Source organism: Schistocerca nitens, chromosome 1 (assembly GCF_023898315.1).
Source record: "Schistocerca nitens isolate TAMUIC-IGC-003100 chromosome 1, iqSchNite1.1, whole genome shotgun sequence".
Taxonomy (NCBI): Eukaryota; Metazoa; Arthropoda; class Insecta; order Orthoptera; family Acrididae; genus Schistocerca; species Schistocerca nitens.
In genome coordinates this window covers 91,432,763-92,009,478 of record NC_064614.1, presented here as the reverse complement: position 1 = coordinate 92,009,478, position 576,716 = coordinate 91,432,763, and the positions used below count along the sequence as shown (strand labels likewise).

The window sequence follows — 576,716 nt, the reverse complement described above, 5'->3', positions numbered from 1 at the left end:
TCAATTTGTCTTCTGATACAATTGTCCATCGGATCAATTTAACTATAAAGGTGATCGTCACATAAATAGGGCAAAAGCAGAAGAACAAATAGACGTGGAGGCCAGACACCTCAGTCTTACCATCACCGTCGAATAGCTTGGAAACGCATTGGTAAGACAACGAATTTAGGTGAAATTATTTTGATAAAATAACTTAAATATTTCCAGATGAAACCTAAATAATTTTTTCCGTAAGTATTCCTGTTCTCAGATCCTTTCCGTACAGCTTGAGAAAACCAAATAGTCACAATGAAGATCTCTTCGAGTAGTTTTTAAAGACTTTGGTAACTCGAGGTCACAGTGGGGAGGGTCTGCCAGTATCGTCATCCAGGCCAGGTGCGATGCGAGCCCAAGTAGCATCCTGTAATTTCATCTAAAAGATCAAGAAAGATATACAGGGTGCCCAAAATAATGTATACGCTCTTTGAAACAGAAATCTCTTTAATTAAAAGAGACAGAAATACCATTTTTATGGGTAATAATTAAGAAGGCGGTGAAAAACATAACAGCGCTTTCTTTTGTTTCAGGATTGTCAGCAAACATGGCGTTATCGTTTGAACAACGGAAATGGCTGCTAAAGTGTTCCTGGAAGACAGAGAATGTGAGTGCGGTACGCCGACGTTGGAGAGTTAAATTTGGAACACCACGAGTAACACTTACAGGAATCAGAGATAAGTTTGAAGTCGAAGCAACGGTGCACGATATGAAGAAGGGACATAGCGGACGAAAGAGAAGTTCAACAGACAGTGAGTGTGTTGATGCAGTAATCCAGGCATATACACGATCCCCGAAGAAATCTCTGAGGCAATGCTCTCGTGAAACTGGGATCTGCAGAAGCAGTGTTCATAGAGTTTTGCTGTCTCAGAACTTTAAGCCTTATATTCCAAGACTTCTCCATGCTCTTTACGAGGATGATCCTGATAGGCGAAGCGAATTTTGTGAGTGGTTCATTAACAGATGTGAAGTAGAGCAACGTTTCCAAGATTTTTGGGCAGATGAAGCGACGTTTAAACTCGATGGAACAATTAACCGCAATAATTGCGTGTACTGGGCCAGGGAGAATCCATACATAATCGAGCAAAGGCATGTTAATCTATCAGGAGTAACAGTCGGGCGTGGTCTGTCTTCTAGAGGGTTAATCGGGCCATACTTCTTTGACAACACTGTCACGGGCGACTCGAACTTGGAAAAGTTGCAAATGATAACTGCTGGTCTTAACGTTGTGTTTGGGAATGAAGATTATTACTTTCAACAGGATGGAGCGCCACCTCACTTTCACCTGGATGTGAGGGCATTTCCCAATCGTACATTCCCTGCCAGATGGATAGGACGAAGAGCAAGTGTGGAGTATCCCACTCGATCTCCAGATTTAACTCCTCTAGACTTCTTTCTGTGGGGTACTCTCAAGAACACTGTTTAAGCTGCGAGGCCATACACACTGGATGAACTTAGAGAGCAAATTGAGTAAGCCTGTGATGTTTATCCGTTGCAAACAATGAAGTTGGCATGTCGCTCAGTCGTAAGTCGTTGTCGACGGTTTATTGCGATGGACGGACGCCAGTTTGAACATTTACCACCTTAGGTAGGACCATGAGGCACCTAACAACACTAAAATTATATTTTAACCCCTTTCATTAAAGAGATGTTCAGTTTCAAAGTGTGTACACATTCGACATGAAAGTTATCTGTGTGTGGCACCGCGTCATAATGTATAGAACTACTGCTTCTGGAGAAAAACCAACGTTTCGGCCACGGTTGCAGCGGTCTTCTTCTGGGTCCAGTAGACCCAGAAGAATGCCGCTGCAACCGAGGCCGAAACGTTGGTTTTTCTCCAGGAACAGTAGTTTTATACATTATGACGCGGTACCGCACCCAGAAAACTTTTCTGTCGACTCACTCTGGCCGCGGAAGCCCACGCAATTATGTAGTGTACACATTATTTCTGACACCCTGTAGTTGAGGCTAGAATAACAGATATTGGCAACATTATGCAGTACTTTTGGCAACTATTTGATAGTCGCCGCGTGGGATTAGCCGAGCGGTCTGGGGCGTTGCAGTCATGTACTGTGCGGCTGGTCCGGGCGGAGGTTCGAGTCCTCCCTCGGGCATGGGTGTGTGTGTTTGTCCTTAGGATAATTTAGGTTAAGTAGTGTGTAAGCTTAGGGACTGGTGACCTTACCAGTTAAGTCCCACAAGATGTCACACACATTTATTTGATCGTCGATTTACTTTCCGGACTACTTCAGAAATATCCAGGTACATTCACTCGATATTTCCTTGTCATTTAGACTAAATAGTCTGAATGATTCTCACTCAAGGGAGAAGAGATAGTAAATTTATGTATTCGACAACAGGAAGCTCGTTCCAGCAGAAACTCCGTCTCAGCCATCATTGGGACAACATGGGACAGCTGTCTGCGACAGTTTTGTGGAAGGTCAACAGTAAAGTGTTCATGTTGCGAGGGGAAGATTGCATTGTTTTCGGTTCTAATCTCTTTGAAGACCAGTTTTGTACCTCTTATTTGAAAGAACAACTAGCAGGCAGAGCGACAATGGGTAAAGTACTCTTAAGGCAGCTTTTCCCCATCGCCTCCTTGGTTCTGTACCCTACGGATCTAAAGGAGAAAAACTTGCAGAATTACACACTTGTCAATACCTGATTTTTCTACTTCTCCCACCTTCCATATCCTAAAGAGCTAAATGTGAAATACTTGGTGAATCGCACACCTGTCAATGAATGATTTTGCTGCTTCTGTCAACTGTATTAACTTAACTGTGGCTGTAAATTATTACTTGAGTGAATTTTTAATGTATCTGTCCCTATTGGTGCACCTAAATACTTTCGTGATCGTCCTTGCAATTCATTTGTGTTAATACATAGCACATTAAATAGCATCTTTTCACGAGTTTATTGAACACAACAAATCAACACAAGAGATAAAGTAATCAGCAGTAATGTAGTCTCTCACGTTATCTAAAACAATCTGACATTGTTGGGATAGTTTTCCTACTTCGGGCCTGTAGATAATATGTTGGTAGCATTTCGTATCCTTGTAAGTTATGCTGCGTAAGAGACAGCAGTGCTGTGCAGTTTGGCATTGCGAAGAGGCAAGGGCTCTCACGAAATCTGTCACTGACAAGGGGAACTCCCTCCTCAGATTCAGTAGTAAGATAGCCCAGTGGATAGTCCTAAACACAGAACAAGCATGAAAACAGGAAGAAGGGTACGGAACTGTGAACAAAAAAGCAAAATAGAAACAGTGAATGGTTCAAGAACGAGAAGTGTAATATTGAGCAGCACTGAACAGCCGCCGTGTCGTGATTAATTCGTCACGGTGTTAGAATGTGATACGAACTCAAAACTCCCTCGTGCCATTTGTTTATCTATTTATATTTTCACAACATTATGAACTGTGCGTCCGGTCACTGAAATGTTTGTTCTCTTTCTGCAGTCTTCGCAGTTGTCATACTGTACTTTGGTTATTGAATGCGAGTCATGAGGTAAGAATACGTTACCGTCGCAATCAAACGTGATGAATAGTGAGAGCAGGCGAGATGCCACACAGCCGTCAGACAGAAATGAAAACAGCAAATAAACGGGTGTGAACTATGATACAACAAAGGAATTCAAGAGTCAAAACTTTCAAAATGGAACAGAACTTCAAAAACGTTAAAAAATATGGTTTGACAGAGCACAGAGAAACGCTGTGACTGTGAAACTGTTGCGTTCATTTGTTACAGCTTATGTGACGAACTATTATGTTTTCATCATTTCTTTGGGAGTGATCACATTCGCATTTATACGAACACCTAAATCGGGCAAGGAGGCATATCTCACTCACTTACCAGGATAAGAAATTAGGTGCGTCCATAAGCGATTCCTATCGTATGACACACGTACTGTCACTAATGCCGTGTATGACACACCAGACGTGTTTCCCGGTGGAGGATTCGGTTGACTTGTCGCCTTATCATCGAAAGCCACACTCTTTCGGCTTCTGATAGAGTAGCTGTGCAGAACCAACTTACATTTTAGGTCCCTTTCTTACACATTGCTGTTGCAAATAGACGTTATACCACAACACAGACACAAATATGAATACAGCGAACAGCTGAAAAGGAAAAACAACAACTGGGCACGAGGAAGGTGTGAACACGAATCGCCCGCTCTACAGTCAAACACCACAACCACTTCACTACAAGGCCATTACTCCGACGACTGCTCTATGTTTCATTTCTTATCCTTGGACCGTTCACTTTTTCTGTTTTGCTTTTTTCATAGTTTAGTACATCTTATTTTTATTTTCATGCTTGACGCTTAATCTGTGTTCAGTTTTTGACAGGCTGTGCACTGGACCCTCTTATCACTAAATCTGGAGAGGGGGGGGGGGGTTTACGATGAAGAGTTTCCCTTATGAGAGTATCTGAGCATCTGCCTTCCTGGACTGCTGGAATGAAAGATATCGTGGTTACACGGGCTAGACGAAGTTTGTGTGTTGTCTTCAAAATGAAGTTTCAAAACAGCAAATACTTTGCTGCAAGGTGAAATATTCATTCTGGAAACCACCACTGCGCTGTAACTTACCGTTATTGTCTCTTCCAGGAGTGATATTTCAGAAACGGTTTCGAGTAATATGTGTATGTATTGTGTGTGTGAGTTCGTACACGGTGTGTGTGTGAGTTCGTACGCTTATGCGTGTGCGCGTATTCTACTTGCATAGGCCTATACATCTCTTCCTGTGGATGATATGTATCAACTCGACGCAAAAATTACATTTAGTGCTGTGTCCCTCGAACCTTCGTTGACGCACAACATTTCGCGCACATATTTAATTTACAATATAACTTTGATTTCTGTTGCCCACTATGCTGAGGTAACATATTTCTGCTTTTCACCGTTCCCCTTCTTGTACAAAACACTTTCAATTTCGTTTAAACCTAACACAGGCATTCTGCTAGTACGGAAAGACACGCAGTTATTAATCTTTAAAACAACTGAATACACTTGCAGTACCTTGAATGTGATAGAAGACTCATCAGGTTCAAATGGCTCTGAGCACTATGGGACTTAACTTCTGAGGTCATCAGTCCCCTAGAACTTAGAACTACTTAAACAAAAAAAATGGTTCAAATGGCTGTGAACACTATGGGACTCAACTTCTGAGGTCATCATTCCTCTAGTACTTAGAACTACTTAAACTTAACTAATCTAAGGACAACACACACATCCATGCCCGAGGCAGGATTCGAACCTGCGACCGTAGCGGTCTCACGGTTCCAGACTGTAGCGCCTAGAACCGCACGGCCACTCCGGCCGGCTAACTACTTAAACCTAACTAACCTAAGGACATCACACACACCCATGCCCGAGGCAGGATTCGAACCTGCGACCGTAGCGGTCTCGCGGTTCCAGACTGTAGCGCCTAGAACCGCACGGCCACTCCGACCGGCTAACTACTTAAACCTAACTAACCTAAGGACATCACACACACCCATGCCCGAGGCAGGATTCGAACCTGCGTCCGTAGCGGTCGCGCGGTTCCAGACTGTAGCGCCTAGAACCGCTCGGAAGTCTCATCAGTTTAAAGAAGGAGAGAATATATCCGTCAAGGTGAAGGCAATGCAAACTTTTCGTGTTCCTCTGACGGATGTCGTAATGAAACTTCAGCAGTACCAACTTTGAATGAGAAAAGTTTATCTGAAAGTTTATATCAGGCTTTCCGCCTTAGATGAGAAAAGTCAGCACGCCAAATCTGCTGAACTATGCTACGAAGAATTTAAAAATAAACTCTGCTTCTTAAAACGATAAATCTGGTCGTTTTGATGCATCACTGTTCTTTAAACGATTGTTTTATTATTTTTGTTTCGTATGCATTACAGAGATCGACAAAATTCGCAGTGAGGCTGAGAGAAACGCATTTCAATGTACATAGGAACGAACAAAGCACAAATGAAGGTAATGAAACAAAACGTGATATTAAAATGATATATGACAAGTAAACATTAAGGTTTCCAGAGACTGGCTGCGCTTTACTATTATATTATTAACACATTAATTCTTTTAAATAATTTGTTGTACTGAGTTTTGTTGTCCACTTCATGTTGTTGGTAATATGATGAGTTGGCGGACGTACTGTAATTTAAAACTTCTTGCCTCTAATGATCACTAGTAACAATCGAAACTGCCAGCAGAAATAAAGATTTACATACAAGCTGCCGGTAGTACAGCACACTTTTCAAGAAATGTAAAACTATCCACAATATTATGTTTTGAAATACGGTACTGCATACTTTCCTGATTCGATTCTTTCTTACTATATGGCTCAAATCCATAAATTTTGCAGAACGCTTCATCCATTCCAGTAATATTTTACGACCCTTTCATAATATTACTGTTTTATACTTTTTTTACATTTAATACAGTTAATAAGGAGGAGACTAACGGCGAATTTGTATAAATGATTACCTTGACCTTGAACTTCCACTCACTTCTCCCAACTTCAGTCTTCTTCTCCCTATCCACTACCACCTCCTCCCATCTCTGCCTCCCCTCTTACATGACATTGCGACATGGCTAAAATCACTTTCCAGTTTATTTTCGTTAGTTTCGATTTTAGGTATAGTCGTTATGGTGGAAAAAATCTAACTTTCATTTCCCGCTACCATTTTAGGGTAGAAGATAATAATGCATGACGATCTACAAAAGAAAACTGTAATTGTATATCAACTACGATATAATGTTCTCAATCAGCTACCGATTATTTAGCAGAGGCAAACATGAACGCTAGCAGCAAACTCTTGCTCTGTAACCTATATTGATAACACATAATTTCAATAATTTTGTATATCAGGCATGTTTATAAAAACAGCACTACATTGTTAATCACTTACTACTCCATCTATACCATACAATCCTTTTAAAACTGTATTTTAGGCTTCATGTAAGATTTTCATATGTCTAATGTTGAAATCAGTTAAATTAAGCATCCCAAATTTTGTTACCAAGAATAGAGGATCTATGACGAGGAAGGATAATAGGTTTCATGGGGCACCTAGTTTTTTAGCTAATTTCAAAATTGTGTCATATGCCAGAGACAGAAGCTATGATGCGGTATCAAAATTCAGTTAAATGACCATTTTGAAAAGTAATGCCCATACAACAATCTTAGACAGCAAAAGAACATAGTTTACGTTAACTACTATAACCTAAAGGCATCAGGTGAATTTATTAATAATAAATACTGATCGCAATATTATATTTTCCATAACTTCGGAAATATTGCAAACTCACAAAATCTAAGATAAGTTTTGGAATCAGTACAAAACTTCCTTTAAGAAGAGACATTTTGCCCATCATTTTACAGTCATTTTAAATTTCGCAATTATTACATTTATTTCATTTATTTAATTCCTCTAAGATGGCAGAACGATTTGTGGAAGGAGTAGGTGACTCAAACCTAGTTGCTCCAACATTAAAATACAAATGGGAATGCGGAAAGTAAGTTCCGATCGGCCACGAAATGGAAAAAAACTGTGAAAATTAAAAATGTTTTGTTTGTAACATTAGCTACAACTTTCAGTTACTTATCTACATAATCGCCACTTCATCTTAGACATCTGTCGTAGCGTTGTACCAACTTTCCAATACCCTCGTCATAGAAGGCAACCACCAGTGCTTTCCACCAATTATCTGTTTCGGTCTACAGCTCTTCGTCTGTGCCAAAATTTTGTCATGGCCATCAGTTCGTGTGAGCAGAGATGAAACTCAGAGGGTGCGAATTACGAGCTGTATTGTGGGTGACCAAAGACCTCCCATCCAAAACAAGGCAGGTGCACCATCACTGCCCCTACAGAATCCGACATAGAATGGTCTTTAAGAAGCAAACTCATGACAGTTATGTGGGATACATAGCTTCAGGCGAAATTTATCAGCAGACTCTCGTATTTGGCTGGAGACACTATTCTCCAGCTACACCATGTGATCAAAAGTATCTGGACGCCTGGTTGAAAATGACTTACAAGTTGTGGCGCTCTCCATCTGTAATGCTGGATTCAATATGGTGTTGGCCCACACTTAGCCTTGCTGACAGCTTCCGCTCTCACAGGCATACGTTCAATCAGGTGCTGGAAGATTTCTTGGGGAATGGCAGCCCATTCTCCACGGAGTGCTGCACTGATGAGAGGTACCGATGTTGGTCAGTCAGGCCTGGCACTAAGTCGGCGTTCCAAAACATCCCAAAGGTGTTCTATAGGATTCAGGTCAGAAGTCTGTGCAGTCCAGTCTATTACAGGGATGTTATTGTCGTGTAACCACTCCGCCACTGGCCGTGCAATATGAACAGGTACTCGATCGGGTTGAACGATGCAATAGCCATCCCCGCATTGCCCTACAACAGTGGGAAGCAAAAGGTGCTTAAAACATCAATGTAGACCTATGCTGTGATAGTGCCGCGCAAAACAACGAGGGGTTCAACAAACGTCCATGAAAACACGACTACGCCATAACACCACCGCCTCCGATTTTTACTGTTGGCGCTACACACGCTGCCAGATGACGTTCTCCGAGCATTCGCCATACCCACACGCTGCCATCGGATCGCCACATTGTATCCCGTGATTCGTCACTCCACACAACGTTATCAATCGTCCAATGTTTACGCTCCTTACACCAAGCGATGCGCCGTTTGGCATTTATCGGCGTGATGTGTGGCTTACGAGCAACCGCTCGACCATCAAATCCAAGTTTTCTCACCTCCTGGCTGTCATAGTACTTGCAGCGGATCCTGCTGCAGTTTGGAATTCTGTGTAATGGTCTGGATAGACGTCTGTCTATTACACATTACTACCCTCTTCAACTGTCGTCGGTCTCTGTCTGTCAACAGACAAGGTCGACCTGTACGCTTTCGTCCCTTCACGTTTCCACTTCACTGTCACATCGGAAACAGTGGACCTAGGGATGTTTAGGAGTGTGAAAATCTTGCGTACATACGTATGACACAAGTGCCACCCAACCACCTGACCACGTTCGAAGTCCGTGAGTTCCGCGGAGGGCCCCATTCTGTTCTCTCACATGTCTAATGACTACTGAGGTAGCTGACATGGACTACCTGCCAGTAGGTGGCAGCACAATGCGCCTAATATTATGAAAAAACGTATGTTTTTGTGAGTGTCCGGATACTTTGGATTACATAGTGTACCTTCACATGCTCACTGTGCAATCAGAACGGAAAAAAGCGGCGTGACGCGGTCGACGGGCATACTAGAGACACTGCCCTACACTTCTGTGCAAAGCTTCATCAGATTTTTGCAGTGCGTTCCATTTGTCGACCGATCGGAACTTACTTTCCGAATAGCCTTCGTACATAACGGTTACTGTAAACAACACAGGGATAAATCTTTTATGTAAAAACAAATATGCTGAAATAATGCTTCCATCATGCAGCACACTTCTACTACAGATTTCACTTTTTACATTGTTTCTGTGACCTCACATCCGCTAACACGATGGGGAGAGACGTGTCTGTAAATATATTTTTGAGAGATGCTATGAGGCAGTTAAGAGTGAGTTAATGTTGGGGCTGATCGAGCGACCGACATTACGTGTGAATTTTGTGATTGTGTACGAAAGTTAGGTTGGCACCACATGAAAAACACGGCCTAGGCTTTCGATGGGCGTGGCAGTACATTTGAACTGTATTTACATCGTAAATGTTGTATCACTTATACATGGCACACGGTAAACCCTGGGACCAAACCCTTGCAATGAACCACAACCAATCATTGATTGTAAATGATATTCACAAAATGAATTTGTGACCTAATTTAGTTTAATTTGTGGGGTCCAGAGTTTATTTGGGTTTTGGTATCTGGTGATAGGAAAAACGATAACTCTATATCCTACAACACCTAATAAATTTAAAAAAATAACTTGATTGATTGCAAAATATCGGAAGACTCTCTCGATGCAAGCACTTGCCCTGAAGTTTCACTGCGACACCAATTTACTTGGCTAGCTGCAAATTTCATTCAAAAATCAGTTGGAGGTAGTTTACTGTCTTTCTGTTTGAATTATAGTGACAGTGTAACGTTGCTCGTTTGAGAGCAAAGTTTTGAGAGAATGTATGTAAATATTTCAATAAAGATCGTAGGAGTGAAAATTTGTTTTCACAATAATCCAAAACTATATGAATCTGATTATATATTACTCATAAAATGAATAAAAAATATCCTGTTTCACTTCCAAGTGCCTTTAAGTGACTGTAGGTTTCCAAAACGTAAGAAAAACATCCCTACATTCGTCTTAAGGCCCATGAGATCATTTAATGAATGTAAAAGCAATGATATAATCGTCTCGCAAACCCGGACAGCTGAAGAGAACTTGGATATTGATTTCCAAGTGTTCTAACGAAACTGCAAAATCGAACAAATGCTGCGCATGTTTACTACTACTACTACGTGATCAGGCGCAGTCGACCGCACGCTACTACATGTTTCCTCCTCCACTGTATTCTGTTCATTGCTGCTATCCCCCATCTGTCCACATCAATTGATGGTTTCGGGTGACGATGGTTCAATCCCGCGTCCGGCCATCCTGATTTAGGTTTTCCGTGATTTCCCTAAATCGCTCCAGGCAAATGCCGGGATGGTTCCTTTCAAAGGGCACGGCCGACTTCCTCCCACGTCCATCCCTAATCAGATGAGACCGATGACCTCGCTGTCTGGTCTCCTTCTCCAAACAACCCAACCCAACCCAATTGATGGTTTAAAATCTTCAGGGAGGCCATCCCTCCAATGCTTCTTGTGTCTCCCTAGGGGTCTCTTTCCTGTAGGCGTGAAAGCCAGGAGCTTCCGAGGCCATCTGTGATGTTCCATCTGGGCCACATGGTCAGCTTACTGCATTCGTTTGGCTTTGACAGTTCCTGCTATGTTGGGCTGCTGGTGTAGTTCCTCAAGCTCTTGGTTGAGTCTGATGCTCCATTCCCCTTGAAACGTCCCCTCAGAAAAATTATACAAGACTGTGCTTAAACTGACACAATATTTTTTAGCGCAACGCAATCTGACTTTCAAAAATCCCTACAAAAGAATGGCCCTGACTATAACATTAACCTATACCTTTCACAAATCGCTTACCTCACAAAAATCTTGGTTACTCGAACTACTGCAATACAGCAAGCGCCACTACTGCAAGCTAAATAAAAGATTCAAACTATGGAAGGCACTAACTACTGATAGGGATAGTTAGCAAATGAAAGATTTTAATAGAGAACAAACAATGTATTTACCTTAATAGTCATAATTGACATCCAGTCTTACAAATTTCAAAACTCCGCCATCTCTCTCCCCACACCCACCACTACTGGCGGCTCACCTCCAACTACGCAACGCTACGCGCTGTTCACATCCAGCTGCCGCTGCCCAACACTACAATGGCAGACAACAATGCAAACTAGCCACAGACTGCACACATCACAGCCAGTGATTTTCATACAGAGCGCTATGTAACGTTGCTAATAAGAAAACATAAACAGCCTACTTACATAGCCCCCATGCTCCCCACAAAAAAATTTACAAATTGTTTTGGGCACTGGGCAATACAGATTTGAAAATTTTTTTCATAATTATAATTACAATAAAGAAATCAAATGCACACACTTATTGATACAATGTTGGTCAAAAGCTAAAATTTTCTCACAGTCCATAAAGACAGTCCTGATCGTTCATCACAGTAAAATAGCAGTGTTTTTCTCAAAGTCTGAGCAGTAGAAGAAAATGCAGACGGAAGTAGTGGATTTCCATGCAGTCTTGAAGAAGTAGTGTTGTCCTTCCAACGGAAAGACAGTGCTGACTCTTGACATGCAGACAGGTAATGGGCCACACCAGAGCAAACCCACAGCAGAGTCAGTCGAAATTTTGAAGAGTATTGGTAGGTAGGTCATCACAGAGCAGACCCACTGTAGTCCTGGTAGAGATTACGGTATTGGTGGGCCACCAGAGGTGCAGACCCACTGCAGTCCTTGTAGAAATAATGGTACTGGTGAGTCAGCAAAGGTGTAGACCCATTGTAGTCCTAGTAGAAATAATGGTATCGGTGGGTCATCAAAGATGCAGACCCACTGTAGTCCTTGTAGAGATGGCCAGCTGCCATCTGTTGTGACTGTGCAGGTGCACAATCACCATTGAAGTGTCTTGCGGATAATATAGCAAGTCCATAACCACCACTTGTGCACTCACAAAGTTTTGGAATTGTCCTTAGAACCAGCAATGCTGTTATCCAGTCCCTTGCTGAATTATTAACACACGTGCAAACACTAACAGTCCCTACTTCTCACATATCGTCCATATACTACGACCAACAGAAACGTGTGCAGTGAAATGTAACTTACAAGTTAATAATATGATGAACTGGTGACAATTACAATTTTATAACATGAGAATACAATTACAAAGATACAGAAAACATCATTAAAAACATAATAATACAGATAACATTTGTAGTTATACAGGCTTTACAAAAGAATCGAAATAACATATACATCAGTGTTACAGGAATTATAAGTATCTACATAAAAGATCAGAATAACTTTTGAAACATCAACTTCACGCATGAGCAACAAAACAGAACAGATAAATAATGTCTAAACATCTTTACAAAGTAAATAACATATTATTAATGCATATTTGAGGATAACAGTATTCCTCATCATAGTGAATGTAGCTTAGTATAGAAGAGAAAAAATTCTATGAAACAGTACACAGAGACAGGAAGAAAACAAATACACAAGGGTACACAAACACATAGGGGGATAACACAAAAGGAAAGGACAGGGTTTGTTTTCAGTGTAACATTTGGTACTGCAGTCCAACCCAGAACTTAATTCCATAGATCGTCCCTCTTATTTCAACATTTGCTCCAGCAAAAAAAAAAAAATCCTATCCAAGCATGCTTTCTGTATTCTGTTCACATCCTCTTTCAAAAATAGTTTTTCTCCACTGTACACTACTTTTTTGGCCAAACCATTTTATTATAGCTTCTCAATGCATTTCTTCCAATCCATCATAGCTAGTTTCTTATATAGTCTACCCCCTCTTAAGCTAACTTAAATCTACTGAGCTCAGATGCTAAACTAAGGGACGAGGCAATGCAGCAGCACAAAACAATTAACACAAACAGCAATTACAAAATATTCAAATGGCAAAGCAAGCTACAGTAAAACTAAATTACCAAGCAATGCAACATTACCACTAATATGAGCCAATGTGCAGCAACAAGAAAAATAAATCAGTAGTAAAACTAGCTTAACAGAGTAATACAAAGTGACATTCAGTAGCACTATGCATGGCAAACAGCAGCAGAAAATGAAATAACTTATACCTATACATGACAAAGCTCAAGCAGAAAAAATAGTACACTAAAGACAACAATGCAGATAAGGAAAATGTATATTCACATCTTAATATCTATGTCATTAAAGTGGTGCACCACAAAAACTTATTCTATGAAATAAATTACCACATACTTGAAAAGAAAATTATGTATGCAGTTCCTGTGAAGGGAAATGTCTTTTTGTGCTCCCTCATTTTTTTTTGGAAGTATCACAAAATTATTATTTACTGGATCTGTAGACAGAAAATATTTATATTAGTACATCTATAAAATTTTATTTTAACCATTGCTGCAGTGTAGCTAGAAACTAGATATTAAACAAAATAGGTGAAGCAAGGCGTGAAACGTCATTCACTAGCCATATGGCATTTCATAATGCAGTAAACAATCTTTCAACCAGCAAGACAATAGACATAAAATGTTTCTCATCATTTCATTTCAGTAAATATCATTAATTAAGAACTCTACAGTGTAATCATGTTTTCAAGTTTGAGCGTGTCGTATTTACGATGCTTTCTACAAAGGAATGTCAATAGCAAGGATAATGGCCTCCCTTTTTTTTTTCTTCTCCACCTGTTCCTCTGAAACGCACACACTAATGGCCCTTTTTTTTGTTTTTTCAGGCGTCTGTCGCGCAGCTGCATGCTTAAAGAAACCTACCTTTCTTCCCGAAATATTTACGACAGCAGTTTCCGCTACAGTGACAGTCTCATATAAAAATATTTCACAGGGCAAGAATTGGCGTTACAAATCCGTAGAAACAAAATCCTATTGATATAACAAAGTCCAAAAAATTTTCGTCGGCATTGTAATACATTCACGCATTTACATACATTTCATAACTCTTAAAGTACGATTCTTGGTTTGCAACAACCTTTTTCACAAACCAGACTCCCTAACCACTACTCATTATTCCTTACCTTATTCGTCGACACTTCTTCAATATTTCATCATAACAGCATAATCAAATAACTCATATAGCATCAGCTTACTGATCATAAACATACCGCAACAGCATAATACACATAGTCATCGTAATAATAACATCATAACACCTCAGTCAACTCTCAAAATCGTCGTAGCTTCCTCCAATAATTTCAAAACCTAAAAAAAATTCTCTGCTCATGTCAAAAGTGCCATCTGCCTCAAACGTACTTTAAAAATCATGATCCCATACCAAATACATCATTCAAAGCTCTCATAGTATCACAATGGTTCCGAAGAAAATATGAACAGTTCACAAAGTACTGACAAAATACAATTCCATAAGTGTGAAGTTATCCAACTGTGTAATTACGTAAACATCTGTCACTGATGTAGTAAAGAAATGTTTGTTTCTCTGTTAAATAATCAGATAGCTGTGTAATTCTGTGTTAGAGAAATATGGTACCGATGTGTAAAGTTGTGTAAGCAAATACCATATTAGCTAGGGCTCCTTGTGCTTGCCAAACACATGATACACAAAGTAAGCGTGTACCCCCCTGAGGATTAATGTAATTATACCATCAAGTGTTACAGAGTACAGCAATGGAATGAAATGTATCACGGAAAACTTTCTTTGTAATTCAAATATCTTGAAAAATAAATGGTTTAAGTACAAAATTAATCTCTCAAATGCGTGTCCTGTAGCGCTAAATGTGCGTCTTGCTGTAAGATAATTCTGTGGAAGTGTCGTAGTTATCGTCCTCTGTAAGCAAAGTTCTGCTGAAGTCAATGTACTTACCTCATCATAAACGAAAGTGAAATGCTTTGCGTATAGATATCGTAGTTATTACGTACCGTATCGTGATCAAGAAAGTACTATAATGTAAGGTATTGTTTTGCTATGGAAAAGGCTGTCTCATTGTAGCTATACCACAAAAGTTACTACTAAAACATGTTTTACTTTCCAGAATGATACAGAAAAACTGTGCAGATATAAAACAGAAACACCGCAAAAGCAACATTGTAAATTGTCACTCATTAGTAGCGTCGTGATAAAATCGTGTAGCTGTCACATAAAATAACCACTGTGTCATCTGGTATCTCACAGAAAGTACTTTAAATCCAGAATGTATTTTCAAGTAAACCAAAATATTGCATTAAAATCTCATTAGCAGTACCAGTATATGTTCTAAGTATGTCAGCCTTATAGTCGTTACGTAATCGTGCAACTAACAAGCAAGAATGTACACACACAATAACACTGTGACGTCTGTTCACTATAACAATGCATTCGTAATTTCTGTTTAAATAAGTTCTCTTGGTTCTTGACTGGATATTTAACTTCAAACATTGTTGCATGGTAACAGTTTCTAAGTCTGACAAAGCATACTAGAAATGTGAAGTGAAAAGTTTATGGCAAAGACAAAGTTAAAAAAACAGATTATCTCTCAATAAACGGTTTTACATGTGAAATGTAGTGTAATCCATTACGCTCTAGTGAGCAGAGTTTCAACTTCAAAGCAATTATCATGTTGTATACGTCGGTAAGGAATGCTAAAATTTTGCTCAAGGCTAGCGTCTTATGTTATTTTTCTCGGAGCCAGCGGGCGCACGTGGCTACCTGCGGTGCGAGTCATTGTCTGTCTCTTTCTAGGCACGCTTCATTATTGGGATTAGGAGACCTAACTTCTACAAATTCACCTTGTCGAGAGTGCCCTGCTCTGTTTGAATCTCGCCAGTTCTGATGCAATTCAAGTCTGTCGTTACGATTATATCGTCTGTCGTCATGTCGGTAGTTTCTGTAGTTTCTTTCTTGTCGGTTAAGTGGTGGAGAATTTCTCCCTGAATTATCACTGCACGGTGGACTGTTGCGTCTGACGTTATTCTGTCTCCCGTGATAATAATAGTTCTGGTTGCCATATTGTCTGTTTCTATGATTGTCTCTGTTATATTCATTACTACAGTAATTCGATCTTTCTCTGTAACTATTACTCTGCCAGTGGTTGTCATATGGGTGGCGTCTGCTTTGTTCACGATTTGCGTTGTAAGAATAGCCTTGTCGTGTCCAGTTATTATTTCTGTCATCGCGGAATTGCGACAGATGTGACCTGTAATTGTTGTGATCCTGTTTTCGCGTTCCGCGATTGTCAGTGTCAATTTCCAATTCTTGTAAGAGTCCCTGAAAAGCTTCAATGTCGTCTTTGCAACGTCCTGCCAAAATAATATGTCGTAAATGTTCAGGTAATTTGATTAAGCAAATGCGGATGAGTTCTGAGGGGCTGTACGGGTTTGACAGGTACTGATTCTTGTGCAACATGTCTTCGAAATATTTCACAAGACTGGAAAATTCAGATTGTTCGAAATGTTTCATCATTATGATGCTATGTTTTACTCGGTCTTGTGTAGCTTGAGACCAATATGCTGAGAGGAAGGCATGATAAAATTCTCCTTCACTGTGACAATCGTGAATGACCGATCGCATTCTTACAGCTGGTTCATTCTCTAAATAGCCACACATAAATTCTAATCTGTGCTCAAATGACCAGTTGGGAGGAAAACAATGAGAGAATTGATGGAGCCACGCTTGTGGATGAATGTCGTTGCCAGAATTCTTAAACGTTTTGAATTTACATGTAGTAATGAACAGCTTATAGTCAAAATCATCATGTCGGCGAGTCGCATGTCGGTCATTGTTACGTCGTGTCGGCGGTTCAATCTCAAAATTCGGTGCACATTGCCAATTTCTTTCATAACTTCCGAAATGCCCTGTGTTATTATTTTGTGGCTGTTCCGTATTTCTATGTCCCTCTTCCCGTATTGGGGCGCGAGTGTCCTCTGAAATACGTAATTCTTGTATTACCTGTGTCAGCTGATCTTGTACTTCCCGGATTTCTCTTTTGTACTGTGTATTGATTTGATTTTGATTTTGTTTGAATTTTCTAATTTGTTCGCACTCTTCTGTGTCATTAAAGACTACCGGTTTTGTGTCATTCAGATTATCATCTACCTTCGTAGATAAATTATTTAGCTGATCCGAAAGTTCAACTACTTTCTCTGATAATGAACTAATTTCCTCCATGTCTCTTTCTGAACCAATTTTCAGAGTATCTACTGTGTCCTTTAAGTTTTCCTGAGTTTTTGCAAGTTGCGTAACCAAATCGGTAGATGCAATTGAGTCAATTTTAGCTTGCAAGGTCTCATGATTTTCATGAACAATAGTTTGCAGTTCTTTTATGGCTGCTTCGTGATTCTGTAATGCATTTTCATGCCACGAAAAAAAGGTCGAAAATGCTCACAAATTTGTGTTTTGACGTCATTACAGACTTTTTGACATTTCGATTCAATGTTATGTAACTCAGTAGTTAAATCTTCACGTGTTTGTTCAAGCGTGGTGTCTAACTTTTGAAGATTTTGTTCCATTGTGTCTAACTTTTGAAGATTTTGTTCCATTGTGTCTAACTGTTGCTGTGTTTGTCTCTGGTGTTGTTCCATTGTGTCTAACTTTTCAAGCTTTTGTCCCATTTGCTGCATTAATTGTAATAACAATGCACTGGTGTCTGAAACATGTTCCTCAGTGCTTTTCGGCAGTGAATTTGCACCGGCAACATTCACATTTTGACAAGCAGAAAATTTGTCTTGACTTATTTGAGAAAACGGTAAGGACCCAAAACCTGAATCTACAGTATTTGCAAAATTGTGTCTTGTCATTTCGGATTCCTGAGGCGAGCTGTTGCCGACCGATCGATAATGCTTCCCTGTTCACTAATTGTTTCACTGTCTACGCCATTATTTGCCGCCCGCTCCATTTCCCTATGCACAATTACCAAATTACCACTTTGAATGTCTGTTAATTCATTACACAGTGGTGCTGATAAGCTACGCTCGTCGTCACTATTATTTCTCAGTTTACTTTGTAGCCTAGTGTTACGTTTTTCACACGCCATTATTGTCACAATATTTCACACGATAACACAGAAAAGCACAATTTGAAGAGCAAAAATAAGAGAACACATTAACATAGCACTGAAAATAATATCTAGTTAATTGCAGCTGCGAAATACTTGGTGCGTGCCACACCTGTTTTACTGTACAACAATGAAAGACTGCAACTACAAAGGAAATTCTCTCTATAATTACGTGCTAGCAATAAACAATAGCTACACTAATTACAGAAACTACAAGAAAAAAATCAGAAGATTCCAGTTAGGTATCCTAGGCTAAGGGTCGACATATGAAACGTCCGCTCAGAAAAATTATACAAGACTGTGCTTAAACTGTCACAATATTTTTTAGCGCAACGCAATCTGACTTTCAAAAATCCCTACAAAAGAATGGCCCTGACTATAACATTAAGTTATACCTTTCACAAATCGCTTACCTCACAAAAATCTTGGTTACTCGAACTACTGCAATACAGCAAGCGCCACTACTGCCAGCTAAATAAAAGATTCAAACTATGGAAGGCACTAACTACTGATAGGGATAGTTAGCAAATGAAAGATTTTAATAGAGAACAAACAATGTATTTACCTTAATAGTCATAATTGACATCCAGTCTTACAAATTTCAAAACTCCGCCATCTCTCTCCCCACATCCACCACTACTGGCGGCTCACCTCCAACTGCGCAACGCTACGCGCTGTTCACATCCAGCTGCCGCTGCCCAACACTACAATGGCAGACAACAATGCAAACTAGCCACAGACTGCACACAGCACAGCCAGTGATTTTCATACAGAGCGCTATGTAACGTTGCCAATAAGAAAACATAAACAGCCTACTTACACCCTGTGTCTTCATCCAGAGCCGGACCGAAGATCTTCCGAAGCACTTTTCTCTCAAAAACGAGGAGCTTAAGGAAGTGCTGTTTCCGGATACTCCATGTCTCACAGCCATATAAAACAACCGGTTGGATCAGGGTTTTGTGTAGTCGAATCTAGAACTGTTTGGAGAGATATATGGATCGAAGCAGTTGTTCTAGACCGTGGTAAGATCGGTTTCCTGCTTGTATTCTGGCATCGATCTCTGCTTCACCTGACGAGTTATCAGTGAAAAGTACACCTAGGTATTTAAATTCATGTGCATGTTCAATACAACCGCAACTTTGCAGTTGCGCATATTTAATACAACTGCAAAGTGTCTCGTGCAAATAAATTAGATATTACTTAAAACAGAATTACGCAAAGACAGCGGAAGCAAGCATCCATCTAGCCAGAATCAAGAAGGATGTAGCTTCTGCGTGCCCATTTCTTTGTCACACAACATCTGTACCGAACAGATCAGTCCAACCTCACTGCACAATGCGGAAGAACATAGTGTGTTTACAGGAGCAAATGGAAGAGATGAGCCTTTCTTTGTTCACAGGCAATATGGTCTCGCTAACTGATTCTGTCCACCAAGCAGTTGTGCTGACCGGCCCACATGAGCGTTGAAGCGACTTGATTACGATACGTCTTGTAGTTCCGAAGCAGAGAGAAGCTACCCTAGCAGAGGAATAAATGACTATACTCGTAGTTGTGGTCGTCTACATATATTAGTTTGTTAGGAGCCCCCAATAGAATAGTTATATTAACGGCGCGATAAGTTGACCGTTGGCACCCAAGTACTGATTGTTAGAAGCTGGCACCATTTGGAACACTTCGTGTCTACTGGTCTGTTTGGCTTGCTGCTGCCGTCAACGACTCCAAAGTTGTGTCACTTTACTTGCCTGACGAAGTTGTTGTGGTGTCTGTATGAGTGAATGATTAATTCATTAAGAACAGCAATCGTTGTTGTTGTTGTGGTCTTCAGTCCTGAGACTGGTTTGATGCAGCTCTCCATGCTACTCTATCCTGTGCAAGCTTCTTCATCTCCCAGTACCTACTGCAACCTACATCCTTCTGAATCTGCTTAGTGTATTCATCTCTTGGTCTCCCCCTACGATTTTTACGCTCCACGCTGCCCTCCAATACTAAATTGGTGATCCCTTGATGCCTCAGAACATGTCCTACCAACCGATCCCTTCTTCTGGTCAAGTTGTGCCACAAACTTCTCTTCTCCCCAATCCTATTCAATACTTCCTCATTAGTTATGTGATCTACCCATCTAGTCTTCAGCATTCTTCTGTAGCACCACATTTCGAAAGCTTCTATTCTCTTCTTGTCCAAACTATTTACCGTCCATGTTTCACTTCCATACATGGCTACACTCCATACAAATACTTTCAGAAATGACTTCCTGACACTTAAATCTATACTCGATGTTAACAAATTTCTCTTCTTCAGAAACGCTTTCCTTGCCATTGACAGTCTACATTTTATATCCTCTCTACTTCGACCATCATCAGTTATTTTGCTGCCCAAATAGCAAAACTCCTTTACTACTTTAAGTGTCTCATTTCCTAATCTAATACCCTCAACATCACCCGACTTAATTCGACTACATTCCATTATCCTCGTTTTGCTTTTGTTGATGTTCATCTTATATCCTCCCTTCAAGACACCATCCACTCCATTCAACTCCTCTTCCAAGTCCTTTGCTTTCTCTGACAGCAATCGTACCCACATTTAAATGCATTAGGCAATACGAGATATAATCATAAATGTTTCGTAAATGTTTTAGAAGTCATATTTCTTCTGCTCATTGAATCGTATTACAACAGCTTTAATTTCATTCTAAATTCTTTGCTACAAATTCGAGGTCTGTTCAAAACATTCCGGAACATCCGAAATTTCGCGCCAGTGGTGTGCTCGAATGAAATGCAGTTGGCATCCCTGCACACGCCTGTGTTTAATGTGTAACTGGCAGAAGTTTCATTGTTGAATGTATGTTAGTTATTTTTCAATGCCGTACTGAGTAGCACGTTGTGTTGCACGGTTTGCAGATTTCTAGATGGCAGAGTGAGAGGAGCAACACGTCTGCATTAAATTTTGCGTGAAATTCAAGAAAAACCTTTACAGAAACACACAAACGGTATGAGCGTTCAAGCCGTAATCGGTGTTAGGAATGTTTCACATGGTTTAAAAATATCCGGACGGAAGTTAAAGATGACCCTCGTCCAGCACGCCCTTCCACGTCTATCGATGATGCTCATGTCAGGAACGTCAACGCAATTGTGAGTGTCAATAGAAGACTGACTGTCCGAGAGACTGCACAAGAATGTAACATTTCAATTGGACCATGTAATGAAATCCTGACACAGTATGTTTGAACGCATTCTGTTGCCACAAAGTTTGTCTCACAGCTCACGAGTCACAAGAACAGAAAGTGTGGTGTCACCGCTAGACACCACACTTGCTAGGTAGTAACTTAAATCGGCCGCGGTCCTGTAGTACATGTCGGACCCGCGTGTCGCCACTGTGTACTCGCAATCCTAGCGCCACCACATGGCAGGTCACAAGACACGGACTTGACCTCGCCCCAGTTGTACGGACGACATAGCTTGCGACTAGACCTACCAAGTATTCCTCTCATTTGCCGAGAGACAGATTAAATAGCCTTCAGCTAGTCCATCGCTACTATCTAGCAAGGCGCCATGTGTATCATTGCTAATTGCTTACTACTATGCAAGAGATGTATTTCAACAAGAACAAGACTACATTAAAGTTAAGTATATTAAAATCTCTCTTCTTTTCTTTATAGTTTTCATCCAGTCTCCTGTTTCAGAATTTACGCCCGTCTGCGTTAGTTTCGCGTGCACCTAGCCACTCATTGTGTCGAGACCTTAGGGAATCGACACAACAGAAAGACCTTCCCCTCGCAATCCGTAAAGAGCTTTTGGATCGCGCAAGTGAGAACGAGATGTTCCTAAGAGAATCATAACTAGTGATCAGATGTGGGTCTACGGTTAAGAAGTTGAGACCAAAGTTCAATCTTCACAGTGGGTCGGGAATGGACCTCCAAGACCAAAAGATGCTCGTCAGGTCAGGTCAAATGTGATAGCCATGCTGACAGATTTTTTTTTTTTTTACTTTGAAAGACTAGTTCATTATCGATTCGTGCCACAGAGACAAGCTGTTAATCGATGGTACCATTGCGACGGTTGCAACGCCTGCGAGAAAATGTCAGAAGGAAACGGCCTGAAATGTGGCGAGACAGTTCATGGCTCTTGCACCAAGATAACGCACCCGTATGTTCATCCGTGTTGGTGCGTGACTACTGCACAAAAAACAAAATCACTGTGCTGTCTCATTCTTTGAGCTCTCCAGACCTGGACCCTGCGGACTTTTTTTTATTTCCAAAGTTGAAAAATCCCCTGTAAAGGACGAAGATTTGCAACGATAGACGAGATAAAAGAAAATTCTCAAAGAGCGCTTCGTGCGAACCAGCAAGCGCTGTAATAATACTGCTTCCGGAAGTGGAAACGGCGTTGGGAGCGATGTATCAATTGCGGAGGAGAGTATTTCGAAGGAGACCAGGTACAATTAGTAAACGGTAAGCGCAGAAAAATTTTGTGGACCTTGTATGTACCACATTTGGAGACGATCGTCTCTGCGACACCGCACGCAAGAATCCGGTCACTTCCGTTAGAAATTTGTATCATAGCAGCTCATCGGCTCGAGTCATGCAAGTCTGTGAGTTGTCGGTAATGGAAAATAAACAATAAAACGGTGCCGCCCTCACACCACCAACGCAGTGGTTAGCACACTGGACTCGCATTCGGGAGGACGACGGTTCAATCCCGTCTCCGGCCATCCTGATTTAGGTTTTCCGTGATTTTCCTAAATCGTGTCAGGCAAATGCCGGGATGGTTCCTTTGAAAGGGCACGGCCGATTTCCTTCCCAATCCTTCCTTAACCCGAGCTTACGCTCTGTCTCTAATGACCTCGTTGTCGACGGGACGTTAAACACTAACCACCACCACCACCACCACCACCACACCACCAAAGTCGGAAGTGACTGCACTATTCATCCCTCTGCCCCTGAGGTAAGGGGCCAACTTTACTTAGCTAGCAGCAGAATTCCCCAACTTCAATTAAGCTGAAGTACGTCTTAAAATATTACAGTCTCTGCAAGAATTTTTGTTTGTCAAAGAGAAGGAAAACTACGCTCTTAAGAAGCTCTTACAGTTAGTTCACGGTTTTGGATTTGGCTGTTAGTTGGCAGATGCATGGTACAAAACGTAAGGACGAGATAGGTAAAGTAACATAACACACAAACAATTTGGTTGAAATGAATGAATGTGTGCTAGCATGTAGCCAGAGGACTCCCAGTTGTGCACAGAACGCTGTATGCCACATGGCGTGAGGTCAGAGTGATTATTGAACCAAATGGGGCTGGTCCCGTAACGCGAGGCAGTCGAAGGGACGGGAAAAGACACTGTGTGTCTACCAGAGAGCAGTTACAATACACTGTGGTAGTTTTTCTGCCATTTAAGATGACCCGGGGACATTTGGCCGACTTCAGGCGTGGGAGATTTATCGAGAAACTGGAAGGACGAAATGATACGAGTGTAGACCCGGAGTTTGGCATTGCTCAAAATGGTGATTCTGGAAGCACCCTCATATGGCGAGAGATGTGATCACATGGTGCGACCAGGAATAGAGGCCGGCTGGTGTGCCGAGTGGTTCTAGGTGCTACAGTCTGGAACCACGCGACAGCTACGGTCGCAGGTTCGAATCCTGCCTCGAGCATGGATGTGTGTAAGATGTCCTTAGGTTAGTTAGGTTTAAGTAGTTCTAAGTTCTAGGGGACTGATGACCACAGATGTTAAGTCCCATAGTGCTCAGAGTCATTTGAACCAGGAATGTTGTCAAACATGATCGTTTTGGTGGTCCCAGCTCCTTACGGTCTGTGGAGGCATGTTGCCGTTGTGTACCGACCTACAGATCTTCAAAACGATACACTCACCGATCAACGCTATTGTGACACTGTATCCCCTCCCCATGTGCGTCTTTTCAGTAACGCATCCGGCCCTGAGTCCATTCTCATGGATGACAGTGCGCGACACCTTCGAAGAGCGCAGCTTGATGAAGTCTTGAAACGAGGGGAAATTCAGTGAATGGACTGGCCTGCCCGTTCCCATGACTCAGATGCAATCTGGCACGTGATGGATTCGTTCGGGAGACGTATGTCACGTCCACAGGCACCAACAAACATGCAGCTGGGGGAGTAATGTAAGGCCTTACCAAAGTGTGGCCAGCATGGGAGTATGATTCAGAGCATGCATTACCACTTTCTTGAGAGCTGTCGTGTCTATCGTAATGCTCAGGGGACAATGATGAATTGCTGTGACTTCAGTGTAATTATTGTCTTTTTGACTAAAAGTGTCACTTATGTTCATTTCATTGCGTATTTCTTTCAATTACCTTCTGTGTTGTGCCTTAGCAGTTATTTCTATGCATGGTCGAAGTTTCATCGAGCTATGTTACTTGGCAGTGACCATCATGCGAAGGTCACTTTCATTCTTAAATTTTGCGCACCAGTGTTCAACTCACTGTCGAGTCACATTAACGTGACCATGCCTATGTTCGACATCGAAGTGCAACAACCACTCACTGAAGACAGGTGGCAGAACTAGCAATGGAGGGTAAATAAATCGTGGCCAGGGGACGCAGGAACCAGTGCAGCCGTCGTAATGCGGGGATGGAGCGATTTATCTGACCCCATTCATGACATGATGATTAGCTTTCGGGCCAAGTGTGGAAGCATTTTCGAAATAGCTACCTTTGTAAATTGTTTGTGTGCCACTGTGGTTAAAGTATATCGTGCATGGCAAGTTGGCACGTAGAGAGGTCACAGTTCATAGAGGTGGACGGTAAATCATCGAGTAGAACAGAAGTGATATCTAGCGTTCCGCGAGGTGGTGCCATAGGCCCTCTGCTGTTCCTGATTTACAAAAATGGTCTAGGTGATAATGTGAGCAACCCCCTTAGATTATTTGCAGATGATGCTGTAATTTACCGTCTAATAAAATCATCAGACGATTAATTCCAATTACAAAATGATCTAGAGAGATTTTCTGTATAGTGCGAAAAGTGGCAATTGGCACTAAACAAGCAGAGTACGTGATGAAAGCGGGCACGGCAATATTGAGGATTGGCCTCGCAGCGGCAGGCCTCGTACTACACACACTCCAGACAATATCCAGAGACTTAACGAATTGGTGACTGCTGACAGACGCATCACAGTGAACGAATTGTCACGCTACGTTGGGATAGGGGAAGGAAGTGTTTGCAGAATACTGAAAGTGTTGGCGTTAAAAAAGGTTTGTGCCAGGTGGGTTCCCATGTTATTGACAGTGGCTCACAAAGAAACAAGAAAAACGGAATGCAGCGCACTTTTGGAACAGTGCAAGAATGGTGGAGATCAGTTTCTTGGAAGAACTGTTACAGGAGATGAAACATGGCTCCATCATTTTTCACCAGAGACGAAGAGGCAATCAATGGAGTGGCATCATGCAAATGCACCCAGGGAAAAAAAAAATTCAAAACCACACCTTCTGCTGGAAAAGTTATGGCTATGGTGTTTTTCGATTCCGAAGGACTCTTGCTTGTGGACATCATGCCAAGTGGAACCACCATAAATTCTGATGCATATGTGACGATACTGAATAAACTTCAATCGGCAAAAGCAGGACGTTTTGCTGTTGTCCGACAATGCACGGCCACATGTCAGTCAAAAAACCATGGAAGCGATGGAAAACACAGAAACACCCGCCTTACAGTCCTGACCTGGCTCCATGTGACTATCATCTCTTTGGGAAACTGAAAGACTCTCTTCGTGGAACAAGGTTTGAAGATGATGACTCCCTTGTGCTCGCTGCCAAACAGTGGCTCCAACAGGTTGGTCCAGAATTTTACCGTGCTGGTATGTAGGCGATGGTTCCACGATGCCGTAAAACAGTTGAAAGGGATGGAAATTATGTGGATCAATGAAAATATTGTTCCTACAGCATGTATGTACACACTGTAAAACTTTCAAACATGTAGAATAAAAGATGGATTTTAAAAAAAAGTGTGCATTTCTACTGGAGTGATCCTCTTAGATAGGGAGAAAAGACCATGATAATAAAATAAGAGAAATCAGAGCTCGAACAGAAAGATTTAAGTGTTCCTTTTTCCCACGCGCCATTCGAGACTGGAATGGTAGAGAAGTAGTATGAAAATGGTTCGCTGAAATCTCTGCCAGGCACTTAAGTGTGAATTGCAGAGTAACCATGTAGATGTAGATGTAGACAAAACTGATGCTAAGGCAACTGTGTTGCATCAGGGCCATATATTACAGGGGTGAACGACGCATGTAGAGATGTGAACGAGCGAACAGTGGTGTAGCTGTTGAACTACTGACAGCTCAGATGAACCAAAGGGCTACCAACAGTGTCTCCTCAACGACCGTTCAGCGAAAGGTACCGGTTGTGTTCCACCACAGCACGAACCTGGATCAAGGACCTGCGGTGACTGTTGTTCATCGACGGCAACGAACGCAACCGGACGTTCACTGAGTGTCGACAGGTGGCCTTTTCAGATGAATCTCGTTTTATGCTCCACTGGCGTGAAACGTCTGAAAGTGAACACCTGCAATCATTGTCGGAATGATTCAGGTTAGAGGAGGGAGCGTTATGGTCTGAGAACGTTTTCGTGACGTTCACTAAGTGATCTCCTCAATCTGAAAGTCACAAGGGATCAATACAAGTGTACATATATCGCTGGGGACCATTTGGCTAAAATGGCTCTGAGCACTATGGAACTTAACTTCTGAGGCCATCAGTCCCCTAGAACTTAGAACCTACTTAAACCTAACTAACCTAAGGACAGCACACACATCCATGCCCGGGGCAGGATTCGAACCAGCGACCGTAGCGGTCACGCGGTTCCAGACTGAAGCGCCTAGAACCGCACGCCCACACCGGCCGGCTGGGGACCATTTCCGCCCTTACATGCAGCTTGGTTTTGCTCTGAACGATGACATCTACCAGTAGGACAATGCAATGTGCCAAACAGCTCGCAGTGTACATGCATAGTTGGAAGAGCACTAGGATAAATTTACCGTACGTAATCCATTGGCCACGAAACTCCCAGAATTTAAACTCAAGCGAGAATCTGTGGCCGGCCTGAGTGGCCGAGCGGTTCTAGGCGCTACGGTCTGGAGCCGCACGACCGCTACGGTCGCTGGTTCGAATCCTGCCTCGGGCATGGATGTGTGTGATGTCCTTAGGTTAGTTAGGTTTAAGTAGTTCTAAGTTCTAGGGGACTGATGGCCTCAGAAGTTAAGTTCCATATTGCTCAGAGCCATTTGAGAATCTGTGGGACCATCTCGATTGAGCTGTTCTCGCCGTGGATCCCACAAACCTACCCACAGTGCTGGAGTCGGCATGGATCCACACCCCCGTCGTACCCTCCATAGCCCGATTGCCTCTCTTCCTGCACGTCTCGCAGTAGTCCATGCTACAAAATGTGATTATTCTAGCTTTTGACAGGTCGTCACATTAACGTGACTGAACAGTCCAAAATACGTATGAGAACCGCAGGCCGCACGAATCCTTGGTTCACGCTGCAAATTGATTGTGCTTTGAGACAGGCAGATGTTTATCGTTGCGAGTATCACTCCGTTCCATGAAAGGAGTCTAGAGTGTAGGCGACTTTCACTGTTACAAATTGTGATCCCCCCCTCCCCCTGTCCCCCTCTGTCGCAGGCCTGAACCCTCTCACACCTGGCCACTGTGCTAATGGTTGTGCCTCCACTGCAGTGCCCGCGCCAGCTTCCTGGCAGCTGGCCACGTGCCCGTTTGCAGTAGCAAGGTGAGGTCCAGACGGGCCACGCCCTGGAATCATCGCGATCAGGAAACGCGTCCCGCGCAGGTATGTGGGTCGCGGCGGCTACTGGAGGCTCCAGATATGGCCTGGGCGCGGCGAGGCGGCCCAGAAGAAAGCGACACCACGCCAGCCGGGCACCCCAGAGCCCACTTTCTCCCGCCGGCTGCTGCGGCCGCGCTCCGCGGGAAGAAAGCTGAAAGCCCGTCTGTCCCTCACCGCCCCCCACCACAGACCCGGCACACATACGGCCTGCCGCCAGCGAGTAACGAGCTCCAAAATACGAGGCGAGCAGACGCCGCACCGTTTCGCTGGCGCCGACGGCGAAAGCTGGCGGCAGGCGGGGGCGGAGTAGGTGGCGTTTTCTCCGGGCCCCCGTCCGCCTCACCTCAGCGATTAATCTGCCGGCGCCGCGGGCTGCGGCGCCCGTAACGACACCTTTTACGAGCTCGCAGCTGCGGGTTATTACAAAGTCTGCTCTAAACCTGTACGATCTGACTTTAACTGTCTTCTCCGCTTAGCTTCTGTACTTTCGTTCGCTTTTACTCAATATTTTTGTGAGAAATGTGACGTACATTTCCCTAGCTGGCCGCGAAAACCTACTGTAAAGTCATAATAACTTCCTGTAACACGAGCACGAAAAATTCATTCAAAGCTACGTTACTGGCCATTAAAATTGCTACACCGTGAAGAAATGCAGATGATAAACGGGTATTCATTGGACAAATATATTATACTGGAACTAACATGTGATTACATTTTCACGCAATTTAGGTGCATAGATCCTGAGAAATCAGTACCCAGAACAACCATCTCTATCCGTAATAACGGCCTTGATACGCCTGGGCATTCAGTCAAACAGAGCTTGGATGGCGTGTACCGGTACAGCTGCCCATGCAGCTTCAACACGATACCAGAGTTCATCAAGAGTAGTGACTGGCGTATTGTGACGAGCCAGTTGCTCGGCCACCATTGACCAGACATTTTCCATTGATGAGAGATCTGGACAATGTGCTGGCCAGGGCAGCAGTCGAGCATTTTCTGTATCCATAAAGGCCCGTACAGCAGCTGTACATGCGGTCGTGCATTATCCTGCCGAAATGTAGGGTTTCGCAGGGAACGAATGAAGGGTAGAGCCACGGGTCTTAACACATCTGAAATGTAACGTCCACTGTTCAAAGTGCCACCAATGCGAACAAGAGGTGACCGAGACGTGTAACCAATGGCACCCCGTACCATCACGCCGGGTGATACGCCAGTATAGCGATGACGAATACCCGCTTCCAATGTGCGTTCACCGCGATGTCGCCAAACACGGATGCGACCATCATGATGCTGTAAACAGAACCTCTATTCATCCGAAAAAATGACGATTTGCCATTCGTGCATCCAGGTTCGTCGGTGAGTACACCATAGCAGGCGCTCCTGTCTGTGATACAGCGTCAAGGGTAACCGCAGCCATGGTCTCCGAGCTGATAGCCCATACTGCTACAAACGTCGTCGAACTGTTCGTGCAGATGGTTGTTGTCTTGCAAACGTCCCCATCTGTTGACTCAGGGATCGAGACGTGGCTGCACGATCCGTTACAGCCATGCGGATAAGATGCCTGTCATCTCGACTGCTAGTGATACGAAGCCGTTGGGATCCAGCACGGCGTTCCGTATTACCTTCCTGAACCCACCGATTCCATATTCTGCTAACAGTCATTGGATCTCGAGCAACGCGAGCAGCAATGTCGCGATACGATAAACCGCAATAGCGATAGGCTACAATCCGATCTTTATCAAAGTCGGAAACGTGGTGGTACGCATTTTTCCTCCTTACACGAGGCATCACAACAACGTTTCACCGGGCAACGCCGGTCAACTACTGTTCGTGTATGAGAAATCGGTTGGAAACTTTCCTCATGTCAGCACGTTGTAGGTGTCACCACCGACGCCAACCTTGTGTGAATGCTCTGAAAAGCTAATCATTTGCATATCACAGGATCTTCTTCCTGTCGGTTAAATTTTGAGTCTGTAGCACGTCATCTTCGTGGTGTAGCAATTTTAATGGCCAGTAGTGTAGGTAACTTCACGTATTGACTTGATGAAAACGACAGGGGGTTTGTTTGTTACCTCAGCCGCCTTGAATTCTTGTCAAAATTCGGCAGCTAGTATAGTAGCTCTCCGACTATGTCATCTGTCTATCTCTGTCGTAGCCGATCAACTTTAATCAGAACTTTTACTCCGCTAAAAACAAGTTAATACATTAAAAGTTAACGCGTTGGTTTACGAGAGTCTTATCTGAAGTTAATCGATAATCCCTAACTCTTTCACAATGCGTTGGTCACATAGCATCAGACACACCACTGCCAGTTGCTGCAGTGCCAGAAGACTCTCCAGTGATTCTCTGTCATATTCTTTTAACCGGGTTACTGCCTCAGACTCCGTTCTTGATATCTGAGTGCCCAAGATTGATTTTCCTTTTTGGCTGTCCTCGACCAGACCCTGCCTCCACCGTTTCTTCGAACTGTACATACCGCGATTCATGTGCTCTCCCTATGTGTTGCTTCAAAGTATTAAGGCTCTAGATGTGATCCCTTATGATTGAATACTACGCAAGCACCGTTTATAGTCAAAAATCATTTTTCTCTCTCGAGCTTGATACAAAATTGAAGTAATCACTTAAATTTGGGCCGCGCGGGAGTAGCCGAGCGGTCTAGGGCGCTGCATTCCTGGACTGTGCGGCCGGTCCCGGCGGAGGTACGAGTCCTCCCTCGGGCATGGATGTGTGTGTTTGTCCTTAGGATAATTTAGGTTAAGTATTGTGTAATCTTAGGGACTGATGACCTTAGCAGTCAAGTCCCATAAGATTTCACACACTTTTGAACATTTGAACTTAAATTTGGGCACGGATTTCCATCAGCTGTAAAGCTAGAATACGGCTTACATGATTTAGTTTCCACTATCAATCCAATAAAAAAACGGTAAGTCCTTAATGACATTTAACAGGTAACACGTAGCTATTCTCCCACACTCCAGCGTATCCACACACTTGCATGACTCGAACGTGTCAGAACACGATATCCGCGGATGCCTTGACCTCATTCTTTTTATGAATAGTAGATACCTAATAAGCAGTTGACGGTCTCAAGGAAAGTTAACAGAATTTAAAGAACCAGTTACCGTTTTATAAGCTGACTTAAACGTTAATCCGTTACCCGAAAACTTGTCGTTGTTGTGGTCTTCAGTCCAGAGACTGGTTTGATGCAGCTCTCCATGCTACTCTATCTTGTGCAAGCCTCATCATCTCCAAATAACTACTGCAGCCTACATCCCTTTCAATCTACTTAGTGTATTCATCTCTTGGTCTCCCTCAAGATTTTACCCTCCGTGCTTCCCTCCAATACTAAATTGCTGATCCCTTGATGCCTCAGAACGTGTCCCACCAACAGACCCCTTCTTCTAGTCAGGTTGTGCCACAAATTCCTCTTCTCCTCAGTTCTATTCAGTACCTCCTCATTAGTTACGTGATCTACCCATATAATCGTCAGCATTCTTGTGTAGCACCACATTTCAGAAACTTGTATTATCCACTTGTCGACACTGTTTATCGTCCGTGTTTCACTTCCATTCATGGCTACACTACTTACAAATACTTTCAGAAACGACTTCCTGACACTTAAATCTATACTCGATGTTAACAAATTTCTCTTCTTCAGAAACACTTTCCTTGCCATTGCAAGTCTATATTTTATATCCTCTCTGCTTCGACAATCGTGAGTTATTTTGCTGCACAAAGAGAAAAACCCATTTACTACTTTAAATGTCTCGTTTCCTAATCTAATTCCCTCATCATCACCCGACTTAATTAGACTACATTCCATTATCCTCGTTTCTCTTTTGTTCATCTTATATCCTTCATTCAAAACACTGACCATTCCATTCAGCTGATCTTCCAGATACTTTTCTGTCTCTGACAGAATTAGAATGTCATCGGAAAACCTCAGTTTTTATTTCTTTTCCATGGATTTAAATTCCTACTCCACATTTTTCTTTTGTTTACTTCACTGCTTGCTCAATATACAGATTGAATAACGTCGGTGATAGGCTACAGCCCTGTCTCACCCCCTTTTCAATCACTGCTTCCCTTTCATGCCCATCAACTCTTATAACTGCCAACTGATTTCTGTACAAATTGTAAATAGCCTTTCGCTCCCTGTATTTTACTCCTGTCACCTTCAGAATTTGAAAGAGAGTATTCCAGTCAATATTGCCAAAAGCTTTCTCTAAGTCTACAAGGGCTAGAAACGTACGGTGGCCTTTCCTTAACCTATCTTCTACGATAAGTCATAGGGTCAGTATTGCCTCACGCGTTCCAACATTTCTACGGAACCAAAACTGATCGTCTCCGAGGTCAGCTTCTACCAGTTATTCCATTCGTTTGTAAAGAATTCGTGTTAGTATTTTGCAGTTGTGACTTATTAAACTGATAGTTCGATCATTTTCACACCTGTCAACGCCTGCTTTCTTTGAGATTGTAATTATTATATTTTTCTTGAAGTCTGAAGGTATTTCGCCTGTCTCATACACCTTTCTCACCAGGTGGAAGAGTTTTGTCACGGCTGGCTCTCCTAGGGCTATCAGTGGTTTTAACGGAATGTTGTCTACTCCCGGAGCTTTGTTTCGGCTTAGGTCTTTCAGTGCTCTGTCAGATTCTTCACACAGTATATCTCCCGTTTCACATCTTCATCTACGTCCTCTTCAGTTTTCGTATTATTGCCCTCAAGTACATCGCCTCTGTATGAGCCCTCTATACACTCCTTCAAAAAAAAATGGTTCAAATGGCTCTAATCACTATGGAACTTAACATCTGAGGTCACCAGTCCCCTAGACTTAGAACTATTTAAACCTAACTACTCTAAGGACATCACACACATCCATGCCCGAGGCAGGATTCGAACATGCGACCGTAGCATCAGTGCGGTTTCGGACCGAAGCGCCTAGAACTGCTCTGCCACACTGGCCGGTTTACACTGGTTACACCTTTCTCCTTTCCCTTCTTTGCCTGGGACTGGTTTTCCATCTGATCCCTTGATATTCATACAGGTGGTTCTCTGTTCTCCAAAGGTCTCTTAATATCCCTGTTGGTAGTATCTTATCTTACCCCTACTGGTACATGCTTCTACATCCTTACATTTGTCCTCTGGCCATCCCTCCTTAGCCATTTTCCACTTCCTGTCGATCTCATTTTTGAGACGTTTGTATTCCTTTTCGCCTGCTTCATTTACTGCATTTTTATATTTTCTTCTTACATCAATTTAATTCAATATCTCTTCTGTTCCGAAGGATATCTACTAACCCTCGTCTTTTTACCTGCTTGATCCTCTGCTGCTTTCACTATGTCATCTCTCAAATCTATCCATTCTTCTTCTACTGTATTTCTTTCCCCTGTTCTTGTTAACCGTTCCCTAATGCTCTGTCTGAAACTCTCTACAACCTCTGGTTCTTTCAGTTTATCCGGGTCCCATCTCCTTAAATTTATACGTTCTTGCAGTTTCTTCAGTTTTGTGTTTCCAAATGTGTGTGAATTCCTAAGGTTCCAAATTGCTGAGGCCATCAGTTCCTAGTCTTACGGACTACTTAAAGTATCTTATGCTAAGAACAAGACACAGACCCATGCCCGAGGGAGGACTCGAATCTCCGTCGGGAGGGGCCGCACAGTCCATGGCATGGCGCCACTCCGCACAGCTGTTCAGTTTTAATCTACAGTTCTTAACCAATAGATTGTGGTCAGAGTCCACATCTCCCGGGAAATGACTTACGATTTAAAACCTGGTTCCTAAATATCTATCATACCGTTATGTAATCTACCTGAAAACTTCCAGTGTCTCCTGGCCTCTTCCACGTGTACAACCTTCTTTCATGATTCTTAAACCAAGTGTTAGCCATGATATGTTCTGTGCAGAATTCTACCAGGCGGCTTCTTCTTTCGTTCCTTACCCCCAGTCCATATTCACCTACTAGTTTTCCTTCTCTTCTTTATTTTGCAGTCAAGTTAAGTCCCCCATCACTATTAAATTTTCGTCTCCCTCTACTATCTGAATAATTTCTTATACCGTATCACACATTTCTTCAATCTCTTCATCATCTACGGAGCTAGTTGGCATATAAACTTGTATTACTATGGTAGGTGCTGGCTTCGTGTCTGTCTAGGGTTCAATAATGCTTTCACTATCCTGTGTACACTATGCTGTTCGTAGTAGCTTATCCGCGTTCCTATTTCTTTATTCATTATTAATCCTACTCCTGCATTACCCCTATTTGACTTTGTATTTATAACCCTGTATTCACCTGACCAGAAGTCTTGTTCCTCCTCCCACCAAACTTCACTAATTCCCACTATATCTAACTTTAACCTACCCGATTCCTTTTTTAAATTTTCTGACCTACCGGTACTATTAAGGGATTCGACATTACACGCTCTGATCAGTAAAACGCCCGCTTTGATTCTCCTGATAGCGACGTCCCCGAAGGAAATCCGAATGAGGGACTATTTTACCTCCGGAATATGTTACCCAAGAGGACGCCATCGTCATTTAACCATACAGTAAAGCTGCATGCCCTCGGGAAAAATTACGGCTGTAGTTTCCCCTTGCTTTCAGCCGTTCGCAGTACCAGTACAACAGGGTCGTTTTGGTTTAGGTTACAAGGCCAGATCAGTCAATTGTCCAGACTGTTGCCCCTGCAACTACTGAAAAGGCTGCTGCCTCTCTTCAGGAACCACACGTCTGTCTGGCCTCTCAACAGTTACCCGTCAGTTGTGGCTGCACCTACGGTACGGCTATCTGTATCGCTGAGGCACGCAAACGTCCCCACCAAAGGCAAGGTCCATGGTTCGGGGGGGGGGGGGGGAGTTAACTTCGATAATTATCGATTAACGGATTAAGGGCCTTGTGCCCAGCTATGATCTCTATATACGAGGAACTGGTATGAATTTTTATCAGCTAGAATATAAAGATGCGTAACGATTTTTTAGTTTATTTTCAGGTACGTGTATGCAGTCCTAGTAGACAATGAAATCTCCACGCCGCAGTATTATACCACACCGCGGGAGGGGCCGAAACAAAATTCCGTAATTAGAGAAATAAAGTCATGTTGACGACCATTACGTAAACTCTGAGCACCTCTTACATCAACGCTCACTAGGTCGCTAAAATCAACAGATCACTTGTTAAAAATTATATTTTCTGAGATGTTTTGTGTGTAGCCCTCCATCAGAACATCATGTAAAACGCGTTACTATATAGTATTGTGTGATGTGATTGGATTCTTACATTGGTGCTCAACGTCAAAATGTGTTACAGCGTTGTATATGATGTGCTGATGATGGGATATGGCCGAAACTCATCAGAACGTATAATTCGTAACAAAATAAACAATTATCTCCACTTTAACGCGTATTTGGAGTAGCAACCGGTGGTAATATTTCGAAAGAAAGCAATCTTGACTGCAGAGAATTAATGCCTTTATTGATGCGTTCCGCCCCTCAGCATCAGAAAATTTTAATATAATGCAAAATTTTTATTCGTCATATCTGTTGGGATCGTTGTGTGTATACGTGCTTTTGCAACTAAGTCCAGGACTCTTAACGTACACAAAACAGTCTGCACAAATGTAACGAATGCAAATTATGCAGTACATAAAAATTTCCTGACGATGTCCCAGAAGCCGGCCGGTGTGGCCGTGCGGTTCTAGGTGCTTCAGTCTGGAACCGCGTGACCGCTACGGTCGTAGGTTTGAATCCTGCCTCGGGCATGGATGTGTGTGATGTCCTTAGGTTAGTTAGGTTTAAGTAGTTCTAAGTTCTAGGGGACTGATGACCACATATGTTAAAATTTAAGTAGTTCTAAGTTCTAGGGGACTGATGACCACATATGTTAAGTCCCATAGTGCTCAGAGCCATTTGAACCATGTCCCAGAATGGCGAAACACGTCAATAAAAGTATTGTTTCCCCTGCAGCCGATAGTATTCTGAAATATTACCCACGGTTGCCTTACCAGATACGCTATGGAGTGGGAAGAATTGTACTCTGACTTTCTTTTCTCCAAACAGGACTACGCTTCATATGTCTGGTTTTATAAATGTCTTTCTTTATTTGAGACGAAAAGACTACTTGTATGTATTTTTCGGTAAGGATATCTTGTGTAAAGTTGTTGTCCAGGAAGATATAAGATGACTAATTTTTGTAATTGTACTTTTTCAGTTTTAATAGTTTTCAAGTTTTTACTGTTGTTGGTAATCGACACTTCTCTTTTCTACTTTTTCTCTAGCTGAATTCTGGACTAACCCTTTTTTGCATAAGCATTTTGGAGCAAAAAAGCAATCCTGTATCCGACAAGAAGAGGGCAAGGTGAGGGAAAGAGACAATGAGCACGTTTTGTACGCACCTGCACTTCGTAGTCTATAGAATACGATTGTGCCAAGCTATTGTGTATCACGTTGCGATAATTTGATAATGGCCAATGTTGGAAACTAGTCACCTGCATAGTGTAAAAACACCGTCCAAACTGAACGGTTTAATAAATTTCTGTCATTCCCTTACCTCTTTACTTGTGTTCTTGACGGATGGGTACTTCGTTTTCTGCTTCTGCTGAGGAATAGTTTAGAACACACAAAGCTAAAGTAGGAGGGCGACGTGATCAAGAAAATCAAAGTGAGAGAAAGGTTGTGAGGGAGATAAATTATTATATACTATAGGAAAATAAGAGAGGAATACAGCTCTTATCAATGATTGGTAAGCTGAACCAGTGGTGATAGAAAATGCTTTAGTCTCCTCCTGAACGCATCTCTGTGTTAGATAATACGTAAGGTGAATAGTAGCTTGTTCCAAATGGTAAATGGTTGCTTGTTGAAGAGAGCACAGACAAGCAGGCCGTTTGGAGTCAGACCGAAGAAAGAGGTTTCATAAGGACAGTTCTTTCTAAAATCGCTTCGCGTCCTGACATTGATCCAGGTGTTCTCTCCTGCTCGCAGTCGCGAAATAACCTTGGCCTCTACCTCGATCACGCTGGTTATGAGAAAGCTATTAATAGAAATTAAGCACTGCTGGAAACATTAGAACCTTACGTAAATAAGAATCGTAGACACACTTAAAGAAACATTTATTGAATAAAATCCTCAGGTAGAGGTACAAGAAGCTCACTTAATCAGTTAATGTGAAAAAACTGGATTGGGAGGCAAAGCGTGCTTAAACCAGTTTACACAGGTTACTGAACCGGCAGTCACTGGACGATCAACAGAAGAAAATCACAAAAAATAGTTACTATGGTAACACTAGAAAATTAAGGCGAAAGAGACACAAATTTTGTCAAATGATGATGCGATGACGCCATAACTGTTGCCGTTAATCAAGCAGCAGCACAGATGTCTCTGTGCTCCAGTTGTTCATTCGAGCTATCACTGCAATATATACTGCTGGAAAAATCTTCTACACCCTCAAGGACAGGGGAATATTATTGACAAATGACGTGACAGGTAGTTCATCATTTCAGAAGTATCTGACAAAAAATTCAGATTAAAGGCAATACACATTTCACAGTAAATCGTGCCCAACATGTCACATTATTATACAGGAGACCACCCAACTGTAACACCAAAGGCGTGTATTCTCACAACCAAACGTTCATAAAGCTGCCAAATGACATCCTGTGAGAGATTGTCCCGAACACCTTGCGCCTTTTGTTGCAGGTCAGCAATGGATCTTGCAGGCCCTGAAGAACGAGAAAGTTGCCGCTTCGTCACAGCACATATCTGTTCAATTGGAGAGAGAGATCTCGTAGTCTTGCAGTCCAGGGTGTTTTTTACACCTTAAAGACCACGTCGCATTGCAACAGCCGTATGCAGAAGAGCATTGTCCTGCTGAGAAAGTACATTACCTTCCTGTCAAAGAAATGGCAGAAGCACGGGGATAACAGCCTGTGCAGTGTAGCGGGTACTCGTCACTTTACCACGCAGAAATATCAAATGTGATCGAGAGTTGTAACTTATGAGATCCCACGCCATGAAGCCTGGGATGGGACCTCTGTGTCGTGGGAGAGTGCACTCTGGAGTCGACAGCTAACTAGGTCTACGACACACGTGTCTACACCGACCACTCGCATACAGATAGAACCTACTCTCATCACTGAAGACAACAAGTGCCATTACAGCCTCCGGTAGACCCTTTCATGATACCAGAGTAGCCGCGTTTGGCGGTATCGTGACCTGTCCGGAGTAACACGTGATCTCAATTCTGCTACAAGCAGAAGCTTCCCGTCGGTCCCTAATGACACAGCACGTGCAACACATGCCAGTATTTCGTCCCTGGATGATGTTCGATCGGCGCCGCTGCTTGCGCAATGAACCCATCTTGTCGAGTGTCTGTACTGTTCAGACGTCAGAACTTGGTCTATGGGTGTGGGAATCTTCCGCAGACAACTGCTGATCAGCGACACACCACCGGTAGATTGTGATCAGCATGTGTAACAATCCGTTGATATACTGTAGGCCCACAATGCGACGATATTCAGATGGATGAAGCATTCATCAGCAGTACGTACTCGTCGGTGGGGAACTGTTATATCCTACAATGAATGTTGCAAACACTGTTCACCTTAAAACAGTTACTGCCAGCAGAGTCAAAACAGAGGGTGCACAGCAGGCCCTAGGGCGCCACCTAACCGCCAATAACCGTGACACACTGCCACCCCTCAGTATCCACATATTATCCCCTGGAGCTATTTCTTTCCTGCAGTGTGTATTAGTAGAGCTGTCGCGACGAAATGCTCAAAGTGGGTCATCGAAAACAGGCAGGTTTCAACACTTTGGAGTACTGCTACAATGTGGTCCCTAAGCCGTTAGCCCACATGGCCTCGAGTCCGACTGTACCTACCGCGGAAACACGAGACGACCAAAAATAATTACGCCCACAGTTTACTTTGAGTGCTACTTAAGGGGCTCCGGAACGCCCTATACTTGCAATGTTAAAATAACGCTTATAAATTACATCTTTCCTCACAAAGTATTTGAGGTAGGAAGTTGAACTTTTTACAGATTATTTATTGGAATATGGGCTACAACTTAACACAGGGATTTTACAAAATTTTAGTTCAGTTATTAAAGATGATTTTTTTTCAATTGCAATGAAAATCACAACATTTTTTGCAATTTTTTATTTATATATTCAAAAATATACAGTTTTTTGGAAAAAGGCTGTGTTAAATTATGCAGAAGATACTGTGTAACATTTACTGAAAGTTTGAAACAAATATGTTTGGAAGATCCTTAGAAAACATGTAATTAGTATGAGAAAATAAAAGTTTTGGGAATCGAGCGACAAAGATTGGATTAACTTTTTAGTGCATTCCAGGTCCATAGGATGGATTATCTTCATCCTCTGCAAACTCCTCCCCCAGCTTCCTCTTGTTCCTCCTCCTGTTTACTCTTGCTTGTATTTCTAGACTCTTTACAGCCCTGTCTGCAGCCCGAAGGCGTTCCTTGTCTAAAGCAAGCATCGCTCGTACCATGTTAGAACCTATCTTCATTCCCATATTTCTAAATACCTTTGGCTTTCCAACATTTCTCCTTTTCTTAAAAGCCTTCAGAGGATTTCTAATAACTTTACTTTTACTCATTATTATACTTCAACAAAACAGAGACTCAAGAAACAGAATTAATTACGAATATTTTCGAGATGACGACAGAGTAAATAAACATGAAACAATCGACAATCACACCAGCGATATATATTGAACCATCACAGGTTAGCCACAACACATACTTTATCTCACATCACTAAAATGTACCTGATGAACACGGACGTTAATAATAACACCATTTGACAGCAGTTTAACAGCGCCACAGTGGGTCACGCCCATGTAGAACACATTTCAAAAAAAAAAATTTAAAAATAGTTGTAGTCTTCGGAATTGAATAAATTATATATCTATTAAAAGGTAATAGTCTGCAGATTCAGAAAACGCAAAAAAGTAAAAATTGAACTTTTCATGATTTTGAGCCTTTCCGGAGCCCCTTAAAAATTGTGGTTAAGTTCCTATGGGACCAAACTGCTGAGGTCATCGGTCCCTAGGCTTACAAAATACTTAATCCAACTTAAACGAACTTACACTAAGGACAACACAGACACCCATGCCCAAGGGAGGACTCGAATCTCCGAGGGGGGTGGGGGGTGGGGGGTGGGGAGGGGACCGCGCGAACCTTACATGGCTTCTTAGATCGCGCGGCTGCCCCGTACAGCACCACTTAAAACCTCGGCTCCCAAACAAAACAGATGACACAGTAAAGTGGCCCTCATCTTCATGCCAACCTAACAGTCTTTTACAGCTGCACCAAGGAACGTTTACTTGCATGACGCTGGCGTCTACTAACGAGCAACTTCACCTTGCAAGGACCGTCAAGACAAACCTGTTTCCGCTCTGAGATGTACTGCTCTACTAGCGAGATAGGTGACTGCAGATCTTTCAGACAGACAAATGAATATCACTGCACACGAATACACGGCATGACGGGTGCTTCATGTCAAAAAAGACGCCTTCATTCTCTCGCCCATCATCACATAGCACATAAAACTGATATCCTAATTTCCCCAGTCCTTAAGTACTGAAGTTGCTGAATCAGTTTTTAGCTTCAAGTGTTATATTTTTTCTAAAGTTCTATCGCTAGTCGTTGAGGATGTGGCATCACAGCATGATCTGCACTTTCGCCTTTAATTATCTGAGGGAAGTATAGGTATGAAGGGATCACGACAAACACACGTGTAGTTGGGCAGGTAGGTACTTAATTTTTGCTTCTCCAAAAAGCATGTTCATCGGTCCAAGTCGTGTCCCCGCTCCCTCCCCCCCCCCCCCCCCCCCTCCCGCCCGGTTGGAGTCGTGTTGAAAAATGAAATTAGTGAAAACCGTTCCACATAAAACTGTGAACGACAACCCGGGAAATCTAACAGACCTGACACCAAACAGCTAAATCATAGGTAGAGAGCCTCTGTGCGGTGTCACGTCGCACTATCAGTCGACATATTTCATATGATCATTCTACAGTTGCTCTTTCAGGTGAGTATTCTGAATTTGTTTTGGAAGCGTGCGAGTTGGTGTTTGCTTTTGTTAGCTACAAAATTGTCGTATTTATTTTTGTAATTGCGTCTTCCATGTGCCCAGGGTACAAATGCAGGTTGTTGATGTATTTGTGTACGTGCGTAATACTAAAGCTCTTTTTATCCAAGTTGTCCTTGCCATAAACCATAACCCGTATGACACACTCAGAATTTTATGACTATGGAGAATCTTGACAAATGTAAAAAAGATAACATTACTGGAAAGTCAGGAGCAAAGGATCGTAAGATTTCGCTGTGATTGAAAATGTAGTTGTTGGACGGAATGTATGGCGAATTACGCCTTTTTGGTATGAGAGTTATGAAGCAATTGACATCTGCTATGGGCATTACTCCAATAATTGTTTTTTTCTGCTTTGTGTCAAACTTTAAACGAAGTTTCCTGTAGCATTAGAAACTACGGGTTACAAACAGAAAGGCCCCTAATTTCCTGTGAGCATGTAGTTACAAGTTTTACATAATTATAGCTTCAGATTATAATACGACCCATGGTACGCAGAGAAAAATAGTGAAAAATGTAAATTACTCTACTAAACAATCTTGGTGTTGTTTCGTACATTTTGCAAAATTTAAATCTGTATGATGAACAGATGATAAACTGTTTCAGGAGACGAACAGTTTACCTAGACAGTATTTTACGTACTAGGATCGTTCAATAAATAATACCCCAGATTTTTTCTCAGAAAGTATTTATTGTTAAGAGTCAGACTTTGGTAACAATATGCATCAACATGTTTTGTCCATGTCCTATTTTTCTATGTAGTCTCCAAAACGTTCTACGGCAGTACGCCAACGTTGTGGAAGAGTATGTATTCTCTGGTGGTAAAAGTTTTTGTCCTGTAGGCGTAGCCATGTTTTCACTGCATGACTGCATAAATTGACACCCTCGTCATCTTCAAAGTGTGTTCCCCATAGAAAATGAAATGGCCTTTCTTTGAATCTTGTGGTCCGCTGTGAGCATTCATGGAACCCATCGTGAGCACCTCTTTGAATATCCGAGAGTCTCGGTCATTGCAGACGCACTTCCGATGCTGACCGACAACTGTAGAGCCAATTGTCGAGTTGTGTATGCAACGGTCGGCACGAATTATGGCATCTGCACGATTGAGCATGTCTGGAGCAGTGGCTGTGACAGGACGTCCCGAGCGTGGCTGATCATGGAGCTCTGTTTCTGCAATTCCTGAGGCTGTAACTTTCTTTATCCATCGTCCAACTGTACTCCTATCAACTGCAGCATCGCAATACATGGACACAAACGTTTATCGGTGTTCACCACGGTTTCTTTTTCTGCACACAAGAATTCAATAAAAGCACGCTGCTTGTAGCGTGAGTCGTATGTAGACGCCATTCTGACGCTTTACTATGACTCTGCCATCTGCCAGAACGGTTCGAGACTTCACCACGTATAGAACAAACATCAAATGTGAACCACCAACAAGGACGTTTGTCTATGTTTTCTTTTTTTTTTTTTTTTAAATGTGGGGCATTACTTATTGAACGACCCTCGTATTAATTACATACACTTACGATCAGCCAACAACTTCTTTGCATATTTATTGGCTGGGTGAATTAGGCCATACTGTACATAATCCGTGAGTTAGGTTTTTCGTATTGACCCATGTAACATACAGTTGGTATCACGTACGAGGTGCATTCAAGTTCTAAGGCCTCCGATTTTTTTTCTAGTTAACTACTCACCCGAAATCGATGAAACTGGCGTTACCTCTCGACGTAATCGCCCTGCAGACGTACACATTTTTCACAACGCTGACGCCATGATTTCATGGCAGCGGCGAAGGCTTCTTTAGGAGTCTGTTTTGACCACTGGAAAATCGCTGAGGCAATAGCAGCACGGCTGGTGAATGTGCGGCCACGGAGAGCGTCTTTCATTGTTGGAAAAAGCCAAAAGTCACTAGGAGCCAGGTCAGGTGAGTAGGGAGCATGAGGAATCACTTCAAAGTTGTTATCACGAAGAAACTGCTGCGTAACGTTAGCTCGATGTGCGGGTGCGTTGTCTTGGTGAAACAGCACACGCGCAGTCCTTCCCGGACGTTTTTGTTGCAGTGCAGGAAGGAATTTGTTCTTCAAAACATTTTCGTAGGATGCACCTGTTACTGTAGTGCCATTTGGAACGCAATGGGTATGGATTACGCCCTCGCTGTCCCAGAACATGGACACCATCATTTTTTCAGCACTGGCGGTTACCCGAAATTTTTTTGGTGGCGGTGAATCTGTGTGCTTCCATTGAGCTGCCTGGCGCTTTGTTTCTGGATTGAAAAATGGCATCCACGTCTCATCCATTGTCACAACCGACGAAAAGAAAGTCCCATTCATGCTGTCGTTGCGCGTCCACATTGCTTGGCAACATGCCACACGGGCAGCCGTGTGGTCGTCCGTCAGCATTCGTGGCACCCACCTGGATGACACTTCTCGCATTTTCAGCTCATCATGCAGGATTGTGTGCACAGAATCCACAGAAATGCCAACTCTGGAGGCGATCTGTTCAACAGTCATTCGGCGATCCCCCAAAACAATTCTCTCCACTTTCTCGATCATGTCGTCAGACCGGCTTGTGCGAGCCCGAGGTTGTTTCGGTTTGTTGTCACACGATGTTCTGCCTTCATTAAACTGTCGCACCCACAAACACACTTTCGACACATCCATAACTCCATCACCACATGTCTCCTTCAACTGTCGATGAATTTCAATTGGTTTCACACCACGCAAATTCAGAAAACGAATGATTGCACGCTGTTCAAGTAAGGAAAACGTCGCCATTTTAAGTATTTAAAACAGTTCTCATTCTCGCCGCTGGCGGTAAAATTACATCTGCCGTACGGTGCTGCCATCTCTGGGACGTATTGACAATGAACGCGGCCTCATTTTAAAACAATGCGCATGTTTGTATCTCTTTCCAGTCCGGAGAAAAAAAATCGGAGGCCTTAGAACTTGAATGCACCTCGTACATCAAATTCAAATACAAATTTAACAACTTGCTACATAAAATTTACGTAAAAGTGTACTTTCTCTAGAACGTTTCTCTGTGAACAGTTTGTTCTCTGCAACTTGTGTACTATGCATATTTCCTACTGATTACGGAATTTTTTAAAATTGGGTATATCTTACGAATAGTAATGGGTGTATTATTAAACCACACAAAGGCTGAACCTAAATTGAATTAACCAGACCATGCCTTCTCAATCTAAATGTCACACAAACGAGCATCTAGGACTAACGTAGTGTAAGCATAAAAATTACATTCACTGCTAGAAGACGATGTACGTCTATCAAGTGTTCGTCCACTATAATCGGAGGTAATTTCGATTCTCGCTTCAAATTCTGAACAGTAACGGTTGGGTGTTATTTCGTAATTATACTGAAGTGCGAATGAACTGGTATGGGCAAGCGTATTCAACTACAGAGATATGTAAACAGGCAGAATACGGCGCTGCGATCGGCAACGCCTACATAAGAGAACAAGTGTCTGGCGCAGTTGTTAGATCGGTTACTGTTGCTACAATGGCAGGTTATCGAGATTTAGGAGAGTTTGTACGTGGTGTTACAGTCAGCGCACGAGCGTTGGGATCCAACATCTCCGAGGTAGCGATGAAATGGGGATTGTCCCGTGCGACCATTTCACGAGTGGACCGTGAATGTCAGAAATCCGATAGAACATCAAATCTCCGACATCGCTGCGGCCGGAAAAAGATCCTGCAGGAACGGGACCATCGACGACTGAAGAGATCGTTCGACATGACAGAAGTGCAACTCTTCCGCAAATTGCTGCAGATTTCAATACTGGGCCATCAACAAGTGTCAGCGTGCGAACCATTCAACGAAACATCATCGGCATGAGCTTTCGGAGCCGAACGCCCACTCGTGTACCCTTGATGACGGCAAGCTTTACGCCTCGCCTTGGCCCATCAACACTGATATTGGGCTGTTGATGATTGGAAACACGTTGCCTGGTCGTACGAGTCTCGTTTCAAATTGTATCGAGTGAATGGACGTGTGAAGGATGGAGACCTCATGACTCCATGGTCCCTGCGTGTCAGCAGGGAACTGTTCTAGCTGGGTGTGGGGCGTGTGCAGTTGGTGTGATATGGGACTCCTGACACGTCTATATACGACTCTGATAGGAGACAAATATATAAGCATCATGTCTGATCGCCTGCATCCATTCATGTCCATTGTGCATTTCGACAGGCCGGCCGAAGTGGCCGTGCGGTTAAAGGCGCTGCAGCCTGGAACCGCGGGACCGCTCCGGTCGCAGGTTCGAATCCTGCCTCGGGCATGGATGTTTGTGATGTCATTAGGTTAGTTAGGTTTAACTAGTTCTAAGTTCTAGGGGACTAATGACCTCAGCAGTTGAGTCCCATAGTGCTCAGAGCCATTTGAACCATTTTTGAACCATTTCGACAGACTTGGGCAAATCCACCAGGACAATGCGACAGTCCGCACGTTCAGAATTGCTACAGAGTGGCTTCAGGAAAACTCTTTTGAGTTTAAACACTTCCGCTGGCCCCAAACTCCCCAGACATGAACATTATTGAGCTTATCTGGGGTGCCTTGCAACATGCTGTTCACCAGAGATCTCCACCCTCTCGTACTCTTAGGGATTTATGGACAGCGCTGCAGGATTCATTGTGTCGGTTTGCTCCAGCAGTACTTCAGACATTAGTTCATGCTACGTGCTGCTGAGGTACTTCTGCGTGCTCAAATGGTTCAAATGGTTCTAAGCACTGTGGGACAACAAAAATGGTTCAAATGGCTCTGAGCACTATGGGACTCAACTGCTGAGGTCATTAGTCCCCTAGAACTCAGAACTAGTTAAACCTAACTAACCTAAGGACATCACAAACATCCATGCCCGAGGCAGGATTCGAACCTGCGACCGTAGCAGTGTCGCGGTTCCGGACTGAAGCGCCTGGAACAGCTCGGCCACCGCGGCCGGCCACTGCGTGCCCGCAGAAGCCCTACATGATATTTGACAGGTGTACCAGTTTCTTTGGCTCTTCAGTATATTTGGCCCATTATCTGTCACCGTCCTATACCACGACCATTTATGTTGGCACACAAAATATGGTGGAGAGGTGCGCAGATTGCCCTATGTGGAGTGAGAAGAAGGTCCAGACAATTACACAACGTCCTACCTCTCAGTTGGCAGGTGAGTCAATATTATACCGATACGATTACCTATGTTGATTAGCATTAGTGTTAAATATTGTTGATGTAACAAAATGTTTGAATTGTATACTCAATGTTCTGTTTGTTTTCTGTTTCACGTCGTGGAAGGGTGACATAACTTGCAGTCGGCAGCATCTTCGACTCCGCCGTCAATGTTGATGACCTGGACGCCGTTGCCCTGCGCGCGAAGGCTCTTGGGCGGGAGAAGAATCTGTCGGCGCGTGTTATCATCTTTGACTTAAATCAAATTAATGAATGAAAATAATTGTTTAAATGTTTTATAATAATACAGGGTCATGTGGTAAGCGTAAAAGTGCCCTGTTTAAGATCAGATCTTCTTTAAAATTGACACTGAGAACATCTGTATTAGTGTATGACTTCTGATGTGAAAATATACGTTGATGACTTTGAAAGTTGACGTATTCCTCAATCAAGAATATCGATATGTTGGAACATGATAAAGATGTGTATAAATTTTGTTTTATTCTGTATTCGTCATGTAGTGATTGATCCCAGGACCGAATTTCATTAATGAATTTTGGAATGTCACTGAATATTAAAGTGAGACACTGATCGATATACTGAGAGTTGCCGGCATAGATATTGAGCAATTGGTGCCATTTGGGAAAAGCCAAGGGATTTTACGAATGCCAGAATGAGATTTTCACTTTTCGGCGGAGTGTGCGCTGACATGAAACTTCCTGGCAAATTAAAACTGTGTACCGGACCGAGATTCGAACTCGGGACATTTGCTTTTCGCTGGCAAGTGCTCTACCATCTGAGCTACCCAAGCACGACTCACGCCCCGTCTTCACAGCTTTACTTCTGTCAGGTCCCGAGTTCGAGTCTCGGTCCGGCACACGGTTTTAATCTGCCAGGAAGTTTCGATTTTACTAACGGCTGAGATGCACAAAACTGAATCTTCGTCAGCTTTTGAATGTCCATATTACTGCATGGACGAGGGACTTCAGCTGATGATACAGTATGTGAGAAAACGTACCACTGCAGTTGTATCTTGAGATTGTCTCACACGACTAGTAATGTGACGCCGGATCTAGTCGTGTGAAATAATAAAGACGTCTTCAAGGTTCAGCTGTGGTGGCACTTTTTCTCAAATGAATCTTCGTCTCTCTCAACTTCCGAGCTTGCAGAATGTTAATAAAAACTATCTTTTGAGTTAATTCGAATTTTCGTTGTGGCGCCGCACCAGCTGTCTTCGCCAGTGTAGCCTCTCTGCGGCATTCTACGTATTTAATCTTCGTTGACCCATTATGGACCGTGGGACAACGGCTGGCATGTATTTCTTGATGCAATGACTTACCAACAGCCGTATGTATTGAAGAAATTTATTTTATGAAGTTCTTATGTGCCACCAGTTTCATCATTACATTGATGCCATCTTCAGGCCCCACACGTCATAGTCGTAAAATCGCTATACACGGAAGGAGCCATATAACTGGATCCGTGAATCAAATCGTTATGCAACAGCTCTTGGTGGCCAGGCGACACATGTGTCGTTGGCATCAATGTAATGACGAAATTGGCAGTACATAAGAAATTTATAAATTAAATTTCTTCAGTACATACGGCTGTTGGTAAATCATTGCATCAAGAAGTTCTACGTATTTGACTGAGACGGCACAGCGGTGCCGGCGTGCGAGGCTGCAGCAGGTTCCACCGCCGGTAACGCACGCACGCTCCGCTACGCAGTCGCCTGAGTCGATGATGGAGCCAGGCAGCCCACCTCGCGAGACTAATTACCACTCCCCGGGCACGCCGACGTCGTTCAGCAGCTAACCTCAGGAGGCGGGAGCCGCAGAGTGCTCGGGGAGGCAAGGGAGGGGGTCTGTAATTACGACGACAGCCTCTCGGATTAAGCTGCGTGCGATCAGGCGTTGCACACTTCCTCACACGCGTTAGTAGCAAAGGTGCGGTAGCCTAACTCGTTTTGATCGAAGTATTGTACAGTGTAGAAATGATTACGTGAGAACAACCTGGTATGAAAATTTTCGTCGTACTGAAAACTTTCTTTCCGTTCAGTCTTAATGGCGCCGTCTGCTATGCAACTGAAACTTGCAACATTCGATATTTATTTTTAAAAAAAAATATCAGGGACAATAAAATTGATTGGCGACTCCATAGAGTGCTGTGTGGACAACGACCATTGGATACATAAAATTAGAAGGAAGGTCAGCGTTGGTCGTAATTTTGATGATTTATTAACAGCAAAAGTGTGTAACCAGAGTGCGATGTATTTTTCTGGGACAAAGGTTTTATACTTTAAGGAGAACACTGTTGCCTTACACCAAAGTTCTGTTTGTATCATATGAAGAATTTTTTCTATAAATAATAGGTGTGGTAGTGGAGGTTTCTACTAGGATAGCGTATTTCGTACACTTGTGTCCCTAGCTAACATACCACTAATTCTTTGCAATTTGTAACAGTAGTTCTTACTCGTGAGTGCTCTAAACGATCTCTGCATCCACAATTTGCTTTTATATCATTCTGATTTTCATAATTACGATGATTTTTTGTAATTAAGCGTCAGAAATAGTTATAATGTGTTAACGTGTCTCAAAAGGACAAATGAGATGTGTATTTCATCATGTCGTTAAATACGATAAAAAATTGTTATTCTGCACCCTAAAATTTTTTTTTATAAAGCATAATGTGTTTCATGACATTCTGACCTGTTAAATATTGTACAATCACCACTATTTATGTATCTGACTTCTTGGTTTCAACGTAATATTTTACGTAAATTAAGAACTTTGCACCTCTGACTTCCCACGCCAGATGGCGTTTACTGCGCTATAACAAATTCTGTTACATTTGATGTCATATTATTTGTATATTTTTCTTTTTTTACTAGTCCTGTAATCCGACAGCTTATAATTTTACCCGTTGATTTTTATTCTTGCATGTTTTTTAAGTTGTTTTGAAAATAACAGGCCAGTGTATGTTGGCAAGATGTACATTTCCCCCTTCCTTCTTGCTATGCGTTTTTAATGTACAATTTTAAATATGAAATATTCAATTAATGATTTGCAAGTGCACATTTGGTATTTTGTGGTAATCTCCTGCCAAATAAAGTAATGTTAAGTCTTCACGTGACACATGTCACATACAGGGCGTTCCAAGCCCCTGTCACACCGAGGTCTGCTGTATAGGTGAATGTAAACAGCGGCTTCAGTTATTGTGATCGTTTCATAGCTTCTATTACTGCTAATAACTAGACACCAGTGCCTACGAGCTTTAATTTGTACACTAAAGGTATGTTTTTACCAACAGTTGTTTTATACTCAGGTGTATTTGTGGTCTTTTGTTTCTTATTCACTGATCGCTATGTAAAAATTTTTAACTCCCAGCACTGAAGATGATAATGTGATCGAAAATCGATTTTGCTGTTAGTAAATCATCAAAATTACGGCCAACGCTGGCCTTCCTTCTAATTGACAATAAAAGTGGCCAGGTGTGGCTAGGACTCGCCCACTGAGGCTTCCGTAATAACTTAATTTTGTATATAGCCAGTCCATCATTCTTGGGAATCGAGAACCTTTTATATACACTAATACTAGCAAGACATCGCCCCTGGGAAATCCAAGAGTTTCGAGAATGCTTCGATTTTAAGTCAGAAGTCAGATAAAAGAAAGACAAAAATAACTTTTTATTTGATGTTATTACAAATAAAAATTTCCGGATTTTTTCCTTTACTTGTAGTGTACAACCTTGCTTTGTGCCAAATTTCATGATTCTAGGTCAACGGGAAGTACCATAAAGGTGTTAATGAGTGATTTTGCATCAACATATGTGACCTAAACAGCCGTTTCTTTTGATTGCATTGACTTAGAAGCTTATCTTTCCCTCATACACATCTAGAGTTATAAAATATTACTTCTCCTGTTATTTTCTTGGTGGCCTCGTTGTCTTCTGTGTGATACATTTTAGCGCCATTTACAATAGCTCTTCCACCAAGACTGGCCATTCCACATCACATCCCCAACTCCCCCCCTCCCAAGACCATCCAGTTACAATTACTTTCAAATGGTTCAAATGGCTCTAAGCACTATGGGACTTAACATCTAAGGTCAACAGTCCCCTAGACTTAGAACTACTTAAACCTAACTAACCTAAGGACATCACAAACATCCATGTCCGAGGCAGGATTCGAAACTGCGACCGCAGCAGCTGCGTGGTTCCGGACTGAAGCGCCTAGAAACGCTCGGCCACAGCGGCCGGCTACAATTACTCTCCCGCAAGTAATTAACGAGTTTACAAGTTTGTCGATAACAATCGCTCTTACATCTTTGAAACAATTAATAAAAATTAATTTACTGAAGTGCAAATAAAATGCTTCAACATTAATTCACCTATGTATACGAGTAAAACGAGCATTTGAACACGAAGCAACTATTTTTATGCATATGTGTATATACGAAATTACACTGCATGAATAATGAGTTAGTGCACCTGGAAAGACGACGTTGATTTTGATCTGATGACAGCATATGCCACCTACTGGTAGTAGATTTACTGATAATGGTATCAACGACGTCCGCAGATACCGTAGTGATATAGCTGTCAGAACTCCAGCTGTGTCTACCCATTAATAGAGAATTCTACGAGGCGTGTTTTTTAAGTAAGTACCTTTTTGAAATTAAAAAAAGACGTGCTACGATATCTCAATAATTTTATTTTTACATGAAATCCTGCACCTTAATCTATGCACGGACGCCATTACAGTCTGATTTTCCTTGTTTACGTTGTGTACTGAGTGTTTAAGATGCCTCCGATAATTGCGAGTCCCGCCGACTGTGAAGTACGGGCTGTTACAAGATTTCTTAGTGCTAAAGGCCTAAAAGCGATCGATATTCATCGTGAGATCTGTGCAGTTTACGGAGAAAACATTATGAGTGGTGTAATAGTAAGAAAGTTGGTGATATCATTTACAGATGGCCACACAAATGTGCATGACGAACAACGTAGTGGGCGTCCTTCGGTCGTTAATGAAAGTTTGGCGCAGGAAGTGGACAATAAGGTGAGAGAAAACAGACTCTGTACGATTTCCTCCTTGCGGGATGATTTTCCTAATGTTTCTCGTAGTGTTTTGTATGGCATTGTGACCGAGCGCTTGAATTACCGAAAATTGTGCGCACGTTGGGTACCGAAAATGTTGACGGATGTGCACAAAACCAAACGTTTAGATAGTGCATTGACTTTCCTTGAGCAGTACCACAACGACGGTGATGATTTCTTAAGCGGCCGGCAGCGGTGGTCTCGCGGTTCTAGGCGCGCAGTCCGGAACCGTGCGACTGCTACGGTCGCAGGTTCGAATCCTGCCTCGGGCATGGATGTGTGTGATGTCCTTAGGTTAGTTAGGTTTAAGTAGTTCTAAGTTCTAGGGGACTTACGACCACAGCAGTTGAGTCCCATAGTGCTCAGAGCCATTTGAACCATTTCTTAAGCCAAATTGTTACGGGCGATGAAACTTGGATGGCCTACGTCACACCAGAATCAAAGCAACAGCCCATAGAAGTTGAGCAAGTGCTGCAAGACAATGCCCGTCCGCATGTGGCGAATCAGACAAAAGATCTCATCACATCTTTTCGATGGGAAACTCTAGATCATCCGCCGTATAGCCCCGGTCTTGCGCCCAGTGACTACCATCTGTTCCTGCATTTGAAGAAACACCGGGGCGGTCAGCGTCTTCAAGACGAGGACGAAGTCAAAAAAGTGGTTATGCAGTGGTTAACAAGGTAGGCGACAGAGTTCTATGAGGAGGGTATTCAAAAACTGGTACAAGGTTGTCTTTTTTTAATTTCAAAACGGTACTTACTTAAAAAACACGCCTTCTAACAGCCAGAAGACTCGCAGAGAAGCACTCATGCTTCCTACGGTCAACTGAGAAAGTTTGAAAGGCGTCAAATTGTGGTATTCCGAGTGGCGGATTGGTCATTTCGGAGAATCGCCGCACAATTTGAACGTGCTGCCTCATTTGTGCAACATTGCTGGTATCAGCAGTCACGTGAACATTCTCACATCTGTGGGAGAGGTTCTGGACGTTAACAGGGCACAGAAACCCGCTATAATCGTCGTATTGTAAGGGTAGCAACGGCAGATGATTGTGCAGCTACCACAGCACAGATAAGTGGGCTTGTGAGCCCACACGTGTCAACATGAACTGTTGCGAGCCGGTTATTACCGGTGAGACTACGGGCACGCACACCTCCAGCATGTTTTTCACTCGCGGCAGTGTCGACGTGCACGGGTCGGCTGGTGCCGTCATAAGATCAACTGGAAGATGAAATGGCACTCCGTGGTCTGCAGCAGTGAAAGCAGATTCTGCCTACAGGCAAGAGATGGTCGTTTGCGTGACATAGCCACGGCGAGCACTGCCTCATAGCTTGAACGCGGTAGGGCAGCTAGAAAATGTGAAACGCGAAATGCAAAGGATCTGTCTAGATACAGCAGTAGTGGTTAGTGAAGTGACATGGAAAGAAGACAAGGATTTCTGGTCAGATGATTGTAGGCCAATATCAACAACAGCAGAAAACGTTATGACGAGAGTAGCATTCGTTATGAATAGGAATGTAGGGCAGAGAGTGTGTTACTGTGAACAGTTCAATGGTAGAGTTGTTCTCACCAGAATCGACAGTGAACCAACTCCGACAACAATAGTTCAGGTATACATGCCTAATCTGATTGTTGCCAGCATCATATTTAAAGTACCAGGGAAGCAGGTTGCTAGCCTTACATGCCCCTGGTCCCATTGAGTTTTACCCCTAACGGTTGAGGGACTTACCGGTGGATTTGGTAGTCTTTGCCGTCTGAGCACAAAGGTGACCACGACTTATGCATGGCTGCCTTCATTTACACGCATCAGCTACGTTAGGCGGGTGACCTTGAACGAGCTTCGCCTGGCTGCAGCCAGAGCTGGAGGATCGCGTTTAGTTCTAACTAAGCGCGATCCGCTGCTAAAGGGTACTTCCGGTGACGCCATTGCAGTTTTCAGGACGCGTGTTTCCTGCCGCGCCCATCTTATCAGTAACTACGTCACTGCTACTGAGGCAGCTGCACGTCATTCGACTCGAGGCAGCCGCACAGTACAGACAGCCATGCCTTTCCGAAGGAGGAGATTTACAAGAAGAACGAGATTACCAGTATATAAGAATGTTGATACATTCAATCTTACACCGAAGAATACTGCACAACAACAGTTATTAGGAGGGCCTATTGTTTTTGTAGGCTGCAAGATTAATTTTTTTCTTTTACTACTACAGAAGTAGTTTCTGGTAACTCCTGGTTTACTGTTGCTATAATTCGAGGAGGTGATGCAGCCCTTGGAAGACTGGAGAGCTATAATGAGAGAGATATTATAGCTTTTCGTACTTTTTCGATTGGCGTGATTCCAAACAAGAATTATGGGACTGCAGTTGTTACAACTGATAAACCGTTTTCATTGTATACGAAGAACAGGAGGAAGATTAATGCTAATGCCTCGAGTCGAATGAGATGCCCAGCCATATTCCACAGTAACTGGTATCCCGACTGTCAGGACCACTTACTTGGCCACTCATACGTTGCCCGTGGTTCATGAACTAGGACATGTCAACAGGAACTAACACTTTTGTGTTGCCAGAAGAGCCAACACCGTGTTACTAGTGGAGGTCGAAATGCACGCGTTTTAGCTTACGCAGGCTGGCGTGAGGAGTGAAGAACTATACTGACGTGAGGTCTGGAACATGACAAGGAATTAGAATTTAGAAAGCGGACGTAGCTAGTTTGATACTTAACTTTAATCCCTTAATGATGAACGTCGCTCTTGACCGTACATGATTCACAATATTGTCTGTTCAGAATTCATTCTAATTACTGAATATGGCGCCTTGCTAGGTCGTAGCAAATGACGTAGCTGAAGGCTATGCTAAGCTATCGTCTCTGCAAATGAGAGCGTATGTAGGCAGTGAACCATCGCTAGCAAAGTCGGTTGTACAACTGGGGCGAGTGCTAGGGAGGCTCTCTAGACTAGACCTGCCGTGTACTGGCGCTCGGTCTGCAATTTTCTGATAGTGGCGACACACGGGTCCGACGTATACTAACGGACCGCGGCCGATTTAAAGGCTACCACCTAGCAAGTGTGGTGTCTGGCGGTGACACCACACACTCAATGATCAAAGAAAAACTGGGAATGAACTCTATAGATGTAGCAGTCAGGGCGAACAGGCTTAGATGGTGGGGTCATGTTACACGCATGGGAGAAGCAAGGTTACCCAAGAGACTCATGGGTTCAGCAGTAGAGGGTAGGAGGAGTCGGAGTAGACCAAGGAGAAGGTACCTGGATTCGGTTAAGAATGATTTTGAAGTAATAGGCTTAACATCAGAAGAGGCACCAATGTTAGCACTGAATAGGGGACCATGGACGAATTTTATAAGGGGGACTATGCTCCAGACTGAACGCTGAAAGGCATAATCACTGATTTCTGTAACAAATTTTCAGCTAGTAATAGCGAATACTCTGTTCAATAAACACAAGAGGAGGAGGTATACTTGGAAGAGGCCGTGTGGTACAGGAAGGTTTCAGTCAGATTACATCATGGTCAGACAGAGATTCTAAAATCAGATACTGAATTGCAAGGTGCACTCAGGAGCAGATATAGACTCAGATCACAATGTAGAAGTCATGAAGAGTAGGCTGAAGTTTAAGAGATTGATCAGGAACAATCAATGCTCGAAAAAGTGGGATATGGAGTACTAAGAAATGACGAGATACGCTTGAAGTTCTCTAAGGCTATAGATACAGCAATAAAGAGTAGCTCAGTTGATAGTATTGTTGAAGAGGAATGGGAATCTGTAAAAAGTGCAATCACAGAAGGTGGAAAAGAAAACATAGGTACAAATAAGTTATCTGCGAAGAAGACAAGGGTAACAGAAGAAATATTTCAGTTAATCGATGAAAAGAGGAGGTACAAAAATGTTCAGGGAAATTTAGGAATACAGAACTATACGTCGATGTTGAATGAAATAAATAGGAAGTGGAGGGAACACTAATTCACTGCATGACAAATGTGAATAAACCCAAAAGAAATGATTGTCGGAAGGACTGATTCAGCATATAGTTAAGTCAAAACAACCTTTGGCGAAATTAAAAGCAAAGGTGGTAATATTAAGAGTGCGACAGGAAGTCCACTGTTACGTGCAGAGGAGAGAGCGGATAGATGGAAGGAGTACACTGAAGGCTTCTATGAGCAGGAAGATTTGTCTGATGTGACAGAAGAAGAAACAGGAGTCATTTCAGAAGAGATAGGGGAGCCTAAGGTAAAAACTGATGTTAGAAACAACATGCATAGACGTCACTATCCCTAATAACGATCGAACAGATGCAAACAATTCATTAAGATTGAGTTGTTCATGTTTTCATTGTGAGAATCAACCTGTATTTTTTACACAGCTAAGGTTTCAAAATGTCATTAACCGTTTAGTAGAAATTACCCAGTTATTTACAGCACATCATATTAATATATCATTGATTCTCTGTCTCATTTCAACCCGCAGCCGCTGATACTTACTTTGTAAGTAGGCTGTTTCTGTTTTCTTATTGGCAGCGTTACATAGCGCTCTGTATGAAAAAAAAAAAAAAAGGTTCAAATGGCTCTGAGCACTATGGGACTCAACTGCTGACGTCATTAGTCCCCTAGAACTTAGAACTAGTTAAACCTAACTAACCTAAGGACATCACAAACATCCATGCTCGAGGCAGGATTCGAACCTGCGACCGTAGCGGTCATGCGGTTCCAGACTGCAGCGCCTTTAACCGCACGGCCACTTCGGCCGGCGCTCTGTATGAAAATCACTGGCTGTGCTGTGTGTAGTCTGTGGCCAGTTTGCATTGTTGTCTGCCATTGTAGTGTTGGGCAGCGCCAGCAGTGGTGGATGTGGGGAGAGAGATGGCGGAGTTTGGAAATTTATAAGACTGGATGTCATGATCTGTTATGTATATTATGATTTTGCAACACTATTAAGGTAAATACATTGTTTGTTCTCTACTAAAATCTTTCATTTCCTAACTATGCCTATCAGTAGTTAGTGCCTTTCGTAGTTTGAATTTTTAATTTAGCTGGCAGTAGTGGCGCTCGCTGTTTTACAGTAGTTGGAGTAACGAAGATTTTTGGTGAGGTAAGTGATTTGTGAAAGGTATAGGTTAATGTTACTCAGGGCCATTCTTTTGTAGGAATTTTTGAAAGTCAGATTGCGTTGCGCTAAAAATATTGTGTGTCAGTTTAAGGACAGTCCTGTATAATTGTTTAAAGGGGACGTTTCAACTTCTCTGCAAACATAGGAGATATCTACGAGGGCGTTCAATAAGTAATGTAACAGATTTTATTCTCGGCAAGTTTCGGTTGAAAAATGAAGAATTTGTTGTGGGACACCACAGAATGTCCCCGCTTCAGCCCCTATAGTTTCATGAAGTTTCGGTAGGTGGCGACGCTCTAAGCAGCCTTCAAAATGCCGTCTGTAACGTAAGTGCGTTCCAAACAGAGAGCTATCATTGTGCTTCTTTTGGCAGAAAATCAGAGCATCTTAGATATTCGTAAGCGGTTACGACATGTCTACGGGACCTGGCAGTAAACAAAAGCACGGTGGGACGTTGGAAGAGGCGTCTGTTACCATTGCAAGTAGGTCACGCAAACCAGTCCTATCTCCTCCGTGCCGGCCGGCCGCACACAGCTGTGACTCTTGCATTGTTGGAACGTACGGACACTCTCATTGGAGGTGATCGACATCACAATCGCTCCTATACTGGTCGTGTCTGTTGGTAGTGCTGACACACTCGTCCACCAGCTGAGGTACTCAGAGGTGTTTGCCCACTGGATTCCTCGTCGCCGAACAAGGACCATGAAGAGCAGCGACGGACCATCCATGCGGAATTGCTTGCAAGTTTTCAGGTGGACAGTAACCACTTTTGACGAACACCAACACAGGCGAACCGGAAACAAAAACGCAATCCATAGAGTGGCGCCACACAACTTCTCCTTCGACGAAGAAGTTCGAAGCCGCATCCTCGGTCTCCTGGGATTCTGAAGGATTATTCTGTTTGATTTTCTCCCTCATGATGCAACGATCAACTCGGAACCGTATTGCACTACCCTCAGTTCAAAAACGACTTCGCCGGCCGGAGTGGCCGAGCGGTTCACGCGCTACAGTCTGGAACCGCGCGACGCTACGGTCGCAGGTTCGAATTCTGCCTCGGGCGTGGATGTGTGTGATGTCCTTAGGTTAGTTAGGTTTAAGTAGTTCTAGGTTCTAGGGGACTGATCACCTCAGAAGTTAAGATCCATAGTGCTCAGAGCCATTTGCACCATTTGAACTTCGACCAGCACATTGGGACCATGTAGACATGGAGGTCCTCCCAAACAAGGTGGCGTAAGGGCGTCGCATTAAACGTAGATTGCGTTGAAAGCTAGGGTTTGTGACCGGAAGAGTGGAAAAGAATATGGTCTATTGGACTCCTAAGTAAAACCGAACTTCTTTCAGAAAAAAGTGTTACATTGCTCACTGAACGCTCTTCGGAACTAAAATTCTTTTTGGGTGTTGAGACGGGTATAGTCCTCATTACAGAACGAACATTCGTTAACGGCACATGATGCCATTTTCAGATGAGCTTTTGCCAAAGCATCACACGAGTGGGCTAACCGATTTTCCTCAGTTTTCACGTGAAGATGCGGTTTCACAGTGCTTCGTGCAGTATCGACTACACCCGTCTGAAGACCCGAGAACAATTTAAATAAACTCACAACATAAAAAGTTAGTTTCTCCCCTCCCCCCCACCCCCACCCCCATAAAACAGCACACCAGTCATTCTGAAGCGCTATGGATTGCGTGGGACTGGTACTACCCGGTCATGTGATTCTCCACTGATGACGTAAGTCACGGCACTGACGTGGGGTGTAGTAGTAGTAGCTTTATTTATCCGTAGATCTCTTTTTACAAGGATGTAGGACATGTCAAAGTATTTACAAATTTAGGTCAATTTAAAATAAGATAATTCGTATATACATATATTTACAGACTTCTAGTTAGAGGCCGGCCGGAGTGGCCGTGTGGTTCTAGGCGCTACAGTCTGGAACCGAGAGACCGCTACGGTCGCAGGTTCGAATCCTGCCTTGGGCATGGATGTGTGTGATGTCCATAGGTTATTTAGGTTTAATTAGTTCTAAGTTCCAGGCGACTGATGACCTCAGAAGTTAAGTCGCATAGTGCTCAGAGCCATTTGAACCATCCCAGTACTTACTGCAACCTACATCCTTCTGAATCTGCTTAGTGTATTCATCTCTTGGTCTCCCTCTACGATTTTTACCCTCCACGCTGCCCTCCAATGCTAAATTTGTGATCCCTTGATGCCTCAGAACATGTCCTACCAACCGATCCCTTCTTCTTGTCAAGTTGTGCCACAAACTCCCCTCCTTCCCAGTTCTATTCAATACCTCCTCATTAGTTACGTGATCTACCCATCTAATCTTCAGCATTCTTCTGTAGCACCACATTTCGAAAGGTTCTATTCTCTTCTTGTCCAAACTATTTATCGTCCATGTTTCACTTCCATACATGGCTACACTCCATACAAATACTTTCAGAAACGATTTCCTGACACTTAAATCTATACTCGATGTTAACAAATTTCTCTTCTTCAGAAACGCTTTCCTTGCCATTGCCAGTCTACATTTTATATCCTCTCTACTTCGACTATCATACTTTTTTTACAAAGAACTCATTAAATAATGTAATGCCACATTGTTCACTCATATCTCACTATCAGTCACTGCACACACTATACACACATTGTTTCATAACACTTCACTCGGTACACACACACACACACACACACACACACACATACACACACACACACACACACACACACACTGGTGGTCTCTGGGCTACTTTCTGTACTACAACTTCCCATTTGCTATCCTGAAAAACTGAGTCAGCATCCCTCCATAATGAGTGAGATGTTGAGCTCAGAAAGAGGAAGAGGTGTTACTATTGTGCTATGCATAACTTGGGCGTAAGTATTTCTAGAAAGGAAAAAAAAAACATTAAGTGAACGTGTTGTATGGAATGTTGGATATTTTATAATCGTTATTGTTATTATTTATTTGTATTACATTATTTATCAAGCCCCTACTCTGTTTTAGCTAAGTAATCCTTCAATACATAAACTGTATTGCATAACAAGTAGTTTTTAGCTGCCTTTTTAAATAAGTGTATTTTTGCAATTTCTTTAATTTCTTTTGGTAATTTATTGTACAGTTTTATTCCTTGGTAGAAAATGCTGTTTTGAGTTTTATGTTTATTTTTTCTTGCTAAATGTAAGTTGAGTCTATCTCTTGTTGCATGGTCATGGGCAGAACTGTTTGTGCAGTAATTACCAATGTTATTTTTGATGAGACATGGTGCAGTTAAAATACCCAATGTTCTGAACAGATGTTTACAATGAGCTCGACTAGTATTTTTCGTTATTATTCTTAAGGCTCTTTTCTGGAGTTTGAAAATTGTGTTCATACTTTGTGCATTTGTTCCCCAAGAAAGAATGCCATAGCTCAGAACTGAGTGGACATATGAATAATATCTTACACACTGATAATAGGATTCTAAGGGCATAACATGCTGATGACATTCTGTATATGTACCAATGAGCAGTATGGAATCAGCATAACGAGATAGCCCATTTGGAGATGCGACAGAAAGGCAGAAAGGGGCTATCGTGTTTTGTCGCGCACTGGAACACACCATCTACGAAGTAGCCCTATTTGTTGGTACATCAACGGGCGCTCTCCAAAGTGTCTACATGGAGTGGGGAAGTTCCACTCGAAGCAATATAATAACTACGTATGGTCGTAAAACAAATGGCAAAGGAGACGAAAGGAACGCTTTGTCAACATCAACCGGTTTCAGATTTGACATGGATTGGCGAAGTAGTTTCGGAAAACCGAGTTTAGTAAGTTTGCTTTAGTGGCACTCTCATTAGTGACATTTCCATTGCTATCGCGCAGTGAAGGCATTGATTGCGTCTTGCCGCTGGTGTGCTTTACATATGACCAGATTTTCTGCCATATTTGAAGACAGTTTTGTTGCGGAAACTATGGAAAACATGTCGCTTTGATGTTCGCTCTAAATTTCGAGCTTCTGTTACTACACGTTTAGAATTCTTAAATATATAGAAAAAAAATACGGCTAAAGCTGACTGTCGCAACTATCAAAACAACTACCATTTATTCGTGTAGTAGCTGGACTCCGCATTGTCCATGACTCGTGACCTGTCAGTTGGTCACGAGACTATCTATCACGCGATACTGCAGCAGATATTTCTCCCTAGGCGTTCCACAGCATACACACCACTGCAGCAAGACCGCTGTAAGAACCATTGTGTGCTTAAGCTACATGTTTCTGTACCGTAGCGACAGCCTGAAAGTGTGATTAATATCTCGAAACGTATTTTAGAATTAAAATTTAAGCATGACGCAAATAATCTGTGGGTGATAGCGGTTAAATTAGAATGCATCCATTTATCTCGTAACGGAGAACATAAAGCATTTAAGACCTTTTGTTACCACTTCACCTCCAAACATCTGTACGAACGTTGGTCGTAAAGTTTTAATACACCAGTGTGCTATGCTGCTGTACTCTTGCAGTACACTTGTACTAATCTACATCTACATCTACATCTACATGACTACTCTGTAATTCACATTTAAGTGCTTGGCAGAGGGTTCGTCGAACCAAAATCATACTATCTCTCTACCATTCCACTCCTGAACAGCGCGCGGGAAAAACGAACACCTAAACATTTCCGTCCGAGCTCTGATTTCCCTTATTTTATTTTGATGATCATTCCTACCTATGTAGGTTGGGCTCAACAAAATATTTTCGCATTCGGAAGAGAAAGTTGGTGACAAATTTCGTAAATAGATCTCGCCGCGACGAAAAACGTCTTTGCTGTAATGACTTCCATCCCAATTCGCGTATCATATCTGCCACACTCTCTCCCCTACTACGTGATAATACAAAACGAGCTGCCCTTTTTTGCACCCTTTCGATGTCCTCCGTCAATCCCACCTGGTGAAGATCCCACACCGCGCAGCAATATTCTAACAGAGGACGAACGAGTGTAGTGTAAGCTGTCTCTTTAGTGGACTTGTTGCATCTTCTAAGTGTCCTGGCAATGAAACGCAACCTTTGGCTCCCCTTCCCCACAATATTATCTATGTGGTCTTTCCAACTGAAGTTGTTCGTAATTTTAACACCCAGGTACTTAGTTGAATTGACAGCCTTGTGAATTGTACTATTTATCGAGTAATCGAATTCCAACGGATTTCTTTTGGAACTCATGTGGATCACCTCACACTTTTCGTTACTTAGCGTCAACTGCCACCTGCCACACCATACAGCAATCTTTTCTAAATCGCTTTGCAACTGATACTGGTCTTCGGATGACCTTACTAGACGGTAAATTACAGCATCATCTGCGAACAACCTAAGAGAACTGCTCAGATTGTCACCCAGGTCATTTACACTCCTGGAAATTGAAATAAGAACACCGTGAATTCATTGTCCCAGGAAGGGGAAACTTTATTGACACATTCCTGGGGTCAGATACATCACATGATCACACTGACAGAACCACAGGCACATAGACACAGGCAACAGAGCATGCACAATGTCGGCACTAGTACAGTGTATATCCACCTTTCGCAGCAATGCAGGCTGCTATTCTCCCATGGAGACGATCGTAGAGATGCTGGATGTAGTCCTGTGGAACGGCTTGCCATGCCATTTCCACCTGGCGCCTCAGTTGGACCAGCGTTCGTGCTGGACGTGCAGACCGCGTGAGACGACGCTTCATCCAGTCCCAAACATGCTCAATGGGCCACAGATCCGGAGATCTTGCTGGCCAGGGTAGTTGACTTACACCTTCTAGAGCACGTTGGGTGGCACGGGATACATGCGGACGTGCATTGTCCTGTTGGAACAGCAAGTTCCCTTGCCGGTCTAGGAATGGTAGAACGATGGGTTCGATGACGGTTTGGATGTACCGTGCACTATTCAGTGTCCCCTCGACGATCACCAGTGGTGTACGGCCAGTGTAGGAGATCGCTCCCCACACCATGATGCCGGGTGTTGGCCCTGTGTGCCTCGGTCGTATGCAGTCCTGATTGTGGCGCTCACCTGCACGGCGCCAAACACGCATACGACCATCATTCGCACCAAGGCAGAAGCGACTCTCATCGCTGAAGACGACACGTCTCCATTCGTCCCTCCATTCACGCCTGTCGCGACACCACTGGAGGCGGGCTGCACGATGTTGGGGCGTGAGCGGAAGACGGCCTAACGGTGTGCGGGACCGTAGCCCAGCTTCATGGAGACGGTTGCGAATGGTCCTCGCCGATACCCCAGGAGCAACAGTGTCCCTAATTTGCTGGGAAGTGGCGGTGCGGTCCCCTACGGCACTGCGTAGGATCCTACGGTCTTGGCGTGCATCCGTGCGTCGCTGCGGTCCGGTCCCAGGTCGACGGGCACGTGCACCTTCCGCCGACCACTGGCGACAACATCGGTGTACTGTGGAGACCTCACGCCCCACGTGTTGAGCAATTCGGCGGTACGTCCACCCGGCCTCCCGCATGCCCACTATACGCCCTCGCTCAAAGTCCGTCAACTGCACATACGGTTCACGTCCACGCTGTCGCGGCATGCTACCAGTGTTAAAGACTGCGATGGAGCTCCGTATGCCACGGCAAACTGGCTGACACTGACGGCGGCGGTGCACAAATGCTGCGCAGCTAGCGCCATTCGACGGCCAACACCGCGGTTCCTGGTGTGTCCGCTGTGCCGTGCGTGTGATCATTGCTTGTACAGCCCTCTCGCAGTGTCCGGAGCAAGTATGGTGGGTCTGACACACCGGTGTCAATGTGTTCTTTTTTCCATTTCCAGGAGTGTATATAGATCAAGAACATCAGAGATCCCAGGACGCTTCCCTGGGGAACACCTGATATCACTTCAGTTTTACTCGATGATTTGCCGTCTATTACTACGAACTGCGACCTTCCTGACAGGAAATCACGAATCCAGTCGCACAACTGAGACGATACCCCATAGGCCTGCAGCTTGATTAGAAGTCGCTTGTGAGGAACGGTGTCAAAAGCTTTCCGGAAAACTAGAAATACAGAATCAACTTGAGATCCCCTCTCGATAGCGGCCATTACTTCGTGCAAATAAAGAGCTAGCTGCGTTGCACAAAAACGATGTTTTCTGAAACCATGCTTATTACGTATCAATAGATCGTTCCCTTCGAGATGATTCATAATGTTTGAATACAGTATATGCTCCAAAACCCTACAGCAAACCGACGTCAATGATATAGGTCTGTAGCTAGGTGGATTACTCCTACTTCGCTTCTTAAACACTGGTGCGACCTGCGCAATTTTTCAATCTGTAGGTACAGATCTATCGGTGAGCGAGCGGTTGTATATGATTGCTAAGTAGGGAGATATTGTATCAGCGTAATCAGCGTAATCAGTGTGGTTTGTTGCGGCGTTAATCCCCTTCAAAGGCAGAAAACAAATGCTCACCATTTTCTTATGGCTCCTCTTGCAACGCACTGGATTGCTGTGCGTCTGCGATTTCAGTATGTTCCATGACTGCGAACAAGTAACTGAAAAAAAAATTAATTACGTAACTTTTAATTGACTGTGTTGCTTGTATCTACGGCAATAAACATTAACCACGTTAACTTTCGACATGCGTTTTGTACTTCGTCAGCCTTCATCAGGTGAAATGTCTGATGAAACTCGGTATTCCTGAAGCAGCTAACATCGCTGCTTCAGGATCACAAGACGTGCGCCTTTCTTTCTTTTCTTAAGGCTGCTCAGAAACGCGCGCGTAACACTTTGTGTGAGTAGCCACTTTTGTGGTGAACTCAAGACAGAGATGAGCGATCCCTGACGAATCTTGTTGCGAGCTGTGGGTAGCGAAACCTCCATCATTCTTATGCGTGTTTTGTGAAAGATTTTTATTTCTATTATTGATATCATCAATGAAAAGTAAAGGCGCAATTTCGGCGTATTATGGTCGCAGAAAATCGATTACTTGCTTTTCGCGAATCTTATCACGCCTAAAGATCAATCGGCAATCCAACAAGCGTTCTGATTCCCATGCACATCCTCGTTTCCCGTATTCTTTCTTCATATTCTCTTATGCCCTTTCCGAATGCTTTCCTAGTTACTGTAAGAATTCACGAGGATTCTGTGGTGTCACTGCCAGACACCACACTTGCTAGGTGGTAGCTTAAATCGGCCGCGGTCCATTAGTACATGTCGGACCCGCGTGTCGCCACTGTGTGATCGCAGACCGAGCGCCACCACACGGCAGGTCTCGTGAGACGTACGAGAACTCGCCCCGGTTGTACGACGACGTTGCTAGCGACTATACGTACGCATCCTTTGCTCTCATTTGCCGAGAGACAGTAGAATAGCCTTCAGCTAAGTTCAAGTCTACGACCTAGCAAGGCGCCATTAGCCTTAGATAGCTTGTATTTAAAGAGCCTCACTTGTATCGCCACAATCTCCAGATGTCTCATCAAGAACGATGTATACAAAGGATGGATTAAAAGATAAGTACCAAAGGAGCTGCATACTTTTCTTATTAGAATTCACTACTTATCCTGTTCCAGAATTCACGCCCGTCTACGGTAGATAGCGTGCATTTTCGGCCTCCTCTATCTACAAGGTGTTGGCACATTTCACCAACACATCAGTTTCTACTTTCAGTAACATGTGGTCAATCAAAGATTGCCTTTAATATCTCGGCATTGTGATTGGTAACCCCATTGTTTATGCTATTGTTATTAATGATTTTACACACGCTCTGCGTGATCTAACACAGTCCTCGGCCTATCTTTGCTATAGTTACAATCTCGCCTTTCTCACTGAACTATGCGCACCACACACTCAGGCACATAAAAATTTTCTTCCAGCGTATGTCGTACTTGTATAGGAGGTGCGCAACAGGTACACAGAGATTTCGTCGCACGAATTTTTCATTAATTCATTTCATGGCTACGATCAATAAGAATGACTATAAATGTACGTTAATTTCGAGCCTCATCGACTAATAGATGCAGTGTCTATTACCACTAGATGCTCTGCAAAATATCAGTCAGAATCCAACTATAAGCATAAGTAAGGAAGCTTCGATGGTTAAAATTTTACGAAATCACTGCAACGTTACGAGCTATGAGTCCACTATGTAGGGGTGAGTGTTGTACCATGGTACATTTTTCAGATTTCCGCCTCTAGCCCTCCCTGTAATACAATTTTAATATAATTTTGTTCTTCCATTTTTAAATGATGGCATTCACTTTTTGTCATCTGCATTTCCAAAATTATAAAAATTACACGTTTTCCAAATGTGAAAAAATGTTTCAAGGCACAACATTATGGTGTACCTAGTAACAAATATGCAACTGAAATGTAACCCTTTCGACGTTGATGGGACACACGTGACCGACTAAAGCAATATGCAGTTTCGGGCGTTAATATGTCTGTATCCCATATCTGTCTAGTGCTAACATGTAGTGAGATGCTTTCGAAACTTGGAGAAAAATTCTGCGGACCATGGGTTGGATATATAGAAGGCTGTGAGCCATTAAAGGAGGCGGTGTGTGTTTGTAGTGTGTCTGTTTCACGAAAATCAGATCAAATTACCACCTTCTCCATTTCAAGAACGTCCGCCTTAATTAACTGTCTTTTCTTACACACCATGCATATTGTTTCGACACATTACTACACTCCTCAGTAATTCAGCTGGTTTCTACATAATCTGTGTTTAGTGGGACTTCTATGCCTCAGAAAACTTCACAGAATTTAGAAGACATTGGTATGTGGTCAGTCAAATCCCTCCTGATCTTTTATGTTAAAAAGGTATGTACGATGTGTCGTGGTTTTCATTCTCACTAGAAGAAATGTGCTTTGATACTGATTTGTTATGACATAATTTTTCATATTTTCCTTCCTGATAAAATAAAATTTAGCTCTGAAAATCCTAGGTTCGTTTGAAATCATGGATCTAGTTACGTTGGTGGGACGCATGTGTCCCATTCCAACGATTTTCAAACTCGGTCAGCTTAAAATTTCTTTGGTAGTGAAAACTTATTATTTATCCCAAAGGAAGACCATTTATTTCTCAAATACACGCAAATCAAATTTTAACGACGTAAGGGTTAGTAGTGTCGCAATCGAGAAAATGTTGTCAAGAATCAGTAACGCATTTAATAGTCTACCTGTTACATTATACTCTACTACACATCAATAACCGATAAGCGAAAATAAATTATCAAAAATGAGTTACAAATTAAAAACATTTTAAAACAGAAGCTATTGGAAACCAGCAAAAATTTTCATTTTCAAGGCAGGTAAAAATTTTAAGACTTTAAAAAAACTCACTTCACTTTAAGTAAAAGATTTTCTTCTGTTTCAAAGTACAAGACGCTGCACGATCGACGAAACATGGATTAACTGCCCACATGTTACATAAATAGTTCTAAAAGTATATAGCATTTTATTCACCAAAGAATTCTGTACCTGGAGAATTAACAATATATTCCAAACAGTTTTGGTTTAGTTATTATACACCACTTAAATGTGAAGAAAGCGAAATATTTCCAAATACTACGCAAAACACAGTCTCACGTCTAACACCAACAGATGCTGTAGAAAATGGCGGAAACTGCTTATGGCTGTCTCTAGTGGGCATTGCTTCATGTCTCTCCAATATCAATCACTACGTGGGAGTACCGGAAAAACACATCGTGTGTACATAGGTAAGCCATCTCTAAGAAGGAGGCCGCGTGGTAATTTGATTTTTGTAGCTTTTTATGTTTGCGACACGTGAAATTCAAAGCTCAAATATGAAATACACAAATTAGTTAGGTGCTACACTAAACAGTTGTCGAGTAAATCGAATTTGAAGTTTTACGAGTGTGTTTCTTACCTTAAAGTTAGATCGAATTCTCAGTCGTTAGTGTGGATCTGTGATGGGATGATTATCTCACAAGTGGCTTCCGATTCACGAATGACGGAATTTTAAAACAAAGAAGCATTGCTCTGAAGCGTAAAATGCATAATGATGGGAAAAAAGATCGGTAGGGCTCGAGACGAGTAATCGTTGGATGACTGATTCGAGTCTCTTTTTTATCAGAACTTTTTTCTTTGAATAAATGATGTATGCAGCCAAACAGTTGTATTAAGTGTATTATACGTAATATGTCCTCACCTGGTTTCAATATCGCTAGAGGTATCTTCTTTAGAAGGAATAAAGTCATCTGTGTTAAGGATTTTCTTCTGACATCTTTGTATTTTGTAACAGCCTTGAATACTTGGGCAGGTGGAGATCTCACAATTTTATACATGGCCGACAGTAGTAACCGTAAATAAATTTTCTATAAATGGTGTATACAACCAGTCGGTTGCAAAAATTTATTGTAATATGCTTTGAACAGGTCTGAGTACCGCTAAAATTATGTTAGAAGGAATAAAGTCACCTGTGTTAGGTATTTTTCTTCTGACAGCTTTGTGTATTGTAACAACCTCAGATACTTGGGCAGGTAGAAATCTCAGAATAATGGAAATGGCTGACAGCAGCAGCCGTAAGAAAACTTTCATTTAATCGTGATGAGGCAGTTCCAAAATACAAAGATGTTACGAGAAAAATACTTAACCGAGGTGACTTCATTCCTTCAGATGAATATAGCCTTAGTGGTACTGAAACCTATTCAAGGCTTATTACAATAAACTTTATGCAATTGATTGGCTGTATACATCATTTATTGAAAGTTTATTTGTGTTTTCTGCTGTCAGCTAAGTGTAAAAATATTATTTTTAATATTTTTTCGATTCAATTTGAAATATTCGTGATTTAAATATAAAATTCATCAAGTATATGCTAATTAAACATTTCTAACTGTTTTTTTTATGAAAAATGCACTTCATCTTATTTCTAATTGCATTTGCACACAAAAAACCAGTTTTCATTGCAAATATGTAATTGAGGTACTGGAAACCATAATAACCCGAAACCCAAAGTTTTGAGAAAAATAGATGTTTGTGAAAATCAAATTCACAGATAAACTACCAGAGTCATAGGTCCGAACTGTTTTTTAACCAAGTCTCATCATCCTGTACTTACTACAAAAATAATGTACCTATTTTCTGTTATGAAATACTAATTAATATTTAAGATTATATTTATTATTAGTGCAAATTCCACAAAATTTATATGTACAGGGTAGTGAAGATAGTGTCCTTCTACAGCTGTAAGATTTGTAATTAATGTGAAACTAAATCAGAACATGAAGAACAGATAGCACCCCCTCCTTCCCCCCTCCTCACTCTCTCTCTCTCTCTCTCTCTCTCTCTCTCTCTCTCTCTCACAGACACACACACACACACACACACACACACACACACACACACACACACACACCTATGATCTATTCCAACATCTCATGATCCTCGTTATCATCATTTTCCTTTAGCTCATTCTGTGGCTCGAGGGTCAGACAAAACTGCCGATACACCTCCGATTATAAAGTATTACAACTACATACATTATACAAACGCTGAATTATGTTGTGTACCCTACATAACAACTGAGAAGAGCAGAGCAACTTTATACTTTGTGCTTTGCGTCCATACGGAAAGGAGTGTCCGAGAAATCGGTGAGACATCTCTTCGTGAATGTTCATTAATACAATGTGAGGTTACAGGTACAGGCAAAGTTGGTTTGCCACAAAAACAATACATGTCAGGAGCATCCATAAATGGAAAAATCTCAAAAATGATTACAGTGTGCTTTAGGCCCTTGTGGTTCTCAGTGCTTCAGATCTTAATTACTGATCTTTTATAAAAGATTGTAACTAAGATCGTTTAAATTTTATAAAATACAGATTATTATTTTTTAATGTTGATGTAGTCTGCACGACAATGCTAGAAGGACAAGAACCTTTGTTTAAATATTTACCACGGCCGAAAATCGAACGCGGATTGCCCGCATGGCAGACATGCACTCTAATACAGAGCCTCTATACTAAAGGATATCAAAAACGTTTCTGGAACTCCAAAGTCGGTTTTCTCGACAATTTTTGAGAGCTGCATTGAAATGCTTTGTGCATCTGATATTTGTGTTCTGACTTCACTGCATCGTGTACGTATAAAGATTCCAAAAATCTGATTGGCCTGTGGTCTCCTGCCGCGCGGGATTCGCCGAGCGGTCTAGGGCGCTGCAGTAATGGACTGAGTGGCTGGTCCCGGCGGAGGTTCGAGTCCTCCCTCGGGCATGGGTGGGTGTGTTTGTCCTTAGGATAATTTAGATTAAGTAGTGTGTAGGCTTAGGGACTGATGACCTTAGCAGTTAAGCCCCATAAGATTTCACACACATTTGAACATTTTTTGTGGTCTCTTGGTAAGTATGAAACTCACCCCTACAAATAAACCAAAGAGCAGAAGGTTTGGGTGCACACTACATAGCTGGCAGGTTGCCGAGAGGTGGCTGGGACACGCAGATACGTAAGCACTGTGGAGATCTCCAGGCCGCTGGACGGAAGCTGCCAGGAAATCCCGCGCCAGCAGGCGCTAACTGTGTCACCGTGTGGTCACGGACGCTAATCAGCATGGCGAGGTTCTGACCGTGTTAAAAGTGAAGTTTCCAATATTCACGACAAACACTAGAACCACTTCCAGACATGCTACAGAAAATTTGATGGCAGCCTTGAAATCGCAATAAGCAGCCGAATTCAATAAAATTATCACCATAGTCAGTCAACAAATATCAACAAATTTATTAACATTTAGGTGTAAAAAAATTTATAACAACAATAACAAAAGTTACAAACACGCTACGTATGTTTATCACACTCCGTCTGATAGGTCTTGAAGCCAGCTAGGAAATGAACATATTCAGATTAATGCTTAACAGACAAACTAATTGTTATAAATAATCATTTATAGTTATTAACTGAGTGATGAAACAAAGATTTGAGAGAGGTAGTGAGGAAGTGACAAGCTGAGTAAAGTTGTGTATTTGACTAGCACATGTTCGGTTTTGTGTGAAACGTAAAATATAATTTAAGGTTTATAATCCTATATTTTTAATGTATTATGAAGCAGTAGCATTATATATACAGAATAAATGTAAAACTTGTATTTAGTAGAATGGCGGTTTAACTCCCAGATACTTATTTGGACATATATCTACATACATACTACAAAAGTCACTGTACAGTGCTTGGCGGAATGTACGACATACCACTACTAGTCAATTCCTTTCCCGTTACACTCTTAAGCACAGCGAAGGACAAACGACTGTCAGTAAGCATTCGTATGAGTCCTAATTTCTCTCATCTTACCTTTGCAGTCCTTACGCGAAATGCACTGTACATCGGCGGCAGTACAATCGAAACAGCGACTCGCGAAACGAACGTCGTCTTCCCTCATCTTCCTAATGATTATAATTTTTTAAATCTCTGCCAAAAAATCATGTTGTAATCGAGAATCGGACCACCACTTCGACGTAACGAATAGACAGTGTTAAGCGATGACATCCGAGGTTCGAGACATGTATTTTTCGTTTTAACTTGTCCATTTCCGAGGGGTAACCAGTAGATAAAGTCATATTACGTAGACACAGGGAGTGGATGAGCTATTTTCTACTTTTACTGTAAACTATGAATGAAATCCGAAGTTTTTAATTTGTTACTGTTGACGTAATTTACTTTTATTATTTCATAGAAATGACAGACTAATAATAAACGTTGCGTAAAATTTGTTGCATTTTTTTCATTAAACATTTCGAGTGAAAAACCTGTTTTTAGTCAAATATATATCTTCACCTTTTAATGGGAATTTGAGTACAATTAACTTTTTATTGCAAAATCAAAAAATTTTCTTTCAAAATATGTCCGCCACGGTAGCTGAGTGTTCAGCGCTACAGAACGTCAATCCCAAGGGCCCGGGTTCGATTCCCAGCTAGGTCGGAGATTTTCTCCGCGCAGCGACTGGGTGTTGTGTTGTCCTAATCATCATCATCATTTCATCCCCATCGACGCGCAAGTCGCCGAAGAGGCGTTAAATAGAAAGACTTGCACCCGGCGAATGGTCTACCCGACGGGAGGCCCCAGTCACACGACATTTACATTTAACAATTTAGATCAAGATGTCCAATCTTTTAGCTTACCTGGGCCACATTGAAGAAAGACGAGTATTTTTGTTCCTCACATAGTATATTTAACACTAAGAATTAAAAAATCGGGATGGATCCCGGAGAGATTAACGTTCCATTCAATGACGATAACAATCTTTCAGGAACTACAGAACTTCCTACCAAACTCATTAAAATTCATTTGAAAACCAACCCACTGCAGTGACAAACTGATATACCGGTTATATTCCCAATTATCAGTAAAAAGTAATACCGAAAAATACCGGTTATTCAAGACTAAAATATCAGTATCGGCTGTAACCGGTCGATTTTTCCCATCCCTAAAACAAATATCGACAAATACCGGTTATTCATAGCTAAAAAAACTGGTATCGGTTTTAACTGGTCGGTTTTTCCCATCCCTGTGCTTATCACGTTCCGCACCGCTATACGTCTCCACTATTACTTGCGAACGCGCACTATTTCCTCCTAACGAGAGAACGGAGAGACATCGGGAGGCATTGGACTGAAAGCTGAGAATATGGCGCGAGATTTGAAGAGCTCCCGGAGAATAATCAGTCAGTGGTTTCCAAATTATTTACTGTTGCTTTTAGGTATTTAATTTAGAATATTCCTGCACCTAACTGATACCTTAAGCTTCCAGTTGCAGTTATTTGGTCTGGTCCGGGATTAAAGCATTTTGAGCCGTGGTAAAAACTGCTGTTTTGAAGAGAGCGCCGCAGCGCGTAGTGGGAACGGCCAGTTCAAAAATGGTTCAAATGGCTCTGAGCGCTATGGGACTTAACTTCTTAGATCATCAGTCCCCTTGAACTTAGAACTACTTAAACCTAACTAACCTAAGGACATCACATACATCCATGCCCGAGGCAGGATTCCAACCTGCGACCGTAGCAGTCCCGCGGTTCCGGACTGCAGCGCCTACAACCGCACGGCCACCGCGGCCGGCGAACGGTCAATCTTGGTCAGTCTCTCGTCCCCAGGTTGCTAGTCTGTCACTCGTCCGCATTTATTAGGCAGTTAGTGTCTGTCTGTCGTTCGGTGTGCTAGTATGTCTGTCGTTCCGATCAACCTTTACAGCCGGCAAAATGAGTCTTTCTACTCCGCCAGTAAGAGAACTCAGCACCGGTCGGGGCTTAGTTCCTGCATCTGAGTCTGCACGTTAGGCCGCCAGCCTGCTCGAGTTTGCTCAGGCAACGGTCATTGGCGGTTGGATCGATCGGTTGGTCGGTCGCGCACTGAGACACAAGATGACTTGTCCGCCTTGAGCGTCGGCGCATGTGAGGTCGCCACGTGAGTCCAGCGGGCCGGGGCATATAGCGAGGGGTAGTGACTTCGGGGTCGACACGAGAGCAACAGGAGTCAACCCACGACATCAGTCTGGCCGGTGCGAACTGCGACGCCGTGAGATGGGAGATCGGCGCACCTTCCTGCGTCCGTTGAAGCGGCTGGCAGCGGACATTTCGGGGGAGCGATTTGGGTGTACTGTGCCAGGTCTTCTCGAGAAATCGCGGTTTATTAGAATTTAAGTGATTGGTAACATGTTATTTGATTTACCCTTGTTAAATTCTACTTGTTTTCTTGGTGAGGTCACCAGCCGTTTTGCTTTGGGGTCGTCCCACTATTCTTCTCCGTTTGTCCACCTGCGGTAAGGTGGTTGTTTATAAATTGGGTATTACGTTTTTCCCTTGTGGAGTAGGGGCGGGTTAGAGCAACCTGCGGTTCGGGTTGTTAGGTAATCTCCCTATCAATCTACCGTACGTTAATAGCTGCGTCTGTCATGTTTGTCGGATTTGGTGTGTTAACGAATTTATTGCTTGGAGTGTAACGGCCTAATACCTGAAATATGTTTTGATCTTTGGAAACTTTGATATTATTGCCTATGATCTTGAGAGGGGGTATCTGTGTACTGTAGAGCATCTTAACTATTGTTTAGCCAACCTTGTAGAATTTTATATAAGATTGCGTTTCATGGGTTTTTATTTAAATCATCATTTTAGTATATAAAGTTGCCACCCTTTCGCCATAAGACTCTTCTTAGAAGTTAAAATTAAGTTGCATCTTCGGTGGTAAGGTTAATATTTTAATTGTTAATGTTTTGTACCATTTCCATCCATCCTACGGGGGGTGCATAGTTTGTGTGCTTGTGTAAATTGTTAAATCTCTTAGTTTAAAGTAATCTGGTGTGCTGCAGATTTGCACCAGTGTAGTCTTTCAGAGACTGTTGTGAGCGGTCGTAACTACGGCCGTGTCAAAAGGGAGCGGCAAGGTTCTCTGCGCGAAAGCTCAGTCAAAACTTGTTTCTTTCTGCCTCTGAATAAATTGTAACCTTGATATTTAGGGGGTACTTTCTGATTATAATTTTAAATCTGTTCCTTTTAAAGAATGCTTTTAGGCACTATTAAAGTGAATAAAAATTCAAATTTATTAAAAGGAATTTATAATGTTACTTAAAATCCGTCTTGATTGCAAATTTTTTTATTCATATGACCGGTTTCGGTTCATTCAGAACCATCTTCAGATCTGATATTTCAGTTACAGGAGTAACCCATCCAAATCCAGCAACTTTCACATGCTACGTCACATGAACCGAAACCGGTCATATGAATAAAAAAATTTGCAATCAAGACGGATTTTAAGTAACATTATAAAATCACTGATTGCTGTTATCCCATAAGACATTATGTCTGTTTTTGCAAAGATAAAAGGAATTTCGTAATGATTTCATCAGTTACTCCCTGGCTACTACTTCCATGCCTGCATAGTGTGATTAAATGTGTTAATGTTCTTGATGAATCGCTAGTAAATAAAATAAGTTCTTAAGAATATTCTTTGAAAATAAATCTAGCATTTGTAGACTTAGAGAAAGCTTTTGATAATGTTGACTGGAATACGCTCTTTCAAATTCTGAAGGTGGCAGGGGTAAAATACAGGGAGCGAAAGGCTATTTACAATTTGTACAGAAACCAGATGGCAGTTATAAGAGTCGAGGGACATGAAAGGGAAGCAGTGGTTGGGAAGGGAGTGAGACAGGGTTGTAGTCTCTCCCCGGTGTTATTCAATCTGTATATTGAGCAAGCAGTGAAGGAAACAAAAGAAAAATTCGGAGTAGGTATTAAAATTCATGGAGAAGAAATAAAAACTTTGAGGTTCGCCGATGACATTGTAATTCTGTCAGAGACAGCAAAGGACTTGGAAGAGCAGTTGAATGGAATGGATTGTCTCTTGAAAGGAGGGTATAAGATGAACATCAACAAAAGCAAAACGAGGATAATGGAATGTAGTCGAATTAAATCGGGTGATTCTGAGGGAATTAGATTAGGAAATGAGATACTTAAAGTAGTAAAGGAATTTTGCTATCTGGGAAGCAAAATAACTGATGACGGTCGAAGTAGAGAGGATATAAAATGTAGACTGGCAATGGCAAGGAAAGGAGTTCTGAAGAAGAGAAATTTGTTAACATCGAGTATAGATTTAAGTGTCAGGAAGTCATTTCTGAAAGTATTTGTGTGGAGTGTAGCCATGTATGGAAGTGAAACATGGACGATAAATAGTTTGGACAAGAAGAGAATAGAAGCTTTCGAAATGTGGTGCTACAGAAGAATGCTGAAGATTAGATGGGTAGATCACATAACTAATGAAGTAGTATTGAATGGGATTGGGGAGAAATTTGTGGCACAACTTGAGTAGAAGAAGGGATCGGTTGGTAGGACATGTGTTGAGGCATCAAGGGATCACCAATTTAGGTTCAAATGACTCTGAGCACTATGGGACTTAACATCTGAGGTCATCAGTCCCCTAGAACTTAGAACTACTTAAACCTAACTAACCTAAGGACATCACACACATCCATGCCCGAGGCAGGATTCGAACCTGCGACCGTAGCGGTCGCGCGGTTCCAGACTGTAGCGCCTATAACCGCTCGGCCACTCCGGCCGGCTCACCAATTTAGTATTGGAGGGCAGCGTGTAGGGTAAAAATCGTAGAGGGAGACCAAGAGATGAATATACGAAGCAGATTCAGAAGGATGTAGGTTGCAGTAGGTACTGGGAGAGGAAGAAGCTTGCACAGGATAGAGTAGCATGGAGAGCTGCATCAAATCAGTCTCAGGACTGAAGACCACAACAACGGTTCACATTTGTTGTTGGCTCCATTGCGGCTCCTCGAATATGTTTTCCAAAGGGTGACACTTGGTTTTCAGTGCTGCAGGCGCGAAGCTGGGGAACAGATGCAGTTCAATGTCAGACGCGCCGCGGCTTCTCGGCCGCGCCTCGCTTTCTCGCCTCGAGGGCCCTGCTGGGCTGCCGACTCGCCCGTCGGCGGAGAAAGCTGGCGGCTGCCCCCTTGCAGATTCTGGCGAAAGCGGCTGCAACCGAGACCCCCGCCGTGGCTGCACTCAGGAAAGCGAAAACGGCGCGCTCTGCGCTCCTCCGGTGTACTGTGTCACCCCGAGGCTGGGGCACGCGAGCGCCGGTAAAAGCTGGTTCGCGCCTCGCCTGCCCACATGTTCGCTCCCTACTGCCCGGCGTGTTTTCACTTTCAGCGAACGCCTCTCGGAAACATTTAACAAGTGCGTGCTGCTGATAGTTTCCCTGTTGCACAGACAGCCTTGCACTGACCTCGATAGCATAAAAACTGAACATCAGCATCTACATCTACAAATATACTCCGTTAGCCACCAAGTGGTGTGTGGCGGAGGGCACAATTCGCGCCAAAGTCATATTTCCCCCCCTCTGTTCCACTCGCGGATCGCGCGAGGGAAAAACGACTGTCTGAACGCCTCAGTACGAGTTCTTATTTCCCTTATCTTTGAACGATGATCATTACACGATTTGAAAGTTGGTGATAATAATATATGCTCTGCATCCTCGGTCCCCCCCCCAAGAACCATGGACCTTGCCGTTGGTGGGGAGGCTTGCGTGCCTCAACGATACAGATGGCCTTACCGTAGGTGCAACCACAACGGAGGGGTATCTGTTGAGAGGCCAGACAAACGTATGGTTCCTGAAGAGGGGCAGCAGCCTTTCCAGTAGTTGCACGGGCAACAGTCTGGATGATTGACTGATCTGGCTTTGTAACAATAACCAAAGCGGCCTTGCTGTGCTGGTACTGCGAACGGCTGAAAGAAAGGGGAAACTACAGTCGTAATTTTTCCCGAGGGCATGCAGCTTTACTGTATGGTTAAATGATGATGGCGTCCTCTCGGGTAAAATATTCCGGAGGTAAAATAGTCCCCCATTAGGATCTCCGGGCGGGGACTACTCAAGAGGACGTTGTTATCAGAAGAAAGAAAACTGGAGTTGTAGGGATCGGAGCGTGGAATGTGAGATCCCTTAATCGAGCAGGAAGGTTAGAAAATTTAAAAAGGGAAATGGATAGGTTAAAGTTAGATATAGTGGGAATTAGTGAAGTTCGGTGGCAGGAGGAACAAGACTTTTGGTCAGGTGAATACAGGGTTATAAATACAAAATCAAATAGGGGTAATGCAGGAGTAGGTATAATAATGAATAAAAAAATAGGCGTGCGGGTAAGCTACTACAAACAACATAGTGAACGGATTTTTGTGGCCAAGATAGACACGAAGCCCACGCGTAGTACAGTATTCCTGTTATTCCTTGTCACAATGTCGACAGCCGATTATGCGGTCGTCGATATTGCACGTGACATCAAAATGACAGCCCGCATCTCGTGGTCGTGCGGTAGCGTTCTCGCTTCCCACGCCAGGGTTCCCGGGTTCGATTCCCGGCGGGGTCAGGGATTTTCTCTGCCTCGTCATGGCTGGGTGTTGTGTGATGTCCTTAGGTTAGTTAGGTTTAAGTAGTTCTAAGTTCTAGGGGACTGATGACCATAGATATTAAGTCCCATAGTGCTCAGAGCCATCAAAATGACGTCAAGTTTGCGGCAGTTGTTGTGAAACGAGCATTACCAAACTCAAGACATGGGTGATGTGTAAACTCTTTGGTTTCAGAGGTTAAATTAGAAGCAGATGACGTCACTGTCAATCTGTCGCGAGTAGTAGTCTGTTGTCGGCGAGAGAGTGGCCCGGTTAACGGACATGGGATAGAGGACGATATTTTGAGACGCTTTTTGGTATTGCCGTCCATTTGAAATCAGGTAATGTGGGTGAAGTTGTTATTTGTTACGATTCTAATTTTAAAACTAATGCCAGCTGTTTTGGGTCACATTTAACCTTACGCGAATTGTAGTTCAAAAGCTGAAATTCCAGTCAACATTCAATAATTCGGTATCCAAGATCATCAACTACGTGTTCAGAATACTGATCACTCCGCTACGGTAGCAGGTTCGAATCCTGCCACGGGCATGGATGTGTGTGATGTCCTTAGGTTAGTTAGGTTTAAGTAATTCTAAGTTATAGGGGACTGATGACCTCAGGTGTTAAGTGCCATAGTGTTCAGAGCCATTTGAACTCCTTTTTGCCTCTTACCGTTAACAGTATATCGAAAGGAAAATAAAGAGAAAATTTTGCTTACCGATCGTCCTTTAGTTTTTATGTGAATCAGTTTCATTGTTTGTTGCAGGTAGACTATAGTTTTCATGTAAATGCAATTCAAATTCCGTGTGTTTCGAAGTAGCACTACAGTTTCAGTTTTGAAACAACATTGTCGTTTATTTGCCATTTTTTTCGTTAAGCTTTCCTCTCTCTGTTTGAAAATAAAGTTTAACATTCGTCTGCTGACATGCTTTGAGTTATTGCATGATTAGGTAGCTGCATTATAGGCGACGTATCAGTTTTTATTGGCAAGCAGATAAATTAAATTTTAAGGCGATCAGGCAGTCAGTGATTTATTTCAGGAACAGACATTTCAGACATTAAAGTGGAACAGAGCACAGAAGCGTTTTCACCGTACAGATAAACCATATTATTACTAGGAACAAGGCAAACTTTATGAGGAAGAATTAGGAAACTGTGTCCACTTGTAAATTATTACTCAGGAGTTGCATTTATACACTGTAGAGCACAGTTAAATAATGACGTTTTCGCATCGCCGTAATTGTCTCCCGTTTTGACGCGTAAGTTTGACATTTGGCTCAAAGTTGCCTACAAATGATCAAGTTTAACATGTATGTGAAAAAACCGTCAAAGGATCGCTTTAGGATGCCCCAGGTCCGTACAACACTCGGTTCCACCCACGTACCTTTGTTGACCAGTGGACGTCCTGTAGTGGTACTGGCATGCAAATTCCAGCCTTCGTCGTCGATGAACAATAGTGCGTGAAGCAGGCGCCTGCTGTGGAGACCCACACGCAGCAAAGTTCACTGAACGGTCGTTGTGGAGACACTGTTGGTAGCCGTAGACTCAACAGCTCGCTGGAAGTTCTCTGCAGAAATATTGAACCAATTGAGCCATGCTGCTCCTAAGCCGTCCATAGCTGCGAAACTGTTGCCGGTGCAGGCTTTTGGGCACGAACTGACCTCCCGATTATGTCTCGCGAATGTTCCAATGGGATTCATTTCGGGCAGTCTTGACAGCCAAATCGTTTGCTCGAATTGTCCAGAATCTTCTCAAAACCAGTCGCGAACAGTTGTGGCCCGGTGACATGGCGCATATTTGTTTCGAAACATGAAGTACATGAATGGTTACAAATGATCTCCAAGAAACCATTTCCAGTAATGATCGGTTCTGTTGGACCAGAGGACCCAATCCATACCATGCAAAAACAGCCCGCACCAATACGGAGCCAGCCAGCCGCGGTGGCAGAGCGGTTCTAGGCGCTTCAGTCCGGAACCGCGCGACTGCTACGGTCGCAGGATCGAATCGTGCCTCGGGCATGGATGTGTGTGATGTCCTTAGATTAATTAGGTTTAAGCATTTCTAAGTTCTAGGGGGCTGATGACCTCAGGTGTTAAGTCCCATAGTGCTCAGAGCCATTTGAACCATTTTGAACCAATACGGAGCTACCACCAGCTTGCACAGTGCCTTGTTGGCGAGTTGGGCTAGTGGCTTCGTGGAGCCTGTGCCACACTCGAACACTACCATCAGCTCCTACCAACTGAAATCGGGACTAAACTGAAAAGGCCATGGTTTTCCAGTCATCTAAGTTACAACCGATATGGTCACGAGCCCTGGAGAGGCGCTGCACTCTCTTAATTCCCGTCGTGTGGTCATAAAAACGACAGATAAATTTTTACGTAAACAACCTGAGTAGCCGGCCGCTGTGGCCGAGCGGTTCTAGGCGCTTCAGTCCAGAGCCGCGCTGATGCTATGGTCGCAGGTTCGAATCCTGCCTCGGGCATGCATGTGTGTGATGTCCTTAGGTTAGTCTAGGGGACTGATGACCTAAGATGTTAAATCCCATAGTGCTCAGAGCCAAACATTGTTTGGACAACCTGAGTACAAGTGACAGCTACGCGAATGCACTGTCCTTTTAGTACCTCCTGTACGCCATAGTACCGCCATCTCTATATATCCAGTGACTGTGACTTCAGTGTAAATTATTAATAGGTGACTTCTTATAGAAGATTATTAATAAGGATCGTTTAAACTATAAAAATCATTAAAAGTTAATTTTTTTCATATTTATGTATTTAGCCGTTCAGAGAACTGATCTTTTTAAAATCTACCACCCTCAGGAATCGAACCCACGCCGCCCTGTTGGCAAGGATGCATTGTACCGCAAAGCCACACAGCCTGTCGAAAATTTGGCCTTACTTTACAGTGTTAAAGACGCTCGGAAGATTTCAAAGTCGATTTTCTCCAGAATTTTTGAGTACTACATCAAACTTCTTTGCGAGATGGATGTTTGAGTTCTGAACTTCACGGTCCATAAATACAAAAAATTATGATAATTCAACTTCCTTGTGATCTCCTTGTCGGTTACGATTACATGCGATATCCCACAGATTCCTTTAAGGCGACTAAGACGCCATTATCAACATCCCGTTAATTAAAATGAAATCATTACGCTTAGCTGCATACAGGCGTTGATATACGTCAAGGGGACAGTCGAAAATGTGTGCCCCGAGGTGACTCGAACCCGGGATCTCCTGCTTACATGGCAGACGCTCTATCCATATTTTTTTTATCTCATTTTGTTCTATATTATTCGTTGAATTTGTTCGTGGCGGACGTCCGATGACACTCGCTCGGGTTGTTCGTTGATCCGTTCACTCAGTTTTTTTATTACAGAGAGTAACTAAACTCTCTAACCGAACACACACTGAGCTACCGTGCCGGAATCCATCTGAGCCACCGGGGACACAGAGGATAGTGCGACTGCAGGGACTTATCTCCGACACGCCTCCCGTGAGACCCACATTCCCAACTTATTGTCCCGCACTATATTCATAGTGGAGAAAGACTAATTGAGTTCTGTAACAAGTTTCAGCTAGTAATAGCTAATACCCTGTTCAAGAATCACAATAGGAGGAGGTATACTTGGAAAAGGCCGGGAGATACGGGAAGATTTCAATTTGATTACATCATGGTCAGACAGAGATTCCGAAATCAGATACTGGATTGTAAGGCGTACCCAGGAGCAGATATAGACTCAGATCACAATATAGTAGTGATGAAGAGTAGGCTGAAGTTCAAGACATTAGTCAGGAAGAATCAATACGCAAAGAAATGGGATACGGAACTACTAAGGAATGACGAGATACGTTTGAAGTTCTCTAACGCTATAGATACAGCAATAAGGAATAGCGCAGTAGGCAGTATAGTTGAAGAGGAATGGACATCTCTAAAAAGGGCCATCACAGAAGTTGGGAAGGAAAACATAGGTACAAAGAAGGTAGCTGCGAAGAAACCATGGGTAACAGAAGAAATACTTTGGTTGATTGATGAAAGGAGGAAGCACAAACATGTTCCGGGAAAATCAGGAATACAGAAATACAAGTCGCTGAGGAATGAAATAAATAGGAAGTGCAGGGAAGCTAAGACGAAATGGGTACAGGAAAAATGTGAAGATATCGAAAAAGATATGATTGTCGGAAGGACAGACTCAGCATACAGGAAAGTCAAAACAACCTTTGGTGGCATTAAAAGCAACGGTGGTAACATTAAGAGTGCAACGGGAATTCCACTGTTAAATGCAGAGAAGAGAGCAGATAGGTGGAAAGAACACATTGAAAGCCTCTATGAGGGTGAAGATTTGTCTGATGTGATATAAGAAGAAACAGGAGTCGATTTAGAAGAGATAGGGGATCCAGTATTAGAATCGGAATTTAAAAGAGCTTTGGAGGACTTACGGTCAAATAAGGCAGAAGGGATAGATAACATTCCATCAGAATTTCTAAAATCATTGGGGGAAGTGGCAACAAAACGACTATTCACGTTGGTGTGTAGAATATATGAGTCTGGCGACATACCATCTGACTTTCGGAAAAGCTTCATCCACACAATTCCGAAGACGGCAAGAGCTGACAAGTGCGAGAATTATCGCACAATCAGCTTAACAGCTCATGCATCGAAGCTGCTTACAAGAATAATATACAGAAGAATGGAAAAGAAAATTGAGAATGCGCTAGGTGACGATCAGTTTGGCTTTAGGAAAAGTAAAGGGACGACAGAGGCAATTCTGACGTTACGGCTAATAATGGAAGCAAGGCTAAAGAAAAATCAATACACTTTCATAGGATTTGTCGACCTGGGAAAATCGATCGACAATATAAAATGGTGCAAGCTGTTCGAGATTCTGAAAAAAGTAGGGGTAAGCTATAGGGTGAGACGGGTCATATACAATCTGTACAACAACCAAGAGGGAACAATAAGAGTGGACGATCAAGAACGAAGTGCTCGTATTAAGAAGGCTGTAAGACAAGGCTGTAGCCTTTCGCCCCTACTCTTCAATCTGTACATCGAGGAAGCAATAATGGAAATAAAAGAAAGGTTCAGGAGTGGAATTAAAATACAAGGTGAAAGGATATCAATGATACGATTCGCTAATGACATTGCTATCCTGAGTGAAAGTGAAGAAGAATTAAATGATCTGCTGAACGGAATGAACAGTCTAATGAGTACACAGTATGGTTTGAGAGTAAATCGGAGAAAGACGAAGGTAATGAGAAGTAGTAGAAATGAGAACAGCGAGAAACTTAACATCAGGATTGATGGTCACGAAGTCAATGAAGTTAAGGAATTCTGCTACCTAGGCAGTAAAATAACCAATGACGGACGGAGCAAGGAAGACATCAGAAGCAGACTCGCTATGGCAAAAAAGGCATTTCTGGCTAAGAGAAGTCTACTAATATCAAATACCGGCCTTAATTTGAGGAAGAAATTTCTGAGGATGTACGTCTGGAGTACAGCATTGTATGGTAGTGAAACATGGACTGTGGGAAAACCGGAACAGAAGAGAATCGAAGCATTTGAGATGTGGTTTTATAGACGAATCTTGAAAATTAGGTGGACTGATAAGGTAAGGAAAGAGGAGGTTCTACGCAGAATCGGAGAGGAAAGGAATATGTGGAAAACACTGATAAGGAGAAGGGACAGGATGGTAGGACATCTGCTATGACATGAGGGAATGACTTCCATGGTACTAAAGGGAGCTGTAGAGGGCAAAAACTGTAGAGGTAGACAGAGATTGGAATACGTCAAGCAAATAATTGAGGACGTAGGTTGCAAGTGCTACTCTGAGATGAAGAGGTTAGCACAGGAAAGGAATTCGTGGCGGGCCGCAACAAACCAGTCAGTAGACTGATGACCAAAAAAAAAAAAAAAAATATTCATAGTGCCCTGCCCATTATACTCATTACTCGTGGCTTTTTGCCGATTCCCGGAAGAGTTCGGGCACTGTTTGTGCATCCGCACAGAAGAAGATGGTCAAATGGCCGGTGAGCCTTATATATACACTCCTGGAAATTGAAATAAGAACACCGTGAATTCATTGTCCCAGGAAGGGGAAACTTTATTGACACATTCCTGGGGTCAGATACATCACATGATCACACTGACAGAACCACAGGCACATAGACACAGGCAACAGAGCATGCACAATGTCGGCACTAGTACAGTGTATATCCACCTTTCGCAGCAATGCAGGCTGCTATTCTCCCATGGAGACGATCGTAGAGATGCTGGATGTAGTCCTGTGGAACGGCTTGCCATGCCATTTCCACCTGGCGCCTCAGTTGGACCAGCGTTCGTGCTGGACGTGCAGACCGCGTGAGACGACGCTGCATCCAGTCCCAAACATGCTCAATGGGGGACAGATCCGGAGATCTTGCTGGCCAGGGTAGTTGACTTACACCTTCTAGAGCACGTTGGGTGGCACAGGATACATGCGGACGTGCATTGTCCTGTTGGAACAGCAAGTTCCCTTGCCGGTCTAGGAATGGTAGAACGATGGGTTCGATGACGGTTTGGATGTACCGTGCACTATTCAGTGTCCCCTCGACGATCACCAGTGGTGTACGGCCAGTGTAGGAGATCGCTCCCCACACCATGATGCCGGGTGTTGGCCCTGTGTGCCTCGGTCGTATGCAGTCCTGATTGTGGCGCTCACCTGCACGGCGCCAAACACGCATACGACCATCATTGGCACCAAGGCAGAAGCGACTCTCATCGCTGAAGACGACACGTCTCCATTCGTCCCTCCATTCACGCCTGTCGCGACACCACTGGAGGCGGGCTGCACGATGTTGGGGCGTGAGCGGAAGACGGCCTAACGGTGTGCGGGACCGTAGCCCAGCTTCATGGAGACGGTTGCGAATGGTCCTCGCCGATACCCCAGGAGCAACAGTGTCCCTAATTTGCTGGGAAGTGGCGGTGCGGTCCCCTACGGCACTGCGTAGGATCCTACGGTCTTGGCGTGCATCCGTGCGTCGCTGCGGTCCGGTCCCAGGTCGACGGGCACGTGCACCTTCCGCCGACCACTGGCGACAACATCGATGTACTGTGGAGACCTCACGCCCCACGTGTTGAGCAATTCGGCGGTACGTCCACCCGGCCTCCCGCATGCCCACTATACGCCCTCGCTCAAAGTCCGTCAACTGCACATACGGTTCACGTCCACGCTGTCGCGGCATGCTACCAGTATTAAAGACTGCGATGGAGCTCCGTATGCCACGGCAAACTGGCTGACGCTGACGGCGGCGGTGCACAAATGCTGCGCAGCTAGCGCCATTCGACGGCCAACACCGCGGTTCCTGGTGTGTCCGCTGTGCCGTGCGTGTGATCATTGCTTGTACAGCCCTCTCGCAGTGTCCGGAGCAAGTATGGTGGGTCTGACACACCGGTGTCAATGTGTTCTTTTTTCCATTTCCAGGAGTGTATGTCCGAAAGAACAGATACCATCTTCATATATACACCCTATTAAGTTTGAACGAGTCCGTGTAATAGGGCTAGGAGAACGTGGACGTTACTTTTACAGTTCTGCAGGAAGACTTGACAGGAATGTTGCCACTGTAGCAGCGGTGGTCACACGGAAAATTTGGAAACTTGTGGTAAGGTCTTATGGGACCAAACTGCTGAGGTCAGCGGTCCCTAATCATACACACAACCTAACTTAAACCAACTTCCACTAAGAACGACACAAGCACACCCATGCCCGGGGATGACTCGAACCTCCAACGGGACGAGCCGCGCGGACCATGACAAGACGCCATAGACCGCGCAGCTACCCCGCTCGGAGGTGGTCACACGAAAGTCCAGTCGCAGAAAGACCGGGTTCGGTGTATGGCTTTGGTGCGTCGTACTGTATTTCAGCAGCAGTTGGAGGAGCAGTTGGCACCACAATGACATAACGAACTTTTACAAACAGGTTACTTCAAGGACAGCTCCGAGTCAGACGCCCTGAAGCGCGCATTGCGCTGACCCCAAACTACCGCCTCTTGCGACTTCATTGGTGCCAAGCTAGAACTTACTGGAGGGAAGCGTGGAGATCTGTTGTGTTTTCTGGTGAACGCTGGTTCTTCCTCGGTGCTAGTTACGGCCGTGTGTTGGTTAGAAGGAGGCCAGTTGAGGGCGTGCAACCAAACATCCTGCGTGCTAGAGACACTATACCTACACTTGTAGTTATGATCTGAGGTGCCATTTCGTATGACAGCTGGAGCACTCTCTTGGTTATCCCACGTACCCAGACTGTAAATTTGTACGTCAATCTGATGTATCGACCTGTTGCGCTACTGTTCATGAACAGCATTCCAGGGGGTGTTTTCCAACAGGATAACGCTCGCCCACATGTTGTAACCCAACATTATCTGCAGAGCGTCGACATGTTGCCTTGGCCCGCACTACCACCAGATCTGACTCCAATCGAGAACATAAGGGATATCATCGGACGACGACTCCAGCGTCATCCACAAACAGCTTTAATCGTCCTTGTATTGACCGTCCAAGTACAACAGGCATCGAACTCCATCCCGCAAACTGACGTCCGGCACCTTTACAACACAATACATGCACATCTGCGTGCTTGCACCGAACTTCTGGCAGTTACATTGGTTATTAATGTATCAGCGTATCATATTGGCAATGGCTCATCTCGCTCACATTAACCTCTGATGTCCGCCACCGGCAGACGAGTGTTTGCCGGCACGGTAGCTCAGCGTGTTTGGTCAGAGAGCTGGTTGGCCTCTGTAATAAAAAAAGTGAGTGAAAGGATCAACAAACGAACTTTAACGGATGTCATGTGACATCCGCAACGACCAAACACAACGATCAACAACGAAGAAAATGAAAAAAAAAAAAAAAAGAAAGTGGTCAGGGCGATAGAATGTCAATGGTTCTGAGCACTATGGGACTTAACATCTGTGGTCATCAGTCCCCTAGAACTTAGAACTACTTAAACCTAACTAACCTGAGGACATCACACACAACCATGCCCGAGGCAGGATTCGAACCTGCGACCGTAGCAGTCGCGCGGTTCCGGACTGAGCGCCTAGAACCGCATGGCCACCGCGGCCTGCAGAATATCAGTCCTAAGGGCCCGGGTTCGATTTCCAGCTGGGTCGGATATTTTCCCCGCTCAGGGACTGGGTGTTGTGTTGTCCTCATCATCATCATTTCATCCTCATCGATGCTCAAGTCGCCAAAGTCCCGTCAAATCGAAAGACTTTCACCCGACGAACGGTCCACCCGACGGGAGGCCCTAGTCACACGACATTATTTAACTTGTGATCTAGCAATGTCAATCACTTTAATACATGTATGTCACCTAGACAAACGTATTCCCGAAATTTCATTACTCTACGTTAATTATTGATTGGTGTTGCATTTTTTTCTAACAGTGTTTGATCCACGGAACACGCAAATAACTAAAGTCAGGTGAGGGACAGGGACTTGCGTTGCAAATGTCTTTGGCGTTGAAAGCAACCTTGGAGGCAATAGCTGAGAGCGTGAGTAAGACTTCCTAAGGCACTGAGATTGGCCGTTTACGACGCTACCCGCAGCGACAGTGGGACGCCAGGGCACCTCGGCTCCTGTATCTGCCTCTCACCAGCTGAGATCTGTGCCAGCGATACGCCACCGCACTCCGCTCCGAGGGGCCATTCGGATCGCTGCTGTGTTTTGTTCTCTGACGCACCTGCGGCAAGTGTCCTCTCTGTCAGCATGCGAGGTGCACAAAGGCGCTGCGAGCTGCGAATTACGCAGACCAGCGCGGACGTCTTTAAATAGAGCCGTGTCTGGAAACCAGCTTTGTTGTGGGAGATAAGTCCGCACAATGGATGTATTTCTGTCTGGATGGCTATACGCACGCTCTTGCCTCCTCTACACATGATGCAACATTCCTCATCTGACGTCAAGCGAAGACGACTGTACCTCTCATTGACCTTCAAAGCAGCGACATTGTAGAGGTACAACATACGTATTGAAAAGCAGAGGACAAATAGATCGATATTGTGCGACTTCCTTGCGACGATTTTAGACGAGCGATTAATCAATGTCCTTGTCCTTGCACTTGAAACTGTTACGTAACTTATTCCAGAATCATAGTTACAGTGTTACCCAAAAAGCGGAGGTAACACAGTCTGCTTCTAACAACTGCGACACAATAGACGACCATTTTTTGCTTGGTGAGTTTATGTTGTTGGTACAAATAGGAGTAGCAAGGGGGAGGTCTCAGACAAGGCTAACCGATTCGGCAGGTCACTTGCGCGCAACCTAAAATGAAAGACTTTAACACACTTTAGCTTAACATCTCCTCTCTCCACCTTTTATCAGGAAACTACCCTTAAAATTCGTGACGCACATTCGGCTCTAAATTGTCGAGATGGATAGGTAACTGAAAACTGAGCGTTATCCCTCGTCATATATGGAATCTTCAAACGCATATTTTTCTAGAAATTGAGGAAAGAAACGTTCTTGACTGGTGCTTACGTTCCCATTTGTTTTGCGACCAAAGCATTTGGGTGTGGAACAGAACTGTATTCGATTCCCAGATGAATTTCTTTGTTCGTATTTTTTCCGTTTAGAAATTCGTGGGACTAGGTACGTTATCGGGGCAATAACAACATTTGTAGAGCACATATATGACGATGACAAATTCTTAGTTTTCAATTACCTAGTGATTTCGTTAATTTTGAGTCGATTGCGCGTCATGGACTCTAGTGATAGTTTTCTCAGAAACGGGGAGGCTGTTGGGCCAAAATACCTTAGAATCTTTCATTTTAAGCTGTACACAAAAGATCTGCCAAATACGAACCGAATCGGTTGGCCGTCTCTGTGGCCTTGTCCCTTAAGTAATAGAGTACTAAACTGCATGGAGTTGATTGCTACGCGTCACCCTTCATCCCAAATAACCCCAGACATTTTCTGTCGGATCACAATACACACTTCCAGTCTACTACCTTCCAGGTTCTGTATTGTTTGGCTCATTGAAGACGTGCAGTTTTATGAGTCGCTGTGGGCAAAGACCTTTCGCTAGGTACCCGACTAGAACGTCCACGGCATGCAGTTCCCTTCGCAACGTTGGCTCGGAAACTGGTCGAGAAGGACGCGCATTCACTGACAGCAACAATGCCTGTCTAGTTTGAAACCGATTGTCATCATGCTGGGTGTCAGCTATGGTTAGGGCATACCCCTATGATGTACAGTATCAAACTCTGGTGACCGACAGAGTGAGGAACTACCATAAATGATCACACAAATCAATTTAAAACAAGGATACTATCATGTCCATTATAATTATCCGGGCTGTTATACCGTGGTCGGTTGATGAATTCTGTGTCAATTCCCAACGTTTCGTCCCCGTCTGCGCAGGACATCTTCAAGGGGGTCTGTAGCTCGATGGAAGGTCCAACACACCCACTGGCTCGCTACTGACTGCCGCTAAATTCCGTGTCCGAGCGCTCGCGCGCCGCGGCGTGACGTCACGTGTTTTTAAAACGTCAGTGCAATTGGCCGCTGTCCGCTGCCGTCGATCGCCGTTGCCATCACCCAGTAGTGGACGGGTGGTACACATCTTCTTCAACACCGGCATCCATATACCGTTTAATTTCACGCCCTCCTCCTTTCGATTGAAACTATTAGGGTGTTTAGCGATTTCAATTGCCTCCCTGTAGAACCTTCCATAATAACCGCTTGTGGCCGCTAGTACTTGCGTCTCCTCGAAACGAATATGGTGGTTAACTGGCTGGAAAGCATGCTCCGCAACAGCTGATCGTTCCGTTTCTCCTCTTCTACAATTGCCCTTGTGCTCTTCCAAACGTTTTGAAACGTTCTTTTAGTGGTACCCACATAAACATCTCCACAGCTGCATGGGATCCTATACACTCCAGCTTTTTCCAATGATTTGCGAGCGTTCTTGGCAGGCTTAAGGTATTCCTGTATCTTCCTGGTGCGCTTATAAATTACGGTCATATTCCGCTTCGTCAAGATCCTCCCCATTCTTTCCGTTACATTTTTAACAAACGGCAGGAAGACCTTAGATTTTGCAGTAGCCTGTACGTCGCTATGGTTTCAGCGTGTCTGTCTCAACGCACGTTTTATTTCGACGGACGAATATCCGTTCTTCATTAGTGTATTGTGGAGATGTTCCACCTCAGCGTCGAGCAACTCAGGTTCACAAACATTTCTAGCTCTGTCCGCTAACGTCTTGATAACACCCCGCTTCTGTTGTGGGTGGTGGTTCGAATCCCGGTGCAAATAAATGTCCGTGTGCGTGGGTTTGCGGTATACTGAGTGGCCCAAACTACCATTTTCGTTTCGCCTCGCAGGAGCGAGCGGACACGGAATTTAGCGCCAGTCAGTAGCGAGCCAGTGGATGTGTTGGACCTTCCATCGAGATACAGACCCCCTTGAAGATGTCCTCCGCAGATGGGGACGAAACGTTGGGAATTGGCACAGAATTCATCAAGCGGCCATGGCATAACAGCCCGGATAATTATAATGGACATGACATTTCCGGCCGTGAAAGTCTACATTTTAGTATAAGGATACTAACGTGAAACGGGAAACGTCTTATTTAAACGAACTCGTATCAATAGGGGTGGTCCAACTAAGCATAAAACAAACGCGTACTACACCACTCACACATACATACATTGATGATCCAGAATACTAAGACCACTGCCCGCCGTGATGTTGGATGCAGCCTTGTGGAGTTGAGGGAACGTGGCGCGGTAACGAAACTATGTAAGCGGAGCAGACACGGACCTGGAATCACCATAGCGAAGATATGGGCTGCAAATAGGGAAATCGATTGAGGCAAGCGACTTTGCTAAGTGACTGATTATTATTACGCAGAGCTTGTGAACGAGTATCTCGAAAACGGCGAAGCTGGTCGAATGTTCACGTGCTACTGTCATGAGCATTTACGGAAAGAGATATAACGACAGTGAAACTACCGCTAGGCGCTGAATGGTTGGACGTTCATGACCCTTCACCGAACGTGGGATTCGGAAGCTTGACTGTTCTGTGTAGTAGTACAGATGGGATCTCTGCCGAAAGAGCACAATGCTGGTGCACGCACAAGTGCTTCAGAGCACACTGTTCGTTGTACATTGTTGAACAGCGAGCTCCGCTGCAGATCATCCCTGCGTGTTCACATGTTGACTCAAAGACGTCGTCAGTTATGATTGCAGTCGGCACGTGACCGTCGGGATTCGACCGTCGATCATTGGAAACTTGTCGGCTCTTCGTGTGAATCACGTTTTTGTTACTGCAGGTCGACGGTCGCCCCTACAAACGCCGTCATCGAGGTGAAAGCCGGATCGGAACATGCAGCGCCCCACTGACTCAGGCTGGTGGGAGCAATACCATGCTATGGGAGACATTCTCCTGCGCTTGTATGGGATCTGTGGTAGTATCGAAGACACGCTGACAGCTGCAAAGCACCTGCATCCCTCAATGCTTCATGTCGTCCCCGACAACGATGCCATCTTTCAGCAGTATAATTGTCCGTGTCTCGGAACAAGAACCGCACTACAATGGTTTAAGGGGCTCCGGAAAGGCTCAAAATCATGAAAAGTTCAATTTTTACTTTTTTGCGTTTTCTGAATCTGCAGACTATTACCTTTTAATAGATATATAATTTACTCAATTCCGAAGACTACAACTATTTTTAAATTTTTTTTGAAATGTGTTCTACATGGGCGTGACCCACTGTGGCGCTGTTCAACTGCTGTCAAATGGTGTTATTATTAACGTCCGTGTTCATCAGGTACATTTTAGTGATGTGAGATAAAGTATGTGTTGTGGCTAACCTGTGATGGTTCAATATATATCGCTGGTGTGATTGTCGATTGTTTCATGTTTATTTACTCTGTCGTTATCTCGAAAATATTCGTAATTAATTCTGTTTCTTGAGTCTCTGTTTTGTTGAAGTATAATAATGAGTAAAAGTAAAGTTGTTAGAAATCCTCAATGATGGCAACATTGTAAGGTGCAAGGTATTTAGAAATGTGGGAATGAAGATAGGTTCTAATATGGTACGAGCGATGCTTGCTTTAGACAAGGAACGCCTTCGGGCTGCAGACAGGGCTGTAAAGAGTCTAGAAATACAAGCAAGAGTAAAAAGGAGGAGGAACAAGAGGAAGCTGGAGGAGGAGTTTGCAGAGGATGAAGATAATCCATCCTATGGACCTGGAATGCACTAAAAAGTTAATCCAATCTTTGTCGCTCGATTCCCAAAACTTTTATTTTCTCATACTAATTACATGTTTTCTAAGGATCTTCCAAACATATTTGTTTCAAACTTTCAGTAAATGTTACACAGTACCTTCTGCATAATTTAACACAGCCTTTTTCCAAAAAACTGTATATTTTTGAATATATAAATAAAAAATTGCAAAAAAATGTTGTGAATTTTCATTACAATTGAAAAAAAATCATCTTTAATAACTGAACTAAAATTTTGTAAAATCCCTGTGTTAAGTTGTAGCCCATATTCCAATAAATAATCTGTAAAAAGTTCAACTTCCTACCTCAAATACTTTGTGAGGAAAGATGTAATTATATACACAAAGACAGTAACTTGTTCTCGAAAGAACAGTTATTGTTGATGACCGCGCAGCTTTTCCCTGAAATAAATGATGACTAACTGACAACCTCAGCTGCTGATAGGTGTTGTTGTTATACCTCGATGTGGACAGCTGAAAATGTGTGCCCCGACCGGGACTCGAACCCGGGATCTCCTGCTTACATGGCAGACGCTCTATCCATCTGAGCCACCGAGGACACAGATGAATAGCGCGACTGCAGGGGAGCGTGCAAGGGATAAGTCCCTGCAGTCGCGCTATTCATCTGTGTCCTCGGTGGCTCAGATGGATAGAGCGTCTGCCATGTAAGCAGGAGATCCCGGGTTCGAGTCCCGGTCGGGGCACACATTTTCAGCTGTCCACATCGAGGTATAACAACAACACCTATCAGCAGCTGAGGTTGTCAGTTAGTCATCATTTATTAAAGATGTAATTTATAAGCGTTATTTTAACATTGCAAGTATAGGGCGTTCCGGAGCCCCTTAAGGAGCATTATAGTGAACTCATGTTGATGCCTCTGCGACCAAATTTGCCTGATTTAAATCCTATAGAACCCATCTGGGTCGCTATGGGGTGCCGTCACCATGTATGCAAATGATACGCAGGATCAAGAATGTATTTCGTTCCACACATGGACAAAGAAGCTAAAAGCAGGTGGTCATAATGTTTTGATTCGTCGGTGCATTAATGTTTATTAATGGGAGGAGATGTCTTTTAGCTACGAATGAGAATAAATGATCACTATAATAACTACTTGTATTGTCTTTAAACGTGACAGGTTAAAAAAAAGCGTTGACATACGGACGAGGGATCATAACGCTGCCGTCCGCTGTGGCCGAGCGCTTCTAGGCGCTTCAGTCCGGAACCGCGCTGCCTCTGGCATGGATGTGTGTGATTTCCTTGGGTTAGTTAGGTTTAAGTAGTTCTAAGTGCAGGGGACTGATGACCTCAGATTTTAAGTCCCATAGTGCTTAGAGCCATTTGAACCATTTTTAATTATAACGCTAAAGCATAACTTTTGCACAGTTGGGTGGTGGTGACGAAACACAGTCACATTAACAATTCGTAGACATGTCCAGTGACTGCGCGAGCTGTTGTTAAATAGGGAAAGTACTCAGAAAGACAGGAGCGATCACCATAAGATTGTCAAAATGGACATTGAGAGAAACAAGCCTAAAGTGTAACTTTGAAACTGCGAACTCGGCTCCTGAAGAGAGCGAATTAACTTCGCGTCCGAACGGCATCGGCAGTTGCGACCATGGCGCATATTGCCAAACATGCGCAGTGTGAATAAGGAAGACGGCAGCTGTCATGGTTGCAGAATAAGATTTCAGTCGTCTCTTTGTACTTAATGCTCAAGTTCACACATCCTTCTAGTGGCAGCAAGGCTCAATCGTCATCTCTTAAGTAGTCTCTCTCCTCTCCTGACCTGAAATCATCACTCTGCCGAATGCAAAACCCAGATGTATCTATATGAACACTCTATTGGTTGGCTATCTCTCCGTCAGAGTGTGGGACTCGTCACCCAGTGACACACTACACATATTTCAGTACTTGTATGAGGTTTCCAACCAGTACATGCCTAAAATACGACGACAAAGAGGAAATTGACAGTATTAAATTCTAGAGATTACATCTCGATAAGAAATTCAACTGGGAGGAGCACATCACAGAACTCCTGAAGTGGCTGAACAAATTTCTATTTGCAATGCGAAAGTTCTCAGGCATAGGTGATTAGAAAACTGACATACTTTGCTTACTTTCATTTAATAACATCATATGGCACTACTTTTTGGGTAACCCATCAAGCAAAGCTAAAGTTAATGGTTCCAAAAACATGTAATAAGAATTATTTGTGGTGTGAACTTAAGAGCGTCCTGCAGATGCCTGTTTAGAGAACTGGGGATACTAACTACAGCTACAAAGTTATATCTGTTTTTCAATCCAACAGCTCACTTCATGGAATCAATACTAGAAACAAGAATAATCTTCACAAAGATTTAAAGTCATTTACCTTCATCGAAAGAGATATCCATTAGTCAAGAACACAAATTTTCATTATGTTACCTGCAGCCATGAAAAGTTTAACTGCTAAATACAGTTCAGCTTAAGAGGAGAATAAAGGATTTTTTGGTGGCCAACTCCTATTTCACTGATTAATTTCTTGCTAGAACTAACTGGTGTGTGTTTGTCACAAATAATATCAAATAATGCAAGTCAATGTTTTAAAATGATTCTTCTATGTGATGATGCTTGGTTACAATAGCCTAACAATTATCACAGTTATGTGAGCATATTGAGATTTACATGTTTTCTGACAAGTTATCCATTATTTTTAAATGAAAATATGTTTGAGACTTTCTTGTACTTATTACACTTCCAAGACCATCTGTGGGAGGTTTTTAGTTGTTAATATTTCTTGCGTATTTTTGTTTTCCTGACAAGTTCTACAGCCTAGAAGATCTCCTCGTTATGGATCTATTGGAACAAAAGGCGCACATGATCTAATGTTATCTAAGGGTAAATGTACAGAAAAGTGCAACTGCAGTCACAGGACGAGAGAATCAGTAATGGTGACCGGCCGATAAGCCCAGTGGAAATACTGTTGACAGTCAAAAAGCCTTTATTTAATACCCACACATGAGGTGCCGTTGCACAGCGAGGCAAAGGCCTCACTCTGTTGTCCCTGGCTGGTGAGGATGCATGGGCAGCATTTTCCGCCCTGGGTGCAGCGTGGACACCCTGCAATGCTGACAGAAGCCCCATGGCAGGTCTGCGGCTTCTGGAGGCCTCGGCTGTGATGTCAAGGGTGTCCTGGGTGCAGCGTGGACACCCTGCAATGCTGACAGAAGCCCCGTGGCAGGTCTTCGGCTTCTGGAGGCCTCGGCTGTGATGTCATGGGTGTCCTGGGTGCAGCGTGGACACCCTGCAATGCTGACAGAAGCCCTGTGGCAGGTCCGCGGCTTCTGGAGGCCACGGCTGTGATGTCAGGGGTCTCCTGGATGCAGCGTGGACACCCTGCAATGGTGACCGAAGCCCCGTGGCAGGTCCGCGGCTTCTGGAGGCCACGGCTGTGATGTCAGGGATGCCCTGGGTGCAGCTTGGACACCCTGCAATGCTGACAGAAGCCCCGTGGCAGGTCTGCGGCTTCTGGAGGCCACGGCTGTCATGTCAGGGGTGTCCTACATCCCTCAATGGCCTAGAGCCCTGATGGTTCCTTGACTTTGCACTTCCCAATAGAAACTCAGCGTACATACATACATTACTCCTTGTTCCGTAGAGCATAAATACGACATTTCGTAATGATGTGGAACGTGTCACTTTAAAATAAGTTTCCTTTACATAAAATAATTTTTTTGTTGTTTTTTACAACTACATAATTAACAATTCATCTGTTGAGTAGAAGGAGTTGTCACTCAGAATGTCTTTTAATTTGCTTTTAAATGTTGGTTGGCTAGCTGCCAGGCTTTTAATACTATTTGGCAAATGACCAAAGATTTTTGTGGCAGCATAATTCATCCCTTTCTGTGCCAAAGTGAGATTTAAGCCAGGATAGTGAAGATCATCCTTTCTTCTAGGGTTGTAGCTTTGCACTTCACTGTTATCTTTGAATTGGGATGGGTTATTAATGACAAATTTCATAAGTGAATGTATGTATTGCGAAGGTTCTGTGAATATCCCGAGTTCCTTAAATAAATGTCTACAAGGTGATCTTGGGTGAGCTCTAGCTATTACTCTGGTAACACGCTTTTGTGCAATGAATACTTCCTGTCTTAGTGACGAATTGCCTCAAAATATGATGACATATGAAAGCAGTGAATGACAATAGGCATAGTTGGCTAATTTACTGATATGGTTTTCATCAGAATTTTCAATAACCCTAACAGCATAAGTAGCTGAACCTAACCATTTCAGAAGATCATCGATGTGTTTCTTTCAATTCAATTTGTCGTCAATGCACACTCCCAGATAATTTTGAGTATTCTGCCTTAGCAGCAGACTTCTGTTCATAGTCTATATTTATCAATGGTGTTATGACATTTATTGTACAGAATTGTATAAACTGTGCTTTCTCAAAATTTAGTGAGAGTCCATTTGCAGAGAACCACTTAATAATTTTATTGAACGACATTATTTTCGTCATCAGTAGAAAGAAAACTAGCATTCTACGGATCGGTGCGTGGAATGTCAGATCCCTTAATCGGGCAGGTAGGTTAGAAAATTTAAAAAGGAAAATGGATAGGTTAAAGTTAGATATAGTGGGAATTAGTGAAGTTCGGTGGCAGGAGGAACAAGACTTCTGGTCAGGTGAATACAGGGTTATAAATACGAAATCAAATAGGGGTAATGCAGGAGTGGGTTTAATAATGAATAAAAAAAATAGGAGTGCGGGTAACCTACTACAAACAGCATAGTGAACGTATTATAGTGGCCAAGATAGACACGAAGCCCATGCCTACTACTGTAGTACAAGTTTATATGCCATCTAGCTCTGCAGATGACGAAGAAATTGAAGAAATGTATGATGAGATAAAAGAAATTATTCAGAATAGTCATGGGTGACTGGAATTCGACAGTAGGAAAAGGGAGAGATGGAAACGTAGTAGGTGAATATGGATTGGGGCTAAGAAATGAAAGAGGAAGCCGTCTGTTAGAATTTTGCACAGAGCATAACTTAATCTTAGCTAACTCTTGGTTCAAGAATCATAAAAGAAGGTTGAATACATGGAAGAATCCTGGAGATACTAAAAGGTATCAGATAGATTATACACTCCTGGAAATGGGAAAAAGAACACATTGACACCGGTGTGTCAGACGCACCATACTTGCTCCGGACACTGCGAGAGGGCTGTACAAGCAATGATCACACGCACGGCACAGCGGACACACCAGGACCCGCGGTGTTGGCCGTCGAATGGCGCTAGCTGCGCAGCATTTGTGCACCGCCGCCGTCAGTGTCAGCCAGTTTGCCGTGGCATACGGAGCTTCATCGCAGTCTTTAACACTGGTAGCATGCCGCGACAGCGTGGACGTGAACCGTATGTGCAGTTGACGGACTTTGAGCGAGGGCGTATAGTGGGCATGCGGGAGGCCGGGTGGACGTACCGCCGAATTGCTCAACACGTGGGGCGTGAGGTCTCCACAGTACATCGATGTTGACGCCATTGGTCGGCGGAAGGTGCACGTGCCCGTCGACCTGGGACTGGACCGCAGCGACGCACGGATGCACGCCAAGACCGTAGGATCCTACGCAGTGCCGTAGGGGACCGCACCGCCACTTCCCAGCAAATTAGGGACACTGTTGCTCCTGGGGTATCGGCGAGGACCATTCGCAACCGTCTCCATGAAGCTGGGCTACGGTCCCGCACACCGTTAGGCCGTCTTCCGCTCACGCCCCAGCATCGTGCAGCCCGCCTCCAGTGGTGTCGCGACAGGCGTGAATGGAGGGACGAATGGAGACGTGTCGTCTTCAGCGATGAGAGTCGCTTCTGCCAATGATGGTCGTATGCGTGTTTGGCGCCGTGCAGGTGAGCGCCACAATCAGGACTGCATACGACCGAGGCACACAGGGCCAACACCCGGCATCATGGTGTGGGGAGCGATCTCCTACACTGGCCGTACACCACTGGTGATCGTCGAGGGGACACTGAATACTGCACGGTACATCCAAACCGTCATCGAACCCATCGTTCTACCATTCCTAGACCGGCAAGGGAACTTGCTGTTCCAACAGGACAATGCACGTCCGCATGTATCCCGTGCCACCCAACGTGCTCTAGAAGGTGTAAGTCAACTACCCTGGCCAGCAAGATCTCCGGATCTGTCCCCCATTGAGCATGTTTGGGACTGGATGAAGCGTCGTCTCACGCGGTCTGCACGTCCAGCACGAACGCTGGTCCAACTGAGGCGCCAGGTGTAAATGGCATGGCAAGCCGTTCCACAGGACTACATCCAGCATCTCTACGATCGTCTCCATGGGAGAATAGCAGCCTGCATTGCTGCGAAAGGTGGATATACACTGTACTAGTGCCGACATTGTGCATGCTCTGTTGCCTGTGTCTATGTGCCTGTGGTTCTGTCAGTGTGATCATGTGATGTATCTGACCCCAGGAATGTGTCAATAAAGTTTCCCCTTCCTGGGACAATGAATTCACGGTGTTCTTATTTCAATTTCCAGGAGTGTATAATGGTAAGACAGAGATTTAGGAACCAGGTTTCAAATTGTAAGACATTTCCAGGGCAGATGTGGACTCTGACCACAATCTATTGGTTCTGAACTGTAGATTACAACTGAAGAAATTGCAAAAAGGTGGGAATTTAAGGAGATAGGACCTGGATAAATTGACTAAACCAGAGGTTGTACAGAGTTTCAGGGACAGCATAAGGGATCAATTGACAGGAATGGGGGAAAGAAATACAGTAGAAGACGAATGGGTAGCTCTGAGGGATGAAGTAGTGAAGGCAGCAGAGGATCAAGTAGGTAAAAAGACGAGGGCTAGTAGAAATCCTTGGGTAAAAGAAGAAATATTGAATTTAATTGATAAAAGCGAAAATATAAAATTGCAGTAAATGAAGCAGGCAAAAAGGAATACAAACGTCTCAAAAATGAGATCGACAGGAAGTGCAAAATGGCTAAGCAGGGAGGGCTAGAGGACAAATGTAAGGATGTAGAGGCTTATCTCACTAGGGGTAAGATAGATATAGCCTACAGGAAAATTAAAGAGACCTTTGGAGAAAAGAGAGCCACTTGTATGAATATGAAGAGCTCAGATGGAAACCCAGTTCTAAGCAAAGAGGGGAAAGCAGAAAGGTGGAAGGAGTGTATAGAGGGTCTATACAAGGGCGATGTACTTCAGGACAATATTATGGAAATGGAAGAGGATGTAGATGAAGATGAAATTGTAAATTCGCCGATGACATTGTAATTCTGTCAGAGACAGCAAAGGACTTGGAAGAGCAGTTGAACGGAATGGATAGTGACTTGAAGGGAGGATATAAGATGAACATCAACAAAAGCAAAACGAGGATAATGGAATGTAGTCGAATTAAGTCAGGTGATGCTGAGGGAATTAGATTAGGAAATGAGACACTTAAAGTAGTAAAGGAGTTTTGCTATTTGGGGAGCAAAATAACTGATGATGGTCGAAGTAGAGATGATATAAAATGTAGACTGGCAATGGCAAGGAAAGCGTTTGTGAAGAAGAGAAATTTGTTAGCATCGAGCATAGATTTAAGTGTCAGGAAGTCGTTTCTGAAAGCATTTGTATGGAGTGTAGCCATGTATGGAAGTGAAACGCGGACAATAAATAGTTTGGACAAGAAGTGAATAGAAGCTTTCTAAATGTGGTGCTACAGAAGAATGTTGAAGATTAGGTGGGTAGATCACGTAACTAATGAGGAGGTATTGAATAGGATTGGGGAGAAGAGAAGTTTGTGGCACAACTTGACTAGAAGAAGGGGTCTGTTGGTGGGACACGTTCTGAGGCATCAACGGATCAGCAATTTAGTATTGGAGGGAAGCATGGAGGGTAAAATCCTCTAGAGGGAGACCAAGAGATAAATACACTGAGCAGATTCAGAAGGATGTAGGTTGCAGTAGGTACTGGGAGATGAAGGAGCTTGCACAGGATAGATTAGCATGGAGAGCTGCATCAAACCAGTCTCAGGACTGAAGACCACAACAACAACAACAACAGTATTTTCAATTTCCTCAGGTGATTCTTGCTTGCTGGGTGTGATTACTATGTTCGTATCATCATCAAGAAGAACTAATTTGCATCTTTGTGAATATAAAGTGGTAAGTCGCTAATATGTATGAAGAATAGTAAGGGACCCAAGACTGAACTCTGTGGGACACCATTCTTGATTCCACCCCTGTTAGAGGACTGTTCTGGTTTTTGCAGGCTATCTGTACTGTTAATTTCAGCCTTCTGCATTCTTCAAGTTAAGTATGAATTAAACCATTCGTGCACTGTCCATCTCATACCACAATACTTAAGCTTATCTAGAAGAATTTATGATTCACACAATCAAAAGCCTTTGAGAGATCACAAAATATCCCAATGGGTGATGTTCAGTTATTCAGTGCGTTTAATATTTGATCAGTGAAAGCACATACAGCATTTTCTGTTGACATACCTTTCTGAAAACCAAATTGACATTTTATTAGTACTTCATTTTTACAAATATGTGATGCTGCTCTTGAATACATTACTTTTTCAAGAATTATGGATTAAGCTGCCAGAAGTGTCAGAAGTGATATTGGGCGGTAGTTGTTAGCAGCAGATCTATCCCCTTTGCTTCAGTACCATAGATATGCAATTGCAGAATGAGTCCGAAAATGTCCTCAACGCAAATGCAAATTTCGGCACCCAGCTGATTGCAATTTAGCTCCTGACGGCAGCATTAGTATCTTGGAGAAACGTCGGTGGAGACCCTGTAGTATGCCTTGGCGAAGCAGTTTCTGTGTCCCATCGTCAGTGTGAAGGTACCAGGGGTAGAATAAACCAGCAAAAGTGCATCGGTTACAAGTGTATTTCAGTCTATCTGGAAAAACGCCCTGTTTCATATGTGGCTCAGAGTCCTACTTATTTGTTGGGAACAAGCTTTTAGTACTCTGTTGGAAGTGCCGTCAATTCCATGTGAGCTTTTACTTTTGAGTGAATTTATTATTTTCCTAATTTCAGTAGGCGACGTGGGTTGAATTTCAGTTTTATAAAATCGCATAGGTACTGCCTCTTCCATTTACTGCCTTGCATTTTCTAATGAATAGCTGGATCCTAATTTCTCTACAACGCTTAAAAAATGATTATTAAACTGTCGATGGCAGCAGGCACAGGCAGCGGGTTGTTGGATTGTGGCGACAAGTCCCGCACGGAACTTAATCCTGGCAGCTGCGGGCACAGCCCGGTGCCGAACCCATGGCTGCCACTGGCGACGCCTTGTCCTCAAGCTGCCCGGGGTGCCCTTAACTGCGAAGTGGTGTTGTTGCACTCCAGTAACGAGCGAATGCTTTTGCTTCAATATTCAGCCATAGTTATAACGCTGTCAGGCGCATTTGTTTCGCTAAAGCCTGGCTCCTAATCACACCGCGCGTACCAAGAGACTTGCTTTTTACGTGTATCACAGTCCCATTACGTGTATGCTTTTCTGACCCAAATGTCGCCATACTTGCGGCTACCAGTCCGCGCTGTTAATCAAATGCTTCTCTCGCGCGGCGTTCTCATTTTTTTTTTTTTTTTTTTTTTTTTTTTGTCAGCAGTCTACTGACTGGTTTGATTCGGCCCGCCACGAATTCCTTTCCTGTGCTAACCTCTTCATCTCAGAGTAGCACTTGCAACCTACGTCCTCAATTATTTGTTTGACGTATTCCAATCTCTGTCTTCCTCTACAGTTTTTGCCCTCTACAGCTCCCTCTAGTACCATGGAAGTCATACCCTCATGTCTTAGCAGATGTCCTATCATCCTGTCCCTTCTCCTTATCAGTGTTTTCCACATGTTCCTTTCCTCTCCGATTCTGCGTAGAACCTCCTCATTCCTTACCTTATCAGTCCACCTAATTTTCAACATTCGTCTATAGCACCACATCTCAAATGCTTCGATTCTCTTCTGTTCCTGTTTTCCCACAGTCCATGTTTCACTACCATACAATGCTGTACTCCAGACGTACATCCTCAGAAATTTCTTCCTCAAATTAAGACCGGTATTTGGTATTAGTAGACTTCTCTTGGCCAGAAATGCCTTTTTTGCAATAGCGAGTCTGCTTTTGATGTCCTCCTTGCTCCGTCCGTCATTGGTTATTTTACTGCCTAGGTAGCAGAATTCCGTAACTTCATTGACTTCGTGACCATCAATCCTGATGTTAAGTTGCTCGCTGTTCTCATTTCTACTACTTCTCATTACCTTCGTCTTTCTCCGATTTACTCTCAAACCATACTGTGTACTCATTAGACTGTTCATTCCGTTCAGCAGATCATTTAATTCTTCTTCACTTTCACTCAGGATAGCAATGTCACCAGTGAATCGTATCATTGATATCCTTTCACCTTGTATTTTAATTCCACTCCTGAACCTTTCTTTTATTTCCATCATTGCTTCCTCGATGTACAGATTGAAGAGTAGGGGCGAAAGCCTACAGCCTTGTCTTACACCCTTCTTAATACGAGCACTTCGTTCTTGATCGTCCACTCTTATTATTCCCTCTTGGTTGTTGTACATATTGTATATGACCCGTCTCTCCCTATAGCTTACCCCTACTTTTTTCAGAACCTCGAACAGCTTGCACCATTTTATATTGTCGAACGCTTTTTCCAGGTCGACAAATCCTATGAAAGTGTCTTGATTTTTCTTTAGCCTTGCTTCCATTATTAGCCGTAACGTCAGAATTGCCTGTCTCGTCCCTTTACTTTTCCTAAAGCCAAACTGATCGTCACCTAGCGCGTTCTCATTACTTCTCACTATTTTAGCTGAAAACTGGGTAGCAGCGTTGTTTTTAATGAGCAGTTCTCGCCCTAGAAAGAGACACGTCACAGAAACATGTTACATGGCTGTATAAAACTGTCTCCCCAACAATGTGTGCTAGCTACAGTGATTATAGCGTGTCAACTTTCTCCAGTGCCTTATGTAAGCTCACCAACAACCCATTAGTCACCCCTTTCAAAGAGCACACTGGTGGTTTTGGAGGACTGTGCTGGTACCAGGGTGCCATGTGAGCCTCCACGGCTGACGTAAGGCATGGCAATGGACCATCTGGTGTGTGCCGATCGGTTGTATGGAATCAGCGCATTCAGATGGATCAATGCGTATACGTCGCAGAATAGAGCTATCGGCTTAGATGTGCCGGTGATCACAATGTCAATATAGTTCACTATGGGATGGTGCATCTATGTCGACATGTCTCCCGGGAATGGAGTACCATAGGCAGTCACGTAACAAGGCGTAAGAGTATTGTTCGTGAAGAAGACATAATTCGTAGTGACAAAGGTGAGTGTCACACCTTGGCAATCGTTATATTACAGTTTTTCTCTGAATCATTAAAAGGATGGTGCGTAAATTCCCTTGTTGCGGCGAGAGTGGATTTCAGGAGGCAACCAGAACAGCATTCACCGGGCTCTCCTATCGCCTGCACGACGGGCGAAACCCGACTCATTTCCTCTGAAAGACAAAGAATGCCGAAAAGAGGCACCTTACGGTCACACAAAAAGCTTCTAAAGAGGTTTCGCTTCGTCTGTCCTGGCTTGGGAAGCATCGTTGAGTCGGCGACCATGACAGCTAACAGCTTGTTCAAAATTTTCAGAATACAAAATTCCTATTGGCTTTTCCTCTCTCTCTCTCAAGATTTCGTGCGCTTTTGACTCGGGGCCTATGTGCCGAGTTTGCCATACGTCAGTTTAAGACTCCTGCGTCTGATCGATAGGCTTATGAATAATGAAACAGAATAGAAGATTGCAGAGTATGCCAGTTTTTTAATCACCTATGCCTGACAACTTTCGCATTGCAAATATAAATTTGTTAAGCCACTTCAGGAGTTCTGTGATGTGCTCCTTCTAGTTGAACCTCTTTGTCGTCATATTTTAGGCATGTACTGGTTGGAAACCTCGTACAATAACTGCAATGTACGTAGTGTATTTTCTTCAAAGTTTCGTGTCAAAGAATTGTCTAGGAATCATTTATTAACGTCCATGAAAGTTTCATTAACCGATCTTTCTAAGACTATAGTTCATTTTCTTTTTATTGAAACGTTTGTATCGTCTGAAAGCAAGACCAAATTTGGCATCTGGCAATGTTACCAGTGAAAGGACACTGATATACCCAAAGTAAGTAAAGTCCATAAGATGGAAGCTAGTCGGTCATCACATGTAATTAGTTCTCAGTTGGATAATGTCCGATTGCGTAATACTTGTCTCTTCCCTACTGACACCCTTTGTTTTCTGACAGAGATGTCGGATTCGAACCATTTTGTGGCTTTTACAGTTAGACCACAATACTCTAATATACTTAAAGTAGCCACTAAATTATTGTCAAATGAATTAAGTACCTTCTCACTGCATGTGTAGATTGCCTTCTCAATATCAGAACCGTTTATAAGTTCGAAATGTGAAATTATCAAATTTTTCAGTGGACAGACATACTGTGAACACAGATGTATGGCATGCAAACGAAAGTATTTCCGCATGAAAAGAACCGTGTCAGGTGTCAGGAAGTTAGGAGGAGGACATTACGTACGTCACGACTGAAAGAGATGTTGGGAGAACGTGACTAAAGGTCGCGTGAAACAGAAACTCGAGAGGCGAAAGGTGATGCCCGGTGTGGACGGCTCTTAAGACGATGACGGTGCTGCTATGACAGTTAGGAAAATTTGCGGGAGGAAGAGTGGAAAGCTGTCTGGAAAACGGAATCTGCCGCAGACCGGCGCAAACAGGCGCCCGCTTGTTTACGTCCATCTGTCATCATCTGTCTCGGCGTAACGACCATTCATGTTTGCTGCCACATACGGCCCACGCCTTCCAAGTTCAGGAAGGTTTACGTAACGGGCTACACTTTCTGAGGAGCGGATGTACCACCTGGTGAATTCAGCGCGCCGAAGAATAAACTCCGTCGAGAGAAAGCAGTGTAAACCAGATATGAGTAAACCCCACTATTGTTTACGTAGATCAGTCGCAGAGAAATATTTACTTCTAAGCCATTTCCACCCCTTTTGATGCAAACAGGTATCGCCTGCTTGTTTACTGACGTGCTTTTTATTTTCTTTTTCTTTTTTTGTCATCAGATTCAGTTATTGAATGTTTTGCTGCACCTCATTCTATTGAAGCTTTTTCTTCATCACATTTTCGTTTGGTTCAATGTTTTGCTGCACCTCACTCTATTTTCCACTGATCTTCTCACCTGTACGTAACTGCTAGGGTAAGGTTGCTGTCGATGGGCCGGATCCATCGATGGGACAGCTCGATATTGACAATAGGTGTATTGTAGCAGTCATAAAGCGTACCCAGTGTTGCCTAAGGTTAGCTGTACCGTGACGAAGACACAAAGCAACAGTGAAAAAAGTTACGATTTGCACTATGTTCTTGTAGTTGACTGGAATTAATAATTGAAGCTGCGTAGTGATAGGGCAGAAGTGCTTAAATTTCTGCAGCGATAATTGGAAAGTACGAGTGGTTCTTCACAACCTTTTTTCTTGTTCGCAGTGTGAAGTTACGAGCTGTGGACGGATACTGGCTGTTGTTAAGTGATGGAGTGTGAGTTGTATTTAATGAACCACCTCGAATTTTGTCTAATATTAAGCCTAAGTAGTTCACTGTGAAAGAAACGTAACCAATGGTTTTTGTTATACTCTACTGGCCATTAAAACTGCTACACCACGAAGATGACGTGAATATGGAATCGGTGGGTTCAGGAGGGTAAAACGGAACGCCGTGCTGGATACCAACGGCCTCGTATCACTAGCAGTCGAGATGACAGGCATCTTATCCGCATGGCTGTAACGGATCGTGCAGCCACGTCTCGATCCCTGAGTCAACATATGGGGACGTTTGCAAGACAACAACCATCTGCACGATCAGTTCGACGACGTTTGCAGCAGCATGGACTATCAGCTCGGAGACCATGGCTGCGGTTACCCTTCACGCTGCATCACAGACAGGAGCGCCTGCGATGGTGTACTCAACGACGAACCTGGGTGTACGAATGACAAAACGTCATTTTTTCGGATGAGTCCAGGTTCTGTTTACAGCATCATGATGGTCGCATCCGTGTTTGGCGACATCGCGGTGAATGCACATTAGAAGCGAGTATTCGTCATCGCCATACTGGCGTATCACCCGGCGTGATGGTGTGGGGTGCCATTGGTTACAGGTCTCGGTCACCTCTTGTTCGCATTGACGGCACTTTGAACAGTGGTCGTTACATTTCAGATGTGTTACGACCTGTGGCTCTACCCTTCATTCGATCCCTGCGAAACCCTACATTTCAGCAGGATAATGCACGACCGCATGTTGCAGGCCCTGAACGGGCCTTTCTGGATACAGAAAATGTTTGACTGCTGCCCTGGCCACCGCATTCTCCAGGTCTCTCACCAATTGAAAACGTCTGGTCAATGGTGGCCGAGCAACTGGCTCGTCACAATACGCCAGTCACTACTTTTGATGAACTGTGGTATCGTGTTGGAGCTGCATTGGCAGCTGTACCTTTACACGCCATCCAAGCTGTGTTTGACTCAATGCCCAGGCGTATCAAGGCCGTTATTACGGCCAGAGGTGCTTGTTCTGAGTACTGATTTCTCAGGATCTATGCACCCAAATTGCGTGAAAATCTAATCACATGTCAGTTCCAGTGTCTTGCTAGTAACTCAAATGCTTTTCTTTTTCACCTTCAAAAGAGATATTTCCATTGTAGCCTCCTTGGTTTAATATCTGTATTCAGTTTCATTTGGCAACAAGCAGCTCCTAAAAAGAAGATGTACGAAATGCATTGACACTTAGATGTGTGTGGTATTTAACAGCTTTTGGACAGTAAAACATTCTCGGAAACTACCTGGCCCAATGAAGGAAACCAATCCCCTTCACTGGACCGATGACACAGGATTTTATTTTCTAAATATTTCATTAACAGTGAATATTTATGACTTTTGTCGAATGCAAAAGATAATGTTCACGTCACACTAAAAATAAAATATTTATTACAATATCCGAAGATTTTATTACACATTTTTTTAGGTAGCACATATATAGCAACCTTCTCCTACACTAAGTATCAGTCATAATCTGCGCTGGTTTTGTATCTGGCGACATTCTGAGGCCTCTTCCCCGCTACACGCCTTCTATAGCATTTGTCTTTCACGGAACGGTATCGTGTGTTAATTTCCATCGTGCCATGATCTACGCTTATCACAGCAGCATACCTACTGCCATTATGCAGGCTTATCCAAAAGAATGTTACCACTTATATGGTACTAGATAAAGTTTTTCTTGTTGCGGCCTAGAGATAGCCACCCGACTTGCTTTGGAAGAGATAAGAAAGGTAGGAGCTTAGATTGAATTGTTTGGGTCACCCTCAATAATAAGAAAAACATTTCAGCAATGGTTTCATAAGGATCCTTCAAGCTTTTTAAGTATCCATCGACTGCATGAGAAATTTGTACGTGCCGGTTCTGTCAACAGTGACTGTAACATCATAAATGTTCAAGGTACAATGATTTGGGGCCCAGGAAAGTCAAGTACGAGGTTAGAATTGGAAACCGGAATCGAGCGGATAAGTATGTTAAGGAATCTCCACCTCGACCTCAGAATGAAGCCGTACCACATTTAAATGATACAGGTGTATATTAAGCTGATAAAATTGCTCGTGTACGAGCTGCAGATGTGTAATTAGAAATAACGTACGTACACCATAACGTTGTCTACTTTATCGTCAGCGGCAATGTGAATAAGCCCAGTTGCGTTGTTTGGAGTACAGAAAATTCCCATAAACTAAGAGAGCACACTCGATTCTCTCCGAAAGTTAATGTAATGCACATTATTTCAAAGCCTGGAGTACTTGGTTCAATTTTTTTTCTAATGATCAGGCGGTAACGACAGATTCTTACGCAGATATGTTGCAGGATTTTGTTGTTGACAGACTTCCCCTATGTATCGTGACACGCCAGGTTACTTCCAGCTAGATGGTGCACCACCATATTATTGTTTATAGGTTCGACATTTGGCAAACGCTGGACTGGATGTGATTTTGCCTATGGGGAAAGATGAAAGAACGCATATATCCTACAAGACTTACTGACAGTAATGACCTCAAAGAACGTATAATACACGCCGGTTCTAGGCGCTACAGTCTGGAGCCGCAAGACCGCTACGGTCGCAGGTTCGAATCCTGTCTCGGACATGGGTGTGTGTGATGTCCATAGGTTAGTTGGGTTTAAGTAGTTCTAAGTTCTAGGGCTCTGATGACATCAGAAGTTAAGTCCCATAGTGCTTAGAGCCATTTGAACTATTTTTTTCAACGTATAATACAATCTGTCCGCTTTACAGCTGAGGAAATATATGAACAAACTAAGGCCTGTATGGTGAAAAGATATTGTCATTGCTTTGAGAACCAAGGAGTACAGGTTTGAACTCGTGTGCATATTTTGCACTTTTCTATTAAAATAAATAAAATAAAATTATAATAAATATTAAAATCAAATAAAAGTCATTCCCACTCAAGTGATAACATCTTTATTGGACAACAGTGTAATACACGATAATATATTTTGTGTTGCACTTGTTCGGAAACTGTTACCGCTACTGTTTTATTCACTATCTTCATTCAACTTGTACTGCCTTCGACAGTATCGAAATTGTATGTACCAGTTTTCAGAGGTTACAACAACGAAGGCTGTAACGTGAACAGAAGAGTTTTTTTGTACGTGAGAAGGAGAAATCTTCGTTTGCAAAATAGAAGATTGTAGAAAGCGAAGAAGAAACTTATACTTAGCAGAGAATACATACACTCCTGGAAATTGAAATAAGAACACCGTGAATTCATTGTCCCAGGAAGGGGAAACTTTATTGACACATTCCTGGGGTCAGATACATCACATGATCACACTGACAGAACCACAGGCACATAGACACAGGCAACAGAGCATGCACAATGTCGGCACTAGTACAGTGTATATCCACCTTTCGCAGCAATGCAGGCTGCTATTCTCCCATGGAGACGATCATAGAGATGCTGGATGTAGTCCTGTGGAACGGCTTGCCATGCCATTTCCACCTGGCGCCTCAGTTGGACCAGCGTTCGTGCTGGACGTGCAGACCGCGTGAGACGACGCTTCATCCAGTCCCAAACATGCTCAATGGGGGACAGATCCGGAGATCTTGCTGGCCAGGGTAGTTGACTTACACCTTCTAGAGCACGTTGGGTGGCACGGGATACATGCGGACGTGCATTGTCCTGTTGGAACAGCAAGTTCCCTTGCCGGTCTAGGAATGGTAGAACGATGGGTTCGATGACGGTTTGGATGTACCGTGCACTATTCAGTGTCCCCTCGACGATCACCAGTGGTGTACGGCCAGTGTAGGAGATCGCGCCCCACACCGTGATGCCGGGTGTTGGCCCTGTGTGCCTCGGTCGTATGCAGTCCTGATTGTGGCGCTCACCTGCACGGCGCCAAACACGCATACGACCATCATTGGCACCAAGGCAGAAGCGACTCTCATCGCTGAAGACAACACGTCTCCATTCGTCCCTCCATTCACGCCTGTCGCGACACCACTGGAGGCGGGCTGCACGATGTTGGGGCGTGAGCGGAAGACGGCCTAACGGTGTGCGGGACCGTAGCCCAGCTTCATGGAGACGGTTGCGAATGGTCCTCGCCGATACCCCAGGAGCAACAGTGACCCTAATTTGCTGGGAAGTGGCGGTGCGGTCCCCTACGGCACTGCGTAGGATCCTACGGTCTTGGCGTGCATCCGTGCGTCGCTGCGGTCCGGTCCCAGGTCGACGGGCACGTGCACCTTCCGCCGACCACTGGCGACAACATCGATGTACTGTGGAGACCTCACGCCCCACGTGTTGAGCAATTCGGCGGTACGTCCACCCGGCCTCCCGCATGCCCACTATACGCCCTCGCTCAAAGTCCGTCAACTGCACATACGGTTCACGTCCACGCTGTCGCGGCATGCTACCAGTGTTAAAGACTGCGATGGAGCTCCGTATGCCACGGCAAACTGGCTGACACTGACGGCGGCGGTGCACAAATGCTGCGCAGCTAGCGCCATTCGACGGCCAACACCGCGGTTCCTGGTGTGTGCGCTGTGCCGTGCGTGTGATCATTGCTTGTACAGCCCTCTCGCAGTGTCCGGAGCAAGTATGGTGGGTCTGACACACCGGTGTCAATGTGTTCTTTTTTCCATTTCCAGGAGTGTATGTCACGTGGAAGAAGATATTTGTTTGGAAGCGTGGGGTGACTCTAATGGAGAAGCACTTCTGTGTTGGACAGACCGACTTTCACTGCGGTGAGCCATTAACGCCCGATCTCGGACAGGTCAGAGGTCACTCGTGTCTGACCACGTGCGCTGCTAGCTAGCCAGTGCAGTAATCTGGCGATCTCTCTGCCTCACGCCTACCCTGTAACTTTCTCAAGATTTCCAGATAACTGCGTTAACGCTACGTATCTATAGGCGCAACTAGGTACGTAATTTTAAAAGTAACGTGTTTTAATGGAGACTTTCGCCCATCATCTGGCGCCCTGTTATGATTACATTTCAAACAAAATACACAACAGAAGAATGCTGAAGATAAGGTGGGTAGATCACGTAACTAATGAGGAGGTATTGAATAGAATTGGGGAGAAGAGAAGTTTGTGGCACAACTGGACTAGAAGAAGGGATCGATTGGTAGGACATGTTTTGAGGCATCAAGGGATCACAAATTTAGCATTGGAGGGCAGCGTGGAGGGTAAAAATCGTAGAGGGAGACCAAGATATCAATACACTAAGCAGATTCAGAAGGATGTAGGTTGCAATAGGTACTGGGAGATGAAGGAGCTTGCACAGAATAGAGTAGCATGGAGAGCTGCATCAAACCAGTCTCAGGACTGAAGACCACAACAACAACAACACGTACAGTGTAAAACCAAATTTGTAGCTCAATATATTCGCTGTTGTTTGCCTTGTGTTTGGTTGCGGCTGGGTAGTTTCAATTGATGCTGAAATCTAGATACTAGCGTTGTCAGAAAAGGTGCACCTCATCACATCTTCTGAGAAAACGATGCCTAGCGTTGTATGGACGAACTGTTTATCGTCTTTGAGCGTGATGCGGTACCTCAACACGGAATTCTTTGTATCCACTCCACTGTTTCACGAGCGTGAACTGTAATCTTCTTTTATTTTACTTGTACACAACACTCTTAGATTATGTTGTGTACGAGTCAAACTTTAAACGTAAATGTTGCTGTAAGTATCAAAGATACGAACTTCTTCTCTGGGTCCCTGGGAGAACGTATTTAAGTATCGTTAAGTTGTTACTCTATTAAAAAGCGATTATTCCTTCTGTGAGCGTGTGGTTGCTGTTCTGTCATTCTGCGCAACGGGTTAATCTGATATGTACCCTTTACCCAGTGGCTCCTGCAAGATGCAATTTCCACCCCCATACTACTACAGAAGTCAGACAGACGCTCCTAACGTTCTGAAGAGAAATGCCTGATAAACTTTCAGCAATAAATATTTTCTCGAGTCGTCCGCTGTAAGGAAGTGACACAAAAATTCACAAAATTTCTTACGTAACTAGTGGGATACTTGGGTACTGGAGTAGTGCTAGTTTGTGTAAGAAAAACATGAAACTAACGAAAATTATTATTTATTTTGCAAAAATTCTGAGAAATCACAATAGCACTTTTAGTTATGGACTGAACAACTTATTTCCGGGTTCTTTTCGGAATGTGAAGTTACCTCTTAAGGATACGATTCGCTAATGAAATTTCTACACAAAGTTTGAGAGTGTTATTGACTTGGCAGAATGGCTGAGAGCCGCACCTCCTCAACTTGAATAATTATCCGTTAGAATGTTGCTAGGTACGGTCGAGGCTGTCGCGTGTGAAATGCAGTGAAGTTTACTGTTGTAGAGGAAATATGGGGCTCGCAAGAGCTGTAGGGCACAATACCGTAAGCTGCGATAACTGCTGTCTGCTCCGCTCACTGCTGACAAAGAAGATAACTCTCGTTCTGTCTGGATTGACCTTCGCCAATCAAACTCTCCCTACGCCTTGATGAAGTCAAGGACTCCTATTCGCCCCTAGTCTAACTATTGGCGTGGTACACCGGTCAGATAACCAGTCCACCGTCATGCCACTCAAAAATTCGCTCACAGGCGTTTAACTATAACTCTTTCCATTCACACCGCACAATAAGTGAGGCGGCCAACACCGTGAACAACGCTTAATCGCAAGGACTCAATATAGAGTCGCACTCCGATTCGTTCTCGACAGAGGTGCTCTCCCAGTGAAGTACTGAGGAGAGACTTGTTCCTCGCTCCAAGAGCGACAACGGAACTGCCCCTCTCCACGCCACACATGAGGGGGTATAGCTTTCGGTCTCTTCCATTACTCCTTCAGCTCAAGGTGTCAGGAATATCGTCTGCCAATCAGCATTGCTCTTCTAAAATGGGAGAATGAAGTTTCGTTTAAGGCGACCAATCCAGAAATCTGTAGCATCGGCGTTTAGCGTTTGCTGTCTCCCTGTGAAAACATCTGAAACTGCGTGCTATGTTTGTAATGAATGCATAGGCAGGGTGCTCCCACACAATGTAGCGGAATTTGCTTTTAAGCTGAACACGGGGTCATTCTTCCTTTCACTCGGGCAAATGCTGTCTGCTCTACGGGCGGTCACCAGTCGACGTAGATGACTTGTCCTCTGAAGGGACTGGCCTCCCGGCATGCGGTCAACCTCTCCCGAACTAAAAGCTCCTGTGACCGTCGTGTCTGGAATGTGTGTGTGTACGCCAGCCTCTAGTATTTCAATCTCAGTGCGCATTTGTTATTTACTAGTTATTTGCCTATCGTTTACATGAATTCATACAACATTGACTTTATCTTATCGAGTTTGAGTTTGAATGTCGATGTGCGGAATATGATTGTGAGGGCAGAATATGTAAGCAATGAAGGTCAGGAGACCACAACGTCTTACACTTCCTGTATGCTGGCCGGAGTGGCCGAGTAGATCTAGGCGCTACAGTCTGGAGCCGCGCGACCGCTACGGTCACAGGTTCGAATCCTGCCTCGGGCATGGATGTGTGTGATGTCCTTAGGTTAATTAAGTTTAAATAGTTCTAAGTTCTAGGGAACTGATGACCTCAGAAGTTAAGTCCCATAGTGCTCAGAGCCATTTGAACCATTTGAGCCTTCCTGTACGAAAACACGTTTACCTATTGTTGGAATTGAGCGTACGGCATTGTGGGCCGGGAGTCCCTCATTCGGGGAAGTTCGGCCGCCGAGGGCAAGTACTTATTGCATTCGACGCCACATTGGGCGACTTGCGTGTTGGGGATGAAATGATGATGAGGACAACACAACACCCAGGCCCTGGGCGGAGAAAATCTCCTGCCCCAGCCGGGAAACGAATCCGGGCCCCTATGTTTACCGATAAAATGGTAAGACTCATTTCGGCCACATGTATGTTGCTAGCTCACAATCAAAAGTCAAGATAGGACTGACGGAGTACATCGAAAAAGTTCAAAGAAAGGCAGCACGTTTTGTGTTATCGCGAAATATGGGAGAGAGTATCACAGAAATTATACACGATTTGGCCTGGAAATCTTTAAAAGAAAGGCGTTTTTCGTTGCGACGGAATCTTCTCACGAAATTCCAATCACCAACTGTCTCCCCGAATCTGAAAATACTTTGTTCATACCGACATACATAGAGAGGAACGATCACCACGATAAAATAAAGGAAATCAGAGCTCGTACAAAAAGATATAGGTGTTCATTCTTTCCGGGCGCTATACGACATTGGAATAATAGAGAATTGTGAAGATGGTTCGATGAACCCTATGCCAGGCACTTGAATGTGATTCGCAGAGTATCCATGTAGATGTAGATGGCACATGGTGAATCACTACCATATCTCTTGCTTATAAGGTCTCAATTATACCTTCCCGTATAGTTTGACGTTCATTGACTGCGAAGCAATCCAACTGTTGTGACTGATTTCAGTCATTTCGCTGTAGTTTCACACTATCATCATCATCTACAGCTGAATAATATACAATAGAGGTGGCGCAGTGCTTTTCCTAGAAAGAATATCGTATTCTCTGCAGCTGCATCGCCTCTTTTGTTCTCCAAACGGTTGACACTGAAATCCACCGATAGTTTAAATGGAATTAATTCGAGCCACTACTGCTAATGTAGAGTCCCAGATCCACATATCCGTGAATATACGAGGGCTTCAAAGGATCACCATTTTAGTATTGGAGGGCAGCATGGAGGGTTAAAATCGTAGAGGGAGACCAAGAGATGAATACACTAAGCAGATTCAGAAGGATGTAGGTTGCAGTAGGTACTGTGAGATGAAGAAGCTAGCACAGGATAGAGTAGCATGGAGAGCTGCATCAAACCAGTCTCTGGACTGAAGACCACAACAACAACATTCGCAAAGTAGCTTCCGTTTAGATTTTAACGACATGGGAATTATCTTACAGAATTTGTTTTAATGAAAGTACACGCTCAAATTTTTTTCTACTTATTTCCTGCCACACTGAGACATTAATTTAGGCGATTGGCGAGCTCTGAAATTTCGCAATCGTAAAATTCTGCGGTCTATGACTGAAGCTAATTTACAACGCTAGTTATCATTCTTCGTCATCGCCGAAGTGCTTCGTACCTACCACTTCTTTATGTGCACGAAGAGACGATAATCGCTGAGCGCCAAATCATATGTGAAGGGAGGGTGACCCATTACTTACCGTTTGAACTCTCGCATGTTGCTCGCAGCACATCGCACTGTATGAGGGCGGGCGTAGTCATGCAGGAAAATCGCACCAGAGCTCAATATGCCACGACGTTTGTCTAGAATAGCCGTTTAAAGTTTGTTAGCGTGTTACTGTGAGTCTGAGCTTTAATTGTGACATGTCTCTCCAAAGAACTCCAGTAGAAAAATTCCTTTTCTGTCCCAGAAGGCGGTTGCCATGAGTTTTCTGTTGGAAAGTGTTTGACGAAACCTCATGTGCTTTTTTCTGCGTTCACATGCCGCACTCACATCTCATCTTCTGTCACAATTTGGTCGAGAAAGGCTTCACCTTCAGTTTCGTAACGCACAGGAAAGGCCAGTGCTTTTTCTTCCATACGCTGAGTCTTTTATTCTTCAGAAAGGAATTTAGACACCAGTCTGGCATTAACTTTACTCTAGGCCAAATCTTCGGTAAGCACATAGTGCAGAAGAGTACGACTAATCTGTGGAAAATGAATACAAACTTACGAGAAGGAGACTCTCCCGTTTTCTCTGTTGCATGGGGAGGTTGTAACGAGATATAATTGTTAAGAAAACATTATGCTGTTACCGAGTTATTTGACACTGAAGTTAGCCAATCAGGTCATTGCGCCAGCTATTTCAAGAACTTACATGCGCTGAGATACGCTAATGCACAGACATCTGCGGATGCATGAATTATCACTCGCTGAAATGCTCAACACCAGTTACCAAATGCCTTTTTCGGAAGTGATAAATTTAAGCTAAGTGAGCAAAGGCACGTTTCTTTGAGGAAACCAAAGGAAGATCACGTTTGGCGACACCGCCTTTAGCAAGCACTTTGAATTCGTCCGCACGACGACGATCTTATTAGTTAATTTCAAAGCTAAATAATTCAGAACCGTAGCAAACGTACCGAATTCTTTTCGTAACAGTCATTTCTCAGCAAAATATCCTCTGAAACGCCCTTACAAGCTTTGCAGGCTGTTTCTGATCAACCCCATATAAGCCCACGGGCTATAGTAGGCCACAGAGTGATTTTATCCTGTGTTTAATTGCACCACCACTCACAAATATGTGGTAAATTTTCTGCAGCACGAGTATTATTTAGAATTGTATGATTTTTCAGCATTTTTGGTAGGTATTTGCACAGCAGATCTACGAAAAATATCGTAGCGCCGCCAGCACAGGTGCACATTCAACTTTCGCCAAATGTGCAGGCAAAAACCTTGTTTCGTGTGGTCGTGGGTCGCGGTTTCTGCTCTTCAGTAAGATTCAGAATTGTTTCAGACAACACAGACTGCATAAATATGTGTATTTTTCAGAAGATTGTCTAATTCCATTACATTCAGACTTTCATAATATTTGCACACCTCCCAATTCCTTAATTTCATTTATTCCCCTTGCAGTATTGAACAGTTATTCCTTTCTGAGACAAATGAACTTGCGAAGGTTCACTAATGTGGACACATAATTTATAGTTATAAGTGGTATTCACTGCGGCTTGCTGAGTAAATGACTCTACCAATTACACATAATTCACATTCTGTTGGCTGAGTAGTTAAACGAAGAAAGACAACAATTGGCTTTCAGTTTGAATCGTGACTTTGTAAAGAACACAGTTGGTTTCCTCCCCATCATTTCTCCATTACAGCTAGTAATCCGTTTGTAAATAGGGGAAGAGCAGTTCGTTTGGGCCCCTTTAGTCAAAACTGTCATAAGACCTTTGTTATTATTTTGAAATGAGGTATAGCTGTTTAAAACCTTTATTTGAACAAATATTCTTGTTTAAATGGTGTAAAAAAGATTTGTAACCAAGACAACACTCGGCAAGAAAATATTTTCTAGGACTTAAAATTCGAAATGGCAATACAATTGTCTTGGGTAGTGTGAGACATACAACAAAATAGAGGTTTTTAAATAAAGTAACGTGTTTTTGTGATTCACAAGCAAAATGGAATCTATTTATATATTAAAGGTACAAAATAATAAAGAAGCAAAAATAAAAAATATAATGCAGACGTAAATTTTTCTATGGAAAATAATAATCTGTTTCTTTCAAACGATGCAAATTAGCTCAAAGATACTTGTCTAATCTTCAAAGTTGAAAAAAAAAATTGTGTTTAGAGTAATAATACGAGGGCAGTTCAATAAGTAATGCAACACATTTTTTTTCTGAAACAGGGGTTGTTTTATTCAGCATTGAAATACACCAGGTTATTCCCCAATCTTTTAGCTACACAAGACTATTTTTCAACGTAATCTCCATTCAATGCTACGGCCTTACGCCACCCTGAAATGAGGGCCTGTATGCCTGCACGGTACCATTCCACTGGTCGATGTCGGAGCCAACGTCGTACTGCATCAATAACTTCTTCATCACCCGCGTAGTGCGTCCCACGGATTGCGTCCTTCATTGGGCCAAACATATGGAAATCCGACGGTGCGAGATCGGGGCTGTAGGGTGCATGAGGAAGAACAGTCCACTGAAGTTTTGTGAGCTCCTCTCGGGTGCGAAGACTTGTGTGAGGTCTTGCGTTGTCATGAAGAAGGAGAAGTTCGTTCTGATTTTTGTGCCTACGAACACGCTGAAGTCGTTTCTTCAATTTCTGAAGAGTAGCACAATACACTTCAGAGTTGATCGTTTGACCATGGGGAAGGACATCGAACAGAATAGCCCCTTCAGCGTCCCAGAAGACTGTAACCATGACTTTACCGGCTGAGGGTATGGCTTTAAACTTTTTCTTGGTAGGGGAGTGGGTGTGGCGCCACTTCATTGATTGCCGTTTTGTTTCAGGTTCGAAGTGATGAACCCATGTTTCATCACCTGTAACAATCTTTGACAAGAAATTGTCACCCTCAGCCACATGACGAGCAAGCAATTCCGCACAGATGGTTCTCCTTTGCTCTTTATGGTGTTCGGTTAGACAACGAGGGACCCAGCGGGAACAAACCTTTGAATATCCCAACTGGTGAACAATTGTGACAGCACTACCAACAGAGATGTCCAGTTGAGCACTGAGTTGTTTGATGGTGATCCGTCGATCATCTCGAACGAGTGTGTTCGCACGCTCCGCCATTGCAGGAGTCACAGCTGTGCACGGCCGGCCCGCACGCGGGAGATCAGACAGTCTTGCTTGACCTTGCGGCGATGATGACACACGCTTTGCCCAACGACTCACCGTGCTTTTGTCCACTGCCAGATCACCGTAGACATTCTGCAAGCGCTTATGAATATCTGAGATGCCCTGGTTTTCCGCCAAAAGAAACTCGATCACTGCCCGTTGTTTGCAATGCACATCCGTTACAGACGCCATTTTAACAGCTCCGTACAGCGCTGCCACCTGTCGGAAGTCAATGAAACTATACGAGACGAAGCGGGAATGTTTGAAAATATTCCACAAGAAATTTCCGGTTTTTTCAACGAAAATTGGCCGAGAAAAAAAATGTGTTGCATTACTTATTGAACTGCCCTCGTATATCAAATCCTCAGTGGCTGCTTAAAGTTTACGGATTTCTCATACATTTCATAACGAATACAGTTTACTTAAAAAAAAATGCTCCCCACAAACAACGTCGGTTTGAAGAACCCCATCTGAGGAGCCATAGATATCTCCTGATTCTCTACAACCCAGTTTAATCTCTTCGCAGAGCACATATAGGAACATCAAAACGATCGGTAGTAAACCTTTCGGTCATTTTGCCTTTCAAAACACTTGAAACTGTTTGCTTCACTAGAGACTACTGCCCTCGATCTTCACTGCCAAACTTTTTCTCGAAACTTCGTTTCATACCCGGAAAGGAAAAAAAAAAGTTTAACTTATGTGGCCTATAACATCCGACTTCGCTATGGCCCGTACAACCCGACTGACATTTCATATTAAAACGTGGTAGCAACAGAAAACGACTTGAGTGAGCACCATTTTACTATTACAATACAACCTACATTAGTCTCTATAATACACTCTAAGAAAAAAAAAACTGCTTACCACGAAGGAATTTCCCGAACGCAAAGGAAATCGGTAGATGTGACGTACCCGTACAGAGAATCAGATGATTGAAGTTTCGAAAAAATTGGATGATTTGCTCAGGAGAAAGAGGTTTACAAACGGCGCTAGTGAGTGACGCGTTGGTCCACCTCTGGCCTTTACGCAAGCAGGTATTCTGCTTGGCATTGACTGGTAGAGCTGTTGGACGACCTTCTAAGGGCTATCGTGACAAATTCTGTCCAAATGACGCGCTAGAGAGTCGAAAGCCCGACCTGGCGGGAGGGGCCTACCGATACTGCTTCAAACTGCCTCAATTGGGGAGAGATATGGTGATTTTGCTGGCCGAGCAGGGTTTGTGGAACATGAAGACAGGCAGTAGTTACTCTTGCCGTGTGCGGGCGGGCATTAGCTTGCTGAAATGCAAGCCGATCAGCCCAACGTTGCTTAGGTCCCAGCTTATGAGCGGCTGCATCAGGCGTCTGTTCTCCATGTCAAGAGCGGCCTTTCCTGCTGCTGGCGTAGCTCTGAAATGCCTGGTGACAGGCTGTGTGACGAGCCGACCGTAAAAATTCTGTCACATGTTTATGGAAACATTGTCTAACCAATTCGGCTTCCCTGTCATGACACGAAAGTCTTTGAGCGTATTCTGGACCAAAGGATCCGTGGGACTACACAGATTTCCCGAAACGAAGCTGGATTTGTGAGGAACTGCGGCACAACTGATGCGATTTCATGCTGCAAGACTCTTACTCGAGAAACCAGCTTCAACACTGTTTTCAAATAAAATTCATTTGCGACGCGAACTCAACATGTAAAACACTGAAGATGTGGCAAATGGCGACGTGATGTCCGTGATTCATTCAAATTACTGCACACATCTTCTTGATCCCAGAATTAATCAAAATGGGCTCGGAGCACTATGAGACTTAACATCTATGGTCATCAGTCCCCTAGAACTTAGAACTACTTAAACCTAACTAACCTAAGGACATCACACAACACCCAGTCATCACGAGGCAGAGAAAATCCCTGACCCCGCCGGGAATCGAACCCGGGAACCCGGGCGTGGGAAGCGAGAACGCTACCGCACGACCACGAGCTGCGGACCAGAATTAATCCTTCACCTTGAAGCGGAGGGCGTTGTTTTGAAACTCACTAGCAGAGCAAAATTACGAAATACGAGTACTGGCAGAAGTTAGGCCAGGACCACTAACGAGTAGTGCCTGGATAGCTCAGTGATTAAAAACATTGCCCACGAAAAGCAAGGATTAAGGTTCGAGCAGTGAATGAATTAAAGTTTTTTAAAACATATGTGTGCTTTCAGACGAAAAGTGTGGTGACGTATTTCAATGTGCCTTGTCTGCTGGTACAGTGACGAAAGCCACACATTGGTCGCATTTTCTTCTTTTTTTTTCTTTTCTTCGTTTTACTTACGAATTTCACATGTGTGATAGTTGTGCTTTCACATGCTGCTGTTGCGCTGGACTCTTCTTAAGGGTTCCAGTACGTGTTGTTTCTTTCCCACAGTGCTATGTGGATCAAAATATTCTCCAGTTACTATCGTCGGGAGGACAGCCCATCATGTGCCTCGGCCTTCCGTAGGATATTATTTCATTCTTTCGTGTTTACTGCCGAACTCCTTCAATTTTCCGTATGCTCGCTCTAACACCTTCCTCCCAGCACTACTTGTTTCCTCAGGCACTGCATCGAATATCTTCTTAATCGTTCTGTCGTTAGTGCTCAGTAGATGTCCTGCCCGTTCCAATCTTTTTAATTTTAATACAGTGGACAATGTTCCACTCATTATACTCATTATGTAATTCATAGCTGTATCCCATCCTCAGGAAAGCATTTGTTTTCAATGGCCTAACAAGGGAACCTCCCCATCGCACCACCCTCAGATTTAGTTATAAGTTGGCACAGTGGATAGGCCTTGAGAAACTGAACACAAATCAATCGAGAAAACAGGAAGAAGTTGTGTGGAACTATGAAAAAAACAAGCAAAATATACAAACTGAGTAGTCCATGCGGAACATAGGCATCATCAAGGACCTTCCGACTCAGTAGCGCAGTGGTCCCGTGGTTAGCGTGAGCAACTGCGGAACGAAAGGTCCTTGGTTAAAAGCTTCCCTCGAATAAAAGTTTTTACTTTCTTTATTTTCGCAAAGTTATGATCTGGCCGTTCGTTCATTGACGTCTCTGTTCACTGTAATAAGTTTAGTGTCCGTGTTTTGCGACCGCACCGCAAAACCGTGCGATTAGTAGACGAAAGGACGTGTCTCTCCAATGGGAACCGAAAATATTTGATCGCAAGGTCATAGGTCAACCGATTCCTCCACAGGAAAACACGTCTGGTATATTCCATACGACACTGGTGACGGCATGTGCGTCACATGACAGGAATATGTTGTCGACCTACCTAACTTGTACACTTGGCGAATGGGTGAAAAGATTCTTCTACCTAGCCCAATTTAGGTTTTCTTGAGGATCTCATAATCACTCCAAAAAAAGTGATGAAAACTTAAGAGTTTGTCACATAAACTGCAACAAATGAATGCAACAGTTTCACAGTAGCACAGTTTTCCCCGTGCTCTGTCAAAACATATGTTTTTAACGTTTTCAAATTGTTCCGTGTGTAGACTGTCAAATCCTGCATATGTCCAAGCAAATCTGAACATGTCCTGGAATTTTGTAGAGCGAAGTTGATTATGTGTGAGTACCTGAATTTTGATGATTGTCTGCAAATAAAAAATTAAAATTTTCGCTCGAGGGAAGACTTGAACCAAGGACCTTTCGTTCGGCAGCTGTCCACGCTAACCACGGGCCCACGGCGCTACTGACTCCATATTATCCTTGATATTGCATATCTTACGCATGGACTACTCAGTTTGTATATTTTGCTTATTTTTTTCACAGTTCCACAGAACTTCTTCCTGTTTTCCCGATTGATCTGTGTTCAGTTTTTCAAAGCCTATCCACTGTGCCAACTTATAACTCTGAGGGGTGTGCGATGGGGAGGTTCCCTTGTAAGAATTTTTCCCAAGAACTGTCCTTCACATGCCCCAAGTTGTTTTGCACCCATTATTTTTAGTGTCTAGGTTTCAGCACCACATGTTAGGCCTCATTACAACTTCATTTATAGCTTTACTTTTCCTCAACAATAGCTTAGATTTCAAATGTTTTCTAACGCGATATTAACACTTACTGGTGAACAATGCTCGGTTTTTAGATTTCAGCGTTCACATTGTATTTACAGTTTATTTCCGACCCACGGTAAGTGAAACTACGCACAACTTCAGACTTTCATCAATAATCTTGTATGATTTGAGATGATTTAACGAAGGCGTTTGATTGTGTTGATCACAAAATATTACTCCAGAAGTTGTACCATAATGGAATACGGGGAGTAGCTCACAATTGGTTCAGCTCTTACTTTAATAACAGAGAGCTAAAGTTCATTCTCCACAGTACTGAGAATGGCTATGATGCGGGGCCTGAGTGGGGCACAGTTAAATGGTGGGTCCCCAGGGATCAGTGCTGGGGCCACTCCTCTTCCTTACTATATGAATGCTATTCCTTCTAGTATTACAGGTGATTCTAAAATATTTCTGCTCGCTGATGACACTAGCTTGGTAGCAAAGAATGTCGTGTGCAACTTTGGCACTGTTTCAAATAGTGCAGTTCAGTACATAAGTTCATGGGTTGTAGAAAATAAACTAATGTTAAATCATAGTAAGACCCTGTTTTTACTGCTTCCAACACACAACTCAACTAAACCCGACGTTTTAATTTCAAAGAATGGGCGCATGTTTAGTGAAACTGAACAGCTGAAATTCGTAGGTATTTTTAGTATTCAAACGGTATCTGAACATTCGCTTATGGTACATGGTATTATATTTTGGTGTAACTCTTCCCATTCCAAAAGGATATTTTTGGCTCAGAAACAGCCAGTTCGGTCAATAAGTGGTGTAAGTTCATGAACCTCGTGTCTGTCTCTGTTCTTTAGTAGGAGTATTCTGACACTGGCCTCTCAATATATACATTCTTTACTGTCGTTTCTTGTTATTAGTATCAGCTTATTCCCAAGAATTAGCAGCTTTTACTCAGTACTATGAGGCTTTATATTGCTCCTGCCTAGAGCCTGTGTAACGGGAGAATGACTCGTGCGTGCACAGTGCCAGATGGTCTGAAATGGGTTCAGTCGAATACATAGTTCTAATTGTCATCCACGAGTGTACAGTAGTGCGCACAGACACTGAAGAAACAGGCCAAGAGAATGTTTTTGTGAATTGTACTGTTTATTTCTTGTAGGCATTTTTGTTTATTTATGTTTGTACAGTTTTGTATATGCTTTTAGTAGTGCGAATGATGTATGAATATGGTCTAAAGTAAATATGTAAATCATTGCTCTACTGATGAATGTGGTACAACGGGGAATTTTGTATCACAATATGTTAAGTAAGTTTATGGTTAAAGGAAAGCTAATTCTAGTACAAATGAAAATAGTTAATAATGTACAGTATAAACAAAATAACAAACGTTAAATATTTATCTCGGGAAAAAGTACAGTTCAAAAGTGTGTTATTTGGTGATTGGTTAGTCATGAAAAGCGCGGTCTAACGCGGGACAATAATGTTTTTCTATTCACCTTAAAGAAAGCTGACCAATCAGAATGGAGTATTCTTCGCACGTCTTTCCTCTTGGAGCTAGGGAATGCTTACAGCATGTAAGGTGGCAGCTTGAATGATTATCAGTTTCACGCGGTACATGAGATTTTATACGACATAACAAGTAGATGAGTATGTCACCCGACGTACTTTGGCGATAATGAGCAGATCGGCCTATCAAATTGTACACTATGTAATATAAAGGGATGACACTTGATTCGATGACATTAACACACTGAACCCAAATCCTGCATGTCAATGAGCAAAAGGTGAAAAAAGCTGCTGGAAGAAACGTTTTAGTTTGGGGGCTGATGCGTTTTGCGCCATCATGGCCTGAGTACAACGGAACACTTCTAAAAGGGGTTGGTGACCTGCAGCGAGAGGGACAGAGACATTGAGGGGAGATGCGGTGGCGCAGGGCTGCTTGCTATAGAGAAATTCTTTAGAAAACAGCGTTGGGGAATCTCCAGATGGATACAAACAGACCAGCGACTCAGTTGATCACGTGAAATGATTGTGGTAAGCTTGTGATGTACACGTGTAACTTTTAGGCGTCAGGAGCGGGCACAAAATGTCCGATTGGCTTAAATAAACTCGGAAGGAGTAAAAAGGGGCGATATTTGGATGCAGTTTAAAGGTAGGCCCTTTGCAGAATGAGATTTTCACTCTGCAGCGGAGTGTGCGCTGATATGAAACTTCCTGGCTGATTAAAACTGTGTGCCCGACCGAGTTTGGAAGGTAGGAGACGAGGTACTGGCAGAAGTAAAGCTGTGAGGACCGGGCGTGAGTCGTGCTTCGGTAGCTCAGATGGTAGAGCACTTGCCCGCAAAAGGCAAAGGTCCCGAGTTCGAGTCTCGGTCGGGCACACAGTTTTAATCTGCCAGGAAGTTTCGTAGGCCCTTTGGAATTGGCAGAGGTGGTTTCGACAAGACGAAAGGAACGTTACCACTGGTGTGAAAAGGCTGTGACATGAAGTACTAAAGGTCAGATGTGGTGACAGTTTGCTACGAAATACACAAGACCGAAAACCAGCGTCAAGTGTAGAACAGGGGGCATCACAATCTGTATGACGCCAAAAGAAGAATTTTGTGTGAACACTGCATTCACTTTGGCTGACATTCAGCTAGAAATTAGCTGAAGAGTCGTTGAGCTCCGAAAGCAGAGAAACGAAACAGCCACCACGTAGTTAATTGTTCTTCTGTAACTGTGAGGGCGTTGAAGCATACACACTGCTCCATCTATGCACGTGTATATCACCATATTTTCCAGACTAGGGACGAGCGCATGTTTTCTCACCTAACGAGAAACATTAAACAATTTCAGGCGATAGAATCAGTAAAGATTTTGATTAGCTTTTTACAGGATTTTCAAAGGGCGAGAGCAGCCATGCAGCCGACAGCACATTGCAGCTAAAGGTAAATGCCACTGGCAGAGATGTAAACTTATTGGTTCACCAGCTTGTGTTCACTGTGAACTCGAGCAACCTTTAGTAATCTTTTGCTCATCTTGTCACAAAAACTAACCATCCTCCATAGACATGATAGTCATCCTAAATAGTACTGAACTTAGAACCGGAATCGGATGATTTGTCGTAATATTGGGCAACTTCACTGTGTAGATGTAAGAAAAATCTTGTAGAGAATCTTCTATTTAAATTTGATATTGTTGTGTTCAGTGTTATTCCTGCTAAATAGTACCTAATGCATTATATTGACAACTGTCTTGAAATTGTCATATCACAATCTACGTAAACTCATGTACTTTCTTAACAACAAAATAGGAATAAACCAATTTTACAGCTAAACACCAATGCTCTCCGTCCTAGAATAAGGGTCCACTCGTAACCCCAGTCACTGATTGTAGCGACGCTAATGCACTCACAGGGTGTTGTTGCTGATGTCTGACAGGTGAAAAGGAGTGGAGTGTCAGTAGCAGTCTACGTAGTTGGAGCCCAGACTTTCAGTGGTACGGTCGTGTGTAGTATGAGCTCCTAAGGAAGTTACAATTTGCCGATTTTAGCTGTGCCACATGCCTCAAAAGTGCTTTAAAATGAAGGCATATTTATTCTGGTGTGGTTTTTAGAAAGTATGGATTTTTTAAGTAATTTTGTGTATGACAGTAATTCCGCATGGCATATTGAGCAGATCGGTGAGTAAAAACTTGAGTGCATTAGACACCGATAAACTTAACAGTGCGGCAAGAATTTTCACTTAAGAACAATCCGTGCTTAGCAGTTGTTCAGATTTCGTGAAATACGTTAGCATAAACTTGCTAACGTAAATGAAAAGGTTTGTGCATGACTGTGTTAGGATTTGCACAGGATTGGCAGTAAAAGTCTAATTCTTGACTTTAGAATATACCGACGTTTTTCCAGTATTTTCACCTTTCATTCAAAATAAATACATTTTTCTTCTTTTTAGAATAGTTACGTTGTATGCAGCCTGGTGCGAGTTGCAGTACGGTGGGTTTCTGCTCGGCGTTCCTACGGGCGATCTGCTGCATCAAGTCCACAGGTAGGTGCAGGTAAATGGACAAAAGGAACCGCGCCGCCGCAACTAGGCAGAAATCCAGTCTATATCTGGATCGTATTTCCTTGCCTATTTTCCAGAAAGACGTGCAGTATACTGCTGCATCCATTTTCAGTAATCTACCAAAAGAATAGAAGAAACCTTAGCGGTAATCCACTCGCATTCAAATCGAAACTGAAGGGTTTCCTTATGGGTCACTCCTTCTATTCTGTCGAGCAGTTCCTTGAAAAATTAAGCTGATTCCTGTGTTATATTGTTCATTGCGGTTACATAAACTTAAGGAATGTATTTTTTGCGGGGTTCATAAGCATTTTATTTTATCTGTTATTACTTTCATGTTGTAATTTCATCTACTTACACGGTCCATGGCCATAGATATTTGCTCCTTCGTTTAGTCCTTCGGAATTGGATGTCTAAAATAAAAATAAATAAATAATCCTTCTGAATTACTGTCATATACTGACATAGCCTTTCCTTCATTTATCTGCAGATTCATCTTTCTAGCAATTCTTTTAGCCTTTTTGGTTGGTTGGCCGATTTCGGGGAAGAGACGAAACAGCAAGGTCTTCTGTCACTTCGGGCTTGTAAAGGCATCTTCCATTGCTCTTGGTGTTTGTGCAATTCTGTCTGCAGCATTTGCATATGCCAGCACCTGAACTGATTTATACAAGATCGCGTAAACACAATTTTTGTTGTAATATAGTGCTCAACGGGTCGAATGAAATTAGTTACCCGATACTAATGAATTAGGGTGCTTGTTTCGAAGTAAAAGACATCCTAAGCAAAAAAAAATTACTCGTCTGAAGAAATTCAAAGCGGTTGTAGACCAGAACAGAGGTAAACACGAATAACATTTACCAGATTTAGTTAATATAATGTGGTAGTGTTCCTGAGTAGTGTACCTGACCATGTATCTACACTCCTGGAAATGGAAAAAAGAACACATTGACACCGGTGTGTCAGACCCATCATACTTGCTCCGGACACTGCGAGAGGGCTGTACAAGCAATGATCACACGCACGGCACAGCGGACACACCAGGAACCGCGGTGTTGGCCGTCGAATGGCGCTAGCTGCGCAGCATTTGTGCACCGCCGCCGTCAGTGTCAGCCAGTTTGCCGTGGCATACGGAGCTCCATCGCAGTCTTTAACACCGGTAGCATGCCGCGACAGCGTGGACGTGAACCGTATGTGCAGTTGACGGACTTTGAGCGAGGGCGTATAGTGGGCATGCGGGAGGCCGGGTGGACGTACCGCCGAATTGCTCAACACGTGGGGCGTGAGGTCTCCACAGTACATCGATGTTGTCGCCAGTGGTCGGCGGAAGGTGCACGTGCCCGTCGACCTGGGACCGGACCGCAGCGACGCACGGATGCACGCCAAGACCGTAGGATCCTACGCAGTGCCGTACGGGACCGCACCGCCACCTCCCAGCAAATTAGGGACACTGTTGCTCCTGGGGTATCGGCGAGGACCATTCGCAACCGTCTCCATGAAGCTGGGCTACGGTCCCGCACACCGTTAGGCCGTCTTCCGCTCACGCCCCAACATCGTGCAGCCCGCCTCCAGTGGTGTCGCGACAGTCGCGACAGGCGTGAATGGAGGGACGAATGGAGACGTGTCGTCTTCAGCTATGAGAGTCGCTTCTGCCTTGGTGCCAATGATGGTCGTATGCGTGTTTGGCGCCGTGCAGGTGAGCGCCACAATCAGGACTGCATACGACCGAGGCACACAGGGCCAACACCAGGCATCATGGTGTGGGGAGCGATGTCCTACACTGGCCGTACACCACTGGTGATCGTCGAGGGGACACTGAATAGTGCACGGTACATCCAAACCGTCATCGAACCCATCGTTCTACCATTCCTAGACCGGCAAGGGAACCTGCTGTTCCAACAGGACAATGCACGTCCGCATGTATCCCGTGCCACCCAACGTGCTCTAGAAGGTGTAAGTCAACTACCCTGGCCAGCAAGATCTCCGGATCTGCCCCCCATTGAGCATGTTTGGGACTGGATGAAGCGTCGTCTCACGCGGTCTGCACGTCCAGCACGAACGCTGGTCCAACTGAGGCGCCAGGTGGAAATGGCATGGCAAGCCGTTCCACAGGACTACATCCAGCATCTCTACGATCGTCTCCATGGGAGAATAGCAGCCTGCATTGCTGCGAAAGGTGGATATACACTGTACTAGTGCCGACATTGTGCATGCTCTGTTGCCTGTGTCTACGTGCCTGTGGTTCTGTCAGTGTGATCATGTGATGTATCTGACCCCAGGAATGTGTCAATAAAGTTTCCACTTCCTGGGACAATGAATTCACGGTGTTCTTATTTCAATTTCCAGGAGTGTAATAACCATTTATAGATATTGGATGAAAGTGCATGTTGGATTGTCAGTGCAGTGTGCAGTGGCTGAAATGTTTACAGAACAATGCCAAGAAGTTATCTAGTGTACCAAACTCTTCATCTGGCTCTAGCGCTTGCACCGCATGTCCTCAATTATTTGTTGGATCTATTCCAATATCTGTCCTCCTCTGCAGTTTTTGCCACCTAAGGTACCCGCTGGTACCCCTGATATCTTAAAATATGTCCCACCATCATGATGATAAGAGAGTCGTTCAGTAAGTAATGCCCCCACATTTTTTTTCTCGGAACATATTTATTGTTAAGAGTCAGAATTTTGTGACAATATACTTCAACATGTCTTGTCCATGTCTTATTTTTCTACGTAGTCCTCATCACGTTCGATGACAGTACGCCAACGATGCGGAAGAGCATCAATTCCCTGCTGGTAAAAGCTTTTGTCCTGTAGGTGTAGCCATGTTTTCACTGCACGACTGACACTCTCATCATCTTAGTACGCCAACGATGCGGAAGAGCATCTATTCCCTGCTGGTAAAAGCTCTTGTCCTGTAGGTGTAGCCATGTTTTCACTGCACGACTGACACTCTCATCATCTTCAAATTGTGTTCCCCGTAGAGAATCTTTAAGTGGCCTAGAGAGATGGAAGCCCGATGGTGCCAGGTCTGGTCTGTAGGGTGGATGAGGCAATGATGTCCAACCCAATTTGGCGATGTGTTCCCGGGTTCTCAGACTTGTGTGTGGGCGTGCATTATCGTGTTGGAGCAATATTTCTGCTGGATTCTTGTCCGATCGAACACGTCGGAAACGGTTCTTGAGTTTGTTCAGAGTCTTCACGTATGCCTCTGAATTGATGGTTCACCCTCTTGGCGTCACATCCACGAGAATGACGCCATCACAATTCCAGAAGTCTGTCACCATGACTTCTTCTTTTGTGTGAATGAGAATGATGCCACTCCATGGATTGTCTTTTTGTTTCCGGCGCAAAGTGGTGCACCCGGCTTTCGTCCCCTGTATTGACACTTGACAGGAACGCCCCTCCGTCGGCCTCAAAACGCTCCAACAAGTCAGATAAAATGGCCTTTCTTTGAATCTTGTGGTCCGCTGTGAGCATTCGTGGAACCCATCATCGCCGCGCGGGATTAGCCGAGCGGTCTCAGGCGCTGCAGTCATGGGCTGTGCGGCTGGTTCCGGCGGAGGTTCGAGTCCTCCCTCGGGCGTGGGTGTGTGTCTTTGTCCTTAGGATAATTCAGGTTAAGTAGTGTGTAAGCTTAGGGACTGATGACCTTAGCAGCTAAGTCCCATAAGATTTCACACACATTTGACATTTTGGAACCCATCATCAGCACCCCTTTGAATATCCCAGAGTCTAAATAATTGCAGACGCACTTCCAATGCTGACCGACAACTGTAGAACCAATTGTCGAGTTGTGATGCGACTGTCGGCACGAATAATGGCATCCGCACGATTCAGCATGTCTGGGGCAGTGGCTGTGACAGGACGTCCCGAGCCTAGCTGATCGTGGAGTTCTCTTTCTGCATTTCCTTAGGCTGTAATCTCGTGTACCAAACTCTTCATCTGGCTCTAGCACCTGCACCGGATGTCCTCAATTATTTGTTGGATCTATTCAAATACCTGTCTTCCCCTGCAGTTTTTGACACCTACGGTACCCGCTGGTACCAATGATGTCTTAAAATTTGTCCCACCATCCTGATGCCCACATTTTTTTCTCAGAACATATTTATTGTTAAGCATCGCCACACACTTGGCACAAATGTTTATGCATGTTCACCACGGTTTCTTTTTCTGCACACAAGAATTTAATAACAGCACGCTGCTTGTAACGTCAGTCGTATGTAGACGTCATTTGCCGCTGTACTACGGTACTGACATATGCCAGAACGGTTCGATAATTCACCGGCGCACAGAACCAACAAGGACGTTTGTCTTTGTATATTAATGACTTAAGAAAAAAGGGTGGGGCATTACTTACTGAACGACCCTTGTAGGTATGTGAAAATCACTTACGCAGTCTGAACTTTCGCTCTCCGTCTCAGTAGAAAGCTGCGGCCAATCAGTACACTACTGACTGGATCCCGTCGTTCGACCAGTGTGGCAGAGCGGTTGTTTACAGTCGCTGCGTGACAGTCGATCTTTCCGGTCGATGCACCTCAGTTAACGTGTGCACAGACGCAACTTACCTGCATCGCAGCTCCTTGTGCAACAGGGTTCGTTGAACTGTAAGATAGACTCTAGTCTTCTTTAACGCATCGTTTTATTTCGATATAAGGGCCCATTCTCCTCAGTCAGCCTATAAAATAAGCGATTTCACGACTTTTTTTGAAAAAACTAGTCTTTTTGCAAATTATTTATTCAATCTGGGACAATGTTTCCTGATATTTTTAAAATTCAGTCGTCTCTAAGCCACCCATCCGAGGTGTTGCTCTGACTAAAATAAGGTGAGTCCACGACGGACGTCCTGCAGTCTCCATATCTAATCTGAAATCAAAAAAGCAAACAATTTTCTTAATTAATAGGATATTACGCACGGAATAGTAGCACAACTCTTTGAAATTTGAAAAAAAAGTGACAAAATGGCGGACTGTTAGAACAACGATGTAGTAGTATTATCGTGTGTCCTTGGTCCTGGTTTTGGCAACAACTAACGAATAAAGTAAAGTACAAAAATGACGTTTTAGTCCTTGTTGACGTGGCCGACGAGTAAATCAGCCAAATTTCAGAAAAAAATGTCTGTATTGTCGTGGCCGCAATCCACTCCGTCAGTTTTAGATACAGAATATTTTAAGCCGGGAAACGAATGCAGGCACACTAATAAAGATATGTTCCTCATTCCTTACCTCGTCAGTCCACATAATTTTCAACATTCGTGTGTAGCACCACATCTTCGATTCTCTGCTTTTCTGGTTTTCCCACAGTCCACGTTTCAATACAAACGGACATCCTCAGATATTTCTCACTCAAATCAAGGCCTATGTTTGATTCTAGTAAACAGTTGCTGACCAGCAATGCCCCGTTTCGCCGGGGCCTGTCTGCTTTTTATATCCTCCTTGCTCCGTTAGTCATGGGTTATTTCGTTGCATATTTAGCAGGATTCCTTGATTTTATCTACTTCGTGATACCCAATTCTGATGTTAAATTTCTCGCTGTTGTCATTTCTGCTTATTCTCATTACTTTCGTCTTTCTTCGATTTACGCTCAATCCATATTCTGTGCTCAGTAGGCTGTTTATTCCATTCATTACATCCTGTAGTTCTCCTTTATTTTCACTCAGAATAGCAATGTCATCACCGCACCTTATCGTTGATACCCTTTCACCTTGAATTTTAACCTCCATTTTAATCTCAGCTTTCTTTCATTCTCGTCATTGCCTTTTCGATGTACAGATTGAACAGTCTACAGACAACATCCCTGCCTTACACCCTTTTCAATCTGAACACTGCGTTCTTGGTTTTCCAGCCGTAACTTTCCCTTTTGGTTCTCGTACATATTGTTTATTACCCGTTTTCCGCTATAGCTTACCCCTATTTCCCTCAGAATCTTGTACTATTTTACATTGTCGAACACTTTTACCAGGCCGACAGTTTCTATACACTTGTCTTGATTTTTCTTCAGTCTTGCTTCATTATCAATCACTACTTCAGGAATACTTCTCTGGTGCCTTTACCTTTCCGAAAGCCAAACGTCGTCGTACAACAGATACTCAGTTTTCTTTTCCATTCCTCTGGGTATTATTCTCGTTAGAAACTTGGATGCACGAGCTGTTAAGCAGATTGTACGATAATTCTCTCCCCATCCCTGGGGAAAAAACGCACTGAAATGGCAAAAGTCATGGGATACCTCGTAATATAGTGTCAGACCTTCTTTTGCTGGGCGCAGTGCAGTAATTCGACGCGGCATGTACTCAACAAGTCGTTGGAAGTCCGCTACAGAAATATTGACCCAAGCTGCCTCGTTAGCCGTCCACAATTGCAAAAGTGTTGCCGGTGCAGGATTTTCTGCACGAACTGACCTCTCAATTATGCCCCCTAAATGTCCGATGGTATTCGTGCCGAGCGATCTGAATGGAGCCGGCCGGTGTGGCCGAGCGGTTCTTGGCGCTTCAGTCTGGAACCGCGCGACAGCTACGGTCGGAGGTTCGAATCTTGCCTCGGGCATGGATATGTGTGATGTCCTTAGGTTAGTTAGGTTTAAGTAGTTCTAAGTTATAGGCGACTGATGACTTCAGAAGTTAAGTCCCATAGTGATCAGAGCCATTTGAACCATTTGATCTGAGTGGCCAAATCGTATCCTTGAACTGTCCAGAATGTTCCTTAAAACGATCGAGAACAAATGTGGCCTGGTGACATAATACAATGACATCCATAAAAATTCTATCTTTTATGGGAACGTGGACTCCACGAATGGCCGCAAATGCCCTCTGAGTAGACGAACATAATCATTTCCAGCCAATTGCCGGTTCAGTTGGGCAGGAGGACCTTGTAAACACAGCCCACACCATCATGGAGCCACCACCAGCTTGTACAGTGCCTTGTTGACAACTTGGATTCATGGATTCGTGGAATCTGCGCCACACTCGAACCCTACCGTCAGCTCTTACCAACTGAAATCTGGACTCGTCTGATCAGGCCACAGTTTTTCAGTCGTCTAGGGCCCAACTGATATGGTCACGGCCCCACGAGAGGTGCTGCGGGCGATGTCGTGCTGTTAGCAAATGCACTGGCAGCGGTCGTCTGCTGCCATAGCCCATTAACGCCACAGTTCGCCGCACTGTCCTCTTTGCTACGCTCGTCGCACGCCCCACATTGATTTCTGCGGCTATTTCACGCAGTGTTGCTTGTTTGTTGGCGCTGACTAACAAGGGAACCTCCCCATCGCACCCCCCTCAGATTTAGTTATATGTTGGCACAGTGGATAGGCCTTGAAAAACTGAACACAGATCAATCGAGAAAACAGGAAAAAGTTGTGTGGAACTACGAAAAAAATAAGCAAAATATACAAACTGAGTAGTCCGTGCGAAATGTAGGCAACATCAAGGAGAGTGTGAGGTTACAAGCGCCGTGGTCCCGTGGTTAGCGTGAGCAGCTGCAGAACGAAAGGTCCTTGGGTCAACTCTTCTCTCGAGTGAAGAGTTTAATTTTTTGTTTTCAGACAATTATCAAAGTTCAGACGCTCACACATAATCAACTTCGCTCTCCAAAATTCCAGGACATGTTCAGATTTGCTTGGAGATATGCAGGATTTGACGGTCTACACACGGAAACATTTGAAAACGTTAAAAACATATGTTTTGACAGAGCACTGTGAAACTGTTGCATTCATTTATTGCAGTTTATGTGACAAACTCTTATGTTTTCATCACTTTTTTGGGAGTGATTATCACTTCCACAAGAAAACCTAAATCGGGCAAGGTAGAAGAATCTTTTTACCCATTCGCCAAGTGTGCAAGTTAGGTGGGTCGACAACACATTCCTGTCATGTGACGCACATGCCGTCACCAGTGTCGTATAGAATATATCAGACGTGTTTTCCTGTGGAGGAATCGGTTGATCTATGTCCTTGCGATGAAATGTTTTCGGTTCCTATTGGAGAGGCACGTTCTTTCGTCTACTAATCGCACGGTTTTGCGGTGCGGTCGCAAAACACAGACACTAAACTTATTACAGTGCACAGAGACGTCAATGAATGAACGGACAGGTCGAACTTTGCGAAAATAAAGAAAGTAAAATTTTCACTCGAGGGAAGACTCGAACCAAGGACCTCTCATTCCGCAGCTGCTCACGCTAACCACGGGACCACGGTGCTCCTCAGCTTACATTGTCCTTGATGTTGCCTATGTTTCTCATGGACTACTTACTTTGTATATTTTGCTTATTTTTTCATATTTCCACACAACTTCTTCCTGTTTTCGCGATTGATCTGTGTTCAGTTTTTCAAGGCCTATGCACTGTGTCCATTTATAACTAAATCTGAGAGGGGTGCGATGGGGAGGTTCCCTTGTAAGCAAACACCGCATTTGTCGGTCGTTAAGCAAAGGCCGTTAGCCACTTTGTTGTCTGTGGTGAGAAGTAACGCCTGAAATTGGGTATTTTCGGCACACTCTTCACATTGTGGATCTCGGCATACTTAATTCCCTCACTATGTCCGAAACGGAATATTCCATGTGTCTAGTTTCAACTACAATTCTGTGTTCAAAGTCTGTTAATTCCTGTCCGTAACCACGCAGGAAAGTTTCCACATGAATCACCTGATCACAAACGGCAGCCCCACCAATACGATGGCATTTTATTTTATATCTTGTGTACGCGGTACTACCGCCAATGTGCATATCGCTATCCCATGACTATTGCCACCTGAGTGTTCTCTTACATTCTGAACGCTATCTTTTACCAAGACGTAGGGTAGTTACTAGTCATTTCGGTTCGTCGGTCCTTGCAGTGCCCAGAGAGTTAGTCACTGCCGAGAGCAGTCCAGGAAACTGTCGCCCTCCTCGCCATACCGTTGCAGATGATTCAGTGAAGTAATCATTCGTTTGCTTTTCATCCTATTATCAAAATCATTAGGTAATTAGCTACATGAAACTTTTCGGTACCGTAAGGATCAGTGAACGACGTTGTAGACACCCACATACGAAATGCCAGACTCAAGGGAAATGTCTTTCAGGTGGACTCGCCGATCCAGTTTCAAAGCGGGAAACGTTGCAGTCCTTCAAGGACGAGTGAACCCCCTCCCCCCAGGACGCTCATTCTCATGCAAGGGCAGATTTCCCTGTATATTTGGAAGAGCGTTCGTTCCTAGCTCCATACAACCACACAAAACGAATCGCACTTCGTTGCTCGTACGCCGTGGACGTGTGAAGCACAACCGTCATCTTCCACAAATGATTCATCTACACTCCTGGAAATTGAAATAAGAACACCGTGAATTCATTGTCCCAGGAAGGGGAAACTTTATTGACACATTCCTGGGGTCAGATACATCACATGATCACACTGACAGAACCACAGGCACATAGACACAGGCAACAGAGCATGCACAATGTCGGCACTAGTACAGTGTATATCCACCTTTCGCAGCAATGCAGGCTGCTATTCTCCCATGGAGACGATCGTAGAGATGCTGGATGTAGTCCTGTGGAACGGCTTGCCATGCCATTTCCACCTGGCGCCTCAGTTGGACCAGCGTTCGTGCTGGACGTGCAGACCGCGTGAGACGACGCTTCATCCAGTCCCAAACATGCTCAATGGGGGACAGATCGGGAGATCTTGCTGGCCAGGGTAGTTGACTTACACCTTCCAGAGCACGTTGGGTGGCACGGGATACATGCGGACGTGCATTGTCCTGTTGGAACAACAAGTTCCCTTGCCGGTCTAGGAATGGTAGAACGATGGGTTCGATGACGGTTTGGATGTACCGTGCACTATTCAGTGTCCCCTCGACGATCACCAGTGGTGTACGGCCAGTGTAGGAGATCGCTCCCCGCACCATGATGCCGGGTGTTGGCCCTGTGTGCCTCGGTCGTATGCAGTCCTGATTGTGGCGCTCACCTGCACGGCGCCAAACACGCATACGACCATCATTGGCACCAAGGCAGAAGCGACTCTCATCGCTGAAGACGACACGTCTCCATTCGTCCCTCCATTCCCGCCTGTCGCGACACCACTGGAGGCGGGCTGCACGATGTTGGGGCGTGAGCGGAAGACGGCCTAACGGTGTGCGGGACCGTAGCCCAGCTTTATGGAGACGGTTGCGAATGGTCCTCGCCGATACCCCAGGAGCAACAGTGTCCCTAATTTGCTGGGAAGTGGCGGTGCGGTCCCCTACGGCACTGCGTAGGATCCTACGGTCTTGGCGTGCATCCGTGCGTCGCTGCGGTCCGGTCCCAGGTCGACGGGCACGTGCACCTTCCGCCGACCACTGGCGACAACATCGATGTACTGTGGAGACCTCACGCCCCACGTGTTGAGCAATTCGGCGGTACGTCCACCCGGCCTCCCGCATGCCCACTATACGCCCTCGCTCAAAGTCCGTCAACTGCACATACCGTTCACGTCCACGCTGTCGCGGCATGGTACCAGTGTTAAAGACTGCGATGGAGCTCCGTATGCCACGGCAAACTGGCTGACACTGACGGTGGCGGTGCACAAATGCTGCGCGGCTAGCGCCATTCGACGGCCAACATCGCGGTTCCTGGTGTGTCCGCTGTGCCGTGCGTGTGATCATTGCTTGTACAGCCCTCTCGCAGTGTCCGGAGCAAGTATGGTGGTTCTGACACACCGGTGTCAATGTGTTCTTTTTTCCATTTCCAGGAGTGTATATCTACAGTTAATTTTATGTCTGCCTTCCCATTTTACATTCATATGGATACTCCGCAAATCACATTTAAGTGCCTGGCAAAGGGTTCATCGAAACACCTTCACAATTCTCTATTATTCCAAACTTGTATAGGGCGCGGAAAGAATGAACACCTATATCTTTCCGAACGAGCACTGATTTCCCTTATTTTATAGTGGTGATCGTTCCTCCCTATATAGGTCGGTGTCAACAAAATATAGTCGCATTCGGAGGAGAAAGTTGGTGACTGGAATTTCGTGAGAAGATTGGATCGCAACAAAAAACGCCTTTCTTTTAATGATGTCCAGCCCAAATCCTGTATCATTTCTATGACATTCACTCCCATATTTCGCGATAATACGAAACGTGCTGCCTTTCTTTCAACTTTTCCGATGTACTCTGTCAGTCCTATCTGGTAAGGATCCCACACCACGCAGCAGTATTCCAAAAGAGGACAGACAAGCGTAGTGTAGGCAGTCTCGTTAGTAGACCTGTTACATTTTCCAAGTGTCCTGCCAATAAAACGCAGTCTTTGGTTAGCCTTCCCCACAACATTTTCTATGTGTTCCTTCCAATTTAAGTTGTTCGTAATTGTAATACCTAGGTATTTAGTTGGATTTGCGGCTTTTAGATTAGACTGATGTATCGTGTAACCGAAGTTTAACGAGTTCCTTTTAGCACTCATCTGGATGACCTCACACTTTACGTTATTTAAGGTCAACTGCCACTTTTCGCACCATTCCGATATTTCTTCTAAATCGTTTTGCAGTTTGTTTTGATCTTCTGATGACTTTATTACTCTAAAAACGACAGCTCATCTGCAAACAACGGAAGATGGCTGCTTACATTGTCTCCAAAATCGTTTATATAGATAACGAACAGCAAAGGGCCTATAACACTACCTTGAGGAACGCCAGAAATCATTTCTGTTTTACTCGATGACTTTCCGTCAGTTATTACGAACTGTGACCTCTCTGACAGGAAATCACAAATCCAGTCACATAACTGAGACCATATTCCATAAGCACGCTATTTCACTAGAAGTCGCTTGTGTGGTACAGTGTCAAAAGCCTTCCGGAAACCCAGAAATACGGAATCGATCTGAAATCCCTTGTCAATAGCACTCAACACTTCATGTGAATAAAGAGCTAGTTGTGTTTCACATGAAAGATGTTTTCTAAACCCATGTTGACTGTGTGTCAATAGACCTTTCTTTTTTCGAGGCAATTCATAATGTTCGAACACAACATATGTTCCAAAATCCTGCTGCATATTGGTGGGTTGGTTGATTTTTGGGAGCGGACCAAACAGCGAGGTTATCGGTCCCATTGGACTAGGGAAGGATGAGGAAGGGAGTCGGCCGTGCCCTTTCGAAAGAACCATTTGCCTGAAGCGATTTAGGAAAACCACGGAAAATCTAAGTCGGGTGCGGTCGTCCTCCGGAATGCGAGTCCAGTGTGTTATCCACTGCACCACCTCGCTCGCTCGGTTTCAACAACTGACAACAGCACCGCGTCGCGGACCTACCGGCAGATACCGTAACGGCGGTCCGGTACGAGAGAGGCCCACTGCTGGAAACTGATATGTTGGCTTCGCATTTACAGCCGTAGTTTGGCCAAAATAGAATAGGGGCAAGGACTTTGTGACTCGGCCTCGCATCAGGCCAAGAAAAGTGTAATCCCACTGAAACTTGTGGTTGGTTCAAGAAGGAGTGGCAGCGTTCAGAGCTAGCGTTGACATCCTGTACTAACGGTGCACGTGAGCCGCAGGTTGTTTCCGCGTCAGCTGCAGCACCTGCAGGATGCGCCTCAGTGGCGCCGTGTTGATCGCCAGAGGTTCTCGGCCGGCGCCTCCGCCCACGCGAGAGAAAGCTGTTGGCAGCGACTCTCACACCTCTTGTGTGCGGAGGAGGCTCGGCGCCGGCGGGGGCGGACACCTGCACACTTACGGTTGCTTTCCACTGCCACGCTCGCTGCGCAAAGTGGACGCGTGTATCGGTGCATGAGACTCTAAACAAGTAAAAACTCCAGTACTGCTGTATTTGTAGGAGGTGTAATTCAACTCCCTTAGAGACTTCAAGGACGGTCAAGTTTAACACGGGAGATCATGTCCGGAAACGTACCGTTCTCCCGCTACACGTAGAATACGAAGAGTCTCGCTATAAAATATCGGCACTAATGCTATCACAGAGTAAGTATGCATGCGCCGAAGATCAACAACCAACAGCCGTAGAGCGTAAGAATTTCTCAGTCAGATGCGGAATCTCTGGAGCCTGTAGACGAATCAGTGTGATCGTGGCATTCGCTTATGAACATCTACATCTAAATCTACGTCTACGTTATTACTCTGATACTCATAATTAAGTGCCTGGCAGAGCGTTCCATGAACCACCTTGAAGCTGTGTCTCTACCGTTCCACTCTCGAACGGCGCGCGGGAAAAACGAGTACCTACATTTTTCTGTGAGAGCCCTGATTTCTCTTATTTTATCGTGATGATCATTCTCCCTATGTAGGTGGGTGCCGACAGAATGTTTCCGCAATCGGAGGTGAAAACTGGTGATTGAAATTGTTGTGTCTAGACAAGACAGCCTAGACACAATGAGAGGAAGCCGAAAGGCACGCGCTTAAACTCACGCAGTCTGGCGTGAGGTCTGAAACATGATACGTAATGAATGCTATAAAGAAAAGTACGTAGCTTCTGGAATACTTAACTTTAATCCACATTTGTAGAACATCGCTCTTGATGATACATTAATAGAATCTCAATATCAATTGAATACGGCGCCTTGCTAGGTCGTAGCAAATGTAGCTGAAGGCTATGCTAACTATCGTCTCGGCAAATGAGAGCGTATTTGTCAGTAATCCATCTCAGGCAAAGTCGGCTGTACAACTGGGGCGAGTGCCAGGACGTCTCTCTAGACCTGCCGTGTGGTGGCGCTCGGTCTGCTATCACTGACAGTGGCGACACGCGGGTCCGACGTATACTACTGGACCGCGGTCGATTTAAAGGCTACCACCTAGCAAGTGTGGTGTCTGGCGGTGACACCACAGAAATTTCATGAGAAGATCCCGTCGCAACGAAAAACGCCTTTGTTTTAATGATTGCCACTGAAACTCACGTATCATGTCTGTGGCATTATCTCCCCTATTTCGCGATAGTAGAAAACGGGCCGCCCTTCTCTGAACTTTTTCGATGTCATCCGTGAGTCCCACCTGATGCGGTTGCCAAACTGCACATCAATACTCCAGAATAGGGCGGACAAGTGTAGTGTAAGCAGTCTCTTTAGTAGATCTGTTACACCTTCCAAGTGTTCTGCCAGTGAATCACAGTCTTTGATTTGCTGTACCCACAACATTATTTATGTGATCGTTCCAATTTAGGCTATTTTGCTTTGCCGGAAAACTGATGTTATAATAGAGCAACTAAATGTCGTGAAGTTGCACATGGAACTTGTGAAAACTGCTACTGAAACCTTTCTTTTATTGAAAGAAATGTATGGCAAAGACTATTTATCACGTGGTTCAAGCGTTTTCATTATGAGTGAGAAAACACTGGATACGACTCGCTCCCGGGATTTCCGTCAATATAAAAAACGGATGAAAATGTCGAAAACGTGCCCGCCGGTGTGGCCGAGCGGTTCTAGGCGCTTCAGTCTGGAACCGCGCAACCACTACGGGCACAGGTTCGAATCCTGCCTCGGGCTTGGATGTGTGTGATGTCCTTAGGTTAGTTAGGTTTAAGTAGTTCTAACAAGGGAACCTCCCCATCGCACCCCCCTCAGATTTAGTTATAAGTTGGCACAGTGAATAGGCCTTGAAAAACTGAACACAGGTCAATCGAGAAAACAGTGGGAAGTTATGTGGAACCGTGAAAAAAATTAGTAAAATATACAAACTGAGTAGTCCATACGCATGATAGGCAACATCAAGGAGAGTGCGAGCTCAGCAGCGCCGTAGTCCCGTGGTTAGCGTGAGTAGCTGCAGACCGAGAGGTCCTTGGGTCAAGTCTTCCCTCGACTGAAAATCTTACTTGCTTTATTTTCGCAAAGTTATGATCTGTCCGTTCGTTCATTGACGTTTCTGTTCACTGCAATAAGTTTAGTGTCTGTGTTTTGCGACCGCACCGCAAAACCGTGCGATTAGTAGACGAAAGGACATGCCTCTCCAATGGGAACCGAATCGCAAGGTCATAGGTCAACCGATTCCTACACGGGAAAACACGTCTGATACATGCTACACGACACTGGTGACGGCACGTGCGTCACATGACAGGAATATGTTGTCGACCCACCTAACTTGTACACTTAGCGAATGGGTAAAAGGATTCTTCTACCTTGCCCGATTTAGGTTTTCTTGTAGATGTGATAATCACTCCCAAAATTGTGATAACGTAAGAGTTTGTCACATAAACTGAAAATAAAAAATTAAAATTTTCACTCAAAGGAAGACTTGAACCTAGGACCTCTCGTTCCGTAGCTGCTCTCGCTAACCACGGGACCACGGAGCAGCTTGCGTTTCAGTGTCTCTGATGTTGCCTATCTTCGCATGGACTACTGAGTTTGTATATTTTACTGATTTTTTTCATAGTTCCACACAACTTCTTCCTGTTTTCTCGATTGATCTGTGTTCAGTTTTTCAAGGCCTATCCACTGTGCCAACTTATAACTAAATCTGAGGGGGGTGCGATGGGGAGGTTCCCTTGTAAGTTCTAGGGGACTGACGACCTCAGATGTTAAGTCCCATAGTGCTCAGAGCCATTTGAACCATTTTATTTTATTTTATTTTGTCGAAAACGTGGGTACTCTGATCCCGTCTGACCGTCGGTTGAGTACTGGATTGCAAAGAATGCGTAAGGCGAATTTTACATCAGAAAGGGTGTGCGAAACTGATGCAGAAAATTCTCATGAGCAAAAGAAAAGAAGCTCGAGAAAATGTTTTCACTGACACTCTGAATACCATTCAAAATGATCCTAATTTCTTGTGAAGAGTGGTAACATGCGATGATGAATCTTGGTTTTTCACTTATTATCCAGAAACTAAGCGCCAATACATAAACTGAAAGGGCCTAACCTCAAGGAGAGCGGGATGATTTCTTTTCAGTATTCGTGGAACTGATTATGTTCACTGGGCGCCTGAAGGTCAGACTATTAATAACCATACTACCTTCAGGTTCTTGCTCAATTACGGGAGAAAATAACAAAAAAGTCCCTAATTTTGAAAGAATAAGTCGTCGGTTCTGCCCGCATGAAGATAGTAAACCGACCCTTTCGCGCATTATCTAGCGATGTACAGCGTGGGAGTGTTCGACAATTCATTTGCCTGACCAAGCACCTTACCTAAGTGCCAAGGTCAAATCTGCATTAAAGGTAGCAAGATTTGAGTCGATTGAAGCAACGAAAGAACCTACAGAGGAAGACTTCCAGTACCGTTTTGATCAATGGTAAATTCGCATGGAGTGTTGTAGGGATAGGGGAGGGGAGTATTTTGAGAATGACCATTGAGCCGTGGAGGTTTTTATTTAGGTGAGCATGCCACTCCACTGGCGTCACTAACTACTTGCACAGCCGATGTCGATCCCGATCATATGATAGGGCTAGGGTCTTTTGTCGAGGAATGTGTTGTTGGGTTTGGCGGCCCACTGTACTGGAGTTAGCGGCCGGCGACGCAGTTGGCGAATTTGTTTTTGTGGCGTTCCTGGTGCCCAGGTGTGGAGCTCGCGAAACCGCGAGTTGTTAAATTGGTCACATCAAAAGTTTTCCAGCTGGATTAAGTACTGATATCGGCGAGTTGCGGGAAGGGCAGCTGACGACCGCACAACCTGGTCAGCAAGCGCTGGGCTAATTCCATTCGTTGCAAACTTGCGTGGTTGCTGTCAGTTTGCTGCGATAATTGGTTGCTGTAATTTGTCACCTTTCTTGTATTTTGAAGGACTGAATATTTACTTAAGGGTCATTATTAATGTTTCTACTGGTGTCTACCAACTGGGAGTCACATTTAAATTGTTAGATTTCCCAGATTTTCTTGTATCTGGGATGGTTGTGTATTTGTTTAAGGGCACCATATTTACATGTATTTGGGAATATTGTCTTCTTGCTTAAGGGCCATTATAAATGTTTCTGCTGGTGCGTACCAGCTGGGAGTCACGTGTAAATTGTATGACTACCTAGCTTTTCTTGTATTTTGGGGGATTGTGTATTTTCTTGCTTAAGACGGTTTATTAAGATTTATTAATTGTTAAGGGCTTTCCAACAGCCGCAATCAGTGGAGTGACTTGTTAACCCTTCTGTATTTTGGGTGGACTTTGTCTGTGTGTATAAAATTTTAACCATGCTTGAGAATTGTTATTACCTTTATTGGGAATCGTTTGTAATTGATTTTACTGGCAAAACTCAGTTTGCTGAAACAGCCTGCAGTCACACCTAGTTGGTTTGACTGTTTACTTGTATTTGAGGAGTTATGTATGTTCGCGGGTTTAAGTGCTGTTCTTAATGGTACACATTGTTTAAGTTTTTTGTTAATGAATTGGTCCTGTTGAAGTTCTTTAAATGATTGTGAGCATTGTTATTCATTTTTGACAAGGTTTTTAATTTGTAATCATAACAGTTGTTGTTAACCAATAAAGTATATTCCATGAAAAGATAAATGACGAAATATTTTGGTCTACCTTCCATGTGTTTTTCCTTGAAATTATCCCAACCCTTATTGTAACGTATCAGTTGACAGCAGGGTGTAGTTGCGTTCTGTTTGGTGGGAGAGAGGGGGTTAGTCTTGTCTACACTTTGACGTCATTTATTGTTTCTGGTGATTATTGTATTCATACAATTTTCCTTTTCAATGTGTTGTACTCACGGTGCCGTTGCCTAGCATGGGTTCTAGAGTGCGTCCCGGAAATTCGTATCTCAAAAAGGAGTCCTTGCCGTGTGAACTGAATGTCCATCAACTTCCAACCGAAGGTAGCGTCCCGGGGTTGGCGACCAGGTTGTGTACGGCGTTGGACAGCCCATTTTGTCTTTCGGCAGACATCATCGGGGAGGTAGGTGTCCCTCTTCATAACATTTCAGCTGCGTTAGATCAGTATAGCCAACCCCCAACTAGGCAGGTCGGTTGGATTCAAGCGCGTCTGACACATTTAGGGAACCGCTTAGTGGACTGTAGCTGTGTTGAGCTTAATGATTCCAACAGACTGAGAGTTACGCAGTTGACTGATCGGGCAAGATACTTGCAGCTTGGGGCAGCATCCCTAAGTTTAGAAAGTGAGGATGTAGGTTCGGGGCAGGAAATTTTCAGCCGTAATCAAGTCAATGACGATAAGCACTCTAAGGACCGATATCTAGGTAGTTTGCCCTCCAATCACTTTGCTAAATTGCCCAGTCCGATTATGTGCTTCCTTACCGGTATTTTAGAATTGTCTGACGATAGCCTGAATCAAGTGCAGCAGATCTTGTGGCTGCTTGTGCGGTTTGAGATTCATGCTGATGCCTTACACATACCGCAGCGCGTAATTCTATCCTGGCTATATCCTTTAGCTTAAGGGACTGGGTACTTTGGCCTGGGAAAACTTGAGACTGCAGGACTCTGCAGGGTAGCCAAGGCCTCTTATAGGCAGAAGATTGTCGGTGCATATGCGCAGGGAGCTCGAGCGGAAGTATTATTGGCATGTATACGCATCGTCGGAGATGTTGAGCCAATACGTAGAGCGAATGCGCACGGTCGTGTTAGTCCTTGGTATGCCCATTATCGAATCTGATAGCATTTCTAACATCTTAGAGGGCATGCGCTCCAAAGATCTATCATGTTTGGTATCTATCATGCTCGCCATCCCACCAACTTCGGTGAATTGTAAGAATAAGTAGATTCTATTGAGGCCCCCACCTTTGGTGATGAGCAGCAGAGGGTAGATGGACGTTTAACAATGATGCCGTCAGTATCCAGAGGTGACAAACCCTCTCTCAAATTTGATTCACTGGCGCACAGGCGTTTTCGTTGTGGCGCGCACGACCATCTTGTACGAGTGCGTGGGTGTCCTGTTCTGCGGGTGCCAGACCTAACAGCTGACACCGTGTGGGGGTGGGCGTAGGGTTTGTACGTGTCAGAGAAGGTCAGCTCCATGGTGTGCAACAATCTATGCTGCGACAAGATCGTCCCTCCTTTATGTTTATGCCCGTCTCGAACAGGAACCTCTATGCGCATTATTTGACTATGGTAGTTCCGTCTCGTTACCCAAGTATAAGTGTATCTGCACTTTATCCATTTGTGTAAATTTTCCCACGCGCCCCTGGGCCAGAGTTGCCTCTGGTTGGGGAGGTGCGCATTATCTTATCCCTATGTAACCTCTTCTGGCCGGTTACTCTTCTGGTTGTGAAGGACCTAGCAGTTAATTTGTTTCTCGGCTACAATTTTATCCAAAGAACCGGGTTGGTCCATGATTTTGCATGTCGTGCCTTCTTTAAACTCTCGCCAGGTGAGGTTCTTGTCGCATTCCGAAAGCGATTGATTCTATAAGTTGAGATACCGGGGAATTTGGCGTGGCTCATCTTAAATCGGAGCAGGCCACGAATTTATTGACTCTTACAATATTATGGCTCAAAACAAGAAATTAATGATTTTAAGCTGGTAATATTAAACTCGTTATTACTGAACTAGTGTGTGTAGTGTCCCTGTTTGTATGTATGTATGTTTGTATGTATCTCCAGAGCGGCGTCGACTTCTCCCACAGTGTACGGAATTTCGTACACATTGACAAGTTACTCTCGTGGTGTAGAAGCAGCTGCCGACTCCGACGGTCGCCTGTAAAATTCTTGATATGTAAGAGAAAGAAAACTTCTCTAGGATCTTCTCTGAATGGGATAATGCCATTCACAATTGGTCATTCCATGATTGTCTGGGAGTGAAATGAGTTCGTCTGAGCAGAGAAAACTTTCTCTATGCTTTTGACCGTGTTATTGAAGCAAGTTATTCAGTATGCATCGACCACCAAATGTTCGAAGTCCTATACAAGCTTGTCGTATACTACAGTTCACCACAGAATCTTTTGATCAAAAATAAATCTCGAAATTACCTTTTAAATGCACCGTACTGTACTATGGCTGCTACTGAACTCCACATTAACGTTACGTATCGCTTATGAATCTCAAAAAACACAAATTATACAATATGGCCCCTAACAATGACTGTTTCATTGCACACACTTCATACACGTCCTCTCGTTATCCTCTCTTCCAACTAAGTCCGGTCACATACCGGGTTTCTTACATTTCTTCGCTCACCATCGAGCAACGCTAAGTAAATGAATAAATATTTCGCTAGCGCAGGCGGAACATGCCGTCTTGCAATTTATATTAACTTTGAACCAAAACAGGAGTAACTAGCGTGATATACAATTCCCAGCCAATGAGCCTAGGGACGCTATAGTGTTTGCGGGAGTGTCCTGATGTTTCTTCTATTAAGGCAGGAGCAACTAGAGTGATCCTATGGTACGCTTGACTGATAGTGCTGCTTTTCAACAGTCCCTCTATCGAACTTTGTCCCCCAAAATGTAAGTATTGGGGTGGAAGCTGGCTAATTTGCTGCAGGATCGTGTGATCAGGTCCTCCACCCCTCCCTATGTCTCGTCGAGTCTCCTTGTCCCAAGGTTCAGGGTCGGGACTATAGGTCGGTAGTGAACTACAGGCTGTAACCTCCCCCTCACTTATCGACCTTAATGACAGTGAAAAATTAAACCGCGTGTACCTAATGGAAATTTGGGAAAGGCAATCGTCACCGAAGTCAATTTGTCGGTAAAGAGGGAGGAAAGGGTTACATCTAAATGAAAGGAAAAATGCAAATGAAACTGGTGGAAATCAATTTTGAAAAGGGGTAAAGTTAATAAAGAAAGTAAATGTGCGGCCGTTACGTTAACAATTAACTAGCGGTAATTAGATATTTGAGATTTGGGGGAAATTACGGTCGCCAGTCCTAAGGACAATTACTATAGTAACTGAAAAAGAAAGGTTATTACACATATAATTAGCACTAGAAGCGTGGCAACTGAAGGTTGACACGTGTAGTGTGAAAACTGAAAGTTTGTCAGAAGTAATAAATTTCGCTACACTCTGACTTAGTTTAGCAAAAGAATTAATAAAATCGGAAAATCGAAAGTTAATTTAGTGACTGAAGTTAATAGTGAGCTTTCTTTCTGAAGCACATCGAAATTCAGTAAAATACTGTTAGTCTTGGACTACCTCAACAATCATTTCAAAAGCTACTGAATCTACGCAATTTAGAAATAAGAGATTTAACTTTGAACTTGAATTAAATGATTCTGAACAATTAACAATAGTAAAATTTAGTACGTACCAAGCTGAGCTGCAGTCACAGGTAACTAAAATACGGTAACAAAACTCGCACTCTTAATTTGTGCTTGTGCAATCTAAATATTGTAGCCAGCTATGAATACCTTAATTGAACTTTGAAATTAAAGCAGTGAAATCGAATGATACTGGCGTTTGAATTTCAACGACACTCGGGTTCATTTCGGAAAAGGAAGGGACCCTGCTTGGCAATGCAATTGGGACAATGAGCAACAAAGGTTCATGCTAAGTTGCTGTAATTTTGTGATGCAACAATTTTAAAAGTTTGAAAAGCTGATGTCTGCCATACAGTTCTAAAACTTTACGTGCTTCCAGTCTTCCTTGTTGGCTGATTGAAGGTTTGAAGCCGTCGATCGAGAAGGTGGCGACAGTCACTCATTGTCGGCCGTCGCTGTTGCAGAAGCTGGATGTTGGCGCGCCTTCTTCTCGACACGGTCACCAGACGAAACGGGCTGTTGATGTGCGCCAGCTAATGCTTCCTGTCCGCGACACCATGTCAGAAACTATCATCGCAAGTCGAGCGCAATTACATGCTGCCAAACCCCGAAAGCGCGGCAACTCGCGGGAGCTTCACACAACACACCTGCTCCACTGCACCACCCCAGCCAGACTCCGTCTGCTCTGCCCGCGCTCCACGCGGCAGAGTTAACACTACCAAAGATCCTAAACACCTTGCTTCTCCACACGAATTATCGATATATTCGTTCGATAGCGTAGTTTTCCCTAGGCCAGACCCAGCGTATAAATACAAATAATATTCACAAAACAAACCAATTATAAATCGACATAAATGCATATATATATACAAATAGTAAAACAATTACAATATACAAAGACACAGAAATGTCATATCTTGAGGTAACAAAACAAGGAAAAAAAATTATAGTACAATATTGGAAATACGAGGATATGCAGTTCCGGCGTTACAAGGCTACTAAATAAACAGACTGTTTTAGGGTCAGCGCCCTTGCCCAATCTTCACAACTGTTTCACGTGGTTCTCTAGGACTAAGTGGTTCATTGTGCTTGACTTGAATCAAGCCTATCATCAAATCTCTGTCACTGAGAAATCCAAGCACATCACGACCTTTTGCACCGACTGGAATCTCTGTGAGTTCAATAGGGTGCCGTTTTGGTTGGTCACCAAAGCCGCTTTTCTGTCTCTAACAAAGATCATATTTTGGGGGATTTGAATAGAATTAAATTGTATTGAATTACCTGGGTGAGGTTGTCATTTATAGTAGTTCGAGTGAGACACACCTTTCCCATCGTGGACAGGTGCCGTCGAAGTCTAACTGTCAAGCCGTCTCAGATTAATTGTTTCCACTTCAGCTCAACTTGCTGCTCCTCTTCATAATTTAGGCGTAAAGGGAGAAAACTTTGTATGGGGCGAAAGCCTTTGAAGCTATTAATACCGCCATCAGGAATCCTCCTCTCGGCTGTGCCCGACTTCGACAAGAGATGTATTGCGCAGACTCACACGTCCAACGCAGGGATTGCTGCGGTTTTCCACCAGGAAGATCAAGGTCAAAGACGCCCATTAGCTTTTGCATCAAGGAGGCTGTCTGGCGAGTTAAATTATTCCATGTACGAATGTGATGCATTGGCCACTCTGTTTGCCCTAGAGAAATTACAATCCTATCTGTAACATAGGAAGTTTGATTTAGAAACCCATAATCAGGCGTTAAGTTGGGTCCTGGCCAGACCCAGGAAAAGCGGTAGAACAGCAAGATGGGGGGTCCGGATTTCGGCCTTTCATTTCAAGTCTCCAACAACCAGGTAGCCGATGTGCTCAGTCGCATGTTTGAGCAGGAAGATACCACTGAGGGAGATAGAGGCTGTGGCTGATACGATGTTGCTTGTACCGTTTTGAGCAAAGTGCCCCAACTATTTGCCGACCTTAAAATGAAGCAAGATCACCAATGTGGGGACTGAATAGGAGGCAATTGTTGTCTGGGAAGGAGGTGCCTAGGTATTTACTAAAGAATAATATATTGTGTAAACAAGTGAACGAACACAGGGAATTCAAGATTTGTTTGCCTGTTGAGTTAGTTCCCTCAATCTTTCGTTAATTCCACAGTCTGTTGGTGGGTGCGCATTTAGGCCTGTACAAGACCATGGCGAAAATACGAGCTCACCTCACCTGACCGTCATTGTACGGGGATATCCAGCGATTGGTTAGTGAATACGAGTCTTGTAAAAGGGGAAAACCCGGTAACAACTCGCCGAGACGTTATTGCAGTCCAAGCACGAACAGTGTAAGTAGGCTGTTTAGGTATTTTTATTGGTAACGCCACCTCTGTATGAAAATCACTGGCTGTGCTGTGTGCAGTCTGTGGCTGCTTTTCATTGTTGTAATACTCGCCATTGTAGTGTTAGGCAGCTGGCTGTGAACAGCGCGTAGCGTTGGGCAGTTGGAGGTGAGCCGCCAGCAGTGGTGGATGTGGGGAGAGAGATGGCGGAGTTTTGTAATTTGTCATGAACTGCTATATATATGATGATATCAAGGTAAATACATTCTTTGTTCTCTATTAATATCTTTCATTTGCTAACTATGCCTATCAGTAGTTAGTGCCTTCAGTACTTTGAATCTTTTATTTAGCTGGCAGTAGTGGCGCTCGCTGTATTGCAGTAGCTTGAGCAGCGAAGATTTTTGTGAGGTAAGTGATTTGTGAAAGGTATAGTTTAATGTTAGTCAGGGCCATTCTTTTGTAGGGAATTTTGAAAGTCAGATTGCGTTGCGCTAAAAAATATTGTGTGTCAGGTTAAGCACAGTCGTATGTAAAAAAAATGTTCAAAAGGGGATGTATCATATGGCGACCCTGCCAGGATTCGAACCTGGAATCTTCTGATTTTTTCTTGTTTTTTGTGTAATTAGTGTAGATTTTGTTTATTGCTAGCACGTAATTGTAGAGAGTATCTCCATTGTAGTTGTAGTTTTTCATTGTTGTACAGTAAAACAGTTGTGGAATGCATGTAGATTTGCACCAAGTATTTCGCAGCTGCAATTAACTAGATATTATTTTCAGTGTTATGTTAATGTGTTCTCTTATTTTTGCTCTTCAAATTGTGTTTTTCTGTGTTGTCGTGTGAAATACTGTGACAATAATGGCGTGTGAAAAACGTAATACTAGGCTCCAAAGTAAACTGAGAAATGACAGTGAAAACGAAAGCAGTGTGTTAGCGCCACCGAGTAATGAATTAACTGAAGTTCAAAGTAATAATTTGGTAATTGTGCATAGGGAAATGGAGCGGGCGGCAAACAATGGCGTAGGCAGTGAAACAATTGGTGAGCAGGGAAGCATTATCGATCGATCGGTCGGCAATAGCTCGGCTCAGGAATCCGAAATGACACGACACGATCTCGCAAATACTGTAGATTCAGGTTTTGGATCCTCACCGTTTTCTCAAATGAGTCAAGACACATTTTCTGCTTGTCAAAATGTGAATGTTGCCGGTGAAAATGCACTGCCAAAAAGCATAGAGAAACAGATTCCGGACACTAATACATTATTATTGCAATTAATGCAACAAATGGAACAAAATCAGAGACAAATGGGAGAAAAGCTTGAAAAATTAGACACAATGGAACAAAATCTTCAAAAGTTAGATACAACGCTCGAACAAAATCAGAAACAAATGGGACAAAATCTTCAAAAGTTAGACACAATGGAACAACACCAGAGACAAACACAGCAACAGTTAGACACAATGGAACAAAATCAGAGACAAACACAGCAACAGCTACAAAAGTTAGACTCATTGGAACAAACTCTTGAACAAACACGTGAAGATTTAACTACTGAGTTACATAACATTGAATCGAAATGTCAAAAAGCCTGTAATGACGTACAAACACAAATTTGTGAGCATTTTCAACCTATTCTTTCGCGGCATGAAAATGCATTACAGAATCACGAAGCAGCCATAAAAGAACTGCAAACTACTGTTCATGAAAATCATGAGACCTTGCAAGCTAAATTTGACTCAGTTGCATCTACCGATTCGGTTACGCAACTTGCAAAAACTTAGGAAAACTTGAAGGACACAGTAGATTCGATTTCAACACAAATGGACACTCTGAAACTTGGTTCAGAAAAACACACTGAGGAAATGTGTTCACTATCGGAGAAAGTAGCCGAACTTTCGGATCAGTTCACTAACTTATCTGCAAAGGTAGATGATGATCTGAATGACACAAGACCTGTAGCCTTCACTGACACTGAAGAGTATGAAGAAATTAGAAAATTCAAACAAAATCAAAATCAATTCAATACACAGTACAAAAGAGAAATCCGCGAAGTGCAAGATCAGCTGACACAGGTAGTACAAGAATTACGTATTTCAGAGGACACTCGCGCCCCAATACGGGAAGAGGGACATAGAAATACGGAACAACCACAAAATAATAACACAGGACACTTCGGAAATTATGAAAGAAATTGGCAAGGTGCACCGAATTTTGAAGTGGAACCGCCGAAACGACGTAACAATGACCGATATGCGACTCGCCGACATGATGACTTTGACTATAAGCTGTTCATTACTACACGTAAATTCAAAACGTTTAAAAAATTCTGACAACGACATTCATCCACAAGCGTGGCTCCATCAATTCTCTCATTGTTTTCCTCCCAACTGGTCGTTAGAACACAGATTAGAATTTATGTGTGGCTACTTAGAGAATGAACCAGCTGTAAGAATGCGATCGGTCATTCACGATTGCCACAGTGAAGGAGAATTTTACCATGCCTTCCTCTCAGCATATTAGTCTCAAGCTACACAAGACCGAGTAAAACATAGCATCATAATGATGAAACATTTCGAACAATCTGAATTTTCCAGTCTTGTGAAATATTTTGAAGACATGTTGCACAAGAATCAGTACCTGTCAAACCCATACAGCCCCTCAGAACTCATCCGCATTTGCTTAATCAAATTACCTGAACATTTACGACATATTATTTTGGCAGGACGTTGCAAAGACGACATTGAAGCTTTTCAGGGACTGTTACAAGAACTGGAAATTGACACTGACAATCGCGGAACGCAGGAGCACAACAATTACAGATCACATCCGTCGCAATTCCGCGATGAAAGAAATAATAACTGGACGCGAAAAGGGTATTCTCACAACACAAATCGTGACCGAAACAGACACCACCCGTATAACAACCGTTGGCAGAGTAGTAATAATTACAGGGAAAGATCACCTCTCCGCGGTAATGACTACCACAGAGACAATCAGAGAAACAGACAATATGGGAACCAAAACAATTATTATTACGAGAGACAGAATAACTTTAGACGCAACGGTCCAGCGCGCAGTTACGATTCAGGGAGAAATTCTCCACCACTTAACCGACAAGAAAGAAACCACAGAAACTACCGACATGACGATAGACGATATGATCGTAACGACAGACCTGAATTGCATCAGAACTGGCGGGATTTAAACAGGGCAGGGCCCTCTCGTCACGGTGAATTTGTAGAAGTTAGGTCTCCAAATCCCAATAAAGATGCGCGCCAACAAAGAGACAATAGGCAATGACTCATACCGCAGGCAGCCACAAAACGTTCGTATGAGACTAACGACGCAGCTGCTGTAGCTAGTAACTACGTAAAAATGGAAGACATTAGGGACATCTTACTCCAAGAACACGACGTAAAACATAACAACATTGCATATCCTGTGATTCACATTACAGTAAATGACGTAAAATTTACGGCAGTACTTTACTCTGGCAGTCCCATTTCAGTAATTAGTGAAACAGCCTTTAGCAAATGCAACAAATCGAACGATTGCCCCACACTTCCGTTACATAAGATTAAATTACAAGGTGCAATCTTTGGAAAAAGTGTAGATGTACGCCAACAAACCAACTTAGAATTCTTTTGTCAAAGCCACAGCTTCTCTATGAACTTTCTTATTGTTCCATTATTGTCTACGGAAATTATATTGGGAGTAGACTTTTTGAATGAATACAAAGCAATCTTAAGCTTCCACGATGCTGAAATAAGCTTAGAAAAAGAAGGTAAGTCAGTAGCTTTGAAATTTGAAGATTGGCTCTCAAACCATGACGAGGAAATTAATCGGGTTTACCTTCTGTTAGACAACAGTTCGGAATTTTCTACGGAACTAGACACTAACAATCACTCTGCAAGTACTGACAGGAATGATATCGACGGCATATTTGAAATTAATGAGTTAATTCAGAATAAAATTCAAACAATTGAGAATTGTAATGACACTGATAGGCAGGACCTTTTTGAGATTTTACAAGCACATTCCACAAGTTTTACTCACAAAACAGGAACAATCAAGGGATTTCAATACCAATTTCGTGTTCGTGAGCATACTAAATTTTGTGTTAGACCATACGTAATTCCGGCGCATTATAGGGACCGTGTTAGAACAGAAATACAATCTATGCTTGACGAGGGCATTATTGAGCCTGCAGTAAGCTCATACAACAATCCATTACATGTTGTTGAGAAGAAAAATGGATCGATCAGGCTTGTCTTAGATTCGAGACAAATCAATACTATCATTATTCCTGAAACAGACAGGCCGCAAACGTTGGAAGAACTTCTTCAAAATTTTAATGGTGTAAAAGTGTTGTCTTCCATTGATCTCAGATCCAGCTTTTATCAGATCGAACTTCATCCACAATGTAGAAAATACACAGCTTTCCTTTGTTTCGGCGTTTGTTATCAGTTTCGGAAACTTCCTTTTGGTTTGAACATTTCTTCAGCAGCATTCATTCGCGGGCTAAATTCCATATTTCCTGAGTTCTTAAAACGTCACATCACCTTATATGTGGACGATATTCTAATAGCAGAAGCTTCATGGGAACAACATAATCGCATCCTCAACAGTTTGTTACGTATTTTTGCAGAATCTGGAATTACAGTTAACTTGGAAAAGTCTGAATTCGGTAGGTCAAAGGTGAGGTTTTCAGGACATATTATTTCTTCTGAAGGCATTCAGCAGGATCCTGAAAAGTTAGAAGCAATCAGAGCCATTCCAGTTCCATCCACAAAAAGACAAGTCCGCAGTTTTCTAGGTCTCGTAAATTTTTACCGTCGTTTTCTGAATATGCAAATCCTTGTTACACCAAAACTTTGTTCTCTCACTGGAAAAAATACTATTTGGAACTGGGACGAACAAGCACTGTTGGAATTCAATTCTTTGAAAGAATCGCTACTTAATGGGCCAATACTAGCTCATCCAGATCTGTCACAAGATTTCTGCCTTAGCACGGATTCTTCTAAAGTCGGTCTTGGTGCCCATTTATTTCAAGAAGCCACAGAAAATGACACTACTGTTCAGAAAACCATTGATTTTGCTAGCCGAGTGCTAACAAAATCTGAAAAAAATTATTCCGTTACTGAATTAGAAGCTTTAGCTATCGTTTGGGCATTTAACAAATTCCGTTTCTTTCTTTCTGGTAAGCACGTAAAAGTATACAGTGATCATCGTGCATTACAATTTCTTATGTCTTCAAAATTAAATCATGACAGGTTAAAACGTTGGGCATTGTTTCTGCAAGAATTCCACTTCACAATAGTCTACATTCCCGGCAAGGAGAACATTGTTGCGGACGCACTGTCACGCGCACCGGCTGGGCTTGAGAAAAGTAACACAGAAAGCAACCTCGAGAAAAATTTCAGTATTCTTTACATTCAGAAAGTCGCCTTTGAAAACTTCATCACCACATCTTTAAAGGACATTGCTCATGAACAAGATAAAGATCCGATTTGGAAAGACATCAAGAGCAAATGGCATGAAAAGACACACACACAGATTCGGCATTATTACCTGGTTAGAAACAACATACTCTTCAAACGCTGCACTGTTGATGACAAGCTATGGGTACTTTGCATTCCAGACGATTTTGTTAATAAACTCATTTGGTACATTCATTTCAGCTACGCACATTTTGGTCCACGAAAATGTTATCATATTCTTCGAACGACTTGTTATTTTAACAATATGGAAAAGAGAATTCGAAGAGTCTTGTCTATTTGTAAACTTTGTCAAAAGGCGAAACCATCTACTGTCTCACATCGTGCTCCGTTGTTTCCTATTATTCCTTCTAAATTAAAAGAATTTGCTGCAGTTGATCTATTGGGACCCCTTGTCAGAACATCGAATGGATTTTCGTACGTTCTAGTCGCTGTTGAACTTACTTCCAAATTTTTTTCTTTCACTCCGTTACGTAAAGCCACTGGACGATCTGTATCCAACGCCTTTGTTAAAAATTTCTTACGTGAAGTTGGCCACGTTGCTAAAGTCATTTCAGATAACGGACCGCAATTCAGATCTGCTGTTTGGTCTCGCATGCTTCGCACCCATAAAATCAAACCTGTTTTTATTTCATTGTACTCACCACATTGTAACCCCTCCGAACGGATTATGAAAGAAATCAATAAGCTTTGCAGACTTTATTGTCACAGAAAGCATCAGCATTGGGACAGATATTTACACTTATTTCAAAACGTGCTGAATGAAATGCCTCATGACTCCACTGCTTTACCACCTACTCTTGTACTGAAGAATGAAAAACCACCGAACAGAATCAGAGAGCTTGTACCTTTCCCGAATACACGTAAACTTCGACACAAAGACATAATTGATTTGGCTCTTAAAAATATAAAATCTGCAGCAGACAAAAGGAGAAAACTACACGGTAAAGCAAATGCAAAGAAATTGTATATTGGTCAGAAAGTTCTCATTAAAGCTCATTCATTGTCACATAAGAAGAAACACTTGAGTCACAAATTCTTTCTAGTTTACAATGGACCTTACAGAATCCGACGTATACCACATGATAATTGCGTTGAAGTTGAAACTCTGCGTACTAGGAAGAGTAAAGGTTTACACCACATTTCACATGTAAAACCGTTTATTGAAAGATAATCTGCTTTTTTTTTAATACAACATTTTGGTTTACTTGCAAATACATTATGGATTCAAGGTGCTTTCTGAGAGATACCAGGTGACACAGTGGTTAGTTTATTTGACAGCTACACGACTATATCACGACGCTACTAATGTGTGACACAATTCACCTTGTTGCTTTTGCGGTGTATCTGTTTTATATCTGCACAGTTTTTCTGAATTCTTCTGGAAAGTAAAACATGTTTTAGTATTTAACTTTTGTGGTATAGCTACAATGAGGCAGCCTTTTCTGTAGCACAACAATACGTTACAGTACAGTAATTTCTTCATCACAACAATAAGCGTAATAACTACGATATATATACACAAAGCATTTCACTTTTATCATGAGGTAAGTACATTGACTTCTGCAGAACTTAGCTTTCGAAGGACGATAATTACGACACTTCCACAGAATTATCTTACAGCAAGACGCACAGTTTAGCGCTACAGTATACGAATTTGAGTGATTAATTTTGTACTTAAAACATTTATTTTTAAAGATTTTTGAATTGCAAAGAAAGTTTTCCGTGATACATTTCATTCCATTGGTGTAATCTGTAACACCTGAGGGTATAATTACATTAATCCTCAAGGGGGTACACGCTTACTTTGTGTACCATGTGTTTGGCACGCACAAGGAGCCCTAGCTAATATGGTATTTGCTTACACAACTTTACACATCGGTACCATATTTCTCTAACACATAATTACACAGCTATCTGATCATTTAACTGAGAGATAAGCTTTTTTTTGAATACGTCAGTGACAGATGTTTACGTAATTACACAGTTGAATAACTTCATACGTATGAAATTGCATTTTGTCAGTACTTTGTGAACTGTTCATATTTTTTCAGAACCATTGTGATACTATGAGAGCTTTGAATGATATATTTGGTATGGGATCACGATTTTTAAAGTACATTTGAGGTAGATAACACTTTTGAAATGAGCAGAGAATTTTTTTTTAGGTTTTAAAATATTCAGGAAGCTACGACGATTTTGAGATTTGGCTGAGGTTTTATGATGTTATGATGACTATGTGTATTACGCTGTTGCGGTATGTTTATGATAAATAAGCTGATGCTATATGAGGAATTTGATTATGCTACCTATCTGTTATGATGAAATATTGTAGAAGTGTCGATGATATGTATATGTATAATAAGGTAAGGATTAATGAATAGTGATTAGGGCACTCTGATTTGTGGAAAAGGTTGTTGGAAACCAAGATCGTACTTTAAGAGTTATGAAATGTATGTAAATGCGTGCGTGTATTACAATGCCGACAAAAATTTTTTGGACACTGTTATATTCATAAGATATTGTTTCTACACATTTGTAACCAAATTCTCAACCTGTGAATTTTTTTATATGAGACTGTCGCTGTAGCGAAAACTGCTGTCGTAAATATTTCGTTAAGAAAGGTAAGTGACCGTGAAGTAATTCGTTGTGAGCGGCCAGGTGTGCCAGCCGCCTTGAGAAAAAGCCATTAGTGTGTGGCGCAGGTGGAGAAGAAGAAGAAAAAAAAGGGGGAGGCCATTATCCTCGCTATTGATGTTCCTTTGTAGTAAGCATCGCAAATGCGACACGCTCATTACTTGGAAACATATCGTACTTTCTGATATTTACTGAAATGCCTAATGAAATGACGAGAAATATTTTTACATCTGCACACCTGATTACGACAAGCGTCTTTCTACAAGAGTTGTGAGAATTTCTACTAACTTATGAAATGTCACATGACCATTGAATGATATTTTTATGCTTTGGTTTCCGTAATCGCTTATTTCATTTGATATCTAGTTTCCAGCTGTGTTGCAGCATGGGTTTAAAAAAAATTTCATTTGCTAATGTGAACACTTTCTGTCAACAGATCTATTAAATAATTATTTTATGACCCACATTCTTCGAAAAAGGAGCTCTTGGAATGGAAAGAACAATAAGAAGGGACTAATAACAGGAACTGCATACATAATTTTCTTTTCAACTACTTGGTAATTTTTTTTTCGTAGAGTAAGTTTTTGTGATGCATCACTCTAGTGTTAAGATGTGACGTAAGTTTTAAACATGGCCATTTTTACTGTAATATTTTTTCTGCTTGAGCTATGTCATGTTTAGGTATAAGTTGCTGCTGTTTGCCAGGCATAGTGTTATTGAATTTGACTTTGTATTATTCTGTTAAGCCAGTTTTACTAATGATTTATTTTTATTGTTTGCTGCACATTGCCTTAGATTAGTTGTAATATTACAATTGCTTTGCTAATTTCTTAATGCTGCTTGCTTCGCAAATCTGCGTTTTTTTTCATTGCTGTTTATATTAATTGTTTTATGTGATGCTGCATTGCCTCGTCCCTTAGTTTAGCATCTGAGCTCAGTAGATTTAAGTTAGCTTAAGAGGGGGTAGACTATATAAGAAACTAACTATGATGGATTGGAAGAAATGCATTGAGAAGCTTAAAGAAAATGCTTTGGCCAAAAAAAGGGTATTTTGAAAGAGGATATGAACCAAAAAAGTAGGGTTTAGGGACAACAGATATAGGTAGGATTTTCTTGGAAATAAATAATGAGTTAAGAAATATGTGAAATAAATACAGAAAGCATGCTTGGATAGGATTTTTTTGGTGGAAGCAAAGGTTGAAATAAGACGAAAGATCTACAGAATGAAGTTTTGGGTTGGACTGCAGTACCAAAAGTTACACTGAAAACGAACCCTGTCCTTTCCATTGTGTTATCCCACTATGTGTTTGTGTACCCTTGTGTATTTGTTTTCTTCCTGTCTCTGTGTAGTTTCATAGAATTTTTTTCTAATACTATTCACTATGATGAGGAATACTGTTATCCTCAAATATAATTGGTATTAATAATATGTTATTTAACTTGTAAATATGCTTAGATATTATTTATTCTGTTTTGTTTTAACGCTCATGTGTAAAGTTGATGTTTCAAAAGCTATTCTGATCTTTTATGTATGTACTCATGTCATAATTCCTGTAACACTGTTGTATATATTTTTATTCTTTTGTAAAGCCTGTTTTACTACAAATGTTATCTGTATTGTTATGTTCTTTAATGATGTTTTCTGTATCTTTGTTATTGTATTCTCATGTTATAAAATTGTAATTGACAGCAGTTCATCAAATTAAGTAACTTGTAAGTTCCATTTCACTGCACACGTTTCTGTTGGTCATACTATATGGACAATATGTGAGAAGTAGGGACTGATAGTGTTTGCACGTGTGTTCATAATTCAGCAAGGGACTGGATAACAGCATTTCTGGTTCTGAGGACAATTCCAAAAACTTTGTGAGTGCACAAGTGGTGGTTATGGACTTGCTAAATTATCCGCAAGACTCTTCAATGGTGATTGTGCACCTGCACAGTCACAACAGATGGCTGCTGGCCATCTCTACAAGGACTACAGTGGGTCTGCACCTCTGGTGGCCCACCAGTACCGTCATTTCTACAAGGACTACATTGGGTCTGCATTTTTGATGACCCACCAGTACCATTATCTCTACAAGGACTACAGTGGGTCTACATCTTTGATTATCCATCAATACCATTATTTCTACAAGGACTGCAGTGGGTCTGCATCTCTGGTGGCCCACCAATACCGTAATTTCTACAAGGACTACAGTGGGTCTGCACCTCTGGTGGCCCACCAATACCATAATCTCTACCAGCACTAGTGTGGGTCTGCTCTGTGATGACCTACCAAATGATATTCTTCAAAACTTCGATTGACTCCGCTGTGGGTGTGCTCTGTTGTGGCCCATTACCTGTCTGCATGTCCAGAGTCAGCACTGTCTTTCCGTTGGAAGGACAATACTACTTCTTCAAGACTGCATGGAAATCCACTACGTCTGTGTGCATTGTCTTTTACTGCTCAGACTTTGAGAAAAGAAACACCAGTTTTACGATGAACGATTAGGACTGTCTTTATGGACTGTGAGAAAATTTTTGCTTTTGACCAACATTGTATCAATAAGTGTGTGCATTTGATTTCTTTGTTATTGTAATTATGAAAAAATTTTCAAATCTGTATTGGGCACTGCCCAAACCAATTTGTAAAATTTTTTGTGGGGAGCATGGGGGCTATGTAAGTAGGCTGTTTAGGTATTTTTATTGGTAACGCCACCTCTGTATGAAAATCACTGGCTGTGCTGTGTGCAGTCTGTGGCTGCTTTTCATTGTTGTAATACTCGCCATTGTAGTGTTAGGCAGCTGGCTGTGAACAGCGCGTAGTGTTGGGCAGTTGGAGGTGAGCCGCCAGCAGTGGTGGATGTGGGGAGAGAGATGGCGGAGTTTTGTAATTTGTCATGAACTGCTATATATATGATGATATCAAGGTAAATATATTCTTTGTTCTCTATTAATATCTTTCATTTGCTAACTATCCCTATCAGTAGTTAGTGCCTTCCATAGTTTGAATCTTTTATTTAGCTGGCAGTAGTGGCGCTCGCTGTATTGCAGTAGCTTGAGCAGCGAAGATTTTTGTGAGGTAAGTGATTTGTGAAAGGTATAGTTTAATGTTAGTCAGGGCCATTCTTTTGTAGGGAATTTTGAAAGTCAGATTGCGTTGCGCTAAAAAATATTGTGTGTCAGGTTAAGCACAGTCGTATGTAAAAAAATGTTCAAAAGGGGATGTATCATAACAGTAACCTATGGATAAACTCTTTATTGATCTTGTGGGACCCCTTTCCCATACTAAGAAAGGAAACCGTTACATCCTTGTGGTCGTTGACACATTTTAGCGATTTGTTAGGTTGTTCCTAGCCGAGAACTTACTGCTACTATTACTGCTGGACACCTGACCAACATCTCCTCCGGGTTGGCCCTCCAAAGGCTTTGGTGAGCGAAAACGCTCCAGCTTTTGTTTCTAAGCAATATAGACTGCTGTGTTTTCATAATACCATTAGGCGTGTCACTACCATGCCATATTATCCTCAGGCGTGTTTTATCATACGAGTGAACCGTAATTTTAAGTCGGCCTTGATTATATACCACGATAAGTCCCCGCGTAAAAGGGGTACTACTTTCCTTGGCTTAACTTTGCTTTTAACACCGATCAACACGACGTGTTGAAGGCTGTACCAACCGCCTTTACGTTGTCGTATCCCCTCAATTCTCCACTACCTAACTTGTGGAATATTAATGATCTTTTGCTACAGCTACTATTCTTGATACGCTTAAGGCAAATTGGCAATTGGCTCGGAACAGTACGGAATCAGTCCATCCTCGGCAGGCAAAGCGCTATAGTCTTAGGAGACGCCTCTTTCAGGACAAGGTAGGGGATAAGACTTTTGTTAGAAGCTACGCCGAGTGAGCCGAGGATGGTTAATTCACCCCCCCCCCCCCTGCCACTTTACTGGTCCATGTTCTGGGGCCACTTAATTTGCTGGTGAAGGACTTAGCAACTGGTCAAGGTAAACCGGTTAGTTGACGGCACTGCCTTTTCCCATGGGAGGGGATATTGGCTTAAGAGTGGGGGGGGGGGGGGAGCTTAACTGTGGCAACTTTAATTTTTGTGGTTATGCCACTCCACTGGTGCCACTAACTACTTGTATAGCTTATGTCGATCCCAGTCATACGTAGGGCTAGGGTTTTTGGTCGAGGAAAGTGTTGTTGGGTTTGGCAGGCCGTGGTACAGAGTCAGCGTGTGGCCACGTGGTTGGCGAGTTGGTTTTTGTGGCATTCCTTGTGCCCGTACGTGTAGCTCATGAAGCTGCGAGTTCTTAAGTTGGTTGCAGTCAAAGTTTTCCAGCTGAATTAAGTATTGATAGCGGCCGGTTGCAGAAAGGGTAACTGTCGCCTCGTGTAACCTGGTCAGCAGGCACTGGGCCACCTCTGGAGGCTTAAACATTACGACACCTGTAGATCACCTGCACGGACTGGAGGCAGTAATACTCCTGCTTGGAATCATGGAAGTCATGGCTCCTTCCCACCTGAGTGGAATTAAGTGTTGATCTTTTGTTGGTACTTATTATCCCAAGCCCATGTCTGTGTTAATGTTATATTAGATTCGTCATGTTCATTACGCCTCCAAGTAATTGTGTGGATGGTCACTGGTCATTGAAACTGATTTTAACCTGTTTGTTCCAGATCATATCCATTGCAAGTGTATAAATACTCTCTGTTGTAAATTGAGTTGATGTGGTTGTGACTGCAACATAGTCCGTGTCGAAGGCAATGCACTGTTGAAAGTGGGTATGCCCTGGTATTTGGATTTTTGGGTGGTTGTAGTTCACATCTTCAGTTTTCATGTAATATTAAGGAACGCAAGCTCGTGACGTGTATGTGTAGCCACTTCTGCAATAAGTTAATATTTCCTGCATCTTAGTTATTGTCGTTTGTAGCGTTATTTGGGCAGATTGTTGTTTCCTTTCTGATGCATGTTGGCGGTATGGTTCTGGCAGCCTCGCTCCTGTTTCCTGGGCCCGAAGCAAAGAGGCGTTTTCTACCTGCTGAGGCGACACTTCCTCGTCGCCCGACGTCTAGGTTTTCCCACAGCCAGGGACCTCTATTAGCTGTCTCGTGTTAGCTCAAGTTAAGTAAATCTGATCATTTTGGTACGTGCCTCGACGAAGTATCGCCCAATTAATTCCGGAACCTATTCAGATACCGAGAGCTAAGCAAGCATGCAAGCCTTAAGGTGTGTTCTTCAAGCCGGAAGTTCATTGTAGCAATATTCGCTCTTTAACAACTTGTTTAAATATTGCAGGCCTTACTTTGCTAGTTCTGGAGTGGGTTAAATTTTAAAGGCTTTTACTTATGAGTATGAACTGTGAGTTTTTTTATCTGCAGTCATTAGCTAACTCCATTCGTTGTCAAACATATACGTGGTTGCTGTCAGCTTGCTGTGGTAACTGATTGCCCTAACTGGTCACCTTTCTTGTATTTTGAGGGACTGATATTTACTTAAGGGTAATTATTAATGTTTCTGCTGGTGTCTAACAATTGGGAGGCATGCTTAAATTGTATGTCTTCCCAGATTTTTTTGTATTTTGAGGGACTGTGTATTTTATTGCTTAAGAGAGTTTGCTAAGGTTTATAAAGCGTTAAGGGCTTTCTGACAGCCATACTCAGTAGTGTGAGTGGGCGTTCTCTGTTTGATTTATCCGGGAGTCATTTGTAATTCATTTTACTGGTAGAATTCAGTTTCTTAAATCAGCTTGCACTCACACCTAGTTGGTGTGACTTCTTGTCTTTGGGGACTCACGTATATTCCCAGATTTAAGCCCTGCTCTTAAGTCATCTTATTAATTAATTGATTCTCTTCAAATTCTTTAAATGGCTGTGAGCATTGTTTTTCATTTTTTACAAGCTTTTTAATTTTTAATTATAATAATTGTTGCTCGAACAGTCCACGGGTGTACTGCCGGTCCATAGTGTCCAATGGGCACAATATTTCGGTGATAAGACATGTGGCCATCGTCAGGAGCGCTGACGAACTGAGCTCCTGAGGGCGGGCGGCCGTCTTAAATCCCCTCCCCCTGCGAGGCGTTCTCTCCCTGGTCCGCGCCCGCGGTCTCTGAGAGGCTGGCATCGGCGTCTGTGGTGGCGCCGGTGTAATTGCCTCGTCAGCCCTGGTCACCCGTTCGTTTTCTTTGCTGAGCGTCTTTTTAATTAAGCTCATTGCTGTTTCCCATGCTTTGCTGAGTTTATAGCCGCAACCCGGTTGATGAGACCACAGAAGCCGACGCCAGCGTCTCAGCGACCGCCGACGCACAGCCGCAGCCGCGGACCACGGAGAGAACGCCTCGCAGGGGGAGGAGATTTAAGACGACCGCCCGCCCTCAGGAGCTCAGTTCGGGGAAAGATCTGCGCCAGGCCGCGAACTACAGGCCTATTAGTTTACTGCTGGCCGTCTGCAAGGTCTTCGAAAGGATGTACATCAGACGACTGCAGCGCCACGTTGACGAAGAAGGCCTCCTGCCCGAACAGCAGTTCAGATTTCGCAGGGGCCACTCGGCAGTTCACCAACTCCTTCGGCTCGTCGCCCTCGAGCAGCACGAGTTCTTCGGCGCGGTGTTCCTGGACGTGTCGCGTGCTTTGGACAGTGTGTGGCACCGTGGCCTCTTATTCAAACTTTTTGAACTTGGGGTACCGGCGTCGCACGTCCGTCTCATCCGTTCCTATCTTGAAGATCGGACCTTCCATGTGCGAGCCACGCACCGATTGTCCACCGTCCGACGCATCAACGCCGGAGTGCCGCAAGGCTCGGTATTGGGGCCACTCCTGTACTCGCTGTACACTTCTGATGGGCCGAAGATCGACCGTGTGCGGCTCGCCCTGTACGCGGATGACACGGCTCTATATACGAGGAGCCTCAATGCCGCCGTCATGCGCCGCCGTCTGCAGCTCGCCGTTGACGCCCTGGCGGCCTGGGCCGTCAAGTGGCGTCTACAATTCAACGGAGCAAAGATGCAGTTCCTGATCGTCACCAGAAGACTCGTTCCTCCGGGGCTGCAACCACCGTCGGTGGAAGCCCTGTCCCGTGGCGTCCAACGGCGCATTACCTCGGCGTCACCATCGACCGCCGACTCACGTGGCGCGCGCACATCCACGAAGTGAAGAACAAAGTGCGGAACAGGCTCCGCATACTCTACCCGGTGCTGAACCCCGGTTCCCAACTACCACCACGGCTGGGCATCACTCTGTACAAGGCGCTGCTCCGCCCTGTACTGAAATACGCCGCTGTCGTCTGGGGGAACACCGCCGACACCAACCTGAAGAAGCTGGAGACACTGCAGAATCGCATACTTCGGCTGGCCTTACACCTGCCTTACGACTTCCTGAGCGCACATCTTCACGACATCGCGGAAGTACCACTGCTACGCGACCTCTTCAAGACGACCGCCCACACCTTTTGCGAGCGTGCTGGCCGGTTAGACAACAACCAAATCCGGACGCTGGGCCGCATACTGCCGCGCAGCGTCACCACCAGATGACCACACCTGCTAGCTGCCTAGCTAGCAATGCAGAACTTTGCTGAGGAACAAACCATGAAGACAATCAACAAGTGAGGGCGCATTACATCAGCATGCATGGGAGGCAAAGCAATAACTGCTGCGAACTCCATCACACATCGGAGAACAAGTTATCTCCGTGAAGATCCACGCGAGGAGCTCAGTTCGTCAGCGCAACTGACGATGGCGACATGTCTGATCGCCGAAATATTGTGCCCGTTGGACGCTATGCACCGGCAGTACACCCATGGACTGTTCGAGCAAGAAATACGCCGGGAGAAACTGAAAAATCAAATAATAATTGTTGTTAAGTAATAAGATACAAATTACAACTGACGAAATATGTGGGTCCACCTTCCATGTGGTTTTCCTTAAAATGATCACAACCATTGTTGTGAGGTATCACAAAACTACATATGTATATTATTGAAATATAATGTATTACAGCAATAGTCTGATTATTTATAGTCACAGTTCGTACCACAACAGACGTTCGTCCCTACCTCCTACTACTCGTCGTCTGGGTGTGATTACAAGAAGTGCTAATGAAATTTCAAACAAAATTCTGAATTTTTTTTCAAACTCGGTAAACAATATCTTTAGTGATTTAAGTAATGCAAAACTTGGTGCTGGACAACTGACTTGGGATAAATCACAGAGGGAGTCCCACAAGGTGCAACTTTCGTGCCGGCCGCGGTGGTCTCACGGTTCTAGGCGCTTAGTTCGGAACCGCGCGACTGCTACGGTCGCAGGTTCGAATCCTGCCTCGGGCATGGATGTGTGTGATGTCTTTAGGTTACATAGGTTTAAGTAGTTCTAAGTTCTAGGGGACTGATGACCACAGATGTTAAGTCCCATAGTTCTCAGAGCCATTTGAACCATTTTTTGCAACTTTCGTCCCACTCCTTTTCCTTGTGTATAGGAACGATCTTCCACTCAATATTCAACAAGCAGAATTGGTACTTTTTGCAGACGATACCACTGCTAGAGAGAAAGCAACAGAGGAGATTGTAAATGATGTTTTCAAAAGAACTGTTAAGTGGTTCTCAGATAATGGAGTGTATTCAGTTCTGTACAACTGCTATAGCACATGAGGTTAGATAGTTCCAAATTTTTGGGTGCACATATTTACGAAAACTTGAACTGGGAGAAGCATATTACTGAGCTTCTCAGGCAGTTAAGTTAAGCTAATTTTGCTCTTCGTATGATTGCTAATCTTGGGAACAAATGCATCAACCTTCTGACATATTTTGCATATTTCCACTCAATGTCTTATGGAAGAATTTTCTGGGGTAACTCATCAGTTATAAAGAAGTAATGAGTGCACAAAAGTAATCAGTAAGAAAAACTTGTGGTGTTCACCCACGGACGTCATGTAGGTACTTCAAGGAACTACGCAATATAACTGTGTCGTCACAATACATGCATTCGCTAATGAAATTCGTCATAAATAATCCATCACAATTTGAGAAGAACAGTGATGTACACACCGACAACACTACAGAGAGAAATGACCTTTATTACAGACTACCGAGCGAGGTGGCGCAGTGGTTAGCACACTGGACTCGCATTCGGGAGGACGACGGTTCAATCCCGCGTCCGGCCATCCTGATTTAGGTTTTCCGTGATTTTCCTAAATCGCTCCAGGCAAATGCCGGGATGGTTCCTTTGAAGGGGCACGGCCGACTTCCTTCACCAATCCGATGAGACCGATGACCTCGCTGTTTGGTTTCTTCCCCTCACACAATCCAATCCAATTACCGACAATTAAAGCATACAAATACAATGATGTATGTCCAGAGAACATTGCAGTGTACTTCCGAACAACACAGGTACTATAATATCACATTCATCCGCCGATACCGGGCAAGTGACTTACAATTAAAATGTCTCCCCTGTGCCGGAATATACATGCTGGATGTACGAGTGCAGGTTGAAGACACGTTGATGACGAAATATGGAAGTCTGGGTCTGACCGTGCATCGTGCTCGGATAGCGTGCGTATCGGTGGTCAGCGCGTTCGGTCAGAGGGATGGCCGCCCTCTGAAATAAAAAAGAACTGAATGAAGTATTCAACGATCAACTACAACAGGTGTCCCATGACGTCCACCCCGACAAACTGCAGAGAGGGAAAAAAAAACCGGCAGGGCGACTGCTCGCGTTGAGCAGGAAAGCCGGGTTCGACTCCTGGCCCGACATAAATTTTTACTTTCATCATTCCAGTATATAGGTGATGGTTGTCCACATTCGCAACTGCGAATATTTTTCATAACGGTAGTAGTCGCCGCCTTGCCTTTTTCATCAGACATGCATTCATGTCCAAAGGAACATTGTATCGCACTGCTAAATAGCATGATTAAATCTTTCGGTGGCTCAGAAAGCAGTTTATTACGCAGCAACAAAAATGTTTGATCACTTGCCCAATATCATAAAATTTGTGACAGGTTGCGAAACAAGTTTTAAATCTAACTTAGAATCATTTCTCCTTGACAACTGCTTCTATTTCATTGATGAATTTCTACTTAAAATCGGCAGCCAGTAAAAAAAAAAGTGCTTTTAAGTGAGGTTTCCTGACGTACTCATTAATGTTAACACTAATCATGTATATGTATCACATAAACAGACTCGTTCCACAACATTTTCATAAAACAATCATTTTAATGATCTACGGAACATTATCTAACCAACCAAGTGAGTAAGGTTCGATATGACGACCAGGGACGTCAACACGGATACGGCATCTTGATAACATGTTGCAGTATACGTGATCGCCAATCACTGATGCTACAGCATCCACTGCAGCCATAGTTCTCACCAGAAGGTCTCCCTCGGATGTCTCAGGAGTCCCGTAAATCTAGGATTTCATGTGGCCACAAAGGTGATAGTCTAGCGCTTTCAGGCCGAAAGAACAAGCAGGCCAAGAAATCGGGCCGTCACAAATTATCCGCTGTTGCCCAAACCATCGGTCCAGATGACCTCGAAGTGCACGCGGAAAATGAGATGGTGTGCCACTGTGATGGAAGCACATCTAGAGGCAGATTTTGGAAAAATCCATGCATTACGCCATCAAGGAATTGAAAGCACTGGGCACCCATCAGATGAGGTGCAAGGAGGTGTATCCCCGTCAGACGCCGGTAAGGGAATCCTGCCCAAATGTTCAGACCGTATCGTTCCGGAAACCCACGGATGCGGGCAGCATTCAGCTGTTTTTCAACCCACACATAACTGCTAAGGGAACTCGGAACACCTCCCTTGGTGATTCTGGCTTCATATGTGAAGAGGATCCGCCATGAGAAGTCAGGATCGTGTACGCAGCAGTGCGAGAACCACCTGCAGAAGTGGACTCGTGGCGCAAAATAGTGTGGCTGCATTTCCTGTGCCTTCTGGGAGTGTGACGTGTGTAGCTGTAGGTCATGCAGAGAACACCAGCCGGTTTGGTGATCCACATTCATTCTACGTGCTCTGGTACTCGTTGTGTCCTCTTCCACCGAATGGAATACGGCGTCTTCAGACTCGGGTGTGCGCACCACAGTCGGTCCTGCTGGTGGTCAGTGTACTCGTCTCCGAGGCCCTCTGGTACACCGTAGGGCAATGAAGAAGTGCGAAGGTGCCTGGCGCTGCGGAAAATTCTTCGCATGAAACCAACGACTAGCCTTCCCACTGCACCGAGCTTCGCCGTGCAAATGTACGAAGAGTTTGCATTCTGTACTGTAGTGAATGATTACTGTTGCACAGTAGCGCAGTAGGAACAAAGACCACAAGCACAACAGCAGGTACTAACCTCTCTGGGCAGATCACAAAGTCAACTGAATGGCACGTACACAAATCTGTAGTGGGCATGGGGCATCAGGAGATCGGTCAAAGACGTGTGTAATGCGTTAGTTAGTGACTCCGAAAATGCAGGAGCATTGTAAGCGTATTGTGGTATTTTGTGTGTAGCACGAAAACGGTACTTTCCAGACACGAATTCTTACGTTTAACTTAACCGTCTTGTCGGCGCTACAAGTGCTCAACGTCTGTAAAGCGAATTTAGTTACACCCTGTATACTCGCAGTGTACATTCCAGACAGAATACGTGACCTTATTCCTACAATCTACGTTTACCCAATTAGTGAATGAAAATTATTGCTCGTGGTACAGGCTAATGATTATTTCGTTAGCAGAGTGTTCGGTTGCAATCGTTCAGTTCATACCAAACACCTGGTTAGGGATACGAAATGGAAAGATCGCTAAGGGCTGAGTCGTAAGTAAAGCAGGTGGCAGACTTCGGTTTATTGGTACAATACTAGGGACATGCAGGCAATTTACAAAGCAGATTGCTTATAAATCACTCGCGCGGTCCATCCTAGAATACTGCTCAATTGCCTGCGACCCATGCCAGATAGGACTGACAGGTGAAATTGATCGTATACAGAGGAGGAGAGTATGAATGGTCACAGGTTTCTTTCAACCATGGAAGAGTGTGACAAAGATGCTGTATGAACTAAGCTGGCATACTCCTGAAAATATACATGAACTATTCTAAAAAAGCTTTAAGTGCCGCTGTTAAATGACGACTCTAGGGACATACTGCAAAGCTTAAAGCATCGCTCCCGTAGGGATCGTGAGGACAAGATTAGATTAAGTACGGCGCCCACAGTGGCTTTTAAACAGCTGGTCTTCCCGCGCTCTATGCTTGAATGGGCCAGAAGATAGCCCTAATAACTGATACAGCGGGACGCACCCTCTGTCACGCACTTCACAGTAGTTTGCAGACTATAGACGTAGATGTAGATGCAGAATTTTGTAGAGTGACACCTACAAGCCCCGAGTTGATCGTTCAATTTTTTCATATTTCGGTTTCCGTGTTATGATCCTTCATCTTTTACCGTCCAATCTATTTTAAATTATGTTTACCCCTATTACTTTTAGTGAATACTGTGTTACAGAGGAGAATTTTGCAAGAGGTAATCATTCACATTTATATGCTTACCTGAAGACAAATGAAACGTGTTTACTGGAAGATATTAGGAATAAGATTACTTGGCTTTGTGCGTTCATAAGCAATATGATGATACACTATGTTCATCGTAAGAAAAAGCGAAATGTAAACATAACACCAAGTATTTTTGCACGTTTGCTGGAGTCTCATTGAATTTCACGTGGAGTGGAAGCCAAGTTGTCTCGAGTTCAGTCAAGTACGATAAAAGGGATACGTTTCATACTGTGCGTTACGAACACATCAACCTGATATGAAACTTCCTGGCAGATTAAAACTGTGTGACCGCCCGAGACTCGAACTCGGGACCTTTGCCTTTCGCGGGCAAGTGCTCTACCATCTGAGCTACCGAAGCACGACTCCCGCCCGGTACTCACAACTTTACTTCCACCAGGAAGTTTCATATCAGCGCACACTCCGCTGCAGAGTGAAAATCTCATTCTGGAAACAACCCCAGGCTGTGGCTAAGCCATGTCTCCGCAATATCCTTTCTTTCAGGAGTGCTAGTTCTGCAAGGTTCGCAGGAGAGCTTCTGTTAAGTTTGGAAGGTAGGAGACGAGGTACTGGAGGAAGTAAAGCTGTGAGTACCGGGCGTGAGTCAGAAGAACAATTCCAGATAGCACATATTAAGATAAATACTTTGTTTTAAAACAAACTGTATCACGGCTGAAGGCCTCATTATAAATTAAGTGAAATTATTACATGGCTGAAGGCCACAAACAATTTCAAATAACGAACGGCTGAAGGCCTGAATTAGAAGTCAGGAAAACAATTCCAAACAGCTCCTTTAAAATAAATGCCTTGCTTTTAAAACTAGTTTGCTTTAAAAAAACTTACTGTTACACGGCTGAAGACCTTATCGCGAAAGAAGTGAAATTCTTGCTCTGCTAAAGGCCACACAAAAATAATTAGAAAATTAAAAATATCCTTGAAACAAACATCACAATCTAAGGAATCAGGACAAGAGGTTCTCAGCAAGTGTTCCAAGGGTCGGCCTAGGAAGGTAACTCAAACATAAGGTATGGTGAGACAGGCAGCCAAAAGTTGTACTCACGTAACAGGATGGCAACTCAAACTAGGGGCAGCTTAAGCGCCGACCGACCGACTAATCAATCCGCCTAACGTCCGATCACCGGTACAACGAAGGAATATTTTTAGGCAAGGGCGAAGAGACAGACAGCTCTACGTCTTCAGAAAACACCCAAGGCCGAAGGAAGCACTAGAACCAAGGTATACCTCCAAAAAAATATGCACAGTACAATACAAGAGATGTCGAACTACACGCCGTGTCGGACAGCATCAACAAGACGAGGAAAGGTACACTGCCGGAAAAGTACGCTAACCTCCAGGGCAGATAATTTGGGCGTTAGCGGCCACAAGGCAGAAAACACAGCTGGTTGCACTTCACTAATACGAATAATACTAAATTCAATGATGAATAACAAACAGAGAGAGACGGCTGCAATATTTCACCGCTTCGAAACAGATCACTCATTGCCATCCAGGGTTCGGTGTACAACGAAGTCGTCGCTCTTGCAGCAACCTCGCTTCGATACGGCAGTGGCAGCACACTGCCAGCAGCCCTGGCTTGCCCCCGCGCTGCACGGACCGGCTCGCTGCTGCGCCCCAACCGAACTGATGTCCTTTCGCAACTCCCCACTCCACACAACGTGACCCGGAAATACTAGCAGTCGCTCGAAAGATAGTACCACAGTACACGTATCGATAAGCGCTGCTGCTGCCACTCACGGGCAGGCAAGCCAGTAAACCGAATAAGAAATGAGATGCTATGACCGCAATGACAAGATGCCAAGCGATAAACGTCATGAACACGAGCCGCGCACGCCTCATGTAGTTTCAAATGTCATTTAATTTTTGAACAGAATGAAGTAATAAACGGCAAAATTGTAGCAATACCGCACGTTTCTTAGGGGACAAGACGGAAAGCACAACATGCTCTCATCCTTAACTGACATAGTGCTGAAATTAAAAACAAGAGTAATGAAAAGGTCTAGCAGAAGCACACGGTAATTTTTTTGTGTGGGCTATGTCCGGTAACTCTGAACTCATTCCATACCCGAATCAGAGAAATACATTTCACTACCAGAACTGTCGTCTACCACACTGATAACGAGTCGATCATCTGTTGTTGTTGTGGTCTTCAGTCCTGAGACTGGTTTGATGCAGCTCTCCATGCTGCTCTATCCTCTGCAAGCTTCTTCATCTCCCAGTACCTACTGCAGCCTACATCCTTCTGAATCTACTTAGTGTATTCATCTCTTGGTCTCCCTCTACGATTTTTACCCTCCACGCTGCCCTCCAATACTAAATTGGTGATCCCTTGATGCCTCAGAATATTCCCTACCAACCGATCCCTTCTTCTAGTCAAGTTGTGCCACAAACTCCTCTTCTCCTCAATTATATTAAATACCTCCTCATTTAGTTACGTGATCTACCCATCTAATCTCCAGCATTCTTCTGTAGCACCACATTTCGAAAGCTTGTATTCTCTTCTTGTCTAAACTATTTATCGTCCATGTTTCACTTCCATACATGGCTACACTCCATACAAATACTTTAAGAAACGTCTTCCTGACATTTAAATCTATACTCAATGTTAACAAATTTTTCTTCTTCAGAAACGTTTTCCTTGCCATTGCCAGTCTACATTTTATACCCTCTTTACTTCGACCATCATCACTTATTTTGCTCCCCAAATAGCAAAATCCCTTTACTACTTACTATTTACTACTTACTACTACTCATCTGTAGAATCTACATACTATCCAAACGCAACATATTCTCCTTTTATGGCGTGGTGTTCTGGATCCCACCAGCTGTGACGTGTTACTAAGCTTAGTGCGCAGGTTCTTGTATGCCTAGCAGCTTTAATGTCTTGTTATTTCTAGTGACAAACCTGTCTTCAGATCAGTTCTGTCGTCTTCATATTGCAGTGGCACGGTGACAATTGTGAAAGTCCGGCATCTGTATGGTGTGCTCGACGCCGTGAAAATTGTTTTCCTTCTTGCTACGATCTTTATCAAGCTGGCTCTCAAACAACATCTGTGGTATAAAACAATTGATATGGTCTAAATGAAGAGGATTTTATTTCTCATTTTTGTCCCAAAACTTAATTCGTTTTTTCTTAATGTAAATATTATTGGAGAATGAAGAATTTATTTTTGCGATAAATACTGGAACTTTGCGTGCAATACGTAATTAAAAACAAGAAAACGTGTCTTTTTCATAAAAAGTGATGATTAGATGTATGTGTTAAGTAGCACATACTTGATGAATTTTATACTTCAGGGATGTAGAATTCTAAATTGAACGAAAAAGAAAAAATCACAGCGAAATTTGAAGCTGCTATCTATGGGCTACTCCGGTGTATTATTCTACAACACTACTTATTCTGCCATACAGCCCGTCCACAAAAATGTCTTGATTTAGTAAATATCGGAAAACTCCAAAGCCGATTTTTTTCTGTCACCTTGTGAAAAACTTCAAGGAAAATCAGTTTTTCGCCAGTTTTTAACTGTGGTCTACGAGCGTGTTTCACTACGGAGTATGACGCAGCGTCAGCCATTTACACACTACGTATCAACAGCGCAAGAATCAGTGCACATCAGTACAGAGATTGAAATATAAAGTACATAGTTAAAGTATGATTAAATGTTAACACATTAGAACATCTTAAAGTGTATGTATCATAACATAGTAACAAGATATCTAATACGTAAATAGGATCTCCTTCAAACAGCGTAACAACAGCAGTATACGTCTGCTACTGATGCTGGCCAGTCGTCACATTTGTGTTTGTTTTTATCAATTTTATTCTTACGATGAAAAAAATATAACAGCCACTTCATGTACGACGGCGAGATCGCTTTTCTCTCGCAGTCTTTACTCAGGGTCCTTCAGTACAAATAACTAAGCGTTTGAGACCAGTACTATGTTTTTAAGATGTAAATTTTAATGAATTGATCGTTTTCTGTTCAGCTTCAAAATAATTGAACAGAAGGTATGGATAGTAATGACATTGTTGAAGGGAGGCAAGGAAGTGTGGAACGTACAGTGTGTAAACTTTTAGATGGCAGTCCTCTCCCTAGTCCTGAATCGGTAGAAGTCGTCTTCTAAAGATCACAAAAACAATTTTCCAAATATTGATCCGGCCATCATCATTACGCTCACTGTGTCACCTAGAACCGCCATCCTAGATGTTACTAATGAATGTTCGAATCCTTGTTCTCAAATCAAGGGCACCCAGTTCTACGACTGGAATTCTCATGATCGGTAATTAAATGCTAACTACGCGAAAGCTGATGGAACCAAGTTTCTGATGATTTTAATGAATTGATCGTTTTCTGTTCAGCTTCAAAATAATTGAACATAAGGTATGGATAGTAATGACATTGTTGAAGGGAGGCAAGGAAGTGTGGAACGTACAGTGTGTAAACTTTTAGATGGCAGTCCTCTCCCTAGTCCTGAATCGGTAAACGTCGGGAGGCTTCGGTAGGCACGCAGTTTCGACTGCTGTCAACATTACGTAGCTGACTGTGATGTGCAAGGTAGCCATTGTCGTCTGTTTCGTTATTGTTTTGCGCTGTACTGTTCTGCGTGTTTTTATTGTGCAGTTGTGCTAAACATTATCAAAATGAGTGAAGAGGCAGTTGCTGGCCCATCTCGGGAGTCGCCAACAACCCCTACCGGTAGGCCTACTGTTAGAAGGAAACCAGTATTACGTAGCGATACTCGCAAAATTATATTGCGTGTGATTGAATGCTGCGAAAGGGAAAGGGAGCAGAAAAAATTGCTTCACCCCATTTACAAATCTTCAGTGAGAGCTGCTACATACACAGGACAAAGTATGCGTAGCATTGGAAGATTCAAACAGTTTTCCAAGAATCATCCTGGCGTATCACCACAAACGCCTGGCAAGAAAAGGTGAGTTTCCATTTCAGATATTTTGTTCACGATCACTTTGAAGGAGCCCCCTGTTTCGTCCGAATTACCGTATGTTTCATGTACATGACAATTTCAGTTTCGTTTACGAACAACATTTAAAGCGAGTTTTACTTCAAGTCTTCGTCTGCTTTCGTGTAAGCATGACGCGCAATTTGTAGTGCCAGCACTGCAACTGGTAGGCGTGCCTTGGCTCCCCCCCGTCCCCCTCCCCCCAACGGCTCCTCACCCCTCGCCAACCAATGCTTGCTTCCTTCTCTCCCCTCACAACTCTGCCGTCTTACAGTTAACACACTGTAGGTTACACGATGTGCAACCATACAGCTTAACGTCCATGGCAGCACAACACTGATAATAGTTACGGTAACTAAGTGCAAGTTTCAAATAAATAAGTCAATATTCATAAATACTAGCAACGTGAAAATATAAAATAAAAACATTCAGAAGAACTATATGACGTCAGTTGAATATATATTTCTATTCTGCTTCACTGGTATCGACAAATTAATTTGTCATCTGCAGAAGCCTAGAAAATTGGGAATATTATAAATCTTTAGACCTTGACTATACATTTATGTAAGTTATGAGAAGTATACTACAGAAACTTACTTAGTATTCGTTTAAGAAATACCTGTATCGTTTTCATAGAAGCATAATGCCATGATATCTGCAAAAATATGTAAACATTCCCAGCTTAATTCAAAAGATTTGTCGAATGATCATCTCGAATTAAAAAAATTGACACTATTTTGAGTGCATAAGATCTCTTATAAAATGTGAAAATTAACCCATTTGTTTTATATTTTAGAGCTATGTGCCATGTTTTTTCAACTGTATTAAATTCTTTATACACCCTATGTTTACTTTTGATATACTTTCCTTATTGCTGGCACAACAGCTTGATATTTATGTAGATGTGAATGTGATTCAGTTACTGTAAATTATCAATCTGTGTTTACAATAATCACACACAGTATGCACATTTTTTTTTATATATCAAGGCATTATGCTCCTATGAAGAAGTAATTGACATTTGCTAAACCAATACTAATTCTCTTAACAGACTTCTTATAATGTACAGAAATATATAGCCAAGGTCTACTGATCTATAATATCTCTTATTTTGTAAGCTTCTGAAGATGACTAATTAATTTGACGAAACCAGTAAAGCAAAATAAAAATACATTAGCAACTGACGACAAAATTGCATTTTGAAATATATACAGTACTTCCAGCCTAGTGTAGCTCTGATAAATCTTCTGCAATATGGTAAAATACTGTTTTCATGGTCAAAGGGTCTTTTTCATTTGCTGTCGGAACAGAGATTCGGATTTTTAACACAATTTTCACTGTCTTTTGGTGCCTTTTCGAACTATGTTAGGTCTCCTACTGTAACAGCTCAGTATTACACTGAAGACTGGTGCGCGTTAATCACTATTTTCTTTCTATACCGAACAGCACAAACTTTATCATGTTCATTTTCTACATCTGTATCTACGAAACTATTCCGCAAATCACCTGATGGTGTGTAGCGGTGAGTACGGTGGTACCACTAACTGATACCATCTTTCCGAATGGCGCATGGGAAGAATGATTGTCAGCAAGCCTCTGTATTAGCTCTAATTTCTCGAATTTTCTGATCGTGGTCATTTCGCGAGATACATGTGGGAGGAAGTAATATAGTGTCCGACTCTTCCGAGAAAGTACTCTCTCGAAATTTCAATAACAAGCCACTCCGTGGTGCTCAACGCTTCTCTTATAGCGTTTGCTGCTGGAGCTCGTTCATCTCTGTAACTCTGTCGCTCCGACTAAACGATCCCGTGATCAGACTCTCCGCTCTTCGTTGGATCTTCTGTATCTCTTCTGTCAGTCTTACCTGGTAGGGGTCCGACATTTACGGACAGTATTCAAGAATCGTCCGGACAATTGCCTTGTAAACCATTTCTTTCGTGGAGCGCTACATTTTAAATGTCCTTTACTTGACGTCTATGGTCACAATTTCTTTTTTCGTCAGACTACCGGTCTCTGCCTATAATGAGCAACTTCAGATCTGTTTTATGAAAACATGTCTTAATATACTGCCACTATGGCTGCAGTATATTAGGACATGTTTTTATAAAACAGATCTGAAGATGGTCATTATAGACTGAAACCGGTAGCCTGATCACAAAAAAATTGTCACCATACATTTAAAGTAAATGAAATTTATTCTATATTCGGGTCACTGTTCAGTTCGCTTCTATATTGCAGCTTGTGGTGTTACGTTTGCTTAAGATCCGTCCTATAAATCTGACTCCGGCGTCTGCTTGTCCTACTATTTGTTCAAATGGTTCAAATGGCTCTGAGCACTATGGGACTTAACATCTATGGTCATCAGTCCCCTAGAACTTAGAACTACTTAAACCTAACTAACCTAAGGACAGCACACAACACCCAGCCATCACGAGGCAGAGAAAATCCCTGACCCCGCCGGGAATCGAACCCGGGAACCCGGGCGTGGGAAGCGAGAACGCTACCGCACGACCACGAGATGCGGGCTACTATTTGTTCTATGTGGTCATTCCACTTAAGGTCGCTCTGAATAGTTATTGCTAGAAATCTTACGGTGGTTGCTGTTTCCAGCAAGTAGTCATGAATAGTGTAGTTGTACAGCAGTGGATTTCTTTTCCTGCGTATGCGCAATATGTTCCATTTATTTACGTTCAGCCAGGGCGTGCACTATTCATGAAACAGTGCAGATGATTCTGCAAATCGATGTTCTCCTCTGGCGTTGCTATTTTCTTAACAAAATGGTTCAAATGGCTCTGAGCACTATGGGACTCAACATCTTAGGTTATAAGTCCCCTAGAACTTAGAACTAATTAAACCTAACTAACCTAAGGACATCACACACACCCATGCCCGAGGCAGGATTCGAACCTGCGACCGTAGCGGTCCCGCGGTTCCGGACTGCAGCGCCAGAACCGCTAGACCACCGCGGCCGGCTTTTCTTAACAGATAACCACGTTATCTGCTAACAGCTTTAAAAAGCTTCCAACACTTTCTATTAGTTCATTTACATACAGTGTAAACAGTAGCGGTCCTACCGTATTTCCTTGAGGTACTCCGGTTATTACCGTTACATCTGTCGATTTTGTTTCATTAAGAGCTACAGGCTGAGTTCTGTCTGCAAGGAAGTCTTGACATTTCCCACAAAGTTGCCATATATGCCACTGGATATTCCTGCAAAATTGTATCATTGTACGACACATATTTCAGGAGAGACGACGTCATAAACAAGAGCTGCGCGAAAATGAAACTATAGGGTAAAGTTCATTGCACATACCGGTGAAATGCGTGCACAAATACATGTGAAATATGTATGAGTAAAAAGCAAATCCTAAACCCGTGGATCGATGTCGGGTGCGATAGCTCGATTTGAATTACATGTGCTATCACTCGCGTACAGTTGGCAGCGGCCGCTTTGGTGGCCTCGCCGTGGGTTTTTAGCCAGGCTTCTTCTAGTGAGGAGCTAGAGCGCCCACAAGTATTCCCGAGAAGCGAAGCAGTGGAGTACCGCACCATGCTTGTGACGCAGTCGTGGTAATGGTGATGTCCAAGTCTACTAGGTGTAAGGGCTGAACCTCATTCTCACTCAGCCACGGGCAGCCTGTGTACCTTCGAGCCCGACATTACTTGTGACGTACGTGACGTGTTGGCGTCTTGAAAGAGGTGAGTTATTTGTTGGACGTCGAATGTACTTGGCTATTTTGAGACGAGGTGTCACCTAGTACACTCTCCAGTATGGTGTCCGCAGTTGAGGACTTAGTCTGCGGAAACAGTTGGCCCAAACTGCTGGACGCATCGCTTGGCAGGGCGCTGTTTGCGAAAGGTGAGCAACGCGTGTGTGTGTTCGATGCACGAGCTGCATAATAATGTGTGTGAAATCTTTTGGGACTTAACTGCTAAAGTCATCAGTCCCTAAGCTTACCCACTACTTCACGTAAAGTATCCTAGGGACAAACACACACACACATGCCCGAGGGAGGACTCGAACCTCCGCCGGGACCAGCCGATGCACGAGCTGTTCTCTTGAAAACGAACTGTTTGCCTGGGGCACTTTCTCCACGCTTTGTTGTCCTATCAATTCACTCATTTCTGTATTTTATTGTGGTTTTAACTATCTGTTTCTGGTAACCATTTGCTCTCTGCTTAACGTCTAAGTTGTTGAACACCGATCTTACCATGAACTGTAAGTTGTGGAACTCAAATTTCTTGTTCAGCTCATTGCATACTGTTATGCACTGTAACAGCTTCATGATTGTTGCTCATTTGTACGTAAGCTGTTCATTAAATCATTTGACTACTGTGACGCAGCAAGAGTCTTTGAGTTTGCTGTAAAGTTAAGCTTCGTGAAATTCGTAAAGTTAAATTTTTTCCACTAAGTCCGCGTTATTAAAATGTTATTAAACATTTCATTATCTACAGTTAAGATCACGAGTGTTAAATTTTGCTTGTTGCTGAGTTTTATTAACGTTCCTTTTTCTAAAGTTTTTTAAAATTATCAAGAGCTAAACTTAAAGGTTTCATTATTATGGTCTTGTTCCTCAACAGTTAAAATGATTGACTTTGTTCTTAGGTAAAGTCCAGCAGCTGCAGCATATTTCAATAAAGATAAAAAGTCAGGCGTCAGCTGCACAAGAAAACCTTTGTTTGGTTCACTTTCTAGATTTCCACAGTTTAAACCGTCATCTTCAGAAGGGAAACAGGCTTACGTCGTTAGTAAGCCAACGTCGAAATGAGAACTGGACGGTGGTGCCCCACAAAGGATTGGAAAAAAAAAGTTGAAAACGAGTGTACAAAGACTGAACATCAGAAATAAAACAAATATGTTAAAACACATACGAAATAGTTAAACTATGTATACTTGCACTTAAATTGTCGGAGAATTTATCACAGTTTGTATGTACACTAGCGCTCCCATTTTCTGTATAAGTGTATTCAATGTCTTTGATGTCATCAGTCTGGTGATTGACTTTTGTCACATATGCTATGAATGATGTACAATTTGATTGTTAATTGTTTGCCACTCATCGCACTTAACATATATTTTTAGTGATGTCGCTCTGTTTTATTGATTCTATAGCAAAGGTATGTAGTGGCTCTTAAGCTTAACTGTTTTACATCCGTTTTAACAAACTTGTTTTACTTCTCCTATTCAATCTTTGTGCTCTCGTTTCTAATACACTTGCTTTATATATAATTTTTTGCCTAGCTTTTGTAGGACACCGTCCAGTTCTTATTTTGACGTTGGCTTAGTAATGATTGGAGCCTATTTCTCTTCTGAAGATGACAGTTAAAACTGTCGAAACCGGTAAAGTGGACCAAATAAATATTTTCTTGTGCCAATTACTTTTTATCTTTATTGTGGCAAAAGGAATCTTTAGAATTTCACTGTCTGAGTTATTTGTGGACTATTCTGGCTGACCTTAAGGTTTTACGTTTTGTACCTTTTACAATGTATCGCATCTCTGTTTTAGTTGTGCCTTGAATGTCCAAAGGGGTCAATCAGACAATCCGTTCCCTGTGGGTCGGAAATGCCTCATTGTAAAATTATATTTCAAGTGTTCTTCTTGTTACGAAGTGCTAAATTTGGTAATGAGATATTGCAAAAAAAAAGTTCAAATGGCTCTGAGCACTATGGGACTTAACTTCTGAGGTCATCAGTCCCCTAGAACTTAGAACTACTTAAACCTAACTAACCTAATGACAGCACACGCATCCATGCCCGAGGCAGGATTCGAACCTGTGAGCGTAGCGGTCGCGCGGTTCCAGACTGTAGCGCCTAGAACCGCTCGGCCACCCCGGCCGGCTGAGGTATTGCATTTCTGTTTCTTGATTCACTTCTGTTGGGTTTGTTAAATATTTCAAGGGTCAACAAAGTGACTGTTTAGTTTGTTAAATATTTTCGTGACACTTAGAGCTGAACCGAAACCAATTGCTCCATACCAAAATGTTTCCAACCCAATTTCGTACAAGAAAAATTCGGAGTAGGTATTAAAATCCATGGAGAAGAAATAAAAACTTTGAGGTTCGCCGATGACATTGTAATTCTGTCAGAGACAGCAAAGGACTTGGAAGAGCAGTTGAACGGAATGGACAGTGTCTTGAAAGGACGATATAAGATGAACATCAACAAAAGCAAAACGAGGATAATGGAATGTAGTCGAATTAAATCGGGTGATGCTGAGGGAATTAGATTAGGAAATGAGACACTTAAAGTAGTAAAGGAGTTTTGCTATTTGGGCAGCAAAATAACTGATGATGGTCGAAGTAGAGAAGATATAAAATGTAGACTGGCAATGGCAAGGAAAGGGTTTCTGAAGAAGAGAAATTTGTTAACATCGAGTATAGACTTAAGTGTCAGGAAATCGTTTCTGAAAGTATTTGTATGAAGTGTAGCCATGTATGGAAGTGAAACATGGGCGATAAATAGTTTGGACAAGAAGAGAATAGAAACTTTCGAAATGTGGTGCTACAGAAGAATGCTGAAGATTAGATGGGTAGATCACATAACTAATGAGGAGGTGTTGAATAGGATTGGGGAGAAGAGAAGTTTGTGGCACAACTTGACTAGAAGAAGGGATCGGTTGGTAGGACATGTTCTAAGGCATCAAGTAATCACCAATTTCGTACTGTAGGGCAGCGTAGAGGGTTAAAATCATAGAGGAAGACCAAGAGATGAATACACCAAGCAGATTCAGAAGGATGTAGGTTGCAGTAGGTACTGGGAGATGAAGAAGCTTGCACAGGATAGAGTAGCATGGAGAGCTGCATCAAACCAGTCTCAGGACTGAAGACCACAACAGCAAACAATTAGTTACAATCTGGAAAGAAATACTCTGCGGCTAAGAACCGCCAGCCTCCTATTGGGGTGGAGGCGGTAACGTGGAGGAAGAAGAGGAGAGGAGGAGATGGACGGATGCACGGCAAAGGAGGAAGTGGACAGATGGAGGGGGAGAGGAGGAGCAGAGAGAGAGAGAGAGAGAGAGAGAGAGAGAGAGAGAGAAGTAGGCCACAGACAGAGACAGAAGCAGGAGGACATGGAGAGAGAGTAGGAGATGGGGGTGGCCAGAGAAAGGGGGGTTAACGACATGGACAGAGAGGGTGGGAAGGAGGAAAACATTCGATTAAATACATAGCCAGGTACCCAACTAATTGGTCCATAATTATCTTCTTCTATCCGACGACCATTCTCGAAAACGAGAAAATTAGTGGCGCCCCAGACTACTCACTCCTGGTTGTCAGGCAGTATGGCAGGCGATAATCAGGTTCGTATCCCACCACTGTCCACTGCAACTCAAGGCACATCTTTCTGGCTATCTGGACTCAGTTCTAAGCGAGACTCTCCAATGAAAATTCTATTCCAGTCAATGAGATTCCAGGCCGAACACGTGCATGGAGACGCCCCAGACAGTGTTGGGATATGAACCTGACTTTCACCTGCTATGCGGCCCCACAAACTGGAGTTACGGTATGGGGTACATTTCTTTTCATTGCAGGGCCCCTTTCTTGTCAACCCTTACAGGTCAGCAGACAATCAACGATCCTTGTACGTCCAGTTTTGTTACCACTCATGATAGGCAATCCTGGGCTTACATTTCAGCAAGACTGTGTTCTAACACACGGTGAGAGTTTCTACTGCATATGTTCGTGCTTTCCAAACTGTACCTTGGCCAGCAACATCGCTGGATATCTTCCCCGTTGAGAACGTTTGGAACATTATGGACAGGGCGCTCCAGTCATCTCGGGATTTTGACGATCTAACGCACCGATTGGACAGAATTTGGCACGATACCCCTCAGGAGGCCAACCAACAACTCTTTCAGTCAATGCCAAGCCGAATAACTGCTTGCGCAAGGACCAGAGGTGTACTCCTGCATTACTGACATACTCAATTTGCGAAATTTTCCAGAATAAATCCAATTTTTCTGAAACTGTAACCATTTGTTTGTCTGTCCATGTACACTGCGTCTACCAGTTTCCGTCCCATTCGGATAATTCCTTCGTGACGCATCGTTTTTTTTTTTCGTTTTTTTTTTGGGGGGGGGGGTGTATAGAGGGGGACCGCAGCGTTGATTGCCATCCAGATAGGAGATTTTCTTCACTCGGGGCATTGGTATGTTTGTTTCCTAATCTTTTCATCTCATCTTCAGGAAAAGACGCACAGGCGCCGAGGTGTCACCAGCTTGCTAAGCACCCGTATCCAGGGGTTTCGTTTTAACTTGAACATCGATTCAAGAGCAGTTTCCAGCACCATAACTTCTCGAAACGTTTACTTATTTTCTTTCGAAGTTCGTTTCTCGATTCGACAGTGTTGGTGTTTCTTTGAGAACAATTTTTCAAAGCTTTTCGACAAGTTACCAGTCCTATTTCACAATGTTGGTATATCTTGGTGAACTATTTTTCAAAGTTTTAGGCAACTTACCAGTGTTATCGCTTTGCTGACTCACATAACATTCCCCTGAAATTGAATAGTTTGTGACATCATATTAGTCACATCCTTGACATTGTTTAGCTCGGAGACAGTGTATTGAAATTTAACAACTACTTACATCCAGCGCTGGCGCTGAAGTCTTACCCTGACTCCCCTTCCCCCCCTCCAACCCCCTCAGCTCCACCACCCACCAAACACACACACACACACACACACACACATATCAGTTCGGTATGTCTGAAGAAAAGCAGAACAGGTAACGGACAGTAAATATAACGAAATAGGTAGTTCAAGGTCATATCCGCTACTTGACATCATCAGCTGCGAATGCCTCATGATTTGTTCACTTCGCAGCTTTGTTGCCTCGTACACACTGCAGCACCGATGAAAGTCAGCGCCAGCTGTATGTTCAGTTGTCCCTTGCGATATCAAGCGTAGTTTCAATCTTCCGTAAAAATGTGCAGTGACTTGTGTTTTGTTGTGAGTTTTGTGCCGAAGGAAGGACCAACCGCGGTCTTTGTGCGTAAAGGGCGACAAGACATTCGAAAGGAAGCTAAAATTATCGTACATATGTACTGAAGATTTTTTTAGTGACCTGACCATCAGCGAAGAAGACAGAATATACGTTTTGCGCAAATTCATAAACTGACAGCAAAAGCTTGAGGCGTTCCATATTAACAGTCTGGTAACATCGGCAGAGTCTCCAGATGTGAACACGTGTTTTGGTTGTCCATGTAAGGGATACAAACGAAACTTGAAAGCTAGGGAATTTGACAATTTTAATAAAAAAATTGAGTGCGTAGAACTGTAGTTGGCTACTACGACACAGGTGAGTATCCCACGACTAGAAAAGTTAATAAATGGTGATCACTGTGAAAAACGTTTCTGGCTCAGACATCTCCGTCCTTCGTCTTCTCCACTAACATGATTTTCGGTTCAGAAAGTGAAATGATGGACGAAAATTTCTGATGGAGTGCAGAGACATTGCAGCAGCAAGAGTGTAGTTTATGTGTACAGTGTACTTATTGTATGGTCAGGATAATAGCCTAGCTTCCTGGAGGATTAAAGCTGTGTACCACATCGAAACTCGAAGTCAGGACCTTCAATTTTCCTCGGCAAATGGTCTGCCAACTGAGCTACCCAAGCGTGACCCACGACAAATCTCCGCAGCATTAGGTGCTGGCGAAATTAATGCTGTGAGGAGAGGTCGTGAGCCGTGCTCGGGTGGCTCAGTTGGTAGAGCATTTGCCGGCGAAATTCAAGGTCCTGGCTTCGAGTTTTGATCTAGTACACACTTTTCGTCAGTTTCCTTTAATTTACGTCTATGGTCACAACCTTTTTGTTTAACAGATTACCGGTTTCGGTCTTTAATGACCATCATCAGATCTGTTTCATGAAAACAAAGTCCTAATGTACTGCAGCCATAGTGGCACCGCCAAATGTTAAATGCGGAATCAGCACCAGCATTGTCAAATACATATAAATCACATCACATGCACGAGTCATGTTATCAGTAGTACTACAACTACAACAAAAAAGTCGCTGTGGTTCAGGGTAGGGTCTCTGTGTAGTAATTAAAAAATCCTGAACCCCGGTTTACATCCCAGCCACTTCTTAAATTTTGTGTGAATATCATCATTAATGGCGAAGGAACTTCTGATATGTGGCGTCACCCTCAGTCTACCAAGGACCTTTTCAAGAAGAGCGGAAATGAGGACAGAGATTCGCGACACTCTTTTTCCTTTGGGCGGAAAACTGTCCGTAAAACATGGAGGAATCAGGGACGAATAGAATCACGATTAGTCCTCCATCCAGATCTCCGGGAGAAGACTCCCAAGGGGGAAGTCAGCATGAGAAAAAGTTGGAATAACCAAAGAAAAGGATAACATTTTATGAGTGGAAGCGTGGTATATCTGAATTACGTAGGCCCGTGTGGTAGGGGAGAAAACAAAATTAGAAAGGAAAATGTAAAGGCACAGACTACATATAGCGGGGGTCAGTGAAGTGAAATGGAAGGAAGGCACAGATTTCTGGTGAGACAAATATGATGGTAATATCAACATCAGCAAGCAATGGGAAATATAAAGAAAGTATGGATTTCTGGTGGGACGGATATAAGGACTATATCAACAGCAGCAGAAACAAGAATAGGAAGATAGGACAGAGGTACTGTGAAGAGGTCACTGATATGTTTATTCTCGTCGGATTCGACATCAAACCAACGATAACAGCAGTAGCTCACGTATATCGACGTCACAAGCAGAAGACGACAAAGGCATATGAGAACGATTGGCCTGCAATTCAGTGTGTAAAGGAAGATGAAGTGTATTTAGAAAAGGCATGGCGACACTGGAAGATTCCAGCTGAATTACATCATGGTCACACAGAGATTGCGGAATGAGATACTGAATTGCATGGTGTACCCCGGAGCAGATATCGGAATCAGATTACGATTAAGTACACTATTGGCCATTGAAATTGCTACACCAAGAAGAAATGCAGATGATAAACGGGTACTCATTGGACAAATATATTATAGTAGAACTGACATGTGATTACATTTTCACGCAATTTGGGTGCATAGATCCTCAGAAATCAGTACCCAAAACAACCACCTCTGGCCGTATTAACGGCCTTGATACGCCTGGACATTGAGTCAAACAGAGCTTGGATGGCGTGTGCTGGTACAGTTGCCCATGCAGCTTCAACACGATACCACAGTTCATCAGGAGTAGTGAATGGCGTATTGCGAAAAGCCAGTTGCTTGACCAGCACTGACCAGACGTTTTCAATTGGTGAGAGATGTGGAGAATGTGCTGGCCACGGCGGCAGTCGAACATTTTCTGTATCCAGAAAGGCCCGTATAGGACCTGCAATATGCGGTCGTGCATTATCATGCTGAAATGTAGGGTTTCGCAGGGATCGATTGAAGGGTAGAGCCACGGGCCGTAACACATCTGAAATGTAACGTCCACTGTTCAAAGTCAATGCGAACAAGAGGTGACCGAGACGTGTAACCAATGGCACCCCATACCATCACGCCGGGTGATACGCCAGTATGGCGATGACGAATACACGCTTCCAATGTGCGTTCAGCGCGATGTCGCCAAACACGGATGCGATCATCATGATGCTGTAAACAGAACCTGGATTCATCGGAAAAAATGACGTTTTGTCATTCGTGCACCCACGTTCGTCGTTGAGTACACCATCGCAGGCGTTCCTGTCTGTGATGCAGCGTCAAGGGTAACCACAGCCATGGTCTCCGAACTGATAGTCCTTGCTGCTGCAAACGTCGTCGAACTGTTCGTGCAGATGTCTTGCAAACGTCCCCATCTGCTGACTCAGGGATCGAGACGTGGCTGCACGATCCTTTACAGCTATGGTGATGAGATGCCTGTCATCTGGACTGCTAGTGATACGAGGCCGTTGGGATACAGCACGGCGTTCCGTATTACCCTCCTGAACTTACCAATTCCATATTCTGCTAACAGTCATTGGATCTCGACCAACACAAGCAGCAATGTCGCGATACGATAAACCGCAATCGCGATAGGCTACAATCCGACCTTTATAAAAGTTGGAAACTGTACGCATTTCTCCTCCTTAACGAGGCATCACAACAACGTTTCACCAGGCAACGCCGGTCAACTGTTGTTTGTGTATGAGAAATCGGTTGGAATGTTTCCTCATGTCAGCACGTTGTAGGTGTCGCCACCGGCGCCAACCTTGTGTGAATGCTCTGAAAAGCTAATCATTTGCATATCACAGCATCTTCTTCCTGTCGGTTAGACACTGGACTCGCATTCGGGAGGACGACGGTTCAATCCCGCGTCTGGCCATCCTGATTTAGGTTTTCCGTGATTTCCCTAAATCACTCCAGGCATATGCCGGGATGGTTCCTCTGAAAGGGCACGGCCGACTTCCTTCCCCGTCCTTCCCTAATCCGATGAGACCGATGACCTCGATGTCTGGTCTCCTTCCCCAAGACAACCAACCTGTCGGTTAAATTTCGCGTCTGTAGCACGTCATCTTCGTGGTGTAGCAATTTTAATGGCCAGTAGTGTAATTAAGTGGTGAAGGGTAGATGGACGTCTAAGAGAATAAACCGGAAGAATCGTTATGTAAAGAAGTGTGATAGTGAGGTATGGAATGATGTGGTATTTTTTCAAGTTCTCTAAGGCAACAGATAATGCGCTAATGTCCGAGGGTGTGTCTAATGGCGATAATGCTATATATAGTTGTGCATGGGATGTGACGTTCGTTATGTTTGTGAGGATGATTCGTCCGTACCCATCTGAGCGCTGAAGAACAAGGTGGAACGAAAAACTGGCCAGCAGTGCTAAACAAAGTAGTCATTTAAACTGACAGCCTGGCGGGTGTGATGTGCTTCTTTGATAATCTCGACGACAATGCTCTCCCATAAGTTGTGTAGTTGCTTTTGGACAGTATCAGCCCGTTCACCATCGTCGGGCAAGCAGGACGTAAAAATGAACTTTGCCCGTTAGGCACCTCCATGATATCAACCAGGAAATGACGGACGAGGAGAACGCGAATGTTCCCACGAAAACATAACAGCAGGCCCTGCGAGAGACAGCGGCGCGCGTCCGTTCCGCCGACTGCGCGACTTTCGCGCTGCTTTACGCACACGTCCGAATCGCAACGTTTCGCAGATTTCGCTTTTACTGCACACCAGGTGCGTCTGCGAGGGAAGTCGAAAGATACGGCTGGGAACTGCGAATTATTCGGAGAGAGCGCGATGGTCCACGTCGCCGGTGGTTCCGAGGCGTGCGCTCGGGAAACTGACGCCGGGAAAAAGTGTGTGGGAACGGGAGGTGGGTGGCAGCAGGCCGTGCTAGGGATGCGGCGGGTGTCGGGTGGCGGGTGGCGGGTCTGCGAGCCGTGACCGTTCCGGATCCGCACGAGGACCGCAGCGCGACAGGTGCACCTCGCTGCCCGGCTGCAAGAAACGCCGTTTGTTTGCCCAGTCAGTTCTTCGGTTTGTTTTATTCGCAACTCTTTTTCTTCCATTTCTTCAGTAACTTTTTCGGTGCTGAATACTTCAAACAATGTTGAAAGAAGAGAAATCTTACTGGCTGAACAGAAATCGCGAAGGAAGTCCCACAAGGTTCAACGTAGGGCCTACTTCTATTCCTTACATATGTGAGTGACCTGACAATTAATATTTATCACGAACAGCTGAGGCGCTGAGAACCGAGCCCGAAGCATGGACACAAAGTTTTGCGACAAATAGATAGCCACTTTATGTTACGTGCACAGCGCACCAAATGTACCTCAACGCCCGACCGCAGTGTGGCGTTCGCTGTGTTATTCAGTGGTTTGGTATTTAACTAATTTGTAAACGAAAATGATAATCTTCTACATCTACATGATTACTCTGCAATTCATATTTAAGTGCTTGGCAGAGGGTTCAACGAAACACAATCATACTATCTCTCTACCATTCCACTCCCGAACAACGCGCGGGAAAAACGAACACCTAAACCTATCTGTTCGAGCTCTGATTTCTCTTATTTTATTTTGATGATCATTCCTACCTATGTAGGTTGGGCTCAACAAAATATTTTCGCATTCGGAAGAGAAAGTTGGTGACTGAAATTTCGTAAATAGATCTCGCCACGACGAAAAACGTCTTTGCTTTAATGACTTCCATCCCAACAAGCGTATATCTGCCACACTCTCTCCCCTATTACGTGATAATACAAAATTATTTCATTACATTGAGTAATCACTAAATAATTTTTCTCCCGGCTAAAGATTTGGTCAAGTTGATCCAGAAATCCAAGTTAACGTTGTGTTAAAGTGTTGTCTGTAAGCTATGTAAGGGTCACTGAATCACAGTTCATACAACAGATTCTATACAACTATTGATTCTGATGGAATCAGATATCTTCAGCAAAATGACCATTAAAACCACCGAATATCAGCCGCGCACAACACTCACGTATGTTACCTGAAACAATATACTTCGCAACTCGTGCGTAATTAATTTCGGCTCCATACATCAGCGAGAAAAGTTTGTTGTATGGATCGTGCTATGAGCACTGTTTTAATGAAGTAATCTGATTCGAATTATTTTCATTAAAATGAGTTCGGGACCACCGGTGCACGTTTATTTTTACACAATTTTATTACCTTCGGCATTTAGGTCTGCAGAGTTGCGTAATTTGAATTTGCAGCTGAGATAATTGTTAAGATGGCGGCAGACAATTGATAGAGACTTTCTGTTGTTAGAGTATATTTACTTTTTAATAAGATAAGTATTTTTACTTACATATTGTGCACTTTTTAGACTAATTTTCATCGAGCAAACCTTTGATTTTTTCCTAAGGAAAACACAGATAAAAAACGCGATATAAATCGCTATCATCAATGGCTGCGCTCCTTGCAGCGGAAAGTAATAATTAACACAGATAATGCTTATTGAGAGAGGAATTAAAGTTACAAATAATTATTCAGTCATATTTATAATGATAATTAACTCTTTTCGCAAGTAATAATTAACAAATAATTACAATTTCTTAACAGACCTCAGTTTGATATATGTCTTGCGTCCGCAACCTACCAAAGCCAACCAACAAAAGGTAAAAACAAAGGAAGACAAACGCAGATCATAAAATGAATTTACAATTATCATTGTCTTTGTATGATACACATCGTTATGTCCAATTAAATCATAAAATATTATGTAAATAATTAACATTTGTTTCACTGTTTTTTCATATGTCGGATAGATAATGTTTATAACTGTTAGAGGCATAATTTCCTCTCGTTGCGCTGTAGCTAAAATTTATCTCATAGATGTTACAGCAAGAAAAGCCATTTGTTCGCCCAGTCATTTCTTAGGTTTATTTTATTCGCTCCTCTTTTTCTTCCATTTCTTCGCCAAGTTCTTTGGTGCTAAATTATTGAAACAACGTTGAAAGACGTGACTGAGGAGAAATCGCGAAGGGAGTCCCACCAGGTTCAATGTAGGGCCTACTTCTATTCCTTACATATGTGAGTGACGTTACAGTCAACATTTATCACGAACAATTGAGGCACTTAGAACGAGTACAAAGGTTTGTTGAAAAATGGGTAACCACTTTATGTCATGAAATTTTAATTAATATTTAGTATTATTATTATTATTAACGTTAATCAACAAGATTTTCATACGAGCGTCACCCCAAAAGAAATGTACACTACACTCCTGGAAATTGAAATAAGAACACCGTGAATTCATTGTCCCAGGAAGGGGAAACTTTATTGACACATTCCTGGGGTCAGATACATCACATGATCACACTGACAGAACCACAGGCACATAGACACAGGCAACAGAGCATGCACAATGTCGGCACTAGTACAGTGTATATCCACCTTTCGCAGCAATGCAGGCTGCTATTCTCCCATGGAGACGATCGTAGAGATGCTGGATGTAGTCCTGTGGAACGGCTTGCCATGCCTTTTCCACCTGGCGCCTCAGTTGGACCAGCGTTCGTGCTGGACGTGCAGACCGCGTGAGACGACGCTTCATCCAGTCCCAAACATGCTCAATGGGGGACAGATCCGGAGATCTTGCTGGCCAGGGTAGTTGACTTACACCTTCTAGAGCACGTTGGGTGGCACGGGATACATGCGGACGTGCATTGTCCTGTTGGAACAGCAAGTTCCCTTGCCGGTCTAGGAATGGTAGAACGATGGGTTCGATGACGGTTTGGATGTACCGTGCACTATTCAGTGTCCCCTCGACGATCACCAGTGGTGTACGGCCAGTGTAGGAGATCGCTCCCCACACCATGATGCCGGGTGTTGGCCCTGTGTGCCTCAGTCGTATGCAGTCCTGATTGTGGCGCTCACCTGCACGGCGCCAAACACGCATACGACCATCATTGGCACCAAGGCAGAAGCGACTCTCATCGCTGAAGACGACACGTCTCCATTCGTCCCTCCATTCACGCCTGTCGCGACATCACTGGAGGCGGGCTGCACGATGTTGGGGCGTGAGCGGAAGACGGCCTAACGGTGTGCGGGACCGTAGCCCAGCTTCATGGAGACGGTTGCGAATGGTCCTCGCCGATACCACAGGAGCAACAGTGTCCCTAATTTGCTGGGAAGTGGCGGTGCGATCCCCTACGGCACTGCGTAGGATACTACGGTCTTGGCGTGCATCCGTGCGTCGCTGCGGTCCGGTCCCAGGTCGACGGGCACGTGCACCTTCCGCCGACCACTGGCGACAACATCGATGTACTGTGGAGACCTCACGCCCCACGTGTTGAGCAATTCGGCGGTACGTCCACCCGGCCTCCCGCATGCCCACTATACGCCCTCGCTCAAAGTCCGTCAACTGCACATACGGTTCACGTCCACGCTGTCGTGGCATGCTACCAGTGTTAAAGACTGCGATGGAGCTCCGTATGCCACGGCAAACTGGCTGACACTGACGGCGGCGGTGCACAAATGCTGCGCAGCTAGCGCCATTCGACGGCCAACACCGCGGTTCCTGGTGTGTCCGCTGTGCCGTGCGTGTGATCATTGCTTGTACAGCCCTCTCGCAGTGTCCGGAGCAAGTATGGTGGGTCTGACACACCGGTGTCAATGTGTTCTTTTTTCCATTTCCAGGAGTGTATTTTGAATACAAACCCACGTGCTACAACTGCTGGAAAACATGTTCGCTTAGTAGGTAAGCAACAGGGTAGTCATGGTGGTGGGTGTTTATTTCGTGTTGGCTGATGTCATTTGACGTCTGTCGTACGTCTGTGACCTGGTTCGAGCCTCATTCATGTGTCTGTGTGTATTAGAGCAACGTAGTTGAATACACTTTTGCAAGCGACATGATCGTTGGCTGAATCGCGAAGCTCACAATAATGGAGCTCGACGCCATTACGGAGGTAGTTCTCCACAACTCCATCGCGTACCCTTTTTTGCCAGAATTACACAACGGTTTCGAGGAAGGGTACGTTCACCGTCAGCGGGAGCGAATGTGGCGCTCCAAGGAGACGCCGCACACCCGTACGGAACCCGTCGACGAGTATACGAGAAATTTCTTTGACTATTTATGAGTGGAATTGTAAAACAGGCAAGATACTGGGTCGCGTCTAATCAATTACTTGTGTTGAAATGATTGCAGCACGGAAACGATACGTTTCCGGACACGGATTCCAGTTCAAAATACACACATCAAGAAAAAAATTGCATCACCTCGGTTCCTAGAGCTCCGGAACCTGTACAGGAAACTGGAATAAAGATCAACATAAACATCATTTCCGCCCTTTCTATTGCTCATGAAAATCACACATTGCATGTTGTACCGCCATACAGCGAAACCTTCACAGGTGGTCGTCCAGATTGCTGTACACACCGGTACCTCTAATACCTAGTAGCACGTCCTCTGGCACTGATGCACGCCTTTATTCATCGTGGCATACTATCCACAAGTTCATCAAGGCACGGGTGGTCCAGATTGTTCCATTCCTCAATGGCGATTCGGCGTAGTGTGGTTGGTGGGTCACATCGTCCATAAACAGCCTTTTCCAATCTATCCCAGGAATATTCGATAGGGTTCATGTCTGGAGAACATGCTGGCCACTCTGGTCGAGCGATGTCGTTGTCCTGAATGAAGTAATGCACAAGATGTACAGGATGGAGGCGCGAATTGTCGTCCATGAAGACGAATGCCTCGCCAATATGCTGCCGATATGGTTGCACTATCGGTCGGGGGCTGGCATTCACGTATCGTACAGCCGTTACGGCGCCTTCTATGACACAAGCGGCGTACGTCGGCCCCACATAATGCCACCCCAAAACAGCAGGCAACCTCCACCTTGCTGCACTCGCTGGACAGTGTGTCTAAGGCGTTCGGCCTGACCGGGTTGCCTCCAAACAGGTCTCCGACGATTGTCTGGTTGAAGGCATATACGACACTCATCGGTGAAGACAACGTGATGCCAACCCTAGCGGTCCATTCGGCATGTTGTTGGGTCCATCTGTACCGCGCTGCATGATGTCGTGGCTGCAAAGATTGACCCCGCCATGGACGTCAGGGGTCAGGTTGCGCATCAAGCAGCCTATTGCGTACAGTTTTGAGTCGTAGCACGACGACCTGTGGCTGCACGAAAAGCATTATTCAACATGGTGACGTTGCTCTCAAGGTTCTTTCGACCCACCTTCCGTAGGTGGCGGTCATCCACTGCAGCAGTAGCCCTTGGGTGGCCTGAGAGAGGCATGTCATCGACAGTTCCTATCCCTCTGTATCTCCTCCATGTCTGAACAACATCGCTTTGGTTCACTCTGAAACGCCTGGACACTTCCATTGTTGAGAGCCCTTCCTGGCACAAAGTAACAATGCGGATGCCATCGAACTGCGGTATTGACCGTCTAGGCATGGTTGAACTACAGACAATACGAGCTGTGTACCTCCTTCCTGGTGAATGACTGGGACTGATCGGCTTTCGGACTCCCTCTGTCTAATAGGTGCTGCTCCAGCTTGGTTGTTTACATCTTTGGGCGGGTTTAGTGACATCTCTGAACAGTCAAAGGGACAGTGTCCGTGATACGGCCCACGTCTATCTTCAGGAGTTCTGGGAACCGGGGTGATGCAAAACTTTTTTTGATGTGTGTACTGTCTTCTCAGTTCCCTCTACAAGTCCTAGATGTTTGTAACACGAATTTCCAAACATCCTGCATATTAAACAGAACTGTAGCCAACACACTTTCACTTGGTACGTATAATGACAAATGAAATACTTCTGGCAATTTAAGAACGTTTACTTTCAATGTGCCCATTACCCTAGCAGGGTTTTCCATACACCCAAGGGCGCCCATACGAGCTGGAGGCGCGGAGGCGTCTCCCCGCCACATAACTTTCAGTGAAAGGAAAAAATATTGTGTTGTCAGGCGTTTGTCTTTCAAGAAAATGATTTAAAACTGGGTCTTACGTAGGCTTTTGGCATGCTCGGAACAGTAACTTTGTTATGGTTACTTACAAGTCGCCATTCGTCTTCCAAAATATTAAAAATTCTCCATTCCGAACCCTGCAAACTGTTGTATGGGTTCCGTTACATATGCATTTAATTAATTTCATGCATATCTTTTATACCTCGTAATTCCATACACTCTCTGAAAAATGTGAAGGTTGTATGAACCAAAGGGTGTTATCATAATGCAATAATCACGTATGAACTACATCCTTATTCTTTGATATGTATTCATACCACAGTAAATGGTAAGAACCTTGTTGCAGGAAGACGACGGTTCAATCCCGCGTCTGGCCATCATGATTTAGGTTTTCCGTGATTTTCCTAAAATCGCTCCAGGCAAATGCCGGGATAGTTCCTTTGTACGGGCACGGCCGACTTCCTTCCCCGTCATTCCCTAATCCGATAAGACCGAAGACCTCGCTGTTTGGTCTCTTCCCCAAAACAACCCAACCCAACCCTTGTTGCAGCCCACTGCACTGCACCTTTTATTCTCGCAGTCGAATGCAGTTGTAACTACTAACATTTCATAGTCGTTTCAGTCCTATGTGAATTTCTTGTAAACATAATGAAAACCCACGACGGCCGGCAAATTTTCGATATTAACTGTTAATTGCATGAAGAGTCCGAGGTCTTACGTTTGTCGAGACTTGATGTGGAATGTTGCTAGGAAGCGATCGATGTTAAACTGAGTGGCAACAGCACGTGCTTAAGTTAATCAAAGAGAATAGTTTGACCTGCTTCACGATTACAAATTTATCTCCCTGTGCTGAACTACAGACGGGAGTGCTGGAATGTTTTGCCTGCTTTCAGTCAGTACTGTGATTTCGCAATATTTTTCGGGCAATGCGGTTAACGTCAGAAATGTGTTTGTTGTACAGAAAGATTGCGTCAAACCAGAGGTCAGTAATTCGAAGGAAATGCATGATTTGGGTGTAGTCATCTGCTTCCGCAAAACTCTGGAAATCTACCAATGACGTACCAAATCTGCAACGCGAAATCGCGGCTTTGTTGGCACTCCATAGTCGGACCAACATGCTAATAGCGAATAGTCGTAACGTTTCGGTTCATGCCTGAATGTTACGTCATTGCAGTTGTCTTTAAAGGTTCCCTTTCTCTCTCTCGAAAAAGAAATTAAGTGCCGTATATAGTTCCAACACCCATTAGAAACCACAAGGCTGTGAGTGCCAGGCTGAATAATGTAACTTCCGGATCCATCACAAATTTATACAAAACATATCCGTTTAGAAAAGCAGAGGAAGTTTAGCTTGATATCTTCCTAAGCGACAGTCTCCACTCCTTCCAATCCGACCACGAAAGCGTAGACCAGACGTAGTTTAAATTCAGAGAAATAACATCCATCGAGAGATATATAACATAAGTTAATCACAGATGTTACTGAAACACAAAATAGGTCAGAATACTGTTGCTGAAGCAATCAAAACAGCATGCCAAGTTTAGGACAACTCAAAACCCCCAAGATTGGCGAAGTTGTATAGAAGCTCGAAATTTAGCGTGAACTTCAATGCCAGATCCTTTTAGTAGTTTGCGCAACGAAACCCTGTCTCGAAATCTGGCAGAAAACGCAATGGAATTCTGGTCACGTATTAAGTACACTGGCGACAAGATGCAACAAATACCTTCACTACGCGCTGGTTTCTCGGTTACACGATAAATGGCACTTACACTATCTAGAGGCCGTAATTCAATTAAATACTTAGGGAACACAATTACGAATAACTTAAATTGGTACGATCGTAAAGACAATACTCTCGGAAAAGGGTACCAGAAACTGCGTTTTATTGGCAAAACACGTAGTAAATGTAACAGGTCTACTAAAGACATTACGTATATTACGCCTGTCCGCCATCTTGCCACCTTCTGGTGTAATACTGTGTGGTTTGGGATCCGCATCAGATAGAACTGACGGAGGATGGTGAAAAAGTCCAAGAAAGGCAACTCGCTTTTTATTATCACGCAATAAGAGAGAGAGAGAGTACCATGGATATGTCACGCGAATTGAGGTGACAGTCATTAAAACAAAGGCGTTTTTTCATGAATTTTCAATCATCACCTTTCTCCTCAGGGAGAAATGATCATCTTAAAAAGAATAAGAGAAATCAGAGCTCGCACGTAAAGTTTTAAGCTCTGTTTGAGGTTGCAACTGTAGAGAAATAGCTCGATGGTGGTTCAATGAACCCTCTGATAGGCAATTAATTGTGACTTGCAGAATTATCATGTAGATGTAAACAAAGCAGGAGTTAACGTTAAAATTTACTTGCATGTCTTGTCCAGCAGAGCTCAACATAAACCACAGCTCTGTGTACGTCGGCTGACAAAAAGAGCGGAACATCCAGAAGGAGAGAAGGAAACGAAATAAAAGACCACGGGATGAGAGGGAATGTGATGTTGTTTCAGTGATTACAACAACATCAAGTGAAGACCACAAACAACTTGGCAGTATGAGGCCACTCATCAGTATGATGACGGCCTGGATGGATGCACTGATTCGATTAGGAAATGCGCTACGAAGCCCTTGTATCCTCTCCTGAGACAAGCTAGCCTAGAACTGCTGAAAAATGCTCCTCGATATGCTGTCACTGGGACAGAGTTGATGTCCGAACTGGTCCCAAACGTGGTCTGTCGGGATACATATGGGGATCTTGTTACGAGAGTACCTCAACATCTCGCGGACAGTTCATAGACGTATGTGCCCAGTACGACGAGCATTGTCCTGTTGAAAAATGGAACCACGATACTGTCGCATGAGATACTCTATGGCAGCCCGCACCAAGACGCCAGCAGTAAAGGGGTTGTGCCTCTACAAAACATTAAAATAAAGTAAACGTCGTGCCGCACCACGGCCTTGTGCAACTCTTTCAATTGGACGCCACTTCGACGATGTAGCGCAACTTTTACGCTACCACAGGAAAGGTTCAGTTAATGAAAGGACTAGCCCAAAATTCTCAAACATGATTGACTTTATTACAATATAACTCTCTGAGCAAGTTTCGTTCCTTGGTACTTATTAAAAAAATAAAAAAAAACACAGAGCATAAAATTTTAAGACAAAGTTTCTCATAAAAATATTACTGTAATTAAATATAGAAATCTCTAGAACAAATTCAAGCTGACAAGTAAATGACTTTAGAGTTAACTTCTGCAATAGTTCAACACAGGATCATTAAACAACATTAAACAAACGCGTGGTTTTAAAATTTAAGCCACACACTCACGCAACTACAAATGCATCAAGAGATAATGTTTATAATTGGAGGCGTCTACTCAAAGCAGTATTACACAGCTTTCCTTTCATTACACATGAACTGCCGCTCTCGATACGAGTCCTTTTACCCTTCAACAGTCAACAGGCCCAGATCACCCGTCCCCTCAGGCAGTTCAAAAAAATGGTTCAAATGGCTCTGAGCACTATGGGACTCAACTGCTGAGGTCATTAGTCCCCTAGAACTTAGAACTAGTTAAACCTAACTAACCTAAGGACACCACACACATCCATGCCCGAGGCAGGATTCAAACCTGCGACCGTAGCGGTCTCGCGGTTCCAGACTGCAGCGCCAGAACCGCGCGGCCACTTCGGCCGGCCTCAGGCAGTTCGTTGTACACACAGGAGAGAACGCAAAGTAACGAGACAAGCTTCTAAAACACGTAAAAAGATGGTGTTAAATCAACAAGCCTCAAAAACATGTTCATACGTGCTTCAGGGAATACAGGCCAGACAATAATGATAATTTAAACTATGGCCTGGAAAACTTCAAGCAACCAATTGGTCCAGTAAATAAAAATAAAAAAAATTTATATCACACTTGATAAACCATCAAAACACGGGCATTGCACTACTAAGGAAATCGTTCAGGACTGGCAGTTGGCAATACCCATAGCACAGATTGAAGTAACTGACGAGAATTTCGAATGAGGCAACAATGGGCCGCAATGCATTAAACCACGTTGTTACCACAGTTCATGGGCTGAAATTTAGCTTGCCCCCTCCCCAAAAAAAAACTATCCATGGCTCCAATGCCGTCGTGAGCAGAAACAAGGCTGTCCACTCAGAGTCCCGTCAACCAATGAGCGTCAGAATCACCAACGCCATTCTCAGTTCTACGCGTTGCCAGCTTATACTGTCGCCCAGCGTGCTTCCAAATACAGTCCATGCGCGACTCACGCCTCCTACCCACTCCGTGTTCATTTTCTCTTTTCGTGCCTCGCCTCAGGCGCGCGCTATATAGGCAAACTTTACTCCTGACGGGATCGATAACCGCTAGGTCGATGTGCACATATCAGACGACTTCCGTTTCCTGAAACCCAACGGCACCTGGTGTTCCCTGGAGCCGGCCGCTGGTGGCCGAGCGGCTCTGGCGCTACAGTCTGGAACCGCGCGACCGCTACGGTCGCAGGTTCGAATCCTGCCTCGGGCATGGATGTTTGTGTTGTCCTTAGGTTGGTTAGGTTTAAGTAGTTCTAAGTTCTAGGGGACTTATGACCTCAGCAGTTGAGTCCCATAGTGCTCAGAACCATTTGAACCATTTGTTCCCTGGATGGTCACCCATAGGAGTACAAACCAGACCCAACGTTGCTTAACTTCGGTGATCGGGCTGGAACCTGTGTTACCAACGTTGCAACGCCGCTGGCTGCCAAATATTGTGGGACCTTCATCCCTCCCCAGGTCGCCCCCATATTCTTTGACGATGGTCATCCACGGTAGTGCGGAACATTGGTTCATCGCTGAACACAATGCGACGCCGTTCACAAGCAGTACATACTTCCTCGTCTTCTGGTCCGGCACCACTGCAAAAGCTGACGTTCGTGTTATGCTGTTAAAGGTAGCCTACAAGCGGGACGATGTCTACCTCGTCCAGCTGCTGCCAACATTCACGGGCGTTTTAACTTGAAAACGATGCACTTCACGAAAATAATATTCTATGTGAAAAACTAATATTCTTTATTTTTCGGCCATCAGTCTTCTGGCTGGTTTTATGCTGTCCGCCACAAATTCCTCTCCTGTGCAAACCTCTTCATCTAAGAGTAGCACTTGCAACCTGATTCCTCAGTTATTCGCTGGATGTATTCCAATCTCTGTCTTCCTTTATAGTTTTTGCCCTCTACAACTTCCTCTAGTACCATGGATATCATACTCGCATGTCTTAACAGATGTCCTATCATCGCTTCAGTCTGGAACCGCGCGACCGCTACGGTCGCAGGTTCGAATACTGCCTTGGTCATAGATGTGTGTGATGTCCTTAAGTTAGTTAGGTTTAAGTAGTTCTAAGTTCTAGGGGACTGATGACTTCAGATATTAAGTCCCATGGTGCTTCGAGCCATTTGAACCAATTATCTGGGAACTAATTAAGTGCTGATATTCGTACCATGATTTGGAAATTACGTGAATACTTTAAGAATTTCTGTGGGTTGGTTTCCTAACTTTATCAGTAATATAGTACTTACATCTGTTTACATGCAACAATGTGACTGGAATAGGAAACAATTATTGTTAGTTAACTGAACTAAGCTTTAGCAAAACTAGTTGCTTGAAATGTTTCAAATTAATTAGGAAATTATTCTGACTAATGTAATTTAGCGAAGTTGGGCCTGATCTTATACTCGGAATTGCAGAATGACTACTTCATATTGTGGCACATCTCTCACTAACACTAATGATAAGCAAAAGAAAAAAATCATTTAAGGAGGCAAATAACAAAATAAAATGGGAATGGCTCCAGTTTGCTTTCCTACACAGTCTGGTGTCTGTTCTACGTGTCACAAAAAATTGAAACTGTAATCATTCACACAACCACCGGTGGTGTGGATGCGTACGAAGTAACGCTGACATTCGGTTAGGTTAGGTTAGGTTAGTGTTGTTTAACGTCCCGTCGACAACGAGGTCATTGGAGACGGAGCGCAAGCTCGGGTTAGGGAAGGATGGGGAAGGAAATCGGCCGTGCCCTTTCAAAGGAACCATCCCGGCATTTGCCTGAAACGATTTAGGGAAATCACGGAAAACCTAAATCAGGATGGCTGGAGACGGGATTGAACCGTCGTCCTCCCGAATGCGAGTCCAGTGTGTTAACCACTGCGCCACCTCGCTCGGTGTGCTGACATTCGACCGTGCGTTGTGGGTGCTACACTTTTTTGTAAGGTAAGTGTAGCCCGTCTATCTTTGGATAAATTCGGGTTAGATTGTCTTACATGCCTCACTCTGTATGTTTCTCTTGAAAGGTCTCTATGTAAACCTCTTGATGAGATTTTATTTAAAGTAACCTCGCCTCAGTATCTCTGGCATCTCAATTAACCATGCAATCAGTAAATTTCCTCCAGTATAAAAGGAGTGAGCAGCTGAATGCGTTCATATCAGCAACAGTTTTAATTTCTGTCCTATTTTATACTATACTTGACAGCAAATTGTCCTATTAAGATGCATTGGTGCAAGGTCTATTACATTTTTATACTTCCATGAGCCCCATATGTTTACATTGCCTTACTGTCATATTCCACTGCACCACTGAATGTGTGTGTGTATGTGTGTGTGTGTGTGTGTGTGTGTGTGTGTGTGTGTGTGTGTGTGTGTGTGTATGTGTGTGTGCAGTTACGAATTCTGTGTGCATAACCGTAGCAGTAGAGTACTGCCCTAATGTGACAGATGCCCAACTGTAGAAGAGTCTTGGTAGGAAGCAAAGAGTCTTCGATTTGCTTTAGTCGAAACTTTTACGTAGGTTGGCACAATATAGTAGGCTACCATTGGAGAGATACACCCCATTTTCTTTAAGGAAGCTCTTAACTGTCGGCTGGGAACTTGGTAAGCTTGGTTGCTCGTAAGAACTTCTCCTCTATAGTTTAGTAAATGTTTGATTTTGTCTCAGTTTTCAATCTACCTGCAGCCCTAACGTTTTCCTCTTACAGCTTCATAGTCTGTTAGTTTGCATAAAATTGTTAAGGCTTTCGTGGCCACTTGTTGACAAACTGCCTGTTGGCTTCTGTCTTGGACCGACTTTTGATGATGATTTTTCTGACGTTTCGCCAACACGTGCGGCTGGAATTGTCAAAGATTCACCCTCCATTGCTGGTGGTGAACTGGAGTCGAGCTCGCAGTCGCAAATTGTATGTGTCTGACGTGCCAACGTCCAAGGGCTTTTCCGTGATTTCCGGTGCGGTTCTCCTCCCCTTGCTACCTGCAACGGTCGTTCGCTGCAGCATGGGAATCGACCCGAGCCAGAAAAGACGCTCGATTAATACGCTCGTAACGCGAATATGTGAGCCGCAGCACCTCAGACGCAAGATGCAACACCTTGTGAGGTAACGGGCGAGTTGTGGCGCCCTGGAAATATTATATCTTCGGAGTTGGGGCGACCGCACAGGACGCCCGTCGGAACCGCGGCCCGGCACCAACCACGTGGTGCCGAACGTTAGCTTAGCAACTGCGTGATGCCGCACGTGGCTGGGAATTCCGTGGTGATGCTTTATTGATAAAGGAGACAAGCCCGGAAGTGCCAAATATGGCAGACTTTGTGAAACCTTAATGGCAGACATTTCACAGTCCGTATAGAAATTAGGAGTAGCCAGATGAATCATAATACCTCAAAAAGAAACACGTACATTACTACACTACTAGCCATTAAAATTGCTACACCAAGAAGAAATGCAGATGATAAACGGGTACTCATTGGACAAATATATTATACTAGAACTGACATGTGATTACATTTTCACGCAATTTGGGTGCATAGATCCTGAGAAATTAGTACCCAGAACAACCACCTCTGGCCGTAATAACGGTGATGGTGTTATCAGATTTTCAATCTATTTATTAGTTTAAAGTTTAGAATCTGACGATAGATTATACAAGCAACACCTAGCAACGAATTTCCAAAATCTACACGGTTCATCCAATTTCGTCGATCCACGTGTCTTTAGAAAGCTATTAGTGTAAACCTAAATTGGTATGAATTACGGCCATTTAACTTAAATAGTACATGTCAAAGTGGCCGATTACTATCGAACGCATCAGGCCATTAGTACTCCACAGTTACAGGAATAAACGGGAGCAGCATGCATATAAATATATTTATTCATCTATGTCTTTGTTTATATCCGATACATACTATTCATGAAGAAATTGATTAAATATTTACTGTGTTTTAGAAAGCACAGAGACATTAGGCTAATGGCCTACCTTTTGTTGCTATTCCTTTGATATTTAATTTGTTCATGTATTTAATAATGTGTGTTTATGGTCAAGTCGTAGGAATATTTATTTAATTTCAAGTATTTAAATGTAAATCCAGTATTTCGTATGTGCATAAATACACTCATGGAAATGGAAAAAAGAACACATTGACACCGGTGTGTCAGACCCACCATACTTGCTCCGGACACTGCGAGAGGGCTGTACAAGCAATGATCACACGCACGGCACAGCGGACACACCAGGAACCGCGGTATTGGCCGTCGAATGGCGCTAGCTGCGCAGCATTTGTGCACCGCCGCAGTCAGTGTCAGCCAGTTTGCCGTGGCATACGGAGCTCCATCGCAGTCTTTAACACTGGTAGCATGCCGCGACAGCGTGGACGTGAACCGTATGTGCAGTTGACGGACTTTGAGCGAGGGCGTATAGTGGGCATGCGGGAGGCCGGGTGGACGTACCGCCAAATTGCTCAACACGTGGGGCGTGAGGTCTCCACAGTACATCGATGTTGTCGCCAGTGGTCGGCGGAAGGTGCACGTGCCCGTCGACCTGGGACCGGACCGCAGCGACGCACGGATGCACGCCAAGACCGTAGGATCCTACGCAGTGCCGTAGGGGACCGCACCGCCACTTCCCAGCAAATTAGGGACACTGTTGCTCCTGGGGTATCGGCGAGGACCATTCGCAACCGTCTCCATGACGCTGGGCTACGGTCCCGCACACCGTTAGGCCGTCTTCCGCTCACGCCCCAACATCGTGCAGCCCACCTCCAGTGGTGTCGCGACAGGCGTGAATGGAGGGACGAATGGAGACGTGTCGTCTTCAGCGATGAGAGTCGCTTCTGCCTTGGTGCCAATGATGGTCGTATGCGTGTTTGGCGCCGTGCAGGTGAGCGCCACAATCAGGACTGCATACGACCGAGGCACACAGGGCCAACACCCGGCATCATGGTGTGGGGAGCGATCTCCTACACTGGCCGTACACCACTGGTGATCGTCGAGGGGACACTGAATAGTGCACGGTACATCCAAACCGTCATCGAACCCATCGTTGTACCATTCCTAGACCGGCAAGGGAACTTGCTGTTCCAACAGGACAATGCACGTCCGCATGTATCCCGTGCCACCCAACGTGCTCTAGAAGGTGTAAGTCAACTACCCTGGCCAGCAAGATCTCCGGATCTGTCCCCCATTGAGCATGTTTGGGACTGGATGAAGCATCGTCTCACGCGGTCTGCACGTCCAGCACGAACGCTGGTTCAACTGAGGCGCCAGGTGGAAATGGCATGGCAAGCCGTTCCACAGGACTACATCCAGCATCTCTACGATCGTCTCCATGGGAGAATAGCAGCCTGCATTGCTGCGAAAGGTGGATATACACTGTACTAGTGCCGACATTGTGCATGCTCTGTTGCCTGTGTCTATGTGCCTGTGGTTCTGTCAGTGTGATCATGTGATGTATCTGACCCCAGGAATGTGTCAATAAAGTTTCCCCTTCCTGGGACAATGAATTCACGGTGTTCTTATTTCAATTTCCAGGAGTGTATGTTTGTAAGTGTACGTTGGCTTGGAGACATGGAGGGAGCGCTCTAGCCAATAACAGCGCTCGTTAATGGTGAGACTGTATGGAAGTTGGGGAGGAGGATCGTTTCGAGAGAGGACATAGGGGAGTTCTGACAGTGCGGCAATGCTGGAGAGTACGGCAAAGGACACGGGAAGTGCTGAACGTGACGGCGCGGCAGGCGCTCGGTTGTGCCAGAGACTTGTACTGTGTGGAGCGGTTTGCGCGTGGTCGTGGCAGATAGAAGTACTTTGGAGTGCTGACTTATACGCTTGTGAGATTTACGTGGCTTCTACAGTGAAGACGTAGTGAGCGTTTAGAAGTGAATATGTTGTGAGCTGTGTTTTTGTTCGTAACTAATTACTTGCTGTAGGAATCTATTGTTTTCCTGTTATTCAACTTATATTTTATTTAATTGCTGGACCATCGACACCAATAAGTGTTTTGCAGAAATATAGCGCATTCTTGAAAGTACTTCTACTATCGTACTCATCATTTAAAGTCGTTAAGATAGTACCTGCAGATTCTATTTAATTGCAATATCTCATTTATAAATTTATGTTACATTCATAATTCGCAATTGCCGAGTGATAGAAACCTTCGAACATTCGATTCATGTGTGTATTCTTATCGTATACTGTAGACTCAGCATTATTTGGCCTGTAATGTGGCAACTACGTATCCAAGCCCCTAGACAACCAAAACAGCCAAAACTTTTAATATTGCAACTCTGAGTCGGTGGGTACATAGTTGAGGGCCACACCTCATTTCATCATATTATTTTGAAAGCCCGCAACCTTTAAAGCCTTCTGAGGAGCAATGGCTACTCCACTAGTTATAGAAGAAGTGTAACAATGTCAAACACTCGACGAAGTGACACATCGGAAAAATAAATATCAGGTACGGCCTTTTTGCCATACAGTCTCAGAGTGACGGACAGAATCGGCCGTATATTGCGCAAACACGGCGTAAAGACGATTTATAAATTGACAAAGAAAATCAAAGTGTCTCAGAACGGCAAAGGAGAAATGTCGGGAATATACCACATACTATGCACCTCCGGAAAAATTAATGTTGGCATGACTGGACAATCAGTCAACACCAGAATCGCAGTACATAAGCAGGCTGTGGTAGGTGGAGAAATCGGCCGTGGCAGAGTACGCAATGTTTGAGTCCGACCACCCAGTAAAATTCGCCGACACGGAAGTTCTGGCTGTAGAGAAGAGCTATCACACACGCTTGTTCAGAGAAGCTATTGAGATATACAATTATGAGAACGGCGTCAACAAGAAAGCAGAAATCCTCAAGGTGAACAGATGCTGATTCCCGTGCTACAGCGAACGACCGTTGCAGGTAGCAAAGCACCGGAAATGACCACGGAAAAGCTATGAAAGTTGGCGCACCGATTGTATACATTCTGCGACCGCTAGCTCGACTCCACCACCAGCAATGGAGGGTGAAGCTTTGACAATGCCAGCCACTCGTGCTGGCGAAACGTCAGAAAAATCATTAAACAAACGTCAGCAGAAGAGCCCGAGACAGAAGCCAACAGGTAGTTTGTCTATTAGTTTGTGTAAAGAATTTTATTTTAATACCGCTAATGTTCAGTACTTTGAACTTTAGGTGACTTCGTAGGCAATTATTCGATTCAACTAGCCACTTGCCATGTGGACGTGTGTCGAAATAGGTTAAAGATTGAGCTAAATTATCTTCTCATATTTCTAACAGCGAGTTTTTGTGCATCAATGACACCACTGTGATTTTGGCACAGATTTTGCATTCCGTTTTATTTTGTAGCTTCCATTGTTCGGTGCTTGCCTTTGTTCATTACCGCCATGTGTAGTTCATGGTTCAAATGGCTCTGAGCACTATGGGACTTAACAGCTGAGGTCATCTGTCCCCTAGAACTTAGAACAACTTAATCCTAACTAACCTAAGGACATCACACACATCCATGCCAGAGGCAGGATTCGAACCTGCGACCGTAGCGGTCGCGCGCTTTCAGACTGAAGCGCCTAGAACCGCTCGGCCACACCGGCCAGCTGCAGTTCATGTTTAAGAGTCTGCAGCTCTAACATTTTTTTACCATTGTGATAAATTCAGTGCAACTCTTATCCGTTTATACTGAATTTTTCTATTTGTTCGGTTAGTTACAGGCACGTGCGTGTTTGTGGTTAAAAGCTTTTCGTGCTATACTAACTGTAGCCTTCCTCTTATACAGTGTATTTAAATGAAATGTGTTTTTAGCTCATGTCTGATATTCGTCTGAATATTTCTACTGTACCTTGACATAATCATTCTGCTAGTTAAAATCTAAGGCGCAGCATCAGTTTCCTAGCCATGTGTTGTCGTGGTGGAGGGCATTTATTCTCTTCTTTTCTTCTCCGTGTGAAGCTCACCAACTGCATGTGAATGTTAAAGGTGTGTATGGTTATCCTATTCATTGATTATTCCTGTCCCATAAACCACAAATTTAGTAGCGGACTCAGAAGCAAGTTTTAGGATTCTTCAAATATGAAACTTAATATATATAAGGCACCACTAATCATCACATTTTATTATGTTCGCAAATCTTTTTAATTAATATATCTAAGTCAATAAATACTAATTTTATACGCAGTAGTATTCGGGCCTTCAACATCTCAAATTTATTCTACATCCCATCCACTTCGGATACAGAGCGATTTCCCCTGCCCGTTAACTGAATACACGGCATTATTTTTCATGAAGAATTATTTACATCAGCTCAAGGGTAGATAGGATGAATATTATACTCTTAAATGCACAGTCTGCAAAGACCAAAATAGAGCAAAGACCACCGCGTGGTCTAGGGGGTCTTGTCACGGTTCCCGCGGCTCCCCACCGTAGGAGGTTCGAGTCCTCCCTAGGGCATGGGTGTGTGTGTGTTGTCCTTAGCGTAAGTTAAAGTTAGGTTAAGTAGTGTGAAAGCTTAGGGACCGATGACCTCAGCAGTTTGGTCCCATTGGTTCTTACCACAAATTTCCAAATTTCTAGAGCAAAGACCGTACAGGCTGCAGTGGCAATCTTTAAATGAGTAAATTTCCGTGAAATACTCGATCTAGCAGTAATAGGAGCGATCAGTCCTTATTTAATAGTGCAATCTTTTACATCTCTACTTCGTCCACCATAAGAATAAACCTGACGTAAACAAACACAAACGTGATGATTCGTCAGTAGACGCAGCCGTGGTGTTGTTACGCTCTTGGGAGTAGATCCAAGTTACGTATTAGATATCGCTATGTCACTATAAATGAAACTTCAAGATATTCTAATGTACTAACAGCCATCAATGTTATTCTTAACCATACTTTAGCTAAAAAGTTGCAAACTCGTGTACAGTGGAAATCTCTGTAAACCCTAGTTGCGCCGTTAATATGTACTGTGGAAATGGTGACACTGCTTCCTGCTTAGTAGTGAAACACGCGCGGAGAACATCGTTCACTGCTAAAAGTTGAGAGGAACAAGTTGTTCATAATTTTTTTATCTGAAAATGAGTTCGTGATCATACTGTGACACTTTATTTTACAGGTCCGTCTTGATCACACACACTTTACACTTCACTACTACCGGTTTCGGCTACTGCCAACTTCAGATCATAAAATATTCTGATGTAGTTATCAACGTCAAATTATACAAGTAGGTGCATAGTAAGATTTTCGCAAGACTACAGAGAAAATCGGCTTTGAGGTTTTCCGAAAAATTGTATTTACTAAATAATAGGCGTTACTGATATGTGAAGCGTGGCTTCACCTGTAACGTTATGTTATGTTATGTTAACTGGGGACCTAGAAACGACGGAGAGGCTCCGTCCCCGCCGCTGCTTCAGTGGTCCGCAACCCCACGACGACTATCGCAGTCCACTTCACCCCTCCGCCGCCCCACACCGAACCCAGGGTTATTGTGCGGTTCGGCCCCCGGTGGACCCCCCCAGGGAACGTCTCACACCTGACGAGTGTAGCCCCTACGTTTGCGTGGTAGAGATATGGTGGTGCACGCGTACGTGGAGAACTTGTTTGCGCAGCAATCGCCGACACAGTGTAGCTGAGGCGGAATAAGGGGAACCAGCCCGCATTCGCCAAGGCAGATGGAAAACAGCCTAAAAACCTTCCCCAGACTGCCTGGCTCACCGAACCTCGACACAAATCCGCCGGCGGATTCGTGCCGGGGACCGGCCCTCCTTCTCTCCCGGAAAGCAGTGCGTTAGACCGCCCGGCCAACCGGGCCGGCCACATTTAACGTTACTTTGTTAAATAAAGTTCTGGGTGAAAAAAGAAAAAAAATGTCAGTAGCGCTGGAGTTTAGTAATTCTGTATTGCATGAGTCTCTGATCGAATCTTCCCTCGGACCTTTCTTTTCCTCGTTAAGTTTGTACAACTTCATCATTTAAACATTAAATTCAGCAAATAAGACGGCTACACGGAAAGTAAGGTCCAACTGGACGCGAAATGAAAACCAAACCGAAAATTCAACAAAGCTTTGCACAGATGTGTTGGTCAGTTTTTCTAGTGTGCCAGCCGGTCTCGTCACGTCTCTCTTTTTAGTTCCGAGCACACAGTGAGCAAGGTAAAGATGCCTAGAACAATGTTGTCTTCCACAAATTTGAGGGCCTGGTGAGAGATTACGCCTGATGTCATGCAGCCCACCTAACACAACTGTCATGCGGTTCCTTCTTCATGACAATTCACGGCTGCATTCTGCAGGCGCAATGAAGATACTCCTGCAGTGTTTCCCACGGGAAGTGTTACAGACCGTGATAGGCTCCCCCTGAGTTTCATCTGTGCATGCATGAACCGCTGGCTATGGAAACTGTTTTGGCAGAGATAACGAGCAGTAGACCAGCGTAGAGAATTGGTAGAAAGCACAGGAAAAGCAGGAAAATTGGTACAACGCTACAACAAATGTCCAAGTCGGAGCGGCGACTATGTAGAGAAATAGCTGAAAGATTGGAAGTTTTTTTTCATTTTCACAGTGGTTTCTATTTTGCGATCTATTCTTAAGAAAAATGAGCTTCTTCTTTTTTCTAATTACATATAGCGCGCAAAATACCAGTTTTCATCGCAAATATAAATTCTTAACTATCGATATTTTATAAAAGATTGTTTAAATTAAATTTTTTGGAGGGTAATGAAAACTCAAATACTCTTTATTTGGACCATGTCCATGTTTTATACCGCAAATGTTGACTGATACGAGCCAGAGTGATAATAGTCGTAGAAACACGGAACATCGAGCACACAATACAGATGCTACATGTTAACAGCTGCTATCGTACCACTGCGGTCTTAAATCAATTGATTGATCTGGAGCTAAGATAAGGAATCTGTGGAGACAAATAAGATGTTTAAGCTTCCAGACGGTCTGGAACTAATGTCTGAAGCTTTTTCACATGTTACTGCCAAACGCTGGCGATATACTGAACGAAAGAAGAGGAGAAAATGTTGGTTTTGGATGGCTTCGCCCATTCTGTTGTTGATAGCTTCGGTAACAGCCGAGCAGACGACAGTTCCAGTACTGAAATGTATTCATCCGATTCGGATGTGGAAGGAGTTCGGAGCTTACCAGACGACGGACTTTCACTATTATGTCACACACAGCTCACGCAGAAAAACTACCCTGCGCTTAAGTTAGGAATTTTCATCACTATTGTTTTAAATTATAACGCTATTTTAGCTGAGAACGAGAGCATGTTGTGTTTTCCGTCTGGTCACCTAAGAAGAGTACTTCCGGAGTTCTGCCATATATTATTTCACTCTGTTTAAAAATTAAAGGACATTCGAAGCTATATTGTTGCTCCGCTCGTCTCGTTTTACTCTTAACTGCAGCTGTTCACATCACTGCAGGTTTTTAACAAAAAATTCGCCAAACAGCCGTGCAAATTGAGAAGTTATTTTATTTTATTTTTGTTACCAGTTTCAGCAGTTGAGTATGCTATCTTCAGGCTCCATGTGCACCTCTCAAAAATTATCGATATTGGAATACTGAGGGCATCTGTTTCTGTCGACTGCAGCTCAGGTCTTCGTAGGAAGCCCTCGAGAATTCAAGACATTCAGAAACAGATGCCCCAAGTACGCCAATGTCGATAATTTTTGAGAGGTGCATATGGGGCCTGATTATGCCACATTGAACTGCCGAAACTGGAAACAAAAATGAAATAAAATAAGTTCTTAATTTACACGGTTGTTGGGTAAGTTTCTTTGTTAAATATTTGACTAGCCGCTGTCCCACGTCGACAATGGACCAACAGTCACTGCAGATTGGTTCGAGCACTTGGCTGGCCAGTGCTGTCAACTGTAAATGCGCCGGTAAAGCTTCTAACAATACCACCACTTGCAAAGTAGATTAGAAATCAGATCAATAATGTTGCTCACGCAGCATATGTTCGCTTTATTGACTGTGGATAGTATCGTCAGAATAGAAATAATGCGGTCACTGTAAAAAAGTCATTAATTTGGCACTTATCTTGAATGGATTCCCACGAAGATTTCGTCGAAATCGTTATGGCTTATCTTGTTGATTCTAGGGTGATTCCACTTTGACTGCTAGAAGGTCCAGATCTGTATTTTAGCAATACTTGAAGACCTAACAAAGGCGTTTTTCAGGAAATTCTTAATGATCAAACAATCCCAGATCAGAATAATGGCATGGTAGAAATAATTTTTGACTTGGTGTTCACGATCCACATTTTTAATAAACTTCTTGTAAATTCACATATACTTCTTCTTAATTGTTACATCATCAAGAAAACAGTTTTGTATCAATCTTCATATATTTAATTTCCACATTAACCAAACACAAGACTTGACTGTTCTTTTACTAAGCGAAATAACAACTTCTGCAAAGTAAAACAAAGACTGCTCTGTGCGAATTTGCGCCAAAACGGTTACAAGTAAGTCAAAGATTATGACAGTCTCACAGAAATGCATACACACAAGAACCATATCACTGTCATATATCCATACATTGGAGTACCTATACGTTAATAAAACCAAATGTGAATATTGTCACAAAAATATGTCTGTTACTTCGCAGAAAGGTAGTTCGATATTACTGGTATCGAGAACTGGGGTTGGAGTGCCGTAATGGTCACTGAAATAAAGAACCATTACATCCTCCTCACGCACAAAAAACTCTTCTGTTCACGTTACAGCCTTCGTTGTTGTAACCTCTGCAATCTAGTACATACAATGTCGATACTGTCAAAGGCAGTACAAGTTGAATGAAGACAATGAATATAACAGTAGCGGTAACAGTTTCCGAACAAGTGCATCACAAAATATAATGTCGTGTATTACACTGTTGTCCAGAAAGATGTTATCACTTGTGTGGGAATGACTTTTATTTGATTTTAATATTTATTATAATTTTATTTTATTTATTTTAAAATAAAAGCACAAATTATGTACCCAAGTTCAGACCTGTACTCCTTTCTTCTCAAAGCAATGGCAAAAGCGTTTCACCATACAGGCCATAGCTCGTTCACATATTTACTTAGGTATAGAGCGGATAGACTGTATTATGCGTTCTATGAGGGCATTACTGCCAGTAGGTCTTGTAGCATATATGCGTTCTTTCATCATTCCCCATAGGCAAAATCACATCCAGTCCAGCGTGTACCAAATGCCGAACCTTTAAGGAATAATATGGTGGTGCACCATCTTGCTGGAAGTAACATGCCGTGTCACGATACATAGGGGAAGTTTGTCAACAACAAAATCCTGCAAAATATCTACGTAAGAATCTGTCATTACCGCCTGATAATTAGAAAAAAAAAATCGGACCAAGTGCTCCAGTCTTCGAAATCCGCACATTTCATTAACTTTCGGAGAGAATCGAGTGTGCTCTCTTAGTGTGTGGGAATTTTCAGTACTCGAAACAATGCATCTGGCTCAGAGCCATTTGAACCAGTCTCACAGAAATGCATACACACAATAACCATATCACTGTAATATATCGATACATCGGAGTACCTACACATTAATAAAACTAAATGTGAATATTGTCAAAAAATGGCTCTGAGCACTATGGGACTCAACATCTTAGGTCATAAATCCCCTAGAACTTAGAACTACTTAAACCTAACTAACCTAAGGACATCACACACACCCATGCCCGAGGCAGGATTCGAACCTGCGACCGTAGCAGTCCCGCGGTTCCGGACTGCAGCGCCAGAACCGCTAGACCACCGCGGCCGGCTGTGGATATTGTCATAAAAATATGTCTGTTACCTCTCTGAAAGGTAGTTCGATATCACTGGTATCGAGAACTGGGGTTGGAGTGCCGTAATGGACACGTAAATAAAGAACCAATACAAGCTGTTGCCTCGTATCATCGCTGAGTCGATGTGCGCGTAGCGCACAGCACAAACCGTATCCTCATTATCGTGCTTGATTGTACGCGAGGCAGCTTGGCTTCACCCCACCGGAAACGAAACCCAACAACGTCCCAACAAAAACGAATGAGTACATAGTATAACGTTTTCATCAGGTTTGTCCTTACGATGAACGCAGTATAACATAGTAACCTTTTGCTCTTGGTATTCAGAAATTCCACAAGCTTCGGCTTGAATCGGAAGTGATATTTTACTCCGCCGCGCGCAAAGTAAATGGTCCGAAGTACATTGGTGGGCTGCCGGCTGGATGTGGTGTGTATAGCGTGTCCGTATCGCGGCGGAGTGCAGATGCGGCGACACGCAGATGGGCGAGCGATAGCCTCGCAGGCCGGCCACACGTCGGGGTGAAAGCGGCCGCGCCCCCTCTGCGGCGGACACGCACGCTGGGGTTCCGCGTTCCGAGTTACGTGGTGGCCAGCCTGCACAAAGCAGGAGCGTGCCGAGCTGACTAGCGACGCAGTTCCTGACTCATAACGCAGGCGCCTAGTCGCGTAGCCGCTGCCTCTGACAGCCGTTTCTAATTGCCATCGACCAAGCTAGTCACCTGGAAGCAACTGCAGCCCATTCTACAGTTATACACTGGAAGACAAAAATAGCGACACACCCCGAAGGAGTTACCCCAAAGGAACGGAAACCGTGAGGCGTTGCGCCGTACACCGATCCTGCCTTGGAGGCGGTTAAGTGGGAGATGTGTCTCAGAGCGGGATAGTGACAGATGGTGACGCGAGACTGGACGCGCACGTAGTTTATGTATCATCCGATAGAGGACAATATTGGATAGGGGGACTGTGATTTTAGTTTCGATTGTGACCACTAGAGTGCACTAAAGTAATTGATTGTTTTTCATAAACTGTTCTAGTATTTTCATACAGTGTTATTATGTCTTTTTGTGTATGTAAAAAGTTATACATGTGTTTTAGCAGTATGAATGATGCGTGAGTGTGGTTTAAGCTTAATATGAAGATAATTGTTTAGCGAGTTGTGTAGTAGGATTTAATGTGGGAGCATTTCGAAGAAGTATGGATATGGACAAAGGGGATTTTTGTAGAATAGATTTGCAAAGTAAGTTTATGGTAAAGGGAAAGTTAATTCAGGTATAAATAACAATAGTAAATGCATAAGCAAAACTTCAGCATATTAGATAATTACGTCGGTAAAAAGTGCAGTCGTTAGGTTTACTATTTTGCGATAGATTATTGATGAAAAGCGCGGACTGACGGGGGAGAGTGTTGTTTTGCTATTGGCTGTTGAGTAAAGTGACCAATGGTAAAGCAATATCCTTCGCGCGCCTTTCTCTGCTGGTAGAGAAACTTAGAGTATTCTAGAGAAGAGTCGAAGCCTAGCCATGAAACAGATCGGACGTGTGTAGTAGTAGTTCCGATGGAAATGATAAGTTGCCGGATCTAGTAGTGTTTTATACATCAAAAGTGTTGTAAAGTGACGGTGTAATTATTCCGATGGGTGTGTAGAAATTTCGCAATTTGTAAGTGAATTTTGTGACGAGAAAAGACATATATTCCGCGTGGCGTATTGAGCAGGTCGGTGGCTAAAAACTGACTGCATTTGCTACCGACATACTTAATATTTGGCGAGCATTATCAATAAAAAACAATCAGAATTTCTGTAGCTATTACGTTTTCGGGAAATGCAACACCATAAACTTGCTAACGTGAGCGAAAGGGGTTGTGAGTGACTGTGTTAAGACTAGCACGGGCTTGGCAGTGATACTTGTTCACCTACGTTTCAGTATATATTAACTGAGGACAAAATTTCCAGACCTTCAATTGTGTGAAAACTTTCTCCCGAAACGTAGATTAGTGACTTAAATTGCAGCCTGGTTCATTTCGAAGTACAGTAGGTTTCACTCAGCTTTCCTACTGATGATCTGCTGAGACAATGTTCACAGGTAGGTGCAGGTCGTAAAAGGGACGGAAAGAACCGCGCCGCCGCAACCGGTAGATGTGAAGTACAAGTACAGGCAAATTTAAGCCTTCCAAGATGCCTTCACAAAAGAAGACGAAGTAAATATTCCAGAACTTGAATCGAGAACGCCGGCCGAAGTGGCCGTGCGGTTAAAGGCGCTGCAGTCTGGAACCGCAAGACCGCTACGGTCGCAGGTTCGAATCCTGCCTCGGGCGTGGATGTTTGTGATGTCCTTAGGTTAGTTAGGTTTAACTAGTTCTAAGTTCTAGGGGACTAATGACCTCAGAAGTTGAGTCCCATAGTGCTCAGAGCCATTTGAGCCATTTGAATCGAGAACAGCTGCCAACATGTGTAACGTAGAAGTAAATATCCTCGGAGTAATGAAGCAACTTAAATCACTTAATAAAAGCAAGTCTTCTGATCCATACTGTATACCAGTCAGTTTCCTTTCGGAGTATGCTGATGCATTAGCTCCATACTTAACAATCATATACAACCGTTCGCTCGACGAAAGATCCGTACCCAAAGACTGGAAAGCTGCACAGGTTACACCAATATTCAAGAAAGGTAGTATCAGTAATCCACTAAATTACAGGCCCATATCGTTAACGTCGATATGTAGCAGGATTTTAGAACATATATTGTGTTCGAACATTATGAATTACCTCGAAGAAAACTATTGACACAGCCACCATGGGTTTAGAAAACATCGTTCCTGTGAAACACAACGAGCTCTTTGTTCACTTGAAGTGCTGAGTGCTATTGACAAGGCATATCACATCAATTCCGCATTTCCCGATTTCTGGAAGGCTTTTGACACTGTACCACACAAGCGGCTTGTAGTGAAATTGCATGCTTATGGAAGATCGTCTCAGTTATGTGACTGGATTTGTGACTTCCTGTCAGAGAGGTCACAGTTCTTAGTAACTGACGGAAAGTCATCGAGTAAAACAGAAGTGATTTCTGGCGTTCGCCAAGGTATTGTTATAGGCCCTTTGCTGTTCCTTACCTATATAAACGATTTGGGAGACAATCTGAGGAGCCGTCTTCAGTTGTTTGCAGATGACGCTGTCGTTTATCGACTAATAAAGTCATCAGAAGATCAAAACAAACTGCAAAACGATTTAGAAAAGATATCTAAATGGTGCGAAAATTGGCAGTTCACCCGAAATAACGAAAAATGTGAGGTCATCCACATGAGTGCTAGAAGGAACTCGATAAACTTCGGTTATACAATTAATCAGTCTATTGTAAAAGACGTAAATTCAGCTAAATACCTAGGTATTACAATAACGAACAACTTAAATTGGAAGGAACACACAGAAAATGTTTTGGGGAAGGCCAACCAAAGATTGCGTTTTATTGGCAGAACACTTAGAAAATGTAACTGACCTACTACACTGCGCTTCTCGTGTTCTCATTTACAATACTGCTGCGCGGTGTGGGATCTTTACCAGATAGAACTGACGGAGTATATCGAAAATGTTCAAAGAAGGGCAGCACGTTTTGTATTCTCGCGAAGTGTGGGACAGAGTGTCACAGAAATGATACAGGATTTGGGTTGGACATCATTAAAAGAAAGGCGTTTTTCGTTGCAACGGGATCTTTTCACGAAATTCCAATCACCGACTTTCTCTTCCGAATGCTACAATATTTTGTTGACATCGACCTAAACAGGGAGAAACCATCACCACGACAAAATAAGGGAAATCAGAGCTCGAACGGAAAGATATAGGTGTTCGTTCTTTCCGCACGCTATACGAGATTGGAATAATAGAGAATTGTGAAGGTGGTTCGATGAACCCTCTGCCAGGCACTTAAATGTTATTTGCAGAGTATCCATGTAGATGTAGATGCAGATTTAGAAGGCAAGGAGCTTGACAAATTGAACAAGACAATAATGCATTAGTCCACCTCTGTCCTTTACCCAAGCTGCTATTCGGCTTGGCAGTGATTGATATTTGTTGGATGTAGCACACTGTCCAACTGACGCTTTAGGCCGTCCATAATGATCCATATGTTCTCAATTGGGGAGATATCCCGCGACCTTGCTGGCTAAGGTATGGTTTCGCCATCTCCACACGACGTGGATGTCTACTAATTGTCTTCGTGTATGCCAAACCGGAAGACAAGCAATAGACACCCACTATGTGTGCAGGTGGGCATTATCTTCGTGAAATGTAAGCTCAGGATGGCTTGGCATGAAGGTCTACAAAACGGGGCGTAGAATATCTCCGACGTGCCACTGTGCTGTAAGGTTGCCACCGACGACAACCAAAACTATGGAAAGATTAGCACCGAAGACCATCACTCCTGGTTGACACGCTGTATGGTGGGCGACAGTCAGATTGGTATCCCACTTCTGTGTGGGCGTCTCCAAAGGCGTCTTTGGCATGGCATCTCAGGACTGGAGTCCAACTTCGAATTGAGCCCTGAGGGCCAGTGAAGATGTGTCTGTAGAGGCGAACAGCGATGTGATACTGCAGTACGGTCCGACAACTAGGACTGATGGTTTGGGGTGCCAATTTTTTTCGTAACAGGACTCCTTTGGTTGTCATACAGGGCACCCTTACAGCACAGCGGTGCGTCGGTGTTATTCTACGCCCCGTTCTGTTGTCCTTCATGGCAAGCTATCCTGGGCTTACATTCAATGAAAATAATGTTTGTCCGCACACGGCGAGAGTTTCTCTACTGCTCGTCTTTGTACTTGCCAAAACCTACTTTGGCCAGCACGGTCGCCAGTTCTCTCCCCAACTGAGAAGCCTCCAACCATCTCAGGATTTCGACCATCTAACGCGTTCATTGAACAGAATTTGTCACGATATCCTTAAGGGGGGCATCCAACAATTCTGTCAATTCTGAGGTAACAGGCGAGTTGTGGCGCCCTGAAAATATTCTAGCCGCAGCTCGTTAGCAACTGCGTGATGCCGCACAATGGCCAGACCACATTCTGGGAATTCCATGGTGACGCTGTGTCGATGAAGGAGACATGCTGGGTGCGCCAAAGATGGCAGACTTTGTGAAACCTTAATGGTAGACATTTCACCGTTCATACAGAAATTAATAGTAGCCAGATGAATCATGACACCTAAAAAGAAACATGTACATTACCATTATTTGCACAACGATTCTAGTGGTGTATTCAGATTTTCAATATATTTATTAGTTTAGAGTTTAGTATCTGACGATAAATTATACAAATAACACCCAGCAACGAATTTCCAAAATCTAAACGGTTCATCCGATTTTGTCGATCGAAGTGTCTTTAGAAAGCTGTTAGTGTAAACCCAAATTGGTGTGAATTACAGGCATCTAACTTCAATAGTACATTAGCTGTTGGAGGTCAAAGTGGCCGATTACTATTGATCGTGTCAGGCCATAAGTAGTCCACAGTTACTCGAAAAACCGGTAGCAGCATGCTTATTAATATATTTATTCGTCTATGTCTTTATTTATATCCGATATACATTATTCTTGAAGAAATTGGTTAAATATTTACTGTGTTTTAGAACGCACAGCGACATTAGGCTACGGGCTTACTTCTGTTCTATTCCTTTGATATATGTTTATTTACTTTTTTTATGTATTTAATAATGCGTGTCAGAGCGTGTTTATGGTCCAGGTGTAGGAATATTTATTTAATTTCAAGTTATTTAAATGTAAATCCAGTATTTCGAATGTGTTTCATTATATTTGTGAGTGTGCGTTATCTTGGAGGCATGGAGGGAGCGCTCTAGCCATAAAAGCGTTCGTTACTATGGTAGGCGACTTCTGAAGTCAATGGAGGGACAGTATGGGAGCAGACAGGAGAGAGTCCTGGGCAGTACGGCGCGACGGACGCACAGTCGCGAGTGACAGACATATTTCGTAGTGCCGACTTGTGCACTTGTGAGATTTCTGTGGCTTCTGCAGTGAAGATGTAGTATGTGTTTAGAAGTGATTATCTCGCAAGCTTTGTTGTTGTTCATAACTAATTGCGTGAAATAGGAATCTATTGTTTCCCTGTTATTCAACTTATATTTTATTTAATTGCTGGACCATCGACACCAATAAGTGTTTAACAGTAATAAAGGGCATTCTTAAATGTACTTCTGCTATCGTACCCATCGTTTAAAGTCGTTAAAAGAATATCTGGAGAATTTACTTAATTGCAATCTTTCATTTATAAATTTTTATATAACATTCAAAATTCACAAGTGCCGAATGCTAGGAACCTTCGACCATTCAATTCATGTGTATATTCATATTGTATACTGTAGACTCAGCAGTATTTGGCTTGTAGTGCGACAACTACGTATCCCAGCCCCTAGACAACGAAACCAGTCAAAACTTTTAATATTTCAGCTCTGAGTCTGTGGGTACGTAGTTGAGGGCCACACCATATCATTTCATTTATTTTTGAAAGCACGCACAATCAGTGCCAAGCAGAAAAACAGCTTCCATAACTGCCAGAAGTGGACCAACGCGTTATTGACTTCGTCAGTTTGTGAAGCTCATTCTCTTGAATAAATCATCCAATTCTTCTGAAACTGTAACCATTTCTTTGTCTGTGCACCTACATCACATCTACCGATTTCTGTTACATTCAGATAATTCCTTCGTGGTGCGTCGTTTTCTTCGTCCCTGAGTGTATATGGAGAAAATACTAGTTTAATGGCTGTGGTATGCTTAAAACATCGTCCTAAATTAATAACTAGTTAGTAGTGGGTTCAAGACCCCTATGCATATGAAAAGGTTATGCCACCCTAATTGTCGAAATACACACTCTAGTGTATCAGATATTACCTATTTAGGATATTGCCTACAAAGCTATTAACTAAGTAACGTAGCTTGACATGGTACCTTGGTATTTCAGCTTTTTATGTTTAACCGTGCCGTATTCTGGCATGTATTAGTTTATTTTATGTTTCTGAAGAAGGCTAGATTACTCTAGCTGAAATCTGGGTAAAGACCAGTAACATTTCGTAACTGAGGCGGATTTTTGACATATCGTCCTAAATGCTTACTCCGAAACTTACTTCGAACAATTACTTCTGGCACCCACTCGATATGTGAATGGTTGCAAAAACATATTCGACCTCTTAGCAACAACGAAACCTGAGCTAATAGGGAGTATATTGACGGATACATGGATTAGTCACCAATAGGTCGTTGTAGCGAGACTGAACACCGTCAATGAGGAAGAACAGCCAAAAGAAGTTTTGTGAGCTTGTAAGAGGTCCATGATTAAAGAATTTGTTGCTAGCGCACTCGAGCAGATGTAATTTCGATGGATTGCTCACGCGCTGCCTGCGATATGTAAGCTATAAGAGAATCTGAGACCAAAGAGCAGTGTTGACTGCAGTAGGAACTGTGTAGTAGTTGGAGTAAGTAGTTGCTAGCGAGCAGTCTGGTGTATCGTGTTGGCTGGGCCGGTCGTGTGGAGCGATGGCGGAGCCTGAGCGTTGTAGTATAAGGTAAAAGCAGCCTCGCGCATATGTACTATTGTTATATCAAGTCCCATGTAAATGTTTTAAAAAAATCTCTTAGTAATTATCTTTCTCATAAAAAGTAACTTTTGACAATCATTCAACTCAATTTAAAGATTTTACTAATTTCTCCAGTCCATGGTTATTCTGATTATGGTAAAGAAAAATCAGTTGTTTCTTTTTATACATGACAAATCTATCGGCCAGCATTGCACTGAGCTGTGCCAGAAAATTTCTTATAGGCGCAGATATATACGCGTTATCCGGCGACCTTATTGAGGTAAGAATTTTCAATTTATTCAGAATGATCTTTCAGGGCCATGACGTTGCGCTGCTGACGTCCAAAATTTACCAGTTTAAATTCACAGTAAATTATTGAAAGGTTATAAGTGAGCCACATTTTTATTGAGAGATTAGTCACGTTATTATTGTGAGGTTACGGAATAATAAACTGTTGGGAGATAACGCTAAACGTAAATGTTATACCTATTTTTACTGTTGGGAGGTTACAAGCCCCTCTGCGGTGTGCTGACTTGTGTGAGGCCTTGCGTTGTCATGGAGAGGGAGAAGTTCGTTTCCATTTTTGTGACGAACAACACGCTGAAATAGTTTCTTCAATTTTCTGAGGGTAGCACAACAAACTTCAGAGTTAAGCTTTACACCATGAGGGTGGACAACAAACAGAATAACCCCTTCACAGTACCAGAAGACCGTCGCGATTACTTTCCCTGTAGACGGTACGGCTTCGAACGGAAGAGAAATGATGTAGCGTCACTTCATGGATAGCTTTTTTGTTTCGAATTCGAAGCAATGAACCCACGTTTCATCGCCTGTGACGAGTTTCGGCAAAAAATTGCCTCGCTCAGGCTCGTGACGCGCAGGCAACTTGGCACAGGTGTCTTTCATTGCTCTTTGTGGTCTGGTGTTACGCGGCGGGGAACCCAGCGTGCGCAAACCTCGGTGTATTCCAACTGGTGGATGAGTGTGTCAGCACTACCAACGGAGACGCCCAACTGTGCAGCGAGGAGTCTGATTGTGATTGGTCGAGCACTGCGAATGAGCGTGTCCTCACGTTCCAATACTGCAGGTGTTAGAGCTGCGGCCGACCACGGTGGCCACGCGGTTCTAGGCGCTGCAGTCCGGAACCGCGCGGCTGCTACGGCCGCAGATTCGAATCCTGCCTCGGGCATGGATGTGTGTGATGTCCTTAGGTTAGTTACGTTTAAGTAGTTCTAAGTTCTAGGGGACTGATGACCTCAGATGTTAAGTCCCATAGTGCTCAGAGCCATTTGAACCATTTTTAGAGCTGCGTGCGGCCGGCCGGCACCCGTGAGATCGGACAGTTTTTGGCGACCTTGTTGCGATGATGACAGACGCCTTGCCCAACGATCAACTATGATTTTTTTTAGATCCTGCTCTCCGCAGACGTTTTACAATAGCCTATGAATTGCTGCGTACTCTTGTTTTCCGCCAAAAGAAACTCAATGGCAGATCACTGCTTGGAAAGCACCTCCGTTACGGACGCCATATTGAAGGCTACGTAAAGCGCCGCTACCTGTCGACCCTTCATGAAGCGAGAATACTTCACAACCAAATCCGCATTTTTCAACTGAAATTGGCCGAGACGAAAAATTTGGTGTATTACTTATTCAACGTCCCTCGTGTGACCACCAATCATGACCATGAATAAACAGATTTTGCACGAGGAGGGAGGGGAGAGGGGGGGGGGGAGGGCGCTGTGAGTCGTTCAAGAAGAAAGTTCTGAAAAGGATGTGCAGCCATGCCGACTCGAGTGGCGTGGTCATCTGCATTAGGTTTCTCAGTTGGGGATCCTTGGCGCATCCAACTCGAACCAGGTTATCACAGAGATTCCCGATTAGGCATAAACATCTACATCTACATCCATACTCCGCAAGCCACCTGACGGTGTGTGGCGGAGTGTACCTTGAGTACCTCTATCGGTTCCCCCTTCTATTCCAGTCTCGTATTGTTCGTGGAAAGAAAGATTGTCGGTATGCCTCTCTATGGGCTCTAATCTCTCTAATTTTATCCTCATGGTCTCATCGCGAGATATTTGTAGGACGGAGCAATATACTGCTTGACTCCTCGGTGAAGGTATGTTCTCGAAACTTCAACAAAAGCCCGTGCCGAGCTACTGAGCGTCTCTCTTGCAGAGTTTTCCACTGGAGTTTATCTGTCATGTCCGTAACGCTTTCGCGATTACTAAATGATTCTGTAACGAAGCGCGCTCCTCTCCGTTGGATCTTCTCTATCTCTTCTATCAACCATATCTGGTACGGATCCCACACTGTTGAGCAGTATTCAAGCATTGGGCGAACAAGTGTACTGTAACCTACTTCCTTCGTTTTCGGATTTCATTTCCTTAGGATTCTTCCAATGAATCTCAGTCTGGCATCTGCTTTACCAACGATCAACTTTATATGATCATTCCATTTTAAATCACTGCTAATGCCTACTCCCAGACACTTTATGGAATTAACTGCTTCCAGTTGCTGACCTGCTATATTGTAGCAAAATGATAAAGTATTCTTTCTTTCTATGTATTCGTAGAGCATTACACTTCTCTACATTGAGATTCAATTAATATTCCCTGCACCATACGTCAACTCGCTGAGATCCTCCTGCATTTCAGTACAATCTTCCATTGTTACAACCTCTCGATACACCAAAGCATCATCTGCAAAAAGCCTCAGTGAACTTCCGATGTCATCCACAAGGTCATTTATGTATATTGTGAATAGCAACGGTCCTATGACACTCCCCTGCGGCACACCTGAAATCACTCTTACTTCGGATACTTCTCTCCATTGAGAATGACATGCTGCGTTCTGTTATCTAGGAACTCTTCAATCCAATCACACAATTGGTCTCATAGTCCATATGCTCTTACTTTGTTCATTAAACGACTGTGAGGAACTGTATCGAACGCGTTGCGGAAGTCAAGAAGTACGGCATCTGCCTGGGAACCCGTGTCTATGGCCCTCTGAGTCTTGTGGACGAATACCGCGAGCTGGGTATTACACGATCGCCTTTTTCGAAACCAATGCTGATTCATACAGAGTAGATTTCTAGTCTCCAGAAAGGTCATTATACTCGAACATAATACGTGTTCCAAAATTCTACAACTGATCGACGTTAGAGCTATAGGTCTATAGTTCTGCTCATCTGTTCGACGTCCCCTCTTGAAAACGTGGATGACCTGTGCCCTTTTCCAATCCTTTGGAACGCTACGCTCTTCTAGAGACCTATGGTACACCGCTGCAAGAAGGGGGGCAAGTTCCTTCGCGCACTCTGTGTAAAATCGAACTGGCATCCGATCAGGTCCAGCGGCCTTTCTTCTTTTGAGCGACTTTAATTGTTTTTCTATCCCTCTGTCATCTGTTTTGATATCTACCATTTTGTCATCTGTGCGACAGTCTAGAGAAGGAACTACAGTGGTGTCTTCCTCTGGGAAACAGCTTTGGAAAAAGACATTCAGTACTTCGGCCTTTAGTCTGTCATCCTCTGTTTCAGTACCATTATGGTCACAGAAGATTTTAGTGGCCGTGAGAGTCCGATAAACTCATTCAGGTGCTGTTCGAACTACACATGAACATCGTGAACTTTGACACACGTTGCGTTGTCCTGCTGGTAGATGACATCGTGCCGAGGGAAAGGAAACAGTATGTAGGGTGAACATGGTTCCCAAGGATAGATTCATACTAGTTTTGATCCACTGTGCCTTGTAGAGCAACGGGATGACCTAAGGAACGCCACGAAAACATTCCCCAGACCATAACGCTCCCTTCTCCGGCCTGGACCCTTCCGACGTTTGTCTGAGGGAGCATAGTACGTCATTCATCTAAAAAAGTAACCTGTCGCCACTCTATGGACGTCCCATTACGGTACTGGCGTGCAAATTCCAGCCTCCGTGTCGATAAACAACAGTCAGTCTGATTGTATAAACCAGGCTCCTGCTGCAAAACCCATATCCAGCAACGTACGCTGAACAGTCGTTGAGGAGACACTATTGGTAGCTCCTTGGCTCATTTGGATGATCAGTTGCTCAACAGCTGCACGTCTGTTCGCCCGTACAGACCTTCGCAGTCGTCATTCACCGCTGTCGTCTATGGTCTGTGGTGCACCTCAGTTGCCTCGGCACTGCTTTCGTCGGATAGTACAACTTTGCCGTGCAGTATACTTCAACCACTACGACACCCCCCCCCCCGCCCCCCTCAGTTTATATACCCTCCAATGCTAGCACTACCATGAGCCGTCTGTGAGTGGCCGTTGCATTTTGACGGCGACCAAGGCGATGGTCACATTACTGTTACTGGACTGTATAGCATCAGCTGCAGCTGTGAGTTTATATCGAATAAACTAATACAATACGTTGCTGATATCCCATGGTACACAAAGCAGGTCAGAGCAATTCTGCAGAAGCAGCGAAAGGAGCGTGCCAAATGTAAAAGAGCGCAGAATCTCCAAGATCGGCTGTGTTTTAGTGAAGCTCAAAATCTAGTGTGGGCTTCAATGCGAGCTGCTTTTAATAGCTTGCCGGCTGTAGTGGCCGAGCGGTTCTAGGCGCTTCAGTCAGGAACTACGCGGCTGCTACGGTCGCAGGTTAGAATCCTGCCTCGGGCATGGATGTGTGTGATGTCCTCAGGTTAGTCAGGTTTAAGTAGTTCTAAGTCTAGGGGACTGATGACCTCAGATGTTAAGTCCTATAGTGCTTGGAGACAGTTGAACCATTTTATACTGCATGTAATAATCCGTAATATATCATGAATTAATACGAAAAGAGTAATTTTTTAGACTGATACACCTGAAAAAACTGAAATCAAGTTATTGAATTACTCGTGATTTTTGGTTTCATGTAAGATTGTAATCCATAAAAATTACATCGTTATTTGGAAAGATGAAGTCCATGAAAGGCTGCAAACGGTACCCAGGCAGCCGAACATAAGCATTTCCAGCCAATGATCGGTAATGTAAACACAGCGAACACTATTTTGGGGCCACCACCAGCTTGCACAGTGCCTTGTTGACAACTTGGGTTCGCAGCTTCGTGGTATAAGCGCCACAGACGAACAATACCATCACCCCTCACCAGATGCAATCAGGAGTCATCTGACCAGGCCACGGTTTTCGATTCGTCTAGGGTCCAACCGATACGGTAACGAGCCCAGGAGAGGCGCTGCAGGCGATGTCGCGCTGTTAGCTTCGGTCGTCTGCTGCCACAGACCATTAGCGCCAAATTTCGCAGCACTGTCCTGACGGATACGTTCGTTGTACGTCCCACATCTATTTCTGCGGTTAGTTGACATGGAGTTGCTTGTCTGTTAGCAGTGACAACTCTACGCAAACGGCGCTGCTCTCGGTCGTCAAGTAAAAGCCGTCGGCCATTGTGTTGACCGTCGTGAGAAGTAATACTTGAAATGTGATTTTCTAGGCACACTCTTGGCAGTGTGGATCTCGGAATATTAAATTCCCAAAAGATATCCGAGAGGGAATTCCCATGCATCTACCTCCAACTACAATTCCGCGTTCAAAGTCTGTTAATGCCCTCCGCGTGATCATAACCACGCCACATACCTTTTCACGTGAATCGCCTGAGTGCAAATGACAGCTCCACCAATGCAGTGCCCTTTTATACCTAGTGTGCGCGATACTACCACAGTCTTTATATGTGCACGTCGCTAATCCCTTGACTTTAGTCACCTCAGTATGCAGATCTGCTGCAGAGTATTTTTGCATAGAGTTAACATTAGTGACGAAACTACAAATAAGTACATGCATTACACTTGAGCAGGTCAAAAGCCATTTTGTTTGTAGGCGAAAAAACGTGTTTGTGGATGCCTTGGAAAGATTCTCCTACTGCTGATAAAGCTGAAGTGCTGGGTAATTGAAGTTAAGTTCGTCTAAATAAGTTATAAGTACAGATCATTCAGTATGAGAGTTAAATTTCGGAGATATCCTTCAGCCTTTGGAAAGTGAAAAAAAGTTTTTTCCCCGTTGATTATAGGGGTACCTTTGTGACCAGAAATAAGTGTGGCAATTGATATGGCAGAAAATAAGTATCAGTAATGATATTACTGACCTCTGTGAGTGGTATAGTAAAAAACACAAACTTTTATTTCGAATTATAAATTTCTTTCTAAACATAATATACAGTTACTCAGAATATTGTATTAAGTGTCTCATGACTTCGTTTTTCCTGTACCACTGTAGTTTTAAGGAAGTGTCTAACAATTTCAACTAATTACCATGATTAGCGGATAATGCGGAAATGAATTTATTACGACTTTTTTTCACAGGGTTTCACTGAAAAAATGGGTAAACACATGTATAAAAGTTTTGTTTAATTATCTTACTTGATGCATTTTTCACTCTTACTTTCTTTCAAGAAAATTAGAAAAATAAACCTCAAAAAAAAAAAATGGTTCAAATGGCTCTGAGCACTATGGGAATTAACTTCTAAGGTCATCAGTCCCCTAGAACTTAGAACTACTTAAACCTAACCAACCTAAGGACATCACACACATCCATGCCCCAGGCAGGATTCGAACCTGCGACCATAGCAGTCGCACGGTTCTGGACTGAAGCGCCTAGAACCGCTCGGCCACCGCGGCCGGCAAACGTCAGAAGATTAACAAACATTGTGACAGATGTTTTTCTGCGTATCGAAGAAAGCCTACATCAGGCCATTTTTTGATGGATGAATTTTACTCTGCTGTCCCTGTCTTACACCTCATGTCACAATGATGTCCCGAATAAGGAAGAAAGGGTAATCTTGTGACGATTAATAGGCCATGTTCTGAATACCTCCTTGCACATAAAAAGCCTATTGTCATCAAAGTTCTTTGAAAAAAGGACATAAAATGCCATATATATGTGGAAATTAAATTTCGCAATACATATTAGTATAAAATTATGCTACAATCTAACATTATGCGTGGTGTCTGTTTGTTCTAAGTCGTGTCTCCCTACCACTTTCGCGCAACGACGCTCTGAGCGTGTTTTTTAGGGAATTGACTAGTTTTAACCTGGGACCTGTTGCTGGTAAGGAGACGCCACACCACACATGGCATGTAGAGTTCAGAAGAGTTCAGTGAGACTAGCGATGATATAACCAAATACTTAATGATTTCAGCGTCAGCTCCACTGCGCTCCCTGTAAAAGAATCTTAATACTAACTGAATTTAGTGGAAGGGGTTCAAGGCTTTCCTATTTTTAGTTAGCTGGTAAAATAACGTTGAAAAAGCAGTTAAGTTTACCATTGGAAATTTTATTCTACTCACAAAACATTGTTTATAAATTGCACTATTGATAAAAGGAAATATTTTAAAACAGGATGATAAAAACCAACTGCGTTCAACAAAAATGTGAACGAATATTCCCTAAGTGGATTTCCAAGTTCTACAATGGATCGAAGGATGACCTATGCCATATCACATCTATAATCTAGGTTTAAATTACGTTTCACAAAAGAGACAACTATCAAAATGGTCTACAGTGACGCTAAATTATCTTTAATTACTTATCTAACTTGTCGTAAATTACAGTGGCTGATGTGGCTTCTCAATAATTATATAGCAGAAAAATCATCGCGTTTCAGATTTTAACTTACGTAGCAAATGTGAATACCATGAGCTTTAATTGACGATCGACACTAGTATTACGCAAAAAGGGGGTGTAACAGATGAGACTTCTGCAGTTCTGAGTGAAGCCTTATGCACTCAAAAATGCGGCATCGCGTGCGTTCATTACCTTGTCGGTGTTCGTCAGAGTCGGAGGGCGGCGGGCGGCGCAGCTCCATACAGCTCGCCGTCTCGGAAGCAACTCTCCCCTAACTTCTCCTTACTACAATTTACAGACGTTGGTTAAAAAAAACTATCTGGCTGTGTTTTCATCTGACCAATCAGGGTCTCAATGTTAACCTTAAGCTCCGCCCACAAAAATTCTGTCTATCCAATGAAAAACGTTATACTTTTCGTGATGGGGCAATGTTTTCAAAGTTTGCAACGTAACAGAGACGAGAAAAAGTCTCACGCTAAAACTTGCAGCTGGAGTGGCCCTTTTAGTGTTATCGTAAGATCTATACTGTTCTTCTGGAGGGCTCCAGCTTTTAACATGGGCAGGGGGGTGGTCATGACTGTTAGCTGGCGACGTGGGTGTCCGTCCCTTATCGTAGGGCCTTCTAGCTTAACACGGTTCTGCTCTCGGCTTGTGTTCTAGTTTCTCCCCTCGGAACTGCGTCTGTCTCACGGTGGGAAGGTATGACATGCATTTAGGCATTCTTGTGTTAGTCTGTGGTACTCCATTTTCTCACTCGTTACTCGTATTACTTTGGTTAATGTAATGTCACGATTTATTCGGAGCTATGTGACATACTACTGGATTTGCTTATCATGTCAGGGTTTTCATGGAAGGTGTTGGATTTGCCTGACACCTTACAACAAGAAGTGCTAAAAATGTCAAAGCTGCCCACTTTCACGATGTGTATTATTATTTTACGGTTTCAGCTTTCAGCCTTTCATATAGATTTCCAAGTACACCTGCCTCAGAAGGGGGCAAGCGTTTCATTAAGCCTAGCGCCTTAGCAGGCTGCAGTTGAGTGCTACTACATACAATCAGAAGCAAAATTTAAAAAAAATGTGCTAAAGCAAGTTTTGCATAATTTTTCATACAGTGATACCATGGAAAATACTTTCCATTAATCTAGTCTACAAATTAGGAAACTGATTTATAATGTGACCGATTAATTTATCCATCCAATAACATGTTAATTATTTCTGGATGCCATCAGCAAAAAGTTATTTGCAAAAATTATACTGTTCTTGCAATTGGGTTTCTAGCTAGCTGTTATTCTACCTCATCCGGTCACACAAAAGGTACATTCATCAACATAATGATCTCTATGTAACTGTTCGTACTAGCCCCAACTAACGAAACAACTGTTGTATGTTCCGTCCCGTTTGTCTACGGAATGTTTCGTATAACAACGTAGGAACAACTTGTAGTTCAGAGGCGTCTGTTTACAAGAATATGTGAGAGAGTTCAGTGTACGCCGATCTGATTTGAATTGGTATTTACAGTCCAGTCAGTCGAACTCTGTCAGTGCGTCCCAATGACGTCGCCACTGGCATTTCGTAAGCCCGTCACAATACCTCTCCCCCTCCACCAATGTTTGTTTTCCGCGCTATTTTGGTACGTTCATTGCCCCTTCGATGTAAACAACTCTGAAGAATCCGCCTTTAACAGCCAGCGGAGCTTCGAAATTACACGCTTACTGCAACATGTTTCGCAATGTTAGAGAAATAAGATATTAGACTCCTAACGCAGTATTATGAAAACAATTCACAAACAAGAGTATAAATATGTAACGATTGTTGTCGATGAAAAGATGCATTAATGATTAGGTTTGCGTATCCCTAGACATGTATACTATTCTGATGAAGTAATATTGTTGGTGAAAGTGCTGTGCTCATTGCAGACGCTTATAAATAGAGAGGGAGCGTGATTTGAGAGGGACGGGGCGGAAAGCAAATAGAATATTTTTAAATACGGCACAGTGGTGATGCGTAGATGGCAGCACTATACAACAGAGAGTAGAAAGTACCTGTGCGTGTTGGATAAGATCGATTTTCATTTCACATGTTTCACGAGCGTGCAAAAATAATTGCCAGCAACTGTAAGATAAATTACGAATGCCCTTTCAAACATCTGAAACTTAGTATTGCACTTTCATTACAAGGAGATATATGCTTGTTACACTATGACAGTTGAGACCAGATTCGTCTTAAATTCAAAGAAAGAGTATAGACAGCAGTAAGGATACTTACACCAAATTAAATTATAATAGACGGGACTGACCCCCAATGGTACACAAAACAAGTTAGAACACTGTTGCAGATGTAACGAAAAAGGCATGCCAAATTTAAAACAATACAGATTCCCCAATATTGGCGAAATTTTACAGAAGCTCGAAATTTAGCGTCAACTTCAGTGCGACATGCATTTAATAGTTTCCACAAAGAAATTAACTCTCGAATCTTTCAGAGAACCCGAAGAGATTCTAGGTGTATGTAAAGTACACTAGTGGCAAGACGCTATCAATACCTTCACTGTGCGATAGGAATGGTAATGCTACTGATGACATTAGGGTTACTAAACACGGTTTTCCGAAAATCCTTCACCAAAGAATAGTTCAAAATATATTAAGGTTAACTGGTATTTCTTGACATCCATGATCACCAGATTAGAGCGTTTATGGCTTCATTTATTTATTATTACTATTTTGTTTCTTAGCTTGAGAGCCAAGTCTTCACGAAGCAGCGAGGGGCACTGAAAGTATAAAAATGTTTCCAACATAAATTCATAAAAAAAATGAGAAGCAGAGTTTAGCATCATGCTGACAATGCGGTTTCTAGAGACAGAGAACTGGGTTGGATTGGACAAGGAAATTGGTAGCATACGTTTCAAGGACACCATCCCATCATTCATCTCACTGAAAAGGGAAACTACGGAAAACTTAAATCTGGAGATAGAAATCCTGGTCCTCCCAAATGCGTGTCTAGTGTGTTAAGCATTCAAGTTGAGATGTCGCAGTGAGCAATGAGGAACTGTGTGACAGTTTAAAGTGAAATGACCCTACATAAATAATGTATACTTCATATTTTTTCTAAAAAGAGGCGGACTATATAGGTTGATACTTTCTTCGATTTCCTAGAATTTCCAGTCTTTTGTGTTATCCTCAATAGGTGTAATAGGTTTGATTGTAAGAAATATTACAAAACGCCTACGGTGTAAGTCTGTTTTGGTAATGTGGGCTAACACTCCTTACTTCAGTCTGTCAAGTAGTAGTCTATATGACAGTCACCCTTTAGCAATACCACTATAAAACTACGTGCAGTGGGGATCTGACTTTATCTAATTAATATTTTGGCCCTAACGGTGAAACTGAACTGGATATAATGTAATAGATTCTCAACTACTTTAACTTCAAATGGTTCAAATGGCTCTGAGCACTATGGGACTCAACTGCTGAGGTCATAAGTCCCCTAGAACTTAGAACTACTTAAACCTAACTAACCTAAGGACAACACACACATCCATGCCCGAGGCAGGATTCGAACCTGCGACCGTAGCGGTCGCGCGGTTCCAGACTGTAGCGCCAGAACCGCTCGGCCACCAGCGGCCGGCCAACTACTTTAACTATTTTCCACGTAAACTACTATAAAAAGGGTTGTAGGTTCTGATTTCCATTAAAATTAAAGACACTGAATGTGACTGCACATATTTATTATCAGGAAAACGCAAGAGTGAAATAAGCTGAGTCGCGCGGAGTGGCCGCGCGGTTCGAGGCGCCATGTCACGGACTGCGCGGCCCCTCCCGCCGGAAATTCGAGTCCTCCCTCGGGCATGGGTGTGCGTGTTGTTCTTAGCATAAGTTAGTTTAGGTAGGGACCGATGTCCTAAGTAGTTTGGTCCCTTAGGAATTCACACACATTTGAACATTTGAAAAAATACGCTGAGCCAAAACTATTACTCTTAATAAGAAAGAAGATGAAAAGTGATACATTAACTTGAAGCTGCGAATGGGGGGAATGTGGATAACGCAATGTAAGCATAATTCACTGAATTGGCAGAGATTGTGATCGGCAAACTACATGCTCATGCGCAGCATATATGTCACTGCTGTTCGCAGGTGTTAACGTCGTACACAGTGAGCAGTTCACCTCCAGTATTCCTATCGACCCATACCAGCGGAATACTTACCACGAACGGTCGAGCGTCTACAACGTGGTGAACTGTGCACCACTGTGGGGACTCGACTGACGTGCTACTGCCTCTACTGCTAGATACTGGATCCGGAGCTGAATCTCCAAACCAGACATGAAACTGCAGTGCTTTGTGAGCCAAGACCCTCGATCAGATAATTCGCTCAGGTTTGCCTCGCAGAAACATATCGAAAATCGACCTGAGATGCCTCGCACTTAAGCCTGAGTGTATGGTGGGCGCTTGCGGCTGTGACACATCACTTACATTTCCAGCATTTTGATCACGACTCCCCTGCGGCTATACAGGGCGTTACAAAAAGGTACGGCCAGACTTTCAGGAAACATTCCTCACACACAAAGAAAGAAAAGATGTTATGTGGACATGTGTCCGGAAACGCTTACTTTCCGTGTTAGAGCTCATTTTAATATTTCTCTTCAAATCACATGAATCATGGAATGGAAACACACAGCAACAGAACGTACCAGCGTGACTTCAAACACTTGGTTACAGGAAATGTTCAAAATGTCATCCGTTAGCGGGGATACATGCATCCACCCTCCGTCGCATGGAATCCCTGATGCGCTGATGCAGCCCTGGAGAATGGCGTATTGTATCACAGCCGTCCACAACACGAGCACGAAGAGTCTCTACATTTGGTACCGGGGTTGCTTAGACAAGAGCTTTCAAATGCCCCCATAAATGAAAGTCAAGAGGGTTGAGGTCAGGAGAGCGTGGAGGCCATGGAATTGGTCCGCCTCTACCAATCCATCGGTCACCGAATCTGTTGTTGTGAAGCGTACGAACACTTCGACTGAAATGTGCAGGAGCTCCATCGTGCATGAACCACATGTTGTGTCGTACTTGTAAAGGCACATGTTCTCGCAGCACAGGTAGTGTATCCCGTATGAAATCATGATAACGTGCCCCATTGAGCGTAGGTGGAAGAACATGGGGCCCAATCAAGGCATCACCAACAGTGCCTGCCCAAACGTTCACAGAAAATCTGTGTTGATGACGCGATTGCACAATTGCGTGCGTATTTTCGTCAGCCCACACATGTTGATTGTGAAAATTTACAATTTGATCACGTTGGAATGAAGCCTCATCCGTAAAGAGAACATTTGCACTGAAATGAGGATTGACACATTGTTGGATGAACCATTCGCAAAGTGTACAAGTGGAGGCCAATCAGCTGCTGATAGTGCCTGCACACGCTCTACATGGTACGGAAACAACTGGTTCTCCCGTAGCACTCTCCATACAGTGACGTGGTCAACGTTACCTTGTACAGCAGCAACTTCTCTGACGTTGACATTCGGGTTATCGTCAACTGCACGAAGAATTGCCTCGTCCATTGCAGGTGTCCTCGTCGTTCTAGGTCTTCGCCAGTCGTGAGTCATAGGCTGGAATGTTCCGTGCTCCCTAAGACGTCGATCAATTGCTTCGAACGTCTTCCTGTCGGGACACCTTCGTTCTGGAAATCTGTCTCGATACAAACGTACCGCGCCACGGCTATTGCCCCGTGCTAATCCATACATCAAATGGGCATCTGCCAACTCCGCAAAAATGGTTCAAATGGCTCTGAGCACTATGCGACTTAACCTCTGAGGTCATCAGTCGCCAACTCCGCATTTGTAAACATTACACTCACTGCAAAACCACGTTCGTGATGAACACTAACCTGTTGATGCTACGTACTGATGTGCTTGATGCTAGTACTGTAGAGCAATGAGTCGCATGTCAACACAAGCACCGAAGTCAACATTAACTTCCTTCAATTGGGCCAACTGGCGGTGAATCGAGGAAGTACAGTACATACTGACGAAACTAAAATGAGCTCTAACAAGGAAATTAAGCGTTTCCGGACACATGTCCACATAATTTCTTTTCTTTATTTGTGTGTGAGGAATGTTTCCTGAAAGTTTGGCTGTATCTTTTTGTAACACCCTGTATAATGTAACCCACGTCATCTGCTCACAACATCCAAAAAGGCGATGCTCCTGTCTGCAGTCCTGAGGGTCTTTCAAAACTGTATGATCGACGTGTAGCTGCTTCAGAAAGCACAATCCACCAATGGCGATCTGTGAACAGTGTTTTTCGCAATAGAGTATTTTTTTAAATAAATTTCCTTTGCTTCACGTCTATGGTCACAAACTTTTATGTTATCAGACTAACGGTTTCGTTCTATAATGCTATTCCGACCCATTGCAGCGACTGAAGCAAAAGGCTACCTTTCTCAGGCTGAAATGGCATTCTCTGGAAGGATCATGGAAAAAAAAAACATTGTCAAGGCTACCAGTAAAAGCTGAGGTGTACGCTCTTCTCTGTAGGGATCAATTATTAGTGCCCTGTGCCGCCGCGATGCAGCGAAGGTCCAAAATGGTCCAAATGGCTCTGAGCACTATGGGACTCAACATCTTAGGTCATAAGTCCCCTAGAACTTAGAACTACTTAAACCTAACTAACCTAAAGACATCACACACACCCATGCCCGAGGCAGGATTCGAGTCCCGCGGTTCCGGACTGCAGCGCCAGAACCGCACGGCCACCGCGGCCGGCGATGCGGCGAAGGAGCCGTACCGCCCCCCCCTCCCCCCCTCCCCCCTCCCCCCCACTCCTGCTCATACTAAAAGACGTCATCTTGCAGTCATTATTGCTTTGTAATCAGATCGAAATTTTCGTGGAGGTATCCCTCTGGAAAGTCTCCTCGGTGTTCGGACTACATCGAAATGTCGAACTTTCGAACGTACTCATCTTTTTCATCAGGAAATGATCTGCTGGCATGAAAGTCTGCCTCCTTTATAGCGGCATTCAAGTTTAAGATTGGTCCGGTGACATCGTTTGATATTCCATCTGTTGAAGGAGCGAATGCAACTGTGGGGGAGGGATTCATATGTGCATATGCAGAAACTCGGCAATGAGGCAGTAAGCAACTGCCCCCAGCCCTGCTCTGTGGGCGAGTAGGGAAATAGAGACCAACTACAAACCACAGAATAACCTCTCCCCTGTCGATTTTATTTTTGTTTTTGTTTTACTTCCTTGAAAATGCTTCATCTCATATACTCGTCTCCGGACTCCACTTAGATTGCAGACTTTTGCTGCACATGTGAATCACTACTGCTTCTTTTATTACAGAATCGCGGTAAGTCGAGCGAAGATAGAAGGTCTTCATATTCACATAGTTGGTCTTTTGACCTTGCCGGTCGGAGTGGCCGTGCGGTTCTAGGCGCTACAGTCTGGAGCCGAGCAACCGCTACGGTCGCAGGTTCGAATCCTGCCTCGGGCATGGATGTGTGTGATGTCCTTAGGTTAGTTAGGTTTAATTAGTTCTAAGTTCTAGGCGACTGCTGACCTCAGAAGTTAAGTCGCATAGTGCTCAGAGCCATTTGAACCATTCTTTTGACCGTCTGTGAAGCTGTGTTCTCCCATCACACCTTTTTCGAGATTTCTGCACCACTTGTGCCGTGTATCTTCAGTGCTCCACATGACTACAGAGGGACTGTGTGCTCCACGTCATTTTCGCCACATTCACATGGCACAGTGTATACTTCACTTACGCTCAGATTCTTGCTGTTACCTAATGCAAGTCCTTAATTTGCACTGGAGGCCCAGTATGATATTTATCTAATAATGCTAGGGGGCGCTCCGCAGAATGGAAGGAGTGCAGTTGGTTTATCTTCTTCTGATGGCTAGGCGGGATTGTTCCTACGTTTACCAGCGGTTACAGCTCTGATGTGAAGACGTTCGTAAGAGGTCTTAAATCATGATCATGGTCTGAAATTGAAACTTCCTGGCAGATTAAAACTGTCTGCCGGACAGAAACTCGAACTCGAGACCGAACCCGGGTTCGATTCCCGGCGGGGTCAGGGATTTTCTCTGCCTCGTGATGACTGGGTGTTGTGTGCTGTCCTTAGGTTAGTTAGGTTTAAGTAGTTCTAAGTTCTAGGGGACTGATGACCATAGATGTTAAGTCCCATAGTGCTCAGAGCCATTTTTTTTTCGAGACCGAATTCGAGTCTCGGTCTGGCACACAGTTTTAATCTGCCAGGAAGTTTCATATCAGCGCACACTCCGCTGCAGAGTGAAAATCTCATTATGGTCTGAAATTGTTTGTGCTCTGTATAATTAAGTGCTCAGGACAGAATGCTTCCTAGCTGGATGGTGTAAACTATCTAAAAGATCTATATGTGTATCTTTCCCATACACGCAGTGAACTAATCGTCCACCAAATTTACGTTGAATCAACACGTGCAAAAATGGCGTTTTACCTTTCGTTCGTAATTCCATAGTAAACCTGCTGTTCCGATATATGGCATTCATGTAGGCCAAGAACAGTGAGACCATATTAAAAGTGTGTCCATCACACATCTATGAAAACAAGCTGTGCTACGACGAGTTGAATGTAAAGCACCATCATAGAAATCATGCATGGTACAAGCTGTGACGTTAGAGAATTATAATAATGATTAAATATTTGAAACATAACCAACACTTGTCGCTCATTTCTTGGAATTCGCCTTGTCGACGGCAGTTGTCTCAGTCTTGTAACTGGTTTGATGCGGCCCGCAACGACTTCCGATCACGTGAAATCTCTTCATCTCAGAGTACACACTCAACGTGCTCGATTATTTCTTGTATATATTCCACTCTCTTCCATCCTCTTTCGCATTTCAATACTACATCTCCCTCTATTACCGTAAAAGTTATTACCTGATGGCTTAACACATGTCCTATCACCCTATCCCACCTTGTAGCTCCTCATTTCTTGACCCATCTTTCAGCTCACCATTTCTTAACTCACCGGTTCACAAAATTCCTTCTGTCACATCACATCTCAGGCTCTCAGATTCTCTCGTTACCGATTTCAACATAGCCCGTGATTCACTTCCATACGATACTGCGATGCTCTTCCAACGCGCGTTGTTTGAACTTTCTTCCCCGAATTAAGAGCGATGTTTGATACTAAACGATTTCCTATGGTCAGGATTGCCATACTTGTGTGTGCTAATGTGCTGTCTATATCCATCATGTGTTGTTTTGGTTTAACATCCTTTCACTTCGCCTACTTTATGGTCCCTAATTTCAGTGATTATCGCACAATCTCACAAGGACTAATCCTCATTACTTTACCCTTTCTCTACCATAAATTCACATCCAGTGTTCATTAGACTATTCACCCATTCAACACATCCTGTAATTGTTTCCGATTTTCACCGAGGATAACAATTTCATCAGCGAATTTTGTCGCCGATATCCTTTCTCCATGAAATTTAATCTCTCTCAACAGTAATGTTATTTTTTTATATAATTTTGTCTCTGCTTCTTCGATATACTGGTCGAACAGAAGGAAAGAAGTCTGGTGCCCAGGGGAGAACGGGTAACGGATCCTGAGGCACTTCGAACCATTCACATGCACTGCCAGTTGTGTGACAGGTTGCATTGTTCTGCTGGTGCCATTGTGCCGAGAAAGAATAAACTGCATGAAGGGGTGGACATTGTTCCCTAGGATAGATGCGTACTTGTTTTTATTCACTGAGCCTTCCACAGTGACGAGATTACCCGGCTGGACTCTTACCATGACTGTTGGAGGATATTTGCTTTCAGAAGTGTCACGCTGTACACGCCAACGGACATCTATCCGATGAAGCGTAAAACGTGATTCATCTGAAACGTCATCCGTCGCTACTCAGCGGATGTCCAACTGCGGTATTAGTGTGCAAATTCCAGCCTTCGCCTCCTATGAACAGCCGTCGACAAGGGTGGATGAATCTGGCACCTGCTGCGGAGGAGCCGGCCGAAGTGGCCGTGCGGTTAAAGGCGCTGCAGTCTGGAACCGCAAGACCGCTACGGTCGCAGGTTCGAATCCTGCCTCGGGCATGGATGTTTGTGATGTCCTTAGGTTAGTTAGGTTTAACTAGTTCTAAGTTCTAGGGGACTAATGACCTCAGCAGTTGAGTCCCATAGTGCTCAGAGCCATTTGAACCATTTTGCTGCGGAGGCCCATATGTAACAACGTTCGCCGAACGGTCCTTAAGGAGACACTGCTGGCAGCCCCTTGGTTCATCTGGGCCGTTTGTTTCTCAACACTCCGTATATTCGCCCAAACACACCTTGTAATGCCTCTTGCAGCGGTCTCTCAGCGATATTTTTTGAAATTTTATAAATTATATATAACTCAGTACATATCTCGAAATATCTCTTCTTATCTTACCGATTCCTAAACTTTAATATACGATGATTATCAATGCAAAGTATTTTCAAGCCCTATTATTCCTTGGAGCGTGCACTTACTCCATGGAATAGCTTCTCTGCTATCTATGTTTTCTCTTATGAAAAGAATGAAGGAGATCTTGCCGATTAGCCATGAAAGAAGGAAGATGTATATGTATGTATTGTTTAGATAGTCGCCATCTTGATGAGATTCTGTATGAGAAGGAATTTAATACATGAACTAAACTAAAGTAAGTGTGTTCGCGTATTATTTAACTGATTATTATTGACAGTGTCTGCTTACTACGCTGTGTTGCACGGGATCAGTGGGGAACGTCTGATTTACACTGGACGAACCTGCCGTTTTGTATGCTCAAGATATCCAGTTACTTCAAATAAATAGGCTAACACGGTCTTACCAGCAGATCTCCGGTCTTCCCCATGTGATCACCGAAAGTTAATAATTATTACAAATGTTTTCAGGAGATCGACTGACAATTTTCGTCGCACCGAGACTTCGAAATTGCTTCACTGCCTTATGGAATTTAAGTTAAGCTCAATTTAATCAGGATAGAACAGTATTGAACTGTGTGAATGTGATAAGCCTGCTTTGTGAATGAAAATTCCCATAATATACGCATGTTTTTACTATCCTGATCAGTGAAGCTAAATCAGGCCGGTGTGAGAGTGGTTTTTAAATTTTAGATCCCACATAAATATTAAAACCTCCGCAACCATCGTTCATCCCTATCATATATGGGCCACGTTGTGGTACAGTTGTCTCGGCGCCAGTTTCGGATAGCGCCATTTTACCATGTACGGTATACTATAATCACAATGGCAAAGGAATAGTTTACAAACATAACCGTTTTGGAAGTGCTTCCACCCTTGTGCCGAAAGCCAATGATCACGCCCCTTATACCTCAGATAAATCGCTCTTTCCCGCATTAAGACAACGATTGCACTGTTTGGCGCGTCCCCTCCCCCCCCCCCCCCCCACGACACGCTTCACATACCCTACACTACTAGTGCTGCTACCTACCGTCTGTGAGTGGTTATTGCATGTTGCATGTTGACGTTGAACGTAGATGGTGATCTATTAATGTGACTACACCGTGTAGGTAGGTTAGTTGTAATTAACTTAAAAATGGTTCAAATGGCTCTGAGCACTATGGGACTTAACATCTATGGTCATCAGTCCCCTAGAAATTAGAACTACTTAAACCTAACTAACCTAAGGACATCACACAACACCCGGTCATCACGAGGCAGAGAAAAATTAACTTAACCAGGGTACTCATTGTGCTTGAGGGTTGTTCGTTGAGCTTACCCTTTGCGACTCTCCCTGCCACACTCGTTTGTATGCTTGTTTCGTGGATCTCTTTTCGTTCATCCTGTCTTCATATACAACTTAGCTTTCTCAGTACTCGACACTGCAACCTCGTTTTCTCAATAACGCTTCATAATAAAACTAAATCAAGAAAATGACTGACAAAGGACGGAAGAGACTCTCCGTGGTTTAATAACGAAATTGCCGGCCGCGGTGGCCGAGCGGTTCTAGGCGCTTCAGTTCGAAACCGCGCTGCTGCTACGGTCGCAGGTTCGAGTCCTGCCTCGGGCATGGATGTGTGTGATGTCCTTAGGTTAGTTACGTTTAAGTAGTTCTAAGTCTAGGGGACTGATGACCTCAGATGTTAAGTCCCATAGTGTTTAGAGCCATTTGAACCATTTGAATACCGAAATTCGGAAAATGCTGAGGAAGGAAATGCTGTTGCACTCTCGGTTCAAAGCAGGACATTCAAATGACGATAGGCAAAGATTAGTAGAGATTCGTCGGTCTGCGAAAAGATCTATGAGCGAAGCATGCAACAGCTACCACGCTCATACCTTTGCTTAAGATCTGGCGGAGAACCAGAAAAAATTCTGATGTAAAATCGCTAAGCGAGTCTAGGCTTCCATCCAGTCGCTAGTTGACCAGTCTGGGTTGGCCGTATAAGATACCGAAGGGAAGGCCGCAGTTTTAAATTCCACGTTTATGAAATCGTTCACGCAAGAGAGTCGTACAAACGCACAGTCTTTTGGCCATCGCACAGAGTCCCGTGTGTATGACACAGTAATATGCATCCCTGGCGTAGAGAAACGGCTGAAAGAGCTGAAAACAAATAACTCATGTTATTTTGTGGAAGAACCACTCTCAAGGGACCAACATGACGCATGTGGTTCATGAGCTGCAGTTTGCCGACCGCTGTACTGTAATAGCCTATTCGCCATAAGAACAATCCTGACGTAAACATTATGCCGCGTATTCTACCTCGTTTGCTATTGCCTCACTGGATTTTATTTTCCGCAGAGCTTCAGCTTTGTATAGGCGGGTACAATAATAACCTTAACGTTTTACGCGGCAGTGTAGCTCGCCAGTACTACTCAGTGAAGATAACACGTATTGCGTTTTTCTTTATGTGCTCACATTACACCCGTCCTTGAAACACCAGTAAAGTCGGATGTCATTGTTCCAAGTTCCTTTACCGGTGGTGACAGGCGTTACTCCGATGTCTTCTCAAAAGCAATGAGAATTATCCGTTTTTCCTCTCCTATGTTTCACAAAAGCAAAGGACGCAGATTCAGCCATCTTCACCCTACGCATGGGAAGCACGAATGAGTGAGAAGCATCACAATGACTGTTGAGAAGAGAGAGGGTGTGGGGAAGAAGACTTCCAACCATTTTCTTCAGTACCCAGAACGGAAGACGTTCTTTGGATCCTCCTGCCTTCGGATGCTTCATGAGGACGACGATGACGGACATAACTGAGCGCTTCTGTAAAAGAAGATAACTATCTACCAACTGCGGAATGCATTGTGCGTTGTCACATACAAAGCTTGTTTTTCCTCCGCACACCCCCATTTTGTGCCAAGTATATGAGTGGAACTGTAACGAGTTCCTTGGGGATACAAGTCAGTTAGTATGTCCACTACGCTACCACACGTGTCTAGGTTTGTTGATATTTGTGTAATGATGCTATACCATGTTTCTCAAATTTACTAAAATGAACGTTCATGTTCAAAGGACAAATTGAAAGAGACTTACGCAAATCAGACCTAGACGTAACGTGGTGGACAGAATTGTTAAAAAAAAGCGGCCCTACACTGAGATCTGAAATAAGAAATACTAGGCGTAAGCATTTAGCACACTGATCAGCTGATGCTTGCTGTCTTCTAATGCTTTAGAACATCTAAAGTTTCATTAGCGGTACTATTAGACAAAATATCTAATTGGTGTCTACTCCCAATGACGTAACAATACCCGTGAATGTGTACTACGACCGCTGACCTATCGCCACGCATGTATTTGTTTACGTCTGGATCGTTCTTACGGCGAGTGAAGTATTAGTGATTTGGTCTGGGAAGTAATTGGTTCAAATGTCTCTGAGCACTATGGGACTTAACTACTGAGGTCATCAGTCCCCTAGAATTTAGAACTACCTAAACCTAACTAACCTAAGGACACCACACACATCCATGCCCGAGGCAGGATTCGAACCTGCGACCGTAGCGGTCGCGCGGTTCCAGACTGTAGCGCCTAGAACCGCTCGGCCACTCCGGCCGGTTAGGAAGTAATTGTCCTAGTCGTCTTTATTGTTTCTTGGGTCCATGTCGCCATCTTTTTCCCAGGTGTCTGTCATGTTGATTGTTGTGTCCAGGATCTCATGGTGGCTCTAATTTGTCTTTCTTTCGTGTACTGAAGGTGCAGGGAAATTGACGTCGAATTTGCCGTGCTGTTGATTTCTTCCAAGGTATTTCATCTCTAATCGAGTTATGTAAGAGTTATGTAAGTCGTGCTCTAGTCGTCTGATCTGTGTCGGAACTGCTTGGTAAATAGCTGGTGCGTGGCGCTGTCGAAGCGAGCGACCGATTGCTGGCGATATCGCGAGCGATTTATTGCTTGTGTGTGGAGGCTCTCACGGACACGGTTCATTCGATTTGCAGAGCGGCAGCCTACTGACCGGTTTGAGCCACTCGTTGCGCGTCCGAAAATTCAGCGACGGAGGCCAGTTTATCAGGAACCAGTGCGGAGCAGAGCAGTTTTGTTCACAGGGCCGTGTGGATGGCTGGACTGGTAAGGGTGGAGGAGGGGGGGGGGAGTGGCTGCCGAAGGCCTCGGCACTTTGCGCGCCTATCCGGAGCTCGCATCGCACGCAGCCAGGGCCACAGAGGCGGCAACACTTAGCGCGTCCCTGTCCCCGCGACCACGTGACCACACGTGAGCGCAGCCGGCCACGGCCGCGACCTGCGCCACACGTCACGTGACGTCACACGGTTATCGCATTTAGCGCGGCCCACTGCCGCGTGTGGCGTCACCGCACATCTCGCCGGCGCACTGTGGGGCAACTCGCTTAAAAATGTGGACATAATAGAAAAATGAATATAAAATCCTACAAAACTATGTCCGTTTTTTTAATTCTCGGATCGCTAATTACTAATCTAATGTTGGAATTGTTGTTGTGGTCTTCAGTCCTGAGACTGGTTTGATGCAGCTCTCCATGCTATTTTATCTCTCAGTACTTACTGCAACCTACATCCTTCTGAATCTGCTTAGTGTATTCATCTCTTGGTTTCCCTCTACGATTTTTACCCTCCACGCTGCCCTCCGATGCTAAATTTGTGATCCCCTGATGCCTCAGAACATGTCCTACCAACCGGTCCCTTCTTCTTTTCAAGTTGTGCCACAAACTCCTCTTCTCCCCAATTCTATTCAATACCTCCTCATTAGTTATGTGATGTACCCATCTATTCTTCTGTAGCACCACATTTCGAAAGCTTCTATTCTCTTCTTGTCTAAACTATTTATCGTCCATGTTTCACTTCCATACATGGCTACACTCCATACAAATACTTTCAGAAACGACTTCCTGACACTTAAATCTATACTCGATGTTAACAAATTTCTCTTCTTCAGAAACGCTCTCCTTGCCACTGCCAGTCTAAATTTTATATCTTCTCTACTTCGACCTTCATCAGTTATTTTGCTCCCCAAATAGCAAAACTCCTTTACTGCTTTAAGTGTCTCATTTCCTAATCTAATTCCCTCAGCATCACCCGACTGAATTCGACTACATTCCATTATCCTCTTTTTGCTTTGGTTGATGTTCATCTTATATCCTCCTTTCAAGACACTGTCCATTCCGTTCAACTCCTCTTCCAAGTCCTTTGCTGTCTCTGACAGAATTACAATGTCATCGGCGAACCTCAATGTTTTTATTTCTTCTCCATGGATTTTAATACCTACTCCGAATTTTTCTTTTGTTTCCTTTAGTGCTTGCTCAATACACAGATTGAATAACATCGGGGAGAGGCTACAACCCTGTCTCACTCCCTTGCCAACCACTGCTTCCCTTTCGTGCCCCTCGACTCGTAACTGCCATCTGGTTTCTGTACAAATTGTAAATAGCCTTTCGCTCCCTGTATTTTACCCCTGCCACCTTTAGAATTTGAAAGAGAGTATTCCAGTCAACATTGTCAAAAGCTTTCTCTTAGTCTACAAATACTAGAAAGGTAGGTTTGCCTTTCCTTAATCTTTCTTCTCAGATAAGTCGTAAAGTCAGCATTGCCTCACGTGTTCCAACTTTTCTACGGAATCCAAACTGATCTTCCCGAGGTCGGCTTCTGCCAGTTGGAATTACAAAACTGAAAATGGCGAATCAAAAATTATAAATTTGTTGGAATCGAGTAAAAGTTCGAGCATAAAGTATTGTGAGGTCACAATTAGCGAATTAGTAGTCGAAACTGCCGTATTCAAATGTGTTTTTTTCGATATTTTACATTTTTCAATGAAATCATAGTCATTATTGCTTTCAGAAGGCCCGCCGTCGGGTTGTACTCTGGGAGATGGTTCGAAAAGCAGACCTTTTACCTCAGGTGGCATATTATCTTCTGCAATTGTCACTGTCTGGACTCTCGAGATAAATGGATCCTAAGATGCCACAAACCGATGGAATACGGCAGTCATAGTTTTCTTACGGGAGTATTTGCTTGTAAAATCTTCTCAGTAATTCCGCGTATTATTATTCCGAGCTTTCTGCACATCTTGAAATAGTCAACCAATTGACAGCGGAGCAGCTTCGATTAAGGCATATCCGTGCATCCACATGCATGTGGACTGATGTTGGCATCGAGCATTACTAAAGGATGTTGTGAGTCCGGTGAAGCTGGCTAAGCCATGTTGCAATTTGCATTAGTGCCATTGGCAGGTTGTCATCGTGTAACAGGGATAGTGGCGTGTCGTTCTCTTCTTGTGTTTACTGGCGCCACTATGTTTGCTAGCGTAGTCTGTCCGCGAGTGGCAGCAGCAGCGGTTATCGATATCTAGTACCGTGGTACTATCTTTGAAAGGACGTGTTTTCTGGGTCGGAGTGTGTCGGAGTTCGGTTGGGGGTGGCAGCAGTGAGGTCCGTCAGCGTAAGGACATGCCAGGACCGCTTTTGGCGCGCAGGCACTACCGGATCGTGAGGCTGTAGTTGCGAGGACCACAACCTCGTTGTCCACCGGACCCAGGACGTTTGAGCTGAGTGAACATTAACCCAGTAGTGAAACCTCCGCTATTCTGAGATCACGCCGTTTGTTTGCGCGTTGCTGCTCGCAGGGTCGCTGAGACGAGGAGCAAGGAAGGGAGAGTTTGGAGTTGGCGAAATTAACTAGCCGTCCTCCACCTTTTATTATTAATCATTGAATTCCTTGTGTTTATTGATGAAGTTCAACCAGCGGTATTTTTCTGCCTAGTGGCCGCTAACGCCCCAGTTACCTGCCCTGGAGGTTAGCATGTTTTCGCGGCAGTTTACCTTTCCTCGCCTTGCCTCTGCTGTCTAGTAAGGTGTGTAGTTCGACAGCCTCCTTGATTGTGGTTCGGATATTTTGTTCTGTTCTACTACCTTGGTCGTAGTGGTTCCTTCTGCTTCTGGGTGTTCTAAACACCAGATTCTAAAGACGCAGTGCTGTCCGCCAGTTACGTCTTGCCTGGGTTACTCCAGCGTTCTGTTGGTTACTAGACATTAGGTAGATTTTGCCAGAGTGTTGGTCTGCGTTTAAACTGTCACTTGTTTGAGTTTCCATTCAAAAGCCAAGATCGCATGTTCAGTAGTACCATATTAGTACCATATACGCCATTTAAAGTGGTTCGCACTGTTAAGTACGTGTCCAGCATATGTAACCAGATGTGCTATTGTGTACCGCATTTGTATCATATAACAAGCGTCTGCGAGCAATGTGAACAGCGACATGGCCTTCTGAACAACGTGCTGTGTGTTTTTAAATATTGTAGCGGTGACCAACGTTTATAATGTGCTAGTTTTATCGCCATGACATGTAGTGCATGAGGTTCACCGTAAAAGGAACATGTTTTACTACAAAAAAGTTTAAGACATGAAGATCACAGCTAAGACTTCTGAAACCTGTCGTCTTGAATAAAAAAATATTTTGTGCGATCTTGACTTATGAATGGTTTTTAATATTTGAACTCGGTAACCATACTATTAAGGTACTGCAGAGCTATTTACAAAAGCGGAGCCCGCAGAGGAAATTTTGTAGCCAACGATTTCGGATAATATCGGAAGTAGTTTAAAGTTCAAATGTTCAAATGTGTGTGAAATCTTATGGGACTTAACCGCTAAGGTCATCAGACCCTAAGCTTACACACTACTTAACCTAAATTATCCTAAGGACAAGCACACACACCCATGCCCGAGGGAGGAATCGAACCTCGGCCGGGAGTTTAAAGTCGATGTAAGTCATTTCACTGGTTAAAAATGCCGTAAGCATACCTTTTTGAGTGCTAGCCATCTTATTTTTTTCTGACAACTAGCGAGTTCACCGTCATGTACAAAAACTGGTCATGCAAATAATATAAATGTGTCGGTATCAACTGTCACGGCACGTATCACACCGACTTGAGATTAGAATGATACCGATGCATTCGCCAAGTATGCACCGGTTCAATTCACACAAGATTCCGCAGGACTAAAGTCGGAACGCGCAAAATTTTTTTCTATTCTGTGTTGCGCCACTAGCATCCCAACCCACTGTCCTGTCACACGGCACGGGCTGAACAGCTATCTGATTACCCGTTTCGATGGTTTGAGAAAGAACTTGGCGTAATCGAACTGCAAGAAATAAACGTGTTCTGCATGTTACTGTTTCCCCTATCATCAGATTAAACTGACCTCACCTGATAATTTTCTGCTCTCTGGACCGTAGGGATGCTGCATCTCTCATGTTACTGCAGGGAATTCCATTAACGAGATAAGTAAATTAGTTAATGAAGGGAACAGGGGTGGGCTACACGTCAGTTAATGACGGTCAATGATAATTAAATATTACATATTATGAAACACAGATATACGAGACAGGCTCGTTACGTAAAGCAGAAATTTGCAAGCCCCAGTTTCGGGCTATACGGCGATGCGCAGGCAATATGTGGGTCACGTCAAATGTACATGAAGAGGTACAAAAAAACTTTAAAAATAATGATCACTTTTCCAGTCCATAAAAGAGTATTCGTCCCAAAATTAGAGAAGAACATTGTGTCCAGTAAGCGGGTTAAGTGTGGAAAGGCTCCTAATAATCAAAGCTTGAAAATCCTGAGAAACCAGAAACTGTAGCACTCACGGTTCAAAAAAGTACGTGCAAGTATTGACAGGCAAAAGTAAGTCGAAATTTGTGCGTCCGTAAGAAAATGCGTGAAGCATACAGTGACATATCTTGTTTGAGAATCAGGGCAAATTTCCCAACCGTGGTGTAGGGGTAGCGTCTTTCGCTAGTAGTTGAAACATAATCCTGGGTTCTAACATCGCCATTGCTTAACTTTTGAATACAAATCATCAACGATGGCGGCCAAAGATTTTCAGCGCAAGCCACCCCCATTCTACTAACGACCTTGTCAAAGAAGGCGGAGGAGCGGAAGGAGTGTCAGGGCACTCTCTTGCGCTTGGCGTGAGAAAGGCGGAAAAACCATTAATGATCAACGGCATGAGGATGCAGAATGCAATGGAAACTACTGCATTAAAGACGTACTACTGCATTAAAGACGTACAAGGTGTATCCACAGGACATGTGGCCAGTAGCTGAAGAATCGTCATGATTTTCTCTCCATCGGCAAAAGATTCATGAACACTGCCCAATTCGGATCTTCTCTCATTCGGACCTGTGTAAGGGGACTGTCAAGGGGGCAGTGACCATGAGAAAAAGATCAAATAACCAAAGAAAGTGCAATGTTCCACGAGCCAGTGCGTGTTATGTCAGAAGTTTGAACGTGGTAGGAAAGCTAGAAAATCTGAAAAGGGAAGTGTTGAGGACAGGTAAGGACAGAAGCGTGTTCTATCTTGCCACTGGTGGTAAACAGAGAGATCCTTCTGGTGGCGTTGATATACTGTCCCCAGTCTGCGGAAATCAGCCACAGATAGAGAAGAGGCAAGAAGAGAACGCTTCTTGCAATCTGTTAAACGTATTTCTCGAGAAGACTAGACCTCTCTAGAACAACAACGAAATTCCAGATAACGCTCCAGATCGCTTTTTGAAACAGCCGGCTGCTACTGTCGGGCCCTGCTTGGATGTGCGTTCCACAGCCATCTCACCCCAGCAGATAAGCTCATGATCTTGAGGCGACGGACCAAGCATTGGCCCTCGCCAACACAAAAGAGAAATTTTCAGATTAGGAAATGAGACACTTAAAGTAGTAAAGGAGTTTTGCTATTTATGGAGTAAAATAACTGAAGATGGTCGAAGTAGAGAGGATATAAAATGTAGACGGGCAATGGCAAGGAAATCGTTTCTGAAGAAGAGAAATTTGTTAACATCGAGTATAGATTTGTCAGGAAGTCGTTTCTGAAAGTATTTGTATGGAGTGTAGCCATGTATGGAGGTGAAACATGGACGATAACTAGTTTGGACAAGAAGAGAATAGAAGCTTTCGAAATATGGTGCTACAGAAGAATGCTGAAGATAAGGTGGGTAGATCACGTAACTAATGAGGAGGTTTTGAATAGGATTGGGGAGAAGAGAAGTTTGTGGCACAACTTGACTAAAAGAAGGGATCGGTTGGTAGAACATGTTTTGAGGCATCAAGGGATCACCAATTTAGTATTGGAGGGCAGCGTGGAGGGTAAAAATCGTAGAGGAAGACCAAGAGATCAATACACTAAGCAGATTCAGAAGGATGTAGGTTGCAGTAGGTACTGGGAGATGAAGAAGCTTGCACAGGATAGAGTAGCATGGAGAGCTGCATCAAACCAGTCTCAGGACTGAAGACCACAACAACAACAACCCCGCCTGCAGACTAGGCTTGCCCCCAACGTCTCCAATAGGCCTATTGTTTAGCGAAGGAGAAAACTTTTATTCAACTTCAATGGATCTCTTATAATCAAGCATCTATCTAAAAGGAAAACACGATCAAGACAACAGTAAATGTCCTCTTTCCACGTAAATTGGTTCAGTCCATCTTCTTTTAGTTTTATGTGCAAATTCGCTGTAGTTTTTACGTTCAACTACATGATACAATTCACATCTCAATATTTTGAGACATCCAACGAAGTGCACCATCGTCGATTACAAATGAGGCCTATACCCTTCTACTCTGCGTAGAATTGAAAAAAAAAAAATAACTTCCATTATTTTGCTGAATGATATGCATGACTGACACAGGAGGTGTGATTGAGGGTACGTACATTTCCGAATGAAATAGACGTACAAAATAAATTTCCTAAGAGACAGAACAGCAGTCTCCAGACTTCATTCTAGTTGGCTTATAAGCAGCTTGAGCGGTGGATATACACTGACGATGCCAACGTACGACACCAGAATAGTGCAGAAGAAGTAGTCTTATCATTTTAATGCTTGTCACCATACTGATTGAGGTAGGAAACATGGAGGAGTGTTGTATGTCTGATGTTGGACAAATATATCCCCCCATTAGAGTGTTAAGAGCTTTGCATCCCGCACGACTAATACTTTAGAAACCATTTTTCAGATGCAGAACCATGTAACCATCGGAGTACGTGTTTATGTTCTATGATCATTTCTCTCGTGCTGGTATCTTTCTGATACTGACTCCGGGCAGTGAAATAATGCTTCAGAATCACGGTTGATTTACGTGAAATGTTTCAAATTCGATTCGTCTGGAACTCTATCCTGAGTAAATCATACTTTCTTCTTAACTGTCTGTTATATCACCACAGATCTCTCATGTCTACTATACGAGGTGCATTCAAGTTCTAAGGCCTCCGATTTTTTTTTTCTAATTAACTACTCACCCGAAATCGATGAAACTGGCGTTACTTCTCGACGTAATCGCCCTGCAGACGTACACATTTTTCACAACACTGACGCCATGATTCCATGGCAGCGGCGAAGCCTTCTTTAGGAGTCTGTTTTGACCACTGGAAAATCGCTGAGGCAATAGCAGCACGGCTGCTGAATGTGCGGCCACGGAGAGTGTCTTTGATTGTTGGAAAAAGCCAAAAGTCACTAGGAGCCAGGTCAGGTGAGTAGGGAGCATGAGGAATCACTTCAAAGTTGTTATCACGAAGAAACTGTTGCGTAACGATAGCTCGATGTGCGGGTGCGTTGTCTTGGTGAAACAGCACACGCGCAGCCCTTCCCGGACGTTTTTGTTGCAGTGCAGGAAGGAATTTGTTCTTCAAAACATTTTCGTAGGATGCACCTGTTACCGTAGTGCCCTTTGGAACGCAATGGGTAAGGATTACGCCCTCGCTGTCCCAGAACATGGACACCATCATTTTTTCAGCACTGGCGGTTACCCGAAATTTTTTTGGTGGCGGTGAATCTGTGTGCTTCCATTGAGCTGACTGGCGCTTTGTTTCTGGATTGAAAAATGGCATCCACGTCTCATCCATTGTCACAACCGACGAAAAGAAAGTCCCATTCATGCTGTCGTTGCGCGTCAACATTGCTTGGCAACATGCCACACGGGCAGCCATGTGGTCGTCCGTCAGCATTCGTGGCACCCACCTGGATGACATTTTTCGTATTTTCAGGTCGTCATGCAGGATTGTGTGCACAGAACCAACAGAAATGCCAACTCTGGAGGCGATCTGTTCAACAGTCATTCGGCGATCCCCCAAAACAATTCTCTCCACTTTCTCGATCATGTCGTCCGACCGGCTTGTGCGAGCCCGAGGTTGTTTCGGTTTGTTGTCACACGATGTTCTGCCTTCATTAAACTGTCGCACCCACGAACGCACTTTCGACACATCCATAACTCCATCACCACATGTCTCCTTCAACTGTCGATGAATTTCAATTGGTTTCACACCACGCAAATTCAGAAAACGAAAGTTTGCACGCTGTTCAAGTAAGGAAAACGTCGCCATTTTAAGTATTTAAAACAGTTCTCATTCTCGCTGCTGGCGGTAAAATTCCATCTGCCGTACGGTGCTGCCATCTCAGGGACGTATTGACAATGAACGCGGCCTCATTTTAAAACAATGCGCATGTTTCTATCTCTTTCCAGTCCGGAGAAAAAAATCGCTTAGAACTTGAATGCACCTCGTACACCTATAAGAGGCGCTACCCTCCTCGACACGGATGTATCTGCAGTAATCTTGTGGTTGTAGATGGGTTCTGTGTGTAAGATTGGTGCTGCAGGAAGGATTGGTCAAGTATAATGTTGAAGGGATCCATCAGCCTCCGACTTTACCCTATGGACCAGAGAATACTCTGTGATGCCCATCCATACTACAGGCAAAGACAGCTGTCTTAATCGCAAATTCTGCACTATGATCGATGTGCTGGAAATATGTAAAAATCTAATTGCATCAATATAGGATGCTCTCTGGTATACTTTAGTGTATATTGTCAAATGTATGCAATGGACAGTAATCTATCTGCATTCGCAATCTAGTATATTGTAGCTGCAAAGTAGCGGAGGGGTGATTTAGTGATGATACGGAAACTGGGAAGCATTCTGCTCTCTCACTTGTTGGCGCCGAAATTACAGAACAACTGGTGTACTTGAGTGTATTTGACCAGATGGAAGAACTGCACAGTCATCTATCTGCAGTCTCAATCTAGTTTATGGTACTTGCAAAGTAGTGGAGAGGTTATTCAGTGATGATGCAGAAACTGGGAAGTATTCTGCTGTATCATTGGCTGGCATTGAGATTTCGGAACAGCTGATAAAACTGCTAAAATTGATCGCTCTATCAACTGCAGTGTGTATCACTGTACATCGTCCCACCTCAACAGTGTCTTTTGCATCCCGTCCATCCACTGGTAAGCTGTTGATTACCGCATAATGATTGACTGACACCCTTGGCTGAGATGTAGGGAGCCTTGGCGAAACTATGGATATATGTTACTTGTTACTGTGAAGCATGGGATTAAATGTAGAGGTCATCACCTTCAGACACTTGTTTGCAAGTGTTCCTCGGTGCTGCAGACTCACTCTATTTCAATATGTTGCAATGCCCTCCAAATGTTTTTATTTTTTTCCACCAATAAGACAACAGTACCCCTTTTTTTCTACTACTTCGGGGCATGTTGGGTACGGCACCTTCTAGCGATGGTCAACACTGGAACAGTAATCATATAAATGACTGCAAAATCAGGAAATAATGGTCATCAAAGCAGAACATCTAAATATCTGCTACCTCATTGCTGTGGAAGATGAAGTTAACTGTAGCTGTTGGAAACCCTCTACAATGCCACAAACTCTTCCAGTTTCCATACGTTGTGATATCTTCCACATTTTTCTCAATGAGAAAAAAATGTGTTTTATTTCGACCAACCTGTGTATTGAGAAAGCGATCTGGAGCGATCTCTGGAATTTCGTTGTTGTTCCAGAGGAGTGTAGTCTTTGCGAGAAATACATTTAACAGGTTGCAAGAAGTGTTCTCTTCTTGCTTTTTGTTTATCTGCGACAGATTTCCGTGGGCTCGTGAGAGAAGGATCTCTCTGTGGATCCACCAGCAGCAAAATAGAACAGTCCTCTATCCCTACCTACAATGGAGAGAGGGAGGGAACGAGGAAGGGATGAAGGGTGGAAAGAGAGGTAAGACTACCTACAAGTTGGTTAGTTCATGAGCGCCCATTGCAAAGGACACAGCTACAATTGCTGCCGCTCTGCAATCTTCTGGGGTCTGTTTTTGCGGTAGTTGTGTTATTACAATGACTTTTTTCCCAGTCCCAGTACGTGTGTTACATTATGACCCATTCATTACGAGTGCTGGTTTTTTTATGTCAGTTTCGGAGTGTAATTAGATCGGTGATGTATTTTTTCATCAGTTGTGGCAGTTTGTATTGGCCTTGATTTTCTGGCCTGCAGAGTGTTTATCGAGCAGACGTCTGTAGCAAACACCAACATAAAACACCAACAGGGGTACATTCCTCAGCTGTATGCTTACAGTTAATACACTTATTAAACTCCTTTCTGTCCAACACCTACATCTAGTCAGTTGAAAATATTTCCCGTCAGAAAGAATAAAGATGGTACCTCACACTCCATCCTTTTTCCTGCCAGCATATAGGTGAAGAGTAGAGTCTGAGTGCATCTGTGACTTGTATTGAGTGGTAGTGTGAAATTTTTCCCAGCAGGATAACACTTGTTCTATGAGATGATCAATTTTTGAACTGTATTGCGATTTTAGGCAGTCCTTGTGTAGCGCTGTGCGTTTAGTTGTGTAATTAGACCCAATCTGTATGGTTAATTAGGTAATTAGGACAGATATTAACTTCAGTTTCCCAACCAAAATAAATAAAGTACAGTAACCTAACCTTTCTCTCCTTCATCTGGGCAGTTTCCATGGGTTGAGGGGTGCACTAGGGCTTTCTGTCCAGGAGGACCTGGGATGGGGGGTTCGAGTCCCAGAAAGGGGCACTGCGATTTTTAATTTTTAATTTCCCACCATTCCCGGTTGGGAGGGGGAGTGGGATTGGACTTGGACGTCAACACAGCCATGGGGCAAAGAAATTCCCCAAAAAATTCGAAATTCTCACCAAATTTCGAAATTCCTGCCAACAAGGTGAGTGGGGAGGGAGGAGAATGGGTGGGGAGGGGGAGAACCTGCGGGTACCCACATGCAGGATGAGGAAAAGAAAAGATATCATCTGGGAGTGAGGGTGGTTGTGGTTTGGGTAGGTAATTAATTTATCAATCTAATTAATTTGATATCAAAATTGCGCCAGTGCCACCATCTCCCTTCTACTGCAGTCTGTGTGTAGATGTAGATTTTTTTTTACGTCCTCAATTATGTGCTTGACGTATTCCAATCTCTGGCTTCCTCTACAGTTTTTGCCCTCTACAGCTCCCTCTAGTACCATGGAAGTCATTCCCTCATGTCTTAGCAGATGTCCTATCATCCTGTCCCTTCTCCTAATCAGTGTTTTCCACATATTCCTTTCCTCTCCGATTCTGCGTAGAACCTCCTCATTCCTTACCTTATCAGTCCACCTAATTTTCAACATTCGTCTATAGCACCACATCTCAAATGCTTCGATTCTCTTCTGTTCCGGTTTTCCCGCAGTCCATGTTTCACTAGCAGACAACGCAGCACTTCAGACGTACATCCTCAGAAATTTCTTCCTCAAATTAAGGCCGGTATTTGATATTAGTAGACGTCTCTTGGCCAGAAATGCCTTTTTTGCCATAGCGAGTCTGCTTTTGATGTCCTCCTTGCTCAGTCCGTCATTGGTTATTTTACTGCCTAGGTAGCAGAATTCCTTAACTTCATTGACTTCGTGACCATCAATCCTGATGTTAAGTTTCTCGCTGTTCTCATTTCTACTACTTCTCATTACCTTCGTCTTTCTCCGATTTACTCTCAAACCATACTGTGTACTCATTAGACTGTTCATTCCGTTCAGCAGATCATTTAATTCTTCTTCACTTTCACTCGGGATAGCAATGTCATCAGCGAATCGTATCATTGATATCCTCTCACCTTGTATTTTAATTCCACTCCTGAACCTTTCCTTTATTATCATCATTGCTTCCTCGATGTACAGATTGAAGAGTAGGGGTGAAAGGCTACAGCCTTGTCTTACACCCTTCCTAATACGAGCACTTCGTTCTTGATGGTCCACTCTTATTATTCCCTCTTGGTTGTTGTACATATTGTATATGACCCGTCTCTCCCTATAGCTTACCCCTACTTTTTTCAGAATCTCGAACAGCTTGCACCATTTTATATTGTCGAACGCTTTTTTCAGGTCGACAAATCCTATGAAAGTGTCTTGATTTTTCTTTAGCCTTGCTTCCATTATTAGCCGTAACGTCAGAATTGCCTGTCTCGTCCCTTTACTTTTCCTAAAGCCTAACTTATCGTCACCTAGCGCATTCTCAATTTTCTTTTCCAGTCTTCTGTATATTATTCTTGTAAGCAGCTTCGGTGCATGAGATGTTAAGCTGATTGTGCGATAATTCTCGCACTTGTCAGCTCTTGCCGTCCTCGGAATTGTGTGGATGATGCTTTTCCGAAAGTCAGATGGTATATCGCCAGACTCATATATTCTACACACCAATGTGAATAGTCGTTTTGTTGCCACTTCCCCCAATGATTTTAGAAATTCTGATGGAATGTTATCTATCCCTTCTGCCTTATTTGACCGTAAGTCCTCCAAAGATCTTTTAAATTCCGATTCTAATACTGGATCCCCTATCTCTTCTAATTCGACTCCTGTTTCTTCTTCTATCACATCAGACAAATCTTCACCCTCATAGAGGCTTTCAATGTATTCTTTCCACCTATCTGCTCTCTCCTCTGCATTTAACAGAGGAATTCCCGTTGCACTCTTAATGTTAGCACCATTGCTTTTAATGTCACCAAAGGTTGTTTTGACTTCCCTGTATGCTGAGTCTGTCCTTCCGACAATCATATCTTTTTCGATGTCTTCACATTTTTCCTGCAGCCATTTCGTCTTAGCTTCCCTGCACTTCCTATTTATTTCATTCCTCAGCGACTTGTATTTCTGTATTCCCGATTTTCCCGGAACATGTTTGTACTTCCTCCTTTCATCAATCAACTGAAGTATTTCTTCTGTTACCCATGGTTTATTCGCAGCTACCTTGTTTGTACCTATGTTTTCCTTCCCAACTTCTGTGATTGCCCTTTTTAGAGATGTCCATTCCTCTTCAACTGTACTGCCTACTGCGCTATTCCTTATTGCTGTATCTATAGCGTTAGAGAACTTCAAACGTATCTCGTCATTCCTTAGTACTTCCGTATCCCACTTCTTTGCGTATTGATTCTTCCTGACTAATGTCTTGAACTTCAGCCTACTCTTCATCACTACTATATTGTGATCTGAGTCTATATCTGCTCCTGGGTACGCCTTACAGTCCAGTACCTGATTTCGGAATCTCTGTCTGACCATGATGTAATCTAATTGAAATCTTCCCGTATCTCCCTTCCTTTTCCACGTATACCTCCTCCTCTTGTGATTCTTGAACAGGGTATACGCTATTACTAGCTGAAACTTGTTACAGAACTCAATTAGTCTTTCTCCTCTTTCGTTCCTTGTCCCAAGCCCATATTCTCCTGTAACCTTTTCTTCTACTCCTTCCCCTACAAATGCATTCCAGTCGCCCATGACTATTGGATTTTCGTCCCCTTTTACATACTGCATTACCCTTTCAATATCCTCATACACTTTCTCTATCTGTTCATCTTCAGCTTGCGACGTCGGCATGTATACCTGAACTATCGTTGTCGGTGTTGGTCTGCTGTTGATTCTGATTAGAACAACCCGGTCACTGAACTTTTCACAGTAACACACCCTCTGCCCTACCTTCCTACTCATAACGAATCCTACACCTGTTATACGATTTTCTACTACTGTTGATATTACCCGATACTCATCTGACCAGAAATCCTTGTCTTCCTTCCACTTCACTTCACTGGCCCCTACTGTATCTAGATTGAGCCTTTGCATTTCCATTTTCAGATTTTCTAGTTTCCCTACCACGTTCAAGCTTCTGACATTCCACGCCCCGACTCGTAGAACGTTATCCTTTCGTTGATTATTCAATCTTTTTCTCATGGTAACCTCCCCCTTGGCAGTCCCCTCCCGGAGTTCCGAATGGGGGACTATTCCGGAATCTTTTGCCAATGGAGAGATCATCATGTCACTTCTTCAATTACAGGCCACATGTCCTGTGGATACACGTTACGTGTCTTTAATGCAGTGGTTTCCATTGCCTTCTGCATCCTCATGTCGTTGACCATTGCTGATTCTTCCGCCTTTAGGGGCAATTTCCCACCCCTAGGACAAGAGAGTGCCCTGAACCTCTATCCGCTCCTCCGCCCTCTTTGACAAGGCCGTTGGCAGAATGAGGCTGACTTCTTATGCCGGAAGTCTTCGGCCGCCAATGCTGATTATTTATCAAAATTTAGGCAGTGGCGGGGATCGAACCCGGGACCGAAAACGATTTGATTACGAATCAAAGACGCTACTCCTAGACCATGGGTACTAGATATTAGAGAAGAAAAGGAGATTCTTCGTTTGTAGAGATTGATGTACGGAAACACTTGAAACTTAAATAGAGAGATGGACAGGGATATGTGGGAAGCAAATATGAGATCAATGCACAACATCTCTTCGTTGCTGTAAAACTTCTCATCTACCTTTAGGAGGAGGGGAGAAGTGGTAGGGCCTTCAGTATTCTGAAGATCTTCTCTCCTGTGCCAAATGCTTCAACTCAAACTAGGATTTGCACCAAACTTCCTCCAAGAGTTGTTAGATATTCTCCAAATATCTTGACTTCCGTTACAGTTCTCATTCTCTTCATCTTCACGGAAGTTATTCCCTGATATCTAATGGGGAAACGTAATGCCTTGTATGGATAATGTAAAACTATGTTCTGTATAAGGTATATTATCTCAGAAACTATTGAAGTAAATGTTTTAATTTTTAGGCATCATAGATACATTCATTGCCTAACTATTGGAGTTATAGGAATTTAATATTATCTCTTATAATCGAAGATATCTTTTTTCTCTCATATAAGTTCATAGGCTTCCACAGTCAGTGACTGTTTTAACAAAATAGTTTTGGGTGTTCGGCCGAGTAATTTTCAAACACAAAGCAACGTAATTGGTGACGTTTCGACCGACTTGATGCTGACGTGAAGAGGACTGCAGCAAGTCGGTCGAAATGTCAGAAATTAGCTGCTTTATGTTTTACAATTACACGGTTTAACACCCAAAACTATTTTTTCTCTAACTTTGATTTTTGCTTTTAAATTTCGGCACTGTTTTCTGGATAAAAAGTTTTGTATCCCGCCTGGAGGGCGGCGCGTGGGTCTGCTCCTGAGATCTGTAAAATAGGTCGAATGAAGGAAGTGAGTAGGAGCAGGTGAGGTAAAGCACTTCTGCAAGTAAAGTTAAAGCACCTTTACTGGTGTATCAACATATACAAACATGTTACTTAACTTTTGGTACAGATGAGTACGTAGGTGCGAAGCCGTGCATGTATCAAAGCTCACAGTTACTAGAAGTTACAAAGGCAAAGTTTGTAATGGCTAGCCCCTCTACAAGTAGAAGCTAAGTTGCTAGGCCGTCTGCTCTTGATCAACTGCCAGAAAGTAGAGCGGCGCTCGTTGAGCTCCTCAGCGTCGGCTAGAGGGCGCTGTGGCCGGCGTATTCGTCCGCTATCGTAGTGACAACATAAGAACGGGCACCTACGCTGTGGTATCGGAACTATCGATACCACAAAAAGTTACAAACATCTCTATTCATATTAAAAATAACTTCAGGTGATACGAAATACATGTTTGGAAATATTCTGAAAAATTCATGTTTGCAAACTGACGGAAAAAAAATCACAAGACCGAGAAGGAACAATGTAGCCGTCCACAACACTGCTGGACGCAGTGGTCACGAGAACGTACGCGCAAGATCGGACTGTGGGTGGCCACGTGGCACTGCCGAGAGGAAAGACCATTGTGTTCGACGTATGGCTTTGGAGCATCGTACAGCATCTGCAGCAACAATTCGACCAGCAGTTGGTACCACAGTGGCACAACGAACTGTTACAGATCTTTCACTCTGAGGACATCTCCGACACAGACGCCCTGCAGCGTATATTCCACTGACCGCAAACCACCGCCGACTGCAACTTCAGTGGCGTCAAGCGACAGCCTATTGGAGGGGAGGGTGGAGCTCTGCTGTGTTCTGTCTCGGTGCCAATGATGAGCATATGCTCGTTAGAAGGACAACATTTCAGTTCCTGCAACCATAGTGTCTGCATTCTACACATATTGGGCTTACATCTTGAGTTATGGTCCGGGGTGCGATTTTATGTGACAGTAGGAGATTTCTCGTGGTTATCCCACGTGCCCTGACTCCAAATTTGTAGGTGAATCTAGTGATTGGACCTATTGTATTGCCATTCATGGACAGCGGGTAGTTTCAAACAGGATAATGCTCTCCCACATAACGCTGTTCTTAACCAACATGCCCTACAGAGTGTCGACATGTTGCCTTCGTCTGCTCGATCACCAGATCCTTCTCCAATCGCGCACATGTGGGCCATCATCGGACAACTCCAGCGTCATTCACAAACAACATTAAAGGTCCCTGTATTGACAGACCAACTACAACAGACATGGAACGCCATACCACAAACCGATATTTGGCACGCTTACAGCACAATGAATTCACGTTTGCCTCATTGTATTCAACATTCTGGCGGTTACACCGGTTATTACTGTACCAGCATTTCACATTTGCAATGACTTACCTCGCGCTTACATTGGCCTGTGATCTTGCAATGTTAATCACTTTCGTATGTTTAGGCAAATATATTCCCGAAATTTCATCGCAGTGTATATCGTCACTGTACATTGGGTAGAAACTGAGAAAAGGTAACTTAAGTACTGCTAAAATAAACTTACGCAAAACATAGTCCAGAGTTGAGCCATTAAAACGTACCTGCTGCCTAGCTAGGATCATCAAGGTCCTTTTCATGTTCTAGTTGTAATTTCCTCTTGGAACCTTTTTTAGTTTCTCTTGCATCTTTGTTATACGTTTTTAGCTTGTTTTCTGTGTTTCTCAGTCTCTCGCTCATCGTCTCAGCAGTGCGACAGTCTACACCTAATCCTAGAGCTTGCATCACTTCACAGTTGCTAATGTTGCCTTGATTGAAAGTACCAACGGCCCCATATACCCCAGAGTCTTAAGTGCATATGCCCACAAACACATTTTCCGGTAATCGAGTCCAAATGACATTGTTCATAGGATCGTTTCTATTCTGTGTCCTGCCATGCATACACTTTCGAAGTAGATCAGTATCAGCCACGCTTACTGCCCCCAAAACTGCAATACCAACATTATTTCGATCATTATATTTTTTACCACTAATTAAAAAAATGGTTCAAATGGCTCTGAGCACTATGGGACTTAACATCTATGGTCATCAGTCCCCTAGAACTTAGAACTACTTAAACCTAACTAACCTAAGGACAGCACACAACACCCAGTCATCACGAGGCAGAGAAAATCCCTGACCCCGCCGGGAATCGGGCGTGGGAAGCGAGAACGCTACCGCACGACCACGAGCTGCGGACCCACTTATTAAACCTTTATCGAATTTGCACCAGCTTTCCACATCTGCTGGGCACAGTTCATGTTGGTATCCACCTTACTGGACAGTGTACGCAAATACACTACCAATAGCGCTCTCTTCACTGCTTCTACACAATGTGTACTTTGCCTAATTACTAATAATCTTGGAGTATCTTTATAGCTGGCACTACACTTTCGCGTGTGTGGGACGAGTTTGGCTACCATGTCGATGTTTGCCGTGCAATATCGAACATTTATTACATTCCTAATTATTAAATAATTATTAAAAACTAATTAATTACAAATTATTAAAAATTATTAAATTTATTAAATTCACATCAAACATTATGAAAAAAAGCTTTGAAACTTCCTCTTTCCTCTTTTCATTGGTATAAAGCTTGTTCATTTTGGATCTGTACCTGAATAAATGCGAAGTTTTGAAAATGGATCCATCATTTAGAATAACCCTGTATTTATCATCCATGCTGTTCAGTCTCTTTTGGGAAGAAATTTTCTTGCCTGTAGCGGTAGGCCTATTGAGGTTAGGAGGTACTGGTGCATTGGTGAAACAACAGATGATAAATTTGTTTCTTCGCTGATTTTACACTTTTTTCTCCAGTCAACACGGCGTTTGAATATTCTTTTACTTTGCCTAGGCGCTTTATAATCGTAATTCTACCATTATTAGCAAAACTAATCACTTTGTCGCAGTGATAATAGCACGGTGTCACCACAAATCACGCGCGTGATGACAAATATACAGAGAGAAAGAAACAAGACAATGCAGAATTCCATGGAGCCAAGCGATGCCAGACTAGCTAACACCAAAAATATCCTTTTTCAGCTTCATATTTCGTACGAATAGCTGCAAAATCGAAAGAACTCGCCAGCAGGAAATTTCTTGCTTTAATAGCTAAGGCTACGGCCATATTGACGTCTAGCAGACAAATTCTCGTGCAAGTAATATTTTAAAAACCGTAATAGTTCTAGTAACGCTGAAACTGTTTTATTTAAATGAGTGTCGCAGTACTTAAATTGCAGAATGACTGAGAAGATGAATCTTCTACGTTATTGGATTCTGGAACAGCTGAGTAAAACTAATCGTACTGAACCTACTTTCTCTTTACTTTTTCTTATCAAGTTAACACTAACCCATAATATTCTAGCACAACGCAATCTGACTGCTCAAAAAAAAAAAAAAAAAAAGATAACCTGACTTCAAACAATTAATGCAAAAGAATGGCCCTGACTAAAAATGAATCCTAGCAATAACCTATACAATTCATTAAGCACTTACCTCACAAAAATCTTCATTACGCGAACTACTGCAATACAGCTAGCGTCAATGCTGCCAGCTAAATAAAAGATTCTAACTACTAAAGCCACTACGACTAATAGGCATGTGGATAGCAAATGAAAGATTTTGTTGCAAACCAAATAATGTATTTTTTGTCTTAATAATGTGACATCCAGTTCAGACACGAATATAGGTCGTCATTGACTTCTAGTACAAAGTTATATAATCATGAATAATATTCAATCTCGAAGTCGAACGTGTACAGACCGTTAGCCTTCGCTAATACTTCAGACCTCTAGCCTCCATCAATGCTAACTTCTCACATCTAACATCCATCACTGCTGGCTGTTCACCTCCAACTGCCCAACAGTACTTTCATCACTGCTGGCGACTTACTTCTAACTGTCCAACACTACTAGCGAGTAACTTCCAACAACGAGTGCAACCAGCCACAGACTCTCTTACACAGAAATCGCAGTCAGTGATCCCATGCAATGCGCTACACGGCGCTGCCAACACGGAAGCAGGCCACTTACAACGCTATAAATAAGATTCAAACACCATTTCAGATATTCACCTCTAGAGACTCAAAACCAAAATATTAATAATAATAATTTTTTGACTGTGCCTCCTTAACACATGTCCTATCCCCCGTTCTTCGTTTATTTTGAGAATAACCTTATTATTTCTTACCTTGACAGTCTCCCTAACTTTCAACGACCATCAATAGCACCACATCTCAAATGCTTCGACTCTCTTCTTTTCTGCTTTTCCCGCTGTTCATGATTTACTTCCGTAAAATGCTGTGCTTCAGACGTACATCCTCAACGGTTTGCACCTGAAATTGATGCCTATGTTTGATATTAGAAGGCTTCTTTTAGCGGGTAATTCCCTCTTTGCCTGAGCTAGCATTCTTCTTGCATCCACCTTGCTTCATCCATCATGCGTTATTTTCCTTCAAAGGTAGCAGAATTCCTTCACTTCGACCCCAATTTTGATGTTAAGTTTGTCAATTAACACATTTGTGCTACCAAACACACAATCGGTCCTCCAAATTTTCTTTCAAAAGACAGAATTTTACTAACGTTATTCGTATACTGTAAAGCCAAGAGGAACCCATGTTTGTAATATGAAACTGCCCTTCCCTCCTCTTTCATATTGTCAGCAGTGTACATGCAAGTCACTGATCCAGTAGCAATCGAATCTAGTGTTCTATTATTTAATGGGTCGAAATTCAAACCTATGTCACCCTGATACGTATGGCTTCTAAAGAATGGGCGAGATAGAAGGTTGAATATAGCGCGTCTGACAGACTTTGGGGAAAATGCGCATTCATCTTGTGTCACAATACGGTATGACAATGAGTCATCTTGGCCTTCGCCGAGTGCAGAAAGTGCACACTTCGAACGCACTTGAGTTCTTTTGCCGCCGGTGTCAATATTTTCTCTCCGGCACTATCTAAGATGTTTACGTAACTGATCCAAAGAAAACAGATGTTGACACTCCTGGACGTTACTCCCGAGTTCAGCGATCGATTCTATTTGCACTACGAATGTGGTACGTTTGTACTGCGTTATAACGTACCAGTGGGTAGCACTTTACGTATTTTGTCACATCATGCGCCTTTTAGAGCGCATGACGACATATAAATAGAAAGCAAATATCATGCCATGCTTACAGATACTTCTTCACCAGTTAGCCGTTAGTGCCAATTACAAAGGTAACTTTAAGAGTGCCACAGCGAAGAGTGATAGGACCTCTTCTACACGTGTAACGATGATCTCTTCGTTAGTTAGTTCCATGTTTCATAGATCATTTAAACGATTCTTTTGTTGAAATGACGTGGAACGAGTCAGTTTACAATATACGTATATGTGGTTAGTATCAACATTAATGAACACGTTATTATTTTAGTCCTCATGTAACAATAAGATTTTTTTTCTGTCTCTAGTGTTGTAGTCATAGACATCACTGTTCTTCTTATGTTGTGATGAATTAATTGTGACGAATTTCATTAGAGAATAAATGGATTGGGACGGCGCAATAAAATGTCTAGCTCCTTGATGTGGTAGATACATGACGTCTACGGGTGAACCCATATTATTCTTACTGCTCGCTTTTGTAAAATCAATACTTTCTTTCTAAGTGTTGAGTTGCACCAGGAAATTATTCCATAACACCTTATTGAGTAGAAATATGCTAAACGAGTCAGAAGGCTAGTTCGTTTCTTTCCATGACTGCCAATTATATGAAGAGCAAAAATAGATTAACTTCATTGTTTGAGAAAATCTCAATAACATGCTTCTTCCAGTTCAAGCTTTCATCAAAATGCATACTCCGAAATTTGGACATCACTACCTTATTTACTGACACCTACTCATATCTACATCAATTATTGGTATTACCATATTTGTTGTGCAGAGCTGATGCAGTGTGTTTTTCCAAAATTGTTTTCTGAGAATCACTCTTTTTAATTTTTTGGAAAATATTATTTTGCAGATCCTCTGTTGCTTTCTGTTTACTGGGATTCATAATAACAGTAGCATTATCTGCAAAAAGTAACAATTCTGCTTGTTGAATGTTAAGTGTAGATTTCTCACATACATAAGGAACAGGAGTGGATCCAAAACTGAACCCTGTGGAAATCCTTTTGTGATTTCTCCCCAGCAACTAAAATTTTCTACCCTTCCGATCTTGTTTTAATTATTCAGCACAATCTTTTGCATTCTGTTTGTTAAGTACAATTCAGACTAGCTGTGTGTGAAGCCATCAGTTCCATAAAACTTGATTTTTTTCTAAGAGAGCAATGTGATGTGCAGAATCGAACAGGAAGCATCACAAACAATACGAACTAGTGATACTTTATTATTTAAGGCTTTTAATATTTGATGGGTCCATGTGTGAACAGTAGCCTTTTAATATCTGGTGGATCAGTGTGTAAATAGCATTCTCAATTGATATCTCTTCTGGAATCCAAACCATGATTAGTTAAGTAAACTGTTTCTACTTGAATGCATTATTTTTTGAATATTTTGGGAAAAGATATCAGTAAGGAAAGTAGACGATAATTATTTAAGTCGTTCTTGTCACCATTCTTATAAAGAGGCTTAACAGTTAAATATTTTAACCCTTTTGTAAAAACATTTTCTGCCAGTGATGCATTATATGTTACTGAGGACATTACTTGTAAAGTCAGAAAAACTTTTCAGGATTCTGCTTGAAATTACATCAACACCACCTGAGCTTTTGAGTTTCACACTTAGTCCACAGGAGGCTACTTGTCCTGCCAATGGAGACTCAGCTACTCCCCTCGTGTCTTTATGGAATGTTTCTGGATAACGTTTTTATTTTAAACCACACGGGATTCAATTTCTTTAAATCACTCATGTGCGAAATGTAAGTTAAAAGCTGGATCCCAAACTGAGAAGAAGGACGATTCCGTTCTGGCTGCTACACAACCTCTGGTATTTACACCACGATCAGCTAGTGTGTATACGTGCTATATTCTTAAGAACATGTACTAATACAACGCCCTATACTCGTCAACGCTTTAAAACAACTACTCCAGTAACGGCATATATACATAAATAAAAAACTAACATCACTATTCGCACAGAAGATTATCTTACGCGGGCTGATTCAATACTGACCAGTTTGTAGGGCAATACTGACAAGTTTGTGGTAAACAGATGGTCAAAGACAGACCGACAGACAGTCACCACTGTCCAACTGATGGGACCTATCAATACGTGACAGGAACATGGTGCCTCACTTTTATATATCCTTTGTCTGCGTGTCAAAAATTGTTATTGTATGTGTATACCACCTCGTATACATAAATATGTTGATGTTAGCGTCATGTCACATTGTAAGTAAAATGAAGTCAAATCTTTAAAACAAACTTCTTTGATCAGTGAACTTTAAAACTTCCACAAGCTTTCCGAGACTCTGAGTTGTCATATAATAACCTATAAGTAATTGAAGACTGCCTGGGCACTTAAAAGTTCATAGGAGTACGCATTTGAAAACGGCTAATGGCCAAATCAGCTGACCATGATGTAAATAACAGTGATTTTATAACAGCCAGGGCTTAAAATGGAATTGTCCAATAAATTTGAGGCTGTGGTACACATAATGAAAAAGAAACTTTCCAAACGTAACTGTAAAAGGTAACCCAAAGTTGTACATGTGTGCATATTAAAGTTATATCCATGCAGATCAGTATAATTCTTCTGAAACTAAATGAAAACTCAACCTTTGTACTTCTATGCGTAAGATAAAATCTACCCAAAGTTTCTGTGTAAAAGATATATTCTTCTAAAATCGTTTGACTCCTTTTGAAACATCCCGTTTATTAAAATACACGGTGATCGAAAAGGTACAGCCAAAATTTTAGGGAACAGTCCTCGCACATAGACGAATACAGCGTATTGTGTGGGTCAGGGAAGATATTGTTTTTATGTTAGAGCTCACTTTCTACTTCTCTTCATCATCACATTAATAATGGAAGCTAGGAGACGAGGTTATGGAGGAAGTAAAGCCATTTGGAGGGGTCGTGAGTTGTGTTTGGGTAGCTCAGTTGGTAGAGAACTTGTCCATGAAAGACAAAGGCCCTGAGTTCGAGTCTCAGCCCTGCCCACAGTTTTAATCTGCCACGAAGTTTTAATTCAAACAATGATGGAACGACAAAAATTTTAATGACAAGTGAGAAATCACGAAGTAAATACAAGAAGGTTAAATTTTGGGTCCACTTCTATTCCTTATTGTGGGCTGTCGTGAATCCTCACAGCATCAACAAAGAATATCCGTCAACGTTTGGACCGGCATTGTTGGTACCTGTAAGTGCCTCATGTTCTTCCACCCAATCTCAATGGAAAAGCTTACTGTGCTTTCTTAGAGATTACTGTACCTGTTCTGCTAGAATGTGCCTTTACGATTGCGACGAAACATGTACTTCATGGACGATGGAGCTCCTACTCCTCCTCATTTCAGTACTCGTGTTCGTAGGCTTCTAAATAACAGATTCCGTGACAATGGACAGGCAGAGATAGACCAATTCCTTGGCCCGCACGCCCTCCGCTCCTAAACCCACTAAGCTTTTATTTGTGGGATCATTTGGAACCTCTGGTGTACGGACGCTCGGTTCAAGATGTGCATAGTCTTCGTGTCCGTATTGTGGAAGGCTGTGAAAAAATACGCATTTCTCTTGTCACTGCATCAGCGATTCGATGCGGTGCGATGGCTGATTAACGGTTGTATCCTTGCTAACGGCGGACATTTTAAACGTTTCATTTGGGAAAGTGTTTCATACTGTGCTGATACGTTCTGTTCCTCTGTGTTTCCCATGATCAATATGTTAAAGAGTTGTAGAAACCCAGCTATAGCATGAAAATAATTGATACCAGACCCATTTCCTTACATTTGCTTCCTCTACGTGTGAGAAATTTTTCCTGGAAGCTTGACATCTTTTTGTTACACAGTTTGTAACATGTGCTGTAGTTGCTCCTTCGGTAAGGTAAGATGCTGAGTCAGGCGACGAAATAGAACAGTTGAACGCAAGTACAATGACTGACTTCTATCGGTAAAATCGAGCTAGCGCAAGGAAGAAAATGTTTTCACTTCCTGAAGTATGGCATTTTAGGTTGCTGAGCCTCGACGCAATGATCCTCAGCTGTTTGGTGTGAGAAAACACTTCAGTAACGTGCGCAGACTCTGCTAAATTCCCCCGGAAAGAACTCAGATCCAGGTCTCTGGCATTTTACGGTGTCACAACTACTTAATAATAACGCCCCCGCCAATTTCCCAATACGGCGCAACTTAGCGCCCCGTTCTTCCGCGATAAGTCCCTTCATTTCGATGCCGTTCCGTGACTTTCTCCGCGCCACTCAAAGTCGATAAGCGACGAGAAATCCGGGCCTTGCTCAAGATGGTGTTTGCCGGCAACTGCGTCGTAGATTAGCGTGACGTTCTCACGAAACTGCGATTAAGCTCTCCGGAAAAAAAAAGATCTATGGCCCTCGGTTAAGTGATATGCTAAGAGACCCACAGTTACTGTTGCTTCACTTGTGTGCTAGTTACATTCTTGGGTTTAACTTAGCCCTTATTCATTATATTTTAAATAAACGTGGTTATGAAAATCCGTTACTATTGCTAAAATGGCACGTTATCAAGATTTAAGTGAGTTTGAACGTCGTGATATAATGGGCACACGAGCGATGGGCACAGCATCTCCGAGGTAGCGATGAAGTGGGGATTTTCCCATACGACCAATTCACGAGAGTTCTGTGAATATCGGGAATCCGGTAAAACATCAGATCTCAGACATTGCTGCGGCCTGAAAAGGTCCTGAAAGAACGGGAGCAACGACGACTGAAAGGAATCGTTCAACGTGACAGGAGTGCAACCCTTCCGCAAATTGCTACTGATTTCAATGTGGGGCTATCAACTAGTGTCAGCGTGCGAACGATTCAACCAAACATCATCGATATGGCCTTCGGACCCGTCTGCTCTTGATGACTGCACGACACAAGGCTTTACTCCTCGCCTGGGCCCGTCAACACCGACATTGGACTGTTGATGACTGGAAACATGTTGCTTGGTCGGACGAGAGTCGTTTCAAATTGTATCGATCCGCCGGCCAGTGTGGCCGAGTGGTTCTAGGCGCTTCAGTCTGGAACCGCGCGGCCACTACGGTCGCAGGTTCGAATCCTGCCTCGGGCATGGATGTGTGTGATGTCCTTAGGTTAATTAGGTTTAAGTAGTTCTAAGTTCTAGGGAACTAATTACCTCAGGTGTTAAGTCCCATAGTGCTCAGAGCCATTTGAACGATTTGTATCGATCAGATGGACATATAAGGGTATGGAGACAACTTAATGAATCCACGGGCCCTTCATGTTAACAGGGGACTGTTTAAATTGGCGGAGGGTATGTAATGGTGTGGAGCGTGTGCAGCTGGAGTGATATGGGACCCCTGATACGTCTACATACAACTCTTACAGGTGACGTAAGCATCCTGTCTGATCACCTGCATCCATTCACGTCCATTGTACATTGCGACGAACTTGATCAATTTCAGCAGGACGATGCGACACCCCACACGTCCGTAAATGCTACAGAGTGGCTCCAGGGACGCTCTTCTCAGTTTAAACACTTCCGCTGGTCCCAGACTCCCCAGACATGAACATTATTGAGCATATCTGGGATGACTTGCAACGTGCTGTTCGGAAGAGATCTCCACCCCCTCGGACTCTTACGGATTTATGGACAGCTCTGCAGGATTCATGGTGTCAATTCCTGCCCAGCACTACTTCACGTCGTGTTGTGGAACTTCTGCGTGCTCGTGGGGCCCCTACACGATATTAGGCAAGTCTACCAGTTTCTTTGGCTCTTCAGTATAAAATATGTCTTCACTAAAAAAATATAGAAAAGAAATTTCGTTGAAATTTCGCGCTCTATAGATTCATCTTGAGGTGCCTCAGTTTTTACAGCATTTGCTTATTTCTGTTAACACGGATTCTTGCGCCTTGCTAATGAATTCCATGTTCTATGGATTACGTGCAAAACTTAGTAAAAAATTGATGATAACACCTGACAACACAATATTTTATCTTTGGTTGACTACATTAAGTAGGATGTGTAAAGAGTGAAAATTCAGACGTGTGAACAGAATTTTTCTAGTCAACATACAGTGCTTGGGCAAAATATGGGAACGGGGCGGGAAATGCCTGCTTGAACGTAAATGCCAATTTTAGCCAAGGCTGCAAGTGGCTCTTTCGTATCTGACCACAGCAGCACTTGCGCAACACCCTCAATACGTTGCGACTGTCAGTGGTGATAAGGACAGAGTTCTGTGTAGCTGTGAGTGCGTTATGTCGGAGCTAAGTGCATTCGAACGTGTACAAATTGCTGGTGGTCGTGTGGCGGGGAGCTTCCGTAACAAATGTAGCGGAAGTGTTCGGTATTTCAAGAGGCACCGTATAGAAGATATATACCGCATAAAGGTAAAACGGAAAACCATCATACGCAAAGTCTCAACGTGAACGGAAGAGTGTGCTCAGTGACCGTGCAGGACGATCATTGAAGAGTACTCAGATGAAAAATAAGAGGACATCTGCAGAAGTCACCGCGGAACTGAATGTCGCACTCGTGAACCCCATCAGCACCAAAGCAAAAAGAAGGGAGCTCCATAAGAAGCTGTCTGTTGTAGGGCGAACTGGAAATCCAAAACCACGCAGTAATCATGAAAATGTCCGCAACACGAAAACGTGATGCCAAAGCCAATGAACCTGGACTATGGAGCGATGGAAAAAGTCTTTTACCAGCTTTTAGTCGATTTTATGTATGGCGCACGCCGTCCAAAGCCTACGATGCAGACTGCACATTACCAAGAGTGAAACACCGCGGAAGATGATGTCGGAAGACGATTGTTTGGGCGGCAACATCGTGATGTTCCAAGGGGCGCACAGTTACTCTGCGAGGTCGCATTACTGCCAAGCATTAAGTGACCATTGTGGCTGATCAGGTCTTTCCCAGGGTGTAAAATACACTACTGGCCATTAAAACTGCTACACCACGAAGATGACGTGCTACAGACGAGAAATTTAACCGACAGGAAGAAGATGCTGTGATACACAAATGATTAGCTTTTCAGAGCATTCACACAAGGATGACATGAGGAAAGTTTCCAACCGATTTCTCATACACAAACAGCAGTTGACCGGCGCTGTCTGGTGAAACGTAGTTGTGAGGCCTCGAGTAGAGAGGAGAAATGCGTACCATCACGTTTCCGATTTTGATAAACGTCGGACTGTAGCCTATTGCGATTGCGGTTTATCGTATCGCGACATTGCTGCTCGCGTTGGTCGAGATCCAATGACTGTTAGCAGAATATGTTATCGGTGGGTTCAGGAGGGTCATACGGAACGCCGTGCTGGATCCAAACGTCCTCGTATCACTAGCAGTCGAGATCACACACATCTTATCCTCATGCCTGTAACGGATCGTGTAACCAAATCTCGATCCCTGACAACCACCTGCACGAATAGTTCGACGACGTTTGCAGCAGCATAGACTATCAGCTCGGAGACCATGTCTGCGGTTACCCTTGACGCTGCATCAAAGACGGGAGCGCCTGCGATGGTGCACTCAAGGACGAACCTGGATGCACGAATGGCAAAACGTCATTTTTTCGGATGAATCCAGGTTATGTTTACAGCATCATGATGGCCGCATCCGTGTTTGGCGACATCGCGGTGAATGCACATTAGAAGCGTGTATTCGTCATCGTCATACTGGCGTATCACCCGGCGTGAGGGTACGGGGTGCCATTGGTTACACGTCTCGGTCACCTCTTGTTCGCATTGACGGCTCTTTGAACAGTGGACTTTACATTTCAGATGTGTTACGACCCGTGGCTCTACCCTTCATTCGATCCTTGCGAAACCTTACATTTCAGCAGCATAATGCACGACCGCATGTTGCAGGTGCTGTACGGGCCTTTCTGGTTACAGAAAATGTTCGACTGCTGCCATGGCCAGCACGTTCTCCACGTCTGGTCAATAGTGGCCGAGCAACTGGCTCGTCACAATACGCCAGTCACTACTCTTGATGAACTGTGGTATCGTGTTGAAGCTGCATGGCTAGCTGTACCTGTACACGCCATCCAAGCTCTGTTTGACTCAATGCCCAGGAGTATCAAGGCCGTTATTACGGCTAGAGGTGGTTGTTCTGGGTACTGATTTCTCAGGATCTATACACCCAAATCGCGTGAAAATGTAATCATATGTCAGTTATACTATAATATATTTGTCCAATGCTTACCCGTATATCATCTGCATTTCTACTTGGTGTAGCAATTTTAATGGCCAGTAGTGTATTTGTTCCCCAGTGATGATGCTGCGTTTCAAGACGACACAGCTCGTGTAGTCAACGACTGTTTTGTGAGCATGAGGAGAAATTGCAGCACCTCCCTGGTTAGCACAATGACCACATCTCAGTAGTATTTAGCCTTTGATTGGAGAGAATGGAGAGTGATGACAATGCACCTCTCTCATTCTTGAAACTTCCTAGGAAACTAAAACTGTGTGCCGGACCGAGACTCGAACTCGGCAACTTTGCCTTTCGCGGGCAAGTGTTCTATCATTCTTACCTGAACTTACCACAATTTTGAGCTAAGAATAGTACACGTGTCCCTTGAAAACTATACAGGACCTGTATTTATCCATTCCGAGACGTCTGGAAGCTATATTGAATGCCAATTATATGAATTTATCTGCAAGTAAACATTGCTCGAAACGTGTGAAATTTCAACAGATTGACAGGCAAGACACTATCACAGTGCAGAATTTATCTAGCATTTGTCTCGCAAATCCGAGATTGTTCATTAAGCATCTCTGAGGTTTCAGAAAACTAAAGGACCTGCAGAGAAATGATACATATCAATAGGTAGAATATCGCTCCAAACAAATTTCGATACGTAATAAGCGCTGTGACGTAGTTGCAGAATTCACCACTACGCGCTGACGTATCAGAATATGACTTGTAATGGAGGGATGCGTGCATTTTGGTCCTTGAATTTGCTAAATGTGAGTCAGCTGTGACTGATCAGCGACGATTTCGTAACAAATATGAGGTAATAACAAAACCTAAATTATACTGCAGATTATTGTTCTGCACTAACACAATTACGTAACTTGGACAACCCTTACATTTCTTGTGTAACAACACATACTTGTCTTTACTTCGTCGATTCACAATAACTGGATGACTCCACCATTTTAGTGGCGGTTACGTCATTCACTATAAAGACGAGCAATATATAATGCTCCGGCAGCCACGTATTTTAGAATGACAGCTCATCTTTCAAGATGTGTCTCGTACATTAGATGCACAAAAATCACATATGCGGCAGCGTTTTGTCGCAATTGACGCTTAGTTTATATGCAGAAGCGACCTCATCCACTGTGATCTGGCGATTGTAATCGTTTCAGGTGTGGCATGTCTCGGCGACTATTTCAGCCACGAATACTATCTGTCGGAGAAAACCGCCTAGTGTCATGTACCCAACCTAAAACCTGTTTTGCACGACAGACTTTCTGGTGAAAATAGACTTCTCACTGTCAGTGCGCTCCACGTGCTTACATGTAGATCATCCGCCAACCACGTCGCGAGTCGATCAGTGAAGTCAACGATCAACTAAGTGTGCCGAATGTGGAGTTCCACAATCTTGAGTGTGCTGGAGAGAACTACGGGTTGCATTGTTTGTCATCAGCGGAAGTTAAATCTGTTCTCGCCGAGCTTACTTCTATTACAGTAATGGATTTTGTCCTTATGGGTCTTCTTAATGCCTATTGTGTTGTTTTCACTGTTTTCATCTCACACAGTGCATGAGGGCCGGGTAGTTTTCCTACCAGTGGTCTCCCAAAGGAGAAACGAAACATCTGAAAGTAAAAAAAAAAATAAAATAAAATAAAATAAAATAAAAAATAAAAAAACTATATACATTTTACCATTGTAACCTCCCAGCAGAAAATGAGTTAAATATAATGGAAATGAAGCCAAGCGTAAACTCCCCACAAAATATTGTTAAATGGATTTTTCTAATATTGTAACCTCTGAACAAAAGAATATTGCGTGGTTGAGTACGTTCGTCGTCTGTATTTGCACTGCTCTGTTTAACTTTATCAGAAATCGTCTGTATAACGTCATAGTCGGCTTCGTCTGGAGTATTATAGTTGTGTACGTACGTATCTGTGAACAATGTGGAGTTACAGTCTATGTTACGTGATGCGGTAATGACCTCTGTACGATTAATTGTTTGTTCTTCCGCAAATAAAGAGTGCTGAAATTCTAAAGCCAGTTGTACATTTTCATCCTTTAACATTAAATAGGAATTTTGAAAGTCAATAATGGCATCGTGTTGTACCAGGAAATTCGTACCTAAAATAATGTCTGTTGTCAATAAGGGAACAATCCAAAAATTTGAGTGAAACGTATGACCTGCAATACAAAATGATAAATGTGTCTGTAATTTTACGTCTACTCCTTTACTAGATACTGCTCCTTTTACTTTCGTTTTGCCTAATGGTAATGTAGGATAAGTATTCTCTTTGTTACACTCGTTGAAAGTTTCCTCATTTATGACTGACATAGGTGATCCAGAGTCGATTACTGCTGAAAATTTCGATGATCCAATTTTAACTTCGATGACAGGGTGTGAAATGGTTTTTTGAACAACTGGTCTTTCCTGCAAAAGAGTGTCTCGGATGTCGTCAAAAGTAATAACATTTTCGTGAACAAGATTCTGTGTATCTGAAGTATTGCTTACGTTGCTGGAAGATGCAACCTGCAGTGTATCTAGTCAAATTCTATCTGACGTGTTAATATTTTCAGGAGGATGCTGTGGCATTTCCACTATTTGAACTGTTCTGTTATTTCTTCCAGACGTATTACGTTCTGGATGATACCTACTGTCTGGTTCATTCATGATAATATGTTGTTGCTGATATTCTTGCTGCTGATAAGATCGACTGTTATTAAATGTACGCTGAAAATTGTGCTCATTATATTTACGTCTGTCGTGATAGTCATTTCTATACGGTGCATTGCGATAGGAATTGAAATAGTGTGTTTTCTGTACGTACTGATTTCCTTGTTGCTGTGCGTTACTATTTGTTGGGGCCGACGCTATATGCGTACGCAGCGAAACATTAAAGCTTGGTTGACCTTGTGCATTACATTGTTGGTTAGGTATGCTAACCGGTTGGTTTTGTAGCTGTTGCGGTGAAAAACCTGTATTGTTACCAAAATTTGGTTCCTGTTGCTGATAATTTTGACGATACTGATAATTAAAATTTTTCCTGTTATTAAAGTTCTGGTGGTTGTCGTTCCTGAAGCGTCTATTACCTTTGCTATTGAAATTGCGTGGCTGATCGTAATTGCTGTATGTTTGTTGACCTTGGTTATTATATGAAAAATTTTTGTTTATAAAGGAATAATCCGATTGCTGCACTTCCAAAAGCTGTAACAGATCTCTGAATGCCGAAATATTTTCTTTTTGCTGACCTGTTAAAAGTGACACTCTTAATGATCGTGGTAATTTAGAAATGCATAACTGAATGAGTGCAGATTCACTGTGTGGTTCACTTAAGTACTGGTTTTGTTGGACCATGTGCTCAAAAAATTGCGTGACACTGGGAAAATTTGAGTTCTCATAATTCGGTAAACTAATTAGTTGATCCTTAATTCCGCGCTGTGTTGTCTTCGACCAATACGCTGACAGAAAAGCAATATGTAATTCTTCTACCGAGTAGCATTGTCTCGCGATCGGTCTCATACGAGTTGTCGGTTCGCCTTCCAAAAAACTGCAAATAAATTCAAGTTTGTGCGTTACAGGCCAAGACGGTGGAAAAGCAAAGCTAAATTGTTGTATCCAATCCAAGGGATGAATCTGTGTCCTGTCATTTTTAAATACTTTAAATTTTCTTACTGATAGAAAATGTTTGTAATCAAAATTATCGTCTCTGTATGTCTGAACAGGTTCAGGATTGTATGAGAATCTATTTGTCTGTGGTCGTGCGGTAGCGTTCTCGCTTCCCACGCCCGGGTTCCCGGGTTCAATTCCCGGCGGGGTCAGGGATTTTCTCTGCCTCGTGATGGCTGGGTGTTGTGTGCTGTCCTTAGGTTAGTTAGGTTTAAGTAGTTCTAAGTTCTAGGGTACTGATGACCGTAGCTGTTAAGTCCCATAGTGCTCAGAGCCATTTGAACCATTTGAATCTATTTGTCTGTGACTGTTCGGAATCTAACTCACATACTCTCTGTAAATTACCTAAATTATACTGGTTGTGTGAGTCTGACAAACGTTCGCAAAGTGGCGTCTGCTGTGATGTATTAAACGCTGAAACATTTTTCATCTCTGCTACTTCTTGCTGTAAACTTGACAATTTTCTACGTAATGTATTATTAGACGAATCTATCTCACTGATCGTCTGCTGTAAGTTTTGGAATTCAGGTGTTTGATTAAAAGAAATCGGTGAAATATCGATTTGCTGTCATTATTACTTTCAATAACGTCAATACGACTGGCCAATTCATCATATTTTTCAGTCAGTATTTTTACCTGATCATCGTTTTTAGTGTCAGAAGCATTAATTTGTTTTTGTATTTTACGTGTGGTTTCGTTCAATTTTTTAACGTCAGCTTTGATGACATCGGAATCCTGTGTTAATTCTAATTGTTCAAGTCTGTCGGTCACTGTCTGAAAGTCTACTGTGTGTGTATCTGTTTTTGTTTTAAGATCGGAAATTTCATTACGCAATTCGGTGTTCAACTGTTTGATAGTATTAATTTCATCTGATACAGTAGCAATATTGTTGTCTACGTATGTTTTTGCTTTCGTAAACAATTTGCGTTTATCTTCCTGTCTCTGTGCGGTAACTGTTTCCATAACTTGTCGCTTTACTTTATTCTGTTCCTGTATAAATTTACGGAAACGCGTTTCACCGTTTTGTAGGTGGTGGTTAAAACGTTCGTCAATTTGACTGTTTTGTTGGTCGAATTTCGCGTCTACTTTTGCATCCAGTGTGCGCGAAAGTTCTGCTGTAATTAATTTAAACTCGTCGCGTAACTGTGTTGCTTTTTCAGAGCATTGTTTACCGACTGCACTAATTTCGCCTCTAAGTGATTCTGTTGTAGCTGTTTGCATATCTCTTAATTCTTGAGCAACAGATCTAATTTCTTCACTACTTTTCCTAGCACAAGCCTCAATTTCCTCACGTAACTGTTCTTTAGTATCATGACATTGCGCGGCAACGGCTGTAATCTGTTCACTAAGCTGTCTGGAATTGTCTAATTTTTCATTCAACTGTTTGGAATTATTGTCTAGTTTTTCATTAAGCTGTTGTTTGAGATTTTCATTATTTTCATTAAGTTGTTTGATCTGTTCACTAAGTTGTTTGTGATTATTGTCTTGTCTTTCATTCGACTGTTTGTAATTGTTGGCTTGTTCTTTTTTAAACTGTAGCAATACCGCCATAATTTGATCCAAGCCAAAATTAACGACTCTATTTTCTATGCTGTGTGTTGGTATATTTGCATTTGTCACGTTTTGTGTGACCATTTGGTCATTCTGTGATTCTCGAAAAGGTTTCCCAACTGGATGTGCACTGTTATTCACCACACCAGAATTAAAAATAAATCTGTCGTATTTTGAGTACTCTGTTCATTTTCATTACAAAAATTTGTCTGTTCATTACGTAAATTTTGCAAACCGGGTGTGTCAAGCTGGACAGCGTTCATTGTAACAGAACGTCCCGCCTCATCAATTGTCGTTAAATTAACAGAGGACACAATTGAATTTGTTTGCTCATCACTAGGATCAAATTCATTACTAGTGATCAGTACGCACTGATTGTCTGTAAATGGAGGATTATCACTATTACACTGAGTGTCGCAAGTACTATCGGTCAAATTATTTGAGTCGGCTATTTCACTCATTACACATCGCGATGTACTGTTAACAGTTTTTCGTGGCATTTTTCACAAATCAAAATTATTCACAATTGAAACAAAGACAATGCAAAATGCAACAAACAAAAATACAACAAAGAGCAACAAATTGCCGATGATCTGTGAAAGAAAGAGTGACAAATTAGTAAATGCGTTGCGCCAGATGCCAATTACATTGAAGTAAATAAGAGCAGATATATGACTACTTCTCAGAAGATTCACAAAGAAATACGATCCTGGCCGGATGTCGCCAAGTGTAACCTCCCAGCAGAAAATGAGTTAAATATAATGGAAATGAAGCCAAGCGTAAACTCCCCACAAAATATTGTTAAATGGATTTTTCTAATATTGTAACCTCTGAACAAAATTGGCTCCCATTTATAATCTGTGTGCAAATATGCATTCACATTCAATGTTAAGTTCGAAACAGAAAAAATTCCTAAACACCAAAATAATAAAAAATGTTTTGTAACCTGATGAATATTATGAGGATAGCAGCGCTGACCCTCGGCCCTGTATTCTGAATAAAAAAAAGCAAAAATTCTTACCTCAATAAAACTGCAGTTATATCTGCTCTTCATTAGTCATTTTTGACACAGCTTCGTGCAATGCTGGCGTATATATATTTTTTGATTCTTGGAAGCAATAATAATGCATTGGAAATTGAAATGAATGCTTTTCTTTAAAAGAGTTACTTTATATCATAAAAATTATTATTGGGGCATTTTTTTAACAAATTAAATTACAATTAACGTAAATTATTAATTATGCGCAAGGCTGGTTCTTTACCTTCTACAACAATACTCATCGTCCAGAGTCCTGACCAGAGTCGCGAGCAGAGCACACAGACGACGCATGCCGACTCCCGCAGACTACTCGCTACTAAAGCGGACCGACTACTACCGTCCACTCGCTACTAAAGCCGACCGACTACTACTGTATCCGACTGACTACTACTGTCGACTCGCGCAGACAAGCGCACACTCGCGACAAGCAACAACTAACAATAAACTACTCTCTGGTCGAGATTCTGTCATGCCTCGCCCATCGCCGGCATAGCATACGTCTTACACCATATCGAGACAATGAGGAAGCATAGATCTTACCCTTCTGCCACGCCATGGTTAGGGTTAGAGCCTGTTCTTCCCAGACTTCTCTTGGTTGGTTGGTTGATTTGGTGTAGGGGACTAAATAGCGAGGTCATCGGCCCCATCGGATATTAGGGAAGGATGGGGAAGGGTGTCGGTCGTGTCCTTTCAAAGGAACCATTGCGGCATTTGCCTGAAGCGATTTAGGGAAATCACGGAAAACCTAAATCAGAACGGCCAGAGCCGAGTTTGAACCGTCGTCCTCCAGAAATGGTTCAAACGGCTCTGAGCACTATGGGACTTAACATCTGAGGTCATCAGTCCCCTAGAACTTAGAACTACTTAAACCTAACTAACCTAAGGACAACACACACCCATGCCCGAGGCAGGATTCGTACTTGCGACCGTAGCAGACGCGTGGTTCCAGACTGAAGCGCCTAGAATCGCTCGACCACCTCATAACCCCACATTCACCATCCAGGTGCCAAACTGCACAGCAGACCGTGACAGGCGCGTCTCAGTAAAACAGACAAAAACGAACATTTCAAGGCCCGCTCCAAGCGACATGGCCATCCAGAAGGAGGCTACCGGGAAATTAGCGCTGAAAAGCTCGAATGTTCAAAATAACCAGGGTAACCACAAATAGCCCTGCACACGCACCAACCGACTGACCGACCGATCAGTTTCGTTTGCAGCCTACACACGTTCCGACCGCCCGACCGACTTCACTCAACGATCACAGCACCAAACTGTTCTTATCGCTGGTTGCGAATTGTTTATAGTATGTTCATTGAGGTTATGTTCGATCAAATGCAGCTTTGATTTGCACACAAACAAAAACTGGAATTTGGCTGTTTTAGAAGTAAGTAGATCAAGAAAATCTTGATCAAAGAAGTGACTAACATAAAGAAAGAAATGCACTCACGAATTTCGTAGTTGTGTACGATTAGATGGAAAAGTCCACAATGTGTCCCACAAGCACTTGGAGTCTTTAAATTTCTTCAGAAACTCTGTCCTCAAAGTTTCGTCCGCTTTGCACTCTGTCTTGTATATTAGAACAACATTTAATCCCGCGCAAAATAGCAGAAGACGAACTTTTTGTTTGGTGGTTGACCGACAGCTCTACACAGGGCACAGTTTATTGGGTGACGTGGAGGTGGTATTCGGGTGAAGTGGTGTGGAAAAGGCGGAGGGTGGGGGGGGAGCGGGGGGGGGGGGAGAGAGTCGGCTGTCGGATACCCAACAAATTGCCTGACAAGAAAAGTTGCAGTTGGTCGGCAGGTTGGTCAAAGCGACTACACACGTCCGATTTGTCAGTCAGTTGGTCGGTTAGTGAGTCTGTAGCGCCCGAAACTGTCCCACTGAGACTGAAACAGGACTGGTCGATATTTAAATTCCGAATAACCGGTGTTTTTCGGTATTTCTTTGGTCTCAGTTATAAGCACTACTTTTATTTTTTATTAATAACTGGGTAAATTGCCGCAATATCTATTTTTCATAGCAGCGGTGCTGCGATTTTTGGTTTTTTAAAATTAAACTCTTTTTAAAACGAGTAATGCTGATTTGTAAAAAATACGATTGCTTTGATACTGGGTTACTACATAAAATGGGAAAAGTGATCAGTACTATTCTAATAACAATGGCGACAGTTAAAAATGAGCAACGCACACGACGTAATAATCGGTACAGCACTGCCTTTAGTACGCAGAAGCAGTGATCCATTTGTTTTTTGGGAGCAGAGTCAAAGGTGTATTTCAGGCTTGTCATTTGTAACTAACCAATATTCATCGTTGTTAGGAAATTCTGTGGCTTCTAAAAGACTGGTATCGTCTCTGAATGATATTGTTTCTTATGAAAGGAGTCGACGTATATAACCACACTATATAGGACGAGTATTTATGAACAGACTGGACTATAAATATTGGAACTTAAATATCTTCAACATTTCGCGACCCTGTCAGTAACTGAATAAATATTAATATTAATTTTAATAATTAACAGCCTCAGTTGCACCGTTTGCCTAGAATTTACCTAGGTTTCAGTCGGGATAACCCAACCTTCTTCAGAATAACAGTATCTAACGTTTGTCCATAGTGGATATCGTCAAGCTAAAACTACAAATCCATAAATTATCGTCAGACTATAAAACTTATCTGCAACTGCTTCGGCTCCACTTCGCGACCGCAATGCGTCAGTACTGAGTTCCAGTACAGCATTCGTGGCTGTCGCATCGCGGTCGCGAAGTGGGGCCGAGGCAGTTCCAGATAAGTTTTATAGTCTGACGATAATTTATGGATTTGTAGTTTCAGCTTGACGATGTCCACTATGGACAAACGGTAGTTACTGTTATCCTGAAGAAGGTTGGGTTATCCCGACTGAAACCTAGGTAAATTCCAGGTAAACGATGCAACTGAGGCTGTTAATTATTAAAATTAAAATTAATAAATATTGGCCACTGGATTAAATCATTGCTGAAATGTTGACTGCTATCATGTTATTGCTCCCAGTAAATTTTCTATTTCATGTCCTATCCAAACCATCATTTGAATTTTTGAACGACCATTTCTAGTTTTATCAGCAAAAAATTAATTTTATTTAAACTTCTGTCAAAAAGGAAATAAACATATTGGACTACAAATTTCATTCGAAATAATTACAGAAAAGGAACGCTACAAATTTTACGCTACAACTTAATACCTACCTGCGATTTCTATGAAATAATAAAAGAGGAAGGAATTAAGCCAACAGTAATAAATTAAAAACTAAACAATTAATTTGTAATTTATAATGGAAATAGAAAGTAACTGATGTGCTGCCTATGTCTACGTAATATACCTTTACCTGTCTGTAAGCGTTGGGAACAGACAACTCAACATGAAATATAGGTTTTTCCAACCTCAATATACACCCATCATTTAGCACTGACCATTCGTAATACCCAAACAGTAGTATGATCCTCAATCACAACGTGATTTTGAGCTGTTTCAAAGAATCGGACTCAGTAGGAGAATACTGCTGTGTGTGAGTTTCTCTTTTCTTTTCTTTTTTTCTTGTTTTTTGTATTATCCATCTCCTCTTTAATTTTCGAGAAATGCAGGGTTCGGCAGATGGACGAAATTTTCATTTATTTACGTATTTTATTTGATGTTTTGATTCTACAAAGTACCTTGAAACGTATAATCCAAGAGTCAGAGAGAGTCTTAGAATTTTTAAATCTTTGTTCGATGACTACATTTATTACTGGAAATAAAAGCAAGAAAAAACCGAAAATATTTTATTTCAGAAACCGGTTATTCTGAGCAGTTTTAACAGTCAGGTTAAACTGGAGCCGATAAAAATATCCTAACAACCGAAAACCGGTTGTTTCAGCGCTCACTGCCACCCCTAAAGTGAAACGGGCCAGAAGAGCGAACACTCGCAACCGCCTCCTCCGGCGGACTACGCCGCTGCCCACCGACCTACGGCAAGGGCGCGCCGCACTCGGCCGCACCTGTCACCGTCCAGGCTCCGTGCCGTGCCGTGCCGAGAAACCGGGTCCAGCGAGGCGACTGGATCGCGTTGAGTACCAGAGCGCGAGGCGGCAGCCAGTCCCCTGGCCGGCCGTGACTGCCACCCGCAAGGTCACCTTGCTCCCTGCTGCCCGCTTGCTATTCCGGACGCGTGCCGCCGCGCACGCGCCGCTTTAATCCGCAGGTTGTCTGCGCTGCCCATTGCCGACGTTAACTCTGAACGCTGCGCGTCAGCCATTAAAAAGTTCTCAGGAAGTACCCAGTTCTGTGAAACGTCCAGGTTAACCATATTTATAACCACTCATCGGAAGCTGCCTCTGGAAATTACCGGAGAGCATCCTAAGTCGGTACTTTCTCCACACGTACAGCGCAGAGACCTTTGGAGAAATTAGGAGCACCTGTATGAATATCAAGAGCTCAGATGGCAAGCAGTACTGAGCAAAGACGGGCAAGTTTTATATGCGAAAGGAATGTATAGAACGGCTGCACGAGAGAAATGACTCGAAGGCAATGTTCTAAAGGGCAGAGGAAGTGAAAGAAGATCAGAGGGGAGATATGATACTGCGAAAAGAATTTGACAGAGCTCTGAAAGACCTACGTCGGTGTAAGGACCCAGGAGTAGAAGACATTCCCTCAGAATTATTGAGATATTTGGGATAGCCAGCAACCTCAACACTGAGGATAAAAGCTATAGTAACTTACGCATACAAATGATAGGGAACTCATACTGTCAACAGTCTTCTACACTGAAGAGCCAAAGAAACTGATACACCTGCCTAATATCGTGGAAGGCCCCCACCAGCACGCAGAAGTGCCGAAACACGACACATTGCATGGACTCGACTAATGTCTGAAGTAGTCTGCACTGCTGTCCATATGTCCGAGGGGATGGAGATCCTTACTGAACAGCACGTTGGAAGGCATCCCAGATAAGCTCAGTAACGTTCATGTCTGGACAGTCTGGTGACCAGCGGAAGTGTTTAAACTCAGAAGAGTGTTCCTGGGGCAATCTGGACGTCGGGGGATGCTGCACTATCCTGCCTGAATTGCCGAAGTCCGTCGGAAAGCACAATGGACATGCATGGATGCCGATGGTTAAACAGGATGCTTAAGCACGAGTCACCTGTCACCTACATCTACATCTACATCTACATGATTACTCTGCTATTCACAATAAAGTGCCTGGCAGAGGGTTCAATGAACCACCTTCATGCTGTCTCTCTACCGTTTCACTCTCGAACGGCACGCGGGAAAAACGAGCACTTAAATTTTTCCGTGCGAGCTCCGATTTCTCTTATTTTATCGTGATGATAATTTCTCCCTATGTAGGTGGGTGCCAACACAATGTTTTCGCAATCGGAGGAGAAAACTGGTGATTGAAATTTCATGAGAAGATCCCGTCGCAGCGAAAAACGCCTTTGTTTTAATGATTGCCATTCCAATTCACGTATCATGTCTGTGACACTATCTCCCCTTTTTCGCGATAATACAAAACGAGCAGAGTCGCATCTAGACGTATCATGGGTCCCATATCACTCCAACTGCACATGCCCCACACCATTACAGAGCCTCCACCAGCTTGAACAGTCCCCTGATGACATGCAGGGTCCATGTATTCATGAGGTTCTCTCCATACCTCTACATGTCCATCCGCTTGATAAAACTTGAAACGAGACTCGACCGACCACATAACATGTTTCCAGTCATCAACAGTGCAATGTCGGTGTTGACGGGCCCAGACGAGACCCATATCGATGTTTCGTTGAACCGTTCGCTGACATTTGTTGGTGTCCCGGCATTGAAATCTGCAGCAATTTGCGGAAAGGTTGCACTTCCGTCAAGTTGAACGATTCTCTTCAGTAGCCGTTGGTCCCGTTCTTGCAGGCTCTTTTTCCGGCCGCAGCGATGTCGGAGATATGATGTTTTGCCGAATCCCTGATATTCACGGTACACTCGTGAAATGATCGTACGGAAAAATACCCACTTCATCGCTACCTCGGAGATGCTGTGCTCCATCGCTCGTGCGCCGACTATAACACCACATTCAAGCTCACTTAAATCTTGATAACCTGTCATTCTAGCAGCAATAACCGATCTAAGAACTGCGCCAGACACTTGTTGTCGTAAATAGGCGATGCCGACGGCAGCGCCGTATTCTCCCTGTTTACATATCTCTGTGTTTGAATATGCATGGCTATACGAGCTTCTTTGGCGCTTCAGTGTATTATATTGTATGTAATTACTTAACAACCGTTTTGCATAATCAGTCATTTACTGTTTTATCCGTCAAATGGCGATACAACTTTGTAGGAGCAGTGACATTTCTTCCTTTTTATTGTGCTTAATTGCTTTGTTCTGCTCTTGTTTGTATGACTTTCTTGCAAATGGTTGGCACATTTGTGCGTGTCCTTCAACCTTGAATGTCATCTATGCATTTAAGGCTATTTTCTTTATTCCTAATGACTATGTTGTACCACAATTGATAATTCACATTCTATAGACACCAGCCATTATATTTACGTGTTTATCACTGTAGTGGAGCTTCACAGTCTGGACGGTATAGTGTACACAGCATGCCAAGTTGCCTGGACTCATTGCTCGGTTTTCTTTTGCAAGTTTATATGGTCGGGCATTTTCCCTCATTTGCCTTTCACGTTACGTAAGATAACTAGACTCCTCATGTCATGATATTGGCACAACTCTGTGGGGATTTCTTATGAAGACTGTTGGCAGTGTGAGCTGCATAACATTTAAACTTGTCAGCTACTACAGCTTTTTTGGTTTTGTTCAGCTGTAGGTAACACGATGATTTTCTTTCGAAAGAAACCGGTTCTGACATAATAAATGTTATCAGTACGGGTGTGATGATGTCTTATTAATATTAACAAGGATCAGCTGCAGAGGTCAAAAAGATCAAGATTATTTCAAGACAGAACTACTCCAACCGGTGCGCAAGTTCTACTAGACAGGTGACACACACCAACACTTCGATAAGAACGTCATAATGACAAATCCAAAGAAGCCAAATGATGACAGTCATAAATACTACCAAACAACCGTTTTAATAAAACATGGCTGCAAAATATTCATTCGAACGTAAGTAAAACAGGCAGATGCTGGCTTGGAGGATGACCGGTTTGGGTTCTATGGAAATGCCGGAACACATGAGGCAATACTGTTCCAACAGCCTATTTTAGAAGATAGGTTGAAGAAAGATGAGCCTAGATTTATAACATCTGTAGATTAAGAAGAAGATTTTAACGATGTTGACTCGATCACACTCTTTGAAATTTGGAGATAGTTGGTATCAAATGCAGGGTCGAAAAAATTATTTACATACTGAACACATACAAGACTGCAATTACAGGATTTGAAGAACACGAAAGAGAAACAATGGTTGGGAAGGAAGTGAGACAATCTTGCAGCCTATTCTCAATGTATTCAATCTCTACATCGAGCAAGCAGTAAAAACGAAGGAGAAATTTGTAAAGGCAGTTAAAGTTCAGGGAAAAGAAATCAAAATCTTTAGATTAGCCAAAGAGTTCGTAATACTGTCAGCGTGTGAGGTGTTGGGTGAGCTACGGGGAAGGGAAGTTTCCCATCATGAAAATTCAAGAAAAACAACGTCGCACAATGGAAACGCCATTTGAAGGAAAACTGCTAGGGGCGACCCAACTGTGCATGAAAGTATAGGCATCACAACACGCATGGATACATTAATGAAACGGCTCATCTAAATTACAAAATAAACTAGCGGTCATCAGAACGGTTTATTACCATAAAGTATCGAACAAATTAATTGCCCACTGACATAAGTACATAAACATTTATTAAGTGAACAAGGTATTCTAATTATTAAATCTAGTCTTGGCACAGATGGAAGGACATATGAAAACCCAGTCATGAGACGATATCACAGATACGGCCATTGACTGGAAAATGGTTAGCAATTTAAGAAAAAAACTCAGAAAAATGAGTACAAACACAAATAGAATTGCCAACCTGCATGATGGAAGCAACTAGCTGGTTGTGAACATTAAAACTGTGCAGCTAGACCCCGATTTAGGTTAACTTGCCTCCCGTCCCCCTCGAGTCAGCGTCGGCTTCGCCAGCTCATTTTTACCCCTCCCATACAGTTTGACTGTGGAAGATGGCTGAGGTAAGAGCCGGAAATTCTGCGTCCAGCTCTCCACCTTTCTGTGTGACACCTCAGCAGCAAGCGTGTCTCCCGGAAGCAAGTCTACTTTCTTCCGTCTCCTGACAGCAAGACCGTCTGACTTAATGCTTCGAAAGGGCTGTTTCTGTCTGTGTAGCAATCTCACCGGCCGATTGCTGCAGACCTTGTGATTTCCAACTAATAATAATTTTGTAAATAAGTTAAACAGGCTCTTACTCTCACAGATTACGTCCTGATTAACCAATGATGGGCTGGTTCCCGTTCCATGCCATATTTCTAACCTCAGCCAACCGAAGGCCTTACATGTACACAGGCGTGGGAAGTGCGCCTTCTATAGAAATAATTACTGTGACTCAATCAGAGTGCCCATCCCTAGGATTATGAAAAAACCTTCTCTCATGGCATGACCGCAGACAAATGGCGAGTATGATGCTTAATTGTTCTGGCAGCTGCAACTGGCTTCACATGTTATCTTCCCAAAAGGCGTCCTTCTGCTATATCACACAATGTAGTTTTATGTCATATAAGTCGCCCCAAGCTACCTTCTGAGATTAGATGGAATGAAGCAAATTCCTCCTCTGGTACCTACTCCATAGGACAACTTTCATCTGTAAACACTTTTATGATCACTCTTGGTTCTTTTAAGTAGTCTCCTATGTTGTGCAAGTCAGCTAATAGCTTTCAAGGCTGTTGAAAATAACAGGGCCCCCTGTCCTTATGAAAAGGAACGAAGAGAAGAATTAATTAGCTGAGCAATCCCTGGCAGTATTGAATATTGTCTGCAGTTATGACGCAGCGTTAAAGACTGCACTAGATTGACTATGGGTGTGTGCAAATTATTTTATCAAATGTGTTGCCCAACAGTTGGAGGATGATCTGAGAAATAACAAGAAACATCAGTTGAGTTGGAAGGGCAGTTGAATGGAATGGACAGGATCTTGGAAAGAGCTTATAAGATGAACACCAACGAAAGTAAAACAAAGGTAATGGAATGTAGTTATATTAATCCAGGCAAAGGTGAAACATTTAGATTAGGAATTGAGACTCTAAAAATAATATGTGAGTTTTGGTATTTAGCAGAAAATTAAATAATGACGGCGAACCAGAGATGATATAAAATGCAGACTGGCATCAACAAGTAAAGCATTTCTGAAAAGAGGAATTTGTTAACATCGAATGTAAATTTAAACGCTAGGAAGTCTTTTCCGAAGGTGAAACTTCCTGGCAGATTAAAACTCTGTGCCGGACCGAGACTCGAACTCGGGACCTTTGCCTTTCGCGGGCAAGTGCTCTACCATCTTTTTTTTTTCGGTAATGTTCGTTGCGTTTGGTCTGGGCGGACGTCATAGGGCATCCGTTCAAGTTCATCGTTGATTCCTTTCCTCGGATTTTTTATTACAGAGGGCCAGATCCTCTCTGACCGAACACGCTGAGCTACCGTGGCGGTGCCAGTACGTCCTCTCCTACCTTCCAAACTTCACACAAGCTGTGGCAGATTTGAAGCTGTGGGGACGGGACCTGAGTCATTCTTGGGTAGCTCAGATGGTAGAGCACCTGAGCACCTTGCCCGCGAAAGACAAAGGTCCCGAGCTCGAGTCTGTGCCAGGAAGTTTCATGTCAGTGCACCCTCCGCTGCAGAGTGACATTTTCAGAAGGTATTTGTCTACAGTATGGAACTAAAACGTGGACAATGAGTATTTAAGACAAGAAGACAATAGAAGCTTTTGAAATGTGAAGACGCATGACTTTGTAGAAGATTCCATCGGTAGACTGAGTAACTGATGATGAGGTACTTTATCGGATTGAGAAAAAGGAAATTTAGGGGACAGCTTTGCAAAACGAAGAGACCAGTAAATAGGACGCATCCTGAGTCATTAAGGAATCGTCAGTTTAGCAATGGAAGGGAGTGTGGGGGTAAAAGTTGTAGAATGAGACCAAGGTTTGAATGCAGCAAGCAGGTTCAAATGGATGTAGGATTCAGTAGTTATGCAGAGATAACAGGTTTGCTTTACTTATATTGGAGAGGAGAGCAGCATCAAACCAGTCTTCGGACCACCACAATTCACGAGACACAGTACGATGTGTGGCAGAGCTTGCGTGGTGTATCATTTGCGACAGTGAAGGAAGAATGGTCCTCCGTATCATTCTGCACAACACTTGCCATTGAGTACAGGAATTGTGGTTTATGAGAAGCTGCTCGACCATTGTGTCCCATTCTTTTCAACTTCCTACTGTCATGGGACACCCTTTTCTAACATAACCTTTTTTTATAGATATAACCGATGCCATTTATACTATCGATTCTTGTACACATGGTAGTCCATTGATCGTGACCGTGCCAAATATCTGACGAAATAAGCGTCAAACGAAAAAACTACAAAGAACGAAATTCGTCTAGCTTGAAGGGGGAAACCAGATAGCCCTATGGTTGTCCCGCTAGATGGCGCTGCCATAGGCCAAACTGATATCAACTGCGTTTTCTTAAATAGGAACCCCCAATTTTTATTACATATTCGTGTAGTACGTAAAGAAATATGCATGTTTTAGTTGGACCACTTTTTTCGCTTTGTGATAGATGGCGCTGTGATAGTCACAAACATATGGCTCACAATTTTAGACGAACAATTGCTAACAGGTAGGTTTTTTGAAATAAAATACAGAACGTAGGTACGTTTGAACATTTTGTTTCGGTCGTTCCAATGTGATACATGTACCTTTGGGAACTTAACATTTCTGAGAGCACATGCTGTTACAGCGTGATTACCTGTAAATACCGCATTAATGCAATAAATACTCAAAATGATGTTCGTCAACCTCAATGCATTTGGCAATACGTGTAGCGACATTCCTCTCAACAGCGAGTAGTTCGCCTTCCGTAATGTTCGCACATGCACTGACAATGCGCTGACGCAGGTTGTCAGGCGTTGTCGGTGGATCACGATAGCAAATATCCTTCAACTTTCCCCACAGAAAGAAATCCGGGGACGTCAGATCCGGTGAACGTGCGGGCCGTGGTATGGTGCTTCGACGACCAATCCACCTGTCATGAAATATGCTATTCAATACCGCTTCAACCGCACGCGAGCTGTGTGCCGGACGTCCATCATGTTGGAAGTACATCGCCATTCTGTCATGCAGTGAAACATCTTGTAGTAACATCGGTACAACATTATGTAGGAAATCGAAATTGCACCATTTCGATTGCCATCGATAAAATGGGGGCCAATTATCCTTCCTCCCATAATGCCGCACCATACATTATCCCGCCAAGGCCGCTGATGTTCGCCTTGTCGCAGCCATCGTACATTTTCCGTTGCCCAATAGTGCACATTATACCGGTTTACGTTACCGCTGTTGGTGAATGACGCTTCGTCGCTAAATAGAACGCGTGTAAAAAATCTGTCATCGCCCCGTAATTTCTCTCGTGCCCAGTGGCAGAACTGTACACGACGTTCAAAGTCATCGTCATGAAATTTCTGGTGCATAGAAATATGGTACGGGTGCAATCGATGTTGATCTAGTATTCTCAACACCGACGTTTTTGAGATTTCCGATTCGTCTGCTACTGATGTGCGGAATAGACGCGACAGCACCTAAAATATCTACTTGGGCGTCATCATTTGTTGCAGGTCTTGGTTGACGTTTCACATGTGGCTGCACACTTCCTGTTTCCTTAAATAACGTAACTATCTGGCGAACAGTCAGGACACTTTGATGTCGTCCAGGAGACCGAGCAGCATACATAGCACAGCCCGTTGGGTATTTTGATCGCAATAGCCATACATCAACACGATATCGACCTTTTCCGCAATTGGTAAACGCTCCATTTTAACACGGGTAATGTATCACGAAGCAAATCCTGTCCGCACTGGCGGAATGTTACATGGTACCACGTAGTTATACGTTTGTGACTATTACAGCGCCATCTGTCACAAAGCGAAAAAAGTGGTCCAACTAAAGCATTCATATTTCTTTACGTACTACACGAGTATGTAATAAAAATGGGGGTTCCTATTTTAGCGCAGTTGATATACGTTTGACCTATAGCAGCGCCATCTAGCGGGCCAACCATAGCGCCGTCTGGTTTCCCCCTTCAAGCTAGACGAGTTTCGTTCTTTGTAGTTTTTTCGTTTGATGCTTATTTCATGAAATATTTGGCCCGGTCACAATCAATGGACCACCCTGTAGGTGAACTTTATCTCAGCTGTTTAACTAAAAGAATTTCATATGACTTTGTATACAATGTAGTATATTTCAGACTAAAATGTATAAAAAGAAATTAATTTGTTACAATCGATATGTACTACACGGTTAAAAATTACTCATCTTTCAAAAAAAATTGAAACTACGAAATGTCTAGCGTACTTAAAATTCAAGTTATTAATTGCACCATCTAACGATAATCATTAAATTTATTTCTGGACTTATTTATAAAATAATGTTATATCTCGGTGGTGATTCTTCTTTTGTCAAGAAAGTTTGTAAACTCTTTTGCTTTGTAAACTCTTTGGAATACAGTGAGTATGTAGGTAGTAGTGGGCCTGCCTCTGATGGAAACAGAAGTATTTATATGATAGACACTAACAATGTAATTTGGAATATTAAGTGGAATTTGTAAAAACCGTGTGATATTTAATAATGTGACAAAGAATAAAATTCAAGAAATATACAGGCAAATCTTCATCAGTTATTTAGTCATCAGGAACCCACAAGCCAAATTAAAATTTCAGCCGCAAGAATGTACCCCTAGACGCAAGACTTGGAGCCAACAACACGAAGAGAAGATGGAGATAAGTAAAAAGTTTTTCTTTCGTAAATCTTACGCCTCTCGAAGCTTTTGAAAATAATGAAGTGACTAAGAGAAATTTAGTGGTGATGTGTGGGAGGGTAAGATTACGCTACTCACGGTCATTGTACCAGCTCGACTGCTGGCAGCACTTTGGAACTCACGAGCAATTCCTTCCAGTGACTTTACGCAGCTTCCTACAGCCACCTCGGCAGCGCTCGACGATCCCTGCACATCAGTACATGAGACCTCCCGCATCTCGGTCTAGCCGTGGTTATTCCTTCGCGTTTCCACCTAACAGTCGCATCACCAACAGGCGACCTGCGCAGCTTTACAAGGGTTGAAATGTCCAGGATTTATTTTTTACTCAGGTAACGTACAATGACATAGTCCACTATCACACTAGATTTTTCTTTATCTAAAAACATGAAAATACGTAGACAACTCGCCATGTTTAACTCAATTACGTAATGTCAAGAAATTGTAATTCAGAAATTAGTTTGTTTATGTATCTTTATCATTCATCTTTCAAAACAAAGCAAGGACTGCTGTGCTTCTTCTGTTGCGACAAGATTTGTGTCACTTGATTCTCTATCTGGTTGGTACCATGCTATAAGTATCAGTTGTGTAAAGATGTTTCATTTGGTAGACATGTACACATTTTTATACAGGGTGGTCCATTGATAGTGACCGGGCCAAATATCTCACGAAATAAGCATCAAACGATAAAACTACAAAGAACGAAACTCGTCTAGCTTGAAGGGGGAAACCAGACGGCACTATGGTTGGCCCGCTAGATGGCTCTGCTATAGGTCAAACGTATATCAACTGCGTTAAAATAGCAACCCCCATTTTTTATTACATACTCGTGTAGTACGTAAAGGAATATGAATGCTTTAGTTGGACCACTTTTTTCGCTTTGTGATAGATGGCGCTGTAATAGTCACAAACTTATAAGTACGTGGTAGCACGTAACATTCCGCCAGTGCGGACGGTATTTGCTTCCTGATACATAACCCGTGTTAAAATGGACCGTATACCAACTGCAGAAAAGTTCGATATCGTGTTGATATCCGTTAGACCTATGGCAGCGCCATGTAGCGGGCCAACCACAGCGCTATCTGGTTCCCCCTTGAAACCAGACAAGTTTCGTTCTTTGTAGTTTTTTCGTTTGAAGGTTATTTCGTAAGATATTTGGCCCGGTCACCGTCAATGGACTATCCTGTATATCCTCAGCTAATTCCACAGGAAGCCGATTTCAACAGGATTGCAGTCGCCATTGTTCAATGACGGATCGATGTGAATTTCATGTTGGCTATTTCGTTCAACATTTTGCATCAGAGAAAGAAACCTATCTTTGTAGACACAAAGTTCAACATTTTAATGTTCCATCTTTTCTTACACTTCCACGGTGTGGGAATTCTATCGGAATTTAACGGTCAAAAAGTCAATGAACAACGACGGAAACCATCCACAAAGCTTTTACCTGAGTGACGAGATAAAAGAAAGGAAGTTATGTAAGGTCCTTATAATTATAATGAGAATGAATCTCATCGCTATTGGAGTGTGTTTTCATGACGTGGCAAAACGTGTATGAGAAACTTGCGAATTACTCGCATCTTTAAATGTCGCGTAAGTGGAGGTTTCCCCCTTTGATGCAATTTACAGTTACTCGAGGCACATTTCACTCCTTTGGATCGCATTCGGGAGGACGACGGTTCAATCCCGCGTCCGGCCATCCTGATTTAGGTTTTCCGTGATTTCCCTCAATCACTCCAGGCAAATGCCGGGATGGTTCCTCTGAAAGGGCACGGCCGACTTCCTTCCCCATCCTTCCCTAATCCGATGAGACCGATGACCACGCTGTCTGGTCTCCTTCCCCAAAACCAACCAACCAACCAACTACTTTGGAATCCTCTGACCTGACCTCTCCTGACCGATGCTGTTACTTCTTCTCTACTGCTCCACTACAGTGACGGGAAGAAATCTCAACACCAAAAGATAATTAATGTAGATAAATGAAATTTGAGGAATACATTTGTCTCGGTAACAATTTGAGTGATTAATACTGAAGGATCACAGGTTAATGTAAGACTCAGGTAAGCCATTTCAAATGTGAAATTCTGGTACATTAATGAACTGTGTAACCACCAGAATGTTGAATACAAGCATGGAAATTTCCCATATGTTAGTTTGTAGGATGGAGTTCCATGGCTGTTGCACTAGGTCGGTCTATACAGCGGCAGTTAACGCTGGTTATGGATGACATGATGTACCACATGTGCTCGATTGGCCATTGATCTGGTGATTGAGCACGCCAAGGCACCATTTCGGCACTCCGTAGAGCACGCTGAGTTACGACAATGGTATGTGCGCGAGCGTTACCCTGTTGGAAAACACCCCTTGGAATACTGTTCGCCGGCCGTGGTTTCCGTGCGGTTCTAGGCGCTCCAGTCCGGAGCCGCGCTGCTGCTACGGTCGCAGGTTCGAATCCTACCTCGGGCATGGGTGTGTGTGATGTTCTGAGGTTAGTTAGGTTTAAGTAGTTCTAAGTTCTAGGGGACTGATGACCACAGCAGTTGAGTCCCGTAGTGCTCAGAGCCATTTGAACCAATACTGTTCACGATTCGTAGCACAACAGGTTAATTCAGACCGATTTGCAGTCAGGGTGCGTGAAATTACGGTGCGACTGCTCCTGCTGCCATACGAAATCGCACCCCAGACCATAACTCCAGGTGTAGGTCCAGTGTGTCTAACATGCAGAGTGATTGGTTGCAGGTCCTTGCCGGCCGGAGTGGCCGTGCGGTTCTAGGCGCTGCAGTCTGCAACCGAGCGACCGCTACGGTCGCAGGTTCGAATGCTGCCTCGGGCAAGGATGTGTGTGATGTCCTAAGGTTGTGTTGTTGTTGTGGTCTTCAGTCCTGAGACTGGTTTGATGCAGCTCTCCATGCTACTCTATCCTGTGCAAGCTTCTTCATCTCCCAGTACCTAATGCAACCTACATCCCGAATCTGCTTAGTGTATTCATCTCTTGGTCTCCCCCTACGATTTTTACCCGCCACGCTGCCCTCCAATACTAAATTGGTGATCCCTTGATGCCTCAGAACATGTCCTAACAACCGATCCCTTCTTCTGGTCAAGTTGTGCCACAAACTCCTCTTCTCCCCAATCCTATTCAGTACCTCCTCATTAGTTATGTGATCTACCCATCTAATCTTCAGCATTCTTCTGTAGCACCACATTTCGAAAACTTCTATTCTCTTCTTGTACAAACTATTTACCGTCCATGTTTCCCTTCCATACATGGCTACACTCCATACAAATACTTTCAGAAATGACTTGCTGACACTTAAATCTATACTCGATGTTAACAAATCTCTCTTCTTCAAAAACGCTTTCCTTGCCATTGCCAGTCTACATTTTATATCCTCTCTACTTCGACCATCATCAGTTATTTTGCTCCCCAAATAGCAAAACTCCTTTACTGCTGTAAGTGTCTCATTTGCTAATCTAATACCCTCAACATCACCCGACTTAATTCGTCTACATTCCATTATCCTCGGTTTGCTTTTGTTGATGTTCATCTTATATCCTCCCTTCAAGACACCATCCATTCCGTTCAACTACTCTTCCAAGTCCTTTGCTGTCTCTGACAGAATTACAATGTCATCGGCGAACCTCAAAGTTTTTATTTCTTCTCCATGGATTTTAATACCTACTCCGAATTTTTCTTTTGTTTCCTTTACTGCTTGCTCAATTTACAGATTGAATAACATCGGGGAGAGGCTACAACCCTGTCTTACTCCCTTCCCAACCACTGCTTCCCTTTCATGTCCCTCGACTCTTATAACTGCCATCTGGTTTTTGTACAAATTGTAAATAGCCTTTCGCTCCCTGTATTTTACCCCTGCCACCTTTAGTTAGGTTAGTTAGGTTTAATTAGTTCTAAGTTCTAGGCGACTGAAGACCTCAGAAGTTAAGTCGCATAGTGCTCAGAGCCATTTGAACCATTTTGCAGGTCTTCAAGTGGCCTCCGCCGGCCTTGTGGCCGAGCGGTTCTAGGCGCTTCACTCCGGAACCGCGCTGCTGCTACAGTCGCAGGTTCGAATCCTGCCTCGGGCATGGATGGTGTGATGTCCTTAGGTTAGTTAGGTTTAAGTAGTTCTAAATCTAGGGGACTGATGACCTCAGATGTTAAGTCCCATAGTGCCATTTGAACCAATTTGAACTGGCCTCCTCCTAACCAACACGGCCATCACTGGCACCGAGGCAGAACCAGCTTTCATCAGAAAACACTACAGACCTCCACACTGTCCTCCAATGAACTCTCGCTTGACATCGCTGAAGTCGCAAATGGCGGTGGTTTGGGGTTAGGGGAATGCACGCTACAGGGCGTCTGGCTCGGAACTGTCATGGAAGTAATCGATTTTTAATAGTTCGTTGTGTTACTGAGGTGCAACTGCTGCAGAAATTTCTGACGCGCCAGAGCCGTGTCGGTAGTGCAGAACACGGTCTTCTTGCGACCATACATTCTCGTCACCACTGCTGCCATTAAAAAAAAAGTGTGTGAAATCTTATGGGACTTAACATCTAAGGTCATCAGTCCCTAAGCGTACATACTACATAACCTAAATTATCCTAAGGACATACACACACACACACCCATACCCGAGGGAGGACTCGAACCTCCGCCGGGAGGAGTCCATGACTGCAGCGCCTAAGACCGCTCGGCTAATCCCGCCTGCTGCCATTAATCATGTACAATGGCTAAGCTCTTGCCAAGTCTGTCTGCAGTATCGCAGGAGGACCATCTGGCTTATCGTAGCCGTATTACACGACCTCGTTCATACTCGATGAGGTACTGATAATAGCGTCTTTGCTGCCTAAAAGGCGTTCTTGACTAACACCAAATCACCATGTCCAAACTCGTAGGTAACTGACACTCACCTCTTTTTTTTATTGTATTTCCAATTCCGTATCTGGGGACAGGCTGCCAGCAGCATAGGCTCTGCTCCTCTGCCGAAAGACATTATGAGTAGACAGGAAGGCATTTAAAAAAATATAAAGAAGAAAACATGGCGGAACATAGAAACAGTAAAGGCAGAACATAGGAGAAGAAAGCATAAAAAAAGCATCACCATAGATAAGAGTCAAAAGATGGGTGTCAGACTTTAAGATGGCGCAGGTGGGATCTGTAGACGTGAGTGTCACGCTTACGAAAGCAGACGCTAATCGACATGGTAATGGTTGGGTTACAATGGCTGTTTTGTAGGTGGAACTTTGGTTGAAACTGTAGCTGCCCTGAACCAACGAAAGTGAAATCGCTGAGAGATGGAAGGAGTACTTCGACCAGCTCCTCAACCGTGGTGAAACTGAAGTATTGTTCGATTTCCAGTCTTTAATTACAGCTGACACACGCAGGCCTCCACCCACATTATATGAGATCAAAACGCAAATCGAACTGCTTAAGAAGAATAAGAGCCCAGGTGAAGACGCAATATAGGCCGATATAATCCAGGCAGGAGGCGAGAAACTTTCAGAAAGCCTACACTGGCTGATACAATAATGTGGACCAAAGACGCACAGTCAACAAAAAAAAATGGCTCTGAGTACTATGGGTTCAAATGGCTCTGAGCACTATGGGACTTAACTTCTGAGGTCATCAGTCCCCTAGAACTTAGAACTACTTAAACCTAACTAACCTAAGGACAACACACACGTCCATGCTCGAGGCAAGATTCGAACCTGCGACCGTAGCGGTCGCGCGGTTCAAGACTGTAGCGCCTAGAACCGCTCGGCCTCCCCGGCCGGCCACAGTCAACAGAATGGGCAACGGCTCTGATCTATCCAGTCTATAAAAAGGGTGACAAATGCAAATGTGACAACTATCCATCAATCACCCTGCTTAATGTATGCCATAAGATCTTGTCAAACTGCCTCATACATGGAAGTCAGTCCTTGGCAGAGCCAGTGAATACTGCAAATTTTATTGCTTGAGTTCAAGAAGACACACAACTGCATACACCAACAAGGGCTCGTTTAGATGTCTAAGAGAGTCCGGGATACCATAGAAACTCACCAGCCTGGTAAAGATCGCCCTAAGTGAAACAAGCGGTTAAGTGAAGATGGAAATTCGAGTAACAGATAACTGAAACAGTGAAGGGCCTCAGACAAGGAGATGGTTTATCTCCCATCCTGTTGAATTTTGCCCTTGAGAAGATCATAGGCGAGGCTTCTAAACAGTTCTTGAAAGCGATCCAAATTGAAGCCAAGATCCTGGCATATCTAGCCTACTCAAATGATATTTTCCTACTCAGCAGCTTCTGAAGAGGAGTTGAAACAATTGACCATGGAAAGGGAGATGGCCGCCAGCAAACTTGTACTACTCATAAATGATGACAAGACGAATTAACTTGTTATGGCTTGTCGACAAGGACAAAATGTTGGACAATTACAGTCATTGCGGGTGGAAAATCGGATCTACAAGGAGACTCGTTATGCGAAGTAGGGATCAAAGCCAGTATCGTGGCAGGAAACGGATTCTTCTATAGCCTAACACAACTACCTCAGTACAGATGTTTCTGAAGGCGGTTCAAGATTCGAAAAAAAATTGGTTCAAATGGCTGAGGACATCACACACATCCATACACGAGGCAGGATTCGAACCTGCGACCGTAGCAGCCGTGCGGTTCCGGACTGAAGCGCCTAGATCCGCTCGGCCACCGTGGCCAGCGATTCAAAATTTGGCTATGTAAAATTTTGATCTAACCCATGGTACTATTTGGCTGTGAGACGTGGAGTATCCGAAACCAGAATTGAGAGAAAAATGCTGAAGATCTTTGGTTCGATATTGAAATCAGACACGAGTGAGAGGAGGATCAGACACAACCATGAGCTGAATGTCACATCCATCGCCTTGCAGCCGTCTAATTTCCAAAACTTTTATTGGACTGCCAGTTTCGCCGATATATTACGCCATCCTGAGGCTCCCTGACCGACTTGGCAGATGATGTTTGAAGTGATCGATGTATCGGGCAGAATTCTACAGATACCAGCCTTTGAATGCTGATGCCTATTTTGACCGGAACCAAGGTTGGAATCTTCCTATATGGCAGAGCGCCTGAATATGGCGTACTGTATTGCCGAAACTGGTAGCCCAATAAAATGTTCGGAAATTGGACGGATGAAAGGTGTTTGATTTGACATTCGGTATTGAACAGCCGAGTCCCACAACTATCTCTGAAAAGATGGAGATACAGGGACAATCATGAGCTAGATGAATTGTGACAAGATGTCAGTATAGCAGGAATGGTCAGAAACAAACGACTAAGGTGGGCTGAAGGATATGTGGCTCGGATGTAAGACGACAGGTGGCTATACAACCTCCTGGATTACATCGCCACAGGCGGGAGACGCTCGGGAAGCCAAAGTAAAGGTGGAGGGATGGCCTACACGAAGATGTGCAAGAGTCAGCGATAGGTGTAAACCTGTGGCAGATGGCAGCGACGAAGAAGGAGACTTGCAGCAGCACGCGGTCTATTAGGCCTGATCGGATAGAACTAAAGCCTAAGAATTGTGTAGGAATGGGCCGCAGAGCAGAGCGTAGAGCCATTAACTAGCTGGAGGTGTAATTTAATAAACGAGGCGGGTTTGACGATGTTTAACGGAAGAGCAAAATTCCGTTTGATTAAGTAAAATCTTGATGTGCCAAGTATATGGAGCGTGTTTCCTTCTCCTTTTTGACTTTACGCTTAGCCGGCCGCGGTGCCGAGCGGTTCTAGGCGCCTCAGTCCGGAACCGCGCAACTGCTACGGTCGCAGGTTCGAATCCTGTCTCGGGCATGGATGTGTGTGACGTTCATAGGTTAGTTAGGTTTAAATAGTTCTAAGTTCTAGGGGGCTGACGGCCGCAGATGTTGAGTCCCATAGTGCTCAGAGCTATTTGAACTTCACGCTTTCATCATGTTCCGTTTACGGAAAGACTGTAGGCAGGAGTCGCTGGAAACCTGTCGGAGACTGTGTAAGGACTGTTTGTGGTGTTCGTTTTCCAGTGTTGTGGTCGGATCTGAGGGTCATTTGAAAGTAGCCGGATTGTTACGGGACACTGATTAGTAGTATACTCGAGGTGAAAGCTTGAACCCTGTCTGTTGGTAAAAGGTAAGGTAAGGTGAGCACACGTCCCGTATTAGCCGGGACAGCTGCTTTTTTTTTGTCTCTGCCTCGTCTTCTCTTTTCCAGGTAAATGACAAAACGTCTTTTCTTTTTTTTTTGAGTTATCGGCATAAAAAAGCCGTTAACTGTAGTTCTCGGAATTCAAAAGTCGTACTTTGCATCATTTTGATGAAAAATTTAAAAAGTGCTCTTTATATTATGAGTCTACAATAATGTACGTACACCTGAAACCGTGTGGAGACTTCACTCGAAAAGTACAGTTGCGTACGATAGCTGAAGTGTGGGGGAGTGAGCTATGAACTAACAAATGGTAATCGCCCGTGTTTCATGTGTATGTCGCCAACAATTATGAAAACTGTAAATGCATATACTTCATAATTACTACTAAAAACAGTCTTGATCACGATTTATTTAACAAGGTGACCGGTTTCGACCACTGTTGGAGAATCCAACAGAAAGAGGTTCCTACTCAATGGTCTGAAGATGACCACAGTAGTGGTCGAAACCGGTCACCTTGTTAAATAAATCGTGATCAACACTGTTTTTAGTAGTAATTATTTATAAGACATTGATCACTGCTGTTCCCATAATGCATTCAAAAGTAATGCATATACTTCAGCTTGAGTCAAATGAAATTCGTTACAGTTGTGATTTTGATAGAAAACCGTAACGTGTTATACATTTGTGAAATATCTTTTCTAAACTGAGTGCTAAAACACTTGAAGTTAATAATATGGCACCGTCGAAAAACAAATGTGTTTTTAACAGTGACCCATACATTACAAAAAGTAATTTCTGGGTCAGATATTTCATGCTTTCAGATTGTATCGAGCAGATGGACGTGTACGGGTATGGAGACAAACATGAATCCATGGACCCTACATGTCAGCAGATGACTGTTCAAGCTGGTGGAGGCTCTGTAATGGTGAGGGGTGTGTGCAGTTGGAGTGATATGGGATCCCTGATACGCCTAGATACGACTCTGACAGGTGACACGTGCGTAGACGTCCTGTCTGATTACCTGCATCGATTCATGTCCATTGTGCATTCCGACGGACTCTGGCAATTCCAGCAGGACAATGCGACACCCCACACGTCCAGAATTGCTACAGAGTGGATCCAGGAACACTTGTGTACCAGTTTCGTTGGCTCTTCACAACATATAGAGAATGACTGACATAAAATGAATGCCCGTGCAAGTGATTCTTCTAGAACCGTATGTACGGATGTATTGAACTGGGGACCTAGAAACGACGAAGAGGCTTTATCGCCGACGTAGCCCTCAGTGGTTCACAACCCCACAACAGCCTACAGCAGTCCACTCACCCCACCCCGCCCCACAACGAACCCAGGATTACTGTGAGGGTAGGCACTCCAGTGAAGGAACATCTCACTCCAGACGATTGTAACCCTAATGCTTGCGTTGTAGAACAATTATGGTGTACGCGTACTTGGAGACAATGTTTGCGCAGCAATCGCCGACATAGTGTAACTGAGGGAGAATTTCTAAAACCGTACTGACTACTTTTTTAAGTGAAAGTTTTATTGATAAAAGTATGAAAGTAACAGCTGTTGAACGAGCGTTCGTTTACCATACAGCCTACCACAGCCAATCTTTCAGATTAAACTCCTAAACTTATCCAGTGTATTTTGGAACCAAAATTTATTTGTGGCCGTAGTAAAATCGGGGCAGTTATATTAAATGTTTTCACTGCACTAGCCATTTCTCAGCCAGAATCTGATTTAGAGACAGCTAATTTTACTTAAATAATGACGGCTGCATCAAACCATAAGGGCGTAAAAATATTCCCATTGCTTGTTAGTTACTTCAGTACGGATTCATGGCAAAATATTGGACCTGAAATCTTTGCGTAGAGAAACTTCAGAAACAATTGGTACAATTTTGAGTGAGTGAAAAACAGTAACTTAAAAAACTCTCTTTGTGCAGATAATACGACCTGCAATTTTTCGAGGTGTATGTGGAAAGGGCGTCAACAACGTCTTCATAAAACTGACAGGAATTCAGGTCATAACTTACTTGGGACTGGATATTGTACTTATGTAATCCACAATACAATTCAAACGGCCTCTGATGTCCTTCGTATTGATATTGAAGACACCGATTGTAAAATATATTCTTCTTTCTATGTGTGTACCTAAAGGTTTGAAAATATTACAGAAGTTTGTAAATTCATAGATCAGGAGTACAAACATGTTTTAAGCAGTAGCAAAACAAGATGGCTCGCTATACTCACTGCGGTCGAATGTCTTCTGACTACGTTTGTTCCACTGAAATCTCAAAATAAATGTCTATTTGTTATCAAAACTTTCTTAGAAAATTCTTTATCATACCGTGCCTGTACTTTTTTCACAACCAAGAATCAACTTCTCACCCTGCATTTCAAAGAGTAGAGGCTAACACAGTTACACCTTTTGAAGTAATTTTTTTGTTAAATGATTTAAATGTTAATTTAGTTTCCAAGGGTGAAGACTGTTTCGTAACATCGGCTGTCAGATCAATCCTTGGTATACCGAAAATGAGGGTTTATCGTCAGTGACTGCACAATCTGAACAGTATGTCCATACATTTTATCAAATTGCAGCTGAATATTGAAATACGAGTAAGAGGTTTGAACCCATTCAGAGGGGGCAGGATATACGGTATTTGTAGATTACAAAGCAATTCACGTCTTGTTATTGCATTTTTGGCTGGAGTCTGTGTTTACACTCGTACAGTCACCAAACGCGTCCGCAAGAAATTAAATACACTGTAGAAAGAAAAGGTGGTTTTTATTTACGAAAGGAATATTTCTGTCCTCGCTGAGGAGGATGGCCACAGAAACAAATTTGTGTTTTATACTGATCAGCCAGAACATTATGACCACCGAGCTGCCGGCCGCGGTGGCCGTGCGGTTCTAGGCACTTCAGTCCGGAACCGCGCGACCGCTACGGTCGCAGGTTCGAATCCTGCCTCGGGCATGGATGTGTGTGATGTCCTTAGGTTAGTTAGGTTTAAGTAGTTCTAAGTTCTAGGGGACTGATGACCTCAGATGTTGAGTCCCATAGTGCTCAGAGCCATTTGAACCATTTTTGAACCACCGAGCTACTATCGATATAAACGAGCCCAGGCTATAGTAGCGTCAGCTGGCGAGGAACGACTGCTAGTCAGACACACGCACGGTGCATGTAGTACCAGTGAGAGTGCTGTCCGTGTGTAGAATGGGGAAGGCGCGCCATCTATCTGAGTTTCACCGAGGGCAAATTGTGTTGACCTGGAAGCTCAGCACGAGTATTTCGGAAACCGCACGACTTGTCGGGTGTTCGAGGGGTGATCTGGCGAGTGTCTTCAACACGAGGCGAAACCAAGGTGAAACCACGTCCACACGTCGTGGGATTGGGCGGCCACCACTCATTACAAATGACGGACGTCGTAGACTGAGCGGACTAGTAAAAGAGAACAGGTGGAGAACTGTGGCTGAGCTAACATCAGACTTTACTGCTGGGCAGAGTACAACTGTGTCTGAACACACAGTGCCCCGAACACTGCTAACGACAGGCCTCCGCAGCTGATGATCCATGCACGTGGCAATGTTAACACCACATCATCGACAACTACGACTGAAATGGACACGTTACCATCGGCACTGGACGTTGATACAGTGTCAGAGGGTTGCATGGTCTGATGAACTCCGATACCTTCTTCATCGCGCCGAAGGGAGTGCGCAAATCCGTCGTCTTCCAGGGGAACCGCTCCTTGACACGTGTACTACGGGACGGAGACAGGCTGGCGGCGGCTCCGTTATGCTCTGAGGAGTATTCACGTGGGCGTCCATGGATCCAGTGTAGCTCGTGCAAGGCAACATGACGGCCAAGAAGCATCGTACACTGGTTGCAGACCACGTATGCCCCCTTCATGACGATTATGTTTCCCGACGGCAGCGGCATTTTTCAGCAAGATAATGCGCCATGTCACAAGGCCAGGAGTATGATAGAGTGGTTCGAGGAACACAGTGGCGAATTCCAATTGATATGCTGCCCCCCCTCCCCCCCCCCCAAACTCTCCGTATCCGAACCTGATCGAACACATCTGGGATGTGACTGAGTATGGCGTCATAGCTCTTCACCCTACTTCCCGGAATTTACGGGAATCCGGTGACTTGTGTACGCAGATGTGGTGCCAGTTCCCTCTAGCGACCCACTAGGGCCTCATCGGTTCCATGCCGTGACGCGTCGCCGCTGATATCCGTGTCAAAGATGGACATACCGGCTATTAGGTAGGTGGTCGTAATGTTCTGGCTGATCAGTGTAACAAAGGGTCCCTGGGTTCTGGCCATGGCTGTGAGTGGTAATTTGCGAGACGCGATGGCAGCTTCGAGGCACGGACGAAAGGGACTTTCAGCTTCAACTTCTAAGCCTTCTATCTTTTTCTTGATGGCGGCGAGGAATATTTCTTTATTTTTCCTTTATCGTGGATCACCAGATTACTGAATCACAGGTTCAAAAACTGGTTCAAATGGCTCTGAGCACTATGGGACTAAACATCTGAGGTCATCAGTCCCCTAGAACTTAGAACTAGTTAAACCTAACTAACCTAAGGACATGACACACATCCATGCCCGAGGCAGGATTCGAACCTGCGTCCGTACCGGTCGCGTGGCTCTAGACTGAAGTGCCTAGAAACGCTCGGCCACACCGGCCGGCTGAATCACAGGTCGCAGTCGTATCTTTTACTTCATATTTACTGTACTTCACACCGGTAAAAAATACGAATTATACGAATTTTATTACAAACGTTTGCAACATCCACTAGTTATGTATCAGGTACGCCCAGGCGAAAGTGACACCTTCGCTGCAGCGGCGTTATGTGCAATCCTTGCAGATGAATATGCGTGACGATATATAGCGCGGCGTTATTCCCATTTGCACAAGCGGAGTCGTTGGGCTTCGCGACAATTTCCTCATTACTGGACAGTTGTTTCCTCAATTCGTCTGTATGATGGACCCCTCCCGGTCACGAAGAGGAGCGGTTATCTAATTTCTTTGCGCAGAAGGGGAGAACGTTTAACAAATTCGTCGCGAGGAGCGGTTATCTAATTTCTTTGCGCAGAAGGGGAGAACGTTTAACAAATTCGTCGCAAGATGAAACAGGTGTATGGAGAGCAGTCGCTCACGCGGTGCACTGTGTTCTGGTGGTGTCAGCGTTATGAGGTGGGCTGTGTAAACATAGAGGACATGCTAAGCCACACCGTGGGCAGGCGCAACGGCTACGACTTGGCTGTGGAGGAGCTCATATGGACGAATCTTCGGATCAGCACACTTGATGTTGCTGTTGAACTGTCGATAAGCAAAGGAACTGTGTACCACGCAGCCCACGAGGAACTTCATTATGCAAAGTTTTTCCACAGTAGATGTCCAAGCATCTTTCAGAGAGTCAGAGAGAAGGGGTGTCTGCCTGACCCAATCGCTACGATAATCGGAGCAAAGAACGGATTTAATTGCTAAGACTGTGGTATGTGATCAAACGTGGTGTCACCATTTAGATTGATACTCCAAACGAATGAGCATGCAGTGGTGGCAATCCGAACTACTGTGGATGAAGGGCAACAGGCAGATTACATATTTCTGGATTTCCGGAAAACATTTCTCACGGTGCCCCATTGCAGGCTATTAGCGAAGGTATGAGCATAGGAAGTAAATTCACAGATATGTGAGTGGCTGGAGGACTTCTTAAACCATAGAAACCAGTATGTTGTCCTCGACGGCAAATGTTCATCAAAGCACTCCATCTTCAGGACACAAGTGGCCCACCTGGACCATCCGACCGCCGTGCCATCCTCAGCTTAGGACGCGAACAGGAGGGGCGTGTGGTCAGCACACCGCTCTCCCGGTCCTTATGATGGTTATCTTTGACCGGAGCCGCTACTATTCGGTCGCGTAGCTCCTTGTTGTGTACATAGTTCAGCGTAGTCAGCGCGTACACAACTTTCCCACTAGAGCGCCCCCCACTAACAAGGGGAGGCCGCCAATTGTGAAATTCAAATTCGATTCATACTGTGCATAATAAAAGCTCATGGCCAGAGGTGTAATGTGGCAAAGCACCAAGATGCACTTCTCAGCCGTTGTCGAGAAAATCGACAGTAAAAAGAAACCGTTGCGGTGAAATACTCTCTACTACGATTTATAGTTTCCTACAGCGTCGTGGCGCAACGGTAAGCGCTCGGGTTCGCAATGCATAGGTCGCCTGATCGAATCTCGCGCCATGCAACCTTTTTCTTTTTAGTATTTGTTTTTTGTAATTCAAATATATATATTGGTTTTCTTTTATTTCTACTATAAAAAGATATCATTAACCACAGATTACTAAACCCTTGTAAAATTTGCGATTGCAGTAGGATATAAGACAGGACATTTTGTACTTAATTTGGTATGTAACGTATATATATATATATATTCTAATTCGAACGTTTGACTTACACTATACGTATTCGTTACGGAATATCGTTTCTACGTCTTCCGTTAACTACACGTGTAAACATTATGAAGACAATTAATAACATTTGTGAAATACAACTATGTTTGCGGAAAACATAATCATGTTCGAAGTCGCCACTTTTTCTTTTTCCACGACAAACGACTTTCAACGACTTATTATATGCATAATTGTTGCAACTGATTGCCGGGAATTATATATATATATATATATATATATATATATATATATATATATATATATATATATATATATATATATATATATATGAATTACAAAAAACAAATACTAAAAAAAAAGTTACATGGCACGAGATTCGATCCGGCGACCTTCGGATTGCGAACCCGAGCGCTTACTGCTGCGTCACGACGCTGTAGGAAATTGTTAATCGTAGAGAGTATTTCACCGCAACGGTTTCTTTTAACTGTCGATTTTCTCGACAACGGCTGAGAAGTGCATCTTGGTGCTTTGCCACATTACACCTCTCGCCATGAGCTTTTATTATGCGCAGTATGAATCGAATCTGAATTTCACAATTGGCGGCCTCCCCTTGTAAGCACAACAGCGCAGGTGCGGCGCTCTCCGTCTCCGCACTACGAGATGGCGCTGTCTTAGAGACGGACCAAATTCTGCTTCCGCCGATCAGCGTATTAATATGTAACGCAGCCAATGAGATTGCTGCTAACGTAGAACCTTTTCTCCTCCCGGATCACACTCGCGCAGTGATACCTGAACGCGCGAGGTGTTATAACGAGTGTACAGACCTCCGATTAGTCAGTCTGCATTAGTCTGCATTAGTCTGCATTTGTCTATAGTCAAGTTTCGGTCTGCGCCTAATAATATTACCATATTCCTGTACATAGCCATGAAGATAAATGAATAGACACTTTGTCAAGTATCAGAGATAAGTGAGAATAAGATTAACATAACAAGACCAAAGGAACCTCAGATCGTCAATTGTAAACAGCATCCAGAATCAAGTTACGTAATGTCTATGTTTTGTATTATTTTAATAAATGTTTAAAGTTGGTCACCGTCAATCTGCTACTCTAAGCGTGCAAGTGGCATTTCTATCGTCTGACCTAACGGCAGAAGATAAACACGCTACGATCAGACCACGAGACATATTGCTGACACTCGCCTACTTCGTTAGAGCGACAAGTCAAATAATCTGATGGTGTGTGTACCGAAGGTCTTACAGTACGCACACCACACTCCTCAACTGTCATCACGAGGCCAAGTGTTCATCAGAGACTAGGGTGTCGTCAGGAGCGGCCCAGGAGAGTGTGACAGGACCGCTGTATTTCTCTACATTCATAAACGATTTGGCGGACGGGCTGGGCAGCAATCTGTGGTTGTTTGCTCATGATGCTGTGGTGTACGGTAAGCTGTCGAAGTCGAGTGACTGTAGGAAGACACAAGACGACTTAGACAAAATTTTCAGTTGATGTGACGAATGGCAGCTAGCCCTAAATATAGAGAAACGTAAGTTAATGAGGATGAGTAGGAAGATAAAACCTGTAATGTTCGAATACAATATTGCTAGTATCCTGGTAGTCGTTTAAATATCTGGACATAATGTTGCAAAGCGATATGAGGCGGAAAAAGCATGTGAGAACTGTGGTAGGAAAGGCGAATGGTCGAGTTCAGTTTGTTGGGAGAGTTTTAGGAATGAGCGGTTCACTTGTAAAGGAGACCGCAAAATGGACGCTCGTACGACCTATTCTTGAATACTGCTCGAGTGTTTTGGGTGCGTACCAGGTTCGATTGAAGGAAGGCATCGAAGCACTTAAGAGGCGGGCTGCTAGATTTTTTTACCGGTAGGTTCGAACAACACGTAAGCGTTACGGAGATGCTTCGGGAACTCAAGTGGGAATCCCTGGAGGGGATCGATGTTCTTTCGAGAAACGCTATTGAGAAAGTTTAGTGAACCGGTATTTAAAGCTGACTGCCGAACGATTCTACTGCCGCTAACATACATTGTGCGTAAGGACCACCATATGAGGCTTGCGAAGTATCTACATACATGTACGAGGGTCACTCCAGAAGAAATGCACACTATTTTTTTTTAATCCATCTTTTATTCTACATGTTTGAAAGTTTTACAGTGTGTAGATACATCGTGCAATGCAACAGCAAAACATCCTGCTTTTGCCGATGTGGTCGAGCACGACTCAGTCGAGCTTAAAGTGTCTTCATTGTCGTCACATATGCATCAGAATTTATGGTGGTTCCACTTGGCATGATGTCCACAAGCAAGAATCCTTCGAAATTGAAAAACACCGTAGCCATAACTTTTCCAGCAGAAGGTGTGGTTTTGAATTTTTTTTCTTGGGTGAATTTGCATGATGTCACTCCATTGATTGCCTCTTCATCTCTGGTGAAAAATGATGGAGCCATGTTTCATCACCTGTCACAATTCTTCCAAGAAATTCATCTCCACCATTCTCGTACTGTTCCAAAAGTTCGCTGCATACCGTTTTTCTTGTTCGTTGTGAGCCACTGTCAACATCCTGGGAACCCACCTGGCACAAACCTTTTTTAATGCCAACACTTTCAGTATTCTGCAAACACTTCCTTCCCCTATCCCAACGTAGCGTGACAATTCGTTCACTGTGATGTGTCTGTCAGCAGTCACCAATTCGTTAACTCTCTGCACATTGTCTGGAGTGTGTGCAGTACGACAGTCCTCAATATTGTCGTGTCCGCTTTCATCACGTGTCCCGCTTGCCCACCGACTAACTGTACTGCGATCGACAGCACCATCTCCATACACCTTTTTCAACCTCTTGTGGATGTTTCCCACTGTCTCGTTTTCACAGCACAGGAATTCTATGACAGCACGTTGCTTCTGACGAACGTCAAGTGTAGCAGCCATCTTGAAGACGTGCTGTGACGGCGCCACTCATGGTAACAGGTTGAACTATGTTCGAAAACAAGCGGGAAGGATGTATCTACACACTATAAAACTTTCACACATGCAGAATGAAAACTGTATTTTTACAAAAATAGTGTGCATTTCTTTTGGAGTGACCCTCGTAGATGTAGAACGTTTTCTTCACAGCCCCAATATTTCCCCGCTGATCCGCATGTCATCAGTCAATTAAGACAATCTATGAAAGGTGAGAGATTCACCTGTGACAAGGATGTGCAGGACACCGCAGAAAACTAGATCCGTCAGCAGCCCAGGAATTTCTACAATGAAGCCACCCATTCACTCCTGTCTTATGCGCCGGGATCAGTTGATATCAATGCCAATGATGTATAATTCTACTGTTCCACATGAACGGTAGTAATAATATTGTAGTCTGCTTTTCATTTCGGCACACCTTACATTGTTACATTGGTACAACTGCACCATCAAATTGAAACATTTTTTTATCAGCGAAATACGCCACACAGATTGCATACGCCTACCTACGCCGTGACCATTCGCTATGTGAAGTTGTATCCGCCGACAATACCCATCGGCCACGATCCCACATTATTAAGGAAATCGTGGTATTGCTATTGTTGGTTTCAAAGCTAAATCACAGCAGCCACTGTACTAATCTAAATGCGGAAATGACCGCTGTATCACCAGCCGAAGTGGCCGAGCGGTTCTAGGCGCTACAGTCTGGAACCGCGCGACCGCTACGGTCGCAGGTTCGAATCCTGCCTCGGGCATGGATGAGTGTGATGTCTTTAGGTTAGTTACGTTTAAGTAGTTCTATGTTCTAGGGGACTGATGACCTCGGAAGTTAAGTCCCATAGTGCTCAGAGCCATTTGACCGCTGTATCGACACAAATTCTTCCGTGAAGAAACATTATTCGGTACCTTAAAACAGCTTGCCTCGAATCTGTTGAGGAACAATAGCATAACCACATGACATGGCCCTCCAAGGAACGCATAGGAACCGGGCATCTGGGGACAGTTGTAAGTGGAGACCTCAGCGCAGCAACGGGAGTTGGTGTACATGTGTATACAATGAGACAAGGACTGCCACTTAGCTGTAATGCGTGCGAACAGTCCCATACCTCATAAGGCCAGAGGCTGTCGACCGCCACTCTGTGATGGCCGTCCGCACACGGAGCGACTGGAAAGGAACGATTGGTAGACAACGCAGACCAGCACGCGGCGCGTCTCTGAAATGACAAAACTGCAGTTGTTGCGGGCTAGCTTGGAAGAGAGGGAGTACAGAGTACTTTATTGTTTGTTGTGCACGAGCATCGTTATGTTACACTCAGCGTAACGAGTATACGAGGTGCATTCAACTTCTAAGGCCTCCGACTTTTTTTCTAATTAACTACTCACCCGAAATCGATGAAACTGGCGTTACTTCTCGATGTAATCGCCCTGCAGACGTACACATTTTTCACAACGCTGACGCCATGATTCCATGGCAGCGGCGAAGGCTTCTTTAGGAGTCTGTTTTGACCACTGGAAAATCGCTGAGGCAATAGCAGCACGGCTGCTGAATGTGCGGCCACGGAGAGTGTCTTTCATTGTTGGAAAAAGCCAAAAGTCACTAGGAGCCTGGTCAGGTGAGTAGGGAGCATGAGGAATCACTTCATAGTTGTTATCACGAAGAAACTGTTGCGTAACATTAGCTCGATGTGCGGCTGCCCCTTCCCGGACGTTTTTGTTGCAGTGCAGGAAGGAATTTGTTCTTCAAAACATTTTCGTAGGATGCACCTGTTACCGTAATGCCCTTTGGAACGCAATGGGTAAGGATTACGCCCTCGCTGTCCCAGAACATGGACACCATCATTTTTTCAGCACTGGCGGTTACCCGACATTTTTTTGGTGGCGGTGAATCTGTGTGCTTCCATTGAGCTGACTGGCGCTTTGTTTCTGGATTGAAAAATGGCATCCACGTCTCATCCATTGTCACAACCGACGAAAAGAAAGTCCCATTCGTGCTGTCGTTGCGCGTCAACATTGCTTGGCAACAAACCACACGGGCAGCTGTGTGGTCGTCCGTCAGCATTCGTGGCACCCACCTGGATGACACTTTTCGCATTTTCAGGTCGTCATGCAGTATTGTGTGCACAGAACCCACAGAAATGCCAACTCTGGAGGCAATCTGCTCAACAGTCATTCGGCGATCCCCAAAAACAACTCTCTCCACTTTCTCTATCATGTCGTCAGACCGGCTTGTGCGAGCCCGAGGTTGTTTCAGTTTGTTGTCACACAATGTTCTGCCTTCATTAAACTGTCGCACCCACAAACGCACTTTCGACACATCCATAACTCCATCACCACATGTCTCCTTCAACTGTCGATGAATTTCAATTGGTTTCACAGCACGCAAATTCAGAAAACGAATGATTGCACGCTGTTCAAGTAAGGAAAACGTCGCCATTTTAAGTATTTAAAACAGTTCTCATTCTCGCCGCTGGCGGTAAAATTCCATCAACCGTACGGTGCTGCCATCTCTGGGACGTATTGACAATGAACGCGGCCTCATTTTAAAACAATGCGCATGTTTCTATCTCTTTCCACTCCGGAGAAAAAAAATCGGAGGCCTTAGAACTTGAATGCACCTCGTACATTGAAGCTTAGAGGATGATTGGGTGCTCTATTATTACTACACACGAATGAGAAAGCAGGGAAAATTTTAGATTCACCCAGAGAAACATAAACTGCGAGCTGTTTCTGCAAAGGAGCTGTAGCAGAAAGGTCCGAAATTCGTTGCTTTTAATGAAATCGTTATTATGTGAATTCAATTGCATTTACGTTTTTCGGAGATTGTGGCAGTCGTTTCCCTGTCGTTTTCACTGTTCGTTTTCGCATAATAAAGAAGGGAAAATTTTAGATTCATCCAGAGAAACATAAGCTGCGAGCTGTTTCTACAAAGGAGCTGTAGCAGAAAGGTCCGAAATTCGTTGCTTTTAATGAAATCGTTTGTATGTGAATTCAATTGCGTTTACGTTTTTCGGAGAGTGTGGCAGTCGTTTTCCTGTCGTTTTCGCTATTCGTTTTCGCATAATATTTTAATGTAACGACGCGAGTGATGTTAGCCACAGAAAAGAATACTCCCGGTATGATTTAACTTCGAACTTTCTCTTGTGTTCATTATGAATGGAAAACACACAACAATGGAGTAATATTCTACAACATTTATTATCTGATACATGGACCGGTTTCCGCCTGTTACGCAATCACCAGGTACAAATCTTTGTACTTGATGGCGTAACAGCCGGAAACCGGTTAGTGTAACAAATAATAAATATTGTAGAATATTACGCAATTGTGAGTGATCATTCATAATGTGCACTACTGGCCATTAAAATTGCTACACCACGAAGATGACGTGCTACAGACGCGAAATTTAACCGACTGGAAGAAAATTCTTTGATATGCAAATGATTAGCTTTTCAGAGCATTCGCACAAGTTTGGCGCCGGTGGCGACACCTACAACGTGCTGACATGACGAAAGTTTCAAACCGATTTCTCATACACAAAAAGCAGTTGACCGGCGTTGCCCGGTGGAACGTTGTTGTGATGCCTCGTGTAAGGAGGAAAAATGCGTGCCACCACGTTTCCGTCTTTGATACAGGTCGGATTGTAGCCTGTCGCGATTGCGGTTTATCGTATCACGACATTGCTCCTCGCGTTGGTCGAGATCCAATGACTGTTAGCAGAATATGGAATCTATGGGTTAAGGAGGGTAATGCGGAACGCCGTGCTGGATCCCAACGGCATCGTATCACTAGCAGTCGAGATGACAGGCATCTTGTCCGCATGGCTGTAACGGATCGTGCAGCCACGTCTCGATCCCTGAGTCAACAGATGGGGACGTTTGAAAGACAAGAACCATCTGCACGAACAGTTAGACGTCGTTTGCAGCAGCGTAAACTATCAACTAGGAGACCGTGGCTGCGGTTACCCTTAGACGCTGCATCACAGACAGGAGCGCCTGCGATGGTGTACTCAACGACGAACCTGGGTGCACGAATGGCAAAACGTCATTTTATCGGATGAATCCAGGTTCTGTTTAGAGAATCATAATGGTCGCATCCGTGTTTGGCGACATCGCGGTGAACGGACATTGGAGGCGTGTATTCGTCATCGCCATACTGGCGTATCACCCGGCGTGATGGTATGGGGTGCCATTGGTTACACGTCTCGGTCACTTCTTGTTCGCATTGATGGCACTGTGAATAGTGGACGTCACATTTCAGATGTGTTACGACCCGTGGCTCTACCCTTCATTCGTTCCCTGCGAAACCCTACATTTCGGCAGGATAATGCACGACCGCATGTGCAGCTGCTGTACGGGCCTTTATGGATACAGAAAATGCTCGACTGCTGCCCTGGCCAGCACATTCTCCAGATCTCTCACCAATGGAAAATGTCTGGTCAATGGTGGCCGAGCAACTGGCTCGTCACAATACGCCAGTCACTACTCCTGATGAACTCTGGTATCGTGTTGAAGCTGCATGGGCAGCTGTACCGGTACACGCCATCCAAGCTCTGTTTGACTGAATGCCCATGCGTATCAAGGCCGTTATTACGGACAGAGGTGGTTGTTCTGGGTACTGATTTCTCAGGATCTATGCACCCAAATTGCGTGAAAATGTAATCACATGTCAGTTCTAGTATAATATATTTGTCCAATGAATATCCGTTTATCATCTGCATTTCTTCTTGGTGTAGCAGTTTTAATGGTCAGAAGTGTATAAAATATTCTATCCTTCAAATATTTGTACCTGATGACGTAGTAACTGCCGAAAACCGGTTCGGATAACAAGTAATAAATATTGCAAACTAGTGTTGTGTATGTTTCATTCATAATATATAAAATATTCTACCAAGAAGCAACGGAGCAGTCAGTCTTGCAATTTTTCTTGTGTATTTGCTCCCATTGTATTTTTTTAAGCAATTGATGTACAGTATACTACATACCTGTCATTTTAACCTCTTTTCCCCTCTCACACCACGCTTTGTCTGTAAAATTCCTCCCACAGTTAGCCTCAGAGATTATTGCTGTATATAATTGGATATTTACTACTACCACTACAAAGCTAATTCCGAAACCTACTCGTTGGTTACAAAGTTGTGTACTTGTCGCTGATTATTTGTTTTTGTTTTCATGACCATACAACCAACCATAGTTTAAACACATCAGTGACAACTGTAAATTTTGATTATTATCTGTGTACAAATTTCAAAGCAGCTGTAGCAAAAGATGTATATTTTTTATGAAATTGGTGTGTGCGCACTGCGTGAAATTTAATTTAGTGTCAGTTACAACAAAAATTGTATTATTTTTAATTAAATAAATGTGTACAAATACACTTTACTTTACATGTCCAATTTATCCTTCGATGTTCTTGGTAACTGGGGTCGGTTCTCCAGCCAGTGCAGTTCTTCGTTTCTGCTTCTCCACCTGGGAATGTCCGCCCTCGGCTTTGTTCTGGTGTTGTCGGTCTCTTCCTCCTCCCTCTCCTCCTCCCTGCCGTACTCAGAGGATGTAGATTCTGAAGTGGATGACTATTGGAAACTCCTAATTCCGTAAGAGCAGTGTATATGAATTTATGCACCTTAACGTCTGCTGTTGCTAAAAGTGTGGTAACGCGCTGGGGGCCTTTGTACGCCATCAGCTGATTTAGTGTCATATCTATCCCGTTTGTAAAATTTTGTACATGGCTGCACGTTCAGAGACCGTGAATAGTTACAATTAAAAGAAAAACAGCCCTCGGTCACTATATTGAAACGAATTAAGCGGGTTTCGACACTGCTGGGAGTGTCTTCCTCAGAATTTAAATCAAAGAATGGCGCTACATTCTATAACACGGTCACAGAATTATGACTAAAACGTATGGTAGAGTATAAAATATACGTTTGCAACTCGCACCACGCAAGTAACGAACAGCCCTTAGTGGGTCGCCATCACAGTTTCCTTTATCTTAAATATCTTTGTGACTAATGCCCTTTCGGCATATTTATTATTTTATAAATTACATATAAGTACGATAATTCCGTACTTATACTCTACCATACGTTTTTAGTCATAATTCTGTGACCATATCATATACTCCTGGAAATGGAAAAAAGAACACATTGACACCGGTGTGTCAGACCCACCATACTTGCTCCGGACACTGCGAGAGGGCTGTACAAGCAATGATCACACGCACGGCACAGCGGACACACCAGGAACCGCGGTGTTGGCCGTCGAATGGCGGTAGCTGCGCAGCATTTGTGCACCGCCGCCGTCAGTGTCAGCCAGTTTGCCGTGGCATACGGAGCTCCATCGCAGTCTTTAACACTGGTAGCATGCCGCGACAGCGTGGACGTAAGCCGTATGTGCAGTTGACGGACTTTGAGCGAGGGCCTATAGTGGGCATGCGGGAGGCCGGGTGGACGTACCGCCGAATTGCTCAACACGTGGGGCGTGAGGTCTCCACAGTACATCGATGTTGTCGCCAGTGGTCGGCGGAAGGTGCACGTGCCCGTCGACCTGGGACCGGACCGCAGCGACGCACGGATGCACGCCAAGACCGTAGGATCCTACGCAGTGCCGTAGGGGACCGCACCGCCACTTCCCAGCAAATTAGGGACACTGTTGCTCCTGGGGTATCGGCGAGGACCATTCGAAACCGTCTCCATGAAGCTGGGCTACGGTCCCGCACACCGTTAGGCCGTCTTCCCCTCACTCCCCAACATCGTGCAGCCCGCCTCCAGTGGTGTCGCGACAGGCGTGAATGGAGGGACGAATGGAGACGTGTCGTCTTCACCGATGAGAGTCGCTTCTGCCTTGGTGCCAATGATGGTCGTATGCGTGTTTGGCGCCGTGCAGGTGAGCGCCACAATCAGGACTGCATACGACCGAGGCACACAGGGCCAACACCCGGCATCATGGTGTGGGGAGCGATCTCCTACACTGGCCGTACACCACTGGTGATCGTCGAGGGGACACTGAATAGTGCACGGTACATCCAAACCGTCATCGAACCCATCGTTCTACCATTCCTAGACCGGCAAGGGAACTTGCTGTTCCAACAGGACAATGCACGTCCGCATGTATCCCGTGCCACCCAACGTGCTCTAGAAGGTGTAAGTCAACTACCCTGGCCAGCAAGATCTCCGGATCTGTCCCCCATTGAGCATGTTTGGGACTGGATGAAGCGTCGTCTCACGCGGTCTGCACGTCCAGCACGAACGCTGGTCCAACTGAGGCGCCAGGTGGAAATGGCATGGCAAGCCGTTCCACAGGACTACATCCAGCATCTCTACGATCGTCTCCATGGGAGAATAGCAGCCTGCATTGCTGCGAAAGGTGGATATACACTGTACTAGTGCCGACATTGTGCATGCTCTGTTGCCTGTGTCTAATGCTCTGTTGCCTGTGTCTATGTGCCTGTGGTTCTGTCAGTGTGATCATGTGATGTATCTGACCCCAGGAATGTGTCAATAAAGTTTCCCCTTCCTGGGACAATGAATTCACGGTGTTCTTATTTCAATTTCCGGGAGTGTAGAATATAGACCATTCTTTGGTTTAAATTCTGAGGAAGACACTCCTAGCAGTGTCGAAACCCGGTTAATTCGTTTAAATATAGTGACCGAGGGCTGTTTTTCTTTCAATTGTATCCTGTTTGTCTTTTCGGATCATCCTAATGTTACGTGGTTCATGTCTTCTTCTTTTCCGTAAGTAAAAAAAAAAAAAGGGTTGTCGATCAGTCCCGGGCGATGCAAATACTTTTCTTTCTTTTTAACAGCCATGAACGAATTTCATTCGTGCAATAGTTCATAAAAACCGCTTGTCATCGTGTGCTTCATCTAACAATACACTGACGGGATCACTGGGTGTATCGCTGTATAATGTTTTCCTATGTTGGTTCGGCTGCTCCATTCCTCATCCCACCTTTTATGTCTTTGCACGAAGTCTGTGTGTCGTACCTTTTGGATAGCATGGCGTTCCTGAAGCTGCGCCTTGTTTAGTCAGTTGGTCAGCCTTTTCGTTGATGCGGATGCCCCCGTGGCCTTTGAGCAAGATTGATGTGACTTGTTTTTGCTCATTTTGTAGTCTACTGACATGCTGCATAATTTCATAGTTAAATGTTTTCCAAGCTCTTGACTGCTCAAATTCGAATGGCTCCAAGCACTATGGGACTTAACATCTGAGGTAATCAGTCCCCTACACTTAGAAATGCTTAAACTTAACAAACCTAAGGACATCACACACATCCATGCCCGAGGCAGGATTCGAACCTGCGACCGTAGCAGCCGCGTGGTTCCGGACTGAAGCGCCTAGAACCGCTCGGCCACAGTGGCCGGCCCTTGACTGCTGCTCGGGATTCTGTTAAGATAATAATTTTGCCCTCAGTGCAGTTACCTGCACACTTACGTGCTTCTAAAATGGTTACTAGCTCTGCCACCACAACAGACATTTCTACAGGTAATTTATAACGTCAGCGAGCTTATGTTGTCTAATCTTTCAATGCACATCTGGTGACATTTGCGTTTTTGGCACTACCTATACGTAGTATTTTAGCATCTGTTATGTGTCCCAGGACTTGTCTCGCCATCACATGTGCGGTCGTTTTGTCACAGGTACCTTTCAGATTGTTCACTTTCATCTGAGAGAGGGATATATGATAACACTTGTCGCAACTACAGGGTGTTTCAAAAATGACCGGTATATTTGAAACGGCAATAAAAACTAAACGAGCAGCGATAGAAATACACCGTTTGTTGCAATATGCTTGGGACAACAGTACATTTTCAGGCGGACAAACTTTCGAAATTACAGTAGTTACAATTTTCAACAACAGATGGCGCTGCAAGTGATGTGAACGATATAGAGGACAACGCAGTCTGTGGGTGCGCCATTCTGTACGTCGTCTTTCTGCTGTAAGCGTGTGCTGTTCACAACGTGCAAGTGTGCTGTGGACAACATGGTTTATTCCTTAGAACAGAGGATTTTTCTGGTGTTGGAATTCCACCGCCTAGAACACAGTGTTGTTGCAACAAGACGAAGTTTTCAACGGAGGTTTAATGCAACCAAAGCACCGAAAAGCGATACAATAACGGATCTGTTTGAAAAATTTCAACGGACTGGGAACGTGACGGATGAACGTGCTGGAAAGGTAGGGCGACCGCCTACGGCAACCACAGAGGGCAACGCGCAGCTAGTGCAGCAGGTGATCCAACAGCGGCCTCGGGTTTCCGTTCGCCGTGTTGCAGCTGCGGTCCAAATGACGCCAGCGTCCACGTATCGTCTCATGCGCCAGAGTTTACACCTCTATCCATACAAAATTCAAACGCGGCAACCCCACAGCGCCGCTACCATTGCTGCACGAGAGACATTCGCTAACGATATAGTGCACAGGATTGATGACGGCGATATGCATGTGGGCAGCATTTGGTTTACTGACGAAGCTTATTTTTACCTGGACGGCTTCGTCAATAAACAGAACTGGCGCATATGGGGAACCGAAAAGCCCCATGTTGCAGTCCCATCGTCCCGGCATCCTCAAAAAGTACTGGTCTGGGCCGCCATTTCTTCCAAAGGAATCATTGGCCCCTTTTTCAGATCCGAAACGATTACTGCATCACGCTATCTGGACATTCTTCGTGAGTTTGTGGCGGTACAAACTGCCTTAGACGACACTGCGAACACCTCGTGGTTTATGCAAGATGGTGCCCGGCCACATCGCACGGCCGACGTCTTTAATTTCCTGAATGAATATTTCGATGATCGTGTGATTGCTTTGGGCTATCCGAAACATACCCCTGTGACTTCTTTCTGTGGGGACACTTGAAAGACCAGGTGTACCGCCAGAATCCAGAAACAATTGAACAGCTGAAGCAGTACATATCATATGCATGTGAAGCCATTCCGCCAGACACGTTGTCAAAGGTTTCGGGTAATTTCATTCAGAGACTACGCCATATTATTGCTACGCATGGTGGATATGTGGAAAATATCGTACTATAGAGTTTCCCAGACCGCAGCGCCATCTGTTGTTGAAAATTGTAACTACTGTAATTTCGAAAGTTTGTCTGCCTGAAAATGTACTGTTGTCCCAAGCATATTGCAACAAACGGTGTATTTCTATCGCTGCTCGTTTAGTTTTTATTGCCGTTTCAAATATACCGGTCATTTTTGAAACACCCTGTAGGTACGGCTGTAGCGCGCATCACTGTGTGCTGGAGTTCTTCTATTTCCGAGTAATCTACGAAGGGTGTTCAATAAATAACGCAATACTTTCTTTTTGTTCGAAACCAGGTTGCTTTTATTCAGGATTACAATACATCATATTATTTCCCATTCTTTTGGCTACAAACCTCTTTTTTCCAATATGATCTCCGTTCAGTGCGACGGCCTTACACCTGTATGCCCTCTTGGTATCATTCTACTGGACGATGTCGGAACCAACGTGTTGCAGTATCAGTAACGTCCCCATCATCCACGTATTGCTGCCCGCGGAGTGCATCCTTCAATGGGCCAAACAGATGGATGTCGAAGGTGCTAGATCACGGCTGTAGAGTAGACGAGAAACAACAGTCCAGTGAAGTTCTGTGAGCCCCTCTCGAGTGCGTAGACTTGTATGAGGCCTCACATTGTCATGTAGAAGAAGACGTACGTTTGCATTTTGGTGGCGTCGCGTCGCGAAGACATGCTGAGGTCGTTTCTTCAGTATCCTGAAAGAAGTACGATACAGTTCCGAGTTGATCGTTGCACCAGGAGGGAAGACATCATAATAACCAATTCAGAATCCCAGAAGACCGTCGGTATGACTTTGTTGGCTGACTGCGCGGCTTTAAACGTTTTCTAGTGTGAAGCCACTCCATAAATTGCCGTTTTGTTTCTGGTTCGAAGCACTGAACCCATATCACAGAAAGCAAGAGTGGGAAAGCGGGCGTAAGAGTACTACAGCTATAATATGAGTCCTGCTTTTCGCCAGTGGCTGGTCAAAATAATTGCTTTTGCATATAGTATTAGGAACGGAAAGTTGGTTAAAACCGGAAGTGAACAGTAACGAAGTCCTAGACACAGAATGGAATATATACCGCAAGGATAGGATAAACGCCAATGGTGGAGGAGTATTTATAGCAGTAAAGAATTCAATAATATCCAGTGAAGTTATTAGCGAATGCGAATGTGAAATAATCTGGGTTAAGTATCAAAGGTGGGTCAGATATGATAGTCGGATGCTTCTATAGACCACCTGCATCAGCAACCGTAGTAGTTGAGCGCCTCAGAGAGAACCTGCAGAACGTCGTGAAGAAGTTTCGTGATCATACTATTGTGATAGGGGGAGACTTCAATCTACCAGGTATAGAATGGGATAGTCACACAATCAGAACTGGAGCCAGGGACAGAGACTCTTGTGACATTATCCTGACTGCCTTGTCCGAGAATTACTTCGAGCAGATAGTTAGAGAACCAACTCGTGAAGCTAACGTTTTAGACCTCATAGCAACAAATAGACCGGAACTTTTCGACTCCGTGAATGTAGAAGAGGGTATCAGTGATCATAAGTCAGTGGTTGCATCAATGACTACAAGTGTAATAAGAAATGCCAAGAAAGGAAGGAAAATATATTTGCTTAACAAGAGTGATAGGGCACAAATCGCAGAATATCTGAGTGACCACCATCAAACGTTCATTTCTGAGGAAGAGGATGTGGAACAAAAATGGAAAAAATTCAGAAACATCGTCCAGTACGCCTTAGATAAGTTCGTACCGACTAAGGTCCAAAGCGAGGGGAAAGATCCACCGTGGTATAACAATCATGTACGAAAGGTACTACGGAAACAAAGAAAGCTTCATCATAGGTTTAAGAGTAGTCGAATCATAGCTGATAAGGAAAAGCTGAACGAAGCGAAAAAGAGCGTAAAGAGAGCAATGAGAGAAGCATTCAACGAATTCGAACATAAAACATTGGCAAACAATCTAAACAAGAACCCTAAAAAGTTTTGGTCATATGTAAAATCGGTAAGCGGATCTAAATCCCCTATTCAGTCACTCGTTGACCACGATGGCACCGAAACAGAGGACGACCGAAGAAAGGCAGAAATACTGAATTCAGTGTTCCGAAACTGTTTCACTGCGGAAAATCGTAACACGGTCCCTGACTTCAGCCGTCGCACGGACGCCAAAATGGAAAATATTGAAATAAACGATATCGGAATTGAAAAACAACTGCTATCACTTAGTAGCGGAAAAGCATCCGGACCAGACGAGACACCCGTAAGATTCTACAGTGATTATGCTAAAGAACTTGCCCCCTTTCTATCAGCAATTTATCGTAGATCTCTGGAAGAACGTAAAGTACCTAGCGACTGGAAGAAAGCGCAGGTCGTTCCCATTTTCAAGAAGGGTCATAAATCAGATGCGAATAATTATAGGCCTATTTCGCTTACGTCAATCTGTTGTAGAATAATGTTCTCGTATTATGACGTTCTTAGATAATACAAATCTCCTTCATCATAACCAACATGGATTCCGCAAACAGAGATCATGTGAAACTCAGCTCGCCCTATTTGTCCAAGAAATTCACAGTGCCGTAGACACTGGCGAGCAGATTGATGCCGTATTCCTGGACTTCAGGAAGGCATTTGATACGGTTCCGCACTTACGTTTAGTGAAAAAAATACGAGCTTACGGAATATCGGACCAGGTTTGTGATTGGATTCAGGATTTCCTAGAAGAAAGAACACAACATGTCATTCTTAACGGTTCAAAATCTGCAGATGTAGAGGTAATTTCGGGAGTACCGCAAGGAAGCGTGATAGGACCTTTATTGTTTACAATATACATAAATGACTTAGTTGACAACATCGGTAGCTCCGTGAGGCTATTTGCAGATGACACGGTTGTCTACAAGAAAGTAGCAACATCAGAAGACTCGTACGTACTCCAGGAAGACCTGCAGAGGATTAATGAATGGTGCGACAGCTGGCAGCTTTCCCTAAACGTAGATAAATGTAATATAATGCGCATACATAGGGGCAGAAATCCATTCCAGTACGATTATGCCATAGGTGGTAAATCATTGGAAGCGGTAACGACCGTAAAATACTTAGGAGTTACTATCCGGAGCGATCTGAAGTGGAATGATCACATAAAACAAATAGTGGGAAAAGCAGGCGCCAGGTTGAGATTCATAGGAAGAATTCTAAGAAAATGTGACTCATCGACGAAAGAAGTAGCTTACAAAACGCTTGTTCGTCCGATTCTTGAGTATTGCTCATCAGTATGGGACCCTTACCAGGTTGGATTAATAGAAGAGATAGACATGATCCAGCGAAAAGCAGCGCGATTCGTCATGGGGACATTTAGTCAGCGCGAGAGCATTACGGAGATGCTGAACAAGCTCCAGTGGCGGACACTTCAAGAAAGGCGTTACGCAATACGGAGAGGTTTATTATCGAAATTACGAGAGAGCACATTCCGGGAAGAGATGGGCAACATATTACTACCGCCCACATATATCTCGCGTAATGATCACAACGAAAAGATCCGAGAAATTAGAGCAAATACGGAGACTTACAAGCAGTCGTTCTTCCCACGCACAATTCGTGAATGGAACAGGGAAGGGGGGATCAGATAGCGGTACAATAAGTACCCTCCGCCACACACCGTAAGGTGGCTCGCGGAGTATAGATGTAGATGTAGATGTAGATTTTTGGTCTATTTAGAGCAAACTATCCCTCCTGAAAAGAGTGTGACATTGCAGTTCATACCAACTGGAGTCAAAGGACAAATTCAGCTTATAAAACGTATTATCTCACTACCTGCAACTACGTATTAAAGAATACCCAGTTTCACGATAAGCTCCACTACAAACTGTTTCACATTCGTTTGCTTGCCTTCACATTCCTTCAGTTCTCATCACTCCGTTACACAAATGTGGTTCTACATGGGTTCTTTAAGAATGAACATCCTGCCCCAGTAACCGACACGGTAGCTCAGCGTGTTCGGTCAGAGGGTTAGCTACCCTCTGTAACAAAATAACAAGTGAATGGATCAACGAAGAACCTAAATGGGTGTCATCGGACGCCCGCCTCGAACAAATTCAACGAACAATATTGAACAAAATGAGATTAAAAAGAAAAAAGTGGTCAGCGCGACAGAACGTCAATCCTAAGGGTCCGGGTTCGATTCCCAGCTGGGTCGGAGATTTTCTCCGCTGAGAGACTGGGTGTTCTGTTGTCCTAATCACCATCATTTCATCCCCATCGAAACGCAAGTCGCCGAAGTGGCGTCAAATCGAAAGACTTGCACCCGGCGAACGGTCTACCCGACGGGAGGCCCTTGTCACATGACATTTATTTTTGTAACTCCCAAGGAGTTCGCCTTCTGTCTTGATAGTGCGAACCTTTGTGATCACTGTAGCACTCCATTTTTTCATTCGGTGTTCATGGTGTAAGTTAATGGTTTGTTCTAAACATTTCTTGAACGTAGACGATGTCCTTTTTGTGGTGCATGCATTTCATAGACATCTGATTTCTGCATTGTCGGGGCACTTATTTCCTGCCGCCCTCCTGAACCACAGGGTGAGTCATTAGCAGCTACAATTTTTCCTGTCATAATTGTTAACACAGCACTTTCAAACGAGCCTCACTAAAGATTGAACTTGCGACGTTGCACTCAATGTGTTCCTTGTCAGATGCACACTAAGCAAACCCTTAGAAAACGTTATCGAGCCTGAATGTGAGATCTACCCTAGACAAAGACCAAGAACACCGGTACCTTTTCCGGGGGTTTGGGGGAAGGGTCATACTTTGCGTATTTGTTCTCCAGAAAAGATTTCCAAAAGTTAAGGACTGAGTCTACATGGGAAGCTTATGTAACTAATAGAACTGGCCGTTACACACTGATCACAAGTAATGATTTAACATGACGATGACAGTCTATTTGCAAGTGCCCGTGTTCACTCTGAAACTTCCCTTTTGAATGTAAAGAATGACTGTGCTGGTAAAACTTCTACCTTAACTGATTTTCAAACCCCAGAGTGCAACTGAACGCACTGAGACTGTTTTCTCTTTACTTATTCTCAACATTTCTAAACTGACACACAATATTTTTAGCGCAACGCAATCTGACTTTTAATAATCCCTACAAAAGAACAGCCCTGACTAACAATAACCTATACCGTTCATGAATCACTTACCTAACAAAAATCTTCGTTACTCGAACTACTGCAATACATCGAGTGCCAATACTGCCAACTAAATAAAAGATTCTAGCTACTGAAGGCACTAACTACTGACAGGTATATAGTTAGCAAAGGAAAGATTTTTGTAGAGAACAAACAATTTATTTACCTTAATAATATATATATATATATATATATATATATATATATATATATATATATATATATATAATTCGTGACATCCAATTTAACACATTTCCTTTATTTGACGGACACACATCCAGATCGTCCGCTCATATTAACATCTCAGACTCTGGCATCTCTCTCCCCACATTCACCACTGCTGGCGGCTCACTTCCAACTGCCCAACACCATGGGCTGTTCACATCCAACTGCCCAACACTACACTGGCGAATAACTTCCAGCAACGAGTCCAACCACCCACAGACTGCACACAGCGCAGTCAGCGATTTCAATAGAGAGCGCTACGTGGCGTTTCCAACATATAAACCTAAACATCCTACTTACAACACCACTCGAAGTGAGTGTCAATATTTGTTCCTAGAAATTTTATCTTTGTTACACAGTCTGTTGAGGTAGGGGACAGAGGCTACTGTAAGAAAATGTTTCGTCTCTGACATGTCATAGATAAGCATATGAAATTTATATGTATAAACTGAATACATTCTTTAACTATAACAGATAGTGTTATTATTCAGATCCCCCTTTTATAGTAGGAAACTGTGCTTGAGTGAATTTCTGCGAAGAGGCCACTATGCCCAGTAAAGTAGGGCAAAGTGGACACAGACAGAGAAAAGGAAAAATAAGACTCAGATAAAGTGGAATCTGGTTTTCTAAGGCTTGCATTTGGATGCATCCACCAAACTGTGTCACCCAATCCTTTTTCTCTTCGTTGAATGGATGTACTAGATTATTCCACTCAGCAAGCTGAAATGCCAAGTGGCGTTATTTAGTTACTGATTTGCCACAGTATTTTCGTTCCATGTCGGAAATATTGTTAATGAGTTGTTCCTCTTGCTCATGGTTTAATACACAGCTGAAGTTTCAAGGGTATTCTTGCCTTCAATGGCATCACGGGTTTTTGAGAACTCTTCTTTTGAGTGTGTTTCTTGAAAAAATTGGTTGAATTGGCTCTGAGCACTATGGGACTTAAAATCTGAAGCCATCAGTCCCCTAGAACTTAGAACTACTTAAACCTAACTAACCTAAGGACATCACACACTACCATGCCCGAGGCAGGATTCGAACCTGCGACCATAGCGGTCGCGTGGTTCCATACTGAAGCGCCTACAACCGCTCGGCCACTCCGACCGGCTGTGTTTCTTGAGACAGTGAATAGATTGGCTGCTGTAGGCAAAGGGAACTTTTCTTTTCTTGCAGCATCCAATGTCTGTTGTTTAACTTGGGAATCTCTTAACATAGCTTTTCAGAAATTTTTAATACACTAGTGTCCTAGTATACTTACTTTATGCAGTACTCTTGCACCATTACCGATCAGCAAACTTGAAACAAGGTAAACACATTTGAAAAATGCAGCTGCCTCGTCAGTTTATCTCGTCAGGTGACTGGTCACTATGCCCATCTGAATGCCGTTTATGCTAAATGAATACGAAACTTCATAGCCTAGGCAATTGCTAAACAAGTGATTTCTAAGACCAAAACATAACGTTTCCCCAGCATTGTAGCAGTTAACTGTCACAATATATATGTTTTTCAATGCAGGCAAATGAATTTGTAACTTGCCTTACGCCAAATATAGAGAAAAAACAAAATATTTCACGGTAGACGAGCACGCGCATTTGTCGCCACGAAACACGGTGGAAACCCAAAAAAGTCTTTTTGAACAGTTGTAAATATTCGCCACTAGGCTGCGGTAATCTCCAAGAGAATTCAACGAAGTTGTCACTTAACCTGCCACGGCCACAATACTATCCTTACCCTACCGTCTGCAGTTAATTTAACGGTGTCATTTTCGTTCTCCAGAGTGAAATTCATTGCATTTGTTTTCTTTATGTTCATTGCAGCTTTACCCATATTAACGAATAGTAAACTTCCTTGAGAGTTCTATTTACTTTCTCTGAAAGGAGGTTCCTTGATTTCTCAGCGAATCTTATTTTACTGAATAACCCTTTTCGAAACGTCATTGGTGTATATCAGGAACAGTTTGGCGCTAATATGCCAGAGGCTTGTGCCAGCCTTAACCTGAAGTTATTTTGGAAAACGAAGGTAAACCCACATATTTGTGTTTGGATTGACGTTTGTACCCTTCTCTTCTCGTATATGAGTCGATTGCCTCAATTACAGCGTCATATCACTCGGTACCTGAAGGCGAGGAGCAGTTTGGCTTTAGACGGAATACGGGCACCAGAGATGCAATAGGGCTCCTACGAATCTTGGGAGAAAGGTTTATTGAAAAAGGAAGAGACCTATATATGTGCTTCATCGATTTAGAAAAGGCATTTGACAATGTGGTTTGGGACAAGCTGGCGACTATTATGAGGGAAAAGAGAGTGGACTGGAAAACCAGAAGACTTATAAACTCATTATACCTTAATCAAAAAGTTTCAGTTAAAGTGAAAGGAGAAAGTACAAACTGGATCAGACTAGGGAAAGGAGTAAGACAAGGATGCTGTTTATCACCTACTCTTTTCAACCTGTACTTGGAAAATATGATTGACCAATGCTCATTAGATGACAAAGGAGTAGAAATTGGAGGAAGAAGAGTAGGATGCTTGAGATTTGCTGACGACATGGTACTTCTAGCCACAGGGGAAAAAGAATTACAGGATTTGGTGGACACCATTGCAACTAACGGAAAAAAATATGGAATGAAAATTAACACAAATAAAACAAAAGTATTGGCAATAGGAGGAAATAAGGAAATAAAAATTGTGCTGAATGGAGAAACACTAGAACAGGTGCAAAATTTTAAGTATCTTGGAAGCAGGATAGACAGCGACTGGAAGTGCACCACAGAAATTAAAACAAGGATAGCAATGGCAAAAGAGGCGTTTTATAAGAAAAGGAGAATCTTCTGCAGCGGTCTGGACAGAGAACTCAGAAAGAGACTCATAAAATGTCTTGTATGGAGTGTTCTTCTATATGGCGCTGAAACATGGACTATGAGGAAAAAAGACAGAGAAAGGCTGGAGGCTTTTGAGATCTGGACATGGCGGAAGATGGAAAGAATAAGTTGGATGGACAGAGTAAAAAATGAAGAGGTACTGAGAAGAGTGAGAGAGAAAAGACAGTTACTAGATGTAATAAAGAGAAGAAAAAGAAATTGGATTGGGCATATATTAAGAAAGAATGACCGACTGATAAAAACAGTTTTAGAAGGTTATATAGAAGGGAAAAGGAAGCGAGGAAGGAAGAGATTCCAGATACTGGATGACATGATGGACAGTACAACATACAGCAGCCTTAAGAAGGAAGCAATGGATCGCAGAAAATGGAGAGGCAAATGACCTGCTAATATAGCAGATAACTGATGATGATGACCTGAAGGAAGATTCAAGACAGTTGTAACATCTGAGGAGCTGTGAACCTAGAGACCGCCGCCATATGGGAAGAAGGCATTTCACATTCATCTACCGTGAAACACGGTGCGTGAAGTTGGAACTGCAAGAACGATGTGGATGCCGTAGTGATTGCGGCTAGTGATCCACGTACCTCGGCTTGAGACAATGTGTATAGCACTGTTTGACGCTTTATTCTCGGAATCGAGGTCACCGGGCACAGTACATTGTACTCCCGGCGGCCGTAAACTGACAAAGAATCGGCCGTGACTTTTCTGCGGAAACTACCGCAGCGTTCGGTTGTGGGGACTTCGAAAGGTCATGGAGAACCGATACCTGGAGTGAAGCAGATAGGCTCTTTACTGTGCGGTTTCAGTGTTTCGCAAGTTGTTAATTCGATTGCGGTCGCCCGAATAAAATATCTCTATACCCAGATTACGACGAAAATGAAAATAACTGCTGCGAAATAACTGCATTTCTCAGTGCGGAAGAAAAGAGTAAGTTATTTCTTCGTTGATGTGAGCAGATTCGAAGAAGTTAATGTCGTTCAGGGTAATATTTCGAAGGAAAATTACTAATAAGAAAACCGTATACGTGTTGAAACTTCCTGGCAGATTAAAACTGGATGCCGGACCGAGATTCGAACTCGGGACCTTTGCCTTTCGCGGGCAAGTGCTCTACCATCTGAGCTACCCAAGCACAACTCACGCCCCGTCCTTACAGCTGTACTTCTGCCAGTACCTCGTCTCCTACCTTCCAAACTTTACAGAAGCTCTCCTGCGGTTCGCCACAGTTATGTTATTAAAAGTATAAATCATTTAGAAATTACTGTTCAAGCCTGCTTGAAGCAAGAGAGTCAACACACATTTTAACAACCATATGAGTATGAACTAGTTACTTAAGATGATTGACTTTTGAGCGTCGTCACCCAAAGCGTAGGGTAAGTTTCCAGCCAAACAGTGATCGGTCGTGTCAAATGAAAAACGTTCATTCTAATAAAAAGCTATGTATCGATATCTGAACACCAAAATGGGCACTCTGTTGATGGTTCCCCACCTAGAGAAGGAACCTAAGTGTCAAAAGAGGTGTGAGCAGTTCCAATAAGCAGGCGAATAAGGGGAACAGGCAGTATCACAACGGGTTAGTCAGATTTTTCGAGTGATCCTTGTTGTCAGTCATTTACAACCACTTTTCCTTCCAGTGGTGCGTGAACTGGTGCATGACCCCATGGCTGAACAGGGAGGTCAGTGCCTGCTATCCCCCGGATTTCAACATACCATGGTATCCGGCAGTTCCCCAACTCCAAGTCCACTTTATGTGTAAAGCAAGTACGGACCACTTTCTCTGCTGTACACAATCACTGAATGGATGGAAGTGAACTCAGGAAGTAGGAGCTAATGAGAAATTTCAAAAAGTAAATATGTTTCATCTGCTCCAGCTCCTCTAATATCGTCTTCGCCATTTGCATCTACATCTATACCCTGCAAACCACTGTGAAATGCATGGCAGAGGATACGTCGAATTGTACCCGTTCCAGTCATGTACAGAGCGAGGAAAGAATGATTATTTGAATGCCTCCGTGCGTGCAGTAATTTTTCCAATCTTATCCTCATAATTCCTACGTGATCGATAAGTAGGAGGTTGTAGTGTATTCCTAAAACCATCATTTAAAGCCGGTTCTTCTAATACCGTTAACAGACTTTCTGGGGATAATGAAATTACAATGAAATCCAGACCTTTAACTGCTTACAGACATTGATAAATATCAACGGGGACAGTTAGTTTACTGCTATCTTCAAGAGTCTGCCAGTTCAGCACCTTCAGTATCTCTGTGATATTCTCCCACGGATCAACCAAACCTCAAAGCATTCGTGCTGCCCATCTCTGCATACATTCAATATCCCCTGTTAGTCCTATTTGGTACGGGTTGCAAATATTCTAGGATGTGTCGCACGAGCGATTTGTAAGCAACCTACCTCCTTTGTAGAGCCGGCCGGGGTGGCAGAGCGGTTCTAGGCGCTACAGTCTGGAAACGCGCGACCGCTACGGTCGCAGGTTCGAATCCTGCCTCGGGCATGGATGTATGTGATGTCCTTAGGTTAGTTAGTTTTAAGTAGTTCTAAGTTCTAGGGGACTGATGACCTCAGAAGTTAAGTCCCATAGTGCTCAGACCCATTTGAACCTTTTTTTTTTCCTTTGTAGACTCACTGCATTTCTCCAGTACTGTACAAATAAACCGAAATCTATCACCGGCTTTAGCCATGACCGAAGCTATGTGATCATTCCATTTCATATCCCTACAAAGTGTTACACGAAGGAATTGGTATGAGTTGACTGATACTAACAGTGAGTCATTGATATTATAGTCATAGGACACTATGTTTTATCGTTTCAAGTGTACAATTTTACATTTTTGAATATTTAAAGCAGGTTGCCAATCTTTGCACCACTGAAATCTTGTCAAGATCTGAGTGAAAATTTATGTATCTTCTTTCAGACAGTACTTCATAACAGATAACTGCATCATCTGCAAAAAGGCTGAGGTTACTATTGACACTGTTTGCAAGGTTATTAGTATATATCATGAACGGCAAGGGTCCCAGCACACTCCCCTGGGCCACACCTAAAGCTACTTCCACAAATTACGATGACTCCATGCGAGATAACATGATGAGTCCTTCTTACCAAAAGTCCTCAATCCACTCACAAATTTCACTTGATGCCCCCTACGATCATACTCTTGACAATAAGCGTAAGTGTGGTACTGAGTCAAATGCTTTCCGGAAATCAAGAAATGATGCATCTACTTAACTGCTTCGATCAACAGCTTTCAGTGTGTCATGCGAGGAGAGTGCGAGTTGGGTTTCACATGAGCGACGTTCTCGGGATCGATGCTGGTTGGCGTTGAAGAGGTCATTCTGTTGAAGATATCTCATTATATTTGAGTTGAAAATATGTTATAAAATTCTACATGAATCCATTAGGTAAACGATGTTGAAGCCTGAAACGTGGTAAGCTGCAGAACAATGAAAGAGATCGGACATCGAGGTAGGAGAACTGTGCCTAAATGTTTACTGAACTGATATATAATAAACGTTTCAGCCTTCCAGAATGAGATTTTCACTCTGCAGCGGAGTGTGCGCTGATATGAAACTTCCTGGATGACTGAAACTGTGTGCCGGACCGAGACTCGAACTCTGGACCTTTTTTGGAAGTTTTATAATTGTGTTAATTTCAATGAAGTATGTTGGTGCTACTAATAATTGCTTAAAATTTCATGGAATGACATTTTCAATATATTCTCTTGTTTCTTCAACTGAACCATTTAATCCTAATTTGCTGCTACATTTAGAAAGTGTTTGTTAAAAGTACTTGCAGCTTGTGAATCATCAGCCACAATATTGTCATTTAGCTTAATTGTTATGGAATCTTATACACTGAATGGCTGTCCTGTCTTCCATTTCACAATGTCTTATATAGTTTTAATCTTATTATCTACATTATTTATTTCTGGCAGTACATGCGTACTTCTCGCCATTTTAGTGACTTTCCTTAAAACATTACAGTATTTTTTGCAGTATGCAAGTAATGTGGGATCTTGAGTTACTCTGGCCTTTACACAAATTTCGCTCTTCATCTAACATGAGATCTTAATTCCCTTGGTTAACCATGGCTTACTTGCTTTTTAATGGAACTTCTGAATAATATTTTAGGGAAGCAACTTCCAAATATTGACAGAAAGTTTCTACATACAACTCATCCCACAATACTGTTAAAACATTGTATCCTGTTCTCATTAATAAGCCTTATAACACTACCAGCTACTACCAAATTTACAGTACACCGATAACGTCTCACCTGCAAAGGGATTTTAATTTGACCATGGCCATGCATACAATGGTTAAGGTATCGGACTATTTTCGTTTCTCTAAAGATTTCTATTGAAAGGAACAATAGCAGAACAAAAATGAATTGAACCAAAATTCTATTAGTAATAAAGTAAACTGCAATTACATAAAAAGGAAACAGTCACGATCCTAGTTAGGCGAAGCTGTACCAAATGCTAGCATGGTTCATAAAGAAAGTCAACTATTCGGATTGACTTTACTTAATACTGAAATTACGTTTTGTAGATAGGGCACCAAGCACTAACGCAATTCATCAAGCAATGTAACAGTAGTTTGGCACGAATAACGCAGAAAGAATATTAACCATTTTTGCAACTTTCTCTCAATAACATTTACTATCTATATAATGAAGCACAAAGCTACTGATTGTTCTAGGTAAATAATTACCAATGGGGTGGAACAATACTAATTTGGACAAGTTGTTCATTCATTAGTTTAATTATCGGTAAATACTGGCCTTCTCAGGGAATTAAGTTCACTATTCCTATTATTTGTATTCTCAAGGAGGATATACATCATTATACTATTTAGCTCAAATGGAAAATGTGATACCTAGTATAGTTTGGCTAGTATAGCAAGTTGCTTATTATAGCACACAAAAGTTAGACAGCTGGCAAGTCCATTTCATCAATGCTGCAATTGTAAAATGAAACTTAAACATGGATCAACAATTAGTATGGGGACGCAGAACTAATCTTCCGCAGACTTAGATCAAAGCCGAAAAGTTTTAGTCACAACACAATATGAGAAAAACTATTAACTATACACACATGAAAATATAAATGGCACTTCAAAATCTACTAGCCAGTAATTATTATGTATCATCACAGTTTTTGCAGGTAACTTGATTTCAATAAGAGTAATCTCTAAGCTGAATATTTTAAATCTTTTCTTGACAGTTGTACTTTGGTAAAACTACAGCTATCATTTTATGGAAAATACATGTACTTCAAAACTTATGCTGAAATTCACTTACTCCGCACAAAGTTTATTAGCTGTAGTGAAGGTTTACTAAAATTACTTTTCAGCTCAATAAAACAGGATACTCGGAAATATCGTAGTACTTGGGATAGGATCCTGTCTAGGAAGATGAGAAAGGATAAAATACGAGTGTTCAACACAAAGTTTACACAATACAAACACATTATTGAAAACTAAATTACATCACTGGCCTTTGCAGTTATGCAGTACTCAACTGATAATTTGAGATGAAGGTGATGGGAGTCCGATCTGTTGCAACTGTTCAAAAAAGGCTGCAAAACCTTCTATGGCTCCTGCTGTGTAACAAGCTCTAAAAATTCTCTTCTTATCGTCGGATTTTCGTAATTCACAGCTTGCCAAAGTATGCCATGAATTATAAGCCAAATTACTTCTACATCCGATGCTATGTTATACAATCTTGTTGCTCCTCTTGCCTCGTTCAGTTCACAAGATGTGAACACTTTGCCTGTTAGCCATCTGCTAACTCTTGCCACGAAGGAGCTTTGTATAGAAGTTATATCAAAGAGCATGGTACTGTAGAAGTCACAGTAAGTAAAAACAAAGAAATTAGATAAAACAGATGTAGTGTTACAGCCTCACTGCTATGCATTAACCTGCCTCGGAGTTGTAGGTGAAATACTGTTTATTTGCATTAATTGTGCGTCATGATCAGATAGTCCATTAACAACTGGATATGTATTGATTTTTCACTACTGAGCATTGCCAATAAAAATTTTATCAGTCAGTGAGTCAATGTCTTACTATTTTGCTGCACAAAAGTTGGATAGCTGACTACTGAAATTAGACTGAAACACCCAAATAATAATTCTAATTCATTTTCCCTAGCCGTATCTTTTAAGAAATCTACATGGAAAACTCCACAAACTACCGTTTCTTCTTGTCTGTCAGAATTTTCATAAAAAGCTGAAAGTATCCCAGAGGGGATCTGTAGAGTATTACAGTTATCATAGAAGTATTCTGCAGTATCAACTCACGGGCACATGCTTCTAGGTTCTGATCATTACAAAAACTATTGATTTCAATGTCAGGCAACTCTTATTGCAATAAACCATCTCTCAAATTGTATATAAACAATAATGCCTTAAATAAAGTGTGAGTTAACAAATGAAAAAACCAAGCTTTCATTAAGCAGTATAGTCAATGCGAACTAAGGCACTTCACTTGAGTTCATAATTCATAGTCTTTTTTTTATATTATCGAACATAGAAATTCAATACCAGTGGTGGAATAAGATCACCTCTCGCATTTATTAATCATTTGGGTGCAATAGTAAGAGCCGTTTAAACTCGTGGTTTTCTGAGACATAACATTTCTCGAGAACTTGCAAGATTCCCCATGCTGATGGGGCAGTGCATATCTGTCTTCGTTCCATAGCAGTGCATTCTGTAGAACTATAGTGGAGTTCTTGTTCCGAATGATTCACTGAATGCGTGTGCGAATGTCCGATTCTCTACATGTCCCACAATGTTCACGGTATTCGCCGTTCTCGTGTATAGAAATCATTTCATGATAACTTGTTCCTTTCCAAATAGTAATATTGTGCTACAGTACATTAATAACGAGAACCAGTTTTTTTATATACGTGTCTTCATGGTCCAATGATTCATGACGATTTGAGAATGAATAAATCCCAGGTATGAATTATTGATCATCTCTTAACTCTAATTCTCGATTCCCCAATCCAGTCACTATCCCAGTTAGTAATTTCAATACTGAATCTCAAGTTATTTAAATTTAAATGATTTTGGTACAATAAGACTGATGTTCGCATACTCATGACTATTCAGAGAAATTGTTAGAGAGCTATTTTCGGAAGTTGTGAGGTACTAAGAGCCAAGTTTAGATCATGTATCAAATCCCTACCCTCAAAAATGGTTGAAATGGCTCTAAGCGCTATGGGGCTTAACATCTGAGGTCATCAGTCTCCTAGACTTAGAACTGCTTAAACCTAACTAAACTAAGGACATCACACACATCCATGCCCAAGGCAGGATTCGAACCTGCGACCGTATCAGCAACGCGATGCCGGACTGAAGCGCCTACAACCGCTCGGCCACAGCGGCCGGCTCCTACCCTCAATAGCTTGTTCAAGTAGCCCTCTCAGCCACATTGCCTCCCCCTCTTGCATATTCATGGCAATGTGTTGTGCCTGGAGACCCTTTCTTTTATAAGTAGCTTACATACAGCAATTCTACAATTCCCCAAGTAGGCAAGTAGCTTATATTCCACATATCACCGGTACTATATCGTCTCCCTCTCTCTCTCTTTTCTTTATACAAGGTATCGGTCTGTTACGTTTGGAATTGTGGATGAAAATATCTATAAGTCATGATGTCGCATATATTTCGAACACTCGTATTAGCAGCTAAAATATAAGCTAACGATCATCAGTGTTGGTATGTAGGCAAATAATTCTGAGTAAAGGCACTAGACTGGGTTGTTACAATTTACTTCTGTTGTCAACAGCCACGAATAACTCAAGAACACGCGTGACTTGTTTAAAATTGCAATTGTTAATGCCAGATAAATATTGTTGCAGAGAGAGACACCATATAATCACCTACGTAGCTGCACTATTATGCTCAATGTTACGTAAATTTCTTGTTAAACACTTTTTCTGCTGTTAAATATCAAAAAAATGGTTCAAATGGCTCTGAGCACTATGGGACTTAACATCTATGGTCATCAGTCCCCTAGAACTTAGAACTACTTAAACCTAACTAACCTAAGGACATCACACAACACCCAGCCATCACGAGGCAGAGAAAATCCCTGACCCCGCCGGGAATCGAACCCGGGAACCCGGGCGTGGGAAGCGAGAACGCTACCGCACGACCACGAGATGCGGGCTGTTAAATATCATTTGAATAATATTTAAGGCAGTGAAAACAGGATTTTTACATCAGCGATTTACCAGTAAGCCAGCCTGAAACTCATACTATTATTTATTGTCCTTGCATTCGTGTTGCATATTTAATAAAAACTTTTCTGCAAAAAGTATTTTCTGTTCCTGATAGCAGAAATATTTAAAGGTTTGTTTCCTGTTGTTTTTTAGGTGAAGCCCAAAAATCATGTGATTATATTTTCGTATTGGCTGCTAATGCGCCATTAAGACAAAAGAATGTCAGATGGCCAATGATAAAACTTGAATTATGACAATAACTATTTCCACTTAATTGCATTCACATGGAGGGAGTAGTATGAAACGAGATTAAAAAGACGAGTACTTTTTATACAAAAAGTGTTGAAAAACTGATGTACAATTAACAAAATCGTACAGTCAGAAGCAACTTCGTACAAAAGCGTCTAGTAGGTCAGAGGTGTGATACCAGACCCATCATTTTATTCACCCTAGCCTTTAACACGCACTTATATTGAAATTCCATGACATGGTATAGTCCTTGTTATGCTTAGAATTTATTACAAAGAAATATATTTATTATTAATATTTTTATATTCAGAACACCTGAAAGTGGAGAATTTTCTCGTTCCAAAATAATATTTCATCACTGATAGCACATTTACATTTATAAACACGCATAGTTTTATTCGTTATTGACGCAGTGCACTTGTGGTTATCGTAACATTTTACTACGGTTTTTAGAAGGCTTTCCAGGGGACGGTACGTTGTCTTCCTCCCCTATTTTAAATAACGGGATAGGTTATAACAGTTCTTGCTTTGCATTCATCAATATTGAGAAACAAGTGCGCTGCTTGATCCATATGTGTACTAAAGAAACTAACACGTACTGCCACTTAAAGATATTGCAAAACGAAGAAATTTCTACTCACAAAAGGTGCACAGTTATTCTAGAAAAGAATTATGTAAGTTTCCTTAAGTCTGTCTCATAATTTGGTGAAATATCAGATGAAACAGCCTGATGATACAAAAAATTTTCGTCATATACCATAAAATGCTTGTCTGTACACAGAAGGAACACTCCCTCTTCCATCCGTACGCCAGTCTAAGTAGAGCGTCAAGTTGTAAACATCCTGCGCCCAACACCTGCTCTGAAGAGCTAATCTTGGCGCCTGTTCAAGAAGGCGCCGAGGCGGATCTCTCGACTGTTATTTCTAGCAGCACGTTCAATTTTCTGCCACGTCAAGGAGATTTACCTGTTTCTATATCAGCGCATTCTCTGTCTGCTGTACCAGTAATTCACACGGAATGGAGAGACGAGGATACCGTTGACACATGAAGTGGAGAGACGACGATAGCGTTGGTATTAATGTTTCACATAGTCTTTGTTTGGCACCATACATTTCTTTCACATGACAGTAGACGAAGAAGATACGATGTTGTGAGTTAGTCATAAACTTTGGTAGAGGGGAAGTATGTCGCTAGAATTTATGGATACTGCTGACAAATGCTCCTCATGAGATTACTCACGGACAGGTAAGTCCTCTACACATGAGTGGACCTCTTTCAGTGTTAATCAGCCAAATTCGTGATGAGAATATTGTATCTGAGTATTTCAAGTTAAAATGAAAGAAATAAGCGATAATTTTCTCTTCCATTTTTGTTTTCCTGCGCTTTTTCACTGCAGTGCTGTCTTTCTTCGAACGATGTTGCGGCTTTATCAATGGTTTATCGCCACGTTGAGCGGTGAAAGGAGTGTATGTATCAGCTGAAAACAATGATGTCACCTGTCTTCAAAACTCTTCTTCTGACCACCAACATAAACGGCTACTGGAGATTATTTGTAAATGGAAAACACATTTTGGCATGATCGAACTCCAACCTATTTTCGCATTATATAACCTGTGTACTCGAAATACCTATCTTCTTTATCGAATAGTATTTCACTTTTCTCGTGGGAAATAATTTTCACTGTATTTATAAGACAACTTCAATTTCTCAACCATTTTAAAGTGCCGCCAGTAATTTAATCGGCATTTCATAAACATGTACATTCAGGAGTACAACAAAATTGTAATATACGTTAATGTTTCTAAACAATGTAACATGCAGCTTTCTAAAAGTTCCACCTGCAAATTTGCATAGGAACTTGATCAACGTCGCAAGAAACAACACGTTTATTATTACCAGTCACTGTTTATTTATCTCCACGACGCGTTTCAAAGGCTTAAACTTCCATCGTTAGGCATATTTACACTTGTTAGTGTGACATATGTGAGTCCTGTGTTACGATTTTTGGAGGAAATTCCGGCACTGTCGCCATTGGTCACAGGTTCCTTTCACCGTCGTAACATACCAAATGTAAACTGTCATATTTTGTAAACAAAGACGTCATCATTGTTTACAAAATATGCCAGTATACATGTGATGTCGTACGATAGTGAAAGGAATCTGTGACCACTGGAGACATGCCACAAGTTCCTCCAAAAATCGTATCGCGACACACACATATACTAACAAATGTAATTCCACCTGATGATGGAGATTTAAACCTGTGAAACGCGTCGTGGAGATAAATAAACAGTGACTAGTAGCAGTAAATCTGTTGTTTCATTAGATGTCAATAACAGTGAAGGTAAAGGCTAACCTAAAGCGTTCGCATTTAAAGAACTCGATCAATATTCGATTTTCGAGATAGGATTACGGACGAATGGTTGGTGACTATTATGAAAAGATGGACGATAATGGTTTAACGTTATGTCGACGACTAGGTTATTACCGTCTCTACACAATCTTGTACACAACAACGATGGAGATTTTTTAAAAGGGAACCACTCGGCATTCACCTTGATGAGATTTAGAGAACTCGTGTATAACATAAATCTGAATGGCGGGATGAGGATTTGAATCCCGAGCATCGCCACTGCGAGTTCTGTTCTGTAAGCACTGGGCCACATTTCTCAGTAGCGCTTTCTGAGGCTGCTTCTCATGAAATTTTGGTTTTCACAAGGCTTAACTTATCTCAGTTCTTGGTTCGCATCGGTGAATGCTTTTGGAATTCTTCCTCCGACGGCATCTACTTTCTACAATTTTCGAATGACATGATTATTTCTCTTTACATCAAGTGCTGATTAGCATAAGAGCTCTGTAGTGAAAACAATTTCGTGGTATAAGGCTCCTTGGTAATACTCCAAACGTAGTTCGCTACTTTTTACAACATTTTTTTCCCTTATCCTCGATTTGATAATGTTTTATCGTGATGCACTTGAAAGGAAACAGTACCAAGTATGAGTGCAAACCACTCGAAATTCACATGAAATGATTAAAAGTCGAATATGGTTGCTTGTCCTTTTCTTTTATTATCCTGCATTTGTGCAAGGTGATTCAGAGAAACGGTAAGATCTGACATTTGTGTTGGTAGCCTGTTGATGCTGACTTTAATATGGAAACCAACTCATGTCATCTTGTCATTTAGTTAACTTGGTAAGAGCGGTGCGCAATGTCCTTTTGCTTTCAAAACTTTTTAGAAAATGACTGAAGTCTGAGTGTACAGAGCTTTAGTTTAAACGCCACTGTCATATTCAGTCAGCACAAGCATCTACGAAGCGGATTAGTAGTTTTGAGAAAACTGGTTCAGCAATGATAAAGGCAGCTCCAGGCTGTGTGCGAATCGTTCGTACAGAATACAATATCGAAGCTCTACGATTTCCTGCAGTAAGAAGCCCACACCGCTTAGTCGGTTGTCATACTACATTGTCTTTACAGGCGAATAATCCTGGTGTTCGAAGTACATTGGTAGAGGATCTACATTAACATCCATGCAAATTACAGAAACCCAACGAGTACCTAATGCGACAACAATTCTGTCAACAAATGCTCGAAAAGATAAACGGCGGCGATAAGTTTTTCGTTAGTTAACAACCTGTGGATGTCAGACGAAGCCCATTTCCAACTTAATGGATATTTTAGTAAACAAAATTTTTGACGCTGGGCACAATAAATACTTACTCATTGTCAGCTACACACCGTCTTTGCACATCAACAACGTTACCGTATGGTGTGCTGTGTCATCATAATTACGACTTCATTTTTTGACGACGTGAATGTCCTAGCGACTACACTCATGTTCATAAATTAAGGATAATTGCAGAATGTGGTGCCTCACAACGCGGCACTACACAAAACTGGCGCTAACAGCATAGGCACATAAGGAACACACACGACACAGATCTGTAAGTCCAGGGTATTGGTGATAAGTTGAGAAAACCGTCCCGAAACACATGTGCTACAAAACGGCAGTTTCCTGCACATGTGCCCCGACATCAATATGGGATATGATCACCATATACACGTACAGAGATTGCACAACGGGTTGGCATACTCTGGATCAGGTGGTCGAACAGCTGCTGGGGTATAGCACCAGTGCCTGTCGGAGCTCCTGAAGTGTCGTAGGGGTTTGAAGACGTGCAGCAGTACGTCGACCGAGAGCATCCCAGGCGTTCTCGATGGGGTTTAGGTCTGGAGAACATGCAGGCCACTCCAGTCGCCTGATATCTTCTGTTTCAAGGTACTCCTCCACGATAGCAGCTCGGTGGGGCCGTGCGTTATCAGCCATCAGGAGGAAGATGGGACCCACTGCATCCCTAAAAAAGCGGACATACTGGTGCAAAATAACGTCCCGATACACCTGACTTGTTACAGTTCCTCTGTCAAAGACATGCAGGGGTGTCTGGAACCGTGTGAACTTAGAACTACTTAAACCTAACTAAACTACGGACATCACACACATCCATGCCCGAGGCAGGATTCGAACCTGCGACTGTAGCGCCTAGAACCGCTCGGCCACACCGGGCGGCCTTAGTAACTACAAATCGATGTGGTTGTATACCGGTATGTTCATTTTGTTTAATAACTGCTCATTGTACATGTTCTTCTGGTGTATTGTGTTTATCAGATATTATTTAAGAAAGTTTAGGTAGGCAAATAGTATTGAATAACAAGCCTATAATTAATCTTATACCTAGTATGATACTTTGGTGATTCATTTTATCATCACCAAATACAGGGTGTCCCAGAAATGTTACGACACACTTCCAGGGGTTGTAGAAGCTGTCTTTGAGGAACAAATCGAGGATACGAATCCTTGTCTGGAGATGTCATCGAACAACGTCGAAATTTAGGCGCCGGCGCCTGTCGCTAAGCCAACCATTTAGGGGTTTCACGAGAAAATAAAACTGCGGATGGAAACTCGTGTCCGAAACCATCATCCACCGCGGCAGCAAAGCAAAGCATTCGTAGGAGAGAAGGCCTTTCTGCGGGTCCCTAAACTCGATTTGTTCCTCAAGACACCCACTACGACCCATCGAAGTTTGTCGCAACGTTTCTGGGACACCCAGAACAGCTCCTCCTCCTCCTCCTCCTCCTCATCCTTTAAATTTAGCAAGTGGCATAAGTTTATTAATATTTTAAACATAGCTGCACAACAGCAACGGTTCCACGTAATAAAATTATAAACAGCCGACCAGTTGCAATGGATAAAGAATTCTTTACCTAGGTTTCTACAAATATAAATTTGTCTTCTTTATCCATTGCAGCTGGTCGGCTGTTTATAATTTTTTTAATAAGTTTATTAAATAGAATTCGGGTTCCCGGGTTCGATTCCCGGCGGGGTCAGGGATTTTCTCTGCCTCGTGATGGCTGGGTGTTGTGTGTGATGTCCTTAGGTTAGTTAGGTTTAAGTAGTTCTAAGTTCTAGGGGACTGATGACCATAGATGTTAAGTCCCATAGTGCTCAGAGCCATTTTTTTATTAAATAGAATTAAGTATTGCTCTTGTTTTAGATTTTTTGTATTAATTTCTTTGTCTCTTTTTAGAACTGTTTATACAGTACATATTAAAAGCTATTCTCAAGATGAATCAATATGCTGGTGTATATTCTATGTTTTTAATGACATTGAACGGACTAAAAACCACTTACTACTTAATGTTCATAAAAATATAATTAATAGATCTTTCTGAAACTGTTTAGCTCGCTGTTTATCGCAATACTAGTCGACAAGAAGAAAAACACTGTTATGGCATCAGGCTATGTTATGGAGTGGCAACGGCCTTGCTGCAGTGGATACACCGGTTCCCGTCAGATCACCGAAGTTAAGCGCTGTCGGGCGTGGCCGGCATTTAGATGGGTGACCATCCGGGCCGCCATGCACTGTTGCAATTTTTCGGGGTGGACACATCATCATGATACCAATTGAGACTCGACCGAATAGTAGCGGCTCCGGTCAAAGAAAACCATCATAACGACTGGGAGAGCGGTGTGTTGACCACATGCCCCTCCTATCCACATCCTCATATGAGGATGACACGGCGGTCAGATGGTCTCGATGGGTCACTTGTGGCCTGAAGGCGGAGTGCTATGTTATGGAGGCACGGGCAGTTACTTCCTGCCCACCTGACGGCACAGGATAAAGGACAGTGACAGAACTGCCCCAGCACGTTCCAAGATTCACATGTTGCAGAAGGCTCTCGGGGTAGTCGCTTCAAGGGCGGCCTTCCCAGTGTGTACGCTGCTAATAGTGGCACCAAACAGTGAGGCCACGGCTGTGTGATGCGGTGGGGGCAGCGCCGGGGGAAGGGGAAGACGGCGACGTGGCGGTCAGCTGACGAGCCACGTGGTGCCACGCGGTCAATGGCGACCTGGAGGGGGTAGGAGGGGGGGGGAGGGGAGAGGGTCTGTCTGGCGACCGTCCCAGCCGCATTGTGACACCAGGCGCCGGGTCGGTATGTGCTGCGCCCTACACCGCTCGGACTCGAACAGGCGGAAGAGTTAGCGACAACTTGTCACTTGCAACGAACCGTGTTCACTTTGCGTAAGCAACACAGCTGACATCGCACTGCAAAACAGCGTTCTGTGCATTACACAGTACCACCGGCACAAGCTCGGAATTTTTGACCTAACACAGCTGCCCCTACCGCCGTCGTTTTATGCAACCTGCATAGTTACAGCTGGCCTTCATACATCACACACGAGATTTTCATAGTCTATCGCTCGCTACTTGTGAACTATTAGCCCTACAGAAAAAAATGAGCAGGACCTTTTTACATGAAACTCCACGTAGGAAAATTTTGTACTGGGATACGCTCTGCTGGAGGTCACGGTTTTCAAAAAAAAAGTTCAAATGTGTGTGAAATCTTATGGGACTTAACTGTTGAGGTCATCAGTCCCTAAGCTTACACACTACTTAAGGGAGGTAGGGCGTGAAACGGGCCGACTTGGAGCAGGAGAGGCACCACAGGACATTTTAATTTACACTGTCTATACTTTTACAACTGAATTCATAAAACTTTGTTCGCATGACCAGGAAGGATTTAGGAATCACAATCATAGCAGAGGAAGTTGAAAAACATAGCAAAACAATTTTTTTTTTACATGTGAAATTTCATCATTTTTCACTTGGTATTGGCTGTATTTGTTGCTGTAGGTACACTTTTCTGCATAAGTAAGAGAGATTCTTCGATGAAGTTTTGCACAGCATACAAACCATACTTACATGTGTATGAGACTCTAGAATTTCCCAAATCTGTTAAAAACTGTGGTAAAAATTGAGATAATTAACTATTAAATTCGAGTTTTCTCTAATCACAAAGTTTAAAACCTAACAGCCCATTCATTTTTCCATAGATTAAATAAATTCTAGAGTTTCATACACCTGTAAGTATGGTTTGTAAGCTGTGCAAAATTCATCGAAGGATCTCTCTTACTTATGAAGAAAAGTGTACCTATAGCAACAAATGCAGCCAACAGTAAGTGAAAAAAATAATGAAATTTCACATTTAAAAAATATTATTTTTTCGTGTTTTTGTACTTCCACTGCTATGAGTGTGAAACCTGAATCCTTCCTGGTCATGCTGACATAGTTATATGAATTTATTTGTAAAAGTATAGACAGTGCAAATTAAAATGTCCTGTGGTGCCTTACCCCCCTTAACCTAAATCATCCTAAGGACGAACACACACACCCATGCGCGAGGGAGGACTCGAACCTCCGCCGGGACCAGCCACACAGCCCATTACTGCAGCGCCTAAGACCGCGGCGCCACAATTTCGAATTATTCAAGAAAAACGTACAAAACTGAACTCCAAACACACCTCCAGCCCTCACACTCACCCTTCACCAGTCAGGATATCTAGTACGTTTCGCCACTCCTACCAATGCACAAAAATTTCCGACGACCCGAACTATTCCCGATATTCGACCTTTTTGGTCTATGTTGATTGGGCTATTACGCCACCACTATAGTGGGCTATTTCGTTAACATCATTAATTTCAACGCGCTCGTGACAGTAATGAACGGCAAATGACTTTTGGAAACGTCATGCAAAAAATTTTTACGTTGACAATGCGATCTAAACCCTTACAAGCGGTAGTTCTGTAGACAGAAGGCCTGACGAATACAACGATGTAACTATTTTATGCTGCAAAAATTCACAAAATCGCCTGGTAAAATACACTCTCGCAGACGTCAGTTTTAAAATTTGTAAGTGCTCGACTAAGCCGATGGCGTAATAAGGGCCGGACGAATGAAGCCCAAAAAAGTTCGAATGGGGGAAATAATATATGGAGTCGCAAATTTTTGTAGAGTGGTGGGAAGGACTGCCGTGAACGACATGCAAGATATTCTGACAGCTGGGGACTGAGTGTGGCAGTGGGGGTGCATTTGGAGGTCTCTTTCGTGCGTTTTTTTATTGAATAACTCGAAAACTACGACCTCTAGCAAAAACGTATACCAGTCCGAAATTTAGCTACATTAAATTTACTACAAAAAGTCCTATTAATTTTTTCTGCAGGACTAATAGTTTGCGGTTAGTGAGCAACAGAATACGAAAATCTCGGGCGTGGTTTATGAGGGCCAGATGTAACATTGTAGGCTGCGTAAAACAACAGTAGTAGGGGCAGCTGAATCACCTTCTATATTGCCAATTAATGATAACTGCAAATGTTAGTAAAAATTCCGGAAAAAAATATTAGACATCTTTGCTTTTAGTCGAGAATATGATGGAGGACTTTCCAATAAAGAAGATTTCTGACCAGAAGTTACGAAAAAATAAAAATTAACTCACAACTAATTCTTAAGAATTTTTTTTTTTTTTACTTCCACGTACTGAAAACAAAGTCGCTAACGTAAATGGACTGAAAGAAATATATGAACAGTCTCAAAGTTTATATATTTTGTCGTGAAAATATAAAAAGTATTTCGAGGTAAAAAAATAAAATACCGTAAGTGGCGTGAAAATGTTTCGCCTGACCAGCCAAAAATGTCGTCGCTGACGAATTTGCGCTCCTTTGGAATTCGTAAAAACTCCCATCGAGAAAGTTGCTAAGAAAATCTATAAAATTAATGTTGGTAACACCTGAGACATTATTTTATCGCGTCACCTATGAACAGAATTCTGTTTACGATAGATTCCGTGCACGGCAGCACGCGAGTACTTGTTTACCGCCGCCATGATTTTAGTCCCGAAGACTCGCTTTAACAGGACCGAGAATATTTCCTACCTCACGAAATTTTTTAGTTGTAGCTGTTGCAGACCCTCTATCTCAGCACGTCTTACCGAAAAGGCCTATACACGCTATGCAAAAGCAGCTTGTGGTAGTTCCAGGCCACTATTTCCGTTGGACGTCGAGCAAAATTTATTGTTTCGTATAGTTTTGAGAAACTGTAACTTTACCGAAGTGTATTACCGGACTATTGTCCTCAGTATGCAGTGTGTCTCTGCTTTCCACTGTCATTACACTTCCTAAAAAGAAAACCAAGTGAGCGGAGAAGACGAAGAACGGGCATAACCGAGCCAGATATATTTTTTCACGGAGAACACCCTGTATTTTTCGAGCCGTAGGATACTCTCCCCTGTCGTAGTTATTTTGCACAATTCGGTACTAGTTTCGGTCACTGATCATTATCAAACTTAGCCTAAAACGAATAAATCAAACCATTGGGGATTACACAGTGTATGGGGAATACGATGTTAAAAAGTATTTCACTTACTGGCATAAAAGACAGGAAAGTTAGCGAACTTTGAACAAAAGTAATTGGCTCTTTTAAGTTCTGCATAGTACTTACAAAATTCTTACAATAATAACTGTGTAGGATAGTTTTCGTCAATAAGCAAGTCGATACCGGCAGCTAGTAACACACTGACAGGTGTAAGTAAGCCAAACAGTAGTGGATACAGTCAAAGATAATGCCATGTCAGAGATAAAACTATAGTATATGCTAGCAATTACGGTGTCAGTTTACTAAGAGGCACAGTATAATCTTTGGTTCCAGGTAAACCTCGTACTTTAGTGAATTAGATCGTGAAATTCCAAATATAAACACGCAATACACCAAGAAATTCCACACTGGCGACCTTTGTAATCTAAAATACTTCGCAACTGCCGAAAATAGATCAGCTTAAACCAAAGAAAACCATTTAATGACATCAATACACCAGGTAAAGCCACAATGGCCTAATTTCGTAAGTTACAAAATATCGTAATTGCCGAAAAATAAGTCAGCTAGGACGTGTTACTGGGCTACGATGTTGTTGTGTTAACAGATGAAAACAAAAATAGCATATACTAGCAGTTCTACGCACAAACTTGTTGTTGAAAGGCCGGCCGAAGTGGCCGTGCGGTTAAAGGCGCTTCAGTCTGGAACCGCACGACCGCTACTGTCGCAGGTTCGAATCCTGCCTCGGGCATGGATGTTTGTGATGTCCTTGGGTTAGTTATGTTTAACTAGTTCTAAGTTCTAGGGGACTAATGACCTCAGCAGTTGAGTCCCATAGTGCTCAGAGCCATTTTTTTTTTTTTTGTTGAAATTATCAAGTTCCGTAGCTTTCTGTTTTCGTTTATTTGCTACTCTTGGAGAATAGAAACACTTGCTCACATACGGAGAGTCTGCCGATGTCACTACGTTGTTAATAGGGAATACAGTCGAGACGGAAATACCACAGGCTTTTGCTGTCAGTTTATAAATTTGCACAACGTTATATTATTCCTAGTTACTTCAACATTGGTCATATCCGTGAGCAAAACTTCCTTATGTGCGATACGACCATTATTTTAGTTTGTTGTCGCTGGTCTTGTCACCCTTCATGCACACCGATCGCTGCAGTACCTTGCACCTGCATTACACTCACTACAAAGCAAAAGAAATGGATTTTCTGTGGACGACGGAAACCACATGTGAACACACGCTATCGCACGGGAACAATGAAAATAACAGCTGCCTCTGCGGCAGTGTGTCTGTGACAACAAAGTTGTGAAGTGAGCAAATCACAGCTCTTTGCGCCTGACGACGTCATGCAGCGGGTATTGACCTTCAACTGCTTATTTTGGTGACGGCCACTGAAGCCACTTGTTACTACGGTTATTTGTAGGATGAAGTACCTAACGTATGATATACAGCATACATCCAGCACTAGCTGCGGTGCTTGGCGTTACCCTGGATATCTGCCAAAGACAGTGATTGTCCCCGTGCCTTGTTGATACTTACTCATAGCGAATGCAAGCCGCATGGGAACCAGCAATCGCTTTAAATCGAAAGGCATATTTGAATCACTGGATATCAACGGAATGCGACGAATGAATACTTCTTCACCTGCGCCACTCATAAAAACCAGATTCTAGGCTTCCTGTTCTGATTTTTGCAAAAATATACCAATTACAAACCAAAAGTTCAGGAAAAACAATTACAGCATAGATTACGCTTTGATCCCTTTTCACCGTTTCAAGTAGGGCTATGTGTGAGCACGACTCTAGCTATTCGAACAGTGTACGCCACACTTCGGGAGACCTCGGTTTCTGCTCGATCTATTGATTGGCTCTCGATCTAGGCACTTCCGTGGTACTATACCCTCAATATACCTTAGCGTTTGTATGGCACTGTGGATTTTAATAACAAAAATAACTGTGAAACACGGATTAAAATACCGTCTAGGGTATATGTCATATGCAACAACGGTAACTGAATAAGTAAGAGTTTCTGTCAAATTCGGGAGCTTCCTCTAGCCGCGCAATCTGGTGACATGTGCTAGTACTATCTCCGCTGTATTTTAGTCTCGCGATAGCAGTTACGGTCAGTATACTACAATATGTTTCACTTGTATGGCATTTAATTTCATATGAATTTAGAAATTTGGAGTGAATCAGCCAAGAACTTTGAGGTAGATCACATTTCTGTAAGTCCATCCTTGTGTTGGAAGTGTGGGGGACTTCGGCCGTTCATTTATGTAAGTGCAGCCGTCCTTATGATGCCATTTATTGCCTGGCTACCAGTTCCGGTGCTTCAATGCACTATCTTCAGGCCATAACTACGCAGAGAGGGTTAACACCATCCGTATACACTGAAACTTCCCCTTTGAGTGCAAAGAAAGACTGTGCTGGCAAACTTATACGTTATTTGACAGTGAAACAGCTGAGTGAAACTAAACGTACTCAAACAGTTTTCTCTTTACTTATTGTGATCATTTCTAAACCTACATACAATATTTTAGCGTAACACAATCTAAATAATCCCTACAACAGAATAGCCCTGACTAACAATAACCTTTCCTTCATGAATCACTTACCTCAGTAAAATCTTCACTACTCGAACTAGTGGAATGCGATAGCAAATATCCTTCAACTTTCCCACAGAAATAAATCCGGAAACGTCACATCCGGTGAACGTGTGGGTCATGGCATGGTGCTTCGACGACCAATCCACCTGTCATGAAATATGCTATTTAATACCGCTTCAACCGCACGCGAGCTATGTGCCGGACATCCATCATGTTGGAAGCACATCGTCATTCTGTCATGCAGTGAAACATCTTGTAGTAACATCGGTAGAACTTTACGTAGGAAATCAGCGTACACTGCACCATTTAGACTGCCATCGATAAAATGGGGGCCAATTATCCTTCCTCACCTAATGCCGCCAAGGTTGCTGACGTTTCACTTGTCGCAGCCATCGTGGATTTTCCGTTGCCCAATACTGCACATTATCCCGATTTACGTTACCACTGTTAGTGGATGACGCTTCGTCGCTAAATAGAACGCGTGCAAAAAGTCTGTCATCGTCCCGTAATTTCTTTAGTGCCCAGTGGCACAACTGTACACGACGTTCAAAGTCGTCGCCATGCAGTTCTGGTGCTTAGAAATATGGTACGGGTGCAATCGATGGTGATGTAGCATTCTCAACACCGACGTTTTTGAGATTCCCGCTTCTCGCGCAAATTGTCTGCTACTGATGTGCGGATTAGCCGCGACAGCAGCTAAAACACCTACTTGGGCATCATCATTTGTCGCAGGTCGTGGTTGACGTTTCACATGTGGCTGAACAATTCCTGTTTCCTTAAATAACGTAACTACCCGGCGGAGGGTCCTGACACTTGGATGATATCGTCCAGGATACCGAGCAACATACATAGCACACGCCCATTGGGTATTTTGATAACAATAGCCATACATCAACACGATATCGACCTTTCCCGCAGTTAGTAAACGGTCCATTTTAACACGGATCGCCGGCCGGAGTGGCCGTGCGGCTCTAGGCACTACAGTCTGGAGCCGAGCGACCGCTACGGTCGCAGGTTCGAATCCTGCCTCGGGCATGGATGTGTGTGATGTCCTTAGGTTAGTTAGGTTTAATTAGTTCTAAGTTCTAGGCGACTGATGACCTCAGAAGTTTAGTCGCATAGTGCTCAGAGCTATTTGAACCATTAATACAGAACGCTAGGTGGCGTCACCAACATAAAAACCTAAACAGCCTACTTACAACACGATGTTTGTGTGGCCAACATCTGTGACTGGTCTTCGTAGACAACCTGCAACGTGAATGTCGTCTCTCCAACCATCAACTATCAGCTACAGTCAACGTCAGTCAAGGGTTTCAGCTAAGGCCTGAAGATAGTGCACTTCAGCATTGAAACTAGTAGCCCTACAATAAATGACATCATAAGGACGGATGTAGGTGTTTCATATTCTTACATTGAAGTAAATTGGTCAAGTACTTACCGACATGTTTGGTAAATGGTTGAAATGGCTCTGAGCACTATGGGACTTAACATCTGAGGTCATCAGTCCCCTAGAACTTAGAACTACTTAAACCTAACTAACCTAAGGACATCACACACATCCATGTCCGAGGCAGGATTCGAACCTGCGACCGTAGCGGTCGCGCGGTTCCAGACTGTAGCGCCTAGAACCGCTCGGCCACCTCGGCCGGCCATGTTTGGCAACAACGTTTCTCTTATATAGAGCCTATTGAAAAAAAAAAGTGTCGAATTCTTTGAGAGATGATAGTACTCTTCGAAAGAAGAAAACTAAGTCCAATAAACATGGGTCCGGAAACGCATACTTTCCGAGATAAACACGCTAGTTTGCGGATATTAGTGCAGTCGTTGCATTGGCGCTCCGTCAAATGTGTCGACACGGTATTATGATGTCTTACTCACAGTACTCTACCTACCATTGGGTGGTCTGCAGCAGTCAGCTGTGTGGTTCTAGTGGTGTTGTACGTTACCTTAGTTTTCGTCGTGTTTGTGTGCCTTGTTTGTGTGCCTGACTTGTCTGTCAACCATGGGTTCGTATCATGGTGTTTTACCTTCTTCCAAACGCGGATGCACTTGTGTGTATACTGTTATTGCGCTGTTCGTATGTCAGACTGTACTGACGGATACGTTCGCCGTATGTCCCACGTTGGTTTCTACTATTATTTCAATTAGTGTTGTTTGTCTGTCAACAATAACTCCACGCAAATGCCACTGCTTCCGGTCGTTAAATGATGGCCGTCGGCCACTGAGATGTTCATTGTGAGAACGTTGGTATTCTCGGCGCACTGTTGACGCTGTGGATCGCGAAATACGAGTTGCATTCAAGTTCTAAGGCCTCCGATTTTTTTTCTGCGGACTGGAAAGAGATAGAAACATACGCATTGTTTTAAAATGAGGCCGCGTTCATTGTCAGCGGCGAGAATGAGAACTGTTTTAAATACTTAAAATGGCGACGTTTTCCTTACTTGAACAGCGTGCAATCATTCGTTTTCTGAATTTGCGTGGTGTGAAACCAATTGAAATTCATCGACAGTTGAAGGAGACATGTGGTGATGGAGTTATGGATGTGTCGAAAGTGCGTTCGTGGGTGCGACAGTTTAATGAAGGCAGAACATCGTGTGACAACAAACCGAAACAACCTCGGGCTCGCACAAGCCGGTCTGGCGACATGATCGAGAAAGTGGAGAGAATTGTTTTAGGGGATCGCCGAATGACTGTTGAACAGATCGCCTCCAGAGTTGGCATTTCTGTGGGTTCTGTGCACACAATCCTGCATGACGACCTGAAAATGCGAAAAGTGTCATCCAGGTGGGTGCCACGAATGCTGACAGACGACCACATGGCTGCCCGTGTGGCATGTTGCCAAGCAATGTTGACACGCAACGACAGCATGAATGGGACTTTCTTTTCGTCGGTTGTGACAATGGATGAGACGTGGATGCCATTTTTCAATCCAGAAACAAAGCGCCAGTCAGCTCAATAGAAGCACACAGATTCACCACCACCAAAAAAATTTCGGGGAAACCGCCAGTGCTGAAAAAATGATGGTGTCCATGTTCTGGGACAGCGAGGGCGTAATCCTTACCTATTGCGTTCCAAAGGGCACTACGGTAACAGGTGCATGCTACGAAAATGTTTTGAAGAACAAATTCCTTCCTGCACTGCAACAAAAACGTCCGGGAAGGGCTGCGCGTGTGCTGTTTCACCGAGACAACGCACCCGCACATCGAGCTAACGTTACGCAACAGTTTCTTCGTGATAACAACTATGAAGTGACTCCTCATGCTCCCTACTCACCTGACCAGGCTCCTAGTGACTTTTGGCTTTTTCCAACAATGAAAGACACTCTCCGTGGCCGCACATTCACCAGCCGTGCTGCTATTGCCTCAGCGATTTTCCAGTGGTCAAAACAGACTCCTAAAGAAGCCTTCGCCGCTGCCATGGAATCATGGCGTCAGCGTTGTGAAAAATGTGTACGTCTGCAGGGCGATTACGTCGAGAAGTAACGCCAGTTTCATCGATTTCGGGTGAGTAGTTAATTAGAAAAAAAATCGGAGGCCTTAGAACTTGAATGCATGTCGTACTTGATTCCTTAACGATTTCCGAAATGGAATGTTCCATGCGTGTTACTCCAATTACCATTCAGCGTTAAAAGTCTGTTAATTCTGCCGTGTGGCCATATTCACGTTGGAAACCTTTTCACATGAATCACATGAGTGTAGATGATACGTCCACCAATGCACTGCCCTTTTATACCTTGCGCACGCGATACTTCCACCATCTGTGTACAGGCGTAGCGCTGTCCCACGATTTTTGTCACCTCGGTTATACCGACAACAGACTCAAGTGATGAGTTTTCGGTTAAGTGGGCAGTGAGGGAGACTGGCGCATGGAGTCTTCGAGCTCAATACGAGTTCAGAGGTGGCGTCATACGAGCTGCCGGAGAGTTTAAAGTAAGCTGTAATACTTACTAACTTATGAAAAACGTACGTGATGAATGAAGGGGGAAAAAGATGTGATTTAATTCCCCTAAACTTGATGAAAAATATGAAAAGAGAATAGTTACTGTTAATCTTTAAAGCGCTGCTTTGAAAGATCTTTAAGTTTCATACGAGGTTCATATAAGTTGGATTATGCAACATTGTTAAGAGAATGATGTTCATTTCACGTAATAGCATACGTTTCTTTACAGACGAATGGAAAAAATGGTAGAAGCCGACATCGGGGAAGATCAGTTTGGACTCCGTAGAAATATTGGAACACGTGAGGCAATACTGACCTTACGACTTATCTTAGAAGAAAGATTAAGGAAAGGCAAACCTACGTTTCTAACATTTGTAGACTTAGAGAAAGCTTTTGACAATGTTGACTGGAATACTCTCTTCCAAATTCTAAAGGTGGCAGGGATAAAATACAGGGAGCGAAAGGCTATTTACAATTTGTACAGCAACCAGATGGCAGTTATAAGAGTCGAGGGACATGAAAGAGAAGCAGTGGTTGGGAAGAGAGTGAGACAGGGTTGTAGCCTCTCCCCAATGTTATTCAATCTGTATATTGAGCAAGCAGTAAAGGAAACAAAAGAAAATTTCGGAGTAGGTATTAAAATCCATGGAGAAGAAATAAAAACTTTGAGGTTCGCCGATGACATTGTAATTCTGTCAGCGACAGCAAAGGACTTGGTAGAGCAGTTGAACGGAATGGACATTGTCTTGAAAGGAGGATATGAGATGACCATCAACAAAAGCAAAACGAGGATAATGGAATGTAGTCGAATTAAGTCAGGTGGTGCTGAGGGAATTAGATTAGGAAATGAGACACTTAAAATAGTAAAGGAGTTTTGCTATTTGGGGAGCAAAATAAGTGATGATGGTCGAAGTAGAGAAGATATAAAATGTAGACTGGCAATGGCAAGGAAAGCGTTTCTGAAGAAGAGAAATTTGTTAACATCGAGTATAGATTTAAATCTCAGGAAGTCGTTTCTGAAAGTATTTGTATGGAGTGTAGCCATGTATGGAAGTGAAACATGGACGATAAATAGTTTGGACAGGAAGGGAATAGAAGCTTTCGAAATGTGGTGCTACAGAAGAATGCTGAAGATTAGATGGGTAGATCACATAACTAATGAGGAGGTATTGAATAGAATTGGGGAGAAGAGGAGTTTGTGGCACAACTTGACGAGAAGAAGGGACCGGTTGGTAGGACATGTTCTGAGGCATCAAGGGATCACAAATTTAGTGTTGGAGGGCAGCGTGGAGGGTAAAAATCGTAGAGGGAGACCAAGAGATGAATACACTAAGCAGATTCAGAAGGATGTAGGTTGCAGTACGTACTGGGAGATGAAGAAACTTGCACAGGATAGGGTAGCATGGAGAGCTGCATCAAACCAGTCTCAGGACTGAAGACCACAACAACAACAATTAATGTCGGATGTCTCACGATAATTACTTTTTGCTTAAAAATATAGCTAGCTTCATAACAGTGGACGACGACTATTCTCTTAAACAGCGCATTAGATAGGAGAACATGAGCTATCTTATTTTCAGGGTAAATGTGGTTTCTGCATTTACGGCTGCTGATGCCCTAGAAAACATTTATAAGTAGCTGAAAACAGTAAAAGAAAATGAGCTGTGTCGATTCACATACGCGCTTACCTGCGTCCTGATGTACCTGAAATAGTTTAAAATTCTAACCGTCTATGCGAGTATTATTTGCACATTTTACTTACCTTCATTAATGAGACAAGCTTTTAGCGAGTATGTGGGCGCCGCGCCCAGCTTTATGTGAGTTTAGAAAATGTTGCAGCAATGGCGGCCAACAATAATTAACGTACATCTGGTACACTGAAAATGACAATAACTCGGTGGAAACGTGCTCTACATACGTATGAAAATTAAATAAAATCAGTTATTTTACGTTGACGAACAATAATTACATTGTGAGATAACAAACAGCAATTATTACGTTGTTTGAAACTGATAACCAATATTTTATTCAAAATAATCTCCATTGCTATTTATACATTTGTCCAACATGTCCGGCAGGTTATGAACGCCACGCCGAAAAAAAAAGACAGTTCTTCTTTTGAAGCGAACCAGTCAGTGAGCCATTTTCGTACATTTTCATACGAATTGAAGCGTTGTTCAGCGAGACCGTATCCGACTGATGCAAACATATTATAATCGAACGGAGCCAAGTCTTGAGAATAAGTCGCATGCTCTAGTATTTTCCAAATGAACGCCACGATCGTTTCCCTTAGCCGTTTTGCTGTATGTGATGGGGCGTTATCATGGAGCAATATGACTTTGTGTTGCCTTTTCCCATATTCCTATCGTTTTTCGCGTAATATTCGATTTAAATCGATCATTTGCTGTTGGTAGCGAACAGTGTTTACGGTTTCACCAGGTAATAGATGACACCCTTCTGATCCCACCACACACAGAGCATTGTCTTCTTTCCAAAGCGATTTGGTCTTGAAGTGGATGTCGATGGTTTTCCTAGATTCATCCATGATTTACGTAGCTTACGATTCTCAAAATATATCCATTTTTCATCACCTGTCACTATTCGATGGGAAAACGACTTCCTTATATATCTGGCGTGCAGCATTTCACAAATGGTCTTTCGATTTGCTTGCTGTCTTTCATTTAGTTCATGCGGAACCCATTTTTCCACTTTCTGCACCTTTCCCATAGCTATCAACCGAAGAGAAACGGCTTTCTGCGTCACATTCAATTGTTCAGCGAATACCTGTTCAGTTTGAGTATCATCTTCATCCAATGAAGCTTGCAATTCGTTCTGTTCGAACTTTTTCGGTGGTTTCCCCCACTCGTCATTTATCACGTCAAAACACCACTTTTGAATTTTTTTTAACCAGTCGGAACGCCGTGTTTGCCCAAGAGCACGTTCGCCAATAGCTGCGACTAGCATTCGATGCGATTCTGCAGCAGTTTTCTTCAAATGACAATGCTGTCCGCAAACCGTAGTTCGTAGGCACAAATCCCGACATGTTTACATGTTTGAAACAGATGCCGATGTATGGATGAAACAGATGCCGATGTATGGACTTACTGTATGTTGACATTTGTCGTTAGCCGTTACAGGAAGCAGATGTCGCTGCAGACGCCGTCTCACGGTTCCTGCACTGACGGTTAGCACCATAGACTTACTAAATAAAAACTAGACCGCACATTGGCGCTAGTGTCGCGTCCCCACATTAAACGTGATAGAAGCCGCCATTTGCAGGGAAACAGTGCGTAAACCTGGTTCGTTTGTGTGCCGCTATTAATTGTAACAGTAAGAATGGAAGCAAAGACGAAGACGGAAACAATGTTACATTTCACAAGTCAGTCAGTCATTACTGGTTGTTTGTTACTTTCTATTACTTGTATATAGTAATTTCATGGAGAAATAATACATCATGAGCGTCTGTTTTTGTTTAGGTTTCCCCTTACAAATGATTTTCTAAATCGGAAATGGATAGTTGCTACTCGGAGAGAGAACTTCCAACCGACAGCAAATCATTTGCTGTGTTCTCTTTATTTTGAAGAGAATTGTTACATGGAAAATTATGTAAATAGACGTCAACTGAAGGACGATGCTATACCGACAGTATTTGGATTTCCAACTCATTTGAAAAAGGTAGAGTGTCCTGGAAATCGTGCAATATAGGCCTAGGTTAAATAGTGTGGAAATACTGTCAAAAAATGGCTCTGAGCACTATGCGACTTAACTTCTGAGGTCATCAGTCGCCTCCTAGAACTTAGAACTAATTAAACCTAGCTAACCTAAGGACATCACACACATCCATGCCCGAGGCAGGATTCGAATCTGTGACCGTAACGGTCGCTCAGTTCCAGATTGTAGCGCCTAGAACCGCGCGGCCACTCCGGCCGGCCGAAATACTGTCATTGTGTATAATTTTAAACGTTCCTTTTCCAGGTTACCAAGGCAATCAAATATATATTAAGTATGAATCAGAGGTAGGTCGAATAATTGCGTTTAGATACTTAATATGTGTTGTCAGGTGATGATTATACTTCGTAAATGATCAAATATTTGATCAAATGTTGCAAACTCAACCACTTTCAGGGGTGCTATAAGTGTTAAAAACCAATGTGCGAAGTACCGAGCGAGGTGGCGCAGTGGTTGGCACACTGGACTCGCGTTCGGGAGGACGACGGTTCAATCCCGTCTCCAGCCACCCTGATTTAGGTTTTCCGTGATTTCCCTAAATCCCTTCAGGCAAATACCGGGATGGTTCCTTTGAAAGGGCACGGCCGATTTCCTTCCCAGTCCTTCCCTAACCCGAGCATGAGCTCCGTCTCTAATGACCTCGTTGTCGACGGGACGTTAAACACTAACCACCACCACCACCAATGTGCGAATGAAATTTCTACGGCTTTTAAAGTGATATGGGTTATTACAATTAACCAAACCAAAATTCGAGTGTAGACAATACTGTGCTAAACAAAAGTAAGCGTGCAAAGTGTACACAGGAGTCGGCAAAAAGCAAACAGAACCTGACAGGAAAATTACGTGAATTAAATAATAATCGTACTGTCTGCTACTTTAAAAGATTCATGTAATTATCTAATGTGAATAACTCGATATAAACTCGCACGAACTCGTCAGGGAAGAACCTTACATTCTTTTCGCGTCTCTATGCAGACCTATTTCGGAAATTAGGAAACTTCACTCATTTCAGTATACTTTTAAAACAGACTCGAATACTCGGTATTTTTTTAAACCAACATGTTTTTAATTTGTGCTTCAATTTGCTCTTGTTGCGTCTCATGTACTTCAACTAGGATTCATCCCTGCAAATGGCGGCGATCAGCTGCTTCAGTTGGGGGACAGCTGCCTAGCTTCTCCGCTACGGCGTGGTAGGGGCTTGGTTAGCACCATCTATGAGGACATTCGTATTTCTACACCTGGCACTAGTATCACAGTCTTCACACAGCTGGTGTTAACAATGAACGTTGTATTTTCTTTGATTTTGTTGCATCGCAGATACGACTATTAGCTTACAGGCACTATAGCACTCCGTCTTCAGGCCACAACTGGCCCACCGGGACCATCCGACCGCCGTGTCATCCTCAGAGGAGGATGCGGATAGGAGGTGCGTGGGGTCAGCACACCGCTCTCCCGGTCGTTATGATGGTTTTCTTTGACCGGAGCCGCTACTATTCGGTCGAGTAGCTCCTCAATTGGCATCACGAGGCTGAGTGCACCCCGAAAAATGGCAACAGCGCATGGCGACCGGGTGGTCACCTATCCAAGTGCCGGCCGCGCCCGACAGCGCTTAACTTCGGTGCTCTGATGGGAACCGGTGTATCCACTGCGGCAAGGCCATTGCCATTATCTTACAGGGAGGCGCACGAAAAGTGTTACCAATTGTTTCTTTCACAATTTACGACGCACATTAGATATCCCGCTGGGATCTCTACAGCAGTACCAGCAGAGCTTGGAAAAACAAATGAGTCATGAAATGACGTGTAATTCACGATACTGCCGCTGGGAGTCTAGTAAGCAGCAATGGCTGACAATGGAAGACTGACGACACAGCAACAACCAGCAACTGTGTTACTTTTTCATGAAACGAAAAGCCTTGTGACTCAGAGGCGTTTTCGACAACAGTTTAACACACGATGGGTCCCGTGCAACAAGACCGTCCACAGGTTGTACGATAAATTTGTACAGGAAGGAACAGTACTGAAGCGAAGCGACCTCGGCCTAAGCCTGTTTGTTCGCCGGAGAATATTGGAGCGGTACGAGTTGCTGTACAGAGAAGTCCCGGGAAATCGTGTAGAAAGGCAGCAGTGCAACTGGGAATATCCAGACGCTCCGTTCAACGCATTCTTAAAAGTGACCTCCATATAAGATGACCTGTGCACAGAAGCTCACTGAAGAACACAAACAGCAGAGACTACTGTTTGCTCAGTGGGCGCATTTTCATTTAGACGGTGTGGTTACCAAACAAAATGCACCCTTTTGGGCCACTGAAAACCCACAAGTGCTTCATGAACGACAACATTCTGGTCCGAGGATTATAGCGTGGGCAGCAGTTTCCAGTTACGCACTTATTGGACCCTCTTTCTTCGAAGAAACTGTGAACAGCGAGCGTTATTTGAGCATGCTTCGCAATAGCTTCATCCCACAGCTTCTTGCTACTGCCTTGCCCTTCGGTTCAATCCCGCGTCCTGCCATCCTGATTTGGGTTTTCCGTGATTTCCCTAAATCTCTCCAGGCAAATGCCGGGATGGTTCCTTTGAAGGGGCACGGCCGACTTCCTTCCCCGTCCTTCCCTAATCCGCTGAGACCGATGACCACGCAGTTTGGTCTCTTCCCCCAAAACAATCCAACCCAACCCTTGCCCTTCAAAATGCAGTGGTTCATGCAAGATGGAGCAAGACAACATACTGCAAACACTGTGTTGGAGTTTTTACACGAGCATTTCGAAATGCGGATCATTCCACTCAGGTTTCCAGGTCGCTTCAATTACGGACAAAATTGCCCCCCCCACCCCCAATATTCCAGACCTCCATCCATGTGACTTTTTTTTTTTTTTTTTGGGGGGGGGGGGTACCTAAAGGAAAAACTTTTCCCGAAACGTCCATGTGATTTAATGGAGCTCAGAAGACTTATTCTTCGAGCTTGCAGTGAAATTACGGAAGACATGTGCCGTAGGGTAATCTCTAACTTCAGTGTTCGTTTGAAGGAAGTTAGGAAACGAAATGGAGGACATATTATGTGCTGAGTTAGAACAAATCTCCATGGACGGCTCTTCATTGTAGTATATGTTCCTTTCAGAATGTATAGACAATAAAGTTTATATTCAAAAACAAAATGGTAACACATTTCGTGCGCCATCCTGTTGTTTATTGGATTTTGTGCTTTTGTCACTTCGCGTCTTTTCACACGCAAGAAAATGCTTGTTTAGCTTCTCCATTTCCAGACGGCAATACGAAGTGTACAGATCTCATTTTTGATCCCTTCAGGGGACTCGACTGCCCGCTCTTCTGTTTAATGGAGTATGCGATGAGTCTTTGGCTTTACCGCTCCTGGGGACGGCAGCGGGTTTTCTGCGCGGAGACCGGACGCCGGGCTTCCGGCGTGTGGACGGCGTGCCGGGGGTCCGGCAGTGCAGCCGCAGGAGTGCGAAGCCGCTGCGGCACGCGGGGCTGTCTGGCGTGGCGAGGCAGATCGAAAGCCCGCCCCGGGGGGCAGGCAGGCAGGCAGGCGTCCCGGTGTCGGGGCCGGAGCCATAGATGGCCACCGCAATGCGACAGACACGTACCCACAGCAGTCGGCTTGCCAGGTCGCCCACCAGACCACTGTACACACCGCACTGTTAGCGTACACAGGTTAGCCAACCATTTCTCACACTGCTCACCGCGAGACTGAATGGCTTCCGGTGCAAAGCAGGGATCAGCTTGTGACGTGTCAGGCAAATCCAACACCTTCCATGAAAACCCTGACATGATAGCAAATCCGGCAGTATGTCACATAGCTCCGAATAAATACTGACACTAAATTAACCAAAGTAATACGATCAACGAGTGAGCAAATGGAATATCACAGACTAACAAAAGAACGCCTAAATGCATGTCACACCTTCCCACTGTGAAACAGACGCAGTGCCGAGGGGAGAAACGAGAACAGAAGCCGAGAGCAGAATCGTGTAGGCTAGGACGCCCTACGATAAGGGACGGACGCCCACGTCGCAAGCCGACCGCGAAGACCACCCGCAGCCCATGTTAAAAGATAGAGCCCTCCAGAAGAACAGTATAGATCTTAGGATAACACTAAAAGAGCCACTAAAAGCGTGAGACTTTTTCGCGTCTCTGTTACGTAGCAAACATTAAACACATTGCCCCACCACGAAAAGTATAACGTTTCTCATTGGATAGACTGAATTTTTGTAGTCGGAGCTTAAGGTTAACATTGAGACCCTGATTGGTCAGTTGAAAACACAGCCAGATAGCTTTTCTTAAACGAACTTCGGTAAATTGTAGGAAGGAGACGTTAGGGAGAGTTGCTTCCGAGACAGCGAGGTGCGTGGAGCTGCGCCACCATAAGGCTTCACTCAGAACTGCAGAAGTCTCATCTGTTACATCCCCTTTTTACGTAATACTAGTGTCGATCGTCAATTAAACTTCGTGGTATCCACATTTGCTATTAGAAGTTAAAAAATCTGAAACGCGATGATTTTTCTGTTATATAATTATTGAGAAACCACATCAGCCACAGTAATTTACGACAAGTTAAATAAGTAATTAAAGATAATTGAGGATCACTGTAGACCATTTTTGATAGTTTTCTCTTTTATGAAACTTAATTTAAACCTAGATTATAGATGTGATATGGCATAGGTCATCCTTCGATCCAGGGAATATTCGTTCACATTTTTGTTGAACGCAGTTGGTTTTTATCATCCTGTATTAAAATATTTCCCTTTATCAGTAGTGCAATTTATAAGCAATATTTTGTGAGTAGAATAAAAATTCCAATGGTAAACTTAACTACTTTATCGACGTTATTTTACCAGCTAACTAAAAATAGGAAAGCCTTGAACCCCTTCCACTAAATTTAGTTAGTATTAAGATTCTTTTACAGGGAGTGCAGTGGAGCTGACGCTGAAATCATTAAGTATTTGATTATATCCTCGCTAGTCTCACTGAACTCTTCTGAACTCTACATGTCATGTGTGGTCTGGCGTCTCCTTAGCAGCAACAGGTCCCAGGTTCAAACTAGTCAATTCACTAAAAAAAACACGCTCAGAGCGTCGTTGCGCGAAAGTGGTAGGGAGACACGACTTAGAACGAACAGACACCACGCAGAATGTTAGAAGCTATCCTCTGCATACTCGCTTTAAACTCACCAGAGGGCCTTGTGGCGTCGTCTCTGATCGCGCCGACTCCGTACCCTCAGAGACTCAACTCCTATTCAGCTGAAAAGTCGTCACCACAGTCTAATGTCACCTACAACTTGACTGTATAAGCACAGAAAGGAGAGAATGTACGCGAGACCGCAAAGAAACTAAGACAAAAACAAGACGCACACAAAAGGATCGTCTGAGTGGTACGATAACCGGTAGGTGTGCTCTACCGGGTGACCAAAAAGTCAGTATAAATTTGAAAACTGAGTAAATCACAGAATAATGTAGACAGAGACGTACAAATTGACACACATGCTTCGAATGACATGGCGTTTTATTAGAACAAGAAAATACAAAAGTTCAATAAATGTCCGACAGATGGCGCTTCATCTGATCAGAATAGCAATAATTAGCATAACAAAGTAAGACAAAGGAAAGATGATGTTCTTTACAGGAAATTCTCAATACGTCCACCATCATTCCTCAACAATAGCTACAGTTGAGGAATAATGTTGTGAACAGTACTGTAAAGCATGTCCGGAGTTATGGTGAGGCATTGGCGTTGGATGTTGTCTTTCAGCATTCCTAGAGCATGGTCGATCACGATACACTTGCGACTTCAGGTAACCCCAAAGCCAATAATCGCAAGGACTAAGGTCTGGGGACCTGGGAGGCGAAGCATGACGAAAGTGGCGGCTGAGCACACGATCATCACCACATGACGCGCGCAAGAGATCTTTCACGCGTCTAGCAATATGGGGTGGAGCGCCATTCTGCATAAACATCTTACGTTCCAGCAGGTGTTTATGAGCCAGGCTGCGGATGATGCGATTCTGTAACATATCGGCGTACCTCTCACCCGCCACGGTAGCAGTTACAAAACCATAATCACGCATCTCCTCCAAGAAAAAAGGCCCGATAACGGTAGGTGTGGTAAATTCAACCCATGCCGTGACTTTCTCGTCGTGCAATGGAGTTTCCAAGGCAGTTTTAGGATTTTCGGTAGCCCAAATTTTGCAGTTGTGGCCGTTGACAGACCCTCGGAGCGTGAAATGAGCTTCGCTGGTCCACAACACGTTACTCCACCAATCGTCATCTTCCGCCATCTTTTGAAACGCCCACACCGCAAATGCCCTCCGCTTCACTAAATCGCCAGGTAACAGTTCATGACGCCGATGGATTTTGTACGGATAGCATCGGAGGGTACGCCTCAGTGCCTACCAAACAGTAGTGTATGGAATGCCGGGTCGACGTGCGAATGCACGAGCGCTGACTTCCCCGTGCATACCGGTAGATGAATCCGCTACAGTCTCCATTTCTTCCTGAACTGCCTCAGCAGCATTACGCCTTGTGCTCGGTCGGCCACTACCGGGGCTATCGTCTAAACAACCCGTGGCTTCCAACTTCGAAATCATTCTCGCCACAGCTGCATTTATCAACGGACCTTTACCTGTTCGAATCCCCTTCCTATGGCGATAGGATCGTAACGCTGAACTAGCACATTCCCCATTCTGATAATACAGCTTCACTAAAAGCGCCTTTTCAGGTAACGTCAACATGCTGAGACTGCTGGCGCATCTGATTCTCTCATTACAGCTGCTGTTATACACGATTGTCATGCGCAGTCACTGACGTTTTGCTGTCCAGTGCCATCTGTAGGACATTTTGTGAACTTTGTTTTTTTTTGATCTAATAAAACCCCATGTCATTCCAAGCGTGTGTGTCAATTTTTACCTCTCTATCTACATTATTCCGTGGTTTATTAAGTTTTCAAATTTATACTGACTTTTTGATCACCCGGTATATGCACATTACCTTTTCAGAAAATTTTGGTGATTTATTCAAGAGAAAGATCTTCAACAAATTGAACTAATCAATAAAGCGCTGGTCCACCTCTGGTCCTTACGAAACCAGCTGTTCGGCTAGCCATTGATTGACGGATTTGTTGGATGTCATTCTGAGGGATATCCTGCTAAATTCTGTGCAATAAGCGTCTCAGATCATCAGGATCCCGAGATGATTGGAGGTCCCAGGCCATAATGTTCTAACCGTCCTCAATTGGGGAGAGATCCGGCAACCCTGTTGCCCAAGGTGGGTTCGGCAAGCACGAAGGCAAGCAGTAGGAACTGTTGCGGGCATTATCTTGCTGAAATGTAAGCCCAGGATTGCTTGTCATGAACGGCTATAAAAAGAAGCGTAGAATATCGTTGACGCACCGCTATACTGTAAGGGTGCAGCGGATGACAACCGACAGGTTCTTCTATGAAATGAAATGACGTCTCAGTCCATCATTCCTGCCGTATGGCGGGCGACATTCAGGTTAGTATCCCACCATTGTCTGAGATGACTCCAGAAACGTCTTCGTCGGTCGCCGAAGATCAATTCGAAGCGGGACTGATCACTGAAGACTGTAATACTGCAGACAAAGAAAGTCCAGGCAGAAGACGTGTCTGGACAGCGGTGGGATCCCAAGTTGCCTGTCGCCCGTCATACGGCCCAACAGTCAAGGGTGATGGTCAGGGGAGCCATTTCATTCCACAGCAGAACCCCTTTGCTATGTCATCAGCTGCACCCTTACAGCACAGCGGTACGTTGACAATATTGTATGCCCCGTTTCGTTTCTTGTCATTTCATGCCATTTTGGGCTTACGTTTCAGCAAGGTAATGCCTGCCAACATACATCTACATCTACATATATACTCCGCTAGCTACCACGCGGTGTGTGGCGGAGGGCACAATTCCCACCGAAGTCATATTCCCCCACCCCCATCCCTCACCCCACCCCCCTCTGTTCCACTCGCGGATCACGTGAGGGATAAACGACTGAACGCCTCAGTACGAGCTCTCATTTCCCGTATCTTTGAATGGTGATCATTGCGCGATTCGAAAGTTGGTGGTAAGAATACATGCTCTACATCCTCGGTGAAGATCGGATTTCGGAATTTAGTGAGCAGCCCCTTCTGTTTAGCGTACCGATGAGTGTTTCTACTTCTTGTCTCGTGGTTGTCAAACTTTCCTTTGGCCAGCAAGGTCGGCGCATCTCTCCCCAGTTAACAACGACTAGGCCATTATGAGCAGGGTCCTCCAACCATGTCGGGCTTTAACGATCTAGCGCAATAACTGGACGGAATTTGTCACGGTATCCCTCAGGAGGACATCCGATAACTGTGTCAATCAGTGCCAAGCCAAAAAGCTGCTTGCATTAGGGGAGAGGTGGACCAAAGCGTTATTCACTTGCTCAATTTTTTAAGCTCTTTCTCTTCAATAAATCTCCCGGTTTTTCTGAAATTAGAGTCATTTGTCCGTCTGCACATGTACATCACGTCTACCGATTTCTGTCCCACTGGATAATACCTTCGTGGCGCGTCGTTTCTTTTTTATCTTAGGGTGTATTACCGAGGACTTAAAGCATTTCCGCTGCATACCAACTGATGGACATGGTGGATACCGTATAACAATGCAGTGCATTAATTGTGCAGTTATCAGTGATTATTTAGCGCACACACACACACACACACACACACACACACACACACACACACATATATATATATATATATATATATATATATATATATATATATATATATATATATATATATATATATATATATATACAGGGTGTTTCAAAAATGACCGGTATATTTGAAACGGCAATAAAAACTAAACGAGCAGCGATAGAAATACACCGTTTGTTGCAATATGCTTGGGACAACAGTACATTTTCAGGCAGACAAACTTTCGAAATTACAGTAGTTACAATTTTCAACAAAAGATGGCGCTGCGGTCTGGGAAACTCTATAGTACGATATTTTCCACATATCCACCATGCGTAGCAATAATATGGCGTAGTCTCTGAATGAAATTACCCGAAACCTTTGACAACGTGTCTGGCGGAATGGCTTCACATGCAGATGAGATGTACTGCTTCAGCTGTTCAATTGTTTCTGGATTCTGGCGGTACACCTGGTCTTTCAAGTGTCCCCACAGAAAGAAGTCACAGGGGTTCATGTCTGGCGAATAGGGAGGCCAATCCACGCCGCCTCCTGTATGTTTCGGATAGCCCAAAGCAATCACACGATCATCGAAATATTCATTCAGGAAATTAAAGACGTCGGCCGTGCGATGTGGCCGGGCACCATCTTGCATAAACCACGAGGTGTTCGCAGTGTCGTCTAAGGCAGTTTGTACCGCCACAAATTCACGAAGAATGTCCAGATAGCGTGATGCAGTAATCGTTTCGGATCTGAAAAATGGGCCAATGATTCCTTTGGAAGAAATGGCGGCCCAGACCAGTACTTTTTGAGGATGCAGGGACGATGGGACTGCAACATGGGGCTTTTCGGTTCCCCATATGCGCCAGTTCTGTTTGTTGACGAAGCCGTCCAGGTAAAAATAAGCTTCGTCAGTAAACCAAATGCTGCCCACATGCATATCGCCGTCATCAATCCTGTGCACTATATCGTTAGCGAATGTCTCTCGTGCAGCAATGGTAGCGGCGCTGAGGGGTTGCTGCGTTTGAATTTTGTATGGATAGAGGTGGAAACTCTGGCGCATGAGACGATACGTGGACGTTGGCGTCATTTGGACCGCAGCTGCAACACGGCGAACGGAAACCCGAGGCCGCTGTTGGATCACCTGCTTCACTAGCTGCGCGTTGCCCTCTGTGGTTGCCGTACGTGGTCGCCCTACCTTTCCAGCACGTTCATCCGTCACGTTCCCAGTCCGTTGAAATTTTTCAAACAGATCCTTTATTGTATCGCTTTTCGGTCCTTTGGTTACATTAAACCTCCGTTGAAAACTTCGTCTTGTTGCAACAACACTGTGTTCTAGGCGGTGGAATTCCAACACCAGAAACATCCTCTGTTCTAAGGAATAAACCATGTTGTCTACAGCACACTTGCACGTTGTGAACAGCACACGCTTACAGCAGAAAGTCGACGTACAGAATGGCGCACCATCAGACTGCGTTGTCTTCTATATCTTTCACATCACTTGCAGCGCCATCTGTTGTTGAAAATTGTAACTACTGTAATTTCGAAAGTTTGTCCGCCTGAAAATGTACTGTTGTCCCAAGCATATTGCAACAAACGGTGTATTTCTATCGCTGCTCGTTTAGTTTTTATTGCCGTTTCAAATATGCCGGTCATTTTTGAAACACCCTGTATATATATATAGGGTGCGTCAAAAAAATGTATACACACTTTCAACTGTCATAGACAATTTATTTCCCGTTCTACAACGTTAAATAATTGTGAGAAAGTAATGTTATGTTTCTTCAGGGTTAAAAATTACACATCTACGAGACAAATTCGAGATTCATGGAACAGTGTGTGATGTGCATAAAGGTCGATCAGGGCGACCTCGTACAGCTACAACTGATGATTTCACAACTGCGGTCTTGGAACTGTTTCAGCGTTCGCCTCAAAAATCTTCAAGGCAAGCGGCACGTGAGAGTAATGTAAGTGCTAGTAGTGTGCTACGCATTCTGAAGAAAGGCAAGTTTCGTGTGTACATTCCAAGGCTGGTGCAACAGCTAAGTGACGACGATCCAGATCGAAGGTTAGAATTTTGTGAATGGGTTCAGGAGATGGTGAGACGTGAACCGGGATTTATGGGTAGCATAATTTGGTCGGATGAAGCCCAATTAAAACTCAATGGAACTGTCAATAGGCACAATTGTGTGTACTGGGCTGAAGATAATCCTCACATTACAGTTGAAAAGGCTGTGAATTTGCCTGGTGTAAATGTGTGGTGTGGTTTGTCTGCAAAGACACTCATTGGGCCTTTCCGCTTTGAAGGTACTGTTACTGGAGAAACGTACCTAACAATGCTTGCAGACTCCATATTCCCTGCCAATCGTGCATTATACGGTAATGATGAGTTTTATTTCCAACAAGGTGGCGCCCCGCCGCACTGTCATAGGGACGTACGAGCATACCTGGATCACAATGTGCCAGGCCAGTGGATAGGACGCAGGGGACCAATCGAGTTTCCTGCACGCTCTTCAGACCTCACGCCACTCGATTTCTTCTTATGGGGCACAGTAAAAGATGAGGTGTACAAACGTAAACCACGTAACCTGGACACACTTTGGAATGAGATTCAGGCGGTGTGCGCAGAAATCTCATTGGACACTTTGGTACGATGTAGGGAATCAGTGGTGACTTGTACTCAAAAATGTATTGATACTGAAGTCCACCAGTTTGAACATTAATCACATTTGAAAAGTACATTTATTTTTCCAATTGGACTTTAAGCTTTCAATTACCAGAAATTTTGCGAACGGGAAATAAATCTTCTATGGCGGTTCAAAGTGTGTATACTTTTTTTAACGCAATCCATATATATATATATATATATATATATATATATATATATATATATATATATATATATACAGGGTTAATACAAATGATTGAAGTGATTTCACAGCTCTACAATAACTTTATTATTTGAGATATTTTCACAATGCTTTGCACACACATACAAAAACTCAAAAAGTTTTTTTAGGCATTCACGAATGTTCAATATGTGCCCCTTTAGTGATTCGGCAGACATCAAGCCGATAATCAAGTTCCTCTCACACTCGGCGCAGCATGTCCCCATCAATGAGTTCGAAACGGTAAGGCTTCTGCTTTAGCCTTTTCCGTAAGATTTTCCAAACCGTCGGCTGTGGTACGTTTAGCTCCCTGCTTGCTTTATTCGTCGATTTCTGCGGGCTATGCGTGGAACTTGCCCGCACGCGTTCACTCGTTTCTTCTCTCACTGCAGGCCGACACGTTGACTTCCCCTTACAGAGGCATCCAGAAGCTTTAAACTGCGCATACCATCGCCGAATGGAGTTAGCAGTTGGTGGATCTTTGTTGAACTTCGTCCTGAAGTGTCGTTGCACTGTTATGACTGACTGATGTGTGTGCATTTCAAGCACGACATATGCTTTCTCGGCTCCTGTCGCCATTTTGCTCACTGCGCTCTCGAGCGCTCTGGCGGCAGAAACCTGAAGTGCGGCTTCAGCCGAACAAAACTTTATGAGTTTTTCTACGTATCTGTAGTGTGTCGTGACCATATGTCAATGAATGGAGCTACAGTGAATTTATGAAATCGCTCTTCAATCATTTGTAATAGCCCTGTATATATATATATATATATATATATATATATATATATATATATATATATATATATATATATATATATGGGTGGTTCATTAATCGTGACTGGGCCAAATATCTCATGAAATAATCGTCAAACGAAAAAACTACAAAGAACTAAACTTAATTAGCTTGAAGAGGAAGCAATATGGCGCTATGGTTGGCCCGCTAGATGGCGCTGCCATAGGTCAAACGGATATCAACCGCGTTTTTTTAAATAGGAACCCCCACTTTTTATCACATATTCGTGTAGTACGTAAAGAAATATGAATGTTTTAGTTGGACCACTTTTTTCCCTTTGTGATAGATGGCAATGTAATAGTCACAAACATATGGCTCACAATTTTAGACGAACAGGTAGATTTTTTAAATTAAAATACAGAACGTAGGTACGTTTGAACATTTTATTTCGGTTGTTCCAATGTGATACATGTACCTTTGTGAACTTATCGTTTCTGAGAACGTATGCTGCTACAGTGTGATTACCTGTAAATACCACATCAATGCAATAAATGCTCAAAATGATGTCCGTCAACCTCAATGCATTTGGCAATACGTGTAACAAGATTCCTCTCAACAGCGAGTAGTTCGCCTTCCGTAATGTTCGCACTAGCATTGACAATGCGCTGACGCATGTTGTCAGGCGTTGTCGGTGGATCACGATAGCAAATATCCTTCAGTTCTCCCCACAGAAAGAAATTCGGGGACGTCAGATCCGGTGAACGTGCGGGCCATGGTATGGTGCTTCGACGACAAATCCACCTGTCATGAAATATGCTATTCAATACCGCTTCAACCGCAGGCGCGCTATGTGCCGGACATCCATCATGTTGGAAGTACATCGCCATTCTATCATGCAGTGAAAGATCTTGTAGTAACGTCGGTAGAACATTACGTAGGAAATCAGCACACATTGCACCATTTACATTGCCATCGATAAAATGGGGCCAATTGTCCTTCCTCTCATAATGCCGCACCATACATTAACCCGCCAAGGTCGCTGATGTTCCACTTGTCGCAGCCATCGTGGATTTTCCATTGCCCAATAATGCATATTTTGTCGGTTTACGTTACCACTGTTGGTGAATGACGCTTCGTCGCTAAATAGAACGCGTGCAAAAAATCTGTCATAGTCCCGTAATTTCTCTTGTGCCCAGTGGCACAACTGTACACGACGTTTAATGTCGTCGCCATGCAATTCCTGGTGCATAGAAATATGGTACGGGTGCAATCGATGTTGATGTAGCATTCTCAACACCGACGTCTTTGAGATTTCCGATTCTAGCGCAATTTGTCTGCTACTGATGTGCGGATTAGCCGCGACAGCAGCTAAAACATCTACTTGGGCATCATCATTTGTTGCAGGTTTATGTTTCACATGTGGTTGAACACTTCCTGTTTCCTTAAATAACGTAACTATCCGGCGAACGGTACGGACACTTGGATGATGTAGTCCAGGATACCGAGCAGCATACACAGCACACGCCCGTTGAACATTTTGATCACAATAGCCATACATCAACACGATATCGATCTTTTCCGCGATTGGTAAACGGTTCATTTTAACACGGGTAATGTATTACGAAGCAAATGCCGTCCGCACTGGCGGAATGTTACGTGATACGACGTACTTATACGTTTGTGACTATTACAGCGCCACCTATCACAAAGCGAAAAAGTGGTCCAATTAAAACATTCATACTTTTTACGTACTACAGGAATATGTAACAAAAAGTGGGGATTCCTGTTTAAAAAAACGCAGTTGATATGCGTTTGACCCATGGCAACGCCATCTAGCGGGCCAACCATAACGCCATCTGGTTTCCCCCTTCAAGCTAGACGAGTTTCGTCTTTGTAGTTTTTTCGTTTGATGCTTATTTCGTGAGATATTTGGCCCGGTCACTATCGATGGACCACCGTGTGTGTATACACACACAAATATATGTGTATGTATATATGCATATAAATACGTCTGTATGTTTATGTAAAAACTTGCAAAAAGACTGATGTAAATTTCTTTTAATGTTTAATCTGTGTTCAGAGAACGTCTAGTAATTGAGCTGTCATACACAAAATTTCGATAAGTTACTGAGTATTTGACGATAGTCCAAAAACACTGGACACAAGGATGAAGTGTATTCTTTAAACGGTGATTAATTTTTAAAATATATTTACACCAGAAACTTCCTGGCAGATTAAAACTATATGCCGGACGGAGATTCGAACTCAGGACCTTTGCCTTTCATTCCAGAAATTTACACCAGTCTTCGAAAAGGTTATAGAAGTGTATGATACCTCACTGTTAGCCTATACATGTTAGTTTCCATGACCAAAAGAATACACAAACAGCGCGATTTTTGGTCGCAAGGACTTAACAGTAATGTTATTCTGTTCCCAGTTTTCGTTTGACTGAGCACATATGTTTACCCGTGGTGATGGTGGAACAAACAAGAATACAACCATTGTTTTTGTATTAGACGATGTTTTTCGTGTGAAGTGTGAACTATGGCATCGAGTTTATTCCAGTCATCACTGTTCCTCTAGTGGATTACATTTTCAATTTTGTACACTTAAACACTTTATTTTAGTGTTACACCCCCCCCCCCCCCCCCCCACAGCTTCGTTTCAGGCCATCTAATCCCGACAGTCGCTCATTTCGCTATGTAAGTGCTGTTTTACACCAGTATGATACTGCGCCCAACTTCCGTACTAAGTCGGGGCTAGCTTCACTCAGCCACGCTGCACTGAGCGATGCGGCGCAGTAGCTGGCACATTGGACTCTCCTTGTAGAGGACGACCATTCAAATCCGATCGTCCAGATTTTGGTATTCCATGATTTTCCGGAAGTCGCTCCATGCAGGTGGTGGAATGGTTTCTGTGAATGGGCATGGTCGATTTCTTTCCATCCTTGAAACATTACGAGCTTGTGCTCCGTCTCTAATGACCTCGTTATCGACGGAATTTTAAACATTAATCTTCCTTTTCAGTAAGAGAGAACTAGTCGACTAGTAGGAAGAAGCCACAGTGCCACCCTTCTCAACCGCACCTTGATGCATAACGTACCCGCTCCGTTTCTAATATGGACTCTCTGGTGACACTACACCAATGTGACACAGGAAGGGAAACATATGAGCAGAGCAGAGACGAATGGGAAATCATTCTATTGACGATGTAGGCTGCAGTTGGGAAAATCCACTGATTTCCGCATTTCATATACTGCTGAAACAGGATTCACAATCGCATAATGAATTACCAAAATATGCACATTTAGGCAGATGCAAGTCCTCGGGCAATGTCAGTGACAGTCTCATAGCGCCATAGATTAGATTAGATTAATATTTGTTCCATGTATCATGAATACGACACTTTGTAATAATGTGGAACGTGTCAATTTAACAAAAGGTTCCTTTAAGTGCCACAACTCTACATTTTTTCTTAGTGGTAAGATTAGTAATTTGTATCTAAAACTTCATCTATTGAGTAGAAGGAGTTATCATTCAGAAATTCTTTTAATTTATTTTTAAATGTTGGTTAGCTATCTGTCACGCTTTTGATGCTGGTTTGTAAGGAACCAAAGATTTTTGTGGCAGCATAATACACCCCTTTCTGTGCCAAAGTTCGATTTAACCCAAAGTAGTAAATCCTTTCTCCTAGTTTTGAAGCTATGCACATTACTACTGCTTTTGAAGTGGGTTGAGTTATTAACGACAAATTTCATAAGTGTATATATTGCTAAGCTACTGCGTATATCCCTAATTATTTAAATAAATATCTGCAAGATGATCTTGGCTGTACTCTTTTGTGCAGTAAATACTTTTTTCCTTGAGGGTGATTTTCCCCAAAATATCATTCCATAAGAAAGTAATGAATGAAAAAAGGCACAGTAAGCTAATTTACTTATAAGTTTATCGCTAAATTTACAACAACCCTCGTAGTGTAAGTAGATGACGTCAAACGTTTCAGCAGATCATCAATTTGTTTCTTCCAATTCAGTCTCTCATCAACACACACATCCAAAAATTTGGAATATTCTGCCTTAGCTACGGATTTCCGTTCAAACTCTATATTTGTTAATGGTACTGTGCCATTTTCTGAGCAGAACTGTACATGCTGTTTCTTTAAAGTCAGTACCGCTATTAGACTGCTGTTTATTTACAGTGACACATTTTCACTTACGCAATCATTGCCTAAGATGGCAATGTATAACACTTAAAACACTTGATAATGGCACTTTGAAGCCGAAATCATGATTGTGTAAGTGTAAATGTAACACTGTAAATAAACAACAGTCTAATGGCGGTACTGACTTTCAAGAAATGTATTATGACTGTGGCCCCACATTATGAAAAAGTTATGTACATGCTATGTTTTGTCAAAATGTAATGAGAGTTCATTTGCAGAGAACCACTTAATAATTTTCTGAGAGACAATACTTGCAATTTCCTTTCCTTATTCTTGTTTGTTGGGCATGATTACTATACTTGTATCGACAGCAAAAAGAACTAGCTTTGTATCGTAGTGAATATAAAGTGGCAAATCATTAATGTATGTTAAGGACAATAAGGGACCCAAGATTGAACCTTGTGGGGCCCTATTCTTGAAACCCCCTAATTTGGGGAATCTGCTGAATTTTGCGGATTATGTGAATTGTTTAATTCAACCTTCTGTAACTTCTGGTTAAATTGAATTAAACCATTTGTCCACTGTCCTGCTCATACCACAGTAATTAAGCTTATCTAGAAGACTTCCATGATTTATGCAGTCAAACACCTTTGAGAGACCACGGAAAATCCCAGTTGGTGATGTTCGGTCGTTCAGAGCATTTAATATTTGATCAGTGAAAGCAAATACAGCATTTTCTGCTGAAAATGCTTTCTAAAAACTAAATTGGCATTTCGTTAGTTCTTTATTTTTACAAATACACTCCTGGAAATGGAAAAAAGAACACATTGACACCGGTGTGTCAGACCCACCATACTTGCTCCGGACACTGCGAGAGGGCTGTACAAGCAATGATCACACGCACGGCACAGCGGACACACCAGGAACCGCGGTGTTGGCCGTCGAATGGCGCTAGCTGCGCAGCATTTGTGCACCGCCGCCGTCAGTGTCAGCCAGTTTGCCGTGGCATACGGAGCTCCATCGCAGTCTTTAACACTGGTAGCATGCCGCGACAGCGTGGACGTGAACCGTATGTGCAGTTGACGGACTTTGAGCGAGGGCGTATAATGGGCATGTGGGAGGCCGGGTGGACGTACCGCCGAATTGCTCAACACCTGGGGCGTGAGGTCTCCACAGTACATCGATGTTGTCGCCAGTGGTCGGCGGAAGGTGCACGTGCCCGTCGACCTGGGACCGGACCGCAGCGACGCACGGGTGCACGCCAAGACCGTAGGATCCTACGCAGTGCCGTAGGGGACCGCACCGCCACTTCCCAGCAAATTAGGGACACTGTTGCTCCTGGGGTATCGGCGAGGACCATTCGCAACCGTCTCCATGAAGCTGGGCTACGGTCCCGCACACCGTTAGGCCGTCTTCCGCTCACGCCCTTACATCGTGCAGCCCGCCTCCAGTGGTGTCGCGACAGGCGTGAATGGAGGGACGAATGGAGACGTGTCGTCTTCAGCGATGAGAGTCGCTTCTGCCTTGGTGCCAATGATGGTCGTATGCGTGTTTGGCGCCGTGCAGGTGAGCGCCACAATCAGGACTGCATACGACCGAGGCACACAGGGCCAACACCCGGCATCATGGTGTGGGGAGCGATTTCCTACACTGGCCGTACACCACTGGTGGTCGTCGAGGGGACACTGAATAGTGCACGGTACATCCAAACCGTCATCGAACCCATCGTTCTACCATTCCTAGACCGGCAAGGGAACTTGCTGTTCCAACAGGACAATGCACGTCCGCATGTATCCCGTGCCACCCAACGTGCTCTAGAAGGTGTAAGTCAACTACCCTGGCCAGCAAGATCTCCGGATCTGTCCCCCATTGAGCATGTTTGGGACTGGATGAAGCGTCGTCTCACGCGGTCTGCACGTCCAGCACGAACGCTGGTCCAACTGAGGCGCCAGGTGGAAATGGCATGGCAAGCCGTTCCACAGGACTACATCCAGCATCTCTACGATCGTCTCCATGGGAGAATAGCAGCCTGCATTGCTGCGAAAGGTGGATATACACTGTACTAGTGCCGACATTGTGCATGCTCTGTTGCCTGTGTCTATGTGCCTGTGGTTCTGTCAGTGTGATCATGTGATGTATCTGACCCCAGGAATGTGTCAATAAAGTTTCCCCTTCCTGGGAATATGAATTCACGGTGTTCTTATTTCAATTTCCAGGAGTGTATTTGAAGCTACTCTTCAAATACATTACTTTGTCAAGAACTTGCCACAAAGCTGAAGAAGTCTGTCAGGAAAGATGCGCTCTTACAAATGTGGCTCCGAATCCTGCTTATCTGTTGGGAATAAGCTTTTTTAGTATTTTGTTGGAGATGCCATCAATTCCATACGAGCTTTCACTTTTGAGTGAGTTTATTATTTTCCTAACTTCAAAAGAAGAATTGGGTAGAATTTAAATTTTATCATACTGCATAGCTGAATGAGATTTTCACTCTGCAGCGGAATGTGCGCTGATATGAAACTTCCTGGCAGATTAAAACTCTGTGCCGGACCGAGACTCGAACTCGAGACCTTTGCCTTTCGCGGGCAAGTGCTCTACCAACTGAGCTACCCAAGCACGACTCACGCCCCGTCCTCACAGCTTTACTTCTGCCAGTATCTCGTCTCCTACCTTCCAAACTTTACAGAAGCTCTCCTGCGAAACCTGTAGAACTAACACTCACCGCAACTTTTCATGGGCGACGAATTAATCGGTAGTGTGACCTCCCAATTTACCTATCCCGAATCCGTTGTATTTCTGGCCCTGGGACATTTAAAGGCATCGGTGTATGCCCAATCCAATCGACAATGTGTAGATGGTACGAGAGCGTGTGATCAAGGGCTTTTTGTGGTGCAATCTGAATGGAGCCCGGTTTATTTGAAAGAGTGCGGAATTAACCGCGGAGGACTGAAGGATACGTAAGGACGCATTGTAACCACATGCCACAGTGCATCTATCGTCTACTTTCGCATAAAAGGCAGGTGGGGGTGAGAGGACAGATCGTGCCATATCTCAACAGGCATTGATTCCCAGACATTTACTTAGAGAAACTTTTCTTCTAGTTTTCACCAGCCAAACTTAAACTAACGGAAACTGCAGTACGCACGTGACAATGAGTGAAGATCTTGCTGAATGTGTACACCCAACAAACAGCCTGACTAAAATTTATGGATATTTTAAGATATAGCGATTTAGGTCTGCATGCCATAACCAAAACTTTCCAACGCAGCTAAGAAAGTACAGATACGAGTGAATCTGGTGATTAAACTGGTAGTCAGTAAAAAAGGGTTCCCTGCAGAACACCTGTTGCGTTGATATAGTCTGCAAGAAAATATACGCACCAGTTTGGCTCCGCACGCTCTTGTGAAGAAAGCTGACGTTCAATTGAACGAAGCTATAAGAACTATTAGGGGCACAGTCAGATCTACACATACATGCCGGATACCAATACTAGCGAGCACTTGTACAATCCACCTTTGTCGAAAGACTGCTCACAAACTTCGTCAGCAAGATTCTGTAAATGAATCAGTCCCTCTTTACGGAGATTTACTCTAGCTGCCTACGAAACGCCTCAAGTCAGAAAAACATTTAACTCCAAAAAACGTTGTTCCTCATGTCGTGATTCGTCACACCCAGACATTTGATGCAAAGGCTCTGAAACTCCCTGTATAGTGTAAGCAGTTACACATATCTATTTCTGGTTAAATATCCGCTAATAATAATTAGTTCCACATCATACGTTGACTCGCGGAGTTCAGATGTGAAGCTGAAGGTGTCCTCAAGCAGAAAGTTGGTTTGAACACCGCAGTGTTTTATCAGGCATGTTCTATTGGATGTGGTATGCTCATGCCTTCCTCTAACACTTGTCTTATCGGGTCACTTAGAGGACGACCTTCAGTTTAACATGGTCTTCGAACTACTGTGAAGCTTGACGCTTCTCACATACATAAGTCACTGTCAGAGGACGAAAGTAGTGATAAGTGATAAAAAAAATCCTGTAAATACTGGTGACTTGCCCACTTAGACACGAAACGGAAACTGTGAGGAACGACATCGTTTCCAGGAGTTTGTTTGAATGAGTAATTAAGCAGTGCTACCTGGTTTCGACTGTGTGTTCACTCTGTAACCTCCCCACAGGAATTTGTTAAATGCAAATTGACCAAAAAAACCCACACAATAATATTAATTAAACAATGAACCGTGAACTGAATGTAACATCTCAACATAAATAATTAAACCTGATAAATTTTATAAGGCCAGCTGCGCTGACCTTCGGCCCTGTGAAATAATTAAACCTGATAAATTCTTACCTCAGTAACACTGCATCTATATCTCCTCTTATTTTTCGGCACAGCTCCGTGCAATGCTGGCGTATATTTAATTTTGATTCTTGGAGGAAATGCATAGGAAATATTCTTTAAATTGAAATGAATGCTTTTTCTTCAACAGAGTGGAAAAGTTCTTTAAATTGAAATGATTACTTTTCTTTAAAAGATTTACTTTATAGAAAAATTATTATTGGGGAATTTTTTTGAACAAATTAATTACAATTAACATACGTTATTAGCTGAGCGTAATGCTGCTTCATTACCTTCTACAATAATACACATAGTCCACCACAATCCTGACCAGATTCGGAAGAACAGCACGCCGTCGACGCATGCCGACTCCCGCTCAGTACAACCGTCCACTCGCTACAACTACTGCCGACCGAGTTCTACTACAGACAGAGTACAACTTGCAACTGCTCACTCGCCACACACTACTGTATCGTACTTCTACTACAGACAGAGTGCAACTCGCAACTGCACACTCGCGCGGTCAAGCGCAGACTAGCAACGATAAATAACTCTCTGGTCAGAGATTCTGTCATGCCCTGCCATCGCTGGTAATGAATACATATGAAACGTACGGGTTTCAACTCTCAAGGTCACTGTCGATGTGAACGTATCATCCTCATAAACGGTGTAACATATAGATCTTAAGCATGGCGTGGCTGTTGCGCGCATCCAAAATAAGTCAACCTAGTTGTTGTCACTCCGGCTTCCTTGCGATTATTTCCCTAATCCCTCCTCCGTGTTCTCCCCTCCACCCCCTCCCCCACCCAAGTCTGCCACGTTTACCTCGCATTGCCCAAAGTCGAGCAACGTGCTTCTCTCCCCTGTTCTTCCACTCACCTTTCAGTTGGATGATAAAGTAAATTATTAACGGTAACCTGTTCACAAACTGGTGCATCACCTCGCCTGAGGAACAGGATGTCATCTCCATCACGTGCCCCCAGAACCTTCTCACACCTCAAATGAAATTGTGAACTGGTCCTTTCTCTTGGCAGTGTGAAAGCTACGTCAATCAGCATCATACCTACTGTCACTCTTTATCTTTTTTCTTTCTTTCGCCTCTCTAAGTTACAGGCGCATACGCCAATGAAGTGACACGCTCTTCGCTGAATAAACACTTTCACTCAGTAACAATGAGCGAGCTACCATAAAACTTTCACGTCGTCTGACTGAAACCAGTTGTCAGCTAAACGGTGGAACTTGAGTACTGCGCTGCGCTTTCACGTCTATTGAACAATACACGATGCGCGACGAACAATTTCTTTCTCTCTCTACCATTGTGCATCTTTCTCTCTCTACCATTGTGCATCAAGATTGTCTGCTACAGGAAACGCAGGTAGTTTTGCCAGACAGCTGCGTACCTACGTTTACATAAGCGAATGGCGGAACTGTTACTAACCAAGTGAAGTCTTTTAATGAACTTAGTAAAGGATCTACAGGGTCAGACAAATGAAATTTACTCAGGTTTTCATCCGAGTAAAATCTTTGTAACGATCTGTCATTAAAATGTCTTTTCTGCGCCTCATCTGCATTTTTACGGATTTCGTTTATTAGTCGGAATCCTGTGCTCTACTGACGTACTGCTAAAAAATGTTATCAACTTCCTAGTAATACACACTATGTGATCATAAATATCCGAACACCACCAAAAACATACGTTTTTCGTATTAGCTGCATTGTGCTGCCTCCTAGTGCCAGGTACTCCATGTCAGCGATCTCAGTAGTCATTAGACATCATGAGAGAGCACAACGGGGCGCTCCACAGAACTCACGGACTTCGAAAGTGGTAAGGTGACTGGGTGTTACTTGTGTCATACGTCTGTACGCCAGATTTCCACACTCCTAAACATCCCTAGGTCCACTGTTTCCGATGACATAGTAAAGTGGAAATATGAAGGGTCACGTATAGCACAAAAGCATACAGGCCGACCTCGTCTGTTGACTGACGGAGACCGCCGACAGTTGAAGAGGGTCGTAATGTGTAATAGGCAGACATCTAACCAGACCATCACACAGGAATTCCAAACTGCATCAGTATCCACTGCAAGTACTATGACAGTTAGGACGGAGGTGAGAAAACTTGGATTTCATGGTCGAGCGGCTGGTCATAAGTCATACATCACGCCGGTAAATGCAAAAAGAAGCCTCGCTTGGTGTAAGGTGAGTAAACATTGGACGATTGAACAGTGGAAAAACCTTGTGTGGAGTGACGAATCATGGTACACAATTTGTCGATCCGATGGCAGGGTGTGGGTATGGCGAATGCCCGATGAACGTCATCTGCTAACGTGTGCAGTCCCAACAGTAAAATTCGAAGACGGTGGTGTTATGGTGTGGTCGTGTTTTTCATGGAGGGAGCTTGCACCCATTGTTGTTTTGCGTGGCACTATCACAGCACAGGCCTACATTGATGTTTTAAGCGCCTTCTTGATTCCCACTGTTGAAGAACAATTCGGGGATGGCGATTGCATCTTTCAACACAATCGAGCATCTGTTCATAGTGCACGGCTTGTTGCGGAATGGTTACACGACAATAACATCCCTGTAGTGCACTGGACTGCACAGAGTCCTGACCTAAATCCTATAGAATAGCTTTGGGATGTTTTGGAACGCCGACTTCGTGCCAGGCCTCACCGACCGACATCGATACCTGTCATCAGTGCAGCACTCCGTGGAGAATGGGCTGCTATTCCCCAAGAAACCTTCCAGCACCTGATTGAACGTATGCCTGCGAGAGTGGAGGCTGTCGTCAAGGCTAAGGGTTGGCCGACACCATACAGCGTTACTGAATGTGGGCGCCAGGTGTCCGTATACTTTTCATCACATAGTGTAGCTGTAATGCTTCAACAGTTTTACAGTGTGGCAGAAGTACAGCCAACAGTAGAATAAAAATAATGTTCCAAAGGCAGAGAATGAAGATTGTTTCAAAACAAGTGAAGACAGCACTGCAGCAATTCTTTCTTTACCGTTTGGAATAGAAGTAACAGTAAATTAAAGTCAAGGTACTAAATAAGTTTTGCCTATCTATTCAGAGTCTCAACAATTTAGGGCAGAATATTGTTTTGGAAACCCTTAGAAGAGTAAGGATAAAATCTCAGACATATGAGAGATCTACAGCTGTACAAAACAAGAGGAATTAACTAATGTGGAAGATCATGAACAAGTACGCATTATAGGTATTTTAATTATCGCCATTGTTGCCTATGAACTTGCTTGTCAAAGAAGCTGTGATAATAGTGAAAGCAAATCTCAGAAGAGTGATAAAAATACGAAGGGGAGAAATAAGAATTCTAAGGTTTAAAGGCGCTACACCTCGCCTGGAAATAAGGAAAATTTAGAAGACTTTGTAGGGTTGCGATATAGAACAGAAACGAGCAGGACTCATTGGAAGGTAGTACTTTTAGCACAGACCACAATGTCAGACAACTGCCAAAGCAACATCACACACATGGAGTGAACATCTTTGTAAACTTCTGTAGGTATTACGCCAAAGAAATTGCAAACATTTTTATATATAAACTGGAAGTGACAACTGACAGTAGTGGTTGCAAATGTGGAACAGTAACTTGTTATCACGTGTTGAGATTAGCTCGTCACAACAGCAGTCATCTGTTATAATGGATGAGATGTGACGAAACTGAATTTTCATTCATTTGGTTGCTATAGCTCTCATCTAAACTCTGATATACTACCATGATGAGGAAATCTCTTTATCACAGCAATGTCTTCATAGTTGTAGTCTTTACTGCCCACACTAGTCTATCCTGTGAAAGCTTGTTCAACTCTGCAGTACTAGTGCAGCCTACATACACCTGTACCTGCCTGCTGTACTCGAATCTTAGTTTCCATCTACAATTTTTACCCCGCACACTTTATTATCAAACTTATGATTCCTAGATGATACGTCTTCTGTCAATCGATCCTTTTAGTCGTGATGTGCCTTAAATTTCTCTTCTCCCCACTTCGATTCACTTCCTCAGCATTATTTATTCATCTAGCAATGTAATTTTCAGATTCTTTCTGTAGCTCAACATTTCAATAGCTTCTGTTCTCTTACTGTGTAAACTGTTTACAGTTAACTTTACATTTCCGTACAAGACTACACTCGAGACATATAACTTAACTTGTATTGAAATTTGTATATATCATGTTAGCACTTTTTTTTTTTTGAAAAATGTTTTCCTTGGCACTCCCAATCTGCATTTAATATCGGCTCTACTTCGCCCACAGTCAATTATTTTGCTGTCCAAACAGCAAACCTTATCTACAGGGTGTTTCACAATATTTTGACGATTTCAGATTTGAAAAAGGAGCTCTACCAGACAAGATACAGTGACGGTGGCACCCTCTGTTATTAGTGCCGAGTGTCAAGTTTCATCCCATGTACAGGTCAGTAATCATGTCGTATTGGCTGTTGCAACATCGTGCATTCGCGGCAGAAACTGTCGTAATCGTGCAACGTGTCTTTCGTTAGCATTTCTGGTTTCAGTGGCGATATCCAATTCCTGCTCCTGGAACAATATTGGATTCGGTAAGAAACTTACATGCAACTGCCGCTGCATCGAATCGAAAGTCAACCGACCTTCGGAAAACCGTCCGATCTCCCGAGAACATCAAACGTGTGCGTAGCAGTTTGCATGCAATCCCTCGTCGTTCGTTACTAAAACATTCCTACAAGACGGCGCGACGTGTCACACATCCAACAAGACCTCGAAGTTCTGTTTGGTGACCGCATACTTTCCAAACCCGCTTGTATCGAATGGTCGCCTCACTCACCTGATTTAACTGTGCTAGGCTTTTACCTATGGGGTTATTTGAGGGCGAGAGTGTGCTGCGACCGGCCGAGAAGGTTGCAGCAGTTAAAAGATCGAATTCACGATCAAGTTTCCAGAGTTAATTCAGCAGTTACGAAAGACGAGTCAAAAAACTGGATGAAAGGCCACGAGTTTTGTGTAGCCGCAAATGGTCGTCATTTGTCCGATGTAGTATTTCATAAATAAACTTGAAAAAATGTTTTACGTTGTGTAGAACGTACAACTTTGTTTCGCGACTAGTTTGGGTGTTATTCAAATCTGAAATCGCCAAAACATTGTGAAACACGCTCTACTATTCTTAATGTCTCATTTTCTAATCCAATTCCCACACCTCGCCTGATTTAAATCAACTAAATTCCATTTCCGTTCTTTTAGTTTTGTTGATGTTAATCTCATATCCTTCCTTCAAGACATTATCCATTCCGTTCAATTGCTCTTTCAAGTCTGTCTCCTAGTCATCGGCAAACATCAAAGTTTTTATTTCTACTCCATCGTTTTAATTCCCTTCGCCAGTTTGTCCTTGTTTTCCTTCACAGCTTGCTCACTGCACAGACTGAGGAACGTCAGGGATAGCCAACAAAACTCACTACTTTTTCAATTAGATTAATTGTTTCCTTTCAAGTTCTTCAGTTCTTATAACTCTAGTCTGGTTTCTGCAGAAGCCGTGAGCGACAATTCGTTCCCTGTATTTTATCCCTACTACGTTCAGGACTGCAGATAACCTAGTGCAGTCTGCATTGTCAAAGTTTTCTGTAAAGGTACAAGAGCTATGAAAGAGGGTTTGCCTTCCTTTAACCAACCTGTTGAATTTAGATAACAGCATACAGTCGGAGCTCAGCGTTCTGTGGAAGTAACATGCGTAATACTCGAGGTCTACAGGAGAAAATAAAACAAGAAAACTCTGAATATGGTATTACGAAGGGATGTTATCGGAAAGGAACTTCCTACCCCGCCACCCAGCGTCAAGCCCAGAAGACTTACGCCTGTGGTGGAGGTGCAGCTGTGTGTGACAAATCGCACGAAGTCAACCCACTGTGGTTTTGCAGAAGGTAGAAAGTTAATGTCCTGATCTACTCGTGTTCTAGGCGTAGCGAATTTGATTAGTAATCAAAACGTCCGCAGTCCCGGATTCGAAACCCGCCAGCACTTAAATTTTGGGTAATCATCAGCCTCGGCAGCCGAGGACTTCCGACATAAGAAGTCACTCTCGTTTTGCCAACGACCTTGTCAAAGAGGGCGAAGGAGCGGACGGAGGTTCAGTGCACTCTCTTGTCGTTGGGGTGGGAAAGCGCCCCTAACGGCGAAAGAATCGGCCATGATCAAAGGCATGAGGGTGTAGAAGACAATGGGAACCACTGCATTAAAAACACATAACTTGTATCTACAGGACATGTGGGCTGTAAATGGAAAACTGTCAAGATGATCTTTCCATCAGCAAAGGATTCCGGAATAGTCCCACATTCGGATCTCCGGGAGGGGACATCCAAGGGTTAAGCGACCATGAGAAAAAGATTGAATAACCGACGAAACGATAACGTTCTATGAGTCGGGGCGTGGAATGTCAGAAGCTTGAACGCGGTAGGGAGCCTAAAAAACTGATAAGGGAAATGCAAAGACTCAATCTAGATACAGTAGGGGTCAATGAAATGAAATGGAAAGAAGACGAGGATTTATGGTCAGATGAGAGGAGGGTAATATCAGCAGCAGCAGAAAATAGTATAACGTGAGAAGGTTGGTTATGAATAGGAAGGTAGGGCAGAGAGTGTGTTACTGTGAACAGTTCAGTAATGGGGTTGTTGTTACTAGCAAACCAAAGTCGACAACGATAGTTCTGGTACACATGCCGACTTCGCAATCTGAAGAAGAAGAGATAGAGAAAGTATATGAGGATGTTGGAAGGATAATACAGTACTTAAAGAGAGATGAAAATCTAATGTTATGGGCGAAAGGAATGCAGTTGTAGGGGGAGGAATAGAAGAAAAGATTACAGGAGAATGTGGGGTTGGGACAAGGAATGAGAGAGGAGAAATACTAATTGAGTTCTGTAAGAAATTTCAGCTAGCAATTGTGAATACTCCATTTAAGAATCAAGGGCGGTAAAGGGCGAGTGATACATGAAGATTTCAGTTAGATAGAGATTCCAATTTCAGATACTGGATTGCAAGGCCTACCCAGGAGCAGATACAGACTCAGATCACAATGTGGTAGTGATGAAGAGTAGGCTGGAGTTTAAGAGATTGATCAGGAATAATCAGTACACAAAGAAGTGGGATACAGAAGTACTAAGGAATGACGAGATACACTTGAAGTTCTCTAAGGCTACAAATATTACAATAAGAATAGCTCAGTAGACACTACTGTTGAAGAGAAATGGAAATCTTTAAAAAGGGCAGTTACAGAAGTTGGAAGATAAATATAGGTACAAAGAGGATAACAGCGAAATAGGAAGAATTACTGCAAAGAAACCATGGATAACAGAGGAAATATTTCAGTTTATGGATGAAAGAAGAAAGTACAAAAATGAAGTACAAAACTGTTCAGCCGGATTCAGGAATACAGAATTACAAGTCGCTGAGGAATTAAATAAATAGGGAATGGAGGAAAGCTGAGACGAAAAGGCTGCATGAAAAATATGAAGAAATCGAAAAAGAAATGATTGTCGGAAGGACTGACTCGGCATACAGGAAAGTAAAAATAACCTTCGGTGAAATTAAAAGCAAGGGTGGTAACATTAAGAGTGCAACGGGAATTCCACTATTAAGTGCGGAGGAGAGAGCAGATAGATGGAAAGAGTATACTGAAGGCCGGTACGAGGGGGAACATTAGTCAGATGTGATACAAGGAACAGGAACCGATATAGAAAAGATCGGGGATGCAGTATTAGAATCACAATTTAAAAGAGCTTTGGAAGACTGAAGATCAAATAAGGCAGAAGGGATAGACAACATTCCATCACAATTTCTAAAATCATTGGGAGAAGGGGCAACAAAACGACTATTCACGTTCGTGTGTGGAATGTCTGGCGACATACCATCTTACTTTCGGAAAAATATCATCCACACAATGCCGAAGAATGCAAGAGAATGATCGCACTGTCAGCTTAACAGCTCATGCATCCAAGTTGCTGACAATAATAATTCATAGAAGAACGGGAATGTGTTAGATGACGATCAGTTTGGCTTTAGAAAAGGTGAAGGTACCAGAGAGGCAATTCTGAAGTTGCGGTTGGTGTTGGAAGCAGGAATAAAGAAAAATCAAGACATTTTCATAGGATTTTTCGACCTGGAAAAATTGTTCGGCAATGTAAGATGGTGCAAGACGTTCGAAATTCTGAGAAAAATAGGGGTAAACAATAATGAGAGACGCCTTCGCGTTGTACTCATTTTTGACTGACGTGTTTGGAATTTCTCCAGGCTAGGGTTATTGTAGCTAACATTAACATTTTGAAACACTGTTAGCAAGTTTAGGCTGTATGAGGCGCAGAGTCTGTGACGTTACTGGAAGAATGTGTAATTAATTGTTAATCCAGTAATCAGACGTTTCTTTTACACAATGAACTAAGATGAAGAAAGATTATCTTAGTTTCAGTTAATTGTAGAATGTGCAGTTTGTTTTTTAATTGCAATATGGAACTGAGAACAGCATTTTTCCGTGTTTTGTTACTTAATATTCACAACTGTAGAGCTCGGAATTCTATCGTCAGTTTATTGAAAAGATATATGTCACTTCCTCCAACTGCAAATAACATCTTGTTTCACTTTGCAGTTTTCCTAGACACAGCCAGAAATCTGTGACGTACGAGGGCTATTTTTTCTATTTTTTTTTAAAGAAGTGATGACTCGTGAAATTAAAACCACAATGGAAATCCGAACAAGCTTTGTGCAAATGTGTTGTTCAGTGTCTCTAGTAAGCCCTTGGACCGCGCCACGTCAAGTGACATTTTTCGGTTCTGAGGACAGAGTGAGCGCTTAAAGTTGCCTAGAACAATAGTCTCCTGCCAAGTTTGAAACGCGTGCTGTGAATCGATTTCTTCATACTGAGGGATACCGCTTGATTTCATGCTGGCCGCATAATGTAACTATCATGTATATGTATGACAGAAAACTAAGACAGTAAAAGAAAAAAAAAAGTTTCAGGAACTTTCAAATACGGCATAATGAATTCGTGATGCGGACGGCCAAGGAAGAAAACGAGTGTCAATCGACGATACTGATCAGCGAGTGGACTAGGCGATTCGTGATAATCGTCTATGAAGGGTAGTTCAGAACATGCGAACAGGAATGTTGTCGTCACGCAGTGTCCTCCCTCATAGCAATACTCAGCCGCACACTGCAGCCCCAACAAAGACGCTCCTGTAGTGCTTTCGATGGAAATTGTTTGGTCACCCACCATGCGGCCCGGACTTGGTTCCGTCTGATTTTCATCTCTTTGCTCGCATGAAGCGCTGGCTATGACGACAGCATTCAGTTCAAGTGAGATTACATTATATACCATTATATATATTGCTACACCAAGAAGCAATGCGGATGATAAACGGGTATTCATTGGACAAATATATTATACTAGAACTGACATGTGATTACATTTTCACGCAGTCTGGGTGCATAGATCCTGAGAAATCAGTACCCAGCACAACCACCTCTGGCCGTAATAACATCCTTAATACGTCTGGGCATTAAGTCGAACAGAGCTTGGATGGCGTGTACAAGTACAGCTGCCCATGCAGCTTCAACACGATACCACAGTTCATCAAGAGTAGTCACTGGCGTATTATGACGAGCCAGTTGCTCGGCCATAATTGACAAGACATTTTCAATTGGTGAGAGATCTGGAGAATGTGCTGGCCAGGGCAGCAGTCGACCATTTTCTGTATCCAGAAAGGCCCGTACAGGACCTGCAACTTGCGATCGTGCATTATCCAGCTGAAATGTAGGGTTTCGCAGGGATCGAATGAAGGGTAGAGCCACGGGTCGTAACACATCTGAAATGTAACGTCCACTGTTCAAAGTGCCGTCAATGCGAACAAGAGGTGACCGAGACGTGTAACCAATGGCACCCCATACCATCACGCCGGGTGATACGCCAGTATGGCGATGACGAATAGACGCTTCCAATGTGCGTTCACCGTGATGTCGCCAAACACGGGTGCTACCATCATGATGCTGTAAACAGAACCTGGATTCATCCGAAAAAATGAAGTTTTGCCATTCGTGCAGCCAGGTTCGTCGTTGAGTACACCATCGTAGGCGCTCCTGTCTGTGATGCAGCGTCAAGGGTAACCGCAGTCATGGTCTCCGAGCCGATAGTCCTTGCTGCTGCAAACGTCGTCGACCTGTTCGTGCAGATGGTTGTTGTCTTGCAAACGTCCCCATCTGTTGACTAAGGGATCGAGACGTGGCTGCACGATCCGTTACACCCATGCGGATAAGATGCCTGTCATCTCCACTGCTAGTGATACGAGGCCGTTGGGATCCAGCACGGCGTTCCGTATTACCTTCCTGGACACACCGATTCCATATTCTGCTAAGACTCATTGGATCTCGACCAACGCGAACAGCAGTGTCGCGATACGATAAACCGCAATCGCGAAAGGCTACAATCCGACCTTTATCAAAGTCGGAAACGTGATGGTACGCATTTCTCCTCCTTACATGAGGCACCACAACAACGTTTCACCAGGTAACGCCGGTCAACTGCTGTTTGTGTATGAGAAATCGGTTCGAAACTTTCCTCATGTCAGCACGTTGTAGTTGTCGCCACCGGCGCCAACCTTGTATGAATGCGCTGAAAAGCTAATCATTTGCATATCACAGCATCTTCTTCCTATCGGTTAAATTTCGCGTCTGTAGCACGTTGTCTTCGTGGTGTAGCAATTTTAATGGCCAGTAGAGTGCAGAACGTGCGGGTTATTTTTTAATTGCAGTGTGGAACTGAGAATATCATTATTCCTTGTTTTGTTATTTAATATTCTTTGGAGCTTCGCAACTCCTGGAGCAGCGAAATTTAGTAATTGCAATCAGATGTGGATTCTAGGGCCCAAGTCATGATTTTTTACGCTGGTAAATTAAGTTTTCCAGAGGATTTTGATTTTAGGCCCACTGTAGCGGTGGTTCAGCCGAGACTGCCTATAGTATCCCAAATTATATAAACTGTAGAGCTCGGGATTCTATCGTCAAATTTAAGGGATCTATCACATCCTTCTTCTGTAAATAACATTTTGTTTCACTTTGCTACTTTCGTATACAACGCTAGTAGTCTTTAACCTACGAAGGACGAGCTACAGACCAGCGTAGAGAAGTAGCAGGCCTTCTCCTATTGCATCGCAGTGGTGTCACTTGGTTGATATTATCAATTATCATTTCACCGCAATGAATTATCCACAGCCCACGACCAATAATAAAACTTAAGACAACCACTGATTTGGACAAGGAGATACCTGTTCGCAGCAGGCGATAATCCGGCTTTGTGCGGCACCGGCTTTGTGTATCAGAGTGAATTACAGCAGTTCTGAGCGAGATGAAATGATATTCAGGTAGCAGCTGGTTTGTCTGAGCCCCGTGATATATCGCTGAACGTAATGAAGCAGTGGAACGTTCAGGAAATATCGCAGGTACTTGTTGCTGGAATGTTGCAGAGAGATGTCGAAAGCCGTAAGGTTCGGCACCTCCTGCAAACGACCGCAAGCAGTGCGGTTGCTTAAGCACATTCACTCAGGATACTACATATTGCTAACTTCTGACCCAGTTATGTTTCATGCTTAGTTTTGACATGTTCATATTTTATCCCCAGTCTTTGGAGCCCCTCGCCTCGCCCCCTCCCCCTCCCCTCCCCTCCCACCATCCAATTGTAACTGGCATACCCAGAGGTCTTTTCGCTTAGTTTAAAATCAATTGCAATACCTATATCGAGCAAACAGACGAGAGGACATTAATAAAAACGTAGTAAAGTGAGTTATCTATATAGCAGATTTGATTGGAATTGCTCCTGTATACCCTTCCTCACCCTCATTCAACATTAATTGGAGTGCTAGGGGCGATCTTATTGTGCCAGTAGTCTTTTTTTTTTTTTTTTTTTTTTCAGGTAGCATGCGATACATGAGCCCAGTTTGGTAGAAATTGCTTCCAGCATTACAGACGTGCACCTATAAATCGAATGAGTTGTCACGAACTCTTTCTTCAGCAGGTAATTTACGAACATTGCGCCTGCAGGGGCTGTGACGCAATCTGCTAAGCGCAGCCATCGTGCAAGCACTCCAATTGGAAAGGCGGTGCTCTGCCTTATGTATCTTCGTCACCCCTTTGTCCTCCCTACCCTCTCCTATAAGCAGGTAGGTGGTTCTCACCCAACACTATTGCACTCTCGACCGGTTCTAAGCTATCCGTAATTTTTCTAGTCTATAGCTCATCGGGAAGTTAGTTTAAAATCAGCTGCGCACCTTATATCGAACAGACGGACAGGAAAGCGGTCTAATAAAAACTACGCTTTTGGTATTTAAGCATCCTCATTGCCACAGTTACTTAACTTCAAATCAAATGGTTCAAATGGCTCTAAGCACTATGGGACTTAACATCTGAGGTCATCAGTCCCCTAGACTTAGAACAACTTAAACCTAACTAACCTAAAGACATCAGACACATCCATGCCCGAGGCAGGATTCGAACCTGCGACCGTAGCAACAGCGCGGTTCCGGACTGAAGCACCTAGAACCGCTCGGCCACAGCAGCGGGCTCACTTCATTTCAAGGTCTCAGTGATGTGTATTGTGAATGCAGAATTTTTATTTTCTTTTTAATTTCTTCCACTGTTGCTTGCAGTCTGCACTATTTTAACGTACAGCATATTTCGTTTAATGCGGTATCATCTTTGTTCCTGTTGTGATAATCTTTTCTTCTGATGCCAAAAAGATGTCGCTCCAGTTCATATGAATTAAAACACACACGCATTCTATGCACTAACTTGCCGTACTTTTAGCCTTCTTCCTCCTCTAAATCACTTTGCTAACACACCGCGGAGGCTGTGATGTGCACAGCTGCAGGTTTTCCCCCCTTTGATGTAGTTTTTCTTGAGACCGATAGGAATTTTCAGTAGTTGTGTCTTCTGAGAACATCAAGAACACGTTATTTGTAAACTGCTTCTCCATTGCCACTGAACTTTTCCAAATGAGAATTGTCCTACCATAAAGAGTTTAAGGTCGAAAAAGTCTCCTCGTAATTTGTCTCGGCATATAGTGTCATAGTGAAATCAGCAGTCTCGTTCCCAATGTGTCCAGTGTCTACATAATATAACTGTTTACATCACCGAATGAAAATATGCAAAGAGAATACAACCTTAGGTATCGTAGTTAACAGTTAACAGAACAGCGGAAGGGCCATTCGTGATTTCTGCTTGTGTAAATGAAGTGGCGACACTCTGTGAAATAAGTGATGCCAATATTGACACTATCAGGTTTGGACATTGCAGTCGATCTTCTTTACTTTGACGAAGCCGATGCCCTTGGACTGAAATTCAAGGAAGATTAGCACTTGGAATCTCGCATCGGTACGCCATGCACACAAACGCCTTAGTTTGATAAACAGGAGAATATCCTTCATAACATGAGGCCAGAAGATTTCAGCCCAGTAGCTTATTGCCAGAAAGCTAATTCCAAGATTGATCGACGGTGTCAAGACCCTCAGGTCCCATTTGATGAGTTTGCTGTTGCTTGATTCGACTGGTCAGAAAGTCGACTAGAGGCAAGATGTATTGATCAGAGCTGATAGGGGAAAAGAGACCAGCACTTCCATGAAGCGATGACCTTGCTACAACAGCTGTGGTACGATGTGGCTGAAAAAGCCAGATGTATATGGTACTTAGTTGTTATCGAATCATATTAAATTTTGTCCTCCTTTGTTATACGTTATTTTCCTCAAAACGCAGACCAGCAAGTGAAACATTTTTTGGAACACACTTTCACAAAAACTAAATCAAAACATCGCACAGTATCAAATTTTGATGCTGCACAAACGGCGTAAAATATTTGACAGGCACTAAGAACATATAGCCTGCAGGTTGATGTACACTATGTGATCAAAAGTATCCGGAACCTGGCTGAAAATAAGATCGTGGCGCCCTTCATCGGTAATGTTGCAATTCAATATGGTGGTGGCCCAACCTTAACATTGATGACAGCTTCCACTCCCGCAGGCCTACGTTCGGTCAGGTGCTGGAAGATTTCGTGGAGAATGGAAGAACGCTCTTCACGTAGTGCTGCACTGAGGAGAAGTATCGATGTTGGTCGGTGAGGCCTGGTATGAAGTCGTTACAAAACATCCCAAAGGTGTTTTATAGGATTCAGGTCAGGACTCTGTGCAGGCCAGTCCATTACAGGGATGTTATTGTCGTGTAACCACCCCGCCACAGGCCGTGTATTATGAACAGGTGCTCGATCGTGCTGAAAGATGCAATCGCCGTCCCCGAATTGCTTTTCAACAGTGGGAAGCAAGAAGGTGCTTAAAACATCAATGTAGGTCTGTGCTGTGATAGTGCCACGCAAAACAATAAGGGGTGCAAGCCCCTTCCATGAAAAACACGACCACACCATAACACAACCGCCTCTTAATTTTACTGTTGCCACTACACACGCTTGCAGCTGACATTCACCGGGCATTCGCCATACCAACAACCTACCATCGGATCGGCACGTTGTGACCTTGATTCGTCACTTTACACAACGTTTTTTCACTGTTCAATCGTCCAATGTTTACGCTCCTTACACCAAGCAAGGCATCGTTTGCCATTTAGCGGTCTCATGTGTGGCTTATGAGCAGCCGCTCGACCATGAAATCCGAGGTTTTTCACCTCCTGCCTAACTGTCATAGTACTTGCAGTGGATTCTGATCCAGTTTGGAATTCCTGTGTGATGGTCTAAATAGATGTCTGCCTATTACACATTACGACCCTCTTCAACTGTCGGCGGTCTCTGTCTGTCAACAGACGAGGTCGGCCTGTACGCTTTTGTGCTGTACGTGTCTCTTCACGTTTCCACTTTACTATGACATCGGAAGCAGTGGACCTAGAGATGTTTAGGAATGTGGAAATCTCGCGTACAAACGTATGACACGACACTAAATCACCTGACCACGTTCGAAGTCCGTGAGTTCCACGAAGCGCCCCATTCTGCTCTCTTACGATGTCTTAATGTCTACTGAGGTCGCTGATATCGAGCACCTCACAGCAGGTGGCAACAGAATGCACCTAATATGAAAAACTCTTTTTGGGGAGGCGTCTGGATACTTTTGATCACATAGTGTATTTCTTGACTCCCAGAAAGTGTATGATAGATTTCTGCACCGTCTCCTAGTAGCAAAACACTTACTCCTGCAATATCGAAACAGATATGCAATTAAAAATGCGATTAAAATGAAAACATTGTAGCTAACAGAGCCCTGCACGTCTTTATTAATGGGGAGATATCGCCAGATGCGATAGTAACATCTTGTCTACCTCAATGCTGAATAGTGGGATCGTAACTGTTCACGATATCCATAAAAATCATAAAAGTGGATGTAACTATGAATGTATGTATGTACAGTAGGTATGTATGCATGACTCGCATCTCCACCTAATCCTCCGGACCGACACCAACCGAACTCGGTACACATATCATTTACTGCCTGGAAAGACTCACTGTGGGGGTAAGAACTGCCTTCCTGTCAAAGGGTTTAGGGGTGCGGATGCAAAAGGAGTTTAGCTCACAGCGTGAGAATGCCCATATCTTAGTCATCCAGATTTTAGAATGACAACACTTACACTTGCGACAAATTTTACACACAATTTCAAACGTTTACGAAAGTTTCTCTTGGTGACGACCCCTAAAAAATAATGAAAGGAAAAAATTTCGTTATTTACCACATTTTAGCTGCTCATGCAGTAAAACTGCCACATGAAGCACACAGTTTTAATTTATTGCTTCCTTACTGCTAACTGTATTTGTGACACATTTTGCGAAACTTAGTACGAAACTTAGTTCAGGAGATATGACGTCATAAACCCCGAATGCGTGAAAAACTCTCAAGTCATCCTAGACGTTTAAATTTTTTACTTTGTTGCTACTAATTCTATTCGCATCACTTTCAGCAGACACAATCCATATATGCTGCTGAATGAGCCCAGAAAAATATATCATTGTACGATACATATTTCAAGAGATATGACGTCATGAACACTGAACTGTATGACTATCGCATCTTTCGTGACTTTTTAACTTATTACTTCTTTACTACTATATTCGCAACACATTTCGCAGACGGTATCCACGTATGTCACTGAATGTACCTAGAAAAATATAAGTATACATGTCCAAAGGAACACTGCATCGTAATTCGGAATAACACAGGCACTGCAATATCGTTTTTGGGACTACGTCCTCGTGCGGTATGCACCACACTCGAACCTTATCATTAGCTCTTACGAACTGAAACCGGGACTAATCTGAACAGACCACGGTTTTCCAGTCGTCAAGGATCCAACCGATATGATCACAAGCCCAGAACAGGCGCTGCAGCCGATGTCGTTGCTGTTGGCAAAGGTAATCACGTCGACCGTCTGCTGCCATAACCCATTAACATGAAATTTCGCCGCACTGTGCAAACGGATACGTTCGTCGTACATCCACATTGATTTCTGCGGTTATTTCACGCAGTATAGCTTACCTGTTAGCACTGACAACTCTACGCAAATGCCGCTGCACTCGATCGTTAAGTGAAGGCCGTCGGCCACTGCGTTATCCGTGGTGAGAGGTAATGCCTGAAATTTGGTATTCTCGACAGGCTCTTGACACTGTGTATCTCGACATATTTCCCTAACGATTTCCGAAATAGAATGTCTCATGCACCTAGCTCCAAGTATCATTCCGCGTTCGTGGTCTGTTAATTTCCGTCGTGCAGCCAGAATCACGTTAGAAACCTTTTCACATGGACACCTGAATCAAAATGACAATTCGGACAATGCACTGCCCTTTTGTACCACCGTCTGTAAATGGGCGTGTCACTACCCTATATATATATATATATATATATATATATATATATATATATGTGTGTGTGTGTGTGTGTGTGTGTGTAAAGTAGCAAATTATTACGAGTTCATCTTGCACTCAAAGCATAGTTGGCTACTGGGCCGAGCGAGCAGTGTATTTGCTTTTCTTTCGCGGGGAGGGTTGGGGGGGAGGGGGGAATAACACAGCCACAAAACCACAATGTTAAAATTTCAAAACAATAACTTCAGTAGAATGAGATTTTCACTCTGCAGCGGAGTGTGCGCTGATATGAAACTTCCTGGCAGATTAAAACTGTGCCGGACCGAGACTCGAACTCGGGACCTTTGCCTTTCGCAGGCAAGTGCTCTACCGTCCAGCACACAGTTTTAAGCTGCCAGGGAGTTTCATATCAGCGCACACTCCGCTCCAGAGTGAAAATCTCATTCTGGAAACATCCCCCAGGCTTTGGCTAAGCCATGTCTCCGCAATATCCTTTCTTTCAGGGATGCCAGTCCTGCGAGGTTCGCAGGAGAGCCTCTGTAAAGTTTGGAAGGTAGGAGACGAGGTACTGGCTGTGAGGACTGGGCGTGAGTCGTGCTTTGGGTAGCTCAGATGGTATAGCACTTGCCCGCAAAAGGCAAAAGGTCCCGAGTTCGAGTCTCGGTCCGGCACACAGATTTAATCTGCCAGGCAGTTTCAATAACTTCAGTACTTTCGGAGATATAAATTTGTACCTAAAACACATAATAACCGTGCTAGCATTGTGCAAACGAGCTCTGGACTGTAATGTATTCATCTGTAGTATCTATTACAACTACAACCAAGAGGACAGGTTCACATAATCTAGTTTTCTGCAATTTTCTTTAGTTGCATTACCACAGATTTCTGACGTAATAAAAATAATATTTGGAAAATTATTATTTCATCGTGTTTTGGTTGTGTGAGTGTTTTTGAGAGACTGAGAGAGTGAATGGAGGACATACGCAAAGTGAGGATGTGATATTTTACTAAAACTATGTAGATGTATCTATGAAAAAGTTGTTGTGCCATAGGAGAATTTGTCACGTATGTCCGAGTGAGCTTGATTTTGTAAAAGGCAGCCAGAAGGGGCGTTCAGTATTAAATTTGTTAGTTGATTTGGGGGAAGAGACCAAACAGCGAGGTCATCGGTCTCATCGGAATAGGGAAGGAAGGGGAAGAAAGTCGGTCGTGCCCTGTCAAAGGAACCATCCCGGCATTTGCCTTAGGCGATTTAGGGAAATCACGGAAAACATAAATCAGGATGGCCGGACGCAGGGTTGAAAAGTCGTCCTCCCGAATGCGAGAACTTGTTAGCAATTTATTTTGTGGAAAGGAACTGCGTTTGTTTTCATTACATTTTATGTTATTTAGGAATTACGAGATTTCTAGTCTAAGTTACTTGCCGTAATGTGACGGGCTGACATTAGAAATACCGCCAGTATAGAAGTGCTCGACGTGATCTGACTGGCTACTTAACATTCTAGCCAATAAGAATTCAACATTTCCTGCATGGCTGAGGAGGGCTTTGTGCCTCAGATCTATGAGTCGAAATAGTCGCTCGGAAGCTACCTTCTGGTAAACACCTGTGTTAAATAGCGCTGATCAAATTTGTACCAAAAAGAAGAAATTGGCGCGTTTGATCCCTTCTCGTGTCGCTGACGAAGAGCGACTACAGTAAATAGTTTTTGTGAAAGTTTGAACCTTGTCAGTTATTTTCTAACGTACCTCCACTTCTTCTACTGGCTATTGACGGCGGAGACTTGCCATGAGTCCGTACAAGTGATAATTTGCGCAATGGATATTTTAACGCTACTGAAATCGCCCTGAAACTTATACGTCTCCCAGTAGAAGTACTTTATTCTCATTAATTATGTAAATTGTCCTGTGATAACCTACCCGTTTCCTAAGCTTATCTTGTGGATAGGATACCATGTCAGGACAAGGCGGCGACAAAATCCAGTCCCCCTTTTAACGAATAAATTATAAAATGTACACAAGAGACAAGATTAAGTGGTACAGGAAAATACTATGTACTAAAGAATAAATGCAGTGATTTTAATACATTTATTTATAAAAACAATTTAAAGAAACTAAATAAGGATTACAAATTTCAGGTTCTCCCTGTATTAATACTGGCCCTTAAACTGTCTAGCTCTGCCCTATAATGTATTTGCGATCTGCGATTAGGCGCGGAGTAACTGACATCCCCCGTGTACTAAATAGCAAGAAGGAACTACTATCTTAACGAGCAGTATGAAACCTCAGTGCAGAATGGAGTAGAACAAGTGATTCAGCAATGTAAATTCACTTTCCCACACGCCAGTGCATAAGTAAGATCACCGTAATGATCAGAAGCTATAACCACAGAACTTCTCACCTCAGCGAGATAGTAGCAAAATTGTACAGTACTTCACCAAAATTACAGCCGAAGACATCCGTCGACTGCCGTGGACCTCCAAGACGACTCTCCTGCTCCACGACCCCGCAACGACTCTCTTTTCTTCTCTCCTCTTTTCGCTGCTCAAAGTCTTTCCTCCCCCCTTTAGTTTGGGTGGCGAATCATCTTTCCGGAAGGCGCTCGTTTCTGAACGCCGACCAATCGCAGTTTAGAATCCAGATCGAAGTTTCTGGAAGTTCTTTCTATGTCCGTAGGAAAGTACGCGAGTACCTGCTGCTACGTGTTTTTGGCTCACCAGGCCACCTTCCCACGCCTGCTCGCCGGACGCTCGCTCCCGTTTTGCAGATGGTCCAGCTCACGGGCGGGTCCCGGGATTAGCACCGGAAGCGGCTGTTCTGTCCTATTGTCCTAAGGAATATGTGAGCTTCCTGTATCCTTCCGTTCTACCTCGGGTTTCATAGCTCTGCTTGGTCCCCAGTCACCCACATGCAGACATTATACAATAAATTTAGTGTACTAGATGATGTCAGTCACATTCATGTTTTTAATGAACGAGCACAAACCTGTCTTTTCTATCATTGAGGGGCCTACTTATATCGTATTGGATGTAAGTGCAGTTTGTAAGTTGTAAAATAACGGCACCTTATAATTTATTTGAGCTGTGTTGCGGCTCGCGTTGGTGCCGTTGGTAGGTTGGCATCGTGTAATAGGGGTAGTGGCGTCTCGTTTTCTTCTTGTGTTTACTGGCGCCACTGCCTTTGCTACCGTCGTCTGTCCACGAATCGTAAAAGCAGCGATTATCGATATCTAGTACGGTGGTACTATCTTTGGAGGGACGTCAAGTGTTTTCCGGGTCGGGGTGTGTCAGTCAGTGCGGTTGGGACAGGGCAGTAGTGAGGTAGGTCAGACAATGTGAGGACATGCCGGGACGACTGGCAGCGCGCAGGCACTGCCGGATCAAGGGGCTGTAGTTGCGAGGGCCACAACCTCGTTGTCCACCGAACCCATGACGTTTGAGTTGAGTGAACATTAACCCAGCAGTAAAACCTCCACTATTTTGAGATCACGCCATTTGTGTGCACATTACTGCTCGCAGGATCTCTGAGCCGAAGAGCAACGAATGGAGTGTTTGGAGTTGGCGAAATTAATTAGCTGTCCTCCACCTTTTATTATTAATCATTGAATTCCTTGTGTTATTATTGGTGAAGTTCAACCAGCGGTATTTTTCTGCCTTGTGGCCGCCTACGCTCCAGTTACCTGCCCTGGAGGTTAGCATGTTTTCGCGGCAGTGTACCTTGCTGCTGCTGTCCGGTAAGGCGAGTTTGACAGCCTCCTTGATTGTGGTTTGGATATTTGTTTCTTTTGGACTACTTTGGTCGTAGTGGGTCCTTCTGTTTCTGAATGTTCTAAACATCAGATTCAGAAGACGCAGTGCTGTCCACCGGTTCCACATTGCCTGGGTTATTCCATCGTTGTGTTGGTTATCAGATGTTAGGTAGATGTTGCAAGAGCGTTGGTCGGCGTTTAAACTGTTAACTAATTTGAGTTGTCGTCCGGTTAAGTGAATACAACTGTTGGCTGCCTGTCTCATCGTTTACGAAGTTGAGCGACTTTCCCAGGCCGATCCTTGGAGCACTGTCTGAGGCCCACTTCTATGTTGATTTGATGAGATTGTGATGATTGTCAACAAGGTCTTCAGCCGTGAATGCAATTTGTCTTGAGAGTTTTTAATTAGATATTGTCTCTTAATATGATTGCCCTTTTTTATAATATTTAAGTAAGAATTTGCTATCTAGGCCTTCAGCCGTCAAATTGTTTTTTTTTTAATTATTACTACTGGGGCCTTCAGCCGACAAATAATTTGAATTTCTGGTCAATAAGGCCTTCAGCCATGAATGAAATTAGTCTCAATAATTTTTAATTAGATATTGTCTTAAAAGTCAAATTTGATAATTGTTCATTATTGTCAGCCTTATATGCAATTGGTTCCAAATAAAGTATATGTGATTTTTAAAAAAACTGAGCAACCTATGGTAACTGAGTAAGGCCCCGTCCACACCAAATTCTGCCTTCCCCAAGTCCCACGTTTCATTATTTAAGTAGACAGTTGCGTGTGAACATTTAACGTCGTTCATAAACTCTGTGTGGTGCGTTTCGAGCAGCTGACGAGACATTCTGGCGAGCACCTCTTTACAAGAAGGCTCCTAAACGACTGAATGCGTTAACTCGCAATGAGTCGTGTGTCAGTGACTGTTTAGGATGTTTCAGGTATCCGGTCAGACTAAGTATCTTCTGGCTGCTTGTGTGTGAACTTGTAAGACAGACAGTCAGTGACATTGCATGAATGATGTTGGGGTATTAAATACGGACTTGATAGTCATTTTCCGCCTTTTAAAGAAAATAAACCACCTTAAAGGAGGTTTTAGAAATTTTTTCAAACGAGTCATGCAAGGATCCCGAACGCTACTGTCAATGAACTGCAGTTATGTGGCGTTTCCGTGGTAGCTATTTAGTCGAATTTTCGTCAACGCTGATTTTTTCAGCTAAACCAGTATCTACCATCGCAGAGTGAAGGGGCAGAGGACTGATTGTTTAAAGTGTAGGGAGAGAGCAATCCTCCCCACCGCATATGCTCTATGAAACATATAATCATAGCTCCAGGACAGCAATGCCTCATACAGCCTTCTCTATCCCTCCATTTCTACCTATTTTGTTTGGAATTTTTTACACACCTGTACAAAGAAATACGTTAACCTTCCAATTAGCATCTTTTTCTTACATACGTCACCCTATTATACCTCTTCTCTGTTATTTATCAAACATTGCATCCCCGTATTTTCAACAGTCTCTACTCTTTTATACTGGCATGTCTCTAAGGAGTTTTGATACACACTTTTCATATTCAGATGGGACAAGAGAAAGTGGCAGGTGAAGTTACAAGGCATCTCTTCTCTACTCTTTTTTCATGGTTCCCCTCTGTCACGTTTTCGGCATGCTCGTTCGCAGAAAGTGAAAGTGCATCGGTAAATAATATATTTGCTTCTACAGTCCCAGCAAAATAATTTGCCATCGAACAATGCTGCACTGAAGCCATGGCGCCATTACTGAAAATGAACGAGCAGTACTTACTGCAGCAGTAGGAATCATGTCCGTGAAAGTCATCTGTTTAGTATTTGTAATCATTGTTTCATTAAGATTCTGCTTGAATGGCAGTCGTCATAAATTTAACACTGTGGCAGCTGCGTGCAACTTGATAGGCCGAAAAAATGTCTCTCATATGCGAAAGAAGGGAGCAAGATGAATGTGCGAAGCGTCGTATACCTGCGATCTGTCACATCGTTTGCTTCGCACAGTGTTCGTCCAAAGTAAGTTCAAGATGTGAGTCATGTTCAGTACGTTTCATCAAGAAGAATAACGTTCAGGACTGTTCAACGAGTCAAGAAACAGATTAAGAAAAGATAAGAAGCTTGATCTGTATACTCTGTTAACAACAACATATCGCTGTATTGTTTAATGCTATTCATCCTTACGCCAGCGAAATTTAATCAAAGAAAGCTGTTACTACAAAAAAAGTCATACAAGGCCGCTGCTATTCGTTTACTATTGATAGCTCAATATTTACTTGACAAAAAATCGTATTTTTCAAAGAAAACGTACTTACTTTTCTAAATATTGAGTCATATTAAAAGTAAATTACTACTCGTATGCAACTTTACAACTAATATTGCTAATTACCGTGCAGTTAATAGAAAGTTTCAACTGATGAAACTGTTTGTTTAGTCGCGTAACTGGCAGAAAAGCGTCCAAAAAGGTAAGTTTTTAATTTTCTTTCGGAGTAGTACGATACCTAACTTCTACTTGAAGTCCGGTCCTCATAAATTTGACACTGCGTGCAGTTTGATAGACCGAGAAAAAGATTTGTCATGGGCAGATGAAATTTAGTTGAATGTCTTCCTTTTTTGAGGCTAAATAATATCTATAAACGTATCATCAATGACAGTCCTGTTCTTATTGCTATGTTGTCTTTCGCTGGCGGAATCTTCCAATAGATTTACAGCGAAATCTCCACATAATATTAATGTGTTCATAAATCATGATTTCGCACAATTTCACAGCTTCATTGAAACTTTAAAATTTTCAGTCAAACGACAACCCTTTCTCAGACAGCTATCAAAACTGTCTTCCTAGCGTTGGTTATTTCCAGGAGGAGGTGATTTACAGCTTCTAAATACTTAGTTTTTGAAGAATTACCTAACAGTTTCTCAAAATAATGTATTAAATTATCCGGCAGGTACTTCACCAATGAATCTAGATTAGAATCACTGGAAATGTCCCTGTCTGGATCAGTATCCTGTTACAGTTACAAAAGATCTATTTTATACTACGCAATATAAGCGCAATCTTCTAGGTTCTGATCTACATTGCAGTGGTATCTGCAGTGACATGAGTCTTTCTGAGAGATTAAAATTATTCGACAGACGGTGACTTTGATTTGTATCTCTGGAGACTGAAAAGTAGGAAAAAAATACTGGTGGATTGGAACTGTGGAAGGGGGATTCCGAATACTGACTGAAAGGGTTGAAGAGGTTTGTCTGCGGGAGACAAGGATCGAAGTTTAATTCCTGATCCAACATATGCTTTCAATCTTTCGGAAAGTTTCATAACAGTGCATACTCCGTAATAGGGTGAAAGATCCATTGAGATGAGAACAGTTTCCTGGGACGCAAGAAAATAAAAAGAGAAGACGCTGAAAAGTAATTAAAGGTGAAGGTCGTCATGCTTTTTATAACGGAAAAAAATATAATCTAAACGTATTTCAGATATGTCAGTTCATGACAATGGCATTTCCAGTAACTGAAATTAATGGACTTGTACATAAATCACGAAAATACAATGCGTCCATTCCCTTTGTCAAAGTTCAATGCTGGCAGTCAAGTCTTTGTCATTCGTAAGCCTTTTATTGTTTCGCCATTTAGAATCCTGTTCACCTGAGTGCCTGGCATTTCAAAAGAGACTATAAACTGCAGAAAATGAGGTGCTGTAAATTAAGTGTGACGGCTTTTAACATCGGAGGCAAGGATTCCTATCTGACAGTGCTAAAAGTGTGCCTGCACAACTCGTTGCGGCAAGATGAAATATCTAAAATTACGATATTCATGAGCCTTGCACCAGAAGAGAGTATGAAACGCTATGGTAGGACTCAGAAACGAAACTTGGTGAATTTACGTTCTGCTCATCTCGTTTGACGAACTCGCCGTCAGCCAATGAGCGTTCAGTTCTTATCTGAGCGACCGGTGTTAAACGTCGTCATAACGAATTGTGTTATGCAGTACTCAGCCTAAAACTATTTTGTTTTTTGAAAGTATTAATTCCTTCGATGGTGGTGTGTGATAAATCCTACATAAATAAACGGCAGGCATCATTTAAAGAGCACACGCATTTTTCGAATTTTTAGATTAGATTAGATTCACTTTCATTCCAATTGATCCGTAGTGAGAAGGTCCTCCAGGATGCGGAACACGTCAGAAAAACAACAACACATGACAAATATTTACAACTAAAACAAATAAGCTAATGTACCCTTCCACAGCTCCCAAGTGGAATGATCATCATTTTTTTAATGGACACTATATGAAAGTCATTTTACAAATACTAACGCACTAAATTTAAAATAAAAAAGTTTTTTATTTAGTTATAAGGTAATAAACATGTAATACAACTACTATAATACTTATTTACAATGAACACATTACTGCACTGAAATGGTGGAGAAGTTAGATTGTACTTACACACACACACACACACACACACATTTTCAATGAACACATTACTGCACTGAAATTGCGCAGACGTTATATTGTACTTATACAGGGTGTTACAAAAAGGTACGGCCAAACTTTCAGGAAACATTCCTCACACACAAATAAAGAAAAGATGTTATGTGGACATGTGTCCGGAAACGCTTAATTTCCATGTTAGAGCTCATTTTAGTTTCGTCAGTATGTACTGTACTTCCTCGATTCACCGGGCTGACGAGAATCCGCACGCAATTGTGCAATCACGTCATCAACACAGATTTTCTGTAAACGTTTGGGCAGGCATTGTTGGTGATGTCTTGATTGGGCCCCATGTTCTTCCACCTCCGCTCAATGGGGCACGTTATCATGACTTCATACGGTATACTCTACCTGTGCTGCTAGAACATGTGCCTTTACAAGTACGACACAACATGTGGTTCATGGACGATGGAGCTCCTGCATATTTCAGTCGAAGTGTTCGTACGCTTCTCAACAACAGATTCGGTGACCGATGTATTGGTAGAGGCGGACCAATTCCATGGCCTCCACGCTCTCCTGACCTCAGCCCTCTTAACTTTCATTTATGGGGGCATTTGAAAGCTCTTGTCTACGCAAGCCCGGTACCAAATGTAGACACTCTTCGTGCTCGTATTGTGGACGGCTGTGATACAATACGCCATTCTCCAGGGCTGCATCAGCGCATCAGGGATTCCATGCGACGGAGGGTGGATGCATGTATCCTCGCTAACGGAGGACATTTTGAACATTTCCTGTAACAAAGAGTTTGAAGTCACGCAGGTACGTTCTGTTGCTGTGTGTTTCTATTCCATGATTAATTTGATTTGAAGAGAAGTAATAAAATGAGCTCTAACATGGAAAGTAAGCGTTTCCGGACACATGTCCACATAACATATTTTCTTTCTTTGTGTGTGAGGAATGTTTCCTGAAAGTTTGGCCGTACCTTTTTGTAACACCCTATATATATATATATATATATATATATATATATATATATATATATATATATATATTATTGGTGTTTTGCCCTTAAAGAGCGCATTTGGACTAAACTACATGGCCAGTTCCTTTTGCTGCCTTCCTTGCTGCCCAAACTTCCCTCATTCGCTCGCTGTGTTTCTGTTTCCGGTCCTCTGTCCATGCTTCTTGTCGGCTTTGTGTCTTCGGCTTCATCTTGATTGCCTTTTTGGTTGCCCATATTTCTTTCATCTTCTGGCTGTGATCTTGCTTGCGTTCTTCGGTCCATTTTATGCCTGTTCGTTTGTCGCATTGTATCTCATGTAGTTTACTTTTCTTAATGATGTTTCTGAACTTTATTCTGTCGTTTATTGTGTCTGCTGTTATGTTGAGCTGGTTCAGGTCGTTTTCTACCTCCGCCACCCATTTGTTGTTTCTAGTGGTTACCCAGTCAAAGATCTGTTTGGTCAGCCTGTGTGATGGCATTCTGTATAGGTGTCCATAGAATTGTAGTCTGCGTTTTCTAATCTTTTCTGTGATTGTCTCCGTATGTTTGTACAGTTCCTTTGTAGGTTTCTTGATCCATATTCCATTGTTGTTAGTTGCGCCAAATATTTTCCTAAGTATTTTCCGTTCTACTTTTTCTAATTGTCTGATACGTGTATGCCCTAGGATTAGTGTGGTCTCTGCTGCATATAGTGCCTCGGGGAGCACCACCGTGTCGTAATGGCGTAATTTGGCTTTTTGTGAGATAGACTTCTTGTTGTAATGATTCCACACTACTTTGTATGCCTTGTCCAGTTTAGTCTTTCTTTCTTCGTTTGAGTCTCTGTTACGTCCACTCATTTGTAGTGTTTCACCGAGGTATTTGAAGTTTGCCGTTTTGTAAATCGTGCCATACTTTGTGTTCAGAGATGAGAGTTTCTTTGTGCTCATAAACTGTGTCTTTTCGTAAGAGATCTGTAGTCCAGTTTTGGCAGCGATTTCGTGCAGTTTTTCAATAGCGTCTTTTGTTTCCTTTATACCTTTCGTGACAATCGCCAAATCGTCTGCAAAAGCCAGGCATTTAATCTGTAGGTTTCCTACGGTTATCCCCTGTTGTGATGTTTCCCATTCTTTTATGACTTTATCTAACACCAGATTGAAAAGGAGAGGTGAGAGGCCATCGCCTTGTCGGACACCTGTGCGAATTTCAAAGGGCTCTGATAGTTCCCCACAGAACTTTACTTTGGAGGTCGTGTTGGTTAAAGTTTGCTCTATGATAGCCCGTGTTTTGTTGTCTACTTTGTATTCTGCTAGAATTTTGAAGAGAGTTTTCCGGTCGATAGAGTCGTACGCCTTTTTGAAGTCAACAAAGGTAATGATCAGGTTCTGTTTGTGTTGTAAAATCATTTTCAGGTTCCAAATTTGTTCCGCACAAGACCGCCCTTTACGGAAGCCTGCTTGGTATTCCCCAATCAAGTGGTCGGTTTGGCATTCTAGTCTGTTCAGTAAAGCTTTAGAGAGGATCTTGTATGTGACCGGTAATAGGGATATTCCTCTGTAGTTGTTCGGGTTACTCTTGTCACCTTTTTTGTGTAGTGGGTGTATCAGGGCAGTTTTCCAGTCGTCAGGAATTTTCATGGTCTTCCAGATGTCTTCCAAGATCCTGTGGATGTCTTTGGTGAGTTCTGGGTCTTGTAACTTCCAGATTTCCGCGATGATGCCATCTTCTCCTGGTGCTCTACGATTCTTGAGTGACTTTATTATTTCTTTAACTTCTTCTAGAGTTGGAGGTTCACTATCTGGATTGTATGTGCTCGTTTCTGTCATCATTTCTTCCATGGGGGGGTCCGTGTTGAGCAGTTTTTCAAAGTACTTTGCCAGAATGTCACAATTGTTTTTGGTATTGGTTTCTAGGGTTCCATCCGGTCTTCTGAAGCACAAGTTGGGTGGTTGATATCCAGTCATATTTTCTCTGAACGTTCTGTAGAAGTTTCTTGTATTGTTCTTCATGAAGTCCGATTCGATCTCTGTCAGTCGCCGTTTGTCATACTGTCGTTTTTCACTGCGAATGATTTTGCTTGATTGCTTCTGTGTTTTCAAGAAGTTCATCCAATTCTCTTGGGATTTATGGCAACTAAATTTTTTCCATGCACTGATTCGTTGGTCAATAGCTTAGTCACATGTGTGGTTCCACCAACGGTGTTTCCGTGTTCGTGGTGCTTGTGCTAGTTTCATGGCCTCTCGGATTCTTCGTGAAAGTTGTGTCCAGTCTGTCGTTTTCTCCATTTTAATTTTGTGTAATATTTGTGTCTGGTTTAAAGTAACGTATTCTGGATCTGGTCTAACAATTTTGTTCTTCTGGAGCTTTTTCTTGGGCAAAAGACGAATCCTGATCTGTAGTAGGTGGTGGTCTGAGTCGAAGTAGCCTTTACGGGTGTCTATGTTCAAAATTTCTTTTTGTGAGTCTTTCTGCACTATTACGTGGTCGATTTGTAGTTCTTGCTTTCCGCTGGGGAATTTCCATGTGGTAAGTTTTCGTGTTGGTTTCTTGAATTTTGTTGACATAATGGCGAGGTCGTGGCTTTTGCAAAAGTCTATCAGATGTTTTCCGTTTTTGTTGGTGTCCTTGTGTGGAGTATGTTTTCCTGTGATATGTCTGTATATCTTTTCTTTTCCGAGTTTGGCGTTGAAGTCTCCCAGTATTATTTTGACTCTATGTGCAGGAATTTTTCTGATAGTTTCTTCCATTGTCGTCCAGAAGTCATCAATTTCGTCCGGATTTTTCCTGTTGTAGTCATTAGTCGGTGCATGTGCGTTGATTATTGTGTAGGATTTATTGGCTGATTTCACTGTGATGGTGCTGATTCTTTCGTTTGGTGACGAAAAGTCGATTATGCTGTCCGCGATGGACCTGTGTACTGCAAATCCTGTGCCAAAAAGCCTTAGGTTTTTCAGTTGTCTCGATGGTTTTCCTTTGTATATTCTGAAATTCTCCGTGTTGAAATGGTCTTCGTCTGTGAATCGTGTTTCTTGCAGTGCACATATTTTGATTTGAAATTTTTCGAGAGTGTCTGTCAGTTGTTTCATCTTTCCTGTCTTCATCAGTGTGTTCACGTTGAGTGTGCCGATGTAGTGTTTGCGTTTGGTCTTGAGGGAGTTTGAGAAGCTCCGATTCTTCTCATGATGTCCGTGAGCCCCCGGAATCCGATGCTCACGACGATCCCAGTCTATTGACTGGGGCCCGGGGTAGTGAGATTTTTCTCCTTGTACCATCATGATGTTTAGTAGTTGGATGTATGGCATGCTGCCGACTACAACCTGACTTTCCAGATCAGGAGGTTGGTTGAGGCCGCCACTGACATGTGGAGCAGACGCCTTTTGTAGCCGCCCACTGTGGGAACAGACGCTACTAGTAGTTTTGGTCCGCCCCGAGTATTTCATTTCCTCGGTACCACCTATATCTAGGAGGCATTCCCCTATCCGCCACCTGGGGAGGCGCTCGGTTGCGGGTCTACTAACCGCCCCGGTGCATGTGCGTTGATTATTGTGTAGGATTTATTGGCTGATTTCACTGTGATGGTGCTGATTCTTTCGTTTGGTGACGAAAAGTCACTTTTATATATATATATATATATATATATATATATATATATATATATATATATATATATATATATATATATATATATATATATATATATCAGTTGGTTTTACTGAGAAATTCATCAATGGAGTAGAAGGAGTTGGCCACCAATAAATCCTTTAGGCTTCTCTTAAACTGAATTTCGTTGGTTGTTAAGCTTTTTATGGCTGCTGGCAAGTTATTGAAAATGTGTGTTCCTGAATAACGCACACCTTTTTGGACAAGACTAAGTGACTTTAAATCCTTGTGGAGATTATTCTTGTTTCTAGTATTGATTCCATGAATTGAGCTGTTGGTTTGAAAAAGTGATATATTTTTAATGACAAATTTCATTAAGGAATAAATATATTGGGAAGCAGTAGTTAGTATACCTAGTTCCCTAAACAGGCTTCTGCAGGATGTTCTTGAGTTCACACCACATATAACTCTTACAACTCTTACGGCACGTTTTTGTGCCCGGAAAACTTTAGCTTGGCTTGATGAATTACCCCAAAAAATAATCCCATATGACATTATGGAATGAAAGTAAGCATAGTATGCCAGCTTTTTCATTTTTATATCCCCTATGTCTGACAAAATTCGCATTGCAAACAGAGATTTGTTAAGACGCTTCAGCAGTTCTGTGGTGTGCTCCTCCCAGTTGAATTTATTATCAAGCTGTAATCCCAAGAATTTAACACTGTCCACTTCTTCTATCTTCTTGTCATCGTATGTTAGACATATACTCGTGGGACACCCCTTACAAGTTCTGAACTGCATGTAGTGTGTTTTTTCAAAGTTTAGTGACAAAGAATTGGCTAGGAACCAGTGATTAATGTCCACAAATATTTTATTAGCTGATCTTTCTAAGACTACGCTTGATTTGCTATTTATGCGAAGCAAAAATCTTTGGTCTTGCATCATAACTTCCTGGTAATCAGGCTCGTCCTCCTTGTTTCCCTGCGGGAAATAAAGAACGTACAAGTATGCGAACATTTTTAGGTTAGGCTTTACCGTGACTGTTACTGACATTAAATGAAACAATAAGTTCACTGTTACCAGTCACCGTTTTATTTATTTCCACGACGCGTTTCGAAGGTTTAAACCTCCATCATCGGGTGGATTTACATTAGTAAGTATTACATTTGTGTGTGTGTTGTGTTACGATTTTTGGAGGAACTTGTGGCACTGCCTTCAGTGATCACAGGTTCCTTTTGCTGTCGTAACACATCACATGTATACTGCCACATTTGTACAAATGTGGCAGTATACATGTGATGTGTTACGACAGCAAAAGGAACCTGTGATCACTGAAGGCAGTGCCACAAGTTCCTCCAAAAATCGTAACACAACACACACACAAATGTAATACTTACTAATGTAAATCCACCCGATGATGGAGGTTTAAACCTTCGAAACGCGTCGTGGAAATAAATAAAACGGTGACTGGTAACAGTGAACTTATTGTTTCATTTAATTAACGTACAAGTAAATAAACAGCGCAGTGCATGTAAACCTGTACACATGTTAGTTGTAAATAAGCTGGAAAACAGTAAAGCTAGACAAAGCGGTAGCCAAGTTTACTTCCGTATCTCCTTAAACTGGCTTCTCCGGTGCCAGATTCTCTACCTTAAATTGTTCAGTGGAGCATTCTCTATGTCCTGTTACGTTTTTGCACGCTTTTACGGAAGCACATCGTATATCCTACTATTCTAAATCTTGTGTCAATGAAACATTATTCTCAGTGCAATGGGATGTTCACAGTAGACAAGAAAACTGTATGTAATATAAATTACGGCACTTAGAGTGCGTCCTCAGTTTAATCGCAGTGATATGGAAGACCACTAATTGTAATACACACTTATTTCTATTTTAGGCCTTTGAAATACGATAAAAATCGTTACCGGTTTCACCTATAGTTTGGAAATTTCACATTCTACAATAGGGAAAGAAGAGAATCTATATTGACAGCATCAAATGTAAACCACACTTATTGAGATTTTTACTTCACAATAACTGCTAATTGAGGGGGCAAACAGATTTTAAATTTTTAATGTAGGATTCATTTTATTTTCGTGTTGTACAATCTGATAGTTTACGTGTGGCAGTAACCTGCATTATTGTTATCATCTGGGACTGACATTACAAAATAATAATAATAATACGTCAATCACTTTTCTGCAAAAAATAGTGATACAGAAATTGTGCTGTATCACCGACAACTCTCCAACTACACTATATGTCGTACGGTACGTTATTTGGTACTGTTTACTTTAACGTGTGAACCCATAAGATATTATGACCAAGGTTTTCATGTTCTAAAATATTACCCCTCTATACACCAATCTGGCCTCTTTGTGAACAAACCTAAACCGACTAACTTCGTTTTTCAGTTTCGTAGTGATAAGAACTTTCGCAACAGAACAATTAAAGGAGGTTATAACAAGAGTTAACAAAATCAAAATTGAAACTCAAATCCTTACCATGAACGTAGTGAAGCTATTAACTACGCGCGTGTGTGTGAACTACATCTTACAATGTTGAGCAATGGAATACAAGATAAAATATTTGGTATAAAAATTTAATTCAAACGACTATCTGTCTTTATATTACCATCGATATATAGAGAAGTGCCTGTCGACGTACGTACTATTAATTTAATGATTTTGTCGTATTAACAGTTGTTTAACGGAAAGTTATATTTTTTTTCCACACAGATCGCGGAAGAAAGGCAAGTGCTGAAGGCTGTTTTTCGCACTCACTTGGTCGACAAGTAGCCTTACCACATCTCCTTCGGCGATTATGACTGTACAATGAAAATAAATGAATTAAAACAAATATATAGAATGTTACTGACGTTGTCTACTGACTCTTTTTGGCCACGAACGAGTCAAGTGTTATTTTATCACATGTGTTAAACTTTCTAATACCTGGCATCATATTGTAATTTCTGGTGACAAATAAAACACAGTTAAAGCTATGTTGAAGATAATTAACGATCACTGAGTTATTCATTTTATTTAATGTGTCTACGAAAAAGTTGTTTTCAAACTAACTTTATGTAAAAGTTGTGAACACGTGAGGAATGATATTTCTGGTGTTAAAACATATCCCTGAAATTCTCTAGCTAAATAGTAATTGTTGTTTCTAACGCGGAGTGAGCTATTAAGCGAATGTGCATGAATGGTACTTTTCTCTGATTACCTAAAAGTTAAGAATGAAAATTCGATCAAAAATGGTAATCGGATGCTTCTAGAAATCGCCTGGGTCACAAGCTGTAGTGGTAGATTGCATCAGAGAGAACTTGCTGAATTTCGGTAATAGATTTCCTGATCATGTTCCATGTGCTTGTAGTTACTGAGAGACTCATGCATCAAAATCAAAACTGGTACCAGAGACAGTGATTCGTGTGACACTATTCTGAATGGCTTGTCCGAAAGTTACTACGAGCAGATAATAAGAGTATCGGCTCGTAAAGGTAACGTCTTATACCTCTGAGCAACAGATAGTCTTGAACTTACCGAATCAGTTAACGTAGAGGAAATATCAGTGATCTTGAGGCAGTGATAACAACTATGACTACAGGTTTTACAAGCAATGTTAGGAAAGGTTGGGAAATACTTTTTCTTAGCAAGAGTGACAGGATGCAAACTGCAAAGTATCTGAGTAGTCAGCATCACATATACAGTGCTGACAACGAAGATGTGGAGTACAAAAGGAAAAAATTCAAAAGCGTCGTTCAATATGTCTGAGACAGGTATGTTCCGAGCAAAGACAGCTCCATCACAGATTCAAAAGATGTCAAAACCTAGCTGACAAACAGAAGCTGGAAGATGCGAAAATGACCGTAAGGAGAGCAGTGAGACAAGCTTCCAGTGGCTTTGAAAGTAAAATTTTGTCAAAAATCTTAAGAGGCTTTGATCCTATCCACAATAAGCAAGCGGATTGAAATCTTCTGTTCAATGACTAGATGATCATACTGGCACCGAAAAGAAAGATAACAAACAGAAGGCCTAAATACTCAATTCTGTTTGTTTCTTTCTTTAGGGACAGCAGCATAATACAAGTCAGATAATGACATGATTATAGCTGTTTAAAATAATCAATCTTTATTCATGATTGTTTCGGCATTTATTCAGTACCTGCGAATACAATTTTGGTGAAATGGTGTATAAATGTGTCATTTATATTTAAGTGACTGTAATGCACTCATATCTAGAATGATGCGACGTCCATAGTACGTCGTTAGTGACCTGCCTTATAACAGCCAATGGTTTGATTACTTGGTAAATATATTGAAAATAACAAGTTAATCATGGTTTGACATTAGTTCGACAGTTCTAATCTTATCCGTTGTATGTTTACAAAATTTACACAGATGAACAGCGATATTATTTTACTAACTAAATTTTGTCTTGATTATCTTTGGTTGTTGCAAATATTGTTTCCAATTTATCGTTTTTCGTATTCTTAAAGCTCAATAAATTATTTGAGGTAGTATTTCCATCTAAATTCTTTATTCTCGTTTTAGATTTCTTGTGGGTATTTTCTCGTGTGTATATAATTTCCAGTTCCTCAAGAATCTTCATTGCAAGATATTTCGGCATTCTGTGCAGAATTAGGATTGTGTTTTCTATTTTAATGTATCTTCGGATGTAGAAAGAAGCTTGGCTGATTATTCTCGCTGTTTATAATGTTTTATTCCTATCTGACGCTAAAATTTCTTCCTGATTGGCCAATATAAAAGTTGTTACTGTTACTACATGTGATTTTATATATGCCTGGGCTATCGTCCCGCACTGTTGTTTCGTGTAAAAAAATACGAGCTTATCAAGAACTGGCCGAGATTTGCAACTGGATTCAAGACTCCCTTGAAGATAGAACTCAACATGTCGCTCTTGACTGAACAAAACCGACAGATGTAAAGCTAATTTCCGGCGTACTCCGAGGAAGTGTGATAGGTCCGTTACTGTTTACAATGTGTATAAATGATCTAGAAAAAAGCGTCGGAACCTCAATAAGATGATCTGGTTGTCTAGAAGAAAGTAGCAACGCCAGAGACAGTATCAACTTTCAGAATGACCTGCTGAGGACTGATGAATGATGCAGAGATTTGTCAGTTGATCCCGAACGTAAATAACTGTAATATATTACGCGTACACAGAAGAACAAATTTACTACGGAGCAACTATACCATCGATAACTAACTGCTGAAACCAGTATCTACCGTAAAACATCTGGAAATAATTTATCCAAAGCGACCTTAAGTGGAAAGGCCACGTAAAACAAGTAGTAAGAAAAGCAGAGACGAGACTGAGATTCGTAGAAAGAATCCTAAGGAAGTGCAACTCATCCGCGAATGAAGTGGCTTATAAGGCGCTTGTTCGATCGTTTCTTGAGCATCGTTCATCAGTCTGGGATTCGTACCAGACAGGACTGACAGAAGAAATAGTGACGATCCAACGAAGAGCAGCGCGTTTCGTCACGGCGTCGTTTAGTCGAAGGCAGTGTTACAAAGACGCTCAACTGTCTCTAGTGGCAGTTGAATGTTTAAAACGTCATATCTCCTGAGGTATGTGTCATACCATGATATAATTTTGTACTAGATACAACCAGTGACATCTATGGATACTATCTGAGAAAAGTGTTGTGAATAGAGTTAGCAGCAAAGAACTAATGAATTAAAACCTCATGCACGATGCGGTATTTTTCCACGGGTCTCATAGCGAGGTCCACGAGAAAGACAGGCGGTGGTGTGTACGTCACAGCACGTGACACTGCTGGTCTTACGAGTGCCAGCAACCGTGTCCGGTGGGGAGTGAGTAACTATTGCAGACGAGTTTAATAACTCTTGTCTGCATGTTTAAATGCATCCACGTTTTCGATAGCACACGACAAAATTAAGATCTATAGTGGGTACATTTTCAATTAAATACTGATTTATCGTGGGCCTGCACGAAGCCGAGCATTCGCGAAGTGTGGCGAACAAGCCGACTAGTGTGACGGCATAAATTCGTTCCAGAGCCCGTATATCTTGTTCACCCCGCCTCGTCGTATATGACGTAATATCGACTGAACATGTCATGTAAAGTATTTTTGCGGGCATATTTAACGGTTTACGTCAATACTGTCTGCGGGATGTGTTAAAAATAGAGTTATTAGTAAAGAAGAAAGAAATTGAAAGGTCATGCCTGATGTGGCAGTTTTATTCCATGAACAGCGAAAACGTAGTAAGCTATAAACGTTGTCCCTTTCATCATTTTGTGGTGGGGTGTGAGCAAGAAGAAGTTTCGTAAAGGTTTGAAGTTACGTGTAAAGTTTGTTGCAGGTCATTAAGTGCTATCGTTCCCATATATTGGATGAATGTGCGCATCGTGACCTAGGCTTCAAGCTACGTTTAGTTTTCATCCTCCCCCCCCCCCCCTCCATCCACACCCCTTTGAGAGACAGGTGGTTCTTACCTTATAGCGGTTCTTTCCAGATAGTAATTGATTTGTGTACCAAGTTTGGTTGAAATCGATTCTGTGGTTTAGGAGGAGATGTGTAACATAAATACGTAGTTATATACACTCGTCCACTTTTGTAACAAGTGTGGCTGTAGAGCAACTCCTTGCAAGTAAGTCAACTTTGAGATTGAGCCGTAGTTTGATACTGTACAGTACAGAGTAGGCACACACTTGCACGCCCAGCAAGTCGACAGCTCTGGAGTTGTTTCTGTCTTTTTGCACCAAACATCGTAAGCGGCGATCTCGACCAGATACAGCGGCGCCGACCGTGACGTAAGGCGGCGTCACGCCCTCGTGTGATTATCGCCGAGGTCCATCTGCATTGTGTGGCCTTCCTACGCGGCACCCAATCCTCTTACGGGCCGCGCCCGCGAGCTCAGCGCCACTGTTCGCCGGTTGACGTCACACGACTGTTACGCAGCCAGACCGCGACTTTCCGTCGCGTGCAGAGCCGACCACTGGCTGGCGACGAGAAAGTGGCGTGGGCGGCGGCGTCGTGTTGTGCTTCCTTCCTGTGCACACTTTTTGCTGCGTCCCGTCTCTCGGAGAGAAAGTAGGGTCGTTAGGGGTGCTGCCCGCACTCAGGCGTGGCCTTTTCATATGCATTCACTACCAGTCAGGAGGAAGCATTTCTCTCTTGCAGCAGCGGGGGTTACGATGAGCAACGTGGTTAATGTTAAAGTTTCGTAGCTATGTACACGATAGAAGTTTCAGACACACTACGACAGATATTGAAAGAATTTTACGCTACTGGCCACTAAAATTGCTCCACCACGAAGATGACTCGCTACAGACGCGAAATTTAACCGGCAGGAAGAAGATGCTGTGATATACAAATGATAAGCTTTACAGAGCATTCACACAAGTTTGGCGCCGGTGGCGACACCTACAACGTGCTGACATGAGGAAAGTTTCCAACCGATTTCTCATACACAAACAGCAGTTGACCGGCGTTGCCTGGTGAAACGTTGTTGTGACGCCTCGTGTAAGGAGGAGAAATGCGTACCATCACGTTTCCGACTTTGATAAAGGTCGGATTGTAGCCTATCGCGATTCCGGTTTATCGTATCGCGACATTGCTGCTCACGTTGGTCGAGATCCAATGACTGTTAGCAGAATATGGAATCGGTGGGTTCAGGAGGGTAATACGGAACGCCGTGCTGGATCCTAACGGCCTCGTATCACTAGCAGTCGAGATGACAGGCATCTTATCCGCATGGCTGTAACGGATCGTGCAGCCGCGTCTCGATCCCTGAGTCAACAGATGGGGATGTTTGCAAGACAACAACCATCTGCACGAACAGTTCGACGACGTTGACAGCAGCATGGATTATCAGCTCGGAGACCATGGCAAATAGCAAAACGTCATTTTTTCGGATGAATCTAGGTTCTGCTTACAGCATCATGATGGTCGCATCTTGGAAGCGTGTATTCGTCATCGCCGTACTAGCGTATGACCTGGAGTGATGGTATGGGGTGCCATTTGTTACCCGTCTCGGTCACCTCTTCTTCGCACTGACAGCACTTTGAACAGTGGACGTTACATTTCAGATGTGTTACGACCCGTGGCTCTACCCTTCATTCGATCGCTGCGAAACCCTACAGTTCAGCAGGATTATGCACGACCGCATGTTGCAGGTCCTGTACGGGCCTTTCTGGATACAGAAAATGTTCGACTGCTGCCCTGGCCAGCACATTCTCCAGATCTCTCACCAACTGAAAACGTCTGTTCAATGGTGGCCGAGCAACTGGCTCGTCACAATACGCCAGTCACTACTCTTGATGAACTGTGGTATCGTGTTGAAGCAGCATGGGCAGCTGTACCTGTACACGCCATCCAAGCTCTGTTTGACTCAATGCCCAGGCGAATCATGGCCGTTATTACGGCCAGAGGTGGTTGTTCTGGGTACTGATTTCTCAGGATCTATGCACCCAAACTGCGTGAAAATGTAATCACCTGTCAGTTCTAGTATATTTGTCCAATGAATACCCGTTTATCATCTGCATTTCTTATTGGTGTAGCAATTGTAATGGCCAGTAGTGTATAAGGGCAATTGCTGAAATATCAGGAGCTCCATGACGCACCTTGCAAGACAAAAATCAACAGAAAAAGACGAAAATAATGTTGAATTTACTGAAATATAGTCACGTGCGGTTCTAGGCGCTACAGTCTGGAACCGCTCGACCGCTACGGTCGCAGGTTCGAATCCTGCCTCGAGCATGGATGTGTGTGATGTCTGTAGGTTAGTTAGGTTTAAGTGGTTCTAACTTCTAGGGGATTGATGACCTCAGATGTTAAGTCCCATAGTGCTCAGAGCCATTTTTTGAACCAATCGCAGAAATCTGAATTAATCCTTAATGATTAAGTATAGTTAGCTATTTATCCTTGTTAGAAAGTAACGACGGCCAGCTATTATTTTTCTCACCATTAGCTAACATGATTGCTGTAAACAGTACAACTGTTCCCCAACCACATTATACTGACTCCTTCCACTCTTCTACTCTCGCCCCGCTTTGTTCGGACTATTCATTGCATTCAACAGTTATTTTGGCCAGATAACACAATAGTCTGTTCCAGTACTTACTTGTCTATTGTCTTGGCATCTACATTTTTATACTTTTAATCTCTGAGTGTATGTATTCAAAGTTTTGTCATAGTTTCTTTCTCTATCTTATTATGCTTCTGTTTTAGCTATATTAGTCCAAAAAGTGACATCTTTGTGAGAACAATCTTTGTACAGCTGTAACCTCTCGCCAATTTTGTTTGTTTTGTCTTATGTTGTCTGAGAATGCCCTAGAAAGATGTAACTCGGTTGACAATAATATGAAAAATAAACATTATCGTGGAAAATCAATATTTTGTATTTCAGGGTTAATTTTATTTTTATTTTTTATTATATATATATATATATATATATATATATATATATATATATATATATATATATATATATATATATATATATATATATACGTTGGACATCTATGAAAGCAGTAACAAACACTTCACATTTTGTAAGCCTTTCTTGATACAGAAAATGTTCGACTGCTGCCCTGGCCAGCACATTCTCCAGATCTCTCACCAACTGAAAACGTCTGTTCAATGGTGGTCAAGCAACTGGCTCGTCACAATGCGCCAGTCAATACTCCTGATGAACTGTGGTATCGTGTTGAAGCTGCATGGGCGGCTGTATTTGTACACGCCATCCAAGTTCTGTTTGATTCAATGCCCAGGCGTTTCAAGGCCGTTATTACGGCCAGAGGTGGTTGTTCTGGGTACTGATTTCTCAGGATCTATGCACCCAAATTGCGTGAAAATGTAATCACCTGTCAGTTCTAGTATATTTGTCCAATGAATACCCGTTTATCATCTGCATTTCTTCTTGGTGTAGCAATTGTAATGGTCAGTAGTGTATAAGGGCAATTGCTGAAATATCAGGAGATCCACGACGCACTTTGCAATACAAAAATCGCCGGCCGAGGTGGCCGAGCGGTTCTAGGCGCTTCAGTCTGGAACCGCGCGACCGCTACGGTCGCAGGTTCGAATCCTGCTTCGGGCATGGATGTGTGTGATGTCCTTAGATTAGTTAGGTTTAAGTAGCTCTAAGTTCTACGGGACTGATGACCTAAGATGTTAAGTCCCATAGTGCTCAGAGCCAAGACAAAAATCAACAGAAAAAGACGAAAATAATGTAGAATTTACTGAAATATAGTCACGTGTATCACTAGCTTAGGAAGCGGCATTTGCTAAAAAAAAACCTTTAACAGCCTATGTCGCATAAAACATTTTATTTAAGACAGCCGGTTTCGGTAGATCTTACTGTCATCTTCAGATCTTAAAAATCTTTTTGTTGTTAAACATGTATGTTTTTCGTTGAAACCTGAAGTGAAGTTGTGAAGTGGATAAAAATCAGCACATTATAAAAGGGCTGTCATAAATAAAATATTTAAAAACATAAATCACTTTGTGCAAAAGGCCCTGTCCATATGTATATCGCTCACAGATGCTTGTTACATCACAGAAACACAGTACACAGTAGCACATCTGGTTACATAAACTGGACATATTCTAAAAAGTGAAAGTCTACTTGCAAGTGGACATATTTTAAACAGTGAACAGACAGGGTTTAACTGTCGGTGCAGTGTGGCTGCTGTATGTTTGTTTTCGTACTGTGCAAAATAGTTTTGCCGCTGAAAGTCTCGTCTGCAGAAAAATATGGCGGACAGTGATGGCACACTGACAGCAGCAGCAGTCTGGCTGGTTTCACACCGAAAAAAATTAATGCTTTCCTCAACAGCAGCAGAACAGTGTACTTGACAAGTTTTTTTGGCAATAGTTCCCGTAATTCAATATCTGTTGACCACTTCTGCAGGGTTTACCTGTCAGTGCACTATGACTGCTGTACATTTTTTCTTTGCGATCTGTACAAAACAGTTTCACCACTGAAAGTGTCGTCAGCAGAAAAATATGGTGGACTGTGGTCCCACGTTGACAGCAGCAGCAGTTTGACAGCTAAATTCAGTAAGAGCCAATCAGAATGTTCCATTCATTCACAAGACATCCTTTGTGCAGGGCATGTTAGCCTCTACAGATTTGAACAAGACAGGGGCAAGGTATCTATGGAAAGGTCTGCAAGTAACGTGATGTCCTCTGTGCTCATATGTTCAAAGACAACTTCAAGCAGACCACCATCTCTGGCGGGATGCTGTCTCTCACCTGCCAATGTGGGTTTAGAGCATCTCCAGACCAGCAACTGTAGGACACCGAAAATTCACAGAAAATTTCAGCCTTTTTCTTTTGTGTAGGACAATACTTCGAATCCTGTTTGCGTAGTTGTTCTGATTTACCCGTCTGTGCTTAAACTGTGCTTCGAGAAGTGAGGAAAAAAACGTCTAGGCGCTTCAGTCTGGAACCGCGCGACCACTACGGTCGCAGGTTCGAATCCTGCCTCGGGCATGGATGTGTGTGATGTCCTTAGGTTAGTTAGGTTTAAGTAGTTCTAAGTTCTAGGGGACTGATGACCTCAGATGTTAAGTCCCATATTGCTCAGAGCCATTTGAACCATTTTTGAAAAAAACGTCCCTGACTCCAGCAGCAGAAAATATAGACTAAGCCCACTCACCGTTTCAGAAAAGTGATGATTACCACAGCAGTTGTAGGACTCAGAAAGTTTTCTCTTTCTCTCTGGCAGTGCCTTCGAACAAGCAGCTAAAACTCGAAAAGTGGTGAGCGCTCCGTTTTTAGATCTACAGTGATATTTATTTCGACATCCCAATATCATCGCTTTATCGTGTAAAATCAGGTTGGTTGTTGGTTGGTTGGTTGTTTTTGGGGAAGGAGACCAGACAGCGTGGTCATTGGTCTCATCGGATTAGGGAAGGATGGGGAAGGAAGTCGGCCTTGCCCTTTCAGAGGAACCATCCCGGCATTTGCCTGCAGTGATTTAGGGAAATCACGGAAAACCTAAATCAGGATGGCCGGACGCGGGATTGAACCGTCGTCCTCCCGAATGCGAGTCCAGTGTCTAACCACTGCGCCATCTCGCTCGGTAAAATCAGGTATTGCAGCTGATATCAGTTTCGGGATGTGTCTCCCACCAAAGCGTGTGAAGTGTCCCAGGGAGGTTTCAGGTTTTGCAAGTGTGCTGCAATCTGATTTCAGGGGCTGTGTTTAAGTGTAGCGCTGGTGATATTCGTCGGAATAAGACGTGTAAGTGGTTACGTCTTGCCTCTTGCGCTTCGGAAGACTGACTGACTGTACTTTTATCGAATTCTCTACAGTTATAGCACATGCATTTATCATAATGAGTTGTGAAGCATAACTTAGCCCATATTGATTATTTCATGAAGCGTATTCGTCTTCACCAAATATCATTACTATCGACACAGTCCTCAGATGCTAACGTGCGCCTCCTTCCCCACCACAGACGTCTCGTCCATTCAACACAGTACACAATTATGTCTGTCCTCCCAGTCCAGCAACTAGACACAGACTGAGCCGTTTTCCCTTCATTTTTCGCCACACCGCAATCTTGGATTACATCATGGAAGGAGAGAGGGAGGGGGGTGAGATGACAGTGCCCTCTGGTCTTGGTGCTGTGAACTAGGTCAGTTGGACTCTGGACCTCATGGTGAACACACTGGATGGAGCTACTGTCTATGACAACTCAAAATGTTTAAATAAACAATGCATGCAATATAAAGACTTCCATCTGTCCAATCTGGCAGCCCAGCACAGACAGAGTTCTTTTCCGTCTATTTCCAGATGGGGGGGGGGGGGGTGGGAGGGGGGAGGGAGGGGGGGGCTTAGGTTAGTGGATGTAGCCCAATTGACCTATTTTCCTGCCAAGATTTGAACTTCTCGCCATAACGTCACTGCGACGTTACCACCTCTATGGCCGCCATCTTCGATCAGCCATCTTGAATAAATCTGGCAACCATGCAATGTGAGATAAGGGGGAGGGTGCTGCCCTTGTCGCACTACTCCTGGTGAGGATATTGTCGTGGTTGTAGAAGCAGGTATACATAATCTCCCCAAAGAACCTGCAAATGCAATCTGGACTGAAACCACCAGCGTATTGTGCTGCTGTAAACATCTGGGAAGTAATGTAAAGAAAGGTGAAAGAAAGGCTCTTAGAGATTTAATTGCAGATGAAGAGATAGTGATTCTTGCTGCTGATAAGGAGACTGCTGCTGTTCTTACGAATAAAGAGGCTTATCGACGCAAAAGTTTGAATATTTTAACCAGGACAGTACAAAAACCTTAGGAAAGACCATATAGCCGGCGTACTGAGGAAAGCAAAAAATCTGATAAAATCATCTACTTCTAGTCAGAAAGAAGAAAAAAAGCTTTATTCAAGGCTGAAGCTTTGTGTCCTAGACTTTACGGCCTACCCCAAAATTCAAAAAATTTGTCTCCCTCTGGGGCCCATTTTAAGCGCTATCAATGCTCCCACGTGTGAAATAGCAATGTATATGACAACTTATTTGCATCCATATAATGGGAAAACTGACTCATATACAAAAGACTCATGTCATTTTATAGAGGAAGTTGAAGGCCTTATTCTCGCTCCTGAAGATATCCTTGTCAGTTTCGACATAGTCTCTTTATTTACTGAGCCCAGTCGACGAATTTATGATATTTGAAACGGATATTTTTCCTGAAGACATGTCTGCTCCTGTCAGACATTGCCTTACTTCCAGTCAGTTGCAATGGAATGATGGAATTTATGAACAACTTGATGGTGTAGCAATAGGCAACCCATTAAGTCCTGCTATAGCTAATTTCTGTATGGAGAAATTCGAACAGTCAGCTTTAGAAAAAGGAATTAAGAAACCACGTCGCTGGTTTCGGTATGTGGATGACACAATTGTGGTCTGGCCACATGATTAAAAAGCTTTGGACTAATGCTTTGGTCTTCTACGTAATATAAATCCAAAAATTCAGTTCACCATGGAAATAGAAAATGACAATAAAATACCTTTCTTGGATGTTTTAGCTATGAGACAGTCCGATGGAAGTTTCGAACGTAAGGTTTTTCGAAAAGTAGCACACAAGGATAGATATTTACATAAGAACTGTAATTACCACCGACAACAAAAAGGTGTCATTAAAGGTCTTGCCGATAAAGCCTAAAGGATTTGCATGCTGGCATACCTGAACGCCAAATTGAAACATCTAAAGCAGGCTTTCGAGAAAAAAGGCTACTCGGGGAAGAAAGTAAACAGAATTCTGCGACCAAATAACGGAAGGCCTAAGGACAAACTTGAAAAACAACTATGGCCCATGAAAAACAACTATGGACGAATAAAGTTTCTCTCCCTTTTACTAAAAATATGACAGATCGCATCGGAAAGATTTTACAGAAATATGATATACCGGTTTTTAAACCAGCAAAGAAAACAGGTCAAGCACTCCGATCTGAGGAAGGATAAACGCTCTCGTATGCAGCATGTGGCGTATATAAAATTCCGTATACGTGTGATAAAGTTTATATTGGAACAACCAAGAGAAGCGTGAATACGCGGCTAAAGTACAACTAGAGAAAATAGTCAAATTCGCTATAGCAGAGCATGTTCTTCAGCCAGTAGTCACGAAGTCACGTTTTTGAGAAGCCACTGAAAAATAGAATGGTTCAAATGGCTCTGAGCACTATGCGACTTAACTGCTGAGGTCATCAGTCGCCTAGAACTTAGAACTAATTAAACCTAACTAACCTAAGAACATCACACACATCCATGCCCGAGGCAGGATTCGAACCTGCGACCGTAGGGGTCATGCGGTTCCAGACTGAAGCGCCTAGAACCGCACGGCCACAACGGCCGGCTGAAACATAGAAAAAAAGGATAATTTTAATAGGAAAGAAGAGACCATGAAACTTAGCGACATGTGGACAGTAGCTCCGCAGAATAGCTAAACAGTTTTTTTTACCTTTGACAAGACGACAATCGATAGTTAACCTTTATCCTTGACATGGATCATCTCTGCTTATCACCTGTAAATCCGGCCTCAGCCCTTATTGTACAGTATCTGTGTCTCTCTCAGACATCTGACATCTGACCCGTCAGTCGGCAAGAATCAAAGGAGGAGCAGCGCGTCTAAAGATGTCCTGCACAGTTCTGGACGAAACGTTAGAAACAGAAGAGTTTCGTGGACCACTGCTTTATACCCCGAAAAGTTTACCAGCAGTAATGTCATCTGTTCGTAAAAGCCTTCATTCTACCTTGCTCTGAATGAATTTCATTCTTGTCGCTATATCCTCATCTACTTGATATTCCGCAGTCCACGGTACGGCACGTGGCGGAGGGAGGGTACCTCCCTCCCCCCCCCCCCCCCCCCTCGGAGGTTCGAGTCCTCCAACGAGCATGGGGGCATGGATGTGTGTGTCGTCCATAACGTATGTTAGTTTAAGTTACATTAAATAGTGTGTAAGCTTAGGGACCGATGACCTCAGCAGTTTGGTCACTTAAGACCCTATCACAAATTTCGAAATTTCGGAGGCGATCCCGTATCACTACTGGTAATTTTCTTTCCTGTTCCACTCACAAATATAACAAGGGAAAGACGATTATCTATACGCCTCCGCATGAGCCCTAATTTCACGTATCTAATCTTCGTGGTCGTTACGAGCAATGTATTCTGGAGGCAACATAATCGTTCTGCAGTCAGGTTAAATGATGGTTCTCCGCATTTTCTCAATAGCGGTCCTCGAAAGGAACGTCGCCTTCCTTTCAGGTACTCCCATTTCAGTTTGCGAAGTATGTGTGTAAGTAGCACTTGCGTGCTGTTCGAACCTACCACTACCAAATCTAGCAGCCTGCTTATGAATTGCTTTGATGTCTTTCTTTAATCTGACCTGGTACGGATCTCAAACACTCGACCATTGCTGAAAAATGGATCTCACTAGCGGCCTACATGCGATCTCTTTAACAGACGAACCACGCTTTCCTAGAATTCTCCCAATAAACAGAAATCTACCATTCGCCATTCCTAGCACTGTCCACACATGCTTGTTCCATTTTATATCGCTTTGCGACGTTACAAAAAAAAATGGCTCTGAGCACTATAGGACTTAACTTCTGAGGTCATCAGTCCCCTAGAACTTAAAAATACTTAAACCTAACTAACCTAAGGACATCACACACATCCATGCCCGAGGCAGGATTCGAACCTGCGACCGTAGCGGTCGCGCGGTTCCAGACTGTGGCGCCTAGAACCGCTCGGCCACCCTGGCAGGCGCGACGTTACACCCAAATGTTTAAACGACATGACAGTGTTAAGCAGGACACTACAAATGCTGTATCCTAACGCTACGGTTGTGTTTCTCCTGCTCATCCGCATTTTTATTTCTGATGTTGAATGCCATTTTCTCCGTAAATGAAATAAAAGGAGAAAACTGACATTATTTGCAGTTCTGGCTATCAATAAACACCAGTCACAGACTCCTGAATTAATCCTTAATGGTTAAATATAGTTCTTTATTTATCCCTTCTATAAAGTAACGACAGCCAGTTATTATTTTTCTCACCATAAGCTAACACGCTTGCTGTAAACAGTACAACTGTTTTCCAGCCACATTACACTGACTCCTTCCATTCTTCTGCACTCCCCCCTCTTTTTTTCGGATTATTCATTGCAGTCAGCAGTTATTTTGGTTCAAATGGCTCTGAGCACTATGGGACTTAACATCTGAGGTCATCAGTCCCCTAGAACTTAGAACTACTTAAACCTAACTAACCTAAGAACATCACACACATCCATGCCCGAGGCAGGCTTCGAACCTGCGACCGTAGCAGTCGCGCGGTTCCAGACTGAAGCGCCTAGAACCGCTCGGCCACAAGGCCGGCCACAGTTATTTTGTCCAGATAACACAACAGTCTGTCCCAGAACTTACTTGTGTACTGTCTTGGCATCTACATTCTTATACTTTTAATCTCTGAGTGTATGTATTAAAAGTTTTGTCATTGCTTCTTTCTCTATCTTATTATGCTTCTGTTTTAGCTATATTAGTCCTAAAAATGACCTCTTTGGGAAAAAAATCTTTGTACAGCTGTAAACTCTCGCCGATTTTGTTTGTTTAGTCTTATGCCGTCTGAGAATGCCCTAGAAAGCTGTAACCCGGTTGACAATAATACGTAAAATAAACATTATTGTGGAACATCAATATTGTGTATTTTATTTTATTTTATTTTTGCGATGGACATCTATTAAAGCAGTAATAAACACTTCACATCTTGTAAGCACGTTTGAGATGCCACATGGGGCTGATCTGTCACCGACTGTCAAGCAGGTTCTCCGACAAACACTACAGTCGACATGTCGTTCTTATTTAAACAGCAATAGCGTTGTACAAGTGGTAACGTGTGCACCAACGCAACTACTCGTATCTGAGGTTTCGTCAGATGTTAGCGTCCAGACATGGACAAACCAGACTTGTGATTGCCGGTTGTCTGAGAGTAATTGGTGGGGTACGGACCGCTCCTGTCATTACTGGTAACTCCTCGTCCGCAGCTGTTGCGTAACACCACCCATTGCGGTGTCGGCTTGGCTGTCGGTTTGCACTTCCCTTGTAATCTAATCTAGTGACATGAGTTATTGGAGGCAATCACAGAGTACATTACGTTAGTAACACGTCTCAATTGACTGATATACATATTTGTGACTACGCTTTTGTGTACCAGTAATCTTGATGTCGCCTTTTTTCTTCAGTCATTAGGTTACTGTGTTCCGTTATACACTCCTGGAAATTGAAATAAGAACACCGTGAATTCATTGTCCCAGGAAGGGGAAACTTTATTGACACATTCCTGGGGTCAGCTACATCACATGATCACACTGACAGAACCACAGGCACATAGACACAGGCAACAGAGCATGCACAATCTCGGCACTAGTACAGTGTATATCCACCTTTCGCAGCAATGCAGGCTGCTATTCTCCCATGGAGACGATCGTAGAGATGCTGGATGTAGTCCTGTGGAACGGCTTGCCATGCCATTTCCACCTGGCGCCTCAGTTGGACCAACGTTCGTGCTGGACGTGCAGACCGCGTGAGACGACGCTTCATCCAGTCCCAAACATGGTCAATGGGGGACAGATCCGGAGATCTTGCTGGCCAGGGTAGTTGACTTACACCTTCTAGAGCACGTTGGGTGGCACGGGATACATGCGGACGTGCATTGTCCTGTTGGAACAGCAAGTTCCCTTGCCGGTCTAGGAATGGTAGAACGATGGGTTCGATGACGGTTTGGATGTACCGTGCACTATTCAGTGTCCCCTCGACGATCACCAGTGGTGTACGGCCAGTGTAGGAGATCGCTCCCCACACCATGATGCCGGGTGTTGGCCCTGTGTGCCTCGGTCGTATGCAGTCCTGATTGTGGCGCTCACCTGCACGGCGCCAAACACACATACGACCATCATTGGCACCAAGGCAGAACCGACTCTCATCGCTGAAGACGACACGTCTCCATTCGTCCCTCCATTCACGCCTGTCGCGACACCACTGGAGGCGGGCTGCACGATGTTGGGGCGTGAGCGGAAGACGGCCTAACGGTATGCGGTACCGTAGCCCAGCTTCATGGAGACGGTTGCGAATGGTCCTCGTCGATACCCCAGGAGCAACAGTGTCCCTAATTTGCTGGGAAGTGGCGGTGCGGTCCCCTACGGCACTGCGTAGGATCCTACGGTCTTGGCGTGCATCCGTGCGTCGCTGCGGTCCGGTCCCAGGTCGACGGGCACGTGCACCTTCCGCCGACCACTGGCGACAACATCGATGTACTGTGGAGACCTCACGCCCCACGTGTTGAGCAATTCGGCGGTACGTCCACCCGGCCTCCCGCATGCCCACTATACGCCCTCGCTCAAAGTCTGTCAACTGCACATACGGTTCACGTCCACACTGTCGCGGCATGCTACCAGTGTTAAAGACTGCGATGGAGCTCCGTATGCCACGGCAAACTGGCTGACACTGACGGCAGCGGTGCACAAATTCTGCGCAGCTAGCGCCATTCGACGGCCAACACCGCGGTTCCTGGTGTGTCCGCTGTGCCGTGCGTGTGATCATTGCTTGTACAGCCCTCTCGCAGTGTCCGGAGCAAGTATGGTGGGTCTGACACACCGGTGTCAATGTGTTCTTTTTTCCATTTCCAGGAGTGTATATGCATGCTACTGGCTGCCCTTCGCTATATTGTACTTGCTTTAACTCTGAACTAAAAACTCCGTCTGAACAGGTGTCGGAAAACCCTAACGGTACTAACCGAATGCCGTGTCGTCCTCAGCCTTTAGGTGTCACTCGATGCAGATATGGAGGGGCGTGTGGTCATTACTGAAACCTTGTAGCCAAGGAAGGCAGAATGCGGTAACGATTGTGAACGGGGTCGTAATCAGTTGCTATTGGTTCCCTTTTGCAATTACAAACGGTTATTTTAAAACGGTCATTCCAGACTCAGCAATAAATAAAGATATCACACGTTATTAATGAAAGAATAGACAACTGTGTAATTAATAGTCCTTTCAGTGCGTTACAATTTACCAAATCAGCGTGAAATACAGACACAGCAAATAATGTTTTAAAAACAAGCCAATGTGATTCCAGTTAGAATTTTAAGGCTAGTAATCACAGTTACGGCTGAAGGCCTTTAACGCCAAGAATGGCAATTATTAAAAAAAATTAACAAACACACTGTAAAACAGCAATGCAATAGCAATGGTTAATTTAGAAACACAGGCAACTGATCACCAAACGGGTGAGACAAAATGATGGTAAACTTGGTAGCACAATCATTTAAACCTGCTGTAACGCCACGAATGGCAATTATATAAAACATTTTAGAAACATACAATAAAACAGCAATTACAATAATAAAACACAAGGGGCCAGTCACAGACGGTGCACCAGGAATCTGCCTGAGTAGGTCCAGCGAAAAAACACTTTCGCGAGCGATGAGATGGGCAGAGTTGCATTCACTTCACAAAATGGTAACTCAGACTAGTGGCAGTCTAACGAATGACTAGTGATAATCTTGCTGAGGCTACCTGACGTCCAATAAACCAAATGCAAAGATGTAAAAATACGCCAAAGCCGGAACCAGCTGTCTGGACTCCGTCTGCAGAATACTGTGCTTAGAGCGCGCTAAACGAGAAAGGAATCACTACCACCAGAGTAGAAGAATCGCCAACCAACCTACAATCAAGAAAGCTGCCAAACTATACACATCTCACCAGACAGCAGCGGCAAGGCCAGGAAACGTGCAATGCCACTACATACACTAACCCCCAGGGCAGGTAAATGGGGCGTTAACCGCAACGAGGCAGGAAAAATACCTCTGGTTGAACTTAACAAATAGTAACAAACTGAACACAATAAATAGTAATTAGAAGTCCAGGAAAGCTAATCAGATCCGCCTTCCCCAAGCACTCCACTCGCTGCTCTTTGCCTCAGCAACACTACAAACAGCAACACAAACCGAAGTCACTGGAGAATCGCAAGGTCTCACAATGGTGGCGGTTTCTCTACTTGAATCCAAATGCACTCAACTCAAAGCTTGGTGGATCCCGTATACGACGAGGTCGTGCACCCTCGTGAGGAAGGCCTTCGATCCGGCAGTCCATGCGCGCCGCCAGCAGTCCCGGCGTGTTCCCGCACTGCACGGACCTAACTCCTCCTGAGTCCCTAACAAAACAGCACACCGACACGACCCGGAAGAACCACGACGTCGCCCCAAAGATAGGACCACAGTTACTAAATATCGATAACCGCCGCTGCTGCCACTAGCGGACAGGCAAAGCTTGCGAAACCAAGTGGCGCCAGTCAACACGAGAAGAAGACAAACAACCGCAACCATGTCAACTAAAGGCCTGGCCAGACAGAATCCGGCCTGCCGCTGAGACGGACGGCGCAGCGGGAGGCCGGGCCAGTCAGCGGCCAGGGACGCCACACAGGCAACGGCCGGCCGCAGCGACTCTTGATGCGTCAGCTGTTAACACTATAGAAAGGGCCGAACCCCATTATTAAGCTTGCGTGCGTAGCGCAATTGTCTTGGCGTTAGACGATTTGGAAGCTTCACGCGGGACACGTTATCTTTGTGCGAGTTATTATTATTATTATTTTTTTTTTTTAAGTGCAGAAATGAGTAGCTCGCACTAGCCATACGAAATTGCACCAAGAAGAGGAGGTGTTGGGTGCACGACATTAATAGCAAGAGAGAAAGCTTAGGAGAAAACTATCATCTGTGTATTGATCTAGAGTCTGACGAAGATAGGTTCTTCAAATATTTTCGTATGTCGCGAGAATGTTTCGAGGAACTGCATCGCCTGATAAAAAAGGTAGCACCGAGAAGTGCACAACGAACTGGAGAAAGCCAGTTGATACGGGGCACTGACTAGCCATTTGTTTGCGGTAAGTTTTACCATTTTTTGCCTTTTCGTGCTTCAAACAGTAGTCTTATAATTTATTCCATTTCAGTTTTGCTGTACCATATGAAAGATTCGGCGGAAGAAAATGCTATCCCACAACGTAGTTACGAGTGGAGTCATAAATTTATCTGCAGTGTTTACGAATACAGCAAACGATAGTTACATCTAGTTCCGTATGTCCCGCTAGAGAGAACTTTCTGCTTAATAGATTGTTTTGTTTCATTGTATTCATAACATTGTCATTGAATTTAAACAAACATATCTTTGAAACTTCCTGGCAGATTAAAACTGTGTGCCCGACCGATACTCGAACTCGGGACCGAGTTCGAGTCTCGGTCGGGCACACAGTTTTAATCTGCCAGGAAGTTTAATGTCAGCGCACACTCCGCTGCAGAGTGAAAATCTCATTCTGGAAACATATCTTTGATCGTTAACTCATCTATTCGTTCTATCGGCATAAGATACTTGACTACAGGCAACAGTCACCAGACCATAGCTTTTTCTTTTCGGTTAGGACGTTCAACAGTCTCAGAAATTGTGAAACAAGTGTGCCAGGCAATATGGACTGTTCTACAACTCAAGTATTTACCCACTCCTACAACAGAGATGTGGAAGAAATCTGAAAAGGATTTCTAGAACTTTGGGGGTTTCTGAACTGCCTTGGAAGCATAGACGGAAAGCATATCAGGTTAAAATGCCCGAAGGATAGTGGATCCCAGTTCTTCTGTTACAAATAATTATTTTCGCTGGTTCTCCTGGCGATCGTTGATCCATACTACGAGTTTACAGTAGTTGATATTCGAAGTTATGGACGTCACAGTGACAACACTATTTCTGAGAATTCAGCTTTCTATCAAGAGTATATCGAGGGCAAAATTATTCTACCTCCAAATCAGTATCGCGTGTATCGTTCAAAAAGTTGTATTGTCTCACCTCCTCTATAAGTCTTTCTGTGTCCATGATGCATGCCCAATGAGCTGCAAGACAAAAACCGCCTCACGCCGCTGCTTCCAGTGTGACCACAGAGCGGTTGAGTGCGCCAACGGAGGCAAGCAGCCGCTCCGGCTTGCGGCGAATCTGTAATCTGTGACAACCCGGCGGCGGCCGGTGCGGCAGGCCGCGTGCCGGTGCGTCAGAGCCGCACTCTGTGTGACCGCCACCATACAATAACGAGCGATTCAACAGTGCGGCCTGCCCGCTGCGGTTCAAGGCCACAGGCCGGACGGCCAGGCCGCATTCTGTCTGGCCAGGCCTTAAACGATACGGTCTGGCGTCCAACAGAGGACGGAAACCTACAAACAGCACCAACAGGAGCCGCAGCACGTCTCAAGCACACCGCTCTCCCATCCGTTGTCAGTCTTCGTGACCGTTGCCAGTACTTCTCAGTCAAGTAGCACCTCAGCTTGCTCCGCAAGGGCTGAGTGCACCCCGCTTGCCAACAGCACTCGGCAGACCGGACGGTCACCTATCCAAGTGTTAGCCAAGCCCGACAGCGCTTAACTTCGGTGATCTGACCGGAACCAGTGTTAAGCCGCAAGTCCGTTGGAATTGTACTTAGAATTTTCGTGGGTCCATTTCTAAGCGTAGGACTAAAAATCCAATTAATCCTTGAAATTATCCTCACATCAACTACGAGCCATACTTTGCGGTGTGAAAAACTGTCTCGGGTCTACCTCTTACCTGGTCTGATAAATTTTGACAGCTGAGCAGTAAATGCGTTATTTGTCAGCAGTGAAATCACCCGACTACATTTTAAGTGAAGTCAGAAGATACTGTCAGTTTCATAACATGCTGATATCTGCTGAAATAGCATACAGTAGCATATTGGTAAGTTATCACTATCAATGTATTAGTGGCAAGTAAAACCTCCAATTGAACCTTACAATTGATACGAAATTCTGCAGTAAATACTAGTTCTATTGAAAGGAGTAATTTCCACGTTTTATTCCTGTTATGGGTTACCTCCCCGTAAGTTCACCTTCGCAACATGGCGCCAAATTACGTCGTGCGCAGTATTTCGTCAGAGAAAATATGCCGTTAAGTGATCTACGGTAAACATGATTAGCAGTTACGTTAGAACCCATAGTTGTTAAGAGTACAAGAGTGGTTATCATGCCACGTTTTGATTGTGACTATGGAGATATAACTTAAAAACGGGTGAAATATTTCCACTACAGCTGTACGTGATATGACAGGAAACAAATTTGATGTGAGCGAAAGCTCCTCTATTCTTATCATTTAGTTTCCTTTTCTTACTTGTCCATCCCCCCCCCCCCCCATCCGCCCCCCTTCTTCATTTTACGTTACATCTTGTATATTCCTATTTAATTTTTTTTATATTGCCTATGATTTCTCTACTTCTCGTTCCCCCACCTTTCTTCCTCCACCATTCACCCTCTTCCCCCACCGTTTAATACTCTTTTATAGCGATTCCCAACACCTCTATCCTCTGATTCTACAGGGTGATTTTTTTCCACCGCGTACAAATCCTAGGGATGGATCGATGAGAGGATACGGAACAAAAGACGTCTAATGAATTTATGTCCGGAAATGCATGGTTTCCATGCTAGAGACCATTTATTCAGTCATACACTGTCACAAAGACTGCGGTCTAATACGCGCTATAACATGCAGCCACTGTTTTTTACAGTATGTGTTGAAAATGGTTTCCATTAGTCTCAACGCATGCCTGTACACTCCGTAGCATCTTCTGTCTCACACGTTCACATCGGCTAGGCTGTTCCCGAACAGTGTCAACGGCAGCATGAATATGCTGCTCCAGTGTTCCACATCTGGACTGGGCTCACATCTGGATCGGGCTCTGCGTACACGATACTTTAGAGCATTACCAAAAATCGCACCCATTGAGATACGGTGAACGAGCAGGCCAGGATGATAGGCCAAATGGTAAGACATAATAGAATAACTTCCATGGTACTACAGGTGTTGTTCTCGACCTTTCTCGGACCATTACTCCTGATTGGAATCAGATATTAGCTAGCAAATTACCACTCTCTCTCCATCCAACGTCACCAGCATTAGCCTGGAACTAGACTACAGAATGAAAAATAATTTTCTTTGAAAAATTTTATTATGGAAACGGTGAAAGGTAAATGATATTTAGTTTCTATAGGTGTTTCATTAAAACATGAAGTACTGTGTACTGAAGCAATTGGTTCTGAATACTTCTAAAGACCTTTTTCTTTTATAGAACGATGAAGCAATTCTCAGTAAAGCTTTAAACAATTCTCAGTACATCGCCAGCGCTACCTTCACGTCCCTCTCAGAAAGGAAAGGTAACGACCCACATGGAGGGGTACCATTTTTTACAAAATATGCTTATTCTCCACCACGTCTCTCTCTAGCAACTGTTGCTTGACCCACACCCTGTAGCCTCATTCAAAATCAACCAAATTAATTAAAATGTCTGCATTGTACCTACTGTTTGTGAATCATTTGACTACTGGACTCCTTAGTTCTGAACTGACAGGCATTGGAATACTTGTGGCTGTCAATGCTTTGTACCCGACCACTGCCACTAATAATAATAATAATACTGTGACGATCTGGCACTACTCACAGATAACGAAACTACAGCAATCAGACAGACAAAAGTACTCAAAGAGTGCACAGAAAAAGTAGGGCTGCAGATTTCCTTTCAGAAGACTGAGTTCTTCTGCACGAAATTAAACATTCCAAATTTGAACACAGTGTATGGCAAGGCAACAGGATCACCCACTTTAAGTACCTAGGTGAAGTGCTCGAACCGACAGGAAAGGAGAAAATTGCCCAGAATACTAGGTTGTTGAAAATGAAGAGAGCCTTATACAAAACACAGGGTATTTATAAAAAGAATTGTCTGGCCACCTGCACCAAAATTCGTCACTACGACACTGTAATCAAACCTGAGTTGCTATACGCCAGTGAGACACTGATGTTACACACAAAGGCCGACCTTGAGAACATTCTCACACAGGAAAGAAAAATCATTAGGAAAATTATTGGGCCAAACTCACGGACGATGGATATAGGCTTCACTCCAGGGACACCACAGAGAAGTTTGAAAGGTGGCTACACTGAGCCACAGCGCCAGAGATCGCGCTAGAGAGTATTGTTTCGCCGCCTCCACTAGCAGTTCTTGTCGAGACGAGGGAGTAGGCAGTGATTATTGAGATGTCGTAGTGGGCAGTGCTTGTCGAGGACTTGTAGTAGTCAGTGTGTGTTGAGATGTGCTAGTGGGCAGTGTTTGTCGAGATGTTGTTCCATGTTTTATGCAGTTGTTTGATGGGCTAGACAGCAGATGGTTCGAATGGAAATACTGTAATGATCAGAGTGCTTTTCGTCAATATATATGAAGGTAAAATATTCCGTGTTTTTTTTTTCATTATTTCAGTGTCTTAAATAATGCGTCATTACAGGTTCAGTCAACAAAGCATCTGGCTTGTGTTCTTGTATTAGAGTGTAATTCTGGTTCTCTTGAGTAATTATGGTATTTCTATTTTCTTTAATTAATTCAGTATAAATGATATTTAAAATTTCTTGTGTTATTGAAGAAGAACCGTGCCAGATGCGTACGTTGAGTCATACTTCCACACACAGAACAGTTACACTTGTGCTTTGGTTTCGTAGGTTTTATAGTTGCTGGGGACTTAATTAATTAATTGTGTTAATGAAAATTTCCATTTCATTCTTTGTTGTTGTTCTATGCAGTCAGATTGCGTAATAATACTAGTCAGGGCCAACCGTTTACGAGACTTCGTAATCGGACAGATAGCAACTAAAACAAAAAATTAAAATTATTTGCATTCTATTTTAATTAAGCCCCCATGCAAGTTCTCCAACATCGCAGCGGACATTAGAAAGAGGGGACTAAAATTTTATGGACACGTAAGCAGACTCCCACAGACCAGACTCACCAACAGAATCCTCAAGTACATCCAGAGACTCAAGACCACTACACCCTGGATGACACAAATCAAAATTGATGTGGAAAGAGCTCAGATAGATTCAGCGGACGTCATGGACAAAGGCGTCCATAGACACAAGTTGTACAAGTGGGAATTGATGTCAGAGAAAACAGCACCTAAAGCTCAAAGGTCAAAGTGGACGGAAGAAAGGAAGAGAGCATTTAGTGAACGAATGAAGGAGTACTGGAAGAACAGGAAGAACAAGTAGTCATGAATGTTTCGCGTGGTCTGATAAAAGGCCTGTAACCTGTGTAATAATAATAATAATACTGTATAGCCTCTACAGCGATGTAGTTACGTAGTTCCTATTGAGACAGTTAATTAAAAAATTTTCGCTTTTTTCAGACATAAGTGTCATTTAGGAGAGTGACTGAATGAAAGTTAAAATGTTTATTTGACACAACTAACAGTTGTCAAGCCACAGTCGCTAAAACGATGAAATGTACGGAAGGTTACATAACTGGTTTCGACGCATTGAGTCATCATTTTCAAATGTAATCACGAACCTGGGCAACCGCATTAATATTGCAGCCACGCTTCTTTCAAATACCACGAAAAACACGATACAACCAGTGAACTGGAGCAAAGACAGCAGAAGCAGGTCACAAGACGTCGTAACAATTTTGGTTGATTAGTCAATTCACATCTTAATGCAGTGTAGAAGAATACTGCATCGGGATAAAAGATATTCTATATTCTTGCATTACACCCTGCAGTGATCCAACGATCATTTTGCAAACAAAGGCTCACAAGTCTGAAAATTAAAAAATACTTGCATTTACCTAACATCATGGAGAAAGCTGCCATGAGATAAACACTTATCATTGCCTCACAACATGCAGCAAGCCCAAAAGTAGAACACAGTGCGTAATAGTACTGTGTTCTGCTAATGAAATCTTACAAAGACGATGCACTCCCATTTGAGGCTAACACATGACTAATCTACAGGCATGACATCGCTTCATTTGCCTGGTTGAACATCAATGACCTACAGTGCAAATATCCAAAAGCTACCAAATGCTACCTACAGAGTTTTTTGTCTTCAGTTGCTATTATTCATAAAATATAGGTTGTCTACCTCATTTGTGAATGATGTACTTACATGCTGTCACTTAGACATAGTAATATATTATGTGCAGAATAACGTATGTAATATCATAGACCTTGAGCTTCCTCCTACCACATTAATTTCTGTCCTTTATATTGTCGAAATTAGTTTTGTAACCTTTTAAAAATTTTCGCTACTGTGCTCAAAACAGCGTCCGAATTATTCAGAAGTACTGCTACATTCTCATAAAGTAACGGTGTGTTATGTCGTATCACAGTTAAGTATCATAGGCCTATATTTCTTTGAGGAGGTAGGTATGATGGTAATGTGGCCGTGTCACAATGTTGCAAATTTTTCTGTAGTCCAGAATGACAGACAGTGTTGAAGAAGAGAGATTAGGGGACATATGGTTCCAACAGGATGGACCTACAGCGAGCACAGCCCGAAATTCGTTTTATGTTTGGAGGGGTCTGGTCTGTTTGAGGGGCGATGTGAGGCGACCTGCTCGGTCATAAGATTTCAAGATTTGTGACTTCTTTCTTTGCGGATATCTGAAGGACAAAGTGTTTAAACGTCGTTCTCACACCCTATTGGAGCTAAGGCAGCTGATAATTCAAGAAGCGAACGCCAAACCCCGCGAAATGTATTGAAAACTTCAGAGATTGTGTCCAGAAATGTATTGCTGCTAACGGCCGCCATCTTGAAGACATTATTTTCAACACTAAATGAACACAAAACGGGGCTGAACTACTAACTTGGAAGATAAAAACATTCTTTCTCCGTATACCCCGATTTCGTTGTTGTAACTCCACAAAGATGCTTACTTTGTGCTGCCGCAATTTTCTCTTGTTTAAAATTAGTGAAAAACAGCCTAGATGGCAATAGTTATTTCATTTAAAGTGACGGGTTTCGGCTTAGTCTTCATCTTCAGAAAAGCGCTGTGAAGGATAGAAATGGTGCTAGTTAGATAAAGAAGTCACTGACTTAAAATAAAGTAATTTATATTTATTATACTCGAAAAGTAGTTACCCATCAGCCGAGGTTGACGGTGTCCAGAAATATCAGTAGACCTCAGTCGCTGAAACTGCTGCCGTTGTTAGGCAGCATCGCGTTGTATAGATCTGGTGAGAGCGCGTTTGTGCTGTAATACGTCAACCTTAGCGAATGAGGAACGATTTACATAAATTACGTATCATTTGAAGATACAGTTTATCTAAAAGTCAATGATTAGAAAAAGGTAGTGCCTTACAGGACTGACCAGATTGTTAAATAGTGAGTAACGGTTATTAGATTATTTAAAAATTATTTCCTGTACTACCATCCGGCGGAAATCATTTATTTAAACAGTATAATATATACAGAGTGGTCCATTGATCGTGACCGGGCCAAATATCTCACGAAATAAGCTTCAAACGAAAAAACTTCAAAGAACGAAACGCGCCTACCTTGAAGGGGGAAACCAGATGGCGCTATGGTTGGCCCGCTAGATGTCGCTGCCATAGCTCAAATGGGTATCAACTACGTCTTTTGAATAGGAACCCCCATTTTTTATTACATATTCATGTAGTACGTAAAGAAATATGAATGTTTTAGTTGGACAACTTTTTTCGTTTTGTGATAGATGGCGCTGTAATAGTCACAAATATATGGCTCACAATTTTAGACGAACAGTTGGTAACAGATAGGTTTTTTAAATTAAAATACAGAACGGAGGTACGCTTGAACATTTTATTGCGGCTGTTCCAATGTGATACATGTACCTTTGTGAACTTATCATTTTTGAGAACGCAGGCTGTTACAGCGTGATTACCTGTAAATACCACATTAATGCAATAAATGCTTAAAACGATGTCCGTCACTCTCAATGCATTTGGCAATACGTGTAACGACATTCCTCTCAACAGTGAGTAGTTCGCCTTCCATAATGTTCGCACCTGCATTGAAAATGCGCTGACTCATGTTGTCAGGCGTTGTCGGTGGATCACGATAGCAAATATCCTTCAACGTTCCCCACAGAAGGAAATCCGGGGACGTCAGATCCGGTGAACTTTCGGGCCATGGTATGGTGCTTCGGCGACCAATCCATCTGTCATGAAATTTGCTATTCAATACCGCTTCAACCGCATGTGAGCTATGTGCCGGACATCCATCATGTTGGAAGTACATCGCCATTCCGTCATGCAGTGAAACATCTTGTAGTAACATCGGTAGAACTTTACGTAGGAATTCAGCATACATTGCACCATTTAGATTGCCATAGATAAAATGGGGGCCAATTATCCTTCCTCCCATAATGCTGCACCATACATTAACCCGCCAAGGTCGCTGATGTTCCACTTGTCGCAGCCATCGTACATTTTCCGTTGACAAATAGTACATATTATTCCGGTTTACGTTACCGCTGTTGGTGAATGATGCTTCGTCGCTAAATAGAACGCATGCAAAAAATATGTCATCGTCCCGCAATTTCTCTTGTGCCCAGTGGCGGAACTGTACACGACGTTCAATGTCGTCGCCATGCAATTCCTGGTGCATTGAAATATGGTACGGGTACAATCGATGATGATGTAGCATTCTCAAGAAAGACGTTTTTGTGATTCCCGATTCTCACGCAATTTGTCTGCTACTGATGTGCGGATTAGCCGCGACAGCAGCTAAAACACCTACTTGGGCATCATCATTTGCTGCAGGTCGTGGTTGACGTTTCACATCTGGCTGAACACTTCTTGTTTCCTTAAATAACGTAACTATTCGGCGAACGGTCCGGACACTTGGATGATGTAGTCCAGGATACCGAGCAACATACATAGCACACGCCCATTGGGTATTTTGATAACAACAGCCATACATCACGATATCGACCTTTCGCGCAGTTAGTAAACGGTCCATTTTAACACGGATAATGTATCACGAAGCAAATACCGTCCGCACTGGCGGAATGTTAGTGATACCACGTACTTATACGTTTGACTATTACAGCGCCATCTGTCACAAAGAGAAAAAAGTGGTCCAACTAAAACATTCATATTTCTTTACGTACTACACGAATATGTAATAAAAAATGTGGGTTCCTATTTAAAAAAAACGTAGCTGATATCCGTTTGACCTATGGAAGCGCCATCTAGTGGGCCAACCATAGCACCATCTGGTTTCCCCCTTCAAGCTAGACAAGTTTCGTTCTTTGTAGTTTTTTCGTTTGAAGCTTATTTCGTGAGATACTTGGCCCGGTCACTATCAATGGACTACCTTGGTCATTTAATCAATAGAGTGAGTGTACCGAATAGACAGATAGTTTTATGTAAAATAGTTACCACTATGATAATTATACTTAAATTACACTGTGCTCTGAATAATACGAAATTTAGTAGAACACTGACACACACTTCTGGCCTGAACTTCGTATCTATGAACGCTATTTCTATGGACACGTCGTTGGAAGATGGTCAGCTAATATTCAAGATGTGTATCATGGACGTCGTGTGTCACCGTGACGACTGAGGACGATGGCATCTGGCTCAGATAATCAAGGTTGTGTATTCTCAGTATCAGTTTCAGCGAGTGGGGTCTACTGGCCGTTCTGGATATCGTCGACTTTAGCGGATGGGTAACTACCCTTCGATTTTAATAAGTATAAATTACTTTATTTTAAATCACTGACTTCTTTATGTAACTAGCAGGATTTCCACCCTTCACAGTCCTACTATGAATGTCGCCTCAGATTAGGCAGAAACCGGTAATTTTAAATAAAATAACCATTGCGATCTAGACCGTTTTTCACAAATTTTATATAGCTTACTGATGTGTGCACATCGACCTAGCGGTTATCGCTCCCGTCTGGCGTGAAGTTTGCCTATATAACGCGCGCCTGAGGCGAGGCACGGGATGAGAAAATGAACACGGAGTGGGTAGGAGGCGTGAGTCGCGCATGGACTGTATTTTAAAGCACGCTGGGCGACAGTGTAAGCTGGCAACGAGTAGAACTGAGAATGGCGTTGGTGATTCTGACGCTCATTGGTTGACAGGACTCTGAGTGGACAGCCTAGTCTCTGCTCACGACGGCATTTGAACCACGGATAGTTTCTTTTTTTTCAAGGGGGGGGGGGGGGGGTGAGCAAAATTTCAGCCCATGAACTGCGGTAACGACGTGATGTAATGTATTGCTGCCTCTTGTTGCCTCATTCGAAATTTCCGTCAGGTACTTAAAATGGTTCAAATGGCTCTGAGCACTATGGGACTTAACTGCTGAGGTCTTCAGTCCCCTAGATCTTAGAACTACTCAAACCTAACTAACCTAAGGTCATCACACACATCCATGCCCGAGGCAGGATTCGAACCTGCGACCATAGCAGTCGCGCCGTTCCCGACTGAAGCTCCTAGAACCGCTTGGCCACCGCGGTCGGCTCAGGTACTTCATTCTGTGCTATGAGTAGTACCAGCTATCAGTCCTGAACGATTTCCTTAGTAGCGAAATGCCTGAGTTTTGATGGTTTATCAAGTGTGGTTAAATTTTTTTAAATTTTATTTACTGGACCAATTGGCTGCTTTAAGTTTTCCAGGCCATAGATTATGTTGACATTATTGTCGGCCGCGGTGGTCTAGCGGTTCTGGCGCTGCAGTCCGGAACCGCGGGACTGCTACGGTCGCAGGTTCGAATCCTGCCTCGGGCATGGGTGTGTGTGATGTCCTTAGGTTAGTTAGGTTTAAGTAGTTCTAAGTTCTAGGGGACTTATGACCTAAGATGTTGAGTCCCATAGTGCTCAGAGCCAAGCCATTATTGTCTGGTCTGTATTCCCTGAAGCACGTATGAACATGTTTTTGAGGCTTGTTGAATTAACACCATCTGTTTGCTTGTTTTAGAAGCTTGTCTTGTTACGCTGTGTTCTCTCCCGTGTGTACAACGACCTGCCTGAGGGGACGGGCGAGCTGGGCCTGTGATTGTTGGAGAGTAAAAGGCATTTCATTTGTGATGGAATGAAAGCTCTGTAATCTTGCTTTAAGTATACGCCTCCAAGTATAACCATTATCTCTTGATGCATTTGTAGTTGCTGAGTGGTGGCTTAATTTTAAAACGACGAGTTTGTTTAATGTTGTTTAATGATCCTGTGTTGAACTATTGCAGAAGTTATCTCTAAAGTCATTTACTTGTCAGCTTTAATTTGTTTTAGAGATTTCTATACTTAATTAGAGTAATGTTTTTATGAGAAAGTTTGTCCTAAAATTTTATGCCTTTTTTTTTGAGTTCATTGTAGGATGCCGGCTTCGAGTAAAACCAAAGGTTATAATCTGGCCTAATTATTTTTCTAGTTGAAGTACCAGGCTTGTTGGATCCTAATTGTGTTGGTAGTGGTTGTTTAAATATTATGGCAACGGCCTTGCCGCAGTGGGTACACCGGTTCCCATGAGATTACCGAAGTTAAGCGCTGTCGGGGGTGGCGGGAACTTGGGTGGGCCACCATCCCGGCCGCCATGTGCTGTTGCCATTTTTCGGGGTGCACTCAGACTAGTGATGCCAATTGAGGAGCTACTCGACCGAACACTAGCGGTTTCGGTCAAGAATACCATCATAACGACCGGGAGTGCGGTGTGCTGACCCCACGCCCCTCCTATCCAAGTCCTCCACTACGGATGGCGCGGCGGTCGGATGGTCCCGATGGGCCACTTGTGGTCTGTAGACGGTGTGGTTTTTGTTTTAATATTAGTGCTTGGTAAAATATATTTTAATCTTTTATTATTTTAATATCTTTACTATAAGTTTAATGTTAAATGAGCTGATGTTTGTCTACCCTTGCTTAAGATCAACTCTGGAAGCGCAATGATTATATATACATATGTATATTTGCGAGGTGCCGGGGCTAGTAGTGTATTTATCACTAAATTCTACTAGAATCCACATGTGTAAATCATGCTCTAAGCCCCCCCTATTCTAACTCCGACTTTTGCTGTTGCACAAGGATAAAAAAAAATACGCGAACTGACTCTAATCAACCCTGCTAGTGGAGTAGAAGAGAGTTTGGCACCTGCAGTAATTTAATTTGATACATAAGTTAAATAAACAAAGGTTTCATTAGCATAGTGAGGAATGATAGGGTTGCTCTATTGATTAACAGAATGAAAGTTCTGTTCAAACTAACAATATGATTTATTAAGATTAAACACAGAATAGTAAAAGAAACACAGCAAATTTATAAAACATCAAATTGGCTAAAATTGGAGATTCATACAAACACTATAAAGGTGAAGTTGTCCCTAACTTAGATCGTGAGGTTTAAGACGAAGTGGTATGTGGAGCCAATTCCTTTCCACTCAAATCTCAAGAGAGACACACAGCTAACCCAATGGTAATTGCTGTTACTCGAAACTGAACAAAGTTAGAAAAGGATGAACAGGCGCGCTCTGCTGAGCTCTGATTATCACCTAGGAAAATCCCTATCTGCCGGTGCTGCGGATGTACATTACCAACAGTCTTCTTATCTCCCAGAACACGATCTGGCGTACCGCAGGCGAGGGCTGGCTGCTTCAACGTCCTCGACCGAAAGGCGACTGCTGACTACTCAGAGCACCCGTACAGGCCGAACACCGAACATTCCCGCCCCCACGACAGTGGCCGTGGTTACGTTCCAATCAGCCACACCAAAACCGGCGGAAATTCCACTCCATTGCCGGAGCACTACCATTCCACCAATGGAGATTCTTGGCGCCAATTTCTGTGCTGATTTTGCCCCGTCACGGAGCTATGCCCTTAGCAAGCCAATCACAGTTCCTATTTTGCAGAAAGCGCGGTAATTTTCCCGCCCCAGCTGCCTGGGTACATAAGTCATTCCCACGCCTCGCTGGTAGCCCGCCAGAAAGTGTTTTCGCTAAGCTTCTGCGAAGCAACGGAACCACCAGCCCAGCCGCCACTTCCGGCTTTCGCGGCCGCGTCTCCTGACAATGTCGGCGTCCGGAGAGTATTCACTCGGCCCCCACACCTGTCAGCCTACCCTTTCATAGTGAGAAGAGCCCGCCTGTCACTGGACCACCCGGGTGGCGAGAGACGCTACATGGGAAGTCCGCGTGTGAAGGAACAACGGAACCTCCACCGCATGCAACTAGAGAGGAGAATCGTAAGATAGAAATATGAGAGGGGGCTCATGCCACCTCTCATTGCCCCTACGCCATTTTAGATTGTAATTGGTGAGCGGTTGGCTCACTTAGGAGCAAGGTAGTGAGTCAATCGCCCAAGAACAATCTTACAAAGTGACTCCACATGCCGCACTCTATAAAGAAAATCACTGCAACTGAAAAATGCAGCTCATAGAGGGAGGATTATTTATGATGTAGCCAACTTCACCTTCTTAATATGGAACACTAACACTCACATCACACATCCATACCCAGGGAGCCCCTTCCAAACACCGATTCACGCAGACATTCACGCTCTAAACATGGCCCGGGCATCTGAGCCAAATATGGAGCAGTTTATTCTTTACAATCAGAGTTGGAGTGCTCCGCAATTAAATGCCCAAGATGTTACAACAATTTTAATCATTAAACTAACCTGACCTCACTCACACATGGTAATATTTAAGTTAACAATCTCTTTGTGAGTTTTCCGAATCTAGTTACAACCTCCGATTCATTCTGTCTCCCTGCAGCAAGAATAACCTTTACAAAATGTTCCCTGAACTGATGGTCCATTCACAATGACAGTGGTGGTATCTGCTTCAGTTTATGGGGACTTCAGGCACACTGTTAGCATACACACAACAATAAACACAAAATACAAAAAAAACATGATGTGGAGAACAATACAGTAATCTGTAATAAGAATTACAGTGTAAAACACAAACGCATACAAGGTATAACATACATTACAGAAACAACATAAGAGAAAGAAATTTAAGAAAAACAAAAAAAACAAGGTTCATGGGGCATCAAATTGTGCGTGCACATTGCACAAAGTTCACGACTGTGCTGAGAATGAGGCACTAAATCACATTGTTAGAAATATCCGTGGCACTTCACAAATTCCACCGTACTGACATCACATAAGGCTAAACGTCGGGTGTAGTTGCTACGTTGTGGCAACAGCAATAGGGAGTTCTGGAGTGTCTGCAGTACGCTGTTGAGATTGTAGTCAGACCCACGCATATGATCACGGCAGTACGGTAGGAAGACACAGTGATAGGTTCTCCTCACGTCGATTAATTGTCTCTGAGATCTCCTTGTTGGGATACATCACTAGTCTAGGTCTCTTCTCTCGCTGGACAGAACTTTACGTTTCCCAATATTGCAGTTCGACGAGGGATGATGGCACGTGGAGTGACTCCACAAGTGTGTGAGGTCATCCATACAGGATCGAACTAGGAGCGACTATTGTTAAAAACTGCTCTCTAATAGAGAGGAGAAGTAAGACATGAGACCATACATTTGTTAGTGTGGCACGATGCTGCTTTGTGTATGCAGATCGGCCAATGCTAGTGAGTTGTAAAAACCCAAACAGGTGAGTATAGAGCGTCCCTTTCTGTCCTGAGGCACATGAGGCGCAGGTTCTGACACGATATGTGATCTTCTTCGTGTACTCACGACAACGTGGTCTGCCGCAGGGAATCCCTCCAAGCGGCTGCCGCGTCCGGAGAGCTAGCAGGCTGTCGCGTGTCAGGGTCAACGGCCAGCCCCACTTTCGCTTGTGGCGGGGCGAGGGTCCCGTGTAATCCCTCAGGTAGGCAGCCGGGTGACTGTCAGCGTGTAGGACGGGACGCTCGCCCTCTAGCAGGTAGCCCAAGACCTCTTGTTTTTGCGCTGGCTGGCCTCTGCATTGCCACGATACCCGTCATCTGCACAGTTCTGACAAAGATCTTAAGCCTAACTTTTTCCCATGACCTTCTATGTTATAATAAATTTACATAGTGATACATTGATGGTCTGTCATTTCAGACACTCTTATTTCACTTTTATAGTTATTAATCTATGGCAATCATTATAACATCTAATCTAGACATGGAAATAATTTATTTTGATATATGTGTAGAGACTGATCTCAGTATGTACATGGTGTGTGATAACTGATGCTTTATAATGGATGAACAACTAAATGTGCGGGCCCGCACTAATATTACTATTAATTATATAGATCGACAGTAGACATGCTTCAAGAATTAACTACCATATCCCAACGATCTACATTCGACGTCTTTTACTTAAATTATGTTGTTATGCAGGTCTAAGTTTTACTGTGCTATAAAGAACATGCAACTACGCTACTTTCGCTCGCCCGTCGTCCCTCCATCTCGGGTCTGTGGTTTGGTGACCTGAAAAATAGCAACTCAACAGGCGCGCGCCACACTTGTGGTAGAAAACCCCCACAATATTAATCTAGTTATTGTTAAATCCTACAGTTTAACTTATCCTAGTATCGTACTTTCCCTTTTATTTATTTATTTATTTATTTATTTATTTATTTTTTTATTTACCTTATACAATACCCTTACATAGTTCCTGTTACGCTGAGATGTCTTGCTGCTCGCCGCTATTGACGACAGTGATGTGCGCGCCGTACGACATGACCTCCGAGTTTTCATTACGCCTCACTGAAACTCCAGAGACTGGGTTAGCCATGGCTATACACGACAATAAATTTATAGTTGCAACTTCCTTCTCTATGTGAAGCGGTTTTCGTGATCAAAGTACACCTTTCCAGAAGCAATGTAATATGACCAAGCCAGGACTGGTTCCTGTTGAGGATTCAGACACCCAACACACGCCAGCTACACAGTATGTCACGAATATCCAAGTACAATTCCTTGGTGATTCATCTGTGACAAAAACGAGCAGCACGCTAAATCCCCAACCAGCACATTAGCATGGTAGGCTTTTATGCCCTCATTTCTCTCGTCTAGGGCACCATTAGAGTCAAATGCTCACAGGTTCACCCCGACTTGCAAGACAACGATACCGGCGCAGCTCTGCAAAAACTATACTGCCCATATTCACCCTCGAAATCGCGCAATATACCACAATCGTGCAGTGCACTGACGCGTGCCTGCAAGCATTGGTATGAACGTCTCATGAACTGGTTGTGGCCGCTATGGAGCGTATCACGACCTCGCAGAACGCTTCTAAGAGCACGTTCTTGTATGCGCCCGTTTGTGCGACGTCTCGTCACTCATCCTTATCCCTTAACATGGACACCAGATAGGAAAGGACTAAAACATTGCTCATGGAAAGGTAGTGTCTCCTACTCCATCGACATTGGAGATCGCAAACATAAACAAAAAGAGGATAGCAGCAGTAAATTCTTATGCAAGACAACGCAGCGTGTTAACACTTTAGCAATCTTAATCTATTAATGCAACGGTTATTGTTCCCCGAAAAAAGGTTCATATCTTTGCCTATTCTACTATGTACATTTCTTACACTACTACTCTTCCACGAACTTCTTTGTGTGAGAGAAGTGGTGGAGTCCTATGGACTAGCGTCAATCCCTTCTTAGACTCCCCCTCCTCTGACGTGTATTAGGATTTGGAGGTCTAATTTCTATCTCCCGGTTCTCCTGTTGTCCTTGATTTCGCTCTCTCCAATTACGGTCGCTTTGCCGTTCGTCATTCCTCCTGTCCCAGATTCCTTGTCTAGATTGACCTTGTTCCCTAACGTTCTCGTTTCCGTGTCTCTGGTTTCCATAACCTTGACTTGCGTAACCTTGATTTCCGTAACCCCGGTTTCCTAACCGACGAGCGCGATTATGCGATCTGTTGTCGTCTGCCCTTGCTGGCCCGTGGTATTTGTTATTTTGCGCCTTCTTCCTGTCCTTTGCGTCTTGTTTATCGAAGACTACTTCGAGTTCGCGCAATAGACTCTTGAATGCTTCTATGTCAGATCCACACTTCCCGACAAGTGTCTGTTGATACCTAATAGGCAATTTGGAAAAGCAAAATTTAATGATTTCTCCGTTGCTATATGGACTATCTAAAAACTGATTCTTCTTGAGTAAATCATCAAAAAATTTGGTTGCGTTCCTATGCCCGGACACTTCCAGTTCAGGACAAAATATTATTTCCTCTTTAATCCTGTCTTGCGTTTCCTTTGACCAGTAGGTACGCAGGAATGCACCAACAAATTCCTGATAGGTCCGACACGTCGCTGCCACACCCCGCATCTTTTCCGCGGCTTGGCCTTCGATGTGTCCACACATGAATTCTAATTTTGCGTGGGTTGGCCATGATGACGGTAATGAATTAGTGAACTGCGTCACCCAGCTCTTCGGATGCATCGACCCTCCATTATCTCTGAACTTCTGGAATTTTAGTATCGACAGGAAGTGATTGTGATCAAAATCCTGTCTGATCCTCGCACTGGTGTTGTCACTCGTTTCCGATACTTGCACGTCTGCTGAGTGTCCTGTTCTATCTTGCTGATAACTGTGATGTGCTACCTCTGTATCACAGTGGAAGTGGCTCTCAGAATTCACTCTCCTAGGTGGGCTATAATTATTGGAGCTATTACTCGCTGTTTCTGCGTGTGCATTATTAGTTCCGCACTCTGTCACTGGGCTAGAGCACGGCGGGCTTTTCCTCGGAGACACACTCCTGTGTACTCCATCATTGGTATCCGAACGCGCAGTGCTCGTGTGCCCGTTTCGCTCTAGTTTCGCTATCCGACTCACTACTTCTTTCATTCGTTTCGTGATGTTCGTAACCGCAATATTACCTTGAGTTTTTAAGAATGCTAGGGATTTTGAGTGGGATTGTGTTGTACGTCGCAAGCGCCCTGCGAGTTTAGAAGTTGCTTCCGCGACTTTCATTGCCCCTATTGCTGTTGTTTTGGCCAGGCCTGCTACTTTTTGTGCAGCCATTGACATTTGTTTTGCTTCTCTACATTCTTTCTTTATTGTTATTAATTCCCCACGAATTTCCTCTATATGCGAAATTATTGCCTGAGTGTCCTTCTTACGCTGTTCGTCAGCTTCTTCCTTCTCCTTCTTACGTTGTTCGTCAGCTTCTTCTTTCTCCTTCTTACGCTGTTCTTCAGCTTCTTCTTTCTCCTTCTTACGCTGTTCGTCAGCTTCTTCTTTCTCCTTCTTACGCTGTTCTTCAGCTTCTTCTTTCATTGATCGTAGGAAGCTCAGTATTGGGTTAATGTCATCATTTTGATCCTCGTCACACATGGGTGATGTAACTCTGGACACCTGGGCGCTAGAGCTCTGACGTGGCCGAGCTGGCCCCTGTCTGCTCTCGTTCGTTTGATTATAAACCTCTACTACCGTCTCGACCTGTGTGCCTGTCTCTGTTTCATCCTCTACCTCTCATAATCACGGCGGCGACGTTGCTCTAAGATCGCGTCCAAATCACCTTCCTCATCAATGAACCTGCCGTCCTGTCCTGCTAAAAATGTGCCCATCTCATCTCTGAACCTATCCTCGTCAGTAAACTGCCCCTTATCCATTATTCTATCCTCTTTTGTTTTAGCTTCGATCGATAATAGTCGTGCCTTACTTCTCGTGATCATTCATGAGAAACAAAATTTATCTAAAATTCACAATAAAATCATCTACTCCCAATATTTTTTCACATAGACATAAAATTTCAACAACGCCGTTCCAACGCTGTAATCACAAACACAATTTGATGTGGTACAGAAACCGCACACAAATCCGACAAAGTGCGATGCGGTACAGACACCACATCAGCGAAACACAAAAAAAACAATGAACAAAAAATATATACACTGAAAACAAAAACTGTAGTCATGCGCCGCTACTTAAAACTAAACGCGGAACTACCAAAAAAAACTTGGGTATTAATCATTAAAAAATAGAGAGAAAAAAAATTGAATGTTCCTACTAAGAATCCTGTTTGTTTATCAGAGATTCACAGGAAAGATCCGAGGCCAAGGGTCGCCATATTATGCGAGGTGCCGGGGCTAGTAGTGTATTTATCACTAAATTCTACTAGAATCCACATGTGTAAATCATGCTCTAAGCCCCCCCTATTCTAACTCCGACTTTTGCTGTTGCACAAGGATAAAAAAAAATACGCGAACTGACTCTAATCAACCCTGCTAGTGGAGTAGAAGAGAGTTTGGCACCTGCAGTAATTTAATTTGATACATAAGTTAAATAAACAAAGGTTTCATTAGCATAGTGAGGAATGATAGGGTTGCTCTATTGATTAACAGAATGAAAGTTCTGTTCAAACTAACAATATGATTTATTAAGATTAAACACAGAATAGTAAAAGAAACACAGCAAATTTATAAAACATCAAATTGGCTAAAATTGGAGATTCATACAAACACTATAAAGGTGAAGTTGTCCCTAACTTAGATCGTGAGGTTTAAGACGAAGTGGTATGTGGAGCCAATTCCTTTCCACTCAAATCTCAAGAGAGACACACAGCTAACCCAATGGTAATTGCTGTTACTCGAAACTGAACAAAGTTAGAAAAGGATGAACAGGCGCGCTCTGCTGAGCTCTGATTATCACCTAGGAAAATCCCTATCTGCCGGTGCTGCGGATGTACATTACCAACAGTCTTCTTATCTCCCAGAACACGATCTGGCGTACCGCAGGCGAGGGCTGGCTGCTTCAACGTCCTCGACCGAAAGGCGACTGCTGACTACTCAGAGCACCCGTACAGGCCGAACACCGAACATTCCCGCCCCCACGACAGTGGCCGTGGTTACGTTCCAATCAGCCACACCAAAACCGGCGGAAATTCCACTCCATTGCCGGAGCACTACCATTCCACCAATGGAGATTCTTGGCGCCAATTTCTGTGCTGATTTTGCCCCGTCACGGAGCTATGCCCTTAGCAAGCCAATCACAGTTCCTATTTTGCAGAAAGCGCGGTAATTTTCCCGCCCCAGCTGCCTGGGTACATAAGTCATTCCCACGCCTCGCTGGTAGCCCGCCAGAAAGTGTTTTCGCTAAGCTTCTGCGAAGCAACGGAACCACCAGCCCAGCCGCCACTTCCGGCTTTCGCGGCCGCGTCTCCTGACAATGTCGGCGTCCGGAGAGTATTCACTCGGCCCCCACACCTGTCAGCCTACCCTTTCATAGTGAGAAGAGCCCGCCTGTCACTGGACCACCCGGGTGGCGAGAGACGCTACATGGGAAGTCCGCGTGTGAAGGAACAACGGAACCTCCACCGCATGCAACTAGAGAGGAGAATCGTAAGATAGAAATATGAGAGGGGGCTCATGCCACCTCTCATATTTTTACTATTAAAAACAGTCTTGATCACGATTTATTTATCAAGGTGACCGGTTTCGACCACTAATGTCGCCATCTTCACACCATCGAGTAGGACCCTCTTTCTTGGAGAATCCCCAACAGAAATAGGTTCCTACTCAATGGTCGGAAGATGACCACAATAGTGGTCGAAACCGGTCACCTTGATAAATAAATGTGGTGTGCGTACTGTGAGACCTTCAGTATAGATACCATCAGATTATTTGACTTGTCGCTCTAACGAAGTAGGTGAGTGTCAGCAATATGTCTCGTGGTCTGATCAGGGCGTGTTTATTTTCTGCCGTTGGGTCAGACAATAGAAATGCCACTGTCACGCCTAGAGTAGCAGATTAACGATGACCAACTTTAAACAGGACTTGATTAATTTTCACACACATTTATTAAAATAATAACAAGCATAAAAATTACTTAACTTGGTTCTGGATGCTATTTACAACTGACAATCTGAAGTTCCTTTGGTATTCGTACGTTAATCTTATTCTCGCATATATCTCTGATACTTGACAAAAGTGTCTATACATTTATCTTCCTGGCTAAGTACAGGAATATGGGAATCTTATTAGGCGCAGACTGAAACTTGACTATAGACTGGTACAGACAAATGTAGAACTCGTACAGACTGGTACAGACTAATGCAGACTGGTGCAGACAAATGCAGACTGGTACAGACTGGAGGTCTGTACACTCGTTATAATACCTCGCGCGTTCATGTATCACTGCGCGAGTGTGATCCGCGAGAAGAAAAGGTTCTACGTTAGCAGCAATCTCATTGCCTGTGTTACATATTAATACGCGGATCGGCGGAAGCAGAATTTGGTCCGTCTCTATGGCATCGCCATCTCGTAGTGCGGAGACGGACGAGCGCTGCGCCTTCGCTGTTGTGCTTAGCAGGGCGCGCTCTAGTGGGAAAGTTGTGTACGCGCTGACTACGCGGAACTATGTACACAACAAATGTCTTGCCTATAAGTTTAATGTTAAATGAGCTGATGTTTGTCTACCCTTGCTTAAGATCAAGTCTGGAAGCGCAATGATTATATATATATATATATATATATATATATATATATATAAGTCTGGAAGTGCAATTATATATATATATATATATATATATACTATTAAAAATAGTCTTGATCACGATTTATTTATCAAGGTGACCGGTTTCGACCACTACTGTGGTCATCTTCAGACCATTGAATAGGAACCTCTTTCTGTTGGAGAATCTCCAACAGAAAGAGGTTCCTACTCAATGGTCTGAAGATGACCACAGTAGTGGTCGAAACCGGTCACCTTGATAAATAGATCGTGATCAAGACTGTTTTTAATAGTAAATATTTGTAAGACATTGATCACTGCCACTCCCATAATGAATTAGGAATGAAACTTGCTCAGAGAGTTGTATTGTAATAAAGTCAATCATGTTTGAGAATTGTGGCCTAGTCCTTTCATTAACTGAACCTTTCCTTTGCTAGCTTTAAGTTGTGCTACACTTACAAGATCGGTGTTTTCCGAGAATGTTACCAAAAATTTTGTAACTCTTGTTTCGTGAGCCTGTTTTCAAGAGAAAAAGAAAAGAAGTTGTCTCTGAAAGGAAGAGCGGAGCAAATGTGTCCCTGGAGAGAGCAGCGGGTGCTCTACTGAGAGGGTGACCTCCGGCAGGCCGGTCCCAGAGGGAACACAAAACAAAGCAGCGTAGGCCGCCTTCTGCCTGCGGCGGCGGCGGCGGCGGCGGCGGCGGCGGCGGTGGCGGCGGCGCGCACGTGACCCGCCGGCGGCGCCGTGCTCTATATATAGGGCCCCCGGCCATTGAGGAGCGCCGCGGTGGTGGCGCCCGCCCCCCGGCGCGCTGGAGGCCGCGGGCCACGTGGACACGGTGAGGCTATTTGCGGCCGCCCACGCGGCGGCAGACGCCGCAATGTCACCGCGGTCACCGCCTCCACGTGGACCCCGTGGCCTCCCCCGAGGCAACTGCGTGGCGTCGCCGTCTCGTGAAAACTACGCTGAGAATATACACAACTGGCCACTAAAATTGCTACATCGAGAAGAAATGCAGATGATAAACGGGTATTCATTGGACAAATATATTATACTAGAACTGACATGTGATTACATTTTCACGCAATTTGGGTGCATAGATCCTGAGAAATCAGTACCCAGAACAACCACCTCTGGCCGTAATAAGGGCCTTCATACGCCTGAGCATTGAGTCAGACACAGCTTGGATGGCGTGTACAGGTACAGCCGCCCATGCAGCTTCAACACGTTACCGCAGTTCATCGAGAGTAGTGACTGGCGTATTGTGACGAGCCAGTTGCTCGGCCACAATTGACCAGACGTTTTCAGTTGGTGAGAGATCTGGAGAATGTGCTGGACAGGGCAGGAGTCGAACATTTTCTGTATCCAGAAAGGCCCGTACAGGACCTGCAACACGTGGTCGTGCATTATCCTGCTGAAATGTAGGGTTTCGTCGGGATCGAAGGAAGGGCAGAGCTACGGCTCGTAACACATCTGAAATGTAACGTACACTATTCAAAGTGCCGTCAATGAGAACAAGAGGTGACGGACACGTGTAATCAATGGCACCCCATACCATCACACCGAGTGATACGCCAGTATGACTATGACGAACACACGCTTCCAATGTGCGTTCCCCGCGTTGTCGCCAAACACGGATGCGACCATCATGGTACTGTAAACAGAACCCGGATCCATCCGAAAAAATGACGTTTTGCCATTCGTGCACCCAGGTTCGTCGTTGAGTATACCATCGCAGGCGCTCCTGTCTGTGATGCAGCGTCAAGGGTAACCGTAGCCATGGTCTCCGAGGTGATAGTCCATGCTACTGCAAACGTCGTCGAACTGTTCGTGCAGATGGTTGTTGTCTTGCAAACGTCCTCATCAGTTCACTCAGGGATCGAGACATGGCTGCACGAACCCTTACAGCCATGCGGATAACATGCCTGTCATCTCGACTGCTAGTGATACGAGGCATTTGGGATCCAGCACGGCGTTCCGTATTACCCTCCTGCACCCACCGATTCCATACTCTGCTAACATTCACTGGATCTAGACCAACGCGAGCAGCAATGTCGCGATACGATAAACCGCAATCGCGATAGGCTACAATCCGCCCTTTATCAAAGTCGGAAACGTGATGGTACGCATTTCTCCTCCTTACACGAAGCATCACAACAACGTTTCACCAGGCATCGCCGGTCAACTGCTGTTTGTATATGAGAAATCGATTGGAAACTTTCCTCCTGTCAGCACTTCAAATGTGTGTGAAATCTTATGGGACTTAACAGCTTAAGGTCATCAGTTCCTAAGCTTACACACTACTTAACCTAAATTATCCTAAGGACAAAGACACACACCCATGCCCGAGGATCGCCGGGACCAGCCGCACAGTCCATGACTGCAGTCCCCCTGACCGCTCGGCTAACCCCGCGCACGTTGCAGGCGTCGCCACCGGCGGCAACCTTGTGTCAATGCTCTGAAAAGCTAATCATATGCATATCACAGCATCTTCTTTCTGTCGGTTAAATGTCGCGTCTGTAGAACTTGATTTTCATGGTGTAGCAATTTCAATGCCCAGTAGTGTATAATATAGCGATGGCGATGGCGTCATGCCACCTCTATTTACGCACTCTTCAATGCGACACATTCTTACCAAGCGTCGGTGACTTGCCGAATACCTCGGTGGTAAAAGTCTGCGTTTTGGCTGTTTCAATAATCTTTCACCTCGAAAATCAACATCTCGTCATTCTGTTAATGCCTGGCACGCATTGGAGTCTTTATCTGAGGAAAACGGAAAAAGTAACGGGGGGTCATATCAGAAGATCGCGGAGGAAAGGCAAAATTTGATAGGACATGTTATAAACCAGCTACCAACCAATAAATTCATGACAATTCTCTTTAACTCGTTTTACTGTTTTTTCAATTTTGTTTTGAAGGTGACTGCCAACTCTTTCATTTATATAAAACTGCATGACAACCAACTATTTAATTGTCTTTAATTAAAACTATCAGAGTTTTGCTCCACAAGATTTCAAATTGCTAGTTTTGACACAGAACGTAAATGACGAATTAAATGGTAGGATTGCTGGTAGTATTGGTAGCATTGGTACAGAAAGAAAATAAGTAAATGTTTAAGAGACAAACTGGGACCCGACGACTTCTCTTTATTTATTTGTTTGTTTGGTTGTTCTGCACATATTTAGAATCGCACATCGTTCGCTGTTAGTTCATTGCGTTTTTACATCCCTACACAATGCACATCATGATCGATTTTACAAATAATAAAAGTAAGTCAATCCCAAAATTTCTACTCTTTTATGTGCGAAAAACATTTACTTTTGATGCAGTTTACATGCACAAAACATAAAAATATTTGTACTCAACAAAACATTATTCATCATGATCAGTTGTTGCTGTTGTGGTCCTCAGTCCAGATACTGGTTTGATGCAGCTCTCCATGCTACTCTATCCTGTGCAAGCTTCTTCACTTCACAGTACCTACTGCAACCTACATCCTTCTGAATCTGTTTAGTGTATTCATCTCTTGGTCTCCCTCTACGATTTTTACCCTCCACGCTGCCCTCCATTACTAACTTGGTGATCCCTTGATGCCTCAGAATATACCCTACCAACCGATCCCTTCTTCTAGTTAAGTTGTGACACAAATTTCTCTTCCTCCAATTCTGTTCAATACCTTCTCATTAGTTATGTGATCTACCCATCTAATCTTCAGCATTTTTCTGTAGCACCACATTTCGAAAGCTTCTATCCTCTTCTTGTCTATAGTCCACGCTTCACTTCCATACATAGCTACACTCGATACACATACTTTCAGAAACGACTTCCTGACACTTACATCCATACTCGATCTTAACAAATTTCTCTTCTTCAGAAACTCTTTGCTTGCCGTTGCCAGTATACATTTTATATTCTCTCCACTTCGACCCTCATCAGCTACTTTACTCCCCAAATAGCAAAACTCCTGTACTACTTTAAGTGTCTCATTTCCTAATCTAATTTCCTCAGCATCACCCGACTTAATTCGCCTACATTCCATTATCTTCGTTTTGCTTTTGTTGATGTTCATCTTATATCCTCCTTTCAAGACACTGTCCATTCCGTTTAGTTGCTCTTCCAGATCCTTTGCTGTCTCTGACAGGATTACAATGTCATCGGCGTACCTCAAAGTTTTTATTTCTTCTCCATGTATTTTAATTCCTACTCCCAATTTTTCTTTTGTTTCTTTTACTGCTTGCTCAGTATACAGATTGAATAACGTCGGGGATAGGCTACAACCCTGTCTCACTCCCTTCCCAACCACTGCTTCCCTTTCATGCCCATCGACTCTTATAACTGCCATCTGGTTTCTGCACAAACATCATGATCAGACGCAATAGTTCAAAAATGGTCCAAATGGCTCTGAGCACTATGGGACTTAACTGCTGTGGTCATCAGTCCCCTAGAACTTAGAACTACTTAAACCTAACTAACCTAAGGACATCACACACATCTATGCCCAGAGCAGGATTCGAACCTGCGACCGCAGCGGTCGCGCGGTTCCAAACTGTAGAGACGCAATAGTTTTCTGTTATTAGTGATAAATATGAAACTTGTTTGTGAACAACAACAATAGGTTTTGTATGAGCTTGATGAAGTATTCTGTTTTGCGTTGTTTTTTTAATTTCACCTTATTTTTGAGGAAATTACCTTTTCTAGTGTTATTATGGCAAATTCTTTTTTTTAAATTTTATTACAGCTTCCCTCTGTTCCACGCCACAAATCAAGAATTTTCGAAAAAAAATGTGAATGAAACACTGAGAATTTCAGTTTTGCTGTAAACATTGTTTGTTGTTTAAGTAACACACAGCAGGACGACTATGTAGAACTAAATTTTCGCGAAATTTATTCGATTTCGTAGAACACTTCCAACACAAAATACAGCGAAATAAGAAAATTAATGAGAAGTTCAACAATAACGATCACCAAAAATTCTTGCTTGTGATCACAATTTTTGTCACTGTCATCAAAATAATAATTGTAGTTTTCGATTCAAAATAACATTCCTCCTTATCACTACCTTTCTCTTCGGTGTGAACTGTGGTATGCACATTGGGGCTTCCTAAAGTTTTTAAAGACATAGATTCACCGTCTTCCACATAACGGAAGTTCCACTGCACGGATACTAACTTTTAGGTTGCTGCAGGTGGAAGCCACTTTCTAATTTCACTGCGGATCCTCCCGTCCGTCTACCAGTTGCCCTCGCTTTAAGCTGTTTACAGTGGTACAGTGATAAGTTTGAGGTGAGAGTGCTCAGCGATTGACTGCTACACAACGCCTTCTGCCAGGCACAACGTGACACATGTTCAGCAGCCAAGGAGCATATGAGAAGACCAAGTCATCGGAAACTCTAAATCCAGTGACATTAGCTAGCATACGTCCTGTTTCGTATCCCAGAAAAGTGTTGATGAACAACAATACATTCAGCATTGACACCAGTGCCTTTGTAAGTAAACACAGAAAACTGCAACCAGTCACTTTTTTGACATAGGTATTTACTCCATGACCCGTTTTCGAACCTTTTCAGGCTCATCTTTAGATAGTGTACAGCAGGTTACAAAGCTGTTTCAAAGCGTAATGCAGGGTGCTGGCTCTGTGACAAGGAAAGGCAACATGCTTTCATGCATCGCCACGAGTATTCTGTAGATGTCAATTTGGATCCAAAACTTAATTTTGTACTTACTGCGACAGTATGGGCGGGTTCTGTTGTTAATATCCATGTGTCTGCTTCCACTGCGATGAACAGTTGGTACCACATCACTCACTTTTATAGAACATGTAGGGGAACCCGGGGTAGAACGGGGTACAAACTTGAAAACATTGATTAAAAGTACAAAAGTGTTAAATAAGAGAGTTACCAGTTTTTATATGAACACATTATGATGTATTAATCACAAAAATACAAGAACATTGCCATAAAATAAAAGAACAATATTTTTTCACTCAAAAACAGAAAGGTATGTCATAATCCCCATTCTGCCCCGTGCACGGGACAGATTAGGGTGGTACGTTCAAATGTTCAAATGTGTGTGAAATCTTATGGAATTTAACTGCAAAGGTCATCAGTCCGTAAGCTTACACACTACTTAACCTAAATTATCCTAAGGATAAGCACACACACCCATGTCTGAGGGAGGACTCGAACCTCCGCCGGGACCGGCCGCACAGTCCATGACTGCAGAGCCCTAAACCGCTCGGTTAATCCCGCGCGGCTAGGGTGGTAAGTACAAGTGATTATAAAAACGTATAAAATAATAGGAAATGCAGAAAATATTGGCTTGCTCGGTATTTATTTAGTTTAAAGTGAATGTTATTATCAAACTACAGTTTTCATGTATTGTATCCTTTTCTTAAGGCTATTTACAAAATTCAAACACGAGGACAGACTCGTCATCTTCGCTATTTATTCCTGCACAAGAATTGTGCGCCCATTTTTTGCACATGGAACAAGCGACCCAACCTTCAATTGACTTTGAGTAAAACTCACCACAATATAAACATTCAGTCAGAACTTTCCTCATAATCACTGTCGTTAGTATTGGATGCTCTCTCCTTTTATCATTTATCTTCACGCCCTTTCCTTTCTTTTTTGTATTCTTAATTTTATTCTGTTTCGTAAATAGGTTTTTATTTGCTCTTTCTTCTTTGGCAAAGTTCTTCTCCTCTTTTTCCTTAATAATGACTTCTAACTCTTTTTTGTACGGCGAATCAGTTAAAACAATGGCCTTCCCCCTCTTGCGTTTCGGCCTTTTCGTGCTTTCGTTAACTTTTGGCAAGTGCATCAGAATTTCAGGTGAAATATGAAATGAGGAGGCCGTGTTGTCAGTTGTCATCCAAGAGCACCCAAGACTAGAAACAATTAGCCCCAATAACTTTGTCATTCTTAGGCTGCAGTTCATTGTAACAATTCACTGAAACCTCGCCAGCTTGATCGTCCAACCCGTTGACGTCGTCTTCTTTAGTTGGTGTGCTAGGTGAAAGCAGTTCCAATTGTTCTACTCCATATATAATAACCTCTTTATCTGACGGCCTGTCAAGTCCGATGTCAGTTGTGTCTGCCGGGAGGAAATCTGCATCGGTGAATATGGATGGGTCCGTAGGCCATATTCCAATAGCTTCGAAACCTTTAATAGCGGCTTCCATTTTTGCACTGACCGCCCCTGGTAGCTGAGTGGTCAGCGCGACAGACTGTCGTACCTAACGGCTCGGGTTCGATTCCCGGCTGGGTCGGAGATTTTCAGGGACTGGGTGTTGTGTTGTCCTTATCATCATCATTTCATCCCCATCGATACGCAAGTCGCCGAAGTGGCGTCAACTCGAAAGACTTGCACCAGGCGAACGGTCTACCCAACGGGAGGCCCTAGCCACACAGCATTTCCATTATTTACTGTTGAACTTTTGATGAAAGCTGAACCAAAAAGCGTTGAAATTTGAAAGAGAGTTGCAACTTTCCCTGGGTTGCCTCGTAGCCATTTTCGAAGATCATCACTATAATGAAGACTTAAAGGCTTCATAAAAGAAACATCAAGCGGCTGAAGTCTGTGAGAGCAAAGCGATGGTAAACATAGCAACGAAACGCCACTCTCTCTCGCGTAGCCTATAACGTCAATGTTCTTGCTAGGTGTTGAGTGGCCATCTAATAGAAGAAGAACTGGGAAGTCTTTTGATGCCTTAGAAAATTCCACACATTTTCGAAACCATACAATGAATGACTCTGTGGTCATCCATTCGGTGCTGTGGACCTCAGCCCAACCTCCTGGTGGTAGTCCTAACTCATATTCTTTCTGCTTCTTCTTTCGCGAAAAAATAAGCATAGGAGGCATGTAAGCTCCGCTTGCTGACATACAAATGAGGCAGGTTACTGTTTCGCCTCTTTCTGCAGATGTTAACGATCCTACTTGACGTTTATCCTTGCAAGCTATGATCTTTGATTGGTTTTTGGGGTTAACCGACCTGTTTCATCACAGTTAAATATTTGAGAAGCCATTAGTTTATGTTTGTCAATTACATTTGTTAGTAACGGTAGTAACGGTATAAACCTGTCGACAGCTACTTTATTAAAAGCCATGGCTCTTGCACCAGATATTGCTTCGAGTTTGCGAACACATAAAGTAGGATCTCTTTTAAGGAATCCGCTGGCCCAATCTTCGCCTGCAATTTAATTTTTAAATCTATGAACAATGCCATTTCTTCCAACTGATAAGCTAGGTTACGCAAGACTTTGGTTGTTAATCCGAATAATCTAGCCTCCTCACTTAACGAGCTCAAGTTCCTGTTCTTCTGTATGTTTTAAACTTTCCAGCCATTTTATCAATTTCGTAGTCAGGTTTTTCCCTTCTTTTTTAAGGTATCTTTCGAGAGCAGTCTGGGGAAAGTCAAATTGGTTTGAAGCCTTCAGATACCCAAAATGGCCAGAATTAACTGCCTCCACAGCATTGTTCATGACCTCAGAAGACCATGACTGCCAATTTGTATTTCTCTTATATACTCGAACCATCAGAAATCGAAAGCAAAATAGATTAGGAGCCTAATAAATGCGAACTCTTTGTTACAAATGTAGCGGGGCAGAATAGGGTAATTCCCCATTCCGCCCCAGGTACATGGATTAAGTTGTGGAGGCACGGCCGCTAAACAAAGATATCAAAACAAACATTTAACGACATGAAACTAAAGATTATTAAACCTATTTTAGGCATCTACTAAAATAGTCGTCTTGTAAATAACTAGGTATACCTTTTCTTGCTTCCAATCCGCCAGGAGCAAAAATTAGCACAACGAAAACTTCACAATCCAACGCATACGAAAACCAAACAAATGTGGCTGCCAAGGTTGAGTAGTAACTGTCTGAACTAGTTCTATTTACTGCCGATCGTTGGCAGTACCTCCTTCACACGAAAATAAGTACATCTTCATTCTGCCCTGGTACCCCGTTCTATCCTGGATTCCCCTATGCATATGAACGGTAATAACGAAACCTTCTAAGCATCCAGCATGAGCTGTACAACTGTTAGTTGTTACAAAGTCCTTCACACAAAGCCGGCCGCAGTGGCCGAGTGGTTCCAGGCGCTTCAGTCTGGAACTGCGCGACCGCTACGGTCGCAGGTTCGAATCCTGCCTCGGGCATGGATGTGTGTGATGTCCTTAGGTTAGTTAGGTTTAAGTAGTTCTAAGTTCTAGGGGACTGATGACCTCAGATGTTAAGTCCCATAGTGCTAAGAGCCATTTGAACCTTCACACAAAGGTATGACAGAGGCCTACTTTGCTCAGAGATATTATTAGTTGTTTGTATGTATTAAAGTCGATGTATGGGCAAATACTTTAATCAGAACTCGCGTTAACACTGCAATACCAATAATCGATAGATATGTGTATATTCCGTTCTCTGTTGACGTTATACACTAGTGTATCTGCATAGTTAAGATCTTTGGTTGTGTAAATGTAATAACTATGTTGATTATTTTGGTGTTTTAAGAGATTCTACTGTAACTGTACCTCTGGTTTTTAATGTAATACTCGGTGCATGTAATAATTCGTAAAAACTCTGTGTATTTTAATGGAAAGCTAAATGTAAACCCTGTAGTAAGGCCTCGCGGCTTCGGAAGTACTTAGGCGGGACTGGGAAAGGTGGATTTGGCGCGCAAAGCGCTTGATTCGTATTTGGCGACTGACGTATTTGAGTTCCGTCTGCGATACTGAGTGGTCAGTAGCAACCTTGGTTAGCAGTTGTGGTTAATTTGGATGTATAAATTGAGGCAAGAAGAGCTTGCGAGCATGTAAATTAGCCTCGGATGGAATGTAAAGTGCCCTATCGACCATGGTATCGTAATTGGCCCTGTTTGGTTAAATTTATGACGCCAAGAAGAATTACATCAGGGCATGGCTAACACCAAGAACCATGGTTGCCTTACCGCCAATTTTACAGACACTGGAATTATAGCCCACAAGCGCCGCTATCTTCGGCAGAACTGTTATCTAAATATGTGCATCCGATGGATCCGCTATTATGTATTGAATAATAACTTTTTGTGGAACTTCCAACTAATGTGAGCACACTCGTGACTATCCCCAATCACATTCCTAGACAGGGTCCTTTCTAAGTATCCTGTTTGTTACTAAACCGATAATTTTGGCAGGAAAACATTTTACGATTTTATTAACTTTGTGGAGTATGAAGTGTTTTTAGTTTTCTGTAGAGTAGTAAATGATTTATTCCACGTAATTTTCCTCTTAGTATTTCCTGAAGTATGTTCATAAAGAAAGCTTTTCATTAAATAAGAAGTCGCCATTAAAATAATGAATGATAAAAATATAAAGTGCTTATAGCTCTCTCTAAGTAAAAATTGTAAACAGACAATAGTATTATTTCACTTTGAAAAGGTTTTTACTTTTGTAATTGTTTGTTCCTTTGTAAATGTAAGTCTGCAGGCTTTCGTGGCCGTTGTCACTGAAGTTAAAATCTTCTGAGTTATTAGGTCGCGTCATATTTCCTCTGAAATGATCAACGTTTCGACCCCTCTGCTAGGATCTTCCTCAGGATCTTCCGGTGTCCACTACTGCTAGAACACTGTCAGAGACGAGTGTCGCGTCCTCTTATAAAGGGGAGTTTTCCCGCGTTCGTGGTTATGAAAAGTGGTAGTATTGGATCCAATGGAGATCATAAGGAGAATATTACTCCAAATGTTTGTGACAGTTGAATTATGTTTTCGTTCGTTCTATTTTAAATAAAATGGTGAATTCTATTAACAGGATGACGGAATTGCTATGGGCTCACCCATTTCGTCAGTTGCAGCTGGCGATTTTATGGAACATTTTCAGCAACAGGCATTAAGTAGTCCTCCTTTGAAATCTTCTTGGTGGCTCCGCTACGTGGACGGTACATTTGCTACATGGCCACACAGCGAAGATTAACTTCATGTGTTCCACAATTTCTTAAACGGAATTCACCCCAAGATCAAATTTACCCAGGAGGTTGAGAGTGAGGTCGGTCTCCTGTTCCTAGTTGTGTTGGTATACCGATGATCTGATAACACTCTAGATCACAGAGTGTATAGAAAGCCGACTAACACAAACAGGTATTTAGATGCCACTTCGCACCACCACCCAGCCCAGAAGCAAGCGGTACTCAACACTCTGTCTTCACGTACCTTCCGTATCAGCGATGACGACAACTTGGAATCGGAGTTAAATTTTTTTAAAGAGGGCACTGAAGGCAAATGACTATGATGGTTATTCAATCGACAAGGCTTTTAGGCGGAATATTAATAACGCTAATAAGAATGATGAGAAACCGCCTTCTCACTCCGTTAGGTTACCGTTCGTTTCTGGGTCACTGACCGCATAAGCAGAATCCCTAAAGAAAAATGGCTAACAGATATCTTTCTTTAGTCAAAACAAAATAAAAGATCTTTTCCGACGGAAAACGGATGCACCTTATTGCCTCCACGATGCAGGAGTCTATGAAGTGACATGTGGCTGCGTCAAAGTGTATACAGGAGAAACGGGAAGAACTGCTAAAGAAAGCATTAAGGAACACGAACGGCCATGTTGCTTAAACAAAGTGCAAAATCGGCAGTAGCGGAACATCAGAAGAACTGTGGCTCTGAAAGCAATTTTAAAAATGTACGTGTGCTGGCTAAGGAAACCAATAGTTGTAGAAGAAAGGTCCGAGAAGCAGTTGAAATTTCCAAGAATGCATCTAATTTTAATAGACAGGGCGGCTATAGGCTTCCGGCATCGTGGCTCCCCGCCATCAAGGAAGTGAGTATGCAGCCGCGGTGTTCTAGCCACATAAACAACTCGCTGCAAGTCACGTCGGCCGACAATAATATTTTCGGCGAACATTCCCCCTCTCTTGCTCTGTCCGTTTCGAATCTAGCCAGGAGGAATTTCAACCTATAACCCTTCTCCAGCGTAAGTGTGGAATAGTGCCTTTCTATCCAGTGATGATGGGCCACCAATAGCTGGCTCTGAGAACTATGGGACTTAACGTCTATGGTCATCAGTCCCCTAGAACTTAGAACTACTTAAACCTAACTAACCTAAGGACAGCACACAACACCCAGTCATCACGAGGCAGAGAAAATCCCTGCCCCCGCCGGGAATCGAACCCGGGAACCCGGGCGTGGGAAGCGAGAATGCTACCGCACGACCACGAGCTGCTGACCCACCAATAGCATCCATAGGAGTTTGGCCAACAACGGCCCTTCTTCTGCATCAGTGCGGGAATATTAGCCTATGACTATGGCCCACTAATGGTAGCCACAAGAATTTTAACCAATGCTACAACTTCGGAAGCACGGACGTGGGAAAACTCCCCTTTATAAGAGGAAGCGACACTCGTCTCTGTTCTAGCAGTGGTGGACACCGGAAGATCCTGAGGAAGATCGCAGCAGAGGAGTCGAAACGTCGATCATTTTAGAGGAAACATGACGCGGTCTAATAACCTAGAAGATTTTAAGTTTCTTTGTATATGTTGTTTTCATGTATTTTTTCAAGTCTATAGTCATTTCCAAAGCTAATTTGACTCTGAGTCCAATGAGTGACTAATTGCTAGACTCCCTTGTTAACTGTTGAACTAATTTTGCATTATTCATTATACTTAAAGTTGTTACTAAAGGTATTTACCATTTTCTTAATTTTGTGTGTTAGTAAACTTCCTGGCAGATTAAAACTGTGTGCCGGACCGAGAATCGAACTCGGGACCTTTGCCTTTCGCGGGAAAATGCTCTACCAACTGAGCTACCCAAGCACGACTCACGCCCCGTCCTCACAGCTTTACTTCTGTCAGTACCTCGTCTCCTACCTTCCAAACTTTACAGAAGCTCTTCTGCGAACCTTGCAGAACTAGCACTCCTGAAAGAAAGGATGTTGCGGAGACATGGCTTAGCCACAGCCTGGGGATGTTTCCAGAATGAGATTTTCACTCTGCAGCGGAGTGTGCGCTGATATGAAACTTCCTGGCAGATTAAAACTGTGTGCCGGACCGAGACTCGAACTCGGGACCTTTGGCTTTCGCGGGCAAGTGTGAGGACGGGGCGTGAGTCGTGCTTGGGTAGGTCAGTTGGTAGAGCACTTGCCCGCGAAAGGCAAAGGTCCCGAGTTCGAGTCTCGGTCCGGCACACAGTTTTAATCTGCCAGGAAGTTTCATATCAGCGCACACTCCGCTGCAGAGTGAAAATCTCATTCTTGTGTGTTATTATTTACAATTGGCTATAGTTCTTCAAACCATACTAGTTTAAGGTTAAAAAAATGGTTCAAATGGCTCTGAGCACTATGGGACGTAACATCTGTGGTCATCAGTCCCCTAGAACTTAGAACTACTTAAACCTAACTAACCTAAGGACATCACACACATCCATGTCCGAGGCAGGATTCGAACCTGCGACCGTAGCAGTTGCGCGGCTCCGGACTGAGCGCCTACAACCGCGAGACCACCGCGTCCGGCCTAGTTTAAGGGACTCCATAAGAAACTTGTGTGATAAATGAAACTGAAGGCTCCTTCTGTACAAGTGAAGCAATCAGTATAATCATTTATTCTGCACCAAAACTTTTCTTATAAATAATAATTGTACTGCCTGTTTGTACAGAGTAACTTCATTGTAAATTTCTGAAGCCCATACCAATCAGTACTATTTCAAATCATGATCTCTTTTGTGATAATTAATTAAAATAATAGTAGTTCATGCTATTTCCAGTCAGACTTTGTGAGTACGTTCATTTGGCCATCGGCATAGTACTTTTTAGCAATAGTAAGTGTGTACTGCTGCATTTATTGGCCATTCTATGCTCTGCATAGGGCTAGCTGTTGTGTTGTTTGCAAGGGCGCTTACGGATAATACTAAGAGAAATTGTATTAGAAGAGATTAGTTAGAGTATCAAGTGAGGTTAGTTTTCTTAGGTGAAGTTTATTCCCGCTTTGTCATAAAATTTGATACCACATCGCCTAATTAGGCTGCGACAGCATGTATATATAATTACAGCTTACTTTTGTATGAATAAAGCCTCGGTTCAAAACCCGTTTGCTTTGCTGTTTTTACTGTTTCAATAACTTCGTGATTACGAAATTATAACCCTATTCCTTGTCATTAGGTACAGTCACGGTCAGGCTAAACCCTTCACTGAAGGTTAACATTATCGGCGATTGCTAATTTGGTAAGGGTCGGTAATGTTACAACATGAATGTCCAAAATAAAATAAATAAATAAATTACTACAAGAACAAACTTCAAAAGATCTGGTTCTTCTTTCTATTCTTGTATTAACATATAATATAGTCGGTTTATGGGCAAATGGTTTAATCAAGACTGGCAATAGCATCAATGCCCAGGAAATAAATAATGTATGACCATGAACTTTACATTTAGAAACAACAAAAACGGAACTTTAAATGAGTTACTGACTTATTTCCGTCCTTACATTTAAAAAAAAATGTTCAAATGTGTGTGAAATCTTATGGAACTTAACTGCAAAGGTCATCAGTCCCTAAGCTTACACACTACTTAACCTAAATTATCCTAAGGACAAACACACACACCCATGCCCGAGGGAGGACTCGAACCACCGCCGGGATCAGCCGCACAGTCCATGACTGCAGCGCCTGAGACCGCTCTGCTAATACCGCGCGGCTTACATTAAAAAGGAATATTAGTAAACGCAGATTGCGTTAATTTCAGCTAAAAGTAATATGTATAAAAGTACTGACTTTTTATTTTTCAACTGTAGAAAGCTTGGACATTTAAACATATAGTGCAGAATTTATTCTGTGGTAGGATATTTACGTTTACATCGATGTAGTTAGGATGTAAAGAGAGAAATAGAGGGGGATATTGAGGGAGGGGAAGATGTTTGGTGGGGTGCAGGGTTGGCTGACTATCTATTTTGAACTAGTAACTCTTCAAAACGCTGAAGGAAAAATTTATATCTCAACTCAGTCTGGTCAATGAGTAGGTAGTCAGGTGCTGTATTTGTGTTGATAAAGATGTCGATTTCTTCAAGAAGATCATGTATCACGCCTTTTTTGGTGAAATGAAGTATTTGGAAGTTCTGTTCTATGTTGTTTGCAGAATGATTGTGTTGGGAAACACGTGAGGCAAAGGTGGATTTGTTCAGGTTGTTAAGACGGAGTGCATTCATGTGATCTTCAAATCTTGTTGTGAAGCTTCTACCAGCTTGTGCAATGTAAAAGCTTGGATATGAGTTGCAGACGAGTTGTATACATCTTACTTGTGATACTGTTGTGTAGTGGATTTTTATCAGGTTCTCAAAACTAGTAAAAGCTCGAGCGCAGCACGTTGGTGAAGGAAGTTTCAAAGTAAAAGCCGAATACCCGACTTCTCTTCCTCACAGTTGCTGGTTCTCCACGGAGAGAAGGTTCGTCGCTTCTGTCTTTGTCTTTCACACTTCTATAAGCACACATGAAGAGTTCAAATGGTTCAAATGGCTCTGAGCACTATGGGACTTAACATCTATGGTCATCAGTCCCCTAGAACTTAGAACTACTTAAACCTAACTAACCTAAGGACATCACACAACACCCAGTGATCACGAGGCAGAGAAAATCCCTGACCCCGCAGGGAATCGAACCCGGGAACCCGGGCGTGGGAAGCGAGAACGCTACCGCACGACCACGAGCTGCGGACACACATGAAGAGTCTAACTAAGGTTTCATTTGACATGTTACTTTTGCTTCAGACTTCCACCAGGTCAGAGGGGGTTGCTGCAGCGTTGTTATCCTGCAAATGCAGAAAACGTGTTACCACGCGATGCACCATTCTGACAATGGGCAGCACCATTTTATTTTGGTTCCTCTAGCTGACACGTACCTTCAATCAAATAAAAATTAAATATGTGACTTTGACTAACTCTAGTACAGTGGAGGTAGGAACTGAATGACGATTTTGGCGCTTCAGTGAAATAAATACTCAGTTTCAGTACTTGATTTATTGACAAAGCGTGTAGCTGCGGTCGTCGCATGCTAGTATAGACTCAAAACTGTCGCATCGAAACACAAGCACAGAGCAGAGGTCAAACTTTGTCGGTGAATGGAGAATATATGAAGTCGGCAATTTTTCGTAACACTATTATGCAGTCAAAAAAATGTGTGTGAAATCTTATGGGACTTAACTGCTAAGGTCATCACTCCCTAGCGTACACACTACTTAACCTAACTTATCCTAAGGACAAACACACACACCCATGCCCGAGGGAGGACTCGAACCTCCGCCGGGACCAGCCGCACAGTCCATGACTGCAGCGCCAAGACCGCTCGGCTAATCCCGTGCGGCACTATTATGATGTTAAGTGACTTGTCCGGGGTGTAGAAATTACGGTAATGTTCTAGATCCTCATTAACTATAAATTTTAACATACCTAGCAATCATAGACACAGAGTGTATATCACTTTCAGCATTAAAGTCCGCAAATACTTAAGCAATAGTCCGAACTAGTTGCAGATAAATGAAGTTTTTACAGTCAGGGTCAGATACTGTACAGAGAAGTATCGTTAATGAATATATGAGGCAAACGTATAATCGAACAGACAGATTTTACAGACATAATCGCTCGCAGGAATTATAATTGCTTCGAAGCATGCAAACGCAAACAGAGTTTAGAGGCCACGATTTGGTCATTACAGCCAGAGCAAAAAGTTAGTCTTATGGATCGAGATGGATGTAAACCTCTTGGTGTTTCTTTTAAGGAACTATTCCACATTTTGGAAAAAACTTGGAAAGTCACATGCAGGCCGTCAGACGGAGATTTGAACCTGTGTCTTGACAATTGTCAATTGTTACATGGGTTTAATGGGCCCGTGGTGAGCTTAAATTTGTTCTGAAGAGAGTCAGGATTGCTAATTGTAGAAATATGTTTCCAATGAATGAAGAAACTGAATGATGTTTTTATGGCTGCGATGACAGCATCTTATGACACACTAAGATGCACATCCACGATCACATCGAAATGTTTCATATTTATGTTAGATCAACACTTAAGAGGGAATGAAGGCTGACCAGATGCGGATGAGATATTATATTTGGATTTTCTTTGCATCCAATAACAAAAAGATATGGCCAACTTTCAAGAAACATTTCTTAGACCTAGAAGAAGAAAATGACGCCTGGTTAGGGAAACGCTTTATTCCCATGTTAGGGCTCAGCCCCTACAACTCCTTAACATTTCACAGCCTTCCATAATACGAACTCAAAGACTCTGTACGTATTATGCCGGGGCTCTGTACACAAAAGCTTTCAAATGCCCTCACAAATAAAAGCCCAGTAGGTTTAGGTCCGGAAAGCGTGGAGCCCAAGGAACTGGTCCCCTTTTAACCTCCATCTGTTGCGAATCTGTTATTTAGAAGCCTGCGAACATTAACACTGAAATGTTTTGTCGCACTCGTATACGAAGATGTTCTAGTATAATATGTAAAGTATTGTCTAAGAAAGCATGATAAGTTTCTCCGTTGAGCCTGGGTGGAAGGACATGAGGCTGTAACAAACCGACAATGGCGAACCAAACGTTGGCGGAAAATCTTTGTTGATGACGTGATTCTCGAAAGCCACATTGTGCACATTTACAATCTAATCAAGCTGAAACGAAGCCTCTTTCTCTAACAGAGCATTTGCGCTGAAATGGAGATGACACTTTGTTGAATAAACCGTTTGCAGAAGTCTACCCGTGCAGGAAAGTCAGCTGCCGATAGCGCCTGCACACGCTGTACAAGCTACGGATACAGCCGGTTCTCTTGTAGCAGTCTTCAGACGGTCACGTGGTCAGCATTACTTGTTGCAGCTAATTGTCATACCCCGATATTAGGGTTGTCATCAACTGTACGAAGAAATTCCTCCTTCAGTTGAGACGTTCTCGTCCTTCTAGGCCTTCCCCAGTCGCGAGTAGTACTCCCTAAAATGACGATCAGTTGCTTCAAATATTGTCCTTTGGGAGTCAGTAAGTCTGGAAATATCTCCCGATACAAGCGTTGAGCGGTACGCAGGTTATCATCTACCAATCCGTACAGAAAAAGAGCATCTGCCAACATTTAGGTACACTACCATAGCAGTGTAGCGAAACCAAGTCCGTGATAGACAGTAATCAGTTGTCGCTACTTGCTTGCACAGTCCGTGATGAAAACTAAGGAGTTGATGCTGCATGTTTAATGCTAGTAGAGCAATGACGTTATTCGCACGTCAACACAAACGATGAAGTGAATCACATGTCAATTTCTTTTGTTTCACTGGAAAAACGAACACTGGTGACTAACCTAAGAATAATAACTTACCATACATTCTAACCAAACGTAACCAAGTGGGTGTTTTGAAAACGTTTCCTGTAATGCTAGTGCGCCCTGTTTCTGTATACAGTATTTCCCACGATTAATGTGATTGTGAAGAGAAGTAGAAGACGAGCACTAACATGGAAATAAAGCCATGTCCATATAACACATGTCCATATAACACATTTTATTCCTCCATGTCTGAGGAGTATTAAGGTCATAATTTGTTGCCCGTTTGGATATTAATGACACCAGCAAATATTTCTGGTTCACTTCGTCGTCCCACGTTAGCGAGTAATATTTAGTACTGGCTATACAGTGTAAGAAGAATCGTGATGTGCGGAAACCAGCTGCTGACCAACGTTACAGGTGAACTCAAAACTTTCGCATCTCTGAATGCAACCAGGAGTCCACCGGGCTCACAGCCGTGCCGTATCGGTATGAGCTGCAGATACGCTGACGTCACCTTGAAGTACCTGCGACCTCTACACTCGTATTTATATTCCTGTGCCCGACACTGACATCAGCTCGAGGGCAAGGGTCTAACTGCAGCCCGTTGTGTAGCCGTATTTGGTAGCCGTTTCTCCTCCGCTAGGCAAAGGCTTTGCTGTGGCATAAGTGGATAACTGCTGCCTCGAGCATTCTCTGAAACCTGATGTTTAAGGTACATTAAATGATGAAAAGTGCTTTTACATGCCATGTACTTCACCATACCCGATTCAACCTAGGCTATTACTTTCTACAGCACTAGCAAATAGCTGCCACACACTGGACGTAGCGACCTGAGAGAAATGGAGGACATAAGAATTGTAAGCGACAGTCGACCTTTGCCATAGGCGTCAGTTATCAACGTTGTAGCTGCCAAAAGCAACCACTGCTACTTTTCCCCCTATCGATACTGAGGTTACGCCTGTAATAATTTTTAAATACGGGAAGCGCAAAGTTATCTGCAACCTACACAGATACCAGATTGCAGTTATAAAGAGTCGAAGGACATGAAACGAAAGCAGCACTTGACCTAGGAATGAGGCAGATTTGTAGCCTTGCCCAGATATTATTCAATGTGTACATTAAGAAGTCAGTAAAGGAATCCAAAGAAAAATCTAAAAAGGGATCTGAAGTTCAGTATAAAAACATTAATACTTCAACGTTTGGCGATAACTTCGTAACTCTGGCGGGGTTAGTAAAGGACTTGGGACATCGACTGAACGAAATGGATCGTCTTGAAGATAGGTCACAAGATGGACATCAAAAATGGTTCAAATGGCTCTGAGCACTATGGGACTCAACTGCTGAGGTCATTAGTCCCCCAGAACTTAGAACTAGTTAAACCTAACTAACCTAAGGACATCACAAACATCCATGCCCGAGGCAGGATTCGAACCTACGACCGTAGCGGTCTTGCGGTTCCAGACTGCAGCGCCTTTAACCGCACGGCCACTTCGGCCGGCTCAAGATGGACATCAACACAAGTAAAATAATGGTAATGGAGTGTAGTAAAATTATGTCAGGGTATGCTGAGGGAATTAGGTTTGGAAACAGAACACTAAATGTAGTAGGAGAGTTTTGCTATTGCGCAGTTAAACATTTGACGATGGCAGAAGTATAGAGTATATCAAATGCAGACACCCAATAGCAAGAAAAGCGCTTCTGAAAAAAAAAAGAGAAGTATTTTATCTCTGAAAGTACTAACGAAGACAGTGCTGGCAAAGCAGAGTTACTAAACACAGCCTTCCTAAATGCCTTCACAAAAGAAGACGAAGTAAATATTCCAGAATTCGAATCGAGAACACCTGACAACATGAGTAACGTAGAAGTAAATATCCTCGGAGTAGTTAAGCAACTCAAATCACTTAATAAAAGCAAGTCTTCTGATCCAGACCGTATATCAATTAGGTTCCTTTCGGAGTATGCTGATGCATTACCGACATACTTAACAATCATCTACAACCCTTCGCTCGACGGAAGATCCGTACCCAAAGACTGGAAAGTTGCACAGGTCACACCAATATTCAAGAAAGGTAATAGAAGTAATCCACTAAATTGCAGGCCCATATCGTTAACGTCGATATGCAGCAGGATTTTAGAATATATATTGTGTTCGAACATTATGAATTACCTCGAAGCAAACGGTCTATTGACACACAGTCAACATGGGTTTAGAAAACATCGTTCCTGTGAAACACAACTAGCTCTTTATTCACATGACGTGCTGAGTGCTATTGACAAGGGATTTCAGATCGATTCCGTATTCCTGGATTTCCGGAAGGCTTTTGACACTGTACGACACAAGCGGCTCGTAGTGAAATTGCGTGCTTATGGAATATCGTCTCAGTTATGTGACTGGATTTGCGATTCCCTGTCAGAGAAGTCACAGTTCTTAGTAGCTGACGGAAAGTCATCGAGTAAAACAGAAGTGATTTCAGGCGTTCCCCAAGGTAGTGTTATAGGCCTTTTGCTGTTCCTTATGTATATAAACGATTTGGGAGACAATCTGAGGAGCCGTCTTCGGTTGTTTGCAGATGACGCTGTCGTTTATCGACTAATAAAGACATCAGAAGATCAAAACAGACTGAAACACGATTTAGAAAAGATATCTGAATGATGCGAAAAGTGGCAGTTGACCCTAAATAACGAAAAGTGTGAGGTCATCCACGTGCGTACTAAAAGGAACTCGTTAAACTTCGGTTACACGATAAATCAGTCTAATCTAAAAGCCGTAAATTCAACTAAATACGTAGGTATTACAGTTACGAACAACTTAAATTGGAAAGAACACATAGAAATTGTTGTGGGGAAGGCTAATCAAAGGCTACGTTTTATTAGCAGGGCGCTTAGAAAATGTAACAGACCTACTAAGGAGACTGCCTACGCTACGCTTGTCCGTCCTCTTTTAGAATACTGCTCCGCTGTGTGGGATCCTTACCAGATCGGACTGGCGGAGTACATCGAAAAAGTTCAAAGAAAGGCAGCACGTTATGTATTATCGCGAAATATGGGAGAGAGTGGCACAGAAATGATACAGGATTTGGGCTGGACATCATTAAAAGAAAGGCGTTTTTCGTTGAAAGGCGTTTTTCGTTGCGACGGAATCTTCTCACGAATTTCCAATCACCAACTTTCTCCTCCGAATGCGAAAATATTTTGTTGACACCGACCTACATAGGGCGGAACGATCACCACGATAAAATAAGGGAAATCTGAGCTCGTACTGTTCATTCTTTCCGCGCGCTATACGAGATTGGAATAGAGTATTGTGTAGGTTGTAACCTCCCCACAAAAATTTTTAAAAGATAATAATAGTGAAATTGTAACCTCCCAGCAAGAATATGAAAGTCAGTGTTAAGTGAAATGTTGTCTTCCCACAAAACTGAATAATAAAATTGAGCCAAGCGTAACCTCCTTGCAAAATTAAAGAATAATAATGGCCCAAATGTAAAGTCCCCACAAAATTAACGTTAAGATGATTGCTCATTAAAAGTCAATAATAGTGTTGATTAAATACTGAACCAAGAACTGTATGTAACATCTTAACACAAATAATTAAACCTGATAAATCTTATAAGGGCAGCTGCGCTGACCTTCGGCCCTGTGAAATAATTAAACCTGATAAATTCTTACCTCACTAAAACTGCATCTATATCTGCTCTTATTTTTCGGCACAGCTCCGTGCAATGCTGGCCAATAATTAATTTTGATTCTTGGAGGGAATGCATATGAAATTGTGGTCACCGCCAGACACCACACTTGCTAGGTGGTAGCTTTAAATCGGCCGCGGTCCATTAGCACATGTCGGACCCGCGTGTCGCCACTGTCAGTGATCGCAGACCGAGCGCCACCACACGGCAGGTCTCGAGAGACTGACTAGCACTCGCCCCAGTTGTACGGACGACGTAGCTAGCGATGCACACTGACGAAGCCTCGCTCATTTGCAGAGCCGATAGCTAGAATAGCCTTCAGCTAAGTCAATGGCTACGACCTAGCAAGGCGCCATTAGCATTACATAGCTTGTATCTAAAGAGTCTCACTTGTATCGTCAAGAGCGATGTACCACAAGGATGGATTAAAGCTAAGTATTCCAGGAGCTACGTACTTTTCTTTATAGCATTCATTACGTATTCTGTTTCAGACCAACTACTAGCCTGCGTGAGTTAACGCGTGCCTTTCGGCTACTTCCGAGTGGCGTGGCTGTCTTGTTAAGCCACAACAGAAATATTCTTTAAATTGAAATGAATGCTTTTTCTTCAAAAGAGTGGAAAAATTCTTTAAATTGAAATGATTACTTTTCTTTAAAAGATTTACTTTATAAAAAATTATTATTGGGGCATTTCTTGAACAAATTAATTACAATTACCATACATTATTAGCTGAGCGCAATGCTGCTTCATTACCTTCTACAATAATATAAATATCGTCCACCACATTCCTGACCAGACTCGTGGGCAGAGCACACCGCGGACGCATGCCGACTCGCTACACACAACTGTACCAGACTGCTACTACTCTCCAACAGTTCCTGCCGACTCGCTACACGCAACTGAACTCTCGCGCGGTCAAGCGCAGACTAGCAACGATAAATAACTCTCTGGTCAGAGATTCTGTCATGCCTCGCCATCGCTGGCAATGAATACATACGTGTTTCATAACCCTCCACTGGGGGGGGGGGGGGGGGGGGGGCAAAAATTTGGCAGCGATGGTGAGTCATTTGGACTTGCCATGAGCAACAAATTTTTTTTAACTAATTAACTTTACAATTACAGAATATAACTATATAGGTGTAGAACATGAAGTAAATATAGTGCACATGCACCGAGTACACAACATATCAGACAATGACAAAAAATATATATACAATGAGTACAGAACATATCAGAAAATCACAAAAAATGTATATACAAATCATATTGATAAATGACAAAAGTGCACACTCACTGAAGTGGTGAACATATCAGGAAATCACAAATGTATAGGCAACGAGTACAAATCATATTGAGAAATGACAAAAGTGCACACTCACTGAAGTTCAGAACATATTAAGTAAAGACAAAATGTATATACAATGAGTATAGAACATATTCACAAATGGCAAAAGTGCACATGCACTGTAGTTGAGACCAAATCACAAAAATGCATATGCAATGAGTAGAAATCATGTTTACAAATGACAAAAGTGTACATGCACTGTAGTTCAGAACATATTTGCAAATCACAAAAATGTGTAGGCCATAAATACAAATCATGATAACAAAATGATTTTTTTTATTACTATGTCACAAGAATTAGGATAGGAAAGGGAAGGCTTGCATCATGGTTGTAGCACTTCAGGTTGCACGCAGCTGCACTGAAAGTCCATATCTTTCTACAGAAGCACAACACCAAGTGAGGCAATCTAAAGTTCTTTTCCCAGAAGTATGAATCAGCGTAGCCAAGACACTGAAATGCCGTAGTAATATTCCATGTTATCATTTTGCTAGTACATTAGGTACACCAAACAGTGGGACCATAATAACATCTCCATCGCTCAAAGTGGTGGACAGCATGTCGTGTCAACACCATGTTCTTGTAAAGTAGGCCAACGTCGTATTAGTGCAAAAACCAAATATAGTGCTCCATGATCATGAGGATAGACAGGACAAATGGATATTGCAGTAATTTCTGGTAATTAGGTCAGAAGATGAAGGACATTAAGTCACATAGTAGTCTTGATTGAGAATTACAGTAGTAATGGGTGGCACTCATCGCCCAGTTACTGAACATTTCTGTACCATGTATGAAGTATTACAGAATAAGGTTCATAAATAATCTGTGTACAGAGAACATTGGCACTCATTGTCCAGTTACAAACCATCAGAAGTCATCATTCAAAACATAAGCTAATGAATGGCATAGTATTAACATAATTCAGTTAATTATAGTAATTATTGGCATCATGGGTAATCTTATTACAATAAACAGTGGCATTCATTGGCCAGTTACAAAGCATCATTTTTTTGTATTATGAAAAAGTCATTATTGAAAATGAGTTAATTATTGGCATAACATTTATACATAATTAGTCTAATTATAGTATTCATGGGCATCATAGGTAATCTTATTACAATAAACAGTGACATTCATTGGCCAGTTACAAAGCATTTTTTTTATTTGTATTATGCAGAAGTCATTATTAAAGTGACATACTATTCAGAGCTGATCAGAATTATTCAGAACTCTCTGAAACTAGTAGCATTATTTGGGACTGGTAATTATTTTGTTTGCTTTTGAGTTATTGCTGCAAATGAAGATGTTAACGTCTTTCATCATGAGTCAGCTGTAGCAAGGTTATGAAACAAGGCAGTATATGTGATCACATTTATAAATGATAGACACTACTGGGTAAAAAAAAAATGCAAGTACTAGAACAGGTTTAATAAGTAACAGGTTTAGTAAGTATCATGAAAAGCTTCTCCTGGTAAAAATACAAAATGGATTATTGAGCTCAAAGAAGAAACGCATATTACGCTGAAAAGTTGTGAACTTCGAATTAACAGGTAGTGAAATGTGTATAAAATGTGTTCCCTAGCTGTCCTTTCCAAAACCTACAGTCATCATACTATGCAATACAACACATACTGTCAAAACGAACTGCAACAAATACTTAAATAACTACAGAGCATAAATACATAAACTTCAACATCATCCTCATCTGTAAAGAAAAAACTTCATCATCCATCACTTCATTATCATAACTCCATTATTATCATCACCTGTAAATAAAAACTTCATTATTCATAGCTGCATATTCGTCATAATTATTCATCACCATTCATTATCATCTGCAAAAAAAATCACTTCATTATTCATTACACAACTATTCCTTATTTCTAGCATATTTCCTCACTAAAACTAAGATGTGAAGTTCTGTCTGACAGCCTGCATCAATCGCTTCGTATGCTGAAAGAAAAAATTAGTTAAGACTGCTATTCTACGATGTGTATAGTATATTCTTGTTAATGCTTGTTAATCCTGATCCATTTACTCTTCCTCATAAGGTTTTTGCATCTTCTTTCGTTTATTCCGTAGGTGACATTCCCATTTCTGTTTAATTTATTTCCTTTACACGTTATTTCTATCTGAAAATGATGAACAAAGATTAATGTCTTGCATTTAATTCATATACCCATTAGATAAAAACTGGTTTATACTGATATAATTAAGCATACAGCATAACATGACAGAAAACGTATTATGTCAAAAAATATAGACAGTGTTCAGATGCAAAAATGTACACAGAATATCACAAAGCAGCAGCAAAAAATGTAAAACAGTCACGATGTCGAGATATCATAGGGCAAAACTGTCAAAGTCAACTGTTGTTTGTTATATCTTAAATATTTCATAATACATACAAACAAACAGGAAAACAATCATATATACATAAAAATGGAAAATATGCACGGTCTAGGGTGAATAACGACAAGAAATGTAATCTTGTTTGTGTACGGTTTGTATGTTGTGTAGTTAATAGAGGCGAGAATTAAAGACTTTAATGGGGAGAGAATTTAATAAAATTAATATGTCACTAGGCAAAATTGCATAATTATTCATAAGATACGTAAGTTTATCTGGAAAAATATGCACAGTCTGATGTGTAACGACAAGAAGAGCGACCTGCTAACCTTACCTTGCCGGGCACTTGCCAAGAAAAAATACGACAATCATCAGTAAGTAGTCACATAAATATAATTGCATAAGTGGTCATAAAATGTGTAAATTCATCTGGAAAATATGCACGGTCTGATGTATAACGACAAGAAAAGCGACCTGCTAAACTTACCTTGCCGGGCACTTGCCAAGAAAAATACGGCAATCATCAGTAAGTATTCACATGAATATAATTGTATAAGTGGTCATAAAAAATTAGGAAATGGCATTACAGTGTGATAAATCATAAAGTATGTTCATTCAATAAAGGGTTTGATGTTAAATATGTGGTGGTTTCCTTTCGATTTTCTGGTTCTCAAAGTTTCGACGTGTACAACATTGGGGTCAGGAATGCTGCGAAATCGATATGGACCTGCGTATAGAAGATCAAATTTACTGCACCTACCTTTTATTTTGTTTGATAAATAGTGTGTACGTACTAATATCTTCTGTCCAACGTGAAAGTCACAGCGTATACAAACCTGTTTTTGCTGTCTTCTCCGGCGCTCTGCGGCACGTTTGATGTTGTTCAGCGCAATGTCAATTATTTCATGGTGTCGTAGTCGACGAGATGTAGGAAAGTTTACTAATTCTTTAATTTTGTTATGTGGTTCAACATTTTTCAGTATAACAGACGGAAATAGCATAGCAGATTCATTCGGTATGGAATTAATTACATCTTGGAATGAGAATATATGTGTGTCCCAATCAATATGTCTTTTATGGCAGTAAATTCTACACAGTTTACCAATTTCTTTCATTATTCGTTCACAAGGGTTCGAAGAAGCATGGTACCTGGATATATATAGATCGGAGAAATGTTTCTAGCTCGTAACATACGTGTCCTTATAGCAGATCGAAATTGTAGTCCATTGTCGGAAATTACTTTCATCACATGCCCTACATGAAATAGAAAATGTTTTACAAATGCTTTCGAAATAGTTTTAGCAGTCGCTTTGCGTAACGGAGTGAAGGTAACAAATTTTGAAGTGGGTTCAACAGCGACAAAGATGTAGCAGAAACCTCTATTAGTTCTGGGAATCGGACCAAAAATGTCTACAGCGGCCATATGTCTTAATTTAACAGGTACAATGGGATATAATGGAGGAATATGAGAAGTTGTGTCTGATTTAGCTTTCTGGCAGATTTTACATGACGCTAAAACTCGTCGTATACGTTTCTCCATGTTGGTAAAATAGCAGTTCTGTCTCAGTATAAGAAAACATTTTCTAGCTCCGTAATATGCGTAACTTAAATGAGTATACCAGATTAATTTGTTAACAAGCTCGTCAGGAATGCATAATAACCAATTGTTGTTCTCAGGATGAGAGCGGCGAAACAGAATATCATTGGGCACAGTGTAACGGTTTCTAATCGTAACATTATTCCTATCTTGCCAGAGGTGTTTAATCTCTTTCCAAACGTTGTCTTTACTTTGCTCTTGTGCTATGTCCTGTAATGACGACGAAATAAAATTTTCAAATGCAACTTGTTGAATGTACATGATGCTGAAATTTGCTTTGCAGAAGTTGGTTGCGATGTCTTGCTGATTGTTGCTGAGAGAACGGGATAGTGCATCTGTTACAATATTTTGTGTGCCGGGAATGTGAACAATTGTGAAGCTAAATTCCTGCAAGTAAAGTTTCCATCTGCTTAATCTGTCGTGTGTGAATTTACCCGAAAGTAAAAATTGTATTGCTCTGTGGTCTGTGTAAAGGGTAGTATGTCTTCCATAAAGAAAATGCCGAAATATCGTAAAAGCCCAAACAACGCATAATGTTTCCAGTTCTGTAACGGAATAATTTCGTTCAGCGGGTGACAGAATGCGACTCGCAAATGCTATGTTTTTAATTATAGTACAGCCATCTTCTTCAATTTCCTGAAAATTGTGTACGCCTAAAGCGGTGTTAGAACTGTCGGTGGCAATGGAAACATTTCTGGTAAGATCTGGGTGTGATAAAAGTGGTGCATTCAACAAAGCATGTTTCAAATAACATTCTCGTGAACAAGATCCTGCGTGTCAAAATTATTGCTTGCGTTACTGGAATATACAACCTGTACTGTATTTAATCAAATTCTGTCTGGCGTGTTATTATTTCGGGAGGATGCTGTGGCAGTTCCACTATTTGTACTGTTCTGTTAATTCTTCCTAACGTATTACGTTCTGGAAGATACCTATTGTCTGGTTCATTCATGATTATATGTTGTTGCTGATGTTCTTGCTGCTGATGAGACCGACTGTTATTATACGTACGCTGAAAATTGTGCTCATTAATTTTACGTCTGTCATGATAGTCATTTCTATACGGTACATTGCGATAGGAATTGAAATAGTGCGTCTTCTGTACGTACTGATGTCCTTGTAGCTGTGCGCTACCATTTGTTGTAGCTGAGAATATACGTGCACGCGGCGAAACATTAAAGTTTGGTTGACCTTGTAGACTGCATTGTTGGTTAGGTATGCTAACCGGCTGGCTTTCATGCTGTTGCGGTGAAAAACGTCTATTGTTACTAAAATGTGGTTGCGACTACTGAAAATTTTGTACATACTGATGATTAAGATTTTTTTTATATTAAAGTTCTTGTGGTTGTCATTTCTTGAGCGTCTAATAAAAAAATTGTCACTTTCGGTAAAATTTGTCATATCGGGTTTTCTTTACACTTTTCTTAATACTAGGTAGAGCAATAGTTAAAGAGCTGTTTTGATAGATATAAAGGATAGTAGAAGAGAAGGCAGCAGTGCAGAAAACTACAGCTCAGGGCCCTATGCACGCTACGGCACATATTCATTAAAGCGTAATGAATCCCCTGAGGTCTATTATGCGCTGCAAATACATTTCAGCTTTTGTGTTACAGGCAATGGCGGTAAAAATTCAGAAATAAATTGCTGTATCCATGCTAATTGTTGTTTCTTCATTACAGGCAATGCTATTGAAAGTACAAAAATAAATTGTCGTATACAGTTCAAATCGTGTATTTGTGCTCTGTCATTATTAAATTCCTTAGATTTTCTTACAGATAAAAATTGCTCGTAATCTACGTTCTCGTCACTGAATTCAAGAACACGTTCAGGTTTGTGTGAGAATCTGTTTGTCTGTGTCATTTCGGATTTCAAGTTGCGTAGCTTTTCAGATTTTAAGTCACGTAGCTTTTCGGATTTTAAGTCGCGTAGTCTCTGTAAATTGCTTAAGTTACACTGGCTGTGAGAGTGCGACAAACGTTCAGAATGTGCCGCACGCTGTGACGCGTTAGCAACTGAAACATTTTTCATTTCTGTTACTTTAATACGTTCGTCAATTTGGCTGATCTGTTGTTCAAATTTCTTATCGTTTTCCGTATCCAGCGTGTGTGAAAGTTCTGGTGACTTTAAATTAAACTCGTCGTGTACCTGTGCTCTGTCATTTTCAAATACTTTAGATTTTCTTACGGATAGGAATTGCTCGTGATCAACGTTATCGTCTCTGAACGTGTGAACGGGTTCACGATTACATAAGAATCTATTTGTCTCTGTCACTTCGTATTCTAAGTCACGTAGTTTCTGTAAATTGCCTAAATGACACTGGCTGTGTGAGTGTGAGAAATGTTCGGAATTCGTCGTATGCTGTGACGTGTTATTAACTGAAATATTTTTTATCTGTGTTACTTCTTGCTGTAAGGTTGACAACTTTCTACGTAATGTGTTATTAGACGAATCGATCTCATTGATTGTCTGCTGTAAATTTTGGAATTCAGGTGTTTGGTTAAACAAAATCGGTGCAGTATCGTCTCATTTGCTGTCATTATTACTTTCGATAACATCAATACGACTGGCCAAATCATCATATTTTTCAGTCAGTATTTTTACCTGATCATCGTTTTTAGTGTCAGAAGCATTAATCTGTTTTTGTATTTTACGCGTGGTTTCCCTCAATTTTTTAACGTCAGCTTTGATGACATCAGAATCCTGTATTAGTTCTAATTGTTCAAGTCTGTCGGTCACTGTTTGAAAATCTGCTGTGTGTGTGTCCGTTTTTTATTTTAGATCGGAAATTTCATCACGCAATTCTGTGTTCAACTGCTTGATGGTATTAATTTCGTCGGACACTGTAGCAATATTGTTATCTACGTATGTTTTTGCTTTCGCGAACACTTTACGTTTGTCTTCTTGTCTCTGTGCTGTGATTGTTTCCATGACTTGTCGTTTTACTTTATTCTGTTCCTGTATAAATTTATGGAAACGCGTATCACTGTTTTGTATGTGGTGATTAAAACGCTCGTCAATTTGACTGTTCTGTTGTTCGAATTTCGCGTCTCTCTTTGCATCCATTGTGCGCGAAAGTTGTGCTGTCATTACTTTAAACTCGTCGCGTAATTGTGTTGCTTTTTCAGAGCATTGTTTACCGACTGCATTAATTTCTTCTCTAAGTGATTCTGTTGCAGTTGTTTGCATATCTCTTAATTCTTGCGCAACAGATCTAATTTCTTCGCTACATTTCCTAGCACAAGCCTCAATTTCCTCGCGTAATTGTTCCTTAGTATCATGACACTGCGCGGCAACGGCTGTAATCTGTTCACTAAGCTGTCTGGAATTGTTGTCTAATTTTTCATGTAACTGTCTGGAATTGTTGTCTAATTTTTCATTAAGCTGTTGTTTGAGATTTTCGTTATTTTCATTAAGCTGTTGTTTGACTTTTTCACTAAGTTGTTTATGATTATTGTCTTGTCTTTCATTCTGTTGTTTGGAAGTTTCATTAAGTTGTTGTTTGAAATCTCCACTAAGTTCGTTCTTAAACTGTAGCAATACTGCCATAATTTGATCCAAGCCAAAAGTAGCTGTTGCATTCTGTGTGCTGTGTGATGGTGTACCTGCAATTGTCACGTTTTGTGTGACCATTTGGTCATTCTGTGATTCACCAAAAGGTTTGCCCATCGGATGCGCACTGTTAGTCACTACCTCGGAAATAAATAAATCTGACGCATTCTGATTACACTGTTCGTTTTCATTAAAAATATCTGTCCGTTCGTCACGTAAATCCTGCAAACCGGGTGTGTTAAGCTGGGCAGCGCTCATTGCAACAGAACGCCCCGCGTCATTAATTGTCGTCAAATTAACAGAGGACACAATTGAATTCGTTTGTTCAACATTAGGATCAAAATCAACATTGGTGGTCGATACACACTGATTGTCCGCAAATGGGGATTTGTCATCATTATACTGCATGTCGCAAGTACTATCGGTCAAGTTGTTTAACTCGGTTATTTCACTCACTATACCTCGCGATGTACTATTAACAGTTTTTCGCGGCATTTTTACACAAATCACAATTATTCAATAATGAAACAAAGACAATACAAAATGTAACAAACACAAATACAACAAAGAGCAACGAATTGCCGATGATCTGTAAAAGAAAGTGACAAAATTAGTAAAATCGTTGCGCCAAATGCTAATTATATTTAAGTAAATAAGAGCAGATATCTGACTACTTATCAGAAGATTCTCAAAGAAATACGATCCTGGTCCGTGTGTCGCCAAGTGTAACCTCCCCACAAAAATTTTTAAAAGATAATAATAGTGAAATTGTAACCTCCCAGCAAGAATATGAAAGTCAGTGTTAAGTGAAATGTTGTCTTCCCACAAAACTGAATAATAAAATTGAGCCAAGCGTAACCTCCTTGCAAAATTAAAGAATAATAATGGCCCAAATGTAAAGTCCCCACAAAATTAACGTTAAGATGATTGCTCATTAAAAGTCAATAATAGTGTTAATTAAATACTGAACCAAGAACTGTATGTAACATCTTAACACAAATAATTAAACCTGATAAATCTTATAAGGGCAGCTGCGCTGACCTTCGGCCCTGTGAAATAATTAAACCTGATAAATTCTTACCTCACTAAAACTGCATCTATATCTGCTCTTATTTTTCGGCACAGCTCCGTGCAATGCTGTCCAATATTTAATTTTGATTCTTGGAGGGAATGCATATGAAATATTCTTTGAATTGAAATGAATGCTTTTTCTTCAAAAGAGTGGAAAAATTCTTTAAATTGAAATGATTACTTTTCTTTAAAAGATTTACTTTACAAAAAAATTATTATTGGGGCATTTCTTGAACAAATTAATTACAATTACCATACATTATTAGCTGAGCGCAATGCTGCTTCATTACCTTCTACAATAATATACATATCGTCCACCACATTCCTGACCAGACTCGTGGGCAGAGCACACCGCGGACGCATGCCGACTCGCTACACACAACTGTACCAGACTGCTACTACTCTCCAACAGTTCCTGCCGACTCGCTACACGCAACTGAACTCTCGCGCGGTCAAGCGCAGACTAGCAACGATAAATAACTCTCTGGTCAGAGATTATGTCATGCTTCGCCATCGGTGGCAATGAATACATACGTGTTTCAGGGTGAAGGCTTTGCTTTTTTTCGCACTGGGAAGGACCACACCCAATGAGGTGAGCCGGCCGCTGTGGCCGAGCGGTTCTAGACGCTTCAGTCCGGAATCGCACCACTACTGCGGTCGCAGGTTCGAATCGTGCCTCGGGCATGGATGAGTGTGTTGCCCTTAGGTTGGTTAGGTTTAAGTAGTTCTAAGTTTTAGGGGACTGATGACCTCAGATGTATAAGTCCCATAGTGCTCAGAGCCATTTGAACCTACGAGGTGTCAAGGCCCAGTTGTCGCCAGAAGGCAGCCATTGAACCTCATTAAGAGAGGTGAACCTCCACCAGGAGATGGGCAGTTTTTATGCAAGTGAGAGTGCAGCCTGCTTATGCTTTTGCAGACAGAGCCGGCATGTGGCTTAGTTGAGGGCAGGGGATACCCTACTGCCACTACCGTCTCTAGAGAATAACTGAGTAACCTTTTTTTTTTTTGGTGCATGAACATAAAAGGTCGAGATGTTGCATTTGCGCCTGGCCTGTGTGAGAAAGACGGTTCCTTTCATTCAGAAATTTGGGTCATTCAATGGAATTGAATTACTCCATTGACCGAGCTTGGCGTGAAGAGGTCCATCAGTTGAGGGGAGACTGCTCTGGGTCACTACCTACCCTCTGTTTGTTAATGTGTATTTTGTACATTAATAGTTGGAATTATCTGCTGTGATCCCCTAGGTTTTCATGAAATAAGCAACATTGTCGCTCATCAAATTGGCTACAGCGTTGAGTCATCCCCTCCATCTAGAGTTTTTGGAATTAGAGAGATGAAGAGGGAGAAGTAAGTTTTGTGGATTTCGAATTCTTGCCGCCATTCAACGGGTTTCCCAGCCACCATCTGGAGCTGATGTTCCCCTCTTTGCTGATTTTTGGGAAGTGTAAGCTTCCCAATATCAGTAGCACGATCTGTACGCTGAGCAGCTCGCTAAGTATCTGTTATGACACGCAAATTGAATTACCCATTGATTATAATTTGTGATTTTGTCTCACTGACATTGAATTTGTGAGCTGCTTGTTTAAAGATAACTTGTGTTTTCTCCTTGCTGTCTTCTACTTAATCTGGCATCTCCCTACAGTGTTACCATATTGTTTTGTGAATCAAATTCAGAGTTCTAGAAAATATTGAGCTCTGTTAATTACTTGCGTATTATGTACAAAAATTAGAGCAGGTAAAAGTTTTTTATACTCAGACTTAATTTAAATTAAAAGATTCTTTATATTCTCCTGCAATTTTTCCATTGTTAGGGGACCCACTAACAATGAATATAACCTGCTGTAAACCTAAGCTAGTTGTTCTCACATTGACAGTGACCAAACACAGAGATCATTCTCTTATTACTCCGTGAAGGTAGCGACCATTGGACTCGCTCGACTTATTTGATTAGAAGTGTATTTATTGGTTGGTTGGTTTGTGGGATTAAAGGGACCAGACTGCGATGGTCATCGGTCCCAGTGTATTTATTGACAAGGTAGAGCTATATCGATTTCCCCTAAGATTGTACGTTTGCTGTGTGTTGTTTCGTGCCTATTTGGCTAACGATCTTGCAGCATTCAGGCGTAATAAGCAACAACGTTCGATAACTGTTCGTAACACAACATACGAGGGTTATTTTGAAAGTAAGGAACGATCGGTCGCGAAATGGAAAATACAGTGAAAATCTGATGAAGCTTTGCACATCTACTACGCCCGTGATCGCATCATTTCACTCTTTTCAGTTCTGAGCTCACAGTGAGAAAGTAAAGATGGATAAAAATAGCGTCTCCCGCCAAGTATGGGGGCCTGGCGAAAGATTTCGCCTGACGCTATGCAATCCACATAACATAACTTTCATGAGGTTCGTTATACACGACCATTCTCGGCCGCACTCTGCAGGGGCAATGAAGATGCTCTTACAGCGTTTTCGATGGAAAGTGTTTGATCACCCAAAATACAGCCCGTAATTTGCTACCCCTGAGGTTCATTTCTGCTCAAATGAACCGCTAGCTATGAAGACAATATTTTGACACAGACAACGAGCTGCAGTCCAGAGCAGCAAAGTGGCGGAAAGCACTGGCGGCTGTCTTCTACAACGAGGGAATTGAAAGGTTGGTACAATGCTACGACAGATGTCTAAGTCTGAGCGGCGACTGTGTAGAGAAGTAGCTGGAAGGTGTAACTAACTGTTGCAAATAAAACAGTTTTGATTTTCACTGTAGTTTCTATTTCGCGACCTATCGTTCCTTACTTTCCGAATAGCCCTCGTAGATCCAGGCTTGAAGACCTAAATGAGCAGCTTAAATTTCAAAATTTATGGTTAAAATTGGCTGAAAGTAAGGATTAATTGATAGAACACATCTTGAGATATTAACGAGTAGTGAAGTTGCAGAGCAAAGTGTGTGTGTGTGTGTGTGTGTGTGTGTGTGTGTGCGTGTGCGTGTGTGTGGTGGAAGGGGGGAGGGGAGGGGGAGGATAGGGGAGGCGATAAAAAAAAAAAAGTACAGGGACACCAAGGGTTTACTACAACAAGGAGACTCAGTTGAATGTAAACTGCAGTGGTTATGGGTTGACGAAGATCCTTGTGCAGGACAGACTAACATGGAGACCTGCAGTCTTTGGACTAAAGTTCTCAATGACAGCTAAAATGTTTTTGAACTTTCATAACGCAGCGTCAATCGAAATTCTTTAGCTCTGTGTAGTGTAGGAAATGTACGTCATGCTAGAACAAATCCTATTTTATTGGTGTAGGAAATTTTATGAAGTCTTCAACATTTTCAAGACGAAGACCTGATTTGGCGGCCGACGGTCATCAATAACGACCTTGAAAGTCTCTTCGGGTTTGCTGCCGGATCATAAAATCAATTTGATTCGATATTTCGGCGATCCAACTGTTCGCCATCTTCAGGAAAATGCTGCTTATGCTGATGAGTCCCGCTGAGAACAAAGAGGCGATTGAAATTAGGTTGACTGATAATTCAATCAACAGAAACAATGGGTTTCCTCTTAGCAAAACGTGGAATCCTGTATTATCTCGCATCAAAACTGAACTTTCTTCAGTGCGGCCTTGACTGCGATATATCGTTGCCAGCAGTGTTTCACTAAGGGCGGTGCCACCTCCCTGTTTTGGAAGGCAGAAACCGTGATGGGCGGGGAATGCACCGTGTACTGAACGGTGGCCTATTGTAACCTCCCCACAGAAAAATAATAATGAAAATGGACCACGAACCATGAACCAAGCGTACACTCCGCACAAAAATAATTATTAAATCAATTTTCAAACTATTGTAACCTCTGAACAAAATTAGTAACCTGGTAAATTTTATGAGGACAGCAGCGCTGCCCTTCGGCCCTGTATTCTGAATAAAAAAGCAAAAATTCTTACCTCAATAAAAACTGCAAATATATCTGCTCTTATGTAGAAATTTTTCGACACAGCTTCGTGCAATGCTGGCGTATATATATACACTCCTGGAAATGGAAAAAAGAACACATTGACACCGGTGTGTCAGACCCACCATACTTGCTCCGGACACTGCGAGAGGGCTGTACAAGCAATGATCACACGCACGGCACAGCGGACACACCAGGAACCGCGGTGTTGGCCGTCGAATGGCGCTAGCTGCGCAGCATTTGTGCACCGCCGCCGTCAGTGTCAGCCAGTTTGCCGTGGCATACGGAGCTCCATCGCAGTCTTTAACACTGGTAGCATGCCGCGACAGCGTGGACGTGAACCGTATGTGCAGTTGACGGACTTTGAGCGAGGGCGTATAGTGGGCATGCGGGAGGCCGGGTGGACGTACCGCCGAATTGCTCAACACGTGGGGCGTGAGGTCTCCACAGTACATCGATGTTGTCGCCAGTGGTCGGCGGAAGGTGCACGTGCCCGTCGACCTGGGACCGGACCGCAGCGACGCACGGATGCACGCCAAGACCGTAGGATCCTACACAGTGCCGTAGGGGACCGCACCGCCACTTCCCAGCAAATTAGGGACACTGTTGCTCCTGGGGTATCGGCGAGGACCATTCGCAACCGTCTCCATGAAGCTGGGCTACGGTCCCGCACACCGTTAGGCCGTCTTCCGCTCACGCCCCAACATCGTGCAGCCCGCCTCCAGTGGTGTCGCGACAGGCGTGAATGGAGGGACGAATGGAGACGTGTCGTCTTCAGCGATGAGAGTCGCTTCTGCCTTGGTGCCAATGATGGTCGTATGCGTGTTTGGCGCCGTGCAGGTGAGCGCCACAATACGGACTGCATACGACCGAGGCACACAGGGCCAACACCCGGCATCATGGTGTGGGGAGCGATCTCCTACACTGGCCGTACACCACTGGTGATCGTCGAGGGGACACTGAATAGTGCACGGTACATCCAAACCGTCATCGAACCCATCGTTCTACCATTCCTAGACCGGCAAGGGAACTTGCTGTTCCAACAGGACAATGCACGTCCGCATGTATCCCGTGCCACCCAACGTGCTCTAGAAGGTGTAAGTCAACTACCCTGGCCAGCAAGATCTCCGGATCTGTCCCCCATTGAGCATGTTTGGGACTGGATGAAGCGTCGTCTCACGCGGTCTGCACGTCCAGCACGAACGCTGGTCCAACTGAGGCGCCAGGTGGAAATGGCACGGCAAGCCGTTCCACAGAACTACATCCAGCAGCTCTACGATCGTCTCCATGGGAGAATAGCAGCCTGCATTGCTGCGAAAGGTGGATACACGTAGTGCCGACATTGTGCATGCTCTGTTGCCTGTGTCTATGTGCCTGTGGTTCTGTCAGTGTGATCATGTGATGTATCTGACCCCAGGAATGTGTCAATAAAGTTTCCCCTTCCTGGGACAATGAATTCACGGTGTTCTTATTTGAGTTTCCAGGAGTATATATATATATATATATATATATATATATATATATATATATATATATATATATATATATAATTGAAATGAATGCTTTTCTTTAAAAAAGTTACTTCATATTATAAAAATTATTATTGGGGCATTTTTTAAAGCAATTAAATGACAATTAATATACATTACTAGATATGCGCAAGGCTGCTTCTTTACCTTCTACAATAATACTCATCCTCCAGAGTCCTGACCAGAGTCCCGAACAGACTGCCGACACGCGCACGCACGCGCCGACTACTGCCGACTCAAGACTACTGCTGACTAGCACGGACAGAAGACTAAAACGGACTGACTGCTAAAGCCGACTCGCGACAAGCATCAACTAACGACATACTACTCTCTGGTCAGAGACTCTCCTAAGCCTTGCCTATTGCAGGCAGCGCATACCTCACCTCTTACATAACCCTCCACTGGGGGGGGGCAAAAATTTCGCAGCGATGGTGAGTCAATTGGACTTGCCATGAGCAACAATTTTTTCCTAATTAACTAAGTCTACAACCACAGAATATATACATATATATAAGTGCAGAACATAAAATAAAATATAGTGCACATGCACTGAGTACAGAACATATCAGGCAATGGCAAAATGTATACACAATGAGTACAAAACATATTAACAAATGGCAAAAGTGCACACACACTGTAGTACTGAACATAACAGGAAATCACAAATGTATAGGCAATGAGTACAAATCATATTGACAAATGACAAAAGTGCACACGCACTGTAGTACTGAACATATCAGGAAATCATAAATGTATACGGAATGAGTAGAAATCATATTAACAAATGACATAAAGTGCACACGCACTGTAGAACTCTTTAGCATTTTTACAACAAATAAACATATCAAGGAGTGAAATAAAGTGCACACGCACTGTATAAGTCTTTAGCATATTTAGGACAACTGATCTTGTTAACAAATGAAATGAAGTGCACACGCACTGTATATGTCTTTATCATTTTGCAAGAATTTAAACCCATTGTATAAGTGTTTACCATTTTACAAGAACTAGAAAAGGAATGGGAAGGATTGCATCATGGTTGTAGCACATTAGGTTGCACGCAGCTGCACTGAAAGTCCATATCTTTCTACAGAAGCACAACACCAAGTGAGACAATCTGAAGTTCTTTTCCTTGAAGTATTAATCAGTGTAGCCAAGACACTGAAATGTCGTAGTAATATTCCATGTTATCATTTTGGTAGTACATTAGGTACACCAAACAGTGGGACCATAATAACATCTCCATCGCTCAAGGTGGTGGACAGCATGTCGTGTCAACACCACGTTCTTGTAAAGTACTCCAAAGTAGAATTAGTACAAAAACCAAATATAGTGCTCCATGATCATGAGGATAGACGGGACAAACGGATATTGCAGTAATTTCTGGTAATTAGGTCAGAAGGTGAAGGACATTGAGTCACATACTAGTCTTCATTGAGAATTACACTAGTCTAACAACTGATTTGAGTAATTGGTGGCACTCATCGCCCAGTTACTGAACATTTCTGTACCATGTATGAAGTACTACAGAATAATGTTCATAAATTATCTGTTTACAGAGAACATTGGCACTCATTGGCCAGTTACAATCCATCAGAAGTCATCATTCAAAACAGGAGCTAATGAATGGCATAGTATTAACATAATTCACTTAGTTATAGTAATCATTGGCACTCATTGTCCAGTTACAAAACATATAGCAAGTATTGAATAGTACAAAACATTTTTCATCATTCAAGTGACATACGACATATTTAGGATAATTATTGGCATTCATTGACCAGTTACAAAGTATTGTTATATTTTCATAAAACCTTATTCATTGTTATTCAGAAGTTATCATTCAAAATGAGAGTCAATTATTGGCATAGCATTTATAGAGTATAACAAAATATTATTTACAGAAATTATAGGCATAGTATTTATGCATTATTACAAAGCATCATTCAGTATTACTCAGAACTGATCACTCCAGTGACATAGGACATATTGAAAATGTAACATACTGTAACTATTATTCAAGGTCTGTGACTAGAAAACATCATTCAGTAGTACTCAGAACTAATCATTCCAGTGACATAGGACATATTGAAAATGTAACATACTGTAACTATTATTCAAGGTCTGTGACTAGAAACATTACTCAGAATTACTCAGAATTCATCATTCAAATGACATATTACTCAGAACCGATCATTCCAGTGACATAGAACATATTGAAAATGTAACATACTGAAACTATTATTCAAGGTCTGTGACTAGAAAACATTATTCAGTATTACGCAGAATTCTCTCTCTTTTTTTGTGCTAGCAATGCATTGCGTTGAGATCGATAATTAATTACTGGGGGATAATGATATTTGCTTTTGAGTTATTGCTGCAAATGAAGATTTGTAACGTCATTCGTCATGAGTCAGCTGTAGCAAGGTTATGAAACAAATAGAGTATATGTGATCACATTTACGAATGACACAGGTTTAATTACCAACTGCTTATATCACATTAATTTCATGAATAATTTCTCCTGAAAAAAATACAAAATGGATTATTAAACTGAAAGAAGAAACGCATATTATGCTGAAAAGTAGTGAACTTCGAATTAACAGGTAGTGAAATGTGTATAAAATATATATGTTCTGTAGCTGTCCTTTCCAAAACCTTCAGTTATCATACCATGCAACATAAGACATACTGTCAAAACGAACTGCAACAAATACTTAAATAACTACATAGCAAAAATACATAAACTTCAACATTATCCTCATCTGCAAAGAAAAACTTCATTATCCATATCATCATAACTCCATTATTATCATCACCTGTAAAGGAAAACTTCATTATACATATTAGCATATTCTTCATCATTATTCATCACCATTCATCATCATCTGCAAAAAAGTCACTTCATTATTCATTATACAACTATTCCTTATTTCTAGCATATTTCATCACTAAAACTAAGATGTGTAGTTCTGTCTGAGAGCCTGCATCAATCGCCTCGTATTCTGAAAGAAAAAATTAGTTAAGACTGCTATTCTACGATGTGTATAGTATATTCTTGTTAATGCTTGTTAATTCTGATACATTTACTCTTCGTGACGAGGTATTGCATCTTCTTTCGTTCATTCCGAAGGTGAAATTCCCATTTCTGTTTAATTTATTTCTTTTACACGATATTGCTTTCTGAAAATGATGAACAAAGATTAATGTCTTGCATTTAAATCATATACCCACTAAATAACAACTGGTTTATAGTAACCTAATTGAGCATACAGCATAGCATGACAGAAAACGTGATATGTCAAAAACATAGACAGTGTGCAGGTGCAAAAATGTGCACAGAGTATCACAATGTAGCAGCAAAAAAAAAAATGTAAAATAGTCACGATGTTGAGATATCATAAGGCAAAATGTTAAAGTCAACTGGTGTTTGTTATATCTTAAATATTTGATAGAGCATACAAACAAAACAGGAAAACAATCATACATACATGAAAAATGAAAAATATATATACGGTCTGATATATAACGACAAGAAAAGACTTTCTTTGTGTTCAGCTTGTATGTTGTGTAGTTAATAGATGCGAGAATTGTAGACTTGAATGGAGAGAGAATTTAATAAAATTAATATGTCACTAGATAGAATTGCATAATTATTCATAAGATACGTAAGTTTATCTGGAAAAATGTGCACGGTCTGATGTGTAACGACAAGAAAAGCGACCTGCTAACCGTACCTTGCCGGGCACTTGCCAAGAAAAAATACGATAATCATCAGTAAGTGTTCATGTGAATATAATTGCATAAGTGGTCATAAAAAAATTAGGAAATGGCATTACAGTGTGATAAATAATAAAGTATGTTCATTCAATAAAGGGTTTGACGTTGGAGACGTGGTGGTCCCCTTTGGTTTTTCTGGTTCTCAAAGTTTCGACGTGTACAACATTGGGGTGAGTAATGCTGCGAATTCGATATGGACCTGCGTATAGAAGCTCAAATTTACTGCATCTACTCTTTCCTCTGTCCAATGTGAAAGTCACGGCGTGTGCAAACCTGCTTTTGCTGTCTTCTCCGGCGCTCTGCGGCACGTTTGATGTTGTTCAGCGCAATGTCAATTATTTCATGGTGTCGTAGTCGACGAGATGTAGGATAAGTTACTAATTCTTTAATTTTGTTAGGTGATTCAACATTTTTCAGTATAACAGACGGAGATAGCATAGTAGATTCATTTGGTATGGAATTAATTATATCCTGGAATGAGAGTATGTGTGTGTCCCAATCAATATGTCTTTTATGGCCGTATATTCTACACAGTTTACCGATTTCTTTCATTAATCGTTCACAAGGGTTCGAAGAAGCATGGTACCTGGATATATAGATCGGAGAAATGTTTCTTGCTCGCAACATACGTGTCCATATAGCAGATCGAAACTGTGATCCATTGTCGGAAATTACTTTCATCACATGCCCTACATGAAATAGAAAATGTTTTACAAATGCTTTCGAAACAGTTTTAGCAGTAGCTTTGCGTAACGGAGTGAAGGTAACAAATTTTGAAGTGAGTTCAACAGCGACAAAGATGTAGCAAAAACCTCTATTAGTTCTGGGAATCGGACCAAAAATGTCTACAGCGGCCATGTGTCTCAATTTAACAGGTACAGTGGGATGTAATGGAGGAATATGTGAAGTTGTGTCTGATTTAGCTTTCTGGCAGATTTTACATGACGCTAAAACTCGTCGTATACGTTTCTCCATGTTGGCAAAGTAACAGTTCTGTCTCAGTATAAGAAAACATTTCCTGGGTCCGTAATGTGCGTGACTTAAATGAGTATACCAGATTAATTCGTTAACAAGTTCGTCAGGAATGCATAACAACCAATTGTTGCTGTCAGGGTGAGAGCGGCAAAACAGAATATTATTGCGTACAGTGTAATGGTTTCTAATCGTAACATTATCCTATCTTGCCAAAGGTGTTTAATTTCTTTCCACACGTTGTCTTTTCTCTGCTCTTGTGCTATGTCTTGTAATGACGACGAAATGAAATTTTCAAATGCAACTTGTTGAATGTACATGACGCTGAAATTTGCTTTGCAGAAGTTGGTTGCGATGTCTTGCTGATTGTTGCTGAGAGAACGGGATAGTGCGTCTGCTACAATATTTTGTGTACCGGGAATGTGAACAATTGTGAAATTAAATTCCTGTAAATAAAATTTCCATCTACTTAATCTGTCGTGTGTAAATTTAGCCGAAAGTAAAAACTGTATAGCTCTATGGTCTGTGTAAACGGTGGTATGTCTTTCATAAAGAAAATGCCGAAATCTCGTAAAAGCCCATACAACACATAATGTTTCAAGTTCTGTGACAGAATAATTGCGTTCAGCAGGTGACAGAATGCGACTTGCAAAAGCGAGAAATGAATAAATTTACGAAAAAAGTTAATTAAACCCAAAAAGCTGCGTAGTTGTTTCTTCGTCGTAGGAACAGTAATGTCACGTAAAGCTTGAAGTTTTTCCGGGTCAGGCGTAATGCCCTCTGCTGAAATTACATGTCCAAGAAATTTTATACAAGTTTTACCAAAGTGCGATTTACTGAGATTAACTGTGAGTCCTTGTGCACGAAAAGTTTGCAACAGTTGTTCAAGAATCAGATTGTGTTCAGACCAGTTAGCTTCTGCAATAAGAATGTCGTCTACATACGTTTCGATACTGTCTTTAAATTCTGTCGGAAGTATTGTATTCAAACCGCGAATAAAAGCTGCTGAAGAAATAGTTAAACCGAAAGGTAATTTACATAACTGATAACAGTCAGCAAAACAGAGAAAAGCCGTGTACTTTCTGCAGTTCGGGTGGAGTTCAATTTGCCAAAATCCCGATTCAAATATAATGTGGAATAAATAGCAGTACCATGAAATTTCTGTAGAAGTTCTTGTAGTGTCTGTGGGCGATCTGTTTCATTAATAATAATGTCATTGATGTGACGCGAATCAAGTACAAGGCGAAGTGAACCATCTTTTTTCTTAACAATATGGAGCGGGTTTATGCACGGACTAACTGCCGGTTCAATAATTCCTTGGTCAAGCATAGCTTGCAATTCTTTCTTAACTTGTTCTCTGTGAATATACGGAATGGGATAATGTTTGGCTTTAAATGTGTCGTGCTATTTAACTTGAAATTCATACATAAAACCGGACATAGTACCAGGAACGTTGTCAAAAACTGGAGCTTGCTGTAAAAGAATTTTGCGTAGTTGCGTGCGTTCGTCGTCTGTATTTGCAAAAAAAAAAAAAGGTTCTGAGCACTATGGGACTTAACATCTTAGGTCATCAGTCCCCTAGAACTTAGAACTACTTAAACCTAACTAACCTAAGGACATCACACATATCCATGGCCGAGGCAGGATTCGAACCTGCGACCGTAGCAGTCCCGCGGTTCCGGACTGCAGCGCCAGAACCGCAAAGCCACCGCGGCCGGCTGTATTTACACTACTCTGTTTAACTTTATCAGAAATCATCTGTATAACGTCATAGTCGGCTTCGTGTGGAGTATTATAGTTGTGTACGTACGTATCTGTGAACAATGTGGAATGACAGTCTAAGTTACGTGATGCGGAAATGACCTCCGTACGATTAATTATTTGTTCTTCTGCGGATAAAGAGTGCTGAAATTCTAAAGCCAGTTGTACATTTTCATCCTTTAACATTAAATAGGAATTTTGAAAGTCAATAATTGCGTCGTGTTGTACCAGAAAATTCGTACCTAAAATAATGTCTGTCGTCAATAAGGGAACAATCCAATAATTTGAGTGAAATGTATGACCTGCAATACAAAATGATAAATGTGTCTGTAATTTTACATCTACTCTTTTACTAGATACTGCTCCTTTTACTTTCGTTTTGCCTAATGGTAACGTAGGATAGGTATTCTCTTTGTTACACTCGTTGAAAGTTTCTTCATTTATAACTGACATAGGTGATGCAGAATCGATTACTGCTGAAAATTTCGATGATCCAATTTTTACTTCAATGACAGGGTGTGAAATGGTTTTTTGAATAACTGGTCTTTCGCGCAAAAGAGTGTCTCGGATGTCGTCAAAAGTAATAACGTTCTCGTGAACAAGATTCTGCGTGTCAAAAGTATTGCTTGCGTTACTGGAAGATGCAACCTGTACTGTATATAGTCAAATTCTATCTGACGTGCTATTATTTTCGGGAGGATGCTGTGGCATTTCCACTATTTGAACTGTTCTTTCTTCCTGACGTAATACGTTCGGGATAATATCTACTGTCTGGTTCATTCATAATAATATGCTGTTGCGGATGATTCTGCTGCTGGTAAGACCGACTGTTATTAAATGTACGCTGAAAATTGCGATCATTATTTTTACGTCTGTCATGATAGTCATTTCTATATGGTGCATTGTGCATTGCGATAGGAATTGAAATAGTGTGTTTTCTGTACGTACTGATTCTCTTGTTGCTGTGCGTTACTATTTGTTGGAGCTGATGCTATACGTGCACGCGGCGAAACATTAAAGCTTGGTTGACCTTGTACATTACATTGTTGGTTAGGTATGCTAACCGGTTGGCTTTGATGCTGTTGTTGTGAAAAACCTCTGTTGTTACCAAAATGCGTTCGCTGTTGCTGATAATTTTGACGATTGCTGAAAATGCTGTACATACTGATGATTTCAATTTTTTTGTCTGTTATTAAAGTTCTCGTGGTTGTCATTTCTGGAGCATCTAATGAAAAATGTCACTTTCCGTAAAACTTGTCTTATCAGGTTTTCTTTACACGTTCTTAATCATAGATAGAGCGATAGTTGAAGATCTATTTTAATAGATATAAAGGATAGTAGAAGAGAAGGCAGCAGTGCAGAAAACTAAAGATGAAATAGCACTACTACGGCTTGGGGCCCTGTGCACGCTACGGCACATATTCATTAAAGCTTAATGAATCCCCTGAGGTCAATTACGCGCTACAAATAAATTTTAGTTTTTGCGTTACAGGCAATGCCGGTGAAAATTCAAAAGCAAATTGTTGTATCCATGTCATAGCTAGTTTCTGCATTACAGGCCAAGCTGGTGAAAGTACAAAAATAAATCGACGTATCCAGTTCAAAGCGTGTACCTGTGCTCTGTCATTTTCAAATACCTTAGATTTTCTTACGGATAAAAATTGCTCGTAATCAACGTTATCGTCTCTGAATGTGTGAACAGGTTCACGATTGCATAAGAATCTGTTTGTCTGTGTCTTTTCGGATTGTAAGTCGCGTAGTCTCTGTAAATTACTGAAGTTATACTGGCTGTGTGAGTCTGACAAATTTTCGCAAAGTGGCGTCTGCTGTGACGTGTTAGAGGCTAAAACATTTTTCATTTCTGTTACTTTAATACTTTCGTCAATTTGACTGATCTGTTGTTCAAATTTCTTATAGACTTCCGTATCCAGAGTGTGTGAAAGTTCTGGTGGCTTTAAATTAAACTCGTCGCGTATCCGTGTTGCGTTTTCTGAACATTGTTCAGTGACTGCATTAATTTCATCTCTTAGTGATTCTGTTGTGGCTACATGTGTACTATTTAATTCTTGTGCAACAGATCTAATTTCTTCACTACTGTTCGTAGCGCAAGCCTCAATTTCGTCACGTAATTGTTCTTTATTATCATATCGTTGCACGGTAACGGCTGTAATCTGTTCTTTAAGTTGTTTGTTCTGTTCATTAAGGTTGTCGTGTTTTTCGTTCGATATTTTGAAACTTTCATACCACTGTTTGAACATTTCAATAAGTTGTTTGTAATTGTTGTCTATTATTTCATTCAACTGTTTGGAATTGTTGTCAAATTTTTCATTAAGTGGTTTATTCGATTCATTAAGGTTATCTTGTTTTTCATTTACCAATAATGCCACAACTCGATCCGTGCCAAAATTACCTACTCTATTCTCTGTGCTGTTTGATGGTGTATCTGCTTTTGTCGCGTTGTGTTTAACTAGTTGGTCATTCTCTGATTCTTGAAAAGCTTCGCCACTTGGATGTCCACTGCTACTCACTACACCGGAATTAAATAAATATGACGTATTCTGATTACACAGTTCATTTTCGTTAGAAAAATTTATCTGTTCGTTACGTAAGTTTTGCAAACTGGGTGTGTCAAACTGGGCAGCGTTCATTGTAACAGAACGTGTCGCGTCATCAATTGTCATTAAATTAACAGAGGACACAATAGAATTTGTTTGTTCCTCATTAGCATTAGAATCATTACTAGTGGTCGGTACGCACTGATTGTCTGTAAATGGAGGATTGTCATCGTATTTTTCATTGAGTTCTTTGCACGATACATTAAGTTGTTTAATATGGTTGTCGTGTTTTTCATTCAACTGTTTGGAATTTTCATTAAGGTTGTCTTGTTTTTCATTAATTTGTTTGAAATTGTTGTTTAGTGTTTCATTCCACTGTCCGAGATTTTCATTACGTTGTTTGTACGATTCATGAATTCGTTCGAGTCTTTCTTCAAATTGTTTGTACTCATTGTCTATTTTTTATTGATTTGTTCTAATAATGCCATAACTTTACCCCAGCCAAGATCATCGGTTCTATTCTCTGTACTGTGTAATGGTGTATCTGCATTTGTCACGTTTTCTGTAACCATTTGGTTATTCTGTGATTCTTGAAAATGTTTGCTAATCGGATGTGCACTGTTAGTCACTACCTCGGAATCAAATAAATTTGACGTATTCTGATTACTCTGTTCATTTTCATTAGAAAAATTTGTCTGTTCGTCACGTAAATTTTGCAAACCGGGTGTGTCAAGCTGGGCAGCGTTCATTGTAACAGAACGTGCCGCGTCATCCATTGTCGTTAAATTAACAGACGACACAACTGAATTTGTTTGCTCATCACTAGGATAAAAATCATTACTAGTGGTCAATACGCACTGATTGTCTGTAAATGGAGCATTGTCATCATTACACTGAGTGTCGCAAGTACTATCGGTCAAATTATTTGAGTCGGCTATTTCACTCATTACACATCGCGATGTACTGTTAACAGTTTTTCGCGGCATTTTTACAAATCACAATTAAGCACAAAAGAAACAAGGACAATGCAAAATGCAACAAACACAATTACAACAAAGAGCAACAAATTGCGGATGATCTGTGAAATAAAGAGTGACAAATTAGTAAATGCTTTGCGCCATATGCAAACTACATTTAAGTAAATAAGAGCAGATATATGACTACTTCTCAGAAGATTCACAAAGAAATACGATCCTGGCCGGATGTCGCCAAGTGTAACCTCCCCATAGAAAAATAATAAAGAAAATGGACCATGAACCAAGCGTAAACTCCGCACAAAAAAATAATAATTAAATGAATTTGTTAATATTGTAACCTCAGAACAAAATTGGCTCCCATTTATAATCTGTGTGCAGAAATGCATTCACATTTAATGTAACCACAATATTCAATTCGTAAATCCGGAAATAATAAAAAATATTCAGTAACCTGGTAAATTTTATGAGGACAGCAGCGCTGCCCTTCGGCCCTGTATTCTGAATAAAAAAGCAAAAATTCTTACCTCAATAAAAACTGCAAATATACCTGCTCTTAAGTAGAAATTTTTCGACACAGCTTCGTGCAATGCTGGCATATATATTTTTTTTATTCTTAGAAGGAATGATCATGCATTGGAAATATTCTTTAAATTGAAATGAATGCTTTTCTTTAAAAAAGTTACTTTATATTGTAAAAATTATTATTGGGGCATTTTTTGAACAAATTAAAAATGACAATTAACATACATTATTAGATACGCGCAAGGCTGCTTCTTTACCTTCTACAACAATACTCATCCTCCAGAGTGCTGACCAAGAGTCCCGAACAGACTGCCGACACGCGCACGCACGCGCCGACTACCGCTTACTAGCACGGACAGAAGACTTAAAAGCCGACTCGCGACAAGCAACAACTAACGACATACTACTCTCTGGTCAGAGACTCTCCTGAGTCTTGCCTATTGCAGGCAGCGCATATAGCGCATACCTCACCTCTTACACTATATAGGACGTCGATTTGCAACCTAGCGTCAGTTCTCAGCGGGACTCATCAGCATAAGCAGCATTTTCCTGAAGAAGGCGAACAGTTGGATCGCCGAAATATCGAGTCAAGTTGATTTTAGGATCCGGCAGCAAACCCGAAGAGACTTTCAAGACTTATTACGCCGGGAAAGCCTACGTAATCACATCAATAACGACCACTGAACAAGCGCCGAAGCGTTTTATTAATGAACACTGCCTTAGCGTTACTGTACCTTACAGCTGCATTGTCACGAACGTCTCGTGCCGATTCACTTCAATGCTCGCCAACACACAGCTTAACATCCAGCAGAGAGGTACACTCTTTGACATAAAACTTGACCGGCGGCCGGCCGCTTCAGAGGCTAAGTCCGCGCCGATCGCGACATGGGACAAAAAAACTGGCCAACTCGCTAATTCTCTAAGTCCGGTTATCTGCACAATCTGGCAACACTGTAGACTGCGGCACTTCCTGGAGGAAAACTTGCCCCATGATAGAGAGACTCTAGGCTGATTGCGCCTGTGGTCTAGCGGTAGCGTGCATTGTTTTTATTCATAATGTCAGTGGGTCGAGAGCAGCTGGCATAAAATATTTTTATAGCCTCTTCTGTCTGAATGCTGAAGACGTGAATGTAATGGTAGCGCAGATTCAATCTATTTCGCTTTGTGACACACCGATATCAAAATTTTATCCAGTAACGATTTTGCGGCAGATTTCCTGCAGACTGTCCTCCTCTGGACGCCGTATGCGGCAAAGCTCCGGGATCCATTTGCTGGCTACTGGCAGCGGCCGTGGCGACAGCAGCGGCGCTGCACTCCCCCGTTCTTTATCGAAAGCGCCTGCTACCGCTCAGCGCTTTTGATGATTTAAAACGCTTTATTATTAAATGTTGCTCCACAGAAAATTTCTACAATTTCCATTCACGCTCAAAAGCAACGGAGACAGACGCCCTGATTAGTAGGCGGGTATTATATTACATTAATCCGCAAGAGCTGAGTATGGCCCGAAATTAATTTTATAGACTGGGACGAAATTAAACCACCTCACTACATTCGATGAATTTATAAATGCTTCATACCTCGTTTCTTTTCCTTTCAAACTCAATTATTTGTGCAACTATTGGTCAATGTTTCGATGTTTTCGTCAAGCCAGAGAGAGCGTCTGTGGTGTAAAGTGTATTACAGTTCTTGTTTCATTCCTTATGGTAAGTCTATGCGATAAACTGTGTGAATACCTTGCAATGCATGCTCTGTAGCAGTGCAGGAACACTGCACATTTGGAGTTCCATGTATGGGTTCATGAAGTATTTATTGTTGATCGGAAGTGATAGTTAAGGTCATCAGATTTAAACCAGAAAAATTTGTCGTTTTGAAGGTTTTTAGAGAACGGAAAGGAATTGCTAACGCCGGTGTTAGAAAACGTCTACAGTTAAATGCTATTGCAAAAATTTAGAAGAAGGGAACTATATTAATGAATATGTGCACTTCATAAACAACCTTCTGACATGTTAGACCTATATGACGAACAAAGCTCAAATTTATATCGTTGACAGTCGGTTTGAATCTTTTCAGGGTCTATTTTACAGTGAAGCACCTTGGAATTTGCAAAGCAGAAATCCATGATATTAACTTAATTTACTAAGTCGAGATCGGACGAAGATTGGTGTTTAAAGGCATTCTTCAGATTTCGCATAAGAAATTTTTACTAGCAGTTTGCAACTCCATTAATTAAAATGGAAAATAAAAGGTTGTAGTCAGCGGCTTCTACCGTGATTCGAACTGCTATGTCTTATAGTACAAGCACTGCAACGCACAAGGGAACCTCTGAGCTAACGACACACTGGCGGCCAGAGGCGGAATATAGTCACTGCGATGTTGCCTGAGCCTCAAAACGCAACCTTAAACACACGAACAGAGGAGGTGGAGATTACTGTTTTAACGTCCCGTCGACAACGATGTCATTAGAGACGGAGCACAAGCTCGGCTTAGGGAAGGATGGGGAAGGAAATCGGCCGTGCATTTGCCTGAAGCGATTTAGGGAAATCATTGAAAACCTAAATCAGGATGGCCGGGCGCGGGATTGCACCGTCGTCCTCCCGAATGCACACACAAACAGGTGTTACTTATGTGAAGAACGCCGTTCTTGGAGTCCAGAAATTAAATATACTTTCTAATTGTGTCATCTTGCAGTGGATTATATCGTACGAGTCTTCGATGTGGAAAACGAATGTCAAGTGAATTTAGCGAGGTAACGCCGACCTACACCCGGAAGTAAATGCACTATCAGAGTGTTGACAAATACTTGCTACGACGCTGCCATTTCTAGGCTCTCTGACGAGGCAGCTCTTCAGCGAAATGCTTGCCGTGATTCTCCGATACGGTTCTTCAGAGTGGAGACGCGCGCGCACGTTTGGTTTTTATGCGGCGTTCTCCCAAGATGGTTCTGACGTCGCCTTGTGGGCTATGTATACATATGAGACATTCAATTATCATTAATCCAGAATCATACAAGTTTCAGCTTCCGGCGTGGAAGAAGGCTGTTGACGCCGACGTTATATCATTTCAACGTAGGGAAAGCAAAACGGATCATTCAATGTTTCTCATTCAACATAAAGCATGTGAGATACTTTTCCGTAACGTTCATAATCATCTAAAAATACAAACGAAGTAAAAAATACACCGGAAGCTTATTCGAATTGAATATAACGCTTTGCACCTCGATGTCGAATTTGTCCACTTGCAATCTTTTGCAGCATACACATAGAATGTCATGATTACCACGAGAATGAAGAAATATGTTGGCAAGGATGGAAGCAAGAAGAGACGCAGTCAACAAATATTCTATTCCTCATGGCATTCATTTCATTTGACACGTAAGAAGAGGTAAAGCGGGAATTTACTTTCGTTAACACGAAAGATATGCCGCACATATTGATAACGAGGAAGTCTGCGTCTTCATACGTTTCCTCCTTGAAATCTGTATGCTCTATTATATACTAAGTAGCCCGATCATTGTTTCAGTAATGTTACCCTCTTGTTTGACCCCGTAACGATGAACAGATTCCAAATGCATGTCTCCCTTCCTGGGTTGTTTTTTGTCTTTTATTGCTTGGAATTCCTGAAGCAGACCACTGTGCCTTCCCCCCTCGTGGGTTAGGTCTCAAAACTAAACCACTTTGTATCCAATGGCATAATTTATTCAGACAGCATCAGCATAAGACTATCAAACAAAGCCTTCCATTTACAGTTGCAGCACTCTAACCAGCACTGACCAAAGTGTAATCCACGGTCATGGTCCTAAATTACCAGCTGTCTGCTACTGTGGCAAAGTCCGTACTACACTTTCGATTCCGCAGCACCATTTTATCTGGTAACACTGTGTAGTTGCACAGTTGTGCTGCCAGGTCTGTCCTCACACTGTCAACTTTATGTATCTCACTTCTCCTGTAGCGTAGATCACGAGGAGCCGAAGTAAATGAGTGTATTCTGCATGACGTAACATTCAGTATTCCCTTCTTTCATAGCCACTCTTCATGTGCATCGATACCAAATAGGAATGCGAAAACTCTTGCGAGTGAGAGAATGACAATAACAATCGTAACAAGAACAAGCAAATAATGAATGATGTTTATTCCAACGCAGAACGAGAATGGCTTTAAATATAAAAATCTGTATCTATATCTATATCCATATCTATTGATCTTTGAGTTGGCACAATGCAAATATATTCTTAGCATTTAGTTACTGAATTTAGTTCTGGATGTTTTGCAGAGAAAAGGAAAAGTCGGTACTTCTCGCTAGTGTAATATAATGTGAACCAGCAACTACTCTTTCCTTAGAACACGACTCAAGCAGGTCCTCAAGTAGGTAGCAAGGCTCTGCTGCATTTTGTTCCCTGACATTGCTCTGATGACGGTTAATGCAGATAGTTCCGATTATGAAATACAAAACGTATTGCAGGTTAGTTCCTAGGATAGTAACATTAAATTTGCGTTGTAGACGGCACATGAACGTGACGACTATCCATATTACTCATCAATATAAAAAGACAATATTTTGGGAATTTAGCAGGATTACTCAAAATGAATTCTGAAATTGGGTGACTGACTGCACAGGTGCTAAACGTCGTCAAGAGTATACGATGTCCTAATCGCATTAGGAATATGAAGATCGTCTTCGACAGCTCGCAACTTTCACATTGCTATCTCCACCCTACTCCAGACAGCCCTCGGTGGAGTTGCACTACGTTGCCGATGTTATGGAAGGCCTTCAAACCGACAACAGACCACATATTGAAAAATACAAGCGAATTCTCTTGCAGCGTAAGCTTATTGTAACTAATCTAAAAATTATTGGAGAGGAACATTGTCCTATTCAAAAAAAGTAAAATGTAACACACTGTTGACGTCAAACGGACATTATCTATGTCCTGTCTTGTGTCCTACTCATCTATAATATCAAGCGTACTATGAAAATGATTATATATAATGGATGATAGGGTAATGCATTGATACCAGATGGTGGGGGCCGGCCGGTGTGGCCGTGCGGTTCTAGGCGCTTCAGTCTGGAACCGCGTGACCGCTACGGTCGCAGGTTCGAATCCTGCCTCGGGCATCGATGTGAGTGATGTCCTTAGGTTAGTTAGGTTTAAGTAGTTCTAAGTTCTAGGGGACTGATGACCTTAGAAGTTAAGTCCCATAGTGCTCAGAGCCATTTTAACCATTTGAACTATTTAACACAAAATGACATTAAAAATTAAAGTTATTCACGAGCAGCTAGTTGAGAATATGTATGAACATTAAATGACACGACGAACTGAAATAATATGACGAAGAGTTCAGCGCTCACTGGGAATAGAGCCCCACACATATCGTTGTTGACTACACACAAAGAGACGTCAGCTACCGAATTTTTCTCCACCAGCTGCTCAGAATAGCATCTTGAACTTACAGTCATCTCGCAAATAGTTCTGTGTCTCACTGGGAGGTAAAAACGTCAGATATCGTTAGTGTTGACAACGAATGAAAATACATTAAAAATCAAAATTATTACCCACCAGCAGATAGGTGTTCTCATGATAGAGCTTGATAATACATAATTAAATCTTTAGTGCCCGGCCAGGATTCGATCCCATTCACGCGTAATATGTGAAGGTGTTGAGGAATCTGCAGTTTTGGACAAACAACAAATTGTAGCCGAGCTGTATTGCCACGAAGGGATCAAATTCCGCGTTAAGGGCGGTCTGAGTTGCATTCCCAGTTTAGAACCAATTTTATCGACATAAAGAAGCTCAAATAAAAGATGGAATAAGTGTCCTGTGACCATACATAGCGTTTGTGTCGTCACTTGAAATAAATAACTAGTATAAGAAAGGTTACTGGTGATAGAGTTTCTACATGTCGCCACTCCAGACTTCATTGTGGTTCAACCTACCGTCTACTTGGTAAAGAAGGAATATCATCTTTAATGTGAATTTTCAGACCACGCAGCCATTATATCTCCTTCACTTGGTGTAGCCAGGAGAGAATGGAATCTGTCTCTCCCTATTTCAAATCATTCACGGAAGTGGGAATCGAACCCAGACCATAGGTATAACAACCTACCATCCGTCCAACAGACCACGAAATCCTCTTCTCTGCGAGTCATTTTTCTATCGTAACGCAGTTGCGCCACACTGGATGAGAATTCTGACACACAGGCTCCCTGTAGTAATTTGCAGCATGTTCAGTAAATTCATTTACTTGGTTGACCGAATCACCATGAACTAGCTGCCTCGGCTACCCAGTGCATACATTCGACTATTTTGTAATCACAGAAATAAAATCACGTAACTGCCACCTACACACAACTGCCAACAGTGTAGGATGCAGAAGTTTAAATAGGAAGTGTTCCTTTCCACTTGAGCTATTCTATTGCGCTATCTGTTACTAGAAAACGTCGTTCAGTCCAAAAGAAAAGCTGTAACTGTTTGTCTCTCAGAAGTCAAGACCTGGCCATATGCATAATCTCACAGTGCTGTGGAATCCAAAAGTTTTGGAGGAATAGTTGCCGAGCTCTGGAGCTGCTGTAGCTACGTGTCAGCTTGTAGCATAGATAAGATGTCGCGAGTTCGAATACACTCAGTGCTACATTTTTAAAAACGCAATTCTGCTCTCTGCTGAAGGTATCAATCTAATGGAACTTTGAACATAATTCCCTTCACTTCTCAACCCAAAGTAGTCGCATGTGGAAAAAGGGCTAACTACTGTGACATTTTGTTATATTCAGGTTTAATAGACAGCAGGCAGCAGATGCATCTCGAAGATGTGCAGGGAGAGCGCATCGTGCCATAATATGTAAGAAAAGTATTTTCTACATTAGCCGTCGTGTGGTAGTGATATTTTATTCTTCTTCAAACTTTGTTTGACAGCTTTAACTCAGAACAAGTTTTCTACATGCATGTAATCAATAAACTGCATGTGCATTGTCAGACTGTCATAGGTAACATCAGAGAATTCGCATATATCGTTGATGATTAATTTCTCTCTCATGTTTACTATTGTTTTAACACCACTGAATGAAACCTTACGAAAATTGTGCACTGTATTATAAGAAATGAAATAAAACTAACCATGATAACCTTACGACGAAAGTATCTGTACACAAGCATGCCTCTATCGACACGAATTAGTAAAATACTACTCACTTAGATTTTGATTGGGTCTGTGTTTAATTGGTATGCTGTGTCATACTCAAGAGGTATGCAAATGTGGCATTTCATAAGTATAGTTACGTCTTCCTAGAAACCCAAAATTCGCTTGGCAGCAGCGGAAAGAGGCCTTACCTGTTGTGCAGCATTGTAAGTTTTTCAACATTGCACTATGAGCTGAAAGCATTTTCTTGCGATTTCCTTATTGATGTTTGATCTGACTGCTTGTAGCTCTTTCACAGAAGGGATAAAAACGTTACAGTCAGTGAGACTGGAACTGCGAACCGTAACAGACGCTTTTTCACAGGTCAGCACGTTACCACAGAGCTGGCGAGGAGGTATGGGTCTTAGCTTCCTATTACGACGGCAATAGTAACTAGAACTCGTAAACCGCTATTTGAAGGTCGAGATTAGTTGCGGTTTCCACCTGCAACGACTTTCCTGGGCTGAAAACCGTAAATTTCCAATCTTTTGTTACCCTTCAAGCGATAATAACTCAGATTATTCAATGGAAATGACAGGTAAAATCAAGTGAACTTTGAGGCTTAATTCCGTGCACACCAGGAAGTAACTCGTCGATCACAGAGTTGCCAAACATACGTTGCCTTGTTGCCAAATCTCAGTTACAGTACCAGCAGGAAGAAGACGAACCGATGTGATCCTACAGCGGTCTGGGAAGTGACCATAGCTGGTGTCTCCAAGTCGCGGCTGCTACGGCCTGGAATACGTAATGCGTCTGATTCGCTTTCTGTAACTAGGTTTAGGGACTGGAGCGTAGTTACTAATAATACTCAGAACTGACTGCAAACTGAGCATCATAAATCAGTAACTCTCATTGTTGTTTTTATATTTCTTTCGTAAGTGTACTCAAAACTAAGAAAGTCATTCACAGGCGTTTTCGTGCCTCGCCGATAGTCGAGCACAACATACAAATAAAAATAAAAAAGAATGTGTGTGTGTGTGTGTTTGTGAGAGAGAGAGAGAGAGAGAGAGAGAGAAATAAAAAGCAATGAGAGAGAGTGTAAAAAATTGTTGTAAAGAAATTGAATCATGGTATTTAAAGAAATCTTTCATTAAAATGCCACGTTCCACATCATTACGAAATGTCGTATTCATGATCTATGGAACAAGAGTTAACCTAATGTAATCTAATCTAATCTAATCACATCATATTGATGATTATCCATGAAGAGTCATGAATTACCGAAATTTTGGCCCATACCAGTAACCAAATCTAAACTTGAAAATAAAAGACGACAATTTCTGTAATAAGCCGTGACTCTTATCAAGACCCTTTTGTCCCTGTTATCTAACCACGGAGGATGTCTGATATACCTCCATTCTGAAGTAACAAAGTGTGCATGCATTTAAAGATGAAGTGCATGATGTGAAGTTCTGTGATGGAGATACGAACCCAACACGTAATCCGATTGTTAACTAAGAAAAATCAAATGTTACGTATCGGTTTTTCTTACGAGCCGCTAGGTGTCTGAATCTAAAATAAGGATACAAACTTTTGTGCCTAAGCGACAATCGAACTGCACACCTACCGTGCATCCACGAATATAGCTTAAGTATCAGTTGCTTACTCATGAACAGTAAGATGTGTGCGTGTTTGACCAGAAATAACGACACCTGTTGCGATTGTTGGAAACACATGAACAGACGTTGAAATTGCGCGTTAATTTTCACTAGCAGGTGGGTGTGCACTTGATAAAGCTAGAAATGAAATTATGAATATTTTTGAACGGGATCAGGTTTCAGACCCACATACTTACCTTTGGAGGAGACCTAGAGAAGATTGCTGTCTTGGGAAAAGGAACGAAATGACTGAACTATACTGTTCCGAGAGATTCAGATCCTCGAAAGAGGACATACGAATTCGAATCACAGTCCAGCACCAAATTTTTAAACGTCTCTAGTTCAATCAAGTACAAGTAAAATAAGAGCCCTGTCCCTTTAAATGGCTATCGGTTCATCAAATAAAATAAAATTTTCTAATGTAAGTAAGCTTACTGGCGACTGAATTTCTGTTTACCATGACTTCCGCTGTGTCATTTCCCAACGTAAACCGGCTCTGCCCAGTTGGTGATGAAGGAACGTGATGTTTAATGCGGATTCTGGATTATAACGTCTTTCTCTTGAGGTTACGAGAGGTAAAATAAATCTGTTTGTGCCTCTTAAAAGTAAATGCCTGAACCCACGCATTGCACCTGTGATAGCTCGTTCCACCATACCATTGTGGCCACATTACCCAGCCCCAAGAGTGTGCTGTAACGGATGATGTGCTTAGCTTACAAAATTAGTCACGGTGGAAAAAATGCGAGTCTATTAAATGGTCAAGTAGAAGCAAGCTTCTGACGCAGAGATTATGCTATTCTCATGTCAGCAGGATGTAAAGACTCTGCTAGGCATCATAGGCTGGATGTGAAGCCATTTTGATTTTGCACAAATTCAGCAAATTTCTTAGTTCGAGAAAATCCACTGTGAAGTGTGAAGTTGCCGGATAATTCGATTATTACTGTTATTATTAATATCATTTTATTCATACCGCTGCTGTAACACAAGTGCTTGAACATCATTTAATGCCTTTTGGTCACTATAGATGTAGTTTCCCAAGAACAGGTTCTTTCCCTGTCTACGGAATCCTTTTCATGTTAATATCAAACACCAGCAATTACTCGTAGATTACTTTAAAACTAAAGTAATTGACGACGACGTTACTTGGTAACAAAAACGCACTATTGTTTCCCTTTGAAATAAACAGAAGTATTTTCATTCTAAGCTGTCCAAGTACAACATTTTCGCAATATTAGTTCAAATTTAATATTCGCTTCTATAATGTAGGAAAGTATTTCACAGTCGCAAAACTCGCATCCGAAACGTTGACCTTACACTTAGTCGCTGACCATAAATTCTAGCTCAGAGTGACACCAGTTTAAATAACCTAATGTAGCGAAGACTGTTTGCCAGTGCTCTTTCTCACTGGAAAATACGCAATTCACTCATTTGGCTCCATAAGTACACTGTAACAGTAATTTCTGTGTGAAATGTGTCAGTAAGCTTTTGCCTTCCAACCGGCAAAATACGGCAGAGTACGGCCGGTAAACAATTCACAAACCACGATTTAGTGCCAATAAGACGATTTCTTTAAACATTGTCGAAGCTGAGGGAATTTAGTTTCTGCTTAAATCGTCTTAAGCAGCAACGTTCACAGATATCTCAAATAGGAAAAAGCTGAATATCCAGGTGTGAAGGTTGTAAAACAAATTTCCCACAGTTTGTGTCAGGTTGATCTTTTCGTCTGATAACACTGCTTAAGTATTTTGTCTAAGAGGTATCACAAGTAGTATCCCTGTAGCTGTGGGAATCATTGGTTGAAAACGAGTTTAACACCAATGGGTACAGTGCTGCTAAATTTTCACAATTATTATCAACCTAAGTCTGAGTTCATCCACAAACTGAGGCGTATTTATAATATTGGCGCTAGACTGTGTATCCTTGTCTTTCTTGAGTGGTCATTGGAAGGCGTTTACACACACGTATACAATACTATGAATACTTCGAACGCTATGGTTAACGTTGCTCTCATAAACTACTTTTTATTTAATTTCTTCTGGGTCTTCAGCGTGCAATATGTGTTGTAGATACAGTCTCAGACCAAAAAATTGACCGCCGAGTCGTTCACGTAAGGTGGACAATACAGTCGTGCTCCTCTCAGAATTCTATGTCTGGCAATATGCTCGATCTAGCAACATGTAGACTGCGGCACTTCCCAGACGAAGTCTTGACTCCAGTCTTAGTACATTACTCTTGACTACGACCGTAGTCTTGAGGTAAAACGCGAGACCAGCTAATATGATATTGTAGATTCGCTTGAATTACACTCATAGCTTAAGCACCGAGAGGAAAGGGGCGACAAAAATGTTGTCGATATGTGCTTTCGGTCGCCAGACGTCATATTAGCTGGTCTCGCGTTTTACCTGAAGACTACGGTCGTGTTCCAGCAGCAGTATGAATAAAATGATAGTAATAATAACAGTAATAATCGAATTATCCGGCAACTTCACACTTCACAGTGGATTTTCTCGAACTAAGAAATGTGCTGAATTTGTGCAAAATCAAAATGGCTTCATATCCAGCCTATGATGCCTAGAAGAGTCTTTACATCCTGCTGACATGAGAATAGCATAATCTCTGCGTCAGAAGCTTGCTTCTACATTACCATTTAATAGACTCGCATTTTTTCCACTGTGACTAATTTTGTAAGCTAAGCACATCATCCGTTACAGCACACTCTTGGGGCTGGGTAATGTGGCCACAATGGTGTGGTGGAACGAGCTATCACAGGTGCAATGCGTGGGTTCAGGCATTTACTTTTAAGAGGCACAAACAGATTTATTTTACCTCTCGTAACCTCAAGAGAAAGACGTTATAATCCAGAATTCGGATTGTCATGGTAAACAGAAATACAGTCGCCAGTAAGCTTACTTACATTAGAAAATTTTATTTTATTTGATGAACCGATAGCCATTTAAAGGGACAGGGCTCTTATTTTACTTGTACTTGATTGAACTAGAGACGTTTAAAAATTTGGTGCTGGACTGTGATTCGAATTCGTATGTCCTCTTTCGAGGATTTGAATCTCTCGGAACAGTATAGTTCAGTCATTTCGTTCCTTTTCCCAAGACAGCAATCTTCTCTAGGTCTCCTCCAAAGGTAAGTATGTGGGTCTGAAACCTGATCCCGTACAAAAATATTCATAATTTCATTTCTAGCTTTATCAAGTGCACACCCACCTGCTAGTGAAAATTAACGCGCAATTTCAATGTCTGTTCATGTGTTTCCAACAATCGCAACAGGTGTCGTTATTTCTGGTCAAACACGCACACATCTTACTGTTCATGAGTAAGCAACTGATACTTAAGCTATATTCGTGGATGCACGGTAGGTGTGCAGTTCGATTGTCGCTTAGGCACAAAAGTTTGTATCCTTATTTTAGATTCAGACACCTAGCGGCTCGTAAGAAAAACCGATACGTAACATTTGATTTTTCTTAGTTAACAATCGGATTACGTGTTGGGTTCGTATCTCCATCACAGAACTTCACATCATGCACTTCATCTTTAAATGCATGCACACTTTGTTACTTCAGAATGGAGGTATATCAGACATCTTTCGTGGTTAGATAACAGGGACGAAAGGTTCTTGATAGGAGTCACGGTTTATTACAGAAATTGTCGTCTTTTATTTTCAAGTTTAGATTTGGTTACTGGTATGGGCCAAAATTTCGGTAATTCATGACTCTTCATGGCTAATCATCAATATGATGTGATTAGATTAGATTAGATTACATTAGGTTAACTCTTGTTCCATAGATCATGAATACGACATTTCGTAATGATGTGGAACGTGGCAGTTTAATGAAAGATTTCTTTAAATACCATGATTCAATTTCTTTACAACAATTTTTTACACTCTCTCTCATTGCTTTTTATTTCTCTCTCTCTCTCTCTCTCTCTCTCTCTCTCTCTCTCTCTCTCTCTCTCACAAACACACACACACACACATTCTTTTTTATTTTTATTTGTATGTTGTGCTCGACTATCGGCGAGGCACGAAAACGCCTGTGAATGACTTTCTTAGTTTTGAGTACACTTACGAAAGAAATATAAAAACAACAATGAGAGTTACTGATTTATGATGCTCAGTTTGCAGTCAGTTCTGAGTATTATTAGTAACTACGCTCCAGTCCCTAAACCTAGTTACAGAAAGCGAATCAGACGCATTACGTATTCCAGGCCGTAGCAGCCGCGACTTGGAGACACCAGCTATGGTCACTTCCCAGACCGCTGTAGGATCACATCGGTTCGTCTTCTTCCTGCTGGTACTGTAACTGAGATTTGGCAACAAGGCAACGTATGTTTGGCAACTCTGTGATCGACGAGTTACTTCCTGGTGTGCACGGAATTAAGCCTCAAAGTTCACTTGATTTTACCTGTCATTTCCATTGAATAATCTGAGTTATTATCGCTTGAAGGGTAACAAAAGATTGGAAATTTACGGTTTTCAGCCCAGGAAAGTCGTTGCAGGTGGAAACCGCAACTAATCTCGACCTTCAAATAGCGGTTTACGAGTTCTAGTTACTATTGCCGTCGTAATAGGAAGCTAAGACCCATACCTCCTCGCCAGCTCTGTGGTAACGTGCTGACCTGTGAAAAAGCGTCTGTTACGGTTCGCAGTTCCAGTCTCACTGACTGTAACGTTTTTATCCCTTCTGTGAAAGAGCTACAAGCAGTCAGATCAAACATCAATAAGGAAATCGCAAGAAAATGCTTTCAGCTCATAGTGCAATGTTGAAAAACTTACAATGCTGCACAACAGGTAAGGCCTCTTTCCGCTGCTGCCAAGCGAATTTTGGGTTTCTAGGAAGACGTAACTATACTTATGAAATGCCACATTTGCATACCTCTTGAGTATGACACAGCATACCAATTAAACACAGACCCAATCAAAATCTAAGTGAGTAGTATTTTACTAATTCGTGTCGATAGAGGCATGCTTGTGTACAGATACTTTCGTCGTAAGGTTATCATGGTTAGTTTTATTTCATTTCTTATAATACAGTGCACAATTTTCGTAAGGTTTCATTCAGTGGTGTTAAAACAATAGTAAACATGAGAGAGAAATTAATCATCAACGATATATGCGAATTCTCTGATGTTACCTATGACAGTCTGACAATGCACATGCAGTTTATTGATTACATGCATGTAGAAAACTTGTTCTGAGTTAAAGCTGTCAAACAAAGTTTGAAGAAGAATAAAATATCACTACCACACGACGGCTAATGTAGAAAATACTTTTCTTACATATTATGGCACGATGCGCTCTCCCTGCACATCTTCGAGATGCATCTGCTGCCTGCTGTCTATTAAACCTGAATATAACAAAATGTCACAGTAGTTAGCCCTTTTTCCACATGCGACTACTTTGGGTTGAGAAGTGAAGGGAATTATGTTCAAAGTTCCATTAGATTGATACCTTCAGCAGAGAGCAGAATTGCGTTTTTAAAAATGTAGCACTGAATGTATTCGAACTCGCGACATCTTATCTATGCTACAAGCTGACACGTAGCTACAGCAGCTCCAGAGCTCGGCAACTATTCCTCCAAAACTTTTGGATTCCACAGCACTGTGAGATTATGCATATGGCCAGGTCTTGACTTCTGAGAGACAAACAGTTACAGCTTTTCTTTTGGACTGAACGACGTTTTCTAGTAACAGATAGCGCAATAGAATAGCTCAAGTGGAAAGGAACACTTCCTATTTAAACTTCTGCATCCTACACTGTTGGCAGTTGTGTGTAGGTGGCAGTTACGTGATTTTATTTCTGTGATTACAAAATAGTCGAATGTATGCACTGGGTAGCCGAGGCAGCTAGTTCATGGTGATTCGGTCAACCAAGTAAATGAATTTACTGAACATGCTGCAAATTACTACAGGGAGCCTGTGTGTCAGAATTCTCATCCAGTGTGGCGCAACTGCGTTACGATAGAAAAATGACTCGCAGAGAAGAGGATTTCGTGGTCTGTTGGACGGATGGTAGGTTGTTATACCTATGGTCTGGGTTCGATTCCCACTTCCGTGAATGATTTGAAATAGGGAGAGACAGATTCCATTCTCTCCTGGCTACACCAAGTGAAGGAGATATAATGGCTGCGTGGTCTGAAAATTCACATTAAAGATGATATTCCTTCTTTACCAAGTAGACGGTAGGTTGAACCACAATGAAGTCTGGAGTGGCGACATGTAGAAACTCTATCACCAGTAACCTTTCTTATACTAGTTATTTATTTCAAGTGACGACACAAACGCTATGTATGGTCACAGGACACTTATTCCATCTTTTATTTGAGCTTCTTTATGTCGATAAAATTGGTTCTAAACTGGGAATGCAACTCAGACCGCCCTTAACGCGGAATTTGATCCCTTCGTGGCAATACAGCTCGGCTACAATTTGTTGTTTGTCCAAAACTGCAGATTCCTCAACACCTTCACATATTACGCGTGAATGGGATCGAATCCTGGCCGGGCACTAAAGATTTAATTATGTATTATCAAGCTCTATCATGAGAACACCTATCTGCTGGTGGGTAATAATTTTGATTTTTAATGTATTTTCATTCGTTGTCAACACTAACGATATCTGACGTTTTTACCTCCCAGTGAGACACAGAACTATTTGCGAGATGACTGTAAGTTCAAGATGCTATTCTGAGCAGCTGGTGGAGAAAAATTCGGTAGCTGACGTCTCTTTGTGTGTAGTCAACAACGATATGTGTGGGGCTCTATTCCCAGTGAGCGCTGAACTCTTCGTCATATTATTTCAGTTCGTCGTGTCATTTAATGTTCATACATATTCTCAACTAGCTGCTCGTGAATAACTTTAATTTTTAATGTCATTTTGTGTTAAATAGTTCAAATGGTTAAAATGGCTCTGAGCACTATGGGACTTAACTTCTAAGGTCATCAGTCCCCTAGAACTTAGAACTACTTAAACCTAACTAACCTAAGGACATCACTCACATCGATGCCCGAGGCAGGATTCGAACCTGCGACCGTAGCGGTCACGCGGTTCCAGACTGAAGCGCCTAGAACCGCACGGCCACACCGGCCGGCCCCCACCATCTGGTATCAATGCATTACCCTATCATCCATTATATATAATCATTTTCATAGTACGCTTGATATTATAGATGAGTAGGACACAAGACAGGACATAGATAATGTCCGTTTGACGTCAACAGTGTGTTACATTTTACTTTTTTTGAATAGGACAATGTTCCTCTCCAATAATTTTTAGATTAGTTACAATAAGCTTACGCTGCAAGAGAATTCGCTTGTATTTTTCAATATGTGGTCTGTTGTCGGTTTGAAGGCCTTCCATAACATCGGCAACGTAGTGCAACTCCACCGAGGGCTGTCTGGAGTAGGGTGGAGATAGCAATGTGAAAGTTGCGAGCTGTCGAAGACGATCTTCATATTCCTAATGCGATTAGGACATCGTATACTCTTGACGACGTTTAGCACCTGTGCAGTCAGTCACCCAATTTCAGAATTCATTTTGAGTAATCCTGCTAAATTCCCAAAATATTGTCTTTTTATATTGATGAGTAATATGGATAGTCGTCACGTTCATGTGCCGTCTACAACGCAAATTTAATGTTACTATCCTAGGAACTAACCTGCAATACGTTTTGTATTTCATAATCGGAACTATCTGCATTAACCGTCATCAGAGCAATGTCAGGGAACAAAATGCAGCAGAGCCTTGCTACCTACTTGAGGACCTGCTTGAGTCGTGTTCTAAGGAAAGAGTAGTTGCTGGTTCACATTATATTACACTAGCGAGAAGTACCGACTTTTCCTTTTCTCTGCAAAACATCCAGAACTAAATTCAGTAACTAAATGCTAAGAATATATTTGCATTGTGCCAACTCAAAGATCAATAGATATGGATATAGATATAGATACAGATTTTTATATTTAAAGCCATTCTCGTTCTGCGTTGGAATAAACATCATTCATTATTTGCTTGTTCTTGTTACGATTGTTATTGTCATTCTCTCACTCGCAAGAGTTTTCGCATTCCTATTTGGTATCGATGCACATGAAGAGTGGCTATGAAAGAAGGGAATACTGAATGTTACGTCATGCAGAATACACTCATTTACTTCGGCTCCTCGTGATCTACGCTACAGGAGAAGTGAGATACATAAAGTTGACAGTGTGAGGACAGACCTGGCAGCACAACTGTGCAACTACACAGTGTTACCAGATAAAATGGTGCTGCGGAATCGAAAGTGTAGTACGGACTTTGCCACAGTAGCAGACAGCTGGTAATTTAGGACCATGACCGTGGATTACACTTTGGTCAGTGCTGGTTAGAGTGCTGCAACTGTAAATGGAAGGCTTTGTTTGATAGTCTTATGCTGATGCTGTCTGAATAAATTATGCCATTGGATACAAAGTGGTTTAGTTTTGAGACCTAACCCACGAGGGGGGAAGGCACAGTGGTCTGCTTCAGGAATTCCAAGCAATAAAAGACAAAAAACAACCCAGGAAGGGAGACATGCATTTGGAATCTGTTCATCGTTACGGGGTCAAACAAGAGGGTAACATTACTGAAACAATGATCGGGCTACTTAGTATATAATAGAGCATACAGATTTCAAGGAGGAAACGTATGAAGACGCAGACTTCCTCGTTATCAATATGTGCGGCATATCTTTCGTGTTAACGAAAGTAAATTCCCGCTTTACCTCTTCTTACGTGTCAAATGAAATGAATGCCATGAGGAATAGAATATTTGTTGACTGCGTCTCTTCTTGCTTCCATCCTTGCCAACATATTTCTTCATTCTCGTGGTAATCATGACATTCTATGTGTATGCTGCAAAAGATTGCAAGTGGACAAATTCGACATCGAGGTGCAAAGCGTTATATTCAATTCGAATAAGCTTCCGGTGTATTTTTTACTTCGTTTGTATTTTTAGATGATTATGAACGTTACGGAAAAGTATCTCACATGCTTTATGTTGAATGAGAAACATTGAATGATCCGTTTTGCTTTCCCTACGTTGAAATGATATAACGTCGGCGTCAACAGCCTTCTTCCACGCCGGAAGCTGAAACTTGTATGATTCTGGATTAATGATAATTGAATGTCTCATATGTATACATAGCCCACAAGGCGACGTCAGAACCATCTTGGGAGAACGCCGCATAAAAACCAAACGTGCGCGCGCGTCTCCACTCTGAAGAACCGTATCGGAGAATCACGGCAAGCATTTCGCTGAAGAGCTGCCTCGTCAGAGAGCCTAGAAATGGCAGCGTCGTAGCAAGTATTTGTCAACACTCTGATAGTGCATTTACTTCCGGGTGTAGGTCGGCGTTACCTCGCTAAATTCACTTGACATTCGTTTTCCACATCGAAGACTCGTACGATATAATCCACTGCAAGATGACACAATTAGAAAGTATATTTAATTTCTGGACTCCAAGAACGGCGTTCTTCACATAAGTAACACCTGTTTGTGTGTGCATTCGGGAGGACGACGGTGCAATCCCGCGCCCGGCCATCCTGATTTAGGTTTTCAATGATTTCCCTAAATCGCTTCAGGCAAATGCACGGCCGATTTCCTTCCCCATCCTTCCCTAAGCCGAGCTTGTGCTCCGTCTCTAATGACATCGTTGTCGACGGGACGTTAAAACAGTAATCTCCACCTCCTCTGTTCGTGTGTTTAAGGTTGCGTTTTGAGGCTCAGGCAACATCGCAGTGACTATATTCCGCCTCTGGCCGCCAGTGTGTCGTTAGCTCAGAGGTTCCCTTGTGCGTTGCAGTGCTTGTACTATAAGACATAGCAGTTCGAATCACGGTAGAAGCCGCTGACTACAACCTTTTATTTTCCATTTTAATTAATGGAGTTGCAAACTGCTAGTAAAAATTTCTTATGCGAAATCTGAAGAATGCCTTTAAACACCAATCTTCGTCCGATCTCGACTTAGTAAATTAAGTTAATATCATGGATTTCTGCTTTGCAAATTCCAAGGTGCTTCACTGTAAAATAGACCCTGAAAAGATTCAAACCGACTGTCAACGATATAAATTTGAGCTTTGTTCGTCATATAGGTCTAACATGTCAGAAGGTTGTTTATGAAGTGCACATATTCATTAATATAGTTCCCTTCTTCTAAATTTTTGCAATAGCATTTAACTGTAGACGTTTTCTAACACCGGCGTTAGCAATTCCTTTCCGTTCTCTAAAAACCTTCAAAACGACAAATTTTTCTGGTTTAAATCTGATGACCTTAACTATCACTTCCGATCAACAATAAATACTTCATGAACCCACACATGGAACTCCAAATGTGCAGTGTTCCTGCACTGCTACAGAGCATGCATTGCAAGGTATTCACACAGTTTATCGCATAGACTTGCTTTTGAGCGTGAATGGAAATTGTAGAAATTTTCTGTGGAGCAACATTTAAGAATAAAGCGTTTTAAATCATCAAAAGCGCTGAGCGGTAGCAGGCGCTTTCGATAAAGAACGGGGGAGTGCAGCGCCGCTGCTGTCGCCACGGCCGCTGCCAGTAGCCAGCAAATGGATCCCGGAGCTTTGCCGCATACGGCGTCCAGAGGAGGACAGTCTGCAGGAAATCTGCCGCAAAATCGTTACTGGATAAAATTTTGATATCGGTGTGTCACAAAGCGAAATAGATTGAATCTGCACTACCATTACATTCACGTCTTCAGCATTCAGACAGAAGAGGCTATAAAAATATTTTATGCCAGCTGCTCTCGATCCACTGACATTATGAACAGAAACAATGCACGCTACCGCTAGACCACAGGCGTAATCAGCCTAGAGTCTCTCTATCATGGGGCAAGTTTTCCTCCAGGAAGTGCCGCAGTCTACAGTGTTGCCAGATTGTGCAGATAACCGGACTTAGAGAATTAGCGAGTTGGCCAGTTTTTTTGTCCCATGTCGCGATCGGCGCGGACTTAGCCTCTGAAGCGGCCGGCCGCCGGTCAAGTTTTATGTCAAAGAGTGTACATTGTGATGTGACCTTGCGCCCACCAATTGCCGACTTTTGTTGACCTTCAGGAATTTCCTCATCGGCTAATAATTTCGCACAGAAGAGAAGACTGAAACAACTGTCAGACTATGATCGCCGCCCTAGGTGGTAGGCTTACAAAATGCAAGGGAGCAAAAGTAGATACCAGAGTATGCAATGTGTTGGTGAATGCATTGAAAAGAAACACAGCTATAGGTGTTCATATGAAGCGGTTGAAGAGGCACTTCGGTATTCGGCGCAGCGAAATAGTAGATGGACTTGCAACATACATCAAAGAAGGGAATCCGCTACCTATACACCTCTTATTTCGACTTTTTCCACTTGTCTAGAAAATAGTCATGTGGGTAACGGGAATATCAGTGATAAACACCGCAGTGGGGAAAGCGGTTTACGTGCGCTTCAGTGCAGCGCTGCGGGGTACAGACAGAAGAGTCTTTCGAGGAGACACGTGGCATTAATTATTCAGCAAACTTGTTTTCCCACACTCTTCTGTAGAGTAAAAGGACTCTTCCATACGTAATTAACATCCTGCAGGCGACGGAGATCTGGAACACATCATATTGGGATGTACTAAATATGCTCCACCCCATAATAAAATGCGGGAGAAAACTAGAAAAATGTGTGTTCCTTGCAAACAACTATTAAAATACCAATTTGTCGGAACGATTCCGAAACCTGCAAGAAGCGGACAAAAACCTCTGTTTCAGAAGCGTTTTCCTTCCGTTAACAGCATTTCTGGATGAGGTATCGAATATATTGCTTCCCCCTACTTATACCTCCCGAGGAGATCACGAATGTAAAATTAGAGAGATTAGAGCGCGCACGGAGGCTTTCAGACAGTCGTTCTTCCCGCGAACCATACGCGACTGGAACAGGAAAGGGAGGTAATGACAGTGGCACGTAAAGCGCCCTCCGCCACACACCGTTGGGTGGCTTGCGGAGTATAAATGTAGATGTAGATGTAGAATAGCGCCCTTTTTACAGAAGACTTTCTTGTAATTAATTCTCAGTGCCAAATTTCAGTTCTATTTCTTTTGTTATGTCTCTAGCGTATGCTTTTGAATACACACTGAAAAAGTATATTGTAATAAAAATCAATTAGTGATACCGAGACAATCCGTCTGATGCATCTCATATATCATTCTGCTGTTGACAGTATTTCTTGTTTTGCATTACCATTAGTTACCTGTTTACGAAGGTCGTTTTATTCTCAATATCTTCGTTGATGTTTCTGCACCTGTGTCTTTCCTCTACCCTTCACCTATTACTTAATCCGCTGTGCGGAACTGAAATGAGTTAATGTGAGTTTTCGTAAGAGCAGCCGGTATCTGTTGCGTGCTAGTGCAGTTGTGCCAACAATTGTAGCTTAGGCGGAAAGGCAGAGAGGTTTAGCGTGGCCCTGAGGACAGGTCCCAGAGCAGGTACTCGGTTGAGCTAGCACCCCCTCTCCTCTGGACAGAGAGAGCGTCTGGGTTGCATGTGCTCTGGGCAATCTGTCGTAGGGATCGGGTAAGAACAAGTGTGTCATTCGGACAATCTGTAGATAGAGGTATCTGAACATACTTATGTGCAAAATTCAACTATCTTTTTTTCAGTCTTCTCGATGTTAGAGGGAAATTATGTTAGTTATGGAAGGACGAATTTCAGATGTCGATTACAGTTTTTTTTTTTTTGTACTTTTGGTAGGGAATACATCGTGTATGTGTGTGTGTGTGTGTGTGTGTGTGTGTGTGTGTGTGTGTGTGTTTGAGATTTGGGTACCACATGTGGTGCAGTACAAGGCAACTTCACTGTCCTACATAATTAGTAAAGGGATATTGTTCTCTAAGTACAATGTTAATTCCCGGAATGTAAATGCGAGAAATCTGAAGTTGAATTTTATATTTTTCATAAATTTTAGGGACTTGAAAGTGGTTGGTTTTGTTCGGCTACAACGCCACTGGGTGGTGTTAGGATTGAAGCCTATTCCTTTATTAGATTTCAGTATATGGCTTAGCTCCTCAGTGAATAAGTAATATATGTGGATGCTTCCAAATTTAAGCTGATTTTACGTAGTAAATAAAATGTTTTCTTTGTAACACAACAGTGTGTTCAACCACGTGTCACTCAGAGCACATCGATTTACAGTGCTTTGCTAATCTTTGGATAGTTATAAATTCTTGGAATAGATCGAATATCTACTTATGGGGATATTTACTTTGTAAAATTAAATAGATTTTTCGTGGTTTGGCACATGATCATGGTTGATCTAAGTGTGCAGTGGACTTTCTAGTGGCTATCAGCAGTGCAAAATTACTTCAATCTTCTTTTTTTGTTGCATCAGTGAGTGTGCGGATATGATATTTCTATACTAAAACACATGTTCTTCCATGAGCATATCCCAAGTATTCTTGCACTGGTAAAATTAATTTCATGTGGAGTAGGAACCAGACCTATGCTCTATGTTGATGGATGTAGTTTCATAATTAAATTTTGAATCAAACGTGACTTGCTTGATAAATGACTCATTCATAATTAATTGATCAATGATTCACCCATAACTGATGTTTAAAACAAATCCAGGATGTCTGTATTAGAATCCTATGCCATCCATAAGCTGAAACTAACTCTTTAATTTTTTTTTTATTAGGTACTGACCAACACAATTTTATCTTACAAAGACAACTCAAACTTAACCTATTCATTTATTACCCACAATATATAAGACCAACGCAGTCTGAATGCTATACACTAACAAAATGACTTCCAATAATTAACACAAAAGAATAGCCCTGAATTACAAGAAATCCTAACAATAATACAGACCCAAAAAATATGAAATTAAAGAAATATGAAACTACCTCCAGATCTGTTAACTGCCTAAACTCATTTCAATCACGAATCCTGGTAGTGGAAACCCCGATTATTTTTTATAAGTCATTTACCTCACAGAAAATCTTCATAACTCGAACTACAGTAATTACAGCAAGTAGCAACAACAGCCAGCTAAATAAAAGGACTCTAACTACTATCGTGTCTGACTACTAGGAGGCATACAGTTAGCAATAGAATGATTTTGCTCTAGATCAAACAATTTATTTAGAAAATTTTACCTTATTCATGTGACATCCAGTTCCAAAAATTATATAGTTGTCAATAATTCCACTGCCCAAATATTATCAACCATACATCCATCTTCATACATTTCCTTGCGTCTCACTTTACAATGCGTGTCACAGAGTCTCCACTAAGAATAACATGTCTGCACACTTCCCTATCCACTGACTAACTGCTTGTTCGTCCAACCACCGAATCTCTTGCCGAGGGTGCAGTGCGCTGTCAGCGATATTAACACGGTCTACAGCACTGCCGACATACACAGGCTACATACATAGCCAAAAAATTAAAGACTTAGTTTCAAAGGTATCCATGAAATAATAAGTTGAAGTTCTCACGAGAAAAATTAGGTGCGGCTTTCTGAGTCTCTGGTTAAATGATTTAAATGAAGATAAGTTATCCGTTGAGTCCTTATCAGATTCAGATCATACAGAAGCTAGTAAATCAAATAAATAATTCAACAAAGTTAATGAAATTAAAGTGACCACTTGTTCTATAACGGGACTGGAAAGTAGTTGTGTTTCATAAAGCCACTCTTGCTAAAATTAAAAGAAATAGGAACCTTTCAATAGGATCGCCCCGCCAAGGTAGTTTATTTTCACAAAGCCTCCTAAGTAATAGACTACTTTCAATTATGTGACCCTGTCAGGATATTTTGTTTTGTTCACAGTAGACTGCTTTCAATTGACTCCATTTCCAACGATCATACAGCTCGCAATTAATAAGTTATTTTCAAGTGGCAAGACAATCGCAGGATGTGTTAGATCTATTATCATTAGCTACTTTCAATATCTAATCCCTGAAACCTCCAAGCATCCAGAACTACACTTCTTATCCACCATAAAATAATTTGTTAACCTTACCTGATTCGTTAAACTTTAATAAAAACAGCCACACACACACACACACACACACACACACAAACAAACAAGAGCAAAAACAAGACAAAGTGGATCACTGAAGCAGAAGAAGACATTAAAAAACTGGGGATCACACAAGACAACATAAATAATAGAAACCAGTGTAGAAACATCATACAGAAACACACACTTAAACAAGAACGTACGGAGAACACAACGGGAAAAAGATGGTCGGAAGAACGCAAGAGAAAACACAGTGAACGTATGAAGAGAATTTGGGAAGAACGAAGAAAGAAGAAGAAATCATGACAACTCAAGTTCAACCGCTCTCTCAAAAGGGAATAATCGAATGTGTGTGTGTGTGCGCACTTTCACAAACCTGCGCAACTAAGAAATTGGGCTTGCAAAACTAGAAGCTCAATATTATACAGTGAGCACTGGTTCATAAAGGCTGTGAACTAAATGAACAAGCGTTAACTTTCTGGTTTTAGTGTCCAGCTGTGCAATGAGGATGTCTCCTCAATTTTGTAGCCATCTATTTTGACGATAAAGGATCACTAAACCGTTTGAATTAACATATAACTTCTGATTAGCATCATTACGTATGTCACAGTAATGTGCAAGATCAGTCAGCACAGTGTGCAACAAACAGCATGCATCAGCCTACCTTGGCTGGACCTGCAATATTACAGGATGTAAAGACAAGCTACTTATTACTAATGTCTTGCGTGATCGTAACTCAATATTTGATCACCAGTACGCCAGAACATTCAAGGGTCGTATTCAAGAAGATGGAAGCGGTGTAACCCTGCACGATATTACGCAATTTGTAACAAAGATTGTTTGGGTTTAGATCGAAATACACTCTACGAAAGACAGCAAAAAAAAAAAAAACAACGTCGAGAAAGAGCTTCACAAATTGAGGAAGTCAATAACCTCTTTTATAGGATGGGGCCCCTCCACGCCACGCCCACCAAACCAAAAGTTCTACTGTCACCTCCGTATAACATGTTAGTTTTCAAATAGGGAGTCACAGGATGCGGGCTGTGATGTTGTCCTTGCGTCTGGGTAAGATTTCTCATTGACATGGTCCATCAGGAAACAGAAAGTGGACGAAAGCGGTCGAAGGGTAATGGTTTGTAAGGGCAGAGGGAGAAAAGTGCCAAGGCAAGCGCCAAGGGAAAAAAACCTCTGCAACAGTAGGACGGGTAGTAAGGTCACTAGCGGCTTGCTAGATGCGACAGTGCATGCAAGGTGTGGTTATGTTAGTGCGACGTATCGTGCATCGTTACCTTTTTCGTTGCGGAAGCTCGTTATAGGGCCTGCTGCAGCTGCTTCGTCCCTGTAACAGTTCAAGGTCGTCATACATTAGTGGGCGATCGGTCATAGATCAGCTCACAGTGTAGAGGGTGTGTGTGGCTGGTTTGCGTGTGGTGTACAGTACGGTTTCCCTGCGATTGCCTGTTTTTCGGGCAGGTCGAGCATCTGGGGTTGACCGGCCGGTGTGGCCGAACGGTTCTAGGTGCTACAGTTTGGAACCGCGCGACCGCTACGGTCGCAGGTTCGAATCTTGCCTCGGGCATGGGTTTGTGTGATGTCCTTAGGTTAGTTACGTTTAAGTAGTTCTAAGTTCTAGGGGACTGATGACCTCAGAAGTTAAGTCCCATAGTGCTCAGAACCATTTGAACCATCTGGGGTTGCCAGTAGTAGCTGTGTTGCAGGGGCTCGCCAGTACTGTCGTGTTAGCGTGTTATGGACCATAGATGTTTAGTTTCTTGCTAATAGTGTCTTTGGTATATTATATTTTCCATCTTTGGTTGTGGTCGTAGTTACGCAGAGAAAGGATAAACGGGTTACGCGAGTGTCTCGTGTTTCTGTAGTCGTGTGGAGAGTTTTTGGAATACCTGCAAGATGGTATCTAGCCGATATTCCCGGTGAAGATCCGCGGTACGTGTGTAGCGCGGAGCGTTGCTTATGATTCTGAGTACTTTGTTCTGTATGAGCTGCAGACGGCGCAGGTGTGTGGGCACAGCGTATCCCCAGTCGGGAGCAGCATACATCATCAGAGGTCTGATAAATGTGGTGTACATGGACCTCCTATTCAGTGTGCTACGCCTGTTAAGCATAGGTTCAAATGGCTCTGAGGACTATGGGACTTAACATCTGAGGTCATCAGTCCCCTAGAACTTAGAACTACTTAAACCTAACTAACCTAAGGACACCACACACACCCGTGCCGGAGGCAGGATTCGAACCTGCGACTGTAGTGGTCGCGCGGTTCCGGACAGAGTCGCCTAGAAACGCTCGGCCACCCCGGCCGGCCTGTTAAGCATAGGGTAGAGCTGTTTGAGCCTCGCGTTTGATTTGTTGGTCACGTGTTGAATGTGCTTCCCCCCCCCCCCCCTCCCAGCGTAGTTTCCGGTCAAGCTAGACACCGAGGTATTTGACCTTCTCACGGAAACGTATTGGGCGTGCATGTAGTGTTATTGGGCTGCAGTGTTGGTCCATCTGTGCCCCTTATGCAAGCAGTTACTCGGCACTGATTGATAGAGTTGTCCGATGCGCTCCTGAGGGATATGGTGCCAAATTCTCTCCAGTTAGATCGTGAAAATTCCGAATTTGTTGAAGAACCCTGCCCATAGTGCTTCAAACGGTCTCAGTTGGGGAGAGGTCCGTCGACCTTTGCTGCCTAAGGCAGGCTATGATCCGCACAAACGTAGGCATTATCTTGCTGAAACGTAAGCCCAGGATTCCTTGCCATTAAGGACAACAAAACATGGCACAGAATATAGTCGACAATCCGCTGTGCTGTAAGGCTGCCGTGGATGACAACCAACGGGTCCTGCTATGAAATGAAATGGCACCCGAGACCATCGCTTTTGTTGTCGGGCGGATGGTTGGCGACTGTCAGACTTTTATCCCTCTACTGTCTGGGACGTCTTCGCTGGTCATCGAGGCATGTCTCACCGCTGAAGACAATTTTACTCCAGTCAGTGAGATTCCCGGCCGAATGTGCCAGACACTGCAAACTGGTTTGTTGGCGTACGGAGGTCAATGGTAGTCGGTGCAAGGTATAACACTACCGTCCGCTACTGCTATACCATAACCTTAAAGTTGGAGGCAGATCGTAAAATGAAACTATCTTGTTAAAGCAATTATGGTATAAAGAAACAGAGCGGTGTTACCCTCTGAAAGGAATTTTGTTGTGTTGACTGCGATGTAGCTAACGGAGGTGGCCTATCGGAAGTGAAAGTCAGAATAACGTAAATATTTAAACAGTAACAAACAATATTTTACCTATCCACACTGTTCAAAGAATAAAGAAAACGGTCGCCAGCCTAATTAGGCAAGAGAATGATTAACATTCTTGTTCAAGAAAATAGGTATGAGTAACTTTAATGGACAAACGCAACCTATACTTTGCAACACGAGAGTGCAATGAACTCTGGCACTTGCATATGTTAACGTTAAGTTTGGAGCTCACAGTTAGAGCAGAACAAACTATTTACATAAATATAACAGATAACGATACACACTATTATCTTCAGGGATTAGTCAAACTGAATGGTCTCAATAATATTACTATTAATATTCACTGTAGAATCATAAATTGGACATGGGTTCAGTATTACAGCACTTTTAATACACAAGAGGGACCCAATACTGTACAGAACTTGACAGCAATAGCAAGAGTAATTGAAACTTTCAATAATTAAGTAACTTTGTGCATTTGGACTACATCCAGTGGGGGGGGGGGGGCTTAATCTTGACCACTGTAGTAAAGCAAACTAAACACACTTTCATAACATCAGTGAAACAAGCAGTTAGCAAGCATGAACATGTAACTCTCAACAGTTGCAGTTCTGAACTTTTAGTGCAGTGAAACACAAAATTGAGATATTTGTAAGATCCTTTCAACAAACGATATTAACTTTAGCACACTCTTTTCTCACATTAACTTTAATATGCTTTCAATAAAGGACACTCGGTAGGCACTTTAGCATGGAAGGGACCCTAAGTGGATATGTGACTTACGATAAATCACGGTATGTACAAGAGTTCAGGTATAATTTACCTTATATTTGAGCACACTGAAATATCCAGTCAGCCGATCCTTTACTGTACAGTTCTACTAGTTCCTGGTCCCTTTTTCAGTGACTGTGCAATGTGGTGGCGAGTGCATGTTGCTGGATGTAGGTGCAGATGGACAAGCTGGACTCTGTCATTTCTTGGTAGCGAAGATATATATTAATTTCGGAGTGTTGCCAGCATATTACTCCATTCCTCCGAGGCTTTGATGCCTATTAAAACAGCACTAAAAGCCCCTCTCGGCACCAGCACAAATCACAATCTTTACATGAGCTGTTAGCGGTTCAGTAGCTCGTCTCCGACTGACTCTTTGTTCCACCTTTATATCCGTGCCAACCACATTTTGCGCACGCTACATAGTTCTGTTCCCTAGGGGAACCACACCGCCTTTACATACGAAGTAACTAAAAACCCTAAGTGAAGGTTAGCGGTTTACATAACAGCAAACAATCACTTTAAACAAAACATACTGTTTGCACATATTGGTAGTTCTACACAAAATTATTCAAACAAAATTGCAATTATATACATTAAGTTTTGTTCCCTCCAAATGAGGCAAAGAATTTAACTAATAAAGACAACACATTGCACAATATTTTATCGAGACATCAAAGTTTTTAGAAAGAAAGGAGTATACAATCTTGTGTTATCGATTCAAACCAACAACATTTACAGAAACTCAACGATATAATACTGAATAAACATAAAGCAAAAAAAAAATCAGTAAACAGTTAGGTAGGGTCTGAGTTGTGGTGTTACAAAGGGGCGCCGTCATCTCAGCCCCCTTCCTGTGAGCCGGTACTAAATGATCCTTGTGGTCAGTGGAGCACCAACTGCAAGTCGGATCGATGATAATGATGAATGCGGTGCTCTGAATGACTCTCTGACGGTTGCTCGGTCCTCATGTTTTTGCCGTCTGCCTAGGTCTACTGCTTCCTTCCTCATCCTGCGTTCGGCCATGGTTCACCCATTCCTGACAACATCGACGAATAGTGGCAATGCTCCTATTTAAACGTCGAGCTATTGGCCGATTACTCCAACCGGTTTTTGTGAGTCCAACTACACGTTCTCTCTCAAATGCTAACGTATGTGTATACTGCTCACGCGCGAGGCATAGTTAATGTTCAACTGAGTACACGAAATGGAATTCACAAAGTCACTGTGCCCTCGTATCGACAGGTCCGCTGTTTTCTGTCCTTGCCAGAGGCGCTGTGAAACTGCGCTGCACCGTCATACATTCATCCATCGGCCGCAAAAGTTTACAAATTTGCATTTTCCGTCGATATCAATATAAATATCAATTTGTGACCAATTTGCATAACTGCTTCGTGGTACGTCGTTTCTTTTCGTCTTAGAGTGTAATTCCGGAAGAAGTAGATTGATATTCCTACACACTGTAACTAAACACAGATAAATGATTTGCGAACCCATGTGGGTAGTCAAAGTAACAGATACAGGAAGCACGCACGATAAGTGATCGTAACATTCCATTGCCAGTTCACGATTTTGAACGAAACAAAAACTATTTCGTAATTCAGGAGTAGGAGACGACTTTGAATTTACAGCACGACAACGTAAAAGGATAAACACGGCCCTATCAGATTCCAGTCAATGATTTATGAGCAATCTACAAGTTTCCATTTTCCTACACGCAAGTACGTTGCCCCATTCCTACTCGCGGAGTAATAGAGAACAAGCGATGCCAAATAAACATACCATTTTAATTAAACTCGTCCACGGCAAGTAACTGAAATGGCCTCACCTAATTCCGTATTCATTGCAGAATCTCCGCAATGGCACTGATCGCCACCAGATAAAGGTAGTCTTCTCTCTAAAAATGGCTGCACGGGCAAGCATCCAACAGCACCCATAACAGAATAAAGATGCAGAATGACGAATACTCTTTCAAACTCGTCTTGTCTCGAGGTTTGCAGACCGCGATAGCTACCCATTGGTCAAAAACCCAACTGCCCCTTAAAGATACGAAATCACTATAGCGAACATGCAAATAGGTTGCTTGCAGTGCTCATATCGATTAGTCGAATCTGAGCGTAGTGGATATGCGTAAAACAGTGTAAAGATAAATGTCATTTAATATTATCAGCAAAATATAATGGGAACAAATGAAACTGCCGAATGAAATTTAATAACCAATCTTCCAATACCATTCTGTGCACTCTGAAGACTTTTTCCTCTGTCGTCGTGGTGACTTAGTTCATACAGGTCGTTTCCAAAAGAAGTATGGACACACTGAATGAAGTCAGTTATTTCTTAAATGTTGAAAATGAAGGAATCGATCAATTACAAACCTTCATGAACTATGGATAAATTTCAGTTGGTGATCACCAGTCAAGAAGAAAAGAAGAATCTTATGTGTGTAAGATATTAGAGGTCATCCATTTGCACAAAAAAAGACATTTTTCGACATCACTATGCAAAATATTCCACAGATTAGTCTGACGTTCGACATATGTTGTTATGCACCATATACCAACTAAAAAGATAACTGTGATATCAGCTCTAAGAACTTTTTATCTTGCTCTGGTGAAGTGTAGTACAACGGAAGAACTCTCTCTCTCTCTCTCTCTCTCTTCCTCGTTCCCTTTCTACGTGTCTTCAAAGAATGAGCATTGAAACGGTTACAGCAAAAGTACTTAATATGAAATATTGAATGTAATCCTCAGTTTCAGTTTCTGGTCTCTTAATTTCAGTAGTAACTAAGTTGTTAGCCAGTTTTACCTAATTTTTCACTGTAAGGGATATCCATCTGCCAGTCTCAGAAAATACTTTTTATTTCCTGAAACTGAAAATCTACTAACTATTTCATTAGATCTGAGTCAGTGAAGAAAGGAGAGTCAAAAAAGTTTGACCCCCATGAAGATTCAGTGATTCTGTACTGCTGCAAATTCTCGAACCAGGAGACGTGACGTAGACGTTCACTTTGCGATTAATGGTAGTCTGTACATTTATTACGAGGACGATGCAAACAGAAAACGATGTACTGTCAGGCTGTGAGAGAACGACCAGCTGCACTTCACAGACCAAAGTGTTTCATTATTAGCAGCGGAAATTTCTACAGCATATTGATCCAGAGTGGTACGTCCCCCGTATTTCGAGAAAGTAAACCTCCCTCTCATTGAAGTTTACATAGGTATCTGCTACAACACGCTGTAAGTCACTACGTAATTCCACTGTCTCCCAGCATGAATCGTGTTTTATATTCTGTTGCTTGGCGTAGAGGGGCAAGTATGGGTAACAATTAGTCTTTGCACGCTGTGTGGTTATCCCGTAAATGTCGTCACGTGAACGTTGTGACAAGTGAGGCGCAAATTTTAATGTGTCATGAGGTAATTTTTCACACGTGTTTGTTAGGAACACTTTCCCATCATAGGTGGTACAAGATTGTCCAGCAGTTACGAAACGATAAGAATTGCCAACATTGGTACTTAATAATCACCTCTCAGATGTAGTGGCATTTGAGATGTATAAAACCATAAATGTTATGAAGAAAGGAGCGTGCCAGGAGAGGATGGTGTTAGAGTAGATATGGCTAAAGCTGGAGGCTATGTAAAACTAAAGCAGTATGCAAAACTGTTTACAGAATTCCTGTAGATGAAGATGGTTCCCTAAAAATGGGACAGTGGTGTAACTGTTACTTATAATCCGTCGTGATTGCAAAATTTTTTATTCATATGACCGGATTCGGTTCATTCAGAACCATCTTCAGATCTGATATTTCAGTTACACGAGTAACCCGTCCAAATCTAGCAACTTTCACATGCTGCGTTATGTGAATGAACCGAAACCGGTCATATGAATAAAAAAATTTTGCAATCAAGACGGATTATAAGTAACATTATACAATCACTGATTGCTGCTATCCCATCAGACATTATGTCTGTTTTTGCAAAGTGGTGTAACTACTATACTTCAAAATTTCTTGTAATAATAACTGTAGAACTATGAGAATCATTGCCGCCACATGCATGATATAACTAAGATTATAACCAATAGCGTAGGTAAAAATAATGGATCCTAATGAGGTAAACTAAAAAGCAGGCTTTAAAATCGGGAATAACACGAATTAGTTGCAAGCTATAAAAGAAATATAGAGTGGAAAAGGGAATATTAATGATCGCTGTGTCTGGGAGTCGTGGATCACTAAATGTCAGCAAAATCTGTATTAACAGCACCTGAGAAACAAGACCCTGATTCAACTAGTGGCAAAACAGACTTGAAAGGTAAGTGAGGCAAGACAATTCCTTACCATCAAAACTGTTCCAGAAGTAGTCAAAAAGTTGCTTCAGGATTCTAGTATTTGGTAGGCGAGATATGTCGCCGAAAAATGCAATCCTTCCTTTCCGCAGTGTATCAATAATGGATTCACTTTCTTTATACACTACTGAATTGGGCAAAAGTCTCCACTGCTCATTAACTTGGTGTTTCTCACTGATAATTGTTTGGATTATTCTTCTATCAACTTTCTGCAATTTGTCAGTTGTTGCTTGAGTATTTAATCTGAATAGTGTTTCACTGGCATATGTTGCGTCCGGTTTAACGACGGAGGAGTAATGTCGAAATTTAGCATTTATTGAGATAGATCGTTATTTGTAGGTTGGCCACGTGTTTCTCTGCGCTCGCTGAAGTTTTAATGTTCTACTAACTATTGATGCTCTTTCATTAACCTCGAAATTTCTTTTCTCGTCCTATCTTCGCATTAAAGTCTCCAAGCAGAATTTTAATGTTAGGTTCCGGTATGGTCATTACTAGTTGATCAAGTTCATCCCAGAATTTTTCCGTTCCATCCTTGTCAGTTCTATTTTTAACATTAGGTGGAGTATGAATATTTATCAGTGTGTATCTTTCGTTTTCCACTTTAATTGTTAACAATACCATTTTTGAGGAATTGGATGAAAAATCCTCAACGGAATCCAATATTCTATTGTGTACCAAGAAACCCACACCGAATTGGGGAAGATTTTCTATTACCCTTTCTCCTGGTGGTCCCTTATAAAGTCGATATCCTCCTGATTCGATCGTGTCCTGGTCAGTAATGCGTAACTCTTGAAGGACTGTGATAACTATGTTCTGTTGATCTAAGAGATCTGTTAAATGTTTCAATTTACCAACATTCCTTAAAGAATTAATATTTACTGTTGGCCGCGTGGGATTAGCCAACCGGTCTCAGGCGCTGCAGTCATGAACTATGCGGCTGGTCCCGGCGGAGGTTCGAGTCCTCTCTCGGGCATGGGTGTGTGTTTGTCGTTAGGATAGTTTAGGTTAAGTAGTGTGTAAGCTTAGGGACTGATGACCTTAGCAGTTAAGTCCCATAAGACTTGACACACATTTGAACATTTATTTTTTTGTTTACTGTTACAAAATACGAAAATCTTCCTGGTTTGTTAAATTTTAGCACCTTGTTATGTGGAATATGTTGCATGTTTGTTTGTTCATTCAGTGCATCACTAGGCTCTCCGACTCGCCTTTGTCCTCTATGTGACACACTACCGTATCCGAATGGTGTCTTCGCCTGGATAATATCGTCGTGACTGTCCAAACCGTTGGATACTTTCAATAGAAGACTCCTCATATTTGTTTGATTATCTGATCAATGATCAAGTGTCTGACCAAGGTCAGGGTTTACAACTCCAGATGTGATCCGGAAAGGTGATGAGTGAATTATGGATGGTGCAAAATGAGATTGATGGGATGTGTGTTTGGTCCGCGAGAGCTATTTTATTTCCTCAAGTCCGCCAGCAATCTGGTGAGGACCCTCCTATCCGCCACCTGGTACGCGTCACATAGGAATACACCTCTCCTCCTATTACGACACCGTAACAGGTTCGTGGAACAACAGCTTTATTACAACAAAAGATAGAAAATATGTAAACTTAACTTTTTCTTTTCTTTAATTTGAGATTGCCAGGATTACTTTTAGTCACTTTACTTTCCTTTGTCTTCAATCAGTTAGCAAGAATAACTTTGCCTCTTTATATTATTCGACAGGACTGTTAACTTATTGAGGCTTCATTATTAATTACTTTTAGTTATCTTTCAGCAAACAAAGAAAACTGGCAATGATTTTTGATATTATTCTTTTAGCTACTTAGACAACGGCACTCTGGTATTCAATAACTGGAAATGAATAGAACGCTAAGTACGTAATACATACAGTTCTTACCTACAATACTTATTACTGCAATAAATTTCATGGAGAACATCGCTAGGTAATGCCTCACCAAATTTTTAACGTGAAAGAAAATAAGGTAGCCTTACAGTTCGTTGCAGATGTTGCGCTGTCGTCTTCGTTGTCGTCTACAATGCTCCCATTGCTCCATGTAATATTGCTGGCACACCTTGATTCACAAGAACCAACTATGAGGCAGGATCTTGACGCTATTCGAGCCTCTTACTTCTGCCCACACTCGTCATGCCGTTGGTGACCCGGTAGTAACAAATGCGCCTTTCATAGGCCCGCCGGCGCACACCACATTTTGTATTCACTCTTACGACTCTCATCCATGCAAGAACAGAGCTCACTTATAAGCTCTGTTCTGACGTCACACTCGTGTCCAGAGACAGCTCTCCCACGTTCGTCTTCACTCTCCGCCAACGATATTGCTTTTCCTACCGTTCCCTAACGGCACTGATGCAGAATAAATACACCATAATAACAAATACACTCCTGGAAATTGAAATAAGAACACCGTGAAGTCATTGTCCCAGGAAGGGGAAACTTTATTTACACATTCCTGGGGTCAGATACATCACATGATCACACTGACAGAACCACAGGCACATAGACACAGGCAACAGAGCATGCACAATGTCGGCACTAGTACAGTGTATATCCACCTTTCGCAGCAATGCAGGCTGCTATTCTCCCATGGAGACGATCGTAGAGATGCTGGATGTAGTCCTGTGGAACGGCTTGCCATGCCATTTCCACCTGGCGCCTCAGTTGGACCAGCGTTCGTGCTGGACGTGCAGACCGCGTGAGACGACGCTTCATCCAGTCCCAAACATGCTCAATTGGGGACAGATCCGGAGATCTTGCTGGCCAGGGTAGTTGACTTACACCTTCTAGAGCACGTTGGGTGGCACGGGATACATGCGGACGTGCATTGTCCTGTTGGAACAGCAAGTTCCCTTGCCGGTCTAGGAATGGTAGAACGATGGGTTCGATGACGGTTTGGATGTACCGTGCACTATTCAGTGTCCCCTCGACGATCAACAGTGGTGTACGGCCAGTGTAGGAGATCGCTCCCAACACCATGATGCCGGGTGTTGGCCCTGTGTGCCTCGGTCGTATGCAGTCCTGATTGTGGCGCTCACCTGCACGGCGCCAAACACGCATACGACCATCATTGGCACCAAGGCAGAAGCGACTCTCATCGCTGAAGACGACACGTCTCCATTCGTCCCTCCATTCACGCCTGTCGCGACACCACTGGAGGCGGGCTGCACGATGTTGGGGCGTGAGCGGAAGACGGCCTAACGGTGTGCGGGACCGTAGCCCAGCTTCATGGAGACGGTTGCGAATGGTCCTCGCCGATACCCCAGGAGCAACAGTGTCCCTAATTTGCTGGGAAGTGGCGGTGCGGTCCCCTACGGCACTGCGTAGGATCCTACGGTCTTGGCGTGCATCCGTGCGTCGCTGCGGTCCGGTCCCAGGTCGACGGGCACGTGCACCTTCCGCCGACCACTGGCGACAACATCGATGTACTGTGGAGACCTCACGCCCCACGTGTTGAGCAATTCGGCGGTACGTCCACCCGGCCTCCCGCATGCCCACTATACGCCCTCGCTCAAAGTCCGTCAACTGCACATACGGTTCACGTCCACGCTGTCGCGGCATGCTACCAGTGTTAAAGACTGCGATGGAGCTCCGTATGCCACGGCAAACTGGCTGACACTGACGGCGGCGGTGCACAAATGCTGCGCAGCTAGCGCCATTCGACGGCCAACACCGCGGTTCCTGGTGTGTCCGCTGTGCCGTGCGTGTGATCATTGCTTGTACAGCCCTCTCGCAGTGTCCGGAGCAAGTATGGTGGGTCTGACACACCGGTGTCAATGTGTTCTTTTTTCCATTTCCAGGAGTGTAGTTTATACAGGTTACAGCACATATCACATTTCTAATTAACACAACACTGATCAGCCAGAACACTTATGAACACCTACCTACTAGCCGGTATGTCCACCTTTGACACAGGTAACAAAAGCAACGCGTTATGGCATGGAAGCGATAAAGGACTTGGTAGGTCATTGGAGGGAGTTGGTTCCACATTTTCACATGCAAGTCAACTAATTCCCATAGATTCCTGGAAGAGAGCGATGATCTCTGGTGCCCCGTTCAATCTCATCCGAGATGTGTTGGATCGGCTTCGGATCTGGCGAGTTGGGGAAAGCCAGCTCAACGATTGGAACTCGCCACTGTGTTCCACGAAGCACTGCATCACACTCCTGGCCTTGTGACATGGCATGTCATTTTGTTGAAAAATGCCACTGCCATCGTGAAACATGATCGTCACGAAGAAGCTTACGTGAACTGCAGCAAGTGTATGATACTCCTTGGCCGTCATTCTGCCTTGTACGAGCTCCACTGGACCCATAGATGCCCACGTGACTGTTTCTCAGAGCATAATGAAGCCACCGCCAGCTTGTCTTCTTCCCGCAGTACAGGTGTCAAGGAGCAGTTCACCTAGAACATGAAGGATTCGCGCCCTCCCGTCGGCATGATGAATAATGTATCGGGATTCATCAGACCACGCAACGCTCCGCCACTGTGCCAACGTCCAGTGCCGATGGTCACGTGCGTGGTTCAATCATAGTTGCGTATGTCGTGGTGTTAACATTGGCACATGCATGGGTCTTCAGCTGCGGAGGCAAATCGTTAGGAGTATTCGGTGCACTGTGTGTTCAGACACTCTTGTACTCTGATCAGCATCAAAATCTGATATTAGTTCCGCCACAGTTTGCCGCGTGTCCTGTTTTATCAGTCCGCCGAGCCTACGACATCACACATCTGTAATGGGTGGACGCCCAACCCCAAGGCATCTGGACGTGGTTTCACATTGGTTTCGCCACGTGTTGAAGATACTCACCACAACAATCCTCGAATACAGGAAAAGTCGTGCAGTTTGCGAAACGTTCGTGCCGAGCCTCCGAGCCATCACCATCCGCCCTCGGTCAAACTCAGATAGATTGCTCGCCTTCCCCATTGTAATATTTCTGGCTTATTCAGCCATCATATTCCCAGGGCAGTGGAGATGCAAGAAGCATAGAGATGACGCAATGTGGGATGAGGTACCGGTGACATAGGTTAGATTCGGTACCATTCCCGTGAGAAAGACCGCCTGCATGATGCTGCTGCTCTGTGATTGGCTGCTGTGTTCGGCGGTAGGGCGCCAAAAAGTTAAACTTTAGTTGCTATTATTAATTAAATCTGTCATCCAAATTACTTCATTTTTTTAACTAAACATCTCTCAACAGCCAGCTATCAATCAGTCATTTCAAAATTATTAAAATCAAAGTATTACTAAAACAAAAGACTGACGATATTACTGCCGATGCACTTTGGTGGCGTTCGGGTCACGCCTTGCTGGCTTGGCGGGCGAAGTGTCTCGGGCAATCCGGCTCTCCAGTTCTGACCGTTTCAGTAGACAGACATGTTGTCTGTTATAGCAGTATTTGTTTCTTGCAATTTTATTTACTACAGTTCCGACTGTCGCTAGGTACAGACTTGTTGTCTGTAATAGTAGTATTTGATTCATGTAATTTTATTCTCCAGTTCTGAGCCGGCCGCGGTGGTCTAGCGGTTCTGGCTCTGCAGTCCGGAACCGCGGGACTGCTACGGTCGCAGGTTCGAATCCTGCCTCGGGCATGGGTGTGTGTGATGTCCTTAGGTTAGTTAGGTTTAAGTAGTTCTAAGTTCTAGGGGACTTATGACCTAAGATGTTGAGTCCCATAGTGCTCAGCGCCATTTGAACCATTCTCCAGTTCTGACGGTTCCAGTAGACAGACATGTTGTCTGTGGCAGCATGTATTTCATGTTATTTCAGCCAGATATCATGACTGTGGAAAGATATGTTCAATAGGTTGTGATCAAGAATAGTTTCTCGTGTGTATATCAATAAAAACGCGTGTGGCATCCCAAATGAGTTATAGTTTTTTCGTAGCAGCAGTTCCTTGCGAAGTTAATTTCAGCCTCAAGAAAAAGAATCCACGACCGAATCCACGACCTGCGTGCTGTTTTCTGCGCTGGGGACATCATGAAGACAGCAGGTTAGTGAAGTGTACAAGAACTTATGTATTCCACACACGGCAGTGGAAACAACTAGGCACCTCAAGTGTACTGCATGCACAGTACAAATGTGCTCAGTGACGCGTCATCTGCAGTAATGCAGAGGAGGTAAAGAAGGATGAAAGTATTAACACTATCTCACTTTTATTCCTTTTTTCTTGCCGTACCACTCAATCATGGACTGAACGCCCACTGATACTACAGGCACCGTGCGTGTATCTGACAAGCAGCCATTCTTCGTCAGGTGACGCTGCTATTGCCTTGAAGAAAATGACTTATTGACACATAACCAACACGGATTCAGAAAATATCGTTCTTGTGCATCGCAGCGAGCTCTTTATTCCCATTAAGTAATGAATGCTGTCGACAAGGGATCTCAGATCGATTCCATATTCCTAGATTTCCAGAAGGGTTTTGATACCGTTCCTGACAAGCGACTATTAATCAAATTGCGTGCATGTGGAGTACCGTGTCAGTTTTGTGACTGGATTCGTGATTTCCTCTCAGAGAGGCCACAGTTCGTAGTGATAGATTATAAATCATCGAGTAAAACAGAAGTGGTATCTGGCGTTCAGCAAGGTAGTGTCATAGGCCCTCTTCTGTTCCTGATTTACAAAATGGTTTGGTTCAAATGGCTCTGAGCACTATGGGACTTAACTTCTGAGGTCATCACCCCCTAGAACTTAGAACTACTTAAACCTAACTAACCTAAGGACATCATACACATCCATGCCCGAGGCACGATTCGAACCTGCGACCGTAGCAGTCGCGCGGTTCCAGACTGAAGCGCCTAGACCCGCTCGGCCACCCCGGCCGGCTCCCTGATTTACATAAATGATGTACGTGAAAATCTGAGTAGCCCCCTTAGATTGTTTGCAGATGACGCTGTAATTTACCGTCTAGTAAAACCATCAGACGATCATTTCCAATTACAAAATTATCTAGAGAGTATTTCTGTATGGTGCGAAAAGTGGCGATTGGCACTAAACAAAGTAATCCGATAAATTTTGGGTATAGGATAAATTGCGCAAATCTAAGGGCTATCAATTCGACTAAATACCTAGGAATTACAATTACGAGCAACTTAAATTGGGAAGACCATATAGATAATATTGTGGGGAAGGCGAAACAAAGACTGCTCTTTGTTGGCAGAACACTTAGAAGATGCAACAAACCCATTAAAGAGACAGCCTACATTACACCTGTCCGTCCTCTGCTGGAATATTGCTGCGCGGTGTGGGATCCTTACCAGTAGGATTGACGGAGGGCATCGAAAAAGTGCAAAGAAGGGCAGCTCGTTTCGTGTTACCGCGCAATTGGGGTGAGTGTCACTGATATGATACGCTAGTTGGGGTGGCAGTCACTAAAACAAAGGCGGTTTTTTTGCGGCGAGATCTACTTACGAAATTTCAATCACCAACTTTCTCTTCCGAATGCGAAAATGTTTTGTTGACACCCACCTACGTAGGGAGAAATGATCATCATAATAAAATAAGAGAAATCAGAGCTCGAACGGAAAGATTTAGGTGTTCCTTTTTCCCAAGCGTCATTAGAGAGTGGAATGGTAGAGAAGTAGTATGAAAATGGTTCGATGAACCCTCTGCCAGTCACTTAAGTATGAATTGCAGAGTAACCATGTAGATGTAGATGTAGTAGATATAGATGTAGATGGACAGGTTTAAACCGATAGTAGGTCGGTAGTCATAATGTTGTGACTGATCGGTGTAGTATACAGCGATTTAGAGAATAAAAGAAGTACATCATATTTACAATAAACATTACGTACAAAAATTTTAGGTAGCACGTCTATATCATCGTGTACGCAAGGTATATGCACTCGGTAGACAGACCAAATAGGATCAGGAGTGGCTGGGAGGCTGGTCCATTGTTCTCCGAAGCCTTCACCGCGGCTGTCGCCGTGGACTGCCACGCCCCTCGCAGCTGGTGTTCGCTGCCCGTGGGTCCAGCTATTTCCAGCGTCGTCAGCTGAATCACGGTTCCGAGAGAGGCGACTAATAGACTCCGCGTTCCGAGTTGCCGGCAGCTACACCACATTGCTCGGACGCTTCCTCGCTCCGCACGGAAACACTCCGTCTGCAGGAATTCCTCACACGCGCAGAATGTGCATACCGAAGATGCCGACAACGAAGACCCTACCGTCTTACTTCGTAGTGCCACTTAACAGTTTATTTTTAATTGTGGAACCTGACCATTCCTTAGTACGTGTTAAAGGCAGTCTACAACGTGGTTATTGAGGAAAAAAACTAAATGCAAAAGAATCAAGGATATGGTGTGAAATAAACGCTGACAGAAGCTTAGTCAATTTTTCACTCTTTACGTCGTCTCGTGCATGTTTACAGCGTGCACTTTTTCATTCTTGCGTGAGGCACCTAAAACAGCCTTCCCCAAATATACTCAAAACTTGTAGGTACACATAAGGGCCGGCAGCTGCAGCCGATCGGTTCTAGGCGATTCAGTCTGGAACCACGCTGCTGCTACGGTCGCAGGTTCGAATCCTGCCTCGGGCATGAATGTGTGTGATGTCCTTTAGTTAGTTACTTGTAGGTAGTTCTAAGTCTAGGGGACTGTTGACCTCAGATGTTAAGTCTCATAGTGCTTAGATCCTGTTTGAACCTATTTTTTTATTATTTTTTTTACACATAGGTTTGATTAAAACAACAGTTGAGTCCTCAATTCATTTGTTTATTATTAACGGTTTTTGATTATGTTAAAGCCATCCTCAGATTTTTATGCCACCGTATGGTTGGTGCTGGCGGCTCCTGGATTCTTCACGTGTCACCAATGTCTTACACGACATCGGTTCTGCACGTGATACCACGGTCGTACACTAAGGGAGCCTAAAAATTTTAGGATCACTTTAACATAAGCAAAAACCGGTAATAATAAACAAATGGAATTGCGATCACAACTGTTGTTTTAATCAAAGTTAGCCCCAGATCACTGCGCTCCATAGACAATGTTGCCTAAATTTGTGGACACACAAGGTGTCCCGTTTATCTTGACCATCCCAAATAACTTTCAGTCTAAAAGCAAAATAAAGAAAATTTCAACCAAATGTTGTTTAGCCGCATGGAGAGGGGGGGGGGGAGGAAGACTTGAGACAGCATTTTTGACCCTCTTGTACTTTGTTCGTTACGAAGTTATGAAGAGCATTGCAGCTTCTTTAAACACCACCCTATATTTTTTATTCCTTAATCCATTTCCTCTCCTCAAGAACCGTTCAAAAATTTAGCAAAGTGTACCATTCACGACCATGAATTGATACAAAACTATTACTCTCCTGTCCCACGAGGCAGTTACTTAAGGGATGGGGCCCCTCCACGCCCGCACCAACGTGGTGACCAAATCAAAAGTTCAACTGTCACCTCCGTCAATATGTTAGTTGTCTAATCAGTGGGTCACAGGATGCTGGGCTGTGATATTATCCGTGCGTCTCGGTAAAGATTACGCATTAACACGGTCCATCAGGTGATAGATTGTGGCCGAGACGCGAATGAGGGTAGCGATTTCAAGAGCGGAGGGAAAAAAGTGCCAAGCCTCGTGCCGAGGCAAAAAATCCTCTGCGACAGTGGGATGGGTAGTAAGAGCAGTAGAGGCTTACTAGCTGCGATAGTTCATGCAAGGTTGGATTGTTAGTGTGGGTATCATGCATCAATAGCGTTGTAGGCGATGGCTACTGCAGCCGCTGCATTCCTGGAACAGTCAAGATCGTTACATGTTAGTGAGAGATCGTCCACAGATCATCTCACTGTGTGGGGGGTGGGTATAGCTTGTCTGCATGTAGTGTACGGTACGGTTTCCCTGCGTGGTGCCGCTTTTTCGGCAGGTATATTCCAACTGGGTATCCAGTAATGGTGGCTGATAAACAGGGGCTCACCTGTACCGTTGTGTTTCGTGTACTTGGCCATAGATGTTAGGTCCTTGTAAGTATGTTTTTTTGTTTCCATTTATGGTTGTGGTAGTAGTTCCCCAAATTCAGAATCAACTGTTTCTGCAAATGTCTGGACTTTCTGTATAGTTTTGTGGTGAGTTTGTGGAATACCTCCGTGAGAGTCTCACGTCGGTATTCCAGGTGAAGATCCGTGATGCATGTGTATTGTGGAGTATTGCTTATGATTTTATTGTTCTGGATGATCTGCAGACGGCGCAGACGTGTGGGCGCAGCGTATCCCCAGACAGGGGCTGCGTACGTCATCAAATGGTTCAAATGGCTCTGAGCACTATGCGACTTAACTTCTGAGGTCATCAGTCGCCTAGAACTTAGAACTAATTAAACCTAACTAACCTAAGGACATCACACACATCCATGCCCGAGGCAGGATTCGAACCTGCGACCGTAGCGGTCGCTCGGCTCCAGACTGTAGCGCCTAGAACCGCACGGCCACTCCGGCCGGCCTCGTACGTCATCACGGGGCGAATAAGTGTCATGTACATGGACCTCGACACCCGTCTATTCAGTGTGCTATGCCTGTTGGGCATAGGGTAGAGCTCTTTGAGCCTCGCCCTTGTTCTGTTGGTCAAATGTTGTATGTGGTCCCCCCCAGAGTAATTTCCGGTCCAGCCAGACACCAAGGTATTTGACTTTCTCACGGAAACGTATTGGGCGTGCATGTAGTGTTATTTCCCAAGAGACAGTGAGTAAATTGATAACAATGATGTCATGCTTGATGCTCGCACCACACTTCGACATACCAAGGTTTTTGCTTGTTAACGTCTCCCAGACAGCGTGGCATTTCAACTGACTAGCACACCCAATAGCGAAAATTTTTTGTCTATGATTTGTGAACGAAGCTTCAACCGTAAACGAAATATTACACATTACACACAAATGAAGCATCCTTCCACAGTTTTCGTAGACATCATTTGTAGAGTTCTGAGTTGAAAATCATTCTCAAGAAGCTGTTGATGGAGGGAAATACGGGATAGATGAAATGTCTTGGAATGTAGTACTCACTGAACAGTCCTTTGGCTTATCCGAATTGTCCAATAGAACTGCCAAGTAGTGATTTCTGGATTGTGCATTACTGCTCATAAAATGCTGGTTGCATTATCGAACTTGTCTGTTATGATTTGACAACTTCCATCTGTCATGTTTTACTAGTCTATTACTTGTGAGCAATCTTTGCCGTTATATCTGCATCCAGTAGTCAATCATTCGCGTAGTCGTTTTAACTAATGTTGCACAAGTTTGTCTTGACTAAGGTCTTTGAAGCGAGCAAGGGCGGTTGCTTTCCGCATAGCTTGCATGTTCAAGGGGAACAAAGCTTCCTTCGTTCTACTCTGTTCGACTCTGTTCTGGCTGTGAAGTGTTAAGGGTGGTAATAACCGTTGCTGAGCGGAATTTTGCCCAGACGAAAGGAGAGTGTGGGCTTGTAAAGATGAGGTTATGCTGAAAATTGCGTACAATATTTGTCCTTGTATCTGCTCCAGTAGATGACTTGCCAAACCATATTCAACCTAATATCAATCAAAAATCCACATTTAAAGCACTAAGTGAAAAAATTCACATTTAAGCAAATAAACAAGTGAGTTTTTAAATTATTACATTTTCATAAATATACATTTTTTCAACGCTCCTTGAAATAAGACACCTTACTTATCTTTATAAAAGTTAGTCCAGGGATAGCATCTTTGAGTAGTAATCAAAACGTCCTCGGTCCCGGATTCTGGAAGAATGAGCAATGATCAGCGGCATGATGATGCAGAAGGCAATGGAAACCATCGCATTAAAGACACGTAATATGCATCCACAGGACATGTGACCTATAATTGAAAGAGTGTCATGATGATCTCTCCATTGGCAAAAGACTCCGGGCTAGTCCCTCAGTCGGATCTCCGCGTCGAGACTACCAAATAGTAAGTGACTATGAGCATAACGTTCTACGAATTGAGGCGTGGAATGCCAGAATTACGGACGCGGTAGGCAAGTTACAAAACCCGAAAAAGGGAACGGTGACGCTCAATCTAGATACAGTCGGGTATGTGAAGTGGAAAGAAGACAAAGATTTCTGGTCATATGAGTATAGGGTAATCCCGACAGCAGCAGAAAATGGTATAACGGTAGAATGACTCGTTATGAATAGGAAGGTGCTGCAGAGAGTGGGTTAATGTTAACAGTTGAGTGCTAGGTTTGTTCTCATCAGAATCAACAGCAAATCAACACGAATAACAACAGTTAAGGTATTGAAGAACATGAGCTTGGTAGTAGGAATGAGAGAGTAGAAAGATGAATGGAATTAATAAATTTCAACTAGCAATAGCAAATACTCTGTTCAAGAATCTAAAGAGGAGACCGGGAGATGCGGGAAGAGAGTCCGAAAACAATTATTGGACTGTAAACTGTTCTCAGGAGCAGATATACAATCAGATCACAATTCAGTAATGATGAAAAGTACTCTGAAGTTTACCATTTAGTAATGATGCAGAGTAGTCTGAATTTTAACAGACTTGTCAGGCGGAATCAATGCGTGAAGAAGTGAGATATGGAGGTACTAAGGAATGAAGAACTATGATTGACGTTCTCTTAGGCTGTAAATACTGCGATAAGGAATAACTCAGCAGGTAAGCCTAGTTCAGCGGAAGAGGAATGGACATCATTAAAAAAGGCAGTCACAGAAGTTAGGAAAAAAACATAGGTACAAACAAGGTAGCTGCAAAGAAACCATGGGCAGCAGAAGAAATACTTCAACTGCTCGATGAAAGAAGAAAGTGCAAAAATGTTCAGGGAACTCAGGTATTCAGAAATATAAATAACATAGGAATGAAATAAATAGGAAGTGGAGGGAAGCTGTGGCGAAATGGTTGCTTTAAAAATGTAAAGGAATCGAAAAAGAAAAGATTGTTGGAAGAACTGAGTCAGCATAAAGAAAAATCAAAACAATCTTCTTTGAAATTAAAAGCCAGGCAGGTAACATTAAGAGCGCAATGAGAATTCCTATGTAACTGCAGAGGAGGGAGCGGATAGGTGCAAAGACTACAATGATACCCCATATGTGGGGTAAGATATGTCTGAGATGGATTTAGAAGAGATAGGGATCCATTATTAGAATCAGAATTTAAGCTTTGAAGAACTTAAGATAAAATTGATCAGATGAGGCAGAAGGGATAGATAACATTCCATCAGAATTTCTAAAATCATTGGGGGAAGTGGCAACAAAACTTTTCAAGTTGGTGTGTAGAATGCATGAGTCTGACTTTCGGAGTAAACATCATCCACAAAATTCTGAAGATCGCAAGAGCCGACAAGTGAGAGGATTATCACACAATCAGCTTAGCAGCTCATGCATCTTAAGTTACTGACAAGAATAATATACAGATGAATCGAAAAGAAAATGATCGATCTGTCAGATAACTATCAGTTTGGCTTCAGGACAGGTAAAGGCTTCAGAAAAGCAGTTCTGACGTTGCGCTTGATGTGGAAGGTAGGCCGCAAGGAAAATAAAGACTCGAAAAATGGTTCAAATGGCTCTGAGCACTATGGGACTTAACATCTGAGGCCATCAGTCCCCTAGAACAGAACTACTTAAACCTGACTAACCTAAGGACATCACGCACATCGATGCCCGAGGCAGGTTTCGAACCTGCGACCGTGGCGGTTGTGCGGTTCCAGACTAAAGTGCCTAGAACCGCTCGGCCAAACCGGCCTGCCAATAAAGACTCGTTCATAGGATTTGTTGACGTGGTTGACGTGTAAAAAGCGTTCGACAACGTCAAATGGTGTAAGATGTTCGAAATTCCGAGAAATGTGGGGCTAAAATATAGGAAGAGACGGGCAAAATACAGTATAAGAACCAAGAGGGAATAATACTGAAAGACCAAGAACGCAGAGCTCGGATTGAAAAGAGTGTAAGACAGAGGCTAATCTTGCCGCCCCCCCCCCCCCCCCCCGCTGCTATTCAGTCTACACATCGAGAAGCAATGACAGAAATAAAAGGAAGGTTCAAGAGTGGGATTACAATTCAAGGAAAAAAAAAAGAAAAAAGAAAAGTGTCGTGTGAGTAGGGCCTCCCGTCGGGTAGACCGTTCGCCGGGTGCAAGTCTTCCGATTTGACGCCACTTCGGCGACTTGCGCGTCGATGGGGATGAAATGATGATAATTAGGACAACACAACACCCAGTCCCTGAGCGAAGAAAATCTCCGACCCAGTCGGGAATCTAACCCGGGCCCTTAGGATGGACATTCAGTCGCGCTGACCACTCAGCTACCGGGGGCGGACGAAATCAAGGTGAAAGGATATCAGTAATAAGATTCGCATGATGACATTGCCACCCCCAGTGAATGTGACGAACAACGACACGATCTGTTGAATGGAAAGAACAGTCTATTGCGCACAGAATACGGACTCAGAGTAAATCAAAGAAAGACGGAAGTAATGAGAATTTTCTGAAATGAGAACAGCGAGAAACTTAACATCAGGATGGGCGTTCAAGAAGCCCACAAGTTAAGGAATGCTACTACCTAGACCGCGGAGTAATCCATCACGGATGGAGCAAGAAAGAGATAAAAAGGGGACTAGCAGTGGCAAAACGGGAATTACTGACCAAGAGACGTCTGCTAGTAAGAAACATAGGCCTTAATTTAAGAAGAAATTTTTGAGAGTGTACGTTTGGAGCACAACCTGGTATGTTAGTGGAACATGGACAGTGGGAATACCGAAACAGAAGAAAATGGAGGCATTTGAGATGTTGTGGCCCTGAATAATGTTGAAAATTAGGTGGACTGGTGAGGTAAGTAATGCGGATGTTGTCTACAGAATCGGCGAGGTGAGGAATGTATGGAAAACAGTAATAAGAAGAAGGGACATGACAGGACATCAGTTAAGATAGGAGGGAATAACTTCTCTGGTACTAGAGGGAGCTGTAGAGGGCAAAAACTGTAGAGGAAGACGGAGACTGGAATAAATCTAGAAAATAAATGAGGATATGGATGAAAAGTTTGGCACTGGAGAGGAATTAATGGTGGGCCGCATCAAACAAATCAGAAGACCGATGACAAAAAGAAAAATCGCTTTTCGTGTTTCATACGAGGGTTGAAACTTTGATAATGGCAAATGTTTATTTACAACTTATACAAACAGAAAATGTTTCACAGTTTTACTGTCCTTCAGAGTAGTCACAAGAATTGTGTATAACCAGTTGTCAGTGATGTGTAACTCGTAGGATAGCTTTAGCAGCGCCAGTTGTGTTGATTGTTCGAGAGGAGCGGTCTATTTACCAAATCTGTGTAACAGTTCTGACACGAATGTCAAGAAGTGCTTCCTTCATTTTAGGAATCAAGTTGAAATCACAGTGGATTAAGTCCTGGGACTGTGGTGGATTGAAGGCTGTGTTCCAAAAATGAACAGCTTAGAAAAAGAAACGATGACACTTTCTGCAGGAAAGGACAACGCCCGGTCTCGTGTGTCACCAACTTGCGACTGATTTGGTCGATCGATGGGGCTTGATTCCTGAGATGAAGGAACCACTTTATGGTATTCGTTTCAGAACTGTTACAGAAATTCGTCAGGCAGTAGACCGCTCCACTCGATGTATCAACACATCTAGCGCTGCGAAGTGTGTCCTACGACTTCCACATAGCTGGCAAGTGGTTATACACAATGCTGGGGACTACTCTCAAGGACACATGTGTCTGCTTTGTTTAAGTTGCAAATAAATATTTGCCACTATTAAAGTTCCAAACCTCATATATAACAGAAAGCGCTGAAAATATATGTCAATGAAATCACAAAACCTGGGGAGTGAGGATAAACGTTCATAACTGATATGTAGGCTGAGACTAGTTTCATTCGGTTGCTTAATTCGACAGAAAAACAGTCTGAGCACAAGTACAATCGACTGGCTGGCCGGTTGTTATTGTTAGGACCACTCACCTGTCTCATCACTATGAAAGGCTTGTTTGTGGGTTCACCGTGGCCCTGCTGGCCGTTGTCTGGGCGCAGCGTTTCCAGAGGCGTGACGGCTTCTTCCGGGTGCCGATGGTATCGCCGTTTCTTTTCTGAGCCACTGCAGTCGAAAGCGCGGCCGCGCCAAAGGCCACGGCCAGCTCGCCCGCTTCCTGCTGCGGCGCTCCAGTCTGGCCTCGCACTCCTGGAAACTGGACGGCTAACCTTCCGCCTCTGCTCGCTCACCGTGCTCCACCCTGCTCTACAGGGTGGCAGGAACTGTCTCTATCAACTGCAGTTGGCAACCCTGACCAACTGCGCGTCGAGTGCTACGCATGCGTACGTCGCTAAGCAAGAAGCTGCGACACTGTCGCTAGTAAAACAGTGACCCGTAAATACAATAAGTTTCCTTTAATTTACGTCTATGGTGACAGACTTTTTGTTAGCACATTACACGTTTCGGTCTATAACGACCATCATCAGATCTGTTTTATAAAAACAAAGTCCTAATGCACTGCAGCCATAGTGGCATCGTCAAATGTTAAATGCAAAATCAGCAGCAGCAGCAATATATACAGGGTGGCGCACGAAATGCGTTACCATTTTGTTTTTGAATATAAACTTTATTGCCAATACAATCTGAAAGGAACATATACTACAATGAAGAGTCTTCCATAGAGATTTGTTCTAAATCAACACATGCTCAATATGTCCACCATTTCGTTTCCTAACTTCCTTCAAACGAACACTGAAGTTAATGATTACCCTACGGCACATGTTTTCCGTAATTTCACTGCAAGCTTGAAGAATAAGTCTTCTGAGCTCCATTAAATCACGTGGAGGTTTCGGGAAATTTTTTTCCCTTAGGTACTCCCAAAGAAAAAAGTCACATGGATTGAGGTCTGGACTACTGGGGGGCCAATTTTGTCCGTCATTCAAGCGACCCGGAAACCTGAGTGAAATGATCCACATGTCGAAATGCTCGTGTAAAAACTCCAACATAGTGTTTGCAGTATGTGGTCTTGCTCCATCTTGCATGAACCACTGCGTGTTGAAGGGCAAGGCAGTAGCAAGAAGCTGTGGAATGAAGCAATTGCGAAGCATGCTCACAGTTTCTTCAAAGAAAAAGGGTCCAAAAAGTCCGTGACTGGAAATTGCTGTCCAATAAGTCCGTGACTGGAAATTGCTGCCCACGCTGTAATCCTCGGAGCATAATGTTGTCGTTCATGAAGCACTTGTGGGTTTTCAGTGGCCCAAAAGAGTACATTTTGTTTGTTACCCACACCGTCTAAATGAAAATGCGCCTCGTCTGAAAACCAAACGTTGTTGAGAGTTTCTTCCCTATCCTCCGCCCACTGAGGAAACAGTAGTCTCTGCCGCTTGTGTTCTTCAGTCAGCTTCTGTGCACGGGTCATCTTGTATGGGTACATATGGAGGTCACTTTTAAGAACGCGTTGAACGGAGCGTCTGGATATTCCCAGTTGCACTGCTGCCTTTCTACACGATTTCCCGGGACTTCTCTGCACAGCAACCGGTACCGCTTCAAAATTCTCCGGCGAACAAACAGGCTTAGGCCGAGGTCGCTTCGCTTCCAATACTGTTCCTTCCTGTAGAAATTTATCGTGCAACCTGTGGATGGTCTTCTTGCAAAGGACCCATCGTGTGTTAAACTGTTGTCTAAAACGCCTCTGAGTCGCAACAAGGCTTTTAGTTTCATGAAAAAGTAACGCAATTGCCGATCGTTGCTGTATCATCAGTCTTCCATTGTCAGCCATTGCTGCTTACTAGTCCTAGCGGCAGTATCGTGAATTACACGTCATTTCGTAACTCATTTGTTTTTCCAAGCTCTGCGGGTAATGCTGTAGATATCCCAGCGCGATATCTAATGTGCGTCGTAAATTGTGAAAGAAACAATTGGTAACACATTTCGTGGTGCCACCCTGTATTTGACGATGCTGGTGCTGGTGCTGATTTTGCATTTAACAATTGACGATGCCACTATGGCTGCAGTACATAAGGACTTTGTTTTTGTGATGGTCATTATAGACCGAAACCGGTAATCTGTTAACAAAATGTTTGTGACCATAGACGTAAACTAAATGAAACTTAAAGAACCAGCCATTTCCTCAAACCTCGAGGGATACCTCCTAATATCGCGCTGGACCTCGTTATACCCGCCATAGTGCAGGCGCTAGGCGTGGTATAGACTCAACAGGCCGTTGGAAGTCTTTGCAGAAATACTAAGCTCTGTTCTCTCTATAGCCGTCCATAATTGCGAAACTCTTGCCAGTGCAGAACTTTATGTCTCATAAATGTTCGATGGGATTCATGTGGGGCGACCTGGGTAGCCAAATCATTAGCTCGAACTGCCCAGAATGTTCTTCACACAAAACTACGAACAACTGTAGGCCGATGACGCGGCGCATTGTCATCCATAAAATTCCATCGTTCCCAGAATGAGATATTCACTCCGCAGCGGAGTGTGAGCTGATATGAAACTTCCTAGAACATTAAAACTGTGTGCCCGACCGAGACACAAACTCGGGACCTTTGCCTTTCGCGTGAAAGTGCTCTACCAACTGAGCCACGCGAGCACGACTCATGACCCGTCCACATACCTCAGTTGGTAGAGCACTTTCGCGCGATAGGCAAAGGTCCCGAGTTCGGGTCTCGGTCCGGCACACAGTTTTAATCTGCCAGGAAGTTTCATATCAGCGCACACTCCGCTGCAGACCGAAAATCTCATTCTGGAAACATCCCCCAGGCTGTAGCTAAGATATGTCTCCGCTGTATCCTTTCTTCCTGGAGTGCTAGTTCTGCAAGGTTCGCCGGCCGAAGTGGCCGAGCGGTTAAAGGCGCTACAGTCTGGAACCGCACGACCGCTACGGTCGCAGGTTCGAATCCTGCCTCGGGCGTGGATGTGTGTGCTGTCCTTAGGTTAGTTAGGTTTAAGTAGTTCTAAGTTCTAGGGGACTTATGACCACAGCAGTTGAGTCCCATAGTGCTCAGAGCCATTTGAACCATTTGCAAGGTTCGCAGGAGAGCTTCTGTGAAGTTTGGAAGGTAGAAGACGAGGTACTGGCGGAATTGAAGCTGTGAGAACGGGGCGTGAGTCGTGCTTGGATAGCTCCGTTGCTAGAGCACTTGCCCACGAAAGTAAAGGTCCCGAGTTCGTGTCTCGGTGCGGAACACAGCTTTAATCTGCCAGGAAGTTTTAAAATTCTATCGTTGTTTGCTTCAAATAGTCTCCAAGTAGCTGAACAACCCACATCTAATGAATGATCTGTTCAGTTGGACAGAGGCCATATCATGTAAACACAGCCCACATCATTATGGAGCTACCACCAGCTTCCACAGTGCCTTGTTGATAGCTTGGGTCCATGGCTTCGTGGGGCCTGCGCCACACTCTAACAAATGGCTCTGAGCACTATGGGACTTAACGTCCATGGTCATCAGTCCCCTAGAACTCAGAACTACTTAAACCTAACTAACCTAAGGTCAGCACACAACACCCAGTCATCACGAGGCAGAGAAAATTCCTGACCCCGCCGGGAATCGAACCCGGGAACCCCGGGCGCGAGAAGCGAGAACGCTACCGCACGACCACGAGCTGCGGACTACGCTCTAACATTACCATTGTCTCTTATCAACTGAAGTCGGCACTCATCTGACCAGGCCACAGTTTTTCAGTCGTCTAGTGTCCAACCGATAAGGTGACGTTCCAAGTAGAGACGCTGCAGACGATGTCGTGCTATTAGCAAAGGCACTGGCGTCGATCGTCTGCTGCCATAGTCCATTAACGCCAAATTTTGCCGCACTCTCGTAACGGAAACGTTCGCCGCACGTACCACACTGGTTTCTTCTGTTATCTCACGCAGTGTTGCTTTTCTGTTAGCACTGACAACTCTACGCAAAAGCCACTACTCTCGATCTTTAAGTGAAGGCCGGCGGCCACTGCGGTATTCGTGGCGATACATAATGCCTGAAATGAGGAATTCTCGATATCGTCTTGACACTATATAGCGGAATATTGAATTCCCTAACGATTTCCGAAATGGAATGTCCCATGTGTCTAGCTCCAACCAACTATTAGTTCACATTCACAGTCTGTTAGTTCTCGTCGTGCGGCCATAATTAGGTGGGACATCTTTTCACATGAATCACCTAACAAGGGAACCTCCCAATCGCACCCCCCTCAGATTTAGTTATAAGTTGGCACAGTGGATAGGCCTTGAAAAACTGAACACAGATCAATCGAGAAAACAGGAAGAAGTTGTGTGGAACTATGAAAAAAATAAGCAAAATATACAAACTGAGTAGTCCATGCGCAGGATAGGCAATATCAAGGGAGATGTAAGTTGAGGAATGCCGTGGTCACGTGGTTAGCGTCAGCAGCTGCGGAACGAGAGGTCCTTGGTTCAAGTCTACCCTCAAGTGAAAAATTTAATTTTTTGTTTTTAGACAATTTTCAGAGTTCAGGCACTCACACATAATCAACTTCGCTCTCCAAAATTCCAGGACATGTTCAGATTTGCTTGGACATATGCAGGATTTGACGGTCTACACACGGAAAAATTTGAAAACGTTAAAAACACATGTTTTGAGAGAGCACAGGGAAAACTGTGCGACTGTGAAACTGTTGCATTCATTTGTTGCAGTTTATGTGACAAACTCTTGTGTTTTCACCACTTTTTTGGGAGTGATTATCACATCCACAAGAAAACCTAAATCGGGCAAGGTAGAAGAATCTTTTTTACCCATTCGCCAAGTGTACATGTTGGGTGGGTCGACAACATATTCCTGTCGCGTGAAGCACATGCCGTCACCAGTGTCGTATAGAATATATCAGACGTGTTTTCCTGTGGAGGAATCTTTTGACCTATGACCTTGCGACAAATGTTTTCGGTTCCCATTGGAGAGGCACGTCCTTTCGTCTACTAATCGCACGGTTTTGCGGTGCGGTCGCAAAACACGGACACTAAACTTATTACAGTGAACAGAGACGTCAATGAACGAACGGACAGATAATAACTTTGCGAAAATAAAGAAATTAAAATTTTCACTCGAGGGAAGACTTGAACCAAGGACCTCTCGTTCCGCAGCTGCTCACGCTAACCACGGGACCACGGCGCTCCAGAGATTACATCTCCCTCGATATTGCCTATCTTGCACATAGAGTACTCAGTTTGTATATTTTGCTTTTTTCTCGTAGTTCCACACAAGTTCTTCCTGTTTTCTCGATTGATCTGTGTTCAGTTTTTCAAGGCCTATCCACTGTGCCAACTTACAACTAAATCTGAGGGGGGTGCGATGGGGAGGTTCCCTTGTAAGTACAAATAATAGCTCCGCAAATGCATAGCCCTTTTATACTTAGTGCACGCGACACTATCGCCATCTTTATATTTGCATATCGCTATCCCATTGTTTTCGTCACCACAGTGAACGTCATGGAGCAGTGAACTGTGTAGAAGCGAACCTTGGCGATGCAAGGGAGGAAGGAGATTAGTGTTTAACGTCCCGTCGACAACGAGGTCATTAAAGACGGAACACGAGCTCGGATTAGGGAGGGACGGGGAAGGGAATCGGCCGCGCCCTTTCAAAGGAACCATCCCGTCATTTGCCTGGAGCGATTTAGGGAAATCACGGAAAACCTACATCAGGATGACCAGACGCAGGTTTGAACCGTCGGCCTTCCGAATGCGAGTCCAGTGTGGGCGATGGAAGACTTAAACCACAGTTTGTTCATAAAAAATGTCCCAGTTATAAATTTTAATAGTAGCAATTCTAAGCTTTGTAGATTGTTGCTTCAAGGCCTCAATTAAAGAATAACAGTTTTAAATTAGCACATGTGCGAGTGCTAACTCGTTTCGTGACTTGTCGCGCCGCAGGCACCATACACCCAATATATGTAAAGTATTTTGTTTACTGTATTTTGTTATGAGTTGTTCTGTAATTTCATTTTAACGTACGTTTCGTTTAAAGCTTGTGACCCCAGGTGGCAAAAGCATTCGCCGGCGGTAGAGTAAATTAGAAATGACCGGATGTGTGCGTAAAGGGAAAAATCACGGGACAACCAAAAGTGACTAAAGATTATGTTGGAATAGTCCTAAGACGTTTGTTCGGAAAGCAAGTCTTGACACAGTATGATATATATTAAGAGTACGTTTACAAATATGGTCTTAGTGCTTACAACTTATACATGTTTGAAAGCCAGATGACTACGATATACGTTATAAATTTTCAAGTGAAATGTTGCAACGCGAAGGTAGCTTTTTTGATCATGTGGTGTTCAGAGATGAGGTAACTTTTCATCTGAGTGGGAAGGTATATACACATCATTTTCGTTTCTGGGGGGCAGAACATCCTCATGAACTCGTACAATACCGTAGAGATTCCCCAAAATTAAGCGTTTTTCAGTGCTGTGTACCGATATCAAGTGTACGGACCAATTTTTTGCTGAAGCAACCGTAACAGGGGTGGCTTATCTGGATATACTGCAAGAATGGCTCATTCCTCATTTAGAGGGTGAACCAGAAAACTTTATTTCGCAACAAGCTGGAGCCCTTCTCCATCGCCATCTCTTCATACGAGAGCGGTTGAACGTCAAGTCCCTGTCGATTGGATTAGTTTCATGGTTAGTACGACAGAGATCTTTTCCGCCGGCATCCACGTTCATCTGAACTTACGCCATGCGATTTTTTTCCTTTGGAGATTCACAACAGATCATGTCAACGTTTCACGATTACCTAATCACTTGCCAGAGCTGAAACGAACTACTGAAGAGGGTACTGCTTCCATTATTCCAGTCTTGTTAAGCAAAGTGAGGGAAGAACTCGATTTTAGGTTGGATGTGTGCTATACAACTAAAGATGCACGTATTGAACATTTGTAAGAAGAACTAGGTAAGGGTGCCTTCAATTTGTGTGTGATTTGTTGTAAATATTCTAAATTAGATGTTATAACATACTATAAAAACTGGGACATTCTTTTATGGACGTCCTGTAGTTCTGTTAGGGAGACCCGTGGGGCGTCGCCACGGAAAAGTAACGATCGTCATTTGAGTAGCCGTCTTAGATTGTTTGCAGATGATGCTGTAATTTACCGTCTTCTAAAGTCATCAGATGATCAAAAAGACTTGCAAAATGATTTAGATAAGATATCTGTATGGTGCGAAAAGTGGCAATTGACCCTGATAAAGAAAAGTGTGAAGTTATTCGCATGAGTACTAAAAGAAATCAGCTAAAATTCGATTACACAAATCTGAGGGCTGTAAATTCGGCTAAATACTTAGGGATTACAATTACAAATAACCTAAATTGGAACGATCACATAGATAATATTGTGGATAGAGGAAACCAAAGACTGCGATTCATTGGCAGAACACTTAGAAGGTGCAATAGGTCTACTAAAGAGACTGCTTACACCACGCTTGTCCTTCCTATTCTGGAGTATTCTTGTGCAGTCAGGTGGGACTGACGGATGACATCGGAAAAGAACAAAGAAGGGCAGCTCGTTCTGTATTATCACGAAATCTGGGAGATAGTGTCACAGAATGATACGTGAATTGGAGTGGCAATCATTAAAATAAAGGCGTTTTTCGTTGCGACGGGATCTTCTCATGAAATTTCAATCACCAGTTTTCTCCTCCGATTGCGAAAACATTCTGTTGCTACCCACCTACACAGCGAGAAATGATCATCACGATAAAATAAGTGAAATCAGGGCTCGCACAGAAAAATTTAAGTGCTCGTTTTTGCCGTGTACCGTTCGTGAGTGGAAAGGTAGAGAGACAGATTGAAGGTGATTCGTTGAACCCTGTGCCAGGCACTTTATTGTGAATAGCAGAGTAATCACGTAGATGTAAATGTAGGTGTTGGTTGTACCCGAGGTGCACACTGTTCTCAGATGGGTGACCAGTAGACATTGACACGGGCAGTGGTTTGAACCGCCACTAACCAGGCTGGGAAAGAAGTGGTCGAACATGTGAGAACTTGGAACTGGTCCGCGTGCCATTTACACATCGTTCCGGGCGTTCAGCGCGGAGGCGTGCAAAAACATCATAACTGTCGGGACTTTCATTGGACCACTTGCTGAATGACTTGATAGACAGATAGTTTGAATAAAAGCGCCTTTCGTGTTTTATTAAATTACACAACGCACTTCGGATCCTGCTGGTCCAAATTCAGGTGCGAATCATCTAATAGATAATTTACATTTGCTCTTGAGTGAGATGAAATGCATTCCTGTTATAAGAAAGTTGGATGATAGGTATCGTATTTTGTGAATCGAGTTCGGACGTATGTGAGGAATAGTGGAAAAGCAGTGAAAAGCTTACCGAACAAACAACGAAGAATATTTTTAGCCTTTTGAGGTCAGCAGACTTTAGTTTTTTTGTACTGTCGTCGCATATCACGTCACCCAATACTCATATTTGTTTACAACTGTTTAAAAACACACTTCACAGATGTATTTTAGCCTGCTGTGGTTAAAGATGAATTTTATGACACAGTGTGAGAAATCTAAGTTTTGAGAAATTGGTATATGCAAGGAATAAATTTAAAATATATCTTTGAAGTTACTAAAATAACTACAGCTCACAAAATCTGTTTCTTCATTTAAAGATTCAGGTTTTTGGATTTTGTGGAGATATATTTGAAATTGTTCTGTTACCAATGGCTTCACTGTGTAGCACTTTTTAAGTGTTTTCTATTTTGTTGATCACATGTTTAGTCTATAGCATATGCCATACCAGTGCACTCAGACATGCTTCTTTTAGGTCTATGCTACGCAGAACACACTCACTGACCTAGAAGAAAACAGCTTTAGGACAGAATGGTACAGTAAGAAAGAAGAAAAAATATTTGCTAGCATCCCATACCTAGACCCCACATCACAAAAAATTACTAACTTATTCAAAAAATGTAACAACTGAAATCTCCACTAATAATAAGATAGGACACTTACCAGTCTACAATGTAAAAATAACCAAAATAATACAACAGACGAGTGTATAAAGTATTATGCCCTAGATTCCATGCCTGTTACGTAGGGAAAACAGAAGTTTCAAAACCGTATTCTAGAAGACATAAATGCTTTCAGACTGAACTACTTTGAAAAATCAGTTATTGCTCAGCATATGCTAGAAACAAATCATGTGATCAACAGCCTAGAAGACAATTTAATAGCACTAACAATGCTAAGACTCTAAATCTGTTAGAAAAATTGGAAATATACCTCCACAAAATCAAAAAAACGTGAATCTATGTGAAGAACAGATTTCGCTAGGCCTAGTTATTTTAGTAATTTTTATCTCTGATACTACGTGATAAACTGCATCTTTGCATCTTTGATCACATCAGGTTAAACTATATTCGTGAAGTGTTTTTAAACGGTTGTAAACAAATGTGGGCCCTACGCAATGTGATGTGGAACAACAGAATGAATAAACGATCATATGCTGACCTCAAGTGGTTAAAAATGTTCTTCATCGTTTTTTCGATATGTTTCTCCCTGTTTTTCCCCCCTTTGTTTCTCACATATTTCCGAACACGATTCACGAAATGCGAAACCTAGCATCTAACGTTCTCATAACAGGAAAATGCATTTCACTTTACTCAAGAGCAAATGTAAATTATGTGTTAAATGATTTACATCTGAACGTGGACGCACAGGGTCCGAAATGCGTCGCGTAATTTAATACAACACGAAAAAATTGTGACTGTGGCGTTTTTATTCAAACTACCTGTGTACTGAACACAGTCACGTCCACAACTCCAAAATATGGATAAAATTAAAATGGAATGGTTTGTTGTTTTGGGGAAGGAGACCAAACAGCGAGGTCATCGGTCTCATTGGATTAGGGAAGGATGGGGAAGGAAGTCGGCCGTGCCCTTTCAGAGGAACCGTCCCGGAACTTGCCTGGAGTGATTTAGGGAAATCACGGAAAACCTAAATCAGGATAGCCGGACGCGGGATTGAACCGTCGTCCTCCCGAATGCGAGTACAGTGTCTAACCACTGCGCCACTTCGCTCGGTGATTAAAATGGACGGTTTGAAGTTTCGTCCGTTTTACCAACATGTGGTTTCAGACTTCGGATACATGGACATCGAAATGAAGTCCCATACTTCTTGACAGAGCTTAGGGGAACGATGCGGGAGACCCACACCGCCGTACTTTTTTTTTATCTCTCTTTGATCGTTTACGTTCTTGCATATGCTCGGGGCGGACGTCGTAAGACATCCGTTTAAGTTCGTCATTGATCCATGAACTCAGTTTTTTTTATTTATTTATTATTACAGAGGGCTGTTAACCCTCTGACCGAACACGCTGAGCTACCGTGCCGGCTGCCGTTCTAAGGCAATGTCCTAATGGAGGTGGTTTTCCGTTGCCTTCCTCCGACCGTAATGGGGATGAATGATGATGATGAAGACGACACAACAACACCCAGTCATCTCGGGGCAGATGAAAATACCTTGACTCCGTCGGGAATCGAACCCGGGACCCCGTGCGAGAAAGCTACCGCGAGACCACGAGCTAGGCAAGATTAACTGGTCCACTGCAATGACAGTGTTGGATCGGCTAGTAGAGAACCACTGTTCCCTTAACGACTGCTGATGTGCGATGAAGCGAACTTTTTCATGATTGGATATGTTATTTAACATCACTGGCACAAATCGCTTCGTGAGTCTGTATCAGCTCAGTTACGCTTTGTTATGCGCTTCTCGCATTAAGGGAACGAATTCCGTTGCATTATCGAGCTTACCGCCTAGTTTCGAGAGAAAAGTCTCACAACACCATAAGACATTCGGTTGGCAACGAAGATAAATAAGGCGGTCCGACCTACCGAGAACTGAAGTGACAGTTGGTTGGCACAAAGCCCTGTGCGTGGCCGTAGGCGCGTCTGAGCCCTCAAGTGCCCACTTGAGCTGTGACAAGTGCGTAAGCATCCTGGACGTCAAACTAAGTGCCGTCTTTTGCTTCCCTTGCAACGTCATAAAATTCTCACCATCTCAACAAAATTCTGACTGTTCAGAACAGTCTGTTGCTCCTCCTACGACGAGGGCGTCCTGAAAAGTGATGACTCTGAATTTTTATGTGAAATCTTTTGAAGCTTTTTAATTAAAAAGTACTTTATGAACATTCCAAATTTTTATTCCTCATATCTACATCTTTATTTCTCATTATAGTCACCTTGGTGACGAACACATTTCTCCCAACGAGTCTGTTGATACCGTCACTGCAGAATGTGTGATTTTGTTGACAGAACGTCAATCTCACCCCCGCTTGCATCGCGTCATCACTATCAAGGCGAAGTCATCTAAGGTGTTCTTTATATTTTAGAAACATTACCAGTTATGTCACACATACTGAAGCTAGTACTTCTGCTTTCTCCATTACGATCACGAACAACCCAACGTCACGCGTTACTTATGTCGATACCATCATCGCACACAGCTTTCGTTCTTATGCAGAATTCAGGTGGAGGTACGTTTTTTCAGGTTATAAACTCGATTATAGCGTGCTATTTCTCACGCACCGACATAGTTACGTTACACATCGCCATATTGGACGCTACGAGTAGGAGCCCTACCGAGCGAGGTGCACAGTGTTTATCACACTGGGCTCGCATTCGGGAGGACGGCGGTTCAAACCCGCGTCCGGCCATCCTGATTTAGGTTTCCCTTGTTTGCCTAAATCGCTTCAGCCAATGCCGGGATGGGTCCCTTGAAAGGACACGACTTCCTTCCCCATCCTTCCCTAATCCGAAGGGGCCGATGACCTTCCCCCCAAATCAAACAACCAACCATCCAACCAAGTCAGAGCCCTCTAGCGACAGAGAGTTGCAACTTGTATCAGCGAAGTGGGAAAGTCCACCGATAAATATGCGTGACATGTAATATCTCAACCAATATTGAGAACAGTATAAAAATTCTGAGGCATTACTTTTCCGCACGCCCTCATAGTACTGCGTGTTTCCCACGCCCACCAACAGAGGAAGACTGCTCGGACTCAATAGGAACCTGATAATATGAGTATTTGTAAACCAGGACAGGAGAGTTTTAGCAACGTTCCACTCAACTTTACAAACTAAAAGACACGTTCGCATTGGCAACTAGCATACTGTCGCCCTCATAAGGGATTTCAGCAATTTGTCCTGGTCACAAGGGAAACTCCCCAACTTTCTTTCTGGAGTGCTAGTTCTGCAAGGTTCGCAGGAGAGCTTCTGTAAGTTTGGAAGGTAGTAGACGAGATACTGGCAGAAGTGAAGCTGTGAGGACCGGGCGTGAGTCGTGCTTCGGTAGCTCAGATGGTATAGCACTTGCCCGCGAAAGGCAAAGGTCCCGAGTTCGAGTCTCGGTCGGACACACAGTTTTAATCTGCCAGGAAGTTTCATATCAGCGCACACTCCGCTGCAGAGTGAAAATCTCATTCTGGAAAGCAGCTTAAATCACTTAATAAAGGCAAGGCCTCCTGTCCAGATTGTATATCAGTCAGGTTGCTCTCAGAGTTTGCTGATAAAATAGCTCCATATTTAGCAATTATATACAACGACTCGCTCACAGAAAGATCCGTACCTAAAGACTGGAAAATTACTCAAGTCACACCAATAACCAAAAAGGGAAGTAGGAGTAATCCGCTGAATTACAGACCTATATCACTGAAGTCGATTTCCTGTAGGGTTTTAAAGCATATACTGTATTCGAACATTATGAAGTACCTCGAAGAAAACGATTTATTGACATATAGTCAGCACGGATTCAGAAAATATCGTTCTTGTGAAACACAACTAGCTCTTTAGACTCATGAAATAGTGAGTGCTATCGACAGGACATATCAAATCCATTCCATATTTTTAGATTTCAGAAGGCTTTCGACACCGTTCCTCACAAGCGTCTTCTAACCAAAATGCGTGCCTACGGAGTATCGCCTAAGTTGTGAGACTGGATTCGTGATTTCCTGTCAGAAAGCTCACAGTTCGTAGTAATAGACGGAAAGTCATCGAGTAAAACAGAAGTAATATCCGGCGTTCCCCAAGGAAGTGTTATAGGCCCTCTATTGTTCCCGATCTATATTAACGACATAGGAGATAATCTGAGTAGCCGTCTTAGATTGTTTGCAGATGATGCTGTCATTTTCCATCTTGTAAAGTCATCAGATGATCGAAATGACTTCCAAATGATTTAGATGAGATATCTGTATGTTGCGAAAAGTGGCAATTGACCCTGAATGAAGAAAAGTGTGAAGTTATTCACATGAGTACTAAAAGAAATCAGCTAAATTTCGATTACGCGGTAAGTCACACAAATCTGAGGGCTGTAAATTCATAGAAATACTTAGGGATTACCATTACAAATAACATAAATTGGAACGATCGCATAGATAATATTGTGGGTAGAGCAAACCAAAGACTGCGGTTCATTGGCAGAACACTTAGAAGGTGCAACAGGTCTACCAAAGAGACTCCTTACACTACGCTTGTCCGCCCCATTATGGAGTATTGTCGTGCAGTGTGGGATTTGCATCAGGTGGGACTGACGGATGACATCGAAAAAGTACGAAGAAGAGCAGCTCGTTTTGTATTATCTCGAAATAGGGGAGATAGTGTCACAGGCATGATACGTGAATTGGAGTGGCAATCATTAAAACAAAGGCGTTTTTCGTTGCGATGGGTCTTCTCATGAAATTTCAATCACCAGTTTTCTCCTCCGATTGCGAAAAACATTCTGTTGGCACGCACCTACATAGGGAGAAATGATCATCACGATAAAATAAGAGAAATCAGGGCTGCCACAGAAACGGTAGAGAGACAGCATGAAGGTGGTTCATTGAACCCTCTGCCAGGCACTTTATTGTGAATAGCAGAGTAATCACGTAGATGTAGATGTAGATGTATCGACCCTTCGTGAAACTCCCATGTTAGCACGTGGTGTAGCCTCCATGAGCGGTAATGGAGGCACTGACTCTGGCTTCCAGACGGTCGTACAAATAGCTGTCCTGAGATGTGTTATGCCACGCCTGCTCGAACTGTTCACGCAGGTTTATAAGAGTTATTGGTTAACGAGTCGTACGAGTCACTTCTTGTCCCACCTTATCACACCCTTGTTCGTTAGGGGACAAGTCCGGAGATTGTACTGGCCAGGGAGATTGCTGTACGTCTGGCGAAGCACATTGTGTTCCACGGGCAGTCTATGGTAGAGCATTATCCTGTTGGAACAACACGCCTTCCTGCTGCAAGAACGGCAAAAGGACGAGTCTAACAGCATTCTTCACTTACCGAGCGCTGGTTAGCGCCCCCTCTAGAAACACCAAAGGTGAACGAGAGTCGTAGCTTATTGCTCCCCGGCCTGGAATTTTGCCAGTGTACCCTATGAGACAGCGCTCACCTGGTCCAAGTCGTACGCGCAAATGACCATCACGACTGTCACTTGCGTGCTGACACAATCTACTTTCATCGCTGAAGACCACGGTGCCCCATTCCGTCTTCCGACACAGTTATCTGTGAAAGATATTGCTGAAGATATAATATGAGGTCTTAAGTTCATAACTGTGAAGCTGCAACGCCTCACATCCAAACAGCTGAGGTATTCCTCAGAACTCCTTCTGACAGCTTCAAGCTTTCACTTTTCATTCCCAGCAGCTAATAACTTTTTGCGGGAATTGAAAATTCTTGTTTTGCCACATCCACATCATTTGAAAAAGTATAATTCATCAGATATTAACAATCAAATAAACGAGTCCCTTAAAAAGTATTTGCAAACTAAGCAAGATGTCCTTGATCCATATAAAAGTTTTTTGTGTCTTTTACTGGACGAAATCTGAGTTAAGCCAAAAATCACATACAAGGGTAGTAGTTTACTAGGGATGGCTAGTAATTCAAAAGTTATAAAAGCAGCTTCCACTGTACAGACATTCATGACTGAAACTGTTTTGTCTAAGAACAAAGATGTAGTGGCATTAGTTCTTGTAAAAAACTTATATGATGACTTTTACCAATGAGAACAATGAATATCATAGGAATAATGAATACTTCGCCCCTAAGGGACTTCATTATGAGAGCTGCTACTGCTGAGCAATACAAACAAAAGAGTTTCTGCATCAGTGACTTGTTTATCTTGCAACTACGCGTTCAGATGGTTCCACCATCATCTTAAGGTGGAGAATAATTTCTAACCTCTTTCATTCCCCCGCAAGGCATACAAATGAATATTTCATCGATAAGGGACGACATTATGAGGGGTGTGACGTAGATCAACACGAAAACAAACCAGTTTCTACGTTAGTCATTTGTTTATTTTACCACTATGTCACAAGTGACTGACGCAGAAACTGTTTTATTTATATTGATCAACAGTCTCTGCCCTCATAATGCCGTTCCTTGTGGGCGAAACATTCATTTGTATATGTAGCAAGGCACTGAAAGAGATTAGGAATTATTATCCACCTGAAAATGATGGTGTGAACCATCATAACACGTAGTGGCAAAAGAAACAGGTGACTGACTCAGAAACTGTTTTATTTGTATCCTAAGAATACTTCATGAAATTTGTTATGATCTGTAAGTGCCATTACTGACAATAATAAAGTCAGTGTCAAGCTACATAAAACACTATGCAGTGACACAACAATTCAAGCTTACACAAGTCATCCATTTGATAGCTGTAAAAAATTTTTTCTTCTTTTTGATACAGTTCACTTACTCAAAAAACTTCGAAATAACTGGTTGAACGAAAAGAATAACACGTACCTTTAACCATCTATGTCTAATGTTTGTTGTTGTTGTGGTCTTCAGTCCAGATACTGGTTTGATGCAGCTCTCCATGCTACTTTATCGTCTACAAGCCTTTTCATCTCCCAGTACCTACTGCAACCTACATCCTTCTGGTCTCCCTCTACGATTTTTACTCTCAACGCTGCCCTCCAATACTAAATTGGTGAGCCCTTGATGCCTCAGAACTTGTCGTACCAACCGATCCATTCTTCTAGTCAAGTTGTGCCACAAATTTCTCTTCTCCCCAATTCTATTCAATACCTTGTCATTAGTTATGTGATCTACCCATCTAATCTTCAGCATTCGTCTGTAGCAACAAATTTATAACTGATGTAAATATCATAAAACAATGTAACTTCATCAAGGTCAGAATAAATATATGAGAAACAAAACCTGGCATTGTAAAGCATGATTCTGGCCTTTCTTTCAGATAGTTCAGAAAGGCAAAATGTTAGTCGTGTTGTGTCTCTGTTTAATGAGAAAACAATAGCTCCTCTACTAACATTAGTAGGGACTGATGTTGATGGCGCCAAAGAGTGGTTACAAATAATAAGTAATTGGTGGATAAGAGTTAATTTTAAGCAGCCTAGAAAGGTAGTTCATTTAAGAGATAAGTATGTTGAGCCCATCAGCTACATGGATCAAGAAAATGTCAAGTACTTGCAGTCATTCTGTATTTGCTTGCAAAATTTGGATGATATATTTGTATTCAATGTTCTTAATAACTGTGAGAAACTCAGCAGAGAAACATTTAAAACTTTATTACACACTACTGACACATTAGTTAAGCTGTTTGAGTATGTGGTTAGTGATTTAGGCCTACATAATGTAATGTTAGGAAAATGCCAGACAAATGACATATTCCTTTCCTCTCCTATTCTGCGCAGAACCTCCTCATTCCTTACCTTATCAGTCCACCTAATTTTCAACATTCGTGTATAGCACCACCTCTCAAATGTTTCGATTCTCTTATGTTCCGGTTTTCCCACAGTCCCTGTTCCACTACCATACAATGCTGTACTCCAGACGTACATTCTGAGAAATTTAGGTCGATGTTTGATACTAGGAGACTTCTCTTGGCCAGGAATGCCCTTTTTGCCGTCTGCTTTTGATGTCCTCCTTGCTCCGTCCACCATTGGCTATTTTATTGCCGAGGTAGCAGAATTTCTTAACTTCATCTACTTCGTGACCATCAATCCTGATGTTAAGTTTCTCGCTGTTCTCATTTCTACTACTTCTCATTACCTTCGTCTTTCTCCGATTTACTCTCAAACCATACTGTGTACTCATTAGACTGTTCATTCCGTTCAGCAGATCATTTAATTCTTCTTCACTTTCACTGAGGATATCAATGTCATCAGCGAATCGTATCATTGATATCCTATCACCTTGAACTTTAATTCCACTCCTGAACCTTTCTTTTATTTCCATCATCGATGTACATATTGAAGAGTAGGGGCGAAAGGCTACAGCCTTGTCTTACACCCTTTTCAATACGAGCACTTCGTTCGTGGTCATCCACTCCTATTATTCCCTCTTGGCTGTTGTACATATTGTATATGACCCGTCTCTCCCTATAACTTACCCCTACTTTTCTCAGAATTTCGAACATCTTGCACCATTTTACGTTGTGGAACGCTTTTTCCAGGCCGACAAATCCTATGAACGTGTCTTGATTTTTCTTTAGTCTTGCTTACATTATTAACCGCAACGTCAGAATTGCCTCTCTCGTGCCTTTATCTTTCCTAAAGCCGAAGAGATCGTCATCTAGCGCATCCTCAGTATCCTTTTCCATTCCTCTGTATATTATTCTTGTAAGAAACTTGGATGCATGAGCTGTTAAGCTGATTGTGCGGTAATTCTCGAATTTTTCAATTCTTGCCGACTTCGGAATTGTGTGGAGCTTTCCCTATTAAAGCGTAAAAACAGATGGCGCTGTTGTAGCTATGTCACTACGGTACCTGTTGTCGAACGTCGCTGAAACCGTTAACAATACATCTATTGTCCCCCCCCCCCCCCCACCCCCACCCCCCCAGGTGGCAGATCAAAGTCGACGTGGTATTTCCTGATGTACAACTTCCTTTCAGACAGAGTATTTGTTGACCCTTCTAGAAACATACGCTCTTCTAGGTTTAAGACTAAACTAGATTGTGATGCAGACTGCCTCTTTTGCACCATCTGCCACTGGAGTTGGCGGATAATTCCTGTGACGCTTTCGTGCTTACTAAATGAATCTGTAACGAAACGCCCCTCTCTTCTATGGATCTTCCCTGTTCTATCAGTCCTATCTGGTACGGATCTCATAGTGACGAACAATATTCAAATATTAGTTTTTTAAACTACTTTCCTTATTGATGGACTACATTTCCTCAGGATTCTTCCAATGAATCTCAGTCTGAGATCAGCCTTGCTCGCGATTAATTTTATGTGGCCGTTTCATTCCAAATCGCTCCGTACACGTACAGCTTCCAGTGGTTGTTCTGCGATTGTGTAATCACAAAATTAAGGGTATTTCTCCCTACGTATTCACAATAGGTTACTCTTGTTTATGTTGAGGACCAACTGCCACTCCCTGCATCTAGCGTCGATCCTTTGCAGGTTTCACTGCATTTCGCTTCAATTAAAATGTGCATGAATTCCTAAGGGACCAAACTGTTGAGGTCATGGGTCCCTAGACTGACACACTACTTAAACTAACTAATCTACATCTACATCTACATGATTACTCTGCAATTCACATTTAAGTGCTTGGCAGAGGGTTCATCGAACCACAATCATACTATCTCTCTACCATTCCACTCCCGAACAGCGCGCGGGAAAAACGAACACCTAAACCTTTCTGTTCGAGCTCTGATTTCTCTTATTTTATTTTGATGATCATTCCTACCTATGTAGGTTGGGCTCAACAAAATATTTTCGCATTCGGAAGCGAAAGTTGGTGACTGAAATTTCGTAAATGGATCTCGCCGCGACGAAAAACGTCTTTGCTTTAATGACTTCCATCCCAACTCGCGTATCATATCTGCCACACTCTCTCCCCTATTACGTGATAATACAGAACGAGCTGCCCTTTTTTGCACCATTTCGATGTCCTCCGTCAATCCCACCTGGTAAGGATCCCACACCGTGCAGCAATATTCTAACAGAGGACGAACGAGTGTAGTGTAAGCTGTCTCTTTAGTGGACTTGTCGCATCTTCTAAGTGTCCTGCCAATGAAACGCAATCTTTAGCTCGCCTTCCCCACAATATTATCTATGTGGTCTTTCCAACTGAAGTTGTTCGTAATTTTAACACCCAGGTACCTAGTTGAATTGACTGCCTTGAGAATTGTACTATTTATCGAGTAATCGAATTCCCACGGATTTCTTTTGGAACTCATGTGGATCACCTCACACTTTTCGTTATTTAGCGTCAACTGCCACCTGCCACACCATACAGCAATCTTTTCTAAATCGCTTTGCAACTGATACTGGTCTTCGGATGACCTTACTAGACGGTAAATTACAGCATAATCTGCGAACAACCTAAGAGAACTGCTCAGATTGTCACCCAGGTCATTTATATATATCAAGAACAGCAGAGGTCCCAGGACGCTTCCCTCGGGAACACCTGATATCACTTCAATTTCACTAGATGATTTGCCGTCTATTACTACGAACTGCGACCTTCCTGACAGGAAATCACGAATCCAGTCGCACAACTGAGACGATACCCCATAGGCCTGCAGCTTGATTAGAAGTCGCTTGTGAGGAACGGTGTCAAAAGCTTTCCGGAAATCCAGAAATACGGAATCAACTTGAGATCCCCTGTCGATAGCGGCCATTACTTCGTGCATTACTTATGCTATGAACGACACACACGCCCATGCCCGAGGGAGGACTCGAACCTCCGGCGGGAGGGGCCTTGCAGTCCGTGACGTGATGCCTTAAACCGCGCGGCCACTCAGCGCGACTCGCTACAATTCTGCAGCGTTGTGACTTCTCTGTGCACAACAGCATCATCCGCGAAAAGCCTCATGTAGCTTCCGACGTTATAAACTAGGTCATTCGTACATCTTATGAAAAGTAATTAACCTGAAACACTCCTCTGGAGCGCGGCCGAAGTTACTCTTACGTCTGAAGACTTCTCTCCATTCAGAATGACTTGCTGTGTTCTGTTTGCTAGAAAATCTTCGCTTCAGTCACACAGCTGGTCTCATATCTTATACGCTCGTATTTTGTTCATTAGAGGACAGGGAAGAACTGTATCGCATGCCTTTCGGACATCAGGAACACTGCATCTACCACGGCTCCATGTCAACTTTCTGGGTCTCGAGGACGAACTGAGAGATCTGGGTTTCACGCGATTGTTGTTCCCGAATCCCATGTTGGTTCCAACAGAGGAGATTTTTCGGCTTCCGGAAATGTCATAAAACGCGAGCATAAAACACGTTCCAGAATTCTACAATCCACTCTTAGGAGTTTGTATATGTGAGTGTGACATATGCAGGGGTTCACACAGTGAAGTACGCCTTACTGATCTTAAAAGCAAGTACCGTGAGTGAATGAAACAAGCTTCTTTCCAAGCAAGACCCACAGTGCACACCGTCGACATTTCCACAGTTGTGCAGGTATTTTCAAGCCAATATCGATGCAAGGGGTAATAAACCAAACGAAATTGACCCTGTAACGAGCCACCGAAGAGCACAGGTTCCTTACATCGAAATACTCGGAAAATATCCCTGAATAACTTCCTAAATTTTGACGGTCATGTTCTGGTACACCCCATACGAAGATATTCTTTAAATATGGTCATGGGTTCAGCTTCAATTTTCTTTATACTGTTCATTTCCGATCTGAAGAATGTTACTTTTCCTTTAGTCGGGTGGCAGCTTCAACATACTGCACACTGCACAGTATCAATGGTTTTACATTCGTACTCATTCTTAATATTATTGGAACCGGAATGGAGTGGCATTAACTTTCTTGACGTCAACATTACACGTCACAACAACAAACACGTATTCCAAATTTCAGAGACCCATCACATTGGACGTCACTGTAAATAGCACATCATGCCACCCAACTCAACAAAAACCAGCATTCTTTAGATCAGTACTCTACTGTATAAACAAAATTCGAGCCGAACTTACTACAAAATTTAAATAACAAATCATCTTAAAGACGATATCGTGCATCAATGCTTATTCCGAATATACAGTTGACATTAAATGCAAACAGAAAACCAGTCGAACAGAAACAACACACCAGTCCTCAGCAGCAGAAAAAACTAAACATGGCTCTCTGCATTTTCTCTATAACAGCTCATATCAACTCATAAAGCTGTTTAACCGAAACGAAGTGAAGTTTTTATACAAACAACAAAGCACAAAACAAAAAATTCCTTGACACCAAAACAACCAGCCCACCTTTTCTCAAATCTATTACATATAAACTTGTGGTAACTACTCCTGCTAAATAGAGCACGAAGTGGAAACTCTGTAAGCCGACACAAAGAGCACACTGACTTACTCCACTTGCTAAAAGCTAAATAAATTCAGTTTGATGCCAACCTAGCACAAAATAGTCATTCTATCAGAGACATAAAAACCAACCTCCATATCCTACACAACGTACACAAGAGGATTCCATATCCTACACAACGTACACAAGAGGATAAAGATGGACCCTTTTCGAACCATAATCATAAATCACTCCACATCATCTTAAATTTAAAAACTGACTTACAATCAATCCATATTTTTCACTATTTTTAACCTGGCGAAACTGCTATCGATCCCTCCCCCGCCCCTTCTCCTTCCAACCCAGCTGCCAAATGCCAACGTACATGTTGTTGTGGTCTTCAGTCCTGAGGCTGGTTTAATGCAGCTCTCTATGCTACTCTATCCTGTGCAAGCTTCTTCATCTCCCAGTACCTACTGCAACCTACGTCCTTCTGAATCTGCTTAGTGTATTCATCTCTTGGCCTCCCTCTACGATTTTTACGCTCCACGCTGCCCTCCAATGCTAAATTGATGATCCCTTGATGCCTCAGAACATGTCCTACCAACCGGTCCCTTCTTCTAGTCAAGTTGTGCCACAAACTTCTAATCTCCCCAATTCTATTCAGTACCTCCTCATTTGTTATGTGATCTACCCATCTAATCTTCAGCATTCTTCTGTAGCACCACATTTCGAAAGCTTCTATTCTCTTCTTGTCCAAACTATTTATCGTCCATGTTTCACTTCCATACATGGCTACGCTCCATACAAATACTTTCAGAAACGACTTCCTGACACTTAAATCTATACTCGATGTTAACAAATTTCTCTTTTTCAGAAACGCTTTCCTTAACATTGCCAGTCTACATTTTATATCCTCTCTACTTCGACCATCATCAGTTATTTTGCTCCCCAAATAGCAAAACTCCTTTACTACTTTAAGTGTCTCATTTCCTAATCTAATTCCCTCAGCATCACCCGACTTAATTCGACTACATTCCATTATCCTCGTTTTGCTTTTGTTGATGTTCATCTTATATCCTCCTTTCAAGACACTGTGCATTCCGTTCAACTGCTCTTCCAAGGCCTTTGCTGTCTCTGACAGAATTACAATATCATCGGCGAACCTCAACATTTTTATTTCTTCTCCATGGATTTTAATACCTACTCCAAATTTTTCTTTTGTTTCCTTTACTGCTTGCTCAATATACAGATTGAATAACATCGGGGACTCCCTTCCCAACCGCTGCTTCCCTGTCATGCCCTTCGACTCTTATAACTGCCATCTGGTTTCTGTACAAATTGTAAATAGCCTTTCGCTCCCTGTATTTTACCCCTGCCATCTTTAGAATTTGAAAGAGAGTATTCCAGTCAACATTGTCAAAAGATTTCTCTAAGTCTACAAACGCTTGAAACGTAGGTTTGCCTTTCCTTAATCTATTTTCTAAGATAAGTCGTAGGGTCAGTATTGCCTCACGTGTTCCGACATTTATGCGGAATCCAAACTGATCTTCCCCGAGGTCGGCTTCTATCAGTTTTTCCATTCGTCTGTAAAGAATTCGCGTTAGTATTTTGCAGCAGTGACTTATTAAACTGATAGTTTGGCAATTTTCACATCTGTCAACACCTGCTTTCTTTGGGATTGGAATTTTTATATTCTTCTTGAAGTCTGAGGGTATTTCGCCTGTCTCATATATCTTGCTCACCAGATGGTAGAGTTTTGTCAGGACTGGCTCTCCCAAGGCTGTCAGTAGCTCTAATGGAATGTTGTCTACTCCGGGGGCCTTGTTTCGACTCAGATCTTTCAGTGCTCTGTCAAACTCGTCCCGCAGTATCGTATCTCCCATTTCATCTTCATATACATCCTCATCCATTTCCATAATATTGTCCTCAAGTACATCGCCCTTGTATAGACCCTCTATATACTCCTTCCACCTTTCTGCCTTCCCTTCTTTGCTTAGAATGGGTTTCCATCTGAGCTCTTGATATTCATACAAGTAGTTCTCTTCTCTCCAAAGGTCTCTTTAATTTTCCTGTACGCAGTATCTATCTTACCCCTAGTGAGATAAGCCTCTACATCCTTAGATTTGTCCTCTAGCCATCCCTGTTTAGCCATTTTGCATTTCCTGTCAATCTCATTTCTGAGACGTTTGTATTCCCTTTTGCCTGCTTCATTTACTGCATTTTTATATTTTATCCTTTCATCAATTAATTTCAATATTTCTTCTGTTACCCAAGGATTTCTACTAGCCCCTGTCTTTTTACCTACTTGATCCTCTGCCGCCTTCACTACTTCATCCCTCAAAGCTACCCATTCTTCTTCTACTGTATTTCTTTCCCCCATTCCTGTCAATTGTTCCCTTATGCTCTCCCTGAAACTCTGTACAACCTCTGGTTTAGTCAGTTTATCCAGGTCCCGTCTTCTTAAATTCCCACCTTTTTGCAGTTTCTTCAGTTTTAATCGACAGTTCATAACCAATAGATTGTGGTCAGAGTCCACATCTGCCCCTGGAAATGTCTTACAATTTAAAACCTGGTTCCTAACTCTCTGTCTTACCATTATATAATCTATCTGATACCTTCTAGTATCTCCAGGATTCTTCCATGTATACAACTTTCTTTTATGATTCTTGAACTAAGTATTAGCTATGATTAAGTTACGCTCTGTGCAAAATTCTACCAGACGGCTTCCTCTTTCATTTCTCTCCCCCAGTCCATATTCACCCACTATGTTTCCTTCTCTCCCTTTTCCTACTCTCGAATTCCAGTCACCCATGACTATTAAATTTTCGTCTCCCTTCACTACCTGAATAATTTCTTTTATCTCATCATACATTTCATCAATTTCTTCATCATCTGCAGAGCTAGTTGGCATATAAACTTGTACAACTGTTGTAGACATGGGCTTTGTGTCTATCTTGGCCACAATAATGCGTTCACTATGCTGTTTGTAGTAGCTTACCCGCACTCCTATTTTTTTATTCAGTATTAAACCACTCCTGCATTACCCTTATTTATAACCCTGTATTCATCTGACCAGAAGTCTTGTTCCTCCTGCCACCGAACTTCACTAATTCCCACTATATCTAACTTTAACCTATCCATTTCCCTTTTTAAATTTTCTAACCTACCTGCCCGATTAAGGGATCTGACATTCCACTCTCCGATAAGTAGAACGCCAGTTTTCTTTCTCCTGATAACGACGTCCTCTTGAGTAGTCCCCGCCCAGTGATCCGAATGGGGGACTATTTTACCTCCCGAATATTTTACCCAAGAGGACGCCATCATCATTTAACCATACAGTAAAGCTGCATGCCCTCGGGAAAAATTACGGCCGTAGTTTCCCCTTGCTTTCAGCCGTTCGCAGTACCAGCACAGCAAGGCCGTATGGTTAGTGTTACAAGGCCAGATCAGTCAATCATCCAGACTGTTGCCCCTGCAACTACTGAAAAGGCTGCTGCCCCTCTTCAGGAACCACACGTTTGTCTGGCCTCTCAACAAGATACCCCTCCGTTGTGGTTGCACCTACGGTACGGCCATCTGTATCGCTGAGGCACGCAAGCCTCCCCACCAACGGCAAGGTCCATGGTTCATTAAATGAAGCCATTAAGTTCTGATGTCTAGTTCATAATCAATATACATTACGCAAAAAATTAACCTGTGAAACGTAATTTCAGTACCAAGAAACACAGATGAAATGTCGTTTGAAGTCTAGTTTAATGACTTTGTAAACATCACATGTTAATTTTCTAATAATGAATATATGTTACTTTTCTAATAAAGAACGTACACTGAAGCACCAAATAAACTGGTATAGGCATGCGTATTCAAATACAGAGATATGTAAACAGGCAGATTAAGGCGCTGCGGTCGGAAACGCCTATACAAGACGACAAGTGTCTGGTGCAGTTATTAGATCGGTTACTGCCTCTACAACGACAGGTTATCAAGATTTAGGTGAGTTTGAACGTGGTGTTATAGTCGGCGCAAGAGCGATAGGACACAGCATTTCTGAGGTGGCAATGAAGTGGAGATTGTCCCGTACGACCACTTCACGAGTTTATCGTGAATATCAGGGATCCGGTAAAACATCAAATCTCGACATCGCTGTTGGCCGGAAAAAGATCCTGCAAGAACGGGACCAACGACGACTGAAGAGAATCGTTCGACGTGACCGAAGTGCAACCCTTCGCAAATTGCTACAGATTTCAATGGTGGGTCATCAACAAGTGTCAGCGTGCGAACCATTCAACGAAATATCATAGATATGGGCTTCCGGAGCCGAAGGCCCACTCATGTAGCCTTGATGACTGCAAGACACAAAGCCTTACGTCTCGCCTGGGCCCGTCAATACCGACAGTGGACTGCCGATGACTGGTAACTTGTTGCTTGGTCGGACGAGTCTCGTTTCAGATAGTATCGAGCGGATGGACGTGTACGAGTATAGAGACAACCTTATGAACCAATGGACCCTGCATGTCAGCAGGGGACTATTCAAGCTTGTGGGGTTTCTGTAATGGTGTGGTACGAGTGCAGCTGGAGTGGTATGGGTCCTTTGATATCTCTAGATATGACTCTGACAGGTAACACGTACGAAAGGATCATGCTTGATCACCTGCATCCATTCATGTCCATTGTGCATTCTGAAAGGTGGCTACACTGAGCCACAGCGCCAGAGATCGCGCTAGAGAGTATTGTTCTGCCGCCTCCACTGGCAGTGATTATTGAGAACTCGTAGTGGGCAGTGCTTGGGGAGAGCTCGTGGTAGTCAGTGCTTGTTAAGAACTCGTAGCAGAGAGTGTTTGTTGAGATGTGCTAGTAGGGAGTGCTTGCTGAGATGTGATACTGAAAAGTTATTGTTGAGATGTGGTAATAGCGAGTCGGTGTGGAGATATATTGTAATGATTAGAGTGATTTTGGTCAATATATGAAGGTAACGAAACTTGATTCATTTTTCATTGTTTAATGTCGTAAGTAATGCTTCATTACAGGTTCAGTCAACAAAGCATCTGGCTTGTGTTCTTGGATTAGAGTGTAATTCTGGTTCTCTTGAGTAATTATGGTATTTTTATTTTCTTTAATTAATTCAGTATAAATGATATTTAAAATTTCTTGTGTTATTGAAGAAGAACCGTGCCAGATGCGTACGTTGAATCACACTTCCACACACAGAACAGTTATACTTGTGCTTTGGTTTCGTAGGTTTTATAGTTGTTGGGGACTTAATTAATTAATTGTGTTAATGAAAATTTCCATTTCATTCTTTGTTGTTGTTCTATGCAGTCAGATTGCGTAATAATACTAGTCAGGGCCAACCGTTTACGAGACTGCGTAAACGGACAGACAGCTACTGAAGCAAAAAATTAAAATTATTTGCATTCTATTTTAATTAAGCCCCCATGCACGTGGCGACCGCTGCTTCGGATCGTCCCTTGGAAATCTTCTGATTATAAAAATAGTAGACAGTAGCATTGTTGTAGTAATTTGTAGTTTAGTAATTATAGTCTATTTTGCATGTGTAGATTTGGTAATTGTCATTCTTAGAATGGTATTTTTTCTCTGAATTTGATTTGTTGTTTTGTATACGCGTTGACGATTTAGCGCGATTATTTCAATTGTTCGTTAATCGTGTTTGAGGGAAACATTTCGAGTGAATGGTATTGTTGATGATAAAGAGTCATTGTGTGTAATTTTCGTACTGTGACGAGTTTTGTATGTTTTGTAAATGATTACGCGATCAATGAAAAAGGCAAAAATGATGGATAGTCAGAATGACGAAATTGTTGACATGGCGAACTCGCCAACACAGGACAACAGTATGATGAATAATGAAGTGGAAAACAATTTAATAAGTCGGGAAAATAGTCCGGAACCATTTCAAAATTTTTCTCAGTCAGAAAATTCACAGAATACGAGATTAACGACAGAAGATTCTGAAATAATATAGAACACAAATAGCTTTACAGCTACGACGAAAGAAGTTGGTTTCGCGGGAAATGTTAGGGGCGGAAAGAATTTCGAACAAGTTAATATGGAGCAGTTGAGTGCAATATTAAATTTTCGATCTGAATTAAAAACAGAGATGGGAACAATTAAAACAGAGATAGGAACAATTAAAACTGAGATAGGAACAATTAAAACAGATAGGGGAACAATGGAATCACGGTTAGACTCACTGGGATCACAGTTGGGATCTGAATTAAAAACAGTGGGATCACAAACAGGAACAATTAAAACAGAGATGGAAACAATGGAAACACGGTTAGACTCACGAATAGGGACATGTTTCAAAAATATGAAAGATGAGTTAAAGAAAGAAATCAGAGAAGAAGTACAACCGATTTTGAATTCTCACTATAATAGATTAATTGCAGTAGAGATTAGACAAAGGGAACAAGATAGAGAACAGGAAGAAAGAGATCGCGTGATAGTACAAAAATTTTCAGAGTTAAATTTACAACGTGCACACGATAAAGAAGAAATATTTGAGAGAATCGAGGAATCCGTACCAAATGACAGATTAAATAACCTAACACAACAATATGAACAGTTAACTACCAAATGTGTCAATACTGAAACCCGAGTCGCGACACTTACGGAAGACGTAAGTAAACAGAAAAAAAAATAGGTGACTTATCGGAAAGAGTTGAGGAGATTTCAGATAAATTGACAAGTCTTAGTTTAAATGGGGATAGAGATTCAGATGATACAGCTCCATTACCATTTGCAGAAACCGAAGAGTACCAGAACATAAATAAGCATGTTGAAAATCAGGGAAAATTTAATGAACGCGTTAAAAGGGAAGTTGAGGCATTACGAAAGCAAGTCAAACAAATTGAAGGCGAAATCGTAGGGAAAGACAGCAGAAGAAATTTAGAATCACAGATAGCAGAGGGCTTTGAAGAAAATAATTTGTTTCATTTACGGGACGTAACAAGAGAGCGCCAGGCGCGCGAACTTGACAATAATCAACATTGGGACTGGGACAGACGCGGTAGGTCTTTGTCGCCACGAGGCGAAAACTTTGACTATAAGCACTTTTTGACTGTTCGGAAATTTAAGATCTTCCGCAATTCTAAAAATGACATACATCCATGTGCATGGTTAGATCAATTTATGTATGCACTCCCACCAAATTGGCCACTAAGTCACAAACTGGAATTTATGTGTGGATATTTAGAAAACGAACCGGCGACGCGGATGCGTGCACTCATTAGAGATTGTAATAATCTGAATGATTTTTATCATGCATTTCTATCGGCATATTGGTCCGAAAACACACAAGACAGAGTCAAACATAGTCTGATTATGCAGCGTAATTTTAAACAGTCTGAGTTCCGCACGCCGGCAGAATACTTTGAAGACATGATTCGAAAGAATCAGTTCTTGTCCAACCCTTATAGCCCGACTGAATTAATTCGCATTTGTTTAACTAAGCTGCCACAATCCATAAGACAAATTGCTTTAGCTGGAAGATGTAAAGACGACATTGAGACTTTTAAGACTTTGTTACAAGAACTTGAGTATGACAACGACGACGGGACTTCTTGTAACTTTTTCAGTAACAGTAATTACGATAGATTTTCCGAGAAAAGGGATAGTGATCGGAACGGGCGTTATATGGGTAATTTTGAGAATGACAGACGTAACAAACAGGACAATAGATACCAGCCTTATGACAATAACAGACGTTCTAACAGAAATTACACAGACAATTATAATAACGGTAATTCGTACCGGAATGATCAATCATACGGAAACAGTAATCGGTATCATCAAGACAGAAATTATCCATACAGTAATAGAAATTCTTACTACAGAAATAACCAGGGTAGTAGGCCTAACAGTAATTTCAGAAGTGACAGTCGAAATTATACAAGAAGTAGTTATGCAGACAGACAGGAAAACAGAAATTTTAATAACAGACACAACCAAGAATTTGCATCTAACAGACAGGAAGGACCTAATTGGCATCCTCCGCGTGACAGAAATTCAGAGAGACAAGTGGAAATAGTAGAAATTGATCCGCGAAATGACGGGAATAATCAAAGACGTGACGCAAACAATCGACCATGACTTGCAGCTTCGTCTTCTGGCAGCAATATAGACGGTTCAGAAAGTAATGACACTACAACTTTACACTACGTACGCCTGGAAGATATGAGAGACATTTTGCTAGGCGAAAAGGAAAATAATGTAGACGCATTTTTACATCCTGTTATTGAAGTATGTGTGGGTAAGAATAAGTTCACTGCAGTTTTAGATTCTGGGAGCCCATTGAACGTCATTAGTGAATCAGTTTTTCGTATATGTGAAAGAACTATTGCCTGTCCTGTGTTACCTATTTCTAAAACTACAATTCGAGGAGCGATTTCTGGAAAAAGCGTGGAAGTTAAACAACAGACCAACCTAAAGTTCATTTGTCAAGGATACGAATTTTCTGCTAATTTTATAATTGTTCCATTACTCAACACACAAATTATATTAGGTATGGAGTTTCTTAACACACATAAGGCAATTTTGAACTTTAAAGAAGGAAGTGTGAATTTGACTGTTACCGGAATGCCGAAATGTTTGAAATTTTTCGAGTGTTTAGCAAGATCTGAATCAGATACAAAATGTTTAACGTTTCTTACTTCTGATGTTTTCGTTGAGCATTATGACGACAGTGTGTTTATTCATGACAATGACAATAGATACAGAGACGCGATGGAGGATATAATTAGTAGCGAAGAATTAATTAATGAAAAGGTTAAGAAAGCTGAAGTGCCAGATGACGTTGCAAGAGAAGAGCTGCACCATATTTTGACTTCACATGCTACAGTGTTTAGTCATCACACAGGAACTATACAAGGCTTACAATATTTATTTAAAGTAAAAGAGCACACACCATTTCGCGGAAAAACGTACGCTATTCCTTTGGCTTACAGAGACAAGGTTAAGAATGAACTTCAATACATGTTAGATCAGGGCATTATTGAGCCAGCAGTCAGCCCTTATACCAGCCCATTACACGTTGTTCTTAAAAAGGATGGGTCAATTCGTTTGGTTCTGGATTCCAGACAGATAAATAATATCATCATTCCTGAAACTGACCGTCCACAAAATTTAGATGAACTTCTTCAACATTTTCATGGAATTAAAGTTTTATCCACGATTGATATGCGCGCAAGTTTTTGGCAAATAGAACTCCACCCTGATTGTAGAAAATATGCTGCCTTTTTAGCCTTTGGTAACTGTTACCAGTTTCGGAAATTACCGTTTGGACTTACTGTATCTTCTGCAGCATTCATTCGTAGTTTAAATGAAATTTTACCTGTTTATCTTCGTGACAATATTACTTCATATGTTGACGATATTCTTATTGCTAAACGTTCTTGGAGTGAGCATAACAAAATTTTGGATTCATTATTACGTATTTTTGCAAGAGTTGGCATGACAGTGAACTTGGAAAAATCTGAATTTGGTCGTTCTCAGGTGAAATTTCTCGGTCACATTATTTCTACAGAAGGTATTCTCCCTGATCCAGAGAAACTAGACGCTATGCGTAATTATGCTGTTCCTACCACAAAACGTGATGTTTTTAGTTTCCTTGGTGTCTGTAATTTTCTTAGACGCTTTGTTAGATTGGACAATTTGGCCACACCTCGTTTATGTGAACTATCTGGAAAAAATTCTAATTGGTGTTGGGATGAGGAAGCTCAGTCAGAATTTGAACAACTTCGTGATGCTTTAGTTGCTGCTCCACTTCTTTCACACCCGGATTTATCTAAAGATTTTTGTTTGGCGACGGACTCATCATACAAAGGCCTAGGTGCACATTTATTTCAAGAGACAGAAGAAAACGGCGTTGTAGTACAGAAGACTATTGCATTTGGAAGTCGTGTTCTCTCTAAATCCGAAAAGAATTATTCGATTACGGAACTTGAAGCTTTGGCTGTTGTTTGGGCTTTCACAAAATTTCGCACATTTTTGTTCGGTAGACATACTAAGGTTTACACTGATCATCGAGCTTTGGAATTTCTTATGTCGACAAAATTAACTCATGGCAGATTGTCACGATGGGCGCTGTATCTACAGGAATTTGATTTTAGTATTGTTTACATACAGGGATCTTCAAATATTGTTGCTGATGCTTTATCACGTGCACCTATGGGTTTGAAACAAAGTGCTGAAGAGGACTGCAAAGAAAACCATTATTGTTTGATGTACATTCAAGGTGTTGCGTTTGAGAACTTTATTTCGTCTTCGCTCCAGAACATCGCTAAGGAGCAAAATAAGGATCCAATCTGGAAGGACATTAAGGAGAAGTGGAGGAGAAAGGAAAGCGTAGCGATTAGACAGCATTATTTAGTCCGCAATGACATTCTTTTCAAACGAAAATCGGTCGACAACTCTGTTTGGTTAGTTTGTATTCCTGATGAGTGGGTCAATAAATTGATTTGGTACACACATTTCAGTTATGCGCACTTTGGTTCCAGAAAATGCTTTCATAAATTACGAGAAAATTGCTACTTCAGTAATATGGAAAAACGTATTCGATCTGTTCTTGCCAAATGCAAATTATGTCAAAAGGCTAAGGGGCCAACTGTTTCTCACAGAGCACCGTTGTTTCCTATCATTCCAGCGAAATTAAAGGACATGGCTGCAGTCGATTTGTTCGGTCCAGTGGTTCGTTCTACTAATGGTTTTGCGTACATTTTCGTAGCAGTGGAATTGACATCAAAATATGTGTGTTTTACACCTTTACGCAAAGCAACAGCTCGTTCAGTATCTAATGCTTTCATCAAACATTTTCTTAAAGAAGTTGGTCATGTTGATAAGGTTATATCAGATAATGGATCACAGTTTCGCTCTAAAATTTGGCTTCGTACTCTACGGCGTCGTAAGATTAAACCAATTTTTATTTCACTTTTTCACCCTCAATCTAATGCTTCAGAAAGATGGATGAAGGAAATCAATAAATTGTGCCGTCTTTATTGTCATCAGAATCACAGAACTTGGGATCAGTATTTTCATATTTTTCAAAACATTCTGAATGAACTTCCAAATGACTCAACTTCTTTACCGCCTCTATTGATATTAAAAAATAAAGTACCAACAAATCGCATTTCTGAAATCGTTCCTTTTCTGTCTTCACGGAAACTGCGGCATTCTGAAGTTGTCAACCTGGCTCTACAAAATATTGCATCTGCGGCTGCTAGAAGAGAGAAATCAGCGAAACGTCCTGGTCGTTTAAAAATCTTGTCAGTTGGTCAAAAGGTATTAATTAAGTCCCACCGTTTGTCTCATAAAGGAAAAGGCTTGTGTCGCAAATTTTTTCTGCTTTGTAACGGTCCATATAGGATTCGCAAAATTATCCATGATAACACTGTTGAAGTAGAAACTCTTAAATCTCGACGCTCTAAGGGAATACATCACATATCTAACGTTAAACTTTTTGTGGAATGACATACTTTTGAGAAACCAACAGTTATACGTAAACATGCGGAGAGTACAAGGATACCGCGCTGTGTTCCGGCGGCGGCAGATACTCAAAGCAACAGTGAAGTCTGCGCGCCGCACAAGGCAGTCGTTGACCGCAAACAATCACTTTCTACGTCACGCGCCTACAGCTGATCGAGCGCTCAGTGCGAATGCACTGACAGACGTAAACAAATACACAGTCTAATTTCTCCGACTAAATTCTGTATAAAGCTATGGTGAGTTTATAAATTATGTTTTTAACGTTCAGTATTTTTCAGGATACGGTTGTGTAAAATATTTAAGACCTTCAGGTAAATTCTGTGCGTGTCCGACGTTAAGAAGACTTGCTATGGAGAAAATTTCAGGAAGAACGTAATTTCGAAAAAAAGAAGTAAAAAACCAAAAAGGTAACTGTTCATTGAGTTTATTTTTCAGGTAACATATTTCCACTTAGGTACGTACTTTAGACGTAATTTTCTGCTCGCGATTATGTGACTCATACTTTGTGCTAAATTTCATGTTGTATGAATTTACATGTGAAGCGACATGCTTATGTACATTTACTGATTTTGACAATTATTGATTAATGAACAGTGTTATTACTTGCGTATATTATGCATCGCTTGGCTGCTATGCCTTTTCACTGATGTCATATTTTTTTATTATGTGCCTGCTGTGCTTATTTATTTAAATTGTAATTGTCAACTGATTAATTGTGCTGACTGTGGTTATGTATGTAAGTTATACTTTGTGATTTATCTGCTTGCGCCTTCATGTTTACTTATTAAGGTTACATATGAACATTTATTTGCTTATGCTGATATGATGATAATGACCTGTTTATTATGTAAGATACATATTTGCTGCTTTGCGTATGGATTGCATATTTACACATTTCTGTTTGTTGTCATAACTATTCTTTAATTTGCTATATATAGAAATGCTGATATGAGGTGTACGTACATGGAGTTTAGGCCACAGTATGGTGTTAATTATAGATTGTTTGCT

At 42.8% G+C, this 576,716-nt stretch overlaps 1 protein-coding gene and 1 pseudogene across 1 annotated transcript; both read right to left on the bottom strand.

Annotated features, from left to right (window-relative positions):
• Positions 1–130,421: 130,421 nt before the first annotated feature.
• Positions 130,422–558,747, bottom strand: LOC126248189 (uncharacterized). The gene is made up of 4 exons (XM_049949377.1): positions 558,738–558,747; positions 542,980–543,248; positions 519,990–520,039; positions 130,422–130,540 (listed from the first exon to the last, which is right to left on the bottom strand). The coding sequence occupies exons 1-4, from the start codon at positions 558,745–558,747 to the stop codon at positions 130,444–130,446; spliced, it is 426 nt and encodes a 141-aa protein (XP_049805334.1). The 3' UTR covers positions 130,422–130,443.
• Positions 355,423–355,539, bottom strand: LOC126205710 (5S ribosomal RNA; annotated as a pseudogene).
• Positions 558,748–576,716: the final 17,969 nt, after the last annotated feature.

Bases quoted from the DNA above. Each gene is read 5' to 3' on its own strand.
- LOC126248189 (XM_049949377.1), bottom strand. The intron at 520,040-542,979 runs GTGAGTGGTCCT...GAACTGTTACAG, and splicing joins CTTTCATAGTGATGAGACAG to GGACGAAGCAGCTGCAGCAG. The intron at 130,541-519,989 runs GTAACGATGCAC...TTTTGATTTCAG, and splicing joins GAGCTTCCGCAACGAAAAAG to ATTAGATATGGAGACTGCAG.